This window comes from Lagenorhynchus albirostris, chromosome 11 (assembly GCF_949774975.1).
Source record: "Lagenorhynchus albirostris chromosome 11, mLagAlb1.1, whole genome shotgun sequence".
In the NCBI taxonomy this organism is placed as follows: Eukaryota; Metazoa; Chordata; class Mammalia; order Artiodactyla; family Delphinidae; genus Lagenorhynchus; species Lagenorhynchus albirostris.
In genome coordinates, this window is record NC_083105.1 from 91,897,840 (window position 1) to 92,437,971 (window position 540,132).

A 540,132-nucleotide genomic window follows, 5' to 3' on the forward strand; every position below is an offset into this window, starting at 1 on the left:
TTGGAATATGCCCTTAGATGTTCTCTGGTGTCTCCACTCATACAAGTCCAACTACTTGGACGAGTTTTCCCATTCTGCTGCCCTCTTAAAATCAAACCCATCCTTTAATATTCAAGTCAAATGCTAATTCTTTCTTAAAGTATTTCCTGAAATATAATATTTTACTTCCTCTTAGCATACATCTTACAGTTTTTAAAAATTTATTTATTTTATTATTTATTTATTTAGGCTGTGTTGGGTCTTTTGTTGCTACGCACGGGCTTTCTCTAGTTGCGGTGAGCGGGGGCTACTCTTCATTGCAGTGCGCGGGCTTCTCATTGCGGTGGCTTCTCTTGTTGCGGAGCACGGGCTCTAGGCGCATGGGCCTCAGTAGTTGTGGCACACGGGTCTAGAGCGCAGGCTCAACAGTTGTGGCACACGGGCTTAGTTGCTCCGCAGCATGTGGGAGCTTCCCAGACCAGGGCTCGAACCCGTGTCCCCTGCATTGGCAGGCGGATTCTTAACCACTGCGCCACCAGGGAAGCCCATCTTACAGATTTAGAAACAACTTGAGGCTGGATGAGTGCATGGAAGGCCAGATGGATGAGAGCCAGGATGCCAGTTCCCAGACAGCAAGTAGGGATCTAAAGGTTGGGGAGATATCCATACCACCTCTGGCACGTTAAAGCTAAGAATGGTGAGCAAGTGGGATGGCAGGTCAGGATCCAAGAATTGAAGCCAAAATTGTGGATATAAGTAGGGCATTGGGGCCAATGTAAAGAATCTGTGGATGATCCAGGACTTTGGAAAAAAAATTTTTTTTGAAGTTCATATCTAGCTTTTGATGAAATGTTCTTACTTCCCAAAGAATTGGTGTTTGTGGGATAGTTCCAGAATTTTCTGTTCTTAGTTTGCTCTTCTCTTATAATGCTTACCACGCTGTACCCTGTACCTTGCAAGTGCTCATCTCCCTTACTAGCCTGTAAGCCTCTTGAGGGCAGACACTGTGGTTTACTCTTGTTCACCTCACCTGCATTGTCTAGGGAGTGCTTTTTACCTAGGAATGTCAATATTTCTTGATATTGACATTGAAATATCTCTTGAATTGTAGTTTTGAAGATGAATTGAATTTGTGGAGACTACTATGATTTTAATTTTACACATGTCGAGATTATGGCATTCAGAGGGAAATATCCAGCAATCAGCTGGAGTCGAAAGACTCGTTATATAGAAGGAGTGGATGGATGGCCAGATATATTTAGGTGCTTTCCATATACGGATGAAAACCTAAGAAGTGTGTGAAGAGTTAAAAGAGCTCTAAGTTGAAAACTGAATAGAGGAGGATACAAATTTATTTATCCAGCCAACATTTACTAACCTTTTAAGGTGTTCCAAGTACTTAGGTAGGCACGATTATAGAAATACACTTAATGGAGTAAGATAGTCTCTACCATCAAGGATCTTCAGTCCTCCAGTGCTGGCAACACACTAGTGAGGAGATGACTGTAAATATCAATATATTAAGTGGAGAAAGAAGAATATGCAAGAAAGTGCGTGTGACTAACAAGGATAAAAAATGCTTTTAAAAATGAACCCAAAAGACTATTTTATTTCGTTGTAATGAGATCATTGGTCATCTTCAAAAATTCTGCTTCAGAGCAGAAGTGAGGCAAATCTGCATTAATGTTTGTCATACTTGTTATGTGATGACATAAAAATACATATACATTTTAGTAAGTCCTGTATTGTTATTAGGTGCAACGCCTCCTAGGAAAATTCACATATTTCCACGTTTCTTTTTCTTCAAAGGGCATTGTTTTTTCCACTAAATGTGACGATCTGAATAATCTAAATGTTTTAGTTGACCTTCATTTATAAACATAGGACTTAATTGGCCATATTAGTCCAAACCCCAAGGCTCCAGAATCCTATGTGAGTGAATTGTTTGGAGAAAGACGAAAGAGTGGTGGTAAAAGTGTAACGAGGTTACCCACATGGACCCAATTTACTCTCTTCATAATAATGTACTTTTCAGCTTCAATATATTTTTAGACATCTAGAGAAGATTATTCAGTAAGATCACTTCAAGGCAACCACCATATTTAAAGATTTGAATTAAACATTGATGACCCATTTTGCTCACTGAAGTTTTGTTCCAGTGTTACTTGTGCCACTGCTGGTAGTTTACAGTTTCACATTGTTTGAAATAAAAAGGAAGTTCTCCATTTCAGCTAAAACAAATTCTACAACCTCTCACCAGGAAAAGAAAGTTGCCTTTCCCATAAATTAGTAAATATTTAGAAAGGTGTGGAGCCCGCATTGCAAAAAGTGTTGCAACCTATTGAGAAAAATACAATGAGCCAGTTGCAGAGACTTGACACCTGCCAGGTGTTGCTCAGAGATTCTGCATCACTGTGGGTGTGAAAGTACATAGCAGAGACTGGTATACCACACATGCCTTGCAAATGATAGTTCAAGTCTAAATTGTTTTATTTTTTAGTATATAACTGAATAAAGATTCTGCTGACAGGTATCATTAATCAGTGGTTATTTATTTATTGATAAATCAATTATAGATAGAACTGAGAGGATTATCCATGAGGTCTTAATGTCAGTAGCTTCAGAGGTTCTAAGACCAGTGTCTTCCTTAGGGTGAAGGGGAAAATTAAGTTGTTTATTTTCCCAGGGCTTCTTGATCTGGATTTCTGGTCTGGGTAAAATTAGTGGTGAGAGGTCTTTTTTCATTTCTTTATTAATGGGTATTCACTATTTTCATAAAACACATTTAAAAAATATTAGACACATGAAATTAAAATATGTGATATATAATATAATTAAGATTCTGATGCTTTCCCTCAAATAGCTATCATAACTGATTAGCACATGATTTGACAAATATTTAGAAATTATGAGCAGCATTTCTTAATGGAAATCTCACTCCATTTTATTTGAATTTGAGCAGTGAACACCTAGCGTGATCCTTTAATCAGGAATAAATAATAATATATACATGTGATTTCACAAGTATATATCAGCTATTTTAGTGCTCATAAATGAGGTTAATAGTAAGATAAAGCAAATTCAAATATTCATTAAGTGAGGGACTCATTTAACAACTCGAATGACCCCTCTTTGCTGGGTGTTATTCTAAATGCTGGGAATAGAGCTGAGGAAGGGGCGGGAATTTACTCAACTTTCACGCTAATAAGCTAGCCTGTTATTGTGTCTGCACGCTGACAAGAGACATGAGACTCTTGGGTCAGAGATGAAGGACTATATTACTCATGGCACAGCGGGCAGCGTGAGCTTTCTGTTTGCTTCTGTCAGTGTCTCACGACCCCCAGTTTCCACAGGATGACACAGGCGGGCCTACATGGTTGCCTACACAGGCGTTGGGTTGCATTACAGGAGAGGAACACTGTGCTTGGAGAATCCATCACTTTCAGAATGAACAAGTCTGTTCTTTGTCTGGAGGGAGGTGTTACCTCTTCCCTCGCAAGTTACTTGCTACAAATATAACCCAGAAAAATGACCCAGGTAAAGACCAGTGAAGACCTGGTATTCTTGGCATACTTAGCAAGACTGTGCAGGGACTCTGAGGGCCCATTAGCAGATTGCCTCTCCTAACAAATCCCTAGATCCTTGCCCTTACAGAGCTTATATTCTATTATTAGGCTTCTTAGTGGTTTAAGGGATTTCATCCTTGGCTGTTTTATTCCTCTGAATTACTGTCAACATTACCTTGAAGCTCGCACTTGGTCTTTTCCCCATTTTTACTCTTTATACACACTCTTGCTTCGTGTTCCATTGCTATTTATATCTTCCTTGTTAAGTCTCATGCATGAGTCAAATTTTGCCTATATGCTAGGAGCCACACTACTATCAAAGACTGGACTGAGTTCCTCAAGACATCTCCAGGCAATTTCCTCAAAGCCTCACTCTCCGTTCAGGGTATCTCTCTTGGCCTAAAGCCATTGTCCCATGTAGGCCTGAAGCCTCAGGTCATTCAAAGTTTTGTCCAGGCCACCCTGAGCTGGGCCTCAAGACTCTGAGCCTCTCTGTCTGGTATGTCCAGCTAGCTGTTACATATTTGTGGTAGGAGAGAGAGGACTGTCTGTCTACTTACTTTATCCCTTTATGTTTTCCTATTCTTAGCTCTGGTTATTTATAGCATGATTGTGCTCTGAAAGTTTTCATTGAGTGGTTACTAGTGTTAGAAAGAAAAGATTTATCTGCTTTACAGTTGCTCTGCTCTGAAGAATCTGAAACACTGAAGCCTACTTCCAAGAAGGAGTATAAAGAGGCCTAAATTCACCTCTGCTCTCTCACGATGTAGACAGGGTGTTCTGGGGTAGAGCAGTAGTGCTGAGGGATAGAAAACAAGTGTGGCTTCTCAGAAGGGTGACTTGAAGATGCCCATATAAGGTTTATTCTATATCTTCTAGTAAGATGGTATATAAAAATAAAGAAATATTTTGCACTATCCTCTGATGTCCAGTGGTGTTCATTCTGGCAAAGTCCTTCATCTGAATACTGTTTCAGGCAGTGTTGGTTACAATAGACAGGTTACCCATCAGTACATCATAGTACATCATCCATCAGAGACTATGTACTCATCATAGTCTGGTGGTGATGAACATAGTTCAGAAGGAGAAGAGAGGGAGAAAGATCAGAGAAAATAGAAGTGTCAGAAATTGTAGTTATGTGGGTAGACCTGTACTGTATGTTTAAATCAGCAACAGTTAATATATATGTGTGACTTTGTATGTCTGTACATGACTCATGGTGTAAAGGTGGTTATGCATTGCAAGTATATCTATGTATACACACATGTATATGACTGAAATAACTAATTTATAGTATATTAGCTCCAAGATACTATCATGGTTTTAGAAAGCTGAAGCAGTCATTTCCTTACCAGTTTTATTATGTCATATAGAAATATATGTTCTGTGTGGGAGAGAAAAAAATGTTGTACAGGCAAAAGAATTTGTATGAGAAAGACAGAATATTTGGAAGAGACTTAAGATCTATGACTAAATGAGAGAAGGAAATGACATTTCGAATACAATGCCCCTGTCAGGATATGCTAGAGAAAATTTATGTCACTGACAAGCCAAAGAAGGAGGCTTGTATGCTACTGACGGTTGGTACAATATGTATGTGGAAATGAATTTAAGTGTGGGGAAAAAAAGGAAAAAGAAAACTGAAAGAAAATAGACTATAGAGAAAGAACAGCCAATCGAACCAAATGTTTAGCCATATGTAACGGTTCTTAAACATTATCGCTTAAGATTCTCAGTGATGGATCTGTGCTGACATGGTGTCTGAGATTTCAGACCAAGTACTCAGGTTCACTTTGGGTTAAAACCAATACCCCAGACGTGAGTCAAGAGCTCACCTCTATTGTGGCAACTCAGGTGTTAGCCTCATGGAGTATGAGAGTGTAAGTTGATCAGGAAGAAATCCTGGTTTCAGAATAGAATGGCAAAGTTATAAAGCCCCCATGGAGATGACGCTGTAGTTAGAATTGAAAATATTGGCTGAATAGATAGATGGTTTGGACACAGAGTTTCAAGCCAAGAATCTGGATAAGTGCTATTATGAGTTAACCAAATCAAGGAAGTCTAAAAATGTTTCATAAATTTGCAGGATGGGAATTAATTTTTATACTACCTTCCACAGATGCCCACTTTCTTAAGAAATTGATCTTTTTTGGTGGTTGTGGGGGAAAGGAACCACCTCTGGGATTTATGTGACTGTGCAGCTTGCAGTGAAATAGGCTTTGAACCACTGGTAGGAGGAACTCCCTCCCAAAATCCAGAGAAATTCGAGAGGGGTTAGAGAAGTATGAGTCATGTTTGGCACATACCGAAAAGTGCTGCTAGGGAGGTGGGTTTGGGAGGCCAAGAAATTAGGGAGATTAAGTGAGGGTCTACATGTTCAGCATTGGGGGTTATTGGGCTAACACACACTGAGCTCAGGTAGGCTTTTCATAAATACTTTATGGTTGAACCCGTTGTTTCAGTCTAAGTATTTTGTATCCCTCGTGAACTATGGAAACTGAACTGGATTTGGTATGTTAATGTCATTGCTATTTATGTATTACAACACTGAGCAAACAAGTGAGCGACTATTGTTAGTAAAATATCAAACTCTTTCTAATTGACAGGGATAGAAAGAAATATGAGAAATGACCCTGTCATTAAAGGCTCTTACTTTGCGAGACAAGACATACCCATAAAGGGAGAACTCGTAAAGCAAGAAAATACCAGATTAGTTGTGACTACGTTTGTTTCCTTACTCTCCCCAGAGACTTGGAAGGCAAAGCTTTAGCCCTTTGAGCTAGTTTCTCTTTTTCTTTATCCCTCTTCTCTCATCCTTTTACCATCCTCAACACTAAGTGTTGAGTTGAAAAATTTAGATCATTTGTCAGTTCCTATCATAATTTAATTTATTTGAGAAACACAGTGTAGGCAATAATTGTGGAAGGTGGTAGTTGCTGGGCCCTTTACAGAGAGAGTGGGACTCAGATAACTAGAAATATGTGGGATGGATATTGCAGGAAGGAGGGAGGATCTGAGTGGGCCATGTCTGAGGAATGAATGAGTAGATCTGTTTTGCTGAAATGGGTAGGACAGGATACTCTGGGAGAGAAAAAAAATGTTGGAGGGATTTGGGGCAGTCGGCAGATTGTAAAAGATCCTTAATAGGGACTAATTTAACCTATGAGCAATGAAAAGTCAATGCAAGTTTGTACATATGTGTGTAATTTATACCACGTAGGATTTAAGACGAATTCTGGACTGATGTATAGGATGGACTGAAGAAGTGAGGAGGTAAGAGGTAGACAGTCTATACAATGACCCTTACAAGGGCTAGAAATAAATGAATTAATCATCTTATTTAACTTACCCGTTTTCTGATAACGTGAGAATGTGGTGTGTGTGTGTGTGTGTGTGTGTGTGTGTGTGTGTGTGTGTGTGTGTTGTGTGGAGGGCGAGGAAGTTTGGCACAGAGGTTCCCTTAGGTCACAAGCTAATTAATAGCAAAGACAGACTAGAACCCAAGTATCCTCACTCACAATTTAGGACTGCTTACGCCGTATCGTGGTTAGGAATCTGTTGCAGCATCCAGAGCTAACGAATGAATGCCTGAATTAGATACTGCCATTTGGAATTGAGATGAAAAAGACATTTGAGAGGAAGTGTAAAGTAAGAACCAATGAAGACGTGATTGGTGAGTGGACAGTGTATTTGTTTCCCATTGCTGCTCTAACAAATTACCACAGACTTGATGGTTTAGAAGAACACAAATGTATTATCTTACCATTCTGGAAGGTCAGAAGTCTGAAATGGGTTCCCCTGGACTAAAATCAAGGTGTTGGCAGGGCTGTATTCCTTCTGGAGGCTCCAGGGGAGGATCTGTTTCCTTATCTTTTCCAGCTTCTAGACGTTGCCTGCCTTTCTTGGCTTGTGGACTCTTTCTACCCTCAAAGCCAGAAATCACCTGTTGAATCTTTCTGAGGCTGCATCACTCTAACACTGACTCTTCTATCTCCATCTTCCACACTTAAAGGACTCCTGTATTACATTGGGCCCACCCATACAAATCGGTATGATCTCCTTATTTTACAGACAGCGGATTAACAACCTTAATTCCATTTCCAACCCTAAATTCCCCTTGCCATGTAATATAAGATATTCACAGTTTCCAGGGATTAGGACATGAACATCTTTGGGGAGTGGGAGAGGGAGGTGCCATTATTCCGCCCACCATAGATAGATTACATGAAGGTAAAAAATCAAGGCTAATTCCAAGGTTTTGAACCTGGGAAACTGTAAAGACATTGATACCAATGAGAGAAATAAGAACGCCAAGAGGGGAAACTGACATGTGGGCAAAGCATCTTGAGAAATGTTGAGTTTTAATTAATGACGCTATACTCAGAGGAGATTTCCCAACAGGCAATTATTGGGATCTCAGTGTCAGAAAAGTTGCTATGTGGGTAGTACTTATTACTACTATGGTAAGACCGTTTCCATGTTCTTAATTTTTCTATTTGTATATTTCAGTATATTCAATAAGTTTTACCATAAACATTTAAACATAAGTGTGTATGGATTTTTCATGCACTATAGAAACTCATATTACTATTAATGTGTCTTACTATTTCAGAATTTGGTTATTTTGCCTTTAAAATAATTATTCCACATACACATAGTTTTATATTCTAAAAAAACTGAAAACAAGCCTTTCTCACATCACCAGTATTTTAACAGAGTTCTATGCATCTTCAGATGAAAATCCTATCAATACGTGGTAGGTACAATATTCAATATCCAGAGGCAATTTCCTTTGTAAGCCAAAATCATAGCAGCTGGTCATGATTCAAAATATTTTCAGATTGGGCTTCCCTGGTGGCGCAGTGGTTGAGAATCTGCCTGCCAATGCAGGGGACATGGGTTTGAGCTCTGGTCTGGGAAGATCCCACATGATGTGGGGCAACTAAGCCTGTGCACCACAACTACTGAGCCTGCGCTCTAGAGCCCGTGCCTTGCAACAAGAGAGGCCACGACAGTGAGAGGCCCACGCACCACGATGAAGAGTGGCCCCTGCTCGCCGCAACTAGAGAAAGCCCTTGCACAGAAATGAAGACCCAACACACCCAAAAATAAATAAATAAAAAAAAAAAAAAAATTTTCAGATAGTTGCACGTATCACTAACAGGTACCACTGTGAATTATTCCAAATAACATTCCAAAATCAATGCCAACATCTTATCATTTTGAGAAATCTATTTCCTTAAGTATTTTCCTTCACAAGTTTATTCTGTAATTGGTCAAAACATTGCTGATAGGGTACCAAAAAATAACCAGATAGCAAGACTTATATGATATAGTAATTAAAACAGCATCGTATTCACACAAGAAATGATAAATAGACCAAGGGGAAAGAATCAATAAACCAGAAACAGCCAAAAATCTATACAGGGAACTTGATGTATAACAGTTATTAATCAGTTGAGGAAAGGGTTCTGGGATAAGTGCCCATTTAAGGAAAAGGAGAAAAATATTTCTCTACTTCATACAATACAAAAAAATCAATAAATTTCAGGTGGATTATATGACAAGTGAAACCTTAAAATGTTTAGAAAAAATGTAGCAGAATTTGTTCATGTCACTAAAAGCACCAGCCATAAGAATAGATTGTTAATTTTTTTAAGTAATTAATTCATTTTTGGCTGCATTGGGTCTTCGTTGGTGCACAGGCTTTCTCTAGTTGCGGCGAGCGGGGGCTACTCTTCATTGCAGCGCGCGGGCTTCTCATTGCGGTGCAGAGCTCGGGCTCTAGGCGTGTAGGCTTCAGTAGTTGTGGCACTCAGTCTCAGTAGTTGTGGCTCGTGGGCTCTAGAGAGCAGGCTCAGTAGTTGTGGTGCACGGGCTTAGGTGCTCTGTGGCATGTGGGATCTTCCTGGACTAGGGCTCGAACCCGTGTCTCCTGCATTGGCAGGTGGATTCTCAACCACTGCACCACCAGGGAAGTCCCTAGATTGTTAAATTTAATGATATAAAAGTTGAAAACCTGCATCTGACAAAGATGTTATTTAAAAACTTGAAAAGCAAACCAAAATTGGGAAAGATGTTTGAAATACATATATTAACTAATAGACGATTACAATCCAAAATAGTGATACATGAAGAGTTCCTGAAAACCAGTATGAATACGATAAATAACCCAATAGGAAAACAAGCAACGGATAGGGAAAAAATATTACAGAAACAACACCCAAAATACAATGAACACAAAGATGCTCAATCACACCTGAATTCAAAAAAATAAAATTAAAATACAATGAGATATTATTTCACTGTTATCATATTAGCAAAAATTTGAGGTGATTGACAATACCAAGAGATGGCCATGGTGGAAGGAATTAGTATCCTCAGACACTTCAGCAAAGATGTAAATTGATACAAATGTTTTGGAAATTATTTAAACTGATCATAACCTCTAACCCAGAAACTTTCAACTTCAAGTAAGTATACCTCTAGATAAACTTCGGTAAACACACCCATAAAAGCATGTTCAAGGATGGTTTCTCCAGTGTTTTTTCTAGCAGTAAATATTTGGAAACAGCTTGAATTTTTGTCACTAGAACAATGGGTAAATTAATTGTGCTATTTTAACACAGTGGAGTACTATACAGAATTTAAATGGATGAAGTAGGTCTGTATGTTTACTGGACATTTAAAATTTTTAAATACCATGCCAAGTAAAAAAAGTGAGGTTTGAAAGCTATTTTTTATTATACCATTGATGTAAAATGTCAGAAACATTCAAAACAGATTCATGTTTTATTTATGGATATGCACATAAGTCGTGAAATGATCAAAATTTGCATGGGAACGATGCTCACCAACTTCATGATAGTGGTTATTTCTGGGTTAGGTGGAAAATGTGAAGACCAAGGATTTCAACTTATTTTGTAGCCTTTTGTTTCTTAAAAAGATTTGGTGCAAAACAACATATTTAAAAATTTTGGAGATATCTGAATGGGCGTCTACTACATGCAATATGTAGGGTTTTTTCATTCTATGTATTTTCTAACAGTTTTGCTGAAATATAATTCACATACCATAATATATTCACCAATTTAAATCGTGCAATTCAATGGTTTTTAGTATATTCACAGAGTTGCACAATTGTCACCATAATCAATTTTTAGAACATTTCTATCACTCCAAAAAGAAACCACGAACCCATTAGCAGTCTCTCCCCATTTCCTCCAAACCCTCCACAGACCTAGGCAAGCACTAATCTTTTTTTTTGTCTCTGTAGATATGCCTATTTTGGACGTGTCATAGAAATGGAATTATATGTGATGTTTTGTGATTAGCTTCTTTCACGTAGCATAATGTTTTCAAGGTTCATCCATGTTGTAGCTTATATCAGTACTTCATTTCTTTTTATGGTCAAATAATATTCCATTGTTTGGATATAGCATATTTTGTCTATCTATTCATCAGTTGATGGACATTTGGATTGTTTCACTTTTTGGCCATTATGAATAATGCTGCTATGAACATTTGTGTACAAGTTCTTTTGTGGACACATGTTCACACTGCCTAGAAGTGGAATAGCGGAGAGGCTAATGGGTGCTCTCCCTTAATCATTTAAAATAGAAAGATCATAAAATCTGGAATAGAAACTTCTAGCAAAACAGTTTGTTCCATAAATACATATTAAGTTAAAAAGCAAGTATTGATCTCTATTACAGACTGTTGTAATTCAATCATTTAAAATTTTAATGAAATTTGATTATTAGGTCAAAGATCAGATCAATACATTCTTCTACTCCATGAATAGGGTAACAGTGCCAGAAAATGATATGATGGTGAAAAACTTATTTACAAAGAGCTGTGAATTCATAGTGCGTATGCATTGGGAGAATTAATCAAATCTTTGTTTCCTGAAGTATTCTCATTCATTTCAAATACTGCACCTCGTTTAAGGGGAAAGTGTATCTTTTTTTTTTTTTTTCCTTTTCCAGTGAGAAAGGAGAATAAAAAAAATGTTCATGGTGGTGTGATGAATTGGGCGATTGGGATTGACATGTATACAGTGATGTGTATAAAATTGATGACTAATAAGAACCTGCTGTATAAAAATATATATATTATATTATTCAAATCATCCAAAAAAAAAGATTACATCATCTCGGTGTACAGTACTATATTAGAGATAATAGTTCCCACATCATTAAATATCGCTGGTGATGTACCTAACATTAAAAATTCTAACAATGTGATCATAGGCTTCCTCAATGAAGAATCCAGCCTGGGATATAAGTTCACTGAAATTATGATACGCTCGGGTAGGAGGTTTTGCAAGCAAATGAAGCAACAGCTTTTGTAGGCATCTTCAAAAGGCCATTGGTGAGAAAGAACACATATTTCAACCCTCTTTGAATCCTGTATATTAAAATGTTTAAATTAAAATGTATCTTAATGTCAGCATAATCAATAATAAAATTGTCTTCTTTCCATTTAATGCCCTCTCCCCCACAACTAAAAGATTTGCTAGCAGGTCTTTATTTTGCACATAGAACCTGTTACCAATTCCAAAGGGACCTAACAACTTTAGTAAAAAGGGAGTAATCCCATCATCATCAAAATGCTTTGTTAGGGCTTCCCTGGTGGTGCAGTGGTTGAGAGTCCGCCTGCCGATGCAGGGGACGCGGGTTCGTGCCCCGGTCCGGGAAGATCCCACATGCCGCGGAGCGGCTGGGCCCGTGAGCCATGGCCGCTGAGCATGCGCGTCCGGAGCCTGTGCTCCGCAACGGGAGAGGCCATAGCAGTGAGAGGCCCGCGTACCGCAAAAAAAAAAAAAAGACATAATTCCTTTAGGAGCTATGTTGAAAGCAGTACATAATATATCTATATTTTATACATTTGGACATGTCCTAAGTATCATCAATTTAATTCATATAATACATGAAAATATCAGTAATAACTTCAATGATTATAACTAAGGAAGGGAAAAATACATTGTCAAATTTTTCTCTTTAAGTCTTTTTCTGCCCTCCTCACTAATTTCAATTTTGGTCAGACTTATTTGCAAATTTAAGGAAGAACCAGCCTACATGACTTTTACAAAAGAAAGGGCACATGCAAATCTCCTAGGACTAGAGCAGTGACTATGCATGACCAAGAGCATTACTGGCCATTCACTCACTCTACAAATATTATCGCGTCCTGCCATAGGCCAGGCACTCCAGATGCACATGGTGTAAAAAAAGAAGTAGATAAGTAAACAGATCGTAACAATTCAGAGTGATAAAGGCAAAAGTTTAAGTCTCCATAGAGTTTTAAGGGTGAATAGGGGTACCAAAGCTGAATTCTAGTCCTGAAAGGCTTCTTAGAAAAGATGACCCTTTTAAAAAAATTTTTATTTGAGTACAGTTGATTTACAATGTTGTGCTAGTTTCAGGTGCACAGCAAAATGAATCAGTTTTATGTATACATATATCCACTCTTTTTAGGAAAAGATGACTCTTGAGCTGGGCCCCAAAGAATAAATTTCAGAGACAGAACTAGGTAAAGCGTTTGAGGAAGTGAATTACACACAGAAACAGTATCATATATCCAAACGCAAAAGAGAAGAGCACATTTGGAGAAATGCTCATAATTCAGTATATTTGAACTTGAGGGCCTGTGTGTGGTGACAGAAGACTGGTGGGAGAGGACATTGGCAATCGGACTGTTCAGGAATTGCCTTGCTTGTGCCATGCTAAGGAATTTGAGCTTCCTTTTGAGGACAGTGTGGAGGTACTAAGGATCTTAAAGTAGGGCATTAATGTGAGTAATGTGATTTAGAAGTCTAGGCCTCAACAGCCTGTGACTAAAACTAAGATCATATTTACTGTCAGTGATCAAATCGTGTCCATCACAATGACAAGCATTTATATGGCATTGCCTCAGTGGCACCTGCTGTTCTCGGTATACAGCGTTTATTCATCTGTTTAACCCAGGCTTCTCTATTTTGAGTCCACCTGTTGCCTCTGACCTTCATGAGGTATCTACCTTGCCAGGCAGAGCTTCCTTCTGTTCACTGCCTTTGCAACTCCAAGAATTAAGCACAACTTCTGCACAAATCCCACCTCTTGTCCCCCTTCTCCGATCAGGCAAACACCTTGACTAAATCCATGTGCCAGGGGCAGGTCATCACTTTCCACCAAAACCATTTCATATCTCCTTTTTTGGGAGACAGAGATCGACTGCTTTCTAGCCCAAGAGATAGGAAACTTCTCTCTCCTCACATCTTCAGCTGTCACTGGTTCTCCGATTCTCAGTTATGGACATGGGGTTTACTTAGTGGATAGATGATTGACATGGTGAATATGTAGCCCCTTCGGGGAGTACACCATTCCCAACTGCTGCTCTCACGATCCCAAGAGCGTGATCACAAAATTTAGCCTCATCCAGCTACCACAGTTAAAATGGAGTTTGATTCTGATGTGATTTCTAGTTTCTCCTCACTAAGGGACAAAAGAAACATGGTCAAACATGGTTAAAGAATTATTTCTGTTTTAGTGTAATAGGGAAGAGCTTGGGTTTCCAAGTCAGACTTTAAGACCTGGCTCTGTCACTTACTAGACTATGTGACTTTGATAATTTAATTAACTCCTCTAAGACAGGTTCTTCATCTGTAAAATGGGATAAACAATAATACCTATATTTAAGACTGTTGTGAGAATAGAATGAGATAAAACATATAGAGTTCCAGCACAGTGCCTGGCATATAATAATAAATAGTAGAAATTATTATTATTATTACTGTAGCTATTTATAATTTTGTTTCTTCCTTTTCTGCTGATTATTCTGTGTTTCACATTGTTCCACATTATTATTTTCCTAATATAAAAACTTTCATACAATAGCAAATAATTTTCAATATCTTCTGCCTCTGTAATTGTTTAGAAAGTTAATTACTTTCATTTGCTTTTTTCCAATCATGTTTTCTGAAAAATTTCTGGTTTTAATTATTACATAGGAAAGCATCTGATTCTACTTATTTAAACCTGACAGACTGAACTTTTTTTTTTATTGTGACTGGATTTCAAAGTGTTACTTCTTCTGGGTATCTAATTTTCAGTCTTTTCTCTCTCAAAGTAAAGTGTAGTACTCTCTCAACACAGTTTTAGAAGTTAATAAGCATTCTATATTTAGCATAGTTTATCTTCACATTTTTCTTCCATTCATACTACACAGTTTAATTGGTAGGTTTTGTGGAGGGTTCTGCAGCCAGATGCTGCTGGTAATAAGTCGTGGTTCTTCCTCTCAAAGAACTCATGCTTTTCTGCAGAAGATGGACATGCGAAGGATTATAGAAATACAATCTTGTAAGTGCGATAATAGAAGTTATGTTTTGTTTCGGCAAAATTGGTAGCACAATACATTTAGCAATAAACCACCTGCAGCAGAGGTGGAGGGGTGAGGAAAGCTTCAAAGAGAGGGTTATGTTTACACAAGGTCTTGGCAAACAGAGACACTATAACTATGAAGAGAGGGAAGGAATAATTCCATTTAAAAGGGTGTGTGTGTGTGTGTGCGCGCTTATGAAGGTATGGAGGCCTGAAAAAATACGATGTTTCTTTCAGGAAACTATGAATATTTGGGGGAATCAATGGAGAAAAAATATAATAGAGAAGAAGGCAAGGGCCGTATCATGGAGGGTGTATTATATTTGATGACAGAGACTGGACTCCACTCTATAGGCAATGAAGGAAGATGTTTCAAGTATGATAGTCACGTGATCTTAGTTGTATTTTGAGGACAGTCATTCGGGCAGCAGTTCACAGGATGGTTTGGAGCGAAACTGGAGATAACTTGACCTGTAAGGAGACCTTTGCAATGATCTAGGAAAGAAATATAGACCTGAAAGACGTTAGTGGTAAGGGGGATGAAAAGGATCTGGCAAACATGCGTGTGTTTTAAGAAGAAATTGATAGGACCTATTGACCTAGTGGATGTGGGTGAAAGGGAGCAACTGTCAATGATTTAGGAAGAAGGATGACATCCTGTAGGACATATAGACAGAAATGCTGGCTTATAGGTGTGGAACTCAATAGAAAAGTTTGGGCTAGAAGTCAGAATATTAGGAGTTGTGATCAGGAAATGTAGAATTATAGCAGAAGAGGAACAGGTGCAGCACTCTGCAGATGTGACAGTCTCCAGGTAGAAAGAGGAGGTAGACTGTTGAAGACTGCAAGGAAGCTACTGGTTAGGTAATATAAAGCCTGTGGGAGAAAATAGCAGTATCATCACAGTTTTCAAGGAGGAAGTGATGTTCTGACTGAGCACTAGAAACTCTGAATAGCTTATCCTTGGAAGGAAAAACACTGCCAGTGCAAATACCTACTTATTTTTTTATCCTCTCTATTGCTTTGACTGCTCATGCCTAATCGTGCACATTGTTGTTGAACAATAAACGACAAACAATAATAACGATGCCTGTAAAACTAGAGAACAGAGAGTTTTCTCACAAATCAAAGAAATAAAATGGCATTTTCCTCTATACCAGCAAAATGATAAGTAGAAGAAAGCCCATAAGATTTGTCATTTACTGTGTCATGAAACCTTTCAATTTCTATAAAATCCACATAATCCTCATAAAAAAAGTTAATTGAAAACTACCTCAGTGTGCCTGATATTGAGTTAGCACTATTCTCTCAGTATATAATAATAATTTTTGTTTATTTACCATCAGAAGTTATCTTGCAAGTTCCATTTAACTCCAAATAGAAAAATTTCCTGTTTTAGTTCACTTTCTTATAACTAAATATCAAAGTACAATTTAAAAATATTTAACAGATTATAGAATTAAAATGTTGCTTTTTAAAAGGAAAAAATACCTTACCTAATTAAGAATTATTGAATCAAAACAAAGAAGTGTAAGCAAGGGACATTTCTTACTTAGTCATTATTACCATATTAAATAACACACCAACATTTCTCTGTGGTGAGAATTTGTTCTGACCAATTTTCTGAGTAGAAAAGCATTAGTTGGACCTTAAGCTTGAGTCCTGACTCTGTTGCTAATATTTTTAGTAATCTTGGAAGAAAAATTAATTAATATACCTAGGCTTTTGTCTTAAAAAATGTGATAAAGATAACTTTCCCGGTATATGTTGTAAGGGGATAAAGATAACTTTCCCAGTATATGTTGTAAGGGGAGAAAGATAACTTTCCCAGTATATGTTGTAAGGGTAAAGTGACGCCACAAAAAAGACTCAGAAAAAAACTGGGTTTCTATAATTACACGTTGTTATTAATTTCGCTTTCAAATTTGCAAATATTTCCAAATAACTTTAAAGAGAAAAAAATTAACTTGTGACTTGCTAATACTCAAAACCCAAACAAAATAATTATCTAAAACAATATGCAGTATTAGCATAATTTATAAAATACAAAGTGCACAATTTAATTTTAGATATCAGAGGATGTTGATGTTTCCAGTTAAAGCTTTAATCTAGACTTTTTTTTTTTTGCGGTACGCGGGCCTCTCACCGCTGTGGCCTCTCCCGTTGCGGAGCACAGGCTCCGGACGCGCAGGCTCAGCGGCCATGGCTCACGGGCCCAGCCGCTCCGCAGCATATGGGATCTTCCCAGACCAGGGCACGAACCCGTGTCCCCTGCATCGGCAGGCAGACTGTCAACCACTGCGCCACCAGGGAAGCCCTAATCTAGAGTAATCTTCAGGGTTTGGCCATAACATATAAAGAATAGAGAATTTCCATGGGAATGAACCTTGAAAATAGAACCAAATTCTCTTTCCAGTCTATGGAGATTAAAAACGAGACATGTCTTTAATCTAGGTAGGGTTTGTGTGACTACTACAGCTCAGCAGAAGTGATGTTATGACAACTGCTGGGCCTAAGCCTTAAGATATGGACAGTTTTCTATTGGAATATTAGCTTCTGGAACCCAATCGCCATGCTATGAAGAAGCCCAAACAGTCCTGTGTAGAGGCCCACATGGAGAACCTCATGCATACTGGACCCAAAGTACCCAGCCAATAGCCCCAGTTGAGTTTGCAGCAGAGCTAGTACACTTGCCAGCTAAGTAAAAGAGTCATGTTGGAAGTGGATTCTGCCCCAGTTAAGCTACCCGAACTGATGCTGTGGTGGACAAGCAAAGCCCTGCCCAAACGGTAGACTAATGAGCAAAAAAATGATTATTGTTCTTTTAAATTGCTACATTTTTGGTGGTCTGTTATGCAGTAATAGATGACTAGAATATAGCCTTAGAAATATCATAGTGTAAGTGAAGAAGATTCCATAAATAAAATATTTATATTGCTGTTTCAAAGACACATGATGTTAAAACAAACTCTTTTTGCTTTTTTTTTTAATGGTTAAAATAGTTCTCTCATACTATGTATAATAAGAGTAGAGTTACTACTTTTAATGTTCGGACTGAATAAAGTGGAAAGCTGGAACTCTGGCTAAATACAAAAGGTATAAGAAATTAAAACACTGAATTCAGAGTACAACACTGGCAGATACAATGTTTCCAAATACGCTAGCTGTATTAATTCAATTCCACTGGCTATGTACTTTCTCTGACACTACAGTAATGGCTTGACATGGGCCAGTTTTCATTCTCAAGTTCCTAGTTGGAACCCACTAGGATCACAGACTGGGCAAAATGACAAAGAAATTAAATATAACTTTACCTCAATGAATTACTATTTCCATCTAAACAATAGTTACTGTTTCTTGGCTACTAAAATTAGATTAATATACCTTTGATGGACAGAACTGTAGCCATCGTTGACAAATAGAAAACTATCGTAATAATTCTTTTAGTTTTTAAATTAAAAACAGTAATTTAAAAATTCTATTATCCATGCAAATATATTGTTTATTTAAATTGGGGACTTGAGAGATGGCGAGGAGGCAGTGTATGTAGTTGTTACTATATCGTGACAACCCTATTCCCCTTCATGATTGATTGCTCTAGGGGAGGGTATGTGAACCAAGTCTGGCCAAAAAGACATGGGGAAAGTTAGCTGGGGATGTTTAGAAGAGATTTCCTTTCCTATTAACAGAGGCCCTTAAGGAGAATACCTCCTTTCTTACTGTTTTTAAACTTTTTTGTGTGACTACATGATGCTAAAGAAAGTTCTTTAACCATCTTGCAATGACAAAATTGGCAGAAGGTAAAGATGGAAAGAACCCATGCTGTTTATGATTTTACTGAAAGTCTTCCTCTATTTTTGAACTGCCTACCTCCAGACAGCTTTTTGAGTGAAATAACTTAACGTCTCACTATTGCTTAAGTAAATTGTAATAGGATATTTTAATGCTTGCCGCCAAAAGCAATCCTAATCAATTCAGTAGTGCTATAAACAGCCTCCACTGTGTCTGAAAAATAGCTTGTGTTTAAAAACTTCGATTATTGCTCCTGTAAGTAAAATATAAGGTAAAATATAAAGATAAATATGTCAAAATCACCATTGATTCCCACTGGCTCTTCATAATCCTTCCTCACTCTGAAATCTCCAACTATTTTGTCCTTTTATTATTATTTTTTGACAACAATCACAAATGCTTTAAATTTGAATCATTTGGGCACATGATTTATATTGATTACAGGATTAAAATCTTTCTTTTGTACCACTAATTGCCTTATATCCAGTAGATACTCAACGACTACTTGTTGAATAAATTAATGATTACATCAGTGTATTTAAATGACATAAATATGCAAAAAGCAGACATCATAATTTCCAAGGAGGACTGTATTCTCAATGTGTTTGTGCAACTTAACAAAATGACACAATAATTAATAAATTTTCTGGTAGTTTTATTTCTGTTTACATTTTTGGACCCTACCATTGACTAAATTCTAATTTTGACTTCAAGATGGAAGCTACATAAGAAAATTTAAAGGCATTTGTGTATCTCAACTAGGATTCTTCTTAGGAAATAGAGTAGAGGTCAGCCTAGTCCGGTGAAGTCTGATCGAAGATGGACAACCAGGTTCCTGCCAAGGTGCCCCCCCCAAGCTTCTATTCAGCTCAATTTAAGTTCACTGTTTTTTTTGTTTTTTTTTTTTTTTTTTGCTGTACGCGGGCCTCTCACTGTTGTGGCTTCTCCCGTTGCGGAACACGGGCTCCGGACGCGCAGGCTCAGCGGCCATGGCTCACGGGCCCGGGCCCAGCCTCTCCGCGGCATGTGGGATCTTCCCGGACCGGGGCATGAACCAGTGTCCCCTGCATCGGCAGGCGGACTCTCAACCACTGCGCCACCAGGGAAGCCCAATTTAAGTTCACTGCTTTTGGTTACAATAATTGCAGAGACATTTTGACCACAAAATTGATCAAATAATTCTAGACTCTTCCAGCTTTTCTGTATTAGGGAAGAAGTGTTATCTAATAAGCAAGTGTTCAATCTCAAAATCTCAAGTATTGTGAAGCAATGAGATGCAAGACTGCTGAAGGGAAATCAGACTTTAGTACAGCTGAGGATAGCTGGCCATACAGATCCAGGCACATGGGCCCTGGGTGAGGGAAGGAGTGTCCACAGGACAAGCTTTTGGAGTTGGTTGGGATGGATAAGTCAAAGGATGTGGGCACCAAAAGTTAGGTCTTGTGGGCAAAGGAAGGAAGAACTGAACATCAATTGTATTTTTAAAGTTTTCTTCAGGACCAGCCACAAGAGAGAGAAATGGGAAAGAAAGAAATTTGTATGGGTCATGTTTATCTCTCATTTTATTCAAAGAGCCTTCTTTGGAGCTAAATATTGCAACTTTCTACCTGTGTAAATTTGGATCGATTACTTCCCTCCGTTTCTGAGTTTCTGCTTCCTCAATTGTAAAGTGGGGAAAGCAATACTTACTTGAGTTCTTGAGAAGATTATGTGGAATATATGGGATGTGTCTGTGTGTGTGTGTGTGTGTGTGTGTGTGTGTGTGTGTTTGTAAAATTACTTAGCATAGAGCCTGGGACATAATACTCACCGACCCCACCCCTCTATGGAGTGTTAGATTTATTCAGCAAATGGTAATTGAGTGCCTAGCAGCTGCTCTGCTTTGGGCACTGGTAATGCAGATGTGGGCAAGATGAAGCCTACATTCTAGGGGATGAATGCAAAGAAGTGTGGTTATTAGAAATGACTGACCAGCTTTAGCATCTAAAAACATACTTAAAATACAGGTTCTTGCTGTTTAGAAACGTATGTATAATATGAAATAAACATATAAAAGGTTGGCAAGTATTTATAAGGGAAAATACATACTAAATTTTAATGCACAATTGATTTGTTCTGTTTAATTTAGAATTTCCTTTTAAAACATTTGCATTTCTGGATTGTAGTGGACACGAGAGTATGATCTCCTGGAGGATTTCGTAAAGAAGGCAGAGGAAAAGTTGAATAGAACACAGAAATGGAAGGACAACATAGAGGATTTAGATCCAGACAGGGTTAGGAAAAACAACAGAGACTGAAGTCAGTAGGTGTAATGAGGCAGAAAAAAGACATATTGTATTGCTTGGCAGCCGATCATAAAAGAACAAAATAAAAGTAGTCTCTTTAAATTATGTAAATATTAAACAACAAAGCAGCAGCTGGAGGCTAACTAGGAAGAAATAGCCAAGGCAGAAGCTAAAGAAGGCTGAACAGTCGATAATATAAAATACTTTTTATGCTATTTAGGAGTTTTTTTTTTTTTTAATCAGATCCAGTAAGATAAAATGTAAGCGGGACATGCATATATTTACCAGGAAATCATTTATTGAAAGCTGGGGAATTGACAAAAGAGCATAAATAGTTAGTAGTACTAGTTGCATTCAGAAAAGTGGAAAGAATTTTCTATTCGCATTCCAATCCCTTCCGAGAGACTATGTATATACCTGTCTGAATGCATATCTTAAAAAAATTTAAAAATCTATAAAAGACCGTTAATCTAGGGGCTTCCCTGGTGGCGCAGTGGTTGAGAGTCCGCCTGTCGATGCAGGGGACACGGGTCCGTGCCCCGGTCCGGGAAGATCCCACATGCCACGGAGCGGCTGGGCCCGTGAGCCATGGCCGCTGAGCCTGCGCGTCCGGAGCCTGTGCTCCACAACGGGAGAGGCCCGCATACCGCAAAAAAAAAAAAAAAAAAAAAAGACCATTAATCTGAGGCCATATGTAAAATATTTTGGTATTACAGATTCGTTAAGAGAAATATTTTTATTTTCATTTATGTCACAGACCTACATGTTTTCTTAGTAAATTAATTTTTGAGTGAGAGCAGATCCGAAAGGCTGCAGTTGTTTAGAGCTTTCAAAACATCTGGGAAGTTATTCTGGCAAGTAGAGTCAAATCCATTAGCAAAGCAGATGTTTTCCACTGTGGCTGGAAAGGACAACTTTCTTATACGTACTGCATATGTTCCAAAATCCACTTCAGAAACAAGATTCCACCTCATAAAGGGTCTTGGGACCACAGTGGTCTCTTAGACTCTGCCAATAAAGGTATGGCCAAGGCCATTTAGGTGTTTGAAAGTCAGTAGTTTAGAGTAATCTTTTTATCTCATGTTTTATAAAACAAGAGGAAAAAGTTATACAACGCTAAGTTGCTTCTCTAAGCCCTCATTTAAAAAGTTGGATTAAAACCAATGGGCAATCTTTGGCAGGACCCCTGGGAGCTAAAAGCAGGGAAGGACAAGAGGTCATGAGAGAGAATAGTGGCCTGAGAGTTGTTCTGGCCTTTCCTCCCAGAGAAAGTGAAAGGAAGCTTCTTCTCACTGACTCTTAGTAAGGAATATCAGAAGCTCTAGGAGATGGGTCTTGTCAAACAGCCAGAAACGGGCTTCCCTGGTGGCGCAGTGGCGCCGATGCAGGGGACACGGGTTCGTGCCCCAGTCCGGGAGGATCCCACATTCCGCGGAGCGGCTGGGCCCGTGAGCCATGGCTGCTGAGCCTGCGTGTCCAGAGCCTGTGCTCCGCAACGGGAGAGGCCATAGCAGTGAGAGACCCGCGTACTGCAAAAAAAAAAAAAAAAAACCAAAAACACAGCCAGAAACTACTGTGACCCAGAAATACAGGAAATTCAAAAACTCATTTTGGGAAAAATTTTCCTTCTACAGATGCATCTTACGTTCTCATATACAGATGAATTCTCACTATTAGATGGCATAAATCACGTGTTCTAGATATATTTTGCCTTTGTAAAAATAGATATAAAAGTTTAATAGAGAGAAAGCATTTTGCATTGGCCTTTTGCAAATTAATTATTTTTAGCTAAAAAAGTTCCATATTCTTAGCCAATGCAATATTTTCCTGGTTTGACAATTCAGTTTTAGCTTATTTTTAATCAAGAACAAGCAGAAATAAGGAAAAATAGAATGAAGATATTACTTATTTTTTTATTGTATCAAATAATGTGAGAATAATTCTTACAAAGAATAAGATGGAGGAATCCTTGCTGATTAAACTGATTAAATTGGTTGAAAATCATCAGCATTGTCAATATTTGAAAATTTTCCTTATATATAAAGAAAGAAGTACTTGGGTTGTCCCAGATCACTGCTGAGTATTCTGAACTATTTTATAATTTCAAAAGCACAACCTGTAAAGATAAAGGGGGCAAATCATTATTTGGCTTCAGAGATATGGAGATTTCTAGAGGAAGGTTGCCTGCTGTCATGAAATGTTTTAGGTCTCTTTATAATGAGGTGCTATCATGGTATTGGCTACAGTACTGACAAAGTTTCTTTATTTGCACTCTGTTCATCTTTGCTTGGTGCATACACCTGCCAAAATAAAGACTATTATGAACGATAGGATTTGGATTCACATGTGTCAGGGAAATGTGAACAGAGTCAATTACTGATACTAGGCAGACACGTCTTATTTTCAGCATCTTATTAACATTATAACCTGCTTCACTTATGATATCATAGCCATCTCTGTTTACTCTCATTCCTGTCTGAAACTAGCTCATCAGGAATTTTAGAGAGAGGGCCTTTGAACCTGAAACACTTTAATTATCACCTTGCTCCGGGGAATTGAGAGCTAGAAAGATATCATGCTTTGGAGAGGAAAATAAAGATCTCTCTGTGAAGATTATTTGCGTTTGTCTAAGAGATAAACACTATTCATCCATTGTCTGGAGGGGTGCCCAGAATAGAAATGAGCAAAGAGCACAGATTAGCTAAGTAGATAGCTTTCTAATGCCTTTTGAGACATGTCTTGCTATTTTCCATAGCCAATCTCTCCCCCATCTCATAGCCCTACTAGGAGATCGTTGAAAACTGACATTGTGTGGCTAGGAAAAGGAGCAACTAGAGATGGAAAAGTTGTTCAAAGGTGTGAAAAAGATAGGAATATGTGTCACTGAAGGATGTGTGCCAATAAAGGGCTCCATAAGGTAAGAATAGAGGGAAAAGGAGGGTCTAGTGTAATTTCTGGGATTGGTATGTGTCCACTACACTTGGTCATAGAGGAGGAGGAAAGGAGAAGTTTAGGAAAGAGGAAAAGTGTCTCAAGGAATAGTTAGCAGAGAAAGAATCGCAAGAAACAACATTAATGATTAAACAGTTTAGGGCATGTTGTGAAAGAAACATTATGGCTTGTGTATAACTGCCTGCACTTAAATTAATTTTTTCCTGTGCAAGGAGGGGTAGAGTACAAAAGGGAAAAGGCAATGGAGAAAAAGGATGTGAACCTAGATGACCCTGACTCTTTCCTAACCTAAGAAAAGAAAGTAAAAATATGTTCTTAGGCCAAATCTAAAGACAAGAAAAACTTCAGCTTCCTCATAAAGACAGGACGCATCACTGACTAGGATGCGAAAAGATGAAAAGCTCATGAATCATAAGGAAACTCGAAGAGGCCCCTGGACTTCTATTTATATACCTCTTTAAAAGTGTATTAAATTATTTTTCCAACCAATGTTATCAAGTGAAATCTTCCATCTGGCTGCACCGAGAAAGAATTTCAAAGTTGTGGAATAGTAGAATCAGAGCTGGAAGTAACCTGAGTGTCTTTTCAGCCAACCCCCTCATTTTTCTTTTAGCAATTCTGGGGTGTGATGTAAACAGACTGTAGCGAGTCCACATGCACCAGACTTGCTCATTAAAAACACAAAACGGGGCTTCCCTGGTGGCGCAGTGGTTGAGAGTCCGCCTGCTGATGCAGGGGACACGGGTTCGTGCCCCGGTCTGGGAAGATCCCACATGCCATGGAGCGGCTGGGCCCATGAGCCATGGCCGCTGAGCCTGCGCATCCGGAGCCTGTGCTCCGCAACGAGAGAGGCCACAACAGTGAGAGGCCCGCGAACCGCAAATAAAAACAAACCACAAAACGGCTTCTGACACCCCTGTGTTCCTTTCCAGCTACTGTCTGTCCCTCTTTCTTCCTAGTGAACCGCCTTGCAGTAGCAGTCTACATTTGCCCTCTCCACTTCTTTGCCTTCCTTTCCCCTCCCCAGGCTACAGAGCTGCCCCTCCATTGAAACCATACTCACTCAAGGCCCCTCACAAAACTCACTCTTCCATCTGTGCAAAGAGGGTTTCAGAGCGAGATGGCTGGACTTGAAATCTTGCTTCTGTCATTTACTTTCTGTGTAACCCTGGGCAACTTCACCTCTCTGTGCCTCATTTTCTCATCTATAAAGAGGGGATAATCATCATCATCATCATATCATCATCATCACCCCTGCTTCACGAGGTTGTTTTGAGAATTGAATGAGTCAAGCCGTGTGAACTGCTTAAAAGGGTCTCTGGCATGTTATAATCCCTTAATAAAATAAATCTGAGTTTTCTTAGCTATCATTATCTTTTTTTTGGCTGCGTTGGGTCTTTGTTGCTGCATGCGGACTTTTCTCTAGTTGCGGTGAGCGGCACTACTCTTCGTTGAGGTGCATGGGCTTCTCACGGTGGTGGCTTCTCTTATTGCAAAGCACCGACTCTAGGAGCGCAGGCTTCAGTGGTTGCAGCGTGCGGGCTCTAGGGCACGCCGGCTTCAGTAGTTGTGGCACGTGGGCTCAGTAGTTGTGGCTCGCGGCTCTAGAGCACTGGCTCAGTAGCTGTGGCTCATGGGCTTAGCTGCTCCGCGGCATGTGGGATCTTCCATGGCCTGGGATGGAACCCGTGTCCCCTGCATTGGCGGGCGGATTCTTTAACCACTGCGCCACCGGGGAAGTCCCATTATCTTTCTTGATAGCTTTGTAGTCTTACTGTTAACCAGTTCCCTCCTTCCAAGCTTCCTTCCATCCCTCCCTCTTTCCTTCTTTCCCTACTTCCCTTTTTTACAAGTATTTGCATGTCTCTTTATCCTGTACCAGGACATTGGGGCTACAGTAATGAGCAAGACAGCACATGCTAATTCTCATGGGTTTAAACTCCTACTTTTCCTCTTACCACTCTATTAGCTGCTTCTTAGTTTTCAGTGGACGTTCCTTTTCCTCCCTCTGCCTCTCGACCTCTTAAATTATCCTTGAATTTCATCTTCTTATCCTAACATGTTTTCCTGAAGCTAAAGACATCCATCCATAAAGGCTAGTCCAAACCTGTCTTCTGTCTTGACTTTTCTCCTAGGTCAATGCTTCCAACTACATATTAGTTGTCTTCCCCTATTACAGAGAGACTTCAATCCCAAGATGTACAACCCAGGATAGATTATCTCCCCAGCGCAGCCTCCTTTCACCATTTCTGGTTTTACCGTGTGGTCCACGGCACCACCACCCATCTGGACACTTACATCGGGATCCTCTGCGTTCACCTACTTCCCCCACTTCAATCACATCACAATTCTACTTGCTTCGCAAGTGTGGTCTCTTCTCTATTCCCACTTGCTTCATTCAGGCCTTCTTTATTTTCCTCTTTGTAGAAGACCAGCCTTCTCAATGATCTCTACTTCCTGTCTTCTGTTCCACCCATCTAGGCTCACACATTTTCTAAGACAAAAACCTGATCATTAATTCAATCGTGTATTCATTCACTCATTTACCCACTTGCTCTCTCACTTATTTACTTAGTAACGTTGAATGAAAACCCACTGTGTGCTGAGCACAGATCATTTTATTTCTCTCTAAATTCCTTCCAAGGTGCCTTGACTCCCTTTAATTACCCTGGTGTCTCTGTACATTCTGAGTCCTCCCTCTGCCTCCACACACACCTTGTTCCCTTGACAAACCACTACATGCTCTTCATAACTCAGCTCAAATTTCTCCTCATTCATTCATTTATTCATTCACTCATTCAACTCTGTCCAGTGCTGGGGCTAGAGCAGTAAATACAACTGATAAATCCCTGCTCTCACAGAATTTACATGAGGGAAACAGACAATAAATAATTGGACAAGATGATTGCAGATTGTGATAAGGGCTAAGGAAAAAAAAGACAAAGTCAGGCAACAGGGAGAAAGAGAAAGAGTTAAGTTTCTATGTGTGTGTGTGTGTGTGTGTGTTTGGGGGTGCAGTTTTGTTTTTTTTTAAATTCTTTTCCATTATAGGTTATTACAAGGTATTGAATATAATTCCCTGTGCTATACAGTAGGCTCTTGTTGGTTAACCATTTTATATATAGTAATGTGTGTGTGTTAATGCCAAAGTCTTAATTTATCCTTCCCCTTGGGTGGTACAGCTGTGTTGTGGTTTTTTTTTTTTCCCCCGGTACGCGGGCTTCCCACTGTTGGGGCCTCCCACTGTGTGTCCTCCCCCGTCGTGGAGCACAGGCTCCTGATGCGCAGGCTCAGCGGCCATGGCTCACGGGCCCAGCTGCTCCACGGCATGTGGGATCCTCCCGGACCGGGGCATGAACCCGTGTCCCCTGCATCGGTAGGCGGACTCTCAACCACTGCGCCACCAGGAAAGCCCGGGTGATACAGTTTTAAATAGGGTGATTGGTCAGAGAAATCTTTTCCGATGAGGTAGCATTTGAGCTGAGACCTGAATGAAATGAGAGAGTGAGCCCTGTCCATATCTGGAAGAAGAGCGTTAGGGGTCAGGGAACAGCCAGTGCTAGGGCTGCGGTGGAAGCAGGCCAGGGTGCTTGAGGAACAGCAAGGAGGTTCGAAGGTGATCAGCGAAGGGCAGTCAAGTGAGTCCCTGTGATGCCAGCCTGATTTTGCACAGCAGAGTTGAGCGTTCACTTCTCTGTGGCTCAGATAGTGCTTGGTATTACATTGTGCTGTTACAACATGGCATATGGTTGTCTCTATTTATTTCTGTCTGTTTAATTGCTAATACTGCAAGCCCTCAAGGGTGGGGACCATTTTGTACTCCTTTTTATATCCCCAAAGCCCATCCCTGTGCTTGGCAGGTGCTTGAACCTTTGCTGAATGAATGAATCAGAGGCCTTTAGATGCTTTCTCACTAGTGAACCATCTGATTGGGTTTCTGGGTTCTTACTGCTTTCAATACTTTTCTTTCATGTCACTCTCTTAGCACCTGGTATTGATCTTTCACTGACTTTGGCTACTTTCCTCCTGGAAACTTGAATCACGGACATTCCTGCATTGATTTCCAGTCATGACTCTCCACTCCTCCCCAGGTTTCTTTGTCTTGCAGTGATAAGTGTGCCTTGTGTGGGCAACACCAAGGAAGGGCTCTACATATTGGAGCTGTGGAAAGCTCACAGCAGGAGCACTAATAAATGAAGATAGATGTACAGAGTGGGGTCAAAATACAGAAGGACTTGCAAGTTGAGTAAAGAAGAAAAATACAGGCAAGTGACTGTGATGATTTAGAAATGTCACCCTGAGATTGTACTTTAAGGTTTTATAAATACCTTAGTCTTTATTGTCATCACTTATTTTTTGTGCAAGAGTAAATAAACTTTAGCCCTTAGCTTATTTGCATATGACCAAAAGGTCATATATGCATATATTAGAATAGCATGCTTTCACAAGATGTCCGTTTCTGAAAGTAGGTGACATCTATAAAATGAGACATTGTATTTCTTTTTTTTTTAGAACAGGAAGTTAGAGTTGCTTTTTTAAGGATAAAAATCTCAAAAATTGTGAACACAGATGACAATCATTAGCAAACCAAAGCCTCTAACTTGTTGAAATAGGTGTTGTCAAGAATGCAAGCAAAATGCACATATCACAAAATAACTCTAGCGCTCCTTATGTATAATCTACTTACCCTATTTCATACATGATTATAATAACTTGGTTATCTATTTTTTTTCAGGTCATAGCCGATTAAACATAATAAAGTATCTGGGCAGGAAGGTGGTAGAGGAAGTCACAGCAACAAAATGGATGGAAGGCACACAGGAGGCAGAAGACATCAAGCCCTCAAAACGATAGCCATTTAGAGTCTCAAATGCAAGGCAAGCAAGGCAGTTCCTCCTTGTGGCACCATCATACAGGTGCATAACAGCTTTATCTGCAAGGTCAAGTCAAAAGTTTTTTAAAAAATTGTTTGTTTGTTTTTTCAAATTTCATTTGGTGACAAAGCCTGATGACTTGTGCTTGTTTGATAGCAAATCGAATCTGAGGGGCTATGAGGCTACTTATGAACTTTGTTCTAATTTGTGTGAATATGATTTGCTGCAGAAATAATGTGTTAATTACAGACCCTGCTGGGTTGCTATGAATACGTATGTGGTATAAGCATCACGTTACCTTCACAAGATGCCAACATCTGGTTGCAAGGGTTTGGGTAAGGAATTGTGTACTTGTGAAGTACAACCCTTAATGTGCACAATGATAACTATGGTTAGTAAGATAAACACTCTGCTTAATAAGAAAGTGTGGAAAATGCTTTGAAAGCTTTGCATTAAAAAAAGTGTCCATTAAAGGAAAGGAAAGTGTATTCGGAAAACCAACACACGTTTAGAGATTTCTGTGTGTGTGTGTGTGTGTGTGCGTGTGTGTGTGTGTGTGTGTGTGTGTGTGTGTGTGTGTGTGTATCCAAGTTCTTTAAGATGAAATTAGACTTGGAATCTGGGGCATATTTTTGCTGTTGTCTTGCCAAAACTTGGATTTAAGCACTGTTATCAGGAATTTTATCTTTAAGGTTGCTGGAGTTTTCTTGAGCACCAGGGCTATTGGAGTGAGAAAGCTAATGAGAGATGCAAATTTGCTTCTTAAAACCTTTAAATTTGTAATAGGAGTTCTCTTTTGTTTTGTTTTATTCCCTTCCCACCTCCCCCGCCCCAGGAGTCTACTGTCAATGGAGAAAAAAACTGGGGTGCCAACTGAAGGAAACAGAGTCTGCATTTGCAATTCCAATGCGGTCCCCAAAGGGAATTGTTAAATAGCCTGAGGGTTATTTTAGCTCAGTAAACTAAAGATACTTTAGACTTTAGGGATGGAAATTTTAAAACTCTAGCTGAATTCTAGACGGAGTAAAGAATTCAGAAACACAAAATTCACAAAATATTACAATGTTAAATTTTCTCTGCCACAAAATAATACAGGTCCATGGTTAAAAATTCAAATATTATAGAATTATATTAACCGAAATAGTGAAAGGAACTCCTGCCTCCACTGTCATCTCTCTTCCTATAAAAGAAACTGTTAAAATATGGCTTGTATTTCTCTAGCTGTTATTCTTTTTTTACATAAATTCATTCCTACCACAGAGTGTATTGCAACTCACCTTTCCCCTCACCCCACTTAACAACTATATATCTTGATGTCCATCCAAGTTAGTGGTTAATATAACCACCTCATTCTTTTCATCATGAAATAGAATTCCATTTTATGGCTTTACTGTAATTTAAAATTAACCAGTTTCTGAAGTTTTACTTTTCCTCATGTTTATTTTATTTTTCTCCTTTGATTTTCATCTGCTTTCCTGGTTAGGCACACGTAGAAAAATAAAAAGCTTAGATTTGATTAGAAAAAGCTGTAAATAGTGAGATAGCTGTTTTCAAATGGCAAATTTCCAGTTCTGTGGAACGAGCAGTACAGTTATCTCAAAAAGATGAAACAAGCGATGTCTCTTCTGAATTTTAAAGAATATTCAGGTGTTACTAGTAAAGGAATGAGTAACTCTCAAGTGTGAGAATTAAATTTTCCTCAGCTGTACCGAGGCATTAGCATTTCTGGAGGAAATAAGCCTTATTGTAAAAATCAACTTTCACACTTAAAATTAGGGACAGAGTATCTGTGGTCCTGCTCGGAAAGGAGTGTTTTATGTACAGAGCTCACCAGACATTCGAAGGTCAGGGATAATAGGCGATGAGGCATTCTGATGACCTGTGTCCAGGTAAATAAGAGAACGGTAACTGGATCGCTTTCACCACAAATCAGAGTAACAATTGCTCTGTCCCTCCTCTGTCATTGTATGCAATTCAACAATCGTTTCCTCCACAGGAGCAAGGAGTGTAATTAAGGTGAACACCTGTGACACACATTACATTACTATTGCAATTTATCTATAAAGACTCTCTGTTCCATTTCCCTTCCTGCCCCTCAGAAGTAACCACTATTCTTAATTTTATGATAAACATTCCTTTGTTTACATACTAGTTTTAGCAAATATATATGTGTTCCCAAATAATATATCATTTAGTTTTGCTTGTTCCTGAGCTTTGTAAAAAGGGCAACTTACTGCACATAATTTTCTGTGATCTTAGAAACTTTATGTTTCTAAGAGTAATTTATTCTGCTGAATGTGGTGGTTGCTTCCTGACCTTCACTGCTATAGAATATTTCATGATCTGACTATATCAAAATTTATTTTTCTTTTTTTTTCAGTTCGAAGTATTTTTAAATTTTCATTCACGATTTCCTCTTTGATCCATGGTTATTTGGAAGTCTAAATCCCACTTATTTAAGTGAATCTTTAGAAATTAAAAGGTACTGTTATTTAAGTTTTAAGTTAAACCTTAACAAAAAAAATTAGTCTGAAATATATTTCTAAATCTATTGCCTTGCAAGCAGAGATTACAAGGTCTAGATCAGGGATCAACAAACCCAGCCACGACCTGTTTTTCTACAGCTTGTGAGCTAAGAATGGTTGGCACGTTTTAAATGGTTGAAAAACACAAATATTTTGAGGTATGTATAAATTAAATAAAATTCAAATTCAGAGTGCCTAGATAAAGTTTTATTGAAATACGGCTATGGTCATTTGCTTAATTACAATCCTTGTTCCTGCAGGAGGAGAAGATAATTGAATTGCATAAGCATATTGACTATGACAGCTTTCAAGTTACAGGGGCAGACTTGAGTGGTTGCAATAGAGACCATTGACCTGCAAAGCTAAGGTATTTACTATCTAGTGCTTTACAGAAAAAGTTTTTCAACCCTCGGTCTAAATAATCCAAATTCTTTGAAATATGTTAAGGTACACTGGTGAATTTATGTAAATATTTCTTACGGGTTTGATGAGAATGTGTATTCTCTTATTGCTGTATGTCGACACTGTAATCTCTAAATATTGTATACCTTATATCTATCTATGTACATGGAGTTGTCAATAACTTATCAATAGGTGAGAGAGTATTGAAGTAGCCCCACCATAATGGTGGATTTATCAATTTCTCCTTGTAGATTTGATCATTATGTGGTGCCCTTTCTATCCCCAATAATGCTTTTTTATCTTAAAGTCCATTGTGATTGTGTGATTTTAATGTAGCTACACCAGTCTTCTTTTCATTATTATATACCTGATATATCTTATGGTTTCCATATCCTTATGTTTGTAAATAGCATATAGCTATGTTTTTAAAAACTACTTTGACTCTTTTAGCTGTAGAGTTTAATCCATTTATGTTGTGATTACTTACATATTTGAATTTTTTCCCTTTGGTCTTTCCTTTCTATTTTCTATTTGGCCCTCTTTTTCTACAATTCTTTCTTGTATTTTTAAAATTTTTCTTTGCACGGGGTAAATAGGTGGAGATACTGTTATGTTTATTTGTTTATTATTGCCTTTCCCTTCCTCTGCTGTTTTGGAATTTCTGCATTCTGTGTCTATTCTTTCAGAGTCTTTAAGATACTGTAGAACATAACCACCAAAGCCATGTTCTCAAATTCCAACTTCGTCACACAGTAGTTAGATGACTTGTGGCTCATGTTTTTGTGTCTTTTATTTTCCCTCATGTATAAAATGGAGACTGTCAGAAGATTGTTGGAAGAATGTAAATGAGTTGATACATAGACAGCATTAAAACATTGTAAATATCATATGGGTGGTTTCTCTTGAAATTCTATCTTGAATGCTTTTCTTACAGACATTTAAAATTAATACTTTAACCCCTTCAAAACAATACAAGGACCTCAGAACAGTTTAACTCTGATCATCCTCCAGCTGATTTATGTTATCGCCCAATATTTTAATTGTGCTTTTTAACCCCACAAATTTGACATTATTATTATTATTTACAGACCAATTTTCTTTAGATTACCCCAAATGTTTATCAATTTATTTGCTCACCATTTTTTCCTTGCATCTCAGTATTTCTTATTGGGTCACTTCCTTCATCCAAAGGTGTGTTTTAGGAGTTCGTCTAGTGAAGGTGTTAAAAAGCAAAGCTTTTATTTTTCTAAAAATGTCTTATTTCCATTTTTGTTCTGGAAATATAATTTTTCTGGACACAAAATTATAGGTTGACAGTTATTTTTCTCAACATTTAGAAGATATTCTAGTGTCTCTGGCTGCCATTATTGCTGTTTAAAATTCTTTGGTCTACTTGCTTTTCTTCTCGCAATGCTTTTTTTTTTTCTTTTTGGTACGCGGGCCTTTCACTGTTGTGGCCTCTCCCGTTGCGGAGCACAGGCTCCGGACGCGCAGGCTCAGCGGCCATGGCTCACGGGCCCAGCCGCTCCACGGCAAGTGGGGTCTTCCCGGACCGGGGCACGAACCCGTGTCCCTTGCATTGGCAGGTGGACTCTCAAACACTGCGCCACCAGGGAAGCCCTCGCAATGCTTTTAATATGGCCTTTTCCTCTGGTGTTTTGCAATTTCATTCTCGTGTATCTTGGTTTGGTTTTCTTTTCATGTATATTATTTGATACATGTATATGTTGTTCTTTCTCTTTCTGGTTTTCTTTTTAGGTATTCTACTTGATACGTGTATATGCCAGTACTTCCTCTCTTGGTGGATTCATGTCTTATATTAATCTTGAAACACTGTCAGCTATATACTATAACCTATATCTAATCTAAGAGAGTAGACTGTTAGTAATCTGTTAGTAATCTAACAGTCTCTAACAGTAATCTGTTAGTAATCTAACAGTCTCTTCACCTCTAGCCTCTAACCTATTCTTTTTGGTGTCTCATTCTGGGATTCTGATTAGATAAATGTTACATCTTCACATTCTATCTTCCATAACTCTTTAAAATATATATATATTTATTTATTTATTTATTTTTGGCTGCATTGGGTCTTGGTTGCTGTGCACGGGCTTTGCAGTGAGCGGGGGCTACTTTTCATTGTGGTGCGGTGTGGTGCATGGGCTTCTCATCGCGGTGGCTTCTCTTGTTGCGGAGCACGGGCTCTAGGCACGTGGGCTCAGTAGTTGTGGCTCGCGGGCTCTAGAGCACAGGCTCAGTAGTTGTGCGCACGGGCTTAGTTGTTCTGCGGCATGTGAGATCTTCCTGGACCAGGGTTGGAACCCGTGTACCCTGCATTGGCAGGCGGATTCTTAACCACTGTGCCACCAGGGAAGTCCCCAAAATGTGATTTTTATCCTCGTGAATATTCCACATGAGCTTGAGAAGAATGTGTATTCTGCTGATTTCAACTATGTCCTTACTGATTTTCTACCTACTGGATCTACCCGTTTCTGACAGAGGGGTGTTGTCATTTACTTGTTTTTGACTAATAAAGTTCCTTGTAGATAAGTAGGGGTTACACTTGGAAAGACTCTTCGTTAAAAATATTTCACTTCCCTTCATGCTTCAAAATTTTCACACGTCTACTTATATGGTATATAACAAATAAAGCATTTTCACATTCAAAGAATAAGCAAAAGTGAATTTGCTACACCCAAATAAAGAACCATAACAAACAAGAAATATAGATATCAATTACAAGATAAGAAGCAAAAAAAGAAAAAAAAAGAAAGAAAGAAAAAAGATAAGACGCAAGCTCAAGCAGTTTCTAAAGTGGGAGCAAAAATAATAATCCAGCAATTTGGCCTGTTTCTTCAGCAAGGCTAAATAAGAATGTCAGCTGTGGCCAAAAGGAAATTAAGCATATCTCAACTTCAAGATATGCTTAAAATATTTAGATTAGATCATAAAAATAGTAATATTCTTAACTACAGTAAACATTATCTAACTTATCCATAGGTACATTTTGCATTACTTGGCTTTAAGACTGCCTACGAAGATAAACACAGCAGTCCCCAAATGATACTCACACATCGTACTGAGGGATTGGAGTAGAGAGGGTGTGTGAAAAATACATTTGATTCTTGGGAAGTTTACATATAGTTCTCGGTCTTCAGGTTACATTTAGCCATCATCATTTCTTCATATTTTCTGTATCTAGCCTTTACACCCAGCTATAGATTTTACCTGTTTCTCAAGTTTTGCTAGTGTACTTTGTATTGGGGAGACCCCATTCACTCCATGTATCTACCTTCATTCTGTTCTACCTCATTTTCATCTCCCATACCAACATTAGCAAATGAAACCTTCAAGAGGGAAAAACTTGTATAAGGCAGCACAATAAACACGGGAGTTGGACATCAGTTCTCAGCAAAAGTGTAAAAAGATTAACTTTGGTTCTAAACGCTTAGAAAAGTAATGGAGATCATTGATACCAAAACCGGTTCATATTTCAAAAGGTCCTGTTTATTTTTTTTTAAGAGTTACTTGAACTTGTAGATTTAGGAATGCTAGAGACAGTGAATTTTCATTTCAGCAGAGCATGTAGAAAACCTTTTATGAAATCCTTCTTGGTTATAGCATTGTTGAATGAACTAAAGTGCTTGATCTTGAAAAGTATTGGTTCATAAATGATTATTATCTCAGAGCTCATTTTTGGTGGTGGGCTGCAAGGCTCTTTTGTAAGCCTGTTTTATGTAACTGTTCTTTTTTTTTTTTTAATTAGACTTAGGTGGAAACACAGAAGGCATGTTCATTAAATTTACAGATGTTATAAATTTAAAGTGATCGCTAATAATATTTTAAAATCTGAAATTATGTCCTAAAACAAACAAGATGAAATTTAATATGGTTTAAAGGTAAAAATTAGGTTTAAGTATTAAATTATGGAAGTACAGACTATGTAAGGTGAAACATATGGTTTAATTGTAGTCTGTGAAATTGACTTGGATATTTGATCTGACTCTCTGTAATATGCTTGCTAAAAATCCTAATGCAAGTTCGGGATGCATTATTGTCAGGGTATGCTTGGATCAAAGTGGCTGATCCCTGTGTGACTCGGTTCTCAGCCCACTGTATTTGAATGTTGTGTTCTCTTCTGAGTGTACAGTTCAAGGAGAAAAGTGAAAAATCAAAGCACATTCAAAGCAGGGTATGGAATGTGGTTATGAGGGCTCACCATTGCATTTGAAGAACAATGAAAGGTTCTAGAGATTTTGAAGAAGAGGAAAATATGAGAAGATCTGGTAGTTACTTAATAGTTGGTTCAAATATTTCAAGGCTTGCAATGTCTATAAGAAATGAGATTAATTTTGTGTGGCTCTTTGGGGCAGAACCAGCACCAGTGGTCTGGGGAAGTGGTTAAGGGTTAAGGGTTAACCAGTGGTTAAGGGAAGTTGATTTGATGTTCACAAATCAAATGACACAAACTTTAGAGTTAAGCAACCCTGGATTTTAATTCTGGCATCAGCATTGGCTTTGGCAAAAGGAATGAAACATCTGAGCTTCATTTTCCTGCTAAATAGGTATAACAAGGCTCATCTCATTTTAAGGATTAGAAATAATAATATAAAAATGGCTTAGTTCCTGGCATAGGTACTCAATGAAAAATAATTATACATAATATTGATAAAAATAGAGATTTCCAACAGTGGAAAAGTTTAAGTGGTTGATGGTGTAGTGGAAACACTGGAGAGAGGATTTCTACTTAAGATAGCAGACTAAGGTCTGTTCCAACTTTTAGGATAATGGTTTTATTTCCCATCTTGGTTTGAAATCTCTCTTTCCCCTGACTGTGCTTCTCCCATGCTTCACAAAACAAGCAGGTCCAATCTACTTTAACCAAGTTTATTTTATAGACTTTCATTGATTTCTGAGAGTCAAGTGACCTTAAAGAAGTTAGAAAGGAGGGGGTCATAGCTATGACAAAGCTGGAGTTTCAAGAAGAAGCAAATGCAATGTTACAGATGGAAGGACTTCTGACTTAGTGGCGCCGGGGGCTACTGCGGGGAGAAGATTATAAAGGTTGGTTAGGTCACGAGAGGCATTATGTGAAAGAAGCCTCCACTACTTCAAACCACATCAGGCTCTTGGTAAGAGCTGCGAGAAAAATAGGATCCAAGGCAGTCGTGCGATGCGGGCGAGGCAGGTCTGGGCTTGCTGCTTGCAGGTAAGGACCAGTAGTTTGGAGACTCCCCGGGACCGAATGGAGGCCCTTGGGTGCCACCAGTTTAAGGCATGAGTTGAGGAGATTAAAAAAAAAAAAGGAAGCGACAAAAGGGGAAAAATAGGTGGGAGGGTCCCAGCAGGAAGACCAAGGCTGGAGGGTCTTTGGGTGCTGCAGGTTTACTGCCCGCAGGTTAGTGGCCACGAATTGCACACTAAGACCCGGGGCGCTGTAACTGGCTCCCTCCGCCAGGAGCATCCACTCTTGCCCGGGGCAAACCTCTCCTCGCGCTCTACTCCTTCTCACGCCTCCCAGCTGCTAGTGGGTCCTGCTAGGGCACTTCTGAAAACCCGTCGGCGGCTCAGAACTTCGGTCCGACTTCGATCGCGGCCTTGATAACTCGGCGCGTTGCCTTGCCCTCTCTCCTACCTTCCGTCTCCCGCCCACCCGGCCCCGCTGGCCAGTTCTCCTCCAGCGCTGCGGTCGACCAGATGCTCCGCGCTTCGGCTGCCGCCAAGACCCGGAGAGCGGAGCGGCTCCCGGCTGCGCGGCGCGCGCTCGCAGGCTCGCTCCCCGAGATGTACTGGGCATGCGCGGCGCGCGGCCGGCTTGGGCGAGCGGGTGAGCTGGCGGGCAGCTCCAGAGTTCCCCGGCGGCGGCGGCGGCGGCGGGCCAGGCGTTCTAGCCGAGCGCGAGGTCGGCGCTGAGCTCGACCCGGAGACCGCGTCTCCTCGGCCGGACGCAGGCGGCGGCTGGGCGGCTCGCGGAGGATTGGGAGGGCGCGGTCCGCGTCGGGGGCTTTCTCCCGGCCGCCTCCCGCTGGGTTTGGGTTCGAGGCGCCTCCGGGGAAGCCGCGGCCCCGAGGGCAGATCCGAGGTAAGAGCCCCTTGGCGAAAGGCGCCCGCTGGGGTCCGGCGGCTTGGACTCTCCCTCGATTTTCAAAATCTGCCTTTGTGTGCCGGGATGGAGTGGTGCCAGGCGCCGCGTCCGTCTTCATTCACTTTGACTGCTTTCAACTGGTGTCGGGAGCCAGGTGTGCGAGGGCGCTGCCGCCGAAGTGCGTTCGCGGGCGGGTCCCGGGGCGCTCGGAGCCGGTGCCGACCCTCGGTCGCCCGCCGCGCCCGGGGCTCCTGCACGGTGGGCAGAGAAGATGCACACCGTCCTTGTCATATTTCCCGGTAACCTGAGCTTTCGCAGATACACCTGCGCTTCTCTGGTCGGTGGGGAGACTCCAGAACGAGTATTCTTCTCCTGGCTTGTCTTAGACTTGGGGTTTCGAGAGCTACCCTCCCCACCCCCAAATGGGGGGGGTCTTTTCCAATTGACACTTTGCACCAAGGTCCCACCATCGTATACCCCCTCAAATTTCGAGAGAGCTTGTTGTTTGTGCATAGTTGTCCCTCTTAATTCCTGGTGACTTTCCTTTCGTAGCGGGCTCCACTCCTCTCACTCACCATTTTACTTTTGGGGAGACAGCCCTTCTGGTGTCTTTGTCACTGAATGCCTTTGGAGTGGATTTCCAAGACCCTGCCCGCCCCTCCTATGCTCTCACTTTCTACTTTCCTTTCAAGGACTACCTGTATGCAGAATCTTGGCACGGATTGTTCCCTTCCTTTGCACTGTTTCTCAAATCCTCCTTTCCCCGTAGTACCCGTTGCATCGCTGGACTCTCTTTGGGGGTAGGATGCTGTATTAGGTATTAGGAATTGAAATCCATAGACGTCAAGAGCGGTAGAGCATTAGGAATTGGAATCCACCTTTACAAAACATATTTCAATGACATGTATTCTAGCTTTAATTTTTAAGGTTTCAGTTCTCGCCTCAGTTAATAAGAGGAATAGCTAATGTCTTAAGAGTTCAGATAAAACTTGGTTTCAGAGGCATGTGACTAGTTTGATTTTGGCTTTATTTTTTTGGGAGATAGAAGAATTAGGATTCCCAGAAAGCTTCTTTATATACGTATATCAAAGTAACTGTGTTGTGTATTGCTTCTAATTTATTTCACTTGAAAGGATATTATTCTTCTACAGCGACTTGGGTTTTGGAAAGTGTGAACTAGTAATTTAGATCATGTGGTCATTGAAAATTAAAGTCAATGTCATCCTTTCTCACCTAGTATAGATTTTCTAGGAATTGGAGTTTTCTGGACATATTATTATAGTTCTTTCTTAAGTTGCTGGTGTGGAAAATTTTTCGTCATGGGTTCACATTTTTAATTACCAATTTGAAAAATAACCCACTTTATAGACTTGCCACGTAAAGGGTAGGGTAGAATGTATTACAAATGTAGTAACATTTTATAGAATGCCTTTAGTGCAGAATTCAGAGATTAATACTTTTAAAAATTCCCCAAGTCATTCTCTTCACAGCAGAAAAAAAGAAAAGGAGGAGAGTTAACTTGCTTTTAATTCCACTGTTGTGAGATAACCACTGTTCACAATATTTGATACATTCTCTTTGTAATCTTTTTTTTCTCTCTCTTTCCAGTGTCATTGACTATCATTATATAGTAATTTTCAGCCTTTTATTAATACCAGGGGAATACTTTAAGTTCTATTCAGAGTGAAGATTCTCAAAATGGTTTATTCTTATTTGTTCCCTATTGGGAATCTAATGCTGAATTTTGTCCACTTTGCTTGCTTCTGATCAGATGTAAAGATTTCATTTTGTTTTCATCTCTAGCTTTTCCTGCTTTCAATTTTTAAATCTTTGCTGATACTTCTTAGTTTGCTAGACTTTGCCTGTTTTGGTTGCTGTTCACAGTTTTGAGGAGTACTGGTCAGATGTTTTATTGAATGTCCTCTATAGGCATTCCTCTAATATTGTTCTCCTCCTCAGACTGAGGTTTTGGGTTTTTGAGGGGAAGATCACAGAGGTAAAGTGCTACTTTTATCACATAATATAAAGGGTCCGTACTATGCAACATGATTTATCACTGTTGATATTTATCTTGATCACCTGGCTGCAGTAGTATTAGTTTTCTGCACTGAAAACTTACTCTTTTTCTTTCTTTCAATGCTTTTTCTTAGAAGGAAGTCACTGTGAGCAGCCCATACTTAAGGAGTGGAGAGTTATGCTTCTCCTCCTTGAGGGTGGAGTGTTTATATAAGTTTTGGGGAATTCTTTTGAATGGCAGATTTGTCTTTTTTCCCTATTTATTAATTTACTCAATCATTTGCTTGTATTGGTCTGGCCTCCTGGATATATATTTATACTTTGGGTTATAATCCAATACTACTTTATTTTGTTCCTCAAATTGTTTCAGCTTTGGCCATTGGGAGCTCTTTCAGTTGGTTCCTGTCCTCCTTTGACATATCTCCATTAATGTAAGTTTTTTAAAAGATCACTTCCTTACTTTCTAGCATTAAAAGATGCTCCAGGATTATCTTGTATATTTCCATTTCCTGCCCCAGCCCTAGAGTCAGCCAGAAAGAATCTGGTTCATCTTCTTGGGAAATGGTGTTGGAAGCCAAGAAAGATTTGGGTTCTAGGTATTCTTGTTGCTACTGAGGTGTCATTACTTCTAGGCCCTCTCATCTGACAGCAGGAAATACATATGTGTGTATACAAACCCCTGTATGTACTCTTACAGGGGTACATGTTTCTCTTTGTAACCATGTGTATCTATTTTAAGGTAAATATGAGTTCATACGGTTGTGTCTTACTCTACATAATCCATTACCACCTATATCATCCTGGATTCCTCCCCTTGCTTATCTGTAAACTCATTCTAATAGGGAGAAGAAACCTGGCTTCCACCACCTGCCATCCATTTACTTAATTGTTCAAACCCATTATATGTGTATAGTGGTATCAAAATTGTTAACCTGTGCTCCCTTCACAAAGAGGGGGAACAGCTTTATCAACTAGAGTACATTGCGTATGTGTAGTACATTTTATAGATTTTTAGATTATATAGATTTTTAGATTTTATAGATTCCAATTAGTCTTACAGATTCCATTCCTTTTCCTCCTGTTCCTTTCATGAGGTTGTTGCACACATGTATGATACAGGTAGATACTTTTGTCACAATCTACATTCTATTTTGGGATCCCCAGACCTTCTACATGATTTTTTAAAAATTTGTGTATATTGTTTCACTCTTTGTCCTGTGACGTTCTGTGAGTTTTGACAAATGAGCAATTTCATATATCTATTATCATACAGAATAATTTCAACAGATTATTAAATCTTCCGTGTTTCATGTATCACTCCCTTAACTCCCTTCCCCCGGCAACCCCTGATTTTTTTTACAGTCTCTATAGTTTTGCCTTTTCTGGACATCATATAATTAGAATCATATAGCCTTCTCTGACTTCTTTCCCTTAGTAATGTGCATTGAAGGTTCATTCATGTTTTCTTGTAGTTTGATAGCTCATTTCTTTTTATCATGCGATAATATTGCATTGTATGGATGTATCACAGTTTGTGTATCTATTCATCTATTGAAGGATATCTTACTTGCCTCTGGTTTTTGGCCACTATGAGTAAAGCTGCAATGAAAATTCGTGGGTAAATTTTTATATGGACATAAGTTTCCAGATCAGTTGGGTAAATACCTAGGAACATGATTGCTGGATCATATGGTAAGATTCTGGTTGGCTTTGTAACATATTGCCAATCTGTTTTCCAGAGTGGTTGTACCATTTTGCATTCCCACCAACAGTGAATGCAAGCTCCTGTTGCTCCTCATCCTTGCCAACATTTGGTATTGTCAGTTTTTTTTATTTTATCCATTCTAATAAGTATACAGTAATATCTCATTGCTTTAATTTGCCCTTTCCATGACATTTAATGTTAATCATCTTTTCATATGCTATTTTCCATTTCTTTGGTGAGATGTCTGTTCTGAACTTTTGCCCATTTTTAATAGGGTTGTTTGTTTTCCTATTTTTGAGTTTTGAGAATTCTTTATATATTTTTGGTACAAGCACTTTATCAGATATTTGTTTTGCAAATATATTTTTCCAATTTGGCTTGTCTTTTTGTTTTCTTAACAGTGTCTTTACACAGCAAATGTTTTTAATTTTAATAAAGGCCAACTTATCAATTTCATGGATAAGCTTTTGGTGCTGTATTTAAAAACTCATTTTCAGACTCTAGACCACCTAGATTTTATCCTGCTTTCCTGCCCCTAGAAGTTTTTTAGTTTTACATTTATATCTGTGACCCATTTGAGTTATTTTTTGTGAAAAATGTATAAAAAGACACTTTTCACTTTCTGTGAAAAGGTTAAGTGTCTAGATTCACTTTTTTGTCCATGGACTTTGAGTTGTACCAGTAGCAAATTAATGTGATTTTTAAGTCAAGTAGATTATATATTAGGTTTAGGATGGAAAGGAAAGTGTTTTTATTTGATTTTTTTTACATGTTTTGTGAAATTGCTTAAAAGAAACAGTTGAGAAATGATTTGGAAACCAAAATGTAATACTGCATAGGCTATGTGCTGAGATTGATTCCTGGACATCGTATATAATTCATTTCCTTCTTCCTCACTAAATCAGAGATTCTCCTTTGTGGAAAATAGAATTCTTAATACAGAGTAACATATGTCAGTTATTTCAGATCTAATCGTAGAACTAATTAATAAAGCTTTATTTTTCACAAAAAAGATCTGAAATAAGAGATTTGCAGGGTGTGTGCCGAGAAGAGGCAGATGATATACACACCATATAGAAACTTGAGACTTAACTGGTTTTGAATCTTATCCCATACCACTCCTCTTGCCTTTTTTCAAGCGGCCTTTTTTCAAGTACCTTTCTTTTGGTCAACACTTTGTGTTGTTGATATTGGGGCCAGAAGTATTGTTAAATTACAATTAGAACCAATACCCTTCAGGAAGCATCTAGAGAGATCAGACATCATAAAACTAGCATCTTTGGGTCTTCCCTGGTGGTGCAGTGGTCCCCGATGCAGGGGACACGGCTTCGTACCCTGGTCCGGGAAGATCACACATGCTGCGCAGCGGCTGGGCCCGTGAGCCATGGCCGCTGAGCCCGTGAGCCATGGCCGCTGAGCATGCGCGTCCGGAGCCTGTGCTCCGTAGCGGGAGAGGCCACAACAGTGAGAGGCCCGCATACCGCAAAAAAAAAACCCCAAAAAAACAACAAAAAAACTAGCATCTTTGGTATGGGAGGCATTACATACATTATCTCTTTTAACTCTTACAAGAGCTCTTTAAGGCAGATCCCCTTATTTCCATATTACAGGTAAGAAATAGGCTCAGAAAGATAAAATGACTTGTCCATGGTCCACATGGGGAGAGAAGGACAGAGTTGGGATGGAAATCCTGATCTTTCTGACTCCAAAACCCATGTTCTTTTCACTTTGCTATGCTATCTCTAGTAAATGAAAAAGTGCTAAGATAGTATTAATATGTCTTTGATTTTATTCTTTTCTTTAACGCTGTACACTACTTAAATGACTACTGATCTAATCGAGAATGGCTCAGAAGATTGTGTTTTTGAGATCCATGGAGATTCTTTTAACTTTTTTTTTCTGTTGACTGATCTACATCCCACTGACCCAGAGGTATGAGGTATTGGAACATGTTTATAAAGAACGGAGTGCCTTTAAAGAGAGGAAGTTGTGGAGGATTAGGAAAAATAGAACAAGCAATGGTAGCATTAGCTAGTTGTTTATCCCTTTGCCTCTCTGAATTATAAGTTTCCTGAGGGCAGGGAATTGAGTCTCAATGATCTTTAAGCACAGCACATCACATGTGCTATGCACTCACAAACTGTTTGCTGGATGAAATCAGCACTAAATATACTTTTTACAGAAGTTCGTTTAGAATGTTTAGAAGGGGATGAATTTTTCTTCACACAGTAAGTTGAACGTAATTACATTTCATTTATTCATTCATTCATCATTTGTTGAGCATTTGTTGAGTATCTGTTCTGTGCCAGACACTGGAAACACAGAGGCGAATAAGACAGGGTCTCTGCTTTCTGTGATCAGGGAACCCAGAGAATGGAGGCAACCAGAGAACCATTTCAGTACAGTGTGTAGCTAAATGGAGTATGTATTAAACAAACAAATAAGCAATGGACTTTGCAATCAGAGAGACCTTCTCTGCCTTAGTTTTCTTATCTAAGGAGTGGAAACAGTAGCAGTACCTACTTGACACAGTTTTGGGGAGTAGGTTAAGTGAAAAAGAGAAAAAAATGTTCATGTTTATCTTTATATCTCAGTGCATAGGAGAAGGGAGAGGCTCACGGTGGTTGAGGGAGTCAGAAAAGTCTTTACTGGGGATGTGACCCTTGACTATTTTTAAAATAAATTTATTTATGTATTTACTTTTGGCTGTGTTGGGTCTTTGTTGCTGCACGCGGGCTTTCTCTAGTTGCGGTGAGCGGGGGCTACTCTTCGTTGTGGTGCGTGGGCTTCTCATTGCAGTGGCTTCTCTTGTTGCGGAGCACGGGCTCCAGGCACGCGGGCTTCAGTAGTTGTGGCTCGCAGGCTCAGTAGTTGTGGTGCACGGGCTTAGTTGCTCCGCGGCATGTGGGATCTTCCCGGACCAGGGATCAAACCAGCGTCCCCTGCATTGGCAAGCGGATTCTCAACCACTGAGCCACCAGGGAAGCCCTGACCCTTGACTTTTATAGGATAAATTTTTGAGGATAAGAATGAGAGTATGAGGTGGGACTCCAGGGCATTCCACGCAGAAAGATAAATAAATGTGAAGTATGCAGAATGGGTGGGCATGATGAGAGTGGTGGGGAATTCTGTGTGTTTTCATAGACGGAGCCTCCAGGATTATTAGAAAGAACTGAATAAGCAGTTATTTTTCATTTTTGTAAGTAACAATACAATAGTCATTACACTGGAGTAGGAGAGAATAAAGGTACCAAACCTGTTTGAAGAATTGCACGAATCCCTTCTACTAATCATGTGACTTTCTGAATGTAGTCCTTTATGTAGCAAGTAAATTCTTGTGTTCTTTTTCAGTCCTGTGGCACTCAAGTGATTTTATTAAGAAAGAGCACTTGTGTGTTTGGGTGAAATCAGAGGTCTTCTCTCAAACCATATTTTTTAAAAAATTTAATTTAATTTTTTTTAAATTGAAGTATAGTTGATTTACAATGTTGTGTTAGTTTCTCTGTACAGCAAAGTGATTCAGTTATATATACATATATGTGTGTGTGTGTGTGTGTGTGTGTGTGTGTATATATATATGCATGTATACTTTTCCATCATGGTTTATTGAACTATTCTTATATTTAGTAGCATGGAAACGTAAGAATCTAATATCCCACAAAGGTGGGATCTAGTCCTATTTGAGCCAATCCAGAATTCTAAGAACCATGAACAGTTTCTCAACAGAACCTGAAACATAATACTTAGGAACGTTCTAAAATAATCTGTTAAGTGAATGAATTATGTGCTTGATAAGAGGTCAGAGTTTTGTAGTTGAAATTGTGTTTTTAATATAAGGAGAAAAAAAGGGGGGAAAAGATCAATAGAAGTTTATATTTAAGTAGAGGGAAAAAGATATTTTCAAAGTCCTCTATTCCTCTATTGAAGACTATTGATATGAATTTCATTTTATTTAGAAGATCCTTTATTAGCACCATTAGAGTATTACTTCTCTATCACCATTAGAATATTATTCCTTATCCTAGAAATACATGCATATTATTGATATATTTATTGGTTTAATGCAACAATAGAATGTTTCCAGTGTCTGAAATATAACGTTTGTGATCATTAAACACTGTAATTTTTTAAACATTTATTTTCTAATGAAAAATATTAGAAACAATTGCAATATTACAAAACATTATAAATATTAGAATCCACAGAAAAAAAGTATAAGCAGCAAAACAAATCCATAAAGAAAAATATGGATGAAATTTGTCACTTTTGAGATGACATTGAACACAATTTAATTTTCTACAATAATTTTGACATTTGAAGTTAATGGTAATCTTAGACATGAACATATAATAAGTATGTTGATTTTAAGTATGTTGATTTTTTAAGTATGTTTTAAGTATGTTGTTTTTTAAATTTTAAGAAAGATATACTTGTGATGAAAGAGAAAGAAGATACATTTAACTTTCATATGTGGAAGAAAACAGAACATTATTGTAGCTATGTAGATTTTTTTCCCCCAAATAAGCGTGCTAATCTTGTTTGTGTGTGTGTGTATGTGTAATCTCCAGTTTCTCTTTCCAGTATGTTTTAAGAACTTTTACTGTTTTATGAACAACTGTGTATTGGGATTTAGAATTATTACTTTTTAATTCAGAAATATTAATTTAGAAACCCTGTCTTTAGGTTGATTTGTCTTATTATTTTAGTGTATTTATCTACACTATCAGAACTTCTGATGTAAAGTCTGTTGAGTTTGTGTACTGTGGCTAGGTTATATATTTTTTACATCTCATGATCCTTTTAGTCAAGAGAGAACATTAATTTTGTTGGTAGTTCTTTTATTTAGCTCTTTTGTGGGGCCTTGTTAGACTCTGAATAATTTAAAAGCAATGGAATCCTTTCTGTGATAAAAATCTAGTCATTAGGCCAAATCTTGTAGCATTATTCACATGATACTCATGCATGTAAAGGTGTGGAATTAATATGTATGCCTGAAGGATGTGTATTAAAGAGGGTTTTTTTAATTATTGAGGAAAATAACCCTCTAAAGATTTTAATGTGCATGAATTCACAGATTTGCTTAAAGTCTTATCTCTTCTGTTTTTAAGTGAATGATCCATGAGAGTCAACCCTGAACAATAATGTGTAAAGAACAATATAAAAAACATTTATAACTTCATTTAAATTCAGGAATAATTAGTCCTCTATTATATACAAATTATAGCAATTATATATCAATTATATACAAATATAATTAGTATATTTGCTATCTTTATAGAATTATAGGAGAAATTAAGGGTTTAAAGTACCATTTCTTCTTTTTCTGTTATTTTACATTTTCATATATTTCTTATGCAAATGACTGAAATAAAAGTTTCAGCACCATTTATTAAAACATCTATGCACTTCACCGTATTTCACGTTTTTCACCTTAATCCTCAAGATTTTCTATGGTCTCATGAAGGAAATAGTCTTATAAAAATCTTGAAGCAGATAAATGACCATGTGGGTTTTCCCTTGACACCCCTTCTCCATCCTGCTTCCCTCCTTCCTGCTTTACCCCATCCTCCAGCCCCAGTGTTCGACCTCTTTTCAGCGCCCAAATGACGTTAGCTGAAAAATGTATCTTTCATAACTTTGCTATCTTTCCAGTTACAATTTGAACTCTTTCTCACTGCCTGGTGAGATCTCAGCCGTGGAGAGTGAAATCTGAATAAAGGAGACATTCATGGTGGTTATGACATTGAAGGTTAAGTTTAGGCTGCTGGAGAGTTTGAAACAAAGGAGTGATTGAAGCCCTCATCACCTTCATCTTACTCGGGTAGTAAGTAAATTATTTTGAAAGTAAAGTCTCATTATGAAGATAATGAAATCTTGTCCAGACTAAATACATTCACAGTGACTGACTTCAGTTGGAATGCATCTTAACACCATTCAGTTTTCGTACAAATTAGAAATGATCCACCATAGTTTTCTGTGTATATTAGAATATATGCTAGTGACTTTTTTTTTTTTTAACATTTTGTTTTGTAGGAGCCCCTTAACACTGTAGGGAATTTTAGAATTTGAATTCAAATATTTGTCAAGTAAATTTGTATAATATAAAAAAATTTTTTTATGGAATAGTCCATGGTCTTCTAAAGGGTCTTCAAATAGGAATAAACGTTTCCTCATCTTGGGACTTCCCTGGTGGCCCGTGGTTAAGACTGCGCCCTTCCACTCCAGGGGGCACGGGTTGGATCTCTGGTGACGAAGCCTCCCCTCCCACACCTTACCTATATCTGTTACCTAGAGTTATTTCCACTTTCTCTCTTTCCCAGGCAGTTGGAATATTTGAAGTATGATTTTTGTGAGCTATCACTGTACTACAGGGTAGAAGGCCTGAGAATATGGTATAATTTAGCCCAGTGGCCACCGATTATATATTGTGTTATATTTATGGTTTTCAAAGGCATTTATATGATTAACCTAAAAGATTCCAAACTAAAAGATTCCAAACTAATGGATTAAGTAGTAAAATGATCGGGAAAACTAGTGGTGGTAGATTCTGATAGATAATAGAAATAGTTTGGCAGTAACAAAAGTAGAAACGCTAAAATTTCCCAAGAATCTATAGGCTGTTTTTACCACCACTGTGCTGTTCATGAACTACATATGGGGAACTTTGATTACATATACTGTAAAGAACAATGTATTGTTTGTTAGAAGTATATGTTAACTATTTATTCAGTAAATAAACATAAAATAAAGTAAAGTTGGGTTCTGAACTGTCCCTGTTCTTGCAAGATTTAACAGCCAGATCTTTCTGGCTAACACTGATTTTATGAGGCTAATGCGGACATTCATTGGATTTTGGATATTAGGTGTAATGTAACAAATGTTTGCTGTCCACAGAGGTGGGTTTAGTTCTGTGATCCTGAGAGAGCGGATATAAATTTGTGGGGAAGCTTTTAAGATGAGGTAGCTGATCTAAACCTGCTGGGTTTTTCTCCCTTCCAAAGGAGCACGGGAGTGTGTAGAATTTTGCAAGGAGTTGATTTGAGAACTTGACTTAATTTTAAAGGCAAAAGACACTATTTTTTTTTTTTCTGAAAGAACTTTTAAAAGCTTCTAGCTGTGATCACCTTAGCTTCCTATTTCCCCCTTACTCTTACTAAGTTTCTGTTACTGCTGTCAGCTATAGCAACCACTGGGAAGGATAATACTGGGGTAAAATTTCCTTTAAAAGGAAAATTATGGAAGAGGGATGTGTACAATATGCATGTGTACAAAATGCATATTGAATACAATAAAGTACATACTGAAAGGTCTTTTGTACGTGAGGGTGAGTTTTGTTAGTTGTTGTGGTGATAGATCTTGTTTGATTCATTTCCGTTTTCTCCAGTGATCCTTTTGTGGTATGCATATACGAGATAGTTAAGTGAGATTAAGGATTTGGCTAAACCGTTAGCAGGCACATTGGCTTAATTCAACCCAATCTAGTTTCTTGATCAAACAGTTCTGGACATATTCAGCTTTATTTAATAGAAAATAATTTTGTTTCATTTAGTGAAAGTTATCTGTCAATAAAGAAATATTTAAAAAGTGCCTGTATTACTAAATAATAATAATAATTACTGTAATTAATAAGACAGACAAGGTTGCTATCCTTACTGAGTCCACAGTGTCAGAAACCTAGATTAGAAGAAGCGTAAAAAACTTAAAAGAAGCATCAGATTCTAGGTAAATGGTCAAAAATGTGGAAAATAAAGAATAACCTTTCTGGCTTCTTCCTCCCTCCCATCCTTCTTCTCTTTCCTTTCCCTTCCCTCTTGTTCATTTCTAAGAGAGTGAAGATATTCACATTTTGTGTTATATTTTTAAACACATCCTGATATTGTGGATTTATAAAATAACTCCATTTCCAAATTACGTATGATTTTACAGTCATCCCTCAAAAGAACATTTGTTATTTGTAAACAGCTGTGGGAAAAATTATGGTATGCCAGAACTCCCTTTGAAAGATTTTCAACTGTTAAGGTCAACTTAAGATCAGAACAGACAAGTATGGTTTGTATTAGGTTTATACACACTGGTCAGTATTTTTTTTCTTGGAAATGTTTAGGAATGAAGAAGGCATTATTCATAAAATGAAGTCATACTAAAGACCTCAGGCTGGTTGTAAAGTGGTAAACTTTAGAGATGGGGAAATATGTGTTATCGTGAATTTGGAATGTGTGTAACTTTAAGACCATCATCTGAAGCAACACTGCCTTTGTATTTGACTTGCAAGAAAGAAAGATGGGGACTCCTCCTCTTCTAGTGGAGCCCAGTACTTCCTAACACACCTCTCAAATTACACACTGCTGAAATGATCCCCACAATGTGTTTGGCTCATGTGTTTCTCGTTAGCAACTATGAATGAAAGATTCATAACTATCTATTTCAAAAAAGTCTTTATTTGCATTACAAAGAGCTTGCTTGGAACAGGATCAAGAATTGTTTTTAAATTGTAAGTCAGCATGTATGGGTTGGGCCATGATTGACACTGGACCTTTAAAAAAATAATTTCTGTGCACAAAGAAGGTTCTGAATAAATATTTATCAGACCATCAATTACTACGTTGACTGTAGAAGGATAAGAGTACCTGAGTTTTCCCACATTCTTAGTGATTTGGATCAAATATTTTTGTAGCTATTATAGAAAGCCCTGCTAACCTTTCCCTTATCTTTCCTACCGGGTGGTATATGACAGGATCACAGAAAGGAGTAGGATGTCATACAAACTTGCCAGACAGATAATTAGAGTCCCCGTGGCAACCTTGTGACCTGATTTTCCAAGCCCTGTCTACCTCACTGGAGAGTTATAGCTGTATACTCTTAGCTTAAAGAACTCTTGGCTTGTATACAAGTTGGGGGGTTGGAAAGAAGGAGGGAAGGGTAGATACATAAATCCATTTCTGCGGTTTTGCCAAATCTGTAATATAGAAGCACTTTTGTTCTAAAAGGAAACTTAATTCATTATTTCCTCATTTTGGCTATTCCTCCTTATATGTTAACAAATCACTACCAAACAAATCACTACCAGAGGAGCTTATTTATTTTTTTTAATTGATGGCGTACTAAAAGTTAGTTACTTTTGAACTCTTCTCCTTAAAGGAAAAGGTAAAATGTGAATGTATCGGTTAGACGTGGTGGAATCATTTCCGTGCTTTTCTTTTGTCGTAAATTAGTTTGTGCATTTCTGGTAGCAGTTCCTCAACTATCCAAATAAAATGAGGCTGTTTTTCTCTCACTAGGCAAATATTTATGAATACATGAAGTTTGTTATGTGATACTAAAGTCACGTAAGATTTCCAGCCTTCGTTATACATTTTCTAAGTTGTTACTGCAAAAAAGAGAATTTTAGATATCACTGTGAGTCAGTTTTGTTTGGTTATACACTGACTTCTAATTGCCCTCTTGCCTCTGTATATATGCTCACTAGATACGGATAGGAACTTCCTTTTCTCGCAGCATGTGTATAGTTCGTGTCGTATGCTATGTTGAAATATCTTGTATGGAGATTATTTGCTGGAATGATAAAACTGGTGCAGATTTAGGTCAGCTGTACTTATTTAAATCACACTGTTTTTGTTTGACAAGTACTTGTGCCTAAATACTTATTTGCTTCTACCATATCCTGTCTCTCTTCCCACTCCTAACATTTTCTTACCTCTCTCTAGCATTTCTTGAAGGGGCTCATAAACCCAGTTCTAAAATATTTCATGCATCTCCCATTAACAGGTAATTGGTCCCATGCCTATCATTAATCCCCAACTGCACTGAGGTATCTCATTCATTTTCCTTCTTCCTCTGGGGATGATTGAAGTTCTTTAACCTCATGACTGCCTTCTAATTTTCAACTTAGACCAAATGGTAGTCAGAGAATCATGAATAATCAAAATTAATAACATTGGAATGTAATTTTAATAATTTAGGCCTCTCTAGCTTATAAAGTGTATTATGGAGTCAGTTTAAACTGTTGTTCTTCTCTCATATGTATGTGTCTGAGTCAGAGTGTTTATATAGTAAGCTCTTGGAGTGCATGTGTCTCTTGGTGTGGTATTATGCATAGCTAGAAACTATTCTCTTCACGGCGTCTTGCTGTTGCCTTTCTGTCTTGTTCCCAGCTAAGATTCTTGACAAGAAGCTTATACCCGTTGTTTCCTCTTCCTCACTTTTCCTACATTAGTCGGCCCACTTTAGTCTGGTGCCTAAGCTCATGTCTCTAGGTTATTTGTAATCTTCTAAAGGCCAAACCAAAAGGAAAACATTTAGTTTTTATCATACTTGGTTTTGCTGTAGCTGTTAGAGGTCATGGATTGTGTTTTGTTCACTACTGAATTTTTTATCACCTAGAGTTTCTAGTACTCTGTAGGTTGTCTATTTGTTGAATGAATATATGTTTGCAATGATCAGTGTTTTGTCTTGGTTTTTCCCAAAGAATGTTCTCTTCCTTTGGCTCCCACGGTGCTATTCTTTCCTGCTTTCCTTTGTTACCCATCTGCACTTAGATGTTAATTCAGAAGCTCAGCTCCTTGGAGTTTAATAGGTATCTAAAAGTTGTTCCAAAGTGGTAATCTTCTCAAGTAAGTTCTAGCATCATCTGTTGGTAGCAGGGAGAGCCAGCACTGTTTTTTGGGGCAGGGGGTGGTTCTCAGTTCATGGTTTTGTTCATAATCTAGATACTCACAAGTTGAGAAGTTTCTGAATTTTCTGGGATTCTTTTCTCAGCCTTCATCCAATTTCATGTTTCATTATCTTCCAAGGTGACTTCAGTCACTCACATTGTTTCAATTAGAACATGGACTCTCAATTCTTTATCTCCTCTGATTGCTGTTCCCCTGAGCTCGGGCCCTTTAGTTCTGGCCGTACCTGAATGTTGCACAGGCACCTTGGCCTTCACGTAGCCCCAGATACATTGTTGCCTTTTTCCTAACCCAGCTTCCTTCTATTCTTTTCCTGTTTCTCTAAATGGAGCCATTATTACCCAGATGATAACATCAGGGGTCTGTGAATCTTTCTGGACTCTTTACTCTGCCTTAACCATCACTCTGTGCCGCCTTTAAGTGATCAGTCACCAAAGCCTGTTGATTCCTGTTACAAAATGGGGGACAGGGCACGCCCTCCTTCCCTATCCTGACAGCTGATCATATTTTTATGTTGTTTAAAACTCCTCATTGTTTCCCCATGTGTTCGTTACATAGTCCAGGTCCGCCTCGTATAGCACGCAACGAAGGCTCTGTGACACAGCTCCTGCTTTCCTTCCAGGCCTCCCTCTTTGATTGCTGAGCCCCACAAGTGCCCTAACAATCGCAGTTCCTGGAATACACTCCGCTTCACTCTTCCATGGCTTTGCTCACACTGTTTCCTCTGCCTGGGTTCCCTCTCTGTCATCCTCATCAGCTTGTCTGTATCATTTTAGATCTGGCCTAAAGATCACTTTCCCAGAAAAAAAGTCCTTTCTTTGTGCCGGGGTAGTATCCTATACTTACTCTAAAGTAGTAATTATGTTGTGTTTTATGGCTTATTTACTTGCTTTTCTCTCCAGCCAGTCTGAACACTTACAGGTGGAGGATGTGTCGGAATAATCTTTGTCTTTCTTGTGCCTTAGCACAATGCTGGATGCTCAGTGTGCACTCAGTTTTTGTTTCAATACATATTCAATGAATAAATGCATAAAATGCTTTGTGGTGTTAGTGAGATTCTCTTCTACATGTAAACAAAGTGTGATGGAAAAACTGAGCAGGATTCATTTATTCTCTATTCGACCATTTTACCAGCTTTCTTTCCCAGCGCGTTCTGGAGGCGGAGTTGTGAGGAAGACCGTTTGTTTACAGTATCATTCTATTTCCCTTTCTCTTGTCCTTAGTCCATTTATTGCACCATAGATGCCTCAAGGTTGTCCTCCAGCTGCCCAAGACATGTCGCTGTGACCATTTTTCTACCCTTGTGAAATTTACCGTTCAAGTTATGTCTGGCTGGAGAGCCTATAATTTATAGATAAAATGCAGGGATTAGACCAGTATGGAAAATTTTAATATTGAACCTTTTGCTTCTTTCTTATGCACCCTTCCTAATCTCCCTTTCAACGAAAAGAAGACCTATAGTATTTGCCAGTGAGAGATCAGTACCCAACCAAAACAGCTATCTGGAGGTGACTTATTTTGTATCTTAGTTACTTAAGAAATATCAGTTAGTTAAGAAAAAGTAGCCTGTGAGTAATCAAAGTAGATGATAAAGAATATGAAAATATTAGATATGTGAGAAATTTAGAGATTGTGTAGTACAGCTGTCTCATTTTATTGATGAAGGGGAAACCATGACATGTCAAATGATTTGTCCTAAGTCACACAACTAATTTATTGCAGAATTAGTCCTGAAATCTAAGCACCCTAAGCCTTCATATGACTGTACTTTCATAAGCCTGATGCTCTCTTGAATTTGGTCAGGAAGCTGAAAATTCATTTATTCCAAATATTTATCAGCTGTCTTTTTTTTTTAAACTAGATATAGTGCCAGGCACTGGGGATACAGATGGTAATAAGGTGGCCCTCCATGGCTGGAACTAAATCATGGAGTGAGGAGGCATTAAAAATTACTAAAATGATGTAAATCGTAGACCAGTCTACTTAAGTCACCGGTATGATACTTGGCCTGTATTTAAAGCTTCTTTATTAAACTCTTAGAAAAAACTGGCTTAGCTTTTTTTCCAATCCCAGAGCAAAAAGGAAGAAAGAAATTAGAAGGTGATGATGAGGTTCTAGAAACGTATATAAACAATAATGTGAAGCTTACATATATATTATATCAGGCAAAAGAGCCCAACTCATTGCAGACTAAGAAGTGTTTTTGAGCCTGAACAGAGCATCAGTGGCTGAGGGTCCCTTGGGCTGCAGAAGAAAGATGTCATCACATGGGGAATGAGAGTTTTCTTCCCACAAAGAGTACCTATTTTGACAATCACCCATGGACAGTAGTGCCCCTGTGGAAGTCTGATAGTCCAGCAGAGAAGTTCCAGCATACCATTTTGAGGGGAAAAAAAAGTCTGAGATTGCACGCATTGAAGAGGGTAACAGGAACAGTTTTACTTTACGTGCATCGCCCCTCCCCGAAGGTGGCACAGTTCAGTGCCAGCAGGGACCTTCTTGGCCCATGATTTCTTCCACAGGGGAAAGTGAGAGTGTGAGTGCCCAGTGCCCACATGCTCTGTGTGCCTCATCCACACACACCTCCGTACTCCACCCTGTGGCCAGTTACCTGTGTGTGCCCCTGAAGCAACGAGAGTGAACTTTTATAGAAGTCAGCACAGGGCTGGAAAGCCAGCCTGACTCTGTAGAATTGGGAGAGACCATACAAACTTGAGCATTCAATACTGCCCTAGGGAAAGCAAAGAGGAGGCTGTCAGCACTTGACTTGGGTTTGCAGGATCCATGGAAGGCATGCAGTTTTAAGAATTCCCTCATAAGGCTTCCCTGGTGGCGCAGTGGTTGAGAGTCCGCCTGCCGACTCAGGGGACGCGGGTTCGTGCCCCGGTCCGGGAGCATCCCACATGCCGCGGAGCGGCTGGGCCCGTGAGCCATGGCCGCTGAGCCTGCGCGTCCGGAGCCTGTGCTCCGCAACGGGAGGGGCCACGACAGTGAGAGGCCCGCGTACTGCAAAAGAAAAAAAAAAAAAAAAAGAATTCCCTCATAAAAGGGAATAAGAAGTGTGAAACAGTCGAATACATAGAAAAGATTTGAGGGAGTCCCCTGGTGGTCCAGTGGTAAAGAATCCGCTTTCCAGTGCAGGGGATGCCGGTTCAATCCCTGGTCAGGGAACTAAGATCCCACAATGTCATGGGGCAACTAAACTCGTGTGCCACAACTACTGAGCTCATGCGCCTCAACTAGAGAGACTGCATGCCACAAACAACAGAGTCCATGCGCTCTGGAGCCCACGCACCCTGGAACCCGCATGCCACAAGTAACGAAAAGAAAACCTGCGCGCCACAACTAGAGAGAAGCCTGCACGCCACAACAAAAGATCCCACATTCCTCAACGAAGATCCTGCATGCCACAACTAAGACCTGTTGCAGCCATTAAATAAATAAATAAATTTTAAAAATAAGTTAAAAAAATAGTGTTTAAAAAAAAAAAAGATTTGAGCAAGTCTCAGCATTCCTAACAGGGCTCCAAAAGATTTTCTCTCCTGAAACCAGTCAGTAAGACTGAAGAGGTGACTGCTTCTTCAGATATAAAGACAGCAATGCAAGACTCCAAGGAACAGGAAAAAAAATCAAGGAAAAAATGACACCACCATAGGAACACAATAATTTTCCAGTAACTGACCCACTGTCCTCCTGCCAAATGGAGATCTGCAATTTTTTCCCAGTAAAAGAATTCAAAATAGTTATTTTAAGGAAGCTTAGGGACCTACAAGAAAACACAGAAAAGTGATTCAGTGAAATTTTTAAAAATTGATACGTGAACAAAAGGAGAAGTTTAACAGAGAGACAGAGATCTTAGAAAAAGAACCAAATAGAAATTCTGGAGCTGAAGAATATGATGAATGAAATGCATTGGAGGGCATTGGTGTCAGCCTGGATCACGCAAAAGAAAGAATCTGTGAAGTAGAGGACAGATTATTTCAAATTATCCCTTTGGAGGAGTACAAAAAAGAAAAGAATGAAAAATAGTGAATAAAGCCTATGTGAACTATGGAATACCATTAGGAGAAACAACCTACATATTATTGAAGTCCCAGAAGGAGAAGAGAGGGAGAAAGGGGCAGAAAGCTTATTTAAAGAAATAATGGTTGAGAATTTACCAAATATGGGGAGAAAATTGGGCATCTAAATTCATGAAGCTCATAATTTCCCCCCAGATTTCAACTCCAAATGATTTGCTCCAGTACACGTTATAATAAAATTGTTTAAAATCAAAGACAAAGAGAATTTCAAAAGCAGCAAGAGAAAAACCTTCCTTAGATAGGAGGGAACCCCCATAAAGCTATATCAGTGGGTTTCTCAGCAGAAACCTTGAAGCCCAGGAGAGAGTGAGATGATATATTCAAAGGGGTGAAAGGAAAACACTGCCAGCCAAGAGTATTTTATGTAGTAAAGTTGTCCTTCAGAAACAGAGATAAAGACTTTCCCAGACAAACGAAAGCTGAGGGAATTCACCCATTATACCTGCTTGATGGAAAAGGCTGAAAGTTCTTCAAGCTGAAAATGAGAGGACCCTAATTAGGAAACATATGAAACATATGGCAATATAAACACAATGGTAAAGATAACTATACAGTTATATTCAGAATACTTTAATACTGTATTATACTAGTGTGTTAAACAGTTAACTCTAGTATAAAGGTTAAAGGACAAAAGTATTAAAAATAACTATAGCTGCAATAATTTGTTAATGGATACACACTACAAAAAAGAGGTAAATTGTGACATCAAAAACAAAATGTGTGGGTTTCCCTGGTGGCGCAGTGGTTGAGAGTCTGCCTGCTGATGCAGGGAACATGGGTTCGTGCCCCGGTCTGGGAGGATCCCACATGCTGCAGAGCGGCTGGGCCCGTGAGCCATGGCCGCTGAGCCTGCATGTCCAGAGCCTGTGCTCCGCAAGGGGAGAGACCACCACAGTAAGAGGCCCGCGAACCACACACACACACACAAAAAATGTGTAGCCACATTGGAAAAGTCATATGTGGAAAAGCTGCATAACTGAAATGGATTGAAGGGTGATCTGTTATATATCATTTATGATTTGAGAAGCTGTTATTTGTTTATTTATGTGTATACATACACAGTTTTGAAGAGTAGTAACTTTGAAAAAGCTTTCTTGTCCAATGCCAAAGTTAGGGTCTGGTTTATTGTAGAGACTCTATAAAGGTTTTGACTGAATATTGAAGAAAAGTCTTATGCTTCAAATTATTTTCCCAAAACATTATAAACGTGTTATGTTCACAGTTGAGTTTGCAGAAATTTATTTAATCCTCCGTAGCGCTGAGTTATAGTGGCTAAAATTTTCTAGTTTTGTAATTGGAACAAGAGTCATAAAATCCATCTGGGAACCTGAGAAACATATCCTACCCTTGTTACTAAAACCTTTTGAATAATATTCTCTCTAGCCTTTCTCATGTGCTTAAACAATCTATTTTTTTCCCCTAGAGAGGTATTTTCATCTCTCTTTTTCCTTTGCTGATTCAGGGGTAGAAGAACTTCTCTTGCCAAAAGAAGATACTGTTTTCTATATGATAAAGTGATTAAGTTGGTTTATCTCATTTTAGCTCTCCTGATCTTAAATTGTGTTTATGCTATTTAAGTTTGTGTTGTATGAATAGTTTTTGCAGCATCCTAACTATTTCCCAAAGTCTCTCTGTGCTGATAAATTGATTCCTTTTTCAGATCATCTAAAGTGACTTGGCTGAAATTAAAAAAGAGTTAGAGACTGGTGGTAAAATGTTCTAAAATCAAAGCAAGAAGGTAAAAAGTATTAAGGACAAAAGCTTGCTCAGCCAGATTTCATGGGATAGTTTGGTCTTGCTGGTGACAAAGTACTATTGTGGGTTTCTGGGACTCGGACTTGCACTTTGGTTCATGTCCAAAAGTCGAGCTCCTTTGTTTTGACAGGGAGTTGATGTGAATCCACATCTCTCTAGAGAGCAAAGCTTGTCCACCCAGAGTGCTAGCCCTGTACTTGTTCCAACCCTTACTTGGCCTTTGGGCAAAGCTTACTCTTGTGTTCAGTGGCTTATTGCCTGGAATTCAAAAGGAAAGTTATGATTGGATGACCCTTAAGTTTTGTGTTACCTTGTCAGTTGAAGGACTTGTATATGACAGGCATGTTTTCTCTAATTCATTTCCAAAAGTTTAGAGGAAAAAAGAAAGGAAAAAATAGTGATGGAATTTGGGATCACTTCCTTATGATATCTCATTTAAGGTCATGATTAAATTATACGAATATGTTTCTTTCCCTCTTTGTATTTTGAAATTAGCTCTCAATACTGGTACAAATAATTCTTACAGTGAGTTAGCTTCAGAAATAATTCAGTGATGCCATGGAGAATTTCTAGCGCATTAGAAGAACACATCTTTGACCCCTTCTCCTTTGCCTGCCATATCCAATTGGTGGCCAACTCCTGCTACTTTCACATTAAAGTTAATCCTTGCCTCTGCCCTGTCTGCCCTACATTCACTGTTTTAGGGCTACTTAAATGTTTTCTTAAGCTATTAACCTCCTAAACGGTCTCTACATTTGCTTCCATCCTATTTCTATTCATTCTAATTGCTACTTCCAGTTCAGTTTCGCCAAAGCCGAGCTCAGATTTTGTCAGCCAGTCCTCAAAGAACTGCCAACAGAAGATTCAGCCTATCCATAACCTGGTTACTTCCTTTCATTTTTACTTTAGCCTTACTTCTCTCTTTCCTTATAAATGACTGGTTAGCCAAACTGAAGTACTATGCACTTGCCCCTGAATTCTTCAGTCTCTCCCATTTCTCTGTCCTTAGTATCTCTCTTCCCTCTTTACTTGGAATGTCTTTTGCCCTTATCTTCATATGCAAATCTATTCTATCTTTTGGCAAATTTATTCTGCGCCATTATGGAATAATCTTTACCTTCCCAGGTAAACCCTCCCCCTACTGCCCCTGCAACCCTCCAAGTTGTTTTCTCAGGATCTTTTTGGCACTTAATTCTGTTGTGTACTGTGTACTGTAATTTATATACGTATGTCTTACCTGCCACCGGGTATTTACCTTCTCCCTATCTGACTCCATAGACTCCATGTCTGATTTTTACTTCTGGCTGGACCACAAGGTCTAGAGCGGTGATTTTTATGTGTGATAAAAGCTTACTATATATGTTCGTTAAATGGTGAAATAAATGAATCTCTGTCTTGTATATTTCATCGTGAGTTTTATATCAATAGCACCTCAACTCCCAAATCTGAAAAGGAAAATTATAATACTGGCCACAGTTTTTACTGAGCCTACATTGAAGTACTCTGAAAAAGTTTAATCATGGAGACCATCAGAATGTACTCTGTCATTTAGGATAAAACCTCTGGCAAACATGCCTCTTTTTCAAGTTCTCAGTTTTCAAATGTGGGCTACGATTATTCCCTTTAAACATCTCACAGATTTAATAAGTGAGCCATTGTGTTAAAGTTTTATAACTTACTCCATGAAGAAACTGAACTCTTGAAGTAAAAGGCCAACAGAGATGAGAGTATTTCGATTTGACACTTTCTTTTCTATCCGTTCCTGTCATTAGAGAACAGTTTTCAAGGTTTGTATAAAATGCCAACCTATGAATAAGACAATGAGATCTTTCAGATACTTCTACTAACCAAACCCTCCTGAAAACGGCCTCAAAAGCAACCCTTCAGCACGTTGTTTTTAGCAAGCTCTGTGATAATTGTGAGTATTTTTAATAGTATGAATAATGCTATCCATTCTTTTTGGGTTTTTTTCTAATTTATTTTGCAGTTTTCTTTGGTAAAATGAATTGGGTTCACTATTGCTTGCTAGAGTATTATTTACTAAGTGATTCTCAATCCAGGTTTTTATAATGAATAAAGTCCAATTAAGAATATGAAAATTATAAATAATTATGACAGTGGAACTATTTTGGGTACTATTCAGCTGCTGAAAGTAAAACAAGTATAATTGCAAAAAACATTTGAAAAATAAAGAAACATGGCTTTGGTCAGAATGCTCAGGAAATTTTTGTCCTGTGTTCAATTTATCTTGCTCTGTACTCAGATTCTGGTGTATGCTAGCATCAGACAAAGGACTGAAAATATGGTTACTATTTAGGGATGTTCATTGTTTGAGAAGAAATTCAACCGAATCTTTAACATTCTCATGACATGTGTGGAATAATTTTATAGAGACTATTTTAAATTATAAATGCATCTTATGTGTTAATGTCTTAAAAGTATTTTGCTTTCCAGATATGAAACTTAAGATATTTCTGTGGAAACGTTTTATTCTAATTTTTGTGTTCAGTGGTGTCTTATACTATATTTGTTTAAATGTTTGAAAGTTGATTGATAACCACAATGCTGGTTTGCTTGTTTTACTTAAAATTTTGAAGAATTCTCTTAAATGTTTCCATGAAAGTATATTTTTCATTTATTTCTTCCTTATATGTATATACTAAGTGTGACATTTATTTTAATGAGTCCGTCAATAAAATATACAGAAGTAGAATTGCTATTTTGTGTTGTTAATGATGGAAAAATGACTTGTAATATGTGCCTGACTATCTCTCGTATTTTGCATGCTTTTTGATAAACATACATCAGTTTATTTTGCTAACATCATTCTATAGAAAGAGAACTCCTTCTTTTAGCGGTAAGTTCATGCAGTCTTGATTAATGGAACATAAAGTGAGATCTTATGGGGTGACAAAGAGAGACATTGGTTTAACTTGCGGGCATATGGAAATAAATGGGATATCTCTTCACAGAGAATTTAAATATCTTACAGAGAACTCTTTGCCACTGCAATTGTGAATAAGTGTACTTGTGCCTGGTTTTCATTTTGCTATTTTAAATGCTCAGGTGATTTTAATTTCATCTATAAAACAAAAGTATCGTCTGCTTCAAATAGTATGTGTATAGGAAATGGTTTTGATCCCTTTAGTTTTCCCTGTTTCTTTTTTTACAGAATCAAAAGGTGTGTAAACCTGGAAAACCTGCAGAGAGTGCCAGGCCACCTCCTTTTGTCTTTTTTTCACTATTGTATCATATTTTCCCTGGTGTCATTGTTAATATGACTTCAAGAGAAGCTGTCACTATTGTTTAATGTTAGCCATCCACCTATAAGGTCTAGCAAAGAGAATTTTTTCCTGTGTGGTTGTGTGTGGAGAGCTAAATCACTACTATGATGGAAAGAGATTATATTTGCTTAATATTAATATTAACATTGAAAAAGTGTTTTTCTCTGATAATTTTAAAGTATTAAGAACCCAACCTTAAAGTGGTATTCTTTAATTAATATTTGGTAAACACAGCATACTCAAGTTGTACGACCTGCTAGGAAACTGTATTACCTCTGCTCTTTAAATTCCATCTTCCCCTATTTTCCCAGGATTATTCAAAAGTTAGTTGTATAATTCAGAACAGTCTTAAAAAATGGATATCTCCAAGACTCCTTCTAACTCTAATATTTTACAAGACCTTGATGTTAATTGAGGTCAGTTCTTGACTTCAATGGAAGAGTAGTATGATTCTAGTTTTTAAGGTAATACTTATAATTTATTTATATCATCCTAAATTGAGTGGAGAGCTTTATTTGTAAAATAACAAGCAACAAATACCCAGCTTTTGTCCTCTGCGGAAAGATAATTCTATCACGCATTTTTTGCACTTGAAATGCTTTTACTTTGTGAAAGCCACTTGGGAAAATAGATTTCCAGACAGCTTGAAACTGACAAACGGGTATTTTTGACAGGTATTCCTGGAAGGAGAGCTATAGCCACCAACCACTTCAATTTCCTTATTATAACAGCTATGTTTAGCAGAGAACAAGACATCACAGTTCGAAACAAGTATTTAGTTTTGGGGGAGGTGGGTGAGTATAGGTGAGTATAAAACTTTTAAGAAATGTATTTGAAAAATAGGGCACTTCGTTCACCGTTATGAAGAATAGAGAAGCTAACAATGTTGGTATAAAGTACTTTCTTATGGCCTAGGACTGACCTGATAATTGTGAACTTCAGTGTCTTCCATTCAGTAGGATGTCCCTAAAGGAGGAACCACTCTTCTCTGCCGTTTAATGGCTTTGTCCTGTGTACAGTCTGTGGCTTTAGAAAAGAAAGCTTCAAAATAAATTTTATAGCAGAAACAAATTTTGTTTTTGTTTCTTTGCATAAAATGCCATTGGTGAGCAGTATTCACCAGACCTCAATAGAACCAGTCTGTTTCTATAAAATTACTTTGTGAAAAAAGTAGACCTGACCGCTCTTGATTCTATTCATATCTCATTCTCCTTCTACTTTGTAAACTTCTCATTAGCCTGTGTATATGGTAAACCGTATTCTTTGGGTTTTCCTTGACCATATAAACACACTGTTAGTTTTTGAATGGAAGAGGCAATCATGCAGTCTCTTGTTCTTCACCCAAAATGTTGGCTGCTGTCATTATTTTTCTCCATCATCATCACCATTGCCACTGTTGATTTGTAATCAATATATGTATTTAAAAACCAGAGATTACTATTTGACTGGTTTGTAGCATTTGTGAAAAGTATAAATCTGAATATCTTAAAATGTGAACTGGTGTTTAGAGTTAGAGGAAATGTTATGAATAGTTAAAGAATTTAACTAATTCCATTTGGTAGTAATGATTGAATAGTTTTGCCTGTTTCAGAGAATCAAGCTAGATATATGTCTGCATGACCCCAGGGAGTCTTATTTCATAAGTTTAAGCTTGGATTAAAATCAATTGCATGTAGCTTTTAACCAGGACAAGGGTCTCATGGTCATTGTCACGTTCTTTTTAAATTGAAGTATAGTTGATTTACAATATTATATTAGTGTCAGGTGTACAACATATTCAATAATTTTACAGTTTATACTTCATTAAATGTTATTACAGGATAATGGCTATTATTCCTTGTCATGTGCAATATATCCTTGTTGCTTATCTACTTTATACAGAGTCATTTGTATCTCTTAGTCCCCTACCCCTAACCTGCCCCTTTCCACTTCCCTCTCCTCACTGATGACCGCTAGTTTGTTTTCTATATCTGTGAGTCTGTTTCTGTTTTGTAAATAAGTTCATTTGTATCTTTTTTTTTTTTTTTTTTTTTGTGGTACGTGGGCTTCTCACCGCTGCGGCCCCGCCCGCTCTGGGGCACAGGCTCCGGGCGCGCAGGCCCAGCGGCCATGGCCCACGGGCCCAGACGCTCCGCGGCATGCGGGACCCTCCCGGACCGGGGCACTAACCTGCGTCCCCCGCATCGGCAGGCGGACCCCCAACCACTGCGCCACCAGGGAAGCCCCATTTGTATCATTTTTTTAGATTCCACATATAGGTGATACCATATGATATTTGTCTTTGTCTGTCTGACTTCACTTAATATGATAATCTCTAGGTCTATCCACATTGCTGCAAATGTCAGAATTTCATTCTTTTTTATGACTAATATTCCTGTGTGTGTGTGTGTGTGTGTCTATACACACCACATCTTCTTTATCCATTTGTCTGTTGATGGACACTTGGGTTGTTTCTATTTCTTGGCTATTGTTAATAGTGCTGCTATTAACATTAGGGTGCATGGATCTTTTCAAATTAGTGTTTTCATTTTCTTCCGATATAAACCCAGAAGTGGAATTGCTGGATCATATATGTTCTATTTTTAGTTTTATGAGGAACTTCCATGCTGCTTTCCATAGTGACCTACCAATTTACATTCCCACCAACAGAGTACAAGTGTTCCCTTTTCTCCACATCCTCGCCAACATTTGTTACTTGTAGACTTTTTGATGACAGTCATTCTGACAGGTGTGAGGTGATATCTCATTGTGGTTTTGATTTGCATTTCTCTAATAATTAGCGATGTTGAGCATTTTTTCATGTGCGTGTTAGCCATTTGTATGTCTTCTTTGGAAAAATGTCTATTCAGGTCGTCTGCCAGTTTTTGATTGTGTTGTTTATTATCTTTTTTTTTTTTGCAGTATGTGGGCCTTTCACTGTTGTGGCCTCTCCCGTTGTGGAGCACAGGCTCCGGACATGCAGGCTTAGTGGCCATGGCTCATGGGCCCAGCCGCTCTGCGGCATGTGGGATCCTCCCGGGACGGGGCACGAACCCATGTCCCCTGCATCGGCAGGCGGACTCTCAACCACTGCGCCACCAGGGAAGCCCTATCATTTTTTTTTTTTTTTTTGATTTTGTGTTGTACGGACTGTTTATACATTTGGGCATTAACCCCTTGTCGGTCGTATCATTTGTAAATATTTTCTCCAATTCCATTGGTTGTCTTTTTGTTTTGTTGATGGTTTCCTTTGCTGTGAGGAAGCTGTGAAATTTAATTAGGTCCCATTTGTTTTGTTTGTTTGTTTGTCTTTTGCTTTTATTTCTTTTGCCTTAGGAGACAGATCCAAAAAATATTGCTATGATTTATGTCAAAGAGTGTTCTGCCTATGTTCTCATCTAAGAGTTGTATGGCTTTAGGCCTTACATGTAGGTCTTTAATCCATTTTGAGTTTATTTTTGTATATGGTGTGAGGAAATGTTCTAATCTCATTGATTTATATGTAGCTGTCCAGTTTTCCCAGCACCACTTATTGAAGAGACTGTCTTTTCTCCATTGTGTATTCTTGCCTCCTTTGTTATAGATTAATTGACCCTAAGTGAATGGGTTCATTTCTGGGCTCTTTATTCTGTTCCATTGATCTATGTGTCTGTTTTTGTGCCAGTACCATGCTGTTTTGATTACTGTAGCTTTGCAGTATAGTCTGAAGTCAGGGAGGATGATACCTCCAGCTTTGTTCTTTTTTCTCAAGATTGTTTTGGAAATTTGGGGTCTTTTGTCATTCTATGTCAATTTTAGGATTATTTGTTCTAGTTCTTTGAAAAATGTCCTGAACATTTTAATAGGGATTGCATTAAATCTGTAGATTGCTTTGGGTGGTGTGGCCATTTTAACAATATTAATTCTTCCAATCCAAGAGCATCATCACATTCTTTTCTTCTTAAACTTTTTTTTTTAAACACTGAAACAAATAACTGAAGAGTATTCATTTCTCTGTAATGCCTTTTCTCTGCAGGTAGATATATATATCTAAAACCAAAAATACTCTTTCCTTATAGAAGGCTTGTAATTCCTTAAGCTCCCTGTAGACACTTGAAAATCACTTGTTTGTAATACTAATTACCTCACTTCTTGCTTTTCTGAAGAAATTTGTTTCTTCAATTTTTGTAGGCCTCCTGTTATTTATTTCTTCCTTCCTCACCCCCAATAATTTTCGTGTCTCATACATTTTTTCTAATAATTAAAAAACTAAAACAACCATTTTTTTCTTACTGAAAGCTGATTGAAGGGTGTAATTTTCTAATCCTTTATTCTCTCTCTCTTTTTGTAGGGGGGGCTCTGTTTTTTTCCCTTTCCTTTTTTTTCTTTCTCTTTTTCCCCAGGAAGAGGTTTTTTCAAACTCTTGTTAACACTTGACTGCTCTAACATCTATTTGTGATGGATGTAGAAATCAGCAGTTGATATGGGCTTAAGACAAGTCTGGAGTCATACCCATGTCCCCAGGAAGTATTTGTGCATGAGACTTTTACTTGTATTCTATAGTTTATTGTATTCTGATAACTTTTAAAGTGAAGCAGTACATTACTAAGCATTAATCTTCAGGGGAAAAGCTTATTTTAGTTCATCTAGGTATTGTTTCCTGTTCCTATTGGTAAGGAAAGTCTGGCTGACAGAGTTTTGATTTGTGAATGGAAAAAGCTTTTAAATCTTAAAAATTATATCTGCTTTTTTTTTATTTCATTTCTCTTGGAATTCTAAATTGGCTGTGACCCCATAACTTAAAGAGCTCCTAAGCTTAATTATAACCTGATCGGTATCACTAAATATGGCTTAACCTCAGTTTACAGAAAAGGATGTTTCTGACTTTTAATATGAAATAATTTAATGGAAAATGATTAATGATCTTCTCTTTTTGGAGAATTTTTTAAGAGAATAATATTGTACTTGGCATTGATGATGATTAGTTATAATGGTTGTAGATAGTACTTATTTTTCAATGAGTTATTTATAATAGAACCTCATTCCCTAGAAAGTATGAAACCTTATACCTCAAGATGAGAGCTTAGAGGAAGAAGAGGTCAAGATTTAGTCAGATTATCCACACTGAACTGTTTTCTTTAGCATCTAGCACCTTAGAATTACTGACATCATACTTGGGTATTCATTGAAAAGTGGTAAATTGATAAAGTATAATTTCTTGCTTCTGAAATTCGGATATTACTTTATGCAGTTGAAGATTTACCAAACCCAGAAAATATAATCCTTATGACTTGCAATCATAGACTTATACAGAGAAAAGGTCTTCAAAGGTTTTACAGTTGGTTTTACAGTTTATGTAAAATCAATCCTTGGTCCTAATAGCTGTTGTCTGATATTTGGCCTGTCTCCTACTGATCCTGGGATATTTTAAAATTTGGTTTTGCCTTGAACCTTGTTGAGTTGAACAGAAAATCTCTTAACCTTCCATCTAGCTACTTCTGACTTTTCTGATAAAATATTTTTTATACTCTAGCTTTGTACAAATACCCTGCTGAGTGTTGTGAATAAAAAAATGAGTTAAGTCATGGTTTGTTTTCACAGTAGCAAGAAATCTACTTGGGAGATAAATAATTTTAGTATACACTAGTAAAAAATTGTGGGGACGGGCTTCCCTGGTGGCGCAGTGGTTGAGAGTCCACCTGCCGATGCAGGGGACATGGGTTCGTGCCCTGGTCTGGGAGGATCCCACATGCCGTGGAGCGGCTGGACCCATGGGCCATGGCTGCTGGGCCTGCGCGTCTGGAGCCTGTGCTCCGCAACGGGAGAGGCCATGGCGGTGAGAGGCCCGTGTACCGCAAAAAAAAAAAAAAAAAAATTGTGGGGACACAAATAAGTGGAGGAGACCTGGGATAGGTATGCACTGTGTGTGAAATGAGTCTGGAATTTGTGACTTTGAAGTCTAAACTGGACAGTTGGCATTATGGTATTGAAGAACTACACTAAAATTTGATTCCATGCTGAAATGGGATGGAGAAAAGAGGATGCTATGTAGTACGTGCCTATATGTCCTGGTGAGTTTATCTTTCTTCTAGTTTTATCATCTAGTTGAGAGCTGCGTAATTCCCCTTACAAATACCGTTTAAAGTTTACAGTTTCTGAGTATTTTCCATTAAGGAGCAGAGGCCCCTTTTTGTGAAGTCAGCACAATCACTGTGGTGCAGGATGGTAGGTTGCCTTGTGTGTCAACTCTGCTCCTTCCCCAGAGATCCATTGCTGGGAGACTAAGGCAGTGGTCAGGCTGTTTCTGCATCCTCCAGTCTCTCTCATCTGTGCGGTCTCTCCACTAAGTCTGGAACTGATCCAGGTGTGCCATCCTTTAGGTTGTTAAATATTGTATCCCATCTTTCACTGCCTTGCCTTTTTTTATTACCGACTTGGAAAGTTTACTGCCTGAACCTGGTCAGATATCACTATCGGATGTTATTAGCATACACACCCATTTTCCCTTCTGTCCAGGTACGATTATGACCTGATTCTTAAAAATAAAAATCCTATCTTTCTATTTTAAAATATAACATAAGCCTATATCAGAAACAACTAACCATAATTTTCATAGTGAAAACACAATTGGAATTCTGTTTTGCCTCCTGAAATTTAAAAAAGGCAAAGAATTTTTTTTAGTATATAAAGGTTTAACTTGTTGATGCTGGTATATTTCTTAATTGGTAAATATTAAATACAATAGAACTTCATTATGTTTCTTTATTGCCAAAAATCAGTTCTGTGTTGAATCAGATTGTGAAAATATAGCTAATTGCTACATTAAAAGCATGATATAACTTTATTTGATGAGAAATAATTCTGCTTCCCAATTGAATTAACAAATGTTCCTTTTTAAACTTAATTAGTTAATCAACTAATTGGGACAGTTTTGGTACATTATAGCACTCTTGTTTACTGTGAAAATGTAGGGGATATAAAATACCAAGTCATAAAATATGAAACCATAAGCTAATTTTAATAATATAGTTTATATAAGAAGTATAATAGGTATTAGAGAAGGAGGAGAATTTAATTCCCTTACATCTTTTTATTAGAAAATTTTTAAACCTACAGCAAAGTTGAAGAGTACAATGAACACGCATATATGCTTCATCCAAATTTACCAATTTTGAGCACTTTACCACATTTTTTTTTTTTTTTTTTGCGGTACACGGGCCTCTCACCGCTGCAGCCTCTCCCGTTGCGGAGCACAGGCTCCGGACGCGCAGGCTCAGCGGCCATGGCTCACGGGCCCAGCCGCTCAGCGGCATGTGGGATCTTCCCGGACCGGGGCACGAACCCGCGTCCCCTGCATCGGCAGGCGGACTCTCAACCACTGCGCCATGAGGGAAGCCCTACTTTACCACATTTGAATTTACTTTTTCCCCTCTTCCTCCCACCATATATATGTTTTTTGTGTGTGAATGTTGTACATATATTCTCTCTGTGTGTAGATATATATACATTATATATATATATATATATACACACACACATACACACACATACATACACACATTAATGCTATTCGCCCCTCTTTCATGGTAAATTGTAGTCATCAAGATATTTCATCACTGATTATGTGTCTCCTAAAACCAAGGACATTCTCCTACATAACCACAATATCATTTTTTTACTAAAATTTTTAACATTGATTCAATCTTATCATTAACTGTGTAGTCCATTTTTAAATTTTTCCAGCTGCCTTGCATAGCCTTTTTGCTTGTTTTCCGTTTGTTTGAGCTAGGAACTATCAAGGCAGATTTATTGCATTTGGTATGCTGTCTCTTCAGGACAGGCCTCCTCTGATCTGTACCTGGTAGCAACTAGCTACATCTGACTATTTAAATTTCTTTCTTTCTTTATTTTAATGATTATTGCAACAAGGTTAGTTAACATCCGTCAGTTCACATAGTTATAATTTTTATTTTGTGGTGAGATCTTTATTTTCTTTTTTGGCCACAGAGCGCATCTTGCAGAATCTTAGTTCCTCAACCAGGAACTGAACCTGGACCCTCGGCAGTGAAAGTGCAGAGTCCCAAACACTGGACTGCCAGGGAATTCCCTATTTAAATTTAAACAGATGAAAATTGAATAAAATGTAAAATTTAGTTCCTCAGTCACACTGGCTGCATTTCAAGTGCTCAGTAGCCATGTGTGGCTAATAGCTACTCCGTTGTACAGCACACCTGGACAATATTTTCATCATCACAGAAAGTTCTATTGGACAGATCTAGGACATGCGCCGTCTCTCTCTCTCTCTCTTTTTTTTTAACATCTTTATTGGAATATAAATGCTTTACATTGTTGTGTTAGTTTCTGCTGTATAACAAAGTGAATGTGTACATATATCCCTATATCCCCTCCCTCTTGCGTCTCCCTCCCACTCTCCCTATCCCACCCCTCTAGGTGGTCACACAGTACCGAGCTGATCTCCTTGGGCTATGCAGCTGCTTCCCACTAGCTATCTATTTTACATTTGGTAGTGTATATATGTCAATGCTACTCTCTCAGTTTGTCCCAGCTTACCTTTCCCCTCCCTGTGTCCTCAAGTCCATTCTCTACATCTGCGGCTTTATTCCTGTCCTGCCCCTAGGTTCTTCAGAAACATTTATTTATTTTTGTTTGATTCCATATATATGTGTTAGCATATGATATTTGTTTTTCTCTTTCTGACTTACTTCACTCTGTAATGACAGACTCTAGGTCCATCCACCTCACTACAAATAACTCAATTTCGTTTCTTTTTATGGCTGAGTAATAATCCATTGTATATATGTGCTACATCTTCTTTATCCATACATCTGTCGATGGACACTTAGGTTGCTTCCATGTCCTGACTATTGTAAATAGAGCTACAATGAACATTTTGGTACATGACTCTTTTTGAATTATCATTTTCTCAGGGTATTTCCAAGTAGTGGGATTGCTGGGTCGTATGGTAGTTCTATTTTTAGATTTTTAAGGAACCTCCAAACTGTTCTCCATAGTGGCTGTATCAATTTACATTCCCACCAACAGTGCAAGAGTGTTCCCTTTTCTCCACACCCTCTCCAGCATTTATTGTTTGTAGATTTTTTGATGATGGCCATTCTGACCCGTGTAAATTGATACATCATTGTAGTTTTGATTTGAATTTCTCTAATGATTAGTGATGTTGAGCATCCTTTCATGTGTTTGTTGGCAATCTGTATATCTTCTTTGGAGAAATGTCTATTTAGGTCTTCTGACATTTTGGGATTGGGTTGTTCGTTTTTTTTTGATATTGAGCTGCATGAGCTGCTTGTAAATTTTGGAGATTAATCCTTTGTCCATTGTTTCATTTGCAAATATTTTCTCCCGTTCGGAGGGTTGTCTTTTCGTCTTGTTTATGGTTTCCTTTGCTGTGCAAAAGCTTTTAAGTTTCATTAGGTTCCATTTGTTTATTTTTGTTTTTATTTCCATTTCTCTAGGAGGTGGATCAAATAGTATCTTGCTGTGATTTATGTCATAGAGTGTTCTGCCTAGGTTTTCTTCTAAGAGTTTTGTAGTGTCTGATGTTACATGTAGGTCTTTAATTCATTTTGAGTTTATTTTTTGTGTATAGTGTTAGGGAGTGTTCTAGTTTCTTTATTTTACATGTAGCTGTCCAGTTTTCCCAGTCCCACTTATTAAAGAGGCTGTCTTTTCTCTGTTGTATATTCTTGCCTCCTTTATCACAAATAAGGTGACCATATGTGTGTGGGTTTATCTCTGGGCTTTCTGTCCTGTTTCATTGATCTATATTCCTGTTTTTGTGCCACTACCATACTGTCTTGATTACTGTAGCTTTGTAGTATAGTCTGAAGTCAGGGAGCCTGATGCCTCCAGCTCCATTTTTCTTTCTCAAGATTGCTTTGGCTTTTCGGTGTCTTTTGTGTTTCCATACAAATTGTGAAATTTTTTGTTCTAGTTTTGTGAAAAATGCCATTGGTAATTTGATAGAGATTGCATTGAATCTGTAGATTGCTTTGGGTAGTATAGTCATTTTCACAATGTTGATTCTTCCAATCCAAGGGCATGGTGTATCCCTCCATCTGTTTCTGTCATCTTTCTTTCATCAGTGTCTTATAGTTTTCTGCACACAGGTCTTTTGTTTCCATAGGTAGGTTTATTCCTAGGTATTTTATTCTTTTCATTGCAGTGGTAAATGAGAATGTTTCCTTAGTTTTTCTTTCATATTTTTCATCATTAGTATAGGAGTGCAAGAGATTTCTGTGCATTAATTTTGTATCCTGCTACTCTTACAAATTCATTGATTACCTCTAGTAGTTTTCTGGTAGCGTCTTTAGGATTGTCTATGTATAGTATCATATCATCTGCAAACAGTGACAGCTTTACTTCTTCTTTTCCAATTTGGATTCCTTTTATTTCTTTTTCTTCTCTGATTGCTGTGGCTAAAACTTCCAAAACTATGTTGAATAATAGTGCTGAGAGTGGGCAACCTTTTCTTGTTCCTGATCTTACTGGAAATGGTTTCAAGTTTTCACAGTTGAGAACAATGTTGGCTTTGGGTTTGTCATATATGGCCTTTATTATGTTGAGGTAAGTTCCCTCTATGCCTACATTCTAGAGAGTTTTTTATCATAAATTGGTGCTGAATTTTGTCAAAAGCTTTTTCTGCATCTAATGAGATGATCATATGATTTTTCTCCTTCAGTTTGCTAGTATGGTGTATCACGTTGATTGATTTGCATATATTGAAGAATCCTTGCATTCCTGGGATAAACCCCACTTGATCATGGTGTATGATACTTTTAATGTGCTGTTGGATTCTGTTTGCCAGTATTTTTTGAGGATTTTGCATCTATGTTCATCAGTGATATTGGCCTGTAAGTGTTCTTTCTTTGTGACATCTTTGTCTGGTTTTGGTATCAGAGTGATGGTGGCCTTGTAGAATGAGTTTGGGAGTGTTCCTCCCTCTGCTATATTTTGGAAGAGTTTGAGAAGGATAGGTGTTAGCTCTTCTCTAAATGTTTGATAGAATTCGCCTGTGAAGCCATCTGTCCTGGGCTTTTATTTGTTGGAAGATTTTTAATCACAGTTTCAATTTCAGTGCTTGTGATTGGTCTGTTCATATTTTCTATTTCTTCCTGATTCAGTCTTGGCAGGTTGTGCATTTCTAAGCATTTGTCCATTTCTTCCAGGTTGTCCATTTTATTGGCATATAGTTGCTTGCAGTAATCTCTAAAGATCCTTTGTATTTCTGCAGTGTCAGTCATTACTTCTCCTTTTTCATTTCTAATTCTTTTGATTTGAGTCTTCTCCGTTTTTTTCTTGATAAGTGTGGCTAATGGTTTATCAATTTTGTTTATCTTCTCAAAGAACCACCTTTTAGTTTTATTGATCTTTGCTATCATTCCCTTCATTTCTTTTTCATTTATTTCTGATCTGATCTTTATGATTTCTTTCCTTCTGCTAATTTTGGGGTATTTTTGTTTTTCCCTAATTGTTTTAGGTGTAAGGTTAGGTTGTTTATTTGAGATGTTTGTTGTTTCTTAATGTAGGATTGTATTGCTATAAACTTCCCTCTTAGAATTGCTTTTCCTGCATCCCATAAGTTTTGTGCCGTCGTGTTTTCATTGTCATTTGTTTCTAGGTATTTTTTGATTTCCTCTTTGATTTCTTCAGTGACCTCTGGTTTATTAAGTAGTGTGTTGTTTAGTCTCCATGTGTTTGTATTTTTTACAGATTTTTTCCTGTAATCGATATCTAGTCTCAGAGCGTTGTGGTCAGAAAAGATACTTGATATGATTTCAGTTTTTTAAAATTTACCAAGGCTTGTTTTGTGACCCAAGATATGATCTATCCTGGAGAATGTTCCATGAGCACTTGAGAAGGAAGTGTATTCTGTTGTTTTTGGGTGGAATGCCCTATAAATATCAATTAAGTCCATCCTGTTTACTGTGTCATTTAAATCTTGTGTTTCCTTATTCATTTTCATTTTGGTTGATCTGTCCATTGGTGAAAGTGGGGTGGTAAAGTTCCATACTATGATTCTGTTACTGTCGATTTCCTCTTTTATGGCTGTTAGTATTGCGTTATGTATTGAGGTGCTCCTATGTTGGGTACATAAATATTTACAATTGTTATATCTTCTTCTTGGATTGATCCCTTGATCATTATATAGTGTCCTTCTTTGTCACTTATAATAGTCTTTATTTTAAAGTGTACTTTGTCTGATATTAGAATCACTACTCCAGCTTTCTTTTGAATTCCATTTGCATGGAATATCTTTTCCATTCTCTCACTTTCAGTCTGTATGTGTCCCTAGGTCTGAAGTAGGTCTCTTGTCGACAGCATATATATATGGGTCTTGTTTTTGTATCCATTCAGCCAGTCTGTGTCTTTTGGTTGGAGCATTTAATCCATTTACATTTAAAGTAATTATCAACATATATGTTCCTATTCCCATTTTCTTAATTGTTTTGGGTTTATTTTTGTAGGTCTTTTTCTTCTCTTGTGTTTCCTGCCTAGAGTAGTTCCTTTAGCATTTGTTGTAAAGCTGGTTTGGTGATGCTGAATTCTTTTAGCTTTTGCTTGTCTGTAAAGCTTTTAATTTCTCCGTCAAATCTGAATGAGATCCTTGCTGGGTAGAGTAATCTTGGTTGTAGGCTTTTCCCTTTCATCACTTTAAATATGTCCTGCCACTCCCTTCTGGCTTGCAGAGTTTCTGCGGAAGGATCAGCTGTTAACCTTATGGGGATTTCCTTGTATGTTTTTTGTTGCTTTTCCGTTGCTGCTTTTAAATTTTTTTCTTTGTATTTAATTTTTGCGAGTTTGATTAATATGTGTCTTGACATGTTTCTACTTGGATTTATCCTGTATGGGACTCTCTGCGCTTCCTGGACTTGATTGACTATTTCCTTTCCCATATTAGGGAAGTTTTCAACTATAATCTCTTCAAATATTTTCTCAGTCCCTTTCTTTTTCTCTTCTTCTTCTGGGACTCTTATAATTGGAAAGTTGGTGTGTTTAATATGGTCCCAGAGGTCTCTGAGACTGTCCTCAATCTTTTCATTCTTTTTTCTTTATTCTGCTCTACAGTAGTTATTTCCACTGTTTTATCTTCCAGGTCACTTATCCGTTCTGGCTTAGTTATTCTGCTATTGATTCCTTCTAGAGAATTTTTAATTTCATTAATTGTGTCGTTCATCATTGTTTGTTTGCTCTTTAGTTCTTCTAGGTCCTTGTTAAATGTTTCTTGTATTTTCTCCATTCTATTTCCAAGATTTTGGATCACCTTGACTGTCATTACTCTGAATTGTTTTTCACGTAGACTCCTTGTTTCCTCTTCATTTGTTTGGTCTGGTGGGTTTTTACTTTGCTCCTTCATCTGCTGTGTGTTTCTCTATCTTCCCATTTTGCTTAACTTACTGTGTTTGTTGTCTCCTTTTCACAGGCTGCAGGTTCATAGTTCCCATTGTTTTTGGTTTCTGCCCCCAATGGGTAAGGTTGGTTCAGTGGGTTGTGTAGAATTCCTCGTGGAGGGGACTGGTGCCTGTGGTCTGGTGGATGAGGCTGAATTTTGTCTTTTTGGTGGGGAAGACCATGTCTGGTCATGTGTTTTGGGGTGTCTGTGACTTTATTATGATTTTAGGCAGTCTCTCTGCTAATGGTGGGGTTGTGTTCCTGTCTGCTAGTTGTTTGGCATATGGTGTCCAGCACTGTATCTTGCTGGTTGTTGAGTGGAGCTGGGTCTTAGCATTGAGATGGAGATCTGTGGGAGAGCATTTGCTGTTTGATATTACATGGAGCCAGGAGGGAGTTCTCTGGTGGAGCAATGTCCTGAACTTGGCTCTCCCACCTCAGAGGCACAGGCCTGACACCCGGCCGGAGCACCAAGACCCTGTCAGCCACATGATTCAGAATAAAAGAAAAAAAGTAATAAATAATTAAAATAAAGTTATTAAAATGAAAAATAATTATTAAAAATTAAAAAAAGTAATAGAAGATTGCAACCAAACCAAAAAACAAATACACCAATGATAACAAGCGCTAAAAACTATAGTAAGATAAACATAAAACTCAGAAAAAAATCAGTCGTAGACAGCAGATCCCAAGTCTACAGTTGCTCCCCAAGTCCACCTCCTCATTTTGGGATGATTCGTTGTCTATTCAGGCACTCCACAGATGCACGGTACGTCACGTTGATTGTGGAGCTTTAATCCGCTGCTCCTGAGGCTGCTGGGAGAGATTTCCCTTTCTCTTCTTTGTTTGCACTGCTCTGGGCTTCAGCTTTGGATTTGGCCCCACCTCTGCATATAGGTTGCTCTCTGGTGCCTGTTTTTTGCCCAGACAGGACGGGGTTAAAGTAGCGGCTGGATAAGGGGCTCTGGTTCACTCAGGCCAGCGGGAGGGAGGGGTAAAGAATGCGGGGTGAGCCTGCGGCGGCAGCAGAGGCCAGCGTGACGTTGCACCAGCCTGAGGCGCACCATGTGTTCTCCCGGGGATGTTGTCCCTGGATCACGGGACCCTGGCAGTGGCGGGCTGCACAGGCTCCCGGGAGGGGAGATGTGTGTAGTGACCTGTGCTCGCACACAGGCTTCTTGGTGGCAGCAGCAGCAGCAGCGTTAGCATTTCATGCCCGTCTCTGTTGTCTGCGCTGATAACCGCAGCTCACCTCCGTCTCTGGAGCTCACTTAGGCGGTGCTCTGAATCTCCTCCCCTCGCGCACTCCGAAATAATGGTCTCTTGCCTGTTAGGCAGTTCCGGACTTTTTCCTCGACTCCCTTCCAGCTAGCTGTGGAGCACTAACCCCCTTCAGGCTGTGTTCACGCCGCCAACCCCAGTCCTCGCCCTGGGATCCGACCTCCAAAGCCGGAGCCTCTGCTCCCAGCCCCCGCCCACCCCGGCGGGTGAGCAGACAAGCCTCTCCGGCTGGTGAGTGCTGGTCGGCCCTGATCCTCTGTGCGGGCATCTCCCCGCTTTGCCCTCCGCACCCCTGTTGCTGTGCTCTCCTCCGCGGCACCGAAGCTTTCCCCCTCCGCCACCCCCAGTCTCCGCCCACAAAGGGGCTTTCTAGTGTGTGGAAACCTTTCCTGCTTCACAGCTCCCTCCCACTGGTGCAGGTCCCATCCCTATTCTTTTGTCTCTGTTTTTTCTTTTGCCCTACCCAGGTACGTGGGGAGTTTCTTGCCTTTTGGGAGGTCTGAGGTCTTCTGCCAGCGTTCAGTAGGAGTTCTGTAGGAGTTGCTCCACGTGTAGATGTATTTTTGATGTATCTGTGGGGAGGAAGGTGATCTCCACATGTTACTCCTCCACCACCTTGAAGGTCTCCCCCGATCTGATTTTATCTTTCATGAAGTTTATTTTTTGGAGCATTCAGGCACATTGTCTTGTTGAATGTTCCACACTGGGAATTCATCTTGGTTATTTCCTAGTGATCAGATTCAGGTTGTGGCAGATTGTTTCTTCCAAAAATAGCTGCACGAATATATTTATGTGACTGACATTCCTCCAGTTGAGAGGTGGAGTCTTGGTCCCCTCCCCTTGGATGTGGGCAAGGACTGGTAACAGCCATCCAGTGAAGTGAGGTGGGGGTCATGCCGTATGCCCTAAGGTTCACTCAGTCACTCTTGGGATGCTTCCCTTTGGACCTCACCTGCCAAATTCTGAGGAAGCCCAGGCCCTGTGGAGATGTGACACAGCATTAGCTAAGGCCTCAGCTGATGGCCAGACACGCGAGTGAATGGGCCTTCAGATTATTCCTGTCTTCTAGCTGGGCCCCTAGGCGTAGTGGAGTAGGGAGCTGTGGTCCGTCTAAATTCCTGATGCACAGAAACTGAGAGAGATAATAAATTATTATTATTCTTTCAAGCTGCTAAGTTTTGGGAATTTTGTACTCAGCAATAGGTAACTAGTATGCAGGTTAAACAGTTTTGGCAAGTGATGGTGTGCATTTCCTAATTATTGCATCACATTAGGAGGTATGTAGCCTCAGTGGGACGTTATTGGTGATGTCCGATCACTTGGCTAAGGTGGTGACCATCATATCGCCAGATCATAAGTACCTTTTCTCTTTTGTAATTAGTAAGTAACTGAGAGAAAGTTTAATTTTGCAAAGAATATAAGCTTCCAACAGGCTCCTTCTCAACACCTTGTACATCATTATTTTGAGTAAATTGAGAAATTTGAAGCAACCTTAGAAACCATTTTACTTAGTTTTCTCATTTGGGAGCCTCACTTAATAAATGTTATTAGGTTTCCATTAGAGATACTGCCTTGGATCTAGGGACACGGAAATATTTGAGATGTGATGTTTACTGCCTTGGCGCTTACGGATGAAAACTAACATGACTGGAATGCAGAGGGGTTGCTTGGGTGTTACTGAATTTGTATTCCAAGATGATTTGACTGAAAGATTTTAGTTTTCAAAAGATTATAATGATGTCATTATGGTTAACTGTATACTCTGGTCTAAGACTGGTCAGTGGTGCTTTCTGAATTATACATTTATCAGTCAGAATTAAAGTTAAAACCAGGTTTTTTTAAGGTGAACTTTTATGTTAAAAGTTCTATGAGTTCTGTATTTTAGGGATTTGAATGTCTTTTTCTGAATATATAAATATTTGTATTTTAAAATATAACTCTATCTTGGCCCAAACTTATTAAATAACTTAGTAAATAACTAATACTGAGCTAAATGAATGTTTATGAGTTGAAGAGTATAATGATATCATACTGTCATATGATATTTTAAAAATATGGGGTATAATGGATTAAAGAACTGTGGGAGCATCTAGCATCTAACCTAGTGCCCCAAATGGTTGTTGATTGAGTTCTGTACATATGAACCATGCTTTACAATTCCTGTTCCTTGATTATGAATATAATACATGTAAATCAACTATATAGGGATTTTAAAGTTTGGTCTCCCAATAAGAATCCATAGGTGTTTTTTTTGTTGTTTGTTTAGTTCTGAGACTTAATATTTGAAGCACTTTTTGGGCATTTGGTTTGGTTTGATAATTGCAAATTTACCTAGATTTTTCTGTCCCAAATTTTATTTAAAGTTCTTGGTGGACATATAATTTAAGACAAGTTAGAAGAAATAAGTCTCACACTTTAAAATCCTGGAATCATAACTGAGTTTCTAATAGATAAGTAATGTGAAAAAAGTACTAAATGTGCCAAACTATATATTGTATAATCAGTTATAGATGTGGTTATTGAAATGGTGTTATACTTCTCCCAAAGAATGACTTCATCTCTCTATATGTTATGAAAACAAAGTAAAAATTTTTAAACTTTCTCAGCAAAATCTCATTGCAAATCTGTGATGCTGGGATTTCCTTGGGGTAAAAACACTTTCTGTAAACCCTGCAGTAAGGATTTATTTCTGGTATTTATTGCTTTAATCATCTTAGTGTATATTTATGGGTCTACTTAGAATATTTCATTGTTGTCTCTCTGGTGAAACAGTGTTGGTTAGACTACGTTGCTAATGTCATCAAGTTCATGATATTTAATTCCCCCAGGGGCTATAGAGTTTCACCTGCTACTTGCTCTCAGTATTTAGCAACATTTTCTTCCATGTAACTTTGGTTACAGGAAAAATTCCACGAGAGAGTGAACGGATCAATCAGCAATTTAGAAAAGTAAATCAGAATACAACTCTGGCTGCTTCCGGATCATGTGAAAATATATGAGTAATGCTATCTCGCTGGGGAAAGAGCAATCAAAAAATAAATGAGTTCAGCAAAGTATAAAATTCTGAGAGGCCTGCGGTGATAAGAAGGGTTTAACTCTGGAAGTGTGAGATAAATGTGAAAGAATATGAGGCTATTTAAGAAATGGAGCAAAATGCAGAGGGAAGAGTCATCGGAGGGACAGGGAAGGAGTATTAGGATAGACCTGGACTCCAGCAGACAGGAAAGGAGGGGAGGGGACAGGAAGCATGTTACATTTTGAAGGGGTGTGGGGTTGGGTGCTTAGGAAAGAGACTAAGGATCTGCTGAGCGGGAAACCCATAGACTGAGACCCCACTGCTGCAGGTGGTTTCAAGATGAAGACTTTGAAGTATCAAGGAGGAAGGGCTTGTTTTTCAAAATCTTGAGAGAGAAGGTGTTGGCTGGCAGACTCTGAAAGTGCCTACTTGTGAGTGATGCCGTCCACATGTACCTTTGATAGACGGCATCTCTCGAAGGTGTTCTCCTGACATCTTTGCCCCCTAGGATCAAGCAGACATGACCTCTGGACAGCTTTCTGGCTATGCCCGTATCAGGCCAGTGTGGTATTTGGATCGAGGGGATAGTAAAGGAGAGGAACTCGTTCCAAGGGCTTAGGCTTCCGAGGGGGAGCTACACTCCATCCCGTCAGACCTGGGAGAGGTAGAGTAGAAAGTGGCCGAGAGGCAGATTGCCCGGTATCGTCACATCACAGCATCACGGGACAGGCTGCTCAGCCAGCCTACACCCCTGTCTCAACACTTGGGGGGAAAAAAGTTAATATTGTTGCTTGTAGAGATTTTTTTTTGGCGGGTGTGGGGTGGGTGCTTTCTTTCACATATTTCATTCACATTTTTTAGCTAAAGCTTGTAGACAGTTTGCTTGAAAAACGTGGGGCTGAGTGTTCAGGGAAAGGCATCATAATTTTCAGTTATAGAAGAAGGGTTTGAGAGTTATTTGGATGTCTTTATCACTGCTAGCATACATGACTGTTAACTCTGTTTGCCCAGGATCTTAAGATGAATAGCTACTGGCTTATTTGTCATTTACTACCAAGCCATGCCAACCACTATATACCCAAATCAGCTACTAAATAAAGCAGGACTGTGTTATTATGTGGCTCATCCTCCTTGAGTGTTTTTCCCCCTGTATTTCTGATTCATAATGCTGTGGTGGGAAGAGGTTCAGGATTTCCATTCCTGTTTTTCCCTTTCCTGCCAAGCTCATGACCCCTGCCAGCTCCATCCTTTCCTTCATCTGCCTGCAATTTCGGTTTGGGTTCTGGACTCTTTAGGAGTTTATAGAATAGGAGTCATTGAAACTCTCTTTTTCCAAATGGGGCAAGTGCCTTACTTGAGGTCAGGCCAACACCTACTGTGACAGAGTTTTCCCCTCATCCTCCTGGCACAGGGAGAGAATTCATGGAGTAGAAGAATGGTGTGAAACTGTGTATCCAAACAGTGTCCACTGGGATAAAGCTAATGCCCAGTTGGAGGCACAACACAGCGGTTCTCTCGCCAAGCTCTGTTGTTCTGTTTGGTCCCAAGCCAGACGGCAACCTGGTGGGTGAACCATTGGCTCTGGCCTTTCCCCAGCCCCCCTCAGGTCTAGGATAAAATGCCCAGCTGTCCCTTTCCTTGCAGGAGTTACTTTGTGGAAACAGTAACTGTTCTCACTGTTACTTAAAATTTACATCATTTTGTTTAACTCTGTAACTGCTATACTACCGATATGGTTTTAGCTGGTAGTATGAAAGCTTTAAATTGTTTGCTAAAATTCAAGAATGGAATCCATTTAGCACCGAACTGTTTAAGTATTAAAAGAGCCTCTGGAGTGAGCATTGTAGAGGCAGTGAGAGGATTTGAATTAGATTGAACTAGTGAAGTTCATGTACTATATACAGTTATTTTGATCCCTAGAAATACTTCTACTGACATTTGTATTAATTAAATAGTTTTAGTACCTTTTATCTTTTAGCCATTTCCTGACATCTGTAAGACAGAGATGAGCATCCAAAGTCTTGTTCAAGTGGAAATATAGCCACTGCATCTTATGGTACCTATGCTTTTGTGTCTGGATTATATTATAGTATTAAGTGTGCCTTATCTCAATAATGGTAGTAGCATCTACAACTGCTAGGATTTGTTTTCAGTCCTCAAATAGAGTTGGAAGTATATGAAGAAATCAAGAAGGAATTCCAAAGAAGAAACAAAGACCTGGTCATTTCACAGAGCTTCATCTGTGTAGATGCTCCGTTTTCATAGTACCTTTGCTTTCTATGATTATGATGCATTGTTAGTTCCATTCTTACAGTTGCATTTTATTTAAGTTTTGCTTTTTAAAAATATTTTTGAAAGTAATAAAAAAGCCCAAGAACTTTATTGATAATACTTCTGAGACACGTAAATGTTTCTAGACAAAGCTAAATTACTTTGGTAGACTGGGAGGAAAGCACTTTTTCCTGCTAGCCCAGGCTGGGGTCTCTCGTTCACCACTGGATTTGCAGCTCAAGGAAATATCCTGATTTCCTGAGGATCCAGTTACAGCCTGAGTCACATTTCTGTAAGACATCAATGCTATAAATAAATTACAATTATCCTACAAATGCCCCTTCCACCATAATGTAACCGAAATTATGCAACTAATATTGTTGGTGTCATTAGAAAAGTAACAATTGCCTTGCCTTCCTCATGGGATTTTATGAAATGAAATGAAATAGATCAAAAGTATTTTTTAAGATGTTAAGGCATCAATAAATATAAAAGACATTATGATTATGATTATTGATGTTATTACAGTTAATTTTCTGTTACTTTCATCACTACCAACATCAGCATTATTAACATCGTCACTCTTGGAGCATAATTTCTCAGACCCATCTTCTTTACTTCGTAATTAACTTATCAGGAAAGGGAAGGTAATTTAGAATTTATAAATAGAGGCTTTTCTTAGACAGAATCTGAGATTCAATATAATGATGTTTTTGACTCTGGGCCACTAAATTTCTTTTTTCCTCTCAAACTTTATGGAGATATAATTTAAAAATAAAATTGTATATATTTAAAATGTACAGTGTGGTGGTTCAATATACATATGTGTTGTGAAATGATTACCACAGTCATGTTAATTAACATATACATCACCTTACATAGTTATCTTTTTTTTTTTCTGTGTGGTGAGGATACTTCAGATCTGCTCTCTTAGCAAATTTCAAGTATACAATACAGTATTTTAAAGTCTAGTCACTGTGCTGTACATTGGATCTCCAGAACCTATTCATCTTATAACTGAAAGTCTGTATGTACCCTTTGACCAACATCTCCCCATTGTCCCTCTGCCCAGCCCCGGGCATCCATCATTCTAGTTGCTGGTTCTATAAGTCTGACTATTTCAGGTTCCATATATAAGTGAGATCATACAGTATTTGTCGTTCTGTGTCTGGCTTATTTCACTTAGCATAGTGTCCTCCAAGTTCATCCTTGTTGTTGCAAATGGAAGGATTTTCTTCTTTCCACTGGTTGAATAATATTCATGTGTGTGTGTGTGCGCACGCATGTATGTGTGTATCTCATATCTTCTTTATCCATTCATCCATTGATGGACACTTGTTTTTTCCATATCTTGGCTATTGTGGATAATACTACAATGAAAATGGGAGTCCAGATATCTCTTTGAGATACTGATTTTATTTCCGTTGGTTATATACCCAGAAGTGAGATTGCTGGATTGTACGGTAGTTCCATTTTTAATTTCTTGAGGAACATCCATACTGTTTTACATAATTGCTGTACTAATTTACATTTCCATGGACAGTGTGTAAGGCTTATCTTTTCTCTACCCCTTTACCAACACGCGTTATCTCTTTTTTTTTTTTTTTTTTTTTTTTTGCGGTACACGGGCCTCTCCCTGTTGTGGCCTCTCCCGTTGCGGAGCACAGGCTCCGGACGCACAGGCTCAGCGGACATGGCTCACGGGCCCAGCCACTCCGCGGCATGTGGGATCTTCCCGGACCGGGGTACGAACCCGTGTCCCCTGCATCGGCAGGCGGACTCTCAGCCACTGCGCCACCAGGGAAGCCCTGTTATCTCTTCTTGATGATAGCCATCCTAACAGGTGTGAGGTGATATCTTACTGTGGTTTTGATCCGTATTTCCCTGATGATTAGTGACAGTGAGCATCTTTTCATGTGTTCGTTGGCCATTTGTATGTCTTCTTTGGAATAATATCTATTCAAGTCCTTTGCTCATTTTAAAATCTGGTTATTTATTTTTTGTTCATATATGAGTTCCTCGTATATTTTGGATATTAGCCCATCGCTAGATATATGGTTTGCAAAGATAAATTTTTAAAAATTCCATTTCTGGGAGTACTTGACCTCTGCTTAAAGGTTCAGCCCAGTCCAGAGGGGACAGCTCCATCCTTAGGAAAATTTTAAGAGCCCTGATTACATACATACATATTAGCTTCTTACTTGATGTCAAGCACCACTGCTGCTGGTTTTGTATTAACTTTGTGCCTCACACTGGTAACTGGGTTTCTGTCTTGCTTGAATGACGAAATCCTCAACTGCACCCCAGGCCTAGGCACTGATTTCCCACGTTGACTCTTTGTCTTGGCCTTAAAAACCTGCCCAGAATCCCTTAATGCTCTTTGATTTCCTAAATTTAGCTGACCCTCGCCCCTTCCCCCGACGTATTCCAAATTTAAATCTTGCTTGAGTCTCAGTTTATTCACCAGCAGTCTAGTTAACATCTATCAATCATGTTATCTGAACTATGGTGTAAATGGAATTTGGTAAGACTAGTGCTAACAGGAAGGGAAAGTATTGAGAGGTTATAGAGGAGAGGGGGAAATGACGTGACCATAGCATAAAAATATAAAGGGACAGGTACACATTTCTTCATTCGCAAGGTTGTGCACTTTGTAAACACAAGAAATCTTGTCCATTTGTTTACTGCTATATCACTAGTGTCTGAAATGTGCCCAGCATTTAACCCATCAAGTACGTATTTGTTGAATGGGTGTTTGGAAGACACGCTGAATTGACTGGTTTGACTAAGAGGCACTTGAAGGTGAGCTTTTTAAATTTATTTATTTATTTATTTTGCGGTACGTGGGCCTCTCACTGTTGTGACCTCTCCCGTTCCGGAGCACAGGCTCCGGACGCGCAGGCTCAGTGGCCATGGCTCACGGGCCCAGCCGCTCCGTGGCATGTGGGATCTTCCCGGACCGGGGCATGGTGTCCCGTGCCCTGCATCGGCAGGCGTCCCCTGCATCGGCAGGCGGACTCTCAACCACTGCGCCACGAGGGAAGCCCTGAAGGTGAGCTTTTAAGGACTGGGAGCGTCGTAGCCTGGTTTATTGCCATAGCTTCATATAGATTTGCTGAATGAATAAGGATAGGGATTAGTGGAGTGGAGGCTGGAAGGCTGAACTTGATAATGTGGAATCTCAAATGCTGAGACAAGGATTTGGTTCTTATATGACAAGGAAAGAAGCAGAGTTCTAGATCTTATTGCTTACTTTTTCTGTCTAATGTAATAGCTTTGTTCTCTAAGTGTACTCTTATTTGATCTGAAGGGTTCAGGAAGAAAATCCTCTTGATACCAAGGAAAAGAAAGGATATTTTTATATAAGATGCTCTTTTTTTGAGTTAAAATCCAATATCTGAATAGATGGTTATGTTTCTAAAACGTCTTTTAAAAGTTGCTTGTGTGGACAGCCAACATGTTTATATACCTCCATAGCAGAAGTATATTTCTATTCAGTATCCTGTGAATAAGTGCTGTGGTTTCAAGTGCTCAACAAAGTGAGGAAAGGCATCCACTGCTCTCATTCTTGCTGGTCTCTTTTGGCATCCTGTGGTGTTAAGTAGTTATTCCCTGTTTGAGGTTCCTTGAATCTGGGCGCCAGAGTGTCAGATCCACCTCTTCATCTACCATTATCTCTGGATTCTGACATGGACTGTTTTAGGCCGTAAGGATATATACTTTTCAAACACTGCTACCCTGGGGAAGTGAAACCTATTCAGATGATAAACCAAATGATCAAATGGAGGAGGAGAGCTTATCTTGATAGGAACACTTAGAGGAATTCCATCTTGAGGTTTTATCTTCATTGAGTGCTCGGACTGCTGCTTATCAGATCAAATTACCCCTGATTGTGATAAAGAATTTCATGTATAGATAGGAGATTTCACGTGTGTGTGTGTGTGTGTGTGTGTGTGTGTGTGTGTGTGTGTGTGTGTGTGTGTCTGCCATAGGACAGAGTGTAAAGCCAGGCTCGCTAATCAAGGCCAGTTGCTTCTGCCAGCTATGAATAAAATGGAGTTGGAATTAGGGCAGGGCCATGGCAAGCACACACGTAGCACCGGAGTGGCAGGTGTGTCCTCTACAGGGTGGGAGATCATTGTCACTGTTGGCTCCCTGCTTTCTCCTTACCTTTATCCAAGCAACCAGCAGGTTCAGAAAGATAGCATCCAATTCTCTGGGCAGTCGTTCTCAGCAGGAGGAAACAGGAAAGTTATCATTTGAAGTTGTGGACGTAGGGGGCAAAAGGCAGGGGGCTTGAGGCTTGAGGTGTCTGCAATGTCAGTATCGTATGGTGAGAGATTCATTTTTCTTAGGTGAATTACTGTAGTCAGCCTACATTTCGTTTACATAAGAAACTGATGCTTTTTAGGCCCGCTGGTGTATGGAAGCACAACTCTAATTTCCTAACCAATCTTGGAAAACCTAGAGAGGAAAGAGGAAAGTAACCATTCATCGTCTCAACATACAGAGATAATCACTTCATATTTTCGTATCTGATTTTAATGATGAACAATATGCTCTGTGTTGTTTTGATGAGGATAATTTGACTTCCCACCATTACCACGGTCATGATTGTTGTCATCGTCGTCATCAAATATTTATTATCAGTTCTTCACTAGGATCAAGGCAAGTTCCAGAAAGAGCAGAGAAGATAAATAAATGGAAGTTGTGGTTTCTTCTTTTAAGGAGATAATTTTCTGTTTAGGACTGAACATATGTCCTGGAAACATAAACTTAGAGTATAGGATTTACTCATTTGACAGTTGTTTATTGAGCTCCCTTAGGTGCTAGGCACTGTACTCATTGTTTGAGAAATAGTGTTTAGTCGGATGTAGTTTATGCCCTTGAATTTACTGACCAGGGGAGGCGATAGACAAGCAGTAAGAATTTCCGTAACTTATGTGAAGTGTCAGTGAAGTGCCACAGACAGCAAGTGCTGTAGGAAGATATTGTATTAACAGATACATTGAATAACATGTTGGACAGTGTTAGAAACCAGAAGAAAAACATTCTTTTAAGTTCTTATTTCTTAATGCTGTCCTTCGGTGAGAGCCTAGGGCATAACCTTGAATAGTCAAGTAGTAAATGCGTTATGGCAACAAAGAAGGTAATACAGTGAGGTACATTACATTCTGTTCTTCCAAAAACCACAAGGATGGAGCTTGAGAAATTGTGTTAAATGGGCCTTAACTTCTCTCTAGTATCAATTTAATATTTCTTGTGTTAGGAGTTTAACATTAGCACTGACAAGTGCCTAAAGTGATGATGTTTTGTGGTGTGGATTGAAGACAAGACCGTATGTTTTATACTCTAGATTGCCAGGTGTCAAGGTGAGTATTTCATTGTGAAATCTGGGAAGCCTGATCTTCATTTGTTTCTTGTCTAGGCAATGGATGTTTCCACCTCTGCAAGGAGGGAACTTGAATGCAAGAGAAAAAGCTTAGGTCCATTATGCCTTGGATATTTTCTCTTCACCTGGCAGAAAACTTGTTGCAGAATAGAACTTTATATCTGCTTATTCCATTTTAAACCAACTCGTTATATTTTATTTTCTTTATATCTGATGAAAGAAATGAGAACTTACTTGTTTATACCTTATTTGAGTTGTTCAGAGTGAAAAACACCAAGAGAGCTGTGGAATTTCTCTCCTGGGAGATCTTTCAGGAAAGGTGTTCAGACACTTAACTGCCTGAAATTTTTTGTGTAGAGTTTTGTGTATCCTACTTTAGAAAAGCAAGATGTCTAAAAACCCAGGCTTAGGAAATTGATATCATTAAGGATAATTTTTCTCTTACTAATCCTACTCACTTTTGTTTTCCTACTAGGTGTATTTATTTGATAATAAACAAATACAACTGTGAGCATTTGACTTAAGAATATTGTTACATAATATCTTAATTTGTATTCGTGAAGCATTTTGCAGTTTTCAAAACACTTTTACATCATTATATCATTTGAACCTCAGAGGTGTTATATAGTAGATGAGGCTGGGATGGTTATCCCCATTTTGCTGATGAGGAATCTGAGGATGACAGGTGATGGGACTTGCCTGACTATGAGTTATTAAGTGGTGGGGTTTGGCACAAGCCTTTTGCTAGTAAATTCTTTGCTCTTTTTAGTATATATATGAGACACTAATTTTTTTTCTTAAATGAGTATTCTGTTTTATATCAGAATCAGGTTAATACAGATTCTGGAGAACTGGGTGATATCTATGGGCCATTGATTTCTTTTTTTCTGGAAACTGAATGACCACTGAGGAAAGTGAAAATATGTTTGGGGCTCCTCCCAAGTTATTATTTCATCAGTTTCTTACCAATGCAGCCTGGTAGCTGGTAATTGGGAGTTCTCAGGTCCGTTCACAAAAATAATTTAACTTGTCAAGTGACTGAATTGATATTATTGGAACTAACTTGCTGCTCGTAAAATAACACGGTCGGATGTTAAAAACAGAAACAGGGAGTGAGTTTGTTAATGTAAGATTAAGAACTTTCACATTACCACATTAGCTATATACAGTATCCACTTCAGTTGAGCCTTGATAAATTGGATTGTACACTTTGGAGAACCAAAATAAAATCAGATCATTAACTATCGAGTCCTTACACTGAAGCCACAGCTTATGTAGGTTAAGTTTTAGAGTTAACAGGGCCAATTGTGTACAGCGAATAAAATCCCTAGGAAGAAATAGAGGGTTACTAGGTTAGGCTTTATGTATTGAGATAATTTTACCTCATAGTTCTAGTTTAGGAAGTTTATTTTTTTTCTGAATATTTCCTACATACATAATACATGGTGACTGTTGAGAATTTGCTAATGTCAGAAAAGGACAAAGAAAAAGATAATTCCTTGTAACCTTTCTGTTTGAGAACATCTTTGGCGAGAGGAGAGGGTGAAGTCATTTTAGAAGAAGGAATTAGTCAGTAGAGCACTAGAATGACTGACATAACTTAGGAGCCTGAGAAGGTAGCTGGGAGTCAGAGAGTATGCCTTGGGGGAGATTTGTAGATGAAATTAATTAGCTAAATTATGGCAGGTCATGAATTCCAGGATAAAAGTTTTGTTATTCTCAAAGTAAGGGATTGCAGAACTCTTCTAGCCCAGGAGTCATGTTTTCCAGGTAAGGAAACCAAGTTGAGTTACTTAAATTAGTTAGTGGAAGAATTGGGGCTGGAACCCAGGCTTGATTATTAAGCTAATGTTGTTTCTATTAAACGATCTCATGGGTTGCCACTGTTGGTTTTGGGACAGAGGACAGCAGAGTAGAAGCAGTGCTTTTTTTTTTTTTTTTAAGATGTTGGGGGTAGGAGTTTATTAATTAATTAATTAATTTTTGCTGTGTTGGGTCTTCGTTTCTGTGCGAGGGCTTTCTCTAGTTGTGGCAAGCGGGGGCCACTCTTCATCGCGGTGCACGGGCCTCTCACTATCGCGGGCTCTCTTGTTGCGGAGCACAGGCTCTAGACGCGCAGGCTCAGTAGTTGTGGCTCACGGGCCCAGTTGCTCTGCGCCATGTGGGATCCTCCCAGACCAGGGCTCGAACCCGTGTCCCCTGCATTAGCAGGCAGATCCTCAACCACTGTGCCACCAGGGAAGCCCAGAAGCAGTACTTTTTAAGAGTACATTTTCTCAGTCTTAGAAAAAGGGTTAGATGGCAAAGTTATTTGAAGTAGGAAGACCAGTTAAGCTTCTTTTGATCATGAGATGATGCTGAGTGGAAGGTGGAAGAGTTAGTGATGACCAGAGTCTCAAGCTGGGTGATGAGGAGAAAGGAAGTGCCCTTAAAGTAAATGAGGATATTTGAAGAGTAACTTTGTTTTGTGGGGAAGATCAGGTTCAGTGTTGAATAAGTTAGCACATCAAGGAGAAATGTATTGTTAGGTAGACAAGAATATGGGGCTGATATTATAGATGTTAAATTATATTTCACAGATAATGAGGACTGACCAGTAGGATAGCATGTATTACAGGACTAATCTCTTCACACAGTACAACTAAGGGCAAGTTAGTTCTAGGAAATCTTCCTAGGGCTTTTGCTTCAAGAAAAAATAGCTTACCTATTAGACAAGTCACTGAATGAAAAATCTGGTGTGGGCAGGCTCCCCTCAAAAAGACCTTTACTGGCCCAATTGTATGATGCTTCTTTTTTTCCTATAAAAGTATTAGTTGGATATGCAACCCCATGTAAAAACCACGTGTTACAGAAAATGGTGTTACCCTTCAGCCATTGCTAGAGTGGCTTTGTGATATTTTATGATGTGATTACATTTTTTGTCATGATTGTAATTCAGTTTAATAATGTTTAGTTTTATTTGGGTAAAGTATTTGCCCTGGTCATTCATCACTTGTTTTTAAACTTCTGTGCATCAGTGAAACCAAATATGACAGCTGTTGATGTTTCCAAGAGGTGGTGAACCTGAGCTATTATCTATATGGTTCATGAAAATTTTAAAGATGAGGCCAGTGTCTTTGTTTGCCTTCTCTTTGTGTATTTCTAAGGATCTCTAAGGTCTTTCCGCATATTTATTAACTTTATCAATTACTAACCAGTTTACTTAAATTCTTGGTCCTAGATGTTCCCATAACCTATGTTTTAGCATTTATCACACTATGTTGTCCTTACCTACCTAGGTTTGAATCCGAGCTTCATGCTTAGTAGCTGCAAGTTATTAAAATTCTCCATGTTTCCATTTTCTCATCTCTAAGATAGGACAGTATTTTCCTTACCTCATGGGCTTGTTGTGAGAATTAAATCATCAAATATGTCAGGCAGTTAAGAAAGAGCCTGGCACATAACACGCTCTCAGATATTAGCTGTTGCTACTGTTACTGATCTGTTTCACTCTCTCTCCTGTTCATGGTTCATTCTTTTCTGCCCTGGACCTAGAGGTGTCTGCTTTCAAGGGACATAGGGAAGGGGGCATGGGAAGATGTCCCAGGATATCTCCTGGGGGGAATCAGGAAGAGGCCAGTTCTTTGTTCGCAGGTGCTATTTCCATTCTTGCTCAGTTCCACTCCAGGAGAAAACTTCTTTTTCCTTAGTCACTAAGACTTAATGTTACTGATCCCCATATGGTGTTGTAAAGAAAACAGTTGGCTGATCTAGTCTGGGAGTGACTAATAGTCTCCCAGTAGTTTTTACACTTTAAAAAAATATGTGCAAACCAAACACCTCTCTCCTGGTGGTAGTATTTTTGTTGACATCACAAAGTGAAGGATAGGAAAGGCTACATAATTTGTAGGGCCCAGAGCAAAATGAAAAGAGGGTGTCCAGCTTGGGTGGGGAAGTCAATCCCCCTTTTCTCCTGGGCTGCCGCCCCAAGCTGCAGATGGTCGACTTCCAAGTGGTTGCACGCAGATTTGCTTTGTGCCTTCATTGGGGGTGGGCAAGGGGACCCCATGAGTCACCCAGCTAATGGGCTGTGGTGCTACCAGCTGAGGCTGTGGATGGCCAATGACTCCCCTTCCTGCCTCCTTGCAACCCAGTTATTGGCCCTGGTAAGGAGGTGTTAGGAGGTGGGACCACACATGAGCCAAGGCTCTGAGCCAAGCTCCATGTACCAAACACAGATTCAAAGATACCATTATTAAGAATTCAAGACAGTTCTCCCAGGACAAGATCCTGGCCCTTTCTGTATGAGACCTCATGTACCTGTTCTGGTTGCTTGTCCATGAAGGCTGCCTTGGCGAAGAACAATTTTTTCCCATATGCCTTTCTGGGTGGGGTGCCCTCAATAGGCAGTTCAGTTCTGCCTGGGAATCTAAGCCTGAGGACAGCTTGCCCTGGTTGTTCATTTTCTTGACTGCTGTTCCGTTTGAAAGTGCAGGGTCTCTAAAAGCACTGTTTTTAAAAAAGAATGTTACCTTTTTCCTACCAATGCCAGTTCACATAGACGTGCTCAACCGAATGGTCTTGGACAACATGATGCATTAACTGTTTTTTCCATCATTTTGCTGCAAGGGAGGTGTTTCTCTTTTTCTTTTTTATTTATTTTTTATTTATTTTTTTTTTGCTGTACACGGGCCTCTCACTGTTGTGGCCTCTCCCGTTGCGGAGCACAGGCTCCAGACGTGCAGGCTCAGCGGCCATGGCTCATGGGCCCAGCCGCTCCGCGGCATGTGGGATCTTCCCGGACCGGGGCATGAACCCGTGTCCCCTGCATCGGCAGGCAGACTCTCAACCACTGTGCCACCAGGGAAGCCCCTATTTTTTATTTTTATTGAAATATAGTTGATTTACAATGTTGTGTTAGTTTCTGGGGTATAGCAAAGTGGTTCAGTTTGTGTGTCTGTATATAGATGTTATTTTTCATATTCTTTCTCATTATGACTTATTACAGGATATTGAACATAGTTCCCTGTGCTATACAGTAGGATCTTGTTGGTCTATTTTATATATAGTAGTTTGTGCCTGCTAATCCAGACTCCTAATTTATCCCTTCCTCTTCCTTTTTGGTAACTGTGAGTTTGTTTTCTATGCCTCTGAGTCTGTTTCTGTTTTGTAAATAAGTTCATTCGTATTGTATTTTAGATTCCACATATAAGTAATGTCATATGATATTTGTCTTTCTCTTTCTGACTTGCTTCACTTAGTATGATCATCTCTAGGTCCATCCATGTTACTGCAGATATCATTATTTCATTCTTTTTTATGGCTGAGTAATATTCCATTGTAATATACGTACCACATCTTCTTTATCCATTCATCTGTCCATGGCCATTCAGGTTGCTTCCATGTGTTGGCTATTATGAATAGTGCCACTATGAACATTAGGGTGCGTGTATCTTTTCGAATTAGAGTTTTCTCTGGACATATGCCCAGGAGTGGGATTGCTAGGTCATATGGCAGCTCTAGTTTTAGTTTTTTAAGGAACCTCCATACTGTTCTCCATAGTGGCTGTACCAATTTACATTCCCACCAACAGTGTAGGAGGGTTCCTTTCTCTCCACACCCTCTCCAGCATTTATTATTTGTAGACTTTTTGATGATAAGGGAGGTATTATTTCTATTTTACATCCCTGGAAACTGAGGCTCAGAACGGTTGATCAGTACCTTTGCCAAAGACATGCAGTAATTGGCAAAGCTGAGAGTTAAACTTGGGAAAGACTGTCTTATTCATTAGCCTATATAGCTTCTACTGGCTCTAATGAAAGTTTTAGTGTCAAATCTACAGGACACCCACATTCTGTGGGGAGCTTTGTGCCCGAGGACCTTCTCATTTAATGAATTGGTATATATATTTGTAAGTGCTCTGTAGCTTTTCAGCTCTATGCAAATTTTAGTCATTAGTTGGGATCTCATTCTTTATCCACTAAGATTCTGCATCTGTCAGTTTGATTTTTTTTCCTAGTCTTTTGTTCACAAGATTTCTTGACTGCTCAGATTGTTTTCTCTGAGCATGATTTCCATTCTCAACTCTGTCTGCCCTCATCTCAGAGCTTCTGTTAGTTAGTGTTCTCTGTATCGATGGGTCCCTCTGTGTCAGAGAACATAAGAGGAAAATATGAAGGACTCCCAAAGGAAGCTAACGTAGCTTTTTAAAAGCTCATTAAAAAAACATCTAAAGTGACCTTAAAGGAATTTTACATCCTTTTTCAAAAAGCTTTGTTTACTAGTAGCCTTCTGTTCAGAGAACTCAGTGTTGAGAATATGGGCTGTAGTCAGACTGACCAGGCTCAAGTTCTGCCTCTGCTCTGTAACCTTGGGACTTTGAACATGTTTTATAATCTCTAAGCCTTGGCATCTTTACCTGTAAAATGGGCGTAATACTGATATTTACTCCCAGGTTATTGTAAAGATCACGTGAACTGAGGTATGTGCTGTGTTTAGTGTGGTATCTGGCATGTAGCGTGCTGTGTTAGCTGGTAGTATAGCTTGAAGGTGAGGCTTGGAAGAGTAACCCAGGGAGAGAGTCTGTGCTGAATTAGAGCAGATGTGCCCTGTACGGACTAACGGGGAAAGATAAGACCACAATTGAAAGTCTCTTAAGGTCCCAGTCCCAGGTTTGGTAGTCTCAGCTCCATCACAGAGTGTAACTGTGGGGAACTTAATGATTTGATCCAGAAGTCCTTGGAGTGAAGGTACATATACTCATAGATGGATTCAAAAAACATTTATTAAGCACCTGTTACTGCCAGGCACTATATGCAGGTGCTGGTGATACAAAAAGAGCATAAGTTTGCATCTGTTTCTTTGGAATTCATATTCCAGCTAGGGAACAAATATGTAAACAAATGACTGATAAAGCACTATGTGCTTTAAGGTACATGCAGAATGCCCTAGGGCATCCAGAAAGTTGGAAGGAAGCCATTCTTTGTTGAGACTTTATTTTCAGAAGTAAGAATTTTCTTATAGTAGAAGCATTATCAGTAAGTCTAATGATTTATTTTGACATTTTTAGCGTAGATTGATCCTTCAAACACCAAATGTATTTAAAATGTAACTTTACTTTGGCTGTTTAACTGAAAGCATCCTATATTTAAACTTTTTAACCATTTTATTTATTCAAAGTCTTCACAACTTAGATAAACAGACGTTATAGGCAAATTCTTGTTGTCTGCTGATTACATAAAGACACTATAGGTTCAATAATATAAAAGGGTTTCTCAGCCCATCAGAGTGGATGTGTTTTCCAAATGACAATTTACACCCATTGGAATTACTGTTGGCATGTGGGGAGAAATAGGTCTGTTAGCTGGCATAACATAATATTAACTAGCAGAATAATTCTTAGATGTTGACAATTAGAATATTAGTTACTGTGTATTAAACATTAACAGGAATAAATATATATATATATTTCTGAAGTGTATACAAAAGATTTAAATATATTACATATATTGTATATACAGTAATTCAATTTAATATATCACAGCATCATATAGAAGAAACTGATTTCCTTATTTTACAGATGAAGGAATTTGAACTTGCTTGAAATTATATAAAACTACTAAGTGATAGAACCAAAACTGTATTTCAGAGGCTTTGTTCTTTTCACCTTCTTTATGTTGAATACAACTGTTTCTCACTTAACGGGATTCATAATACGTAAATTACAAATGCATTACCCAAACTTGAAAAATTTGAACGAAAATCTGTGCTACCATTCTAACTCATCATGAGTCTTCCTAGTGCCAGTTGACGTGAACAAAAAACGTTGGAAGTAAAAAAATCTAATGTAGCAATTTGCTTATATTTTTAAACAGTTGTTATTTTTCTAGTTCCAAAAAAATTGCTGTTTTCAATGTACTAGCATAAAGAGATTGGCCATAACTTACAAACAAAACAATATTTTCGGTAAGGAATTGAGATAGAGATCTTCTAGTTGACATATTAGTGTTATTATCTAGTCAAAACTTTTTTTTTTTTCTTACAGGAACATGCAGTTAAATTTTAAATTGTTCTGAAAAGTACTTTTGTTATAATACTTGAGGTCTGTTGTAGTACTTGAGGCACCATTTTTTGAGGTACTAAATTTCTCAGATTAAAAATCTTTTGTACTGTGGAAAATTTCAAATATACAAAGTAGACAGAATAGTATAACAAGCCCTTATATAGCCATCATGTAGCTTCAACAGCTATTAACTCACAGCTAATCTTGTTTCATCCATCTCCCCATTTTCTTCCTTCCCTTGTAAAGCAAAGCAGATTTTAGATGCACTGTTTCATTTGTAAATCTTTCGGTATGTTATTCTAAAACATAAAACACTTTTCAAAAGCCATAACTATAATTATCATATCATTATCATACCTAAAACTAAAAGTTAACAGTTCTTTAATATTATTAAATATTCAGTTAATGTTCAGTTTGCCAGTGTTTTCATAAAAGTGTCCTTTTTACATTTTGTTTGAATCAGGGTCCAGATAATGCCCTTAGGATTGGTTAATGTATAGATGTTCCTATCCATCTTTTTTCCTCCTTGTAATTTATTTCTTGAAGAAACCCTTTATTTGCCCTGTAGAATTTCCCACAGCTAGATATTGCTGATTATATCTCTGTGGTGTGGCTTAACATGTCCCTCTGTCCTGTATATATTTTATAAATTTAATTTTTATTTATTTATTTTTGGCTGCATTGAGTCTTCGTTTCTGCGTGCGGGCTTCCCCTAGTTGTGGCGAGGGCCACCCTTGGTTGCGGCGTGCGGGCCTCTCATTGCAGTGGCCTCCCCTGTTGTGGAGCACAGGCTCTAGGCTTGCAGGCTCTAGAGAGCAGGCTCAGTAGTTGTGGCACACGGGCTCAGCCGCTCCGCGGCATGTGGGATCTTGCCGGACCAGGGCTCAAACCCGTGGCCCCTGCACCGGCAGGCGGACTCTCAACCACTGTGTCACCAGGGAAGCCCCTGTCCTGTATATTTTTAATAAAGTGGTAGAAGGATCTAGAGGCTTAATTTTTTTTTTGGCCGTATCGTGAGGCATGTGGGATCTTAGTTACTGGACCAGGGATCGAACCCACTCCCCCTGCAATGGAAGCACAGAGTCTTAACCACTGGACCGCCAGGGAAGTCCAAGAGGCTTAATCAAATTAAGATTCTTCTTCCTTTTTTCTTTCTCTCCTCTTCTTTCCTCCTTCCCTTCATTCTCTCCATCCTTCTTTCAACTTCCTATTGCATGAGTAGTATGTCTTCTTCCCTCAAGAGACATATGATGTGTAGCTGTTTTTCTTTGTTTGATGCTAGCAGATGTAAAGCCTACATGCTTTGACTTTTAGGAGTTGCAAAGTATGATATTTTAATTCTTTTATCTCAGTTTATTATCTGGAATACTTCTCTAAAGACTTCCCCTCATCTACTATTTGTTTAGCCAGTTGTACGGTTTGTATAAGAAAGTTTGGATAAATGCCTGATTCTTTCTTGGTTTCGGAGTTTTTAATGTTAAGAGTCACGGGGAGGGCTTCTCTGGTGGCGCAGTGGTTGAGAGTCCGCCTGCCAATGAAGGGGACACGGGTTCGTGCCCCGTTCCAGGAGGATCCCACATGCCGCGGAGCGGCTGGGCCCGTGAGCCATGGCCACTGAGCCTGCGCATCCGAAGCCTGTGCTCCGCAACGGGAGAGGCCACAATAGTGAGAGGCTCGCGTACCGCAAAAAAAAAAAAAAAAAGAGTCACGGGGAAAATTTTGACATATTCATGAAAAGCTCCTGGAGAATATAGAATAAGTATAGAACTACATCCTGAACATGTATTGATGAACGAACAAAAATGGAAAAGAATTGGCTTTGAAGGAATATGGGACAGCTTTAATGATAAAAACTTAAAAAAAAAAAAGTCAATGCATGATGCTTTGAGGAGTGTACCTCCTCTAAGACAGTAATGTCATTAGACATTTATTTAACCCTTAGTTACACGGTGGTGAAGGTTCTTCACTTACCACTGTAACTTTGGGCAGGTTAAAGTCTGTGTGCCTCAGTTTTCTCATCTGTTAGATCAGGATAAGAGTGGAACCTCTCTCATAGGGTTGTTGTTGAGGATTGAATGAGCTCATACATATTAGCAGAGCCTGGAACTTAGTAGGTTCTCAATAAATGTTAAGTGTTGCTATTGTCATTATGCTTCTTTGCAATTATAGTGGAAACAAGGGAGGGAGCTTCTGATGCTTATTTTTATCCATGTTGGAGTCTTAATTTTAATATATATTTTTTCTTATCCATTTCATATGCTCCAGCCTTCTTAAAGTTACATTTGTAACTTCTACTGAAGTGTCAAGGCATTGTACATCAAGCAGCTGGTACCATCAGAAAAAGAGGCAACCAAACATTATATGTCTCTTGCTTATACCTCTGTTTTACAGCTAAGTTACGTTAACGTTTATTTATGTATTTGATGGTGTTTTCCATTGAACTGTGAATTTTTTGAGGGGAGAGACTTACTTTATACTGTTGTGTCTGATACAGTGCTTGGTATTAGTTATGAGGTCTACATCCCTAATATCTATTTCATTAACTGTTCTAACATTTCATTTATCAGGTTTGCCTAGTAATGTGCTTTTTTTTAAATTGAGGTATAATTGACATGTAACATTATATTAGTTTCAGGTGTACAACATAATGATTCAATATTTGTATATATTGCAAAATGATCACCACAGTTATTCTAGTTATATTTGTCACCATAGTTACAAATTTTTTTCTTGCGATGAGAACTTGATAACCTTTAAGACCTACTCTCTTAGCAATTTTCAAGTATACAAAACAGTGTTATTAACTGTAGTTGTCATGCTGTATATTACATCCTCATGACTTATTTATTTTATAGATGGAAGTTTGTACCTTTTGACCCCCTTTGACTCGCTTTACCCATTTTGTTCATCCCCCGCCCCCACCACCTCTGAACCACCAATCTGTTCTCTACAAGCTTTTTTTCCCCTAGATTTCACATGTAAGTGAGATCATATGGTATTTATCTATTTGTCTTTCTCTATCTGACTTATTTCACTTAGCATGGTGCCCTTAAGGTCCATCAATGTTGCTGCAGATGGCAAGCTTTCATTCTTTTATTATGGCTGGATAATATAGACACACACACACACACACACACACACACACACACACTCCGTGTTTTATCTCTTTATTGATAGACACTTAGGTTGCTTCCCTATCTTGGCTATTGTAAATAATGCTGCAATGAAGATGGGGGTGCATATATCCTTTCTAGTTAATATTTTTGTTTTCTTCAGATAAATACCCAGGAGTGGAATTGCTGGATCATATGGTACTAGTTATATTTTTAGTTGTTTGAGGAACCTCCATACTGTTTTCCATAGCAGCTACACCAATTTATATTCCCACCAACAGTGCACAAGGGCTTCCTTTTCTCCACATCCTCACCAAGACTTGTTATTTGTTGTAGTTTTGATAACCAATCTAACAGATGTGAGGTAATATCTCATTGTGTTTTTGATTTGCATTTCCATGATGATTAGTGATGTTGAGTATCTTTTCATGTACCTGTTGTCCAGCTGTGTATCTTCTTTGGAAAAATGCCCAGATCTTCTGCCCATTTTTAAATTGGATTTCTTGTTTTTGCTATTGAGTTGTATGAGTTCTTTGTATATTTTGGATATTAACCCCTTATCAGGTATATGATTTGCAAATATTTTCTCCCATTCAGTAGGTGGCATTTTCACTTTGTTGATGTGCAGAAGCTTTTTAGTTTGATGTAGTTCCACTTGTTTATTTTTGCTTTTGTTTCTTTTGCTTTTGGTGTCAATTCCAAAAAATTATAGTCAAGACTGATGTCAAGGAGCATACCACCTATGTTTTCTTCTAAGAGTTTTATGATCTTAGATTCAGGTCTTTAATCCATTTGCAGTTATTTTTTTTGTGTGGTGTAAGATAGTGACCCAGTTTCATACTTTTGCATGTGGCTGTCCATTTTTCCCAACACCACTTATTGAAGAGACTATTGTTACCCCATTATATATTCTTGGCTCTTTTGTCATCGATTAATTGACCATGTATGTGTGTGCGTTTATTTCTGGACTCTCGATTCATTCCGGTGATCTGTTGTCTGTTTTTATTCTAATACCATACTGTTTTGATCACTATGACCATGTAATATAATTTGAAATCAGGAGCATGATGACTCCAGCTCTGTTCTTTCTCAAGATGACTTTGGCTCTTCAGGGTCTTTCGTGGTTCCATGCACGTTATAGGATTGTTTGTTCTGTTTCTGTGAAAAAATGCCATTGGAATTTTGATGGCTATTGCATCGAATCTGTAGATTGCTTTGGGTAGTGTGGAGATTTTAACAATATTAATTTTTCTAATCCATGACCACAGAATATCTTTCCATTTATTCATATATTTTAATTTCTTTCATTAATGTCTTATAGTTTTCAGTGTACAGGTTTTTCATCCCCTTGGTTAAATTTATTCCTAGGTATTTTATTCTTTTTGATGAAATTGTAAAAGGAACTATTTTCTTAATTTCTCTCTCTGATAGTTCATTTTTAGTGTATAGAAACACAACAGGTTTTTGTATATTAGTTTTGCAATATACAACTTCACTGAATTCATTTATTAGTTCTACCAGTTTTTTGGTGTTGTCTTTAGGGTTTTCTATGTATAATGTCATCTGTAAATAGTGACAGTTTTACTTCTCTCATTCCAGTTTAGATGCTTTTTTTCTTTTTTTTTCACCTAATTCCTTTGGCTAGAACTTTTAATACTATGTTGAATAAAAATGGTGAGAGTGAGCATCTTTGTCTTATTCCTGATCTTAGATGAAAAGCTTTCAGCCTTTCATCATTGAATATCATATTAGCTGTGGGCTTATCAGATGTGGTATTTATGTTGAGGTACATCCCCGCTACACACACTTGTTGAGAGTTTTTTCCTATTGTAAATAGATACAATATTCTTTTCAAATTCACAAACAAGTGAATTTCCTAGCTATCTAACTACATGAGTTAAAGCATAATTCTTTAAATATTAGGATTTTATTTGTTTATCTTTAAACTCTTAGGATGGCAGTTTTTCTTACAAGCGTCAAGTACTCTCCAGCCTTATTAAGTGGAATGTAATTCATGACCATGAATACTATTTATTTGGGTTGTAATACAGTGTATCATCGGACACTGTTGATATATGCATGGTTATATGGGTCTATGTCAGATATTCTCAGGATGTTTTATAAATTTTTTCTTCACATCTTATGTTTTATTTTTCTCTTGTTATTAAAACCTAGCATTTTCTTTTTGATATCCTTTCTGCAACTTTTGGCAGTCTTAAAATTCAAATTTAATGCTTCTAAGCAGTAGTTCTAACCTGCTGTGGATTGATTTGATTACCGACTTCATTAGAACTTTTTTTTAAATAAGATTTAAAAAGATCCAAGCTGAGCTTGAGGGCATCTTTGCAGAGTAAAATGCAGAAGTTTAGCACATAGACTATGTGGAATCTATTTAACTAGCCTTGTAACTTTTAAATTTACTTCTTGACATTGCTGAGGTGTCATATATGTGTGGCCTCTAGACAATTAACATTTTATTATGTTAGGATCTGAATAGAAGAATGGAATGCTGATCTTCAGTATTTCCATTCTGTTGACTTACAGAGTTGAGATTCAAATTCAGATCTCCTGTATTCCAAAGTCCATTCTCATTGCTGTTAGACTCTTGTGACAAAGAAGTCAACACTGTTAATTATTACATAATTTGTTCTTTCCAATTATATGTTATTAGTGATAGTTTCTGATTTAAAACGTGAACTATTTGTCCTCGTCTTATTATTGGCATTTTTCTCTATCCTAGGTTTAAAAATTTTTTTCACACATATGCATTCTATAAACATCCAATAGATAGGTACATATTTAAAATGTACTTTACAGTATTATAAGTTACATAGATGTAGGTCACTTAATAGCATGCACTTTTAATATGGGTCTATTTAAAATACCCTGGTTACTATGTTTATTTGTAGGCCTTGAGCTGAATATACAAGTCCAGCTACATGTAGGAAATAGTTAAATATGCCTCTTCTACTTAACAGTTTGTGAAATGCTAGAAACGATTACAAAGATGCAAAATAAAGCATCTTTGAGGCATTTGGGGTTAAACGTGGATTCAAGTCCTAGTTTAAGTCTTAGAATCTTATTTTGTCCAGTACTTCCCAGAGTGACTGCAAGAACTAGATCAGATAGCATGTTCATGTGCCTGTCACAATATGTGATTCTTCACGGTCTCTTGCCTCTGTATCTTTTCCATCCATATAATTTTGAATCTAGATAAAAAGAGAACACAGAGTATGAGTAAAAGAGAACAAAGTGTATTTATTAAGAAAAAGCAACTACTGTTTGCATGCTGTGCTTAAAAATGAGTGGTATTTTCCTTTTATCCATTTACTTTTATGTGAAGGTCTTCTCTAATATAGCTCTTATTGGACTGAAATGGAAACGTAAGAATTGGAGCATATTTTCATTTTTGTGGTGAGTTCGTTTGTAGATCAATTAGTATATTTAAAGCATTCTGCTGTTTCTTAGGAAATGTAGTCATTTGCATGTACTCAGAGACATATTACAATTATCCCTGAAATGCTGTTAGTTTGGAGTGGTGGTGAAAGCCCCAGGCTGTATGAAGCTGCCGCACAGCTGGCTCTGCTGCACGCACCCTCTGTGTTGAATTCTTTGTGTCAGTTTGCCGATTTTAAAGTGGGAGTGATATGGCTATTGGCTCTGGTACCTTCCACATTACATATTGTGAGAATAAACTGAGATTGGGGGGGCTTCCCTGGTGGTGCGGTGGTTGAGAGTCTGCCTGCCGGTGCAGGGGACACGGGTTCGAGCCCTGGTCTGGGGGGATCCCACATGCCGCAGAGCGGCCGGGCCCCTGAGCCATAACTGCTGAGCCTGCGCATCTGGAGCCTGTGCTCCGCAACAAGAGAGGCCGCGACAGTGAGAGGCCCGCACACCACGATGAAGAGTGGCCCCCGCTCGCCGCAACTAGAGAAAGCCCTCGCACAGAAACGAAGACCCAACACAGCCAGAAATGAATAAATTAAAAAAAAAAAAATTGAGATTGTGGATATGAAAGTGTTTTAATTAAAAAAAATGTAAGATACAGGCATTAATATTCTAACTGTCACAGTGAATTAAATGGGAATTAACAGTTAACTTGGAGAGAATCTTTTTAAGTATGAACATTTTGAATGTAATTGTAGCCTAATACCACCGAGACAGTGGTAATTATAGCAAGACAGGGCCATCTTATGTATTGTTTCTGGAAAAACTGGCAAGCACAAAAGGAGAAGAGGAGGAAAGTAAGAGGATGTAGAAGTGGTGGAGGAAAGAACACAAAATAAAATAAAACCAATTAGATGATCTTGAAATCACTGGAGTGTCTAGAACTATAAATTTCTTTACTTATTAGGAAATATTAGAAGGGATTATTAATCTATGAGTTACTAAAAATGTATTTTCCATTAAAAACCTGTTTATATTTAGAGTATCTTTATATTCAGAATTTTACATTCTTGCTGTGGAAAAATGATCTAGATCTGATTTTTCCCTTCTCTAGAATTTTAGCCATTCATCTATATGCCTTGGTGTCTGTGGTCTGAAGCTTGGTAAAGCTGAGTGTTTCTTCTAACTCCGTCAGTTTTTTGGTTTGGTTTTCTTTTCAACTTCCTTTATTTCTCTTGTTGTTCTTCAGCCTACAATTACACGCCATGGTCTGTCTCTTTTTTGAGCTGAGATTTTTTTTCACATATCCTCTTATTCTTGGTCTCCCAAAATGTATACCTAGGTTTTGTCAAGGTGCCTGGATACTATTTAGTAAATGTGATGACTGTATTTCTTTCCAGCAACTATGTTTTGAGGGTATTTTCCTACATCTTAGAAGAGAAATACTGGTGGGGTGGTAGTAAAATGACTATCTTCACATACGCTGTTACGCAGGTATTATCACATTCTAGTGTGGTGGTCGGTACTCTGTAGCTAGATGATTTGGTCTTTTGTCTGATGTTGCAGCTGCTGACTGTGTCTTAGTCTAGAGGAAAATTATATTTTCCTTGCACACTTTACTTATTATTCAGCTCCTTGCAAAGTGACTGAAGGGGCTGTTGTGTCCAGGGCCTTTCACAATGACTAGTGACCTGTCCTTTAATCTTCAGAGCTAGTGCTACAGTTTTAATTCTTCTTCAGCCACTTTAACCTCTAATTGATTGCTTGGCTGAGTCATCTGGCAGCTACTTCTGTGTTCTTTTTATGCAATGGCAAATCACATGCTTTTGTATCTTCAAAAGAAATGTTGGTTTCTTACTTATTAAATAATTGGCTTATATTGTTTTGCTTATAAGTCATTTCTTTGGCTTCCCCAAAAGTAATGGACCAGTCCAAAGAAACATAGTTGTAAGGCTTTTACTCGTTTTTTAAAAATTTAGATAGTGAGTGTAGGATGTAGCAGAAGGCCTGTGTTCATAGCTTTCACCGTCTTATTAATACTTGTCAAATTTTGGGCATGTATCTGCTCTGAGCCTCAACCTTCAGAGTTATAAAATGGGTACATCATTACCTTTATAGAATTTTTGGAATTAAATGAGCTAGCATATAGAGAGTGCCTAGTACAGCGCAGAGCACAAATAAGTGCTTAGGTAATTATTGTCATTTCTGATTTCTTCTCCTCCTTGTCATTATTGTCATGATTATAGAATGCAGCCTTGTAAAGGTCTCTTGTTGTTTCAGTAGATCACCTTGAGAATTGTGTGCGGTTTGGAGTTCTTTGTTGCACTATTCATCTTTGTTAGGGTGAGAAAGTCCAGGCTTACAGATAGGTAAACATATCTGACTGGGGTTACCACAGAATTATGGAAATGGGTTAATTGGTCACTAACGAGCTCTTTCTGGCAATAGTGTTAGAATTTTATGAAATACACAGTTTAACTTCAGACTTAACTACTCTCAGAAGCAGACAGCTATTTAAACTATTTACCTTTGCAAAAGCAACACTCAAAAAAGTAATAACCACTTTTAAAAAATCCACCTTTTCAGAGTGTTTCCATTTTGTGGATATGATGAAAAAATTCTACCATGAAATCAGATTTTAAAGAACAGAGATATATACAGTGATGAATCATCAGCTTCCTTTTGCCTGCAAACAGGCACACTTTACTTTTTATCTCTCAGTTCAGAGTTTGAATGGACAAGCTGTAGAGGTTAGATAACAGCACGTGGAGTAACTTCTTGCTGTCAGTTTGGGGATAATTGAAACTACTGACACGTCAAACTGAATGAAATCTTTTTTTGCAAAAATACTGGAAAACGTGTTTCTATTCAGAAAATACTCTAGCTCTGAATCTTTTCGTGTGAAGTTCACATGAGGTGAAAAAGGCTGAGTGAAACATTTAAAATGGTGAAAAGCTTATTTTAAAGTTTTATACTCTGAATTTAATTCTTCAAAATACTTTGAAAAGGCAGTAAATATTTCCAGGAGGACAAGTATTCTGTTTAGGGGATTTGATTCAGTCAGCGAAAAAACTTGGGTAACAGTTGCCCAGAACATTTTGATTATTCTATGCAAAAAGAATTTATTTCCATAGCACATAAAGACATGCCTGTAGGGTAGTACTATAAGATATATTACTGACTGAACTTTTTGCCTGGGATGCATTTCTGAAATGAGTAAATGGAGTATTTTAAATGTCATGTGGAAGCTTGTCATATGTGAATCCATTTTTAAAGTAGTATTTAACATCTGAAAAATCTTTTGTGCTATTGGAGATTTTCTTATTTCCATGTAGATTAAGGAGGTCATTCAGCTTGTCTCCATTTTTTATGGTTATATGGGAAGTGCAGTTATTTTCTGAGGAGGGTGAAGGAAAAGAGGAGCTGCATTATAGCTTGAAAATATGGTTATTATGGGGAATATGCGGTGGAACCAAAAAGAAAGAAAGCGTTGATGAGCAGCAATCAGAGACCAACTAATACTGACATAAATTTATAGGGTGCCTGATGGTCAAGTTTGTTATTCTCCTTAGTAACAGAGGAAGCAAATGTAGCAAAGGTTGAGTAGTAGTAGGTCAGTGTAAAGGTAAGGTCCCTGCCCTCAAAAAGTTAAGTTTCATATGCGAATTAGAATGATCTATCTTAAAGCCCCTTAATTTCTAAGCTCCCTGCAGATATGAACGGTCTAGTTCTAGTGTATCTTCCTGACTCCTTATCACAAATGGGGATTTGTCACAAGTACCCTTGCCTTGAAGGAAATGTTAAAAGAAATATGATTTCTAAATATTCCAGTCTGTGGCTTATCTTTTTATTTTCTTAGTTGTGTTTTAGCACATTTTCCTTGGTTTGAGTATTTTGCTACCAAACCTTGATATCAAAATATATTGTGCTTTGAATATTTCTGGAAATAGTATCTCTGAAAAGACCATTTTCAGTTAAACTTATTCAAAATCTCAGATATGTAATGTTCTTTTGCATTCAAAGTAAGTCACAAGGCATAAACTTTGGACTTTATTTTCTTGCAAAAGATATATGCTGTCCTCAGGTAGATAGAGTGGTGTTAGGAGTAATGCCTGACCTTTCAAATTCAATTAATGACTCAACACCTGGGAGAATGTTCCTGATTATTGTTGCTGTGTTTTTGTAACATTCTCTGAGGTTCTTTGTCAAAAGAAACAGATTACCTTTCCGTGCATTGGGAGTCAATGTTACTGAAAGGGCCACTTCTGTAGTTACTTTAAGCTTCATCTCTTGGACTGTTATTAGTTTGGCACAGGACACTGTATAAATTATATACATGTATACACTCCCAAATCTCTTCCTGGTTTGAAATTGGAATCTATGAATTGGCTTCTGTGTCTGTTTTAAGAGTTATTACCATGGTGATGAATAGCCTGTTTAGTTTTACAGTTGGCACGATTCTTCCAGCTTGGGTCACCTGTGTTTTCTTACTACCAGTTGCCCACACTTTGGGCAGCAGTTAAATTTCCATCGTTAAAAAGCAAGTAGTTAGAAGGCAAAACTAGTGATTTAGTAGAATTCGCTGCATCAGTGCTTTTAATCTGTTGATTATTTCCTTTCAGTGCTAAGTAGCAGGAGCTTACTCCTTTCACACTGCTTCAAACCTTCCCTTTGCAATCGGAACTGGTGGGGAGTCGTTACCCTGTACTGCAGTTGTGAACTTGTCGTCATTTGTTGGAGCATTATGGGGGAGGGCGAAGAAAACTGACAAAAACATCTTGATAAAGGAAGCTTGACTTATCCATTCTTGATTTTAACGAGTCAACATTTCAAGTATGTTGCTTTACTATATTTATGTAAGCTGTGGCAATGGGTCAGCTGTCAACCTTAAACCTGTCTGTATCTACAAATGTTAAAAGAAATATTAAGGTTTTTCAGTTACATTTAAAATGTAACATAAGAATGAGGAGGGATGAACACAAGTGAAACAATGAATTCGAGATAATAAAATGAGTTGTTGATTTGGAGATATATATTATATGCCAAATGGTCAGACTGGATATGATGAGAGCTTCCTACGTGGGGTTGATGCTCTACACCAAGCCCAACTCTATACAGTCCTAGATGTTTAGAAATTAAATCAACCAGGAAAACAACCAGAACCCCAGATGCCACAGGCCTTGTGAGAAATTTAAACAGTAAAAGTGTAGTTACTTGTGTATCACTCAGATTTAAGTAAACAACTAATATAATTTCCAGAGTGGAATGATTTAAAAGAGCTAGTGAATTTCAAACCCTGAGAAAATACCACTTACTGAATTACAGTCATTCTGATCTATTTAGTAATTTAAATCTAAGGAGTCACATGCAACAACATTTCATTTAGTTCAGTTCTGGTTATAGTATGTCTTCTCTAACTTGTAACTCTCAGTAATCGAAATGGTTTTCCATTTAATTAGTTGAATTGAAGGGATTTTCCTCTCTCTCTTTTACTTCTACATCATTAAGAGAATTCATAGTAATCATTTATGCTTCTAGAATGACTATATGATTTCATTTATACCTAATATGGTACATGTTTCATAATAGGCACTCCGTAAATCATTATTCATTCTTTCAGGAGGCAAAAGGAGGCAGGAAAACTAATTACCAACTTACGTTAAATGAATGAATGAATTAATAATTAATTAATAAATAAATAAGGAAGATAAAACTACAGGTTGTCACTTCAAAACCTGCCTCTTATTGCCATCTCACTATTTTGAGGAACGCCCACTGTATCACAAATGTCTCCAGCAAGTAAGCATTCTGTATATATGTCCATATGTGTGTGTATGTGTGTGTATATATATATATATATATATATATACACACACACACATACATATATCTTCACTCTTTGCTGTCACTCCATAGCTATCCAGGCTTTTTTTTTTTTTTTTTTTTTTCATAGCTATCCAGGCTTTTGACAAAACCTGGCACTTCCCTTTTGACCCTTTTTCATAAATCCACTTGGCATTTATCACTATAGAACTTAGCTGTTCTAGTTCTCTGACTTGGACTTTGCCACATATTTGAACTCTAGTGAACTGATGCTGCCTTCTCAAGGTGGTTTCGTTTTAAGATTTTCTTCTCTGCCAATGACAGGGACTGAATTTTATACCCCAGAGCTGAATATGAAATTCTCAGCCCCCTCCCCCAATCCTGTCACTCTGTCCTCCTTGACAATAATTATTCATCTTGTTTCTTGCTGTTTTTCTTCCTACTTGTATCCTTTGTTCCTCAGCTTGTCTTTCATAGGGAAGGAACACTTAATCCTTCTTGCTTTATCAGGCTCTTTAGCTGCGGTTGTGAAATCATCTTCAGGTATTAGGTCCCCGCAAAGTCTTTCTAACTTTACTAGAAGAAAAGTGGCAATTTGCTTCCCGAAACCTTTTTGTCTGTTTATTCAGTTTTTCTGACTAACTCCTCCTTAGCCATCATATTAAAGTCTTCTGATCTTTTATTTATACTTAAGTACGATTTTATTAGGTTCGTGCTGTGTTTAATGTTTATGCATATACCTGTGCTACTAGTATGCTTTTAGTGTGTGTATCTATATCTGTAATACAGAGTAACCTAAAGGGCAAATTCTGCATCTTATTTATGAACCAATCAGCCTACTCACGTGAGACAAATTTCAACAAATAATTTCAACAGACACCTAATAAACATATACTATAAATAGTTGTTTATTGAGAGAGCTGATGAATTTTTAAAATTCATATTTTTCCCCTCATTCATATTTTTTTCCCTCTTCTATATCTCTGTCCTTTTGTGATGAATCAGGCCTGTTGTAATGAGATTTCTACAGATCTGATGTTCAAGGTTAGTACTGAGTAGTGGGTGAGTCACCGTATGACTTAAGAGTCATTGGTATAACCCCATTGTATAATTTTCGATAGGGTGACAAAAGAGAATTAAGATGAAATATAAGAAGGTGAAAGTGCTCTGTAGACTATATATGTGTGTGCATACCCACACTCTGAGAGTGATTTCAGGCAATGCAAAGTTAGTGATGTGAGATAAAATGTGTTGCTGCTGTAATTACTGACAGTCTTCACAAATAGCAGAAGTTGGCTTAGAGAGCTAGCAGGTAAGTATCAGATATTTCTGGCTTATCCTGATTTATTGGCATATGTCCGTGGGCTAGTGGTATCCTCGTGGCATGCAGAATAGCGTTTGCCTTGAAGTAAACAGAGTGGATTTAAAAAAAAAAAATTCCCTAACAGGATACCTGGGAATGAGTGATCTTTTGTAGATATTGAATTTTGTTTCATTGTTAAATGAAGCAAAATGACATAAAGTGAACTGAAGGCTCATAATTTTCATGCATTTTGTACTATCTTAATTTAGCGGGGGGAACCTTGAAGCAGTATCCATTACTTAAAGCAGTATCCATTACTTGCAGATCCTGAGATGTCTGTAAACAGGATCCCTTACAAAATGGAGCAATGCCAAGAGAATTGGTGTGGGAGTTATGCATATGTATGTGTCTTTCTAAAAGATCCATGTAAAAATCTTAAAATCCATGTAAGCGACTATGTAATATGTACCTATTATACCATAGCAGCCAAATTTTAAAATAGAATTATAGCTGATTTGAATTAATTTTTATATCTAAAGATATAGAAAGCATTTGATAAAATTAATTCATATTCAGAAAAGCTACCTTACTCTTCCTGAATCTTAGTCTTCTCTAGAATGTTGAAGTCATTTAAGGGAGATTTTTGGGTGGCATTTGAAACATACCATATATGTAAAATGCATAGTTTATCCTGGGAGTCTGAGGTGAGGATTGGATTTTGACATCAAGCTCTGGAAGTTCATAAGCCTTAGGGATTGACTGACTGACTGACTCAGGGGTGATATTTTGAGTGTCAATGAATACTACAATACTCAAAGTGATTAAGAAATAAAAGAAAGAGTGACAACAGGCATCCTCACATAAATGAAGTGATGCTTTAGTACCAGAATAGTCAATGTATTGGTTATCTTGAAACTTAATTCTGTTTTTGCAGTAAAAATTAAGCTGTGTCCTCTTTGGGATGGAAGAGGTAGCATTAGGTTAATGTGTAAGCTTTATCTTCTGAAGTACAAAATGACCTTAACTTGGGAGTTGGTCAAAAACCACTTCTGGTTTTAGATTAAATATAATTAGAATAATCTAGGCAGGATAAAGAAAGGATTACCACATGCATCACATTTATAAAAAGATAAACAAATGTGGTTTTTAGTTCAGGGATCATGTGTGATATTATTATTGAGAGTACAGAAAGACCTAATCTGCCTTTTTTTTTTTTAAAGGTATAGATATAGAATAGGGTCTACGTTATGTTTTGTAAGTTACAGTTTGACATTGAAAACATGTATTTAAGTTGTATGTTTATTTTGGTCTAGAGGAAAAATCTTATGCATGTTTATGCCTTATATACACAATTTTTAAAGATCCATGCTGACAGTGGACAGAATGAATCCTGTTGGTCTAAAAGAAAAAAAGGTGAAAAATCAAGAAAATTTTGAAGAAGTTATACAGAAATGGTTTTAAAGAGAGATGAATATCACTGCTAAACTAAAAGATGTGTGAAAAAATTTTCTTCTGTCAAATTGGAATAGATTTTTAAAACAAGTGATGCGGTAGTGTTTTGGTGAGGGTGTGGGAGAATAGAAAAAGAACCTTATAAACTATTGGTAAGAGTGTAAGTATAATGTCTGTGGAGCATAGGGGAGGAAAATGTTTTCCTTAACCCTCTCAGGGTCCCTGGCTGGACCTGCAAATTAAACTGACAAGGACAAATTAACAGGAGAAAAGCACACACATTTATTTAGTGAAAGTTGTATGTGACACGGAGCCTTCATAAGGAAATGAAGAAATAGTTAGATCTGAGTGTTTTTATGCTGGGTTTTATGAAGAGTGGACAGCTGTGCAGGAATATGATAGATTAAAGAGTATGAGATAAGTGTAGGGAAGTGGGGGGGATTTAACAAGGCCTGTGTGTCCGGATTGTTCTGTGGCCCTTTGTCTTCAGAGATAAGGACGCTCCTTTTCTCTGGGTATAGGAAGCGCACTTCTCACACGAACGTTTTAGGACCTGTTTCAGGGGAGAAAATCTTGGTGAAGATCAGGTGACCTTCCTGCTTCTGCTGTTTCCTCAAACTCCTTCACCTTAAAATATTCAGTATGCCAAGGTGCCATATTTGGGGGGTAGTGTGTCCTGAACCCTGTCATTCATTCTGAAACTTCCCCAAGAACTTTCACAGTCCAGAAACTGAGTTAGTTGTAGATTGTCCGGTAACCCATTAAAACAGTCTCTGAGTCCTGAACATTTCCATGGAGACAGAAGAAAAAACAGGTTAATGGTTAGAACAAACCATGAACTTAGTTTTTGAGTCCAGAGGGCAATCATTCGTCATGATCATTTCTAGACGTTGGACTCAAAGAATCTTCAGATGGAGTGAGAGCAGGCAGTAGCAATCTGACAGATTTTCCTGGTTCATAGTTTGTCCCTGGTGATGTCATCACGTGTTCTGGTGAACTTTCTGAGGGGCCCACATGGCAACAGGCAGGAGGGTTGTCCATACATGTGTTATTGTGGTGATTTCTCTGAAGTTCACATCAAGTTGTCCAGCTACAGCTTGCCGGACTTTGGGAAAGAGACAGTTTTAATTTTCAGTGATTCCAGGTCAGAAGGGTGGGAGAAAAATTGGATGTATCAGTTTGGAGAGTTGTAGCTAGGTATTGGAGGATCCTAGAAGAATTCAGGATCCAGTCCAGTTTACAGGGAGATAACAAAACCTCAAAGACAATGAACAAGGCAAGAATTTAATAACCACAGGGGTGTGCTGTAGTTTTCCATTGAAACATAATTTTTGTTTCTATTGACACCCCCATTTCTATCAAAGATATTCTAAGTAAGACTAATTTGTTTGCAGAATAAGTCTATTCTCATTAAACTTGGCCTGATCATTTACATCAGTCCAGCAAGAATAGTGATTGACTATATATGCTCTTTTTCTTTTTTTTCAGTACGCGGGCCTCACTGTTGTGGCCTCTCCCGTTGTGGAGCACAGGCTCAGCGGCCATGGCTCACGGGCCCAGCCGCTCTGCGGCATGTGGGATCTTCCCGGACCGGGGCACAAACCCGTGTCCCCTGCATCGGCAGGCGGACTCTCAACCACTGCGCCACCAGCGAAGCCCTATATGCTCTTTTTAAGTCTGCTTTGCTGGAACCACTTCTAATAAGGAACCTCAGATTGGACTTTTAAAATCTTTTCAGGATTAGGAAACCAAGCCAATGACTCACCCTCAGCTTTTGCCTGTAATACTTATAGACGGGTGAATTACACTCTTCTCGAGGTCCCCAAAATATCCCGAGGTTCCTGGGTCTTCCAGGAAGTGACCTTCCTTACTGACCTGTTCAGGAACCTTATAAGCAAGGTACCAGGCTGGTTTTTGAAGGGGAGCTTTATACATATATTGGCTCCTTAAATTAAACCTTAGTTCCTTAAAGCTGTCTGGTCATATCTGATTCTGTGCACATCATTCTCAGACATGACATTCCAGTCCAAGCTTTGCTAATATAGCCAATGTTTACGATTGTGTCCTGTTACAAGGAGAACAGATGCTTATTGAACTTATGCAAATAACTATATTGCCTTGAAAATAAGAACACTCATGGAGGGTTTTCTAATTCTGGAGGGATCAGGTAGGGAGAAGAGATAATTGCTTCAATTCTGTTAACAAAGGTGTAATTTACCAGATTGCTGTGAATTATAGGTAGCTTAAGAGTAAAGAGAAAAAGATTTCTTTACATCTGGAAGATGTAACATTAAAGAACCAGCAATGCTTCAAACAAAAGTCATAAACAGTCAGTTCATTCAGTCCCATGTTCTGCTTCATCTTTGGTTAGCAGTTCTATGAATCCATCAGCTTCTTCATTAGTTCTGGAAATTCTTACACAGTCCAGTGGCATGGTCTCAAAGTATTCAAGTTATGCCATTATGGAGTGTTCTCACAGTAACTGATTGTAAAAACTTTAAGGGAAGAATCAGAGTAAAACAATAACTGTCTGTGAATGACAAAAGACTTAAAAACAGTCATGGTTAAAGTTCTTATGAGAGTTCATTTGATAAGGAAATTTAGTTATTTCTGTGGCATACAGCAATTTAATACTCGGGCAAATTATTGACAAGTATTGACACATTTCTATGAACTTCACACAATTTCTGAAATACTTACACTAATAGGATATATCCATACACGTAGAACCTATGAGGGTTTATCATCACGTCTTATTTTACAGTCCTTCCCATGTCATTTAAATTCCAAATAAACCTAATTATTCTAATGCCTCTCTTTTGTAAGATAAGAGACAAATCCTTTGAGATTTTCCAGGAACCCTCTGGGAAACTTCAAAATTAGTTTGAAGTCTAAAAGACTTCGGGATTTTTGTGATAAATATCAAATAGGATCACAGATCATTATGAAATACCTATTTAACCAAAGTGAAAAGAAGATTTTAAAGGCAAATACAGAAGGTTACATAGCTGTGAACAAAATTTAGGTCTTTTCATTTTGAGGAGACTCAGCTTTCTTAAATTAGTGACCTGATAAAGATACTGTGAAGCACAGGAAATTATTCTAAGATATAACATCTTGATTTCTGAGGCAGATTACTTAAAAAGGTAAAGAAAACTCAGAGAAGTAGTGACGTTTTTTAAGCTATCATTTATTCCTGACAGTTAATCAGGCACTGTGCTGTGCTCTTGACATGCATTATTTCATTCAGCCTCTGTGAAGAAGATTCTGTTATTTTCACTTCATAGACAAGCAAAAAAGACTTAGTGAAGTAATTTGGCCAAAGTCATACAGCTGTGAGTAACAGGGCTTACCTGTTTTGCACATAAAGTCAAGTTCTTTACATTCTATTGCCTATACTAATGATTTGTTTAAGGTCATGTAATACAAAATTGTAGAGCCAGGGGAAACAATTAAGGTTGTAGGTTTCAAATCCATGGCTCTTTTGACCACAACGTGCTACTCTTTTTAAAATTTATATTGAAGTATAGTTAATTTACAATGTTGTGTTAGTTAGTTACAGCAAAGTGATTCAGTTATACACATATATATACACACACACACATATATATGTATTCTTTTTCAGATTCTTTTCCATTATAGTTTATCACAAGATATTGAATATAGTTCCCTGTGCTATACAGTAGGACCTTGTTGTTTATCCATTTTATATATAGTAGTTTTGTCTGCTGATACCAAACTTCTAATTTATTTACCCGTCCCCCAGCATGCTACTCTTGACATAGGTTTATTTCGTCTATTTTCCGTAGCCCCACATCAGGAATACGGGGGAATTAGAGACTAGTGTTAGAGCCATCATTAAAAGGTCTTGAAACTGCAAACTAAAGAAAGATTAAGAATTGGTTTGGAGAATCAACATTTTATCGACTGAAAATAAGTGACCCCTAATATTTTGCCCAACCAGGGTAACCGTTCATTGTATTAGCACTTTTCCGCCGAAGGCCATAACTAAATTCTGCTGACTGGGCAAACTCTAGTCCAATGATCTTCGAAGAAGATAAATCACTTTTAAAACTGGTATAGCCTCCTGCATTCAGCTTCGGTGTTTGTGCAGGGGGTTTTCTTTGCGTGACGGCAACTCTCTGTGCCACTGGCAAGGCCTGTCTGATTTAAGCCCCATCTGCCACCCCCTATTTAGTGGTAACATACAGGCTTCAAGGATCATTTGATGTGCAAATTTAATCGCAGGCTTTATTTTCGAAGGATGCCATAGGCTATATCATTTTAACAGCTATTTACACAGCTTTCTCTAAACTGCTGCTCTGAAAACGGGGGTTTCATTCTGTTTACTGTAATACTGCCTGATTTAATTTTTCAAGGCTCGTTGCTCAGTATTAGCTTGTTAAAGTATATACAGGATGGTTCTGTGCAGCATTTCAGAGGGTACATGCTTTGAAATGAAACTTGGGCATTTCTCCTGATTTTTTGGTAAGACAGTACCTTATCAGCAGTCAGTTATTTTCAGTATTTGCTGGTTTACCCCCTCCCTTTCATCCTCCCTCCCTTTCTTCCCGGTTCTATAGCACATGATTATAGGTTAGGAGAAGTTAAGTTATGTTATCTAGCTAATGTGATAATTTCCTGACTGTTACAGAGTTAAGGTAAAAGTACTCTGGGAAAGGATTGGTACTCTTATTAGTAAATGTCTTTTTCTTTCCAAATGGCACTTAAGAATTCCAAGGCACCCATGATTTTAATAGGCTAAAGTAGTCCTATCATTTTTTTTAGACTTTAACTTTTTGTGGAAAGCATAGGTTTGGGGGATGACGTTATAAGTTTAAAAAAATGCTGTTTTACAAGGAACATCCTATCAGTTCTTTTGATATGCCTTCACGCAGCCAGTTATGTGGAATGGCAGCACCATCTGAGCCAGGTGAAATGAGGAAGCTCTAAGTGAAATCTTAATGATGGGAAATATTGGTACTGCACGCCAAAAGCTTCCATTTTCCCTGCCTCTCAGAAATTCTTTGTGTCTATTGTGTTTCGGCGGAGTCTGTATTTAAATGGGAAATTTTCAGCAGAAATTGGAGGTTCTGTAAAGTGTTTCTTTGTAATTTCTGAGGTGAATTTATAGATGTCCTCGTGCAAACTAATGTTTTTCCTCATTTATCATTAGGTTTTCTGACTATTTGGTAATTTTATTTTTTTCTGAAAACTTAACCGTTTTATGTTGAAAAGAGTAAAACCGCCAATGGCTATGTTTTAGCCCAAATCTAATTAAGTATCTATTTTTAAATTTGAATTAGGTAAGTGTTCTAGAATAGATGTGAATGAGAGTTTACAAATTGGTCTCATTGATCTCCTTTTACAGGTGAGGAAATGCAGCCGGAGGGAGGTTAAGTTACTTGCCCGGGTACAGAGCTATTCAGTGGCAGACCTGGGGCATAAACACAAGCGTTTGGTTTCCCAGTGCTGAGGTCTTCACACTTTCCAACTTCTCTTTGGTTATAGGACATGAATAGAAACGAGAAATCACTTTTTTCTTTTGTTTTCACCATGTTTTTTTCAAAATTTTGTTGGCTTTTTGATTGAAATTGCCAAATAAAAGTGTGACTTATTGGAACTCTACAGTGATTTCTAGGTTGAAAATGACATTTAAAGTCCATAATCAAGTAAGTTTGTGTGATGTTTTCCAAATATATAAACTTTGCCAATTTAAGGCAAAACTACCATTTTATTCACTTATATACAATTACATTATTTTGCAGTAATAATGAGTTCATTTTTCTTAAATCAGTACTTTCCTAACATAATAAGAGACTTAAGCCATCTGTAGACTTAAAATTGAATTATGATCTCACTCTTCTAAATAACTTATGCGAAGAATGAGTATTGTTGGTCCTATTGTTTGTATTTATTCACCCCAAGAAGTGCTCATTTATATGTTTCTTCTCTTTTTATGTTTTCTACCTTTAACCCAGATTCTATGTCCAAACAATAGCTCTAAACCCGTAGTGACTCATTTGATCTTTTTTTATATGAACAAATGGGTTCTTTCTCTCGGTCACATGCCATGCATGTTTGCCCTTTTGCATGCCTATAAAATGTTAATAATTTGACATGATTCTCCCCCAATATGAATTATATTGCACTGTCATTCCTCTTCCAGATAAGTTGTTATAGCATTTGGTTGGTCATTCTGCCCATATGAATTCAACTCCCTTAGCTTGTATGTAATTGAGATTTGACATACAATTTAGAGTTTAGAAACCTCTTTTGGATTCTCTCATATTTGTAGCACATCAATTTCTTACTCCCATTAAAAAAAGGTTTTAAAGTTAGGAGGAGAAGAAGGGTTGGCTTAGACCCAGCAGATTGTGATTCTTAGGAGAGGAAGGAATGAAAGACATATTGAGGAACTGAGAGTGCAGTTCTGCTTAGGTTTCCAAGATGAGTGGATTGTAACAGTGTTAATCCATTCTGCTTGGCTGTCCTAACAATTTATGTAAATGACTTCATGTCTTTTTGGATCCAGTGGGCTTAGTTTGATAGGTTTTGCTATAACTTATCTTGTCTGCCTCTATATTCGTGGTTACAAAGTGTGGAATGTAGGGCAAGGTTACCAGTAGAGATGTATATGTGTGTGTGTGTGTGTGTGTGTGTGCGCGCGCGTGCATGTGCGCACGCAATTTCCAGCTTCCTTCAGTAGTCATGGAAAAATGTACAGCAGTCGAATCTATCACTTTCCAAATATATAATATTTCTCATGACTGCTTCTGGTATGCTGCCCTATATTAGAAGGGTAAGGGAATCAACAAATACCCACAAGCCTTGCTTAGATTTGTCCCATGTCATTGGCGTTCTGAGTGTGTATATGAATATTATTTTAGTCCGTGCAGTTTTTTTATTAGTATTCTGGATAATGATTAGTCATATACCAGCTTGTACCAGATCAGCCTTTTATAAAACTATTGTTAACATCTTTACCAATGATTCAGAACTAAAAGACATATCAGAATTATATTACTGGGACATGGGACAGATCTAAGCAAGGCTCATGGGTTTTTGTCGATTCTCTCCCCTTTCTAAGAGAGGGCAGCTCACCAGAAGTAGACATGAAAAATATGTATTTGGAATGTTACAGGTTTGGTTGCTGTACATTTTCCCATGACTATTAAAGAAAGCTAGAAATTGTATATACACACACACACACATATACATCACTGCTGGTAACCTTGGTTTTTTTTTTTTTTTGATGTTGGGGGTAGGAGTTTATTAATTAATTAATTTATTTTCGCTGTGTTGGGTCTTCGTTTCTGTGCGAGGGCTTTCTCTAGTTGCGGCGAGCGGGGGCCACTCTTCATCGCGGTGCGCGGGCCTCTCACTATTGCAGCCTCTCTTGTTGCGGAGCACAGGCTCCAGACGCGCAGGCTCAGTAGTTGTGGCTCACGGGCCCAGTTGCTCCGCGGCATGTGGGATCCCCCCAGACCAGGGCTCGAACCCGTGTCCCCTGCATTAGCAGGCAGATTCTCAACTACTGCGCCACCAGGGAAGCCCTGGTAACCTTGTTTTAGCAGGGTATTAAATGTGCCTGTTAACTTGCTATTGGGAAAGTAAATGTCTTAAAAGAATAAATGGGCCTATTTCTAAGTGGCAACAGTTTTGGCATTTAGCAGATCCACGGCCTAAAAGCTTTATCTTCAAAATGTCAGGGGCTAGAATTGGAATACCCCGTAAGATCCTTTTTGACTGTCAAGTTCAGAGATACACTGATACGTTGGGTTGGAATTTTTGTGATTATATTGTTCATTTGGAGAAAGGGTTTCCCTTCTACTATCAAAGAAAGAGATTACATTAGTACTTTCTGCTGTTCTCCTGGCTGGTTTCAAGGCTTTCTTATTCTTTTCACTTCCTTGACAGCACTGCCCCATATCCTGCCCCCCCCCTTTTTTTTTTTTCTGATGCTCTTCTGTTGTAGTCGGAGTTCCCCAGGATGCAGACTCTGAGGTGAAAATTAGTCCCCTGGAAGTTTCTTAGAAAGTGCTGTTGAGATCAACCGCTGTGGAGTGGAAGGAAGAAACCAGCCCTGGGCAGAGGGGACACTAGGCTGCCCTGTAGTCTTGGTGGAGATCTGAGCCCCTAGAGGCTCTAAAACTGGGATGGTGCTTCACCATTGTCTCCAGCTAGAGAGAGGGGGGCAAGCCTTTATATTCCCCACGTCAGCCAGTCTTTGGATGTGGGCTGCCCTGGGAGGGGAGCATGAACTTGCAAGGGGAGACTTCAGCCAAGGCCATTCTGAAGACAGCTGATAGCTGAGGCCCGTATGCTGGCAGTACTACAGCAGCTGGGGAAGAAATCCTTCAGTTGTGAAAGGGGATCTGGGTCGTACATCACAGTTTCCACTCCATCTGTTTTGCAAGGGTGCTCGAGGTTTCCCAATGGCTTGGGAGATGGGTTGGAATTTCCAGAATGAGGAGTTGTAGGGCAGAGTGGCCAGGAGGTTGAAAAGTGACAGAGAAGAAAAGTTGGTGTGAGTAGGTTCTGTCAGATCATTGAGTTCTGGCATTGATCAGTGCTTTTCTAAACAAGCTTATTAAAAATCCTACCTATTTATAGTGATGCTGTTCCCTTTTTTTTTTTTTTTTTTTTTTTTGCCGTACGCGGGCCTCTCACTGTTGTGGCCTCTCCCGTTGCAGAGCACAGGCGCCGGATGCGCAGGCTCAGTGGCCATGGCTCACGGGCCCAGCCGCTCCGCGGCATGTGGGATCTTCCCAGACCGGGGCACGAACCCGCGTCCCCTGCATCGGCAGGCGGACTCTCAACCACTGCGCCACCAGGGAAGCTCTAAAGTATTTTTATGTTTGTTTATTTCAATACTCCAGGGATATCACAAGCCCAGGAACCTTTTTTTCTCTTTTTTCCTTAATTTCTTAAGCTTGGAGATTCTCATACAAATAAGATTCAGACTTCAGAACTGCTGTGACACAGGCTTAGGGTTTTAATTTCTGGTTGTAAACGTTTCCCCTGCCCTCTCACCCAGATTCTCAGAGACAAGTTCCACTGAAGTCTTACTAAGACAGTGGGTGGATTTGTCCTGCCCCCTCACCAGTTTTCAGTTGTGATTGCAGCCCTTTGACAATGGCTCCAGTTTTATGGAAGCACCTCAGAGCCAACTTTATGCCCAACTTGTGTGCCCAAGATCTCTTTTTCTGTCCCTTCATGGGCATCAGGGTTGCTACAAATGGTTGGACAGGTTGTATCCTGTGTTGAAGGAAAGCCGGGCCAGAAATTTAGCCTAACTCTGCTCTCCTGAGAGAGAACTTTCTTCTGATCCCATTCCTTGAGGGGGCATCTCCTTACCAATTTCAGTTAGACCTAAGAGCTATAAGAGAATCCAGTGATTCTTCCTGGCGGCCACAGCGGGCAATATTTGCTTTTGTGCTTACTACCACTTTGGCCATCAGTCCTAGCTTTGGTTTGGCACCAGGGGGTTTTTCTTTCCTGCAAGTGGAACTGTGTATTTAATTTTTTAAATGCGTTACTCTTTCTCATCTTTTCTGTGTTGTTTATTTATGGTGGAAAGTCTTCTTCATTAGCTCAGTTGACCATATTGTGGCACCTGGAATTCCCACAAGTTACTTATTAACCTCTCTTCCTCAGATATCACCTGTTTAAAATGGGAGTAATAATAGCCCACCTGTATGGCGTTAGTGTAAATTTAGAGCACCTAGTAATTTCCCCATCAGTATTTGTACCATTTAAAGCTTTACCACTTTAGGGAAGACTTGGAAATGTAGTAGTGGCTGTGTTGACTTACTTAACAAGAAGAGGAAGTCTTAGTTAACGCCCTGGAGAAACCAGAGAAACTTTGTTCAGTGTAGCACAATGTCGAAACTGAAGCTCCGAGCCCCACCCTTTCTGATGTTGATGTGCCAAAGGTCACTTGGCACCACGAGTGAACAGAGAGGAATGTCCTCTCAGTATTGCCTGGAGGATCGCTCAGAGGAGCTCTGCCTGGATTGTGAGGGTAGGTAAGCTTGAGTTTGTGAATGTTTTCTTTGCTAAGGAGGGCTCTCAAAGGCGTGATTATCATGGAGTATATTTGTAGACCTTGAAACATGTGGTAATGCTTTTAGTCCCAATAAGCCCTTTGACAATATTGTAAATTCCCATTTGGAATTCCAAGTGGATTCTGAACTTGGTGAAATTGGTACTCCAGGTGCCACAGGGCCCTGCCTCCTGCCTCCTGGCTTCTTGCTTACAGAGATGGGGATATACAGGATTGATTTCCTCCCCTTAGGTCATGATGTTTAAGAGACTAATTCCCCGCCCCCCTGCCCCAATTATAGCTAAGAAGAAATCTGTTGACTGTTAACAGTTGGGAAAGCACAGATATATCATGTTTTCTTAAAATTGCTTTAAAATTAATCTGGTATGCAAAATACTGTGATTATCCTATAAATATTAACTACTTTGGATTGTTATACACCGTTAGTTGTACTATGAAAATGTGCTTATTACCAAGTTCAGTTTTCTTAGGTTGTTATTGGCTTTGAGTCCACAGACTTAACACTGCCAAATTTCTGTGTAAACATTTTGCTTGGGACCAAAAAAAGTAGTGAATATGTGTATTTAAAGTGTTTTTTTTTTAATCCATGTATATTAATGGATCTTGTAAATGTTTAAATAGTCAATTAATGGAATTTTTCAAAAAACAACTCTTTCCAAAAATCCATAATTTTTTATAAAACTCTTTCATAACACACCATAATTTTATATGTAGGGTGTTTTAAATAAAAAATTTGAGCTTAATGGCAAATATATATAATTCTCAATACATAGAGATCTAACTATTTTTGTAGTTCTTATCGATTTGCTTGTTACATTTAACATTCAGGAGGAGACTTTTTGTTCTCTTACTAATAATTAAGTGCAAGTATAAATTAAGATTTATACTACAGAAAAACAAAGGAGAGCTAATACTAGTGTATCACAATGTAGTACATAACAAAAGTAAATAACTGATTACATCAGTTTTGGTGCTGGTAAATGTAATGCCTTCTTGAGTTTGGGTACCATGGTTATGGCTGTATTGATCCTTTTGGAAATGGATTCTTGGCTATGTTCATTTTCCTGTAATGTGTCTATTATTTATTGAGACTCTCTACACCATAGGAGTATTATCAGTTCACACAAGTTTGAACTACTTATACAAGCATTGTTTGCAGCTTTTTGTCAGCTAAAAAAAATGAGGTTCCTTGAGATGTTTATGGATTTATTTATTTTTACCCTTGCTACAAAGCTTTTGTCAGCTTTACAGGCCAAAATTCCAAGGCAAATGTCAGAATCACTTTTAGTACAAATCTCATACATACTCTGGGAATCATACTCTGGGAATGGTATGTAAAATATTTTGTCTTTTGACACACCTATTCTCACCTTAAGAAGGATATCCCTGTACCTACTGTACCTAGAGCCTTTTAAAGGAGGTTTTTGGTTTTCAGAAGCTAAACTTGGAAACAGTTTCTTCAGTTTAAGTAAACTGCATATAAGAGGAAATGACTCTGGAGAGGATAAGATGTTTAGACTCATTTTCTATGTAAATAATTCTGAAATAAATTGTGTAAAGAGGTCTCCTTTTTGGTTTATTTTTCAGTGAAATCATGTGTCATTAATTCATCAAGGTATGTATGAAGTTTACTTAAGGGAACTGCCTTGGAGTTTTAAGGGACTCCAAGTCAGCTCATTATATTTTAGATTTTTAAATAATAGCTTAGTTGAATTGCATAAAATTTTTGTGCAGGTGATATAATGAGGTAGATTATCATACATTCTTTTGATCATTTACGCTATAGGATAGTTCTAATTTAATTAAACCATTAAGTATTCTTTAAAACTTCTTTTTTATTTTAGAGTTGAGGTTTGTGTATGTTTTTAACTGTTTAATTTGACATGTGGATACCTAAAATGATATTTTCAGCTCTATGAAAAATTATACTTCTTATTTTAGTTAGAATTTATGAGCTTTGTATACAGAATCTTCTGTATACAATATACTAACTAAGTTTGGGAATTTGACTAGCTGAAACTTGTGGTAGTTTTAATTCTCAATGTATTTTCTAAAATTTTGAAGAAACATAAAATATTGTCTCTCTGTACTTGGTAATGTAAAATCTCAGTTGAAATGCTGTAGATCTCACATGAACATTTGTCCAAGAATGCCTTGCTTTTAGGAACATTGGTATACAGTTTCTTGAATCTTAAAAATACATTGTGTCAGATGTTTAGATGTAACTCAGAACCATATTATTTAACTTCACTATTTATATGATCCTAATGGTCAGATTTAAATATCTGACAATATTATTATTACTGTAGGTTGCATTGCATTCTTCGTCTTCCTTCATTGTTTCTAAAAAATACTTTTCCTTCATTTTGTAGGTAATTTTTCTTTTTTTTTCCCCACTTTTTTATACAGTTTGCCAGACCAAATGACACGGTTAGTATCCATTAAGTAGAGCCATGAATATCAATCTTGGACACAAAGCCTGGGATTGTAGTTGGGGAAGCCCTCCTGCTGCTCTGGCTTGGTGTCCAAAGACTCTGAATGAAGTCTCTTAACTTATTCAGGATCTCTGAAAGCCCTTTGGGCTCCCCATTGCCCATTCATAGCTGATGTTGCACTCTTCTGGTTAAAAGTTGTCTGTGGCTTTCCCATTTCCCATCATATCAAATTCAAAGTCCGGTACGTAACTTATCACTTGTAGTCATGTATCTTAATTTATGGCCTATACTTTTTTTTTTTTTTTTCAATTTCTATTTTTTATTTTGGCCACACCACGTGGCATGCAGGATCTTAGTTCCCTGACCAGGGATCTGTGCCCCCTGCAGTGGAAGCACAGATTCTTAACCACTGGATCGCCAGGGAAGTCCCTGGCCTACACTTCTTGTTCTTTATGCTTTATACCTCCATGTCCTGCTTTTTCCTTCACTCATGCCACAATAAGAAAGTCTCTCCCTCATATGCAAAATTTACCTCGTCCTTAAGGTCTACTAATCAGGCCCATTAAATTTCTCCTGGTCCCCTCTTCCAACATTGAAACTAATCTGTTTTGTACTTGCTGTATTTTCTTAAGATGCTTCATGTTATGTCTTGTGTTACCGTTATTTTTACATGTGTTGTAATATTTTACGCCTCGTACGTAGCATAGCCTAACTTTGAATGATCCGCTGAGCCGCGTCTCTGTCTCTTACTATGATGAGTTGGATGTGGTTTCATCTTATATCTCCTATGTTTCCATGTATTTAGTAGATGCTCATTGTAAATATTTGGCAACTGAATAAATGTCATGCCATGGCAGTGAGTAATTGACTACCAGGCATTTTATTCCTCTGTTGGAATGGATGTTTGGGGATAGCACATCATCTCCCCAACAGGGAAAGCTGAAGAAACAATCAAAGATGCAGTTTAAAAATGATTTAGATTATGTGTAGTACTTTAATACTGACAAGGAAAGAACAACTTTTTCTAGGTAAAGCCTTTGGGCTGATAGGAAATTGAAGGGTAACACAGACTTTGGAAATAGTGACTATGGATCTGAGTCAGAGAATGTTTTTCAGGCGTTCACAGTTCGGGGATAAATACAGTCAGTTCTGCTATCATGCTTGTTTTGAAAATGAGAATTTATTCCTACCTTATTAATATTAGGTAACAATTTGAGCAGAATGTAAATTTCACATTTGTTATGTGTGATTTTATTTTATTTTCACCTCGTTGGTGAACACAGGCCTTCTCACCTAGCTGAACTGAGCCACATAGGAATAGACAAAATGAACACGCGCACACCTCAAACACCTTCCAGCTCCCTGACTTCACTGCATATCATGAACCACAACCACCCGTATCTCATTTTCATAACTTTCCCTCCAATTTCAGATAACCCTTTTTCTACCACTGCACAGTAACTCACAAGCTGCAGCCCTTGGACACGCAATTCCACAAGCACACTTCAAGTCTTTTGCAAGGTAAGATGCTATATTTATTATAGTTTTTATTTATTTTTTTAACCATTTAACGTATGAAAAACTGTGCGAGGGTCTTTCCTAGGCTCTTTTATTTTTTATATGTGTCCCTGACAGCTGTTTTTTCCCCTAAGTCCTGGGCTTTTCATGACATGATTTCGCATAGCATCGTGATTTTTCAGGAACATATTATGCCGCATTATAACAGAACTGACTGTACTAATTGATAACATAGAGCGTGTGAACTGACGGTTCTCTTTCTTTCCTTCATTTCTACCCTCCCTCTCCCCGCTCTTTGAATGGTGAGAGACACTAAAAAAAAAAAAAAAAAAAAATCATCCCTGGGCTTCCCTGGTGGCGCAGTGGTTGAGAGTCCGCCTACCGATGCAGGGGACACGGGTTCCTGCCCCGGTCCAGGAAGATCCCACATGCCGCGGAGCGGCTGGGCCCGTGAGCCATGGCCGCTGAGCCTGCGCGTCCGGAGCCTGTGCTCCACAAATGGGAGAGGCCACAACAGTGAGAGGCCCGCCTACCGCAAAAAAAAAAAAAAAAAAAAAAACCCTGTAAGAGGAACACAGTGCAACAGAGAAAAATGCCAGAGAACTTGTTTAACCAGTGTCGTAGAAAAAGGGCATAAAATTACCTGTGGAATAAATAGATATGCTTAGAAGCACGTAGAGACTGAACCTAAAAGACCAGGGACCAGTGGCTTACCCTTAAATAATAATAATGTTTAACATTTTGTGAGCCTTTACTATGTGCCTGGCACTATGGTAAGTGCTTGGCATGGATTAGGGCATGTAATCCTCACAAAACCCTATAAAGCAGATGTTATTACTGTCTTTGTTGTACAGATGAAGAAAGTGAGGCTTACAGGGGTTAGTTAACTTGCCCCAGGTCGATAATTCATAATTATCGAATCCCATCTGACTTCTGAACCAGAGATCTCAGTGGTCTCTTAGAGTACTTTGTAGATTATAAGTAAATAACTTCCACATGTATTATTTCCTCTGCCCTCACCTGTGTCTGATTGGCATCACAGGCCGTCTTTGTACCCCTGTGATAGATGAAAAAACAAAGGTACTCAGGCTAAGAAATGCACAGTTTGTCAGAGGCAGAACAATAACAACTCGTTCTGATGCCAAATTCAGAGTTTTTTCCATTGGGATTATACGTGAAAAGGGAGAAAAATTGGACAGTTAGAGATCAGGTGAGCTGAACTAGGGAAGAGAAGAAGAAATGATTGTTTTGGAAGTTGGGGGGGAAACAAGTGAATTTATAACAATATATCAGAATTGGAAGGACAGAGCCTGATGGAGGATGGGCAGTAGGGGACCTCTAACTCTATGGTATAAGAAGCCTAATCAGATTCTCACCAAGGAGCTCAGGCTAGCACCAATTTCAACTCAGGATTATAGGGAGAGAAACCTGAGGTCATGAACATAAATTGGTTATGCTGTAAGTCCAGATTAGTAGTAGCCTCAAAAAGAAAAAAAAAAAGAGGAAGAAGAGAGGTGACAATAGAGGAAAGCTTCAAAAGGCTCTGTTAGCACTTCTTTTACAACCTGTGATGTGTCTTTTTTTCTTTAGGTAGTCAGTTACTGTACAGCGCCTTGCATATAAACAGGTGTTTAGTTAGTGTCTGTTAAACTGAAGGTTTGATAAATAGTTGAGAGAGCAACTTTTCAGTCAAGTGTTAAGAGCCTAATATTATACAGATAAGAGGATAAGGAAGGATTGATTAGCATCTGTGAATTTAAAGCAGGGGGCTAGCCAACTGTGCCCAGTCTGTTTTTCTACAAGCCAAGAATGGTTTTTACATTTTTAGTAGATTATTAAAAACAAAAACAAAGAACACTGACAGAGACCATATGTGGCCCACAAACCCCAAATATCTACAACCGGGCTCTTTACAGAAAGTTTGTCAACCCCTGCCCTGAAGTATAGCCCATAAAGCAGAAAAAGTTAGACTTGTTTCCTTTTAGGAAATCAGATTAGGTAATGGAAACTGGTATTATATTTCATAGAGGGCTATATTTTCATACGTGGACCTTTACTTTTTTTTTTTTTTTTTTTGCGGTACGCGGGCCTCTCACTGTTGTGGCCTCTCCCGTTGCGGAGCACAGGCTCCGGACGCGCAGGCTCAGCGGCCATGGCTCACGGGCCCAGCCGCTCCGCGGCATGTGGGATCTTCCCGGACAGGGGCACGAACCCGTGTCCCCTGCATCGGCAGGCGGACTCTCAACCACTGCGCCACCAGGGAAGCCCCGGACCTTTTCTTTTTTCCCCACATGTAGGAAGGAATTGATATTTATTTAGTATGATGTTTTGCTTGGGACTTTGTATACTTTATTTCTCATACCCTTGAAAGATTTTATAACTACTTTACACATGAGGAAACCAGGCTCACAGAAGCTAAGTAAGCCTCCACATTTATTAAGTAGTGGGATTCATGTTTGTCTGGGTTTCTCCAGATAAGAATATGGTAGAGAAACTTTATTTGTAAAAATTGAGTATGGTCTATTCAAAATTCTGGCTTGAAAACATCTAGATATCAGATATAGACATTTGTAGTCATTTTAGCCAGTATCTAAAATATTAAAAAAAACGCAGGTTGTACACACAAAAAATAGAATTGGTTGGAGAATTGCGTAATTATATTATAAAAATTGCATTTGAAGGAAGGTTTTTGGATAAATTGTATAGAGCTATAGAGAAAATTTAAAGAACAGAAAATTCAAGCCTCATATTAAAAACTTAAAATAATATTCACCTAAAAGAAAGATGAGACTTAAAATATTCTCAATATAAAGTACAAAATAGGAAAGTGTATTCTGCGTCAATAGAGAGTATACCAGGTAGCAGTTTATCTTTGCAAAACAGATTATTAAACAAATATTGGCTCATATGTCTAATTGTAAAGTTTTATGAAGAAAATTTCAGGGTGCAATGAAAACATGCAACGAGGGATCTAATACAGATTGGAGGGGTCAGAGGAATAGTTCCGCAGGAGGTCATTTAAACTGAGATACAGGATTTAGGCAGCCAGAGACAAAGAGGATAATTATTCCAGACAGAGTGTGATAGGCCTTGAGGATGGAAAGAGCTTGGCTTATTCAAGGGATGATCACAGAAGGCCATTGTATCTCCTAATGACTCTGAGAAGAGGAATTATATCTGTTTGTTCATCATTGTCTATCCAGCCTCAGACGTACCTGTTGGCACACAGCAAGCTCTCACCAAGATTTACTGAATGAACAAAGACTGAATAGACATTTCGCCGGGAAATTCATGATATAATTTTGAGCACAGGGATTGCCTGCGTGAAGCCTACTCCCCTCCTCTCTGAAGCTCACCTAATTACATTAAACTTCTCAGATTGTTGGTAATCCCAGATTACTCTAGGCCACTGGCAGCCCAGCTTTCCCAAACCTTCTTAACAGCTGTCAAAGTATCTGAATGGAGCTCGACCTGGAGAAAGTCTGAACAGAAAAGGCAGGAAAAAGAAATGCAGACCGCTTCAGCTGCATCTGATCCTGAGGAGGAAAAGTGAATTGGCATTATTACAATGCCAGGACTGAATATGAGATAGAATGAACACAGCTACTTTTCTAAAAATAACCAGCTCAGTGGGGAGGGTGTTCTGTACTAGAACACATGATCACAGGTTCTCTGAGTGATCACTGGGTGACCAAGTAACACATGATAATCGGGCTTAGACGTTTGATTAAGGAGTTAAATACTGAAATGCTTCCTATTTGTGGAGCTTGATTCTTCAAAATCAAATCTGAGCTTCTAAATTGAGATAATTTCACTTACAGGTTGGATGCATTGAGGAATTTATAAAGTAGAAGGAGAGAGAGTTGCATATTTCCCAAGTGGGTGAAATAAAGTTGTAATAGACTTAGAAGGACTGTTTTACAAGATATTTACCATAAGATGGAGGTGAAATAGGGGTTCACAACAACTAAGGAAAGAGAAGGTCACTTTAGGTGGGAAAGAGAATGGGAATTGGAGACAGAAGGAAAGAAAATATTTCAGGGTTATTCTGAAATCTTAGTTTTTGAGTTAAAAGAAAGAGCAGTAAGTGGTGAAAACAATACACGTACAGCTGATTATACAAGAATTTAATAATAAACTTGTCTGTGCTTTGTTTAAGCCTAAACTTTAGTGAACTTCAGTCGACAGTATCGGATTTTGGGGGGTTTAATGTGAGGTTTGAGGAATTTCATACTGGATGTCAAAAGTCTATTTCCTTACAAAAAGAGAAATATTGGCTAGCAGGTAAGGTAAATACTTGCTAAGAGTTGTGAGTTTTGTTTTGATCAGTGAGGAAAACAGACACCCCCTGCCCCCTGAAGAATGTTTTTCAAAGATATGTTAGGAGGGGTATTGGTGGTACTGACTTGTGGAAAACTCTTGGTTGTTTATTTTAAACAGAATGTTTCTTAACTATTAAAATGACTGAGTTAGATATTGTCAGTGTCACTCGGCTTATTTCCAGGGACTAACTCCTGCAGTTAACAGTTGATTTGCCATAAGACATCAAGTTAATGATAACTTTCTTAAAGTTACAGACATGTTTCTTACCCATTTTAAATGAGTCAACTTTTGTTAATATCATTTTGTAATTCCTTTTGACATTTGGTATGGAACTTAATAATGAACTAATTAATTATAAAAGCAAACTCTAAATCTTATCACTTTAAAAGTTTGACCATTGAAGCCATCTTATTGAATATGTGTATATTTTATTTTGTTCAGGGGATGTTCTCCTCAAAGTTTGTATGCATGTTAGATTATTTGAATGCTTACTTAAAAGTGAAAAATGCAGAGGAATTTTAAAAAAATTCTTTGAGGGGGCTTCCCTGGTGGCGCAGTGGTTGACAGTCCGCCTGCCGATGCAGGGGACACGGGTTTGTGCCCCGGTCCGCGAAGATCCCACATGCCGTGGAGCGGCTGGGCCCGTGAGCCATGGCCGCTGAGCCTGCAGGTCTGGAGCCTGTGCTCCGCAACGGGAGAGGCCACAACAGTGAGAGGCCCGAGTACCGCAAAAAAAAAAAAAAAAAAAAAAAATTCTTTGAGCCCTTTCATAAGTCAAATGATCCTTTTGTAAAAGAGCATATCTATTCCAAATCATTTTCTATGTTAAAATAATTTTATATATACATTGCCTTAGTTTATCCCATTAGTATACTGTAAGATTGGTGTGTAGGGGGTGGGACATAGAGTCCTACTTCATTTGAGTAATGAGAAAATTAAGGGTCACTGAGAAATGGTGTTTGTAAGAGGGGCTTCCAGGTAAGGTTAGAGCTGGACAAGAAATCAATAGTTGGTGAAACTGGACCAGTTCTCTTTTTTTTTCCCCCCAACACACAGTTCGATTTATTGCTTTTGTAAATTAAGGATTGTGTTTCTTGATCTTTATTAAAGTAGAATATATGATAATCTAATTTACCTCAAATCAAAATATGTATATATATACATATGTATGTATATATTTATATGATCATACACACAAAGCATTGTAAGGATGGTTTTAATTCGTGTGTGTGTGTGTGTTTGCCACAGAAATCCCTGATGTCCTGGTGCATCCTCCATTACAGAGGCAGCTGCAGTAATACCTAGCCTTACAGGCCAGGCAGCCATACCTAATGGCCTCACAGACATGCAGCAGTTTATTCCTTCCTCATTTACTTTTTTTATTATCATGGTAACATATATATAACATACAATTTACTATTTAAATCATCTGTGGTGTAAATTCATGGGCATCAAGTACCTTCACGTTGTTGTGCAACTGTCACTACCATCCATCTTCAGAACTTTTATATCTTCACAGACGGTTCCATACTCATTAGAGGATAACTACTCATCAGCCCCTGTTCCCCGCCAGCCCCTGGCAACTGCCATTCTCCTTTCTATCTCCATGCATTTCACTGCTCTAGGTACGTCATATAAGTAGAATCATGCAGTATTTGACCTTTGGTGACTGACTTATTTTACTTGGCTTAACGGCCTCAAGCTTCATCCGTTGTTGTAGCACGTATTAGAATTTCCTTCCTTTTAAAGGCTGACTAATATTCCACTGTATATACAGACCACATTTCACTTATCCATTCATCCGTCGATGTACACTTGGCTTCTACGCTTTGGCTGTTGTGAATAATGCCGCTTTGACTGTGAGTGTACAAGTATCTGTTTGAGTTCCTGCTTTCAGTTCTGGGTCTACACCCAAAGGTGGAATTGCTGGAACATATGGTAATTCTGTGTTTAATTTCTTGAGGAACTGCCATATCGTTTTCCGCAATGGCCACACCATTAAAGGAATGTTTTAAATGAAAAGTAAAAACCAATCTTCAATTCTCTTAAGTCTCTGGATTTTTTAAATTTTTTTTTGCCATGCTGCATGGCTTGTGGGATGTCAGTTCCCCAACCAGGGATTGAACCTGAGCCCACAGTAGTGAAAGCCTGGAATCCTAATCACTAAGTCACCAGGGAACTCTCACTCTCTGAATTTTTAAAATGAACTTTTCTAAAGTAGGATGAATATAGCTCCCTTGGGCTCCTTATGTAACTAATAACTCTAGAAAATGTGAGCTGTGTCCTTATAGGTTATTGATAGGCACATTTTAAATTAGTTAAACCGGGGTCCCCAACCCCCCTGTTAGGAACTGGGTCATACAGCAGGAGGTGAGCAGCGGGAGAGTTAGCAGAGGTTCATCTGCCACTCCCCACCGCTCCCCATTGCTCCCCGCCGTTCCCCACTGCTCCCCACCGCTCCCCACCGCTCCCCATCGCTCCCCATCACTTGCATTACCGCCTGACCATCCCTCCCCCCATCCCCCGTTCGTGGAAGAATTAATTGTCTTCCATGAAACCAGTCCCTGGTGCCAGAAAGGTTGGGGACCGCTGAGTTACACTATCTTCCTGCTTCTCCTTGGGGAATTCCGAAGTCTGAAGAAGACATTATGAGAATGACATAGGTGAGTCTTAATTTTTCCCAAAAAAAAAAATTATATATATATATATATATATATATATATATGTAGAGCAGAATACAATTGGGGAGATTCCCATAGGAATGAAAGAAACAGATAAAATTATCTCAAAATTAGTTAACCTTGCTTCTTAATCTAGTCTACCCTCCAGAATGCCCCATAGTGATTTTATTAAAATTAGTAGTAAGACTGTTAGCGCCTCCACTGGTTTGCTGCTTCCATAAAGACTGAGTCTAAATTCCCTTACATGATCTACCAGGCCCCTCCCAACCTCGTGTTAAGCTCTTCTCTGCCACATCATCTTTCATATACCCTGTATTGCAGCCACACTGAATATCTCACTCTTCCCTAAAAACCATGCCCTTCCACGTACCATGCTTTGCATATGCCTATAATGTCCTCTCCTACCCGTACCTGTGCTGATTGACACACTCCTGTGTCTCTCAACACCTGGTTCTACTGTCTCCTCCCAGATGAAACCTACTGACAGCTGCCTTAGGTTGATGGTTTCACAGTATTGTACATTTTTTATAACACGACAGTAGCATTTACTAAGTTGCATTGTAATTATCTCTTTGCATATGTCTCGCTCAACTAAGTGCTCCTGAAGGAGAGAAACCATGGTGTTTCTTATATGCCTTCATGTGAAGCACAACCCCTGGAAGGTGTAGACAGAAAATACTGAGTGAATTTCTTACGTGGTTTTGCTCACTGTATAGAATGTCTGCCTCTAATAAGTAATCATTCCATCTATAAGCTGGAATTCCTTTCATAATTTCAGCAATTATTAATAACCGAATATATCTTTTCATATGTAAAAGTATCAAGCAGGCAAGTTTTTTCTTCAGTACTTTGCTACTGCTGCATTTCTGGGCAGATTTCTTACATTTCTGGGCATACTGATTTCATCGGTAATGTTCTCACACTACCCTAGATTCCTCCTGTCTTAGGAGAAAGTATCTGATAAGTTATACTTAAGTGTTAATGACATAATACATTATTACTCCCACAAGTGTTTGCAGTTTAAACGTGGTTCCTAGGGATGAAAATGCTTAATGCAAAAGAATAAATTTCCAGTGGTCGGAATTTCATTCACTGTATCCCTTGGGTAAATGGTATCATGTAAGGAAGCAGGAGGACTCTGTCTTGCCCCTCAAATCACACTAGGCATGCAGGCTTCCCAAAGCACCCCTGAATCTTCAGCACCTCCGGAGTGGTATTAACACTGGAAATATATTTCCTGAGGCTGCTACTGTAAGGGCCTCACCCTTCCTTTTAAGGGGATAAATTTCCCCTTCTTACATTTCCCCTTTATAATCTGAAGGTCAGGGTGGTATGACTCTTTTCAAAGTGCTTATTCTGCCTCCTTAGCTAAATAGGAATTTCTTTTTCAAATGTTTAGAAATAGGCAGTCATTTAATATTTAAGCTAGTTTCTATGAGTCAGTTATAGATATGAGGAAACACTTATTAGCTGACGTGGCATATTAAATGATGATCTTTCTACTGGAAGCAAAATACTGCGAGAGTCAGATATTTGAACTCTTTCCAGTCTAGATTACTCAAAAGGAAGCAAACAGCAAGATTCAGTTTAATTGCTTGTTATTTTGAAGAAGGAAATGTTATGTGTATTTTTCTCCCCCAAGGACTGTGTCCAGGGCAGTATCATTTTGGTGTTTTTGCAGTTCTGTGAGATGTTTCCAAAGCTTTAGAACTAAAAAACAAGTGAGACTGACATAAATGTATCTGGACCAGTGGAATGTTTCAAAGCTTATCTAAGTAATTGTTCTTCTAGACTGAAGACTTGGTATTATTGGTACCCAAATCCTATTGATATAATGGTAACATAGAAGGGCATACATAGATTTCGGCGTGGACTGTGTAAATGTGAAATGTTTATACAGATGTATATGTGTGTAATTATATGTATGTGTGTGTTGTGTGTGATTAAGTGTTTTTAAGTTTTGGCAAGCATTCTAATGGGCAGGGGTATCACACACACACAGAGCACAGAAACTGGGAGTTTGGGCTCTTACATTGGTCTGCCTGGGTTTGGGGTTTTACCATGTACTCACTGTGTGATACTGGGCAAGATGCTTTATTGTTCTGTGCCTCAGTTTCCTCATCTGTAGAATAGAGATAATAATAGTACCTACCTCTTAGAGGAGTTGTGGTTATCATGCCAAGAATTTATAACAAAGTTTGGCCCATATAAGCACTCAGTAAGTGTTACCTATTGTTTTTATAAATTTTTATTAAATACTGGTCACACAGGTGATTCAGAGAAGAGAAAGTAATTACTATGAAGAAAAATGATTGTTTTTAAGCCAAAGACATTAGTTAATTATGTGAATTAAAATCATAATGTTTCTAAGACACAGACCTACTAGAGAATGGACTTGAGGATATGGGGAGGGGGAAGGGTAAGCTGTGACAAAGCGAGAGAGAGGCATGGACATATACACACTACCAAACGTAAAATAGATAGCTAGTGGGAAGCAGCCGCATAGCACAGGGAGATCAGCTGGTGCTTTGTGACCACCTGGAGGGGTGGGATAGGGAGGGTGGGAGGGAGGGAGACGCAAGAGGGAAGAGATATGGGAACATATGTCTATGTATAACTGATTCACTTTGTTAAAAAGCAGAAACTAACACACCATTGTAAAGCAATTATACTCCAATAAAGATGTAAAAAAAAAATCATAGTGTTTCTTCATCATTAAGAGATTATGGTATAGGGACTTCCCTGATGGTTCAGTGGTTAAGACTCCACGCTTCTACTGCAAGGGGTGTGGGTTTGATCCCTGGGCAGGGAACTAAGATCCCACACGCCACATGGCGTGGCCAAAAAAAAAAAGAGAGAGAGAGAGAGAGAGAGATTATGGTATAAAGAGGGATATGTGTACGTAGTTAGTGATTTACTCATTATAATATACCTTGGATTATGCATTTCTGACTGTATTTAAAGTCTTCCCTTTCATGACCAGATAATATATGTTTATGGAATGGTCTCCACTTTGAAACCTGTTTGGCTTTGGAAAATATATGTCTTTTGTCCATTTTGTGTTAGACTCCAATTTTGTCTAATCAGTGTTTGAAAGAAATGACACTTCATATCCTTCCTTCCAAGAAAAACATTGGGTGTTTCAGGAAGTGGTCTTGGTGAGTCAGAGGATAATACTTTTTCCTCTGAGTCAGTTCTGAACCTCCTTGATATAAACAGGTGTACTTTTACCCAAACTTCTGCTTTTCAGATCAGATGTTAAAATCATCATTTATACATGCCCACACCCACAGCGGTACTTTCATTGGCATTTCCACTCAACATCGAGGGTCTTATCTAACTGTGATTGTAGAAATTCTGCGAAATAAATTCTTTAACAAAATTTTAGTTCAATTCTGTACTTCTAAATTTGTTTCTATTTTGCATCAATTTTTCTTTAAACAGGAGTCATTTGTGTCAGGTGGTCATTTATGTCAATCACAGAGGAAATTTATGTTGGTAATAATATCCACTTGGGTCACTAAAATCCTATGTGTTTTCTTTTAGTACACATATATAAACTCTCCGTAGCACATGTTTAGTACTGGAATCATTTTGCCAAAGACTGTACGAGTTTGCCACACCCCAGAGCAAGGTCAGATTTACCAAGGAATAAATCACAAAGTTCCTTCCTAGCTACACGAAAAAATATTAAACATGATAACTAATTGCCAAGTGACTAGCTGTTGCTAATGTTGAGTTGGTCAGGGAAAACCTTAAGAAAGGAGTAGGGATTGAGGAATTGAGCAATTGCTGGATGGTTGATATAAAGTAGTGGGTGGGGTGTTTAGTTTAAGACCAGAAGCCTGCAGGTGAGCCAGTGCAAGAAATGCTCAGAAGAGTGCATGGTGCTAGGGGAGGTTTATAGGTGGGAAAGCCTGTGGGAACGTGGAAGCCCGGAGAGATTGCTGCAGGCAAACTCTAGTGGGTCTTGAATGGTAAGCTAAGGAATTTTCTTTTTGCGCGTGTGCGAATGTAACTGGTAGCATTCTTTATGCTGATTCTCATGTATTTCTCTTGTGTCATATTTGATTGACTGCAACTGGATTTTACTTCAGTGGATTTCATTTTTTAGAACCAGTATTTAAAGAAAAGATCTCCATCTCTATTTTCTCCAGAATACAGTTCTTCAGGAAACTAAAGGAGCTGATAGATAGATGTAGATACAGATCTCAAGGGACCTGTTGCTTTTGTATGTCATCCTTATAACAATCTTATTCTCATTTAACAGATGAGTAAACAGAGGCTCAGAGAGGATAAGGACTTGTCCAAGGTCACAGAGAGATGGTAGAATGAGGATTTACATTCAGGGGTGCCTATCTTCATAGCATGTTCTTTTTACTATTCCACAATACCACAATGAAAGCATTAGAATATAGTCAGTAAGTTTTTATTGTTTCCTGTGGCTCTGATAAAAAGCGCCCCCAAAGCATTTTCCTTCTTGGTAGAAGCATTACTATTATTTTTTTAGGAATAGGAAAGTGGTCTTTGGATGCTAGGAAATTGCTCCTGGGCAAGCTTGCTCACCCATCCTCTTGGGGAGCTGCAGTTGGACCATCTTTATTTTCTACAGTAGATTATTGTCCTTTGAGCCTCTATAAGGTTTTCAAGGGCCATCAAATATGTTTAGGAATTATTTGTGGGTAGAGGTGATCCATGCTGTTGATCCTTTGTCCACTTATATTAGTAGATGGACACTTGGTCATTTTTCTTTTTTTTTCAGTCTTAAGCGTTTGAGCCTTGGTGAGTCGGAGTCTTTGATTTTCTGTCTTGGCACATACAGTTATTACAAGAGCACGCCACTTAGCTTCATCCTATTTCCTTCATGGCAGGGGAGCAGCCACGTGGCTCTCGGCAAAACTAGCCCTCCCTGAGGTGACAACAGTGGCAGTTGAGATTAGGCACCACTCTTATAAACACTGAGTCTAATACCTCATAAAATGCGAAGACTTGTTTTAAAAAAAAAAATTCCTTTTTAGCATCCCGGAATGAAATAGTTCAATTCTTAGGAGAGCAGGGAAATTCATCTTATTCTTCCTGGCTAACTAGTTTGTATGCTACTGTGTGCTGCTATGTGCTATTTCCAGGGCTTCTTAGCAGCTAAATTGTAAAAAAAATTTAAAAAAAAGGACAACATTCCTCATGTCACATGCTTTCTTCGTAGGCGGGCTTGGAGTTTATGAAGTTAGAGTTCAGCCAGTCCTCAAAGTTACTTATGTAAGGACCACCCCCATCAATGAGAAAACAGGATACTTTTCGGCTCTGCTGTATTCTGTCAAATGGTCTGTGTAGGTAAATTTGTATGACAGGAAGCAGGTCACTGAGTTGATGTGCTAGCCTTTGTCACTGATGTCCTGGAGCTAATGACATGGGAGCTGCAAAGAGCTCTTGGAGATACCCTAGTTTTCAGCTTAATCAGTACTGATTAGGAACTGATGAGTTCAAGTGACATGTCCGAGGGCACAGAGTTAGGAATAGTATTAGCAAAGCAAGGAATAGTGTGGACTTTGGTGTTCAGTGTTCTTTCTAATCTCAGGACAAATCTAAATCAAGTTGACACCTAGGATGTTCCAGTTGGAAGTTCAGGAGTGGTATCTCCTCACACTCACAGGAAGAATGGTTGGGCTTTGGCAGGACTGATGTCCACTGTTGGAGAGGGGATGGGATTGGAGAGGCGAGAGGATGTAGTTAGATGAGGATTTATTTTCGACTCCATTTGGGGATGATAAGGAAGGTGGCTGGTAATAATAGAGGGCAGGATGGAGAGGCAAGAGGATGGATGGGGGTGGCTTAGAGGGATTTGGGAGAGAGTCCACACTGCCTGCCCTTTTCCTTGAGTAGCTCTTGTTAGAAGCTAGTGATGCTAAATGTTTTCTGTTTTTAACTCAACTAGTTAAAATATTTCTTACTAAGTTTTTCTTGCTTTTAGAGCATTGTTTCATTCTCCTTAGTAAGAAGGTTTGAAATAAACATCTTAGTTTGATCGAGTAAAAAAATAATTATGAGCCTAATTTTTTCATTCATTGAATACGTATTTAGTGAGAACTTACTACATGTTATGAGCTATGTTTAGCACTTGGTATTCAAGAAAATTATTTAGCCCCTGCCCTCAAGGGGTCTACAATATTGTGTACAAACAAGAAAATAGGAAGTTGCAGTGCAGGGTGATAAGTACATCTCAGTGTTGGACTCAAGCCTTATGGGAACACATGAGAGAGGCACGTAGCCTACTGTAGGGGACTCATGGAGAGCCTCCCAAGACTAAACTTTGAGTCGGAGCTGGCTAGGTAAAGGTGGCAGGGAGGTTTTGGGAGTGAAAGTTTATTCCACATAGAGGATGTAACTTGAAGGCAAGAGTCTGCAAAATAGTTCAGTATAGCTGGTGCATAGCTGCCAGTGTGAGCCTGTGAGGGATGTGGGGGCTGGGAGGGGGCAGGAAGGCAGAGCTTGTGAGAAGAGAAGCCTTACAGTATAAAGGGTCAAATCCTCGAAGAGTGCTATGCTATGCATTCGAATTGGCTACCTGCGGGGTGGTGGGGATCTCTTGACTGGATTTAAGTAGAGGAATGATTAAAAAAAAAAAAAAATTTAAGTTTTAGAACGCAGTAGTATTAGATTGGTTCAAATTATTTCTACAAAAGCTTCTAAAACGATTCCAGTTTAGATCATCAAAAGACCAAGAGATCATTTAAAATCCTGACACTCTTCAAAAGTAGATTTTTACTGCTTATATAGCACAAAGCTAGGGAGTTTAAAAACTACTTAAGAGATAACACCAAATATAAGAAAACGTATGTTACCAGAAACAATCGCATGTCTCCCTTGGAGTGTAATATATTAAAACTATTAGAAGAGGTTGCTGACTTGTTTTTTTTTTCCTTGTGGAAAATAATTATTTAATAAGTAAATATGAAAACAGTTCTTAAAAAGTCACGGCACAGCCACGTGGTAAGTCATTTATAGCCATTTAGATTAGGTTATTATTAGGAGTTTTAATAAGCTAGGAAAATACTTACAATTTATTTTTAGTTTTTTTGAATTTTATTTTATTATTTTTTATATAGCAGGTTCTTATCAGTTATCAATTTTATACATATTAGTGTATATATGTCAATCAAGAGGTTGCTGAGTTTAAGGTATGCTGACACTTAGCAGCTTGAGGAAAACTGTTAACTCTTTTCCCATCAAATTTGCTAAAACTAAGTAAGATTGTTAGAAAAAGCAACACATGTTTTTAAGTTGATTTGTTGAAGTTCATGAGAGATGTTTCCCACAGAAGTTTGAGGAAAAGTGCCCACCACGTATCATTATGTTTAATAGAGATAAAATGGAATATCTCTATAGTTTCATAAGGCTTCTTGGGGTAGTTTTTGGTATCTATTTTTCATAATAATTCATATGTCCCCATGTTTGTAAAAATATATGTTGCCTCAAAGTTGGATATAAAAGTCAGTTCTAGTTTTATTGATTGCAATTATACAATTGGAAATATGTTCCCATAGAGAAATACTCTGTAATAGGCATAGACTTTGCTGAACAAAAGTTAAGGTGATGTTATGCCCTGTTAGAATTTTGTGATCATTTTGAAATTCTAGGGTGCATTGTTTTTATCCTGGTACTGTCTTTGCCTTCGTCTTGATACTATTTCTAATAGTTCTGACTGTCTCCTTCCTTTACTTCATAAATATCCAGAATCCAGTCCTTTTCTTTCTTCTTTATAAGTAAACTAGACTGTTAGTTCTTTTCTACACAAATGTATGCACTATCATTTGTAATAAATTTATAGCAAAAGAAGAAAGTCCCTTTAGTTCTATTTAGATGCTATGTGAATTTGGGTGAAAAACAACTCTCTAACCATTATTTTCCTCTCCGCAGAATGGTTGGATGGCAGAATGGTTGGATTTTATTCTATATCTACTAATTAGCTTAAAAAATTTTTTTAACTGAAGTTTAGTTGATTTACAAAGTTTCAGGTGTACAGCAAAGTGATTCAGTTATATATCTTTTTTCTTTTTCAGATTCTTTTCTATTATAGGTTATTACAAGATATTGAACATAGTTCCCTGTGCTATATAGTAGGTCTTTGTTGTTTATCTATTTTATATACAGTAGTGTGTATCTGTTAATCCCTAATTCCCAATTTATCCCTCCCTCCCGTTTCCTCCCTTGGTAACCATAAGTTTTTCTACATCTGTGAGTCTATTTCTGTTTTGTAAATAAGTTCATTTGTATCATTTGTTTAAGATTCCACATGTAACTACTTATTAGCTTTTTCACATTGACATGTTATTAAACTCTGTACCTAGCTTAACTCATGTGTACTGTGAGCGTAGTAACGGTTCCTACCTCGTGAGTTTAATGTGACAATTAAAAGAAAATAAATAGATGTAAAGCACTTAGAGTTGTGCCTGGCACATAGTGCATCTAAATGTTAGCTGCTACTGCTGCCCCTCCTCATCTTTCTCCTCCTCCTATCACTACTATTAGCAATCATAGCAGTAGTAGTTCAGTTCTCGCAGTGCACTGATTTTACAAAATCATTTGGCTTAAAAAGGGGGACAGTGATTATGCTAGCTAAATGATACCTAGTTTATTTACTAAAGAGCTGGAATTAATCTGGGGGCTATTTAGAAATGTTAAACTTGTTCTTGTAATGAGCGATACATTTTAATTAAATCCAATCACGCTCCGCCTTGTCTGTTCTACCTACCTCTGCCTATGGGCCATTTTCCCAGTTGCTCAGAGTTGGAAGCTATGGGAATGGAAAGAAAGAAATGCAAATGTGGCATTACCAGCCCTTGTGATAATTCCCTCTTCAAATTTCCACTTCCTTCAGACCTCAAATAGCCTGCTTACCCAAACAGATCTATCTTAACTTCCCAAACAAAAATCCATACAGTATGATCCAGGAACGTGACGGGTTGGAGTGATTCTCCCTTCCCTGGCTGAATCAAACACTTTTTTCACTTAATAATTCACTATAGTGAGTTGTGTTTGCTCTGTTTCAATTGCAGGTGCTCAAATCCAGGAATGTAATTTTTTTTGGGGGGGTTATAAATTGACACTGGCCCAAAAGTGGACGTGTTGCTATAAACAAATCCCATTTCTGCCCAAGTGGGAATAAGTAGTTCATTTGTTTCTCTCTCTCTCATTTCCCAGGCTCTTAAACTTGAAGTACCTTCAGTTAGCATTTTATAGATTTTACTGCTTTAGTTTTTGTGATTCTTCTTCCCTATTCTCTTTTATTTTATTTCGTTTAAATTCAGGTTGTTATCGAATAGGATTGAAAACAACATTCTTGTTCAGGATGATTTTTGCATAGATTTGCCAACAGGGCACTGTTTCTGTGCATCAGTCTTGAAACACTGAAAGCACTTTCAAAAAACGACATAAATTCTTTGTTTCAAAGTTTCACTAATTATCCTAGGTTTTAAGTGAGGAAATCCTGAAATAACATTTCAGAATGAATCTCTCAGTCCCATACTTTTCAGAAGTTCATAGATAGGTTTGACTCAGTCTGACTTTATATCCTCATAAATACTATCTTTTCTATTCTTTTTCTTCTAAGCAATTGACAAATGTTGTAATATTATATTTATTATTTTACTTATTTCATGCTGGCTCCCCCACTAGATTGTTAGCAGCATGAAGATAGGAACCATGTATATTTCGTTAACTGTGCACCCAGGGTCTAGAGCTATCCTGTCTTAATATGGTTGCCATTGGCTATATGTAGCTATTTGCATTTAAATTAATTTAAATCTAGAAGAATGCAAATTTCAGTTCCTCGGTGGCACTATCCACACTTCAGGTGTTCAGCACTTGTGCTCAGCTACTGTATTGAACAGTGATGATACTGTACTTTTTCAGCAAAGCTGGAAGTTTTATTTGACGGGGCTTATCCAGAGCACTGATAACTATGGAATGGTTACATAGTAAATCCTTGTGAACAAGTGAATGAATGAATGAATGAGTACTGCTGTTGGCTCGTGCCAATTAACACTGGATGAATCTTGTTTGATGCATTTACAGAGGTCATTCTGATTTTTAATTCATCAGTGTTGACATACCCCCAGCCAACTTCAAAATACTGGATTTATCATTAGTTAAAGGAAAGTATACAACAGTGGTTAAAAGCATGACTAGTGATCAACTCTTAGACATGCTACGTAGGTATCATGACCAAGTTACCTTTGCTGGTAGCTTTTGTAAGTCACAGATTCCCCATTAAAATGGGGATAATAAGCTCTTCTAACCTCATAAGGTGGTAAGAATTATGTAAGATAATGTACAAATAGTGATCGGCACAGTGGCCGACCCATTAAAATGCTTAATGAATAAGCATTATTATTATTATTTTTACAATAGAGAACCGAAATATGTCTAAATTGACCCCAGTTCATGGATAATTTCTGGGTTGGTTATAAAGAACTTCACTGCTAATTTTGAAAACGCACATTGTTATAATTTGGCACACATTTTCAAAGGTAGTACTATCCACAGTCAAAGCTTACACTTATTATCTTTTAAATGTGAAATTTCATAGCCTTGATTTAAAAACTTTTCCCATCGGACTTAATTATTTTCTTCCTTTAATTTTTATGACTATGTAAATATCTAACCTCTCTAGAAAAGAAAGCTTCACACTACTTTTATACGCAACTTGAGTTTTAAAACTAATGCACAGATATCTCTGACTTTTATTTTGGGGTAGCTCACAAAGAATTTGTTTCCCAGATATATTTATTAAAAAGGGCTTCTCGGGCTTCCCTGGTGGCGCTGTGGTTGAGGGTCCGCCTGCCGATGCAGGGGACGTGGGTTCGTGCCCTGGTCTGGGAGGATCCCACGTGCCGCGGAGCGGCTGGGCCCGTGAGCCATGGCCGCTGGGCCTGTGCGTCCGGAGCCTGTGCTCTGCAACGGGAGAGGCCACAACAGTGAGAGGCCCGCGTAACGCAAAAAAAAAAAAAAAAAAAAGGGCTTCTCTTTGGAAAAATATATTTAAAAATCCATTTAATTAAAACGAATAAATTAGTGGTTATTTACCTAAGGATGAATTTCAGGTTTCATTTAGGAACCTAACTCTGTTATGCATTTAAAGCTATGATATAATTTCTGGAAAAACATTTAAAGATTTTTTCATTAACTGTAATGCCTGAGTTAGCTAGAGATATTGCCCACTTTTACGTATTATAATGTTGTTCCTTTCCTGGAATTTGAAAGTAGCGTTTGTTGTTATAAAAATAGCAGGCGGTTAAACGTACACTACCAAAATATCACCTGACGTTATGTAGAGTAAATCTCCTTCATTTTTTGTGCTTTCACTCTGGCTGTTATGGTACCTTTATTTTTAGTATAAACTTGTACTCATATTTCTCAGCCACCTTAACCTCTCAAGTTCATATTACAGGTGACTTTGAATTTTTCTCCTGAGTTTTTCATTAACAGATATTTGTCAATGTTTAGACAATGAAAATACGTTAGAGAAAGAAGCAGATTAAGCACATACATATATTCCAGTCTCTCCAAAAAAATAAATAACTAAATAAATGACAATGAAGGGATTTGAAAAATGCAGAAAGTCAGTGAGACCAAGGGACTCTGGAAAGTCCAGGGACGATTGTAACTAACCTACACATCCTGAGAAGCTGAAACCCACGCTGCTAGGGAGAGACACTGAGGTTCACTTCAGAGCCTCAGAAAGACTCGACAATGAGGTGAGGCTGAAACAGGAGGATGAGTGTGTTTAAATAGAGCTTAGATCCCAGATGCCTCCCCACTCTCCAGCAGGATTATTCCGTGGAGAATGTGAAGTAGAGAACTCTCAAGTGGGAGATACCAAGGCACATACGGAGGTGGGAGGATTAAGGGAAAAACTTACTAAGCAGTGAGACACCCTCAGGGTACTTCTACTCCTCCCCAAATTTTGGCAGTCAGATATGTATTCTCCAGGGATGAAATTGGAAGATGCTTCTCTGAAGAATCTGATCTATCTGTGCAGAAGACCTGTAGGTACTGATGGTTGGGGAGGTCTCCCAATGGAACAGCCCAGCCAGATTGCTCTGTAGTGAAGCTCACTTGTTGAGAAGACCCACCCATTGACACAGACTTTCCAGTCAGCTATTTAGTGCTCTACCTTCAAGGTGAGGAGAGACCAATGATCACCAGACATTTGAAGAAATCCAGAGACCAAAACAAACCTGGAGAAAACAAGGAAATTGCCAGAAATAGAGATGATGACTTGAGAAAAACATTTTTAAATACAATCATTATTCTCAGAAACATCCAAGAATACATTGCAGTTAGGAAATAAGAACAGGTGCTATGAGAAAAGAAACGGCATAAAAATGTACTTCTGGAAATAATTGAAAATTGGTAGAGGACATGGAAAAATTAAATAGTATTTTGAAGATAAAGTTGAGGAAGCCACTCAAAAAGTAGAACAAAAATAACAGGAAATGGAAAACAAAAGAGAAGAGACAAGAAAATTAGACACTCAGTCCAAGAGGTCCTATTCTGAATAACAGACTTTTTTAGAAAAAAGAAAATTTTAAAAAAATGTAAATAAACTATCAAAGAAATAAGTCAAGAAAATTTCCTAGAATTTAAGGACAATAATTTTCAAATTTGAAAAAGCCTATTGAGTTTCTAAAGTATTGAATTTTTTAAAAACTCCTACACTGATGTAGTCATGAAATATCAAAACATCAGGGGAGAAAATTGACGATCCCCAAAGTCCAGAATTGCAGAAAGACAATAAAATAGTCCCTTACAAAATACTGAGAAACAGAATGGCACCTGAAATTTGGGGAAAAACACTGAAGACAAGAACAATGCCTTCAAGATTACAAAAATAATTTCCATTATGGAATTTGAAACCAAGACAAACTATTGATCATCTACGAAAGTACTATAAACATGTCTGCAGTTATATAAAACTTCAGAAATTATTTTTCTCATCATACTCTTTGTCAGGAAGCTCCAGAAGTATGTGCTTTTCCAAGATAAGAAAGTAAAAATAGGAAAGGGAGAGACTCGGGATCCAGGAAACAAGGATCTAAGATAGGAGAAAGATGAAGGTAGTGAACAAGATGTTGAATTTGGGTACCACGACAAAAGCTGTGCAGGAGGCTTAGAGAGTCATCGATTCCGACTGTGACAGGAATATATAGAGATCAGAGAGAGATGCCCACAGAAAGATAAAAATGATGGAATAGATGGTGTTTAAATGTACTCAAAGGAGACACTTCTGGTGGATAGTAAAGGGATGAAATTAATAGAAGTACATAGGAGAACTAAGGGTCGAAGGTAAAATAATTATTAACTCTAATAAAGAGAAAAGGTTGTACAAGAAAAGGAAATTTAACCCTAGCCTACTGTGAATGGCAATTGCGCAGACACAATGCACTAAACTTTGGTCTAACCAAATTTGATATAAATGTAACGTTGCCTTCTGTGATGTGCATTCACTCTATCTCCAGCTTCATCCTCATTACTTCCTACTTCTTAAGTTATTCTAAGTAACTGAATGGCTGGTGGTTTCCTAACTGCATGAAGCTGTTTCTTGTCTTCACTCTTCCCTTTTCTCTTCTGGCGTACCTAGCTCATGCGTCAAAACCTGAAGGAAGGCTTTTAGGAACCGAATGCCCTCCCCTTCCCAGCAGGAGGCGCCCACCTTGCCGTCTGCCCGTCTGCTTGCCACATTGTACTATAAACATGCATTTCTAAAGGTCTTTATCTTGCCTTCTTTGATTCAGTCCTTCTTTGAGGGAGATTTTGTTCTGGAGACCCACCCCGACTCTAGCTTCTCCCGAACTTTATACAGTGCTGTCCTTACATCGTCTGTAATATGCTCATTTCCTAAATACACCTTTTCTTTCTTTCTTTTCCCTAAAATGTCCTTGTAAGATGGGCAAGTTTTCAAGGAAGTCTTTGTTAGTCACAGGTCTGCTGTGAGTTGGTTGGGGTGCCAGGGATTTGTTTTTTTAGTAAAAGTATCTACTGGCAATCAGTTCTTTTCATATTCAGCCAAATGTAGATGATTACTGGAATTGGCTTTGTTTTGGGACTATTCCTGGTTGCATCGCTTTCTAACAGCGTATTAGGACTGCCTCTATTTCTGAAGATAAATGAAAAACAGTATTTTGAAAGGAGTGCATTTTTATATTTGTCAACAAAATATTGAGCTGTATTGAATAATAGGAATAAGAAGCAGTTAAGAACGATCTGAGAATTTTACCTTATCTGCCTAGGCATGAACTTTCCATGGGCTTATAAAGTTATGTATATCGAACTTGGTACACTCTGATACCTAAAGCAGTACACAAGGTATTCTATTAGAGCAAAATACCTGTCCCTGTGTAACAATTATGCTGGTGTTTGGATCTGTGAAACCATATCTTGCTAAAACAGATCAAACAAATTGAAATAATGAATAGGCTTTGATAAGATATGGGACCTCTATGACTTCTTATCAAAATAATCAATGTTTGAGTGGTATGGCAGGCAGGGAGAGATGAAGTTGAGATGACAAGTAGCATCTTTTTATAAAATATCTGAGAAGCAGTTTGGGAGCGATGTAAACATGTACATTACAGAAAGCTTGATTTAACCTTCATTTGTACAGAGTTGCATTTCTTAAAAAAAAAGTCCTGTATCGTTTAACAATTAAACATTTTTATTTCTAATAACCTTAGGGAGATGTATTTATGTTTTGGAAAAGTGGGATGCTTTCAGCATAACAGTTGCTTAAAGGTGACAGTTCCCACTTTGTGGGTTGTGACCATTTCTAAAATTATGTTGTACAGTTTGTAAACCATTGGTCCTCTTAAGGAGCTGTACTGAAAATTCAGAGCGAATCACCTGCCGCGTTTAGTTTATTGTTTAACATCCGTTGCTCTAGGTAATACCGAGGAAGGTAATCGTGTGGCAACAGGGTAGTTAAATATTAAAATGTTATATCTTATCCGTGGGTTAGAACGCTTCTCACTGTACCTGTAAGGTTTTTGATTTACTATTTTTAGGGGCCATTTAATTACATCATAATGAAATTTGAATTCAGGAGTTTCGATTTCATTAAAGATAATTTTAGAACATATTTTTCTATCTCTCCACCCAGCTGGGTTGCGTCAGGCCCAGATAATGCTTTGTTTGCCTTTGTAAGGTATATTGACCTGTACTAATGTAGCATATGGCACTACTAGGGAAGAAGGAAGTTTAGCAATAAAAATATGTCGTATGAGATCCTAATTCCTCAGTGGCTTTTGTTTTGCATTAGTCAATGGCACAAAGGTTAATTTTGGAAACCGTCCACCAAGGTTCATAGAATATCAGTGAATACTCACCCTCAAGGTTGATTTACAAAAAGTAGAGATTTGAAAGAAACTTACTGGGGGTGGGGTAAAAATTACTGAGATGGTCTTCTCGACTTATTTTTCCAAAATGTTCTTCTCTGAATTCTGCTCAATTGAGAAATGAATTGACAGAAAAAGTTACAGTTTTATTTTTACCCTGAGAGAAAATGTCCACAGTGAATATTCTCCTACCTCTTCTTGAGAATCTATGTCTAACAATTTTTGCTTCTGGAAAGATTTGAACTTCTTAGCTAATGTTTACCTTTTAAAGTTCTGATCATCTTTTGGTGGTGGTAGCTAGGATTTTTGTTAAGGGCTGGGATCTCTCTCATGCCCTGATTTCACTTGCTTTCTTTCTCTCTTTTCTTTCTCCCTCTCTTTCTTTCTTTCTTTCTTCCTTCCTCCCTTCCTTTCTTTTCTTCCCTTTCTTTCCCTCTCTTCCTTCCTTCCTTTCTTTCTTTTTTAGCAGTATTCTATGCCCAGCACAGAACTAAAGCTAACTCAGATCTTGTCTGAACCAACTGAAACAGGAGTTTTACAGGCAATGAATCATCAAGAGTTTTTATTTGGTGAATCTGAACCCTTCTTTTTTCTTTCTCCATCTTTTCATTTCAATATAAAAAAACAGAATAAATAAATAAATGGTGGTGAATATACAAATCTCCCATGTAGAAGAATTCCAAATAATTTGTGCAGATACTCCTTCCTCAAGGAGGTGGAGCAGAACTCTCCACCCCTTAAGTGTGGGGTGCATATAATGACCTCCTTCCCAACAGGCCTGTAGAGTGGTGGTGAGGAAAGTCACTTTATAGTGAGGAAACCTGACAAATGCTGCTTCAGTCAAGGACCAAGGTCAGCCTAAACGATGTAGAGTCATGCTGACAGCGTGTAGTCTTGGTGTGATGTGATGAGAATGGCATATATCTCTGTGGTCTTCCTTTCCAAAACCTGTAACCCCATTCTAATCATGAGAAAAACATCAGTCAAACCCCGATGGAGAGACATCCTGCAGAATATCAAAATGCAGCACTCCTCAGAAAACTGACCAGGGTCATTATTGCAGATTGAATTGTGTCCCTCCAAAAGATATGTTCATATCCTACTGCCCTGTACCTATGAATGTGACCTTATTTATTTATTTTTATTAAAAATTTTTAAATTGGGGCTTCCCTGGTGGCGCAGTGGCTGAGAGTCTGCCTGCCAATGCAGGGGACATGGGTTCGAGCCCTGGTCTGGAAGGATCCCACATGCCGCGGCGCAACTAGGCCCGTGAGCCACAACTACTGAGCCTGCGCGTCTGGAGCTTGTGCTCCACAACAAGAGAGGCTGCGACAGACCTAACACAGCCAAAAATAAATAAATAAATTTATTTAAAAAAAAATTTTTTTTTAATTGAAGTACAGTTGATTTACAGTGTTGTGTTAGTTTCAGGTGTACAGTAAAGTGATTCAGTTATACATATTTTTTTCAGATTGTTTTCCCTTATAGGTTATTCCAAATATTGAGTATATTTCTCTGTGCTATACAGTAGGACCTTAACAATGTTTTGAACTGAGATATTAGTCATTTCCTGTGTTTAATATCCAAGCAGTGTATATGCACTGATGATGTCATCAGTGCAACAAGAATTAGAGGGAAATACTCAAATAGTACTAATAGGGTATATATGATTCTTCTCTGTACTAGGCCTTCCTAACAAATCTATCACAATATTACACATATAATTATGGCTAAAGTGTTTCTTTTTAGTTGTTCATTAAATTTTTTTTCATGCAGACCTTCAATTTTTATTTTTTTATTTTATTATTCAAACAGAAAGTCACAAAAATTATAGTCATCCTCATCAGTTCACTCAGTCCCATGTAATTAATTTTTTTTCATCTTGATCTTTCATTAGCACTTTTATGAATTCATCAGTTTTCCGTTAGAGTTCTGAAAATGCTTATTCATTCAGTTCAGCAGTATAGTCAGTTACCAAAGACCTGTACTTGTCAGTCTTTTCCATGAATTCCTTGAAGATGAAACCTTTTATAGGAACATTTTTGCAAAAGCATCAGAGTACACCCGGAACTGTCTGTAAATGGCAAAAGACTTAAAAATGACCACAGTTAAAGATTTGATGAAAGTTCATGATAATGCAATTGAGAAGGAAATTTAGTTATTTCTGAGATATATATTTTAAAATAATAACTAGAATTATGACTTATAACATTATACCAGAACATATAAGATTTTTAGGAATTTCATGTAATGTCTGAAACATTTATATTAACATCTTTCCATGCAAATAACCCAAAGAACGTTTAGTATTAGTTGTTTTTTTTAAGATTTTTGAATTTTATTTTATTTTTTTATACAGCAGGTTCATATTAGTCATCAATTTTATACACATCAGTGTATACATGTCAATTCCAATCGCCCAATTAATCACACCACCATCCCCACCCCCCCACGGCTTTCCCCCCCTTGGTGTCCATATGTTTGTTCTCTACATATGTGTCTCAACTTCTGCCCTGCGAACCGGTTCATCTGTACCATTTTTCTAGGTTCCACATACATGCGTTAACATACGATATTTGTTTTTATCTTTCTGACTTACTTCACTCTGTATGACAGTCTCTAGATCCATCCACGTCTCAACAAATAACCCAGTTTCATTCCTTTTTATGGCTGAGTAATATTCCATTGTATATATGTACTACAACTTCTTTATCCATTCGTCTGTCGATGGACATTTAGCTTGCTTCCATGACCTGGCTTTCAGTTTTTCACCATTGAGAATGATGTTTGCTGTGGGTTTGTCGTATATGGCCTTTATTATGTTGAGGTAGGTTCCCTCTATGCCCACTTTCTGTAGAGTTTTTATCATAAATGGGTGTTGAATTTTATCAAAAGCTTTTCCTGCATCTATTGATATGATCATATGGTTTTTATTCTTCAATTTGTTAATATGGTGTATCACATTGATTGATTTGCATATATTGAAGAATCCTTGCATCCCTGGGGTAAATCCCACATGATCATGATGTATGATACTTTTAATGTGTTGTTGGATTCTGCTTGCTAGCATTTTGTTGAGGATTTTTGCATCTATATTCATCAGTGATATTGGTCTGTAGTTTTCTTTTTTTGTAGTATCTTTGTCTGGTTTTGGTATCAGGGTGATGGTGGCCTCACAGAATGAGTTTGGGAGTGTTCCTTCCTCTGCAGTTTTTTGGAAGAGTTTGAGAAGGATGGGCGTTAGCTCTTCTCTAAATGTTTGTTAGAATTCGCCTGTGAAGCCATCTGGTCCTGAACTTCTGTTTGTTGGAAAATTTTTAATCACAGTTTCAATTTCATTACTTGTGATTGGTCTGTTCATATTTTCTATTTCTTCCTTGTTCAGTCTTGGAAGGTTATACCTTTCTAAGAATTTGTCCATTTCTTCCAGGTTGTCCATTTTATTGAAATAGAGTTGCTTGTAGTAGTCTCTTAGGATGCTTTGTATTTCTGTGGTGTCTGTTGTAACTTCTTTTTCATTTCTAATTTTATTGATTTGAGTCCTCTCTCTTTCTTGATGAGTCTGGCTAATGGTTTATCAATTTTGTTTCTTCTTCTCAAAGAACCAGATTTTAGTTTTATTCATCTTTGCTATAGTTTTCTTTGTTTCTATTTCATTTATTTCTGCTCTGATCTTTATGATTTCTTTCCATCTGCTAGCTTTGGGTTTTGTTTGTTCTTCTTTCTCTAGTTCCTTTAGGTGTAAGGTTAGATTGTTTTTTTGAGATTTTTCTTGTTTCTTGTGGTAGGCTTGTATAGCTATAAACTTCCATCTTAGAACTGCTTTTGCTGCATTGCATAGGTTTTGGATCATCGTGTTTTCATTGTCATTTGTCTCTAGGTATTTTTTGATTTCCTCTTTGATTTCTTCAGTGATCTCTTGGTTGTTTAGTAACGTATTGTTTAGTCTCCATGTGTTTGTGTTTTTTACGTTTTTTTTCCCCTGTAATTCATTTCTAATCTCATAGTGTTGTGGTCAGAAAAGATGCTTGATATGATTTCAGTTATCTTAAATTTACTGAGGCTTGATTTGTGACTCAAGACATGATCTATCCTGGAGAATGTTCCGTGCGCACTTGAGAAGAAAGTGTAATCTGCTGTTTGGGGATGGAATGTCCTATGAATATCAATTAAATCTATCTGGTCTATTGTGTCATTTAAAGCTTGTGTTTCCTTATTTATTTTCATTTTGGATGATCTGTCCATTAGTGTAAGTGAGGTGATAAAGTCCCCCACTATTATTGTGTTACTGTCGATTTCCTGTTTTATAGCTGGTAGCTTTACCTTATGTATTGAGATGCTCCTATGTTGGGTGCATATATATTTATAATTGTTATATTTTCTTGGCTTGATCCATTTATCATTACGTAGTGTCCTTCCTTGTCTTTTGTAACATTCTTTATTTTAAAGTCCATTTTATCTGATATGAGTATTGCTACTCCAGCTTTCTTTTGATTTCCATTTGCATGGAATATCTTTTTCCATCCCCTCACTTTCCATCTGTATGTTTCCCTAGGTCTGAAGTGGGTCTCTTGTAGACAGCATATATATGGGTGTTGTTTTTGTATCCATTCAGCAAGCCTGTGTCTTTTGGTTGGAACATTTAATCCATTCACGTTTAAGGTAATTATCAATATGTATGTTCCTATGACCATTTTCTTAATTGTTTTGTTTTTGTTTTTGTAGGTCCTTTTCTTCTCTTGTGTTTCCCACTTAGAGAAGTTCCTTTAGCATTTGTTGTAGAGCTGGTTTGGTGGTGCTGAATTCTCTTAGCTTTTGCTTGTGTGTAAAGCTTTTGATTTCTCCATCGTATCTGAATGAGATCCTTGCTGGGTAGAGTAATCTTGGTTGTAGGTTCTTCCCTTTCATCACTTTAAGTATATCATGCCACTGCCTTCTGGCTTGTAGAGTTTCTGCTGAGAAATCAGCTGCTAACCTTATGGGAGTTCCCTTGTATGTTGTCATTTTTCCCTTGCTGCTTTCAATAATTTTTCTTTGTCTTTAATTTTTGCCAATTTGCTTACTGTGTGTCTCGGCGTGTTGCTCCCTGGGTTTATCCTGTATGGGACTCGCTGCGCTTCCTGGACTTGGGTGGCTATTTCCTTTCCCATGTTAGGGAAGTTTTCGACTATAATCTCTTCAAATATTTTCTCTGGTCCTTTCTCTCTCTTCTCCTTCTGGGACCCCTATAATGTGAATGTTGTTGTGTTTAATGTTGTTCAGAGGTCTTTTAGGCTGTCTTCATTTCTTTTCATTCTTTTTTCTTTATTTTGTTCCACAGCAGTGAATTCCACCATTCTGTCTTCCAGGTCACTTTTCCGTTCTTCTGCCTCAGTTATTCTGATATCGATTCCTTCTAGTGTAGTTTTCATTTTAGTTATTGTATTGTTCATCTCTGTTTGTTTGTTCTTTAATTCTTCTAGGTCTATGTTAAATATTTCTTGCATCTTCTCGATCTTTGCCTCCATTCTTTTTCTGAAGTCCTGGATTATCTTCACTATCATTATTCTGAATTCCTTTTCTGGAAGGTTGACTATCTCCACTTCATTTAGTTGTTTTTCCGGGGTTTTATGTTTTTTCTTCATCTGGTACATAGCCCTCTGCCTTTTCATCTTGTCTATCTTTCCGTGAATGTGGTTTTTGTTCCACAGATTGCAGGATTGTAGTTCTTCTTCTGCTTATTAAATTTTAGTAACAAATATTTTTTTTCAGCTAATTGTTAAACCAACAACATTCTGAATTGAACATATATTTTCCCCCAAATTATGATCTTACCTATAAACAGTGAAACATTTTTCTCAGAATTATAAAAAAAGAGGAGTCAAGTTAATTATTTTAAGTGATTACAAGGTATTGTGCCTTTAAGGCACAGAATTACTCTTTCTACATCGATATTGGCCTTGAGAAAATATTGTTCTTCCATATGGCCTAGAAATTATTGTGACACCTTCACGAGTGTTAGCTACTATTGTCATCATCATTATTATTACTGTTATCATAACAGTTTACTGTTATTAGTTTCCTAAATTTATTCACACACACAAATTCTTTATTACTAAATATTAGACCAAATGACACAGAGAAATAGAGAAGGTGACATCTCTACAGACAACAGTACTGGTAAGATGTATTGAAAAGTTACTGCTAGAAGACACAGAAGGAGGCAGAATATGTGATGATTTAGCAGGTTTAAAGCACATTTTTTTGTCTTTTAGTAAATTAAGCGCAATCACTAGTAGACAATGTTACAAAGTATTGGTAGAAATTACATTTCAACGGTCTTTTAGTTAAAACCCTAAATAATGATGGTAATCAATCTCCTCACCCCTATCTTGGTTATAACTTAGACCCAGAGATGTGACTTAAACTGAAATTGAAATACAGATACTTAAAGATAGGTACGCTCAAACAGACTAACAAAAACTTAAATAAACAAAAAGGTGTCTGTGACATTTTTCTGAGAGCACAAGTCATTGTGTGGTAGCTAGATTGGGTAGACGGGATTCTAACACTGCGTGATGACTACAAACTCATTCATCAATTTGAAAATTGATACCATACGCAAGCAAGAGTGAAGAAAAGAAACGGAAATATAAATTGTTTATTTATGTATATTTGGGATCTTAAAATTTCCAATACAATTTTAACTTGCTGGTTTAGCCTTAATATAGCCTCATTTGTTTCTGCTTACCATGATTTTCATACATTCTATTTATTTTCCTTTGAAAATTTCAGTGTTCAACATTTTGGGTATGTTGAACTGAGATCTTAAATTTACCACTTTATTTGCTGGAGAAAATTATAGTAACTATGACTTACAAGAAATGTTTTCATAAGGAAACTGATATTCTTATTTCAGATTTGTTGGAAGCTATTATGAAGATTTTAGTGTACACTTTTTTAGAATTAAGTAGTTAATGTAGTAGAGTTAACTGAATTTGTGAGTCCTTAGAAGTAATGAAGAGGGCTTCCCTGGTGGCGCAGTGGCTGAGAGTCCGCCTGCCGATGCAGGGGACACGGGTCTGTGCCCCGATTCGGGAGGATCCCACATGCCGCGGAGCGGCTGGGCCCGTGAGCCATGGCCACTGAGCCTGCGCGTCCGGAGCCTGTGCTCCGCAACGGGAGAGGCCACAACAGTGAGAGGCCCGCGTACCGCAAAAAAAAAAAAAAAGCGTAATGAAGAAAAACTTTGTCTCAGTTTTTAAGTTGTTTTAAGAGTTAATAAAAATAAAAGCAGCTAATTTCTCAGTAAGACTGATGGTTCTTCTATATTATATATACATATAGTCCATATAGGTATAAATTGGATATGTCTCTTAAAAGCCTAAAGGGGAGAAAACATTTGTAATTGTTTCCTTTGCAAGGTGTGCCCTGTGTTGCTGTGTTTAAATATCTGAAACCTTCTATGTTGCTACCTGAGCATCTCTGACAAATGACACTATGGTTGCCAAAGGGTAAAGTTTCTATATTTAAAATTCAGTTTAGCAAATCAACATTTTCTGTTCCCTTTTATTCTATTCTCTTATTCTGACAGATCACTATTTTAAAGCAAAACAAACCCCGAATTTATTTGACTGTCATGAAGAATTAAACATGAAAAAGATGAGATGGTTATGGCTATCTCTTTTCACTAAAACCACCTGCTGTGGGTTTAAAATGCAAACTAGATCAAAACGACTGCAAACCCTGGGGGTTTAATTTATGTGCTGAATGAACCAGCTTGTTTTAAAAGAGTACTTCTTTTGTTTTTTTTTAACTTTAGAAGAAACTTGTACATCTATCTCATTTGATCTTTCACTAGCCCTGTGAGCTAGAAAGACCAAGAATTATCTGTATTTTACTGATGAGAAAATTGAGACAGAGGCTTAATTGACTTCCTTTCGGCTAGTTAGTGCCAGAAATGGTGTTAAAGTTCCAGGCGTCTGTGAAAGCCTCTGTCCTAGCCTTTAGCTCTAGATCCATAATGTTATCCCAGGCCTCTGTCCTGGCCCAAATTCCAGGACGTAACAGTGATGTGCTCTCTCTTGATTCTGTAGACTTATGAGAGCCAATTGTGAAATATTTAGGATTTTGTAAGCTGCTGTTAAACCAATGCTAGCTTGAAATGGGCCATGGTGGGAATACTTATACCAAGGAAATCAGGAAGTACTACAAATCAGGGGTTTATTTTTCTCCGGAGAATTGGTTTACCTCTGTACACTGATTGTATCTAAGTATAAATTGAAGGAAAATAAACAACAATAATAAAAACAAATGATAATATAGTATAAATGTAATGTAATTTTATGGATGCAATACTTGCTTAGAGGTCAATATTTCTTTGTTCCTTACTTTGGAAATTTGCTTCTAAGCTGTGAATAAATATGGACAAGACTTCAGGAAAGGTTGAATTAAATGAGTGTTTTGGATTTCCCTGGTGGCGCAGTGGTTAAGAATCTGCCTGCCGATGCAGGGGACATGGGTTCGAGCCCTGGTCCGGGAAGATCCCACATGCCATGGAGCCGCTAAGCCTGTGCCACAACTACTGAAGCCTGCATGCCACAACTACTGAAGTCCGCACTCCTAGAGCCCGTGCTCCTCAACAAGAGAAGCCACTGCAGTGAGAAGCCTGCATGCTGCAACGAAGAGTAACCCCCGCTCACCACAGCTAGAGAATACCCGCACGCAGCAACGAAGACCCAACACAGCCAAAAATAAATAAAATTTAAAAATACTAATAAATTAAAAAAAAAAACTTGAGTGTTTTGAGGACCTTTATAAATCCTATCCATTCTTTAAGAACTAGGTCAAGTCCCAGCCCTTCAAAATATTGACAGTTGCCTTGCTTTTCCTACCTCAGAACCTCTAGTAGGTTTAAAATAGAGCCACATACATTGGGACTTACTTACTTGTGTTTCATATGGATTGGTTTTGTCTCCTTAAGAATACAATAAACTCTTTGAAGAGTAGGACGTGGACTCTCCTTCCTTCTTTCTTTATTTAATATTTATAATATTATTTTATTTATATTTAAATTAATATTTAATTCAAATATTAAATATTTTGTACTCTTCTTACTGCTTAAGAAACAGCAGTCATCAAAGCAGCTCTGCCCTTATGGAGCCTAAAGTCTAGTGAAGAATCAGGAATTAATTTAAACAAATGAGAAATTACAACTGTGGTAAATACTTTGAGAAATTGTGTATTGTGCTGAGAGTATCTGATAGTGGTGGGCTTTTATCTATTCACAGAGGTCAGTAAATGCTTCCCTGAGGACACGGTGATTGAATTGAAATGTGAAGAATGAGAAAGAATTAACTGGAAGTTACTAGGTCTTGAATGTTCTTTATGCAGGTTTTCTGTGCCCTCCCAATCTGAATTAAGTTCCCATATTATATACGCCCCCAAGTGACCCTGAATTTTCCCTTTGTGATAGTAACAACAATTTAAAATTTTATATTTATTCACTAAATGTTGTTTTCCCACTAGACTATTGGCCCAAAGCTAGGGCTATGTCTCTTTTGATCACCTTGGTAGTGCCAGGATCCATCATAGTACCTGACAATTAACTCACACAGTAGTTGTTAATATTTCTACTCTTTGCCTTTGTCTTATAATAAAGCTGGGCTATGTCCTACCTACCTCTCAGTTATTGAAAAGACATAATAATGTAATGTATACAGAAGTCAGAAAAGTAAGACAAGATCCAAAATAGTTTAGTGCCACAGAAAGCAGGAAGGGCCACACGTTCAGGGGTGAATAGAAGTAATTCAGGTGTAGCTGTACTGTCGAGGAGAAAAAAAAAGGCCGTTGGATTTGGCAGTAAGGAAGTTTTACTTATTTGCATTTATCTTGTTTGAAGGAAATTTGTTTAATTTGTGAAACAGATTAAAAATGGTTTCTGAAGATAAATTTATGGTGTTAATTTAAAAAGTTGTTTTCTTGTGAAAAGGAAAAGTTGTGTAAATGAATACCGTCTTGAAAAAAAAGGTGTATCCAAGTGTATATATAGGATGTTGTCAAATGTACTTTGAAAGAAGGAAATAAGAAAATGGAAGGAAGGGAGGGAGGGATGGAGGAAGGAAGGAAGGAAGGAAAACTAGATACAGGAAAAAAGACTGGAGGAAATTGACAGGACTGTTAAATGGTTATTTTTATTTATTTATTTATTTTAACATCTTTATTGGAGTATAACTGCTTTACAATGGTTTGTTAGTTTCTGCTTTATAACATAGTAAATCAGCTATACATTTACATATATCCCCATATCCCCTCCCTGTTGTGTCTCCTTCCCACACTCCCTATCCCACCCCTCTAGGTGGTCACAAAGCACCGAGCTGATCTCCCTGTGCTATGCAGCTGCTTCCCACTAGCTATCTGTTTTACATTTGGTAGTGTATATATGTCCATGCCACTCTCTCACTTCACCCAGCTTACCCTTCCCCCTCCCCATGTCCTCAAGTCCATTCTCTACGTCTGCGTCTTTATTCCTGTCCTGCCCCTAGGTTCTTCAGACCTTTTTTTTTTTTTAGATTGCGTATATATGTGTTAGCATACGGTATTTGTTCTTCTCTTTCTGACTTCACTCAATATAACAGACTCTAGGTCCATCCACCTCACTACAAATAACTCAATTTCGTTTCTTTTTATGGCTGAGTAATATTCCATTGTATATATGTGCCACATCTTTATCCATTCATCTGTCGATGGACACTTAGGTTGCTTCCATGTCCTGGCTATTGTAAATAGAGCTGCAATGAACATTGTGGTACATGACTCTTTTTGAATTACGGTTTTCTCAGGGTATATGCCCAGTAGTGGGATTGCTGGTGGGATATGGTAGTTCCATTTTTAGTTCTTTAAGGAACCTCTGATGGCTATCTTTAAATGATAGGGCTCTGGGTGATATTTTTCCCCTCTGTACTTTTTTGTATTTTGTGCTTTTCCATATTTCTCAAGTTTTTTAATTTTATGAGCTTATATTACTTTCATAATGAAACATTAAACAAAGTAACATTTCATAAAACTGCCAATGATGAGGTTGAGGGGAATATAGAATTATGTGTTTGTAGTTGGAGGGTTCAGAATTATATTTAAAATTTTTCTTTTTTATATTTGCTTACAATTTTAATGTATTAATGTTAAATGCCAATTTAATCTTTGTTTATATGTCCATCTGTACTTCTGGAGCCTGAGCTCTTTGAGGGTAGAGATCTTTATATTTCTAGCATCATCTTGGAAGTGACACATATTTTGTTGAATGAAAAACTTTAAAACTGAGATGTCTCACCTTTTTAATGCCTTCAATCCATGTACCTTTCTTTTTTCAGAACATTAAAGTCATAATGAATGGTCATATTTCTAATCATCCCAGTGGTTTTGGAATATATCCATCTCAAATGAAGTAAGTTGGAAATTTTATATTTAATTTCTTGGTTTTTTAAATTTGATTTGGTGGTTTTAATTGTTTTGTATTTTCAATGAAAAGATCTCTTTCATTTCTTTATGTAGTTCATTCCTCAATATATAATTTCTTTCTAACACTAAGATACATTATTGTTAAAAGTTTACTGTGTCTCTTAAGAAAAAGATGGTTAAGTAATATCAACCCCAATGATAGTGATCTAATAGAAGACATTTGATTCTGGTATTTTATGTATTAAAATGTATGGAAAGCATTCCATAGTTGCATACATACTCTACTTCATAGCTTTCACTTTCTCTGGAGCATTCTTTTTTTTTTAATTAATTAATTAATTAATTTATGGCTGTGTTGGGTCTTCGTTTCTGTGTGAGCGCTTTCTCTAGTTGCCTCGAGCGGGGGCCACTCTTCATCGCGGTGCGCGGACCTCTCACTGTCACAGCCTCTCTTGTTGCGGAGCACAGGCTCCAGACGCGCAGGCTCAGTAATTGTGGCTCACCGGGCCCAGTTGCTCCGCGGCGTGTGGGATCTTCCCAGACCAGGGCTCGAACCCGTGTCCCCTGCATTGGCAGGCAGATTCTCAGCCACTGCGCCACCAGGGAAGCCCCCTGGAGCATTCTTTTTTTGTTATTCATAAAATATTTGCATTTGAGGAAAGTTAAATGTCATCTAGTCCAGTCTCTCAAGATATTTACCATTGGGTAAAACAAAAAGAGACAAGTCCCTATGGCTTTAGATATAATTTGAAATCACCGCCCTGACTTAAGTGGCCATTGCCTTATATATTGTGGTTAATATTGTTGTTATTTTATATTGCCCATCATGGTATAGAGTTCATTATTTTTCACAACCACGTTATTCACATTTTTCAGAACCAGGTTGTTCACATTGCTTCACCTTCCTCTTTACAAAGACGATTGCAAATCCCTTTGGTGTTGGTCGGTAAGAGACACCAGGGGAGTATGTCAAGTACTATCTTCATCTTGTCCATCAATTTATTCAAGCCAGAAAGTTTTGCCACACCCTCAATTTTTTTCTTTTTCTTATAACAAATATCCATTTAATCATGAATTTATTATAATTTCTTCTATTAAGGAACTCTTGATTCTATCCCATACTGTTCTTTCTTTTCTAACTTTATTTGTGGCCTTTATCTCCTACCTGAATTTTTGCAGCACCTTTCCATCTGGTTACCTTGCCATTAATTCCTGGATTATCTTTCTTAAAAAGTTGTTTGGATCATGTTACTTCCCAGTATAAAGATATTTACTCCATCTAGAGAATAGAAATTTAATCCTTAAGCCCTCTATTTGCCTTCCCTACTTCTCGAGTCATTCATCTCTTCCAATCCCACTAGATGCTTTTCCCCTCGGGCGTCATGCTAGTTCTTGAGCCAGATCTACATGCTTTTTCCTCACTTAATTCTCCACCTGCCTCTAGAACTGCTTTCCATTCTTTTAGATTCTGCTTAAATGCCAGTGAAGCCTTCTTGGGCATCCTTATAAAAATTTAGTCCTTATTTGATGTTATATCTATTAGTTTAACCCAGATGTCACATTCTGTTGTAACCATTTTACTTGTTTTATTTTATTTTTATTTATTTATTTATCTTTTTTTAACTTTTTTTTTTACTTGTTTTATTAACAGTACCCTCCCCCCGCCCCGCCTGACCCCTCATTCTTCTAGATTTTAGGGCTTAATAAATGTTTACTGAATACATTTTAAAAATTCAAATAATATGTTTACTTCACATAACAGCAAGAGTAAGCTAGAAGTACCAGGTAAAGCTGGTCAAATTTAATGATACCAGGTTATTTTCATTAACTGCATTTTAAGTATTTGTGAAAGTAGTGTCTATTTCGTTACAGTCTAAATGATTGAGAACTTTTTATGATTGGGTCACTGCTCGCAGCTCAATTCAGTATGGCAGACTTAAATTTTTCTAAGGCAGCTTCAACCTTGTTGAATCCCCTTGGCTGTGGTTCTGACTTGATGCCTGAGAGGTTGCCATTTGTACCGGCCTCCATCCACGGTGGGTCAGGATCCAATAGCCTATTTCTTGACTGGATCAGTATCTGGCTCTATTTTACAGAGCCGGTTGTATAAACTCTATATGTTCTTTAAAAACACATGGTGATTGTGGTCCACTGGAATTTTTATTTGTACTTTTGACATTTTATTGCTTACTTTGGACTTTAACTCGGCACGATGACCTTTTTTTTTTTTTTTTGCAGTGGCTACGGATCACCACCCACCTTTTCCATGGACAGAGAACACAGTTCAAGACCAAGTGCAAAGGCTCTCTATGGTACGTTTGTGTATTTAATGGGGTATAATTCTATTTCAACTACTTACTTTTTATGAATGACTTGTTCAAAGCCGTAGCTTGAACCCATGCCTTGTTTATATTATTGGGAATGAAGTAGCGATTGATAGATAAGGATTATTTTAAAAATAATTTTTACAGAAGCTACCAACGCCGTTAATCTCTGCTGGCTGTCATACAATTTAGAACTACAGATGAAATGTATTCAGTACTTTCTAAGGAGTCTTTTTGCACGGTACCAGTACCTTAGGTGGATTTTCCCATCTAATTATGTATGATATGTTTGTTTAGGTAGTATTACGGTATGACAAACAGCCCTTATATAATTTCTTTCAGATCCTTCTCTAACTTCCATTGTCCTCCCTCTATTGTCTCACTTATAAATACTGGGGTTTTTTTGTAAACTTCAAATATAAAATAGAAGTCAATACTACAAAGAAGTTAAGGACTCCTGAAATATACCACATATGTTTAGGAAGGCGTTTGCTTTCACAGGGTCTGCATGGCCTTTTATTATTATGCAACCATAAAGAATGAGACTAGTATTGTGGTTAAGAGCAAAGACACTGGAGCCAGACGTCCTGGGTGCAAATCCAGTTATCAGCTGAGCAAATTACTTTACCTGTCTGTCCCTCATTTTGCTTGTGTGTATAGTGGAGATATCTTGTAGGGTTGACAGGAGAATTTAATGAGTTAGTACATGTAAAATGCTTTGAACAGTGCCTGGCAAGCAAAAAACACTGTATATATTTGCTATTATTGTTATTATCTACTATAGGAACCAATAGCATTTTCTAAATTTGAAATTCGTTTCTTTTTACGTCACCTAGAGCTACAGTATCTTGGCTGTGGCAAGAATGACTCATTCTAAGGTTTTGTGATTCTTTCTCTGCCTATATGTCCAGTGACTAGACTTGAGGACTCAAATTATACAATCATAAAATGGATTTTATACCGTACACAGGTACATTTTCTGTGGCCTTGTCAATCTGATTAGCGTTGGTTTCAGTTCTCTTGAGTACGATATTGTGACATTCTTACCATGGCCTAGTCATTATGAACTGTATATATTCAACAAATACTTATTTTGTGATTAGTATGTGCCCAGCACAGGGCCAGTAACATATGGTCCTTGACCCTAAGGGACTTGCACTCTACAGAATGATTTGAAGAAACTGAAAAGGGAAAAATTTTTTTGGTTTTTGCAAAGATAATCAATTCCTTCAGTCTTTCATTTCTAGACAGAAGGTTATTACGTGTTTCTGTGTGCTTGGCCATGATCTTCACAGTGTCTGTTTCCATGTCCTTTGATTCATTTCAAAGATGAATAGGAGATGGTCATTGCTTGTGCACTGTCTTGGTGAGGTAGACTCGTGCATGTATTGTTATAATAAAGTGCTGGATAAGCTTGGATGGCAATGTGTATGAGTGCAGATGGAGGATGTGGGCAGGGTCAGCTCTTCTATGTGGGCAGGGCAGGTAGGCAGGAGGGATTTCATAGAGAGATTCAGCTCTGAAATTCTCCGGGCACTTGTGGGGCTGGAGGGTGCTGTAAACAGCTGTATGAACCCTTTTAAACTAGACTATAAGCTCTCTGAAGGTGGGTCACATTTGCCTTGGTTACTTCAGGATTCCCTAAGCTTAGCACAGTGGCTAATGTATAACTTATGCTCAGTAAATAACTGTAGAATGAATATAATGCATCAATGAGTTGCAAACAGTTAAGTGTTAACTGGAGGGCTCAAGGTGGTGCACCGGGAAATAAGATGGGAAAAATAAACACGGACGACATTGGGAAAAATCACGCTAAGGCATTTGGACATTGTTTACAAGGAATGGCCACTGAAGTGTTTTAACTGGGGGAATCATAGGTCATATCCATCTTGGATCACTCTGGTAGCAGTTGAGCATGGATTTGATGAGCATGGATGGAAGTAGGTGAATCAGAGACCTAAATAATGTAGGTAAGTCAGATATCTAAATAATAGCCCGAAGATTTTTGTTAAGGAGAAAGAGTATTAATCATCTCACAACTACCATAGATCCCAAAGTCTATTTTCAGAAAGCTAAGAAAGGAATAAGGAATAAAAAGTAGTAACTCACCTGCAAATGTTAATGTTTATTTTGTGTTGGGAGCAATTTCATAAAATCATAGCTCCAATGATTGAATCTTTAGCTTTTAAGCAGTAAATTTTTATTTCTCCCCTTTTACGTATAAAGCAAGCTGAGGCTCCTTTTTAAGGTGAGGTAATTTGTCAAAGTCACAAAACTTTAAAAAGTTTGATGGTAAGAAAATATAACAGTCAATCTTGTGTAGTGTGAAGCCAATGAACAGCATATTGGTAAAACAGAGGACATAAATAGAGGGATGGAAAGGGGCAAATGCAAGAGACATTTATACGGACGAAAGAACACTCAGCAGTGTATTAGGCTTACAAGTCAGAGGGTTTTAAGTCCCTTGAAGTTGCAGGTAATGTTTCATTCCTCCTTGTAGCTAATACTCACCTCTCCCTCCCAGCTTGCTGTCCACAAACACACACACACACACAGTATGCCTTCTCTCCGACAGGCTCCCAATAAACGCCTATGGAACGAATGGTCAGATGCATGAATGACAGTGGAGAAACACGTCCAGGTTTTGAACAAACCTTTGCAATGAACAAATTCTATTTGAAGTTTTAACTATATTTAGTTAACATTGGGAGTGTTTAGCCTCCCAATCTGCGTAGTTTTTTGTAACTAGAAACTTGGTAGAGGAGAGATTTGTAATGTCATTTACTGTGTCACAGTGTGTGCATTTTCTTGAAGATTTCTCCTTTCACAATGATTAAACCAGTTGAATAAATCCTTCAAGAATTCATTTGTTTTCATGGCTGGTACATGGACTTCTCTGGGATATGAAGGTATTACTTAGTGCACTGAAACATGAGTTTCACGGTAATGACCACTGTTTTTTTATACACCGACCACAGGCTAGTCACTGTATCAGGAGTTTCATGCAACTTGGTCTTTTTTATGAGCACACTTTTCAGTCTGACCCCATAATGCGCCATGCAGATTGCTTCAGGATGACTCTCGGAGAGGCGTGGGTTTGGGAGGCCAAACGATCTGTGGCTGAATCATGACACTTTCTACCAAAGGGCTGCCATTTTGAGCAAATAGTTTAACCTATTGGTCCCAGTTTCCTCAACTACAAAATAGAAATGATAATAATAGTGTGGTAAGTTTATAGGAAAAAATAGAAGTAATGAGCCTCTCATGGCAGTGAGGAAGGGCATAGGAGAGTCACTTTTTGTCCTGGGCCCTCAGATTCATCAAGACTCTCAAATTTAATATTTTACTGTCACCTCCAAATGATGTTATACATCTAATCACAGTGATACTTTGACAGGACCAAGGGGTAATTTTCATCATATGTTTTTAAGCTTACATTCCAGATATCACTAGAAATTTTTTTTATGAATCCTGTAAATGCAAACTACACGATTATGACAATACGTTAGCTTCTTTTAGATATGTGTTAGTTTATTCAAGGAAAATGGTTAAAATGTGCTGCAGTTTTAATAACCTTATACTGTCCTTTCTTTATTATTGTACAAGAAATGTCAAAGCCAGCATGTCAGAGGCTCTGCGTCACTAAAGTCCCTGACGACATAAATAGGAAATACGTATTAATTTCTCTCTTCTACGGTTTCTTTCTTATCTCATGACAGTAACATTTCATTTGTCTGCTGTTAATCAGGGAATTGAAAATGTTATACATTTTTTTCTGGCTAACCTGCTTGTCAATGTCTTTAAGCTTTAAAATTGCTTTTAAGGAACATGCTTGTAAAAAGTATTAAAACATTCCCTTCTGTTGGGGCGTGGCTCCTGTAACCTCTTGTCCATGACTCAGAGGGTCAGTGGTGTGCACACGAGCTTGTGTACTGCCATGTGCTCAGAGGCTGCATTCCTTACCTTTACACCAGATCATTCAGAATCTTTTCCCTTTGGAGTATTTGAGGCTGTTTTTCCCATGTGTCTGGGTCCCAAGCAGCTTTAATAACCCCATATGAACTTTTCCCTGTTGGTAACATGCCTGCTTCTAGCATTGCTTCTGATATGTGTGGGCTGAGGAACTAATAGGAAATCTTGTGAGTAGTGTACATGGGTTCTGAGTGGGGAATTGAGAGACCTTCCCCTTATGCATTAAAATGTGCAGATTTTAATATTAAATATTGTGACGTCTCTGTCTGCCACTCAGAGGACTTATTTTATTTAAGTGTGGATTCTCTGCTGTGTGCTGAACAGCTGAACTTCCTAGAAAAATAACTTTCCTTTAAATTAGATATTGCTAGATTTGGAATATGACCATTTACCTTAAATAATCAGCTGTCTAAAGTCATCCTGTCTCCAGAAAAATGTAAGTTTCACAGAATTATCATTTTGTAATACTTTATTGTCATGACCAACATTTATAGTATTGTTGGGAGACCAGGTAGTGAAAGATAAACATGACAGACAGGCACTCTCTCGAGTTTCATTTTACCTTAAGTTTGAACGTTTTTGTGATATTAGCAAGTAGGAAAATACATTTGTTTTTTTCCTGATTTTCTTTGTTCTTCTCAGGGAGGTACTGGTAAGAAGTGAGCATAAGTAATCTATAAACTATACAGTTCATTCTGTATAATTGACTTGACTGTAAACGTTCCTGTATTTTTACATAGTGCTTGACTCAACTTTCTCAGAGCAGTATTCCTGAATATACCACTTTTCTTAATAGATATCTACCCCACGTATTGTTCTTCTTGTACTTATCTTTGTTTTTCTTTCTGTTTCTCTGTGTCTCCTGATCTTGGTTTGGAACTAGGCTCTCTGTTTACTTGTCCTAACTGAAGCTCAGGCCAACTCTTGTACATTCAGGTGGCACTGAAGGGTTAAGACCCACTTCTCTTATCGCCATACTCATTATTTACAAAGTGTGATTTACTTGGAAAAAAATAAATATTCTAAGAAAAACCTTTTTGAAATTCTTAAGAAGTAAAAGGCCCTTGATTATCTACTGTCAGGAGGTTGGGCGATGGTAGAGTCAGAATTCTGCTTCATAGAGTATGTCAGTGCACGTGACTCAGAAAGACACTTTGGCAATTTTTCCACCTCAGCTGAAAGTTTTCAAGCTTCTTTTCTCCTCGGGGATAAGCTATTTTAACGACTTGTTGGACTGGCCAATACAATTAATTCTTAAATAATGTAGTTTTGTAAAAATGACCTTGATTTTAAAAAGTTATCTTGTTCAGATACTGATTTGTCAATCCGTGATTATAGTTGCCTAGATAATGAGAGCTTATAATTTTTACTCAGTGCTTCTTACTGATTCCCACTAAGCCACCTCTCTTCTATGGAAATTATACACTAAACTAGTGAGAAAGGAATTCTCCTTTACTGTGGTTGAAAGTTTTATAAGTGTAAAGTAATATGAACTGTAGCCCATTGTTTTATTTAGGGAGAGGACTACTCAGCAGCTGCTTTTGTGTTACATTTTTTTCTTTTTAATAATCAAGTCCTTATTTTCGAAGCAGCACTTTGTTTTCAGAGAAAGAGAAAATAACAATTTTCTGAATGTTAGCTGTTTCAAATCTTGCTCTTATGCATAAACAGCAATCTAGGCAAACGAGAATTCAGTTTAAATGCTGAGACCTGCATATTGTTATAGTTGTCTTTGTACTCATTGAAGCGTTAGATGAAACCTAATTTTTTAAAATTAAGACTTTGTTGGGATCAGTTTTAGGTTCACAGCAAAACTGAGGAGAAGGTACAGAGATTTCCCATATGCCTACACAGCCTAGCCTCCTCCACTGTCACCAGCCCCCCAGAGTGGTACATCTGGTACAACTGATGAACCTATTGTGATATATCATAATCATCCAAAGTTCATTGAAACCTAAGTTTAAGTTCCTGATCCGGAAGTAGAATATCAGTTTTCGCAGCAGCGTATCAACTCAAGAATGCTAAAATGATGCGTTACAGGATTTTCGTCTTTGGTGACTGAATTCTTCCATCTTTCTGGGTTTGTATATTGTGGTCCATGGGATAAAAGCTATTAGGAAAAACAGTGAAACACAATCAGTGGTACTGTAACCAAGTAAAATTTGTTCCTGGCTCTAATTGATTCAGAGAGAGAGACTATCTGACCGTGATTTACGCTCTTAATTTGGAAAGAAAAAACTTTCAACTTAAGGAGATAAGATGTGGTAGATGAGTTGCCACTTGCACAGATTTTGGGACAGTAGCTTCCAACCTTGGCTGCATGTTAGAATTGCCTGGAGAGCTTTTCCAAATTCCAGGGCCCAGATTGCATCCTGGGCCAATTACATTAGAATCCTGGGGGGTGTGGGGGGCGTGGGGAGCGCAGGATGTTTTTTAAAGTTCATTCTAACGTGCAGCCAAGGTTGAGAACCATTGTTAGAGAAAGTCGTGAACGTCAGGAGAGACTTTATCTTGAGTATCATGGAGACTTTATTTAGGCTTTTCACACTGTTTTAAGGCTTTGGGTGAGATTTTTCAGGCTTAGGAGCATAATTCCTATTTACAGCTGTACTTGAGAATACATGTGATTTTCATAAAAAATAAATGTACTATAAATTGCCTTTTAGGAGCCTTCTTTCAAAATTTCCTATTAAAATGTTAATAGTCACTTTTATTTATTCATTGACTTAAATCACTGAAACCACTAGTTTATTTATAAATCCATTTTATGGCATTTATACATTTTTAGGATTTTTAAGGGTAATTTCTTGTAACACATACATCTTATTTATTGTGTAACATGAGAGAGAAAGAGCTTAGGAATTCCTAAAATGGATCCTTGATTTTGAAAGTTAGAAATGGTACCATATCTTTTAGGCAAGCAGAGTAATCAGTTAACATCATGCTGTTTATGAATACTATCAAATAGTGTTTTTCTATTTTTGTAAAGTACGTTTCTGTGGGATTGAGAAACTACGTGTTAGGAAATTTGGGGGAACAAAGTCTTACTATTTCATAATGAGAATATTTAATTACAAAACATAATATTTTTGACCTTCAACTGTGTTTGCCAATCACTTATCTGAAAGACTCAGAAAAGCATTTGAACATCCTGGTGTCGCCATATCAAAACTGGAGACCATGGCAAGCACTGCCATTTCTTTTAGTGTCCTCAGATCAGACCAGAGGAAACAGAACTACCCTCATGTTCTGAGTTGGCCGTGGAGAATTGTGTTAGAATACGATGAATCAGTGATTCTGAAATATTGATTATTTCTAAAAGTGCTTTTCTCAGATATGTCCCTGAGTTATACATTGTATTTTAAAAGTTATAATGGTTTTCCCAAGAAAAATTATCCATTTGTTAATATCTCACATTGATTAATCCTCAGCTAATAATCAGAAAAATTATGGTTGTTCACTTTTTAAAATATGTAAATTAAGGTTTATGTTTTGTCATAACAGAATAGAAAATTTTAGGTGAAACCAGATGTTTCTTTTTGGTCACATTGTTTTGGTAGGACCAGATGGATCATACTTCTTCAGATCATCATCCAAACAGAAAAAGAAAGGTAGCAGATACTGAATTTTGTAGTGTGTCTGTTTTTATTAAGTAACTTTAATGCTGCAAAAGCAAAAATAGAATATATTGGAATAATATCATAGTGATATAATATAAGGCATATTTATATTTTCATGTAAGCATTAAGATAAATGTAAATGAAAAGTCATTACTTGTATCAAAGTTTAAAAAAATTCTATGTGTTAACATTCTTAGTCTGTATATGTGCTTTATATTTTTGTACTTGCTCTGCTTTTATGTTCAGCAGAACTTTTCAACTTCTGTTGTTTTAGGAAACTCTAAAAGTTTCTATACTACCTGAAAGAAACAGGTTTGTATTTGGGAAAAACAAAATGGTTATTAGGAAAGCTAAGGTGTGTGTGTGAGACAGAGAGAGAAAGAGATAGAGACAGAGAGACAGAATTTTACTACTGTAGGAGTCTTGAAGTTTGATCTTATTTCTTTAACCCTTGTATTTTACAATAAGGGTGCTGAGATCCAGAGTTTTGCCAAGTTCAATCTCCTACTTAATGACAGAGCCCAAGTAAGAATCAAAACTCTTCTGGTTCCCACTTAGAGCTCTTTTTCACCATAGCATGCTGCTTTAGAAAAAATAGGGCAACTGCAAAGTTACAAATAATCAAGTTGCTTGATTAGAAAGCAGCAAATACAAAATATTGCCTTCACATATTTTATTTTGGTTTTGCAGCATTTTACAAAAGAAAAACAAAGGTTGCTTTTTGCTTTTTCAATAGTTGGTGCAGAAACTCTCTACCTAACTTTCTTATTTTTTCTAACAGCTTATATCTACAATTCTGAGTATCACATTTGTGTGTTCTGTAGATGTGTGAAAATTGTTAAAGTTTAATGGCAGTGAGTATGATTGACTCTCCTTTAACACTCTCCATGGTGTGGATGTGGTGAAACATGTTCCTTGCAGTGTTTATTATTTTAATACTGTAGTCTAACTCATATAATACAGCATCTGTGACAGTATCTGCAGTTCCATTTTGTTCTCAGTGCATTAAAAGATGAAATTTACAAGCCAGTTTTTATCTTTTTGCCAAAGAAGAGGTCCCTGATTAATAAAATCTTTACACAAAATAACTTTTTCTTACAACATTAATAATCTTGTTAACCTTTGGGATTCAGAACACTTACGTTGGGTCAAATTGTTCTTGCATATAATGTAAGCTTTCTCATGACTTTTTCATTTAATGTGAACGATGAGTATTTTCAGATACACCACACAGTGGTGACTTATACTACTGTACTACTGTACTTATATATGAGATAGACTAGTTTTAGAGATGGCCACGAGACACTGATATATGAACATCAGCCCACTCATGGGTAAATAATGGCTTTTTCAACTTCTTTTCCAGAACAAAGGAAGAATTATGCACGGGATAGTGTCAGCAGCGTGTCAGATATATCCCAATACCATGTTGAAGTAAGATGCTTTGATGTTTGCTAACTTTAGAATGAAGCTTGAGGGACATAAAAATTGGTAGTAAAATCAGAGTTATGTTTTATTTCATTTCTATGATGTTGTAAATTGTGTTGACATGTTTTCTTTCAGATTTTTATAAAGCAGATGTTAAATATAGAAGTATCTTGTTAATCTGTTTTCATAGAGAATAAATTAAAATGATAACTAGTCATTTATCATTGTCAGCCTTATTTTGGTTAAAAACAGACCAAGGCTTCTATTTTGTATTATGGAATCTTCTTGAAATAAGCCTTGACAGTTTCAGTGGATGGTTTAGTTTTACTTTTAGTTTTGTCTAAAGTCATTACTAGTTCTGTTTAAGCAATGGTTTCTTTTTTTTAGTTTTTCCTCTATTGCTGTCTTTTAAGATATTTGCTCTTAATTGGAATCTACTTGGGTGGACATTTGCTTATTATAATGGAAAATATTTAAGTAGGAAGTAATTTTTAAATTGCTCTTATTTTCAAGTTTCTACCTCCTCGAGCATGCTTAATTACATTTAAACAGTTTTGTTTCAGTAGAGTGAAAAGTTGGACAGTTGTTACAGACTAGAATTGCTGTTGCTGCTGTCAATTACCAATGTCTGTAGTTTTCAAGCTGCCTTGTAGATTGCCTTCTATTGTTCAGCATTTAAATAACCAAAATGGAATAAAATGGATTAAATAAAGAGAATGTTATTTAATCTGTTTAGAGTTTGTTTTTGTCACGTTTATGTAGTTCCACAAGGCTCAGTATTAAACATATTTAGATATTTTATGATTCAAGGCATCATTTCCTCTATTCCAACAAAAACCTGTTTGACCTTATTATCCCAATAAGGTAACCATGAAGTTCTAGAGTACTTTGTATTTGTCTCTCCCCTCTCTACTAGCTGACTTCAGTTAGTTTAACTTGCTATTTTTTTGGAAAATGTTTAATAAGGGACCGTGTGTATTATGTTTTTTCTTTTTGCCAATCATAAGCACTTGACTACCTTTGTTCTGGATCGGAAAGATGCTATGATAACTGTTGACGATGGGATAAGGAAGCTGAAATTGCTTGATGCCAAGGGCAAAGTTTGGACTCAAGATATGATTCTTCAAGTGGACGAGAGAGCTGTGAGCCTGATTGATTTAGAATCAAAGGCAAGTTGGAAATATTTATACTATTTTATTTTCAAGAAAGTCCACAAATATTTATGTTTACCATTAGATCAGGTTGTTTGAAAATGGGTAAAAATTTAGCAACGTAAAATATTCTTGTCAGTCATTTTGAAGAAAAAATGTCATACTGTATGTACTTTATGCATGTGAAATCATGTTTTAAACTAGAGATAGAGGAATACAATGTTTTTTTAACCATGTATGATGAGATGGAAGAATTGAGGAAAAAATGCATCATGCTAAAATAAGGCCCCTGGGGACTTCCCTGGTGGCACAGTGGTTAAGAATCCACCTGCCAATGCAGGGGACACGGGTTCGATCCCTGGCCTGGGAAGATCCCGCAGGCTGCAGAGCAACTAAGCCCCGTGCACCACAACTACTGAGCCTGTGATCTAGAGCCCACGTGCTGCAACTACTGAGCCTGCGTGCCACAACTACTGAAGCCCGTGCGTCTAGAACCCATGCTCCGCAACAATAGAGGCCACTGCAATAAGCCCGCACACCGCAACGAAGAGTAGCCCCCACTCGCCGCAACTAGAGAAAGCCCATGCGCAGCATTGAGGACCCAATGCAGCCAAAAATAAATAAATAAAAATAAATTAATTAAAAAAAGAGAAACAATTGCACTGATACCAAAAAAATAAAATAAAATAAGGCCCCTGTAGGGCACTATTCTTTTTTTTTTTTTTTTTTTTTTGCGGTACACGGGCCTCTCACTGTTGTGGCCTCTCCCGTTGCGGAGCACAGGCTCCGGACGCGCAGGCTCAGCGGCCATGGCTCACGGGCCCAGCCGCTCCGCGGCATGTGGGATCTTTCCGGACCGGGGCACGAACCCGTGTGCCCTGCATCAGCAGGCGGACTCTCAACCACTGTGCCACCAGGGAAGCCCTGTAGGGCACTATTCTTTATGACACATATTAATTACATGCTATGTCAAACCATATCCCAGTGATATGGTTTGAACCCCAGTGAGTGAACTAGGATAAAAAGGTTTGTGTGTATGTACATTAACTTCCACCAGGCCAACACTGGGCACCTTTCTTTTACACAGCTACTCAGGTAAGATGCTGGAGCTCTTAAAAAAGGCCTTCTCTGAGCTCCGTCATCTAATAGGCATTTGAGTTGCTAAGATAAAGACAACAACTCTTTGTTGTCTGATAGGAGTTGGGGTAAAATTTGCTCTTTCTTTCATCTCATTCATTGAATTCTGTGAGAGAATAGCAACTAAGAGCTTCTCTAATCCTCATAGTTTCAAGTAATTGTAGAGGAGAGATATTTAATTTGCTTTTGCAAAGAAAGAAAAGTTATTATCTCTCTAGTATGGCTCATAAATTTCATTCTAATTTAATGGAACCTGCATTTTTTGTTTCACCTTTTCTGGGTCCCAGGGAGTCAGGACTTAGAATAAATTTATGGTGTGATGTCCATGTGCTGTCTGTAATAAAAGTTGTTATTTTTTATGTTCTAGTTATCAGGGATATTGTATTTTGTTTACTTAAAAACCCCCACAATTTCTCCTGTCAATTCCATCATGACACCACTCGCTACTTGTGTAAGGCCATTAGTGTTAGGATAAGCACCTTAAATATATCTCATTAAATAATATTCACTTTCACAAGACCAAATATCTTAATCATTTTGAAGAATGTATTTTTTAGTAAGATTGTTCTGACCATGCTGTTTGACATTTTTGGCTGGAAAAACTTACATAGTGAATTTTTTCATCTGAGATTCAGTGAAATAAAAAGTGTACAAATGATGTGTTATTCTCATCTCAGTCTAACATTTGTGATCACTGAAGGTAGAAACTAAGAGTATGACTGTACAGTGTTCAAGTAAAATAAACAAACAAAAAAACCCAAAACTACATAGCCACAGGGAAAAGAATACCAGGTAATATGGTGAATAACTGTGGAAAGAGGCCTCAGTTTACCTATTTTGCTCTTAAAGGCATCATCTCTAGCCCGTAATCTTAGGAAATCAGTAATGCTAATTTCAGTATTTCTTCTGTTTATTAAGAACACAACTACATTCCTTTGTTAAATATTTCCATTTTTGTTGCTCTTTCTCCCACCCACCAGGCTTGTTATCTTTGCTGCCTACTTGTACCTAATCATCCTCCAAATTTACCGTGTTTACTAGCATCCATTGTCAGTGTGATTTGCATACTTTAAAAATTATTGGTAGGATGCCTAGAGCTCTTTGTGGGATGGATTTTATATAGGTAATGAAAAATAAGGCAAGTTATATTTTTACTTTGTAGAATGAACTGGAGAATTTTCCTTTGAACACAATCCAACACTGCCAGGCTGTGATGCACTCCTGTAACTATGATTCAGTTCTTGCCCTCGTGTGCAAAGAGTCAACTCAGAACAAGCCCGATCTTCATCTTTTCCAGTGTGATGAGATTAAGGTAAAAGAAGGGTGAATTTTCTTTCCCTTTAAGCACATGTTCCAGCAGCTTTTGATTATCTACTTCAATCACATGGCTAGTAGGTACTAGATTTTTAGTTTCTTAGGATTTTGTAAGGAAAACAAATACCTCGGTATCTTCCCTAGGGTTTCCAGGCTAAGTAAATAAAGAGGAGATAGAATAGTATTAAAAGAAAGAAATCAGATGCATTCTGTTTATTAAAACAAAGGTGTGGATAATACATTAAATTCTTCACTGAGGGACTTTGACTTATAATTAAAGATTGATTCTTCAAAAATCATTCTTCATGGACAATAAATAATCATGTCATCCTATTTTATTCTGCACTAATCACATAGCATGGATTATTGCAATGAAACACTTGGACATTTTCCATGATATCGACCTAAGGTTCACTGTTTAATTATGTGACTGGAATAACTCCTCAAGATATGTAATCCCCTATTGATAATGTGAAAATAGTTGAGCATAGTTACCAGTAATAATATGCCATATGCTGAAGATTTGTATTTCAAAGTACACTGTACTTTTCAAATGATTATAACTTGTGATGCTTTATTGGACATTAGAATTTATCTTCAAACTTGAATCTTTATTTCATGAGTTGATTTCTCTAAAAGGGAAATCATTTTTGGTTGAGTTGATTGGTGCTTCGCCAAAGCAGTGTTTTATCACTGTGACTGCATATTATAACATATACAGGCAGTTTTTATCTTATAAAGAAATGCCGGGAGATTAGCATGAAGTGTCACTTGATCTTTTCTGTAATTCTTTGACCTTAAAATATGTTAGGTAAATTAAGATTGACTATGAATTGTGTATTTTATAATTTTCTTTTAATTTCAATTTATGTCATAAATGATTTTCTAAAAATCGTACTTGAAAAGAATTGTGGCAGTAGATAATTTGTATACGTAATGTTCATCAAACTTTTATATAGTGCCTTTTGAAAGTCATAAAGCGTATTAAGAATTTTGCAAGGTTAGATTTATTAAATCAGTAAGGATTAAGATGAATATTTTGCTCTGAAAATATAGTGAAATTTAATTCAAACATTTTAAAAACAGAGAACTATGCTAAAACATTTTCAATCTGGTGTTTGCTTCAGCGCTCTAAAATCCCTCCCTGGAAACTAAGAGTTATTGGGCTGAGTGAAGTTTCTGGATTTCAGATTTGAGGATAAAAGGTTTGCTTTATTTGATAGGGCATGATGATATTGATGGGTCCAAAACAGATTTACTGAATGCTGTTTTGTCCTTATTAAAAGTCAAGGACCACCACACAGCTATATGCATTTACCCATTGGTGCACATATGAGATGGATTTTTTTTCTTGCCCCATTAAAAATATAAATCCAATGAAATATGTGGTTTCTTTTATATGGGCCGTCTTGCAACATCAGTTCTGTGTTTTAAAGTTTCTTTATCAGGGGACTTTACACAAAACTCCTGCTCACCTCTGTAGTAAATTTTTTCTTAGAAATATGATGGCCAACCCCACACTCTGCCCATAGGAAGTTCAGGATTCCTAGGCATCTTCAGTTTTATTTTCCCACATAATAGAAAGCCTTTGAAATGACGTTTGTAATGTCTTCCTAAAACGAGGATGTTCTTATGGAAGTGAAGCCCGACTAGGATGCATTAGCACTCTCGTTTAATAGCCGTGTGACCTAGGCCAAGTCATCATATAAGTATTCCTCAGTTTTATTAATTATAAAACAAGAAGAGCAGATTATATGATCTTTAAGTATCCTTTCAGTTCTAAAATTTTATGATTACCTGGACTTATGGTAAAAGAGTATAATATGTATGTATGTATGTGTGCATATATGTATTTGAGAAAAACATCCGTAATTACAGAGAACAAGCAGGCACAAAATAGAAGATAAATACATCCCAGCAAGAACCTAATATACAGTAATAATCACTGGCTAAATAAACTTCAGAACCAAACAAAATAAATTTCTTAGCTGCTAATCTCTTATTGGTTCCCAAGAAAACCAAATTAAACGTTCAAGGGTTATTGTTGGAAAAGGATCGGAAAGGTCAAACCATTTAGAGAAAGTTAATTTTTATGAATGTGCAATGACAAAATAAAGGGGTTATCACAAAGGTTACAACCTAGTGTTGGGGTCCACCCCGTGACAATGTGGGTTCGTCTTAAACTGGGAGTAGCGCTGCTGCAACTGAGTGGTTTCCACCAGTTAATGGGGGCCCAGTGGATGGGGAGAACGGGGGAGAGGAGGGATGCTGCTCCACATGCTGGTACTTCTGATTCCTTCACTTCTTCCCAGGCATAGCTATTGACCCATTACATTTTCAGCATGTGTTTATACTTTCAGCATATGCAAATCCTTTTTCTCTTTGCCTTTATGCAAGTATAGCTTTAAAAAAAAAAAAACTAAAGGAATCTGGATTAAATAATCTTTAAAAATTCCTTCAGTTTTCCAATCCTCTCATTACAAAGTTCACTTAAAAAAACTGGAAGTGTTATGTTTCGAAAGCAGATTTAAAAAAAATAAAATGGCTTCTTTGCATCAAGACATTTTTGTTTTGGACAGGGAACATAATCCCTTTTTCTGTTTTAACCTACATATCAAGACAAAAAAAAATCCATAAGCCCCCAGGTAACTTGTCTTTCATTGCAGGCAAACCTAATTAGTGAAGATATTGAAAGTGCAATCAGCGACAGTAAAGGAGGGAAACAGAAGAGGCGGCCTGATGTCCTGAGGTAAAAACATTAAAAGAAATTAAGGGCTAGAATTGGTGTGTTTTTAAGTCTTTTTTTTCCTCTAAAAATGAAAAAATATATATTTTCAGTGAAGGTATATTATTATATTTTGCAGATTACAACCTGTAATCTCAACTCATTTGCTCTCGCAAGTTTGTCGGTATATGTGTGTGTGCCTTTTCTCTCCGTGATTCTGGTCTTTCTCTGATACGGCTCCTTCTACTTGTGTTGTCACAGAGACCCATGAACCAATGTGTGGCATTTTAAGGCAAGGTAGCCAAAGGGACTATAAACAGATGTTAGGTCTCTAGTTGGTTAACAGCCTTTGCAAATCATAGGAGACCCAGAAAAAATGTTAAACCTGGTTTTCAGCTGATTTGAAAATGTTCTATATTTTTATATTTCATATACATTTATAAATATACATAACATGGCATGGTTAGGAAATCCTTGTTTTTCTACCCCTTGACATAGTTCTTCTTGAGGTTGAAGAACTAATACCATAAAATTGAGAGAATTGATATATTGTAGAAATAGAGATGGTAAAAATTCAGTTTGTTTTCATCTGTTTTTAGGATGATTTCCAAAGCAGACCCTGGTATACCGCCTCCACCCAGAGCTCCCGCCCCTGTGCCACCTGGGACTGTGACCCAGGTGGATGTTAGAAGTCGGGTGGCAGCCTGGTCCGCATTGGCAGCTGACCAAGGGGACTGTGAGTATTTCCAGGGATTGGTGCTTATTTATCATTTACTTTGAGTTGTGACCTAGTTCTTGTTTTCAAAATCTGATGCTGATTTCTGAGCTGAAACTTGAGGTTAGTTTTGTAAAAATAAATCTTTCTTAAAGGAAAGTGAAGCCTTGGGCACTGTAAAATTATTGTCTCTGAGAGTTCAGACCAGTCTTAATAAATATGGTGTTAGGAGTAGACTCTTTTCTTTCTAAAGCAGTCAAAGAGAGGAAGTTTGACTCAACTAACAATTAAAAGAATGGTAATATTATATATACCAAACAGGAGACGATCAATATTTTCTTAAGATAATACTTCAAGTTCTTTCCATTATTATTATCTTACCACTGTCCTCTTTTGGACAAACTGTTTGTGGTTACAAGGACAGGATGTCAGGGCAGGGGTAGGGTGACGGAAAAGGGCTAAAATGCATTCACCATCGGGTAAACTTGCCCAATGGACCCTATGTCTGTACCATCATTTTACCATGACATTCTTCTTTAAAAACAAATAATCATGGCAAAGAACATAGTGTAACCTTTTATCTGACAGAATGTTTTACTAAGTCTGAAATTTTTATAACTGGAAAATGCCTTAAAATATGTTTGGTCCAATCTCTTCATTTTAAGGGTGAATAAATTGTGATCCAGTGGGTCTGAATTTGATGGAGACCATAGCCTCATTCTTTTGCCTCCTAGTTCAATGTGATTTCTTAAATCTCTTATCCTTTATCTAATAAAGCATTATTCATGAGACTCTAACAGTGTAGTTAACCTACGGAACTTGATTACCAAAATGAGTGATACTGGACTGTACTTTGAGTCTGGAGAGCCAAAATCTGGGCTCTGGAGCAAGACAGGGACCTACCTGTGCGACCTTGTGAAGTTATGCCTTACTTGCAGAATGGGGATAATAATTCCTATGTTGCTGTGAGTCTGAAAGCAAATAATGTCTATAATAGTACCTGGAACAGTATAGCAGACATTCATTTTTGCCAAATTGAGTTCATTTTATTTTATCAATTGCTTTCCATTTTATTTAGATTCCCATGTTCTTAAAGTTATTTTCACTTTACATATAAACCCAGCTACCGAACAGATGAAAGAAAGAAATCTTTGAAGCATCCGCTTTTCAAAAATAAAGTAACAGAATTATTATTTACTGTAATGTTATAGCAGTTTCTGTCGTTAGGAATTATATACATTTCTATCAATCCACTTTGTATTTACAATTTTATGTTTAAAAACTAAACGGGAGTTTACAGTGTTTTCTACTTCTTGTGTACTTACAATATTTTTGCTATTGTTACTATTTTGTAGAGGGGATGTAGGTTTTATTTTGAGAGAAGTCAAAATGGTTTTTCTTGGAGTTGAGGAAGGATAAGACATCTTAAGTTTTCAGACATTCTGAATAAACCTGTAAAAACATCTGTAAAACCTAATATAATGTACAACAAAAAAAATTTATTCCCGGGAGTTTCTGAGCCCTCATTAGATTTTGTCTGAAATACTCTGTGCAGTCTCACCTATTTAAATTACAGTTAGATAAGGTTTTCAGAACTTCTGGTTTACTACCAGGTCAAACAGAACACACCACTTACCACATGAGGTTCTGTCCAGCGTGCAGGCTCCAGGCCAGTGGAAAACCCTCCAAGAGGAGTATCCCTCTGGTCCCTCTGAAGGCTCCAGCTGACTCAGGCTGGACAACTCCTTCTTTGGACCCTTAACGTAGCTCTACCCCTGACTCCAGAATAGACCTCTGTAGAATAGTGGCAGTGGGATGCTAGTAGCGCCGCAGATTATGAAAAATCCGAGAAATACCGCATCTCTCTCACTGTGCCGTCTGAATGATATTTGGGGACCTACTGGAGTTCCTGATAGCTGTAGTTCAGCTTCAACTTACTGCCCTCTGGAGTGCACTAAAACCAAGACAGCAGCTAACTGTGTGTAAAGCAGCAGCTAACTGGCAAGATTTCATATGTTGAAATTTCACCGATTAAGTTTCATAAGACTGAGCGATTTCTTCCTTTTTTTGGCAAGTATTCCATTTAAGGGTAAAGTTAGGCATAGAGGAGGCATAGCAGTTTTCAGTATTTTTTGCAGTTCTCTGTATTGAACATTGAGAGTCATGATGATCCATCTTGAGTTGTATTTCCATTAGTGATGATACAGTTTTTCTGTTTCATCCATCCATTTTTCTTTCATTTCATCTACTGAGAAGTCTTTGAATGAGTATCTGTGTTTAGTGGAAGTGTTAACTGACCTGTACCAGGACGGAGTTCATGATAATGATCATGATTAACATCATGGTCTAGCCAACTGAGCTAATGCAAGACTTTGGTTTTGTTTTTTTTTTTTTTTTTTGCGGTACACGGGCCTCTCACTGTTGTGGCCTCTCCCGTTGCGGAGCACAGGCTCCGGAGGCGCAGGCGGGCCCAGCCGCTCCGCGGCATGTGGGATCTTCCTGGACCAGGGCACGAACCCGTCCCCTGCATCGGCAGGCGGACTCTCAACCACTGCACCACCAGGGAAGCCCAAGACTTTGGTTCTTTAATTTGCAAATTCTTGTAGGTATTTCTACTTATAAAGTTTATGGCTTAACATGATAATGAACCCAACATTGTGGGTTTTAAGCTTAATTAGACTACAATTTTAGAAGCACTTTACTATCAGAACCCCCAAAGCTTTACTGTTGTCATGATGTTAGATGGTATGAAAATTAGGAGCTTTAGAACTTAGAACTTAGTCGGTCCATTTTAAGAAGTAGGTGCTTAGCCGCACGCATGGCCGGGACAGCTGTGTCCGGTGGTAGAAGCAGCTTAAGTGGCTGAGCCACAGCCCTCGCCGCCTCCTCATAATTCCTGGCTTTTCACAGGCAGATAAATGCCAGCTGAGTCGGAGCCGGTGCTCGGACATGACGAGCGGGGGCTTGGAGAGGAAATGAGATAGTCCTCCCATGGGGATGCTCCTGGGACAGACCCCTGGATGTGCTTTTCCATCTGTCCTTACAGCAAGCCCGGGAAATGTAGACAGTCGGCTGCTCTGTCCTTTTGGAGGCCTCGGAAGCTCCGGGCCGCACTTAAGCAGCTGATCCTCCTGATCGCCTAACCCAGGTGTTGCCCCTTGTCACCGGCAGGGCCGCATAAACCCAAAGTGGGAGAGAGGAAAACAACCCATTTGGGGCATGTTCTGTGAGAAGCCACCTGGTCAGCAAGCAGTGGGAAGGAGAGAAAAGACGGCTTGGGCCTGGTCCCCGGGACCTTGGAGTGCCAGTGGTGGGAAACACGGCCAGGACCTCGTGGATTTCTATTTTTTTTCTTGTGTAGGAATTAAAGGGTACTAAGTTAGGGTTGGTTCCACTGGCAGCTGACTTTGGAAAGAGAGAGAATAGAGGGGAAATTACAGTGTAAATCAGTCCCATACAAATGGAAAGCCAGTACTGCAGCCCTGCCAAGTGTGGTAGCAAGGATGCACGTCAGAGGTGATGGGCACAGCTTTGACTTTTGTACCCAGTGGAGGTGTTTCCTTTTGCAAATGATGCTCTTTTCTAGCCAGTTTGCATGTTTGATCATCTATATTGGTATCACTTAAGCAACAGGTTGAAAGATACATGATTCTCTTTTCTTTAGTTGAGAAACAAAGGAATTATTATCAGCAGGAAGAAACACCTGAGGTGATGGCAGCCCGCATTGACAGAGATGTGGTAAGTGAAATAGTCATCTTTATATCTTTGGCTTTTTTTTTTTAAAGGAAAAATTATTAACAGGGAAAATTAAGTTGATTTCAATAAAGGTATTTTGTGGAAACCATATTTTCTCTTTCCAGTGGTGGTTAGGCCCTTTGAATAATTTTTTTAAACTATTTTTGCCTTTACGCCAATATTTAATTAGTAGACTAAGGCTGTGATAGAACTAGACTATCAACTGGTTTGCAGAGGAATTTAAGCTGAATCATCAAGATTTGAGGGGTTTTTCTTTTCTCATAGTTTGTAACCCATGATTGAAATGTCTTCTAAATTTGTCTTCCTGGCATTTACTCTAAAATATTTTATAATGCCCGAAAGATAAAAGTTTTGTGGCATTTCTTAAGGGTAGATAAGTACATTTTAATGCTTTCTAAAGGATAAGTCTGTATTTGTTTTTATTTCTCCATAGTAATTTCCTTGAAGAATGACAATGTCCTGTGACATAATCATAAAATATGACATCAGCATAATTACTTTTTATACTCTACTTATGTTCTCAGCTTATTTGGAAACAAATATTTAGAGGAATTTGAAGTTTGGAATTTAATTTTTACATCACAGTATTACTTGTTAATACTTAAAACTTTATTTAATACTTAAAAGCTTATTTAACCTCAGTTTTTACTCTTTAGTTAAAAGAATGTCAAGTTTCACACCTAAAAGAGAAAGTCAAGTAAGACTATAGTATGTATAATATAATATGTATAATATAATATACAATATAGTATAATCAAAGTTGATCTCATGATCTCTGAAAGCATAGTGCATCATTAATTCTGTTTTACCCAGAAGAAATGCTTATTAATGCCTATTATTGCAGATTATCTATGTGTTTATTTATCGTAACACTCTAGAGCCCTTTAATTCCATGAAATAACATTGTCAGTGCTTTACTGGAAAATTTATTAGAAAAACAGAAATGCTCAGTGCTGTTCTAACAAACTGTTTCTTGGAAATTTTTCCCCTAACTTTATGTGGGCGAACACAATGAAAAAATCAGAGTAATTGAAAATAATTAATAATCTGACTAGATATTGTGAATGCTTTCTTTATGGTATTGAAAATAGAACAAAATTAAGCTAAAGAAAAATGTAAATGTTAGACTTTAGCCACAGGTATATTTAGTTCAAAACTTTTTCTTAGAATTAGTGATAAACCTGAAATTTGCATGTGGGAGGTGTTCCTTTTTCTTTTCTTTCTTTCTTTTTTTTTTTAACTTTCTGATTTTCCTTCACAGTGTACAGCTAAGGCAAAAAATAGTTTTCTTTTGTTTTATATTTTATTCTGTAATTTCTAATTCCAGCAAATCTTAAACCACATTTTGGATGACATTGAATTTTTTATCACGAAACTCCAAAAAGCAGCTGAAGCATTTTCTGAGCTTTCTAAAAGGAAGAAAACTAAGAAAGGTAAAAAGAAAGGACCAGGAGGTAAGTTGGATTTTCTTAACCTTCTAAAGACCATTCAGAATGCCAGTGCTAGGCAGAGTTTCTGCCCTTCTGAGTTGTTCAATAAGACTCCATTGAGCAGGGACCAAGGTCCCTTTTCTGGTTTTGAGATAGCACCAGTGATGTAGGCAGAGATTAAGATGAGCCTGGGGAAGAGTCCATTCGGTCCCAAGTTGGCTACAGTAAAGAAAGACTCTAGGACACTTTACCTAAATTACAGAGACTCTGAGATTCAGTAGTGACCATCTGTCTATAGTTTTCATTAGTCATTATAAAAGTAATGTCTGTTAAAGAAAGTCATAGCACCATTCTTCCCATATTTGAATTTATTTAATTGTAAATATAGAACCTCATTATTTTGTTAAATAAAAGGATTGACTTTTCTCATTAAAATAGTTTAAAATGTTATTGAATTTTAATTTCTTATCACAAAACACCAAACAGTACATTCGGGTCACCTACAAGCAGTTTTTAAGTATGCTGTGGTTCAGCTATTTAAAATGACCTCAAAATGTATAAAATTGTAATTATGGAACAAAATGGTATAGATTGAAATATATAAGGGAATAGTAAATAAATATTCCTTTTATTTCACATGACTTCCAAATCTTTCTCTAGCTCTGTCTATATCATTAGCATGTGACCTGTAGACTTGTTTTCTAGATGGATGGATATGGATATACCTCACCTCCATACATTCTGAAATCAAGTATTACTGCTTTCTGATGTCTCAAACCACTTACTCCTCTTGTACTGTTTACGAAGGGTATACTGTCTTCTTGGCCATCCAGATTCAAAGCCATAGATTTTTTTATGAGTCCATTCTCTAGCTTATAACCAACATTGATTTTATTTTTTCGGTCCCTTGTACCCAATTTTTTCCTTTTTCATTTTCATAACTAGCACTGCTTCAAGCTGCCTTATTTTTTACCCAGCTTTCTAAGCAACCCTCAAGGCTTTAGTCTTCCATTCTATGAGGACAGTCTTCTTAAAGCTCGAAGTTGGTCACTTCATTCTTCTGCTGGAAAGCATGTTAATCCCATGTTCTACTGATATAAGTCAAACTCTGGCGGTTGAGGTCTGGCAGTCAAGGTCATTCACAATCTAACCTTGATCTGCTTTTCCATTCTCATGTTTCTTTGCTTTTATGTTTGTTGTTTCATGTACATGCAATTTCCTTTTTCCATGTTTTTGCTAATGCTGTTTTTATCCAACCATGATGTTTTTCTTACCAAATTGCCCTGGAACAAACTTTTCAAATCCCATCTTAAAAGCTGCTTTCCCCATGAAACATCTTTAAGAATACATTTCCCCATCTGTAGTCTCTTTTTAAGCTCTCAGTTGACATATCTCCGTTACTTATCTGATTCATGTCTTCTATAGATTTTAAGGCCTTTAAGAGTAACTTATACTCCTGTATAGCCTTCACTGTGATAAGCACAATGATTGGTACATAGAAGGGCTACAATATAAATTTATGGAATTGATGAGTAATCTGATAGTGTCTAAGGGTAGAGGAATCCATTTCAAATGTTGGATCACCTTAAGTTGTTGCAGTCAGACTATGAGATGTGGGAGGGTAACTAGGTAGCATGATATCTGATGTGATCATCAAATTTTACAAACATAAATGTGTTTTTAAATTTTTTTCATTGAATAAGTTTTCTTGGAACTCTGCTCTCATCTACCCCTCCTCCCATTTATTTCTTTAGAGGGTGTTTTAACACTGAGGGCAAAACCTCCACCTCCTGACTTATTTATTGACTGTTTCCAAAAGTTTAAACATGGATTTAACCTTCTGGTAAGTGAAATTTATTTATATACGATTAAGAGAAACAAACGGAAGAGACCAAAGTCTAGCCAGGATGTACCTGATCAAATTAAGAGATTAAATTGTTGTTATAGACTTTTTTTTGTATGTGTGTTTTGATTTGCCTTTCATTAGAAGAGCAGATTGCAAAAATCTGTATATCTAAGAGATTTAATCAGAAAAGAATGACTCCAGTCTTTTAAAATGAAATTCTCCTAATCTAACTCACGCTTGCTAATTAAGATGCAAAAGAGTGAAACTAGTAGTAAAAACCTCTTCTCTGAGTCTATGTTGAACCTTTTTGAATGTCTGCCTTTGTCTCGATTACATCATAGTAATAGGCTTGCCTGATTTTTTAATGTTACAGGCCAAATTGAAGTCTCACATCCAGAATCCTAGTGCTGCAGATTTGGTTCACTTTTTATTTACTCCATTAAATATGGTAAGATTTTATTAATTTAAGAAAGTAATTATTCTTAGCATGTTTTCAACCCCACGTGTCTGTCTAGATTATCTAGACAGTTTTTCTTCCTTGCCTTGCATGGGTACTATTTCTTTTGCCATCTACTGTGGACACTGAGTATGTGAAATTTGAGAGTTGAAAAGAACCTTAGAAATCATCTAGTCCAAACACCTGATTTTATAGCTGAGGAAACTGATGTCTCTGATAGAGCTAGGGAAATGAAAAGAAATAAAGACTTATTGGATACTAGTGTTTCAGTATATACTAGTATGTAATATAAATGGCTTGAACAATATAGAAAATTTTCTCTTTCTCACAAAATAAGCTAGGTGTGAGGAGTCCAATGCTGGATGGATGTCTTTGCTCTGTGAAGTCACTCAGAGGTCCAGATTTCTTTCAGTGAGGTGTTCCTCCATCTCCTGAGCTATCTCTGATTCAATCACTTATTCATTCATTCATTCATTTTTTCAACAAATATTAACTGAGAGCCTGCTATGTGCTTGGCACAGGAACAAAACACATAAATTCTTATCAGGACTTATGTTGTAGTGTGGAGGGGCAATCAATAACCTAAATAATATATAAATAATTCACCCAAACTAAATGCTATGTGGAAAAATACAGCAGAGAAGGAGAACAGGGAGTGCTGTGTGTGTGTGTGTGTGTGTGTGTGTGTGTGTGTGTGTGTGTGTGTTGTGGAGTATTACACTTTTTGAGTAGGGTTGGTTAAGGGAACGACTTACTGAGAAGGTATCATTTGAGTAAATGAAGTGAGGAATGAGTCATGTGGGTTTCTGAAGGAAGAGAATTCCAGACAGAGAACAGCTAATGCAGATGCACTGAGATGGTAACATACAAGTCATGTTCTTGGAAGAAATAGGTACCGTGACTTGAATAGAATGAGGGGGGAGATCTCAACTAGAGGGAGATGAGGTCAGCAAACAGGAGGACATATCTTATTGGTCTTTATAGGTGATTGTGAAACCTTTGACACTTTGGGAGGGGTTTCAGCTGAAAAGGATTGCTCTGGCTGCAATGTTTAGAAATTTGAGGGAAGAAGGGACTGAACTGGCTATGGAAATAATCCAGATGGGAGATTATGTTGTTTGGACCACATAACATTGGAGGTGGTGAGATTTCATTCTGGTTTTTTTTTTTTAATTTTTTATTTTATTTATTTACTTTCTTAATTTTTTTCTCTTTTTTTGTGGCTGTGTTGGGTCTTCACTGCTGTGTGTGCACTTTCTCTAGCTGCGGCAAGTGGGGGCTACTCTTTGTTGCAGTGCATGGGCTTCTCATTGCAGTGGCTTCTCTTGTTGCAGAGCACGGGCCCTAGAGCATGTGGGCTTCAGTAGTTGTGACACATGGGCTCAGTGGTTGTGGCTCACAGTCTCTAGAGAGCAGGCTCAGTAGTTGTGGCGCACGGACTTAGTTGCTCCGCGGCATGTGGGATCTTCCCGGACAAGGGATTGAACCCGTGTCCCCTGCATTGGCAGGTGGATTCTTAACCACTGTGCCACCAGGGAAGTCCCTCATTCTGGTTATTAAACAGAAGCAACACGATTTGCTGGTAGGTTGGAAGTGTTGTGTGAGAGTCCAGGATATCTCCAAAGTTTTGGCTTAAGACTGGAAGGATGGACTAATTATTAACTGAAATGGGGAAGACTGTGGGTAAGGCAGGTTTGGACCAGAAGGTAAGGAATTCCCTTCAGACAGTGTCAAAAGTGACTTATATCCAGATGGAGAAATTTGCATTGGTAGTTGAATGTATGAATTTGGAGCTCAGTGGAGAAATCAGGCCTAGAGTTATAAATCCTCTGCATGCAAAGCCAAGAAATTGGATGATGTCACCAAGGGAGTGATGATAAATAAAGAAGAACAAGGGCTGATGGAGCCTTAGGTAATTTCAGTGATTGGAGAGTGAGAAGAACCAGCAAAGAAGAGTGAGAAGAAGCAGGAAGTCAGGAGAAGCAAAACAGGAATATCATGGTAGGTATTCTGTAAGCCAAACGAAGAAACTGTTTCCAAGAGGAGGAATTGAGATACTCTGTCAGGCATTTCTATGGTGGAAGCTGACTTACCTCCCTGTCCTTGTAACAGTAGTACAAAGGCAAAGAATTGTCTTTAAGGAGGTGACTCCAAACTTAGACAATTTCTGCTATTATCCGGTTGGCGGGAGCTCCCTCATATGGCCATCCCTAACACCAAAGGCATGTAGTCTCCACCAGAGTGGCTATGTGTCCATCTAAAATGTAGGGGCTTCTCTTTCTAGAAGGGAGAAGAAGAGAATGGATACTAGGGGGACAATTATCAGTCTTTGGGAGGCCCATATGTGCCAGGTCTAGTGATATGTACATAATACAGATTTTCCCCTGGAAAACTCCCTTCTTGCACATGTGTTTTTTTACATAAGGTATAATTTTTGAAGGTAACAAAATGGTGCATTGGGAACAATTCCTTCTGTGAAGGAGCTGGATGTTTCCATGAGTTTGTCCAGCAAAAGGTTATACCACTTGTCTCATAGGCCAGGATCCAAGATACACATTTTCATTTTCTAGATTTTCAGTACCCAGGTATGTTCTTTTCTTATACGTTTAATGAAATAGGTGCAGTAATATACTTCCCTTCCCATTTTCTATTTCTTATATTTGCAAACGATCTAATAGTGGTTTTTCCAAGCTAACATATACCACCATCTTCTCCACAGGACAGCTGGGAGAATTAGCTGAAATAACATTTGAGTGCAAAAAGAAAAGTGCTGGGATTTGGGAAAAGCTTGGCAACAGAAAGCAGACGGAACAGCTGTTGGCCTTACACACTGACAGATTCCAAAAGAGACTGGGCTACAAGTCACCCTTTTCTACAATTCCACAAGACCACAAATTTGATAGGTCATTCCTCCTTTTGTGGAGAGGGCAAGTGAGAGAGGAATGGAAAGAAGGCAGAATCTCTTTCTTTTAAATACTTCTCGGAGGACAGAGTTTCCTATTTGATGGGCCAAGACAGGAATGTGTGGAGTGGTTTTTTGTTTGTTTGTTTGTTTGTTTGTTTTTTTGCGGTACGCGGGCCTCTCACTGTTGTGGCCTCTCCCGTTGCGGAGCACAGGCTCCGGACGCGCAGGCTCAGTGGCCATGGCTCACAGGCCCAGCCGCTCCGTGGCATGTGGGATCTTCCCGGACCGGGGCACGAACCCGTGTCCCCTGCATCAGCAGGTGCACTCTCAACCACTGCGCCACCAGGGAAGCCCATGTGGAGTGATTGCTTTGTAGAACAATAATAGCAGCAATGATAATTGTTAGTAGTGTGATTATTTCCATGATTTTTTTTAAAGGCTAAGAATGGTAACTGTGAAGCAGATAAATTTCACTAATTTGATTTAGAGCATATGAAGACCATGGTCATTGAGTTCTTTAATCTTTATAAAAAATGGAGCAAATTCAAGCATTTCTCATAGGTTTTGCTTGATTATCAGAAAAAAACGAGACAAAGAATCCAAGTATCAAAAAGGGATAAATCTCATCCTTCTTTCCCCAAGGGTAACTAGACAAGACCTGAAGTAGAATATGAAATGAATATTGCTTACAAACATAGGAAAGTACGTAACCTTATCAGCATGTCAGAACTGGGTGATAAGCAATTGGAAGGTGAAAGTCCGAGCCTACATCAATAATTTATGAATGCTTCCGCACGTTGTTGCTATAAATAGAGTATCCGATTTCTACTTGTTTAGTTATTGTTGAATAATTGTTGCTTTTTAAGCTCTTTTAAAAATTAGATCAAGGCCATCCATATGAAATAAAGTGATGCTAGCTCAATAACAAAATTTTTATTCTTTATTCTTCAACACATTTGATACTATCTTAGTTTGTTAGGAAGTATTGTTTATAAAGCAGTTTTTGCCACCTCATCTCATTCCTTTCACAAGTCTTTCACAGATCATAAGTAGATATCTAGACATTACACAGAATAGAACTATAAAATAGTGGGACTGGTTTCCCTAACACACAAAAATTAGTCTTTGTGATCAGGCTATGTATCTGAAAACACTGCTTTATTTTATATTTTCTTTTCTCAAAAATGACTCCTTATTAATGGTCTCCCAAACATAGTACTTCTTTTGCTTCTTTTAATGTTCTGTCTGCGGAGTCCCAGACATTTCACTTGGACAAGAGAGATGGAAAGGAACATTAATTCAGGGCCTGCTACCAGTCAGACAAAATTTAGTGGCTTTAAACCTTGAGTGTCCCTCCCTGTATCCTCAGCATCTCCACGCAAGCGTACCCACAGCACACACGCAGGCATGTGTGCCTACTTACATTCTTCAGAAGGAACTATGGCCCATAGCCTTTTATTTACTTTCCTTTGTTCCATTCCCTATTCCCACTGTTAAACCAAAGATCTTTAATATTTCTTTACTTCTTTACTATCCCTCTCAGTTATTCCTGCCTATTTATTAGAGCTTATAGGGCTTGGACGTTAAAAAAAAAAAAATCACTATGCCAGGCTTTCAGGGTAGGTTTTGTTCTCAAATAAGGGTCTACCCACCTCCTTTATCCTTCATCTTTTCTTTCACTTAATTCTCATTCATTCCCCTAACCCTGTGTCTTCTGCAGTTCAAAGTCAGATAAGTTTTGGTCCAAGCTCTCAAGGGAGGAGAACTGAAAAATAAGGCCCAAGTTACAATGGCATGTGTAGCTGATATGCATGCTTGAGGACCCCAGGGTGCCTCAGAGTTACACTGTGGGGTTAAGAAGGGCTTCTCAGAAGAGGTGATACCCGAGGAGAGTTCTATTTAAAATGATGGGGAAGGGCCTTCTGGGGGCTGGGACACAGCATGTGCGAAGACAGAGAGGAATAAAACAGCATAGCAGACTCAGCACACCTGGATGACTGGAGAGAAATTGACTCTTGGTCAGGAGCCATTCAAAAAAAAAATCCCTTTATTCTTGTGCCATATCTCTGGGAAGGTGAGATTTTTATAAAAGGGCTCTGGTTCCTGCTCCAGGAGATTACCATTCCTTAACCAGGAAATAGCCCCCGAGTAATAATATTGGAGCAGCGTTCAGACATCTACTTATCATCATTTTGCTTATCAGAGAGTTGCACCTGTTTATTTGTTTTTGCTAATCATTAAGTTATCTCTTTTAAATCAGGGCAATTTCCTAGAATTAAATTCTGGGAAGAAATACCCTAGATTCGGAGGACCACTTCTCATCTTTTCTCTCACCTTTCTCTCTGGATCCTTTATTTTTGTATGTCTTTATAGGCACAGCCATAGACTTAACTCGAGCCTTGCTTCTCCCTAAAGTACTCATTTCTGGAACCATATTGTTCAAGTTTGACATAATAGATTTTCCAGTAGAAATACATATATATTTTTTTAAGGCAGCGATCGTTAAACCAGCTGACTTAGAATTCTCTGGATAGCCATTAGTACTTTCCAGGCAACGTACAGTCCTATGAAGCCAATAGATAGATCCTGTGAAAGTTGTTAAACTATTAACTTTTCATTTTAGATGATTAGGCACCATTGGGCTGGAAAGACTGCTCTGGATGAAGATTTAATTTGAGTATATAAAAGCTGCTTGTTTTTATCATGGGTTTTTTAATCTACACATTTTGAAAATGTACAAATAATCATCATCTTCTTGCTAAAAAATGATTTGTTGCCATTTTAGGTTGTGCAGGCCACAGGAGGTCCTGAACTAGCCAGTTCAGTACTCAGCCCCCTACTGACTAAGGACACAATCGATTTCTTGAGTTACACTGTCAACGTCGATGAGAGGCAGCTGTGGGTGTCATTGGGAGACTCGTGGATGAAATCCAGGTAAACATATATATGAGTCTAGCATCGAATACCTATAATACTTTAAGTATTGTTCTTTGTCTAGTACATGAATCTAGCGAGAGATTTATTCAACCTTCTGTGTATGAAGGAGTAGGTGTTGTAGATGGAAAAGGCTAAACCCTTAAAAAGCTGGAGGTCTAGTGGAGAACATAGAAGTGTGCAGTGTAAGATACGATGAGTACCAGGGGTGACTCATAAATAAACTGCTGTCAATTGGCAAGGTGGAGCCGTCAGGAAGAGGGTTTAGAGAGGAGGGTGCTTAGCTTTCAAAGAAGAGCTGGCATTTAAAATCAACAGATAATAACACTAGGAGGTATACGTGTATAAACAAGGGTGTACATACAGTGTTTGCTAGGCACTCTTCCATGCACTTTACATAGGTTCCATTTTTATGCTATTTTACGGGTGAGGCAACTGAGGCAAAGACAGGCTAAGTAATTTGCCCAAGGCCACACAACTCGTAAGCGACAGACCTGGGATTTGAATCCAGGCAACCTGGCCCTGAAATAGATGTTTGTAATTATTTTGCTCAGCTGCCTTTCAGCAGGATGAGTAGGATTTCCACAAATACGTAGCAGGGAAAGGGCCTGCTCAGTAGAGAGAGCAGCATGACTGAAGCCATGAAGCAAAAAGTCAAGAGAATGGAGCGTGAATGTGGGTTTAGCCGGAGTATAGACTTTGGGTAGTGGGGGATTGTGGGGAATGGGGAACAGAGGAATAGTGATGAATGAGGTGTACAGAAATGAGCAGGGCTGGGTTCAGGCTCCCAGTGCCACGCTAAGGAGCTGGAGTACGGTTCTGTAGGCTGCGGAGAACCAATAGCTTTGTGAATAGGAGTGCGACACAACCAGACCTTCGAAAGATCAGTCTGGTCATTGAGTCTAATAAGGACATGGACAAAAGTTACTAGAAGCGTGAGGCCCCTTGGGACGATAATGCAATAGTAGAGGTTCCTTATTAATCAGCATTCCCTGGGACTAGAACCATGGTCGTGGGAATGGAAAAGAGGAGGGGATAAGTTTAAGAATTGTATCTCATCAGTAAGGTGACTGTGGAAAAGAAGTCACTAACAACTGCAGGATTCAAGTTTGCTGAGCCAAGCAAGTTATAAAAATATTTCTCATTTCATTATATGTGATTAAATAATTTCTGCTTTCCTCATTTATTTGAATCTTTTTATTTCTCTCACTACTTAGAGTAAATCATTCAGTAGGTCACTTGGAAGTTTGTCTTCGTAATGCTTTTAGGCTAGCCTGAAAGTAATGGACCAATTCATATATTTTTTTCTGCTGTCCTTCTATTGAAATATATATAAACCATTCCCACTTATATTTTGGACTTTGGCACCTGCTTGTGTGGGAATATGGTTTACACATGGAGTGGTTTACCAAACAGAAGGTTCTTTAAGGGCACTGCAGTTGTTGCTTTTTTGATTGAAAATGTTATCTAAATTTATTTCTGCATATTCTTTATATATTAATGTAGCATATTGTATCATTTATATATCATACTATGTAAAAACTGGTTAAATAGATTTCTTAAATCTATTAGATGTATGTAGGATCCCTAGGTAGGGATCTTTTCATTTTTTTCCCATAAACCCTATTAAATTTATCAGATCTCATAGTACTAAAATAGTTGAGGGTTTTTAATTTCTTTGTCTTGGGTCCCACCTCAAAATGAGAAAATTAATGACTATTAGGAAACCTACATCAAAAGGAACTCATATTGTTAGCCCTTGACATGAGAAAATGGTCATTTCAGATCCTAATTATTTAGAGTATTAGGAAGTGAATATACCAACTTAAAAACTCATAAAGATAAAAAAGAATCCTAAAGGAACATAATAACCAGAATCATTTCATCACAGTAGAAGTATAACCTGAAGAATTAAATCATGTGTGAAAGATAAAACAACATATTTTAGCAGAATTTAATAATGTCTCTCCCAGTTATTTTTGTGGTTCATGAGTGATTAGGAGCTTATAGGAATAAGTCTCAGAGTTACTAAGTAATGAATGGGTCATGATTATATTACAGATTAGTACTAACTTGATTTTACTGATGAAAACCTAGCTGATCCATTCAATTTATAAAATCAGTAATGTGCTTCATTTTAGGAGACTTCATAACTTAAAAGATCATGAGCCTTAAGGATATTGTCTGCTGTTTGTCTTTTGAAAAATACATCTCGTATCAGGAGGCTTCATGATGATGGGAGGGGAGTGAAGGGAAAGACGAGGATCAGAAACGATTTGATGCTTAGAGAAGCTTATGTCCTAAGTTCTCACCAGACTTCTAGCTTCACATTCCTTTCTCAGATTGTCAAAGATGTATATTTATGTTAAAAGGTTGAATTAATGGAGAATTGAGGCAATGTAGCGAAAGCAGATCATAAAGTAGAATTCAGACTTCCTTTCATTGTATCAGCATCAAATACTAACATAAACATGTTTACTTTCTCTGTTTGGATAGAAAGAGGGCAGACTACGTGTGAATTGTTTTTGTTGTTATTTGTTTTTGGTTTTTTTGTGGCTAGCCTTACTGAAGATCGTTTTTGAGCATGGAGGTGTTTCTTAATTTTGCTGTTCGTATGTCTTAATGTCCTTCTGCAGAGCAGAGTGGCCAAAAGAACAGTTTATCCCACCCTATGTCCCACGGTTCCGCAGTGGTTGGGAGCCCCCGATGCTGAACTTCATGGGAACATCGGTGGAGCCGGATCTCTATCAACTGACTGAGTCCGTGGCAAACGCAGCAGAACAGCATCGCAAGCAAGAAACAAAAAGATTATCCACGGAGGTAGTCTTTCAATATCATCTTTTGTGGGAAGTGCAGTAATCTGTGTGTTCTCTTGTAATTCTGATTGTGAGTTCTCCCTTTACTGATCTGAAGATTGTTCTCAAATCAATGACTAGATGTCCTGCTGCTCTTAGGTACCTCTCACCTCTTTGTCATGGTGACAGTTGCTCTGTTTCCCTGTGAAGCCCAAACCCAGCCTGTATCACACCTCACAGCCTGCCAGCTCTCCTCCTTGAGCCCTGGTGATCCCGTCCTTTGGACTGTGTACTTTCCCTGCTTATCAGGGAATTGCCCCACTGCTGCTTGGTCTGTTCTTTCTATTTTCCTCTCCTGTCATCAGACCCTCAAGACAGTTCCTTGACCCAGGACCTTTAAGCCCCTCCCAAGCAGCTCTTTCCTGAATGTCCCATTTCTTTCTTTCTTTCTTTTATTTTTTGGCCTCATTCTAAACCTCCCGAAGTCCTATCAGCCTGGCTAGAAGGCCAAAGCTCCTCCTGGACTCCAGTCCCAGGTCCAAATGATGACTTATAACACTATTACATCCTGAGGAGATCATAAAATATAGTGTATCTTTTACGATCTTTAGTAAGCTTTAGATGATGATTTATTGGGGGAGCAAATTGAGGGATTGAAATTGGGTATGATTATCTCTTCACATTCCTTAAAAATGATTTTTCTATGACAATTCTTGTTCTGACAGAAAAGAAAATTAAACACTACCTAAAGCTGAACCAAACTGAGCAGACGATCACAACCCAAGGAGTTAGATGAATGAGGTCTAGTTTGAAGAAGCAACAGAAAATTAATGACTAGGTCCTCCTTGAAGTCCTGTTCATTTCCTTTATTTAATTCCTTAGATTAATCTTCTCCGATCCCTGTGGGTATTTACAATGTGGCAAATATGATATCAAGGAATGAATTAGGAAACTAGAGTATATCCTGACTTTTAGGGAGAAACATTTATATAAATTAAATTTCTTAAAATCGTTTCTTTCGACAATAGCCATAGTATTATAGAAGATTGCTTAAATTCTGAAACTTTAAAAATAAAGCAAATATACTTCTCTGAAAGTAATATTTTTCTACTGTAATTATTTTTTCCTCTGGCTGCATATAATGGTGCCGGTGGATTCTGTAACTGCCCTTCCCTCTAACTGAGTGATTAAGAAGGTGACCTCACAGTTCTGGGTGCAGGTTAGCAGACATATGTCCCTAGCTGTATTTTATAGTTCAGACCTCATCACAATGAATTTTCCTTCCTCATAAAGGGAAACTTTTCTAGAGTAAAAAAATGTAGTCAAACATGAAATTATGATACACTTGCTGTTGCCATAGTTACAGCTGAGTATTTTCAAATCATAGAAATTTCTAGTTTACAGTCCTCATATCTTAAATAAGAAAATATATCCACTTTATAATGCATGCCTCAGAAATTCACTTTTGTGAGTTCTTTTTCAATTTGTTTATTTAAAGAGAGAGTAATGTGTTCTGGCTTCCAGTATAAAAGTTTGTCTACTCTCAGAGAATAAGTAACTTTCAAAGAAGAATTATTGAGAATTCTTCCTCGTAATGAGTTATCATTTTCCTGTTGTAAACTATTGTCCATTTTATGGCTTAAGCACTTATTCAGAGGTTTGAAAAAAATGAATTGAAAAGCACCTGCTAGCAGTTCTATGGGATTTTATATCTTAAGATTTTGTTGGAAAAGAGACCAAAGTAATGGTGACTTAAACATGTGTGACATGCAATCGTCCCCAGAAGAGAGATTTTATTATACTTTATTGCACCTATAATAAATGCATTCAGAACAAGACTTGGGTGATTCAGGATCTGGTGGCATAGGTGACAAGGCATGACAAATATGGGTGGCAGTACTCAGCTTCTTTCCTTTCTCTGAAGCATCAGCCGCCCTGAGCAGTGTTAGTCATCACAGTTAGTCACTTGTCATCATTTCTCTCCTCCCTTCTCATATTCCCAGTCACTCTCAGGACCCAGTGACTTTATACTGTCCAACCTCACTGTTATGTTCAGAGCCAGGCAGAAGGTGTGGGTGATTCTGTTTCCTCAACTCCTCCCTTTTATAACATCATTTAACAACAACAAAAAAAATGGCCTGATCATGTAGGGAAGTGCTAAACTGAATTAATTAAGCCATTTGTTCTTTATTTTATTTTTTAATTCCAGCTTTATGGAGGTGTAATTGACAAAAATATAAGATATTTAAAGTGTGCATCGTAATGATTTGATATATGTGTACACTGTGAGAGGACTCCCCCCCATCTAGCTAAATAACACATCCATCTCCTCACATATTTATCTGTTGTTGTTGAGAACATTTAAGTTCCACTCTCTTCGAAAATTTTAATTATATAATACAGTGTCATCAACTATAGTCACCACATTTTTATTAGATCCTTAGACCTTATTCATTTATAGCTGAAAGTTTGTACCCTTTTACCAACCTCTCCCTCTGTCCCCCACCCCCAGCTCTGGCAACCACTTTTCTACTCTCTGTTTCTATGAGCTTGACTCTTTTTTTTAACATTCCACATATAAGTGATATCATGTGGTGTTTGTCTTTCTTATTTCACTTAGTATAATGTCCTCAAGGTTTATCCATGTTGTCATAAATTGCAGGATTTTCTTCCTTCTCATGGCTGAATAATATTCCATTGTATATACATACATACCACATCTTACTTATCCACTCATCTGTGATGGACACTTAAGTTGTTTCCATATCTTGGCTATTGTGAATAATGCTGTAGTGAACCTGGGGGTTCAGAATTCTCTTTGAGATCCTAGGTTCATTTTCTTCAGTATTATACCCAGTAGTGGGACTGCTGAATCATATGGTAGTTCTATTTTTTAATTTTTTGAGAAACTTCCATACTGTTTTCATATGGCTTCACCAATTTACATTCCCACCAACAGGGCACAGGGGTTCCCTTTTCTCCACATCCTTGTCAATGTTTGTTCTCTCTTGTCTTTTTGACAATAGCTGTTATCAGGTATGAGGTGATATCTCAGTGTGGTTTTGATTTGCATTTCCCTGATGATTAGTCATGCTAAGCACCCTTACATATACCTGTTGACCATTTGTATGTCTTTGGAAAAATGTCTTTTTAGTTCCTCTGCCCATTTCTTAACTGGATTCTTTTCTTTTTGCTATTGAGTTGTATGTGTTCTTTATCTATTTTGGATATTAACCTCTTAACAGATATATGATCAGGTATATGATTTCTCCCATGCTATAGATTGCCTTTTCACTTTGTTGCTGGTTTAAGCTAAGGTATTGAAATGGTAAAAGTTGTTTATCTGTATTTGTACGTTAAGTGCGGTATCCTGATATATATTCCACAGGAGTAATATAATGCGGGTACTTTGACATCAATAGCAGTCCATTGGAGACACCTCACCTACACTGTCTGTGGATGAACTCAGCCCTACTCCTGCCAACTTTGTCATTTGAATTAACTACAGTAAATGTGCATTCAGAACTTTTCTAAAACATTCCCAATTTCAAATATTCTGTCCCAGTGAATCCGTAAACAATTGAAATTCCAACGCTTTAGGGTCTGTTGTGCATCCACCATACTTCATTTTACATAAGGAAACAATACAAAATTCATAGATGAACTTTTTTGGTTTGTTTCTTTGTTTTTGCCCCATAGCTTTAAAGCCATGCTGCTTAATGGGACCCGTAGATTTCGGTTCTCCCTCCCGGTAGCCCGTTAGGCTCATGTCTGCGTTGTGTTAACTGCAGAAAGAACTGGCTCCAGCTTTGTCTTATCCTGGACTGTTGACTCTCAGGATCAACGTGTTTTTGCGTTTCTGTGTTTTCCTTAACAGTAAATCCGATAATAGTGCTGCCATTTAAAAAAAATAAAAAATAGTGTCCATGTACATTTAAAAAATGAGAATAATGAGAGAGGGTGGTATAATTTTAACACATAGAATTCAGATGATTTTCATGTGATAGTATTTACTTTGCTAGGGTGGTAAAGGTCTGTTTCTTAAACATAGAAAGCAAAAGTTAAGGGTTTCATTGTTGCTGTTTTTAAACCAGTTTTATTTTATACAAGCTGTTAAAGTCTGCCTAATACCAAAATCACCTATTACTGAAATTCCAGAGGAAAGAATTTATTGCTTTTATACAATAAAAACATTGGGTATTTCCTGAATTAAGATTTAGTCTTTGCACTAATCACTTTTCTTATTATAATTAGGTCTTGGACAAAAACCCTCATTTCATAATTTATTAACATGTAATAGTCAATCACTTGAAAATGAAACTGACCACAGTGTAGTGGAGGGTTCTTGTTAACTGACGTCAGTGCTCATTCAAATAGTATTGGTGATTCTTTAATCTTTCCTCCTCTGTCTTTCAGCACTCCAGTGTATCAGAGTATCCTCCAGCTGATGGGTACACAGTATTCAATAACATTTATGGAAGAGGGCCCCATCTGGAAGCGGAAGCTGCTGTTGCTTTTAAGCCAACTCCTCAACGCCATGTAGATAGGTAACATTTCATGGGCATCATTTGGAGAGCTGTGGACGATTATCTCTGGTTTAGTGCAAATAGAGGTGCTAGCGTCTGCACTGTTCACTACTTCTTTGAGCTTTCCATCTATTAATTGTTGGTTAAAATTTCAGTTGTTCCTTTATAGAGCTGGCTTTGATGAGCAAAGTCTCCAGTCTATAATTCTAACTTAGTGCAAATGCCATTGGATAACTTTCCATTTTTTAAAAGATGCCTCTGACAGAATCTGTGAATTAAGAAGAAGAATTGTTTTGAAACTCTCTAGTTTGTACCAGATGGTCTCTAAGGATCTTTCCAGCTCTGTAACTTTTAAAGGAAATAATTTCCATCTTTATCTCCCCCAATAAAAACAAACAAACCTTCCTTTAGATAGAAGTATTTAAACTAAGTATAAACTGAATATTTAAACAGAATCAATGCCTTATTTGCCATTTTTACCATTTCATTTTTTATATTCACTTTCCAGTTTTACATTTCATTTATTTTCCCATATTTTTCTCTCTCCAAAAATTCAATATAGGCAAAAATGGAGAACTGAGATGGGGAAGAAATAAATTGAATTGAAATAGGGTCACTTTTTCAATCTTGTTTGCAGTGTAAACTGCATGTGAGGTTTACATAGAGGCCAACCCATACACATAAGAGAAAGAAAAAAGGTGAAATATTGATAACACGGATATGGGAGAATGATCATTAAGATGAAGTGAGGTAGAGAGCTTGTCCTACCGCACTTTGAGGTACTTTCCTACCTCAAAGCCTGTCTTACTGTGAGTGTTACATGCCCTTAATTTCTCTTCAGTATACTCTTTTCTTAATAGAACCTAAAGAAGGTGGGATTTAAAATTTTGGTTTTTTGTCAGGGATGATAACAGAGGTAATACTTAAGTAAAATGATGTGGAAATGATACAGTTATTATTCTAAGGGCACCAGTAACGTATTAAATTCAGTACAAAGAAAAGTCGTCAATGAATAATACATTTTGAAAATGCCAACATATCGAAGAAGTTTGAATTGTAGATTCAATTTTTAGGAGATACAGGTGAAAATCAGTTTTGAAGTTTAAAAATTATTTCATGGCAATTCTTCTTGAGAAACTTGTTCTTCATCCTAGTACTTTCTTTTTCCTTTTTTTTTCTGTCTTAGCTGTCACTATTCTAGAAATTATTTCAGATTAGTGAAGGAAATTCCATGAAGGGCTATTCAAGTATATAGATCTTAAGACTGTCAATATTTAGCCAGAGAAATAATTTTTTTAAAAGGAGTAAATTGTATATCTCAGTTGCCTTTATGGGTCCAATTTCTCCCCTAGGCTATTATAATAGGAGCTGGATAGTTTAATAGACACCTGGATCATTGATGTTGCTAAGAAAATTTGTCATAATTATTGAAAAAACTGTCTGAAAGTTCTGGTCTGATACGTAATACAGAGGTTTGGAATTTGTTTTTACAGTAATTATTATTCATCTTAAACTCTATTACATGCCAGGAATGCATTAAATACCATATGAAGTATATTCACTCTTCAGTGAAATTACAGTGTCATTTAGGGAAACCACCTATTGAATTTAGCACCCTCACCTTTGATGGATTATAGTTCACTGCTATTCAAAAGCAGTTCATGTTTTAGAGAAGTCTCAGATTATTGCCATCTCTGTGTCGACTCTGTATCAGCTGGGTATCTGTAACTCCAAATCAGAAATGGGGACCATGCATTTTGATATATTCTAGATCTCTTAAGAAACTTTGGTACATCTGAAAAATTACAGAGTGTGATTTTCAGATTGATAACTATGGTCAGTGTCACACCCACATTTAATCTATAGAGGGCAAGAAACTATAAACCATAAATATTTGTAAATTCTAAAGCACTTTGCAAGTGCATGCTGGGCAGTCACTTCTGAGACATGCAAGATAGCAAAGACTTCAACGAGAACTACAGTCAACTTTTCTTTTAACCAACCCACTGATTCATATACACAGTGGCAGAGAGTTATTCTTCCCTTTGCTAAACAGTACATTCAACTCTATGTTATCAGCAGTGATTTGGAGAGAAGAACATGAGGGAGGAGAGAAAGATAGAAAACTGAAGTTACTACTGTTTTGCTAACCTTTGGAGTGATTGAAACACGTTTCCCCCTCAAATGAAATTTTAATGGAACGTGATCATATAAAACTAGAGATAGGGGTAGGAAGTCCATGGAACACAGTTTAAAATTTATTATTATTAATAATATATAATAATTATTTGGCCATAATTTCACTTTTCCCACATTTTCTTAGTTTTTTAATATACCAAAAATTGCCAATATGGTTTACAGGCTATGATTTTCCTTTGTTCCTGTTTCTCTTCTCCTGGAGTTACTATCAAAGAGGTAGCAGATTACCTATGATGACAAGATATACTGTGCCCGCAGCTGTCCAGCAGGCCCTGCTGTGACTCAGTATTCCAGACAATCTTGGTGGGCAGCAAGCAGAATGGCCACTTGACAGAGGAAGGATGACCAAACATCATTAGTGCCTTCCTGCTTTTTCTCTTACAAAGGAAATGTGGGGATGTAAATGGAGGAGAAGATTAGGGAGTAAAATTAGTTAAAAAATAATTAAAGTTATTATTTCATTATTGAAACGAAGAGAATATTATTACATTGTTGATATACCAGCTTTTATTATATTATATAAAAGTATTTTAAAATTATGTTGTTAAATCTATTAATGGCCATTTAATGATTAAAAGAAGTATTTTGGGGCTTCCCTGGTGGCGCGGTGGTTGAGAGTCCACCTGCTGATGCAGGGGACACGGGTTCGTGCCCCGGTTCGGGAAGATCCCACATGCCGCGGAGCAGCTGGGCCCGTGAGCCATGGCCGCTGAGCCTGCGCATCCGGAGCCTGTGCTCCGCAATGGGAGAGGCCACAGCAGTGAGAGGCCCGCGTGCCGCAAAAAAAAAAAAAAAAAAAAAAAGAAAGAAGTAGTTTATTTTTAAAGTTTTCTTTTTTAAAAAAATACACCTGTTCTTACTCTTAAAATAAGTTGATAGTGAATTAATTAATTAACAAATTAACTAAGAAGTGTTATTGCTCTTGTACTTAACCCATACCTTCCTTTGCAATTTGGATAACTGGACAGAGCTTTCCTGAATATTGACACTTAGTCTTAATTTTTTCATATATATTTGGTTAATGAATTGAAGACATTGCTTGAATTAGTGAAATCAACATATAATTTAAATTACCACTTTGGACATTATGTTTAGTCTCCTTTAATTTTATGACACATGGTAACATCGACCATTATCCTGGTTCTTTCATGGTAGAAATGCTGGTTAACAAAGCAATATCCAGTATTTGGATATTAGATTTAATAGACAAAGAATTCATAGATTTGCATTCTAGATTTGGCTTAGCACTAACTAGCTTTGTAATTTTGCATTATTTATTTTTACCCTAGCCATAGTTTGTTCATTTTAATGGTAAAATCTCCAAAATATAATCAAATCAAGTACTCATATTCTCATACTCTATAAAATATAATAAAATTAACCACTATCTAAATAACTTGTCCAAATGGTTTCTGGTAGGCACTGGCTTGCCTTAGTGTTTCACTTCTGCTTTCAGCCTTTAGGAAAAGCTAGCAGAGTGATTACCTTTTTTCTTTCTTTTTGTAGAAATTATGATCCACAACCCAAGAAATATGCCAAATCCAGGTATGACTTTGTGGCAAGGAACAACAGTGAGCTCTCAGTTCAAAAGGATGATATCTTAGAGGTAATAGAATTTTACCTTTTTTATACTCTTAATAAAGTGGATTTATTGTATTCCTTTTCTGGTATATATCTAAACCTTCCTCAAAGAAATGCTGAGGTCAAGAAATTATTCTTCAGTGTTATTTTGTTTTACCAAGGATACACAGCCTATTATAGATACCTATATCTGTTTAGGCGGGGTAGCTCCTTTATCTGTTTTTTGTTTCTTTGCCGGGGGGGGGGGGTGTATTTCTTGGTTTACTTTGCTCTCTTCCTTCTTCTGGCCTTTATTCATTCTGGAATCAAGGCTGGTCATCACTTCAGATGTAGATGCACCATAATATTTTAATAAGAGAAAACATTTCCTCCTTCCTATTTTAGAACCCTTGCACAAATGTAACCAGCAGTGAGTGTGCTAATGTTTTGGGGAATAATCTCCCATGACTCTCAAATTTCTTTCTTCAGTTATAACTGAGACTTCATCTTCTTTAATACATAATATGGCATAGTTACAATAGTAAAAAAAAAATGTTTTTATACCTTTCCTCTCTATTCTAAGGATGGAGACAATAGACCTTTTCCAAGTAACTCATCTTAAGTACTTCAAATACCGCAAATGGCTAAGCATTCTTGGGAGGTAATATGGACCTTGGGTAGAGTGGTACCAAAGCTGTTCTATACTAGTAATTGTAATTCTTAGTGTAATTCCTGACAGTCATTTAACCCACAGTATGTTGATGCTGAGTCAGCGTATTAAAAGTGAAAACATTTTCTTGGTCTAAGAATGAAAATCGAACTTCCTTCGTAGTTCGGTTTGGGTACACAAATGCCGCCTTTATTTTCTTGCATGATGACAGATCCTTGATGATAGGAAGCAATGGTGGAAAGTTCTAAATGCAAGTGGAGATTCTGGATTTGTGCCAAACAACATTTTGGATATCGTGAGACCTCCAGAGTCTGGACTGGGGCGTGCAGATCCACCTTACACGCATACCATACAGGTAATTACAATTTTTGAGCAGAATTTAAGTTTTTCGAATTTTCAAGTTCATCTTTCCTAAACAGGACTTAAACACTTTTTATGTATTAGTCATTATGAGATTTAATTGACTGTATAATTTATACCTTTTTCCTAAGGCAACAGGGGGACAGTGGCTAGGGACATAAGGAAGAATTATACATATGTTTTTCTGATTGACTTCTTCAGGAAATTGCTCAAAATGTTTATCTCAGTGACTGTTCCTCTGAATGCTATTTTTTTCTACCCTATAATATTTTTGACATTTGGAGAAATAGTATTTCTGCCTCTTTACTCTTACCCAGAGCCCTCCTACCCAAGGGGCCTGATAGAGGATGGCCCTGAGACAGTGGCTGGAGTGTCTACCAGTTCGTCTTCACCAGCCTTTGCTCTCATCCTCTATATAGACTTTGATTATAGCCTGTTTGCTTTCAGCTTTCCAACTACCGAATCCTAATCCTTTTTTAAAAACTGCCTTCACATGGTAGACCCTCCACCCAAGTTTCAGCGCCATTATCTTTCTTCAGATGTGGTAATCACAAGAGACCAGGGCCGCCGCCATGTGCTTTTGAATCTGTGACAGGATCTCTAGAATCACACCTGCCGGCAGAGACGGAATGGATGGACTGTCCCATGCTTAGCCTCTGAACCTGTGGTAGCTACTTTCTCATGCCCCCAGGAAAATTCTTTTCATTTTCAGAATCTTGAGCAAAAGATCACATCTGACCCCATAATGATGTCATAAATTTGCACAGAAGCTGAAACTGCATAGAATATGCAGTGAAATAGTGAAATTTCATGCCTAGGCTAAGTAAAATGCAGACTGTCCAAACCTAGAACTGTGGTCACGTGCTGCTATGACCATTCTGTAAGGATTTCTGCCTCCTCATGGCATTCAAGCCCAGCGCAGGCCCTGCACTTATCCAGAGAGACTTCTGGCCTTATTAGAATTCGAGAATCAAGGAAACATTTAAAATAAAGGATTGATGTACAATTTATAGATCTTGATAACTTAAAGCAGTGGCAGTGGGAATTCTGTTTGCTGTGCTTATGTTTGGGCTGGCCTGATGTGCATATATATTATGTACTTATGTTATGTTCATCATTTGTCATTAGCTATTGATGCCAAAGAAGGAGTTTGAGTTATTCAAGGTACGGTCTACTCCATTTCCCATGGATTTTTGAAGTGAATTTTCTAACTTAGACTTAATACCTTTTTCTTTCCTAAGTTCTGTCTTTTCTGATTTTTGTGATGTGGTTACCTGACATAATATAGGCTTCTGTCTGGTTTGTAAATACCAATTCTTTGTGTTCTTTCCTATAGAGGTTTTCACTGAATGCCTTAAGCAGTGTTAAAGAGTGTATTCCTAAACCAGTGATGGAGTGCATACCCTTTGAGCTATATGAACTGTTTTTTTTTTTTTTTTTTTTTTTTTGCGTTTGCGGGCCTCTCACTGTTGTGGCCTCCCCCGTTGCAGAGCACAAACTCTGGACGCGCGGGCCCGCGGCCATGGCTCACGGGCCCAGCCGCTCCGCGGCATGTGGGATCTTCCCGGACCTGGGCACGAACCTGCGGCCCCTGCATCGGCAGGCAGATTCTTAACCACTGCGCCACCAGGGAAGCCCCTGAACTGTTTTTAATATTTAACTCATGATAAACAGTAAGAAGCACTATTTACAAAGGATATCCCTAGTTGTTGTATGTGAGCAGAAGCCCAGATTTTATATATAAAATGTTAGAAACACTTAGCCAAATTTGTTTTTATTTGTGTGCATGGTTGCTAGGAATGGCAAACTCCCATAAAATAAGATACCCTAAAACTTGCAAATACTAACGTGAATTCTAAGTATTCTCCCCACCTGAGGTTTCCTAGGGAATTTAACCTCTCTTACCTTTCCTGTTTACTGTTCAGTCTTGTTTTTTTCTTCAATTTAGATTCCCAGCTTGGGCCATAAGTTGACTACTCTGTTTAAAGGTTGCTTCTGTGTAAAGCTGAACCCAAACTATTAATACATATCATAGGTAGAGTACTTTTTGAGAACATAAAATTATTTCTCCTTTCTTGAACAGAGCCTCAGCTTATAGTTTTGTCAACTTTGGCAAAACCAAGAAATTTTTTAAGTGCTCACAAGTTTCAGGAGTTTGTTTGGCTACTTTATGTAAATAGAAGCTTGTAGGGATTGCTTGTTCGGGCTGTTTCCTTTTAAACGTTTCAACACTATCTGACTGTCTGCTGAAATTTTCTGGATACAGCTCTAAATGCAGTGATATACGTAGAAATGTGTATAGAAGCTGTGTGTGTGTGTGTGTGTGTGTGTGTGTGTGTGTGTGTTTAGGTTGAAAGCTCTACTTTTAAAAGGTATTAAAAACAATCTACTTTTTAACATCTCCTGAAATATTTGGTCTCAGCCCAACAAAACCACCAAAATCTTGTAAAATTTTAATAAGCAAGGTTGAGAATCTGCTATCTGTTATCTGGCATAAATATGACTCTAAAAGGATTCCTATTCTCAAAGCATTTATAACACACCCAGAAAAAAATGACTAGATAGAATAAGATGAAAAAAAATCACTCTCAGAAATATATGCCAATTATTTCATATCTCTACAACAGCGTTACCAGACACTTTTGTCTAAAATATCTAAAGAAAAATCCTGCGGCTTATTTCAGAATGACAGTAAAGGTACCACCATATTCCTATAGATTCAGGTAATCCTAACACCCTAATCTCATAGAACTCCACTGGGTTACAAACATATCAAAAGCAATTCTATGTCTTATTTACCTTTTCATTCATTCACCCCACAAATATTTATTGAGTGCCAGCATCTCCCACTTGAAGAGAAAGACAGAAATCCTAGGACTGAGCAGTTCCTTCATTATAGCCTGCCTCCCAGAATCAAATATCCAGGCCATCTGCCCTGGCTTTGCCCCTCCCTTTGTGTTTGTGTATCAGGAGCAGTGACCCTCTGTCTGCTCAGAAGTGGCTGACACTTTTTGCCCTGTCTCGTCCATCCAATGACATCAAAATTTTACAGAAGTTTAAAGAAACTTCTCACAAAAACATTTTGTATCCCTGTACTGTACTGCAGAAAGATGCTCAGACTCTATGCCACGTCCTTTAAGGACTTCACAAATACCAGTATATGTTAACTCCTACAACAACCTTGTGAAGTAGGCACGTTTTATATATGACGAAAGTTAGGTACAGAGAAGTACCTTGCCCACAGTCACATGGCCTCATGAAGCCAGAGTGGGGTCCCAGGACTCTGGAATCAGAACCTATGCTCTGATATGCTCGACTGTCATGAAGAATAATGCTTAGAAAAGAGGCGCTAAATTCCTTAACTTGGAATATCTGGTTTTCTTTAATTTACAATAATCTTTTGATGTTCCCAACTGCCTGCCCTTTGTTACAAAACTTCTATATAACCTGGCTTCCCCACTTGCCTCCTACGAGCAGTTCTCTTAGGGTTACTTGAGATGCTGCCTCCCAGGCTTGAAGTCCTAAAAATTCCTGCTGAATAAAACATAACTCTCAAAAAAAAAAAAAAAGACTGATATCCCATTTTGTACAGACATATAGTTTTTCACTGTATGAATGCTTAAAGTGACACTTTCTCAGAATAGGTTTACCTTGCACTGTACTGTGATCAAAGTTGATCTGATCAGTCATCACCCTTGGAATTGGGTTTTTGCTTTATGCCTCCATCACTTGGGTTTCATTAATTCTTTCATTTTTTAATCATTTAAGAAAATAATCCAAACTATGTAATTCACTTAGAAGGTAGGCTTTTTTGGAATGGTGGACATAAGGGAATTAGATGTGAATGATTTCCACGTAGCATCTACAAGCCACCAAATTTTAAAAAGCCACAGACTTAGGACTGTTAGATTTATACTTACATCTCCTGTAAATAAATATGTAGAGATAATGGCAGTTGCTGGGGGAAGGGCACAAGAGCAGCCCTTGCCTGCAGTTCACACACTGTTGGTTAGAGATTTTCTCTGTTGGCAGGGATGATCATACCTGGCACCAGTCGCCAATAGGTGTTGAGTTGCCACCCGCTGTCCCTGCGAGTCCAGGCTATTTAATATCCTCACATTTGGAGTGATTTTTTACAGCTCAGTAAAGACTACCGTTCCCACCGAAAGTGTTTTTCACCAGGGTTTCAGCAAAGTTTTAAAAATGAAGGGGAGGGAGGTAATAAAGAATTTTCGAAAGATGTGGAACATAAAAAAAATAGATTGGCTGAAACCACAGGGACAAGGAAGTAAATGTTTATGAGAGATTACGGAGAAATGAAGATAAATGACATATCTTTTGATGAAGATTCTGTTATAGAACATTCCAGGACTTTAGAGTACTTTTGCTGGGCAACACATGGACATCCAGGGTACTTCCTGCCCACCTGGAAACTACCTGCCACATCAAGTTTCCTGATATGTCTTTTGACTCGATTCCCTGACCTCTAGCACTTTGACTGTTCATCTACCAGAATCACCCTTTTGCCAACGTAGATTCCCATGTCGAACACCAAGAGCAGAAACCAATCCCTGCCCTTATATTATTTCCAGTATCTTCAGAGGTTTGACTAAAGAACTCTTTTATTTATTATTAATTATGAAGTCCACGTGCTTATATTATTATAGATATGCTTACTCTACAAGATGCAAATAATTTTAAATGTCTGGTCATTATGGTCCTGTAAATTCAACACAAGGTTTCCCCATCTGCTCTGTTTCCGACCAAGAGATATCATGATATTGTGGAAACAGCTCCAGTCTAGGTCCTGGTGCATGAGGATTCTAGTCCTAGCTCTGCCACTGACTAGCTGTATGACCTTAAAGAAAGCGTTTTCATTTTCTCTGCTCCAATTTGCTGAGCTGTGAAATGGAAGGGGCCAAGTTTCATGATCTCCACAATCCAGTCTAGATATAAAATTTTATTATTTTTCTATATACATGTTAAAGTAGCCCTAAGTTAAAAGTGGAAATGTTTTCTTCAGGTCAATAGTAGACCACTAGCACTACTAATTTTAGCTCCTGTTATGAATGCTCTGTTTTTCAAGCTCAATCCAGATATTCAGACACTGCTGGACAGAGAGGACAGTTTTACTAAAGATGTCTTTATTTTCATTCCAGCAGACCAACTTCCTGATAATATTCCGTTCTTAAAAATTTTTAAGTTAATCTTAGAACACTCTATTCATCTATCAATTAGAGGCATGGTCTTTAGACAGGGATGGTTACTTTTTATTCTGCTTCACGTGTTGACATTTTTCCAAATACTTCTTGCAATAATTTGAATAATACCTACTATCTCTCTCTTTCCATATATATATAAATTACTGCCCAAAAGGCATATTACAGAATCATAAAATTTTCTGTTTGTTTAACTGCTTACAAGTTCAACTAAAGTTCACTAAAACACACCATGATATATATTTCCTTTTGTAAATCAGCTTGAGTTAGTCTTACATTAAATGTACTCTAATTGAATTCTTTATAAGCTATAAGAATAAGATGAACCTTTATCTTAATATTTTTAAAACACAATACTCATACACAAATATCTACTGAAATACGGTACATGGTTTATACTGTAGTGTGAGCCTATATAATTAGTTTTCCATGGCTAGATAGTGGTAGAAATTAATTATATATTTACAGGCTCCTTCCCTGGTTGATTTGTTGGGAGGTAATCTTACTGTCAAAAACTAATATGCTCACGGTTTCTGATATTTGATGTAAAGTATAATTGATATTATCTAGTTCCATCTCCTATGTTAAATCTTCTCATTTGATGTGATTTGCTCCATTTTCCTAATAGCAATTACTTGGCGAGCTGTCAGAGGTAACTCGTATTTGTTCCCTCAAGGCACTTACTTCTTTTTAATGTAATTTTTTGGATTCAATCTCTGGACTTAACACCCTCCAAACATTCCAGCTGTGCCTAGGTTTCACTGCAAAGTGCCAAAGAGACTAAATTTGGAAATGAGGAGACTAAATTTGGAAATGAGGAAAAAATGTGTAGATTCCATTTTTAAGAACAGTTCAATTTTACTGGCTTTGTTGGGCTTGCTTGCATAAATTCCCTTCTGAAGCAGTATCTTGCATGAATCAGGAGCTTATCTACACATGTCTTTCTTTAATCCTTGAGAATTTCTACTCAGCTTTAGTGGCTAAAGAAAAGTGACTCATTTGGACTTAATTGTCAACAGAAAAGTACATTTTCCACAGGGTCTAGTAATTCTGACTTCTTTCAGAGAAAGAAAAAAAACAAAGAGATTTTTGTTTTAAGCAGAACTTTATATTTGCGAGAGATAAAAGGCAAGAGTTAGGAAGTGACGGTGATCGTACAAAAGTACAACCACACCAAGGTGACCCATCATCCCAGTTTGCTCACAGCTGAGGGGTTTGGAGGGATGTGGGACTCTTGGTTCTGACACTTGGAGAGTCCCAGGCAAACTGGGAAGTCGGTCAAGATTTCTTTTTGGATTTGGAGATTCAGCACCCTTCGTTCAGCAGAAGAAAGTTTGGGGTGGACTTCTGCTCTCCAAGACTTGCCATCCGTTGAGGGGCCATCAGTTCTCTACCTTCAGCCTCATATAACCAAGAGACAATAATAGCAAAGGGAGAAGAGCAGTAACTGGGTGGTAAGTAAAAGGGAGTGGAGAAGGTAGCAGGGGACAGAGCCAGGTGATTTCATGAGTCACTCCTGATTCCCTTTCCTCCTCGTGGAGGATGACATCAGTTTCCATGGAAAAGCCACCTTGGTTTCTGTTTCAGAGCAGGTTATCATGATTTGAGGAAGGCCCTTCCCCCACTTTTTCATTCCAGGGGTTGGAAGGATGAGGCAGGAAAGAGGACCAAGAAAAAGGGGAAAATATGCAAGTAAATAAAATTATGACCTAATTCATGAAAAATTTTCCTATGGTTTCTCTGTATATTATATGAATATTTAAGTCTGTAGTTCTGATAGGTTATACTGATAAAGTTGCATTACGTAGCAATGACAGATGGGTGAAACAAGGCACAGAAGATTTGGTGAGCCTGTCTGCAGGCCTGATTGTGACAATAACACAGGTTTTCAGTTTTTCACAGTATTATTTGATGGCTAGCCAAACGCTAGCTGTTCTTGTTTTTCTGAAAGCAAAAAATGTGAATCATATCATGGAATGCGGAGCTGAAAGCATTTTTTGTTTTGTTTAAGCTTTAAAAGCAGTAATTTAAACTCTGACACTTTTGAAATCCTAATGTGAGAATTCACTAACTCTTCATGAAATTATGTGCCGAGGACATTCTTGTTAAGGGTACATTGCATATACATTGATGACTTTGGTGTGTGCTAAGTATTACATTTCGGTGATGTTTGCTGTATTTTGATTGCTCAAACTATTTTATTGGCCCAAATATAGGAACATTGTTTTGTGGATGATAATAATAATAATATAATACACTCGATTATTGAATATATTAGAAATGTTTCCAGGCCTTGAATTGCAGAGGGGTCAGCAATATCTGTTTCTCTCCCATCAAACTCCATGGCTTGCTCTGTGAATTTAACTCCTACTCATTCCCTTCCTCTTTGCCTCTCTCCTTCTCCCTCCCATCCCCCTCCAAGAAATAGCAGCACATAAACAAACTCTTCTTTCAGTCCTTCTCCCATCCTTGTTTCATACCCTCCCACCTTCCCCACCCACTGGCAGGTGAGCGGTGGCTTTTAAAGAGGCAGTAGAGAACCAGGGCTGCTCCCCCCTCTGGTTTCCACAGGTGTTACTCATTTGCTGTGAAGGTGCCTTTGAGGGTGGTGTGTTGTTTTTTAAGCAAGAATTACAAAGTGATGTGTGTGTGTGGTGTGTATTTTGATGTTTTTGATCTCTGTGGAAATTGGGAAGGCCTCTTTTACAATCAATATGACCTTATATTTGGGCCAATTTAGAAATTAAATGTAAATACTCTTCTAGCCAAAGGACCAGATTACCAAAAGGCCTGCTTTTTGTATTTCATCTACTAATCCTGAATTTTAGAATAATTAAAGTCATGCCAGTGCAGTATCTAAACTTTACCTAAATTATGAGGCACTGCTCTGTATCTTTGATTCTATACAAAAAACTTGCCTTTTGAGAATTTGGAACTTATTTTATTTCAGTTATTAAATTATTTTGTTTAAAGTTTTAACTATTGTGTGTAGTTTAATAGGGAAGATGCACAAATAATATTTTATAATAGCCTAAATCATGGTTTAAAAATTACTGAAAGTTATTATATATTCTGTCACATCTACCTTTTTTTTAATACAAATCCCCCTGTGGACTTTTTTCCTTAATCATATGCTTTTGACGTGTAGTCATAAACATTTTTTAAGTAATTAGGGGGTTGCTTTATTCCCATAATAAAAAGTCCAGAGGGAGGCACATACTAGGTAGTTTCACATAATGAAAAGTCCAGGATCCTCTTAACTTTCTCTTTTTCTAAGAATTTTTCTCTTTAACTTTATTTACATGTTGTATTATGTAGACAAATTTCCTAATTTTTAATCACTTTTTATTTCTAGGTCAAACCTAGATAACTTGGTCACAATTCATTATTTTTGTTTTTATTTATTTATTTATTTTTATTAACTTTTTATTTTATACTGGAGTACAGTTGATTAACAATGTTGTGTTAGTTTCAGGTGTACAGCAAAAGTGATTCAGTTATACATATACACATATCTATTCTTTTTCCAGTTCTTTGAAATTGTCATAGAACAATTTCATAGTCATAAACATTTAATTAAAGACCATACCATTACCCTCACCACATTCCTATTTTAACAAGGAAACTTTCTAAATTTAATAAATTAGCATTAAGATGATGGCAGAAAGGGATATGGCTTGAAAAAATTAATAATACTTTTAAATTACTTGTTTATTTTAAAGCATACTCCTTTTATCTACTGAAATATTACCCCTCTTCTTAACAAATTACTTGGAAACAGCAGAATTAAACACTTTTGTATATAATATACATTTAAAATAAGGAGTAAGTAATGCTTTCTGTTATTGATATTTAGGCTTCTAGTGCAGTTAGAAGTTCTTATTAACGGAAACTATAAAATAATCAGAAATCTCTTGACCTACCCTGATCTTGTGTGATTCCAGGTTCAAATTTAGTTTTCTTGACATTTATTACTATTATTAGTACTAATGTTTGCTATTGGTGTATCCTTTTTGATTGTGAACAAATGTGTAGAATATTTAAAATATAATTTCTAATAATTATTACATCAGGTAGGATTGGAGGGTTGTGCATGTCTGTCTATACATACATATATATGTATGTATATATATTAACACACACAAATTTGCTATGGATTTGCAAGGAAGTTTACAAATAAATAGCCAACAGGGTCCTGTCAAAGTATAATTTGTTTTCCTAGCCTAGGTTTATATTTTCACAATTCCGAATTAATGATTTGTCTTTTTATAGAAACAAAGGATGGAGTATGGTCCAAGAGCAACTGACATTCCCTCTGCTCCATCACCTCCTCCAACACCAGCTCCTGTTCCTGTTCCCCTCCCACCTTCTGCTTCAGCACCTGTGTCAAAGGTCCCAGCAAATGTAACCCGTCAGAACAGCAGCTCCAGTGAGAGTGGTGGCAGTGTTGTGCGAGATAGCCAACGACAAAAACAAGTTCCTGTTGACCGTAAGTTTCCTAGGGAGGCAAAAAATATACAGTTTCTCCTGGGAATTAAAAGCACTCTAAGTAAAAATTGTTTATTATTGGTTCTGCTGGTAATAAATATTATTAAATATACAGAATAGTCCTTGCACGGTACTTCATAGATTGCAAAGATTTTCACCTCATTTCTCATCCTCCAAGTAATTCTGAGAAACAGGAAGTTCTGTCTACTCTCTAATGGGTGTATTTCTACATATTCCAATATATTGTGGTGATTGAATACAGACTCTGGAGCCAGACATGCTTGAGTTTGTATCGTGAAATATCACTTGCTGGCCACGAGACTGTCAAGAATTTGATGATCCTCTGTATGCTTTAGTATCTGAAAAGGGGGGGACAGTGATATCTACTTCATAGGAAAATTGTGAGGATTTCATGAAATAATGCATGTAAAGCATTTAGACCAGTCGTTCTCAGCCAGGGGTGATTTTGCCCCCTTCCCCTGGGGACATTTGGTATTTGTCCAGAGACATATTTTGATCACAATTGGGTGGATGCTACTGGCATCTGTTATAATAAGTAGAAGTTAGGGATGTAGTTAACAACATCCTAAGATGAACGGGACAGCTTCCCTCTCCCCCGCTCACACACACACACAACAGAATCATCTGGCCCAAAATATTGATGGTACTAAGGCTGAAAAAGCCTGATTGATTTTAACCAATATGACACATTATTAGCAGTTAGTAAATATTTACTCTTATCGTCATCAGTATCACCATCATAGTCTTCCTGCTTCTATTCCTAATATTTGCCATATATATATATAGTGTGTGTGTGTGTGTCTATATACACACACAGTCACACTAGCTTAATATAATCAACCTGCCAATAGCACTTTCAAATTTGCCCTCCAAATTCAGAATTTTAGACTTCAACTTCATACTTTCATAAATTTAAGTTTTATTTTTCATGTGAGTGGTTAAATCTGAAAACCAGATTTAAATAAGTTAAAACAAAAGACCCTATGGCCAACTTTGGATTATCCTTGTTAGTACTTGGGAACAGCAGGGTGGATAATTTGAAAACTGAAGATAATTCTAAGATAATTTTTATTTTGTTTTGTAGCATATTTTTATCTTGTCTGTTTAATCTTCAAATTATGTTTTTCAAAGTATTATAAAATTACTTTGCTTTATCGATACTTGATACATAAAAATTCTTGGAAGACTAGATTCAGGAAGATGTTTCCTTAATATGATAAAAGTATATAAAGTGTATGTGTGTGTAAAGGATATTTTTCATTCTCTCAAATGGCTTCTCCTAGGGCTCAGTTCCGGGTTCTTTTCTCATATAAACATACTTTTACTGTAGATGATCACTCTATTTTCATTTCTTTCAATATTGTTTATACTGTTGGAAAAGGAGTGACTTGAAAATTTGTCTTCATATCAAATCTCATCTCTGGCATCCAGATACAAGTTTTTTTATTTTTTTATTTTATTTTTTTAATACATCTTTATTGGAGTATAATTGCTTCACAATACTATGTTAGTTTCTGTTGCACAACAAAGAAAATCAGCCACATGCATACACATGTCCCCATATCCCCTCCCTCTTGAGCCTCCCTCCCATCCTCCCTATCCCACCCCTCTAGGTCATCGCAAAGCACAGAGCCGATCTTCCTGTGCTGTGCTGCTGCTTCCCACCAACCATTTTACATTTGGTAGTGTATATATGTCCATGCTACTCTCTCTTCGCCCCAGCTTCACCCTCCCACCCCATGTCATCAAGTCCATTCTCTATATATACCTCTTTATTCCTGCCCTGTAACTAGGTTCATGAGTATCATTTGTTTTGGGGTTTTTTTAGATTCCATATATATGCGTTGGCATATGGTATTTGTTTTTCTCTTTCTGACTTACTTCACTCTGTATGACAGACTCTAAGTCCATCCACCTCACTACAAATGGCTCAATTTCACCTCTTTTTGTGGCTGGGTAATATTCCATTGTATATATGTGCCACATCTTCATCCATTCATCTGTCGATGGATATCTAGGTTGGTTCCATGTCCTGGCTAATGTAAATAGTGCTGCAGTGAACATTGTGGTATGACTCTTTTTGAATTATGCTTTCCTCAGGCTATATGCCCAGTAGTGGGATTGCTGGGTCGTATGGAAGTTCTATTTTTAGTTTTTTAAGGAACCTCCATACTGTTTTCCATAGTGGTTGTATCAATTTACATTCCCACCAACGGTGTAGGAGGGTTCCCTTTTCTCCACACCCTTTGCAGCAGTTATTTTTTCTACCTTTTTTGATAATGGCCATTCTGACTGGCGTGAGGTGATACCTCATTGTAGCTTTGATTTGCATTTCTCTAATAATTAGTGATGTTGAGCATCTTTTCATGTGCCTCTTGGCCATCTGTAGGTCTCCCTTGGTGAAACGTCTATTTAAGTCTTCCACCCATTTTTTAACTGGATTGTTTTTTTGATATTGAGCTCCATGAGCTGTTTGTATATTTTGGAGATTAATCCTTTGTCTGTTGTTTCATTTGCAAATATTTTCTCCTATTTTGAGGGTTGTCTTTTTGTCTTGTTTATGGTTTCCTTTGCTGTGCAAAAGCTTTTAAGTTTAATTAAGTCGCATTTGTTTTTTTTTGTTTTTATTTCCATTACTCTAGGAGGTGGGTCAAAAAGATCTTGCTGTGGTTTATGTCAGAGTGTTTTTCGTATGTTTTCCTCTAGAAGTTTTATAGTGTCTGGTCTTACATTTAAGTCTTTAATCCATTTGGAGTTTATTTTTGTGTATGGTGTTAGGTAGTGTTCTAATTTCATTCTTTTACATGTAGCTGTGCAGTTTTCCCAACAGCACTTATTGAAGAGGCTGTCTTTTCTCCATTGTATGTCCTTGCCTCCTTTCTCATAACTTAGGTGCCCATATGTGTGTGGGCTTATCTCTGGGCATTCTATCCTGTATCATTGATCTATATTCCTGTTTCTGTGCCAGTACCATTCTGTCTTGATTACTGTAGCTTTGTGATATAGTTTGAAGTTGGGGAGCCTGATTCCTCTAACTCCGTTTTTCTTTCTCAAGATTGCTTTGGCTATTCGGGGTCTTTTGTGTTTCCATACGAATTGTAAGATTTTTTGTTCTAATTCTGTGAAGAATGCCATTGGTAGTCTGATAGGGACTGCATTGAATCTGTAGATTGCTTTGGGTAGTGTAGTCATTTTCACAATATTGATTCTTCCAATCCAAGAACGTGGTATATTTCTCCATCTGTTTATGTCATCTTTGATTTCTTTCATCAGTGTTCTACAGTTTTCTGAGTACAAGTCTTTCACCTCCTTAGGCAGGTTTATTCCTAGGTATTTTATTCTTTTTGTTGCAACAGTAAATGGGAGTGTTTCCTTAATTTCTCTTTCTGATTTTTCATTGTTGGTGTATAGGAATGCCATGGATTTCTATGCATTAATTTTGTATCCTGTAACCTTACCAAACTCACTGATTAGTTCTACTAGTTTTCTAGTGGCATCTTTAGGATTTTCTATATATAGTATCATGTCATCTGCAGATAGTGACAGTTGTACTTCTTCATTTCCAATTTGTATTCCTTTTATTTCTTTTTCTTCTATGATTGCTCTGGCTAGGACTTCCAAAACTATGTTGAATAAGAGTGGCAAGAGTGGACATCCTTGTCTTTTTCCTGATCCTAGTAGAAATGCTTTCAGTTTTTCACCATGGAGTATGATGCTCACTGTGGGTTTGTCATATATGGCCTTTATTATGTTGAGGTAGGTTCCCTCTATGCCCATTTTCTGGAGAGTTTTTATCATAAATCGGTGTTGAATTTTGTCAAAAGCTTTTTCTGCATCTATTGAGGTGATCATATGGTTTTTATTCCCTAATTTGTTAATATGGTGTATCACATTGAATGATTTGCCTATTTTGAAGAATCCTTGCATCCCTGGGATAAATCCCACTTGATCATGATGTATGATCCTTTTAATGTGCTGTTGGATTTTGTTTGCTAGTATTTTGTTGAGGATTTTTGCATATGTGTTCATCAGTGATACTGGTCTATGATTTTCCTTTTTTGTGATATCTTTTTTCTGGTTTTGGTATCAGGGTGATGGTGGCTTCGTAGAATGAGTTTGGGAGTGTTCCTTCCTCTGCAATTTTTTGGAAGAGTTTGAGAAGGATAGGTGTTAGCTCTTCTCTAAATGTTTGATAGAATTCACCTGTGAAGCCATCTGGACCTGGACTTTTGTTTGTTGGAAGATTTTTAATTATGGTTTCAATTTCATTACTTGTGATAGGTCTGTTTATCCTTCTAATTCTTCCTGGTTCAGTTTTGGAGAATTGTACCTTTCCAGGAATTTGTCCACTTCTTCGTGGTTGTCCATTTTATTGGCATATAGTTGTTTGTAATAGTCTCTTATAGTCCTTTGTATTTCTGCAGTGTCAGTTGTGATTTCTCCATTTTCATTTCAAATTTTATTGACTTACGTCCTCTCCCTTTTTTTCTTGGTGAATCTGGCTAAGGGTTTATCAATTTTGTTTATCTTCTCAAAGAACGAGCTTTTAGTTTTATTGATCTTTGCTATTGTTTTCTTTGTTTCTATTTCATTTATTTCTGCTCTGATCTTTATGATTTCTTTCCTTCTACGGAATTTGGGTTTTCTTTGTTCTTCTTTCTCTAGTTGTTTTAAGTGTAGGGTTAGATTGTTTATTTGAGGTTTTTCTTGTTTCTTGAGGTGAGATTGAATTGCTATAACCTTTCCTCTTAGAACTGCTTTTGCTGCGTCCCATAGGTTTTGGGTTGTCATGTTTCGTTGTCATTTGTTTCTATGTATTTTTTTGATTTCTTCAGTGATCTCTTGGTTATTTAGTAGCACACTGTTTAGTATCCATGTGTTTGTATTTTTTACAGTTTTTTTCCTGTAATTGATTTCCAATCTCATACCATTGTGGTCAGAAAAGATGCTTGATATGATTTCAACTTTCTTAAATTTACTGAGGCTTGATTTGTGACCCAAGATGTGATCTATCCTGGAGAATGTTCCATGCGCACTTGAGAAGAAAGTGTATTCTGCCACTCTGGGTGGAATGTTCTATAAATATCAATTAGATCTATCTGGTCAGTTGTGTCATTTAAAGCTTGTGTTTCCTTATTTATTTTCTGTTTGGATGATCTGTCCATTGGTGTAAGTGGGATATTAAAGTCCCCTACTCTTATTGTGTTACTGTCGATTTCTCCTTTCGTGGTTGTTAGCATTTGCCTTATGTATTGTGGTGCTCCTATGTTGGGTGCATAAACATTTATAATTGTTATATCTTCTTGGATTGATCCTTTGATCATTATGTAGTGTCCCTCCTTATCTCTTGTGACAGTCTTTATTTTAAAGTCTATTTTATCTGATACAAGTATTGCTACTCCAGCTTTCTCTTGATTTCCATTTGCATGAAATATCTTTTTCCATCCCTTCACTTTCAGTCTGTATGTGTCCCTAGGTCTGAAGTGGGTCTCTTGTAGACAGCATACATATGGGTCTTGTTTTTGTATCCATTCAGCCAGTCTGTGACTTTTGGTTGGGGCATTTACGTTCAGGGTTATTATCGATATGTATGTTCCTATTACCATTTTCTTAATTGTTTTGGGTTTGTTTTTGTGGGCCTTTTTCTTCTCTGTGTTTCCCGCTTAGAAGAGTTTCTTTAGCATTTGTTGTAAAGTTGGTTTGGTGGTGCTGAATTCTCTTAGCTTTTGTTTGTCTGAAAAGCTTTTGACTTCTCCATTGAATCTGAATGAGATCCTTGCTGGGTAGAGTAATCTTGGTTATAGGTTTTGCTCTTTCATCACTTTAAGTATATCCTGCCACTCCCTCTGGCCTGCAGAATTTCCACTGAAAAGTCAGCTGACAACCTTATGGGGATTCCTTTGTATGTTATTTTTTGTTTTTCCGTTGCTGCTTTTAATATTTTTTCTTTGAATTTAATTTTTATTAGTTTGATTGATATGTGTCTTGGTGTGTTTTTCCTAGGGTTTATCCTGTATGGGACTCTCCATGCTTCCTGGACTTGGGTGACTATTTTCTTTCCCATGTTAGGGAAGTTTTTGACTATAATCTCTTCAAATATTTTCTCAGACCCTTTCTTTTTCTCTCCTTCCTCTGGGACCCCTATAATTTGAATGTTGGTATGTTTGGTGTTGTCCCAGAGGCCTCTGAGATTGTCTTCAATTCTTTTCATTCTTTTTTCTTTATTCTGCTCCTTGGCAGTTATTTCGACCATTTGTCTTGCAGCTCACTTATTTATTCTTCTGCCTCCGTTATTCTGTTATTGATTCCTTCTAGTGTATTTTTCATTTCAGTTACTGTGTTTTCATCTCTGTTCTTTAGTTCTTCTAGATCTTTGTTAAACATTTCTTGTATTTGCTCAATCCATGCTTCCATTCTATTTCCAAGATTCTGGGTCATCTTAACTATCATTACTCTGAATTCTGTTTCAGGTAGATTGCCTATTTCCTCTTCATTTATTTGGTCTTGTAGGGTTTTACCTTGCTCTGTCATCTATGACATTTTTTTTTTGCCATCTCATTTTTTTTTTTAATGTGTGCGATTGTGTTCCTGTTTTACTGGTCTTTTGGCCTGAGGCTTCCAACACTGGAGTTTGTAGGTTATTGGGTTGAGCTGAGTCTTGGTGCTGAGATGAGGAACTCTGTGAGACCTCACTCCGATGAATATTCCCTGGGGTCTGAGGTTCTCTGTTAGTCCAGTGGTTCAGACTTGGAGCTCCCACTGCAGGAGCTCTCCCCAACCCCAGGGTCACAAATCAAGATCCTGCAAGCCACGTGGGGTGGCAAAAAACAAAAAAAGAGAGAAAAATAACAAAATAAAAAATAAAATCAGTCTAGGAAACTAACATATGTTAGAAAGAATGTAAAAATAAAAATATAGATGAATCAACAACCAGAAGGTACATCAGTACCACAATAGTAAAAAAAAGAGGAGGGAAAGGAAAACAAAGGGGGGGGGATGGAAAGACCTTGGCTGTGGAGGGTGGGGCCTAAGTAAGGGTGAGGTTTGGGTGGTGGGTGGGGCCAATGCTCAGGACCCACAGGGCTGGAAAAGGCCCTGGGGGCTGTGGGCGGTGGGGCTTAGGCTCAAGGAACAGAAGGGGCCCAGGCGTGCCCCCCACCCCAGTCTCAGAGGGTGGGAGACCTCACCTGGGAGCCTAGCAGTCTTCCTGGGCTCGAGTGGGTGGGGCAAATGCCCTCCTCTCCTCTGCTGCTCCTCCGGTCTGGGTTCTGGGAGGGCCCCTCCCGCCTGACTCTCCTGATCTCCCTGGCCTCCCTCCTATGCCCCCAAGGACCCACATGGCCTGGAGGGCGGTTTGGAGGGCGGGGGATCGGCCTGGAAGCTCAGCAGACTCCCAGTGCCTGAGTGTGCAGGGCAATTGCCCTCCGCTTCTCTCCCACTCCTCCCGGAGGGCGTCTCCTGCCTGCCTCTCCTGTTCTCCCGTCGGCCTCCTTCCTATGCCCCCAAGGACCCACGTGACCTGGAAAGGGCAGGGGATTAGACTGGGAGCTCAGCAGGCTCCCTGTGCCCGAGTCCAGATACAAGTTTTGAACTATTAACTTTATAGCTGAGATTGGAACTTAAGATTCAAGTTCTCATCTCAGTAAATCATAGCCCTGTCTCTTCAGTTGTGGTCACTCTTGATTTAAAGAAAATTAAAAAGAAGACACTGAAACTAATACTATTTAATTGTTCTGGAAATTCTGGTTAAATGCAATAAGCACAAACCTACTTTTATATATTACTTTCTCAGCTGAAGTATAGCCAATTAAAATTACCTTCTCATCCATATCGTGACCTTACCAAAGAACTAATGGAAAACTGAAGTTTTGGAAAAATGATTAGCTCTTTCTGTGTGGCAAAAACAACTATGCCTGTGCATGTGTGTGTATGAGAGTGTGTGTGCATAAATATAACTGGCAAGTAAATTTTAAAATATTTTTGTGTATTTTTTGAAAAGATGCTTTTATTTTTTTTTCAGACACGAAAGACATAGTTTTGAGATGAGAAAGTTCTGTAAATGTTTTTATTGATTTCCCTAAGGAAAATTTTCCTCTCAGAAACTTTCTTCATTCTTCCCACAAGTTTATAACATCTCCCTTCTTTGTTACGTCAGCACAGTAATCTTTGACACAGTGGCACTCTTTTTCCAGGCCTGGGGTCAGGGTTCATAGGCATCCAGGCCCAGTTTTGGAACAGTCTGTGAGCTGGGACAGTTTGTTCTTTGTCCTAGGCTAAGAAACTAAGAATAACCTAGTGGGAAAGAGGCATGGTTAGAATACTTTAAGGATAGAGAACCCGCCTAATAATTGTGACTCATCATTTTCAAGTCTGTTTTTCATAAGTCAAAGGGTGACACTGGTATGTAAAACATAAACATATGTCCCCAAATTTACACATGTACTTGTTTCCTTAAACTAATAAAATTTTGCATTTACTTATGTAATGTTCCTTTTAAAGATAGCTCAGAAGTATAGTTTGACATTAACTATAGTCCTTTTTATAAAACAAATATTTTCTTGATAGCTTTCTTTCTTGAGCACTTCTTTGAAGAACATTTCTACTGAACGAATATTGGGGCTTCTCAACAGTCTTTTTAGAACCAAATAGACATGCTTCTTTACTGGTAACCAGGTCTCTTTCAAAATATACCTTTTGTGGTACTTGCGTTCTCTGCTTATGGCCTAGACTTCTGATAAGAGTAAAATGGAAGGAGCTGTAAATTGAATACTCACCCATAAAAATGTTACCCAATAGCTATGAACAAGGGAAAAAAGTCAACAGGCCTATTTTTAAAATGTCACAAGTAGCGAGAACCCGGCTCCTTTTCTCAAGTGTTTACTGCGTTTATTCAAACTAGCTGCTTGGAGCCCTGTGTCATATAAGCTATTCAGTTTGACTTGTAAGATTCAAAAAGGTTCTCTTCATCACTTTTGAAGATATCAATGCTTCAGTTGTTTTGCATGTCTTCCATTTCCTTTGAAATGTTAGTCCTTTTATATGAGTTTAATCTTCTGTAATCAGAAGTGTTGTTTTAGAAAGAGGTGTAAAGTTAGTCTGGTGTGTTGTTATGTGCTAGAACATTGCCAATGGAAACCAAAACCAGGAACACATTAGAAGAGGTTTTTATATTCCCTGGAAAGAGGTTATGCTGTGGACTGGAAATGATCCCACAGTGGCTAAGTCAACAGATAAGGAGATAACTATTTTAGTGTGGTTATACTTTTTCTCTTGTATTTCTTTGAGATGTACTCCTATGTTGTATGGCAGTGTGACTACATTGTACTGATTTAAAAGAGTTAACTAATGAAATGCATGTCCTGTATTACTTAAATATAACAATCAATTACATTCCCTCTTACTCTCTTTAGCCCCCTCATCCTCCCTCCTTTCCTCCCTTCCCTTCTCTTGTTTCTCTTTCTTTTGACTTCTTTCTTTTTCAAAAGGTTTCCTGAGTACTTGAGGCATTAAAAAAAATTAGGCTGAAATCACACTATTTGATTATTTCACACTTTCATTTATTTCCCAGGGGCACCAAACACTTTCTAAAAATACTTTCCCTGAAAAAAACAATCAGAACAATGGTCACAAAAGCTTCCTTAGTGTCCAGGTCACTGTCACTTGCCAAGTTAGTTAATTGGATTACTATATCAGTTCTTTGCACGTAATTCTTGAAGGTGATATACAAATAATGTATCTGTGTGTGTGTGTGTGTGTGTGTGTGTGTGTGTGTGTGTCTGACTCACATTTTAAATGCATCACTTTATCTGTTATATTGAGAAAAGGATGAAAAGTGAAGAGTGGGGTCATGGAGAGTAGAAGCAGAGACACCTGTAAAAAGGCTGATGGCTCAGACCAGGCTGCTAATAGAAAAAAATGGAGTGAAGTGATTGGGCTGTGTGGTGTATTCTAATGGTAGGACCGACAGGATTTGCCGATGGATTGGATATAATCGAGGGCAAAGGGGAGTCAGGCATACCTACATGGTATTTTGTTGGGGGAACTGGAAAAATAGAATTACCAAGTTGAGAAGTCTAGCATAAAAGTAAGCTTCAGGAAGAAGATGAGTAATTCAGATGTGAACATGTTATGTTTGAGATAGCTAATAGACATCCAATGAATATATCAAATAGGCAGTTGATGTATATTGGTCTAGAGTTCTGAGGACCAGTCTGGACTAGAGAAATAATTTGGGTAGTCATCAGCTTTTAAATGGCATTTAAAGCCAGGAGACCAGGCACAACAATCATTGATGGAGTGAGTGCAGACACAGAAGAGGTCAAGGCCTGTGGCCTGGAGAGTTGGGGAGATGAGATGAGCATCTGAGAAAAGGATGCTGAGGAGAGGCCAGTAAGACAGGAGGAAAATCAGAGAGTGTGGTGTCCTGAAGGCCATAAGAAGAAAGTGTTTCAAGGAGGGAGCGCCTTCTTCAAGTGTTGTTGATAGATTAAATGAGGAAACGACTGGGAATCAACCATTGGAGTTTAGCAAAATGGCATGGAGGGATGGGGCCAAAAGCCTTATCGCAGTGAATTCAAGAGGAAATTGGAGAATGGGAATTGGAGTCAGCTGGTATAGACAGCTTCTCATGGAGTTTTGCTAAAAGGAGAGCAGAGAAATGGGCAGTAGCTGGCAGGGGATGTGGGGTTATTTAAACATGAGAGAAATAAAATAATAGCATGCTTGTAAGCGGATGAAATGATTCAGTAAAAGAGGAAAATTGATAACATGGGAGAAGCAGGGGGGAAGTTACTGTCAAAGTATGCAAACAGACAGAGGACACGGAGTCTAGTGCACATGTAGAGGGGCTGGCCTGAGGAGAGTGGAAACAGTTCATCTATAATGTAATAGAAGGAAGGCTGGCAGAGTGTACGGGGAAAGTGCTGGTGGTAAGGAGAGCTGCTGGGGGAACTTCGGGAGGTTTTCTTTTAGCTTCTTTATTTTACTCAGAAATTATGCAAGTGAAATCATCAGCTCAGGGAGAGGACTGAGGACTGGGAACTGGAGATTTGCAGAAGGAAGAAGATAGGAAATACTTGTCTGACCATGGACAGTTATACGGTCCCAGGCAGGATTTCTCAACCTGTGGACATTTGGGGCTAGGTAATTCTCTGATGTAGCAACGTGACCTGTGTGCATTGCAGAATGTTTTGTCCATCCCGGGCCTCTACCCACTGCATGACTGTAGCTTCCTTCCCCCTTGCCCCCTGTTTGTGACATCCCAAAGTATCTCTAGCCATTGCCAGATGTGCCCTGTGGTTAAAATTTCCCCCAGTTGAAAGCCACTGGCCTCAGGAAATGTAGTATGAATGTCACAGACCATTAACAGCCCAATGGAGGTTCGTGATCGTGCATTTAACATGAGCTCACTCAGCATTGTTGTGTTCTATTTGGCGTGCAGGTTCAGCACAGAATAAACAGAAAGTGAGATTTAACAAGTGTGGGGGGGCTTGCCAGATGAACGCAATGAAGAAAGAAGAGACAGGGAGTGATGTTAATAATTGATCACAGAGTTTATACTTGGTGAGGATGAAAGGAAAGATGGCAGGAATACTAGATCGTAAGTCCTGTTGGGGTCAAAGGATTCTTGGCATTGGGGTTCTAGAGAGAGCAACAACTGTTAGGGCTTTCAAAACTAACCTCCTCTGTGTTGGTATCTAGGAAGGAAATCTCAGATGGAGGAAGTGCAGGATGAACTCGTCCACAGACTGACCATTGGTCGGAGCGCCGCCCAGAAGAAGTTCCACGTGCCACGGCAGAATGTACCAGTTGTCAATATCACTTATGACTCCACCCCAGAGGATGTGAAGACATGGTTGCAGTCAAAGGGCTTCAACCCTGTGTAAGTCTCTCTGGGGATACTTTACAGTTCTGTGTGTATAACATGCAGCGTTTTCAATTTGATCACTATGATGTCACAAGTGACTCTTAGAAAATGTGAGAACCCGAACTGCACCTGTTCCCATGCTCAGGAAATGACTCTAGCCATTTTTAGCGAAAAAAAAAAAAAATTGGAGGAAGGAGAAGTAACTATCATTTGATGGTACCCCATTTTCTAGATGGTGGTGTCTGTTCATCATTGGTCCCTCGAGCAGTCTCTTGGTAGCTTTGAGGCTGGTGGCTGTCTTTCTGCCTCAGAGGGTCACACAGGATAGGTCTGTAGTCTTACCTAGACTCCCCAGACCACAGAGGACATACAGCAGAACGTTTCCTCCTGCTGCAGCATCGAGATCCCAGGCAAATAAAAAATAGGTGACGTTACTTATTGTAGGTTACAATCTAATAGAGCTTTCCTTTAGGAAAGCCACAGTGAAGTTTCTATTTGTCTATACTTAAAAACTTGTAAACATTTTCTCATGTATTTGGTAAACATATTTGAATATATGTATTTGAACTATTTGACTAATACATATTCAAGAGCACTTGACACATTATAAACTCACCCAGTGTGACTGAAAACATGAGGTACATTGGTTAGTCAGTTGCTTGGCTACTAGAAAGTTACCCATTCCTTCTACGAAACACCAAATTTCAAGAAATTGGTAATACACAGTAAAGATAATAAACCCAGTTGACTCTTTTTTGACACTTCATGATCAGTGATCTTATATAGCCTCAGGGTCGTCATCATGACCGTCCCCTGTCATTGCCCTAAGCACTCTAGTACCATTTATGAGTTCTAGTGTATGGGACACCTAGAGAACAGAGGTTGTAGCAGGACCAGAAATCTTTCTTTTGTTTTATCCAGACAGTATTTTATTTATTTATTTATTTATTTGTTTGTTTGTTTTAATTTTTTTTTTTTTTTTTGCGGTACACGGGCCCCTCACTGTTGTGGCCTCTCCCGTTGCGGAGCACAGGCTCCGGACGCGCAGGCTCAGCAGCCATGGCTCACGGGCTTAGCCGCTCCACGGCATGTGGGATCCTCCCGGACCGGGGCACGAACCCGTGTCCCCTGCATCGGCAGATGGACTCTCAACCACTGCGCCACCAGGGAAGCCCTATTTTTAATTAGTTTTTACTGAAGTATAGTTGATTTACAATGTTGTGCTAATTTCTGCTGTACAGCAAAGTAGCTCACTTATACACCTGTATGCATTCTTTTTTATATTCTTTTCCATTATGGTTCAGCCCAGGATATTGTCTGTAGTTCCCTGTGCTATACAGTAGGGCCTTGTTGTTTATCCGTCCTCTATATAATAGTTTGCATCTGCTAACCCCAAACTCCCAATCCATCCCTCCCCCTTGGCAACCACAAATCCAGACAGTATTTTTAATGCTCTATTTCCCTCTTTTCCTCCTTTTGTTTTTTCAGAACTGTCAATAGTCTTGGAGTATTAAATGGTGCACAACTTTTCTCTCTCAATAAAGATGAACTGAGAACCGTCTGCCCTGAAGGGGCCAGAGTCTTTAGCCAAATTACTGTACAGAAAGCTGCATTAGAGGTACGACTTCTCAACCTAAGGTGGTGTTTTTCTGCATTAGTCAAGAGTATGGACTGCAATTTGAAAGCTCTGGAAACAGTATTTATGTCCATATAGGTCGCTCTCTTTGCCTTTCATGCAGAGCTGAATTCAACTCGGTTCAGCTTTAGTAATCTGTCACTGGAGACCATCAGCGAGCATTTTCAGGGAGATCAGTTTGTTATAAGTGCTCCTATAACATGAAGCTTGAGCTCCATATACTTTTGGATATCTAGTGAAAAGCCTAATGTTCTCATTTTACGTGCACGACCTCTGTAGGAATTTTATTTACTCATTTACTTCGGGTGAGTAAGTGACTTAAGAGGCCAGAACCCTTTTACCTGTCCTTAATGTTTAGTTTGGAGACTCTAGCAGGTTAGAGGTTGTCAAGTCTTAAAACCGTGGCTGTGTGCCTTAGGCCTGCTTATACATATAAATAATCAGAGGGAAAATATTAGGTAGGGATCATTGCAAACAGCGGGCCCTGAAGCGTCATTCTTTAGTTATAGCTGTTTCTATGGAAGAAAAAGAGTAAATGTTTTCTAGATTGGCTGTTCTTAAGGTTTCAATATCCTACTCTACTTAACGTGGGCTGTGTAAGGGTAGTAGTTTCTAACTGTTACATCTCACAGCTCTCAATAGCTTTCATGAAAATTAAACTTAGACTCCAATGAAAGGGTATAGGCTTTGGCGTGAAATCAATACGTAATTATCTCTAGCAGGTTTATTGTATAAATTCAACAGTTAAATAACTCAGTAAAATAGCTTCGTGCATACAACCCTGTAACCATTCTCACTCAGGAGAAATTATATTTCCCTTGGAAATTTTTCCTGCGACATTCATCTTGGTTGATTCTATATTAGACTTTTTGTATATTGAATGTGAGTCGGGATTATATCTTTTCTGAGGCAGTTTTGTTACCATTATACCTTCTAATTTTGTTGAGAATGTATAAATTCCTCCTTAAGGATTATGATAGAAAGTTCCATATTCCTAACCTTTCTGAATTCCTTCAGTCCAGACTCCCTATCACTGTCATTTCCCCTGACTTCCCATGTGCTCCTGGCCTCTAGCTCCTGTTCCTCTGGATGTGAATTAAGGCAGAGACTTCCTACCTGAGGTTCTTTGTCTTCCCCAGGCACCTTCCCATCATGCCCTTCTCTTGCATCTAGTTCATGGTTCATATTACTCACCTGTGTTGCCAGAGATTTCTGTAGATGAGAGAGGAATAAGGAGGGTGCATAGGGACTGTAGGCCAGGTTTGGAAAGGACAAAAGCCAACAAGATGTCAGAAGGTCAGAACCCTTTGGTATGAGGAAACTTGGTGTCTTCCGAGCCCAGTCTCTGGGCCTGATTTAGAATCCCCTAAGGTAGATAGATGAGTATCTTACTTGACCTAAAGAGCATTCTTTGATAATTTACCATCTTTTTGTGCTTCTTGTACAATCTCTTCTTTCCCCCAGGGAATCTAGAGCATTCCACATGCATTACTGATTTATCGTTAACAGGTTCAAGTGAAAGGCATGGTGAATGAATTGCCTTAAGACAGTATAAGTGAAAATGTGATGTTAGTAAAGTCCAGCATCATCACTTATATGAAGGGCGGCCTTCAGTTTTCCCCTTAGAGACATGAGAAGAAAAACACAAAGAACTTCTAGCCTAAGCCGTTTCATGACATGATTTGCAGCCTCACAAACCAGTAACCGTCTCGTCCGAACCGTGTTTGTTTTTCAGGATAACAACGGCAGCTCTGAGTTGCAAGAAATCATGCGAAGACGACAGGAAAAAATCAGTGCTGCTGCTAGCGATTCAGGAGTGGAATCTTTTGATGAGGGAAGCAGTCACTAATTAGTTTTTAAACTCCATTATTCTTGGCATTATTCCAACGTGCTTTGTTTTAAGAAGCCATGAAGGGAATGTCAGATTCTCATTTCTTGGTGTACAGAATTTACCGCCATAAAGAAACAACGCAAACATAAGTAAGCAGACGACTTGCTCCTGGGCCCGTTATTTTTATTAAAATGAAAACATTTTAAACAGAATTTCTCACCTTGGGAATATTTTGCCTACTTTACCAAGGTGAGGTTTCCTTTATTGGATTAATTATTTCATCCCCATCTCAATGCCTAAGCAGACTTTTTTTTTTTTTTGACAGTGGTGAGTTTATTTATTGCAACAAAACAGAGATATTGCCCATGATTCAAAATCTAAACAGTTTCAGTTTTGCCTGTGACTATGGTAGGTATCATCCAGGGTGTAGCTTAGTTTAGGCTAGCCTCTGCTTACTTAGGTCTCTTCTTCAACATACTCAGTAATAGAATGTTTAGATTTATTTAAAGTTCTTAATGCCAACAGTTTTTAAAAAAGATTAAAACATTGAATGAACTGTAAAATGCAACAAGGCCTTGGACATACAAATAGAAACCTTTGGAGCATTCCCGAGACGTTTTATCTGTCGTGGCTCTGTTGATCACAATTCCTTGTATAGCTTGTATTTTGATTCCGTTTATATTCTTCTTCTTATCTATACTGTGTTCTTATATATGAGAAAGCACAAGTGTAAAAGAGGTCACATACATTCAAACTCTGTCACAGGAAATAGCCTGCATTGGTGTGTGTTACAGTATTCTGCTAAATGAAGGCCTCAGTCCTGAATATTGATATAAGTAGTTAAGAGCAAATTGGGGCCATTTTATGAGTTTATCTGTGTCAAGTTTTTCCGGTAATAAGAAATAATATACACATATTTTAATCCTGTGAAAGATTCTAGGTAGAGAAAAGAAAGAGACTTAACCTTCAACAAATGTTATTTTTGAAAACATGATTTTTGTCATTAAATGTTATATTATTTCACATATATAAAACAGATGTTATGTAAGAATGTTGTATATTTTAACATAAATCCATTTAGAGAGATTATCTAGATTCATTAATTTTCATAGTGCCTTTTTCACATGAGTCAGCTGGAAAGTCTGCAATAAACAGTATTTGCCATACATTAATAAATGGCTTCTGTCTCGTTGGCAAAAGGGACCTTTGGCGTGTAGAGTGGGGATCAGGGTTGCATGGAATGGGAAAAACAGAGGCCCACGCTCTTCCTTTTTTTTTTTTTTAACTGATTCCCAATGGAGTTCTGAGTGGGTAGAAACTTTTCTAGAATACTTTCTTCAGTTGTTTCTCTTCTTTCCACCTCTCTTATTTCATCATCTTTTCTTTTACCATCTAGTAAAAACAAACTTACACACCATTTGTGATTACAAGTGCTTCCACATAAACACTTTGTTAGAGATCTACAATAATCTGTGAGTTGTATTTTATAGATGAGGAGGCTTAGCTTCCTAAAGGCTAACTTTCCCCAAATCATGAGGGATATGAGAATCTCTTGTCTTCCATTTCTCAGTCTGTCCGTAACGTTGTCCCTTGGACAAAGTGAGGCAAACATGAGAATAATAATTATTGTAGATCCTTCCCATTTCATAAGCACTGATGCACATTTATAACTTAGCCCTTATTGAAAATCTCTGAAAATGTAGGTATAAGACAAAAGAAATTGGCATGGAAAAGTGAAAATAACCTGTGTGTAATATAGCATATCTGACATGAAAAGAATTGATATCATTTATAGGTATGTCTTTATGCTATAAAATTCCAAAGGAAAATATCACCAAGGTAGTAATTGCAGGAAGTAGTTACCTCCCTCTGGGATGTGGAGACCAAGAGAAGACTTGGATTAATGGGATTTAAAAGCTTGAGGGAGAGTTTGTATCCCAACATCTGAGGAGTTAGGCCACTGGGATGAGAAGTTTGGAGGAAAGACGCCACAACTGGTAAACCTCGGAGAAGGGGGCACAGCCTAACGGGCGCTGTTGCCTCAGGAATTCAGAAAAGAATTCAGCGGAAGAAATAGTTCAGCAAATCCATGGAGCTGGGACTCAGACCTCAGAGGAGAGCAGCCCAGGCAGCTGGTACTGGAATTTCTGAGAGGGAACAAGGAGGCTGCTACTGGGATTGCGGGGTCACTGGAACCTGCAGGCAATCAATCACTACTTATAGAGTGAAGAACTATTATTAGGGTGATGTTGATAGAAACAGGAAATAAAACAGAAAAAAAGCAAGTCCCTTGTTTCCCCTCTAGCTTCCTGTGTCCCTGTAGCACACTTTTTGGACAGAATCTATTGGTCACCCACCTGGCAAAGCCCCAGATCACAAAGATGGGAATAAAGGGGTAGAGTGGAAACAGAGAGAACAGCTCAAGAACCAACGTGTTTCAACTCCGGCTACTTAGCTTATATGTGCACTCCTCTGTACATCTTTGAAATTCTATAAAATGATTTTTAAAAATGTTTATACTTTTGCCCAAAAAGATGCAATCATCCTTCTCTGTTGTTTAAACAGTATTTAACATAAGGAATTGGTTAAACAGGCAGAAAGGAAACACTGCGATACCACAGAGGTAGTAATAATGGGAAAGCAACCCCCATCCCTTGGGCTAGGGCTGCACAGGGAAGGGGTTGGGTTTATCAGCAGTTAGAAGCCTGAAGAAGGAAGGACCCTGGGAGCTTGGGCACAGACCACCGAAGAAGAGGCACTGTCTGGTGTTGGTGCTGATGCCTCAAAACCACAGAGGAGAGATCCCCTGTAGAGCTGGGACAGAGACTTGAAGAGAGAGAAGGTTCTGGGCAGTTTACCTCTGAGGGGGTGCAGTGATGGGGTTCTGAAAACTTAGGGGAAAAATCTAGAAATTAGAGTTCCCTACTGCTGCTGGAATCAGTTACCTACTGCTGCTGCAAGAGTGGAGCTCTCATCACTGGCATTAAGCCATTTGCTTATGGCCTTTGTGTAGTTTACTGCCTGTTTCTTGATGTTCATTGAGCTTTTGGAAACTGGGGGATTATCGTTTTTACTAAATTTGGTAAAGTTTCAGTCATTACTTTTTTTTTTTTTCTGTCCTTCCTGCCTTCTCTCCTTGGGAGACTCCAATTTCATGTGTGCTAGGCCATTTGAAGTTTTCCCAAGGTCACTGGTGCTCTGTTAATTTTTTACCCAGTTTTTTTTCTTCTCTTAATTTTTTACCCAGTTTTTTTCCCTCTGTGTTTCATTTTGGGTAATTTCTATTTCTGTCTTCAAGTTCACTAGTCTTTTCTTCTGCAATTTCTATTCTTTTAATCTCTTCCATTTGTGTTTTTCATCTCATATTAGAGTTTTCATATTTAGAAGTTTTACTTTTTGAAAAAATATCTTCCATGTCTCAACTTGCTCAGTATTTCTTCAATTTTATCAATCATATGGAAGCAGTAAAAATATCTGTCTTAATATTCTTGTTTATTAATTCTATCATCTTCATAAATTCTAGGTTAGTTATGATTGATTTTTTTCTTTATTATGGGTTTTATTTTCTTGCTTCTTTGTATGCTTGATAATTTTAAAAGCTCTGGCTGCTTTCAAGATTCTTTTCTGTGTCTTTCATTTTTAATGTAATTTTTAATTGGTTGCCAGATATTGTGAATTTTACCTTTATTGTGTTAGGTGCTGGATACTTTTGTATACCTTTAAATATTATTGTCGTTTGTTTGGGGGTGCTATTAAATTACTTGGTAAGAGTTTGATCTTGCCTTTAAGCTTTGTTTGGTGAAACCAGAGCAATATTTACATTATAACTAACTTTATCTCACTGTTGTAGCAAAACCCTTCTGGTTCCTCAACCTATTGTTCCATGAATTATGTTTTCCACTGTAGCAGGTGGTAATAAGGACTATTCCTGGTTCTGCATGAGCTCTGAGAACTGTTCCTCTAACGCTTTCAGGTGGTTCTTTCCTCAGGCTTGAGCAGTTTTCTCATAGGCATGCAATGATCCATCCTCAGCTTAGGACTCTATGGGGACCCTGTGCATATCTCCAGAGCTCTCTCTTCATGCAGCTTTCTCCTCTCTATTACTCTGTGCTGTAATTTTAGCTCCCTTGCCCTTGCCACACTTTAAGCTTTGTCTCCTCAACTCAAGGAGTCTGCTGAACTCCACATGGGTTCTCCCTCCCTGCACTGAAGCTTGAAAGCAATCCCTAGGCAGAAAGCTGGAACAGTTGTAGGGTTTTCTGCATTTTTTTCATCTTTCATTGCCCAGTGTTCAATATCTTGAAAACTGTTCACATATGTGTGTGAATACATATGTGTGTGAAGCACATATTATTTCAGGCTGGAGGGTAAATCCAGTCCCTCTGACTCCATCTTGGCTCAAACTTGGAGTCACCTTGCTTTTCAAAGTATATATATATTTTTTACTGTATATAGAAATCTAGGTTACTACTTTTTATTCTAGAGCTTTAAAAATGTCATTCCATTGATTTTTGGCTTATATTGTTCCTGATGATAAGTCAGTCATCATTCTTATTTTTTCCTCTGGCTGCTTTTAAAATTCTTTTCTGTATCTTTCATCTTCAGCAGGTTGATTATAAAATTGATGAAGGTGGTTTTCTTGGTGTTTATTCTATGTGGGGGTCAGTGAGTTTCTGGATTTTTAAGCCAGTGTTTTCCTATTATTAGAAGCGCTTTTTCCTTACAATATTTTTTTCTGCTTTTTTTTTTCTTTTCTTCTCTTCAGACTTCTATTACATGTATGTTAGGTCAGGTAGCTTACTATACCCCAAAGATCCCTGATTCTCTGTTAATATTTTAAAAATCCATCTCTTCCCTATTCTTCAGATTGGAAATTTATGTCAATATGTATTCAGCTTCACCAACTCTTTTTTTTCCCCACTGTGATCTGTCTTCTAGTATGTGTTGAGTCAATCCAGTGAATTTTCTTTTCAGTTATTGTATTTTATCAGTTCTAGTTCTTTTATATAGCTTCCATTTCTCTGCTGAGAATTTCTGTCTGCTCACTCACTAAAAGAATATTTCCCTTTAATTCTTTGAGCAACTTTCCTTCTTTCCCATAACAAAGAAAGGCTGCTTTATAATCCACCTGCTAAACCCAACATTTGGGCCATCTCAGGCTCAGTTTCTATTGATTGCTTTTTTCTCCCCCACTATGGGTCCTATTTTCCTATTTCTTTGCATGTGTAGTAGTTTTTTATTATATATACTTGACATTGTAAATGACATGTTTTAGATATTTTAGAATATGTTATCTTCCTTGGAAGAATGTTTATTCTTATTCCGGCAATCAGCTGTATATTGGCTGATCACTTGGAGCTTGTATAGCTTTGGTTTTATGCTTTGCTAGGATGAATTATGGCAAGTTCAGTGTGTTTTACAAGATCTTCTAACTTGATGGGACTCTATCTACAAACTATCTCTTCTCTGAAAATCTTGTCAGGACTTGATTTCAGGCTTTGCCTGTAGCTATCAAGAGTAGTTTTCAGGGCTTCCCTGGTGGCGCAGTGGTTGAGAGTCCACCTGCCAATGCAGGGGACACGGGTTCGTGCCCCAGTCCAGGAAGATCCCACATGCCGTGGAGCGGCTAGGCCCGTGCAGCGGGAGAGGCCACAACAGTGAGAGGCCCGTGTACCGCAAAAAAAAAAAAAAAAAAAAAAAAAAAACAGTTTTCACAGTGGAGTCCTTACTTCTAAGGCATGCCCTTTTTGGGGGGATGAATTCACAGGATATTTTACATCTCAGCTGGATACCCAAGGAGTTAAACAGCTCTCTTCACTTTTCCTGGGCTGAACCTCTGACGTCTCCCAGCGCAGCGACCTTTCTCAACCTTGCAGTGGCCACTCTGGTAAGCATTGGGTGATGTTGCCTTGTGTGAACTGGGTGGGTTCACTTACAGATTTCTGCAGCCATTCTCTGCACAAATGCTTCCACTCTGGTTCCCCTTTTCAGAATTTCCAGCTGCTTCCAGTGCCCTGAACTCTGATCTATGCCTCCTCAGCTCATCAGGGCTAACTTATTCCTTTTGGATCGTAGTGGCTGCACTGCCTTTGGGGAATTGTCCTCAAATCAAGAGCTAGTAAGTTTCCTTATCCCAGGGATTGTAGGCTTGAACTGCTTGTAAAAGATAACCAGTAGGGCTTCCCTGGTGGCGCAGTGATTGAGAGTCCGCCTGCCGATGCAGGGGACACGGGTTCGTGGCCCGGTCCGGGAAGATCCCACGTGCCGCGGAGGGGCTGGGCCCGTGGGCCATGGCCGCTGAGCCTGCGCGTCCGGAGCCTGTGCTCCGCAATGGGAGAGGCCACAACAGTGAGGGGCCCGCGTACCGCAAAAAAAAAAAAAAAAAAAAAAAAAAAGATAACCAGTAAATTGTATCTCTTTCCCTCCCCTGCCCTTAAGAGGCACTGGGTCATGGGAAGCTAATGTGAGAGATACTCTAATCACTTAAAACTATTCCTTTCCTACTTTTCTCTAAAAAAAAATTATAGGAAAGTGTGAGATTCATTTGTTTTCTAAAATTAAATTTATAGAGGCTGAGTTGCTGCTGTGTGGATATCTCACTAGGCTTGTTCTGCTCTCTTTCTTCTCAGTGCTTACATGGAACTATATCAGAAAGTTGTACAGACCCAATAAAGGGATTTTTGTAAAGACTGGTTGTTTCTGGGTAGGAAAAGACAATATTCGTTCAGTAAACGTTTTGTAAGTGTCTGCTTTAAGAACTGGATGTTCAGAGAGCATCCTAGATGTAGCCTCTGCCATCAGAGAACATACAATCTAAAGAACTGTTTGCTTCTTGCTGTATTTATCCCTGGTGCTAGTCTTATTGGTCTCCTGGGGCAAAATTACACCCTAAAACCACCTAAAATGAGTGCTGACTTCCCAGAGGCTGTGATTTTATACTTGTGACATTTAGTTTTTCCCAGAGGCACGCTTTTAAGTTAGTCTGCTCAGAGATCTTTGTAAGGGTTGTGTCAAGGGCTCCTGGGAATGAATTAGGAGGGGAAGGCAGTTACCATTTTACCACCCTTCTCTTGGAGCTTCTTCTCCTTATTTTAAACAAAACATAACATGCTCAAAAAAGCTGTGGTTGCTCTAGGCAATACCCAGATAAGGGTTCTACTTCCAGCAGTTGTGGGACCCCAACAGGAATTTTAGTATGTACTCCCATCTTCCCCCCCAACCCAACCCATTCTCTTTCCACCATCTTGGTTAGTCAGTTCCTTCTTTTCTGCAGGCCTCCCCAGGACCGACTCCCACACTGCGTCACGGGCTCACACCACGTCACAGCCTCCTTTCCTGGCCTCTTTGTTCCTTTCTGTTTGCATGTTTAGGACAGAGAAGAAGCGGGAGAAGCCAGTGCTCTGAACTCAGTTTTATGAGAAATCCTCCATTTTTTTTGATGGAGAGATACCCAGGTACCAGGAAAAACATATCTTTTAGTACCCAAATGTTCAGGTTTATTACATCACATTTGTGAAAGAAAGGCTATCAAATTAAAAGCTAGTAAAATTCTGATAAGATAAAAGGAATTACTAAGAACCATACTCTTAGATTCTAAACTAAATTGGGATAGGATACATCTATCAGGTGCTCCAAGGGAAGTGAGGCCCAGAATCTAGAGTTCTGTGTCAGTGGGGATATTTTAACAGCTGAGATGCTTCCCGAAGGGCTTTAGGCATATTACATTCAGTTTGGTGCTGGGACCAACTGGGCAATGAACCAGGGCTCCTGCCAGGCCCAGATGGTCCTGGTCCAGGCTGATTGCTTGGGCTCTTTCCTTCCTGACTGTGATTCCAGGCACTTGGCCTAATTCCCACTGCTTTTCTGGGCTGCCCCACCTGCCCTACCTTGAAGAGGTCAGTCTTATCCCTCGAGCGTGGCCATGGAGTAGGAGATAATGTCTCCAGCTTCAATCGTTTCTGTTATCCCCCCAGATGAACACATGATCTCTTTCAGATAATGGAAAATCTGGGAGTAACACACACACACACACACACACAAATGGTGAATAATATCTACAGGTCTTCCAGAGCTTGTCCTATTTTATGGTTTCTTACTCTGAGCTGCTATCATATGCTAAGGGCTTCTTCCCTCCCATCTATTCTTAAAGAAAGGAAAGCAGGAACTGAACTCATATGTGCTGAAAACTTTCACCTATAATCCCCACTTTATAGATGAGGAAATTGAAACTCAGATATAAGTTAAGTAGCTTGTCACACAGTAAGTGGAACGACTGAAATTTGGACTAACTCTGCAACTTCTGTATATGCTGCAAATCATCTTTTCTCTCGGATATCATAGGTCAGTATATAAAATTTTTTTTAAGCAGAAATAGCGTTTTTTAAACTACGAAATTTTATATAGTATCCCACCATATGAAAGCGGTAAAAGCAGTTTCTCTCGTTGAAGCTGCAGAGAGGAGGCCTGGAGCCTCATTTGGAAATCACTGGTCCAGAGCCCACAGAGTCCCTCCTCCATGAAGACCCTCGCTGGTGAACAGGAAGCTGATCATTCCATGGCAACAATTAGACCAGGTTTGCCTTTCGTGGGGACGCTTAGGCTCAGAGATAGTAGGGTGACTTCTCAAGGGCACAGGGCTGCTAGGTGGCAGAGCACTGTGACTCGCAAGTCTATACTGTTGCAATCACGTCACTCTGCTTCCCCAAACCACCAGGCACCGACAGCAAGGAGCTGTCAGCGCAGCCCTGCGGAGGAAGCTCTTCTTATGCCCAGTGGCGAACAAAGCAGCTGGTTCACGGGGGCATTCAGTGGTGTTCACAAGTGGTACCTGCCCAAGTGTACTTACATATTGCAGTTTGTACAAATTGACTTGTTGGTTTCAGAACAAGTAGCCAGCTTTTCAGAAAGAGTGTTAGTGCAACAGACTTGCACAGATTGCTTGCACTATTGCAGATGTTCTCACTGGATGTGAACCAGGCCCTGGCATTGCTTTGCTGGGAAACCCGCTAGTGTGGGTTTCGTGATGCACTTGGTAGCAGAGAACCAAAGTGGAAAGCCAGGTGTGGGCAGTGCAGGGCTCTGATCTAGAGGATCAGCTCCTGTTTGGCACCATAGGCCTACGGCATGAGGGTCCTCCTTGGGTCACAGGCTGCACCTCTTTTATATCCCAAGGTCCGTGACTGTTGGGGGTAAAATGGGAGGGGGTGGTTCAGGTGTCACCCTGGGGAAACTGAGCCAGCCCAGCACAGGCACCGGCTTCAGATGCTCTTATCAAATGTATTCAAGAATCCCAAGATGGCCCTTGGAGATGGTGAGAGGTGTGCTTGTCCTGAAGAGCCATGTAATATACTAAGTTATTCGAGGAATTGTTTTCAGCCCCTCACACATTATCTTCTTCATTTTTTGAAGCCCTGTGAGAAAGCTACCATCACTATGTCCATTTCACAGATGAGGCCACTGAGTCACATTCAGGGGCAGAGTCTCAGTTGAATTTCTCTCCACCCACACAGTCCCTTGTTCTAAACCATTCCATCTGCTGTATGGCTGGGCCCTGTGCTGTCCTGCTTCCCAAGTTCATTGGTTAAGGGAGGATGTGATTCGGGTGATTTTGAACATGAAAGAACCCTTCCAAGACGATTTTGTTATTTGTGTTTGTAAAGGCAGCAGTGGTTGCAGTTAACTTTTCCTGTTGAAACAGCCCTGTGGATGTTTTGGCGTTCTCAGAACTGAACAAAATTATGTCGTATCAGCTGGCTTTGAACTCCTTTCCACTGCCCTGGACTCACCATGACACGCAGGCTCAGAATCTCCCCACACACCAAGCCTCGTGGCCTCCTGCACGTTTGAGCTTTCATTGATGTGGAACTACTCCGGGGCCTATTTTTCACTGACACCCAGGACTCAGATTCAGAGTCAGTACCCTCACACGTGGTTCAAAAATCTGAGTGGGTTTCCTGAGTAATGGTCTTGTTACGGGGTTTGGAAAAAAAAAAAAGAGAGAGAGAGAAGGAGAGATCTAACTTGGAGGAAAACCACTTCCGGAGAAGAGTACATGTATTTCCATAGCAAAGTTTATTTATTAAAAGAATCCATCATGATTCTGCGGCCTTTTCCTGAGCCCGTATTTGCCCTGTGGGTTACCCGCTCTCTGTTCTGTCTCATCTTTAACCTGTCTCCTGGGAATTTTATTGGGTAGTCACACACCACTGCCCTGAAAAACTCCCACCGTTACTGAGCTGGAACATGGTCGTAAAGGTTATCCTCGGGCTGCCATATTAGTTAAGGGTACGTCGACTGCCTTAGCCGACGATGCTAGCATCTCATGACGACGCGATAGAAATGTGTTACTGGATCACATCATGGGCCATTGCAGGCAGGGGTTTCTCCTCCAGGTGGCAACTCAGGGACCCAGCCCCCTTCCGTCTTTCTGGCGCCACCGTCTCTATCTGGAGATGATAGGTAGGTAGAGGAGGGGGGAGGGAGGGAGAGGTAGGGAAGGTTGCTCCTGGCAGATTTTCAGGGCCTAGGGGCCAGGGAGTACAGTCTACCCCTTCTCCCTCCCAGTGAACAGAACTGACTGCATGTGCCTGGGCAATGTAGCCCCAATATGCATGGTTACACTTGCAGTGACAGTAAACCTGCTTGATTCTGCCGAAAAACACATGCACAGGAGCTGTCTGTGGAGGCCTGGGAGTCAACCAAGAAGAAAAGCTTCAGAAGGTAGGTTCGGAGGTTTGGTTACCCCCATGGGCCCCGCTCACTGACGCCGTGGGTGTTTCATGAATGCTCGCTGCCAGGGGTGAGTGTACAGCATTAGTATTCTTTAATGTGGCTCAGCAGTCTTCAATACTTGAACGTGGCTGTATAGTCTTCCTTGACCCTTCCAGAAGGAAATCACCTGTCCTCTTGGTACTGCATTGGCTGCTTTATGTATTTCTATCACATCATCTGTACCACTCTGTTGCCCTTAGTTTCCATTCTAATATCCCTTATTAGAATGTAAACTCCTCTAAGCAGAGACCTTGTCTCATCTATCTTCATAGCCCCAGCCGCTTCCACGGTGCCTGACATGGGATGTTGAGTCAACAAATGATTTTCTTTGAGGGCTAGAAATTTACTGTTTCTCAAATGGAAACTTTTAAAAGTCAACCTCCGTCAAGGCAGCCCTTGTCAGTGCCACACTGCCTGCCCTTTTACCAAAATGGGAAAGTCGAGTTGGACTTCAAGCCTCTATCCATGAGAGGTATAGAGCCATACATCGGTCCAAGAATGTGCGGGGCTTTCCCGGGCTCTGAAGATCACCCCTTTGCTGGTTTCAACCATGGGTAGGAGTGGAGGGAGGGCCCAGGGGCTCCAGGGTGTCTCATCTCATTTACCTGCCTTAATCCTATCAGCCTCACCTCCACCTGCTGTCTGCCTGGAGACATTGGGACTTACCCTTGTGTTCCTAGGGCCCAGGCCAGCTCCTGGTCCATAGCATTTTTGCTCAGTAAGCATTTGGTGAATGAAGTTAGAAACTTCTAATCATTGAGAATCACGCATATAGCAGACAGCTTGGGACCTGGGTGGAAATCAGAAGAACTGGATTTTACTTCTCACTTTGGCTTTGAACACCCGTGATATTTTGATTTGTCCCTAGAGCTCCTAAATATATATTTAGAACTCCTAAAACCCTTGGAATTTCCCAAGTGATAAGAGCAGTAAAGGTGTCTGGGTATTTAGAACAAAACCCTTTCAACCACACCTGAGCTTATGTAAACGAGAAAACTTTTGGAAAGCACCAAAGCATGGGGGCTGGTTGGAGGTTAGAACTTTCAATCCCATCCCCATCCTTAAAGTTAGTAAGTTCCTTAGATGTGTAACCAAGAGAAGAAAGTGCTTTCTGAGGAATGAAGTGATGGGCTGCCCTGGAGGTGACAATTCCGGAAGCTCACTGGAAGTGTTCCGTAGAAAAGGATTAACCATTTGCCAGGGACGGAGAGTCTTTTTGAGTAGGAGAGAAGGCTAGCTTGCTGATTCTCATCGACAAGGGGGGACCATGTCAGGGTCTGTGGTGCCTGATGAGTAACAAAAACTATGAGAACTTGGTGTTTCTATCCTTAAGCCATTGGGAAAAAAGGTGTGTACCACTATTACTGGTGTGACTGCAGAAGGTTGACCACATTTGAGCTATACAAGTGAAAAATGTTGAAAAAGACTTGTCTAATGCTTGCTTAGTCCTTCCAACAACAACCAGACTCTGATTCCATAACATAGTTTTACAAGTTAGCCTATGGTACCATTTGTGTCTCTGGTGCCTGGTGTATTGCAAGTGGTCAAAAAATCTTTCCTTGATTGATTGCTTTATTCACTCAGCGGATTAGATGAACGTATATTTGTTGAATGAATGACTGGATGAACCAGGGACTCGTCCTTGACCCCAAGCTTAGAGCCCCACTTGCCCCAGGTCTTGTGATTATGGCCTTTGTTTTCCACAAGGTCGTAAGGGTTCAGGTGACCCTGCCCCGAACAGTTTGTTCGTGTCCCTCATAATACAACTTCCAGAACTAAACATGATCCTCCATCTTTAACTGAGTGACCCACCAGGATCAGGCCTTGTGATAAGCATCAATTGAAACTGAAAACTCGTGCTGCTGTGGAAGGCCAAGAGTCAGAGAGATCATGGCTCAAGTTTCCTTCAAATGCACCCAAAAGAGGCTTTGAAAACCGAAGGTAGAAGTTTGTGTGTGTTAGGTTTTGTTGCTTTCTAACTCCTTTGGCCAAAGTGGTTGTTCTGTTCAGTCCTGGGCATGGCCTCTGAGCTCTGAGCCTGGGCCAGGCCCCAGGCTAGTGATCAGTGAGCTAGGAAATGCGCCAGCTAATTTGAAGCACATCACATCAGACATTTCCTGAGGTGGAAAGGAAGGCCTCCTTGCTAGAAAGCAGGGAGGATTTTGGCTCCTAGAGATTGGATTCAGTAACTTTACTCCCTTGGCTAACGGCCAATCCCCTAGCAAGTAGCTCTCATAAGGTCTGCAAAAGACTCAGTTCCAAAGTCTCCAGCCCCTGCTTTACACGTTGACACCACAGCCTTCTTGGAGAGATGTATCCCCTTTCCGGGGTCAGGGACAGCTTTTAGAAAAGAGGAGCGATTATAGAATCTGATTAAAGATTTTATAAGAATTGAAAAAAAAAAACCTTACTAATTTTTCTAATTTTAAATTTGGGGGGCAGTGTTGACTTTGTAAATTGTCAACCCCGAATTAGAACACTGTCCCCCCAAAAAGGTTGCCATCCATCCCTTTCCTTCCTTTTCAAGTTAAATAAAGCCATATAATGAATGTATAGGTATGGATGTATTAGTGTTAGATATTAAATGTATAAATTAGAGTCTAGTGGTAGTTTCTCAATTAACTTCAGAAATTGGCTTTTGCAGCCAAGGAATTTGATCTCAGCAGCCCTCAAAGTTAAATATTCTGTTATTCCCAAATCTTCAGCTCTTTCTATGCACCATGCAGGCTACTGTGAATGCCTGTGCTAATGCCTCTATGTTCGGTGCACCGTAGCACTTCACAGATGATTACAAATAACACTGTGATTAAAACACAGAGGCCCTAGCTGCCTCCTGTCTGAATTCTTAGAGTTGAATCCTGGAGTGAAAATTAAGCTGGTTTGAGGGGCCCCTAGGGTACATGAAAGAATAAAATACAAAACACCTTTGTGTGAATTATCAGATCTGATACCCTTTACACCTGTGAAATATGGTGCTTTTAGTAGGTAATTCTACAGTTCATCAACTGAGACTTAGGACAGATACATTTCAAAGTCATCTATTGGGATTGAAACCCAAGTCTTCAGACAGATAGATGCTTTTCCCATCATAAACTGTACACTTCAGGAGCACCAGTGTACCAGTGATGTACAGAGTGACGGCTGTGGAGACCCCTGAAGGAAGGATCTGGTTAAGTGCCTGGTGTGACTTTTCTGTCATCTAAACTCTGAGGCTTCCGTCTAACTCTGGATACTTCATCTTCTCTTTTGGGAAAACTGATCTGGGACTATTTGATTCCTACCTGGAAGGGGTGCTCAAGAAAATCATAAAATATTTACAAAGTGCTTTAAGTTTCAGGGAAGTAAAGTTCCAGTCTGTGAACATGGGAAATGCACCTGCACCAGCAGGTGTCTTATCAGCTCACCCAGCGTTGCTTACTTCACTCCTGACCTGTCCGTGTGCGAAAACCTAAGGAAGTCACACATACACTTGCTACTTTTCCTTAGCCACATGTACTCCTGGGAATGGAGTGGTACATTATTAACATGTCCAAGAAGGGACTTAAAGGGGTGGGAGTGAGAAGAGAAGGTGGCAGCAGGGAGGTGAGAAGGGGAGGAAGAGGTGGGGGCGAGTCAAAGCTGACAACACCCAGGGAGCCCAAGCTGTTAACCTGTGGGGTCTGGACAGCCTCTGCCGTTCCTCCCCCCTCCCCATGAGGAGAACCTGAGACTCCCTGCCTGGCCAGGTCTTGCAAAGAACTGTGCCAGGCTCCGCTGTGGCCAGGCCTTGGTGACAAGAGACAGTGGGGTGCAGAGCTGTTCACTTGGCATCCTTTACCTTTACAAAGGTCACTGATAAAATGTGAAACTGCGTGCATGGCTTCATGGAGATGCACAGGAAAGCGGGGATCCAGGGCGAGGGGCGGATGCACAGAGAGGGGGACACAGCCTCCTGAAACACACACACAGGAAGGCTCAGGACAGCCAACTGCTCCAGCGAAGCAGCAAGCTTGTTTACTTTCAACTCAAAATGTTTTCCTTTGTATATCCATCACCTCTTCATTCTCAGGAAGCGACACAAAGTAACAGGCTTCAGGATGCCATCTGTGTCCATTCTGACAGTGTTCATGTCACAAGACACAATTATGTACTGCAATTATACAAAATGCAAAGAATAGATTGCTGCTAGTTACACAGGTTAAAATGAAACTGACAACCCCAAAGAAAACAAAACAGAAAGTTATCTCTGTCAGAATCCATAGAGGTGCTTGACAATATTACCCCCCCCCAAAATGTAGGCAAATCATTGTCCTAGCATGCTGCAGTTCATTGCCACAACTTCATAAATTCCCAGCTCTTTGGGGGAAGGAAAGTGCGTGTTCACAGCCTATAATTCGCAAAGAAATAGCTTTTACGTGTATGCAGGTCAACAGAAAGAGGAACGCAAACTCTAGGCACCAAGATTGCTCAGACAGCAGTGGAGTCTAAAGAGTGAGACTTCAAAGTCTTCTGAACCAGATCTAGTTTGTTGAAAAGGAACCTGGACAGTGACATTAGTCCAAGAGGGCCAAGGAAGAAACACTGAACCGTTAATAAGAAAAAAACATCAAGAACTAGAACAATTAAGACTTAAATAGTTTTTCTACTCTACTTTGAAGCTGAATTACAGCTCTTCATATTTGGAAAAGATACGCAGTTGATCTGTGGGAAGAACCTTTCTCTCTCCCCCAATCCACCCTCCCCATTCCTGATCCAGTAAGCTTATGTTGGATTATAGATAGCACTGGTTCAATTTCCTTGAAGCAGAATTGCCATGTTTTCATGTGTGGGCATGCCTCTTTTTAACAGTGAGGTATAATTTGACACCAACTATGCCTGATCCTTCTTGGGTTACGAGCTTGATCAATAGTGCGGGCAGAAAACAGTTCAACGTTCTGATAAAATCACACACGTACAAAAATTATTGCACTTAAAAACAACAGCAAAAAACTCAGCCCAACCAGCAAAGGGCCAGCGAAACTCTTCAGAAGTGTTGTGCTTCCTGCCCTTTGCAGAGCGTCTGGACCTTTCTGGTGTCCGGTTGAATTTGGTCCATTATTGAATGTCCAGAAGTGAGAGTCCGAAAGACACTGTAGGCTCTTTAAGGCTAAGTCTTCCCGCTGCTTCTATGAGATAAATTATCTTGGCCACGTACTGCAAAGCAGGGCTCTTTTTAGCAAATGGCTACTAGAGCCCCTCCAAAAAACTCTTGGAAGCAAGGGAGGATGGGTTCACATCATGTCCTGTCCTGTAAATGAGAGACAGAGGAAGACGGTAAGCAGCCTGGGAGAGCAAAGCCCCTCATCAACAGCTCTGTGGCTGGAAGTACAGCGACCGCCTCCTGATTCCATCACTAGCTCTCATTACACTCAACCCCACAGCCCACGTGGACGTGGGCTTATCTGTGCATCTTTCTCTGTGCAAGTCCTCCTTTCTGTGGCTCTGTCTTTCCCTCTACCTGCAAATTTGTCTCTGTCTGTCTTTCCTTATTCTTTATCTTTCCTGCCTCCTTGTGCTTTCTGTCTGTCTTTGTTGATGAATGTAATGGTCTGATGCTAACCCTATCCTGGTACTCACTAGTCCGTATCCTACCATACTTCTTCCTCAAGGCACCCTTGTCCTCTCTCTCCCTGTCAGTGATCCCTCCAACCTTAATATATTCATACACATTCTATGCTCTGTTAACTGAGTTGAGTTAGAAGATTACTTGTTACTTTAGCCAAGATTACTTATACCTCCGAAATCTGATGTCCTAGTTAAAACGTAAGCACAAGGCATTGACTGTGTTACGATTTTTTTTCACGATGCTCTCAAGTCAGTACTCACGTAATAGATGAGATCAAGGCATTTGAAAACTCCGCTAACCTAAGACTATTGTCAATATTGTTTTTCTTCTTTCGGTGTCTACTTTAGCTCATGTCTTCTTTGTAGCCCCTTGTATGGCCCTTGTAGTCAGTAAAATGTTTGCATAAAGTATCTAGGTAAATAGCATTGGATGGTAATATCCTGATATTGCAGGCACAGATCCAATATCAGAATAATTTAAGGTTCAGGGTGGAGGGAATGGAGGGCAAATCTTCATGAGTTGCTGAAGCTCTTGCATGCCACACCCACCAACCTAGGCCCACTGAAGCTCAAAGATCTGCTACGGTGTTTGTCTCTCCCTATGACCACCTCCCTGTGACCACCTCTGTGGGGTCAGAGTCAGCACAGATAGCCACTGCTGCCTTTGTCGTATCCCATCATGCCCTCTCCCATTGTGCTAAGACAGGGTGCCCATGATGGGTTCCTCTCCACTTACTGGTCTGGATTCTGAACTAAGACTTGCTGACATTCTCATAGATGACGTCACTGATGCAGAACTGCTGCTTCTTCTTCATCCACATCAGTTGCACACACTGATGGATAAAAATGTACTGCTCCTGGAGCAAAAGACAAAGACAGGTTTTAGAGCAAGATATCTTTGTGCAAAAATATAATATTTTAATACTATGGCAGTATTAAATGCTATGATGTGATGCCAAGGGAAACATTCTTCATTATTTATGAGACAATTATTTTAACATCTTTATTGGAGTATAATTGCTTTACAATGGTGTGTTAGTTTCTGCTTTATCACAAAGTGAATCAGCTATACACATACATATATCCCCATATCCCCTCCCTCTTGCGTCTCCCTCCGCCCCTCCCTATCCCACCCCTCTAGGTGGACACAAAGCACCGAGCTGATCTCCCTGGGCTATGCGGCTGCTTCCCACTAGCTATCTATTTTACATTTGGTAGTGTATATATGTCCATGCCACTCTCACTTCGTCCCAGCTTACCCTTCCCCCTCCCCGTGTCCTCAAGTCCATTCTCTACTTCCGCGTCTTTATTCCTGTCCTGTCCCTAGGTTCATAGAACCAGTTTTTTTTTTTAAGATTCCATATATATGACACAATTTTATAACTAGAAAATCCAAGAGAATCAACTGTAGAAATAGTTTGATTAATAATAGGGCTTAGACTATCACTACTTAATGCTAAAGGCAATGAATATTCAAACAATAAATCATGGGGCTATTTGAAAAAAAAGTAGCACATCACCTCATAATACACTGAAATAAATTCCAGGAAGTTTAATGAACTAAGCCATAAAAATATAAAGGAAAATATAGGTTAATTTTTCTCTGATTACTTTAAGGAAGGACTTTAAACTTTAAACAATGAAATAAGTTACAAATAAAAATGTCAAACTACTGTATATAAAAAGCAGTAAAAAGAATAAAATAAAGGGCAAACCAGAAACTGAGAGGGAATATTTTCTAGAATTATGACAAATGTTGTTACCTTCATCTTTGTTTAAAATTCATCCACATCAGTAACATGCACACTTAAAGTGACAAATAAAATAAACTGACCACTAGACCAAATATTCCTGGAAAGCAGGGACCGTGTCTTTTTATTCCTAATACCCAGCACTTAGTTTGTGCTTATTAAATGTTTAAGTAAACTGAGAAAATATTAAACCATATGCAAAAAATGGCCAAGTAATAAAAAATTGTAAATTGAAACAATTTTTTTATATATAAAGTAAGCAAACCTAAAGGAAAAAAATAATATTCAGTGATGATTGAGTTTGTTGAAGCAATCATTTTTACCTACAGTTGGTGGAGGTACAATTAATAAAATGCTAATAAATGGCATTGTAGACAGATAAAAGTAAGAAAGGAAAGAATCCAATTTAATGTCCTATAAAAAGGAGAATGTTTTAAGTAAGCAACAGCATATCTAAAATGAAACAGTATGGGACTTCCCTGGTGGCCCAGGGGTTGGGAGTCCGCCTGCCGGTGCAGGGGACACAGGTTCGAGCCCTGGTCCGGGAGGATCCCGCATGCCGCGGAGCAACTGGGCCCGTGTGCCACAACTACTGAGCCTGTGCTCTGGAGCCCACGAGCCACAGCTGCTGGGCCTGCGTGCCGCGGCTACTGAGGCCCACGCGCCTGGAGCCTGTGCTCTGCAGCAGGGGAGGCCGCTGCAGTGAGAAGCCCGTGCACCACAATGAAGACCCAACACAGCCAAAAATAAATAAATAAGATAATTTAAAAATATAAATAAAAGAAAAATAAATAAATAAATAAATAAAATGAAACAGTATTCAGTCTTTAAAATGAGTTATAGAGTTTTAGGCAATTTGGGATGATACAGGTAGCAAAATATTAAGTGAAAAATCAGAATGTAAAATTAGCATATGTGTATAGGGCATATGAGCACAATTGTGTGAACATTATACTTGAATGAAGGCCGAGATGAGGTACGCCAAAATATTGAGAGTAGCTGTCTTTATGCCATGAAGTCAAGGTCATTTCTCCTTTTTTCCTTATTTGCTGGAGTTTCTCTCTAAGTAATACCATTAAGAATAACCTTTAAATAAGAACCAGTTAAGATAACCACAGGATTTCAAGGACCTTTTGTATGACAACTTCATACAAAGGATAAAATTAAATACTTCAAACTTCCCTGGACTCACATGTATTTTTCAACAAAATTTGGGGAAAATATATTCCCTTAAATTGTGACAACATCACATCAGTAACTGAGCTTCCCTTTCTTGTTATGACACATCCCTCCATTGCTTCTGATGTTGAGTCAAGCACAGAGCATCGATAAGGACAGAGACTGCCTGGTTTCTCAACCCATACCTACGCAGTGGCCAAACTTTGTGTCTAAATAAATAAGTAAATAAAGTAGCTAGGCCACAGGAAAAGTAAATAAAAGACTATTTACAGACGCATCTCTGAGAGTTCCTGAGAAATCAGGAGGCTGCAGATAAGGAGAAGCAGCTGCTCAAAGCAAGGCCTGACCTCCAGGGAAAGCCTATTAGAGGAAAATTAAAGAAAACCTTTGATAAAAATAGAAGAGAGCCCAGGAGAGGCGAAGGCCATCCACATGTGGCACTTCACAATTTCAAAGCACTTATCTTGATGATATCGGTTCACCTGATGTATACTTTACAACAAACAACTAATGAACGTTGTCCTTCACGTTTTACAGATGAAGGATGGGAGCTTTTTAAAAATATATTTTTTAATTGTTTAATTATTTATTTATTTATTTATTTTTTTTTGCGGTACGTGGGCCTCTCGCTGTTGAGGCCTCTCCCGTTGCGGAGCACAGGCTCCGGACGCGCAGGCTCAGCGGCCATGGCTCACGGGCCCAGCCGCTCCGCGGCATGTGGAATCCTCCCGGACAGGGGCACGAACCCGTGTCCCCTGCATCGGCAGGCGGACTCTCAACCACTGCGCCACCAGGGAAGCCCTATTATTTAATTTTTTAAAAATTGAAGTATAGTTGATTTACAACGTTGTGTTAGTTTCAGGTGTACAGCAAAGTGATTCAGTTATACATACATCTATGTCTATTTCTTTTTTTAGATCCTTTTCCTTATAGGTTATTACAAAATACTGAGTCTAGTTCCCTCTGCTATTCAGTAGGTCTTTGTTTGTTATTTTATATATAGTAGGGTGTATCTGTTCATCGGAATGGGAGATTCGAGAGGTGAAGTGAGTTGTACAGTGGTCAGGGTTGGTCCCGGGCCTCTTTCAGGGTCTGGCCTGACTACCCTACTCTCTGACTACCCCTTGCTCCTCTTCTGCAGGGGTCCACACGGCGTGCCTGGTCAGCTGAGAAAGGGGAAAAGGGTTCATCAAAATACGGCCCATGCGGCATGTTGCAGGGACCTGAAACATGCATCTGAGGATATGGTCAAATTAATCAGTGACATCTGCTGTTTGTAGAGGGGGTGGGGTACTAGAATCAAGGCAATGGGCCGTCAAGAGGGCATAGGAAAATGAAAAACAAGCATGGGAGGTAACCTGTACACAACACACTGTGGTTTCTGTATATACATCGACTCTGCTGGAGAATCATTCTGGCCTCTTGAAAACCATTAGTGTCAAAGGAGTGCTCTGGGATGATGAAGAAAAATAATTTTTTACTCTGCTCTTTATTATTAGCATCAGTAAACTAGGAGGCAGCAGGACTGGGGCGTGAATGAGCTCAAGGAGGATGTTAAGGAAATCCTAACATTCAAGTTACAGGTTGAACCTCGAAGAGCACAGGAATGAGGAAAAACAGAGGTAAATCATTGGACAAGTGGTTCCAGACACAACTGACAAAACCGACATAAATAAATAACTTGAACCAGAGAGGATCGCTGCAAAATCCTGAGGGAACTCAAGAGTGAACTGGAACAGTTGGGAAAAATAAGTGACCCGTGGTGACCTCTGCCTCTTCTGCTGACTTTGAATTTTCCCACGAGAGTTCAGGGAAGGGATATCGTACTTAAAAAAGACTGTTTCCCTGGAGATGTCAACCTAAAATACTACCATAAACAAAGAAGCAATCAAAATTTGAGGAAAGGAAGTTGTAGAGAAAACCCAACTTTTTCTCAGCTTTACAGAAAGGCACATGGTGGTGGCCCTGGTGTCCTGGGATTACCACACATGAAGAAAAATAATGGCACTGAAAATTGGATACAGGGTCTACCATGTGAAGGTAGACTTTTGAAAAAGGGATTAGGATTCTGTTGTTGGAAAGTTGAAAGCCAACAGGCTGTAATCACAGTCTATAAAATTATAAAAGGTATGCATTAAGTCAGTGGGGGCAGACAGTTCATCAAATCCAAAGTACTTAAAATAAGGAGTGGCCCTTTGAAGCTTGGAGATCAATATACAAAATAGAGAGTTTTAATCACATAGGAGGATATAGATTTATGGAAGTGAAAGCCAAAAATATGGACAGATTCATAACGCAGGTATTTTTTGTTCGTTTTTTTGCGGTACGCAGGCCTCTCACTGTTGTGGCCTCTCCCGTTGCGGAGCACAGGCTCCAGAGGCGCAGGCCCAACAGCCATGGCTCACGGGCCTAGCCACTCCACAGCATGTGGGATCTTCGCGGACCGGGGCAAGAACCCGTGTCCCCTGCATCGGCAGGCGGACTCTCAACCACTGCGCCACCAGGGAAGCCCCATAACACACTATTTAATCACTAGGTAGTTGGGCTTGTCTGGGAAACCAGGACATTTTAAACTTATGATAATAGGATAATGTCTATGTCTCCACAGTGGTAAATTAGAAGGTAGCAGGACTGGAATGTGAGCGATCTCAAGGAAGTGAGCACACTAATAGATGTCTTGCTTCCTGATCATCCCCGAGCCATCTGAATGTGAATGAGTTACTCTTTCCAAAGTGCTATGATCTTGCTAGAGCTCAGAAATAAACAGATTGGAACGTCTGTCCAAGCCTTGGTCAGACAGGATGGGGAGGCAGGAGGAAAAGTAAAAAGGGTGGGAAAGGGGAACCCGGAAGCATTGAGACGGCAGCCCGGACTGTGGACTTTTGCGTTATACTGACATCTAGTGGTGTTTGTTGGGAAAAACATGAGGAAGATTAAGGCAGGTTTTAATCCCTTGGGAACTGAGTCAGAGGTCAGGGCCAGGCTGGGTTCCAGTCCGTAAGTGTTCCTCCCACACACACTCCTCGAGAAAAAGGATTAGTGTTCGCCTGAAGCTAAGAAGTTGCGAGTACGGCTGGGTGACTAGGATTACGAAGAAACTATTGTGCTTAGGGTTGTGAACCCACACGGGTGCACACCCACTGCTGCTCTGAGGCAGCGTGATGCTGTCTGCGGCTGCCACTCCAGCCTGAGCGCATTTTAAGGCTTTGCGGTGGAGAGTACCTGGGAGAAGAGGAGAAAGGGAAGCACGTAACGCTGGTGTATATTTCTGGGGATGCCTCCATGTTGCTACAATGACGATTCCATTCATTTAGCTCAAGGGATTGGCAGTGCTGGTAGATGAGAGGCTGGAAATCCTTAAAACTGTAAGGATTTTATTTCATCACAAAGCACAAAGTCAACCCATATTATCATCAAAAGTGAATTGAGCCATATGAACGGCAAACTAATGACAAACTTATTGAGTCAAATCTAGCATTTTATATAGAAATTAAATCACATCGGTTTTAAAGTCGCCACTTGGTGGCATTTCCCCAGATGGCTGTCACCTTCACCGAACTCTCAGTCTGTTCAAAGAGCTTTTATTCCATTATAGATACACCCGTGTGCTCTGGGTTACTGAAGGGCCTGTAACACCAATAAAAGTGCGGGCACAGTACACCAAATGGATTTCTAGAGACTAATATCTGTTTCTTTTATACCTTGGAGCAGTTTGAATGTGCACAATAAGAAAGTGGGAACGGCAGATGCAAAAAAAAAAAAAATCGAGACCATGGTTTTGACATATGCGATTGAATAATGGGAAGTTTTTCAGTCAAGGGCAAATTTAAAAATACCTGTGATTATGTTCCTACCTCGGTCTGTACCATAGACATCCGGTATGACCGCATTTCTGACACCAGCCCTAGGATGTCCACAAACTCATGATCCCGAATGTGCTGCAAGAGCCTGTCCAGGGCAATGAATGTTCCCGTCCGACCGACTCCAGCACTGGAAAAGAGGTTCCGACAGCACATCACTTAGCGCTTCTACACCGTTGGAAACAAATTGGCGATGAAAAAAGACCAAAACCAAAACCAAAAACACACCAAAACTACATGTAGCATCATTGAAAAAAAAGACTAAACTGACAATATTTCCCGCTTAACTGTTGTTTAAGTGTGTGGCTGTGGTTGATGTGTTTCCTAACGTCACAGTTCTATCACTGCTACCTCTCTTAGAGAGCTGTGGGTCTGCCTTGGCCACACCTGCCCATCCCGCCCCCCAGGGTTTCTGTTCCTTAGGAAAGTAAGGATTCCATGTGGAGCCTCCTGGACAGTCAGGTCTGGCCCCCTGGGAGCTGATAAACGTAAACAATTCCAGTCTTCCGAGTAGCCTCAGAGTTAAGCCCTCACACCCAGCTAGAAAGTTTAGTTGAGATGTCCACACCCTAGTTCTAGGGCTGGGGCCTTGGTAATTTGTGTGTCTTCAGCCCTAGGTCAAGTTCATCGTCTCAGACCTTCCTTAAAGTGCATCTGCCCTGCTAGTGGGTGCTAGTCTGCTTCATTCTCCCAGACAGTTGCCTCAAAATCAGATTTAATATTTGGACCCAGTCTCTCCCAGTCCCCAAATCCCAGGGCTCAGAGCATAGAGGGAAGTGGAGTGATATGGGCTGACCTATTCTCCATCACAGTCCCCAGGGTTACAGCTAAAGTCAGCCGTCCTTTTCCTCCAATCACTCACAGACTGACGTGAACTCCGGATTATGAGGGAATATGAGGAAATAGAAATCAAAACCAATTTACATGTGGGATTTGCTGGGAGAGAAATCCAACAGGAAAAACCATGAGTTCAGAGCCGTGGTTTGCTTCTTCTACCAGACAATTCTTCCCTCTTAGGACTTACCCTCTCAGATAAAACGTTCTGTGTCTGGGTGAACACTTGCGAAGTCACATCCAGAACTATACCTGCTACCCTGCTACGTGCGTGAAAGGAGTCCATGTGTTTGACCCCAGGGTCGAGCAGCTTTATTTTCTGCTCTTGGAAAGAACCATTTTGAGATGAGATAATTTCATCTGGTGAAGCAAAACTTTTGACCTGGGAATGACTGACAGCAAGGGTAGTCTTCCTAATCAGAACCTTGGTAGCTTATGAAACATTTTTCTTTCCAGGGAGACCCATTCTCTCTCTCTCTCTCTCTCTCTCTCTCTCTCTCTCTCTGTCTCTCTCTGTCTCTGTCTCTGTCTCTGTCTCTCTCTCTCTCTCACACACACACACACACACACACACACACACACACACACACCCTTAGCCATTCTAGTTCACAGACCAAGGTACTAGATCCAGGATTATTGGCTGCCAATGCCTCCTCTGACAGCTTTATTCCGCTTCTACTGCTGATACACAACAGGAGTGCATTTACATCCCCGGCTCTTCTGAGGCTGCATAAACACGTCACAACAACATTACGTCACACTGCTGGGTTTTGATGGAACTTTGTTCACATGGTAGGAAAGAAAGCTTAAATTCAAAGATAACTCTTTCTGTAAGGGATTAGCGTGGTCCTTGATTTTTGATAATGCAGTAGATCATATAGCACCTTTTGTCTGCACCATCTGGAAATTTAGAGATAATCTGGAAGGGAAACCTAGCAAATATGTTTATCTTCATGAGCTGAATGTTTTTTATTTCACCTTTCCTTCAACTTCCATTTTATGTCTATTTATATTACTCTGGGTTGTGATGGGCTAGTTTTAATTTGACTTTGTATTTGGCTCTGTTATAAACCCCACAGAATCCTTGATAGGATAGGGTACCATCCCCTGGTGCTTAAAAGCCCGGGCTTTGGAGACCGGTGCGCCTAGATTTGAATACTAACTCCTTCATTTTCTGGATGCGTGAACTTTTGTGACTCCCTTAATCTTTCTACTCCTTAGGTTTTTTTTTTTTTAATCTGATAATGGCAATAATATTATTAATCTGATATACTACAGGATATAAATAGCTGTATTATAAGTAAATCATGTATCTAATAAGACTTCAGTTAATCGTACATTTAAAAAAATCATAATTCATTTAACTGTTCATTCAGTCCGATCAGTGGTTTAATGGTGGGCAATTTCCTCCATGATTTCTACCTGACAGTGCATTTGATGAGGTTACCTGCAGTGCACGATCATGGGGCCTTTGCTCTTGGTCGCTTGCCGTCGGACCATGTGTACGAACTGCAGGATGCTTTCTGCAGCGTTGGCCGTGGGCACCCCGTGATCAGGCCACGCAGTGTAGTTAAAATGCATCACATCCTGCATCTCGTCAGCCTGTAGGAGAAAAACAAGTGTTAATCTCTCAGTCCCCTGTCAGGGTGGCTCAGGCCTCGGAAGCAGCTCACAAGCGACAGTAAAGCCACATTTCACTCCTGGTCAGTAGATCTCCCTTTCCAGCTCTCAGCATTGTGTCTGGCACAAAGCAGGCCCTGAAAAAAAATACTAATTGTATAAAGCTTCAGAGAGTAGGATAAATAGGCTAATCTATGCCTCTGTAGCGATAAGAGCTTAAGCAGATCAGGGTTCGCATCCCGGCTCTGCCATTTAGAAGTTACATCAGCTCTGGGCGATGAATTAAATACTGAAAGATTCTGTTGGTGACCCGCTTGGGTCCACTGGGCCAGGCTGTTGCACCCCCTTTCCCTGATGCTGCTAATAGCATCTAGCTGCACCCCACTCTTCACAGGCGTCTCCCACTGAAGGGAGCTACCTTGCTGGGAAGTGCCTAGGAGATGGCGTTCTCAGGCTGAGGGCAGCCTGCAGCTAATGAGTGATTGACACTGGGGCACAAAAAGTCAAGATGGGAGAACTCTCCTGTCCTATCCTGCTTCCTTTGTTCCTGGACAGATTTTACCCAACATTACACTCTCAAAAAATCCCCTATATAACAATCCGTGTCTTGGGATCGGATGCTAGGGGAACTGACGAAGACAAACTCGCTGAATACCAGTGTTCTCTCATTTGAAAATGGTCTCATGATATCTTTAGCAAGGGTTGTTGCGGAGATTAAGTGTGATTATGTTTGTGAAGGGTGGTATCTGTTAGATATCCTCATCACTACTACAGCATAATTACTACCACTTGCTGTCATCCAGCTCAGTGCATTTCAATGGGTGTTTCTGGGAATCCCAGTAAATGGGTATGTTTTGTATATTTTCCCATTCATATGAACCCGTGTACCAAATACATTGTTGTTCCCTCTGACCTGCATAAATATCAGCTAGGATGTGCGTCCTCCAAGATTTACTTCTTTAAGTCCCTACTAATTCATAAGCATAAAGTTTTGCTATCAACTATCAGAAATATTCCAATCCAAGCCTCACAAAGATCTAATGCATCCCTCACCCCTCAAATTTGCTAAGACCCTAGAATCCACTCAGGAGATGGAATACTATATCATACTTTGGAAGAATTTGGTCTGGCTATGAGTTTGGAGTTAAAGTTTAGGTTTTCAGGTATTAGAGAGAAATGAATTTCAAAGTGTCACTGGTCTTGGGTGAGGTCAAAATTAGACATATAAATAAATGTATAAATACAAATATAATAATATTTGTATAAATATAAATGTCAGCACTTCAACTAGACCCACTGTCTCCTTGGCCTAAGGCCACACGTCCCCAGCCATACGCAATGTCTCTCTCTATGAGCGAGTTCAAGGGCTTTGTCTTCGACACACGGAGCATGAAATCTGCAAAGATGCTGGCCAACCTCACTGCTGTCCTCAGAAAGTATGGCAAGAAAGTAACTCAAGCATAATAAATTGTGCAGAATGAATGAATTACTCAACACCTGGAGGATTTAAGAATACTCTATCCCCAGATAACTTTGGTTGCCCAGAAAAATTCACGAAAATGCTCACGCTTTCCAAATGCGGATCACAGGCTGAGCACAAGACTCATACATTGTAGGATATGTGTGTTTTGATAAAAGAAATGTTTACATATTGAAGTACGGGAAACCATTCTGGGTTATACATGAGTTAACTTGAATTTTATGCTAACCAGAACGGCCTGCTTGTGGCCTATCAAACATACATTGTACACTTGCTTTAATTATTAAAGAAAAGGGTGCATTGGCCGGAAGTAAAGAATGTCCATGTTGAGAATAAAGATAAATGCCCCTCTTCCTGGGATGCCCATGCTGGTCCTCCTTCCGTGATAAGAAGCCCTTCCCAGGTGCCAAAGCCATACTGGCTTGCTGTGTGTGTGCTGATCTGGGTTTTCTTTGAAATCTTGATGGAATGTATCCCTGACTTGTTTAATATTCTTTGTTCTGACAAGATAGAAAGCTGTGCTGAAAATCATTCTTCTCCAGGGCAGTTCTTGAGAGTTACCTGAGAGGCTGTCTTCAAGGCTATAGTCCTCAGTGTGGTTCAAATAAATATTCCTATTGTAGATTGTTTACTGGTTATTTTCATTGACAGAATATATACATATACACGCATACATACATATATAGACCTATATATATAACTATATTAGAATATATATATTCTAAAATGTATCTAAAAATGCATCGAGCTAAAATAGGCAAGGTAGTTCAAAAATAAGAAGGCTTTAAATTGTGATTAGTCTCTCTGTAGCTGCAGGGCAGAGGTCTTGTATCAGATGGGTGATTCCTGTCAGCTGAATAGCAAGGCACAAGTAATGGGAACAAACAGGTTTTTGCTGGTTTTTAGTCTCCAGTTCTTACTCAGTTCATGCCAAGTTTCAAGTACTGGAAAGTGACAAATTTTGCGTTATGGTCATTTTCCTCCTTTCCTATTAAATGAGAAAACCCTGCTGGTTACATCTTACTTAACCATTCCAACATTTCTCATACTCTGATTTCCTCACTTGTGTAATTTTATCTGGTTGTACTCTGAAAATTTCCACATATCAACATAGACGGAATAAAGAAGTATATAAGCAAAAAATGAAAAAAATAGAAAAAGGTATTCATCGGCACAGCACAATGTTCTTTGGTAATTTAACCTTCATTGCAGGAGCTTAAAATTTAGATTCAACTTGTTTATGGCCAAAAGGGGGCGCTCTGGGATCAGATGCTTGCAACTACTGTATAAAAACCAGAAACGTCTACTATTCAGCGTTTTATTCCTATGTTTCAAGCCCTTCACGTGGTTGTCATTGAAAAGTTATTATTTAAGACCAAGGACAAGGACATAGTATTGATCACACAGTGATCGATGTCACTTCTCCCAGTCAAGGGAACAGACCTTATTTTTGCTTTGCAACTTTTTTCTCCCAGATGCAAAACCTAGGGAAAGATTTACTCTGTATTTGTATAGCAGTTTATACCGGCTTCCTGGGTAAAATATCCAAGAAAGAAAGGAGAGTTCACATGGAATTGAGATTGTCAAACATTTTCTCTGATGGCTAAGTCTGTTGATGTTTTCTAAGTGATTTATTATTTTTGAAAACATTCATTCATTCACTGATTTATTAATGCCATGAAGACTTATTAAGTGGCTAAGGGTTAGGATTACAAGGATTATTAAAACAGGATACTTGAGTCCATTACAGTACATGGGGTGGGGGGAGATGGGAAGGCAGACATGAAATGAGAGAATTATAACCATGTATGGTGCACAGTGATGGAGTGATATAAATGAAACTAGAGCAGGAGAGGAAAGGGAGAAAGGTCTTTTGAGACTAGGGAAGGCTTGATAAAGGAGCTAACACTTGAGCTGAAATTCTGAGTAGGAGTGTGCTTGAGGAACAGGAGGAGATGGGCATTTCAAAGAGGTGGAACAGCCTGGAGCAGTCTGTTAACAGTTACACTGGGATTTGCCTAAATTCTCAATGTAGCAAAAGCCACTGTTAACAGGTAGTGGTTAAGAAGTGATTTGCTTCTTGTAAATATCAGTAAATGGCGAGTTAATGAGTGCTTGGGTTGCACTGATAATGGACGATCCTTGTTTCCGTTGCCTATGTTAAGGTCATCAAGCATTTTCTGTAAAGGGCAGATAGTAAATATTTTAGATTTTGTGGATCATACAGTCTCTGTGGCAACTATTCAAGCTTGATGTAGCACAGAAAGAGTCATAGGAAATCAGTAAACAAATCTGTGGCTATGTTTCAATAAAATGTTATTTATGGGCATTGAAATTGGAATTTTTTAATGTCCATATAATATTTCATGTGAAATATTCTTCTTCTTTTAATTTTTTCCAACTTTTACAAAGGTAAAATTCATTCTTAGCTCATGGACTCCACGAAGCAGGGTCTTTTGTTCATCCTCTGATCTACACTGTGAGAAAATGTTGTTTCTAAGCAGAGAAGCACATTTTATTGAGGACTTTAGTATTAAGTTTGTCCTCAACAGAGACCATGTTTAGGGGAGAATACTAGTAAAACTTAGCCTGCCTGTCAGCAGAGATGTAGCAGTCCTTACAGGAAAAAATAGACTTTTCTGACATTCTAACAATCAGAATTCAATAGCATTTCAAAAGAGCTAGGAAACCATGATTACTAAGGTCCAGAAGTAGCTTAGAAATAATAAAAACCAAACTACAACAAAGTAAGGGACAAAGCCCAACAAAGCGAAATAAAACCCAAACCACTACATCTAAAACTAAATTTTAATTTATAATGCAGGTGCTTGTATATCCTAAATATACCCATATATGGTTAATATAAGTATGACAACACTTCTCTCCTCAGTCATGCCTGGTGAGCAGTGGGTCACCGTGTCTTCTATGACCCTGGCTGAAAGCTGAGATGGAACGGTGTAGCCTTCTGATTCCATCTCCTCGGGCTCTCCAGGATGAGTATTTAATCCACACCATTCTCGAGGAGTTAGGAAACAAGCACATTACACTTGGGATTTTCCTCTTGGAGGAAGCCATGTTGCCAAGTCTGAGGTGCTCATGGTCTCCCATGAAGGGGGATTGGTCTCCTGACCCTGGGGCTTCCCTCAGCGTGGGAACAGCTCCGGAACCCACACTCTGTGACTTACATAGTTGATCCGGAAGTGTCTACAGGCCCAGGCATCCTGCCCTTCCTCTGAGATCATCTCCACTGTGATGTCTCCATAAGCTATGGGTTCTTCCGTGAATGGCCAGTAATGGTCACATTTCACCTGAGGGGACAATAGCACAAGCTTTTAAAACAAACAGGCTAGGGAGGAAATAGTCTGTACTCATTTAGGGAAAGCGAATGACTTGCCTCTGAAGCATTGTGTAGGATTATTGTGAGGATGAAGAATGAAGCAAGTGGAATAGTTTCCAATAGACAGTAGGCATTTAATCCATGGCAGTGGCTGGTACAGGCTTCGCTGCTAAGTGGGGCTGACCCCACTAGGCACTTACCCGCCTTTTCTCATTACACTGAGTGAGCATGACAATAATCTGAGACTTCTGTTGTAGGACCATCTTCCAAAAGTCATTTCTGGTTTCAGGCAGAGGCCCCTGTGTGGCAACATACTCCTGGGGTGAGTTGTATCCCTGGAAGGTAAGTGACAAAGTTGTCACCTAAGGAGCTACAGTCAACACCAAATGCCGTTTCACACAAATGAGAAAAAACTGAAAATTTACTGGGATTAAAATGGCAAGGGATCATGCATGTATGAAATGTTTTCTCCTTTTTTCATCAAGGAGGCAGTCATAGTAGCTGGCTGTATAAATCCATACGATTGGACACATTCTGGGGAGGGGGGAGCCTAGAAATCACACCCACACGTCTTTACAATAACAACCACTGTCTTTACAGATACATTTTAAAAGCACAGGTGCTCAGGTGGAGCCCTTTGAGTTTGGTTGCTGACACTGACATTTAAGCACAAGAAAGATATCTTTAGTATAATGATCTACTTTCAATTTCACTAATCTTTTTCAGAGAAATTTGTATATTACTAGTCTCTGGGCTTCTTTTTTTCCCTATTCTTTTTTTTTTTTTTTTTTCGGTACCTCTCACTGCTGTGGCCTCTCCCGTTGCAGAGCACAGGCTCCGGACGCGCAGGCTCAGCGGCCATGGCTCACGGGCCCAGCCGCTCCGCGGCATGTGGGATCTTCCCGGACCGGGGCACGAACCCGCGTCCCCTGCATCGGCAGGCGGACTCTCAACCACTGCGCCACCAAGGAAGCCCTTTTTCCCTATTCTTTATTCTAAAATGGAATAATGGAAACTGTTCTTTAGAGTGGGAGTGCTTAGTGGAGAACGGCTCTCTATTGAACTGTTTGACACATCCCTGAAGCCCTAATAGTCTTCCTCTGGCTGGGTTAGAATTTGGATGCCTGATTTTTAAAATTTTTAATTTTGATTACTTACAGGAATGTAGTTGGCATTGATGTAGTCTGCACCTTCCTCTTCATTCATGGAGATTAATCTCACTCGGCTAAAGTCATCTGTAAAGCATAAGGAGAAAAATATTAAAAGTCAGAGTGGAAGGGTGCAGCCACTATGAAGAATAGTATGGAGGTTCCTTAACAACTAAAAATAGAGTTACCATATGGTCCTACAATCCCACTCCTGGGCATATATCCAGAAAAATGAAAACTCTAATTCAAAAAGATACATGCACCCCAATGTTCATGGCAGCACTATTTACAGTAGCCAAGACATGGAAGCAACCTAAGTGTCCATCAACATATGAATGGATAAAGGAGATGTGGTATATGTACACAATGGAATATCACTCAGCCATAAAAAAGAATGAGATAATGCCATTTGTAGTAACATGGATGGACCCAGAGATTATTTTACTAAGTGAAGTAAGTCAGACAAAGATCATGTGATATCACTTATATGTAGAATCTAAAAAAAAAAAAAAAAGATACAAATGAACTTGTTTACAAAACAGAAACAGACTCACAAAAAGAAAACAAACTTATGGTTACCAAAGGGGAAATGGGTGGGGAGGGATAAATTAGGAGTTTGGGATTAACAGATATAAAACAAAACAAATGAACCAGAAAAAAAAAAAATCAGAGTGGAAGGAAGACTCATCAGGACAATTCTGTACCCAATAGCTGTACTCAGAACCAAGTCAAATCGGTCAGTGATAGGCTAGGTAGATAAAATTTATTTTAGCTCAATATTTTAGCCTATCTCAATCTTAGCTTCTGGTTTAAATAAATATATAAATATCTCCCCACCAATATTTCCTCCCCTCAGCCCTCCTGTCCTTGAAAGAGTGGTCTCCAGGTTTTTTGGGGATTGTGGAGAATATGTACAGGAACTAAAATATTTGGTAGGTTATGTGGAAGGCCATAGAATGTAGCCTAAACACAGGATTTCCATTTCACTCAGGGACATCCAGAGAATTCACTACTTTTGGGAAGCCTTGAGAAGAGAAGATGGAGTTGATGGTCTTTTTGTAAACGGACTTCACATGAAAAAAGTAAATCCTGAAATGTGTACAGAAGTAAGGTGTTGTAATGATACTACTACTTAATTTTGTCAAGAACCTTTTTAAAGGAGGGAGCTCTTTTTCTAGAGCTTTGCACTTTTCCCTTCTTTCCCAGCTCCCCCTAGAGTGTAGCAGAGAGGAAAGTTAAATCTATATTGGAAGGTATTTTAATTGTCCTGTAAGTACTTTATATTACTTTTTCTTTGTTGCTTTTTTAAAAAAAAATTTATTGGAGTATAGTTGATTTACAGTGTTGTGTTAGTTTCTGCTGTACAGCAAAGTGAACCAGTTATACATATACATATATTCACTCTTTTTTTTTTAGATTCTTTTCCCATATAGGCCATTACAGAGTACTGAGTAGAGTTCCCTGTGCTATACCATAGGTCCCTATTAGTTATCTATTTTATATATAGTAGCATGTATATGTCAGTCTCAATCTCCCAATTTATCCCTCCCCCTCTTATCCCTTGGTAACCACAAGTTTGTTTTCTACATCTGTGACTCTATTTCTGTTTTGTAAATAAGTTCATTTGTACCCTATTTTTTAGATTCCACATGTAAGTGATATCATATGATATTTGTCTTTCTGTGTCTGACTTACTTCACTCAGTATGACAAGTTCTAGGTCCATTCGTGTCGCTGCAAATGGCATTATTTTGTTCTTTGAATGTTGCTTTTATTACAAAATGCTAAGGAATGGCAGAACTTGCCAGAAGTAAGAAGAGAGGTTTTTTCACACCTTGCCTCCCTTTCCATTTGCTTCCTTCCATTGTCAATGAATTGACTGAAAATAGATTATGAGCACAGATTATCTTGTCCCTAATTTGGCGAATACTTTTTGATCTCCAAAAAGCCAAATGGTCGGTCTTTTCTGTTCAGATACAATTTATTTAAAAGCATAATTAATAAATTTTCCTACATATGACAGGATCTAATGACATCAAACACCAATGTGATCAATGCAATCACAGAGATGGCTTTGAAGATAACAGACCGTTACTGGGTCTGGCCAGAGGTCCCTGAAACTGATTACTCTTCAGTAACAGCCCTTCAGCCTTTGGAAGACATGAGTAGGATCGGCATTATTGACAATCTTACATGGTAGGATGTTTGTGTAGCGATTTTTACATCGGTTCAGTGGAAGGTCTGCAGCGAAGTGTGGAATATCCAGTCCAATCAACTTCAACTCCTGTAAAGGACAGAGAATAGATTTGAGGTTCCCATACATGGTATGGATTGCATTCTTGTTCACATCGGTTTATTGCTCATACTGGATTATTCTTCACTTCCTGCCTCTAATAGAATGATCACAATTATCACACCCCCTTTGCTTTACGATGTCACAGTGGCTCCCTTTTGGGCAGAGTGTACTTCTCCATCCTACTGTGGCCACCTTGCTTTTGGCCAGTGAAGTTGGGTAGAACTCACGTCCAATCAGAAGCTTTAAATGTGTTTGCTCAGCTTGGTTTGCTCTCTTGTGCTTCTGCCATCTGCTTGCAAAGAACATGCCCAGGAAAGCTACTGGTCCCAGGATGAGAAGACACATGGAACAGACCTGACTCTGACCCACAGCCTGAAGTAGAATGATCTCCTCTGCCCCACAGAGCCACAAGTGAGAAAAATAAGTGTTGTAGGTCACTGAGGTTTTGAGGTCGTTTCCTATATAGCATTATTGCAGTAATAGCTGACTGATGTAATACATGAAGACCTTGGATAGCTAAGTGATCACTTGGAGAAGGTAAGAATTATGTGCAGTACACTCAGGAGTATGGAGAATTTGAAAACAGAAGTAGGTTTCAGATTTTTGGAGGTACAAGGTAACTGAAATGTATGCAGTTTGCATAAATATTTCCTATTCTATGAGGAATTGTAGGTATTTCTCCTGAAGGCGATGAGCTTTTGAGAAGGTAGAAAAGGAGAGAGTGAGGAACAAGAAGTAGGGCACATTCTCCACGTTACAAGATATAGGATTGACAGTCACTAAAATCTGGTAATAAACCCCCAAAATAAGGATGACGCAGTAGTGGGTAGGCAAACCCTTCCATGAAAATAGGAGCATCCAAGTATCTGTTTGTGTGTATCATTACTCATAAATTCTATTATCAGAAGGTGCACCGATAAAGCAATTTTTATATAAACAGACAACAAAGATACTTCAGAAAATCTATGTTCCTGGAAAAGGGGGTTTCTAAGCTTCTATGACATGTGTCTGATAGGAAATAGGGGTTGGAGTCAAGCCACCTGGATTTCTCCGGGGGCATCAATTATTCTGTGGTCTACGTAAATGGTGCTCCCTGGAATTGTGCAGCGCATGACCAATGCAGCAAATCCCATACAAATCCGAGGGCAATATTAGTAAACGGTCTGTCTAACCATCTAGGAATGGGGTTACATATATAGTATGCATTTTTCTGTAAGACTATTAAGTGAACAAGTAGAGACACCACTTGCTGGAAATTTAATTTACGTGTATGGGATGCTATTCTTCATGATTCCTCCCAATTATTACCTTAAAGAATCATAAGCTGGAGGAATACTTCTCTGGGGGAAGAATTTTGGAAAGTCTTTGAAAGAGTTTTGAAGGGAGTTGGAAACATTTGATGATGTTTTGAGAGATTGAGCAGGGAATTTTTTTGGTGTGTGTGCGTTCAGTGTCTTGATTCAAGTGCCCGTGCAAAGCAAATGTTGTAGACACCCAGTTCTTGGGATGTCTGCTACGTCCACATAGAAGTTCTTTGGTAGTTTAGCGTATGTGTGTTTAATGGCATGGAATGCAAGCTGCAGTCAACATGGATGAACTGATCTAATTGTCCAGATTTCTCTCTTCCTTTGATTTCTCATCACTGTTGGCTATCCAAGCTCACAAAATTGCGAGCTCTTGGCCCAAGTCGAAGTCAATCTTAAGAGAGGCATGGACATATATACACTACCAAACGTAAGGTAGTAGTGGGAAGCAGCCGCATAGCACAGGGATATCAGCTCGGTGCTTTGTGACCACCTAGAGGGGTGGGATAAGGAGGGTGGGAGGGAGGGAGATGCAAGAGGGAAGAGATATGGGAACATATGTATATGTATAACTGAGTCACTTTGTTATAAACAGAAACTAACACACCACTGTAAAGCAATTATACCCCAATAAAGATGTTAAAAAAAAAAAAGACCAACTATGCTGACTTTGATCTTCAGTTTACAAATTTAGAAGTTTTTTTTCATCTCGGGCAAAACCCTTGCTTGCAAATGCCCTTAAACAGAAGCTTGTCATTTTTCCTTTATAACTGTTTTTTCCATTTTAAAGGGTTGTCAAAGACTGATTATATTATTCTTATAAGAAACAAAATTTATTTTTAGCAAACTTCAACCAAATCAGTGTTATTTTTAGGTTAGCTCCTCTTGGCAGCTATAAGTGTACTTAAATGATGCTTCCATTGCTTAATATATTTTGGAAATCTACCTCCTTTGGGGAGTGTCTTTATAGATAGTTTGTCAAAACATCTGGCTTATTTTGGTGGACCGCTTATAAACTGCAGGGTCTTGAAAAAGTATCTCAACTCTCGTTAACATCAGTTTAATTATCTGTAAGATAAGGCTAATAATTTTTCCATACCTCACTGGTATATAGTGACTATCAAATGGAATGATTAAACTCAATAAATATTAATGCAGCACTATTGATCGTGATTGTGAAATGCTTCCATTATGATTCTTTGTTTGTTTAGCTTTGCCTGACTCCATAATTTCTCCCTCCTTTGCCATTTGTGCTAACTGAACAACTCTCCCCCAGTAAAGCCCCACTTTGAGGACAGACGGATAAGCCACAGGAAAAGCCCTCCGGTACCAAAAGAAACTGTGGAAACAGATTGAGGCTGAGAGCTGGAGCACATATGGAAGCTGACTAACTGATAGGACTTTAATTGTGTGTTGCCTCCCTGCTGTAAATGCCCTAAGTTGATAAGAGTGACTTAATGGGCTGAATACTGTAAATGTAAATTGCCAAAGTTAAATTGTAGCAAAGCAGGAATGGCACGTATACACAAAATGCCTTGCAATCTTTTGTAATTCAGCCTGTCACTAAGTGGAAAATCAAATACTAAGTTTCCAGCCCAGTAGCTTTGCAGTTATTTTTTTTCCAACCACATGGAAACTCCAGAGGCTTCAATCTTCATGAAGGCGAAGTATGAGGTGATGGCCTGAAACCAACATAAGTCATTTTTGAATTTTGTTTTGCCAGTTTTGTTTCTAATATAATTTATCATTGTGGGTTTTTTTCTAGGTTACATAGTCATCCATAGTGTTGAATGATAATCCCTCCAAAGATATGTCCATGTCGGAACCCCCAGAACCTGTGAATGTGATCTTATTAGGAAAAAAGAGTCTTTGCAGGTGTAATTAAGAATCATAAGATAAGAATCATCCTGTATTATCTGGGTGCCTCTAAATCTAATGACAAGTGTCCTTAAAAACGAGAGAAGAGGAGAAGCCATATGAGGAGGAGGCATTGATTAGCGCTACACAGCTATAAGCCAAAGACGCCCAGGGCCACCAGAAGAGGCAAAGAAGGATTCTCCCCTAGAGCTTTCAAAGGGGGACCATGGCCTTGCTAACGCTTTAATTTTGGACATCTGGCCTCTAGAATTGTGAGAGAGTACAATTCTGTTGTTTTAAGTCACCAAGATTATGGTAATTTGTTGTGGCAGTCCCCTAGGAAACCGATACAGTCACTGAAGCCAGTGACAGTATGTGTTGTGTTGGCTGTGTTTGAAGCATACGGTCTTGAAAAGTGGGGCACAAACGCACGCACTGTATGCCTGGGTTGCCATAACGAAATACCTTAGGCTGGGTGGATGAAACAGAAATTTATTCCTCATAGTTCTGGAAGCTAGGACATCCAAGAATCAGGTACTGGCAAGGTAGGTTTCATTATGAGGCTTCTCTTGGTTTGTAGATGGCCACCGTATTACTGTGTGCTCAGATGATCTCTTCTTTGTGTGTACGTGGTGGGGTTGGGGAGAAGAGAAAGCAAGGTCTCTAGTGTCTCTTCTTATGAGGGCACTAATTTCATCATGAGGGCCCTATCCTCATGACCTCATCTAACCCTAACCACTTCCCAAAGAGCTCATCTCCAAATATACCATCACACTGGGGCTTGGGCTTCAACATATGAATTTGGGAAGGTGGGGTATACCTTCGTTCCATAACATGTGCCACATCTTCTCGGAAGAGCACAAGCTCTATTCTGGCTTTAGAGTCTGTAACAATGTCAACAGGTGATAAGCATTTGTTGTTTACTTTCGGATGAGGTTGGACATTAGAATCAGATGAGATAGATGACTAGACTACAGGACAAGTCAGGAGAAACAATGTGACCTGTGTTGTGGCCAGTGAAAGGTCCAATGGGATAGGGCAATGGCTGGTTACTTTTCAGGTAAACGCAAAGGGAGAAGAAAGGATTTAGAGCAAGGTATTTAGTGATGTTCTGTATTAGTTCCCTAGGGCTGTCATGACAAAGTGCCACAAACTGGGTGGCTTAACACAGGGGTCCCCAACCCCTGGGCCACGGACCGGTACCAGACCACGGCCTGCTAGGAACCGGGCCGCACAGCAGGAAGTGAGCGGCGGGCCAGCGAGCAAGCAAATCTTCATCTGCCGCTCCCCGTCGCTCCCATTACTGCCTGAACCATCCCCACCCCCACTCCCACCCCCAGGCCGTGGAAAAATTGTCTTCCACGAAACCGGCCCCTGGTGCCAAAAAGGTTGGGGACTGCTGGCTTAACAGGAATGTATCATCTTATAATAATGAAGGCTTGAAATCCGAAGTCAAGGTGTCAGCAGGGACATATGCCCTCTGTAACCTACAGGGGCTCACCTCTTCCTAGCTTCTGATGGTTTGTTGGCAATCCTTGGTTTTCCTTCACTTGCAGGTGCATGACTCCAATCTCTGCCTTTGTCATCACATGGGATTCTCTCTCTTTGTCTCTGTGTCTTCACATGGCTATCTTTTCATAAGACCCTAGACATATTGGATTAAGAGCCCACCCAACTCCAGGATGACCTCATCTTAATTACATCTGCAATGTCTCTATTTCCAAATAAGTTCACATTCTGGAGAACTACGCAATTAGGGCTCCGACACCTATAACAGGTACTCTGAAGGAAGAATGGGAAACTTGGACACCTGATGTAATACTGGGTAAGAAGGATGTCAACCTCAGGACAGTCTAGCAATAGCTAGTAGGGCCCTGGGCTCCAGGATGGGTAACGTTCCAATCACTAGACAAATTGCTAGTACAGGCACTTGGAAACAGAGACCAAAACTTAGGCAATGAAGAATGAGAGCAGAGGAAACTCAGGTCTGGGAAAGAAGTAAGACCCCTTCTGTAAGAACTGCTGTAGAGGGTGTGAGTTGACTTATTTCAGCAATGCTGCAGGTAGATCTCCAGGGAACTGGACTGAAACGCAAATAAAAACAGCTACAGTGACTTCCCTAGTGGTGCAGTGTTAAGAATCTGCCTGCCAATGCAGGGGACACAGGTTCGATCCCTGGTCTGGGAAGATCCCGCATGCCGCGGGGCAGCTAAGCCCATGAGCCACAACTCCTGAGCCCACTTGCCACAGCTACTGAAGCCCTCATGCCTAGAACCCATGTTCCACAACAAGAGAAGGCACTGCAATGAGAAGCCCACGCACTGCAGCGAAGAGTAACCCCCGCTCCCCGCAACTAGGGAAAGCCCGTGCACAGCAACGAAGACCTAACGCAGCCAAGAAAAGAATAAATAAATAAACAGTTAAGGTTTAAAAAAAAAAACAAAAACAGCTACAAATGGGAGCTACTACCAGACATCAAAGATCATCTCCTATGAACTATGTGGCAAGTGATAGAGTTTTGTTCTAACCCATGCAGCCACATCTCCAAACAAAGGTAGTGAGGGCTTCCCTAGCATCCTGATCAAACACAAAGTACAGAAATTAATGGCAAAATTAACAATACGTGCTATGTCTTATGGGATCTGAGATTCCAAGCTCTAAATTCTGGCTTTTTGAAACGTTCTCAACATGAGACAATAGAAATGAGAAATTGAATCTAATCCCCGAGTCCCAAACCTCCTTAAGAAAAGATGTATATTTTCATCAGAAGGATAATCAATCTTTCCAACAGATCTGAAATCAGATACAGAGTGAAAAAGGAATTTATTCAGTGAATGCAAATTAGCAACTCGTGTAGCTTCATGTATGACTGGTACTGGTAATACATGTAAATCCAGACAGTTTCAATTTGCATGATGTTTATAAATGACATAACGTCTCAATATGAGTGTGATCTTTCCATGTCAGCGTCAACATGAATACAGGTATTAAGCATTAATAGAAACAGAACAAATAACTGTCCGATACTGAATTTAGCTAGCCCAATTGATTCAGCCATCTCTATACCCTCTTGGGGTCCCATTAGAGCAAGAAACATTTTTTTTTCTTAAGCCTCCATTAATTATCAGTTTCAGGAAAATTTGAGGGCTGCCATGTGAAAGGTTTGACATTCACCCTGAAGTCAGGTATGAAAGCACAATGGGTCTTTGAAAATAGATGGGGTTACTCTGACACTGAACCTGAGGATGTGCGGTTGGGTGGAGTTGGAGGTTGGCAATTCCTGGGAGGCTGTCAAATGAAAAAGGAAGTGAGTCAGACCACTAGGTCACTGCTTAAGCAAATGTTAGTCCAAAACCTACAGTCTGAGCCTGTGATTTAAAACAGACGTCTGGAGGGTAATTTGTATTTTCTCACCAGAGCAGAGATACAACATCAGGATTGGCACCAAATAAATTACATATTTGACCAATGATGTTCTAAGAACAAAGGGATATGAAAAAATATCCTTAAAATAAACAAAAATTACTAAACACGTCTTCAGGTCATGGTGTGATGGCTGATTTCATGAGTCAGCTTGGCTACTCATAGCGCCAAGTTGCTTGGTCAAACATCAGTCTAGATGTTGGATGAAGGTATTTTTTTAGCTGTAATTAACATTTAAACCAGTAGACTTGAGAAAGCAGATTACCTTCCATAATGTGAGTGGACCTCATCACTCAGTTGAAGGCCTTAAAAGATTGAGGTCTCCTGAGGAGGAAGGAATTCTACTTCCAGATTGCCTTTGGACTTGAGTGGCAACATCAGCTCGTCCCTGGGTACCCTATAGATTTCAGACTTGCCAGCTGCCACAGCTGTGTGAGCCAATTCCTTCAAATAAATCTCTCCATCCATCTATCTATCTATCTATCTATCTATCTATCTATCTATCAGCTTCTATCTTCTATTGTATTATCATATATAGGATCTTCAGATTATAAAATATAATTATATAATAATCATATAATATAATTATATAATAATATAGTTAACATATATTATATATGTGTATATATATGTATAAATGTATATGTATATATGTATGTGTGTGTATATATATATATATATATATATATATATAAAACGTATATGTCTTCTATCGGTTCTGTTTCTCTAGAGAACCCTGACTAATATGTAAGAATTATAAAGCTTCGATGTAACCTTGTCCCCAATTTAGTCCAGTGTCTCTCCATGGAATACCACTGGCTTGGGACAATTCTTTATTGTGTGAGACTGTCCCACTCATTGCAGAACACTTAACATTGCTGTCCCTTTCCCCATTAAATACTACTCCCAAGCCATTAGGATGACCACACACCCCCAGACTCCCCCTAGGGCACTGCCTGGTACAGGTCCAGCTGAGAACCACTCTGTGTTCAACTTACCCATTCTAGAGATGAAGAAACTGAGGTGATGAGAAACTGATTTTTTCCTGTATTAATTAGTGGCAAAGCAGTAGTGAGGATCCAGGTTGTTGGACTCTCAGTTTGGTACATTCCTATCTGCGTTATAAATCCTATGAAATAAGCTTGAATGTGTTCATTTATACCTTGAATATATAGAAGCCCTCAGCATATTGTAAACTGAATATTTAGTCATAAAATTGACCATTCAACTTTTCACATTTTTGAAGCAGCTGAAGCTCAGATCTAATCACTTATTGCGTGGTCCTCTCTTTGGGTATAATGCTGTTGGTTTCTGGTTTATCCACATGGTACCAATAAGAACTGTCCTTTTCTTCCGTAATTCTGCCCTCCCAGGCTGCAGACAGTGTGAGCAGACATCATTAGCCATGCCAGCCAATCAGAATCCTCCCCTATTATTTTTTAAACTACAAACAAGAAAAGACAGTCAATGACTCCCTTTGGCAACCATAGGTGTGATACTCCGAGGCTGATTGTGGTCGCATTTTCCACTATGAGAAAGAGGTTGGTTTGCAGCCAAAGAAAGTGAGGCCAAGACAAAGAGAGAAGTAGAAATGAGAAATAAAAAGAGGGGGTCTCTTCAGGTGTGTGGCCCCTGATTCCAGCCATTCCTGAGACTGAGCTGCTTCCCTGCTCTCCTCCTGGTTTAGCTATTCAACCTTTCCTTTGATTATATGAGATACCTTAGTTATCCTTTGAACAAACTCCCTTCTTCTTTGGTCTAAACTAGTTTGAATTGTATTTCTGTCATTCACAACTGAAAAAAATATTTTCTTTTTACCAGAAAATGATTCACTGAATTTCTTTTTATAATGATGCAATTCAGAAGCACAGTAATAGTTACACTGGGGTTTGATGACATGAACTGGGGGTACTCCTAATCCTTCCAGGAGAGGCAGTGACCCTGGCTGTTCCACCAAGGTCATATCATCTGGTAGGAATTAAGAGACTGTGGCTGGGCTTCCCTGGTAGCACAGTGGTTGAGAGTCTGCCTGCCGATGCAGGGGACACGGGTTCGTGCCCCGGTCCGGGAAGATCCCACGTGCCGTGGAGCGGCTGGGCCCGTGAGCCATGGCCGCTGAGCCTGCGCGTCCGGAGCCTGTGCTCCGCAACGGGAGAGGCCATGACAGTGAGAGGCCCGCGTACCGCAAAAAAAAAAAAAAAAAAAAAAAAAAAAAAAAAAAAAAAAGGTAAAAAATAGAAGGTGTAACTACAATATAATTTTTATCAGAATTATCTAGATATTTATTTTCTTCTGAGTTTGGGCTTATGTTTTCTTATAAAAAGCATCCTTCTTTCGTTGGTATACTCTTCTGAAATGCCATCCTCACCGTAGATCTCCATTTCAAATTGAGTTTCTGTTCTTCGAGCTATAGCATTTGGTGTAGCATTTATAACTTCTCATGCACCTGCGTACAATGGATGACTGAGCCAGGCTTTATGTGGCATTTCTCGTGACACAGGTGATAGTTCGGGGGCTTTGTATTTGATAATGTATAAGATCCTTCTCATCCTTAAATGCCCTGTTAGAATGAATACCCATACCAGGATTCCTGCTGATTCTTGCAGAACAAAGCTGTCCTTGGCTGATGTGAGGAAAGAAGAAATGAATATGGATAATGAGGAGAGAGCAGCTACATTCTACCACCTGGTGTCTCACAGGAAAAGCAGCTGAGGGGCTTTAAAAAAAAATGACATAATTTAGAAAAGTCACTTTATCTTTCCCTTCTCCCTGGTCTCCTTGAGCCTTGCTGGAAGCCTGAAGAATGGGAAGCTATTCAGACTGTGTTCTGAGCTGTGAAATGTGTGGGAAGGAAACCTGAGGACCAGTTGGATCCCTCACACTACTGAGATCCTAGACCCTTTTCCATCTACTCTGACACATGATCTCGGAATCAAAGAAATATGTGTGCTTCAGAAAAAGATGTTGCCAATTTTATTCCTCTTTTACCCAAAGCATGTGTAACTCTCTTTCTCCAGTTTCTCCGAGAAAAGAAAACAAAACCTCACAAAGACATGTGCAGTAGAATGCCAAGAGTCCTACAGCAAAAGAGACACCAGGCTCTTATATGCTCAGGAGACAAAGGGGTCCAATTCATCCATCATCCACCCTTACTGTGTCCTAAGTGGCATGAGAAACACACTAAAAATCCCCTGAAAGAGAAATCGTTCCAGGTCTCAATCCTCAGCTTGCTTTCTCCCTGCACTTTCCCTCTCCCTGGTTTTCAATGTTACCATTGAAAACTTCTCCTGTTACCATGTTTGTTCACCCCAGCACCCCCAGTACCTGCATCTCTTCTCTTCTTTCTTTCATTCGTGCCACCCAAACCCTGACCTCCTAACTAAGGGTTGACATCCTGGCTCTGAACCAGCACATTAGGTACCCCCAAGCCCAGTTACCATCCGGTCCATTATGAACCACACCACCAGCACTGCCTAGTGAGCAGGGGAATGACACCGGTACAAAGCTGCCAATTCCCCTGCCCACAGAGGGTAGGAAAAACTTTACTCACTCACCTCAAATTGAAGAGAAAATTTATAGTCAGAGTCTTTGGCCATATCCTTGATGTAGGCGTCAAAGTCATCCAGTTGCACCGGGCTTTGTCAAATACAAAGAAAGGTATGTTTTAAAAATCCTGTTGATAGGTGTCATATAGCGTTTAACACCATACTTCTCAAACATGAACAATTTTCTTGCAATTTTCTTCTTACTTCTCAGAGGTTAGCACTCCTTTTTTTTTGGTTAAAGTTACCAGTCGCTGATATATTATAATTAAAAAGAGAGCCCTATATATTAAACTTCCTTGAGGATAGGAGAAACCTCTAGATTTTTAATTGGCTTTTACTTTAGCAGTAAAATATTACATATACACACACTCATACACTCACAGGTATATGTGTTGTTTCTAGAAAACTCCAGTTTATGGAAAAAAACAAAGGATTAGTCTGAAGACCTGTTCGAATTATAGTTTTACTTTATTTACCTAACTCTTCTGAGACTTAACATGCTCATCTATGAAAAATCAGAGTGATACCTACATCACAAGGTTGACACACAGTATGTTACAGATTACAGAAACGTGGAAGTTTAAACAGCTTTACAAGTGTAAGGAATTGTGCTGCACTGTCTTCCCAGAGCAAAGGCAGTGTCCTGGCAGGAAACATTTCTCCAGGGAGCTCTCAGAGCGCTCTCTCTCTGTCTCTCTCTCTCCCTCTCTCTCTCTCAGAGTTGTGTTCAGAGTCTTCCATAGCAAAATGGTTCAGGACAATCAAGTAACACATCTGAGTTTATGTTTCTGTATCAGTAGCAGAAGTGCCCACCTTCTTCCTTGTTTTTTGTTTTTTTTTTTGAATAAGAATTCGGTTTTATTTCCTGTGGTTTTCTCTAGCTGCTTATCTCTTCTAGAGCCTACCCATGCCAACCTGTTCCCTGAGCTTCTTCAGGATACCGCACTGTCACCTAACCCAAGCCTTTCCACCTTGACAGGGTCCACAGAGTTGACCTTTCCCTTCATCTTGCTGCAAATTACTCCGCTTATATCATCTATCTGTGGTCTTATGCCCTATTAGCAAATACAAGGTATATGATAGATATTTGTTCAAAGTTGTCGATTAGCTAACCTGATAGATTATGTTAAGGTTTTAGTTGATTTTTGAGGGTATTATACCTCCCAAATAATACATTCAAATTTTAATGGTTTTACTTAATAATGATAACATGAATGCCTTGTACCCTTAAGACACCCTAAATACTCTTATAGGTCATCTTGCTGGGTTGATGGTTAAGGTAGACATGGACAACGTTAGCCCCACACTCCAGATGGAACTCCACAGAGAGCCCAGGCTGAGATAGTCAAATGAGTAGTTCAAGATCTCAGGGCTACTAAGCTGGAGAACCCTGGGTAGAAGCAGGAGAAGGACTCCTGGTTAAAAGCTTTTTCGTTCAACCTTGCCACCCTTCCAAAAGAAACAGCTAAACAGGGGCGGGGTGGGGTGATCCTTCCCTGCTGTCTTGGCAGTGCGTTGACCTTAAAGTTGGACTTGATGATGCTGGTTCTCATCTCATTAAGAGGAAAATGGGGTTAGAAAAAGCAAAAGCAGGATGGAGAGGGGAAAGAGAGTCAGAGGAAGGACCCAGGAAGTAGAAGAATGAACATCAGGGAGAGGAGGAGAATGGTAAGGAGAAGAGAAAGAAAACTGGGAAGGAGCAGAGATCTATCAGTGGGACAAAGGTTTAGAGGGAGAGGAGGTGAGGAAAGGAGGGGCGAGGTAAGGGCTTACTGTGGTAAGGGGCGAGGGTAAGGGGTAAGGGGCGAGGGGCAAGGAGAGCCAAGGAGCACGGTGGTGGCAGTGGGGGGGGGCATTTGGAGTGAAAGAGAAAAGGTAAAGAGAAAGTAAATGGAAAGATGGGAGGAGTCCCTCAAAAATGGCTTGTAGAAGCTTATCCACTGCTTGATACCCAGATCCACTGCCATTTCTCCATAGTGGGTCTACTTCACAGACAAAGTTTACCATTCTCTACTTTTATCAATAACAATACGCTAGAAACTGGAAAAAAAAAAAAGGTTTGTAGAGAAGGAGGGAGGATGAGAAGGAAAATGAGAAGAGGGAAGGCGGAAGCTGGTTTGACTCGACGTTTTGTCTTGTGGGCAGGTTCCACCATGTCTATGCTCCACTCAAACTTTGGTCCACATCTTGCTTCTCCTTCTCTCTGCTTGGGTCTTGGGCTCCCTTTTGGTCCCAAGACCGTGTCCTCTAACTGCTCTAGTCTATGCCTCTGTACTTCACTTAACAACCCAACTAATAATTTTGGGCAAGAAAGTCTTTCCGTTTCTGTCAAATCATTCCTTTGGGCTGACAGCACCTCTCCTCTGCTTTGGCTGGTCTCGTCTCTCCTGCATCACTTGATATACGCCAATAGAATCCGTACTGATTTGAAATAGATTTAGGAAAAAATTATTCTGTCACCTATATGTGCCAAAATATTATATGTCACTCAAAGCTGAAGAGAAATCTTTTGCATCAATTTTTCTCTTGTGTTATGTATTCCATTAGCGCAGATACCATAGATTTGGCTGGGACCCCTAACTGCCTCCTTAATGAATTCACTAATATTCTATCCCAGGCAAGTATCAAGAATGAACTCTATTTATAGGAATGATCCACTCTTTATATGAAGAGTTTTTAACTAAAGGCCTGGAGGTGATACTCTAATTAGGCTTTTGAAATCAACTGACTGTTCATTTTCACCCATCAGAATTATAACTCTTATGACGTAACAGTTCAGTAGATAAGTGAAACCACAGGTTAGCTAAAGTAATTATCCTTTTCTGTTTATTATAAAGATTTCCTGAGACAGCATTTATCCAAGTATTTGTTACAACATCAAACAGAGTAACAGCCTTTTCCTGCAATAGGCACGAAATTTGAAGATACAAAATGTCAAAGGTTTTTGTACTACTTTGATGTAGCTAAATATTAGATTCCTTATAGATTTAGAATAGTAGACTTCCTTCTGTAAGACTTATAATTCCTAACAACCCATTCCTTTTCTGATTTCACGTGGCGAGAATTTTCCTTATTCCTGAGATGGTTTCTCTTGGTACACTTGGTGGTCACTGCCATCCATATGTGTAAACACACCTACGCATAATAGCTTAGCTATTTTAATATGCATTTGCCTCTTTCTTAAGCATCCCTTCTATTTAAAGACAGCAAACTTTTCAGTTTGGAAAGTGAAGATCATTATAAAGAATATTTTTAAATGAAATAGTAAGAAAAACTTACTTAGTCAGTTTCCTCTTTTTTAAACCATTTTTACTCCTGTGAATTAAGAAAAGAGAGGCAAATTTATCTGGGCAAAAGAACTGATTAACAAAATGATTAAACTTGAAGAACTTTAAATAATTACATCAGGCACTGCCATTTTATTTAATTTTTATTAAACATACCTCATGTTTGTTTAATTACTTCCCCTTAAATGAGAAGATAATGATAAAAATTCCAGATTCATGTTTTAAAACTCTGTTAGATTTCTGGGCCATACCTACACTTTATGTTCTAGATTTGCCAAAAAACTGAATTCTAGAAATATAACTTCTTGCTCCTGGTGATTAAGTTGCTGAAGTGCTTTGTAAATATATAGAAGTATTTCCTGTCTAAATACTCCAGATTCTACAGGCAAAAGGAAAGAATCGGGGAATAAAGGTGAGAACTGGTGGAGGGAGGATGGACATAATGCTTTTTAAATTAAGGAATAAAATAACCTTTTCGGACATTTTCATCGGGAATGTGAATTTGTGCTATCAGTGTTGTCACGTGTCATGTATTCTATTACGGCGTTGTTCTTATTCAGTTTTGAACTAGTTTTTCAGCTATCTGAGGAACTATACCTATTACCTGCTTGTTCTGAATGCATTGCTAGTCTGCAAGCTCAGACACATGTAATACTAACGTATGTTTCAGTTTATTACATTTTTAGGGTTTTTATTAAAAGGGGAACTATTTTCTACCAACACATAAGATAACTGACCTAAGTTAGCTAATGCTAAGATAGTATCTGCTGAAGGACTTCATTATTGTGTTTAGATTGTCTTATATAAATGATACTGATACATGATTGAGTGTGACCATTTTTATAAGTAATTTTCAAAGGTCTTGAAATATTGACGGAAGCACCCAGACTTTCAGAACATAAACAATCGATAGTAAATAGCCAGGTGTGATCCGAGTACTCTTATGTGCCAAAATATTTATTTATATTGAAAATTAGGAATGCTTGGGTAGCCGCATTTCTGGAAAGCCTTTAGCGGAACGAAGCACTACTTCCTTCGGGCTTTCATAGCACCTGGTTCATGAGTATTTCTTACGTGGTCTGACCATCAGCTGTATATGTGCTCCTTGCTAGACTGTCCTTTGTCCCCCAGAGCTGAGCACAGTTAATGGAACACTAGCAGGTGCCCAATAAATGTTTATTTAATTGAATTGAAACAACACATCTTTGTTATGTCATCCTCACAATTTTTTCTAATGATGCAATTAAGGATTTGATATTAGACTTGGGCTCCTGAGGGATCCCACTGGGGAAATGGCACTTGTGGGTGGAGAGGAAGTAATGCAGCAAAGGAAATATCCATAAAGGCAAGTGGTGTTCCTGGTTTTCTTTCCTTTTCTAGTTTCAGATAGTTTTTCTTTCTTCTCAATTCTGAGTGAAGACAGTCCATTTTAATAGTTCTTGCCCTATTTTTTCTCCCTCATCCTCTCTTGGTTTTCCATACTTGGGATTTAGAGGTAATAGACATTCTAGTTTTACTTCACCTCTCCCTCAACCCCCCAAAAGACCACTGTCATGGTGTACCTCTTGAATAATTCTTTTACTCTGCTCTTGTGATGCTAATTTAGTTAACGTTAGGAATCCTACATTTACTTCTCATAGTAGGAGCCCATTACTTTAGTGCTTGATGAAAACATAATGTTAGCATAATAAGGAACAGTTCTGATAATGTCAGGAGACTGCCAACATGTTTTGTGATTCAGAGTGAAATTAAAAAAAGAAAAACACAAAACCTTTCCAAATCCAAACAGACTCTAAGGGAAACTGGGAAGAAACAAATATATGTGGTAGGGTGACACTGAATACATTCAGTGCTGAAATATTAAGTCACTACTATTCCACAGCTGTGTGGAAACCTGATTCATGCAAGAGAGGCAGTATTTTTTTTTTTTAGAGGCAGTATTTTTTTCTTTCAGTCTCATTCACTAATTGAATGAACCTTAAATATAATATGAAATTCTACCACATGTTTTGTATGACCTCTTGTATTAAGTGTATGTCGTCATGATTTGTGTACAACTTTCATTGTTCTGATTAGATTTGTATGAATTCCTGAAGATTCCAAAGGTTTCTTGTATCTTAAGGCTGTGGTACAAGACAGGACTGAATTATGAGACTCCACAGCAACACTGATAGAATTTTCCTGCATTTTCAATTGTCGTGCTGATCCTAAGACTCAAATCAAGGGATAATTCACTTTTAAACATGTAAATTCAGGTTTTGCTAGCAATTTTCACTTTAGCACTTTATGGAAAGAGCTCGTGTGTGTGCATGCCACAGTGACCATTTTGGGTGATGTTGAAGACATCATCTTATCATTGTGGAAGATTTTCTGAATAACTGATAACACCCATCCAACATACAGTATATATGCATACAGGATGATGTGCTTCTGTTACCTTTCCTCTTTCCCTTATACTAGATTAGGTTCAAAACCCTAATGACGTCAAGAAGTTAAGATGCATTCTTTATAAGTTCTTCATGGTTATGACCATCTTGGAAAGCCCGCCAGAATGAAATTCATTCCAAAGAGGAAAACGAGGCAATGGCAGAGACATGGGGTTCACAGTGGTTAAAAACAAACAGAAACTAAAACCCAAAACCGTAAAGTCAAAAACTTTAAATGACCACAAATTCCTAAGCATTACTTACTCTTTCATGAGCTAAACAAAAATCATCCCCACATCTTAAAAAAGGTCTTCAGAGTTATGTCATTCTCTGAATTGAACATACAACAACAAGAGTAAAGCTGAGCAGTTTAAACTAAATATTGCATCACGTTTAAAATGCCAACTGCTGAGGATTTAGAACAGACAGATGAATGTAAATAGGGCATGAGGTGACCATGATGGCAAAAAAAGAGAGTAACAACACTGAATCCAGATAGAGCAGGTCCAATTGAGATGGTTTTCTTTGAACAGGAAATACAATCTGAGATCAATAAAGTCAGAAATGCTGGCAGAATACAATCTGGGGACTAAGCCAATGGGGCACGTAGGCTCTACACCGGTTCTGCCACCACCTGGGAAAAGGTCTGAGCAACCTATGAGGGAGAGAGTCTCTGGATTTCCACACAACCATCAGAGGCATCAGGTGGATTTTAGACAATCAACAGGAACATATCTTTCCAAGAAGTTGATAGTTTAGAGACAAAGCCGGGCAGTGTTAAGAAAAGAGAGTGTGGCTCTGTTTCTTGGGGTGGTTGTTAATGGGTGGGTGAAATATGAAGACAAACACATCTAGAGGAGGATTTTAAAAGACTGTATAGAAATGAAAACAGGGGAGAATACCCACAACTTAGTAGATGTAGAGAAAAGTAGCAAAGAGTAGGGAATTCGGGTGAATTTGTGAGAGTACTGAGTTGGACTTGAAGGATCAGGGACCATGAATTTTACCTCTTTTATTTCTGGCAGAGCGCAAGTCTAGGGCTGAAAACAGTTTATGTTCGGTATCTTTTCATTGGTTAATATGTGTGTAGTTTACGAAAAGTGTAGAAAGCCTGGGGCTCTATGTTTTCCCTTCTCTTCTCACCTGGAGAAAACCATTTTCAGCCTCAGGACCATTCTTCTAAAGACTACTGCAGGGCTTTTTTCCCCCCTAACTTAGGTCTCATGTTATTTGATCAGTACTATAAATAGCAGACCTTGAAGGAGTTGCTAGAATTCCAAAATATATGTTCATCAGGGGGACCTATTAAGAAAGACATACAAACAAGCATAGGCCTGCCTGATATAAGCTTAAAACAAACTATGGAAAATGAGAAAGAGAATTAAGTAGGGAAAGGAATAGAACATTACATGCGTCTTTCTTTTGTTTTAATTGAAATCTGTAGAGGGTACGCTAACAGCATTGGCTACAAGTATTCTAATGATAGGTAGAATACTTGAGGATGATCAGTAGATGTTAAGTTCAAAGTAAATGTATATTTTGAAAGTCAAGATGGAATTGATGTGTATCATGTGATGTTAAGTACTTAAAATATTGGTTGACCATGGGGAAGTCCTATACTGGAGACTTGTTATTAAGAATCAACTTAGAATAATGGTGAAGGGGTCCTCATCATCCAGTACATTCTTCTGAATTTATTGCTTATACATCAGTGTCTACCATATTTCAAAAGTTTTTCACCTAGCTCTCTTTTAAAGAAAATACAGATTGCGGTATTAACAATCTCCACTGTGAGAAAGTTCTTTTTTTTATTCTTTTCCCACTGCAACTCGAATTCTAACTTTGCCCACTGTATTTATTCTGTCTCGGAGAAGCCAAAGAATGTTTGATCAATTGTCTTTTTGAATAGCTAACTCTCCGGATTACTTTAAATCTTGAACTCCGCCCCCAACCCTCCATGAACTTTTTTTTTCCCCAGTCCATGAACTACTTTTATTGCTTTTATCTGAGTCCTTCTCAAGTTGTCCAGGTTTCTGGATCTGTCTGTACATAATTTAGTACCTAAACATCATGGACTAACATTAAGGATAATGATTTTTTTTTCCTCTGGGAAACTGCTACCTTTATACTTATGGCTCAGAAAAAGAAACAGCCCTTCTAGATAGTTTAGTCTCAGAATTGAAAATCATTATTATTGTATATTATAAAAACTGTAAAGGATACTCTTTGAGATTTGATTATTAAAATGATTTAAAAGTCAAGAAAATAAGAATTTATAGGAGGCTGTTTTTTAGAGAGGAAAGAATAGATTTCAGAGACACTTGGGTTTAGAACCTGAATTTTCTATATAGTCATGATGTTAAGAGAGTTAGTCCCCTTATACCTCTATTTCCACATCTGTCAAATGGTGCTGATAATAATCTCTGCAGAGGTGTGTGGACAATTAAATGAGAAGATTATACTAAGAGGCTTGCACACAGTCAGTTGTTTAATATTCGCTGAGTGAGCATTATTATAAAAACACGAAGCCCCCAAATACATAGTATTCTGGGTTTCTTTACCTGATTACATTTTTTCCTTCTTGGAAATAGGGAGCTAATCAATGGAAGTGGTGAGAAAAATGAAAGGCATCATTTATAAAGATGAGAGGCCATGGACTGACTCAATGAAGAAACAAATAACTTAGCAATAAATGGAAGAAAAGCTTGTCAAGAACATCACAAGAAGAACATTCAGTTGGGAAAACATTATAGTTAGCATCTTGGTACCATTAGCTGCTTTAATCCATTTCAATACATAATTAATAATTTTACATGCTTCAGACACATAAAATCATTAAAAAGGATTTTCCCTTTGGTTTACTTCCTGAATGCTAACTTTTAAAGACTTTGTAAACAGTAAAAAAAAAAAAAAAATCACTTACCAAGGATTAATATAAAATGCCAAAAGATAATCAGTCCAAAGACATGAGGGTAGCAGGGTTAAGAAAGCAAATATACTCCTACGCCTGTGAGCATTAATAGATAACAGATGCAAAGATGAAAAAGTGGCAAGAGTTAGTAATACAAACTGTGAACAGTAAATTACCTACTGGGATCAATTAAAATGACAAGCACGTTAATTACAATTAAATATTCCATTCTCTGAAATTTAACCGTAAGGACTTAAGTGCTATAATATTGCCAAAATCAGTTTTATTCACATCTTATTGTAATCAGACATATTTCTTTCAACTTGGTTTGTGTCAATTAGCCTGCTGTTAGGTGATTACGTTTCGCATTCAGTTAAATTCGGCTCTGAAATGCCTCATCCGTTATCTCGAGTCTTATTCTTGGGTATTACCCTTGCGATGCTTAAGCCTATTTTAAGAAATCTAACATTTGATAGCTAACAGCAGCTTGTGTATGGAATAAAAATGGTTAGTTTGTGTATACTGATTTTGGTAAGCAAGCTTTCAGGACACATTCTTATAAAACTGCACTGTTAGGTGCGACTTTCTATATTATTTTAAGTATAAATTAATATATCACTTCCAAAAAATAATCCTTAAAACAGAGGTATGGTATGACACCCACGTATCATTCATTTAAAATAAGTAGCTCATCAGCTGTCTAGTTTCTAATCTTTTTTTTTTTTTTTTTTGCGGTACGCGGGCCTCTCACTGTTGTGGCCTCTCCCGTTGCGGAGCACAGGCTCTGGACGTGCAGGCTCAGCGGCCATGGCTCAGGCGCCCAGCCGCTCCGCGGCATGTGGGATCCTCCCGGACCGGGGCACGAACCTGTGTCCCCTGCATCAGCAGGCGAACTCTCAACCACTGCGCCACCAGGGAAGCCCCTAGTTTCTAATCTTATACTCAGTTGAGTGGGAGCAAAATTACTTAGCTTCACATTAACACTAATGCAGACTGTTAATTTTAAATGCCTGGTTTGAATCAAATTTCAGATATTTAGACCAATTTTAAAATAGAACATCTATTAATGCAGATTTTAAAATAGGCTATGGTTGTATCTATAGTTATTCTGAGAATTAGGGGAAAAATGATGTTACCTTGTCACTTTAGTTATTACAAATATCCCCTGAGATATGTCTTCTCAGTTAACGAGAAAATGCCAGTGTTGGCAAAACTGTCTTTGCCCAGAGCTGCAAGAGAATTTTCTTAATTTTATAGAAATGTCCTGAAATGAATTCTCTTTTGCCTCAGTTCTCCCATAAATGTTCTCTCATAAATTCCGTAAATTGTGACCAGTTGTGTAGTTAGTCAATACGTAGCTCTCCTGAGTCACAGGTATAATGGGATCAATTCCTAGATGGGCCCCTCATCACTGCTTTATGACTGGGCCTTTCTTAAGGGTAGGCCAGGCAAGAAACAAACATCAGTGAGTCAGCCTCTTAATCTTGGAAAAGGTGTTAATTACATTTGAACAAACCTAGAAATGTTTTCTAACTTTTTACCAGCAAGAGTTTATGGGTTTCTCTTGACAGTTGAATTAATCAGATTTGAATAGCAAAATTTATCAGATTTGAATAGCAAAAATAATTTGAATAGCAAAATGGAATTTTGTTCTGGTTGAACTTTTAGACTAGTACAACATATTTTCTGGTTAAAGAGAATCCTATTTCACCTAGATTTTTCACCTAGAGTGGATCTCAACTAGTGTCCCACTTAGGGAAGTAGAATTTACAGTTTAAATAAGGCCATTCCTCCCTCATTAATTCCGCGGCTAAAATTTCCTGTCTCTACATATTTATTTCTGTCAGAGTAACCATTTTGGGGGAGTTAGGAAAACAGAAAAAAAAATCACTTACTGAGGATTAACATGAAATGTATATATTTAAATGTGCTTTGCATGGTTGCTTGTGAAAGAAACAAACTAGATCACGTAAGCAGTGCTGGCTTCATATTAAGTGGTTAGTTAATCAGCAATTTTGTTGGGTATTAATTGCTCTGTATATTAATTAATATATTAATATATATGTTAATTCCCATGGATCGCTGTTAGGTATAACATCAACAAATTCAATCTCTTGACAATGCTTTCTTAATTCTCAGAATATATCCTCCCTCCTTAATACTCAAGCATAAAGAAACATGAGGCTATGTTTCTCAGGGAACTTTCTTAGCTTTGATATTTATCTGCCTGTAAGTGTAAGACCTGAGAGCCCTGGGCTGTATACTTCTGCTTGATTTTTGAACAGAATGGGTAGCTCATATCCCCAGGCACTGAAATGTGAGTTTTAAATAGAGACGCTGCTCTGTCTCCCACTGCTTCCCTGGAGTCTCCCCTCCTGCCTTCAACCACACTTGTTCCACGAGGCTCCTGTATTATTAACCCTTCTTCAGCCCAGTTGTGGGCAACTTGTACAACTGCATCAGTCCTTTGTGTAATATAGTGAATACCCAGCAGACTACCTCATTTTCTCTCCTTCTTACATGAATTAAACGTATATATACTAATATGCTCTGTGACGTAGATGTCACCTTGAAGTCTACTATCACCGAAATTATGAAAGAATAATCAGGCAAAACCTTCTATCGCCCAAAGATAGTACAATCAAGTTGAGAGCACACATAGCATAGGTAAGCCATCTAGAGACTTGTTCTGAAACAATACTCACCAGTTGTATGGAAGCTTTCCATCCCGCTCTAAGGATGCAAAATTGACAAAAGTCCCTGCTCCACACTCCCTGTTGGAAAGGAACCACAAGATCAAGGTTAGTGCTTCACAGAGCACTCTTTACCTTGACATGAGAGCCTTTAATGGCTAATCATCACAGCATTAAATTTTATTTATTTATTTATTTATTTTTCTTTTTTTTTCACAGCATTAAATTTTAAAAAAGCTAATATAAGTTGCATGTATTCTTCTTTCCGATACAATGCAATATAGAAAAATAAAACAATTTTTCACAAGGGCGCACACACCCAAATCAAGTTATTTGAAGCCAGAAGGATTCAGTTCACAACACTTACCAAAGGGCGCTCATGATGCTAACATAAATCGTTCAACTATGTGGGGTAGAATATTTTTTACAAAGCCTTCAATAGTAAGGTATAGAAACTCTCCTAGATAGACTAAGGGTTTTCCATTTTTAGCAAATATTTTTTGTTTTTATAGCATTTTGATTTCCTCTCTGTAATGATAGTGGATCAAACTGGATTGTTTTCTTCCTTCAAAAATTTCCCCTCATGTTGTGATGCCCATACTATTCATCACTTGAGAGGAAAAGAGTGATATGTACTGAAATAGATTGGCTTTCGCAGAGTCAGTAGAAAATACTGTTAGTTTTTTTCCCCAGAAGTGGAGGAAAAAGGTCAATACAATTCTCATGCTTTCTCCACCTTTTGTTTAATATCATGCATAAATAGCATAGCTCACTGGGGTGCATACCTCTCATTTTTTCCCTCTATATGAAATTGATGGACTTATTCAGAATTGAAGCAGAGATTTTGACATTGGCATAATGTGCTAATTACTTCAGTTATCTGCCTGTTCTAACTTGAGTGTTCTAAGGATAACTTTCTTCCTTGAAAAATACACTAACAGGGACTTCCCTGGTGGCGCAGTGGTTAAGAATCCGCCTGCCAATGCAGGGGACACGGGTTAGATCTCTGGTCCGGGAAGATCCCACATGCCGCGGAGCAACTAAGCCCGTGCACCACAACTACTGAGCCTGAGCTCTAGAGCTTGCGAGCCACGACTACTGAAGCCCGCGCGCCTAGAGCCCGTGCTCCGCAACAAGAGAAGCCACCACAATGAGAAGCCCGCACACTGCAACAAAGAGTAGCCCCTGCTCGCCGCTAACTAGAGAAAGCCCGCGCGCAGCAACGAAGACCCAAAGCAGCCAAATATAAATAAATAAATAAATTTATTAAAACACAAAAAGACACTAACATTTCATTATTTTGTGCTGCATGTATTCTAAATTAGATATCAATTAATTTTCCTGCGTCAGTTTCCTGTATATTGGCATTTATTTTACTCTACCTCAAGGCTTTGTAATCTGGGGTCCTAGGATAGAATTTAGGGCTCTATGAACATACGTGGGGAAAAAAGTACATCTTTATTTTCACAACCTGTAACTGAAATTTAACAATTATTTCAATTATTAAAGTAGGCAACAAGCCCCGATAACATCATCAGCACTTGTGAGATTTGCTAATAGAAACGGAAGATATTTTTCTACAATAGACCTGCTGCAGATGTTGAAATATTGTTCATCGTCATCACTCTGATGAAATTATGAGATTGCTTAGATACTCTACTAAATATTGTTATCTAATGTGTTAATAAAGAAGCATATAACACATTTGTTTTCTGAATACTTTGATTACCATATTTTCATATAATTAATTTCTTTTTTAATCCTATGTGTTTTATGTTATGCACCGAGAAAGAAAGCATTATTCTTGGAAGAAATCTACAGGCTTCATTAGACTGTCAGAGAGAATCATGCTCAAAAAATGTTAAGAATCTCTGCTCTAATGACCAGCTGGCTGAGGTAGAATCACTTCTCCTAAATATTTTGCTGTATGCATCACAAGGATGTTCCTGCAATAATGCCATCATAAATACCACTACTTCCATTTCTACTCTGTTACCATTCCTTCCACTATTACTATTATGAGCTAACATTTATTGCATGCTTCCTGTGACACTATGCTGTTACTGCAGTATTGCTCCTAACCGTCCACTAATGTGGGGTTGTTATCATTTTTTTTTTTTTTTTTTTTTTTTTTGCAGTACGCGGGCCTCTCACTGCTGTGGCCTCTCCCGTTGCGGAGCACAGGCTCCGGACGCGCAGGCTCAGCGGCCATGGCTCACGGGCCCAGCTGCTCTGCGGCATGTGGGATCTTCCCAGACCAGGGCACGAACCCGTGTCCCCTGCATCGGCAGGCGGACTCTCAACCACTGCGCCACCAGGGAAGCCCTCATTTCTTTTTGATAAATGTTCTTTCCCTTGCTTCCAGGCTACCACAATCTTAGTTTTCCTTCCACTCCACTGGATGCCTTGTCAGTCTTTCTTTTTTTGCCATTATCTTTTATTTTCTCTCTGAAAATGTTAATATTAGATGGTGCTGATGGTCTCTTCTCTAATATACGCTTAATTCCCAGGCTTCATCCAGTCTACAGCTTTAATACCATTTGCATGCTAAGAACTCCCAAATGTATATCTTCAATACAGACTTCTTTCCTAACATCAGACTTTTATGTTCATCTGCCTACTCCACACCTGCACTTGCAGTCACCTCCAACTTAACATTTCTAAAACTGGGGTCTTGATGTTCCCCCAACTCTGAAATCCTCACCTAGAATCCTATGTCAGTTGATGGCAACTCCATCCTTTCTGTTGGTAGGACCGAAAACCTTGGTGTCATCCTTGACTCTTAATCATTTCCATTCCAAGCTCAATTTGCTAGCAAATCCTGTCAGTAAACTCCTCTATTTTCAAAATATATCCAGAAGAGGATCATTTCTTCTTACCTCCATTGCCACTACTCTGGATTGAACCAATATCATCTCTTGCCTGGATTAGCTGGCTCCCCCAGTTAATATACTTGCTTTTGCCTTTGCCTCAATACAGACTCTTTTCTACATGAAAGTCAAAATGAAAATGTTAAAATAGAAGTCATATCTTCTGCCCCAAATTTTGCAATGGCTGCCCTCTGCTCAGAATGAAAGTCAAAGTCCTGATAATGGCTCATGAAGCCCTGTAGGACCTTATATCATCTCCCGCTATTCTTCCCTTCATTGCCTCTGCTTTAGCTACGCGAACCTCTTCCTTGAACCTGCTAGTCGTGCTTCTGCCTCAGGGCCTTTGCTCTGGCTGTTCCCTCTACTGGGCACACTCCTCCTCCAGATAATACATGACTAACTTCCTCACCGTCCCTCAAGTCTTTTCTTAAATGTCACCTACCTGCCTTCCAGGGCTCCTCTCATCCCCTTCATGCCTGAATGCTAATCTTCTTTACTCTATTGTTTTTTTCTTATCATCTGCTAATACACCACAGAATCTTCTTACTTTCATCTTTATTATTTCTTGTCTACCTCCTCAACGAGCATACAAGCTCTACGAAGGCAGAGATTTTTGTCTGCTTTTGATGCAGCCCATATCCCAAGCATGCAGGGGAGTCTGACACACAGCAGGTATCCATTAATATTTGTTAAATTAATGAATGAAGTTTCAGCGAACTGCACGTGGTTGTGTTGGTTGTCAATTAGGATTTGACCCCAAGGAGTGTAATTTCAGAGCTTTATATTCTAGCCTCAGCGCTGTACCACCGCCCTCCCTATCCTCCTAAGATTTGTTCAAACACTAGCACTCAAGAAGCTTGATTTTTATATTCAGAACTAATCCCTTTTCTCGACTTTCATGGTATCCCATTTTTACCTCCTTTCTGCTACAGGTCAGTTTATACCTTTAAATATATTTATTCATGTATTTCCAGCTAGGTTCTAACTTCCTAGTGGACAGCTTGGATTTCTGATTTTTCTTTGATTGTGCTATCTAAGGCAGTGATTGACTCATTATCAGATGGATAAGTTTATTTATGAATAACTAAAGGATAGAACTCTGAGAAAGGACAAGGATGTTAATTGACAATTCAGCAGGCTAGCATCGGGCAAATATAAATTTTATACAAATTTCCCAAACCCAGTAACACTCAACTAGGCAATAGTTTTTTTTTTTTTAAGAGAATTGATGGATTGTTTTGATAATATAGAGGATCACAGAAAGTACTTGCAAATGTGCTCTGATAAGAAGTGCATCAGTGGTCAAAGAAAATAGGGAATCAACAAAATCATAAATCAAAAGACTTTCTAACAACATTTCCTGCAAGCAAAATGAAACTGCCTGCAGCCCTGGGTAGGAACTAATAGGGGGACTTGAAGGGACCTAATCATAAACTCTAAAAATATTTTCTTCCTAAACAGCTTCAACAGAACTAATGAGGGAAGGGATTATTTTTCTTTCTTGTGGTCTCCATATATATTAACTCCTTTCGTTAATTGTACTGAGTAGGCATAGATCTTTCTTTTACTCCAAAATATATTTGGAAGTATCCAAATATAATGAATGAATCCCAATGTATGGGCTACTTAAAATGACAAGATTGATAGTAAGAGGTCTGACTTTGTGTAAACAAACGATCTTGTGCTTTACTATTTCAATGGTAATGTTCTCTAAAATAATATTGAAAAGTCTATTTAGAAAACACAAAATAGAAACTGGAAGCAAACTCACGGCTGTACAATTTAGGTCTGCAAAAGCCACACGTGTATGAGAAACAAAAATATTTTAAAGGCTGTGGGTGAAAGATGAGCAAAACACAACTTACCTTGCCATCTGCAGATGCTTTTTCCTAAGAATGATAAGGGTAATGAGCAGTAATCCAATTAACAGTGTGCTAAGGATGGCCAGCACGGAGATGACTACCACGTTGGGATTCATCTCTGTAACTAAAGAGAAAAGCCATACGTGTTCATTGTAGCTTCCATGACATGGAAACTAACAGGACCATTCATTGTTTCTCATCTGACCTTAAGACTAACAAACTTATGATGATAACATCAACAGCAACAATGATGTTTCTCCAAGCCAGCAATGGCCTCTTCCTGGTCAACTCTTAACTAGTAAAGTAGATTGACAAATAGTGTTTGGGTGGCTGGAAGAATTGAGTCCATTTCAAAGGCCCATATTCAGGATGTTCTTATCAAAGGAAACTGTGAAATGTAAAGAATGCCTCTGCCATGGTTTGGGTTCACTTGAAAAAAATATCTAGAAGTCATTATCATGTATTATCACTGTTTAACATTTTCAAAAGCTTAGAGAGGGGGAGGCTCTTATTTTATGCCCATGACTTTAAAGTCAGAAAGCACAGCTGTATATTTCCCTCACAACTAATAATGTATATGAAAAAGGCATTAGCAAGCTGCCATCTGCTGCAGCACTTAACACATCGCTAGCACTAGGCATTCTGATGATCTGTAACCATATGTTTCGAGGTGTTTCCATCTGCACAGCTCAAGAGATTAAACTTATTAATAAGTTGCAGGGTCCTTAAGAACAGGGGTTGCTCTCATATACTAGGTCTTCTATGATCCATCTTCAATGGTACTTACGCATTGCCTACTTCACACAGTATCTGGAAGACCAAGATGTTAAAGGTGGGAATGTATACCAAATATTTTTCTAAAACTCTTAAAAGTGGACCAGAGGAGATACCATCCTCTGCATTGGTCACAAAGTCACAGAACTGGCTGGCCTGTGCAATCTCTAAGGCTTTTGGTATTTTCCACATTCCATTTGGGCCAGCTTGGCTCCAGTTTATGGGTAGAAGTACTTGAACAGAAAGAACATTAGACTCATGGTCAGAAGAGACTGTTCAAGTTTGCTTGACTATTACCTGCCATTTGGGGAAGCTATTTTACCAGTCTCTTCGGGCCTCATTTTCCTCACTTGCAAGTACGTTTAATAATATCACCTGTTTCACTGGACTGCTGTACAGATGACAAGGAATCATGAACATTAAAGTATTTTTAGAAAATGTAAAAGGATGTCAAAATGAGAGACCATTAATATACTTTTCAGGTCCATTTTTGCCCTCACTTCTGAAAAAGCAAAAACTAAAAACAGAAAATAAAAAAGTCTATTCTAGTGGTCACTGGATGTAGTGGCAAAACATATTAATGCTATGTAAATGAAAACGAACCAGTAAAGGGATAATGTGATGGTAAGAGTGGTTTTATTACAGGCAGCTTCAGAGAGGGTCTCAGATTACAGAATTAGACTCAAGCAGGGAAGTAAAACAAATAATGTAACTCAGAAAAAAGAATAAGGAAATAGCATTATTCTGGACTTTTCATTAATATCTAATTTCCGCAATTATACTTTCTGCTTGATTGGAAATTTTTCTGCTTTGACCCAGTACTTTAGGTTCACCATTATTTGATCAGTGACAGCTAAAGGTCAAGGCTAGAATAGGTGCACCTGACCTGATTAGGGTACTGTGGGTACCACTGAAGAGGATGATGGGGGACGATGAAATTGATGATAACAACTAGCATTTAGACAGCATGTGCTAGAGCTTTATGTACTTTATTTCTAAGCCTGAAAACAACTCAACAAGGTACATATTATTATTCCAGTTTTACAGATGAAGAAACAAAGGTTCAGAGATAGTAAATATCTTGTCCTAAATCACATAACTAATAAGTGCAGTTAGGGATTGGAATTAAAGTCTCCCTGAAGTCAAAGCTTGGAATTTTTCAATGAAAGCTGAGTTTTATTTTTTAAAAAAGATGGATTATATATATTTAAAAAGAAAACGTAAGGAAAATCTGGAAAGATATAATTTCCAAAGACACCAGAGTCTACTAATGCCTGTAATTACCCATTGTTGAGACGGCTATGAATGTAGGGACACTGGGGCTGTCATGACTAAAGCTGGTGACACTACAGTTGTAGGCAGTGGCAGGAAGGAGGCTGGAGATGGTCACGACATGAGAAGAAACAGAAATCGGTTCCTGGAGATGCAGAAAACAAGATAAATGTTATGTTATCTTCATCTATTTTGGTTTTTAAATTATCAGTATTTTTCATAGTTGAGTAGGTAACGTGTGTGCACAGAGTAAAAAATTTAAAAAACCAAAAAGGAAGCAGTGAAAAATATTTCCTTCTTTCTGTACTTCCCATCTACCCAATTCTCTTCCATGGAAGCAGCCATTGTTGTCAGGTAGGTTAGTTTTCTTCTGTATTTTATGGATGTATAAACATGAAAGAATACAGTTAAAAATGTAAGTGCTAACATAGTTTACGCATCATTCTGCTTATTTTTTATCTTGTTTCTCAGTATATTTTGGCACTCTTTCCATATTAGCACAGATAAAGCTATTTCATTTTAGGGGTTGCATAGAAATCCAGTGAAAGAACATACTTTATTTAACCAGTCCCCTATTAATAAATATTGAAGCCGTCTCTGATTTGTTGCTATTATTAACAATGCAACAATGAATATAACTTCACAATTATGGGAACATATGTATATGTACACACACTCATTTAATATATGTATGTATATATACACATATGCATTCATATACACAAAACCTGTGTGCATATGTGTGTGTATGTATGTATGAATATACATACATATACAACCACTCATATTCCTAGAAGTTGAATTGCTGGCTCAAAAAGTTATATATTTTTAATTTTGTAAGCTATTGACAAATTATCTTCCATAGACATTTTCCAAGGGACCCATCTACCATCAGTGTGTGACAATGCCTGTTTCCTTACATCTGTCCCTACACAACAAATTTGCAAACTTTTTGAGCTTTTCTAATCTTATTAGTGGAAGTTGTACCTTATTATAGTTTTATTTTGCATTTCTTTCACCAAGAGTGAGCTTGATCATCTTTTTCTATGTTTAAGAACACTTTGTGTTTATTTTCTATGAAATATTTGTTTTGGTTTGTTGGTCTTTATCTTTTTCATTTGTAGTAGATCTTTGCATATTAAGAACACTATCCCCTTTGTCTGCATCCTCGGCTTTTAAATAGCATCCACCAAAGGCATAAAGACTTTGTGTTCTCCAAAACATTTAATATTAACTTATTCTTGAGTAGAAGAAGCTGTTAATTTGGTGCGCCAATGACCAGACACTGATAAGTACAACTGAACAGTATAAAAACATGAGGCAGCATAATACTGTTTTTCAAAACAAGGATCTGAAAACAACTCTGCCTAAAGAGGTGAGAGCCATGAGCACGGATTTCCCACTGCCATCTCTTTCATGATCCCATAAAAGAATGATTCTAAGGAAAGATTTTTGCTAACAGGACTCAGTTGTAGTAACCATTGTTTTCTTAAAGGGAGGCATTACTGTAGTTGCAGAGAAGAAAATTCACTACTGGCAGAGTAGCTATTTTCGAAAAGGATTCTTAGGATAGAAAAAAGATTCAGCTGTTCAGTACAGATCAAAAAGAGATACATTTGCAGAACAGACTATCAAAAGGGGAAAGAAATCGAATTATCTTAACACTCATAGGAAAAGATTCGTACCCCCAGAAATCCTTTTTTCTTTTCAATCTCATGAACTGCATTATTTAAAAAACATCAATTATTCATGTTCATAGTATTAGTCTTTGCACTGTACTTTGTGACATCCCTCACAAATTTGCCCTTTTCCTTCCACGTCTGGCTGTAACATAGTTTTTTCGTTACCCCCCCACCCCCAGGTCCACTTCTCTCCTTCCATTCAATTTAACCCCGTGAAAAACTCAGTATTCATCATATCTGCTATTTGTGATTCTAAAGCTTTAACGATCACCTCTCTCAGCGTTCACTTTCCCTAACAAAATCGTCCTCCTTACTAACTTCTTTTAAATTCTCTTGGTAGTATGGCTCTCTCTTCTGGCACTTATATTTTATTTTAATTATTTCTACTCAAGTGAAATATCCACAATTAAATGAAAAACATTTTTTGAAGGCAAGTATTGATTCTGTGATTTGTGTCCCATACAATGCCTTTCTCATAAGCGGTAATTAGTTCATATTTGTTAAATTATATTTTATATGGCAGTGTCTTTATCCCTTCCATCAGTTTAATGGCTAATAAGAAGATGCCTCAATTTAACCTCAATATGACCTGGAGTGGCTAAGAACTGGGGACAAATGCAAGAGGGAGGAGATATGGGGACATATGTATATGTATAGCTGATTCACTTTGTTATACAGCAGAAACTAACATGCCATTGTAAAGCAATTATACTCCAATAAAGATGTTAAAAAACAAGATAAATACAAAGATGGAAATAAACTTTGTGATTTGGCAAGTTGGTTATGACAGATTTGGGGCTTGCTCTAAGAATAATTTTAAATTTCTATCACTGAAAACCAAAAGTGTACATGAAAATTTTCATTTTATATCATTCAAATAAAGAGGAGATTTTCACTTTGCTTGGATAATGAGCCTTAATCAAAATTAACTCAGAAAAGGAAAATCCGAGCATACAGTACCTGGAGTTTTATATCCTGACTGGAGCCAACTTGTTGACAGAAGACTTCGAAGAAATCAGCTACTCCCTCTTCCACCCACAGCAAAGTCACCGAGGTCTGGGTTTTATTCACCGCAAACAGTGATTTTGGAGGAGCTGGTTCTGAGCAAAGATAAGTTGAAAAAAATTAATTTAATATAAAATATTCTTCCTTTCTTCATTAATCAAAAGAAAAAAATAGGCAAAAAGTTCCAAATATGGGTAGTTAAGAGCACCATAAAGAGTGTATATTGCTTTCAAAATATGTCCTTTTACAAAGACGGTCATCTAACTTGCAAGGCAGAATATTTTGCATCTTTTATTTTATACTTCTCTTTTTGTAACACTTCTGTTTTCTACTTCAGCTTTATTACAGACATAATCTATTAATAGTTTTTGTGTCATCTACACTGGAGTTAGCACTGCCCATATGATACCGAATTTTCTGGGTGAGAAACAAAAATCTGTACTGAAAAGACTGAGAAAAACGAAAGTGGTGTGCTCCCTTCTTATGGGGAGATTCAGTCTGGTGCTGAGCCAAAAACCTGCCTTCCTTTCTCGGGAGACTATTGGGAATAATTTAGCCAGAGGAATGGCTTCTTGAAAATTTAGTCAAAATTAAGAGGGGTAAAGCTAAAGAGATAATATGATTTTTAAGGAAGAGGACTGATGGAAGAAGACTGGATGGTTGATAAAATGTTAGAGGACTGATTTCTTTATCTTATTCTTTTAGACATTTAATTTTGATCAATAAATTAATCCGTTAGTTAAGTAAACCATTCTATCTCTGCCCTTTCGTATGCCTTTCCAATAACTGAGTCACTGGACTTGTAGGCTTGATACCAATGCCTGTCTGTTCCCCAGTTCTAGGAGGTGGTCTGCTGTCTTGTTCCCAGTTGCTGAATCTCTCCTGGTCCCCTCCTTGCCGCCGTGTCCTTTGGGCATTGCCCTTCCCTCAAGTTCCTCCAGTACACAAAGTGCTATGCCTGAATCCAAGTTCTTAAGCCAGGCTCCCTCTTACCTGCTGTCAGATCTCCTTGACATTGCTTGTTTGGACAAACATCTTGCTGTCAGGTTCACATAATAGCATACTCTGCCCATCAGCATGTCCCTGACAGACAGCTCTCCACACTGTTTGCTTGTTACTTGGATTTCTTTTCATTATCTGCCTCACGCTTCCAAGTCTGTTCTACAGCTCCTGGTGTTTAGCAAAAAAGCCCTAGAAGCCATTTCACTCTTTTGACAAGTGATATGTCTTTGTGGGGGGAAGGTCTGTACCTTCTTTCTGGACTATCATCATCATGTCCAGAACCAAGAAGTTTGTCAGAATCATTCTTGATGTGATCTATTGCAGTAACCTAAACTTGTGTCCAACTGAAAAAGAAGCATTTTCCTTTCCAGAGGCAACCTGACAAAGTTGGGCACAAGAGTTGAAGGAGGAAATAAATGAGTTGGTCTTGGGCAAGTATAACTCACAATAGATGTCAGGACCCCTTTCTCATTTGCAATGAATTGTTCATTCCTCTAGACATTGTATCGTCTCGCTTGCCCTATGATGAAGACTGTTGAGGAGACACAGAAGTCTACTTCCACTTCTTACATCCTTCATAATTGTCACTGCTAATAGCATTATGAGTCAGAGACTAAGTCCTCCAGTGATTCTGACTCCTGCAGAACTTGGATCTTTGGAAGCAAGTGTGAGGTTGTCTGAGGCAGAGATAGATGATCTGTTAGGCTGAGCCTGGGCTATGTCTCTTTAAAAGATACACACTGTGGAATTGCTCTTGGAGTGAGTTTCTTGGACTATGATTAGAATCCCTAGGACATCTATATATTTTTTCCTGATGGGTAGATAAAATCAGTTTAGTTATCTGATATGAACATTGCCCAGATCCTAATTTCTGGATCCAACTTTTTACGTATTGATTTCTCATCACCTATCATCTGTTCTTACTCAAGTATCTCACTATTAACCTCAACTCCATAAGGTTAAAATGGAATGTGGAGTCCTTGCCTTTCCTCAAATCGGTTCTGCTTTCCACCTGCCCCTGATTCTGTCCTAAGCAGCATCATTATTTCAATGGTCTAAGATGACAATTTTGAAGCTCTCCTCTTGCTTCTCAGTCTCAGATTGCATTATCTTTTAATACTTCCTTTCATCTCTTCCTTTTATTTATTCCTTTTATTTTATTGCACATCCAGGCTTTTGCCATCACACTTAGCATTCATTACAACAGCCCCTTATTCCCTTTCCCTGCCTCTTACTTGATTCTTTCTTCATTTTGCCAGCGATGGTTTAAAAGGCCTTATAACACCACTTTGCTCCTGTTAGATCCTATCTGTGCAATGATCTATTGTGATCAATGTCTATGGTGTCAAATCCAAATATGCCAAGTGTTAAAGATTCTACGTACACTGGCCACTTGCTACTCATTGCCACCATCTCTCCTGCACAGACATGCTGCCCCGTAAAGCCAGTCTTCCCACTGACAATCACACAGGTATTACTCTATCTCAACTCATGTATTTCCCCTCAGCGTACTCTTTCTTCTCTTCTGATCATCTTAAAGAAAAAGTCTTACCTTCTCCTTGAAGCCTTATCTGATGACTGTCTCTTGATGCTCTATCCCTTCTCTGACCTTCTATTGCCCTTAACTATTTCCTGTGCGACCTATGTGAGTGAAGTCCTGATTCCACTGGGTCCTATTAGATTCTTTAAGAATGGCAGCCATGTGTTATAAATTATTTCATCTTTATTTTGAACTAGCCAAGTGTAGGGACTCAATGAATGTTATCTATTGACAGACTTAAAACATAAGTCAAGATACATTAAACAGAGGCGTTAGGATTCAAGCATCAGGTAAGACCAGACAGGCATTGAGTTTTGATATTCTCTGCCTTTTTATAGTGATTATGTTTGTAAAAAGTCATCAGCTCTCAGTGGCAGGGTCAAGGACTGTTGTGAATCAGAAGTTTTCTCAGTGGCCCAAGAAATATGATTTAGATAATGGAGTAGGGATTTCTTTGTGTCTGGCTGAGAATGTGGACCTAGGTGAGAAGCAGATCCTCAGGAAAATCTCCAAAGGATCTGGGACCTCAAACAGCCATGTAACATTTTTTTTCCCTCAGGTGGTATATGAGGCAATAGATTATTCCAAGATCACTATACCCATTACCTCTGCATTCTTTTCTGAAAGATCTAATGTGTTTCAGTTCTGCATTGTGAATACAGACTCACAACTCATTCAGTTGATGAGTAACATTCACAAATCACCTGCTTGAAGACTTATGATCTTTGGATAGGTATATTTTCCTAGATATATTAGGGAGAATTTCCACACTACTATTCCAAAGAAAATAAAGTTATCACAATATTTCATAAGTGGAGGTGTAATTAGATTGGGAGGGGCTTATAATTAAATTTCACTACTCAAGACATCATCTGCCCCAGGGAATGTATTAAAATATTGGAATTATATTGTGCAACACAGTAGCTACTAGCCACATGTGGCTAGTCTTGAAATGTGGCTAGTCTGAATTGAGAGGTGCTGCATGAGTAAAATACAGATTAGATTTCAAAGACTTTAGTATGAAGAAAGAATAAAAATATCTCATTAATATTTCTTTACATTGATTACACGTTGGAATGGTACTACTTTGGATTTACTGGGTTAAATAAAGTATATTAAACTCAACTTCACCTATTTCTTTCTACTATTTTGTAATGCAACTACTAGAAAATTTAAAATTACATTTGTGGCTCTCACCATATTTGAATTGTATAGTACTGGGTTAGAACATTTCTTCCTGTTTGGTAGAGAAGTCTGGAAATTCTTGGCAGAAACTGGTCAGAGGGGTTCCCCTTCTGCTGTCTATCTCTTCTCATGAGAAGGCAAGGTCAGCTCAGCCTCATAGCTTAGGATGGCTTAGAGGTTCATGTTCTGCATCCTTAGAAACAAGACTAAAAGTGGTGAATGGCTAAATATTGTTTAGACAATTTCATATGGTGGGGAATACATTGACACACAAAAGCCTCTTGAGTGGTCTGTGTCTCTGTTATGGCCTGAATTGTGTTCCCTAAAATTCATGTGTGGAAGCCCTAAACCCCAGCACCTCAGAATGTGACTGTGATTGGAGATAGAGCCTTTCAAGAGGTGATTATGTTAAAATGAAGCTATCAGGGTGGGCCGTAATCCAATCTGGCTGGTGTCCTTGTCAGAAGAGGACGTTTAAGCATACAAAGAGGCACCAGGAATGAATGGGTTCAGACAAAGGACCATGTGAGGACACAGCTAGAAGGTGGCCATCTGCAAGCCAGCGAGAGAGGCCTCAGAAGAAACCAAACCTGCCAACACCTTGATCTTGGACTTCCAGCCTCCAGAAATGTGAGAAAATACACTTCGGCTGTTTAAGCCCCACGGCCTGTGGTATTTTGTTTTGGCAGCCCTAGCAAACTAATATGGTCTCTTACTGCTCAAAATATCAAATTCCATGTAGTTCATAAAGGAGAGAGACATGAAGCCTTTTTAAATTTTGTTAAATGAGCCTTAATTTAATGTATACAAAACACCTTATATAATATAAAGAGTCATGTATGTATTAGTTACAGAACAGCTTCTGATTATCATTTTCTATCTCCCTAAATGACATTTTACATTTCTTCAAAATTCCCCCTGCTCCATAATGTCAGATGTCCTTTTGTTTAAAATAATTTCAGAATCCATGATATTTGATATGAGAACCTATGGATGTGAAGAAAGGAGATAGACATACTATTTTGACAAAATGGGATATAGATACAGGGTTGTTTGCCTTTTAATATGCTAATCATTGCAAGTGTTATACTCAACTATTTGGTCCTCTCCTTCTCTTCTCTCCCCCTCAGTGCCCCTCCTACTTGTGTTGGGGATCCAACCTAATTTTATAAGAAAATCAAGTACTATGCATAGAACGTGGACTGAATGGAAAGCTGTAACGCTATCTCTACCATTTAATTTAGGATGGATTGTGAGAGGCTCACGGTGCTGCCCAGATCTCCGGGAAGTGAAGGTGACATTGGGTGAAGTGTGAGCAAGTATTTGATTCACATTCTCTGCTCTGGCAGCAAAGCTCTTCCTTTCCCTGGGAATTTCAAAGGGAGTCAGGTGTAATATTCAGCCTTGGAGCAGAACGGAATGTATTTAATGCCTAAAATCCATCTTTCTCTGACAGTTATTACATTGTTTCTTATTTTAATGTGACCCATTAGTTTAGCTGGTGATAGAATTATGTTAATGAGGCTAAGGTTAAATCCATAAAAGCTTACTGGTTTTATTCCATTTGTATTTCATACCTTTAAACTTGGTGAGTCGTTTTACAAATGTGTGACATTGATGATAAGGAGAATTCAATAGAAAAACATTGTAAAAAATGATTGACATGGCAAAATCTATTTTTAATCCTCAGCCTGACTGACAGCAATTTGTTAGTATCCTTTTCATACACAAAAGCTGGTCCTTAACATCTGTATTAGAGTAAGTCTTTTAAATCGATTTTTATTTTCCTCATCTCAAGCCACAGAACGTATATTCAAATTGGTCAAAGAAAACATCTGTGACTTAAACTGTGTAAGCTGCATAAATTACCTTCAACTTGGTCAAAAACAGCATCTGCAGAAAAGCACTCTTTGAAAAGAAAAAAAACCCCCAAAAACCCTAAGGGTGAGTTAAGATTGATATGCCATGAAATTAAGAAGAGGAAAATGTATATTAAACAACAGTCACCTTCGTTAGGTCTGAAGTTTATTAGGCCTATTCTCTTACTGACTTTGGGAGATTCTTTTCCTCCGTACACTTAATAAGTAATTAGAACATTTAAAATAACACTGGAGAATATAAAAATATTCAGGCAAATACTTAGCAATAAATTACAATTAGGCCCTTTTCATATACAGAACATAGAAATTTCTTAGGAATTAGAAATACCTGTCATTTTCATTACATTTTAAAGAAATTCTTTATAGCTTAATGATTGCAAGTGTAATATCCTTTTCTGCGAATCATTGGGTAAGTTATGGTATTACCAGCTCAAGTAATTTCTGAAGATTAGTAGAATTTTTCAGAGAAATCTCTCTTTGAACTTAGTTTAAAACAAAATATCTGGGGGCTTCCCTGGTGGCACAGTGGTTGAGAGTCCGCCTGCCGATGCTAGGGGACACGGGTTCGTGCCCCGGTCCGGGAAGATCCCACATGCTGCGGAGCGGCTGGGCCCGTGAGCCATGGCCGCTGAGCCTGCGCGTCCGGAGCCTGTGCTCCGCAATGGGAGAGGCCACAACAGTGAGAGGTCTGCGTACCACAAAACAAACAAACAAACAAACAAAAACAAAATATCTGACTTCCTCCTTTGTTGGTTCCAGGAATATGTGTTTTTGTTTGGCGTTTTTATTAGTTAGGACTTAGATATTGCACAATTCTTAGAAAAAGTAGCTACTCTTACTGTATCATCAGCCTTGTTGCCTTTACTCTGAACTCAGTTATGAACTAAATCCTAAAACTGGAAGAAACATTAAAGATCATTTAGTCCAGACCCTCATTTTGTAGAAGAGGCAGCTGAAAGTTCCTTTGCCCAGAAGACCAACTTTTCCAGAGTGGGCACTTGCTTGAGTATTTAAATCAGAGGCAGACATCATGATCATTGCCATATTAGTCCAACATCCAGATTCTCTAAATATATCCAAGGGCAACAAGCAAAACATGCAAGTCACTTTACGGTGGGCGGGAGAAACGATTTTAGGGAAGTGCTGAAATTGTGTGGCATGGCCATGGGCAGTTGGCAAATTGCAGTGACACTCAGAAAACCACTGCAGTGAGAAATGGGGGAGATATATATTGAGGACAGGTATCGGTTAGTCTTGGCCCCAGGAATGGAGCCATGGAACAGTGACATGCCTGGCAGCCTAACCCAGAAAAAAATGCTTGCATGGGGCTGCTGGCCATCAGGAATGTATAAGAATAGTAGCACAGCAGTTACGATCCTCTGCAGACCTAAGGAAATTGCATGTGTTTATAAGAGGTCAACGGATGAGAACTTTCACAAGCTTCCATCATCAATCCCTCCTACTCATACACCCCCTTAATGCCCATAGACTCTGTCATTTATCGTCTTACTACAGATCCACCCACACTAAGGCCACCCCCTCCAATGGCACCCTTGGTCCCATCTCCTTTGGCCCATTTAAGGACCAACAAATCTCACTTCTCACCCCAACAAATCTCACCTCTAACTATCCTGCATCATCAATTTCCCCTGCTCTGTTGAATCATTCTGATTAGCTCAATGGCAAACTGTTTCCACCCACTTAAAGGCAAGGAAAAACAAAACAAAATACAACCTTGGATCCTTTTATCCTCAGCTACTGCCCATTTTCTCACCTTTTTACAGTCTTACCTCCGCAAAAGTTTAATTCCAGCTGACTTCAGTTTTTCTGCTTTTGTTATCTTTTTTCCTCACTCACCACTCCACCCAAATGCCTTCTCTGCAAATCACCAATGACTTCTGGGTTGCTAAGATCAGTGATCAACTCTGATTTGTCATCTAACTTATCAACAAACTTGACATGTTGATCACTGTCTATTCACTCAAGCACTTTCTTTGCTTGGCTCTTAGGACATCACATTTTATGTGCTTCTTCTTACTTTACTGACCACTTTTTCTCAGGCTCCTTTGCTGGTTTTCCCTCACCACTTCCACTTTTAAAAGTTGGGGTGCCTAGGGCTTAGTTCTTGGGTAGCATTCTTTTTTCATTACTTGTTCCCTGATAACCTCATCAAGTCTGTTTTCTGTCTACCCTCATATTTATATTTCCAGTGCTGAAATCCCCAGAACCCAAGCTCCTTTCTCCAACTGCCTACTCAGTAACTGTTCTTTATTGTTTAATAGGCACCTTCAAATGTTGACACATCCCAAACCAAACTTCTGACCTTTCCCCCCAAACCTGCCTCCCCCATAATCTTCCTCAACTCAATAAATTGCACCTTTGTCCTTCCAATTTCTCAGACCCCAGAACTTGTCATTTCCCTAGACCTCTTTCATTCATTCATAGACAACACCTAAATCTATCAGTAGATTCTCTCAGCCCCACCTTCCAAATAAACTTTGAATCTGATCACTTTTCATCACGCTGGTGGAAGCAAGTATAAGCTTGTATCTGGATAGACGCTACAGCCTCCTAACCCTAAGGAGGAGGGTGATCATGTAAGTTATCAAAAGTGTCCAGTTGGAATCCTTTTGGGAGGAAAGGGATTGCTAAAGAAGATGACTAGCTTTTACCTGATCCATAACAGACCTAAACTGGTACCTCAAGCAACTGGGAAGAAAGGTCATCTTATCTAACTGGTCTCCTGCTTTTACCCTCACCCATGTGATCCCTGGAACTGGTCAGGTCATGTTACTCCTCTGCTTGAACCATCCAGGGGAACGTCATCTCTCTCTGGTTAAACCCTGCACGATTTGTTCCCTTGCTACCTTTCTGCCTTCTAAGTTACTCTTCTTTGTCTCTATTCCACGTCAGTGACACTGCCTTCTCAATTTTTTTTTTTTTTTTTTTTTTTTTTCGGTATGCGGGCCTCTCACTGTTGTGGCCTCTCCCGTTGCGGAGCACAGGCTCCGGACGCGCAGGCTCAGCGGCCATGGCTCACGGTCCCAGGTACTCCACGGCATGTGGGATCTTCCCGGACTGGGGCACGAACCCGGTTCCCTGCATTGGCAGGCGGATTCTCAACCGCTGCGCCACCAGGGAAGCCCTCAACTTTTCCTTGAACTTTCCAAGCGCAGCGCTGCTTCTTGAACTTTGCATCTGTGGTTCCTTCTGCCTACAGACTCTCCTCCCAGCTACCTGCTCGGCATCTGCAGCTCCCTCAGGATTTGGCTGAAATAGCACCTTCACAGTGAAGCTTCCTCTATCCCCATCCCTACAAAAACTGCATCCCCACCTGCACCACAGAACTCTTCCTGCTTCATTTTTCTCCATAACACTTATCACCATTTGGCATCCTTATATTTATGCTTGTCTCTTTTTCTCCACTAGAAGGAGGATAGAAATTTTTGTCAGCTTTGTTCATTTCTGTATCCTCAGCACCTAGATTAGTGGGAAGCACATAATAAATGTTAAATAAAGATTTGTTGACTGATAGGATAAGTTAATTTTTAAAAACTATAGTACCTTGGTTATTTTATTATCTTCTTTCTAATTGACTGGTGGTATATATATGTTGTACTTGGTAAATTTTTGCCAGCCATCACAGTCATATTATTACCCAAATTAATAGAATATCTGCGTAAAGTGTGTTTATATATATATAAATTATGTTAAATGTAAATATATATAAAGGATATACACACTTTCTTTCCTTTATCATTTCCTCCCTCTCTTCAATCCATTCATTCGTTCATCTTCCTTTCCTCTCTCTGTGCTACATTGACACAAATTTATTCACCTTCTTATTGAACTCATTTTTGTTTGTTTGTTTTGGTGGTGGGTAAGGGGAATAACAAGTTAGTCACTTACTGGGAGAGGATTCAAGGAAAGGGATGGGTGGCTAGGGAGAGGAACTTTAGACTTCAGTTTGCCATGACTCACAACACTTAACTCAGTTCGTACCAAAAATGAGAACTGCATATATCCAAGTAACTATTTCCCAAAATTGTACACTCAATGACTTCAACATGAGAATTAAACAAATTTTCTCAACTGACAGAGAGACCAGGAAGGGCGGTACCTTGTAATGGCTGGGCTTTTATATAGTCAGAAATTACATTTCATCAAAATGGATATAATTATTTGTAAGCTACTAAAATTTCATGTGTGAGTGTGCATGAGAGAGAGAGAGAGAGAGAGAGAGAGAGAGAGAGAGAGAGTTAGAGAAGAGAGCAGATTCTAATATCCCCCCAATTCCTAACATCTGTATCTATCGTCAAATTATGTTTTAAAGATTTCTCATCTATATAAAAACTTTCATGGCGGAGATTAAGGAAATCAAGGCAATTTCACAATGCTCAAATTCCCAAACAGGAACAGAAAGCCACAGGAATGGGTGTGAGGCTCCTTCCTGCTCTGTTAAATGCGTTCATAGAAAAATGAAGTTTTTAGAAAAAAAATGCACCCCAAATCCAGGAAGACATAAGCCAGCAGATGGATTAAAAAGTACTGTTTCTAGATCCAGGCTCAACAGATTTCTCTAGGTTTCAACTTGCCCAAATGAGGACATTGCACTAAATTATCTCCAAATCTCTCCCAGAACTAAAGTTATCTGAGTCCTTATCTTGAACCTGCCTGAGCAGGTTGGTGGTCAGGATAAAGCAGACCTTTGACAACAGTGGTGTACACATTCTGTTTTTCGCCTTTCTCTGACTTTATTGGCTGTTCCTTCCATGTCTCTCTTGCTAACTCCTCTCCCTCTGCTCAGTCTCTAAATGCTAGAGTGGTTCTTCTTGGCTAGACCCAGGGCTCCTCTCCTCTGTTTCTACTTAGTACTTGATGATCTTATCCAGACACCCCCAAATTTATGTTTCCAGCCTAGAATTCTCCCCTGATCTCCAGACACATATATCAACAGTCTCTTTACTTGAAAACTGCACTTGGATGTCCTTTTGATTTTTTATGTCTGAGGAAGAATCCTTGACTCTCAGCTTTCCTCCAGCTTCCTCCTCTTCTAGTTTTTCTAGTCCTTTCAATCTCAGTTTTTGTACCACCCACCACCCTAGTTGCTCAAGAGCAAAGCCTAAGAGACGTTCTTAATTTCTCTTTCTCTCATTTGCTGTTTCACCCCATCAGAAAATTCTGGGGACACAACCTCCAAAACAGCCCCTGAATTCTGCCCAGTTTTCTCCATCTCCATTATTACCATTTCAGTCAAAGTTACCATCATTTCCCACAGCACTTATTTTAATTAGAACGCTGTTTTTAAGGCTAATGATAAATAATCCCTTAATTGCTCTCCCTACCTTTATTGTTGACCCCCAAATCCTTTCTCCCTTGAGCAACTGGAAGGCTTATTTTAAATATAAGTCAGATTATTTATGTTAAATTCTCTAAATGGCTTCAAGTGTGCAATTTCAAAATAAAATCTCAACTCCATGCCTCGCAAGTCCCATATAATCTGACTTCTCCTGTTCTTTCTGCCTACGTGCTCTTCCTCAACCTTTTCACGGATGATCCTTGCTATTCAGATCTCTTCTCGTTGCTTACTCAGAGAAAGCTTTTATTTCAAAGCCATCTGCATCCTACTACCCTATTTTAATGCTCTGTAAAGCACTTATGACCATCTCTCCCTTCACTAGATCGTAAGCTCCTTGTGAACAGAAAATGAACGTAACTTTTTGGGTTTATTATGATAAGAAGTCTGGCATCTGAGCAGTGCTTAGAAGTTTCTCAGCATATATTTGTTAAATAAATTAATGAATGGATATTCTATTACCATAGATCTATTTTATGAATCTCATTCTTATTTCTTTCTCATTCTTGATTCTTTTCCTCACTCCTTCGTCCCCCCCCTTTTTATTTTCTTTTTAGGTTGGAAAACTGATTGTACGATGCAAGCTTATCAAATCCTCCTAAAGTTTCTCCAGAGTTCCAGGTAGATTCACCAAGACTAGCAGTTACAACTGGTTGCTCGTTGAAGCCGCAGTTGTATGCAGACCAACGAGCTCTTGTAAAATGACAAGTCTTAGTGCAGATTTGATTGACATTTGTGTTAACTGCCAAAGTGAGCTGTCATCACGTACCACCATAGTACCATGAAACTGCTGGCAGCCTAAGATTCTTAATGGGATGACTGGCTCAAAGCCTTGCAAACGGCACCACTAATGGCACATATCTTCTCTGGGTGTCTGTTGATGACATAATAATTGAAAAATTTTGGCAACTGTTTTGAGAGCTTTCTACCCTTGTACATGCCATCTTGGATGAATTTATGTTGTTCTGGATTTCTGGTTTCTTTCTCCAGATGTAGATCCTGTCCTCCATGACAGCAAGTAGAGCCATTCCAAAGAGATCTCTATACAGAGAAATTAAACTCAGGGTTGGTTCAACAGTGTTGCTTCTAGGTTAAAGATGGCATTCTGATTTAAACAAGCACTGAAAATCTGGGTGCCAAAGCTGTATTTTTCTGTAAAGTAGAATTAATTTGACTTTTATGTATACTAACTGAATGCTGGCTGTATAGAAACATAAAAATGGCAAGAATGAATGTTTTGTGAAAAAAATTGCAGTTCAGTTCTTACTAAAGCAAAATGTTTCACTTCTCTGAAAGCTGAAACTTGTTTTGGTTAAATATTAACTGTAATACTAATTTCAGCTTCGAGGTCTATAGTTTCAATTCCATTCAACAAATATCTATTAAGCATCTACAGCAGACAAGGTAGTGTGTGTTATAGAAAATTGAAAGAGCTTATAAAACACAATAATGTCATTAGTAGGATGGAAAATAGACCTTTAGACATATGGATAAAAAGTAGGGTTATTTCATTTTCAGGGGAAAAAAAAGGGCTAAGGACAGGCACATTATATAAAGATTGTCTTGCTTTCAGAGAGGAACAGGATAGAGGTAATATTCTGTCTGATATTAAGATACCAACATGGAAAAGCTTATCAATTCTAAGGGTAATGATTCACTAGAAATAATTGCTGCGGGAACGTGTCTTCCCTATTTGAAAAGTTCAAAGGAACTTTAAAAAAATATTTATTTTTATTTTATTTCTTTTATTGGCTGCGCTGGGTCTCCGTTGCTGCGTGTGGGCTTTCTCTAGCTGCGGCGAGCAGGGCTACTCTTCGTTGCGGTGCATGGGCTTCTCATTGCGGTGGCTTCTCTTGTTGCAGAGCACGGGCTCTAGGCATGCAACCTGTGGGCTCAGCAGTTGTAGCTCTCGGGCTCTAGAGTGTAGGCTCAGTAGTTGTGGTGCACGGGCTTAGTTGCTCTGCAGCATGTGGGCTCTTCCCGGACCAGGGCTCGAACCTGTGTCCCCTGCATTGGCAGGCGGATTCTTAACCACTGCACCACCAGGGAAGCTCTCAAAGGAACTTCCTAAACTGGTTTAGGCAGTCTTGTCTGTTAATGGGGAGACATGGGGACTCAAAACCTCATGATAAGTTTGGGAAATTATGACAGTTTTCTTACTCACATTCCTATTTGTTTGAGTGTAATTGTCCCAGTTCATGACTTTAACCCATATTCCTGAGGCTTCACGGATCATCCATAATGTCACATAAAAATGACAGCAAAACACACAATAGGCCACTGAATACTACTTTGGTAAGACCACTTCTGAACTTGTACTTTAAGGGAGACCAACAAACCAGATAAGTTGGAGAAAGCATCTAGAAACCCGAGAAACACTCATGGTTGCTTCTGCTAATAAAGCTTGGGAAAAGAAAGTCTTGGGGAACACAGGCATGATCTTCAAGTAATTCCAGTTACCTGGAAACAAGTTTTGAACTAACATTCATACAGAGAACAAAATCAGAGTTGGAATGGTTGGAATCAGGTGATTTTTTTGTCTTAATAAATAGATCGTGCAATGTTGGAAGCTGGTGATCTCCACATTCCTGGAATTCAAGTATAGACTGCTAGGGAAAAGCAGATTGTGTGCAGTGCATGAAAGAACTCTACTCATGATTCTCAGTAGGAGTAGTACCGCCCCCTTGAGGGTGCTTGGAAATTTGCAGAAATGTTTTTAGTAGTCACAATGGAGGAAGTTAACCATACTTCGGTAGGCAGGGCTCAGAAATACTAGATGTCCTGCAAAAATCAAGAAAGTTCCAAAGAGAAAAATTGTCCCATGTCCCACGTTCCACATGAATTTATAACTTTGCATCAGAATAAATCCACTATAAATATGAGTACAAGTACTTTATCATGCAATTAATATTGGAAAAAAATTTAATGTTATGTAAAATAATTTTGAAGAAAGTTGCCATGAAGAAGGACACAAATGGAATTAAGATGTTATTTAAAAACTATTCAACACCATACACAAAAATAAACTCAAAATGGATCAAAGACCTAAATGTAAGGCTGGACACTATAAAACTCTTAGAGGAAAACATAGGCAGAACACTCTTTCACATAAATCACAGCAATATCTTTTTTTAGTCCACTTCCTGGGGTAATTTAACAAAACAAAACAAAAATAAACAAATGGGATCTAATTAAACTTAAAAGCTTTTGCACAGTAAAGGAAACCATAAACAAAATGGAAAGACAGTCCACAGAATGAGGGAAAATATTTGCAAATGAAGCGACCCACAGGGATTAATCTCCAAAATATACAAACAGCTCATGCAGCTCAATATCAAAAAAAAAAACAACCCAATCCAAAAATGGGCAGAAGATCTAAACAGACACTTCTCTAAAGAAGAGATACAGATGGCCAAAAAGCACATGAAAAGATGCTCAACATCACTAATTATCAGAAAAACGCAAATCAAAACTACAATGAAGTATCACCTCACACCAGTTAGAATGGGCATCATCAAAAAGTCTAAAAACAATAAATACTGGAGAGGGTGTGGAGAAAAAGAAACACTCCTACACTGTTGGTTGGAATGTAAATTGGTGTAGCCACTATGGAGAGCAGTATGAAGGTTCCTTAAAAAACCAAAATAGAGCTACCATGTGATCCAGCAATTCCACTCCTGGGTATATATCAGAGAAAACCGTAATTCACAATGATACATGCACCCCAATGTTCATTGCAGCACTGTTTACAATGGCCAAGACATGGAAGCAACCTAAATGTCCATTGACAGAGGAATGGATAAAGAATGTGTGGTACATATATACAGTGGAATACTACTCAGCTCTAATGTCAAACAAAATAATGTCTTTTGCAATAACATGGATGGATCTAGAGATTATCATACTAAGAGAAATAAGTCAGACAGAGAAAGACAAATATCATATGATATCACTTATATGTGGAATCTAATTTTAAAAAATGATATAAATGAACTTATTTACAAAACAGAAACAGACTCACAGATTTTGAAAACAAACTTATGGTTACCAGAGGGAAACATGGAGGGGGGAGGGATAAATTAGGAGCTTGGAATTAACATACACATGCTACTATATATAAAATAGATAACCAACAAGGACCTACTGTATAGCACAAGGAACACTACTAAATATTCTGTAATAACCTACATGGGAAAAGAATCTGAAAAGGAATGAATATATGTATACGTATAACCGAATCACTTTGCGGTACACCTGAAACTAAAACAACATTGTAAATAAACTATACTCCAATAAAATTTTTTTTTAATGTTATTAAAAAAACCTACTCAATAATTCACTTTTTCTGCCCATAGTGTCTATTTAGTACATCATGCATTTTCAATTACCAAATTAATTCTAAAGGATTTCAGTGCAAGTGTTTAGTTTTTACTGTGCCAAATAAGAGACAAAAAAGATTTAAGACTTTGTGTCTTATGCATTGAATTATAGAGAAATGCAACTAGTGGATATACTAAGAAAAGATTGTTTTGTTTGGTTCTGGATTTTCCAAGAGTTTTCTAAAGGTACATCACTGTCAGTGCTGCTGCTCCTGGTATTTAAGCTGCTAATAAAACACCCTGGATTGTTCTTTACTTATAGCTGCACATATGAACATGTGTAATAACAGAAACGATTTGAAACTTTTACAGACAGACACAGAATATAAATTAGCAGATATCTGAAACTGTGATGTCAGTAAGTTGAACTAAATGTTTTGAATTTATTTTTATTGCCATATACATTTATTTTTTATTGAATTATAATAGACACACAACATTGTATTAGTTTCAGGTGTACAACATACTGATTCAATATTTGTATGGATCATGAAATGATTTCGTGATGTCTAGTTATGTATATATTTAAAATTTTCAACTACAAAAATGATGAGATCTCTGCTGTGAAAATTACATATTGAACTGCATTTATTTTGGGGTTATCATTCTCAAACTGATACTGCCCCAAGAGGTCTACCACCCAACTTTTTGCCCATCTGTCCTCTTTTGCCTGCAGCTGATTATAGGATATTACTTCCGAGGTCCCTTTAAGTACCTGAAACTATTTACTTTAATACATGGTAGATTATTGAATGTAGAAGATGTGTTTTGTGTCATATAGTGTCACTTCCAAGTTGTTTTTCATAATATAAATAATTATTTTGACACTACACAATAAGTTCCAGCTCATTTGCCATAATATCAGTTTCCTCATTTTCCCTCATCCACGGCTTATTATTTTTCTCAGCATGTTATCTCTACTTTAACTAAGGTTATTTCCCTCTTTCTTTCATCACAGGCAAATTTGTCTAGTCTCTTATTACTTATCCTAACTCTAGGTTTTATTCTAGGGTCCACCTGTACTTTTATATGCTTTATTTTTAATTATTTAAATAATTTATTTCTAATTAATAATAGTAAATTAATTAATATAGATTTATTCATTTCTTTATTTTTATACTTCCTGTATGGAAGAACTACTGATCCTGTTACTTCTTGCAAACTCACATTTATTCGTTTTCATTGTATGTAGTCATCAGGTAGTCCCATTATGACTTTTAGAATAGCTAAAATCTGTACCTGAACATATACATAGGGAATCCATATTATTTTTTATAAATTATTTTTCTTTTATTTTGATTTTGAATTAGAGTTAGGATTTATATCAAATTTAAAAAATCAACATGTGGATTATTTTATCTATGAATTTCAATTTAAGATATTAATGAGGGCATTGCATAATATTTATATAAAAGGGGAATGGTGTCTGATAGGGTTGAGAACACGGCACTAGATAACATCTAAGGTCCATCCATCTCTAAAATTCTAAGACTTGTTGGTTCCTCTAGCCTTACTATGAATGATGAACACTCTTGTCTCCAGCACAGTAAACACTGCACTCACAGAAATTTATAAGTTGAATGTACTCTTTTGATAGTATTAAGTCTCTTTTGTACTTATAAAAGACAGCAAACCATTTTTTTTCTATTTCACTGAGTTGCGAAGACCATGTTAAACCAAGAGATACACACACTAGTTCTCCCAGCATGATTATTTTCACACACACACCTGTGTACTTTTCTTACCTAGCTTGACGAGGTGGAGCATGGAGGTATTACTTCCTCTTTCAGTGCAAGCAGTTACGGAGATATTGTAGATATCTCCCGGAGGCAGGCTGAGAATTGTGGTCATGACATTGCGCGTTACCTGCAAGATCATCAGAATGGAGGGTTTAAGCTTCTAATGGCCTTGAACTAGAATACCATTCCAAACAACTACAGGGCTATCACAGATGTTCCCTCTCTGTTCTGTGCTGCAATCTACAGTTGATTAAGCCTTACGAATATATTATTTCCTCTGAACATGATATAAATTTCTCAGCTGAGCCAAATGCAAGGTAGCCCTAAATAGGCACAATACATAAAGGGACATTTTTGTGATTAATTCCTTTGTTTGGAATGGGTATTACTCTGACTTTTTTCCCCTCATATTCACAGCAAATTTTAGAAAAAGCAATTGCTTGGTTTTACTAATAGGAACATTGTTCAGCCTTAGCTGAGAAGCTCAAAAGAAACCTAACCATGTCTATGGACACCTGCTTTCTTAACTTAAGACTATATTTCCCAGTTTCTTCTATAGCTAGTGGGGACCATGTGACCCCATTCCAACCATGGGTAAGAGGAGGTACCATGGGCAACTTATAGTTTTGTTCACACCCTGTATGCGCTGGGCCTTTGTGTCCTCTCTTTTCCCCTTCCTGTGGGCTGGAATATGGCTGCAAAGATGAGGAAGTTTTGCCTGTGCAGATGAGGACTACACATAGTGGCAGATGCGGCAGCAAAATAGAAAGAATCTGGACCCCTGGATGATCCCTCACAGCAGAGGTGCCCTGTTAGTGCTGGGTACTATGAGAGAGACATAGGTGTTGATATTCTTTAATCCACAGCCTTAAAAAAATATATTATTACAGTCATTTAGTTGGTACCCTAAATACTATAACAAAAAGCTTAATAAACCAGGAGAAAAGAAATTTGCATTTCCAACACATCCGTATATTTAGGTGTTGGGGATATATGGAGAAAATAATGAAATAACTATGGTTTTCTTGAAAATGTTTAGTATCCTGAAGAAAAAGCTCGGGCATAACTTTAAACACAGGTGAAATCAATAATCAATAGATACAATGATTACTACTCACTACTAAAGATTAAAAGCTAAGCTCTGTGAAAGAAGGAATTTAATTTTTGTTCGCTATCCTGTCTCCAGAACCCAAAACAGTGCCACTTGTTTGATGTCTCAATAAATGTTTGCTTCATGGTTTTCAACAGATGCCCAATACTGGGAATCAAAGATACATACACTCTTTTTAATTTTCTTCTTTCCTTCTGCAACAACCATCCAGTGGAGCATTCTAGAATGCGAGAGGTCAGTAGTGTCATCCCCGTATGTCCAACTGATATATAACAGGCTGTTGAAATATTCCACAGAAGTGATTTCTGGAGCAACTGGGGCTATGAGGGAGGAAAGAACTACACTTTAGTATAAGAGACTATGAATACTTAAAGTACTTATCAACAGAGCATGAAATCCCATATAGAGTTAATTTAGAGAATTAAAATTCACACCTCATGATGGTCCTAGGGACTCTTGGACCTGTCGATAATATAGTGAAGTTTGGTGGTATGAGGTGGGCACTTGTTTTGTGGGACACTACCTTGTATGGCTCAGACCCAAGACAGCCAGACCTATATCTGAGGAGAGCAAGTTTTTTTATATAAATTTTATTTACAAGATTCCAAAAATGTTCACATGTTTGGGTCAAATTTGGGGTTAATTTATTGTTGGCTCAATAAATTAATATTATTAGGCACTGGTGAACTTATTTTCCAAGCAGTACTAGAAACTCGGGTCCTGTAAACATAAATCTTTTTTATTGTGGCAGCAAAGAAGTTTACGGGAATAAACAACAGTAGGATCAATGAGTAGAGGAACAGAAAAATAAATATTATGTCCATAAGATAACAAGACAATGGCATTGACAGTGTCTAGCGCAGTGCTTCGCGGAAGGTAGGCTCTAAATAAAAGTTGCTGAAGCAAGTATTAAGGGAGGGAAGGAAGAGATTTTTAACTTTAAAAAGCTAAATTCTCCCTGACACTGAGTTTATGAATTTATTTTATAACTTTACACGTTTAAATTAAAAAAAATTCTGATAGGGGAGGAGAGTTCATCACAAGCTCTATAATACATAAGCTTTGAAAGCACACTTTAATTATTTTTTAAAGTAACTGATAATTCTGAAGATTTTAACAAATACACAGTTGAATTTACATTCCATGTGATGTTGGTTTGAAGATAGTCAAGTGTCCTATTCCAAGATACAGTCCCAAACCAACCAACGTTTGGAGGAGAATTTCTACAAATCAAAAAGACTTATTTTCCTTAACATGCACTAATACGTATAACAGACATTCATAACTATCTATGCTTTCAGATACAATTATTCACTAAAGAGATGTGTAATAGTAAAAAACATATTTCTGTTTCATGCTAAGTATAAGTAGCATTTCTATATGTTTGACAATAAAATCTTGAAATATCAACATGTCTATAATAAGTAGCACAAACCCATATCATATTGCAGAAAATTTGAATAAAGGAAAATAACCCTGGTTTCTTTATAGCCTTATAACATATTTTTATATAATTCACTATATACAAGAACCTATATGTATATTTCTTCAAAGAATATTTTCTCAAGTTCTAATTTGAGTGAACATATTTAAAATTGCAAACATATTTAAAATTGCAAAGCTCACAGGTATGAAGTCTTCACATTTTTATACTCCATGTTGTTGATTTCAAATCCAGCATATTGCTGAAAGGCCACCAGATGTCACTATTTGTTTATTAAACATTATTTGGTACACTAGCATAATTAGGAACTTGACTTGCAGACAAACTGCCTAACAAAGATAAGAGACTTGAGGTTCTAATAAATCGCACCTTATTCAAGTATTTTATTCCTATTCCCACACAACTTGGCAATTTGGATTACAATTGGAAAATGTACGAAAGTAAAGTATGAGGTCTTTATTTGCTTTAAAACTGAAATGAGGGAAGAAAGCCCCCCCTGGCCAAAAGCTAAAATTTCAACTAGTTTTAGATACAGGTATAAAAATAAAACTCAGCTACCATATGTATTTTAGTAATGATTTAGATTACATAATTTAATTCTCACACTACCCTATGAGGTATTATTATGCCCATTTTATAGATGTGAGAATTGAGACCATCTGTGTCAATACACTTAGATAACACTGTGGATCCCCAGTGTCAGCATGACTTAGTGGTTGGTCCCAGGAAAAAATAAGAAATTCCCAAAGATCAATTTATTGGAGACAATAGACTTCTCACCTAGGCAAGTAGCTTGCTTATTAACCATAGTTTACATATCCAGACTTGCTTTGTCCACCTAACTCTTATCTCATGACCTTTGCCCATTCCCAGGTAGTTCCCAACTTAGAAAGGCACACCTAAACCATTTGAGTCCAGAACTCCAAATCCTATTAATATTCCATTTCTGATGTCCCCCTTGGGAGACACCACGAACACTCTGTCCAGAAAGTGTCCTGGCTCACTACAGCAAGTTCCCTACGCTTAGCTTTGTTTCATTAGCCAGTTGTTAGGCAATGTTTTGAGTTTTACCAGTGAGAAAATACAAGTCCAGGATCATTAAGATAATTTGCTCAAAGTTCTACAGCTGGAAATTAGCAGGGTCAAGGCTGCTCAATCAAGTGATCAGATGTGACGTCTGGGCTTTTTCCAGACAGCTGCTCTGTCTGAGAAGGAAAGAGCATTCTCAGAGTGTTAATCTCAATAAAGTTAAGTGTATGAATTACTGATACAATGAAGTTTAATTATAATTAAGTATGTAATTATGAATATAGTCAAAAAGGCTAACACAGGGCTTGTCAAATAATTGGTATTTTCTCTTTTTATGGTAGTCTTTCACTTCTCTACTTTAATATTACTATTAACATCTGGAACAAAGGAAGCTCTTGACATGGACCAGTAAACAACAGTCATGAACTATGTAAGTTGACTGTGTAAGAATTCACATGATTAATTTCTTTCCATTGTTTTTTTAATGGATAAATCTCAACAGGGTAAAGCTAGAAGTCCAGTGAGTAAATTATTTTGACAAAATTATTCTTCACCTAAACAATATCTTTCTCTTTTCTTTTCTCAATATAATTTTTTTTTTTTTTTTTTGTGGTACGCGGGCCTTTCACTGTTGTGGCCTCTCCCGTTGCGGAGCACAGGCTCTGGACGCGCAGGCTCAGCAGCCATGGCTCACGGGCCCAGCCACTCTGCGGCATGTGGGATCTTCCCAGACCGGGGCAAGAACCCGTGTCCCCTGCATCGGCAGGCGGACTCTCAACCACTGCGCCACCAGGGAAGCCCATCAATATAAATTTAATTATGGCTTTGCAGTCCCATCAAAAGTTCTTGAAAAAATCTTAGTTCAGACAATAAGGGTTACTGTTTCTCGGATGAATTTCCTCTTCTTGTTGCTACCTCTGCCCACCTCTGCTGTCTCTGCCATATGATGGTGATCTACATAATCTTAGGCTCTGAGGATCCAACACTAACAGTTTTGTGAGTACTTAAACTGAATTTCCTCTTCTTGTTGCTACCTCTGCCCACCTCTGCTGTCTCTGCCATATGATGGTGATCTACATAATCTTAGGCTCTGAGGATCCAACACTAACAGTTTTGTGAGTACTTAAACTTTGTGCCATGTATTTTGCTAAGTAGCTTTTTTAATTGGGAAGTAACAATAGATAATAATAGCAGATTATAGATACTATTATCATCCCTATTTTTCACGTGAAAACAACTGAGGCTTAGAAGAATTAACTTGCTGGAGTTTACAGGTGGAAGCAAACGTGTGACCCACACACCCAAGTTTATGTGTCTCCAGGTCTGTTTCAATTCCTGCAGTGGACAGTACTGCAGTCAGCCTGTGACTTTGAAAATGGCTTAATTAATAAGGAAATGGAGGCACTCTACCAAATACAATTATCAAAATGGATAAAATCATTTGAGTGTGGTGTAAAGCTGAAAGCTCTGCCTGCCACATCTCGATTCTAATCAGTTCTGAACAGGGGTGCATAAATCCAGGGCAGTGACTCAGGATAAAAAGAAATTAAGGACAGTAACTCAGGATATAAATTGTATTTTAATTTTTAAAGGCTATTATTTAAACAAATAATAAATTTTCAGAATCAAGTATATCATCTTCTGTGAAATTGATACTCAGTCGGTCCTGGGTGAATGACTAGCAATTTCTGGAGATGGGTCCCCTCAGAACTTCCTCAAAATAGTGATCTCTCCTCATGGGACCATTTCCCACACACTCACCTGTTATGAAGCTTATGGTGGAACTGTCACAGCAGCTCAGTTCCGGGTCTCCCCATGTTACCATGGTAACTCGAAAGTTGTAGTACCATGCTGGCAACAGATGAGCTATCCTCTGAAAAAAGCAAGAAGACAAAAGACTAAGAGGGAAAATCATATTTTTGGAATACAGTTATGTACTTCTCTCAGGCTATGAAAAAATAATTTTTAATTTCCTTTTGCCTTTTTGTATTTCCCATTTCCCATTAAAAATATTCTTTTTGGAATGAGATGACGTGTAAATAAAATGATGTACCACAATATAATATATTTAAAAAAGTGATCAAAAGATATAGAGTCAAATATGTTCAGTATTGGTTTCCTTTTGCAGTTTCCTAAGTTATATTACACAAGAGAATTAGTATTTATTTGTACGTCACTGTATGTACATGTCCTCCGATTTCTAAGGCAAATAACCTTTCACAACTTTATATTCTCCCAGCATGGACCATAAACATGCATCCATATTGGGTGGCAATCACCAGAGTTGTCAACTGGGTAGAGGACAATTGTGTAATTTGTATGTGACCTGTAGCTAACCTGCACTTTTAAAATTATTCTAGTCTCAGAAAGAGCAATCTTTTCCTGGTCTCTTGAAGAACACCCTCTAAGGGCCTGACATTATTGGTATTTAACTGATGTTTCAATGTCAAGAAGAGCCATCATTAGAGTTGTGCAGTGTCAACTAATTATTGAATGACTAGAGGAAATCTCCTGTGTTTTCTTCCTCAGGAGCAGAGAAAAACAATAAGCACTTGGTAGGTCTACTAAAATGTGAATTAGCAAATACACTCAATTAAGAGTGAAAGCTAGTTTCACACAATTCTCTCTCTCTCTTTCTCAAAAAACAACAAAAAAAATTAAAAGCAAAAACAACCCCAAACCTTGCAAGTAGCAAGCTACCTGTGTGTATTTACAAAACGGTCTAATTTACATAACACATAATAATTTTTTCAGACACATTTGGTACATGAAAGCATGTCTGTTGACACAGGAAAATGTGACAGCTGGTTAAGGAAAGATTACCACGGATGCAGTCAAGGAGACAGTCGCTGCTATTTCATAGTAAGTTGTCCATTCTGATGTCATTGTTGTAGGGTTGAAATAAAACATTTCAACCACATATTTTCTGAACACTCCTAAATAAGGTCTGGTCCAGCTCAAAACCACTGCTGTAGGACCCAAGGGATAGAGCATTAAATCCTTTATTCCAGTTGGAACTAAGAAGGGAGGGGAGTGAAAAAAAGAAAGTCAGGAAGGAATGTTTAATATCTTAGCAATAGCTTCACACTGCTACCTAATAACTAGGTTTTTCACTCTTCTGATACAATCATTAAAAACTAAAAATATTTGCCTGAGATTTTCTTTTGCCCAAGTAATGGATGCTAAGGATGGCTTCCAGGTATACAATTGTAATCATTAATTACTCTGAAGGTTGAATATTGGGTGAACAAGTATGGACCTCCCAAAAATGATGATAATGACTTGAGCTTAGAAATTGCACCCCTCCAAATAGTACTCTGATAAAGGTATTATTCTTGTGGCTGGCAACTTACCAATAGCAAATGTCACAGGGTCTGAAGGTGGTCCAATCAAAGGGCCTTTTCTTAGGTACATCACAACCTGGTACTGGGCACCAGGAACCAGATTTTCAATAATAGATTTGCTTGAGTTCACCTTCAAACCAAACACCCAATAAGATTTATTTAGAGCTGGGCTTTCAGAATGTGACACAGAGGCTAACATCGTTTTCAGGGACACTTTGTGAAATCACAAATGCCTCTGAAATCCAGAAGCCTTTACTTATGCTGAGGAAGGTCAAATTTCAAAATTAGGATGATATATAGTTTATATGAGCACTGGAGGAAACCCGGAACATTCAAATTCTAAGGCTAGATTTAATAAGCCCCGTGAACTGCTTTATACCCATCAATGTCAATTGTAACTATGTACACTAGAAGCACATCAGCCTCTAACCATAATCAAATCAGGAATAACATAAGGATAGTCTGACATCCTAAATTGTAGTGTCAGCTGATTACATGCAAAGATCAGTGCAGGAATGTCTTTAGTCTCTCATCACTTAGAAGCATATAATATTTAATTATAGTGATGGAAATTACCTCAGAGATTATCTAGTCCAAATCTCTCATTTAACAGATCAAGAAAGTGAAGCTAGAGAATAGCCAAGATCACATATCTAGATCAGTGTTGGGACTGGAAGCCTAGCATTTTGTCCTCTACTCCATGATACAGGCCAAGCAGCAAGATACAGCAGTAAGCACTTTGCAAGGCTACTGTGACAACCTGCCAAGAATGAATCAGGAAGAAACAGATAATCTGAACAGACTGATTACTAGTAGTGAAATTGAATTTGTAATTAAAAAAAAAAAAAAACTCCTAGCAAACAAAAGCCCAGGACTGGATGGTTTCACAGGGGAATTCCACCAAACATTATAAAGAAAAGCTAATTCCGGGAGTCAAGATGGCATACTAGGAGGATGTGGAATTCACGTATCCTCACAACTAGGGCACTAACCAGGCATCAGTGGGGGACCATGGACACCTAAGGGGACAGGAGGAACGCCCAGCAACCGGCTTGCAGGATCTTGGTTCCCAGGCCGGAGGTTGGACCCAAGTTCCTGTGGTGGGAGCTCTGAGTCCAAACTGCTGGACCAAAAGGAGAACCTCAGAGCCCAGGGAATATCAATCGGAGTGAGACCTCCCGGAGGTCCTCATCTCAGCACCAAGACCCAGCTCTATCCAGCTGCCTGCAAACTCCAGTGCTGGACGTCTCAGGCCAAACAACCAGTAAGACAGGAATACAGCACCACACATCAAAAAAAACAAACCAAAAAAAGAAGATGAAATAGGTAAGCTACCTGAAAATGAATTCAGAGTAATGATAGTAAAGATGATCCAAAATCTCAGAAACAGAATGGAGAAAATACAAGAAACATTTAAAAAGGATCTAGAAGAACTAAAGAGCAAATAAACAGTGATGAATGACAAAATTACTGATATTAAAAATACTCTAGAAGGAATCAATAACAGAATAACTGAGGCAGAAGAACAGATGAGTGAGCTGGAAGAAAAAATGGTGGAAATAACTGCCAGGGAGCAGAATAAAGAAAAAAGAATGAAAAGAATTGAGGACAGTCAGAGAGCTCTCTGGGACAACCTTAAACACACCAACATTTTTGAATTATAAGGGTCCCAGAAGAAGAAGAGAAAAAGAAAGGGTCTTAGAAAATATTTGAATAGATTATAGTGGAAAACTTCCCTAATATGGGAAAGGAAATAGTCAATCAAGTCCAGGAAGCACAGAGAGTACCATACAGGATAAACCCAAAGAGAAACGCTGAAACACATATGAATCAAACTATCAAAAATTAAAAACAAAGAAAAAATATTGAAAGCAGTAAGGGAAAAGCAACAAATAACATACAAGGGAATCCCCATAAGGTTAACAACTGATTTTTCAGCAGAAACTCTGCAAGCCAGAAGGGAGTCGCAGGACATATTTAAAGTGATGAAAGAGAAAAACCTACAACCAAGATTACTCTACCCAGCAAGGATCTCATTCAGATTCGACAGAGAAATTAAAAATCTTTACAAATATGCAAAAGTTAAGAGAATTCAGCACCACCAAACCAGCTTTACAACAAATGCTAAAGGAATTTCTCTAGGCAGGAAACACAAGAGAAGAAAAAGACCTACAATAACAAACAAAACAATTAAGAAAATAGTAATAGGAACATACATATCGATAATTACCTTAAATGTAAATGGATTAAAAGCTCCAACCAAAAAACATAGACTGGATGAACGGATACAAAAGCAAGACCTGTACATACGCTGTCTACAAGAGACCCTCTTCAGACCTAGGGACATATACAGACTGAAAGTAAGGGGATGGAAAAAGATATTCTGTGCAAATGGAAATCAAAAGAAAGCTGGAGTGGCAATTCTCATATCAGACAAAATAGACTTTAAAATAAAGGCTATTACAAGAGACAAAGAAGGACACCATATAATGATCGTGGGATAAATCCAAGAAGAAGCTATAACAATTGTAAATATTTATGCACCCAACACAGGAACACCTCAATACATAAGGCAAATGCTAACAGCCATAATATGGGCAATCGACAGTAAGACAATCATAGTAGGGGACTTTAACACCCCACTTTCACCAATGGACAGATCATACAAAATGAAAGTAAATAAGGAAACACAACCTTTAAATGACACATTAAACAAGGTGGACTTAATTGATATTTATAGGACATTCCATCCAAAAACAACAGAATACACTTTCTTGTCAAGTGCTCATGGAACTTCTCCAAGATAGGCCATATCTTGGGTCACAAATCAAGCCTTGGTAAATTTAAGAAAATTGAAATCGTATCAAGTATCTTTTCTGACCACAACACTATGGTTGTGTTACAGGAAACAAACTGTAAAAAATACAAACATGGAGGCTAAACAATACACTACTAACTAACCAACAGATCACTGAAGAAATAAAAAAATACCTAGAAACAGATGACAATGACCCAAAACCTATGGGAAGCAGCAAAAGCAGTTCTAAGAGGGAAGTATACAACAATACAATCATACCTCAAGAAACAACTCAAATAAACAACCTAACCTTAGACCTAAAGCAATTAGAGAAAGAAGAAAAAAAAAACTCCAAAGTTAGCAGAAGGAAAGAAATCATAAAGATCAGATCAGAAATAAATGTAAAGGAAATGAAAGAAACAATAGCAAAGATCAATAAAACTAAAAGCTGGTTCTTTGAGAGGATAAGCAAAATTGATAAACCATTAGCCAGACTCATCCAGAAAAAAGGAAGAAGACTCAAATGAACAGAATTAGAAATGAAAAAGGAGAAGTAACAACTGACACTGCAGAAATACAAAGGATCATGAGAGATTACTACAAGTTACTATATGCCAATAAAATGGACAACCTGGAAGAAATGGACAAATTCTTAGAAAAGCACAACCTTCCGAGACTGAACCAGGAAGAAATAGAAAATATAAACAGACCAATCACAAGCAATGAAATTGAAACTGTGATTAAAAATCTTCCAACAAAAAAAATCCCAGGACCAGATGGCTTCACAGGGGATTCTATCAAACATTTAGAGAAGAGCTAACACTTATCCTTCTCAAACTCTTCCAAAATATAGCAGAGGGAGGAACACTCCCAAACTCATGCTACGAGGCCACTATCACCCTGATACCAAAACCAGATAAAGATGTCACAAAAAAAGAAAACTATAGGCCAATATCTCTGATGAACATAGATGCAAAAGTCCTGAACAAAATACTAGTAAACAGAATCCAACAGCCCATTAAACAGATCATACACCATGTTCAAGTGGAGTTTATCCCAGGAATGCAAGGATTCTTCATTATATGCAAATCAATCAATGTGATACACCATATTAACAAATTGAAGGATAAAAGCCATATGATAATCTCAATAGATGTAGAAGAAGCTTTTGTCAAATTTCAACATCGATTTATGATCAAAACTCTCCAGAAAGTAGGCATAGAGGGAACCTACCTCAACATAAGAAAGACCACATATGACAAACCCACAGCCAACATCGTCCTCAATGGTGAAAAACTGAAAAATTTCCACTAAGATCAGGAACAAGACAAGGTTGCCCACTCTCACCACTATTATTCAACATAGTTTAGGAAGTTTTAGCCACAGCAATCAGAGAAGAAAAAGAAATAAAGGAATCCAAATTGGAAAAGTAGAAATAAAACTGTCACTGTTTGCAGATGACATGATACTATACATAGAGAATCCTAAAGATGCTACCAGAAAACTACTAGATCTAATCAATGAATTTGGCAGAGTAGCAGGATACAAAATTAATGCACAGAAATCTCTTGCATTCCTATACACTAATGATGACAAATCTGAAAGAGAAATTAAGGAAACACTCCCATTTACCATGGCAACCAAAAAAATAAAATACTTAGGAATAAACCTACCTAAGGAGACAAAAGACCTGTATGCAGAAAACTATAAGACACTGATGAAAGAAATTAAAGATGATACAAACAAATGGAGAGATATACTATGTTCTTGGATTGGAAGAATCAACACTGTGAAAATAACTGTACTACCTAAAGCAATCTACAGATTCAACGCAATCCCTATCAAACTACCAATGGCATTTTTCACAGAACTGGAACAAAAAATTGCACAATTTGTATGGAAACACAAAAGACCCCTAATAGCCAAAACAATCTTGAGAAAGAAAAATGGAGCTGGAGGAATCAGACTCCCTGACTTCAGACTATACTACAAAGCTACAATAATCATGACAGTATGGTACTGCCACAAAAACAGAAATATAGATCAATGGAACAGGATAGAAAGCCCCGAGATAAACTCACACACATATGGTCACCTTGTCTTTGATAAAGGAGGCAAGAGTATACAATGGAGAAAAGACAGCCTCTTCAATAAGTGGTACTGGGAAAACTGGAATAAAAGAAGGAAATTAAACACTCCCTAACATCATACACAAAAATAAACTCAAAATGGATTAAAGGCCTAAATGTAAGGCCAGACACTATAAAACTCTTAGAGGAAAGCATAGGCAGAACACTCTATGACATAAATCACAGCACGATCCTTTTTGATCCACCTCCTAGACAAACGGAAATAAAAACAAAAATAAACAAATGGGATCTAATGAAACTTAAAAGCTTTTCCACAGCAAAGGAAACCATAAAAAAGATGAAAAGACAACCCTCAGATTGGGAGAAAATATTTGCAAACAAAGCAACTGACAAAGGATTAATCTCCAAAATTTACAAGCAGCTCATGCAGCTCAATATCACAAAAACAAACAACCCAATCAAAAAATGGGCAGGAGATCTAAATAGACATTTCTCCAAAGAAGATATACAGATTGCCAACAAACACATGAAAGGATGCTCAACATCACTAATCATTAGAGAAATGCAAATCAAAACTACAATGAGGTATCACCTCACACTGGTCATAATGACCATCATCAAAAAATCTACAAACAATAAATGCTGGAGAGGGCGTGGAGAAAAGGGACCCTCTTGCACTGTTGGTGGGAATGTAAATTGGTACAGCCTCTATGGGGAACAGTATGGAGGTTCCTCAAAAAACTAAAAATAGAACTACCATATGACCCAGCAATCCCACTACTGGGCATATATCCTGAGAAAACCATAATTCAAAAAGAGTCATGTATCACAATGTTCATTGCAGCTGTATTTAAAATAGCCAGGACATGGGAGCAACCTAAGTGTTCATCAATAGATGAATGGATAAAGAAGATGTGGCACATATATACAATGGAATATTACTCAGCCATAAAAAGAAACGAAATTGAGTTATTTGTAGTGAGGTGGGTGGACCTAGAGTCTGTCATACAGAGTGAAGTAAGTCAGAAAGAGAAAAACAAATACCCTACGCTAACACATATATATGGAATCTTAAAAAAAAATTGTTCTGAAGAACCTAGGGGCAGGACAGGAATAAAGACACAGACGTAGAGAATGGACTTGAGGATATGGGGAGGGGGAAGTGTAAACTGGGACAAAGTGAGAGAGTGGCATGGACTTATATATACTACTGAATATAAAACAGACAGCTAGTGGGAAGCAGCTGCATAGCACAGGGAGATCAGCTTGGTGCTTTGTGACCACCTAGAGGGGTGGGATAGGGAGGGTGGGAGGGAGACGCAAGAGGGAGGAGATATGGGCATATATATATATATATATATATGTATAGTTGATTCACTTTGTTATAAAGCAGAAACTAACACATCATTGTAAAGCAATTATACCCCAATAAAAATGTTAAAAAAATATTGAATCACTATGCTATATAGCTGAAAGTAATATAATACTGTGAATCTATTATACTTCAATAAAAAAAGGTAATAGCAGTTAGCACTTTGCAAGGCTACTGTGACCCAATAAAATAATGTTGTAGAGAACATCTCTCATTTAGATGAGCTCTTCTACTGTTCCTTTTTAAAAAATCTTCTAGCTATGGAAAAAATACCATATAGAGAAAAGTAGTGTGAACAGACAGATGAGTAAAATGTATTTATTAATATTGAATGTTGGCATGCATAAGAATTGATGTTTAACTAATAGGTTAAAAAATGTGCTGCTTTGCCTGTTAGTGCCTCTGATATTTTAGACAGTTTTGCTTAGTGGAACCAACACAGGCTCTCTATTAGACTGCCTGAGATCAAATCCTGACTCCACACCTTGTAAGCATGGGAATTTATTTGTAATTTTTAATCTCTTTATAATTCTTACCTTGACTTCCTCATTGATAAACTATAGGTAACATAGCTAGTAGAGTGTTAGGATCCTTAAACTAGAGTATCAATAAAGTTAACTCTTACTACTCATTAACTTTTTGGCATCTCGAGTACCTAAAATTGTAAAATTGCTACAGAAAGGAGCATGAATCAATGAAGAAGAATATTGTTGACAATTTACCTATGCTGTAAGTTTTTTGTGTCTCATCATGAGTTTAAGAATAAACATACTTATGTTTATATGATATAAATATTATATAAAACATTTTATATAAAACATATATATATAAACATATATATAAAACATATATATAAACATATATATAAAATATATATATAAAACATGTTATATAAAACTATAAAAACATAGTTATGGTTATATGATATAAATTTTAAGCTTTTTCAATACTAAACAATGATTCTACACAGTAGAAATTGTATAATTTGAATTGGTACAACTTGTTCTACATGTAAGTAAGGAAAGAGCACACCAAAGTTTCTTTTCCAATAACTTGATCAAAATAAGATTAAACTGAGTTAATAAATGAGCATTTCCACCTTTTCTTTCCTATTTACACTCATGTCAGTATTTCTTGCCCATGTTTTAGAATTTTGATTCTCCTGGAAGCCATCTAAACAGAGTTTGACATCTCATCTAATAGAGCACTTCCTGAAGAGACAAACTACACATAAGAACACATGTTTTGCAGAGCCAGCAGTACTGTTTTATCTCTTTAGAATGTATTTTTAAGTAATAAAACTAATAATGATCATTGTAAAAATTGCTCACACCATAGAAGAGCAAATGAAGTCAATTGGAAGTCTTTCTGTCCTCCTCTCACCATTTCCCACTTCTTGGCAGGCAATCTTCTAAGCCCTCCTTGATACATATATACACAAATAATATGATATTGAACCATATAGGTATTATATTATCGACATTACTCCAAACTTTTCTTTTAAACTTCACAAACATTGTAGACATGTGAACATACCTGCAAATCGAACCTTGCTCATTAATCACTCATTTAGAATATTTAGAATAACACAGAGTGTAGATTGTTTCAGGATGAGGTTAAAGTTTCTTTGGTTTGATAATATTTTAGGCAGTTGTTGATTTTAATTATTCAAATGACTTCCTGGAATCATAACCACTTAAATATACTCTCATAATAAGTTCATCTTAGGAAAATTACACTGCCTTTAAAAAAAATAAGAACCAACAATGTGTATATATATTACACTACTAAAAACATGAGAAGGCAAATGATATTGCACAAGACCTTGGTGACAAATTATAAACTAATTTCCCCCTAAGTTTTGAATATTTGCTGAGCTACCTATATCACTTCTATTCCTTCATACCTTTTTTATTTATCCTGGACTTATTTAGAGGTGGACTGGAGGTGGGAAGGGGAAATGCTCCTGTATGCTACTTACTAAATAACATGTGCTTTATTCTCTAGAAGATTACTCCACACTCCTCCCCTCATTTTCACCCCATCTTTGCAATCCAATATTTTCTCTCTCTCATTTCTGACTGGCTTAGTCTCCATTCCAGAGAATTCGGTTCAGCCTAATATACCTCCAGCTAGGCACCAGTCCTATCCCTCCTCAGCTGAAGAAATAGAAGGAAAGATGTACCACAGAACATAGGAAATATTTGACAGACTGTTAAATAACGAGGTTAAACTAGATGATGGTGAGAGTTCCTTTCAGTCTGAAATGGTCTTATTTCTATACTAGGTGATCCTCTTTCCATTAGCCCTTTCTGTACATTTATTACAGTTACTCTGCTTTCTACAGAGAACCTCTAGAACCTCTATATCTTCTTGCCTTGATACAAAAAGTATTCAGTTAGGTTTGCATAATAATAAAAGTTAACAATCTGATGCACATTACTATGTTCCAGACATTGCATTAAGCATCAAGTCCTTTTATCTTTGTTACAACTCTATGAGGTAGGTTATGCTTCTCCTTACATTACAGATTAAGACGCTAAGATTTATAAAGAAAGGGACTCAGAGCTGGAAGCTGTTAAAATCAGGTCTGAAACCCAAGTCTGTTTAATTCTAGAGTCTATGCTTTTAGTCAGTACTCTTGACTCTATCAGGATGAGCGGTGAGGGCGACCTTCCCCTAGTATATCACCTGCAATCCGCCAGAAACAACACTCGCCTGGAAGTCAGATCACTTGAGCTGGGGTCTCAGCTCTGATACTAATCAGTTGTGTGACTTTGGGCAGGTCTTTTAAATATTCGGCCTCTTAGCTCTATCATTTCCTCTTTCGTAAAGCCAGTAGATCGATTGGTCTTTCTTTCTGATTTAGTCACTTAGTTATTATACATTCCTATAAACTGTCACCGAACTTTTATGGACCAAGCAGATCACATATAAAAATAAATGCGTATCCATATATTACATGATGCTTCTTAATTCTGAAGTTCACGACTGTGTGTGAGACTTTGGAGAAAATGCCAGAAGCACACTTACTTCAAAGAATTGACTGGGTCCTTCATATAAAACATTGAGCACTGGCTTTACGTTTAACATATCAACGTAGGTTTATTAATGAATAGCACTACAATGGTTGTTAGAAGGGTTACATCACAAAACTCCCTTCTCCACGAACATTTGCTTATAAACTCACACACAAAACAGAAACCAGACAGGAAGAACATATATATAATGAGGACAAATTCAAATTAAGGGGTACCAATGTACCTACACGGAAGGCCAGACTCTAAGCTTCATGAAGTCAAGGTTCAAATCAAATTTGTTCTTATTTCTAGCATCTCACACAGGACCCGCTATAGAACACAGAAATCAATCAAGCTGTGGGAAGGATCAGGGGCAATAGCGGCGAATCTCATGAACGATCTAGGTAATCGGTACAGCAATGATCCTGTGGTACAGGTGATGAGATGATGGTAGAGGAAAAGTAAGGAGAATGAAAGTATAAGGGAGTGAAACATTGTGATTAATTATTCATCTGTGTTTGGCTTTGGAATCACTCTTCTTTTTGAGCTGCGTTTTGAATTTTCTATTTAACATAGCACCGTACCACTGACTGTAGAACTAAAGAAACGTTATTATTTTTTTCTTTCTGGATAATGCTTGCTTCAAGAAATAACCTAAGTCAGACCAATCCTGGCGAGAATGTCTTCTGGATTCCTTTGATTAATGGGTACATGGATCTAGGCCAATTTTTGAGATTTTTGCACTGATGTTTCCTTCTTTGAAAATGTGTGTGTGTGTGTGTGTGTGTGTGTGTGTATAATGATGATGATGTAATAATAACACAATCTTGCAGTAATTGAGATAATGCCTAGCACTAGTGGTCTAGTTTCCACCCTCCACTTCAAATACTGGCCTCCTTGCCTATAATCCTTAACAGCTTCACGTCTACATTTCAAGAAGCCATTGTCAAAGTGTACTTAGGGGCTTCCCAGGTGGCGCAGCGGTTGAGAGTCCGCCTGCCAGTACAGGGGACACGGGTTCGCGCTCCCGGTTCAGGAAGATCCCACATGCCGCGGAGCGGCTGGGCCCGTGAGCCATGGCCGCTGAGCCTGCGCGTCCGGAGCCTGTGCTCCGCAACGGGAGAGGCCACAACAGTGAGAGGCCCGCGTACCGCAAAAAAAAAAAAAAAAAAAAAAGTGCACTTAGACCAGCCTTTTCTGGTTCATTTATAATTTACAATATCTATTTATACTTTTAGCCTTTGGCTTCTATGTTAACATACGTAACTTACACATTAGGTGGGACAAGAAAAACCACACCTGAGAGCAGTCAAGTTCTAGGTCATGTCCTGCAGGCAGGACACATTTTCTATTAATGCAGAGTCAGCCATGCTGCATACCTTCAGGGAAGGAAGCTAATAAGCTTCTCAGTGAGCTGTGATTACTAGCTGAACTGTTTAGCGTATTTACTCATTAATTCAAGCCGAGAGATAGCCTCACCTTCAAGTTGGGCTTATCTCAGCCCTCTAAGGCTTTCAAGAGCTCCAAAGGCCGTGATTCCTGAATTCATCTTATTAATTAAAAATTTTTCACCCTTTGAATTACGCTAAATGCCTAATTTTCATGGGATAAATGGAAACACTCTAAATAGCTTTCACACAGCAAACATCTTTTTTGACTGCGTATTATATTTCCACTGTACTCCACACAAATCGAAAGTTTAATTTTTTTCCTTTAGGCAAGAAAATACTGTGTTTGTAAGACACCAAGAATCAGTACCTTTGATCTTATGAAAAGAATAAATCCAGGTTTTAGGAAAACAGGACTGGGCTCCAGGATTCCTGTGGGTATTTAGGGCATCTGAGAGCAAAGTCTGCTCCGGGACCCAGGCTGGTGGTTTCATTCAGGACTGAAGATCAGGAGTGGTGTTCATTCCATAGCCACGCCCAGAACTACTGATTCCCAAGTGTTTCCACTTGCCCCTCCCACCCCCCCCCCCACTTGTGCTCAGCTAACGCCTATTTATCCTTCAAAACTCTTCAGTTATGATTAGTGAGGGGGTAGTTTTCACTTTATGTACTTTAAATTTTTGAACTATTTTTTCAGTGAGCATGCCTTATTTTACAGTTAAAATAACAAGAAACAATGGGAAAAAAATAAAACAAGCAAATAAAACCTCCCCCAAACCTTCTGCTTCGTAATCTCCTCCCCTGGGGGAAGTTCTGAGCAGTTTCCAAATCCTCTTGCCCCAATCCATATTTATTCATGCCCTTCTTTCTGCGAGCTCGTATGGCCTCTCAATCATTTACTTTTAGCCTAGGACTTATTTTATACTCTGCAGTAATTATATGTTCACTTACCATTGTTCTCACTAGATTATAAACTCAGCCAAAGCAAGACCCGGCACATCGTAGATGTGCAGTATATTCTCTTGAATGAGGAATTAAGTAAAAGGAAGATGGTAGTTCTAAGAGGGAAAAGGAAGGCGACTGTGATCGAAGAGCCTCGCGCATTGATTTCCTAGCTCCTCCCCCACTCTTGGTAACACTGCCAGAGACGCACCTGGGAGACCTCAGCACAGCTTCTTGCCATTGGCGGCCCCCTTGTGTCCCCCGCGAGGCTGGGCTGCAGGAGGTGAGTGAGCCAGTCTGCCCTTCCAATTCCTTTACCTGAGTACAGTACTGCTTTTCCAGCCTCTGGCTCTCCTTTTGTTTCTGGCAGGTGAGTGACACCACAGACACGATGGTGCTGTTGTAGTTTTCTTGGGAAGACGTCCAGGACATCAAGGCAGTGGTTGAGCTTAGAACGTGGACACTCACATGCTGGGGCTTCTCAGTGAGTTCTTCGATCCACTCTCCTGAAGGACCTGGACATCAAATCAGACGCTGAGCTGGTTGAGGTACGAGATTCTAGTTCTAAAAATCGTGTTGTTTCCCTTTTGTCCTTACAGAGATACTCCAAGTAATACTGGCAGCCAGGCTGGTAGGTCTTTACATTCTCTGCTTAGCTACAGTCTCCACTGGGTGACCTCCCCTTTGACCTAAGCAACGTCCTGGCAGTAGCCACCAAACCAATTCTACTGAGAGACAGAAGCTCCACTTCAGTTGTTACGTGCCTCTGAGATTATTCTGGTAAATTCTTCACCAGAGAGAATTTACTTCTCTTTTAACAAACAGTATGTGTGGCAGTGTGGCATTTCATGAGTATTTATAATTCCTTTGCTGTTAGGATCTTCAGTCTCTAGAAATAATTATGTTGAGATTCAAATTAGCCTCTACTACAATCATGGGAAAATTTTTAATTTGGTGACAGCAGGATCAAAGAGGCAGGGTGTGACTACCTTAGAGAAGAAACAGGCAACAGACGGGCTCAATTATAGAAGCTGGCGGAAACCTGGCTGATAATTTGAGGACACGGTGGGCTCCTCATTATAAAATATCTCCCTGAAAGTGCCCGCCATTAGCTTCGTTCTCTTAAATTTCCAAAGTGGTTATTAGCACAGTGCCTGACACATCATGAGGACCCAAGAAATGTTAAGGTGATTATTATCTCCTGAAAGGCATTGTTAAAATGCAAATGTGCAACTTCTTTTATTTGCTTAGTGTACATTTCTCAGTTCCCTCATGGGAAGCTGTATTCCTGAGCCCGGGAGAGGGGAAGGAGAAAGCGGCTCTGTTGGGAAGGGCAGTCCCAGGCTCATGGTTAATTGGATAAGGGAAAAAGCAACAATAAAAATGATAATAATAATGATGATGGCAAAGAGTGGTAGGACTCGCTGCGTGCCAGGCTCTGTTTTAAGTTTATATGTGTTTACATATTTTAATCCTTTAATTTTCTTAACTAACCTATGAGATAAGTACTAGGATTGATTTCACTTTCAGATGAGGAAATCGAGGCAGAGATAGCACAAGTAGAGCTGGGATTCAGGCATAGGAAGTCTGGTTCCAAAATCCATGCTCTTAACCCCTGCTTAAAACTTCCTGGATCACTATGAAAGAGTGAAAAGCATGGGTCTGGAGATAGGAAGGTTGGCCCCAAACTCAGTTTTGCTCATTATTAGCAATGCAAGCTTGGGCAAATGACTTAACTACTCTGAATCTCAGTTATTGCATCTGTCAAATGGACAAATCATAGAATGTTAGGATTGAAAAGGACTTTAGATTTTCAATGCTTTGTTTTACTGATGAGGAAACTGGAGGCCAGAGATGTGAATGAACTTCCCAATGTCACAGAGCTAGTAATGTTTGGGAACCAACCTAGAACTCCTGTCTCCTGGGTTGGGGCTTTGTGATAACTTATCATGATACTCTCTGATTAGTCTACTTCACAGGACTGTCGATGGGATCAAATGAGATTATAATGTGTTAGAGAACTATCTAAATGTGAAGTGTTATTACTGTTATGATGATTACTGGGGTAGTGGGGGCATGGAGAGAGAAGGTGGGGGGAGGCAAAATGAATTCACTCACTTAATGTCTTTACATTAGGACTGACCCGATAATCAACCCAAGATAATAGGTCACTGCAGGCTCCATGGAAATGGACTTTGCTATTAAATATTTCTAGAATCTAATTCTTCTTCTGACACCAATTTGCTAAACTTTCTGTGACTCAGTATTTTTTTTCAAGTGACAAATGGGGATAAGAGAAATATTCCCTTCATGAGGCTATTGGGAGACTAATGTAAATTTCTACCTTAATTTTTATCTCTGAGTAAAACCTTCAAAACTACACAAATTCAGTATCCTTTTATTTATTTATTTATTTATTTATTTGCGGTACGCGGGCCTCTCACCGCTGTGGCCTCTCCCGTTGCGGAGCACAGGCTCCGGACGCGCAGGCTCAGCGGCCATGGCTCACAGGCCCAGCCGCTCCGCAGCATGTGGGATCTTCCCGGACCGGGGCACGAACCCGTGTCCCCTGCATCGGCAGACGGACTCTCAACCACTGCGCCACCAGGGAAGCCCCCAGTATCCTTTTAAAATCAAAGGCATATACAGAGTACACCTGAATAACTCATTACCACAGAACATCATATCTGAAGCTCTAAAAAGATTTTTATTGGCAGAGAAATAGCAAAATTTCTAGTGCCCTATATTTTCCTAGATGAACATTAATATGCATCTTTTTGAAATAATCATATGTTTGAGCAATTCTGACACATTCTCAGCAGCTCTGGTCAACTGGATACTCTAGGAACAGGGCAGAGTGCTTGACACTGTAAAATGGTTCAGTAAATATTTGTCGAATGTGCAACAGAATTAACAAATAAGCAAAGAGTTTAACCCCAGCCTAGGGTTTTGTAATTTGGTATGAGAAGCAGGATGTACACAAATAAAATACATCTAGAAAAATACCACACTCAGAGAAGCTCTGTATTTTGTCTTGTGCACTATGATACACAGTAGAAATACAGAGAAGGGAAGAGCTAATGGCCAGAAGAGTTGTGGGAGTTTTCCTGTAACTTGCAGTGGATCTCTGCTGGCAGACAAGGAAATCCCTGGGTTAATGAAACATATTTAGCCTCATGGGAAGAACTGGATACTAAACTTTGCTCTCATTCTCAAGTGATGTCACATCAAAGATTGCCCATAACTGAAAGACATGCAAGGCCATCACAGATATTTTTTCTGCACGTTCAGTGGATATTTCAAGCCTTTTCACCAGTGGTGACATTTTTGGTTTCTTAAGTAAAATTGTTGTATGGGATATTTTCAACATTTTTAAGCTGCTAAGTAAACTGATCTCGGGCTTCCCTGGTGGCGCAGTGGTTGAGAGTCTGCCTGCTAATGCAGGGAACGCGGGTTCAAGCCCTGGTCTGGGAGGATCCCACATGCCGCGGAGCAACTAGGCCCGTGAGCCACAACTACTGAGCCTGCGCGTCTGGAGCTTGTGCTCCACAACAAAAGAGGCCGCGATAGTGAGAAGCCCATGCACCGTGATGAGGAGTGGCCCCCACTTGCTGCAACTAGAGAAAGCCCTCGCACAGAAACAAAGACCCAACACAGCCATAAATAAATAAAAAAAAGGCAAAATTCCTTAAAAAGCAAACAAACAAAAATACTGATCTCCTCTCTCTGCCCCCCTCCTCCTTCCCCTGTCCATCTTTTTGAGGATCATCTGATGAAAGGTGGTAATTTGCTTTTGAAGGAGGAGATAGAGTATGGTGACCCTCCTTCTCGGAACTCAGTTTTTATCCATTCCCTTCTGGTTCTTCTTTCTGCTGGTCAGAGGCACATTTAACTCCTGATAAGCTAGGAAACTGGTTTTTGGCCTCTCAACTTCTGGTAAGCATAGTCAGATTAGCAAAAAACATTACAGACATACACTATTTGTGTAGCTTTTAGAGGCTAGTTATTGCTCTGCTATTATCCCTGATGGAATTGGTAGAAGATGCCCTAAGACTTGTTATTAGAGTATTCATGATGCTCTAGCTCAGTCTTGTGCTAACTTTTGGAGACCACCTAGGTCTCACTACACCTCAATCTCTCTTTCTTTCGAGCTCCGTAAGCTTAATACTCTAATGAGACTTTTCACACAGAAAAACAATATCAATTTTCATTATGGCCTCGAACAAGAGTCCTCTTTCCCAAACTATGTGTCCACGTCCTTGGAGACTTTGTTATCACTAGTGTGGAAGGTCAGTTTAATAAATGTTCAATTACCACAATAATTTTAAAATAGCCTCAAGTTAAATCCCTGGGTAGGTTTGCTACTATGAAACATACATATATTTTCCTGCTGTCAAAATCTCACGGATCCGGGCCTCTCATGATCTGGAAGAATTCTCAGGGTCTCTAAGGTTTGATGCATAATCGATGCCTGAACATCATGAATCTCACCAGTTCCACTTTTCTAGCTCCTCTGTAAGTGCAAAATAATCTTTTTGGTACTTACTGATATAAAAACTGAGTGATTTTGCTGACTCGCTGTTTCGAATTTCACAAGATCCTGAGGAACTGAAGGTTGTAACAGATAACTTATATTTCCCAGGCTCCTTCAGTTCTGCAACAAATTCGTGTGCCTCTTCATCCACTGTCAAATATTCAGTAAAGTTTTCTAAATCATGGATAAAAAAGAGAATATATATGAATTGATATCTGGAACAGCCTTGGCTATAGAAGTCAATTAATTAAAAAAAAAGTATTTTAAAAAATTTTTCCTCCTTCCTTTTGTCAAGTTGAATTATACCTCTAAAATTACTATTAAAAAAGGTGACTAGGGCTTCCCTGGTGGCGCAGTGGTTGAGAGTCCGCCTGCCGACGCAGGGGACACGGGTTCGTGCCCCGGTCCGGGAGGATCCCACATGCCGCGGAGCGGCTGGGCCCGTGAGCCATGACCGCTGAGCCTGTGTATCCAGAGCCTGTGCTCCACAACGGGAGAGGCCACAACAATGAGAGGCCCGCGTACCCCCCCCCCCAAAAAAAAAAAGGTGACTAAGAGTTCAAGTTATTTTTTACAATAGTTTTAAATAACCAAATTAAAATATGGTGCACTAATCAATAAAACTAGGGATGGATATATACTGCATTCTTACATACTGTCAACCAATGAAGTTATATACACAAAATAGAAGTATAATATTAGGAAAAAATAGCAATAGTCAACGTTCTCATTTGGATATAAAGGATTAAAAAAACAGTAACAAATGTTGTACAAGTTCTTTGTGGTAGCATTACATATCCATAAGTGTCTTAAAATATATTGAATTATCTCTATTTAGAAATAATCCTCTCGATACATTTTTCTGACACTTGTAATATTTTTGCTTCATTGATTTACTTTCAGAAATTTTAAAAGTAAAAATGATTTTTGCATTGCTTCAAAGCCCACCTCCTGCTGCTTATTGATTTGAAGTTGTTATCATTTGGTGACTATAGCACAACACACCACAGTCAGATAAAAGCATGAATGAACCTTCATGGAAATAGGCATTACAAAAAATTATGAATTATAAGACCCTATTTTCCATAGAATATATTGAGGAATAGAAAAATAAAAGATAGATTAAGGGAACTTTTTTTAATACAAATAATTTCAGGCAAATGTTAAGAATTTTGACTCAAATAATTGGAAATGACAAAGGATTTCAATGTTATATAATATTTGGGTATGGTTGATTGCTCTCTACTCTAGTAGAGAGGAATTCACAGGTCTTATATTTCATTCTATCGAATAAAATGGGGGCAAACAATACGTCATATATAAGACTACATGATTTGAATACCTTATCCTATAAATAAGGCTGTCAATTTAACCTCACATTTTGGCAACTTGACAACTTTTGCTACCCAGACTACTAGACTGGAAAGCATAAAACAAAACAAACAACAAATAACTATGAAAACCTACCAAACAACAATTCACATATGATTCATGATCCAAATTTACTGAATGCTGTGGCCCTGCTTTTCATAAATTAGTGGGTTAAATATAAAGAATAACTCTCAGTTGCTAAGTGAATACAATATATAATATAGTAGCTAGAGTGGAAATACCAGTTGTTATGTATTTTCTATTCTACTACCAGCTTCTCTTTGGGAAAATGTGAGTGGTGCTGGTTTCAGGGGGCACCCGCTAAGGGGAATAAGAGTAGCTTGATAAGCAGGACACAGGTCTGATACTCTTGGGAAGGTAGCCAGGTTGTCAGCAAGATTGTTTTGCTGCACGCTTCACAAATTTGGGTACTGGAAAACAGAATATTTTTCCAGGATATTTTGTAATTTGTTATGGTTAGAACCTTAATTCAAAATCTTTCCAAATATAAAGTTTCCTCAGTTGCCTGGGGTAGGTGAAATGTCAGGTAATGAAATGTATACAGTTGCCTGTACTTGCAATGTATGAACTACCCAAACAGGATTCTGACCCAATCTGTTCATTTTTGTTTTCTGGTTTCCGTCTGCATTGGATACTCAATTAAATTCTTCCTTTTCTTTACCATCTTTCTTTAGATATTAACTGTCTACCATCAGTCTTTCTTTCTAAATGTAATCTTTAAAAGCTTCAATTTCCTTTCCTTTGTACCATTACTTATTTCCTCTGATTTCCTATTACTTTACCTTCTCTTTCCATGTGGATATGGAACCCATCAAATGCAGTGGGTGGTTTTGGTGGTAACCAACTCAGTATCATTTGGACAGGGAAAAAAGAGAAAGAGCTGGTCGTCGATTTCTCAGTCTCACTGAGTGTATTGTTATTTTCATATTCCATGGGAAGAACACTGACAAATTCATCTTCGCTTTCAGGAGTCGCAGATGCACTGTCCCACCAATATGGTTGGGATGTGGTTTCATAGTCACTGATGTTAAAATCAGGCCAACCAGAAGAAATGTTGCCAGAGGGAATTTCAGGAGTGTCATCAGTAAAGTGGAAGAGTTTGTCTTTTCCTATTGTATCTTGTGATCTCATGAACGATTCCTCTGGGAAACTGCCACTCTGTTCTTCCCAGTTGTTTTTGTTCAAGTTTACTATACGAACTGAGATATTTTGAGGAGGATAGGGGACTGTAAGAGAGAGAATTATCATTTTCAAGTATTTTTAACTATTATAATGAATACTTAATCTATTAATGAGTCAAACATACAAGCAGATTTAGAAAGTAGAGTTTAGTTTTACTTTTACTGTACAGATAATTTACATCAAGAACAAATGTGGTTTCAAGTACATACATCTAAGATTTTGTACACAGTGTGCACACATTAGCTTATCACCAGTCACACTACAAATATTGATACATTAATTCGTGATACTATGCTTGTCCAAGTGGTGATCTAACCACTTCCAAAGTAGAGTTACATACATATTTTCAGCTTATCACAATCTCTTTTTTTCAAAACTGAGTCTCTGTCACTAGATCTTTCTTACAAAAAAAGCAACTATAGTGTTTTATAGCTATCAAGATAAAAATACTCCCTATGACATAGTTGCACTTAGGAGAGTTAAATGTCTGAATTGCCTTCAGAAACAATAACATGCATGTTGGAAATATGGCTTCACTCCTCACCTCTCTAAAATAGAAACTATGCACACAAAATGAGTTTATGAATTATGGAATCATACTTTTGTAGTGGTAGAAAATTATGAAGGCACACTGCATGGTCTCTACTTGCAAAAGATTGTATGCATCCTGCAGATAGCAGCTCGACTCTCACCTCTTCTATGAACTTCTAATAAAAATTAATCTCTCCCTCCTTTGTGCTGTTACATAAGTTTGTACCTCTTTAATAATATTTATTATTGCATTCTGCCTTGTATGAGTGCCAGTAGTACCTCTACCATTTTTAAGAACAGGGAACCATCTCACCAGACTTTGTCTTCATCTCTTTAGTTGTTTAAAGTACTTTAAACAACTCCCAGGTGAAAGATGCTCAATTAGTTTCTTTACTTGAATAATAAAAACTACAAGTAGAATCTTAGATGTTGATGTGAGGTGAATAAAATTTAGCTGAAATATTTTCTTTGCTTTGGCCTAATTAATGAGAATTCAGATTTTTCAACACATCTTAGAATTTCAGAATGGCAGGGTCTCAGAGGTGATCTATTATAACACATTCCCAGTGTTTGTATGAATTGTGTCTCCTGCATTCCTACTGAATACTTAAGGACATTAGGCATGAAAAATATCAGTCATATTGGTATTGGCAATGGGTATTTAGTATGTGTATATTTATATTACCCATCCATTCTTCCATCTACCTACCATCTATCCATCCATCCATCCATCCATCCATCCTATGATTGTGCTTCATATTAGTGATGCTACTAAAATTAATAATCTGATAATCCGTAGTAGAACCTCCCACATCTGTTCTTCTGTCATATGAGTATTTTGTCAGGTTATAGAATAAATGATGTGCACTTGATCCAGTTAAATTACTTAATTATAACTTTTGGTAGTATCACACAATTTTTTTAATTCGAAGATTATAAATCTATGATTTCATTGACATATTTAAAATTTTTCGAATTGAATATTTTGTTCAATTCCTTTTACATTGATAGAAAATTTGTTTTAGGTTACTAAAATACATATTTATTTTCTTTCTTAGCTCTGGAACAGAATTTTCCTTAGAATGATAGAAAGTATATATATAAAACAACATATAATTTAATTATTTTTTCACTAAATTTGATTCTTTGGAAGACTTACCAGTTCTGTGCTGTTTGGGTTCATGACTGACACCGCTGTACTCCACAAGAGTGCTTTTATTAAAAGTTGCCTCAGATACCAGCTGAAAGGTGATATTACTATAACATATTCCTGGCAGCCAGTGATTAAATACTGTTTTTCCCTTAAAGAAATCTGAGAAGAAAAAAACAATTATATTAAAATTTCAGTTTCCTAAATGCCACACACTTCTAGAAAGTTCTGAACAATTATGACTAACTATCCATAAAATAATATTTCCTGCAACTCCTGGCATGGTCAGTAAGAAAAAATTGATATAAGGCTAGAGATGAAAATTTGGATTGTTTTGGACACAAACTGAAAGGCTTTTTTCTGCAAGAATTGGATACAATTGGAATTAAAACTTTATTATAAGAACATTTGGTATATTAAGTGGAGAAGATAACATATAGAAATTGTAGAGATTAAGTTTCTGCTAGCCATTTACTTTAAGATAAAAACCCAAGGTATTTTGCCAATTTACGACTTAGGAAAAAATAATTTTACAAGAAATATTTTCACTAGTCTCACTTGTAGAATATAGCCTATTTAAAAAATAAAACAGTTTGTCTGTCATTTGGCGGATAGGACCTGCTTGAAAAAAGAAGAAAATAAAAAATTTGAATTTTATTTGGAAAACATTTTTTTTGAAAAATAATAATAAATTTAAAAATCCAATCCAAGTTAGAAATGAGAGAAACAAAAAGTACCATTTATTGAATGAAAAACCAAAAATAATTTTAAATTAATTAAATTTAAAAAGAGAGCATATTAATTAACTTATTTTTAAACTCATGGCATTTAGCTCAACAAAAGTTTCAGTGACTGCTTTTCAATTATTTCTGAACTTATATTTGCATGTGATCAAAAAGCAAATAAGGTCTCAATTATTAATTTGCAGATAATCTGTTTTCATTGAAAATAAAGAATGCAGTAATTTATGGAGTCTGTTTATGTTTATTTGATTTTTTTTAAAGTTTAAAACCCCTGTAAATTCACTGCATATATTTTAAACAATGTCTCATTAAAAAAAATCCATGGAAGATTCAGGAGTTTGTAAAAGCAGCAAGTCAAAGTGAGAAATTTCTGGATATCATGCCGTATGTGGTTGAGTACCTGTCCTCTACTTAGTTTCCAGTTACAACTAGTCAAATTTGAGACCATCATCTACACTCTCTGCAAATAAATATTATGGTGCTGGGTCCTGAGAATATTTACGTTTCCCCAGTTCAGTCCCCAAAGGCCCTCCCTCCTTCTCTCCCTATCCTTCTCCCTCTTGACCTGCCTCTGCCCCTGAAAAGTTGAGTTCTTTCGAAATTATTAATTCCCCTAGGCTCTCCTCTCTCTCAAGATCCCATCAAGCCAGTAAAAATAGTGAAACCAATTTTTGTATATTAATGCAATCATTTAGCTAATCATACAGATAAATATATACAAAGGACCTAAAAAACATTGTCTTTTGCATTTGAGAATAATCTTGGACCATCTCCAAGTGAAACTTTGTGAAAGGCACCTCTCTAGCTTCCCAGTTCTAGAAGTGCCCTAACACACTCAGAAAGAAATGGTTAAGTGAGGTACTTCTAAATTTAAGTTTGAATTTGTTTCCTGCACCAGACATGCAGGAATAATATTTGGCAAGAATAACATGTGAGTCACAATAATTTGAGTTTTTCTTATGCTTACGCATGACACATGACTCTAAAGAACCAGACATTCTAAGACTCCTCATAACAATATTTTCACGCATCAGTAACTATTTCTATTGGTTCATTTATGACCAAATAGTGAATTATAAGACCTCTTCAGAGCAAGAGCAAGACCATTTGGCAAAAATCATGTAAAAGTAGTAGTCATCATTTTTCATCTTCTTTTTGCCTCTTACCTTTATATAACATTGTCCGGAAGTCTTTACCTTCCCAGTAGCTTATGTTTACTCTTGTGAAAACGTTATATTTTTCTGGATAATGAATTTCAAACAGGACTCCTGTTTCAGGAGAAGGTTTATAGTCATATATTGAAACACTGGTTACGGGAAGAGGTTCTGCAGAAGGAAAGTTAATGGAGAAAGAGGAATTAAGGAAAGAGCAAAAGGCCATTATCAATACTTGGAAGGGCCAAGGATTACACCTATTAGAATTTTACACATATTTTTATTATCTGTAAGACACTAAACTCCTCAGTACTCCTGAGTTGAGTGTTCTCCTTAGCAGTAATTAATGATGCATATTTTAAATAGTGATTTCTGCCTTTCAAAGAACTTTCATATTCATTTTTCCATTTGCCTTTTGCAACAACCCTGAGATCTAGGAAGAGCAAATATTAATATCATCATTCAACATATAAAAATAATGATAACTCAGACTTTAAATTACTTGTCAAAGGTAATTTAACAAGGACATGACAGAGTCTGTATCTCCAGATTCCTAGTTCATTTTTCTTTTCCCCAAGCCAAGAAAATTTGACATTAATAATAGACCAGTAGCAGAAAATACATTTTGGCTCTAACCAAAGATAAATGTTTCAATAATCAGTTATTTCTTTGTGTGAACTTAGCACTTTTTTTATGTCAAGTATAACATTGCCAACCATCCTATGTTGTGAGGATTATAGTTTATGATGTTTATCAAACTCTTCTTTGTACAGAAATTTAAAAATGTTTATTTCTATTTTGCATGAGTTGTTAATTCATCACAAAACTGTGTAAATACTCATTTTTTTAATAACCGTGATTGATGTATGTCTGCATCTCCTCCACATCCCACCCTTCAGCCAAAGTCTTGTAAAGTGCCGGAGGCCCCTCACCCTTCAGTAGGAACTAATGGATAAGTTTTACTTGCATTCATTTCGTTCAAGAAAATATTTTAAATAATTTGGCTTGGAGTCAACTCTTCTATTATAGAAAAATTGATTTTAATTCAAAATTTTAGAATTGAGAGGATTCTTGGACATCTATAGCCTAAATGAAATATCCTTAGTTTAAATTTTATACTTTGAAAATTTCAGTTCCAATAACATAAGAAACCAAAACTGACTTAGTTCATTCAACAAATAATTACCTACTTTGTCTCAATCTGTAGCTAAATATCTTTCATTTTGTTCTTCAGTATCTCAACCTATTTTTGCTTTTGACTGATGAGATCCAGGGAAGACTGAAAATACATGTTAAAATTCTTAATTTTTTCCTGGAATTTTCTCATAAACCAAGCCTATCTATAAAACCAAAAACCAAGCCAACATCTATAAAAAAGTTGGAAGGCCTTCAGATTGCAACATATATTGGGATCATGTCCCTGTAGACTATGCGCAATGTTCTCTGGTTAGAATGTTTCTATTTTATCTTTGTCTCATCCTTGGTTTTCCTACTTAAAGGGAGAACAGAGTGAACTCACTTAAGTGTCATGTAAAGAAAGCAGCAAACCAAGCCCTGAAGTCGCTGAGTATTCCTCTTTGATTAATCCCAAAGAAGCCTTGAACCATTTGAAGATCTTTCTTCCAACTCAGTCTAATTACTAACCCAGGGAGTCTACACAATCCACTTATTGACTCTGGATATGAGAAACAAAATGAAAGCTAACAGCAAACTGCAGCCACAGAGCCATAACTCTTCCACTGCTGCAGCCCAGTTTCACATCCTCACCAGGGGTCTGTCTACTGGAAAGAGAAGTTAGAGGTCCACTCAATCTTTCATGCCCTGAGTTAGGAAGTCTGCACATCAAAGCCATAGTCAAACTTTGAAATTCAAGAGATACAGGAGGATTAGAGCATAGATATTTTATTTTGTGATTTTTCTGTTAGCTGTGCCAACAACTTAAATTTTAAACTAAGAGAATTTTTAAAATGCCTACTTACATGTTTGCTTCCTGTATTTCCCTCAGCTTCAACATATATAACCCAGGTCAGCTGTAAATTCTAAAGTCCATGCACAGGCATTTTTGAGGTATATTCAATACAAGAATTACTGTTTTCTAGAACTCAAATGCATTCTCTAGAAATATTTTACCATCTCTCCAGTTACTTCCCTCATTGTTTTTCTTTTTGAAAAATTAAGGGATGTGGCATAAACCAGAGCTGTAATTACTCATGTGTTTTTCAGTGATGACAAGGTAAAATCTTGATCTAATTCATTACTCATTTCTCTGCCAACTATCCTGTTATACTTCCCTTTCTTGTTTCAGGAACCAGGTGAGACTGGACAGAGAAATGTAGTTGTTTAAAAATAGAAATCATTTATTATCTTCATTTATTACTTTTTTGTCTTTAGTTTTTCCTTTTTAATTAAAAAAATTAATCATTACAAAATATAGGTGAAACTCCCCCGTATAACTTACCCTGATCCCATTTGCCTCCCATAATTTGGCCAGAGGTAAATTATTACTCTGAATATGGTGTTTCTCTTTCCATGCATGTTTTTCACTTTTATATTTTTAAGTGTCCAATATTCATATGGACTATTACTTCACATACTTTAAAATGTCATGTTGATGGTATCATATTGTACGTATGATTCTGCAGCTTACTTTTTGTTACCTAACATCGTTTTTGAGATTTGTCCATCTTGGTGTATCTCTAGAAAATTTAGCGTCCATTTTACAACTATACAAACAATATAATTTGTTTTTTTTTGTTGTTGTTGTTATATAGGTTGTTTTCAATCACTCGCTTTTGCAAATAATGCTGCAATAAATGTTTTGGGACATGTTTCCTTAGGTTGGAAGTCCTGGATAGTAGAGTACGCACATCTTCAACTGTTTGTGATATTGTGAAAATGTTTTCTAACTTGATGTCAATTATCTATCAGTTGTGTGTGATAGTTCTTGTTTCTCCATATTCTTTTTCCAACACTTGCTTGTATCAGTCTTTTTATTTATTTTTAATTAATTTATTTTATTTAATTTTTTTTTTTGGCTGTGTTGGGTCTTCATTGCTGCACGTGGGCTTTCTCTAGGTGCGGTGAATGGGGGCTACTCTTCACTGTGGTGTGTGGGCTTCTCATTGTGGTGACTTCTTTTGTTGCAGAGTGCAGGCTCTAGGCCTGTGGGCTTCAGTAGTTGTGGCACGTGGGCTCAGTAGTTGTGGCGCATGGGCTTAGTTGCTCTGCAGCATGTGGAATCTTCCCAGACCAAGGCTCGAACCTGTGTCCCCTGCATTGGCAGGTGGATTCTTAACCACTGTGCCACCAGGGAAGTCCAGTCTTTTTAATTTTTGTCATTCTGAAGCCTGTGAAATTTTGTCTCTTAATTTCCTGTTCAAGAAAATGATTGAATATCTTTTCATATGTTTATCTGTCATTCAGCTTCCCTTTTCTTAAAATCATTTGTTTGATACCCTTGCCTGTTTCATGGATTCTTTTTCCATATTTTCCTGCTAATTTCTAACGTAAACTTTGCCATATATCACTTCCCCATTGTCATTTTTTATTCTGTCCTGTGCCTGTCATCCGGATACATTTTTCTTCTTGCTGAAACATATAATTTAATAGTTATTTAAGTTAGGGTATGGGTGTTAAATTCTCCTAGGCTCTGTATACAAAAAAAATTTCTTTATTCTTGATGTAGTTTAGCTGCGTATAGAATTCTGGGTAGTCTGATTTCCCCTCAGCACTTTGAGGATATTGCTCCATTGTCTTCCTGCACCAATTATTGCAGAAGAGAAAGCTTCTGTCAGTCTAATAGTTATTCCTTTGTGGATACTATGCTTTTTGTCCATTAGTATCTTCTAAACTTCTAATTTATTTTTATTTATGCTTGATCATCTGCAGTTTCACCATCACGTATCTAGGTATGGTCTTAGTTTTTTTTTTTTTTTGCGTTATGCGGGCCTCTCACTCTTGTGGCCTCTCCCGTTGCTGAGCACAGGCTCCGGACGCGCAGGCTCAGCGGCCATGGCTCACGGGCCTAGCCGCTCCGCGGCATGTGGGATCTTCCCGGACCGGGACACGAACCCGTGTCCCCTGCATCGGCAGGCAGACTCTCAACCACTGCGCCACCAGGGAAGCCCTGGTCTTAGTTGTGAATTATCGTCTAGGTACTTGGAATGCTTTGTCAATCTGTGGATTCATGTCATTCTTCAAGTCTTGGAAATTCCCATAATGATTTCTTCAAATATAATGCCAATCATCCCCTCCATATGTTTCTTAATCTCTTAATCTCATTAGTTAGAATCTCTCCACCTCCATACCTGTGGTAATATTGTCTCACTGTGCTAAATCATGGGACAATGACACAGTATCATCTTTCAATTTACTGACTTCATTTAATTTTTATTAGTACGGAATTTATCCCATCTATTGAAGTTTTTCAATTAATTAACATTAAATTTGATTAATTAAATTAATTTTACCTAGTTTAACCAATTAAATTAAATGATTGTATTTTTTATTTTTAAAATTTATACTTATTCTATATGTTTCTGTCTTATTTTTGCCAATTTTTGTTTCATTATTCCTTAATTCTTTTTTCTTTAAATTTTATTTATTTATTTATTTATTTATGGCTGTGTTGCGTCTTCGTTTCTGTGCCAGGGCTTTCTCTTGTTGCGGCTAGTGGGGGCCACTCCTCATTGCGGTGCGCATGCCTCTCACTATCGCGGCCTCTCTTGTTGTGGAGCACAGGCTCCAGACGCGCAGGCTCAGTAATTGTGGCTCACGGGGCTAGTTGCTCCGCGGCATGTGGGATCTTCCCAGACCAGGGCTTGAACCCGTGTCCCCTGCATTGGCAGGCAGATTCTCAACCACTGCGCCACCAGGGAAGCCCAATTCTTTTTTAATAGGTGTAATTCTTTCATTTATCACTTTGTATATCATAACATACTGTAAATTTTTGTTACATTGCTATATAAAATATAAAATATTATAATAATTTTGATGCCTATCTTTTTTAGCATAGATTTCTTTGTGTGTTCTAAAATATAAGCCCTAGGCCAAATTTTGTTTTCTCATTGCCCTATTTCTTGTTTTTTCCTCACTGCTTTGAGGCAGTTTAGCATCCTTTCAGCTCACCAGAATCTGCAGTCTAGAACCAGGACATATAACATTATTTTGGGGTTCTTCATGTTGTGGATGGTATAGTGGTTTTCACAGATTCATTCTCTGAGTCAGAGGGTAACTAAGCTTGGTCCTTGATAGTAAGAATGTGTGTCCCTTGCCTGTATCCTTAGGCCTCCATATGTGCTTTTTTTTCACAAGCAGGAAGAATCTTTACTCCAAGGAAAGAGTCTGGCTCTGGGCCATATCTAGTGTAGAGCAACTCAAGCCTTCCTCCTCTACAGGGGCCCAGATTTAGTACTGTCTCCTTTCAGACCCAGAGCACAGGGGCCCCATGACTTCAGCCTACTTCGCTACTTTGAGTTTCTGATTAATGGAGACACCTATCTTATTTTTGAGCCTGGAAATATACTTCTGTTTTTCTTTTCACTTTCTGGTGGGAGCACAGAGTGTATGACAAAGTGGGACTTTACTGCATTATTTTTACTAAAAATCCTACCATGAAGTTCCCATGTTTTCTTTTAATAAAAAACTTTAAAATGACATTTAATATCATTATTATTTCCTCATTAGGCGTTCCATATAATAAAAACTGATGTTCAAATGGAAGAATATTTTCTGTTCCTTCATTACCTTTGAACCATTCATACAGGTCATAAATAGGAAGATTTTTAAAGTTCTGGATGTGACTCTCTTAGAAGATGAAAAAACAAAAGCAAATGTGGAGCAAATACTGTTTCAAGAAAGCAGAGGTAGCCTTGTACTTACTAGTATCTGCTAAGTGCTAAGAGGTGCTTCTTTCTGAGATTGTTCTGTTTTGAGGAACTAAAACTAAAAAAGCTGTTGAGTCAGTAATCAGTATCCTTTGCTTTCAATGTGACCAACCTAAGAACGTGTGTCTTCTGACATAGCCCTCTTGAGGGAGATGAACATGGGATTAGTCCCTCACTTCTGATGGCAGGAGTAGGGAAAAGGGACCACTCCAGGTCCCAGGCCAGAGCTCTTGTAATATGTATTGATGATAATTTGAGACCTGACCTGATGGTTCAGCTATATCCAAGCAGGCCACTGAGGTGAGCTGGCTGCAGCATCCACCCATGGTCCAGGAGGATGGTTACCATTACACCCACTAACTTAGTTTGAGTCTCCATCAATTCTTTAGTAGGAGAGCAAAATTTGCCACCCCAAAATGTATCTCTTTGGCATGAGGAGTAACTTAGGCTGAGTATTTTTAAGAAAAAGAAGACTCAGGAAGAACCCTTAATCTTCCCCATAACTGCCTAAAAGAATTTAGATAGAGGGCCTGTTCCTGGAATAGAGCTATCACCAGAGGTATTTGCACAGAAAATGGGCTGGAAGTGGCAGGGGAAACTCAGCAGGGCCTGGAGATCAGAGTCCACTCTGTGTCCCATTGTCTCTGTGTGGCCCAGCAAACCTTTGTTCACCAAATGTTTACTTTTCCATCTCCAGGTCACTTGCCTTCCTCCCCTTTGTAGTCCCAAACCACCACCCCGACATCCTCTTTTGTCTTTAGCTGAAGATGGTCTTTAAGGTGAAGGTTTTGGCCAGTTTGATGAGTTATCAGTTTTCCTGGGTCTCTCCCATGTATACATGTTATTACATTTTAGTTTTGATTTTCTCTTACTAATCTGTCTCACATCAATTTAATTCTTAGGCCAGCCAGAAGAACCTAGAAGGGTAGAGGAAAATTCTTCCTCTATGATACTTTCCTGGAATATTTAAATAGCTTTCTGAATTATTCTTCCTGCCTCCAATCTCATCTTAATTTTTCTTATTTACTTCGGTTCAAAACTTTTAAGCCTGAAGCCTACTTGATACTCTCAATTTTGTCGGAGTCTCTGACTTACACCTGTCACCTTCACCTCACTGACTTTTCCCCTCCTGATCTCTTTTGGTTCTCTTTTGCTCCCAACCCGTTGAGTAATTTTCTATTTAATGCCATCGGTATTAATTATATTTATTAATCTTATACCAGGTGCTACATATTTTGTTAAGGAGTTTATTTTAAAATGTTTTATTACAAAAAATTGATATTATTTAATAGCACCCTCTACCAAATCAGTAATCTATAGCCCGCAAAGCAAATCTGGCCTGCCACATGTTTTTGTATGATTTATGAGCTAAGAATGGTATTTACAGTTTAAAATGGTTGATAAATATTGACAGAAGAATACTATTTCATGACATATGAAAATTATATGAAATTCAAATTCTGGTGTCTTTAAAGTTTCCTAAGAACACAGCCGTGCTTATCTGTTTACATATCATCTATGGCTGCTTTTCTGCGGAAATAGTGGAGTTGAATGATTGCAACATAGATTATATGGTCCACAAAGCATAAAATATTTATTACCTAGGCCTTTACAGAAAAAGTTTGCTAACCTCTGGAATAGATATTAAATTAGAAAACTAAGAGAATGTAATCATCTGCCAACGTCTACATTATGGTTTCCAGTTTTCTTTGGCTCTAAAGTTCACGCTTTGATCCACTATTCAAAATATCCATGTGATAATTTGTCCATTCCAATGCAGGATTCAGGATCCTGTGGCTTGTAGTTCTGTTACAAGAAGGAGGTTTCCCCAATCAAATCGTGTTATGTCATTTCTTTGCATAAGATGTGTCCTCATTCCTCAGCACTTAGAGGTTAAGGTCTAAACTCTTCTGTAAAGTATTCAAGGCTCCTCCCACATTTTCTAGCCACCTTTCCCTTTCTTTTCTGGAATCACAGGTTCTTGCCACCTTCACTCTTGAAGTTCACAGGTGTGCCATGCTATGCACATATGCCCCCATTCTTTTTACCTATGATTCCCTTTAACTCTGATTGTGACATCTTCCACTCTTTATTCACTTGGCAAGTTTTCAATAATTTTTAAATAATTGTTTCTTCTTCCCAGTGCTCCCTAAGAAGGCTGGGCAGTCTCTTACATAATTCTTTTACAGCACTTATATATTTGTCTTTTCCACTACTATATACAATCTCTGAGTGTGGGTATTTTATTTTTATTTCTCTGCCACCTAGGACATGGCGTAAAGAATGTAGGTAATACATAAAATAAAAACTCATGCATTATTTTTATTATCATGGATGAATTTGTATGGAATATTATATTTGTAGAGTGTCCCCTTGTGTGTTCTGCCATGTTTACAGCCACTATCTCTAGGACTTTGCAAACACAGGAGACAGTAGTGTGTAAATAGCATTTCCCAAATTTCTAAGCAATTGTTTTCATGTATTATTTTATCTATTGAGAAACTACTCCTTCTCTCTAATGTGCACATTATATACTGAAGGTTCTCAATCAATTAAATATTAATCAGAAGTCAGAGCCTAAGGGTTATGAACTTTTGAACTGGCCAAATGACTTGTTTGTGTTGTATTTATTCTTTGCCATGTTCCTCAGCTTTCTCTGAGAGCATCAGACTCAGAACAACTGTAGAGAAATATCAAAGGACTGCCCCAGGGCCAATTGCTTTGTCATTGCTTATTTCATGAAGACAAAGATCTAACACAGAATAAATGACTGTAACAAATGTACTCTTTTAGCCTCAATGTGTCAACTCTGGGAGCAGATCCTACAAATGTTTCCTAAACTTCCAAGAAAAGCTTCCCCTTAGAAAAATAAAGATGGCAAAAATATATCATTAACTGATAAATAATGCTAATTTTAGAGCTCAAAAGTAATCTTAGTCATCATGTATTTTAATACTCTCCTTTTTAAAGAAGGAAGCTGAAACCCATCACCTCATGCCTAATGTCACAGAAATATTTGTGCATTAACCCTCAGTTTTTATATTCCCAACCTATTATTGCTTTAAAAATCTGGGATGGTGTAATTGAGTATTTAAAAATAGAGTAGAGGGTGAGAGACAATAAACCATCATTAATCAATTTTTACTCTTTAGATATCAATGCAAATTTCCTCTTCTGCTTAAGATGTAGAAAACTGCAAGCCAATGCTATCCTCCTGTTAGGGGAAACACTGACTAAAACCGCCCGCCCTGGCCAGGCACCATAGTAGCCACTTGCCTGAGTTATCTTAAACAGAAAGTCCTAGTAAGGAATGTGGAACTAACAAGCTACCACAAACGGAAGAATTCAGGGAAGGTCAAAAGGAGGGAGGGGAAAAAAAAAAAAAAACAAAAAAAGGAGGGAGGGGATGCCGGTCCATATGTCCTACCAACCTCCCAGAATCCTCCTTGCTGGAATCCATCTTGGCCGAGTGATGCCAGGAAGGACCGTGAATCATCACCATAAAACCCGAGACTGCGAGCTACGTGGCAGAGCAGTTCTCCTGGGTTCCCTTACCCTTCTACTCTCCACCCAGGTGCCCCTTCCTAATCACATCTCTTGCTTTGTCAGAACATGAGTTTCCTCGGACAATTCATTTCCTAGTGTTAGACAAGAGCCCACTCTCAGGCCCTGGAAGGGGTCCCCCTTCCTGCAGCATCCCAACATCCCACAGTGAGAAGAAAAAGTCAAATAATCCATGAGACACAATTTTTCTTGTGTCTATCAGAGAAATAAGATTGCAAGGCAACCAAATGAACTAAATTCTAAAGACAAGCCCCTCTGAGGAGAAAAGGGACACATTAACTGTTTTACCTTTAGTAGGGCATGGCAGAAAGAAGGGGCACCATTAAAGCAGGAAAGAAGAAAGCAACTAAAATTTCCCTGATCCAGAAAGGTGGAGTGTGTTCTAAATAACAGTTTAGACTGCTCTGTCCAAGAAGGTAGTTACCAGCCACCTGTGGCTATTTAAATTAAACTTAGAATGAATCAAAATTAAATAAAATTAAAAAGGAGGGGCTACTGTACTGGACAATGCAGATATAGAACATTTCCATCATCTAAAAGTTCTGTCCAAAAGTATAGGACAGAGCTGGTTTAAAATGAGTGGGGCTCCCAGGCACAAGTGGAGCCCACTTCTCTCTAGCCCTTTACATGGGCCTCCATCAGGTGCTCAGGAGAAATACTGATGGCAAGAGAGCCACCCTCCTACCCTCCAGGGCACAGGGATGCAAGTGATAATTAGCACCATTAAGACATCAAGGAGAAAACTTAATTCCCTGGACTTTTTTAAAATACAAAGCAAAACGCTTAATGCCTTGGCAAGAGGTAGAAGTTCTTTCCCTCTCAGTTCTCTGGCAAAGATCTTCCTCCTTCTGGGGGACAGGTAGAAGTAAAAGATGTATATTCCTGAGTCAAGGGCAGAAACAGCCTTGGACCCATGATCTTCATGCACTGATAGAAGGTAGAGTTCTGCTACTATGGGGAAGAGGCAGGAGACTCTCCAACCCAAGACCATCTACAGGTTTAAGGTAGACTTTGTGAGTGTATAGCAAGGGGTAGGAATGCTGAGAATGCCCCACTTAGCATCACAACATCTGCCTAAGCCTGAGGCTGAACGAGGAGAACCAAGATCCTCCCCCATCCCCCCAAAAGTTAGCACTAGTAAAAAGTCCATTGGTAAGGGAGAGGCAAAATCATGGATCCCTTCTGTGGTGCATGTGTTCAGGACTTGCTGAACATTGAGGGTAGAACTGGAACACTGAGAAACACCTTCTGTCACTGCTGGCAACCTACCATTGACCAGAAGAATTTGAAGTCTGTGATGAACTGTAGGTTAATAGTACTTTAAACTGAGCTCAACTATTGACTGGAGTGACCCAACTCCTCACACGAACAGCCTAGCAATATGGAAGATTTAAGTTAAATTCAACAATATACTTAATTGCATTAAATATAAATGATCTAAGCTTGTACTATTTAAATTGGTAGCCACTAGCCACATATGGCTGTTGAGCGCTTAAAATAAGGCTAGTGCCACTGAGACACTGAATTTTAAATTTTATTTATCTTCATTATATTTAAGAGTAAAAAATGTGTAAATTTTTATATCCTGATTATATACTTGAGAAATAAAACATTGCCTGCCTTATCAGTAAACAAAGGATGTCACAGTCCTCAGCGATTGCCCAAAGGTGAGCTGGTGAGCCCTGAGGGAACTCAGGAAGGAAACAAAGAATGCCTGTCATCCAGTGGCCTTCAGACTGCAGCCACTCCCCATGGTGAGCCCTGAGGAAACTCAGGATGTGAAAAGAGAGGATACAGGCCCCAGATAGCTGAAGTGCGTATCAAAGGAATGATTTCAGTGAGCCCAGACCCTTGCATCTTCCCACACATAGAAAAACGTTAAATGCCTTAACTAGTTTTCTTTTATTAACAATAATCTTTTGTTCCTACTACCTGCCTTTTGTTGCAAAACTCCTATATATCCTAGCTCCCCCCTCACCTCCTTGGAGCAGTTTTCTCAGGGTTACTTGAGACGCTCCCTCCGGGGCTTGAAGTCCTCAGTAAGTCCACCGAAGAAAACATAACACTCAACTTTTAGGTTGTGCATATTTTTTTTAGTCGACATACTGAAACAATAATATTTTGAATGTAATGGGTTAAGTAAACTATGTTATTAAAATTAATTTCACCTTTTCAGAAAGTTTCTTAATGTGTCTAGCAGAAAATTTAATATTACATATGTGGTTAACATTCTATTTTTATTGGCTAGTTCTAGTCTAAACACTCCAATTAAAAGGCAGAGATTTTCAGATTGGGGAAAAAAGCAAGATCCAACTCTATGCTGTTTACAAGAAACCCATTTACATATAAAGATATAAGTAGGTTAAAATTAAAAAGATGAAACAGGTATACCATGAAAATACTTAACAAAAGAAAACTAAAATGTCTGTATTAATATCAGCCAAGATAGACCTCAACACAAGGCATATTATTTGGTATAAAGGGTGACATTGTATATAGATAAAAAGGTCAGCTCATCAAAAAGACATGGTAAACCTAAAAGTATTGTATTTGCACCTAACAACGTAACAACAGAACTTCGAACTAAAGCATAAGCTAAAAGAAGTGAAAGGAGAAATAGACAAATCCATTCCCTCTGTCAGTCATTGTTAGAACAAACTGACAGCAAATCATTAGGGTAGAGAAGACTTGAACAACCAACCTGACCTAATTGACATTTATTGAAACTTCACCCACCAAGTGCTCACAGAAAGCACAAGAGAGGCCATATTTTGGGCCATAAGGCAAATCTCAACAACTTTCTGGGCATTGAAATTGCACAGAGCATGTTCTCTGATCACAACGACAGTTACCTAGAAATCAATAAGGAGATCTCTGCAAAATCGTCAAAGTTTTGGACATTCAACAACACAATTCCTAGCCCACATATCAAAGGAGAAATCACAAAAGAAAACTGAAAACATGTTGAGTAGAACTTACTGCACATGCTAAAATATCAACAAGATATTCCAGAAATCTTTCACCATCTACTTACTTAACACATTTCTTTGTGAACCATTAACTAAAGGACCGACGCCTCCAGCTTTGATCCAGAGTGGCTGAGTGCCTGCTAATGAGTGTTGGGTCAGCTACGGTCACTAGTTTTATTTTGCTCTGTGTCTTAGCCTTTTTTTCCTGGTTCCGTTATTGCTCAGCTAAATTGAATTAATATTTACTGATCACCATTTAAGCATAAGGGTCATGCTAGGTCATGCTTATGAAATTATGAAGATAAGTAAGGCAGAGCTTCTGATTCCAAGTGTTATATTATAGGCATTATACACCTAGATCTGCTGCCTGGTTCTATTAGCTCCTAATTCGCCATTTCTGGAGCTTGTTTAAGACAGCATTTTACCAGGCAAGTCCTTCCTTTAATTCAGCTCGGTCCTAGATTTGTTCATTATATGTATAAACCTTGAAGGTCTTGAGTCTGTGCCATTCCTAGTTTTTAGAACTCAGTATGGATCCTGGAACTCTGCCAAGGGAAACTTCAATTAATTTTTGACAGACGTGTTAAAAATATGTCCTCTAGCTTGATTCTGAGTTCTCGCTTCTTGGTGTTTCTCTTTCCTTTTATCCCAACAGAAAATAGCACTATGTCCTTTTCCTTAATTGTGGCCAGAAAGATCACATATAGATGGCAATTAAAAGATTGCCGCAGTGGTTGAGAGTCCGCCTGCCGATGCAGGGGACACGGGTTCGTGCCCCGGTCTGGGAAGATCCCACATGCCGTGGAGCGGCTGGGCCCGTGAGCCAAGGCCGCTGAGCCTGCGCATCCGGGGCCTGTGCTCAGCAACGGGAGAGGCCACAACAACAACAACAAAAGATTGCAACCACTGGAACAAAGAGCAAAAAGAACTTTGCTGAGACATTGCATTGCTCTAGTGATAAACTCTACCATCTTATAGATAACAGTTTTTCTTCCATACATCAACATATATAGTAGAGCCGAATTTTACTTTGAGATTATGTATTAAAGGCAGAGAGAAAAATGAAAATCATATGTAGTTAAAACCACTCCTAAAAAATTTCTAATATCAGCATGACCTCTTAAGACATGTGCTGCTAAAGGTTAAAATGTTAATGACTTTCTTTTTCTTGGCATTATTCTTGGGCAGTGGAAGCCTAGGCTAGTTTGAGGGTGAGGTGAGGAATAGCAACTGGTAAATAACGATATCTTTACTCTCAACTAAAAATATGTAATTTTGATTTTTTTTTGTGGTACGCGGGCCTCTCACTGTTGTGGCCTCTCCCGTTGCGGAGCACAGGCTCCGGACGCGCAGGCTCAGCGGCCATGGCTCACGGGCCCAGCCGCTCCGCAGCATGTGGGATCTTCCCGGACCGGGGCACGAACCCATGTCCCCTGCATCGGCAGGCGGACTCTCAACCACTGCGCCACCAGGGAAGCCCGTAATTTTGATTTTGAGCCAGCTAAATATTAGCATAAATTCATTGCCTCAAAAAGCAATTTGCTTAATATGAGAATATGTGTTCTAGAAAAAAAACTTAGTTATAATCATACTATTAAATTATATAGCAGCAAATTACATCGTCCAATCATGAATCTAAAATTGTCATTCAATCTCAAAATAGGTTGACTTTTTTTGGTTTAAACACATTTTGATTAACAAAAGGTTACAGTAAAACGTGATCCAGCTTCAGCAAGGGACTGTATTCTTAAGGTAAAGCAGAACTTTGAATTTTGTCACTCGATTTCAAGGCAATTGATCTTGCCATTCTGGGCTCTGTTTTCATGAGAACCCCCAGGGGAATACACTCAACAAAGAGACACGGAGAACAATATTGCACACGATGCTTACTTGTTAACACAGTGATTGATCGTGATGGCTTGGTAACCACATTTCCATTTACCACTACCAGAGTGATGACATAATACAGGCCGTGATAACTGGCCTGAAAGATAACGGGAGGAGGCAAAGTACTGTTGAATTCCTCAAATTCGAAGAAGTAATTTTTTGATTCACCAGTTATCTTCACCACATACACGGATGATGGACTCATGACATCTGAAGCTTCTAAAGAGACAGCGATGCTATTATCATCTTGGACAGTTACATGGAATGTTGTAGCATTCTGTTTAAGGAAAGAGAGAAAAAGGAAATGAGGTCAAATTTCAGATTATGTTGCAATAAAATTATACTGACATAATTTCCCCCAAACTTGTGTTGTGATAAGCATTGCTTTGTGAAATAGAGTTGCATAGGTATTTTAGTGTAGGAGGAAAAGCAGAACGAGGGAGATTAACCCTACTGTGGCAATTGATCTTCTCAGGATTTTTTACTTTTAGCGTTCTTCTCGATTGAAAAGCTGCTTCCGGTTCATGGGTTGTGCCATGTAATAAACACAAAATAAACACCATGGAAATGCGTAATTATAAATGAATGAAAATCATCTTGGCACTCGACTTCCAGAGAAGTCCTATGGAAGGACTTCGTTTCACCTATGTTGCAGAAGCTGTATGGTTTGAAGAAGCACTATTTTACTTTGGAGGGAGTAGTCCTGCCATAGTCCTAGGAAAATTCTAGAAGAATGTTTCAAGGGAGTGATTTCCTCTCTGATGTCTCACCTGTCAGTTCTGGAAACTAAAATAGTCAGGGCTGAGAAACCTGTGATAATCCTCATTAAAGGTTAGCCAGTCCTTAATATGAGAAGCTAAGATGCTCTTTGAGGAAAGGACCAGGCTCAGGAACCGTGGGCGTTGATGGAAAAATCAGCAGTTAGTGGACTGAAAACTTTGCTCCGAGTCTCCAGATAAAGGCTCATGAACAGTATTTGAAAAGTCATTTGTGTAGTTGGTTTAAATATTCCTTCCTGATTCTTTCCCACACGCCACAGGCAGAATCCACCCTCTTCTGTTCTCTGGTCTTGAAAATACTCATAGACTTTCTAACACTTGCCGTTCTGTTTTTAATTTACCTTCTGGGAATGTAGTGTCCAGGACAAGTTATTTCATTGTTCTGAGCCTCAGGTTTCTTTTCTACAAAAGTGGGACAGGAAAATTGCTGAAACTTGTCAAGGACTTACAAGGATCCAGGTACCAAGCTAGGCAGGCTATAAACACGATCATCTCATTTGATACTCAGAGTTATCTCACGAGGTAGATATTATTATTTCCATCTCAGTTTGTCACTGTGCAAACTGAGAGCCAGAAAGATTAAGTCACTTGCTCCAGGTCACACATGTAGTTTGGACTTTTAACCACCGTACACAAGTACCAAGACTGAGCTCCACTGTTGTTCTACATGTCTTTGCCTTGTCCTCTTGACTTATTTTCCTAACATCGAGTCTGACAGACAGGATATAGCTGATAACTGTTTGTTAAATGAAGGAAAGGATTGCCGATTGCATTAATTATATGTGATCATTCTCCTCTTAGGATTAATCTACTTATTGATTTTGGTACCTTACATATTGTCAGCAACCAAATCAGGTGTGCAACGCATCAATCCTTTAAAAGTGACTGTATAGACCTAAAAACATACTGACTGTTTTTTCTTCTTATTTCATTTTTTAAGAAGTCTGGTTTTTAAAGGTCCTAGTACCTACAAAGACTATCTGGCCATTAAGAGAAGTTTAATTCTATGTTAACATTTAGTAGACTTAATTGTGTTCACGCTATTCCTATCACCCTAGACTGTAAGTCCTCTAGGCAGAGACGGCATCTTATTTCTAGCTGTTTCTCCAGCTCCAGGACCAATGCCTGGCATACGCCAGGTGGTTTGTGATCTGGGCAGGCCTGGGAAGATTTATGTAACCCGGGATTGTCAGTACAGATTGACTCTTTAAATGTCCTTTATCCACATTTGTCTCTCATCCTCAGATACATGGGCAGATTTCTAAAACAGAGTTCTGTACTTTGGGGACCAAACATGAAATGTGACCCATTCTCCATTGCCAGCGGTCAGGTGGAACGTGAGGCTAAACCCAGTGTTGAGTATCCAATAACACTGAAATCTGGTTTCTATTCATTATTGATTATAGAAGTTGATTCACTAACTCAGAAAAGAATACGTTGACAGGCATCAGATACACAATTACTAAGAATTTTTTGCTCTATGTTTTAACAGCCAATAAACTGGAAGTGTTTATGATAATGAAAAGAGGAAAAAATAAACTCAGTTTCGTAAAGTGTTTAAGAAATCTATGTCTCATGTGTCATGATGCCATGTAGACAGTTAAAGCCTCCAGGAAAAGGAACTGATCTTCCAAATGCTAACAACAGCTTTGGGGATGATTGTATCAGCCATCAAAATAAGCATTGGCCCATGTGTTCCCAGGTTGCCAAAGATAAATCAGGGTGGGCTAATCAGATTCAGTCAGTGGCACTAATGAGGATAAGGCAGCAGGCTAAGTGCAGTCTCGGCAGCGAGCCTAAAAGAAATGTCATCTATGTTATTTTTTTCTTCTCTGTCCCCTTCACTTCAGCTTTTCCTAGAATCTACGTTCAGGAGAAAATTCTGAATGTATGTTGCAGGCATGTCATCCCTGCTGAGAAGCAGAGCAAAAAGGAAGTATTAAAAGTAATCAAAATGGATCTGGTAAACTTAGGTAAGGCCAATGCTGATTTATTTGGTGGATAGAAAACTATTTAAAACTTTTTCTTTTTCTGAGACTGGTAAAGGTATTGCTCAACTCTGCAGTCAAAATATTTTCACTGAAATGTCCTTTGCATAACGAAGTTTAATATAGAAATTTCTCTGGTCCAACACCCTCATTTCACGCTTGAGAGGACAATGGTGCAAATGTCACACAGCTAATTGATGTCAGAATAAGGTCTAGGATCCACACGTTCTGATGCCCCTTGGTATTTCTCTTTCCTGAACTAGAGGTAAGTTGCTTGAGACAGAAGAAGGGGCCTAGGGGTTTGGCTTCAGCAAGGAAGCGGGAGCCCAGGAGCCTGTCACCTGTTCTAAAGCCAGTCCTGGGACAGAAAAGCTATTGGAGACAGAGTGGACAGCATTAAAGAGGAGAAAAGTGCAGAATGAGTCCCTGGGATGTGGGTCAAGGAAGAGAACTAGCCACAGATACATATTGAATAAATCCCAATTTATAGCTTAAATTGTTTAAGTCGGACTTCCAAAATTTGCAGCCAAAGGTCCTGGTTGATACAAGAAAATTGTTCAGTGTTATAGACATGTAGAGAAGATAGCAATTCATTCTGCTTCTGCAGATGGATATGAGGGAAGGTTTCAGGGTAGAAGGGATGCTTGAAGTGTACTCAGGAGTTTCCCAGGGAAACAAAAGTGAGGAAAGTCATCTGGAGAAGTAGGAAGAGACTCCAGGTTGCTCTGGAGTGGGTAGACAGTGCTAGGATGCTCAGAGGAGAGAGCAAATAGCCCAGTGCAAGTTATGCCTTATTAAGGAATCTGGATATTTTTAGGCCAAAAGAAATCATGCACTGTTTGAATGCAGGAAAGTGGCACGATTAGATCACAGTTTAGAAAGGCCAATATAGTTAGAAGGATGGGCCTAGTGTAGTTAGGAATTGGCTGACTGAGTCCATCTAAGGTCAGCAGACAGTAAGGATGTTGTAACAGTTCACATAAGACCTGACCAGAGTTCAAACAAGAGCTGGCTGCCCCAGATCTGCCCGTGTGACCTGCCGGTGTGACATGCTTCTAGAACATTATCAGTGCTTCAGCTGGCAAACCAATCAATGATTAGTATTATTAGAGAGGGCATGTTAGAGGGAACACTTAGAAAACTCTGCTGTGCTAAGGTTACCACATAAGAAGTGATGGGATGCTCAATTCTTTTAGATAGTAGTATTAATGGTCTGGTGCTTATATAGCACTTAATGGCCATAATTCTCTGCAGACGTTATGTAATTCATCCACTTAGCCTCCTGTCCAGCTCCTGGGAAACCTTTTCCAGCAAGACAGTCTGTCCTTTCAGTTCCTTCAGGAAGATTAAAGTCCCAGAGCAGCCCTGATACTTTCTTTCTTTCAGAAACTGTCAGAGCAGAATTTGGATGTGGATTTCAAAGACTAAGGATGGCCTCCCCCTAATCTCCCATTATTTATTCTATCATTCTTCAGAAAATTTTGAGCAACCAGCGTGTATCAGGAATGGTGCAGGACATTGGGGATATATTCTATTTGGGAGTAAAGAGAAAGACAGGCTTTGTGTGACTCTGTCCTTCCTAGAATTGTGTCTGACCCATAATCACAGCAATGATAATGATTTCAATGATGACAATATTATAAAAAAGAACATCAACTTCCATCATGCTTATTGCATGGTGCCAGAAACTGCTCTGAAGCTCGTACAGCAGGTTCTTGAAAGCTGCTTGCCGAGTGAATGTGCTTACCAGCTGCTGTGTGCTGCCAGACGTCTTTATGTGGGTCTTACATGTACCTTTGCAGGTGGAGTATGTCAGTTCTCTCCTGGTGTCTGAGTCCACATTCACGCCAACACTGCCTTTCATGTTTTACATGCTCGGATACATCCATTTCTGTCTTTACGATTTCATGAGACAGAGCCCTCATCTCTTTTGCCTCTTACTTGGTAAAGGGGTCCAAAACTCAAATGTCTGGCAGGTAATATAAGTGTGCGAAACAGTCAAGTTTAAGAGGATTGAATGATGGATTAGTTAGCAAATGGGAGGGTACAGGCATTGTCTAAAAGCATCATTAAAATCTGGCCAAAGAAAACACATTTGTTTGTCTCTAGGCGAACATAAAATAAAGGGTATACTGGATTTTGGGACTGTGGATAAAGATGTACCTTCTAGGATAATGTAATATCATGGAAGTCAATGGAATATGGTTTCAAGAAGAAAGTGGGGGTCAGTGGTGTCACATGTTGGTAAGAAATGAAAGGCAAGGATTGAAGAAAAGTCATTAGACTTGGCCATCAAAAAGTTAATAGTAACATCTTTAAGAGCACGTCCTTTACTAATATAAAATAATGAGAGCACAAGGCAACTTTTAAGGAGTTAAAGAGTAACACAAGCTACATACCCATAGAGTGGTTAAAATTAAAAAGACAACAAACACAAAGTATTGACAACAATTTAGAGCAAGTGGCATTTTCATTCACTGCTGGTGGTAGTGTAAATTAGCTTAAGCATTTTGGAAAACTGGCAATATCTACTGAAGCTGAATATTTACATAACACATGACCCAGCAATTCTAGTTCTAGATATAGGCTCAGCAGAAATGAATGGGTATGTGCTCCAAAAAGCATGTCGAAGAATGTTCACACTAGCTTTGTTTTGGGGTCATAATAGATTCATGGGCATTGATTATATTGTAAATAGTTTAGTTACAAACAAATAAAAGGTGCCACACCAAAAAACAAAAAACAAAAAAACCACATTTGCAGGCCAGTCTCAGCCCTTGTAGGTTACTGGGTTACAGCCCTTGAATTTGTTGCATTTGCCATTTCCTTGATTAAATAGATTATCTTTGCGCCTTCAGCTTTCAATCTTACTCTGCTCTGCACAACCAGAGTGCAGAATGATAAGTCAAGTTTTACCCATTAAGCATTAATTTAAAATAAATACTAATAATATTTCCTTAGCAAGTTGCCGTGTGTGTGCATAAGTGTGTGTAAAATAGCATTTCATTATATATATTAATGCAGTAATTATTTCCCAACTGTCAATATGGACCTGGGGTAGAAGCTCTGTGGAGCTCTTAATTTTGGAGATCAAAGAAAACAAGCTTGAGGAAAGAATTCAACCTGGCATTTTTAAAGTGGAAAGAAACTTAGGCTGAGGAGATATGCCAAGATTTTATGTGATAGGTAGGATAATAACAGTAGCCACATATCACATTTTATATTTTATAAAATGTTTTAAAATACATTTTTTCATTTCATCCTCAGAACCTCCCATTAAGTTATTATCTCACTTCACAGATGAAAACACTGAGGCACAAAGGTAGCCCAAATGCTACCTTTCATACCTGTCCTTAATTGGTGGTGAACTCTTTCAGCACAAACTATGATTTATTTCTCTAATTATGCTTGAGAGATGCTCAAAAAGTGTGATATCATGAAAAAAAAGCAGTTTTGGAGATAAAAAGAAATTTTGGAGGTAGGCCAACATGGGTTCAAATCTCACTTGAGTGATAGTCTCTCATTTTAATTCTTTGAGCCTCCTTTGCTACAGGTAAATTATGGAAAAGCTAAAACCTATTATGACCAGGTTTTGGGGGGAGGGAAGTGAGATTATATGTGTACATTACCCAGTTGAGTACGTGATATTTAGTAGAGCCTCCAAAAACAATAGCTAATTATTGCTACAGTATTTATGACCTATTTTTCTCCTTGATTCTCTTTGGGACATGTACATTTTAGAAGATGTGTCATTTTAGGACACTAACACCATGGTTCATAAATGGTTCCATAACCACTCTGACTTTCAGTCTACTTATTCAATAATCAATATTACCCTTTTTTGTGGCATCATGAAAGAGTTTCTTTTTCTATTATTACACCTGTGTGAGACAGCCTGAGCTAACCTGCTTGACTGAAGGTTACCATGGGAACAGTTTCTGGGACCTACTATGGTGACGAGTTTAGAGACCTGTGAAGCTGCCTGGTTGATGATAGACTCGGGAGGAGGTGGGTCCACCATCCAGAAAGCCATCACATACATCTGTTCTTGACAGTCCAATGATCAGGCAAGTTCTGAAAATGCGTGACCTTCTTCTGGCTTAATATGTTATGAAAAATAGGGGTCTCTGACAGGTCAATTCTGTGAAACAAGTGTTATTTTCAATAACAAGTGTTACTTCAACATGCAATACTGACAAACATTATTTTGCCTGAATTTTTAAATTCTCTACCCTGCTTCTTTATCCCTAACAGTATTGATAGTTTTTAAGTGGTTTTACCTCAGAAAGATGCTTGTAAAAATGTAGCTGTCCCACTTATAGAAAGATAATGTGAAAGATAAAGGCGCTAATCAGTTATTTTAGAATTGATGAGTTCAGTTGAATTTCCCCACAGGCAGGAAGTGTCTCTCCAACTGTGATACCAGTTAATTAAATCCTGAGGATAGTTAACAAAGAGTGCCTTCTGCTTAGAAACACATAGTTCACAGCCTATTTAGGTGTGATCCTTGTGACCTTTTGTAAGCACTGCCCTTCAACTCCCCTCCTCGTTGAGTTAGCATTGTCAACAACAGAACTTTCAGATCTTTAAAGCAAATTGTTTCCTGTTTCCTGTATCCTCCACCATCACTGGGATTTTATGATTTTCCTGGAGGACTGATCCCTCCATGCCGGATAAATTAAAGCCCAGAAGTCAAGGGAGATGAAGTGCTGTACTTTACACACATGCTTTGCTCAATGTGTACTTTCATGTAGTTTTAAAAAAATTGGTGGCACAGTGGTTAAGAATCCACCTGGCAATGCAGGGGCACGGGTTCGAGCCCTGGTCCGGGAAGATCCCACATGCCACAGAGCAAATAAGCCCGTGCGCCACAACTACTGAAGCCCACGTGCCACAACTACTGAAGCCCGTGTGCCTAGAGCCCATGCTCTGCAACAAGAGAAGCCACCACAATGAGAATCCCGCGCACCACAAGGAAGAGCAGCCCCCGCTCACCGCAACTAGAGAAAACCCGCGCTCAGCAACGAAGACCCAACGCAGCCAAAAATGAATAAATTAAATAAATAAATTTTTAAAAAATTAAAAAAAATTTTTTTTAATTGAGTGCCTGCTGTATGCTTGGTGCTGAAGATATGATGGTGAAGAAAAGAAATTTGGTCCTGGTTCCAGTGGTGCTTGGAGTCTACAACAGAAGAGAAGAAATATACCATTTTAAATAATTACAAGTGAAAGAGGCATTGTACAGAAGTGAATGATGATAAAAGAGGACCTAGCAACAGGATCTAACCTAGAGTAAGAGTCTATACAGGTAAGTACAGGCTACAGTAAGAGATGGCCTGCTGAAGATTTAGAGAAAAAATATGATGTGTGAAGAACAGTGTATATGAAGATTTGGGGGCTGGAGAAAGCACAATGTATTTGAGAAACCAGAATAACATCAGAATGGCCAAGAGTGGAAGCTAGATCATAGGATACTTTCTAAGTCCTTCTAAAAAAGGTGAGGCTTGGGCTTCCCTGGTGGCGCAGTTGTTGGGAGTCCGCCTGCTGATGCAGGGGACGCGGGTTCGTGCCCCGGTCCGGGAGTATCCCACATGCCGCGGAGTGGCTGGGCCCGTGAGCCATGGCCGCTGAGCCTGCGCGTCCGGAGCCTCTGCTCCGCAGCGGGAGAGGCCACAGCGGTGAGAGGCCCGCGTACTGCAAAAAAAAAAAAAAAAAAAAAAAAGTTGAGGCTTATTGCTCAAGGCAATGGGAAGCCACTTACAGCTTATTAAGCAGGGGAGTGAAACAGATTTGCATTCTGCAATAGAAGCAAAACATTTATTATGTTAACTGCTGGCTCCAAATTCCTATTAGGGGAACTTTTAATGAAAAAATACTTGATAACGAACCACTTGGGATAGGACACACTCTAAACGTATGAGCAGAGGAATCTAGGCAAATGAACAAAAACAAACAAAAAAAGACAGTCAAACTAGTATTCAAGTTACAAAGAAAAGAATGGCCTTATTCCAGAAAGTAAGGGAGAGAGATAAGAGAGGAGGGGCTGGAAAAAAAAACATGGAGAGAGCTTCCCTGGTGGCGCAGTGGATGAGAGTCTGCCTGCCGATGCAGGGGACGTGGGTTCATGCCCCGGTCTGGGAAGATCCCACATGCAGCAGAGCAGCTGGGCCTGTGAGCCATGGCCGCTGAGCCTGCGCGTCCGGAGCCTATGCTCCACAACGGGAGAGGCCACAACAGTGAGAGGGCCGCGTACCGCAAAAAAACAAAAAACAAAAAAAAGAAACATGGAGAGAAGAGCCAGCATGATGGTGTGATATTGGGATGCAGGAGGGGCAATCAGCTAACAGAAATATCCAGATGATGAGGAGGTCAAAGAGCATTTTAAAACTGGGAAAGCCTAATGTTTCACTTGAAGTTAGCATTTTGAATGCTAAACATTTCTCCATCTCCCCAAACCCCAATCTTTACTAATGTTTGTGACATTCACACGTGTTTTGTGTGAGTGGCTCATTAGTGTGACTTGATGAAGGGGCTGAGTTTCACATCCATGTGTTAGGACACAGAAATGGTCATCGTAGAAGTTGGTGGATGCCTGAGGGAAGAGGAAATTGTGAGAATGAAAACCTCCTCCAAACTGACAAAAATCCCAAGGGGATTTGAACACTGGAAATGGGAAAGGATTTAAAGCCAATTTCATTTAGGTCTCAGGGTGGGTAGGAGGATCTTTCTGGTTACAGTACAGAGAGCTGGTTGGTAAGGACAGGCAGATGTAGGGTGTGATGGTAGTGTTCTAGGAGAGAAATGATGGCAGCTAGGAACAGCATGATGTCAGGAGAAATGTAGAACTTTTGTTCTACAAAAGTAGAGCAAAAATAGAAATGCAGAACTTAGTGACTTGAAATCTGATTGGTTGTAGGTTGCTTGTGGGGTTGATTTTACACACAAACTCACACATTACCATTATCATATATGAAAACGACTGCAGGCAAACAGAGATTAGCAGGGTGGGAAGAAGGTGATGTGTATAATTAGTTCAGTTCAGTTTGATACACAACGACTATAAGATGCATGTGGGATATCCAAGTGCAAATGCCAAGTGGCTGATGAGCTATACGCATCCAGAATTCAGAAGAGAGGTCTGGATCTAATACTTGGAAGAGATCGCAGGAGAGATGGTAGCTGAAGCCCTGGGAATCGAGGAGATACGGCAGCGTGGTAACACAACTACTACTATTAACAGTGCTTACTTTTACTAAGAATCTACTTTGTGTTAAGAACTTTTTAGGCATTACTTTGCTTAATCCTTTTAACAACCCTCTAAGATAGGTATTATTATTTGCATTTTCCCAATTTGTAATTGAGTCTCAGAAAGCTTCAGTAATATGGCCTAAGGTCACATGCTTTTATGTGGTGGGCGTGAGAGTTAAATCCATGTTTCTCTGATTTCAAAGTCTGTCCAATAACCATGACACTCCACTTCAAGCTTGTGCCACAGACTGTCTTTTAATTCATTCCTCTGCAACCATGTGGCATGAACATCACTTCAAGATGACTCATCTTTATTACATGGTGTGGGCGGTTACAGGACATTCAGGTGTAGTGGAAAGAATAGTGACTTAAATAGAGCTCAACATGAATACCAGTTCCATTACATATGGACTACCCCGTAGAGACCTCAGGGAACCTTAGTATCCTTGTCTAGAAAATGGGAAAAGAATGCCTATCTTACAATGTTGTTGTGATTAAAATGAAAAAAATGGAATTAAGATACTTGCCATATTTTATGTCTTGCACATACTACGCGCTTAATTTTTTTTTTCTTTTTTTGCGGTACGTGGGCTTCTCACTGCTGTGGCCTCTTCCATTGCGGAGCATAGGCTCAGCGGCCATGGCTCACGGGCCCAGCTGCTCCACGGCACGTGGGATCCTCCCAGACCGGGGCAAGAACCCGCGTCCCCTGCATCGGCAGGGGTACTCTCAACCACTGCGCCACCAGGGAAGCCCTAAGCGCTTAATTTTGATGGTTTAAAAAATGGCAATTACACTTAATGAATCTGGCTAAGGAAGCTCTTGTTAGCTGCATTGCAAAGCTTTCTGAATACCATTAGAAACTGAATAGATAATAAAAGAAATTTAAGTTTTCACTTGTGTAAGAACCCTCAACATCATAATAAAACTCTAAAATGATAATCATGCAATTTTTCAACGTGTATTTTTCAGGAACAGTGGTAGCTCAGATTTGCTGTTACTTGAACTAGTTATAGATATAATTCAATTAGAAATATTATTTTTTCTTGTCATAGTAAAATAGCTTCTAAACAAGCCTAACTCTCTCTTATTTCTCCTTTCCTCAAAATACTGAATTATTAAGAGTAAGAGAATTACAAAATTACAGTCTTGAAGAAACAATAGGATTATGAAGAGTAAGGAGCATATAATTTAGGGTAAAAATTTGTCTTATTAGATTGTTGAACAAAGGCAAGTTATATAGCCTCTCTGAGACAGTTTTCTCATCTGTAAAATGGGGTTACTACTTCCTTTAACTATACTTTTGTGATGACCATATTGGATAATGTTTGTAAATTACCTGGCACAGCTGAGTGCATTCTGAATGCCCAATAAACAGCACAGTTCTGGTCATGTGAATGTTCTGGGTTTAAAACCTTGGGGAAAAATACCACTGAGCTTATTATTCACTAGCCAATAAAATCCAGATTCTTTAGTGTGACCCCTAAAGCCTTTCATAATCTGTCCCTAATTTACCGTCTCATCTGATCTGTCACTATTTCTCTGTCAAGAACTCCATGAACCTCACAGACTAGTCGAACTCCCCATTCCATTTGCCTAGGGGCTTTCTTGCCTCTTTTGTCCTATTGATGTATTCCTTCTGCCTGAAATATCCCTTCCCTCACTTCGAATATCCAATTCTGACACTGTATCTCTATCAAATACCACCTTCTTTGAGACATCTTTGTGACCACCTCAGACAGAATCAGTCTCTTCCTGTAATCCACAGCCCTCTATCTAAATCTCTCCCAGAACACATCACTCTGTACGTGGGATCATACGAGTCTAGTAACAGGCAGATTGCCCTTACAGTAGGAAGTGCAAATAATTTCAAAAGGCTCTTTTATCAAGATCCTGCTCTCCTCACTTTAAGTATTCATAACATCTACTTAAACCATTTGAGGTTAACATTTTACATATTCATCTTCATTTCACAACGTTAACTTTAAATTGTCACCATTTCTTACTTTCCACTGCGTGAATACTGTTCAGCCAGCACTGATGCTATGTTGAATTACAAGAAGGCTGGAACAACAATCTGATATTTATGTTTTATAAATGAAGCTCAAAAATATCTTTGTCTTTGGGAACAGCTGTAAAGAGACAGTATGCAATTTACCGCACCAAATGAAAGCATTCCATTCTTTGGGAAAGGATGGCATTTCTGTAAATCATGCTGTGGTATTTGGTGAGGAAATATCATTACTTTTACTTGACATACTGAACTTGTTGTTAATTGGCATTTCATCATTAAAGAGTTTCTTATTGCCCTGTACAAGATGTAATTTAAAAGGTGAAAAACAGAAATGCTTGAAATAATTTTAAAAGGTGGTTTTTACCATTAGACCATTTTGATGGTACAGAATCTAATGGTAACCGTGAATTTTTTTTAATACGATTCTGTACAGAAATGTTTAAACCTCTTTCTGTATCTTTTCTTACTATTTTAGTTTCTGTTCTTAAAGGCAGCAGCTATTATCGGTGGCCCGATACAAGTACCTCACGCCAATCTCCATAAATCTACACAATTTATGTTAAACAAAAGATCTTTAGTTACACAGCTTTTATTTGGTTCATAATAAAGTCTTAATAAAGTCGTAGCATGCAATACTTCTACAGGCCATGGCTGAATGTGAAATCCATATGATTTTTTAAAAATTAATATCATGCGCTTTAAGTTCTGAAACACACCTTTCCTTTCTTGAACACCCTGAAATATAATACTTATAATCAATAGTAATTTTCCATTTGCTAACTACTCTATTTCTATTTCCTCTTCCTTGAATAATATTCCACTTCTCCCTTCTTCTCTATCTCTTTTTTTCCCCATTTTTTTCTCCCTTCATATTACTGCTCATGGTCTGTCTTGTGCTGTGTTTGGTTAGTTCTGTGTATAAATTTCCTGTAGATTTTAAGCTCCTAAAGACAGAGAATCGGACCTCACTTATTATCTATCACAGAATCTAACAGAGTACTTTGCTATTTGGAACTTAATAAATATTTATAAGCTGAAATCCATCCATTTATCCATTCATCCACCTATCTTATTTTTACTGAGCCTTTAACAACATATTCTTACTGTCTCTTCAGCCTATTCTTCTGTGTCAGATTATTTCTTATTACAGCTCAGTTTCTGTATTATTATGGCAAAGTCATATTACCGTATTTTAGAAATAAAAGAATACTTGGCCAAACTAAGAAAGCTATTAAGGAGAGAGGCAAGGAAGTAAGTGGTGAGAAAGCAGGAATTAGACACAGAGGTAAGACTAAAGGAATATAAAGAAAGAATGGGTGAGAGATAATGAAGAAAAAGTGTAAACTGGGAATAAGTAATAATGAACAATAACACAGTGGCAGAATAAGACTGACATTTTGTATGTTTGCTGGTCATGACTCTATCTGTGTTATTATTTAATATCTGATAGAGAAAAAAATCAAACTAAAGTTTGGTTAATAGCTCAATTGTTTCCTTATCTACCTTCCACTTTGTTTTTTTTCTCCTATGACTGTGTTATAATTTGTTTCTGACTTACAGACAATATATTTTTAAAGACTCATGGATGCATCATTAATAAATCATATGTTGCTATGGAAACTAATAGAGATTTAATCATCTAACTGCCCATGCAGAGGCCGCCCATCCACTTGGCTAAGATGGTGCCACAGAGATTCAAATATTGGATGAGAGATTGGACTTCCAGACCACTTTCAATTCATAACTTCAAAGAGTTATGAATTAATAAAAGCTGAACCTATGAGTAATTTCTAAGAATATTAAGAGATGCATGCCAGATTTCCTTTTAGGTCATAAGTATCCAGGATCTGTTTTCTTCAAAATGATAATCTCTCTCAAGCCTTTTCCATTAGCTTAAGCTTCAAGGGAACAAATCATGAACATTTACTGGAAGAATTTAATAATACTTTGTGATAATTCAATACTGTATTTTCCAAATACATTGCTGCGTAATTTACAATGAATATGATTAATTATATATATTTAGTACATAACAGTATGATTTTCTGTTTCATTGGAATAAGGAAAACCACTAACTTGATGCATTTATTTAGGTGAATGCATCTACTTCTTTGTGTATTCCCTTTAGCATTCAGAGTGACAAAGAGATTTTTACTTACCAGGTAATTACAATTAAGCCTGTACTAACTGCTGTAATTAAAGAGAGAAAAGAATAGTAACAGTAGTAATAGCTAGCATATATTAAATACCTAATATATGCCAGGGTTTGTTCTAGGCATTTTAGATTAATTATGCCTAATCCTTAAAGCAATATTTAGAGTTTACTATTATTAGTTTATCAATAACTAGGAAGCAGAGGATGGAATTCAAATAATAATTTGTAATGCTTACTTGGTGTTGGTTACAAGAGCACGATTATGAGCAAGGGAGACTTGTTCAGCCCTCACAAAGATTAATTCTAAATGAGCATCAAATATTATGATGAGATGCACAATGTACTCTGATAGCAAGAACACCTTTACCTAGTGATGATGAAGTTGATGCTTGAAAGATTATCAGGAGTCAGTGGCCAACAGGCTGGAGTGTAGGGGACGTTTCAGGCAAGAGGGGCTGGGAGCAGCAGTGTGTTTAGGGACAGAGGACAGCACAGCATCTTCAAGGAACAGGAAGGGACTTGCAGGTCATGTCCAGGTGTTTGGGACCGTTGAAGTGTTCTAAGCATCAGAAGGTCATGATTAGAGAACAAAAGAACTAGCAGTGGTATGGAGCTCGGATGGGGAGAGGGCAAAATGAAGCAAGAGATCAATTAGAAGGCTATGGCAATAAGCAAGACTTATCTGGACTTGGCAGTGGAGAAAGAGACTAGGGTGGAAATGAGAAATCTATTAAGGAAATATCAGTAAAGTCCCAACTAGCTGTCGGAGTACGAAGGAGCCTTGGAGATTATGTTGTCCAAACTCCTTAATACAGATGAGGAAACCCAAGGCTGGGAAGTGGGAAGGGGCCTGCCCAGGGGTAACTGCCTGGTTAGGGGAAGACTCCTATTGAATGCACATCTTCTTGAATCCACTCCAGTGATATTTCCATGATGATATTTTGTCCTCCCAAACCTACCAAATCAATTAATTTTTTTCCCATTTCTACCATAAGAAATAAAGCTTCCTTAAGTGGACTTTCTGTAGAGATACAAGGCAAAGTTGGCTCTTAGATGAGTGGGCAGAGTGGAGGCAATTGTTGTATATAAGTGATTACTTTCCAAGGGGAAATGGAGACTGCCTGCAGAGTTTATCATTTTTTGATAACAAACGAACAAATTAAAAACAAAAAATTGAGAATTTTTTCACTGCATTTAGTCACAAACATACCAAAAATTATTATATCGTGAGAGAAATAGCTTCAGTGAATATAGTGCTTTGGTAGGGCTTCTCAAAATTAAAAGGCGTATGAATTCAAATGGTCTGGGATGGACCCCAAGCGTCTGCATTTCTAATAAGCTCCCAGGTGGTAGTAATGCTCTTCGTTCATAGAACACACTTTGAGTAGCAAAGCCTTACTTTTCAAAGTTTTTACTCGCAGGTTGCAGGCATGAATGGGTTAATCAGCAAGGTCCCGAGCCATGTAGGATAAGCCGAGAGTCTAAGCAAGTCAGTGCCTCTAACCAGGAGGCATTTGCAGTGTGAAAACAGGTGACCCAGTGGACAAGATAATTTGCTGATAAACCATTGTGAAGCCGTCTTCAGAAGAGGTGGCTTTTACCACTGGGGTAACACAAAGATGAGGCTCAGAGGCTTAAAATGAACCAGGAGAAGCGCTAGCCATACGCTACCACAGTTGACACATCTGCTTGACAGCCTGGGTGTCCCCCTGGGAGCACTGAACTCTGCATTAGGTACCTGAGTTGAAATCCTGTTACTTAGCTTTATGATCTAGGTTAACCTACTAAAGATTACGGGCCTTGGTTTCACTCAATTTTATTTTTAAGCTTCAGTTTTTGTCAACTTTATCTTTAGAATAACTCAGAGATGATAATGACGTAATATGCCCGGAAACTGTATGTTACACAGTAGGTGTTCAAAAGAATTGAAGGAATGTGCGTTTGAAAATTGCGTGGGTGAATCGTTCAAGCCTTGGATCTAAATATTCTTTTTCTCACCCCAGGTCTGCAAAATTCATGAAGCAACTTTCGTATCAGGCAGTTAAATGTGATTCTTTTCGCATGGAAATGGTCTGTGAAAGAGTCAGAAAAGAGTGTTGCATCTGTATATTTCTGGGTTTGTACGGGTTGTGTCACATCAGATTTAAATCTAGAAAGAGCAACAGGCAGAGGTGATGAACTCCATGTAGCAAAGGCAGAAAGCTTGGACTTTAAGAATGAAATTGAACAATTATAGACAAAAAGACAAAATTTGTGCACTTGATATAACATCAAGTTTTCTGTAAAGCAGTCACATCATTATGGCCAGATGATCACAGGATGAAACTGAGACGGCAAAGGCAGGAGAGAATCTTAATTACCTTGGGGAAAAAGCTCAGCTACGTCTGGCTGAGGGTTTCCAACACCCAGGAGAGACAAAACTAATAAATAAACTACAGTATAAAACTCCTGCATTGTCAGGGCTGCTGCTTAGTAATTCACTGTAATTCAATATGTAATTAGAGGAAATTTCCTGAATGCAGAATACTGTCATGCAGCATTGCTCAGAGAATTTGCAAAAACAGCAGGGGACATAAGACATGGACACAGATATACAACATTGGGAAGAAGACATGATCAATAAGAGCGGGGAACAAAAGGAGAGATAATATTCAGGTGGGGCAATCAAAGAATGTTTCACATAGGAAGTGGTATTTCCTTGAATCATAAGTCATTAAATTCAAAATTTAAAGGGATCTTGGAAATAATGAGTCTGATCCCTTGGGCTAGTGAAAATGGTGAGGAAAATTTGTTAGAGGTAGACTGTATTGAGTACAGAACCCGATTAAGTTCAAAAGTTTTACTCAGTGGTAGCACGTGGCACATGAGAAGAAGCAATGAGAGACAAGGAAAAAGGCTAGATTAAAGCAAATGAAGAAAAGTCTTGGATGCCAGGCTAAGAATTTGAACACTGTGAGCAGGAAACCATTCAACAAGTGTTTTATAGAACCTACTGTATAAGGCCTTCCTCTAAGCCCAGACAGGTTATGTCAATTCCCTATTCTTTGCCACCCTTTTATAATCAGTGCATTTTGCTAGACAGGGGAAAATAGAATAGGCAAAACTATAACCCTGGATGGATTCTTTTAAATAAGATTCCATATTACTCAGCTATAAAAAAAAAATGAAATGATGCCATTTGCGGCTACATGGATGGACCTAGAGATTATCATACTAAGTAATTCAGAAAGAGAAAGACAAATACCATATGATATCGCTTACATATGGAATCTAAAATATGACACAAATGACATTACGAAACGGAAACAGACTCACAGACATAGAGAACAGACTTGTGGTTGCCAAGGGAAGGAAGTGGGGGGCGGGGGGGCGGCAGAGGGTTGGATTGGAAGTTTGGGATTAGCAGATGCAAACTATTATATATAGGATGGATAAACAACAAGGTCCTACTGTATAGCACAGGGAACTATATTCAATATCTTGTAATAAATCATAATGGAAAAGAACATGAAAAAGAATATATATGTATGTATAACTGAATCACTTTGTTGTACAGCAGAAATTAACACAACATTGTATATCAACTATACTTCAATTAAAAAAAATAAGATTCCATAAGGAAAATTCCTAGTATTAGAAAAAACATCCTATTTTAAACATGAACTGTAACCAATTTACATTGGGATGTACTAAGCAGAGGAAGTGCATATGTATGTAATGCTTGGCATTTCATTATCTTATAGGCTAAAGAAATGAACTATACATCATATGTTTTAGATTAGTTCCACATTGCTATAATATTGCTGCAGATTTGTGACTCTGTTGTTATAGTCACCACAAGTAAACACAATTTAGATTTTTTGAAAACTGAAATCATGATCTCAATGAAAACAGAAGTAATGTTTACTCAACTGGAATTATACTTCAAAATGAAATAAATATTTTCTGAGAAGACATATGAAATCCACAATTTCTCTTTTATCAGTGACAATCCTTTTGAAATGAACATGGCATAAGACACTGAATCCTTAGTTTCAAAAGAACCAGCAATCCAACCTACCTATATTGTTCTATTTTGTTTGAAGAGAATAAGATGCAACCCACTTATGTTGCCGGCAGTTTAGCTCTCAAAAACTGCGTCCTGGGTCCTTTATTTGTGTGTAGCAAATAACAGTTACAAGGCATAGGTTTGTGACTAATTCAAGAATCAGCTTTTGGATGCATCCATCAGGAATTCTACCAGGAATTCATTAGCTGGCTTTACGTTTAGTAATTCCTTCCTCACGGAGCGCGTTATCTTATTCCTAGAGCTAATTTTGTGTCAGCGCTGCCTTGGTCATCCAAACCTTTGCCATCTTTCTTGATCAAGTGAGATCAGAGAAGGCTGGTGGTAAAACAGTTAAACTCATAAATGTGGCAGCATTCAAAGCCAAGGTGGCAGAGTCCTGCTGAGTCTGATATCTTGCTTTTCACTCACATTGCTTTGCCTTTTTATTCTCTGTACATGGGCTGGAATTGAGCAATAAGACGCTGCTGTGATTCTTTTTTTTTTCAGATTTACTTATGCACAGTTTTGGAACTGAATATTCATTCTTTGACATTGACATTTACACTTTCTCCTGCCTTTCCCCCCAGACATCCATTGGCAAAGAGAAAAGCATGGCCATTGGTTGTTATCCTGTTTCACTTGCTGTAAGAGTTGCGTGGTAAGAGTCAACCATGCATCCATATGGCTGGTTCTCTAACTGAAACCTTATTTTTTCCAGGCAGCCCTCTGCTGGGGGGCTTGATGATTCATATGCTGTATGTAGGCTGCAAGAAGCAAATACCAAAGGAGTCACTGGAGGTTGGGCCACTCGCTGTGAGCCAACATGCCAGGGAGGGGGGTGGCACAAATGATGCATGGTAATTATCCCAAGCATGAGTAATGTAGGATCCTTGCAGGTGTTGCTTTTTTTTTTTTTTTTTTTGTCTTCTGGCGATAACAAGAAAAGAGGGAAGTAAAACTTGGCCTGCTCTTTACAAGTTTGCTTACACAGGAGAGTCTTTCTTAAACACTCCTTGCTGGAGCAAGGAGACGGATCTTGGTGACACCTAAAGGGATCTATTCCTACTTTGCCTTTGAGCTCCAGGTAAATAAGAGAAGGCTGTCTGATTCTCCCATTATTTTAGCTGTTTCAGCAGCTACTGCTCTGTGGGGCCTCTAGCCCCCATCTCTTTGGAGGGGACTAGAAGGTTTTAAAAAGCATGTTTTTCTCACTATGCTGCTTCTAACAATTCCCTTTACCCTGACCCGGAGACTTTAATGACAGAGGTGTGGGCATATTAGTAAAATTTAAACCTCAAGTAACATAAAATGTATATGGTTTCAAATACAAAACCCAAAAGTTTAAGAAAAAAGTTTGGGATTATTTATTCCTTTACAAGTTGAACACTAGAATAATCTACTGAGGAAGTAGGCTCTGTTATGCATGGTTCTAAATAGATTAATGCCATATTAATGAGGCATTAGAGTCCTAAGTGATTCACTATTTTAAAAACCTATGCATTTAGCACTTTTTATTAATATGCTACAAATTCTACTTTGCAAATATCCATTTCATAAATGCCCTCTGTCCCAGAAGAAATAAATTTATCTAAGTTGGATTTGGCAGACGTGTTTCCGTTGAGCTGTTTCTGTCCCTCCTGTTTTGACATTTGGCTGAGTTTTGTTCCAGACCTGTCAAAGGCCTACCCTAGGGAGATAAGGATTAATTAATTGAAGATAACTTACAGTGCAGGAACCAAGCAGAAATTTGCAGAACTTGTTTGTGTCAGTTCAGATTGGAGCATTTTAGTGGAGCATTTTTTTTTTCTGAATGGAGATACCAAGATATATTTTGTAAAATAGATAAGAGTAAAGATTATCCATTGGTTATGGGCACATAATTAATTGTTCGTTAGAAAAGGGGGGAGGAAATCTTACTTAGCTATAACTTGATTTAATGTTAGGTTAAGTCATATGAAATTTATGATATTTAACAAAATACGTCTTTGAAACTGGATGCTTTGAAAATAAAAACCAAATAACGTCAGCCCTTCCACTTCCATACAATAAATGCTTCTTGGATACCTACATTTTTTTTCCCATTCTAAGTCTGTGTACTTTATTTATGTGGGCTCTAAACCAGCCACTTATCAAAGCACATAGAGACACAGTGATAGACTGTGAATTGAAATACAAAAATATTGAGTGAACGATCAACTTAAAAATAATAATTAATTTCCATGAGTCCCATTATTTTCATAAAGGAAATATATAATCATGGTATAAAAATTAAGGATATACAGGAAAGAAAATGTTAACAACAAAGGGAAAAAAAATCCCTCATAAATCCATCACCCAGAGGTAACCACTGTCATATTTCCTGACTCTTTCACCATGTTACTATTCTTTAATAAAAATGGGATTATGCTTCTTTATAACATGCTTTTACAAATTAGCATGCGGGAAAGTCTCTGCACATCAATAAGCATTCTCTGCTTTTATGTAAGTGACTGTATAGTATTCCACTTTGGGGTGCTTGAAACTTTATAGGGTTTGCCAACTGCACAGCCCATAAGGAGGCAAGAAGTCCTATGCTCCGCAGTAATTACTAATCAAAGGTTAGTCTGTGGGACAATGCCAGTGTAATAATATTTATTAATCATCTGGGACAAAGTAGGCACATCAGTTAAGGGTAAGCATAGAAATCATTTATCACAATTTGTTACAGAATGTAACAACAATAAACAAACTGGAGCTTGTATTTTATATATCTGCTTTAACTTAATTTAACTTTTCATACATTTGTTTTTGATGGATGTATTGGTCCATGTAGATTGGGGGAAGGGAACTTGTTCCTTTAACATAGATAGTTCAAAGGTGAAACCAATTTTGCTAGATGCACTAGAACTTCTCAGCGTGGAATCACAGTCTGAGCCAATGGCTGGCTAATAAGAATGTTTTAAATAATATAGCCACTAAAATTTGGGGGAGAATGGGTTAGTATTTTGGAAAGCACGTGCTCTGCTCTCCATGGTACTGAACCATTCATTTATCACTAGAGCCTGGTTATTTCTTCTAACTTTGGATAGCTGATTACTCTGTACTAAATTTTCTCAGATATTTAGCATCAGGAGAAAGAAGAAAAAGTGGTTATATAGACTGGGAAATATAGAGAAAGAGAAAAATTGATAGAGGTAAAGAGGCATTTTAGAAGGAGATTGCCAAGGAGAAAGGAGATGTTTTATGAATTCATTTACTAAAAACTACTGTCAATCTTAGCCAAAATGCTAAAAGATCAACAGATTTATATCCCATGTGGTGCAAAGCTGCATCAGGATTGACAGTAATAAATAAATTATTTTTGAAAGAATGACAAATTACTAAGCAAGCAGAGACTGCATGACTCATGTTATGTCAGTTACACAAAAATTTTTATGGGGTTTCTTTGCTTTAGTTTTCAAGATAGGTGAAAACTGTGTTTTGTAAAAATATCCTAAATCATACAGAACCATGCCTTATAAATCATTATTTGAATGGCTAATTTCACATACTTTTGGAAAGTATGTCATAATCTTGATAGTTACAATTACTTTTATCCTCTGATAGGTGGGAAGGTCTATTATCCCATCTCAGCTTCCTGCCCACTTATTATGATTATGGGAGACGTTCCATATATGATAGTGACTGAATAATCTGATCAGATCTTCTATGCTTATACAAGTTAAGTTAGAGAGAAATTAGGGACATTGGTATCTTCAGGAGCTATGCCAACAGAGACACTTGAGAGAAGTATGAGAGCAGGAGCTGTGTCCTGTAGCACAGCTGCTAAAGCTTCTTTGCAGTAACTCCTATTATTTTGAAATTGGCCGTGTCTGTGGTTCTTACAACCTAAAGGGACAAAATTATAGATATAATTTATTTAATCAAACTCCTACTTTCATGTATTTAAGTTGTTTCACATTTTTTCCTATAATTAGTGATACACCGAACATCCCTATAGCTAAATCTTTGCACGCATTCAAAAGCTCTTTTAAATGTCAAAGAATTTCTCAGACACTCACCTGATTGAAATTTTAGTGGTTGTTGAGAGAAATCAACTCAGTTTGGTCAGTCTGTCAAAAGGTTACTATAAATTGCGTGTTTTATTAATCATAGTAGCACCTATAAAAATTGGAAAAAATTCCCATGCATCATGCGTGAGTCATACTTTTCATGTTTTCTGAGAACAGTGCTTGATATTCAAACGGATTTGCAGGCCCCTGGCACAAGCATTAGATTTTCCCCTTTTCCAGGAAATACTGATCTTTGCTACTTTACTATTCACCTTGAGAGAAAATAAAGCACCTGCCCTCAGTTTCTTTATCTTTACTTATATGAGAGACATGCCACCCAAATTAAATTACTTTTTTGCTTGTGGATCAAAACCAAAAGGTTAAATGGAGACCCACATGTATTTTGAAATTTGATGTCAAATGAGAAATGAATGTGTTTGAATATAAGATATTTCATCTGAGTCTATATCTGCTTTCGTTTGATAAAGCAGTCATTTGAAAATGGTTTGAAGTCTCTTGTAGTTGTGCAAATTTAATAAGATTTGTAATAGAAATAATGGAAATAATTCTGTGAGGGACATTTTACTGGACTACTCATTTTCAAATATGCAATTTTTGTGCATACTGGGGAAAAAGGACCTGTGATCAGGCACACAAAGGAAATTCAGTGGCTGCCCTGTGACCCAGAGACCAAGTATATATTCAGCAAATGGGCAGAGAGCTTTGGATAAGATACAGGATAACATTTTGTCCTGAAAAAAGAAAAACTAAGCTGCTGAGCTGAAGATCACAATGAACATTAATTTAAACAAACTAAAGATGCTTCAGTGGTCAGGGAATATTAACTAAGATTGCCATGTGGTAAAATGCAGCATATGTATGGAGAGAGATGAGGCATGTTCCTCTAGGATGCGAATGCAGGTTTAAAAGAAATTTTTTTTTTTTTTTTTTTTTGCGGTACGCGGGCCTCTCACTGTTGTGGCCTCTCCCGTTGCGGAGCACAGGCTCCGGATGCGCAGGCTCAGCGACCATGGCTCACGGGCCCAGCCGCTCCGTGACATGTGGGATCTTCCCGGACCGGGGCACGAACCCGTGTCCCCTGCATCGGCAGGCGGACTCTCAACCACTGTGCCACCAGGGAAGCCCTAAAAGAAATTTTAAAAAATTGAAATATAGTTGATTTATAATATTGTGTTAGTTTCAGGTGTACAGCAAAGTGATTCAGTTTTCTTTTCAGATTATATTCAATTATAGGTTATTATAAGATATTGAATATAATTCCCTGTGCTATACAGTAAAACAAATTATTAAACATTAGTAACTAGTTTTTGAAATAATATGTGATCCTTTTTGTTATAATTCCAAAACCTGGCACAAAGTTTTTCTAATATTAATATTTTTTTCTAAACTAAAAAGCCAAATACAAGAGTAAATAATCCCTTTGAAAAATATCTGAAATTTTTAAATTTGCTTTTATAATTGCATGCATATAAAACCTATTTCATTGAACTACAATAATGATTAGAACCATTTAATTGATAATTGCTTCTTAAAATAACCATAGGTCCCTTGTAGTTTGGCAGTCAGGTTGCTCACCCAGTAAAATATTTTAATTACAAAAAGAGATAATTTCACCCAGCACCTCATTGTAAGAGCTTTGAAGAACTGAAATGAGAGAAAAATGAAATACTTCATGCTATTTTGGGTGGAGAGAAATGATTAAGTGGATGGCTTTCCAAAAGGTACAATTTTTGAAGGCACATTCTTCCAATGTGAGTAAAATAATGAATGAATCCCATCTGAGAGGATGAGGGATGCCAGTCAATGTACTCCTCTCTCAAACCCAACTCCATTCTTTTGGAAACTAAAGAAAGCCTCATTTGGCCACAATTCTGGTTTCTAGAGTCTAATATTGTGATATCCTGCAGTGTCCCTGAGGGCAATACCCACTTTTTTTTTTTTTTTTTTTTTTTTATCAAGGACCAACTATGGACTCCTGGACCAAGTATCCGGGGCAACTCACCCTAGGACTGGAAACGGTAAGTAACCATTTTGTCCCTTGAGTGACTGGAAGTTCACAAATTGAATAAACATTTTTTAATTGAGGTTAACATCAAAGTGTTGGGTACAGTTTTAAGAAACTAATGACTCTACCATTTGCCTATATTCTATGGAAGTGCTGGTCTCAACAAAGCTTAATCTTTACTAGGATCATTTGTTTGGCTTCAGAGTGGTCCAGATATTAATGCACAGCACACATATCACTGACTTGAAGAGGTATTTGTTACAGCTTATCCTCGCAGTAACATTTCAGACCCCTTTTATAGCCTGACATTTCACTTTCTGTCCTTATCTTCTTTGACTCCGCTATAGAACCCTACTCTGTTTAGTGCTCTTGAAGGCTCCCTGATGGGCTTCTATCTCACCACAAACTCCTCACGTAGCCTCTACCTGCCCAGCCCCTCCTCAGTCTCTTTGCCTCCCTCTGCCATCCTCCTTCTGCCAGTTTTTTATATTCATGTCCTAGATTCTTTTTTTTTTTTTTTTGGCTGCATCTTTGGCCTGCGGGATTTTAGTTCCCCAACCAGGGATTGAACCCAAGCCCTCGGCAGTGAAAGAACAGACTTCTAACCAATGGACCACCAAAAATTCCCCCATGTCCTAGATTCTTATTTTTTCTCGTCTCTACTGTCTTTGCTGGTGATCTCATCCAGGGTTGTGGTTCAGTTACCAACCATCTGTGCTGAAAACTCTCAAATCTGTTTCTCTAGCCTTGTTATTTCCTCTGAGCTCCAGACCCGTGTATTTAACTGCCTTCTTGAAATACCTACTTGAATGTCTGAAAGACACTTCAAACTCAAGGTTTTTAAAACAAACTAAACCTTGCTCCTAAACCTAACCTTTATTCGGTATTCCCCTGTTTCAGAAGATGGTCCTCCATCTATCCTTTGCACAATCTGGAAATGTAACATGGGAGTCACCTCCAACTCCTCTCTCACCCTCACTCTCTCTTGTCATATCAAAATTATCAAGTCCTATTCATTTTAGCTCTCAATTCCACCTGCATTTCCCTCTCTCTTAGATGCCTGGATGTCTGGAGTACTGAAATTTCTGTATTTACTTCTTATACCCTTTCAGTTTTTCTCTACATTGCATTCTGACAGTCTTTTCAATATATAAAACTGGTCATGTTGCTCTCTGCCTCAAGCCCTCCTATATTGTTTTGTTGCTGTTATTTTTAATTAAAATGTTTTTTAAAAGGTTGTTTTCCATTTACAGTTATTACAAAGTATTGGTTATGTTCCCCGTGTTGTACAACACATCCTTGAGCCTATCTTACACCCAATAGTCTGTATCTCCCATTTACCCAACCTTACATTGCCCCCCCCACTAGTAACCACTAGTTTGTTCTCTGTATCATTGAGTCTGTTTCTTTTTTGTTATGTTCACTAGTTTGTTGTATATTTTAGATTCCACATAAAAGTGATACCATACAGAAAGTCTTTCTCTGTCTGACTTAGTTCACTTAGCATAATACCCTCCAAGTCCATCTATGTTGCTGCAAATGGCAAAATTTCGTTCCTATTTATGACTGAGTAGTATTCCATTGTGTATATATATACCACATCTTCTGCTTTGACAATCGTGAAGATGTCCAGCTTTTCTGCCTCCACCTGCTTGCATAACAAAGGAAGGTCAGGATGCCCAGACCTTATTCCAGAGACCTCAAGTTTCCTCTACTCTTCAGGGAGAGGACTATCGCAAAAACAGACTTTTACAACTATTGAGAAGACCACTGTTGTTACTATTGATAAGCCCAATCCTTCATTTATAAACATGAAAGTATGTAAATAAGAATGGGCAACCAAAGGTCATCAGACCTTGTTTTTGAGAAAATCAACACTCTCATGTCAAAGGAGAATGCTGATCAAACAGAACTAACTGTAGAGGAACCCAAGATAATGCAACAACAGAAAAGAACTTAAATATGGAATTTAAGAAAAAAAATGTCATGAAGAACCTAGGGGTAAGACAGGAATAAAGACACAGACACACTAGAGAATGGACTTGAGGATATGGGGAGGGGGAAGGGTGAGCTGTGACAAAGCGAGAGAGAGGCATGGACATATATACACTACCAAACGTAAGGTAGATAGCTAGTGGGAAGCAGCCGCATAGCACAGGGAGATCAGCTCGGTGCTTTGTGACCACCTAGAGGGGGATAGGGAGGGTGGGAGGGAGGGAGACGCAAGAGGGAAGAGATATGGGAACATATGTATATATATAACTGACTCATTTTGTTGTAAAGCAGAAACTAACACACCATTGTAAAGCAATTATACTCCAATAAAGATGTTAAAAATAAATAAATAAATTATTCTTCATTAAAAAAAGAAAAGAACTTAAAAAGTCATAGAGCAATGACAAATTGAGATAGAGATCCAGAAAAATTCCTATAAATTAAAACCATGGTTGTTAAAATTTAAAAATTTAACAAAAGGTATAAATAATAAAATTAATTTGGCTGAAGAGTCTTCCCAAACATGTCATAAAAGACAAAAATATGAAAACTTACTAAGTAAGTTATGAGAAATAGAGGATAGATCAGGATTTCCAGTATCAGTCTTTCCAGAAAACAACAATGGAGAGAATAAAGGAGAAAATAAAACCCACAATTTTTATTCCTGTTCTGTCATGTGAGCATCTAAGAGCCGAAGGCAGATAACCAAATTAAGAACAGCTTGCCTAGGGGATAAAGGCGGCACAATATTCAATATACACAATGATTTCAAGAATCAGTTCTGACCTAGTACAAAGTGTCAAAGGAATAATAAAAAAATATTTCTCTGAGCTGATAAAAAGACTATAGTTTAAAAAGGCCCACTAAGTGTTAAATTAATAAAGTAATAATAACAATAGAAATAACAACAACAATAATAACAACAACTGTAAATAGCCTGTAAGGATTGTCAGATTTAGCAAATAACAATACATACAATTGAGACATAATTTTTATTCATTGTATATATGGAATTAAATTTAAGGGTATCTGATATTTTGTCTAGCCACCCTAACTCCAAATCTATGTACATTTAGATGAAATTGAGAAGAAATCTTTGAACTCCAAGGATGAAGACAATTTTATAAATGAACAAGGAAAGAAGTGGAGAACCATAACATGTGACCACAATGGAATGACTCTTATATTGGCATCAAGCTTCTTCTCTGAAGAAGCTAACACCTATCCTTCTCAAACTCTTCCAAAATATAGCAGAGGGAGGAACACTCCCAAACTCATTCTACGAGGCCACCATCACCCTGATACCAAAAGCAGACAAAGATGTCACAGAAAAAGAAAACTACAGGCCAATATCACTGATGAACATAGATGCAAAAATCCTCAACAAAATACTAGCAAACAGAATCCAACAGCACATTAAAAGGATCATACACCGTGATCAAGTGGGGTTTATCCCAGATGCAAGGATCCTTCAATATACGCAAATCAATCAATGTGATACACCATATTAACAAATTGAAGGATAAAAACCATATGATCATCTCAATAGATACAGAAAAAGCTTTTGACAAATTTCAACACCCATTTATGATAAAAACTCTCCAGAAAGTAGGCATAGAGGGAACTTACAACATAGTAAAGGCCATATATGACAAACCCACAGCCAACATTATTCTCAATGGTGAAAAACTGAAACCATTTCCACTAAGATCAGGACCAAGACAAGATTGTCCACCCTCACCACTATTATTCAACATAGTTTTGGAAGTTTTAGTCACAGAAATCAGAGAAGAAGAAGAAATAAAAGGAATCCAAATTGGAAAAGAAGAAGTAAAACTGTCACTGTTTGCAGATGACATGATACTATACATAGAGAATCCTATAGATGCTATCAGAAAACTACTAGAACTAATCAATGAATTTGGTAAAGCAGCATGATACAAAATTAATGCACAGAAATCTCTTGCATTCCTATACAATAATGATGAAAAATCTGAAAGAGAAATTAAGGAAACACTCCCATTTACTATGGCAACAAAAAGAATAAAATGCCTAGGAATAAACCTACCAAAGGAGACAAAAGACCTGTATGCAGAAAACTATAAGACACTGATGAAAGAAATTAAAGATGATACAAACAAATGGAGAGATATACCATGTTCTTAGATTGGAAGAATCAACATTGGGAAAATGACTATACTACCCAAAGCAATCTACAGATTCAGTGCAATCCCTATCAAACTACCAATGGCATTTTCCACAGAACTAGAACAAAAAATTTCACAATTTGTATGGAAACAAAAAAGACCCCGAATAACCAAAGCAATCTTTAGAAAGAAAAACTGAGCTGGCGGAATCAGGCTCCCAGACTTCAGACTATACTACAAAGCTACAGTAATCAGGACAGTATGGTACTGGCACAAAAAAAGAAATATAGATCAATGGAACAAGATAGAAAGCCAGAGGTAATCCCATGTACATATGGTCACCTTATCTTTGATAAAGGAGGCAAGAATATACAATGGAGAAAAGACGGCTTCTTTAATAAGTGGTGTTGGGAAAACTGGACAGCTACATGTAAAAAAATGAAATTAGAACACTCTGTAACACCATACACACAAAAAAACTCAAAATGGATTAGAGACCTAAATGTAAGACCAGACACTATAAACCTCTTAGAGGAAAACCTAGGCAGAATACTCTATGACATAAATCACAGCAAGGTCTTTTTTGACCCACCTCCTAGAGAATTGGAAATAAAAACAAAAATAAACAAATGGGACCTAATGAAACTTAAAACTTTTGCATAGCAAAGGAAACCATAAACAAGACAAAAAGGCAACCCTCAGAATGGGAGAAAAGATTTGCAAACAAAGCAACTGACAAAGGATTAATCTCCAAAATATACAAGCAGCTCATGCAGCCCAATATCAAAAAAATAAACAACCCAATCCAAAAATGGGCAGAAGACCTAAATAGACATTTCTCCAAAGAAGATATACAGATTGCCAACAAACTCATAAAAGGATGCTCAACATCACTAATCATTAGAAAAATTCAAATCAAAATTACAATGAGGTATCACCTCACACCAGTCAGAATGGCCATCATCAAAAAATGTACAAACAATAAATGCTAGAGAGGGTGTGGAGAAAAGGAACCCTCTTGCACTGTTGGTGGGAATGTAAATTGATACAGCCACTATGGAGAACAGTATGGAGGCTCCTTAAAATACTAAAAATAGAGCTACCATATGACTCAGCAATCCCACACTGGGCATATACCCTGAGAAAACCATAATTCAAAAAGAGTCATGTACCACAATGTTCATTGCAAGACAGTTTACAATAGCCAGGACATGGAAGCCACCTAAGTGTCCATCAACAGATGAATGGATAAAGAAGATGTGGCACATATATATATACAATGGAATATTACTCAGCCATAAAAAGAAATGAAATTGAATTATTTTTAGTGAGGTGGATGGACCTAGAGTCTGTCATACAGAGTGAAGTAAGTCAGAAAGAGAAAAACAAATACCGTTTGCTAACACATATATATGGAATCTACAAAGAAAAAATTTGTTCTGAAGAACCTAGGGGCAGGACAGGAATAAAGATGCAGACGTAGAGAATGGACTCGAGAATGGGGAAAGGGGAAGGGTAAGCTGGGATGAAGTGAGAGAGTGGCATGGACATATATACACTACCAAATGTAAAATCGATAGCTAGTGGGAAGCAGCCACATAGCACAGGGAGATCAGCTCGGTGCTTTGTGACCACCTAGAGGGGTGGGATAGGGAGGGTGGGAGGCAGACTCAAGAGGGAGGGGATATGGGGATATATGTATATATATAGCTGATTCACTTTGTTATACAGCAGAAACTAACAGAACATTGTAAAGCAATTATACTCCAATAAAGATGTTAAAAATATAAAAATAAATAAAATATAAAATATCATGTGTTCTCTGTAAATAAATAAGAATATATTTCACTGAAAAGGTAATGCATATGCTACCTTTCATTTTCTTACTGTATTTATTTAAGACTATTCAGTTACAACTTAAAATGCCAGAAAAATGCTGATAATTAGAAATGCTGTCCAGCAAGTCAGAGGTGCTTCTCCTTGTAGGTTGCCTGTCCTATCAGCCTGTCATATTTTAAAAGGCTAATGAATTCCCTTTTGATGAGCAGACTCTTCTCACACTTGTGGGCTTAAAGTCTCAGCTGGAGGAAGGGTAAAAGCAGGTACAGGATGGAACTACAGTAAGTTATCCCTAGCAGTATCTCTCATATCAGTATTCCTGGCATTGAGTCTGAGTCACCTAAATGACATAGAGAAGTAATTGGGATACTGATAGGCAGAAGCAATGGATGTCAGTGAACCTATGATTATCCTATTTCTTGCCATATCAGCATGATATTAAAAGCCAAGAAGCAACTCTTAAAACCAAATAAACCTGAGCTGTCATTGAAGAAATGTAAAAACAAAACAACTTCTGCATCCCCCAAATTATCTGATAGATCTGAATGAATCAAAATGGTTGCATTTACCTTAAGGCTTAAGCAGTTAGTAAAGTTGAGTTTATGGACAAAATAGTCAATGATTCCCAATTATTCAAAAATATTTAAGTGCACTGAGCTATTTATTTAACACTTTGGTCCAATATTGGTTTAATTATAACACATCTCAGTTTACACTTCTACAAGAAATAAACTATACAATGATAAGTCTTAGTAGATATTTGCTCAAAACCAAGGACCCAAATACTTGGTACCTCTCTATGCTCTTTCATTTCTGCTTGCAAACCAGACAAAAATCTGATTAAGGATATGTTTTTCCCAACCCAGCTCATTGTTTCAGATGACCTAAAGGCACTTACTATTGAGAGACTAAGTCAGGGGGTAAAAAAGTGAGGGTATAAAGGAGATTTTAAAGCTATGTACAGAAAAGAACTTTGAATGTGGTTATTGGCACGTAGAATTGGAAGAAAATAGATTAAAACCTCTACCAAGTATTTTAGAGCATTTCGTTGCCAAAGAAACCATGAACCTTGATTTAATTGAATGTTTAAAAGTAAAATAACCTGGCTTTGTCTGGAAGTGGATCACAAAGGCTATACAGTCTCCAAGGAGGATAATAGGAAGATGCGGCCAAGGTGCAAGGAAAAAACTTCCCAGAGTTGACCTGGGGCCAATAAAAAAATGAACAAGGGAAAAAAAAAAGAAAAAAGAAATAAGCTATAATTAAATACAGAGAATATTTCCAATTACAAGCTAATTCACGTTTTACCAGTTTATTTCTTACATCTTAGTATTTTGCAAAGCATACATTTCAAAGATAATTAATGGTCTAATTTTACAAGATCAATAAATTATAAAAACTCTAAGAAACCTCAGAGAGCATCTAGTTCAGCTACCTTACTTTACTTTTTTAATTTTTTAAGTTTGATATTGGAGCATAGCTGATGAACAATGTTGTGTTAGTTTCAGGTGTATAGCAAAGTGATTCAGTTATACATATACATGTATATCTATTATTTTTCCAATTCTTTTCCCATTTAGGTTATTACAGAATATTGAGCAGCATTCCCTGTGCTATACAATACGTCCTTGTAAACAAATGGGACCTAATTAAACTCAAAAGCTTTTGCACAGCAAAGGAAACCATAAACAAAATGAAAATACAACCCACAGAATGAGAGAAAATATTTGCAAATGATGTGACTGACAAGGAATTAGTCTTCAAAATTTATAAACAGCTCATACAGCTCAATAATCAATAAAACCAATAACCCAATCAGAAAATGGTCAGAAGACTTAAACAGACATTTCTCCAAAGAAGACATACAGATGGCCAAGAGGCATATGAAAAGATGCTCAACATTGCTATTAGATAAATGCAAATCAAAATTACAATGAGCTATCACCTCACTCAAATCAGAGCGGCCATCATCAAAAAATCTACAAACAATAAATGCTGGAGAGGGTGTGGAGAAAAGGGAACCCTCCTACACCGTTGGTGGGAATGTAAATTGGTACAGCCATTATGGAGAACAGTATAGAGCTTCCTTAAGAAACTAAAAATAGAGCTACCATATGATCCCGCAATCCCATTCATGGGCATATATCTGGAGAAGAACATGGTTCAGCCACCTTACTTTATACAAGAGGAATTGGAGGCCCCGGGAAGGTAAGGGATTTTCCCAAAGTTCACAGCAGTTAGTTCGGGGTAGGTCAGGAGCTAAGCTTCCTTCCCTACTGGGGGAGGGGAGGGGAGGCGAGGGGCACTTTCCATTTACTGACAAGGGATTCTTAAGCACTGCAACACCAGGGAAGCCCTCGACTACCATCTTTAATCCATATTTTCTGCTAAAGCAGCAGCATGCTTTGATTAATCACTACACACTTACCTTCTTTTAAATATTTTATGTCTTATTGCCCAGTCTCTCATTTACTATAGCAAACGTTGATTACGTCTTGTGTTATTTACATGACCAGGAAATATGTGAAGAATGTAGCAATTAGCCACTAATGAGATGAGCCCCCAAACCTGGACCCACATCCCCAGGCTGTCACTTTGCAGCTGTGTGGTTTAGGCAAGTCACCTAATCTCTCTAAGCCCTGATTTCCTTCCTGAAAAGAGGAGAATTCTATTTGGAGGGGTGGAAACAATGTATTTAGGCTGAACCTTTTTTCCATGACCATTTCTCAGGTTAAAAACATCAAATATTGGCAAAGTTATTTGGTTCAACCCAATATAAAAAATATTTGGCAGATAATAGGCACTCAGTTATAGATAACATAATTATTATAATTCTCTTTCAAGCTATTTTTTGCTTAGCAACTCTGTGGAAAGGAAGTACCTTAAAGGGAATCATTCTTTTTTTTTTTTTCTTAAATGGAAAGCTTTACATTTATTTCATTGCTCTCTTATAAGTAGATTTTAACATTAATAGACAAAATTAAAAATTTATTTTTAATCATGAATCAGGTGTGGTCCTAAGAATGTCATGTATTCTCAACAGTGTAATGAGGTAGGTGCTAATACTGTCCCACTTTGAAAATGAAGAGCTGTAGTACAGGGTGATTTGCCCAAGGTCACAGAGCTAGTAAAGGTCAAGCTAGAACCGGATCCTAGGCAATTTGATGTTTGAGCTTTGTACATTCTTTTGTGTCACACTATTTGTCACATAGTCTTAAAAATAGGAGTCATTTAGTATTGATAAATAATATCATACCTTATTGGGAATGGGGTAGAGATACAGACTCCAAGATAAACACTCTGACACCATGATGACAGAGAATCACACAGTCTTATTTCTTTGCTTCTTTCCCACCTGGCCCAGGCAATGAAATAACAACCTGCCCACAAATTAAACCTTGCTATTCATAGGTTTCTGAGTCATCTCTCTAGGACCATAGTGTTTGGTCCTTACTGCCAATCAGGCACTAACTGTACTATATTGTATCTTTTAATGGAGGGGCCAATGTCCAATATGTAACTGACTCAATTGGCTTGTTGAACGGATGCTTTGAATGCACATTTATTAATCTTGATAAATTCTGTGCAATGTTGGATTACTTCTTTTTTCTCTGAACACGAAAACAGAAACAAAAACAAAACAAACCACATTAGATTTCTCTTTTGCTTGTGCCCTCATGCACATGGTGCCTACTTAAATGATATCCTCTCAAAGGGCATTAAATAAATGTGGTGCACCAAGTAATTTTATTACCATAGTCTGTTTTTATTTTTTTGATATTTATTTATTTGGTTGCCCTGGGTCTTAGTTGCAGCAGGTGGGCTCCTTAGTTGCGACTCGTGGGCTCCTTAGCTGAGGCACATGTGCTCCTTAGTTGCGGCTCCAGGGCTCCTTAGTTGCAGCAGGTGGACTCCTTAGTTGTAGCAGGCAAACTCTTAGTTGCGGCATGCATGTGGGATCTAGTTCCCTGACAAGGTATTGAACCTGGGCCCCCTGCATTGGGAGTGTGGAGTCTTATCCACTGCACCACTAGGGAAGTCCCCCTGTAGTCTGTTTATTGATTAGAAAAAAATTCCCATAAATCAAATTCTGAGATCACTACTCTTTATCCTGTAGTTTGGTTGGCTTGAAGTTCTCCTGACCCGATAGAAAAAGTGCTTTTGCTTTAGCTTCAGTGAAGTATTCGGAAACATTTTTCATGTGTAATGAAAATACTTATTTCCAGGGATCTTGAAAAAGGAGAGAAGCGCTCTGAATTGCTTCATCCTCTGGCATGTACTCTTTTCCAACACTTTTATAGATGTTATTTTTAATGGGGAGCTTTATGGCCACCTTGACCTTTCTCCAAAACTGAGTCTGAAAAATTAGATCAATCAATTAGCCCCCCTCTTATCATTACGGGAACATCTTAAAATGATAAATGAACTAGTGGGCACAAACGAAGGGAAAGGAAGCTTTGCTCAATGAGAACATGAATGTCTGCTAAAAATCATAGCTCAGCTCTGCCTATTTGGTCTGTGTTTCAAACTCATCTTTGTTCTTTCAAAATTGCATCTATTTGATCTTTGGTGTACTTTAACTTGAAAGTCTAACTGGTTAAATATGCATTAGTCATGCTCTAAACTTTACGTTGTAGAAAATGTGTCATCTGCCATACAAGATCTTACTCCTAAAGCTTTCAAAACTATTACAGTTGTCTACTTCTCTTACAATATTGTGTCTGCGTGCATGTACAGTGTGATTGGTTCCTGCAATCACTTCTGCTGAAGGCCCTTTAAGGAAGACCAACTATATCTACACCTCAAGAAACTCATAATCCAAGCCAGAAAAGAGGAAAACAACAACAGCAGGAATTGAGTTAGGAGGTTTATTTGTTCAGCAGACATTCTTTGAAGTCCGTCTCTATACTAGGTCCCAGGAATCCAGCAGTGAATACGCATTGAAAATGATACAGTTTATGGAGAAATTATTCTATATGAGCAATTAATCTGTGTTATCGTATGAAGAGCTTGGAATGATTAAGCATGTTCACATTGCCGTGAATACAGAAACCTTCTGCGTGTAATCTCTGCCCGTGCCACTCAGAGTTCTTGTCCATGACGAGGACCACGGGCTCGTACTTGGATGGAAGTCAACACACCGCTGTCTTCATTGAAAAAGTCTTGCACAGAAAAAATAGTACCTGAAATTAAGAGTGTGCCTAGGGATGCAGGAAATTCATATTCTGGTACAAGCTCCTGAGGTCATCCTGCACATTCTACCAAGGGCCTTATCTGGCTGCAGACTAGTAAGAAACAATCTGCAGGTGGGCAGCAGTCTTCTGACCTCAGTTTGGCAGGCATTGCTCTAGACTGCATTCCCACCTTGCTGAGAGTTACCCACTGTGAACTCAGCCCACAGAAGCTGTGATCTGAGAGCATGCTTAAGGAAAGATTAAATCCTAGTGTTAAAGGCCCCAAAGAATCCTAGTTCAGAGTAGACTTTGGAGGCAGCACAGACACAAAAGAGAATTTCGAACAGACCCATGTTCCTGTCCTTCAGTTACATTCCTCTCATCACTCTGGTTAAGACCCTACTCTCAGCTCCTTTGTGAGAAGGAATTGGAGTGTGATCAATACTTACTATGCCCTCGTTAGAGTAGCTTCTCAAACATAATGTGCATACACATCTCCTGGAGACCTTGTTAAGAATTCGATTTTCGTTTAGTCAGTTTGGACAGGCCCTAGTTTCTACAGTTTTAACAAGCTTCCAGACAATTCGAATGCTGCCGGATACTGGGTCACGTTGAGTCCGTGAGGCTTGGTGTTTGTGGTATTTACAGTTCACTGCATATATTATTACAGCAAACTGGGTCAGTCATTCTCAATATATTCTTTTTCTGTTTTAATGAAGACATGAATGAAAGATCCTCTAACTATTATATTCGGGGTTATTAAAAACTCATTAAGTAATATGCGTAGAATTCACTCATTTTTCTCTTGATATGTATACTTGCACAGGTATTATTAACTAATTTTTTAACCTTGTGCTGGGTTCCTTTGGATATGGTTGGACTGTGTAGGAATAAAGGACCTGACCATTCCCATAAATTTGTTCAGATATTTCCGTAAAGTACCTAAGTCTAGAGTCCCATGGCTCTCGGAAGGTACAGATAGGGATACAGTAAATGAGAAATAGAGAATCTTTCAACTATATATAAGTATGTATAGTATAAGTATGTATAGACAGAAACTTAACATAAAATTTATATCCCAGTCACTTTCCCACTTCTCCTCATATGGTATATTGATTTTTCTATTACTATTTGTCTTTGGCCAACCACTGACACAAGGGCACATTCATAAAGGTAATGAAGAGAAAGCCAGAGAATGCAAGTGTTGCTGTTTACAACTTAGAGAAACTACCAATTCCACTTAGTCACAGAGACTAGCATGTCAAGTTGCCAAGAAAAAAGAAAGTGGCAAAACCACTACCAGGATATACAGAAACTGCTCACTTCCTAACAGAGGGCTGGCAATAAAGAGCCTGGGAAATTGGATTAACCGAGAAGAGCTGAGATTTAGTTTCACCATTAATGATGGCAAGTGGGAAACATTAAGGACACTTGAGACTCATGGCTCATCCATTCATTCATTGTGACAAGGACATGGCATTGGCAAAGCTTCCAAAGTCTTGAATCTGTGCCTTTTAGTATTGTTCAGTAAAATGTGTTCAGGGAATGTGAGCTAGACGCTGTACGATGCAGGAAATACAAAGATGATTAAGAAATAGTCCTTGGCCTCAAGTGGTCCACTGCTTACGGGACTGGTGGAAAAACAAATTAGAGGTTAAAATATATGATAAAATGCTATTTGTCCCATGTCTGAGTTATATAATCCTTGAACTTTTGTTCTGATTCTGATTATAATAAAGCTCTTTATATCATGTGATTGACACTTGTTGATATAATTTTCTTTTTCTATAGCAAACAGGAAACTTCTGCTGTCTTCTTCATGACAGCCTTTTAATAATTGAGGTGGCTATCATAATTATATTTCGATGCTTCTTCAAACTAACACTTATTTCCTTTTCCAAAGAATAATAGAAAGACATATAGTTAATTCTTAGCACATTATTTTGCTTATATAATCAATAGAATGTATCATACATTCGTTACATCTAACAAAAACCCTGGCTTATAGAAGAGAAAGTGGAGAGAAAGAAAAAGGAAACGCTGGGGACAGTTTGAACAGCAAATTTCTCCTACCTTTTCCTGAGCAAGCTGATGATTATCTGGGAGGCTGCAAAGAGGCCATTTAGGGCATTTTGCCTTTGGGCAGCTGGTTGGGGCAGCAAGGAAAACAATTTAGATTATTTATGGATTTTCCAAAATCTGCGTGTTTTCCTGTGAAGTGGGCACGGCAGCTGTTTCTGCATCCTGCCTGTTCTTTCGTAGCCTCTCCATCTGAGCTATGCCAGCTTGTCACTATTTTTCTTATTAGTATTTCTCATGAATGAAACGAGATTCCACACCATCTTGGTGGAGTTATCTTTTTTTTTTTTTTTTTTGCGGTACACGGGCCTCTCACTGTTGTGGCCTCTCCCGTTGCGGAGCACAGGCTCCGGACGCGCGGGCCCAGCGGCCATGGCTCACGGACCCAGCCGCTCCGCGGCATGTGGGATCTTCCCGGACCGGGGCACGAACCCGTGTCCCCTGCATCGGTAGGCGGACTCTCAACAACTGCGCCACCAGGGAAGCCCTGGAGTTAACTTTTGAGCTTGTTTTTGAAGAAATTAATGGGCAATAATGGCCTCACACTCTCCATGGTAACATTATAGGCTTAAAAAATAATTGGATAGATTTAGACTAATTTAACATAGAAAATCAAGTACAGATTCAAGAATGGTACTTTTCTAAATGGCTATATTAGATGACTAAATTTCCTTTTTCAAGGAAAAATAATCACATCCATTTCCTCCTTTTCTTTTGTGCTTTTAAAAATAAAACGTTAGCTGACACTCTCCTTCTCTTACAGGTGTTCAGATAATTGAATTTCTGATCAAGGTAATGGTGAGGAAAAGAATCCCTCCTAAAAGGTAATCTACGATTATGATTGAAGCAGCTAAATAAATTAGAATTTGAAATAAATGCTGTCAAAAGTGTGAATCAGATCATTAGAAGGCTACTTCACAGAAAGGGCACAGCTCCAACAGAATAAGCATAAGTGCTCAGTTTACCAGGATAAAATAAAGCAGTTTCTTGCAGAGGACTGACTTAAGAAAAGAGAGAATAGAGAAGAAAAGAAAAGGAGATGTTTTATACCAATGTATCTAGCTAGATTCTTTTTTTTAAAATTTTTATTTTATATTGGAGTATCATTAACAATGTTGTTTCAGGTTTATAGCAAAGTGATTCAGTTATACATATACAAGTATCTGTTCTTTTTCAGATTCTTTGCCCATTTAGGTTATTACAGACTACTGATCAGAGTTCCCTGTGCTATACAGCAGGTCCTTGTTGGTTATCTATTTTAAATATAACAGTGTGTACATGTCAATCTTTGCTGAGAACCTGCTAGACAGGAGACACTGTGCTGGGGGGTTGCCTGCTTTTAGAATGCTTTGCTAACTCAACGTGTGGCCTACAGCAGGGGTCCCCAATCCCCAGGCTGCGGACAAGTGCCGGGTCGGCAGCCTGTTAGGAACCTGGCGCACAGCAGGAGGTTGAGTGGCAGGCGAGTGAGCGAAGCTTCATCTGCAGCTCGCTCCCTGTCGCTCGCATTACCGCCTGAACCGTGCCACCCCACGCCCGGACCCCGGTCCGTGGAAAAATTGTCTTCCACGAAACCGGTCCCTGGTGCCAAAAAGGTTTGGGGACCGCTGGCCTACAGAACAGCACTGTTTGTATCTTTTGGGAGCTTGTGATAAATGTATCTAAATCTGCATTTTAATAAGATTCCTAAATCTTACAAATATCATTCATATGTAAAGGGAGGCAACCACCTCTAATGCAAACAGGAGACCAACGTTTCCTAAACGTATGTCAGGATGTGTTCAGTTACTTCTGGGAATCGGTATTTTAACAAGAGACCCAGGAGACTCTTATGATTAAACCAGTCTGGTAAACACTGAACTAGATAAATAACTGTACAAAACCCGATGGGGTAAAGATCAATTGTTTCTCTTCTAATTACTGTGCAATTTATGTTTTGTACTTATTAGATAAATGGGAATACTTATGAGGCATATTGACACAAACTTTAATTTTCAACGTGTTACTTGAGGCCAAGTCAGTCCTTTTAAAGTTTCTCTTTAGATATGGAACACTTTGCTCAAATGAAATATTTTTCCCACTTAAAAAATCCTTTAATTATTTAAAATCTTTAAGAAAAAGGTGATGATTTAAAAATCGATCAGTATATTTTTAGTCAAAGCATAGAGTCATCCGCTATAAAAATCATACCTAATTAACTGTAATGAGAACATCTATTCGCGGGTCTATTTTTCTGTAAGTACAGAAAGGGAGATTTTGTTTTGTTTTGGCTTAAAGCAACACACATTTACTGTCTTAGAGTTCTGAAAGTCAGAGATTAAGTCAGTTTCACTGGGCCAGCATCAAGGTGTTCGTGGGGCCATACTTCTTCTGGAGGCTCTAGGGAACACCTGTTTCTTGGCCTATTCCAGCTTCTAGACCTTCATTCCATGCATCCCTGGCTGGAGGCCCTTTCCTCCATCTTCAAAGCCATGTTGCGTCAGCTGTCACATTACCTTCTTCCTTTGTTCTGCAGTCAAATCTCTCTGTCTCCTTATAAGGGCACTAGATCACCAGATTATTATAAAAGGATGTAACTCAGGAACAGCCAGATGGAAGAGATGCAGAGGAAAAGGTATGGAGAAGGCGTATGGAGTGTTCGTGCTGTGTCCGAGTGTGACTTTCTCCCCAAATTTCCACGTGTTCACCAACCTGGAGGTTCTACTTAAGATGTATTATAAAATGTAATACCGTTCCCAGTAATGAATGGTGAACACTTGAAGGTAAATCTTTCAGGAGAATATAAAGATGGTCAAACATACATTTATAAGAAGATACAAAATAAACACTATTCAAAACAATTACTTAGGTTTGTTTATTAAGCTGCTTTCCTATAATGACTTAACTAGTGATAAATAAGATGACAAAAAAAATAGAATTTACAGGAATGTTAATTAAGGGTTTTCTTCATCCCCAAAGCAGCAGCAGCTAAACTTATATCTTAACAGCAGAAAAAAAAACCCCAACATTTTTGGTGATTTACCCAATGACCCCATGATAGCCTTTCTTACAGTAACACATTTTATTTTGCAGCATTTTAACAGCCAGATTTTAGAAATGTTAATAGAAAAAGGCTTACTTCTCTTGAAATGTATGTAAGATGTTATAGCTGACATTGTGCCTTGGTTTAAGGACATACAAAATATTGAAAAAAATCTAATTTCTAAAAACTGGTTTTTAAAAGGAACAGTATCCCTTAGGGCAGGAAATAATAACACCATATGTCTTAAAATAGTGTAAGGCGTCTTTCAAATGTTATCCTCACCAGAAAATCTGGCATTTCCAGATTAAAGTTTCATAGTTTCAGCCATATGTGAGTGACCCCAAAGACGTTCTGCAATTTTGCTGACATGTAGGAGGTCTGAGCCCGGTGAGTGAAGACAATAAACAGGGTAGTAACTGATCTTGGCAGAATATGCCACGTGCCCCTCTCATGGAGGCTTGATGGTTCTCTCTTTTCTTATTCAGTGATAATTATTTAGATTATTTTTAGACCACTTGAAGCATGCAGCTTGGCCAATATAACTGTTTTTCCCACGAATTGTGATAGGGCTAGGTTAAATAGAGTAACATGACCCCAAATCATGTTAAGTTTTTGTGGTAAATCTTAGGTTATGTGAGGATTAAGCTCTTTAAAAAAACTGAGTAACATGAAATCATTTTCCAAGTAGATTGTATTCTGATTGTCTAATTTAAACATCATGGTAGTATTTAGTGTGGTCCTTTAAACTTTCTATCTTAAATATCAAACGTGTCCATTATACCCCAATATAAAATAAAAATTAAATTAAAAAAAAAAGCGTCCACCGAACTCTTAGATCAGGGTTGAATGTGGTCAAGTGTCATGTTAAGACTTTAGAATGGTAGTGAGTTGCACATAGTAGAACATTCTGTATCAATACACAGTCACTGGTGATTACACTGAGATCCTAGAACCCCACTACTTTGCTCTCAGCTTCTCCACAGATAATTCTCACCTTTTCTGTTCCCTTTCCAAGGGTAAGCCATAAGCCCAGGAGAAGCAAGAAAAGTAGATTATTTAAAGAAGTTAAAAATAGGACTGCTTCCTCTGAAGCAAACCAGCTCGATCACCAGGAAAAAGCCCTGCACATAAGTCTCTATTTTATTTTTACATGAAACAATAGCTTACATTTTACATGTAGGCAGTGGAAGCAAATATTCAGAAAAATTTAAGCAAATAACTAACTTGGACCATATATAGTTCTCTGAATATACCAATTAGGAGGTGATGGCATCAAAGATTTGAATAATTGCTTTAATTGACTCTGGAAGAAAAGATACAGTCTAAGATCTTTTTCTTACTTTTTTTTAACTAAGTAATTTTTCAAATTACTGAATGACCTAAAGGGCATTCATTATCTTTAAGATACAGTTTGAATATCATTTTTTGTAATCATCAGCTTCACATTTCTCATAGCAGTTTACTTCCTCAGACTTTAATTTAGTGAGCTAACATTTCCTCATTACCAAAAATATTGCATAATTGTCCATGTAATTCCTTTAGGAAGTTAATTGCATAGCATCCTGATCTCAGCTTGGAAAATTAGCTGTCAGGGTCACATAATTTCTTCTTGCCAAGATTTAAACCGCTATCCTTCCAATTTTACTGTCAGATATGAGGAGCTATATTAGATGTGGAAATCAATAATAAATCACTCCTTCAATAAGGAACCTGTGGTTTCCTGATTAGGAACGATTCTAAATTTCACTCTCCTGACTACAGTATTCTCTATCACAATGCTTACATTTCTATTAGGATGCAATCATATTTTTACAGTTGGCAGGACTTTCTATTAGCTGATGATGACAAGCAGATTGGAATCTAATGTATAGACTAAACTATTTACATAGAATAACTTAAATTTGTCTTTGCAATTATACCTGGAAATTATCAATGAAATCCATTTTCACCAGAAGTATATGTAACTTAATATAGAATATGTAGGATTATATTTAACTTCTACTTGGTTTTCTAGCATGTTTTCATGCTTCTTTCATTTTCAATTCTTTTTCTTTTGGTAAAAAGAATCTAAAAATACCTGTCCTTACAAGCTATAAAGCAGTGATTTACACAGAATCATTTTTGTATGTTTGGGTCATGAAAACACATTGGCTACTTACAGAAAATCCATAAACCCATATGATATAAATAGTAACTAGTACATATTATTATTATTTTGATAATTTTAGTTTAATTAATAGACACTGATACCTGGTGTTTACATTAGCAATGAAAGTCAGCAAGCATGATTACCTTAAAGAATCTCTAATAATGCAATGTTATTTATGAACTTCCCTTGTTAACTATTTCAAAAACATCAGCATTACCCTTCCCCTCCCACTCCCTGACCCTGGCAACACTGCACCATCCACCTCTGCCCCAGCAACCTCTTGCCTTGCCCCCGGGATATCCCATCAGCAAGCCCTTCACACTCATTGTACCCAATACCTGGCCTTCTTCCTTTCTTCCCTTTTCAAGATTCATCCTTCTTACTCCCTCCCAAAGTCGGTCCCCTTCATAGCTCTTCCAGCTCTCTGGTTTTCCCTGCGCACTAGCGCAGCTCACAACCCCATTAACTATATTTGCCACCCCTCAAATAATAATCAAATGCTAAATACTCACAATGCTAAATTTGATTATCATTCTCTAAGTCCAAAACTTCTGTACAAATAGAACACAACAGGAGCCACCATATTGAATGCATATTTGTTTTAAAATACTCTGAATCATAGGGAAGAAAAAAACCTCCATTATTAGATTAGGATTCTGAGACTCAGAGTAATTTGCCATGGCTACACATTAAGATAATGAATGACACAAACTTGATTCAAATTCAAGACCATCAGTCTTTGCATCCTTTGTTCTTTCCCTCTGCCACACTGATTTCCAGTGGTAATGTATGCAACAATAATCCTATTGATATAATTATGCACCTGTGAGGAAAAACAAATTGGTCCTGGATGTTAACTATTTTGTGCCAATTCTGATTAACATTTGCTCTCACATCAAACAAAGACCAAAGATCCTGTTGCATGTAGGGAACTATTTTCGTTATGAATGTTTCACTGATTTGATACTTCCAGTGTCAGTTTCATGCAATCTTTTATTTCTTTATCTTACATCTGTAAATCTTTTTTCCCATTCTTTTTTCTATCTGTCTGTCTGTCTCTTTTTTTCCCATTATCCTTTACTCAGTAGCTCTTTGGTATACCTTATTCAGGCAGGCATCATTCCCATGAGGCTCTCTATTCTACTACATTTCCCTCAGCTTGTTGAGTCTGGTGGTCCCTACACTGAGAGTAAGAGGGAGAGGAACAGAACCTTATAAGCTGATGGAAGGATACTTCCCATGGATTGTTACTACAATAATCATTACTTTTACACTCTTGTCTACAGCTTATAAGAAGTATTGATGTTGCATTGACAAATGAAAGCAAATACTCTTTGGCTAGTGCAGTTTCCCAACTCTAAGTGTGAGAGAAAAAGTCCTGCATGTTTCTCAGCAGAGGCAACCGACCCGCCATGGGTCTATGTAAATTGGCCATACCTCTGAGCCCTTTGTTGTCAGGCCCCTTATAGTTGGAACATCTTGGGGAAAGTAATTTGGTGCAGTGAGAGATAAGGCCAGGCTTTGAAATCAGCTGCAATGTTTTGACACAGGTGTGATATTTACTGGCTGACTTCCACCAGATCCTTTTTATCTTCAGTAGATTCCGAGGACTGTTTGACTTAGATCACCAAAGTGAGTTATTATTATAAAATCCTATTTAAAAATAGTAACTCTAAGAGGTTAATATAGAAATTCCATTTATTCATGAAAGTAAGGAAGTGGAAATATAATTGAATTATCCTCAACTTTTATTGAGAGTCAACTAGTCACAGGGCACTCTGTTAGGTGGGTCCTAGAGATACAAAGTGGCATTATTTATTATCTGTTATTTCTTAAGGTTTACAATCTATCTGGGGAGATTGGACAAACATATGAAAAAGGCAAACATAAGTACAAAGTAGCATATGCCAAAAGCCATATGACAAATACAGAGAAGTGTTTAGAATAGGTGATGATCACAAAGGGTTAAATTTTCAGGGAAGATTTTTCTAAAGGGAACTAGGACTTAAATTCAACCTTGAAGAAAAAGTAGACTTAATATATTATAAATAATAGCAAGTACAATTTATTGGATGATTATGTGTCAAATTTAGTTCTCTATGAATGTCTAATGCTCTTGACAACTCAAGCAGATTGATATTAGTATTGCCATTTTACAGGAAAAAAAAAACTGAGGCTAAGGGAAATTACAGTATGCTATGTCACCTTTAAAGTGGAAAATAAGCTGCATTTTCTTTTATTTTCACACCTCAGAGATAACATTTGTGAAAATAGTCTATGTAGGAAATTTGACTTTCATCAAACTTGAAAAACTTTTTCAAATAACCTAAAGAGAGAATGGAACCTCACATGACTGACCTACTCTGCACAGCTATGGCCATTTTTATCAAACGTAGGATGTCACAGATCTTATTTTGGGAGAGATACTTGATAATACAGACACTTGATGATTCTAGCAGAGATCAATAATGAGTAACATTAAAAATACCCCCCCCCCAACATAGAGGGACATTCAGGCATATATCCAAATGCAGTAAATATTCAAATGGTTAATATAAAATATGTATTCTTTCTTGGAACAACAGTATCTCGGTCCTAGAGACCAAAATTAAATAATGATAAGGGATAATACTTAAGAAAATAATCTTAAGCTACAGTTTGGGATTTTAAAGAAATCAAATCAACCCTTTAGATGAAATCCCGCATCCCATCCCATCCACGCCTACTCTCTCATCATTTAATTTCCTTACCTTGAAGAAGCAGTCAACTTTGAAATTGCTAGGATAGCAAACTGAATGAGCCTGATAAATAAATAGATGGGTTCAAGTCTTCTACACAAAGATCACAGAAAAATTTGAAGGAATCGATATGCTTTTCCTTTTTAGTTTTCATTTTCTCCTTCTCCGAAATCCTATGAGGTCTAATTTTCATATTTGATGAACATAATAAAGAGGAAGAGAAAGTAAAGATGTTTGGAGTTATGGTAAGAGAAAGTTAAAAATCACAGTTGTAATTGCAGGATTGGAAGTTGGTCATGGGTTGTAGTACAGAAGCTTATAATACGTACGGTATGCATATAGTTTTGTTCTTTCGTTGTTCTGCATTGGCACTCTAAGTAGATAGTAAGCTACCTCAAGAGGAGAAATGAATCTTCTACTTTTTCTGTTTCCCTCACAGAATCCAGAATTGCCCAAAGACTGATATTTTTGAGTGCCTTTTGTTTTTGTTTGTTTTTTTTTGCGGTACGCGGGCCTCTCACTGTTGTGGCCTCTCCCGTTGCGGAGCACAGGCTCCGGACGCGCGGGCTCAGCGGCCATGGCTCACGGGCCCAGCCGCTCCGCAGCACGTGGGATCTTCACGGACTGGGGCACGAACCTGTGTTCCCTACATCGGCAGGCGGACTCTCAACCACTGCGCCACCAGGGAAGCCCTTGACTGCCTTTTGGATTAGACACTGTACTAAGTTCCAGGGATTCAATCAATACTTTCAGGTTGATTTGGTGATCAATTGAATTGAGAAAAGAAGCTGGTAACTCTGTGTTTATGTACATAATGAGTTTCCCTGAACCTTTAAATAAATTGGATTATGAATAGAGGGTCTAGACTGACACTCATTCTTACATTTTTCTAAATAATGCTGAGTCCATAAAAGCACTAGATTGGTCAGAATATAATGTTATCCATAACTCAGAGATGAAGCTTATCTTAAGGTAAATGATGAGGGGAATAGAGCCTTCTTATTCCTGTGATCTAAAGCTCGGGAAAATCACTCAGATTGTGACTAAATTAAACAGTGCAAATAACAAACGGCTGTAAAATCCTTTACGTACCCAAATCACTGACTATTTCCACATCTTTGTTTTAGTTTATTTTTTAATCGGGATAATACCATTTAGTCTCCAAGTCCATAACACTTTAGTGACTAGTAAAAACAAAAATCAAGAAAAGCAAAATATTGTGCTATGTCACTTTATGTTGGTGCAAAATTCTTCTCTTTGTATGATTTTTTAGTCCTTATCCTTATGTCAAATGTAAACTGAGAGAAAGTTAACAAAATATTATAATAATTCTTCCTGAGCCTCAACATTTATGTGCCTTTGTGTGCACTCTCTATTAGTGCAATTATATCAGGACACAGCATTTATTTTTTTTTACTGTGACCTGACTTCAAACCCTTGAGGAGACAGTCATAACTAAACTTAATCTAAGACCATGTCATTATTGCCTTTGTTTAACCAAGGAAGTTTACTGGAGGAAAAATGCATATAAAGCAGCTTAATCAGAAAACGAGCAAACAAAAGCCTGTATGTAATACGAAAAAATGAAGATTAAAAATCGGTACCTAAATCACTTTTAAAAATGACAATATTTTGGGCTTCCCTGGTGGCGCAGTGGCTAGGAATCTGCCTGCCAATGCAGGGGACAGAGATTTGAGCCCTGGTCGGGGAAGATCCCACATGCTGCAGAGCAACTGGGCCCGTGTGCCACAGCTACTGAGCCCGCGTGCCACAACTACGGAAGCCCGCACACCTAGAGCCTGTGCTCTACAAGTGAAGCCACCACAGTGAGAAGCCTGCGCACTGCAACGAAGAGTAGCCCCTGCTCGCTGCAACTAGAGAAAAGTCCACGCATAGCAACAAAGACCCAACGCAGCCAAAAATAAAATAAATAAAAAATAAATTAATTAAAAAAATTTTTTTTAAATGACAATATTTCAAGGTAGACAATGTACGTAAGACTATAAGAAGAATTGATGCTGATCAAAGTTTGCTCCTGGACTAAAGTTTCAGGGCTCATGATTGATTTGGCTGCTCCAGAAACATAAATTTCATTTAATGTTTCATGGTTCTTTATAGCTTTTCTGGGCTTACAGAAACCACTTCCCGGCCATATATCCTTACATGTTTTGTGCAATTTCTTTGAACAATATCCACGGGCAATAACTGCATACATAGTGGCCAGCAGAAGATGGATTGTGTACATAATTTTGATAATCACAAATCAAACCATCCTCTGAGTTGGAAATAGTGAGTTATAGTTACAAGAATACTACAATGGACTCAGGTGACCCCTGAATCCTGTTTCCAGTGCACCACTAGCTTCTTATGCTATGGTAAGCAAAGGACAACTTGTTTGAACCACTGATTAAAATAATTAAATGACACAAGGAAAAATTAATTTACTGACTTTAATATCTTAATCTAAAATACAATTTCTTTTAGCAATTATACAGAAATATTTGGAACTTGTACTTGATCCCTCAGTGGTAGGTATCCTATTCACATCCTCTTTCATTTGTTTTTCACTGTATGTTATGTCTTGCTCTTTGGTTCTGCTCCATTGGTAAGACTGTTTAGTTCCACTAATCTTGGTAAAATGAAGCAGTTTATGATTAACTTATCTTCTAGTACAAAAAAAAGCTTGTGGTTCAAGATATATTATTTAGAATAATGATAACTAATTGACTTCCAATAAATTAAAAATGAGAGGGACTTACCTGGTAGTGCAGTGGTTACGAATCTGCCTGCCAATGCAGGGGACATGGGCTCGAGCCCTGGTCCGGGAAGATTCCACATGCCCTGGAGCAACTAAGCCCGCGAACCACAACTACTGAGCCCACACGCCACAACTACTGAAGCCTGCGTGCCTAGAGCCCATGCTCCACAACAAGAGAAGGCACTGCAGTGAGAAGCCCGTGCACTGCAACGAAGAGTAGCCCCTGCTCGCTGCAACTAGAGAAAGCCCACATGCAGCAACGAAGACCCAATGCAGCCAAAAATAAATAAACAAAAATTATTTTAAAAAATGAGAAACAGTCACTTTAGAAAAATTCTTTTTCTTAAAGGGCAATGCTCTGTAGAGTCAAGTGAAAATAAAGATAATCTTGGAAAATGGTTTCTATTTTTTTCCCCAAGAAGAATACCATTGATTTTCTTCTCCCCACATGGATTCTATATTATTAAACATTTTTGTCTACCTTATAGGTAATTAGGAAATAATTACCTTTTGTAATTTGTGTTAGCCAAAGATATATAGGACTATCAATTAGAGGGTCTGATTAGGATAAGATACCACTGCTACCATGCTAAGGTGATTAAAAAAATAAGCTAGCCCAAAGTTCGGAAATATAAAATTTCAGTTGGCCCACAGGGTCTTCAGGCAGGCAAATAAAAAATTTCCATTAGAAACACCTGAACAGCCTTTCTCAAATTGAGATTCCCTGGATTTATTTATTTATTTATTTATTTACTTATTTACTTTAATAAGTAAATACAATGTTGTGTTAGTTTCAGATTATATATCTATATCTATATCTGTATAACTGAATCACTTTGCTGTACACCTTTTTCAGATTCTTTTCCAGTATAGATTATTACAAGATATTGAATATAGTTCCCTGAGCTATACAGTAGGTTCTTGTTGTTTATCTATTTTATATATAGTAGTGTGCAAATGTTAATCCTAAATTCCTAATTTATTCCCCCCAGAGCCCTAGATCTTTTAATAGATGGCATCGTGATATATTCATGTGAATGTGACAATAAGGCAATCAGACTTACCTCTTCCCTTAAAGATATGCACAGAAATGTAGATTTAGCTAACTATCTCCTGTCAAACACTGAGACATATTGTGTCTCTAAGTGTACAGAAGTCAGCTGACACGGAGAATGGAAAGAATGTGAATTTTGAGTTAGAGAGTTCTTATTAAAACTGAGTTATTTGTAAATTTTTTTCTTTTTTTTAATACATATATCTATTCTTTTTCAAATTCTTTTCATAATTAGGTTGTTACATAATATTAAGCAGAGTTTCCTGTGCTATACAGTAGATCCTTGTTGGTTATCCATTTTATATATAGCAGTGTGTATATGTCAACCCCAAACTCCCTGACTATCCCTCCCCGCCGCCCTTCCCCACTGGTAACCATAAGTTCGTTGTCTTTTTTCTCTTAGTCTCAGTTTATTTACCTGTAAAATATGATTAATAACATCTACCTGAAAAACACTGATAACTTTCATATCAAAAAGAGAAAGTATTGGGTATAAAAAATATAAAATATTGCAAGCCACATGTTTGTAATGGACAAAATGGTTAAGAGATCAATATCTTGACTATATAAATAATGCTTACAAATTAATGCAATGGTTTCCCTGAACGAAAAGTAGGCAAAGAACATGAAATTTACCAGCAAAAATATATGTGCCCAATAAGCATATGAAAATATTCAATGCCATGAGTAATCAGAGACAAATAATAAATAATACATAAAACAATAACATGCCACTCTTCACTGCTGAAATTAGCAAAGACTTTTAGAAAGATAGTGCTGGAGACTAGCGAGGGATGCATTTTGTTATTCAGCCAATATTATTTATTGTACGGACCAAGCACTCTTTTAAGAAATGAGGATAAAAGGGAGAATAAGACAATGGGATCATAGTATTCATGGACTTTATATTCTGGACTGTGTGTGTGTGTGTGTGTGTGTGTGTGTGTGTTTGGTGTTTAGGGGAGTCAAACAATAATCTGGTAAATAAAATAAACAAAGTTTATAAATTGAGCTAAGTACCAGGAAGGAAATGAAGAGAGGACTCTGATAGAAAATAATGGTAGAGGGGATATGGAGGTCAGGGAAAGCCCCTATTTAAAGGGTATATTAAGCTAAAATTGGAGAGATGAGAAGTAACTAGCTCTGTTAAGAACCTGAAAAAGTTTCCAGGCAGAGGAAACACCAAGTGCAAAGGTGTTGAATTATGAGAGGGCTGGATGTGCTTTAAGAATTGTCAGAAAAGCCAATGGAGTTGGAGCATAGTGGCCCAAGGCAGTGTAGCAAGATGGGAAGGGACCAGGTAGGAAAAGACCATGTTGATCAGGGCCTTACAGATCATGGTAAGGGGTTTGAATTTTACTCTTAGTGTAATGTCAAACAGATACAAACTCTCGAATGAATAAGAAATCAAACGTTTACTATGCACATAGAATATAAAATAAAAATTTACCAATCAAATAGAAATAAAGCTACACAACTGATAAAATTTAAATTGTCAACATTGATATAATGTGGCACATGATCTTTGCTGACCCTGCATTGCATCTGATGCCTGGATTTAGTACCAACTGTGACTGTATATGTTCTTCTTAGTAACACGTACTTATATTAACACCAATCTTATTTTAGTTATTTTGCAACTACTCTTTACTTACCTTATCATTTATGTTTCACTTTGCTTAAATCCTCTATTTTCCTATTGCATTCTATATATTCAATAGTTAGAATAGCTAAAGTAGTACTGCTTGGTGTTAGTAAAACAGACTAACAGACATAGGATCTCAAAGAGATAATAGGATTCCCCTGTTCATTGCAGATCTATTCACAATAGATAAGACGTGAAAATAATCTAAATGTCCAACGACAGATGAATGGATAAAAACAATGTGATATATTCCAACCTTGAAAAAGAAGGAAATTCTGCGATATGGAACAAGTATGGACCTTGAGGACATTATGCTGGGTGAAATAAGCCACAGAAAGACAAGTGCTGCTTGATTCCACTTATATGAGAAAACTGAAATGATGGCTACCATAGGCTGGGGGGAGGGTGAAACGGCACATTATTAATCAGTTAGGCATAAAGTTAAGTGAGATGAATAAGCTCTAGAGGTCTGCTGTACAATTTATACCTATAGTCAACAATAGGGTATTGTAAGAGGATAAATCTCAAGTTATGTTCTTGATAAAATAAATATAATGCAAACAAACTAAAATCAGACATACAAGGAATGTCAGCATTTATCATCTTGATTATCTAGAATATTTACATGTCTATATATTTATTTGTATGCATTTGAATCATTATCAAATAGAAACAGAACACTTAGGAAACTTTCAGGTCCCCAAGAGTATGTCCAAAGACCTCAGGTGGGAAGCACAGCTCTGAGGCATAGTACTGTGGATTATTCCTTCAGACAGGGGCTCATAAGTGTCAGAATTCTGTAGTTAAAAATCCAACTAAGCAGAGGCAAAAAAATTTCACAAAATACCCTAAGTCTCAAGGAGAATTTCCTACTGGGTTTTCTTATTGCTCTGGCTAAACCTTCTAACTTAAGTCCCCAAAGCTCCTTTCATGTCCTAAATTAAAGACAGAATTCAGTCACACAAATACCAAATCCCCATCTGGGCACCAAAATAATCCTGACAATTCTTCCACTTATATTGAAATAAAATGCTAGGCCATTTCTGTGTTTAAGAAGCGTGACCCATAGTTAGGATTCAATGAAATGATGAGATACAATTTATACTCTAATGAATTTTAATTAATTTTTAATTAAATATAGAAAATTGAATGTTCAGGCAAAATACAAAATTATAGTTGGTAAGGAGAATAAAATGTGTAATAGAGCTTGCTTTGCAATCAACCCTGCAGAATGTGTCTAAGTCTGATTTGCAAGGCGGTGCAAAAAAAAATATGTGAACCAGTCTAATGAAATCTGACCTATGAAATATTTTATAGTTCATTTGAATAATCACTTTAATATGTAGTGAATTTTTAGTTATCTGCCCGAAGGATATCTACTTTATATTTTGTGGATAGCAATTTTGTCATCCCTGGTTCCGTTTAATCAAACTATGAGCAGATGATGTGAGCTGAGGCAATGCATCCTCATTTTATCATTAGCCTAATCTATAGATACTACATATGCATGAGCACACATATTTCACAGAAAAATTCACACAGAGAAAGAGACATAGCTCTTGCCTTTGTCACGACTACTTCTCATTGTGATTCAGTCATCTTTTCCTCAAAGATTTATTAACTTCTCTCTATTATCCTCAATAGTGACATCTGCCAAAAACTTATGATTCTTCCCTTTGGCCCCTTGTAGTTGGATATGGCCAGGTGACTGATTTTAACCAGTGAGTTGTAAGTGGAAAATGTCTTGTGCAGCACTTCTGGGGTGGTGAAGTATTTCACTCTTGGTTAAAATCTTGTAGAGTCATTTACTCCTGGTTAAAATTCTGGAGAGTGTCCCCGGGTGTAATGACCAGCAGTATTTGAGGTGATGGCTATTCTACTGAGCTATGTCCCTGAATGACTGTGATGGGAAGATGGAAAGAGATTCCAGTCATATAAAATGATCAGAAAACAAACCTGTATTGCTTTAGTCCACTACAATTTCAGGGTCGTTTGTTTTCACATCATTACCCAGGCTATTCTGATATAAACTATATGCAACACATTGTGCTTGCTGCTGAGGATGCATCAGTGAACAAGACAAATAGTGACTGACCACACAACGCTTGTATTTTAGTGAAGATACAGTTCCACGCGCTAGAATGGAAGCTACGTGTATTTTGTTCACAGCTGTATCTTAGGGCTAGAAAAGTACCTAGTGCTTCAAAGTAGTTGCTCATCTGTGAGTAACTGTTGAACAAATGAAGGATAAAGTGAATGAGCTCATAAAATATTGATACTTTTCACTGTGGAAAAGTTCAGAGTGTGAAGACATTCCATAATGATACAAGGTGCCCAGTCCACCTAAGGGAAGTAGAGGCAACATCTTCATCAGAGTGGCTTTTGAGAAGCAGGAATGAAGTAGGTGAGGGGCAGCAGACTGGGAAGGGAGAGCGTGTTCCAGGCAAATAGAATGGTGCGTGCAGAGCCGCTAACATGGAATGACACTGGCATGAAAGAGAAATGATGGTGATTTAGCTTAAGGACAGGGAGCAATCGGCACAGTGGTACAAGGTGTGGTGGGTGAAGCTTTTGGGGAACCTTGTGGCTCTTGTTAAGGATTGTAAGTTTTGGCTAAGAAAATGGGAGACAGCATTTGAAGGGATTGTTATATTCAGGTTGCTGTGAGGAAAATAGACTGGACAGATTTTTTAAAAACAGGAGTTTACGCAGGGTATCAGTTCAATTTATTGCTACCTCTAACTCAGAATTAAATAGTGATTTGGAGCGTAGCAATTTACCTCAACCTTCTGACTGAAACTAAGCACTAACCTGTTACAGAGGAGGAACCTGCTGTCTGCACAGTGCCCTCCCCGCTAACAAGACTTGGTATAAGACCTTAGTCTCATATGAAAAGGCAGTGCAGGGAGAATGCTCACAGAATGTTCTGGAAGACATTGTTCGTTTCCTTTTGAAGTCTCTTTTGTAGATCTTTGGAAGAGATTTCTTTCTAGTTTGACACTAAGAATAGATTTGCTTCACTTAAGAAATATTCTTTTTATATTTTGAGGACAGCTAAAATTTGAAACTGATCAAATTCCCTTTTCCTGTGGCTGTGTTTTGAAAAGCTCAGGACAAATGTGTGTCCCACTTGAAGGAACTGTATGGGACAGCATGTGTATAGATACTAAACTGTCTCCTTGGTATGATTCTGCCTTTGGTGTTGCTTTTTGTTCTTACCTACTTCTAATTTAGGTCATCCTACCATGTTTTCTATATTCATCCTAAGTCGTCTTAAAGGTCTTTTGGTACTGAGTATGTAAAAACAAGCGTTTCTGAACCACTTCTTGCCTCTAATCAGGTAAATAATAATCTTGGTATAAGAGCTAAACAACACATTTTTCTACGATATACCTTTTAAAAGACATGAAAAATAGGAGCCTGATTAATCTTAATATGTTAAGAAAGTCATTCATTGGTTACCTATAATGTGTGAGGTGCCATAGGTTCAAACGGTGAGTATAAACAGATATGGTGTGTGTCTTCATGAACTTCTAGTTTAGTGGGACAGACTATGGGTCTGTGAGAAACAGGATTGTATCGTATGAGGCTCCTGTACTGCATACTGTAGGATTTAGAGTTTGACCACCTGGGTTTGAGTCCCAGCTCCATCACTTACTGACTTGACCTTGGGCAAGTTATTTGACTTTTTTATACCTACTTTCCTCATGTGTAAAACAGGAATGCTAGTAGTACCTACGTCCTAGGATTGTTGTAAGGATTAAATGAGTGAACGCACATAAAGAACTCAGAATAGTGCCCAGCAGGCTTATATTATTGCTCGCTATTATTATTACCTATAAAGAGAATTTGAGATGGAATAACGCTTCAAGTGTCCCTGTGAAAGACACAATGGGAAATCAAAGCTTCTTTTTTCTTACTTGCTTCTACATGAAGCACTATATGCTATTTAGAATTATGAGATCATTGAGAGAGAAGAGACCTTGGGAATCACCCTGGACAATTTCCAACTAATTTAGAAATCTCTACCGCTTTCCTGATGGATGCCCATTCAGCCTCTTTGTTAGCATGTGCAGAAATTTGGAGCCTACTCCTGAAAAATCCAATCCAATCCATTCCATTGGGCGGTAGCTCTAATGGTTAGAAAGCTTTTCTAGGGTTGAACCAAACTCAAATATTTCGGAGATTAATCCTTTGTCCGTTGATTCATTTGCAAATATTTTCTCCCATTCTGAGGGTTGTCTTTTCGTCTTGTTTATGGTTTCCTTTGCTGTGAAAAAGATTTTAAGTTTAATTCGGTCCCATTTTTTAATTTTTGTTTTTATTTTCATTACTCTAGGAGGTGGGTCAAAACAGATTTTGCCGTGGTTTATGTCAAAGAGTGTTTTTCCTATGTTTTCCTCTAAGAGTTTTATAGTGTCTGGTCTTACATTTAGATCTTTAATCCATTTGTAGTTTATTTTTGTGTATGGAGTTAGGTAATGTTTTAATTTCATTCTTTTACATGTAGTTGTCAAGTTTTCCCAGCACCACTTATTGAAGAGGCTGTCTTTTCTCCATGGTATGTTCTTGCCTCCTTTGTCATAAATTAGGTGACCATATGTGCATGGGTTTATCTCTGGGCTTTCTATCCTGTACCATTGATCTATATTTCTATTTTGGGGCCAGTAAATGGATAAAGAAGATATGGTACATATATACAATGGAATATTACTCAGCCATAAAAAGGAATAAAATTGGGTCATTTGTAGAGATGTGGATGGACCTAGAGTCTGTCATACAGAGTGAAGTAAGCCAGAAAGAGAAAAACAAATATCATATATTAACGCATATACGTGGAATCTAGAAAAATGGTACAGATGAACCTATTTGTAGGGCAAGAATAGAGATGTAGACATAGAGAACGGACATGTGGACATGGGGGGAAAGGGGAGGGTGGGATGAATTGGGAGATTAGGTTTGACATAAATATACTACCATATGTAAAATAGATAGCTAGTGGGAACCTGCTATGTAGCACAGGGAGCTCAGCCCGGTGCTCTGTGATGACCTAGATAGGTGGGATGGGGGGGTGAGAGGGAGGTCCAAGAGGGAGGGGATATAGATATACATATAGCTGATTCACTTCATTGTACAGCAGAAACTAACACAACATTGTAAAGCAATTTTACTCCAATAATTATAATAAAGAAGAAGCAAGAAAGATTCCAAATAAGCAACCTAATTCTAAGCCTTATGGAACTAGAAAAAAAAAGAACAAACTGAGCCAAAACTTGAAAGAAGAAAGGAAATAATAAAGATTAGACCAGAAATAAGTAAGCTAGAAAACAGAAAAACAATAGAAAAGATTAACCAAACTAAGAGTTGGTTCTTTGAAAAGATAAACAAAAGTGAAAAGCCCTTAGCTAGACTAAGCAAGGAAAAAAAGAGAGGACCCAAATCAATAAAATGATAAATGAAAAAGGAGACATTACAACAGGTATCACAGAAATACAAGGGATCATAAGATGCTATTATGAACAACTATACACTAACAACCTAGACAAGCTAGAAGAAATGGGAACATTCTTAGAAACATACAACTTACCGAGACTGAATCAGGAAGAAATAGAACATTTGAATAGGCCAATTACTGGTGAGAAGGTTGAGACAGTAATAAAAAACTTCCAGTGAAGAAAAGCTCAGGGCCAGATGGCTTCACTGGTGAATTTTACCAAACATTTAAAAAAGAATTAACACCAATCCTTCTCAAACTTTCTCCAAAAATTGAAGAGGTGGGAACACTCCCAAACTCATTTTACGAGGCTAACATTATCCTGATACCAAAGCCAGAAAAGGACATTAGTAGAAAAGAAAACTACTAGTGATGAATATAAATGCAAAAGTTCACAATAAAATACTAGCAAGCTAAATTCAGCAGCGTATTAAAGAATCATTCACCACGATCAAGTGGGATTTATCCCTGGGGTGGTTCAACATTTGCAAATCAATCAATGTGATACATCACATTAATAGAATGAAAGAAAATAATCATATGATCACGATCATCTCAACTGACACAGAAAAAGCTCTTGACAAAATTCAGCATCCATTCATGATAAAAACTCTTAACAAATTAGGCATAAAAGAAACATATCTCATCATAATAAAGACCATACATGACAAGTCCATGTTAATATCATACTCAATGGTGAAAGGTTTAAAGCTTTTCCTCTAAGATCAGGAACAAGACAAGGGTGCCCACTCTCACCATTCCTATTCATCATGGTACTGAAAGACTTACGTAGAGCAATCAGGCAAGAAAATAAAAGGTATCATCAAACTACTATATATAAAATAGATAAGCAACAAGGTCCTACTGTATAGTACAGGGAACTACACTCAATATCTTGTAATAAACTATAATGGAAAAGAATCTGAAAAAGAATATATATATGTGTATACATATATATATACACATATACATATATATATGTATACACATATATATATACACAAGGGAAAGTTATTCAGCCATAAAAAATTGAGGGAAGTTTACCATTTGTGACAACATGGGATGAAACTTAAAGGTATTATACTAAGTGAAATAAGTCAGACAGGGAAAGGCAAATACTGTGTGATCTCACTTATATGTGGAATCTAAATGAACAGACCAACCAACCAAACTTATAGAAAGAGAGATCAGATATGTGGTTACCAGTGGCAGAGGGTCGGGGGACAGAGAATTAGAGGAAGGTGGTCAAAGGTACAAATTTCCGGCTATAAGATAAATAAGTACTAGGGATGTAATGTACAACATGATAACTTTATTTTCTTTTTATTGTATCTTTGTGAGATGATGGATGCTTACTGAGCCTACTGCAATAATAGTTTCACAATATATGTAAATCAAACCTTCATGCTGTGTACCTTAAACTTATACAGTGATGTGTGTCAATTATTTCTCAATAAAACATAGTAATTTAGTAACATTTAAGGCTACAGTATTACTTACAATATCTAATTATATTTTAATAGATATAATTATATTATTTAGATATAATTATATATCTAATTATATAAAACTAATATCTTAGTTTTTCTCAAAACTAAGCATACATACCTAACTGAATTATTTTCCCACGGTTTAAAGGAAATTTTAAAATTGTAACTGAAGGCACAAGTGTGATTGAAATGAGTCTGGTAACAATGATTAAACTTTAATTTGCACATGCAGACATACAAATATATACACCAAAATATATACCTTTATATATATGAACCTGTGTATTTATGTGCAAATTCACACCTACATTTGTACATCCCACATCACATATATTCAGATACATTTCCATGAGAACACATCCAAAGAAGGACCCCACTTGTAAAAATAAATAAAGGAAATGAACTTCTGTAGCATACAGTACCTTCCAGAAATAATATGCTACACACACACACACACACACACACACACACACACACACACATGCATTGGTGATCTGTGTTCTCAATGGTAAAAAGGACTCATGAAGAATTAGACATCTGCTTCTGTTTATAACCTTATGTAGTCCCAAAGGCCTGATTACTTTGAAACAACCATGTGCTTGTCTTTGTTCATTGTTTAATCAATCTTTTCAGACACACCAGAATATCCCATTTTCCAATACAAGGGCTTTCATCATCAGTATATGTGATCTTTAATTCTACAGTGCTGTCATATATTAAGAGACAATAAAATGAAATAGGTTATTATCTCTTAAAAAGCACTTAATTCAAATTTGGACAGCTTCAATTTGGGCAAGGTAATTGTGGAATTATGCCTCCCTTTTCTCATGCTGCTGTCTAACATTTCATAATTTTGCAAATCTCCCTGCACTAAGCTACAAGCAATAAGAAAATAAAATTAAGATGTTGGTCATATACACTAATATGTATAAAATGGGTAACTAATAAGAACCTGTTGTATAAAAAATAAATTAAATAAAATTCAAAAATTAAAAAAGAAAAAAGATGCTGGTCATAAAATTAGCCAATATAAGAGACTAACGATTTGATTCCAAGAGGGGGCTATGGGAAGATTTCTTATTATTCACATTAGTATTGAAAGAATAAAGACATTTAGGGGAGAGAGGAATCTTTTTTCACCTTCTTAAATCTTTGAGTTCTCTCCATCCTCTGACCAAAACTCATTCATACTGTTTCAATACTAAATAAAAACAGCAACAGCCACTTTGCTCTGGTTCTTCCTCCCCTTCAAAGCATCATCCTGTCACTTTTTTTTTTTAAGGGCCAACTTATTAAAATAGTTGAAACTCATTGCCTAAATTTCCTTGGTTTCTCCACAATTCTCAGCCCCTTGCAATCTGACACTTGGCTCTGCAATTCTGCTTTAATTGTTCAAACAAAGGAAAAATGTCTTCCTATTTTCTATACCTATTGGCCTCATTTCATCCTAAATTCAGTTGTGATAGTCAGTTTTATTTCACATTGATTATCACTTCTCTCTTAAAATATTTTCCTCCCTACATTTGTTGATTATTGCTCTCACTTCATTCTCCTTTCTCATCCCTCTTTCTCTGTCTTTTATTGGGAGTTTTCCCTCTGCCTCCCTCTTAAATGCTAGTATTACCAGAGATCTCATCTATTCTATTCTATGTGATTTCTTCCACTTCTGTGGTGTCCTCTCCGGGTGATAGGTAGAATTTGGGTTCAAGTCCATCTCAAATACATCTAATTGGAACATGGACACACCCTGCAGTTATTTCCCCAGACTCCTGAATGTATAATTTGGATAGCTATACCCTGTAGGTGGGAGAACCCTACCTGATTAGGGAGCACCAGCCTCTGTGATAGGAAAGGCCAAGAAAAGTCCTTGAAATTTCATACCTCCTCACCACCTCCAGCAAAGACAGCAGTCAGAAATTGTACTTCATGCCAAAAAGAGCTTCAGACATTAATACCACCATTCAAATCCTAAGAATTGCAAAAGTAGAGATTCCTCTTATAATATCATGGAATTAATTTGTCTGGTCTTTCAATAAACCAGATGTATCAGGGCATATGACAGTGAACTATCAAAACTTAATTAGTGGGCTTCCCTGGTGGCTCAGTGGTTGAGAGTCCGCCTGCCGATGCAGGGGACACGGGTTCGTGCCCCGGTCTGGGAAGATCCCACATGCCGCAGAGCGGCTGGGCCCGTGAGCCATGGCCGCTGAGCCTGCGTGTCCGGAGTCCGTGCTCCGCTAAGGGAGAGGCCACAACAGTGAGAGGCCCGCGTACCGCAAAAAAAAAAAAAAAAATTAATTAATTAGTGGTAATCCTAATTACCACATGCTGGAGATGGTACTTTGGGGGGAATAGATTGACTCAGCCTCTTATGTTCATGCTTGGAAGCTTGTGGCTACTAGTGATCTGGTGGATGTGTTCTCCTCAACCCTCTTTGGTAATAGAAGTCAAAACCAGGTCACTTTTACATGGGAAGGACAATATATCAATACATTCATTTTCTTGCCTCAGAGCTACACTAGATCTCCTGCTCTCTGTCACTGTATAGTCTGCAGCGACCTTGATCATTATATGTGCTGCAACACCTCGTGTTCGTTTACTATATTGCTGACATAAATAGCAATTGGACATGACTAGCAGTAATTGGCCAGTATTTTAGGAATAAAGACACAGACCTACTGGAGAATGGACTTGAGGATATGGGGAGGGGGAAGGGTGAGCTGTGACAAAGCGAGAGAGAGGCATGGACATATATACACTACCAAACGTAAGATAGATAGCTAGTGGGAAGCAGCCGCATAGCACAGGGAGATCAGCTCGGTGCTTTGTGACCGCCTGGAGGGGTGGGATAGGGAGGGTGGGAGGGAGGGAGACGCAAGAGGGAAGAGATGTGGGAATATATGTATATGTATAGCTGATTCACTTTGTTATAAAGCAGAAACTAACACACCATTGTAAAGCAATTATACCCCAATAAAGATGTTAAAAAAAAAAAAAAAGTTGCCCATGTACCAGAGGGCAAACCTCAGCAGAAAAAAGCTCATAGCAAAAACCCTAGGGTATTAGAGCAAGGCTATTCTTTCAGTAGCAGAGAATTTTGCAACATTTGAAAAACAATTCCTGGCATGATAGTGGATACTAGTAGAGGCTGAATGCCCAACCTTGGAACACCAGTTGACTATGGGACTAGAGCTATGTATTATCTAATCCACAAGTTTGGGCAGAAAGAGCAGTGATATACTATGAAAGTACCATTCAAGATTAAGCCTGAGAAGTTCTAAAAGACACAAGTAAATTACATCAACACGTGGTGAAACACCCAAGTCATGTGTATGGTACCAACCCCTCTCCCACCACGCATAGCTGGGGCATCGTGGGGCTCCTTATGACTAAATGACAGAGGGGACAACAATCAGGCCTCATTCACAGATAAATTGGTGTGATTTGCTCATGTTAGCTTTACTGGATAATTGTTACAGGTTAGGTTCATTTAAGGATAGCTCTAAAGGACATGGTGAAGGGAGTAACCCTTCAAAAGTAACATTTGGAAGTTCCCTTTGCATGGAAGCAAAAGTGGACTGGGCTTTGGGCTCCTGGGCAGAGTGAATGGTTTGGCTCTTCAGTCAGGACTCAGGAGAAAGACAATTAGAAGATAAGACACAATGAAATCTTAGGAAGATGCATGTGATTGGATCTACGGGAGTGGGCACAAGGTGTGCATTTGTTTTTGTCTTATGTTAAAGGCCACCAGGGAGCATTAACCTCAGAAGAGGCACTCAATAACCTTCAAGTAGATGTCTGTGGATGTCAGTTAGCCTCTTTCTTTGGCAACCCCAGTGCTAGTAGAATATGACCATGAACAGAATGACCACAGGGATATAGTGGCAGGGATATAGCTCTGCAGGCTCAACAAGAGGTCTCCCTGTTACCTACCTACTGCCAAACAGTCAGGAACAGAGAGCAAAACGGAGTCCTCATTATGGCATCATTCCTCAAGGAAACTAGTCAGCCACTTGGTAGTAGATGGATTTTATCAAACTCAATCCCCCAAAAGGAGCAGAAATTCATCCTTTTATGAATTGACACCTTCTCTGCGTATGGAGTTGCCTTCTCTGCCTCTAGGGGTAGGACTAGCACTAATGTTGTCATATTCCTGGGGCTTATATGATGTCTGATATATATTTTCATGGTTTCACACACTAAGTTTTCTCATTTTTATGATGCAGGAGATTGAAGAATGGGCACAAAAATATACAACTCACTTGTCTCACCATATATCTCATCACCTAGGAGCAGAATAATGGAATGGTCAGTTAGAGTCCCAGTGAGGACACAAACTTAGTTATAAACTCTTTAGGCAGGGGTGCTGTCCTCTAGGATGTGGTATATGCACTAAATCAGTGGCTCTAATATATGGCACTGTCTCCAGCAGCTAGAACATGTGGGTCCCAGAACCAAGGAGTAAGAGTAGGATTGGTTCATCTGACCATCCTTTACAGGGACTCACTTGTGGAACGGGTGCTCCCCATTGCCACAAACATAAGTTCTGCAGGATTAGTGGCCTTGGTTTCTGGAAAGGGATTGCTTTTACCAGAGGACAGAGTGGAACTATATTCCTATTTTCCACTTTAACTTGAAACTATAGCTACGGCTCGGTCACTTGGGTTGCCCATTGCAGCAGTCAAGGTGGGGATTAGTAGGCTGGTGGCGGTAATTGACTCTACTTTCTATGCGGTGCTAGGATTGGTGATACGTAACGGGAACAGGAAGGAGTATGTGTGGAACTATAGCATTCATGAGGGGTAAATATTTGTGTTTCTGTGCCAAGGGATAATGTGAATGGGCAATTACAGCAAATATACCCTCAAATGAAAAGCAACTAAGGGCTCAGATCTCTCAAGTATGAAAATCAAGGTCATCTCAGCAACAAGAAACCTAAGCCAGTCAAAGTGTTGGCTAAGGGTATAGGAAATGAATAGAATGAATAATAAAGAAGGGAGATGATGAATATCAATAACGACCTTGGTACTGGCTGCAAAAGTGGGGACTGGAGTTTGTTCCAATAAATCCTGGAAGTAAGTCTTCTCACTGATTAATGTTGATTACTACCTAGAAGGGGACTCTGACAGATTGCACTTAATGCAGGGCATGGTGGATCTGAGTGGTGCAAGGGATGGGCTATATTGACCATTTCATATCCTCTCAGCCCGTCTCTTACCCCAACCACTGCTGTGCTGACTAATTCCATTAAGTGCCTCAACAATCCTCACCCTGGTTCAGCCATACAGTACCTCATTTCACACCTAGACCAGGAACTCTTATTTCCTGCCATGAGACTGCTTGGCACGATGGTGTGGGATACCCATGGGACCATGTTTGGCCCTAACGTATGTACAACCAGTAGGGCATCACTTAAGTTCCAACCTTAAGTAACAGAGATGTGGATAAATGGATAAATGCTTCCTCCTATTGCCCCCAAGCCATCAATTCTGAAACGTAAGGACCCCTAGAAGATTCTGTGTGACTGAACAATGGTTGCTCTTGTGGCATCTTACCCATAACACATCTTCAAATTGGTTTTTCTTCTTTCCCTGCTCAAAACCATTGCCCGTCAAGGTTGATCTCTAAGATTATACTCACAAATAAAATAAACTATCTTTGTATAAGCAGTGACCCCTGGCTTGCTTTGGAGGGAAACTGAGATTAACACAGGACTTGAAAAAGTTTTTGAAGGAAACATTTTTTTTTGGAGACTCTCTAGAAGTATGAAGTGAAGGGGCAGCTAGATCCTGTCTGCCACTTATTCAAGCCTGGATATGCAACTGGTTGTGTCAATTGAAAACAAGCAGTGTTGAGAGGGGAGCTACTTTTTGGATTGGGGAGATTCACAGTTTACTTTCAGATGGTGTAACTGAATAGGGACTTCACCCAGAAATCTTTTGGCATTATAAGACTTGATTTAAGGTGAAAGGAAGGAATTAGATGATAGATAAAGCTGTGAGAAAGGATGAGCTTATCAGATTAAATAACAGCAAATTACTGAATGTGACAGCAATATTTGGGGAACATGGGTAGACCAAATATCTTCATTAATAAAATGAGCTCCCTGAACATGAAACTGAGTAAAAATTGTCCTGAATGTCATTCTTTACTTTCACATTCACTGTACCATTTGCTCTGTGAATTCTTTTTACTCCCTGGAGGGAAAAAATACTGTCAAAATAGATCTTTCTTGAAGAAGACAGAAAAAAATAATAGGCCTTTTTTTATCCGCCAGTGAGAGCAAGGAAAGAATTCACACAGTTTTTCTAGGATGAAGACAAGAATGAACACCTTCTTTGGATTTCCTTTTTTAAAAAAGGGATAAAATATGTAGTACTTATTAAACATGAAAATCTTGCAAGTTATGGCAACAATTTCAGAGAGTAAAATTTTTTAAGGAACTTTATTGTTAAAACCTTATGGATGGGCTCCCTGATAAAGACTTTTCTTTTTAATTCCTCTGAAACTAATCAGAGCATTTTAGAGGAGCACATTAAAATTTCCACTAAATTTACATTAAAATTAGACAAGTTGTTATCTACACTACTAAAAAAAGCACATGGTGCATCTATTAATCACTGCTCAATGTTTAATATTAACACATGAACTTTTTCCAATTAAAGGGCTATTCAGCTCAGACACTAGTACCTTATCATTTTAGGTGTTTTATTATTCTTTTGGCATTTGTTAATGGCAGGACTCTCTGGCTATTACCAAAGATCTTTCAAATCTTATAATTTCTAAGCAGTTTAAAGTATGGGAAGAAAAAAAGCCTCAATGTCTTTTTAATTAAAAAACAGAATTTTATAATAAAACTGGCATGTGGGTGGGTGGATAGCTCTTCTATAGTATCTAAAAGAGATATAGAAATTTTATATATAATATTTGCTCTTGAATTTACATAATTTTTCCTTGAATTTGTTTTAAAAATTAAAACTTTCCAGGGTAATTTATATATTATTTTTTCACCCGATGGAAATTAGGGGACAAACCTGCACATTGCATTTTACAGTTAAAGAATAATTTGTGCTTGCAAGGAAAAAATCCACTCTCTCTCTTAGTATTCCCTGAGGCCTTCTGTAATGGCCTGGCTAAAGGTAGGTCTATAATGAGCACTGTTTACAGCTAAGTGGATCTCTTTTTGCTTCCCTTTTAGAGTACCGCAATTCACGTAAACCAAATTGTGGAATCAGGGGAATAACCAGTCCTACAGATGTACAGCTATAGTCTCTGGAAGAACCAGGAAAACCCTTGGAATTCTGGCATAACAATAATAACAGAGAAACCATTCTCAGACTAGTATCATCAGAAAGATATGCTTCTGAGTTTGAAAACCACTGTTTAAGATTGTTCTGGTTTGTTATGAAGTAAAATATTAGTGTTTCAGCATTATTTCTTTTATTTAAATAACTTGCATTATTGGCCTTTAATACATTTGCTAGTTCATTCATTCATTCAGTGGAGAAGTACAGTACCAGGTATATTCTAGACACACATATACACAGATGGCATGACCCCTGCCAAAAGTGAATGTATGGTCAAGTGAGGGAGGCAGGCAGAGATAGGAATAAAATTATAATCATAATAAAATAATAATAAAGGAAAAAGCACCAGCTCTGCTGAGGACATCAGGAAGGGCTTCACTGAGGAGATAACACTTGAAGAAGAGGAGTAGGTATCACCAGGTGGGTAAGAACAATTTATGGGCACAGGAACAACATGAGGAAAGGCAGGAGGCTCTGGAGGAAGTGAACATGTGTGGGAAACGACAGCCCCTTTCCCCCACTTTTTATTACCAGGCATGTAAAGAAGTTAGGATTTTTTCCTGGGGGCAATAACGTCATACTCTACAAGGAAAGCAACATTTTTTCTTTAGGTTGCTCATGTTATTTTAGTTTTGAGACAGATATGGCTCACGAGAATTTTCATGGGTCATGTAATTTGAAAATAGAAAAGCTTTCTAACTGATACTTCGAGCGAATCTCCAATCTTCATCTGAGATGAATCTAATATCAGGTGTTACTAACACCTGGCAGCCAAAAATAAATGGCAAGGGTGGCATAGCTATTTATACAAGCAGTTTCCAGGGGAACTAAGAACCTCAGGTCTAGCTACTTGTCTGTTAGGGAGGAAGATGTGGACATATAGGTGAGCCTCTGACAAAGCCTGTTAAATACTGAGCATCATTATCATGAGTGGAGCTAAGCAATACAATCTTGTGTGTGGGTTCTACAATCCTGACAAAATGTTACTATTATGTAGACTACGGACTATGAGACATGACTCTGAATTTAGAGGAATAGAGGGGTTTTTTGCCTTTATATGGAAAACCCATAATATATAGTGCATCTTCAATCTAAGGTGTATATATATATATATATATATATATATATATATATATATATATAGGCTTAACCATATGAAATTGCCTGAATGCAGTTGTTTTTGACATGCAAATTGACAGTTTCATGTGGTTCAAAACAATACATACACACACATAAGGTGATATATATCAATTATACATGCTTATCAGCTTATATAATCAGATTATCTATCTTAATCTTTGTATATATACACAGAGACAGAGAGACAGAAACAGATGAGAAGCACTAAAAATTGGCTTGACTATTTATTGTGACAATATTTTTTTAAAGAATCAAATGTGTTTTAGAATAATAAAATCAGAATAATAATTATTAGGTATTTGTAACTCCTAATAAAATGATTATTCTATTTTAAGAATAGTGGAAGGAAGGTATGTTTATATGATGAAAAATACTCTATTTCAAAATTGACTCCTTATGTAAGTTTAATGAGGTATATATTGGACCTTTCCCTTCTCACTCTATACTTTCTTTTAGGTTTCCCGTATCTGTGTTCCTTATGCTACATTCTTTGTAACTTGTTCAGATCTATTTTATAATCTTTCTGTCAGTTGAATGTATTCTGCTAACTTCTCCAGTTAATTTTAATATTATTCATTAAAATTGACCATCTATATGTTATTTTCATTCTTTTTCAAATATGAGTGGCTGATTTTAATACTCCCGTTTGTATTTTATTCCTACATTAATTTATTTAAATGTACCATCTATTTTTACTGTAAATTCTGAATCTTATTAGGCAAGTATCTGAAACATTTGATGACTTTGTCAGTTGTTTCTGTAGTCTTCAGCTTACACCAGCTAAGTTCCTTAGGTGTTTCTGTAACTTGAGCGTGTGCTCATGTTTCTGAGTTCTGATAGGCTTGAGTAGAGGATATATTGATATTTCTCCAGGTTCTTGAGAAAGCCACAGAGGTAGATTCACCATAAACAAAATACTCCTTGCAGTTTTGGGGTCCTACAGTTAGTATGACATGTGGTTGCAAACTAAATAATTTAGCTTGTATTTACAAAATCTCAAGGAAGGATTTTTTTTTAAACTCAAAGGCTAAGACAAAAAAATGTATATATATTTGTATATATATTATATATGTATATATATTATATATGTGTATATATATTATATATGTATATAGTCTTTGTTGTCATTGCTGGTCAAGTTCTTTTATAGGTCACCCCCTTCCCCCTGCATGACCCTTGACCCTCCTTGCTCTCCAGAACAAAGTGTAGACTTTTCTGGATCTGGCTGTGTATGGCTTGGTCTCCAATCTGGTTCCCCACGCTGCTGGCATCACATTCTAGAACACTGCACCCATAGTTGCCCTCAAGTTGTGAGGAAGCTTCAGTGTTATCCTTCTCCTTGGTCCTCTGCTCTTTCTTGTTCCTCAAGTCCAGGGATTTCTCTCTCTTCTTCAGCTCATCTATTCAAAATTACATTTTAATGTACTTTGTGTCTGGAGGATTCTGGGAACCTTAGTCAGCCATAATGCCCATAATAAAATGGATTTCAAAGTTGCAATTCGTATTTTCAGCCTATAAATTGTTGAATTTACTACATGAATGATTGCATGGAAATCAGCCATAGAAATTTCTGGTAAAAATAATTTAATCAAATGTATTCAGTTTAAAGTTATGAAACTATGTTTAGGCTCAAATAAATCTGTGTGGATACATTTGCTGGATCATATATGTATCAATTTAGTAGCACTATCTAAAATATTCTCATCTGAAAATTGACAAGGGAACAGTGCTTTCAGAGTTACAGTAATATTTTCTATTTTTTTCACAGGGCCTTTTTTTTTTTTTTTTTTGCGGTACGCGGGCCTCTCACTGTTGTGGCCTCTCCCGTTGCGGAGCACAGGCTCCGGACGCGCAGGCTCAGCAGCCATGGCTCACGGGCACAGCCGCTCCGCAGCATGTGGGATCTTCCCGGACCGGGGCACGAACCCGTGTCCCCTGCATCGGCAGGCAGACTCTCAACCACTGCGCCACCAGGGAAGCCCTTCACAGGGCCTTTTTAAGGGAAGAAAATTTTGTTATATATGGGGAAAACTCAAAGTTGTTGGCACCCAGAGATATATTCATTGTAGCATTTACAAAACATGCAAATGTTTTGGATTACTCAAATTCTATATTATTTTAACATTTCAATGGATTTATTCTTTGTGATATGTGAGTGCTATGGACTAAATTGTGTCTCCTCAAATCTCATGTTGAAACCTTAACCTCCAATGTGACTGTATTTGGAGATAGGACTTTTAGGCAGTAATTGAGACTAAATGAGGTCATAAAGGTGGAGTTCTAATTCAATAGGATTGATGGCCTTATAAGAAGAGAAAGAAAGAGATCTCTTTCTCTCTCTGCTATGTGAGGTCATAGTGAAAATGCAACTACAGGAAGACAGTGCTCACCAGAAACAGAACGTGACTTCTCAGCTTCCAGAACTGTGAGAAAATAAATTTCTGTTGTTTAAGCCACCCAGTTCATGGTATTTTGTTTTGTCAGCCCAAGGTGACTAATACAGTGAGCTGATCAACAAGAATTAGAGTACATATAAAGATTTATAAGGAAAGCCAAAAGTTGCAATGTCCTAAAAAAATTCTGATTTTTATGGTCCTTTTGAAGTGGTTATAATCAAGCCTTTGTATACTGCCTTTTTCCCAAGAACAGAACAATAACATATTCATTCAAAGGGCTTCCTATCTGTCACTTGAACTTGAATGTACTGCCTAGTTTCTATTTGGAGACTTTGATTGGCCAATGAATCAGACCCTTTGATGCCGTCTCATTCCTTCTTTGGGTCACCTGTCTCTGAGACCCCCTGCTGCCGCCACCACCAGCTCTGCATGGGTTCTGATGGACTTCATGATGGTCTGCTCTGACTTCCTCTTTGTACACAGCCTGTGCTTTTGGATTCTTTCCTCTGATGCCAGGGCTTTCCTGTTGGGGCTGAGTCATGTGATATCAGGGTCTGCTCAGAGCCCATGCACCCTTACTTGATAATGTGGGGAAGTTAATGTCCCTTGGGGTAAATCCTGGAGCTTTGGGAGATGGGAGCTAGCAGATAAACTCTCCTCTGTTCCTCTCCCCAAATGGGCCATGGTGAGATGCAATGATTCATCCAGCCTCTTGAAAGATTGTCAAAATATGTACAGTTTGCTTGGTACCAAGCAGTGGCGGGCTTCATAATCACACATATATTGTACTCACTTCTATGCTGTCTCCCCTTTTTCTTCCTCCTCCTTTCTTGAGATTGCCCTGTCTAATAAAAGGATAGCACATGAGTTTTCATCCAGGCTCTGTTTGCTTGAGAATCTGGGCTTAGAAAGATGGTTGTAGAAATAATAAGAAATATTTTTAGATTTTCCTAATTTATTTTGCTCAGTTAATCTTCCACAAAAGGCTATTATCAGCTGTAATAACTCCATTTTAGAGATGAGGGAATTTTAAACTCCTAGTTTAAAAATCACCTCATGTTAGAAAGCCACAAAACGTTCATTAGATGTGGACAAATATTCTTCCAACTAAGAGTCTGAAGCTTAAACATAAACACTGCCTGAGAGATCTTTTCCATTTAGGGAAAGGAAAGGGAGAAGGGAATTAAAAGTTTTAAGTCTACTTTTGCCATTAGCAAAGGCAAGTGTGTCTGTTATCAAATTTTCTATGGGAATGTAGGGAAAGAGGAAGTATGTGCCAATAAACACAGGGGAAACGATGTGCCAATAAATAGGACCATTTGCTATCATGAAGTATCAGCAGAGTTCATGAGAGGTTATTGTTGCCTTCTTGTCTCTCGGTTATTTGTAAAGCAAAAATTGATGTTTGAAACTGTCAGGGGATTAATGGTAAGAACAAATTGATACATAGCCTTAGAAAAATCACTTGACCACTGTTGCCTGAAAACATACAACATGATCACATTAATGGCTTTAGCACTAGTGCTAGGGATATAGAAAACAGCCATGGTGACAGGTTTTTTTGTAGGGATTATGCTGCTTAAATTGATCTGAGTAGGATATGAAGAGAAAAGCATTGTTAAGTTTAACATTAATGCTAAATAGCAAGAATTTATCTTAAATATCCTATCTATCCCATATTTAAAGAATAATGCAAATGGAATTGCAAAAATTAAAGTTTATAGTTTGTAAAGCAAATATAACTAAAATCTTGAAAGATCGAATTCTAAAAACATTTTGATTGCGTGAACTGGAAGAACACCCCATTGATCAATTGTAGAAACTAGATGACTTACTCTCGATAAGATGAATCTCATAAGAGCACGATATTCAGCCTATTCTGTCTTCTCTTTAGCTTATCATATTATTAGGATTTGATTATGCTTTATCTTCAAAACTACAAACTGGTCCTTCAATGATTATTCTGCCTTCTATAGTATCATTCAGTATAGTGTGTCTGCACCTTTAAAATCTATTCAGAGGAGTGAAATCCTATCAAATATTACTGAATGACTTTTTTCCAGGACCAGTTGATTGAAACCCACTTAAATGAAATTCTCACCTATGTTAGCATAACTACTCTGGTCCAAACTTCTTTAGAATACAACTGAAAGGTCAAAAAACACGAGGTTTAAAACAAGAAATAATTAGATTGTGTATTAGAGGTTACTTGTTTATATAGTTCTATTGGTAAATTTTATTTTTCTACCGTTTCTCTACTTAATCACCTCATCAAATTCCAGGCCAAACTGAGATAAAGAATTCTCTGGCCCTCTGGTCAAAGTCCACCTTTAGATGAATTTCTCTAAACCAGTAAAAGGCAACATAATTTTAATTTTAATTGACATATCCAAGATCGCATTTAATATTGCCAAATGTGCCTTTCAAAAATATATATGGGGCTTCCCTGGTGGCGCAGTTGTTGAGAGTCCGCCTGCCGATGCAGGGGACAAGTGTTCGTGCCCTGGTCCGGGAAGATCCCACATGCCGCGGAGCGGCTAGGCCCGTGATCCATGGCCGCTGAGCCTGTGCGTCCGGAGCCTGTGCTCCACAACGGGAGAGACCACAACAGTGAGAGGCCCGCATACCGCAAAAAAAAAAAAAAAAAGTATGAAGTACTGATTCTTTGTCTCCTTGTGTTTGTTCATTTCACTTTTCTGTCTCTACTTTTGTGTAGATGTCTCAATCTATCTCTTTTTATATCTCCTTGCCATATTTATTTATTTTCCTCCTCTATTGGCAAAAACATAAAACTTATGTACAAACTTTGATTTTTTTGCATTTATTTATTGAATTCCCTGTTTATAGTTTAAAAAACAGAACATGGCATTATTAATTTTCTCTTGAGCCTATGGCCCCTCATGGAAGGAAAGACGGGAAATAACATTTATTAGGGATCTAAAATGTGCCATTATCTAATATAGTCTCTCAAAATCCCTGTGAAGTATTATTTCCTCCATTTTCAGATGGAAAGACCAGATTTCCGAAAATTCAAGTAACTTGTCCAAAGTCATGTGATTAATAGATGTGAGGCTGGAGTTTGCTACTCACCACATTGTATAATGTTACTCTAAAAGAAAAATTTTCCCATGGAAGCAAGAAACTACATATAAACTGGTCCTCATTAACTTCTTTTTTTTTTTTTTTTTGCGGTACGCGGGCCTCTCACTGCTGTGGCCTCTCCCGTTGCGGAGCACAGGCTCCGGACGCGCAGGCTCAGCAGCCATGGCTCACGGGCACAGCCGCTCCGCGGCATGTGGGATCTTCCCGGACTGGGGCACGAACCCGTGTCCCCTGCATTGGCAGGCGGACTCTCAACCACTGTGCCACCAGGGAAGCCCCTAACTTCTTTTTAACAGCTGTTTTGAGATATAATTCACAGACATAAATTCATCCATTTAAAGTGTATAATTCAGTAGTTTTAATATATTAACAGAGGTCTGCAACCATCACCACAACCTAATTTTAGAATATTTTTATCACCCCTCCCCAAAAGTAACCCTATATACATTAGCAGTCATGCTTCATTTCCCCACCCTCTCAGATCCAGGCAACCAGTAATCTATTTTTGCTCTTCATAGATTTCCCTATTATACATGAAAGAAATCATATACTATGTGTTCTTTTGTGATTGATTTCTTTAAGTTAGCATATTTTCAAGGTTTATCTATATTGTAGCACGCATCAATAATTCATTCCTTTTTATTGTCATTGTCATTATTCCATGGTATGCATATACCAAGTTATGTTTCTCCATTTATCTTGATGAAAATTTTGATTGGTTCCACTTTTTGACCATTTTGAATACTATGCTATGAACACTCTGTATATGTTTTTGTGTGAACATATATTTTGATTTCTCTGAGGCATATACCTATGAGTGTAATTTAACATGTTGAGGTACTGTCATATTGTTTTCCAAATGGCTATACTAGTTTACATTCCCACCAGTAATGTATGAGTGTTCCAAATTCTCCACATTATTGCCAACACTCGTTATTGTTTGTCTTTTGATCATAACCATCCTAGTGGGTATGAATTAATATCTTATTATGATTTTGATTTCTCTAATGACAATGGAATTTGAGCATCCTTTTATATGCCTATTAATAATTTTTATATCCTCTTTAGAGAAATGTCCATTCAAATTGTTTGTTCATTTTTAGTTGGGTTACTTGTTATTGAGTTGTTAAACATCCTTTACATATTCAGGATACAGGTCCTTTCATATGATTTGTAAATATTTTCTCTCCTTCTATAGTTTTTTCTTGTGAGGTCTTTGTCTGGTTTTGGTATCATAATAATACTGGCCTCGGGCTTCCCTGGTGGCGCAGTGGTTGAGAATCTGCCTGCCAATGCAGGGGACACGGGTTCGAGCCCTCGTCTGGGAAGATCCCACATGCCGCGGAGCAACTGGGCCTGTGAGCCACAATTACTGAGCCTGTGCGTCTGGAGCCTGTGCTCCGCAACAAGAGAGGCCGCGATAGTGAGAGGTCTGTGCACCGCGATGAAGAGTGGCCCCCGCTTGCCACAACTAGGGAAAGCCCTCACACAGAAACGAGGACCCAACACAGCCATAAATAAATAAATAAAATTTAAAAAAGAAAAAAAAATAATACTGGCCTCAAGAATGAGTTAGAAAGTTCCTCCTCTTCTATTTTTTGGATGTGTGTGTGTGTGTGTGTGTGTGTGTGTGTGTGTGTGTGTGTGTGTGTTTAAAGAGTATGTGTAGAATTGGTATTACTTCTTCTTTAAATGTTTGGTAAAATTCACCAAAACTTCTATTTATTTGGTAGAAGTACTTGGGCCTAGGATATTTTAGTTACTAGAAGTTCTTAAATTACAAATTCAATCTCTTTTCTTATTATAGGTATGTTCAGATTTTCTATTTCTTCTTGAATCACTTTTGGTATTTTGTGTTTTTCTAAAAATTTGTCAATTTCATATAAGTTATCTAATTTGTTGGCATGTAGTTATTTATAGTATTCCCTTATAATCCTTTTTATCCTAACACTGTAAAGTCAATAGTGATGTCTTCCTTTTTTTATTCCTGATTTTAGTAATTTGATTATTATTTCTTGATCAGTTTAGCAAAGTTTTGTTGATTTTCTCGATCAAAGAACCAACTTTGGCTTCATTGATTTTCTCTATTGTTTTTCTATTATTTATTTCATTTATTTATGCTCTAACTTTTTAAGTGATTTCCTTCCTTTGCTTGCTTTAGGTTTAGATTGCTCTTCTTTTTCCAGGTTTTTAAAAAGGAAGATTAGGCTACTGATTTAAGATTTTTCTTCTTTTTTAATATAGATGTTCACAGCTATAAATTTCCTGGTTAACACTATTTTAGCTGCATCCCACAAGTTTTAGTAAGTTGTGTTTTCACTTTCATTCATTTTAAAGCATTTAAAATTTTACTTGTCATTTTTTCTTTGAACCATTGATTATTCAGACATGTGTTGTTTAATTTTCACATTTTTGTGATTCTTCAAATTTCCCTTTATTATTGATTTCTGATTTAATTCTACTGTGGTTGGAGAACATACTTTGATGATTTCAATTCTTTTACATTTACTGAGGTTTGTTCAATGACCTAGCACATTGTTTATCCTATAGAATAATCTATGTGCTCTTGAGAAGAATGTGTATTTTGCTATTGTTAGATGAAGTATTCTATAGATGTTAGGTCTAGTTGGTTTATAGTGCTGTCCAAGTCTTCTATATCTTTGTTGATCTTCTGCTTAGGAATTCTATCCAGCTTTGCATTTGGTTACTGTTTGTATGGTATTTTTCTTTCATCGTTTAAACTTTCAATCTATTTATGGCTTTGAGTCTAAAGTGTCTTTCTTGTAGATGGAATATAGCTGTACCATTTATGAAATTTATTGTGTTAATAACTGCCTTTCTATGAGAGAGTTTAAGGTAGGATTTACATCTTCAATAATGCTAATTTTCCCTACATTTTTTTACATCTTTGTTCCTGTATTCTTCCATTGTTACCTTCTTTTGTGTTAAGTAGATACTGTCTAGTGCACCATTTTAATTACTTTGCTATTTCTTTTACTGTAAAAATTTTAAAGTTATTTTCTTAGTGGTTGCCCCAAGACTATTTTTAACATCTTAATTTAAAACAGTCTAGTTCAGATTAACAATAATTTAATAATGTATCAAAAAATTGTTCCAATATAGCTCTGTTCTCTACACTCTCTTTGTACTATTATTTTCATGCAAATTATATCTTTATATAAGTCCACCAACACAGTTTTTATAGCTATTGCTTTATGTAGTTATCTTTTAAATCATATCGAAGTAAAAAAGATTTTCAAAAAATGAAATTTAAGCTGATTTTTATATTTACCTGTAGAGTTACATTTATGGATACTTTTTATCTCTTCGTGCAGATTTTAGTTACTGTCTAGTGCACTTTCATTTCAGTTTGAAAGACTCCTTTTAGTAAATCTTGTAGAGCTGGTAACAAATTGTCTCAGTTTTTGTTTACCTCAGAATATCTCAATTTCTCCCTCATGTTTGAAAGATAATTATGCTGGATGTAGAATTCTTAGTTGACGATCTCTTTCGTTTTGATTTTTCATCCCACTGTCTTCTGGCCTCCCTCGTTTCTGATGAGAAGCCAGCCATTAACCTTATGAGGATCTCCTATACTTGATGTGCTATTTTTCTCTTATCAATTTCAAGATTCTTTCTTTGTCTTTTGACAGTTTCTGTAGGTGTGACTCTCCTTGACCTTACCTTACTCAGAGTTTTTTGAGCTTCTTGGATTTATAGATTGATGTTTTTCATTAAATTCGGGAAGTTTATGACTATAATTTTTGAAATATTTTCTCTGCCCTTTTCTCTCTCTTCTTTGCTTCTGGGAGCCCCATTGTGTAGATGTTGAGATGCTTGCTGATGTCCCACAGTTCCCTGAGACCCTGTTTATTCCCTCCCCCACTCTTTTTTTTCCATTTCTCAGACTGGGTAATCTCAGTTGACCTAGATTCAAGTTTGCCAATTCTTTCTTCTAAAAACTTAAATCTGCTGTAGACCCCCTCTAGTTAATTTTTTATTTCAGTTTTTGTACTTTTCAACTCTAGAATTTCTATTTAGCTCTTTTTAATTTTTTAAAGTAATAATTTCTATCTCTTTATTGATATACTTCATTTGGTGAAGCATCATTGTCACAATTTCCTTTAATATTTTAGACAGGAGTTCCTTTAGTTCTTTGAACACATTCATAATAGCTGATTTAAAGTCTTTGTTTAGTAAGTCTAAAATCTGTGTCCCATAGGGATAGTTTAAACTGATAACTTTTTCCCTGTGTTTGAGCAAGTCTCCTCTTGGAATCTGGACATTTCAGATTATGTAATACTGCAAATCTAGAATTCAGATCTCCTCCCCACAGCTTGTTGTTGTTGGTTTTTGTTGTTGTTGTTGCTGCTGTTTTATTGTTTAGTGATTTCCTGGGACTAATTCTGCAAAGTCTGTATTTCCTAAAGTGGGCACTACTGAAGTCTCTGTTTGATGAGCTAAATGGTCAGTAAATGAGTGGTCAAAGATTTTCTTAAATGGCCTGAACCAGTAAGCCTTCTACCCTTTGCCAAGGAACTTCATGTGTATTAGAAAACTCTAGTAGTATTCAGGCAATTTATAAGACTGCCTTGGCCATCGCTTCCTGCTTGTACAGGCCCTCATCCAGAGATGAGAGTTTGGGGCATTCTTCGGTCTTTACTCAGCATGCACACAGCCCTACTTATGTGTATGACCATCTAAATTCTCAACAATACGTCAGAGCTTTTCAAAGACCCTTATGAACATCTCATTACCATGTCTTCCTTTTATATTTTGTCCAGTCTCTTGTTTGCCACAACTGTTAATATAGGCCTCTGTGATATTAAACAATTTCTGCTGATTGTTTTCAACAAATGACCTGGAGGTAGGGCTCTTGAGCTCTGAATCAGGTCAGATAATGACAATGACTTGTGAACAGAGATTTTCCAGGAAGCTTTGAGACAAATCCCATAATGATGGTGCTTTGAGGATGAGACTATTTGAAGAGTTCCAAACTTGGTCTGCCTCCTCCATGGAGGCTGAAAACCAAGTCTGGTGGTTTTCAAGGCTACTTGAGAACTGGGGAGCAGGGGATGAATGTAGGTCCAGTTTAAAAGCCATAAATGTTGTTCTTACTGAGGTTCAGCAACTTTTCTTGAATAAACCCTTCTCAGATTGTTGCAAGGCTTTGGTTAATTTCTAGAGCTCTGAGAAAAATGATAATTTTTTCTGTTTTCATTCTTTTTTCTCAAGTCTAGGAGGCTCTGTTTTCATTCTTTTATAGAGTAGATTTGCAGAATTTCTCACTCCGATAAGTTCTTACCCAGAAGCTCCAATTCCCTTTATTGACTCTTATTTTTACCTTACTCCCTTTCCAGTATTTCAATGACCCAGTTTCTATATTGGAGAAGTTCTTTCCTATGGATATTAGTCTTACTGTGGAATTGTTCTGAGCCATTCCCAAACTAGGTAATAAATATACTGTGTTTAAATATTTCTAAAACAATAGCATTAATAAATATCTGTACTAGTCAGCATATTTTCTAATGTATTCAATATCCTCACTCCTTTTCTTCAGTCGTTGTTCTTTGGCTTTGGGGAGTGGTAGAATCTTTGAAAAAATATAATGAATGGTATGAACTCTCACTTCCAATATACACACGTGAGTGAAAAACAATACACTTTTAAAAATGTTGTTCATGGTCCTGAATCCCTAAGATGTCTCTGGAATACAGATTAAGAATTTCTCTCTTAACATTTTATGCTACATTTGTTTATAATCATTGTTCCTATATTTTTACCGTCTTTGTCTCTGAAAAAATTTATCATTTGTAGTAAACAAGAAAGATAAAATCAACATTTATTGAGCGATGATTAAATATCAGTCATCATGTAATATAAAATGGTTTGTGTATATTAGGTACCTGATAATTATATTTTGCATAAATACTACTTTACCTATATTATTTCAGCCTCTCTGTTCCCTCAACTTTTGACAGATAAACATTGCTCTAAATAAAAAGAACTAGAATAGTTTGATAATATGTTACACTCAAGAAACAGCAGAGTGGGTGGAGGAAAAACAGATGAAAAAGTTGTGCTGATATCGAGAATAGATTCAAAATAAACTCTGGAAAACTTTAGAAATCTCTCAATTTCTACCAATCCTAAGATCTGTCTCTCCAAAAGATTCTTCAGTATGAAACAATATAAAAGAACTGATGAAGATTGCTCTCAGGGGTCTCAAATGCGATGCCAATCTAAGGGCCCAAATTACTTTCTTCTCCTGTCCTATTGTGTGTCTCTCACAGGAAAATCTCTCACAAGTGACAACGCTAGCCACCATGCTAGATTAATGGCCCAAGGCAGCAAAGCCTATGTTCAACTTTGTAACTACATAATTATGTTTGTTTGTACCAAACCCCTGTGCCCACTTTACTTAGCACTCTAGATATGTATCTGAATATTGTAACAGCTTCCCATAGGCACTGCAGTTACTTCTATTTAATTTTTCCTCGTATTTTAACTAGATTCCATGTAAAACATCTGGGGACACTAATTACTGCCTGTCCTATAAACTTACTCTCCAATTTGCCCCTGTGACAGTATCGTCATTAACTGACTCAGAACTAACTCTAATTAATCAACTGACAAATATAGATGGTCCACCTGCCTGAACCAGTTTTAGTCTGAATCCAGCACAAAATAATATCCTAGGCAGCATTGCCTGTGAAAATTCTGGGCACTGATAAGACAGCCTATTTATTTCTCAGGCTAAATTATAGAGGAAAACTGAATATTCTCATTATACTTCAAAATCAATATCTAGCTTATCTTTAGCGATTCGTTCAATTCACAAGTCAGAATCCTGTGTATCCTTCCCATGCCCATCCCCCCACCTCCAACAACTTATTAATGTTGGTGAGTTCTTGCGTGGTGCTGCTCTTGCGTAAATACTTTTAAGTATTTAGCTTTAGTGTTTTGGCTGAATTCCAATCTGTGGAATTACACTGTCCTCTCTCTTAAAGAAAAATAAAATCCCACGAAATCATAGGGGTTTTAATCACAGAAGTTATTCTTTACTTCCTCTCTTAAGACAAACGAGAAACTATCAAATTAAACTTCTACTGCCACATAGCACCTGTGGTCAACCAGAGGTACTGGGTTTTACAATAAGTAGGAATCTCCTAACTGGTTCCATAACGGACTTCGGAATAGAAGGCATTATGCTTTTATGCCGATAAAAGCCATTATGGAACTTGAACGCTCTATTATTGTGCAAATAGCTCTTGCTACAGACAGCAAAGAGTGAAGATCTTCCATATTAAGCAATTATCTCAATTCTTAAATTGCATCCCAATGTGCTAAGAAGGCAGAAAACATTCTCAGCACATGTGAACGAGTGATACATTAGGAATATATACCACCATTAATATACCACAAATACTTGGCATACAGAAGAATTCTTAAGGAACATCTAATGAACAGAATATCTTTTAGGGGAGCTCATAATTTAAGAATTTTGCAAAGTGAAACTACTTTAAAAGACAATTTTGTTTGGCAAAAAATAAAAATCCTACACATATATGGAATGAAATTACAAACACACACATACATACAATATATGGCTGATTTAGTGAATGCCTAAGGATTTTCATTGTCATGTAATCAGTGGCTAAAATCAAAATGTGAGCTTGAGATTTTGCTACTTATTTTAACATTAACTGACCTTGCTGGTTGTAAAGTATTTCAACTGTTGCAAGATAGAAGCTTTCTTCTAACTATAATACTTGCTCATTGCAGAAAATTTGGAAAATCATGATCTCACCTACTTGAGGAAGCTAATATAAATAGTTTGGTGAAGATCTTTCCATATTATTATCTGCCTTATGGTAATTGCAGTTCATTTATTTTTTCATTTAGCAATAATACATCATGAACATTTTCCATGGTACTGGTATCTTATGTAACATTAATGTTCTTGTTTGCTACGTATAAATATGCCTTAATTTATAATCTCTGCTTGTTGGAAATTTAGGTTGCTTAATTTTGTTAGTAATCTAAGTACTGTTGCAATGAACATTCTTCGTATGTATCACTGCAGTCATCTTTGACAAAGGCTTTGTATCATCTTTCACTAACCCCTTAGGATATACTTGTAAGTAGGATTACTGGGTTTAAAGTATTCATATTTGCAAGGCTTTGGATTTTTTTTTTTTTTGGTACGCGGGCCTCTCACTGTTGTGGCCTCTTGCATTGCGGAGCACAGGCTCCCGACGCGCAGGCTCAGCGGCCATGGCTCACGGGCCCAGCCGCTCCGCGGCATGTGGGATCTTCCCGGACCGGGGCACGAACCCGTGTCCCCTGCATCGGCAGGCGGACTCTCAACCACTGTGCCACCAGGGAAGCCCTGGATTTTTTTTTTTTTTTTAAAGAAAATGCTGGGGGTAGGAATTAATTAATTAATTAATTAATTTTTGCTGTGTTGGGTCTTCGTTTTCTGTGCAAGGGCTTTCTCTAGTTGTGGCAAGCGAGGGCCAGTCTTCATCGCGGTGCGCGGACCTCTCACTATCGCGGCCTCTCTTGTTGCCGAGCACAGGCTCCAGAAGCGCAGGTTCAGTACTTGTGGCTCATGGGGCCTATTTGCTCCGCGGCATGTGGGATCCTCCCAGACCAGGGCTCGAACCCATGTCCCCTGCATTAGCAGGCAGATTCTCAACCACTGCGCCACCAGGGAAGCCCAAGGCTTTGGATTTTTAATGTCACTTGCTCTTGAGACGTTTATAGAAGTTTTCCTTTATCACTGCCAACAAAGAGAATTATGATAGTTTTTGTGAAAAAAAGGCAAAGAAGGAATTTCTTTGTAAATTTTTATAGTATTCACTAATATTTTTCATGGCTCTTGGCCATTTTTACTTTCTGTTTTGGAGTCACTCATTAATTCCTTTGCCTATTTTTCTATTGAAATATTCATCTTTTGTATTGATGTGCAAAAATGCTTAATATATTAAGAGTATCAGAAATATAAAAAATTAGGACACCTGTCATGCATACAAAGCAATTGTCCTTTTCCCTTAATTTTTCTTGGCTTTTAAATTTATTTATAATGAAATTTGACATACAGAGGTTTAAATTTGTATGCCTGTAGAATTATGCTTTGAGAAGTCTTCCACATGGTGTACCTAAATTACTACTCACATATTTTTGAAAATTATTTTACAGTTTTAATTTGAATTCAATTTTTTAATCATTTTGGAATTTATTGTGGTATTAAAGATTTTTTTTCATCGAACTGGTTATGACAGACTTGAAGCTGCAATTCAGAGAATTATTTACTATCTTTTTATTTAATTTTTTATTTAACTCATTGATGGATTCTAACATAAAGGGGCTGAGATTTTAGAAATGCAGAGCAACTGGCAGGAAAACTTTCCAGATTTTCTTTAAAATATCGTAAATGCTTATACTAGTTTTTGTGAAGATCTTAAATTTATACAAAGCCTTTGTCTATAAGAAGTTTACTCAAATTTTAACCTCTGTTAAAGTATGTCACACAATTGAAATAACATATATACTTATATTAATCTTTGAGGAGGAAATAAACAAATTTAAAATTTTTGATTGATTTTCCTCAATTGTCAGAATTTTCAGTCGTCAGGGTTTTCCAGGCTCTGTGTAGTTATTCTAGGTTCTATTATGAATACATATTGAAGGAAACTTTAGAGGCTGGAAATCACTTTTAATTTCATTAGTAGCTCTGTTGCAACCAGTAAGCTAATGAGGAAAGAGACATGATCTAATATAATGCAGAGCTTAAAGTCTATGTTAGATATCAAATTTATAATCTAGTAATTCCAATTGAATATGTTAGTTAATTAACCCACCATGTATTTCAAATTTGGGAGGGCTTGCAGAGGAGGTAAAATTGGATGGATTCTTTAAATAAATCATAGGAATATTACTGAGAAGATTTCATATCTTTCTCGGTAGGTTTATACTAAGCTCTGCACCTTTGATTGTTAGTATATCTGTAAGAGCAGGTAAATGAGAAAGTTGAGGTTGAAGACTTCAAGGTCAAGGAGAGAAAAAAATGACTACTTTCTTCACATTTTATACATTTTCAACTGAGAGTTGTTTTTAATTATAGGGTATGTTGCCTTAATAACATTAACTCAAAGAAATCTTTCTTTCCTATTGTAGATTATGTGTTCACTGAACCCTTCCAATGAGGGATTTCTTCTTTTAATTTTAGCTTTAGAAAACTATATTGACTGAAAGGCCAATTAAAACTTCTTTCAAAATCTATGGCGTCCCCTTCACCCCCCTTGGGTGGTTAGAGAATGAATGAAGCAGCACATTGGCAGACTAAACTCCTTGCATGTGACCGTCTTCCTTAGTGAGACAGAATCCGCCATCTCAGTGGTTCTCCATTGCAGGATTTCACAGCCCGCATGAGAGTTTCCCATGAAGAAGAATGTAAGGTTGTTATCTCTGTCCTTCCTCACTCCCCACCCACCCCTGCCATAGTAGACATACTATATTATCAACCAAGGGACAACCTTCTTTCTCATCTCAGAAATATTCAATATACCAGACCCACTTAACTACTTCCAAGAATTAAATACGCAGCAATAAACAAGAATTATATGACTTATTCTCCGTGCTTAATCTAGTAGGACAGTTTGGGAGACACATTTAAAGAGAAACAAATAAGAGAAGCAGAAGGTCAACATTCTGGAGAAATTTACCTAGGAGATAAATCCAGGCTCATCAATAAATGTCATATTTATCTATTTATTCTTGATATTTATTCATTCATTTCCAACAACGCATTCATTCAACAATATTTTTTGAATTCTACTCTGGGCTATACATTATTCTAGGGGCTGAGGATGCAGTGGTTTCTAAAGCAGGCAAACCCCTGTCTACCTTGTAGAAATGAAGACAATCGATTAATATGACCAATAAATAGGTTACAAAGTGTTTCAGCGGCAAAAGTGCTAAGGAGGAAAGTAAAGCAAGGAATGGCGCTTGCAAACGATGAGGAGATGGTTAAATTAAACCGTTATATAAAGTGGCCAGTACAGATGTACTGAGAAGGTACATTTGAATAAACAGCCAAATATGGTAAGGGAGCAATACTGGGCAGAGAGGAGGTGCAAAGGGTACATTGCAGATAGAAGCGTCAGGGCAAAGCTCTGTGTGGAAGCATACACTTTGGCACTTTGGGGGAACAGCAAAAAGCTGCGGCTGGAACAGAGTGAGCCAAGTGTAGAGTAGAAGCACACGGGGTCAGAAAGGTAACAGGGGTCCTGAAGAAGGGTCATGATGGGCCTGGTAGCTCATTGTAAGCACTTGGCTTCTGAATGAGAACTGAAACTACTGAAATATTTTATTGAGAAATGTTCAGATGATTGATCCATTGATTGATTGATTAAATGAGTCAAGCAAGCAGTCTTTATTGTCTCCTCCATTACCCTTAGACCCAGAAAGGAAGGAAGGGCAGGCACTGTTGCCCAGGCAGAGTAGAGTTACAGCTCTCTCCACTGAAGGCAGGGCTCAGAGCAGGGTGGGGTTGGAGCATGGTAGCTATATCCACAACAGCCCACCGGATCCAAGGAACACTCTGTCCACTTCATCTCATTCAAGATGAGATTGGGCATTGTAGGGTGTGAGGGGATGCAATGGGTCAAGCATAATTCAACATGTTTGACCTGAGCTAGTGGGAGGATGGAATTGTCACCGACTGAGATGGGGAATACTACCAACGAACAGGCTTGGTGGGAGAGTATGAGAAGCCCAGTCTGGGGCGTATTAAATCTGAGATGCCTATTAGACGTCCAAGTGGAGATATTAAGTATACATGTGAATCTGGTGTTCCTAGGGAGACCCAGACCTGAGTTATTACCTTAGCATTCTGCAGACTGGTATTGTTAACCACAAGACCTATTCACTATTAACTAGGTTTGCTCATTATGGATTGCCAACAGAACTAATTGTGCTCAATTATAATGCAGTGGAATGGTTTATGGAAAGCCATTTAAAACAACTGTTGAACTCCCTTCCCCCAATAGCTTGGGAAATTCCCCATAGAGTTTCAAAAGAAAAAAGATATTACCCCCAATGTGGGTCTAATAGTCAAATTGCTTTATTTACTATTTTTGAGACTGTTTTGCTGTATCCAAAATTTTGTTCATAACTATGTATGGTGACAGATGGTAACTAGACTTAACGGTGATGATCTTTTCTCGGTACATTCAAATATCGAACTGTTTTGCTGTACACCTGAAACTAATATAAATGGTATATGTCAATTATACCTCAATGAATAAATAAAATAAAACAAAATTTTGCCCACATTATTCTGGAAATTCTTCCCTCTTCTTTCTATCCATCAGACTTCTACCAGTTTTTCAACTCTGTCCTTCTATGTGAGGTTTTCCTCAGTCATTGTAGACAGGTGGTTTGTACCATTTATTCAGTGCGTTGTTGCAGTGCTTGTTATTATCTTGCACTGTAATTTGATTCCTGCTTCCTAAATGTTTCTTTATAAGTTTTATTGTTGGAGGTATGATACCAAAGGCTGTGCATATCTGCATTCTTGAGGAGCGTAGAAAATTGCTTTCCTATAGTGGATACTCAAAAAATATGTACTGACTTAATTTAGCTGGGATGAAGAAATGAATCATCACAACTTCCTTCTCCTGCTTTCAGTAATAGTGTTTACCTTGTATGTATTCTAGAGTGGAGTTAATTTATTATCTCCTTCACTCAGTTTTGTCGCTAATGAATAACTTTTCATCTTTTCCTTGATCTCCTTAATTTTTTAATTGTAAAATCTTTCGTTAATTTGAAATAAATGTTAGATACATATATAAATAAAATATTCAAATGGCACTACCTGAAACAAGTATGTACTTTAATACATTTGTTAGTTTATACCATCTCCTAATTAGCTTGTTGGTCACTGTGTGACCTTGCTTCCCTAAAATGAGGATAATAATAAAGAACTAATTTAGGAATTTAAAACATGCTTTTTGAATTGCAGTAAATAAGACACAAGAAATAGTACAGAAGATGTTAGAAGGGACAGAAAGTCAGATTACTGTAAGCAGCACAGGGATCCAACACAAACAGACATAGGAAAGACAGCATGAGTCTAATTCCTTTTAAATCTCACTCTGGGAACCCTGTTTCTTTTCGTTAACACTTCTCCCAACTTTGTCTGAAACTTTGACTCTGTTGAAAGCTTTCCATTTCCTTTCCCCAGAGGATAAAAATGAGCAATGACAGCATGACACACCCAATAGCCAAAAGCAGGATTTGGCGGCAGGATAAGTGCTTGCTATTTTCCATAGGGAGAGCTTTTTACTTTCTGTAGCAGCCATGGAAGCTTGAGCGAGTGGGAAGTACTAGTTAGCAAATGGAGCTTGTGTGGTTGTCTCTTATCTGGTGGCCCTTGGGCTCATGAGGATGAGCTTGAAGTGACCCTGACCATCTAGGGATTTGCTCAGCTACTCCAAGCTATTCTGGGTTGTATCTAGTTTAGCTTAATGTATTTCCCTTGAAGGGTCTTTCCCTTTAATGTAAATGTATTATTTAGGTAAAACAACTTCTTATCTGCTCCCATTTACCTAAGATAAAATCTTGCTATTTTAGAAGATATATATTAAAATAGCTTTTCAGTTATTTTAAAACCATTCCCTCTTCCCTTTAAGCAAAAGGAAAACCATGTGGCAATGAGCAAATTTTTGAAACCCAGAGAACTTGAACACATTTCAAACAGTAACATACAGAAGTCTGAATTATTTTTACTTTTTGAAAACTAAGTTTGCTACACTTTTGTTTGAAACTCACGAACATAAACTGAATAGTCATGTGGATTGGCCACATTTCGGAGAAGGGGATCTTGGATGGAAGAAGGAGAAGAGACCAAGGCTTCCAGAATCTAAGGTTCCTCGAGACCACCATTGAATGGTCGTGTTCAGTGTAGAAAAAGCAGTAGAGTCAAAATGAGATTCTGGTTTCTTGGCAAAGACAGAAGTCGATGGTCAAAGCTAGAGAAGTGAGGCAGAGTGAGGACAAAGCTTAATTGTAAAAAGGAAAATGAGTCAAGTCCAGAAGAAGAAAAGAATAGGTCAGAATGCAGTATTAAGAGATTTAGCAGGGCTTCCCTGGTGGCGCAGTGGTTGAGAGTCCGCCTGCTGACGCAGGGGATGCGGGTTCGTGCCCCGGTCTGGGAAGATCCCACATGCCGTGGAGCGGCTGGGCCCGTGAGCCATGGCCGCTGAGCCTGCGCGTCCGGAGCCTGTGCTCTGCAACGGGAGAGGCCACAACAGTGAGAGGCCCGCGTACCGCAAAAAAAAAAAAAAGAGATTTAGCAATCAACCCATTAAAAATGGCATTGTTTCTGGATTCCAGGCCAGAAACTCTAACTGCAATGAGTTTTTATTAAAATAGCAAAATTTGGTTTATCAATTTCTTCGAAGGGCATGTTCATATTGTTCAATTAATGGGGCCAGTGATTCTAGGGTTCAAGTGTATGGCTCAGCAATATCAATATGCCCTGCTCTGCTGCAGAACAAAATTATCCAGTCTTTTCTTATTCAGCCAAATGTGTACGGATGCTGCAAAAATTCAAAGAAGGTTTGGGGGCAGGTACCTGGCATCGCTGCTAAGACTTAATAAGTCCTGCAAATCATCCCACCTCCTTCCCTGTCAAACAAGGATAACTCCCCTGTAAGTTTAATTACAGTCAGGAACTTAGATTGATGGGCTGGTGTGTGGAATGTGCTTCTCTCCTAACACAGGGGCTCCTTGTCACAGCGCTGCTTTGAGCTGCCATGATATAGTAATAGAAAACCCTGCAATTACAATGAAATAGACAGAACATTGATAAATGAGGTTTTGGACTAAAGCATTTAGGAGCCCACAGAAATCAATTATGGTAAATACTTCCAGAAAACCCACTTGACACTCCTTTGAGAGTTTTTACTATAGTAATTTATTTGTAGACTGAGAAGCTAGGAAAACAGTTTTGCTGTTTTGGTAAACATACTGGGGAATGTACCAATCCTGTGAAAATGAATATTCACAAAGGTACTAATGACCTCTCTCTTTTACATACGCTTAGAGGTTTATCTTATCTCCCGGCACGCGCGTGTCAAGTCGCACTCTTGATGCTGCAGAGTGAGGCCTCAACAATGTCTTATATGTCATATTCCCAGATCCTCTTGTGATTTTTATGTAGATCATATTTTTCCTGCTATATTGTACAATGGTCAGTTGTGGTATTTGCCAGAATTATGAAAATGTAGATTTAGCAAGTGAGGCGTAAGTCAAACGGATAGTTCTCCACTGTAATCTCATTTTTGCTGCACCTTGTATTCCTGCTTTATGTCTGTGTATATGTTAATATTTTCATGTGCATAAAATTCTGATGCCACCAAGTATCTATGAGGTTACAAATTCTGTCATAAAAGGGACTCTTGGAGTTTTAGTAAAGCTGGTAAAATGAACATCATGTCAGTGCAAATCCTTCAACCTCTGTTTAAAGAAACTTTAAATGAACACTGATGGCATTTGTTTGCAAAGAGCCTTAAGTCCACCTGAATTATTTTTTGTTGTGTCAGACTAAGGTTTTGAACCATGAATGCTTTTACTTACGTAGTATGAGTCACATTTTTTGTGTGTGAATCATATCAAACCACTGACATATTTAGCTTCTTGTCAAATAAAGCTTCTAAATTTTGTGTTTTTTAATTCACTCTGCTGTTCTGCTGCTATCAAGTCACATCTTCCCAACCTTGTGTTTGCTCACTTGGTTTCTTGGACCCAAGTACAAGATCCTACATTTATCCTTGATAACTTTCATCTTGTTTTCAGCCTATAGCTCCAGCCTATTCCAATCTTTTTCGACTCAGATTCTGTCACCTAACATATTCATTATCTTTTAAATCTAGGCAAGTTGAAGGAGGTGTGTTTAATTTGTAGCCCAGCCAGTGTTACACAGCTGTTCTTTGAAAAATAGACCATGATTAAACACCATGTGGAGGAGAGGTAATTATTTTCTTTTGTCCCTGGAGAAGATAGTTTCAAAGTCTTGCAAAACTAAGATATTGAGGAAACTCAAGGAATTAATATTCCAAATATTTACTTTCATTCTATATTCACTTCAAACTTCATTCCATACAGTAACTGAGCTCTGATTTATTTTGTTAAGAGAGTGCTAGTTTTCCTCTCTAGGCATAATCAAGGTCGGCATAGAAATTAAGTTTCCTCCATCTTGAATTTATAGCTTATTCCTTCTTGTAAGTTTCATTCCAATCACATTTTGCAAGGTGTCCCAATATTAGTTTGTATAATTAACTTTAGAAAGCTCAAGTAATAACGAAAAATATATAATGCTTTAAAATGTTTCAGGTGAAAACATTTGGTAAATAGGTTTAACTTTTTCAATTTGGAATTTGAAAATTCTGTATGCATTAGTCTATAATAATCAGACTACTTAACTCAGATTTACATTTTTATAAAGTATCATGTGATTTATTAATACCTGTTGAACACGTGTGCCATAATTTCATTTATTTGGAGCTAGAATTTATATTATAGTTTAAGTCACTTCTAAATTAGGAGATTATTCCTTTTGGTGTATTGGTTCCTGTTTTACCGGACCTAGTTCCTAGTTCCCAATTCATTTACTAGTGAACTCTAGAACTTTATAAACTATATCATAGAAGAAAGGGCATGTGATAATAAGATACATTAACCTGAGAAAATGCTCTGTAAATATCAAGTATTTTCTATTTGCTGTCTGCTTTGTAAAGGCCTGACCTATTCCAAGTAAATCTAATGTAAGAAAATACTTAGAGAAAATATATTTAGAAACATTTAAGAATAGATAAACTTTTATATACTGTAATTATACTGTATTTGTAAAATAAAATAAAAGTAAATGTGACCCTGTTGTGTAAAACCTGGAATCTAGCTCTAATGCATAGGGCTGAGAATATTTCATATGGACTCAGTACCTAAATCCATATCTACCGTCCAACCAGGGTTGCATTTCATTTTGCATTGTTTTCTCAGTAGTTACTGGTGGCTTTCACACTTCGGGGTGAATCAGGAGTCCACAGTGATTTTCAGGGATGTTTCAGAAGCTTGGGGAATGGAATGCAATGGCAGTGTGTGCGCCAGTAATAGCAACATGAAAAAGTTCTTATAAATGGGGTCCATGGGATAGCTTGTGCTAATAGGTTATGCTGTTCCAGAGGAGTTTGGTATAAAAACAGGAATAATGAAGGGAGAGTTATTCTCCTCCACACATAAGTTTGATTTAATGTTGAATATTAGGAGTGATATAGTATATTATGTAACACAGCATAGCATCTACATGGTGTCAAATTTTCAAAGATTTTTTTTTAACATGTGTCAGACATCCACAATACTAACTCAATGTTTTAACTCATTCATTCATTTAGTCATTTGTGCTCTTCAGCAAAACCAGGTACATTGATACTTGATTCATTTATTTGACGGATCAGAATAACCTGTTATTCCCGTGGCAGATTCAAGGTTCATGAGAACAACACTTTTTTAATGAACCTTGACCAAATAAGCCCCAAGCTTCTGCTGTTTTGAGTTTCTGAAGCAAGTGATTCCTGAACTATTTATTAAATATTTATCACATATTCTGTTTTACTGGTATATATTTTTAGTGTGTAACTGAAGTTACAATATATGTATATGACTAAATAGATTATAAACTGTTTAAATTCTAGTGGCTAATAGCATGTTAATGTTTTGTTGTCTTTCCTGCGTACTACTTTGGGACTGTACTTGCTACAGGAAATTTTACAATTTTTATTTGTCACGTATATTCATTACGATTATACATTATTTGTGGTTTTTTAACAATGGATACAAAGTGTATCACTATATGCTTTGAAAATGTATCTTCTATGCTATAACCAGTGATCTTCAGTCATTGGCCTCAGATCACTCTTCCTGCATTTTTATATTTTTCTGAGCATGGACTGTTTGTCAGATACTATTTGAGGTGCAGAGAAGACAGCAGGGAGTCACACTGATAAGTTCCTTCCCTGATGAAACTGATATTCTAATGTAATTACAGAAGTAACTCAAACACTTCCAGCTTGTAAAATGTTTTAGAAAGGTTAGAAGCACAATGCTGGTGATTTTAGAAAGGTGAAATAGAAGGAAGGCCCACCTTTGACATGTGTGATCAGGAATAAGCTCTTGGAATATGCTGATTTTTAAACGGAGTGTTGAAAGATAAAGGAAAAAGAGCTTTAACCGCTTAAAGAGTTGAAGAATATTTCAGTCACAGGAAAGAGGAAGAACAAAGACTCTGAGGAAGAAAAATGGTTGGTGAACTCTAAAAATTATTTAATGTTAGTAAGGTTGAAGCAAAGCCATGGAGGCTGTCAAAGATGAGGTTAGCAAGTGGAAAAATAAACTCTCTGAGCTCACAAGAGAGTTCTGCAGTGACGGTAGGCACAGGGTGAACATGGAAGAAACCAAAAAACTCAGTTCCAGGAAGTCAACAAAAATAAATCAGAAAAACATGATAAAGAAATAAATCCATTTACAAGAGCAACTAAAACTTTTAAATATCTGCAAATAAATCTAGCATTCAAAATTCATGAAACAATAATGAAAGGCTTGAAAGAATGCCTGAGTACATGGAAAGATACACTTATGTTCATACATGGATGAGAATCAATTTTATTATAAAGGTTAATTATGCCCCCCCATCTATCCATTAAATATTTACAAAACAGAAAGAGATTCATAGATGTAGAAAACAAACTGATGGTTACCAAGGGGAAAAGGGAGAGAGGGATAAATTGGGAGATTGGGATTGACATATACACACTACTATATATGAAATAGATAACTAATAAGAACCTACTGTACAGCACAGGGAACTCTACTCAATACTCCGTAATGACCTATATGGGAAAAGAATCTGAAAAAGAGTGGATATATGTATATGTATAACAGATTCACTTTGCTGTACAGCAGAAACTAACACAACATTGTAAATCAACTATACCCCAATAAAAATTAATTAAAAAATAAAAATAAATACTTTTTTTAAAAAAAGGCAAAAAAAAGTACAATTTTCCTCTAGTGGTCTCTGAGGTCATGTACTCTTTCAGAAACAGCAGGTCGGATCTTCTGGGAAATGCATGAGGTTCTTGTACCTCACTTATATCAAACTTACTTTGGAGAATAGCCCAGTTTCAACTCAGGTTTTATTTTACAGAATTAGACCAAATTCTGGGAGGCACCTAAAATTCAGCTTTGAGTGCACAAATGTGTAAACTGTACATAGAAAATTTTGATCTCACTCCATAAAATGTATGAGGAGGGAGTAAAGGAAAGTGATGTAAAAATGCCAAGGGCCTTTTGGAAGATTCATGTAAACCGAGCAGAAAATCTTTAGCAGATGTAACTAAAACTGAACAGAAGTTCTGGCAGTGACAAACTTTCCATGTTGGCTTGGGATTTGTACCTGCCACTGACAACTTCTGTTCACATTTTATCAGCAACATCTGTGACATGAACTAACAGGTAGAAGGTAGAGACAATGAGGTGAAGCAGAAAGCACATTAGATCAACAGATGGGGAACCTGAATTTTTGTTCTGTCTTTGCTTTAACTACTGGGAAAACTTGGACAAATCATTTAGCATTGAGCTCCTTTCATTTATGAAACTTGGGGATTAGAGATTCCCTAAGACCCCCAAAGCTTGACTGAGCAGAATTGACTGTCTGCGGCAGGAAGAAAGCCAGGTTCATGCTTTAAGGACTGTCTGAAATATTTGGAGACTTGGGGGAGCCAGTAGGTGTAGAGGCTAAGTCGAATAATTGTCTCCACCAAGATCAGAGAAGTTGGACTCAAGAATGGATGGATCGTGTTAACTGAAAGATTTCTATGACTGTTCACTTTCCTTTACACAGAGTCAACCCGCAAGGAACATCTGCTGATTTGAAAATATTTTCTTAATGTTCATTTCTATTTCATTGAAACCATTCAGCGTACTGAAATGAATCAGTCAAGTCACTGCACACGCCACACGGGGAAGCGAGGACAGGATGAGTAGAAGAACCCCCTTGAGCACAAGCTGAAACAATCACCCCCAGCCATCAGCTGTTCACAGTTAGCAGTCAGAATAGGTTGGCATGCAGTAATTAGAGGTGGAGAGGCACCATTTCAACTAACATGTTCTATTATTAGTGTATTTCAGTGGCAGAGCTGCTAAGAGAACAAAAGCAATAGCTTGTCTGCTTATAGTGAATTACTTGAGACAGCAGGACCTGTTTATACTCCACACTAGGCTGGTGTGCACACCACGTGCGCTGCACAAAACTGCGGTCACCAAGGTGACAGCCACCCTCACGGTGACCGCAGAAAGGGATAAACAGTAGAATGAAGGCAACAAGGAAGCTGAAAACAGCACTTATCCCAGCCTTGACCATGACTCCTGAAACCTCTCTAACCAAAACCACACCCTCTACCTGTCTAACGTTGTACAGAAAAAAGATAAGAATAAAAGAAAACGGATGACTAAACAATAGTCTTAGAGGAAAGACATAAAAAAGAAAAATAATAACATTTTTGAGCAACCACAGTATTTAAGATTTAAACATGGCTTATCCTATTTCATCCTTAGAGAAGAATGAACTGGTTTTCAGAGAGGTTTTAAATACTTTGCTCAGGGTTACAAAGAAGGTAAAACATATTGTTTGATGTAAAGCCTAGTGAACATTCTGCTATACCATCCAGCTAGTAAAGGGAGAAGAGAGAGGGGGAAGAAGAGAAGACTGTCTCAAAGAATGAAGTGCTGCTTCATTTCTAGTTAATGCTATTGAATAGGCATAAACTTTTAGAGGTGAATGAACTCCAGGGCCCAGGGATACCCATTTTTCCCTGTATGGGCATTAAAAAAAATCATTGGAATCAAAAAAATCAGCAACTATGAAATATTGTTTCTTCATTATTAATAGAGCACCTTGGATCAAAATTAAAATTTGTAGTGACTTTGCATAGAATAGAGAGGAAAATTGGGAAAAATAATTGAATTCTTAAAGGTGCCTCTAGAAAATTCACATATTTGGAACGTTTCTTTCTCCAAGACATGCGTGAAATATTATTCTGTGTAAAAATCAATATAACATATATATTTCCCTATATATGTTACATTGATTTCATTAAAATCTCCTTTGGCTGATTAGAATTCTGAATTTCAATTTTATTTTAGTCACTATTAACATCTATACAATTTTGACACCAAAAAAACAAAAAGCTACTTATTAATTCAGTGAGTCTCTGAGCAACATTTTTTGCCTATAACAATATCAGGCAAGGCTCCAGTCACAGCTTACGCCTGTCATTTTCTGTAATTAAAAGTACACAGTCATATTTATGCATTCTGTCTCCTAGCAGCTGCACTTAGATTAACTGTGAACAAAGAAAACATTTTGACACAGTTAATTATATGGCAGTTCTCCTTTGCTAGCAAATACCAGCTACCTCCTCAAATGAATAAAAGCACTTTTTTGTTATTTTTCTTTTATATAATAATATAAATAGCCATGGAAAACTTCAGTGTCCATTTACAAGGAGTTTTCAACGTAACACTTCAGTCTAATAAACATTAAACTATCTGGTAACTTTCAATGAAGAGGCATGATTTTCAGGTTTGAAAGATCTGTCCAAAATGTTCTTTTGTGGGGCAATATTTCAAGCGTTACTTTATTTTATTTTATTTTTTTAACTTCAGATGAAGAGAGAGATGAGAATAGGATTTAACTTCACTTTTGCAATCAATTAGAGATTACAAATAAATTTCTACATTCCTTGTCCTGGATGTGAAGGCAATGTTGGTTCTCGGGAAAAGTCTTAGCAGGTAATACATGTCCATACTGAAGTGTTTCCTTAATTGTGAGAACTAAAATTACCCAGCAAGCACTGGGCTGTTCCTGGGCAGAAAAGAGAGATTCACAGCCCAGTTATCTGCTTAAGACTGTGAATGAACATGGAAATCAGTGGGATGGGAGAGCACAGTTACAGTTTCTTACATGAAACCCAAACAACTATGACTAATGATGGAAAAGATCATTTCTGGTCACTATTTTCAGTCCTTTGAAAGGGAAGAGAGTTGGGAGTGAAGCAATGAGAACTGCAGAATGATACTCAACCCAACCTACAAAGAAAGGTCCATCTCGGATGAGAGCCCCGTTAGGAGGCACAGAGAAATATCACCAATATGAATCATAGCCGCCTTCATTTCTAAATTCATTTCAGTCTGTGCTTCTCTCTTCCTTTCTCTCTCCCTTCAGCCTCCTTCCTCTAAATTTCTTTACTACTTAGACTTTCAAAAATCATAGAATTGAGAAGATCGTTTAGACTAAAGGGAAAGGTATGGGGGAAAATATGCAGCGTGGTGGAGTGGCTTGCTGGTAACTATATGCAGAGAGGATTTTGGTCTTTAGGGACCCTTTATAAAGTTTGATTAAAATACACAACAATGTACTAAAATTTACTTAGTGATTATGGGGAATGGACTTTGGAGTCAAACCTGTTTCCTCGGTTACTTCATATCTCTGAGCCTTGTTTTTTTCATTTGCAAAATGGGGGTCACCCTACTTGTCTCATAGACCTGTTGTGAGTATTCAGTAAGAAAACCTATACAAGGAACTTTAAATGGTTCCTCTTGTTATTACTCAGTAACAAATAAACACACACTTTGAAATAGAAGGAAAACGAGCTTTCCTTGTCACCCCTCTAGTCAAATAAATGCTTGCGATTCTCTTAGATAGTGAAACTACTTAAACTTGAACAATTTTTAGCTTTATGATGTGTGTATGTGTGTGTGTGTGTTTGTGTGGTGAGGAGACTTCAATGTCTAGTGGAGGTTGTACCCTGCATATGAATAGGAGTATCAAGGTGAATGTCTGTAAACTGAGTTATCATGTGTGAGAAAACCTACATTGATAATGGTACCAGAAATCAGACCATGCTGAAAGCAGACTATTTCTTCAACAATCAGATTCCTCAGGAAGTAGATAGTAGATATATATTCCTAACACGTATATTTTCTGGTTGACTGATGGGAATCTACCACACGGAGAAACTATTAAGGTTCCATGTGGATTCATCACTACGCTAAGTAAAGATAACTAAATCTGGTTATGTAAGCTCTTCTTCCAGTTCTTGTGCAGCAAAGCTGAATCACATTCCTCTAGAATGAGCGAAGCAATACGACTTCACAGTGGCAGAAGACACTTGCATTCTCACTGGACTTTCACACTTCTGAAAATCCCACCGCTTACTCCTGTATTCTTGGTGTTCGTTTCTCTGAAAATAGTAGCTTCTATAGCTACCAACCGTGAAGAGTTCCTAACTTTCTCTAAAAATGGCCCTCAACTAATTTGGGGAGATTGATGTCGTAATAGCAGCTGGTCAAGTGGAATGAGCCCTGTAACACACTCTCCCTGTTGCCAGATTCATTACCAGGGCTACATGCTGAGCTCAGACCCCATCAAGGTGCCACACTGGGTGAAAGCCAAGACCCAAGACAACTGGATGCTTCTTAAAGCACTTCCACAGGGAGAGCCTGTGGCTCTCCCTGGGCCTCCTCTGGCTTCCTATTTCCCTGTAGAGCAGAGACATGGAGACATGGTGTGCTTTGCATTTTCTTTTAACATTTAGAGCATCTGCAGTAATTTGCAAATGACAAGTTTTCTCTGAGGTTATTTATTTAGGAAAGTTTTGGTATGTTCAGAGCTGGTGAAATATGGTTGTTTGCATGGGATGGAAAAATATATTTGGGAAAGGAGAGAATCTCTTAAGTGAACAAAGTTTTTTATTCAATCTCTGTAGTTACAAGTTACAGAGACTCAAACCAGCTTAAGAATAAGAGGGATTTATTTTCTTTGTATTGTGGAAATCCAGTGAGGCATGGCTGGATCCAGGTACTCAAATGATATCATCAAATATGTGCTTTTTTCTTTAATATCTTTACTTTTCTTTTTGTTGGCTTCATTATGTGTCAAGGTTTCTCTAAGTGGTAGAAAACTAGCCCAGAGAGCTAAATGTTTTTGTATTTTTCATCTCCTGATATCAGGAGAGTCTCAGTTTCCCTGTGCCCCTGTAAAATCTTTAAAATAGCATAACACGATTATCTCTCCTTGGTTCACATGCCCACTTCTGCCAATTCTTGTGTCCAAGGGGACTGGATACCCTGATTGCCCAGCCCGACATATAACCTTATAATGGAGGCAGGAATCTTGCTGACAGTACCAACAGAATCACTGGGACTAGAGAAGGAACAATTCCTATAAGAAAGAATATAATGTACATACTCATGACAGATTTCAAATATTTATTGGAATATGTCATTTGTAAATTAAATGCTGGACTTGAGAATTTAATTTACAAAAATTTAATTACAAAAATTTTGTAAATGTAATTTACTAAGATGGGTTCAAAAGTTCTTTCAAGATACCTTTTGCTTTTATTTCCAGGGTGACTCTGAAGCCAGACCATTAGTCTGTGCCTTGGGGACTTCAACACTTAGTGAAGCTATTTTGTCAAGTTTTTGAATCTAGACATTTGGAAGGTCACAGTTTTTCTTCTCTTCAAGGAACCCATTGCTGCCAGGAGTTTCTCAAGTTTCCCTTTCGTACCTCAAGGCCATGATGAGGGAAAAAGAAAAAAAGAAATCAAGAACTCTCCTCTAAAAGCTCATATGCTAAGGGATCCAGTACTGAAGTTGTCATAGTGAGCAAAAGAATGCCAAGCCTTGCAGCTCCGTGGGCCAAGTTCTGTTCCAGCCACATGTCTGTAGCTTCCATTGATATCAATGGGAGTTGTGTGTGTGTGTGCGTGAACTGAGGACAGAAGTTGGCTGTGTATAAATAGCTCTGCAATCGTGAAAATCTCTTCTTGTGTGTCTGGTACAACAGAGGTAGTCTTTTGCAGTTAGTGGCTGCTTCTCCCTCTAATGAAGTCACCAGGCAGTTTCAAGAAATCCTGTATCAGAATATTTGAAGGCAATGATTTCACTTAAAAGATTTTGTTCAGGGAACAGGGAGCGGTATGGCCCTAAATTTCTCTCATTTTCCACTAGAAAACTCAAACCAGATTTAACAATTCTTTGCAAAACCGGCCTTCGCTGTTTTCTTGACTGAGCTGTCAGTCTGCTAATTAACAGATATGCAGCTAACTGGGGGATGGGGTGGGAAGTCCATATGTTCATGAAGGGGTTAAAATTTTATCTAGAGGAAAAAGCTTACATTCACGCTGGTTGGCAATGCAACAGAACCGTGTGGCATAGAGGGTCTTCCATGGGAACAGGGCTCTGACCCTGTCAGGCAGGACACACAGGTAGGATCCCAGGCCACTTGGTCATCTGCCATTCCGCCAGCAGCCCCAGTCTGGCAGTCAGCACACTGAGTTAGGCTGAGCCGTCTTCCAGCCTCAGATGAGAATTTCTTTTAGAGCAGAGTTATGGGTAGATTCATACATTATCCTTTAGAAACAGGAGATTTCTCCAAGATTTTCATATGAAATATTCTAGTATATGAAAGTTACCGGTAGGTAGATGATTTTCAAATCCTTATCTTCAACCCATGTCCTAGTTCTGAGCTCACATCGAAGTGGCTTCTATACATCTCTACTTGGACGTCCCATTTATACCTTAAAGTCACCCAAAATGTAACTTTTACCTTGCCCCTGACTCAGAAAATTTCTTCTATGGACTGTTAGTTAACAGTGCCATCTTTAATCTAACAATTACAGTCAGAAAACTGGTAGTAAACCCTAATTTCTGTTTTATTACCACATCTACTCTAAGTAGAGTCTAAGCCCCGTTGACTCTACCTATTACATTTCTCCATTCTCTCCCGTTGCTTTTGTCCCCTGCTCCTGTCATGCAGAATGGACTAGATGTGCACGTTCTAACCCTATTAACACCTGAGCTTAGATCCCATTTTCGTTACCGCTTTGGGGAGCATATCTTTTTGGAGGGTGTGTCTGTCTAAGCTTAATTTCCTAATCTATGAAACGTAGATGACATCTACTTTACCAGGACTGAAGAATAGGGATTAAATTAGATTAGATATGTAAAGTGTTGGTATAGCTGCTAGTACATAATAAAGTTCTGGCAAATGGTAGTGGGTAGGAAGCAGAGACTTCATCCTTTCTTGCTAAGCATATCGCAGCAGTCTCCCTGCATACAGACTCGCCCCTTCTCTGTTCTTTATTCTACACATTGCTGCTACAGTAAACTTTCTAAGATGCCCATCTTTTCACATTATACATCCAAAAACATTTTGTATGATAACTAAGTCACTTACCCATCTATTTACTGCATCTCAAACTGCACCCCTTCTTCGACTAATGTCTTACCAACAGGTGTACTATCCATTTATCCATCCAGCTGACTGGAAAAGTAGCATTTATCACTTAAAGATCCATCGTAGAATTGTCTTCTCTTCTCTGAAACTTTCCGTAATCCCACTCCAAATAGAGCTGGCTCCTTCCTTAAAGCCATCACTGTTTTGTGAAGCATAAAACTTATATATTCCTGTAGTAGGTTTAATTACATTACATTGGCCTTGTCTGTCCATGAATCTGTTTTTCTGACCAGACTCTTCTGTGGTCTTCAAGAATCCTTGAAGAAGAGACTATGACTAAGACAGTATATTAATCATTGTTCTCCCCCAAGAGTTTAGTACAGTGCTGTATTAGTGTTCTATGGTTGCCATAACACATTTCTACAAATATAGCAACTTAAAACAACACACACTTATCAACTTACATTTCTATAGGTCAGAAATCTGGTATGTGTATCACTGGGCTAAAATCAAGGTGCTGGCAGGGCTTCCTTTCTGGATGTTCTAGGAGGAAATCTTTCTGCTCATCCAGGTTGCTGGCAGAATTGAATTCCTTGCAGTTGTAGGACAGAGGCTCTTATTTCTTTGCTGGCTGTCAGATTCCCAGATTCTAGAGTCTAGCTGCACACCTTGGCTTGTGCCTGACTCCCTTCTTCTTCAAAGTCAGCAATGGCAGATTCTCTCTGAGTGCATCCTGAGCTATACTTCTACCTCCTTCTTCCAATTTTGTGGATTCACGTGATTAGATTGATCCCAACTGGAATTCCAGGATAATCTCAGTATTGTAGGGTCTTTAATCTTAATTACACCTGAAAAGTCTCCTTTGTTGTATAAGGTAACATATTTATAGATTCCAAGGTTAGGGTGTAGACATCTTTGAGGCACCATTATTCTGCCTCTTAAAAGAGGCATATATTTTAAAAAAATTTTATTGGAGTATAGTTGATTTACGTTGTGTTAGTTTCTGCTGTACAGCAAAGTGTATCAGTTATACATATACATATATCCACTCTTTTCTTAGATTCTTTTCCTATATAGGTCATTACAGAGTATTGAGAAGAGTTCCCTGTGCTGTAAAGTGAGTCCTTATTAGTTATCTATTTTATTTATAGTAGTGTGTATTTGTCAATCCCAGTCTCCCAATTTATCCCTTCCCCCCCTTATCCCCTGGTAACCATAAGTTTGTTTTCTACATCTGTGACTCTATTTCTGTTTTGTAGATAAATTTATTTGTACACTTTCTTTTAGATTCCACATATAAGCAATGTCATATGATATTTGTCTTTCTCTGCCTGACTTACTTCACTCAGTATGACAATCTCTAGGTCCATCCACGTGAGCCTAGCATATTTTAAGTGATCAGTAAATAGTGTGTTGAGTGACAAAATAAATGTATGCAGATGACAATAGTATTTAGGCCCTTGGTGTATATTAGGCAATTTTATAGGGCCACAGATAAATTAAACAATTTGATATTCTTGTCTTATTTATTTGCTATAACTTTTTAAACAAATTCTAGATATTATGTTTTCTAGATCTTTGCCCTTCATGGAATCATGCAAATGAATTATAACCAAATAGACCAAATGAATTTCTTTACAATCACTGATTTACCGTAAATCATAAATGTTATTAGTAAAGTCTACGTAAAGCCATCAGGAGTCTCTTGCTCGTTCCTTCATGACTTATTACAGAGAGATTTATCATTTGTATGAAGTTACTACAAACTCATACTTTTATTCTAAAAGTATTAGAGTGTCTATATGTGCCAAGCTTTGTGAAATGTGGTAGATAAAGTGTGGTAAATAAAACACAGTCCCTCCCTTACAAGGCTTACAGAATAATTTAGAGACAGGTAATTAAGTAATTACACCCATAGGAAGTACAGATAGAAAAGAACAGATTTGGGGATACAAAGATAATAAAGGCATATTATACTCCAAGAAAAGCTTTTTCCTCTGAAAGTTAATATTACATCCTGGTCAGGAATACAAACATATTGACAAATATTGCCACTACAATGGAATTAAACCAATGGTAGACATATCTTCAAGTTACAGTGATGCATGAAGGAGGAAGAAATCTATCACATTTGGAATGTGCTTGGGATGGTTTCAAAGAAGAGGAGATCTTAAGTTGTGTCTTGAGGGATAAACAGGACTTTTCCAGATGGACATAGAGGAAGGGAATGGAGAAGAGCTCCAGGGAGCAGTGACAAACTTAAATGCTTCTCCCAGTTCAGAAGGGGAGAGCGTCAGGAATGGTCTGTGGATAGAGGGTCATCTTAGCTGAGACGTGGAGGATGAATATGCACTTGTTGAGTTAAGGGGAGGATGTGGGAAAAAGGAATTTTCCAGGCAGAGAAAATGGTATATACAAAAGCCTGGAAGATGGTAAGAATGAGTATCAATGTTGAGGAACTGAGAAAAGTTCAGAATGACCACAGCATAAAAAGTGAGGCTTGGGGAAGAAATGGTACTAGAGGAGTAGTCATAAACCAGGGAGGCTAAGTTTATGAAGGAGTGTGGATTTCCTCCAAAGAACCGTGGAAAGCCATTTATGTGTTTTAAATAGGGAGAGGAGATGACAGATTTTCATCTTGTTCAATTCCATTATCCTTTGGCTAACTGAATTAGTGGTAGTTCATTCCCCAGGCTGGAATGAATCTATTCAATACTACATCAAGACAGTCCTCTTTCATTCATCATCTTTTTTTTTTTTCATTCATCATCTTATTTCTCCTTTTCTCCACATGGAAGAGAACATGCAGGATTCTTAGGAAAGATTGACTGACGTTCTTCTGGTATACAAAATCACACCCGAGGGAAGCATTCAACTTGTCTGAGATCAATATCAGATTAGGGTGAGCTGAGGATCCCTCAAGCTCTTTCTGTCTCTGGCAAGCTGTGGACAACTTCCTATGACTCTGCGTCAGATAGAGAGAGAAGCAAACCTCCACACATAAAAATGATGCAGGTGTACTATTATCATATCCAAGTTGGGCATGCAATGGGAGAAATAAAATAATACATACGACAGCACTTAGAAAACTTAAGCAAAAAGGAGATTTGAAATAAAATTCCTGGAGGCAAAGTTCTGTGTGATAGGGTTTGTTGTTAGTGGTAGTACATTTACGACAGCCCATTACTGTTGGATGAGAAAAACTTAGCAGGGACTCAGCCTTGACATTCAGAACATGGATTTGAGGATATGGGCAGTTCATATGTTTGTTGGAGAATACAGAGACACTAAAGCCTAGAAGTCCCCAAAAGAAAAAGAATAAAGAAAAGGAAGCAAAACGTTAGAAGCTAAAATCCAATATATTAAAAAGAAAGATGCCCAGACACCAGAGAAATAAGGCTGATATATTTGTGCAAGTTTCTGATTCACACTTTGTTCTTAGAAACTAAATAGCTGGAGGAAGTTTTAAAACTTATGAGGGGGTTCTAAACTGGAAAGCAAAAAGACCCCTTTCCATGTCCTTGTCCTTCATGAATTCTCTAGGGCCTCCCTGATATTTATAAAGACAAAAGGAAGACAGAAGGACCTTGAGAGTCTCTTCTCAGGCAGTAACTTTTAAGTCTCTTCTCAGGCAGTAACTTTTAAGTTATTCTATAAAATAATTGACACAGGCAATTAAATTTTTTGTTACAAGATATAAACAAGCTGCATGCTAGATTCAGGAAGATTTTTTCCCTCACACAAAGCTCAAAACCGTGTAGTTACTTTCTGACGCTTTAATGTATATATTCCAATGATTTATATATGAGAAAAAAAGAAAGGAAGAAAGAAGAAAGGACTGTCTCTATATAAAGTGTAGTAGTAATAAAAGTATAGACCAGAGAATAGAGAGAGAGAGAGATGGGTTAAGAAGAGAAATTGTAGAAAGATAGGATGATGGGAGAATCACTTTAGTCCTCTGTGCCCTAGAATTGTTTAGCGCCCAGTGGAAATCATAACCAATTTCAACCTTGGGAAATGAAGTGGGCAATGATGAACCTTAAAGCCATGAGCTGTGGAATTCCTCCTGAGAAGGGACATTGTATCAAAGCATTCCAGGATTTATCATGAAGGTATGTTGCCATGGAAGTGAGAGGTTTGTATGTTAGGCCATCTGGTGAGATGCAACTTGTCAATCTCCCAGATGGTTTGTGAAAAGAGAGAGACTTGATATTGAACTGAGATCAGCATATGAAAAGAGCCATGAAATCACAAACTCAAAACACATTTTTTTCTATATAGTAGTTTGAAAATCTCATTAAGGAAATAATTATACGAATTTTATATGATCTGAAAGATCACATATAGAAGTTTTAATTTACAATATGCAACGACTTCAACAACACATACCACATTTGCTTTCACCTCTTTTAATAGGTGTTTTATTAATCTTAAGTTACTGAGTTAGGAGGAAGAAATTGATATTATTTTCATTGATTTATTTGTATATAGCCAAGTTTTATAAGACTTCTGCAGAAGGAGGTCTAGTAGAATTTGGTAATCCTTTGGAAAAGCATGCTATAAAAATTCAGTGCCATGTTTGTGAAATACATCATATTACTTGAAGGTGATTTTCTCTTTGAACTTAAATTTCCAAGCAAATGTATTTTAGAGCCATTTTATTACGCTCACTGATTATTCTGAAAATAATGTAATCAGCAAGCGTTACACTCGCAGTATGACATAGTGTCCATGTTCCCATAATTCTGGGGTTTTTAACATTAACAATGTTCAAAAGTGGAAGTTTTGGGCTTCCCTGGTGGCGCAGTGGTTGGGAGTCCGTCTGCCGATTCAGGGGACACGTGTTCGTGCCCCGGTCCGGGAAGATCCCACATGCTGTGGAGCGGCTGGGCCCGTGAGCCATGGCCGCTGAGCCTGCGCGTCCGGAGCCTGTGCTCCGCAACGGGAGAGGCCACAGCAGTTGAGAGGCCCGCGTAATGCACAAAAAAAAAAACAAAAAAAAAAAGTGGAAATTTTGAAATGGTGCAAATTTCTTATTATTATTTCCCTTTTTTTTCAAGACATCAAGCTTGGTCTCTATATTTACCTTCTATTTTTGTCAGGACATGATAAAGATTAGGTAGAGTCACATAAAAATTCTTTATGTTAGAATGTGTTCATAAAAACAGTAAAGCTTCTTTTTAAAAATTAAATTGTGAATTGTAAAATGTGTACTTATTTCGGACATTTAATATAAAACACAAATACTTCTGAGATAAATAGAGCTTTTAGTAATTTTTAATATCTCAACAACTGAGAAATTTATAAATACCTGAGACAGAGTATCAAATATAAATAAACTTTGACCTTGTATCTATTTTTACATTCACTTAAGACATCAAACTTTTTAAAAGGTCACAGAATGCATTTAAAACAGGCTTTTTTCTTTCTTTGTAGTTATGTTGTCTTCATTTTTTTTTAATCCTCCAGCTTGCTACTAAGCACTTGATTATTTCACTGTTCACTAGTTTCTTCAACTCAACTGGAAAGTGGACAAGGTAAATAAGAGGAAGATTAAATCAGATAAGTAATTTTTGCTACTGTTAATGTGATGGGGATTCGGGGGAGGAGATCCAAGCTTCTGTCTAAATGGAAATCACACATGCTTGAAGAATTAGTGGGACAGGAATTCCAGAACTCCATTGGCTTACAGCTGATAAGCTACGAGGGGAAAAACAAAACAAAACAAAAAACACATGCTTGACCCAGTAAGAAAGCCTTAGCTATCAAAGGGATGGAAATATTTTTCTTTTTTTAAAAGAAGTTTTATTGCAGTATAGTTGATTTCCAATGTTGTGTTAATTTCAGGTGTACAGCAAAGTGATTCAGCTATACATAGACATACATCCACTGTTTTTTAGATTCTTTTCCCATATTTTTGAGTGCGTCAGGGAAGGTGTTGGAGTTGGCAGGGGTAGTACCTGGTGGAGTTGGGGGGAGTCTAATAGAGAAAGGTAGGGCCTGGAAGGGCAGATGTGGTTCCTAGAAGAACTGGGGTTCCATAGTTAATGCCCCACTCTATAGTCTGAGAAATGCTGAGTGAGCACTTTGTACAAAGAAGGCAGATGCCTCATGAGCCTTTATAATTGGAGTTATTACTGTAGATATGAACCCATTTATACCACAGAGGAGTGAAGCCCAAGGAGACAGTGCACGCTTAGCACAATATTTAGCATACAATTGTTGCTCTGTAAATGTTCATTGAAAGAAAGAATGAATTATTGTTGAACATATATGAAAGATGATCAGTGATTGTGGATAGAAACACTGTATGAATAGAACGCTCAACAATATTATATCATGAAGTTAGGTGAAAAATCACTTTTTTATGGGAATGATCTGATCAGTAGATAAGAGGTAGAGCTGATGTGAAAACATTTTGCCATGAGACATAAACATTTAATAAATTTTATGTGATCAAGCCATGATTACAGGGGACCTAAAGTTAACTTGGGTATGGCAAACTTTACTTTCTAAGAAGAAAAAGAATGTATTGATATTAAAGTATTAATTATAGTCTTTCATGATACACCCTACACACATGGACAGTTACATATAAATGTGGGAAGGAAAAACACTCCTATACCAGAGCAAATGAAACAGGGGATGCAATTATTTTTTAATAAGAATATTTTACATTTAAATTGTGCTTTACAGTTTACAAAAGTGCTTTCACAGATTATCTCATTTGGGCTGCACTGTAATCCCAGGAGGTGGAAGTGATTATGATTCTCATTTTTACAGAGAGGTGACATGACTAAGTGACTGTGGGCAAGTTATCTTTTCTTTATGTTGCCTTGTTTTATTGATAGCTCTTACATGTTTTTCATCAAATACTTGGTTTTCTCTAACCTGAGGCATATACTACATGTTGTTAAATAGCTATTAAAACTTAGAAAATATGCTCATTCAAAATTTCTTCACAGCCATCATTTTGCTTCAAAGTGATAGAAATCTATATAGGCAATACACCTTTAATAATAGTATAGCACATTTTGTCATGAGCAGTTTGTTCCTTCAAAAATTATCATGAAACAGATTGAGAGCTAAATATGAAATGCTGAGCTCTCCAGTTAAAGCAGAAACATCATTTCATTCAGATCAGCTCTAGACAGACGAAGCAGAAGAAATGGCTGTACAGTTATTCTATTTTTTTTTCCAGTCATTGTAGTACACTACCCAGCTCAAGTTTCAGACAATTTATGGAGGGGATAGTATGCCATAGTTGGCTTGGCTAATAACTTTCTTAGCAGGACAGATTCTAGAGGGGTAGTAATCATATTCTGGGACCCTCCTTCTATAGAAGCATAGTCATTTTTATAGCGTTCATATACAGGGTTTAGTGTCTCATGAACAAACGCAAAATTTTTTTAAAAGAAAAATAACATGCCCTTGGGCAAATGAAGTAAGTTCCTTAAAATTATGTTAACAGTTAATGTTGTTCTTCCATATCTTTTTTCAGATACTCTAGTAAGTTAAATAAAAAGTAGAGAAAAACAAACAAAACTCTTATCTTTAGGTATGCTTTTTCTTTGCAAAACTAATTTCACAGAACAGTCAGATATGTCATAATGGGCCTCTTGGGGAGGTAATTTTTTATTCAACTTGACGTGAAAGTTATGAGTAATTAATTATGTCTTCTGTTTATACTTCGTCAGATAAGAGTATTAAACAGAAGAGCTGAGAGGAACACAGAACACGGCCATTAATCTGTTTAATTTGCAAATCTAATGCAATCAAAAGGAAGACATTAATGTTAAAATTGTTTTTGTCCAGGTGGTATCTTTCATGGAGGGAAAAGCCTGTCTGAGGTGTAAATGTCACATAAAGCAGCGAGTCACACAATTCCATGCAGGTTTCTAAAGCCAGGGCAAAAAATTCTCCCTCGTGCTTATAGCACTGACTCTGAAAGCTCTGGATGTACAAAAACTGAAACCCGGGCTCTCCACATCAGCACATTCCACTCCTTTCAGCTCTGTGCAATTATCTAACAAGGCTCAGACGCCACAGATCCATTAAACTGAAGAAGGTGATAAACAAAGGCATAAACCTGGCACTCGTGAATTTGCAGGAGTCCTCTGACAGTCAGCAGGCCTTGGTCTAGGAACATGTGACTCACAGACTGATAGAAAGGAGAAACTGCAGGAAACATTTTGGATGACCAGGAATCCATTGTCTCCAAGGACTACCCCATACCCCACTTCTCTTCAGATGGCAGTCCCCACCAAGGACTTAGAAACCGATTCGGTCACCTGTGTCTCAGGATATTTCTAGAGGAAGAAGAAGAGGCAGAAGTGGTAAGCTAGTGAGTGGGGAAATAAAAGTCATGCCAGAGTTTTCACACAAAACAGTATGGGACAGTGTGCAGAGGTTTCTATGGTCAAACAAAGGTTTCATTCTTAACTGCTTCGGTACCTCTCTGAAACTCAGTTTCCCCATTACTGAAGTAGTGATAACGATGCTCGGGGTTATATAAGAATGCCCTCTGAACAGCAGCCATCCAATAAATGGTAGTGATTATCAGTATCTTCACCATCATTCTCAGTAAGGCAGTGAGGTTTGGAAGAACTTCTGATTTGTGCCCAATATATTTATACTGGTTGTTTCCTTTGGGACATACCTTATATACAAATGTGGCACTATCGGTAATTCATCGATTGCTGAGTTGGCAGCCTGTTTATTTACATAACAGAGGTTTAGATCTTTTATTTAGTTTTGGCTAGCAAAATGTAATTTTAACTCGTAGTTTTAAATAAAATATAAAACTGTAGAAGAAATTTTACAGGTATGGGGTAATATACATGTGAATAATAATTACTATAATAAACGTGGCAATTTTTGATGTCACACATGGAGGATATACATTTGAAAGTATGCTGACAGTTATGACTTGTCTCTGAAAAAAATCCATTTATTTTCCATTTATCTTTAAGAGTGCATACAGATTACTGCATAAACAACATGATCCAGGGGAGTTTGAGTCTAGGGACTAATTTACTGAACTACCCAAGCAACAGAGGATTATTTTATCTAAATGAAGACAGAGCATACGTATTTAGAATTAAGCATTTTGCATTTAACAGCAAATTCAGAATTATAAAAGCAATTAAAGCTAAAATGAGGTATGATCATTTTTTTTCCTGCACACCACTGCTGAACTAAAGCTCATTTTAATGTTTGCCTTTGCAGCACTACTGAACAGAAGGTTGTGAACAGAAGTTCATGGCTGGGCAAAACCACCTTGCTTCCAACTCGAATCCATTCTTCCTGCTTTTATTCAACCTTGTTAAACAGGACTTCAATTTTCTCACATTCCTACTCTTGTTCCCCTGTTTCTCCCATCTGGAGTGTTTTCTTTAACCTAGTCTGTCTATCTGAATTGCAACGGATAAGGTTCACATCAAAATTTGTCTTCCTTCGTGAAACCAGTGTTCCCTCAAGCCTAAGCGCATTCTCCCTTACCTGAAGGGAAAGGCACTTGACTGAATAGAGTTGTCTGTCTCATTCCTTTGGAAGTTAGTATATAACTACTTGAGGCTTCTCTTACAAGTAGGAAGTCGTATACATATAGCCCTTTTACATGTAACATGTTTATGTTATTTTCCCTTACCTTACAGACTTCCTAAGGGCATAACTTTGTTTTACACTCTTAAAAATGATGAATACAGCACTTTCCTTACATGTCCAGTTTCATACATGTTTGAGGATTCATTGGTTGAAATACTTAAACATCTATTCACCTTCCCATATCCTCCATCCATCTCCCCTGTTTTACTCAAGCCGCCTAAGCTCCTCTTATAACTTTCGAATTCATTCTGATTTATTTATATTATTTCCAGATATGTTATTTAATAATTGTTAAAAGAACGGAAGAATGACATTACTTCATCAATCAAAGTATTTTGTCCTAACTTCCCCAAATGGTAATTTCCACGACTCCGTTTTTAACTGATTCTCTGAAGAGTTATGAAAATGTTAACATTGGTGGTATGGGAATGCCTTAATACCTGCTCCTTTCCAGAATTCAATAGATAAATCTCGTAAGAACATAGTTCAATAGGCAGTCTTTCTCATAATGCATTTGAGTTTGCAGCTAATAGTTTTATTGAGGACCTTGTGTATTTTCCTGATTTTCTTTTTCACATTTGCTTAGATAGCCTTACTCTCCCTTGCAAGTATAATTATTGTCTTTCAGAGACTGTCCTCATCAGAAAGAGGCTATATCTGCCAGTTAGTCAGTTAAAATACTTAGCAAGGGCCAGGCACAAATAAAAGAGAGAGAAGAAGATAAAACAAACTAAATAAAGTTATTTTAACCTTTTTCTTTGAGAAAATTATAGATTTATAGGAGGTTGCAAAGAAATGTACAGGAAGGTCCCATGCACCTTTCACCCTGCCTCTTTCAATGTTGATATTTTGCATATCAAACAAGAAAATATCCCAAACAAGGAAATATCCAAAGTATGAAATTGACATCAGTCCAATCCGTAAAATTTACTGAGCTTCCACAAGTGACTATGCACTCATCTGTGTGTGTGTATGTGTAGATCTACACACTTAGATCACAAGTATAACTTCATGTGAGTACCACAACCATCAAGATACACAACTGTTCCATTATCACAAGTCTCCCTCATGCCACCCCTTCACAGACAGGTACACCTTCTCCTCTACCCCATGTAATCCTTCATCCTTGCTGACCACCCATTTGTTCTCCATCTCCATAATTTTGTTGTTTCTAGGCTATTTTATAAATGGAATTAGATAGTATGAAACGTTTTGAGATTGGCTTTTTTCACTCAGCAGAATTTTCTTGTGGTTCGTTCAAGTTGCTGTGTGTTTCAATAATTCATTCCTTTTTGTTGCTGAGGAGTAATATCACATGGTAGAGAAATACCACTGTTTGTTTAACCATTCACCTATTGAAGGGTATTTTGGTTATTTTCAGTGTTTGGTTAATACAAAGCTACTATAAACATTCCTGCACAAGCTTCAGTTTTTTGCTGAAGAGAATTACAATTCCTCTTACACAGCCAAATCATCTTGTTTAGAGCAGAAGTTTTCAGAGATGGGTGACATGGGTGAGGAGCTAGTGATTCCATACTGCATCAAATATGTTTGTTAGTATATTCAGGAAGGAGTAACCATCTGTCCTGGTTTTCCCAGAACAGGCCGATTTATGTCTGCTGTCCTGGCATAATGATTCCCTTCAGTCTTGGAAGTGCCGCAGTTGGTATGATAAATTATATAATCACTCTGATTCAGATTTATTTTTTTTACTGAAGATAAAAAATAGTTGATTAGAAGATGTAGAAGATATAGTTGATTTATAATGTTGTGTTAGTTTCAGGTGTACAAGATTCAGATTTCTTAAAGATTCCAAGCATTGCTATGCCTGCTTGGCTATGGTAGAATTGCATTTTTGTAGATTGCTGTTTTGTAATCTCTCTGAGCATCAGTGGAGTGATTCTAGAGTATGAGAAATGAGATAGTGTTTGTGCAATGAAAGATAGTCTTGCTGAAGTCTCTACTTTTCTGCTGCCTCCTTTTCTGTTAGAAAACGTTCCTTCCTGTGTTTCAGTTTTATGGTTGGGGACAGCTTTCAGGCTCATGACTTAGCTCCTGTGTCTTAGCTCATGTCATAGCTCCACAACTGGAGAGGAGAGTACTCTTTCCTACTGTTGCCAGCTTGGAAGTAATTGCAGGGATGGATTCTGATAGGTTTGGCTTAGATCACATGCCAATCTCAAAGACAGTAGTCAGGTGCAGTCCCCAAATGTGCTTAGCTTAGGTCAGGGTTCACCCCTTGACTGATCACTGTCCGGGGTATTAAGGTCAAGTAGGATCCTTTCCAACCATAAGGATTAAAAAGGAGTTTTCCTCAAAGGATGGCAGGTGTTGGAGAAGATGGCAGATTTGGCCATTGGAGGAATGGTGATCTGGGCAGTCACTCTAATTTCTGTCTTCAGTGAAGAGGCCGGCACACTAGCAAATGACACACAGCTGGAAGAGCACAGCCAAAATTCAGTCCTGTACCTTTTTGACTACAGAGCCTATAGTCTTAAGTTTTATTATGCATTATATTTAGCTGTGGAGAAATGGAAAATAAATGCCTGTCCATATAGCCTCTGAAGTTTTTCTATGTGACTAATTCTGAAGTAATCACACTAATGGGAAGCATACATGTAGGTGATGATCTCCAACATTTCATGGTCATAATCAATACCTATGATCACCCCTATGTCCTTCACTGGTAAAAGTACAATTGGGAATTGAATATAATTGAACCTCAGACCCCTGGCTTAATTCCTAAATTGAAAAGGACCGAAAATGCTCAGGTTCTGAAAAAATTATCATAGCACATTTAAGTGAAAAGAGCATGCTAAAATAGTGGGACAATTTGATACTATTTTTTTTTTTTACATACCCACTCCAGTATACAGACATAGGAAAAAAATTTGGAATGATATGTCCCCCAGATGGTAGTTATTTTAGAACTGAATATGTAGGAATGGCTACTTTCTTCCTTTTCTGCCTGTTGTATTTTATATATTTTCCACAGTGAACATGTATTAGTTTTCAAATTTTTAATCCATTATAAAATTCTTATGGTTGGTGATGCATGCCAGATTCAGACTTACTTTGAGATTTCAAATTAAGAAATCCCTACTTCAGAACCACAAGAAACCACATGGTGAAAAGGCTAATTGGAGGCCTCAGCATAGCAACAAGAATTTTAATCGAAAGAGTCTCATTAGGTTTCCAATTAGCCTTCAAAAAATAAGTAAAAAGATGTGGCAACAGGAAAGAACCTGGAGCACCTCTAAAGCGGGGCTGACTTTCAGCAGATTTAACAGTTTTACCTAATTAAAAAGAAGCACATAAGCTAAGTTTTCAAGATTAAGTCCATAGTGCTTAATTCTAAGTTGTTGCAATCATTTTAGCACAGTTTTGATAATACCAGAACCTTCATATTAAAAATCCCAAGTACCTATCCATTTTGAATGAGACCTATAGTTATTTCTGCAAGACTAATTAAAAAGTGTAATTTAGTTAGGGGAAACTGTAGAAGAAAGTCCCCATAATGATGCATAATAAACTTGGCCACATCCCATCACTATCTTTATATGTAAATAACACTATAATAACCTAGCTTTTTCTAAAATCCTTTAAGGAGGACCAAATGACTCACTGTTTAATAATACATTACAGACATTATACAATTCTCTTGGCTTTTTATTATTCACCTTATTAATCAACTTAACATTCAGAAACTTTAGAAGTCAATTTTTCTTCCTAGATAACATCTAGGAATTTTAAGTACATCCAAGTAATAAGGTATTTCTTATGGTAACGCTGTTGGCCCTTATTGTAAAAATGATGGTTGTACTTTGTGGAATTTGTCAAGAACACTCTCATTTTTAGGATTACACTTTAGTTTTCAGCACAACATCAAAATAAATCGACATCCTAAAGCAATATTACGAGACTATCTATTTTCTGGACCACCAACTTGACTTAAATAGGAAATTCCTGGTTTATCTGAGACAAAGAATGATGTATGACAATTAGCCTAATTCTGATGCACCACACAGAGAGAGAAAGAGACTCATATAAATGTGTTCTTGGAGATTTCCAGAAATTTTGTTTTGATACTAAAAAAAGAAGATTGTTAAACTTAAAAATAATAATTTATTAATTGCAGAATTGTTAATATTATTTTTATACTCTTTAGGTGCACTTCTCCTTATACATTCATGGAGGGGAAAACCTCTTTTTAGCCATTTATGTGAGTGTACAAATAATCTGATCACAATTTTTCCTGTATTTTTGACTCTATAGGAGATATTGATTTATCAACAAACAAAAAGAAAATTAAAGTCATAGAGAAAAAAATTACAACTAACTCAAACTTCCACACTTTACCAATACAGTAATAGACTATGGGTATAAGTTAGTATATTACAAGACAGTGTAATACCTTTCAACTCTCTAGCGAAATAGTGTAAGTAATAGTACTTGTTCCATGCATACATTTTTGTATTCTAGTCATTTGAAAATCTTGACAGTCCAGATTTTTGGTGTATATATACTAACATTTTAATGACTACAACACTAATTTAATCAGCCTGTTTAACTGTCTGTCCATGTTTGGATAATAAAATATCTGTTATCTAGTATTCAACTGAGTATGAAAATTATCATTTGTTTCTATATAAAATTACCTATTGGGATCTTAAACAAGAAAGCACATTCATTGTCTGAAATCCATTAAAAAAATTTCTGTGAGGTAGCAATATGCATTTAAAAAAAGAAAAAATATCATTTTAAGGAATAAAGGGACTCATAAGTTTTAATGATTGAAGAAAAATAACAATGATCATCTGAGCTTCAGTCAGTCATGTGAGTTTCTGGAAATGCCTTCAGAGGTCTAGATCCAATCTGAGTATATTAATATACATTGTGAGGGAAAAATAAAGAAAAAACATTATGTAAAAAATTATTTTTATTTTTGATATTCTCAAATTGTAGAGCCAAAAAAGAACACATTTTTAGATTTGAAAAACCCCAAAACTACTTTGTTTACAAGTTAAAGTAAATTTTATGCACAATGAATAAAATAGAGAATAAGTGATCAAAAAAGCTGTTTTTACTTCATTACAGATGAGAATTTGCCACACAGGGGAACCCATTCATTGCTTGAGGACACACCATTTACCAGTGGTTGATTCTGACAATACAATAGCAAGAAAAAAAAATGTGTGAGGAACCTTATCTTGATGTCTAAAAGACTTTATTTTCACTTGTGGTAATAAATCCTTTGCTACCTCCACAAGACCAATAGAACAGCATCTCGAGATTATCTCCCCGTTGCGACTACACTCTCTCCTTCAGCACTGCCTGCCCAATGGACCCTCTCTCCTAGTTCATCTCACTGTGCATCGTCTCTGTTCCCTGAACTTGCACGCTTGCAACCTGTTTTTCCTCTGTCTCGAGTCTGTCCCATAACTCCCGTTTGACCTTTCTCACCCTATGTATTCATTCAATATTCATCCATTTATTCAACAAATATTTACTGAGCATCTACCCTGCGCCGGGCACTCTTCCAACAGCTGGGGATACAGCAGTGAGCAAAAAGGATAAAGACATTGCTTTCATGGAACCTACAAGCATTCCAATAGAGGAGTTAAGTAATAATAAAGAGCTAATATAATGCCATGTAGTGAGTGATACATTCTCTAAAGAAAATAAACCTGGGTAAAAGTGGTAAAATTTGAGTGATGGGTTGATTTTTAGATTGGCTGTTCAGGAAAGACATTTTAAGGAACCACCCTTTGAGCAGAGATTGGCACTCTCAGCCCCTTACCACAGTTCATCACAGAACACCTTTGGGAAGAATGAGAATCATCTTCTACCCAACTGGCTATTGTGGCCATGAAAGAGAAGAAAGGACAGCAGCCAGAAATCTTGGACTGGTGTAAATAGCTTAAAGCAGTATGATGGAGAGTTGAGGACAGGACAGAGAGATGACAAGCTTCTCACATTTTATCTTTATAACCTGTCAAGTCTGTTGGCAAGCAGGTCTTCAGAACATGCAAGAAAGCAGGAGCAGTCACAACCTAGTGTCATACTAAAATGAAACAGAGATAGAAGTAATGTGTGAAAGATACAACCAGAAATAGTTCATCTGAACAGCAAACCAAACCAAACAACAAAATGACTGTCCAAAAGTGGAAGAGCCACCTCTCAGCTGATAGTAATTTCACCATTTATGACCAATTGGCAGTAATATTAGAGGAAGATCTAAGTACCAGCTTAAGTATTGAACTAGACGATCTTTGAAAAGTATAGTTTTATGATTCAATGAAATACACTGAACAAAATATGTTGTTCTCTTAAGTCATATATTAAGACAATCATATTTAAAAATCGTGTTAAAATTAATTTTCTATCTTTTTAACAGTCAAAAGCCAAAGAAATTTTTGTATGTACAGTTACCAAACCCAGAGTTAGCGCAACCCATAAAATAAGGAAAATATACACATTTTTTTCTTCCAAGAGAGTTGAACATCAGTCCTTGAAAAGAAAGTTGGAAATTGTTGCGCTCCTTCATGCAAATTCTTCAGATTCTGAGATTTAGACTATGATTGATCTTACTGGCATGTTTCCCCTATCATTAAAGTTACTTTTCTCATTAAGGAAAGAGAGAGATAAAGAGAAGAAGTGTCTAGTGTACAAATATAGATATTGTTTCTTAAAGTGTATTCACTATTCCCATGAATCATTTTTAGAAAAAAATTCTGCACTCAAACTTGGGAAATGCTACACACTATATCTTCCTACTGGAAGCACAATGCATATTAACATAGTGAAGGTTCTAAGAAATCCTGGTACAAAAAATAATAATAAATGAATTAATACTAGTTTAAACAAAGTTAAACAGATTACTTCCCAAATTCATGTCAGCACAGAAGTGTTTATTTTTAATAATATCTGTTAACATTTTAAGTCTCTAATGTTCCATGGAGTACACTTGGGAAGATGCTGCTCTAGACATTTTTAATTGTTCTTCTTCTTTGACTTTTGCTTTGGGCTATTTTTACTGTCCTATTTCTTTCTTTCTCTTTTTCTTTTTGGACACAACACTTACTGAGTGCTTACTGTACTCTAGGCACTGTTTAAAATATGTTATGGTCATTACCTCACTTATTCCTGACAATCATCCTCTGAGATAAACATAGCCAATCACCACAGGGACCCCAGAGAGGTGAAATAATTTCCCCCATATCCTGCTATTGGTAAAAGGCACAGTCCAGAGAGCTGAGATTGAAATCAGGTCTCTCTGACCCAATGATGCCGATCCTTTTAACAAAAGGCCAGTTCTCAACTCTTCTACTCCTAGAAGCATACCACCCCTGCCAAGCTCTGAGAGACCAACAGCCTACTTATTTCCCAATCCAAAGATTTTCCAGACTTTAGCTTATAGTACCTCTCCATTGCATTTGATGCAGTTTGCCAATCCCTCTCACCTGAAATTTCCTAGACCTTGGTTTTCCTTGATTCTTACACCTCTCTGGCTGTTCCTTCTTCATCTTCTAAGGCTCCTTAGTAAATGTTACTTGCTCCTCAGGCCCCACCCTGGCCCATTGCTCTTATCTCCTTTGCCCTCTGCTGGGACATCCCCATTCACATCTCCAGGTCTGACCTCTCCCCTAGACATCAGACTCATATCTAAGTACCTGCTTTTTTTAGGCACTTCAAATTCAAAAGATCCTCCACTAACCTCATCATGTACTACAGCAGTGGAGGTCCCAGCAGGACACTCAGGGGAAATCTATGGAGTTTAATCAAGAGACTGTTAATTAAGGTGTAGAGCAGGAGTAGTGATACTAAACAGGGATGATAAAGTATCCAGGGACGAACAGCAGCAAGAAGCTATTACCCTAAAGAGACCAGGGGAGGAAGCTGTTTCTGGAACTTGGCCAGAACTTGGCCTTGAAAGAGGAGCTGACTACAGGGTTGAAAGAGGCGATGAAGCCATTGACTATCAGGGTCCAGCCAGCGTGGACTCCTACCAGTAATCTTCTGTTAGTGCCTCCTATTAGTCAAACTCACTGCTGGCCAAAGGGCAAGGGATCCTGAAGAAGCAGTCTTTACAGGGAAGCTCCCTGGCACTGAGGGTGGAGAAGGAGGTAGACTGATCTGGAGGAGAATGGACACCACCAGCACACTTGGTATCTTTTTTTTTTTTTTTTTTGCGGTACGCGGACCTCTCACTGCTGTGGCCTCTCCCGTCGCGGAGCACAGGCTCCGGACGCGCAGGCTCAGCGGCCATGGCTCACGGGCCCAGCCGCTCCGCGGCATGTGGGATCTTCCCGGACCGGGGCACGAACCCGTGTCCCCTGCATCGGCAGGCGGACTCTCAACCACTGCGCCACCAGGGAAGCCCGAGCCCCTTTCAAATTTAATGTTCCTTGATTATGTATCGCGTAAGAGCAGAAATGGAGGGAAATATAAAGAGGAGGTTCAGAAAGAAAGAAGGATTCTGGCCAAGCCTGTGAGTTTAGGGAAACCTTCCAGTTCACTGCTAATGAGCACCGTTTCAGGGAAGGCAGAATCTAAATTCCTATGATGTCATATGCTACAACTTACCTCTTTGTTGACAAAATACTGATGTCGAGTGAACTGATATAGGAAGCAATTTTCAAGGAGAGGTGTAGCAAAGATAGGATAGGTGAGAGAAGTTACATTGTTTTTACTAAAATTATGGGAAGATGTATGAGAGGGAAAATCTAAATGAAGTAGTATTTATCTGGTGATTAAATAAATAAATAATACTCCAATAAATACTACTCGATTTACATTCACATGTGGGTAGAAGACTTTGAGATTGGTAGGTTCCCAGTATACTTGATAACAGAGTTCTTTTGTTTCCTGTTTTTAGAAATAGAAATATACCATCAATATTGATATGAAAGTAGAAATTTTCATAACCAACATTGTGCTTATGAAACATCAATTATGCAGCTATTAGCTTCATAACACAAAGTGGATGATTTAAACAATTGGTGATGACTGATTAAATGTGCCCATCATTAAGCCATGGATAGGGAACAATGCACGAAGGCTTCCTTAGCCAGGCACCTTCAGGCTACCTCAATGAAACTGGTTATAGCCAATCTTACAGATTCAAAATTTCAGACTTTCCCACCACTTATGTCCAGCTGCTTGTTTCTGATTTGTGGAAAAGATAAAACTACAAATCAAGCCTCATATTTGAATTTCTCTAACTTTATGGCTTTAAGGGATTTTCACTCTCATGTGGAGGATACTTCATACAGAGTATGAAGTCTGACATAATGAGAACTACAGTGATTTGGGGGGAGGGCTGGGGAAATGGTTTCTTTCTGACTTAGCACAGATAGACCTTTTTAGATTTTATCACTGATATTCAATCGACAACTCGGTATTTAATAATGGAATGTTATGTTTCTATCACCACCTGCATGTTAAGTCTGTTTTACTGACACTTATTCAGGACCTTGAATGCAAAAGCATCTCCAAATTATGGAAAGATTATACTATGAACCCAATTTACCATGTAATATACTATTTCCAAAATGTAAATGCATTACTCTATGTGCCCAGTTTACCACTCTGAACATCTCTTGTCAACTGTAACAAAATGAGTGAATGAATAGCATGTGTGAAATACCTGGAAGACTGGCTGGCACATATGGCGGGTATTCAGTGTACCTATATGAAGGCTATATATATATATATATTTCTTTTGGTATACTTTATATCCATTTGACATAAAACATTGCATTTACATAAAATAAAGAGTAAAGACTTGCTTTACAAAATTACTTGTCTCATTACAATATTTACTAAAAGGCCGGCTTTATTAATGTATTTACTGTGTGATGCAGTTTATCATAATTGACACTAAACTGCAAATGTGCAGGAAAACACCTATTATGTAGAGCAGGGTGAACATCTATTACAGTCTATGCCATTACTGACTGCAATTTCTCAGTCTGATATCAAGGTTGATTAGAACTTTTGCTACAAAGTTTTAGATTTTTTATGGCACTCTACCCATACTCCCAAGCCCATCATTTGACCATTTCTGAAATTCTCACTCACTATGAAGATTTCAAATAGAAACCTGAAGTAGTGCCAAAGGTTGGGTTTGGATCAGATGTCGTATGTGTAAGTCCTAGCTGATACATAGCAAAATGTGTGGTTGTTCAATTTCTCACTTTGCATTCATGAAAAGTGTTGCATAGACATAGAGTTATGGCAGAATATGACAAATAGAAAAATTAATAGAAAACTTCATAGTTTGTGTATGTTCATAAAACGTACACATTTGTGGTGTCTGCTTAAAGAGCAACCTCTTAGAGTGAAAATATATGACCAAGCTTATTATTTATCAGATTTTAAATAATATTATTGTTGATAGCTTCAGAAAACGTAAAAACATATTAAATACATTATTAGAATCGTATTTAGGCACTCTGCTGCTGGTTCTTCCGGAAACTATTTTTCCTATTTTCCATTAAGATAATGAACATATGGAATATTTAAAACTGATGCTCTTCTCAATCCGTTGGCTCCGTTCCACTATCTCCTTGTCAGACATTCCCGATTAAGGGTGCATATGAGCAAGAAGTGACTGATAAGAAGACATTTGCATCCTTTAATGTTTCGTCCATTTCTAAGGTAGATATCACTGTGGTGCTGAAAGGATAGCTCCCGGTCACCTGTCGACGTACTTGAGTTTGCTTTGCCGGAAGAAGGACTAATAACAGAACTAAAGTAGACACACGGAAGACACGAGTGATAGACAATTACTTCATGACACTTCTCCAAAGACATCTAGCTTAAATTTCTTTAAAAAAAATTATGCACCGTATAGTTGTCAAACTAGGGGTATTTTGTTTTTGTTTTTAAGCAGTCCTTGTCTATTTTTCTCAGAGTTAAACCCTGAAGCAGGACATTCCAAAGAAGACACGAAAAAGTTAATTATACAGATGTCTGCCATTGAAATTTAGAGGTAGCATCCTCTGTAAATATAGCGGGGGAAAGTCTAGACTTTGTAAAGGGTATTCTCAGGTTGGAGATGAGGACTTGGGAAGGGGAGTCCTCTCCAGGCTCAAGCTGACATTCCTTAGTCAAAGAAAACCATGCTCACGACCCAGCCCCGGCAGTCCATTTGAGGCCGCGGAGCTCGGCCCCCGGTGTATAATTCCAGCAGAAGGTAAATTAAGGCAAAGCCTCCGCTCACTCCGTTGGGGGAGGGAGAAAAGGTTAAGCAGCATCGGGGTGCAGTAGCGACCAGAAGGGAAAGTGATCTCATTTTGTCGGAGGAAGCACCATCCGACAAGCCCACCTTTGACGCGCATGCCGGCGGCGGTACAAGAGCACAAAGGGGGAAAGCCGGAGGCAGCAAACTTCCCTCTCCTTCCACCCCATCCCTGAAGCCCGCGGAGAACACGTAAACGCAAGGACAACAAAGCGTGCACCGGGGGCGCTGCCAGCAGCCCGGCCATCGCGACCCGGGGCGCGCCGCTCCCCCGCTACAGAGCGAGGGCGCCGGAGCGCGGGCGCAGGCAGGACCGCGGCGGCTGGGGGAGGGGGTCCCCTACCTTGAGCAGCACAAAGAGCCAGAGCAGAGGCAGGAGGCGGCGGCCGCCGCGCGTCCTCGCGGGCAGGTGCCCCATCGCGGCGTGGACGGGGACACGGGGGAACGGTGGCGCCGGCTGGCTCCCCCGGCGGCTCACAATGGCGAACGGGGGCTGCAGCCTCAGACCTTGGGCGCCGAGGCTGCTCCCGGCGGGCGCATGCTGCCTGTGCAGTCCCCCCGCGCCAGCTCCCTTTCGCTTTCTGCTCCCTGGGTCCTCTAGGAACGTGCCAGGTGCTGCCGTTCTCTAACAGCTAAGGATGGAGAGGGTGCGGATTGGAGTGGGCGAGGCTCCGCTGCAGCCGCCGCGGCTGCCGCGCGGTGAGCGAGAGGCGGGGGCCCTGCGCCCAGCCTCCGCGGTCGTCTGGCAGCAGAGATACTCTCACTGTGGGCTGCGGACTCATAAAAGTGACAGCAGCTTCCCAAGCCCCACTCCAGGCTCCGCCCCAACCTCTTCCACAGTCCCTGGGACGCAGAGTTCTGTGGGGCTTCCCTGACTCCTCTTCAGCAACTCGGGAAACAAACACACCGGTCCCTTCCCAATCTTCCTACATCTGCTCTCAGCTAACACTTGGAGGGAAGTGGTGGTTGTGATTGTAGTGATGGAGTTCAGTGTGTGTGTGTGTGTGTGTGTGTGTGTGTGTGTGTGATGGGGAGGATACTCCTTCCCATTTCCACTCTCTTCATCCCATTTAAACACTCATTCTCTCTGTTCCACACTCATCCAGGAGGAAATAACACAAGTATATATTTTTTCTGTTTGAGGTCAGAAGTTTTGTAAATCTTAAGGGCTGTCCTTTGACACCTGAGTGGAATATAGAAGGAGGTTGGTTCACATTATATTACACACATTTATAAACACATAAACATTTATATACTTTTAAAAATGTTTAATTATTAAAGAAACTGTCAGACTTTCCCAGAGTGGTTATGCCATTTTACATTCCCACCGGCAAAGTATGAGTAGGGGGAGGGGAAAGAGTGGGTGTGTAATTTAAAAGTGGTAGTGTTAGAGATCTTTGTGGTGATGAAACAGTTCTGTATCTTGAATGTGCTGGTGGTTACACAAATCTACCCAGATGATAAAATTGCACAGAAACATACACACACACACACACACACACACACACACACACACACACACGAGTGCATGTAAAACTGGTGAAATCTGAATAAGGTCTGTGAACAGTACCGAGGTCAGTTTCCTGGTTTTAATACCTACTGTAGTTATGTAAGATGTTACCTCTGGAAGAAACTGGGGAAAGGTACATGGGGCCATTCTGTACATTTTTTCTTATTGAGCTATAATTGACATATGACATTATATTAGTTTCAGATGTACAACATAACGATTCCATGTTTGTATGTACAGACGGCTGGTATGTGTATGTGTATCTGAGAAAGGTTTAGATTGAATATAGTTATACAAGTATATATGTGTGCTAAATTCTTATATGCATAAATCTAGAATAATGGTCTGAATTTATGTGAGAATATTGTCTCTGATGCCTTCCTTTAGAAACTTCTTTTGTTGTCACCTTCCTTTTCATATGCTCACTTTAGTGCCCTTACGTCCATTCTTCTCTTTCTCTTGAGAAAATATTAGTTGCTTCTCCAGCCCTCGAGGTCAGACTCATGGACTATCTGAAAATTTTATTCTTGGGACTACACTTGTAGGGCTTTGGTTTGGTATGTTTTCCTTTTATTTTGAAGCACCAGAAGGCAGCATTCTATTCCCACCCACACCCAAAAGTGGCACTAAAATTATCTTATGTCTAGAACAAAAAAGATGTTTCGGCCAGGGACAAAATCACACTCATAATTTGCCAACAATTCTTCTTTTGAATAGAGTTTGATTTTAAAGGGTATGTGTGTCCATGTTGTGGACTATGGATATATATGAAGATATACATATGTGTGTATATATATGCATGTGTGTGTAGATACATGGATATAGGCTTAACTGATGTGCATAGGATATTAGAAATATAGCCTACTAATCATACATTCATCTTGTAAATGCAAAAAGAACTTTCACAGTGATGCACGTTTTTGTAATAATCATATTTTGCTATGTTGTCTTTCTATTTTTTTCCTTATCACTTATATCACAATTTGCTTAGCTCTTTATGCCCTCATAAATATGTACACATGGACCACTTTGGGGGAACAATAAAGCAATAAACAATAAGAGTAAGGCATTCCCAGTAAAGTATTAGTTATTAACATTATTAATATTCCATTACACTGTATTCAATCACACTGTGATTAGGTGCCCTGAGGACTGAGGGTATTATTTCGTAATCACAGAAAATGTTCTCTCCAGAGAAAAGTATTTTACTTAGCCATTGCTGAATAAAATAGTTTCATTCTTTTTCTTTTTGTACTTAAAACAATAACAGGCTTGTGAGTCTGTCCAGGAGAGACACCCAAGAAGAATGTGAATGCTCTATCATCAGCTGTGTGGGGTTTTCAATTCATAGAGCCTGCTGTGTTTTTCTTTGAACTACTGGTTGGTTTCCCAGTGTGATACTTCCAAAGGATGGTGAATCTTATTTTGCTGTTTTCAAGATTCCAAATCAGCGAGAATGTCCATGGGCAACATAAAGTGCATATAGGAATGTATGCTTCAAAATGTTTGTTCTGATTTCATTATCACAACAACACTGCTTGGTAAAGAAGGCTGATATCATAATCGCCAACTGTTTCCCCTGTAATGCTGCATTTCCAGGAGAAATAATAGATGCGGATAAAAAAGAATCTCTTGCATGCCTTAAGACAGGCATGTAAAAATGAATTCTCACAAAATGAAATAAAGCTTTCTACTTCCTTAGGAAATAATAATAAGGTGGTTAATGAGCAAGAAACTGGAAGATCTTTTTTTTTTAATCTGTTTTTCCTAAATAAGTAAAAAAGTACCCAGTACTATGTGTTCACATCTATCTCTTCTATACAAAGAGAAGCAATAGCAGCTACAGAGAAGGAGCTGTAATCCCTATGAGAGGTTTAATGAGTCAAATGGAACTCTTATCGTGCCCTTGCCAAGGAAGTTCAATTCTGTCCTCCAGGGACCAGCTCTAATGTAGTTCAGTGTGTTTAGTCCTGGCTTCCACTACTGAAATCGCCTACCAGGCTGTCAGCAGTTTCGGTGTTTCAGAGGCATATTTATGGGAGTTGCTCAATGGGAAATAGTTTACTTTTTATAGAATGAAGAAAAAACTCAAGCCATTGATCTCTGGAATATAATCCACTTAAAAAGCACAGTAACAGCCATGCATTTTATCATCCATATCTCACATATTACAATTGTTAAAACGTAGGAACTGGGGGCTTCCCTGGTGGCGCGGTGGTTGAGAGTCCGCCTGCCGATGCAGGGGACACGGGTTCGTGCCCCGGTCCGGGAAGATCCCACGTGCCGCGGGGCGGCTGTTCCCGTGAGCCATGGCCACTGAGCCTGCGCGTCTGGAGCCTGTGCTCCGCAACGGGAGAGGCCATAACAGTGAGAGGCCCGCATACTGCAAAAAACAAAAAAAACGTAGGAGGTGTAGATTACATGTAATGACCAGGCAGCATTTTGATTTTCAATTCATCTGAGCATTTGTTTTCATTTTTCTCTTGATGAACACTGGTTTCTCGCCTAAAAGAGGTGTTGACAATTCATAAATTCTGTCTTTCAAAATGAGAATGATTGGCAGCCCTCAGGTGAATAGAATGTTCCAACTGCCAAGACTTATTATTCTTGCCACACTTGAAAAACAGTGAAATTCACTACAGAAAGACATTTTCACTTTTATATGGAAAACTGTTTTCCCATTGCCTCTTTTTTCTTCCTAAATAATTTCTATTAAGGGACCTATCTTTTTTTTTTACTTGACCCTTACATGGTTTTAAGAAAAATTAAATAAGAGTATTTTATTACAAGGTATAGGTTTCATGATACAAAATCATCCACTCAAAGGAATAAGAAAACATAGATTGAAAACATGAGCAGATATTTAACATAGGACACAAACTGAAGGCTATAGATGAGTGATCCTAAATTAGGAAGGCAGATGGTCATTTTTAGATACTATTCTTTCAATTATATTCTATGCTGTGTGTTGTTAACATTTTCTTTACTAGCCCTAAAATTAAAAAAATAAAATACATGAAACAGCTTTAAGTTATGCAGTTTTATTTTATATTTTTTTATATGCATTGGCTAATGAACTTTTATAATAATTTTTTTCCGAGCACCCAGACATTGTTATCATATAACCATCTAACTTTTCTTCATAACTAGCCTTCTTTTTTTTTTTTTTTACATCTTTATTGGAGTATAATTGCTTTACAATGGTGTGTTAGTTTCTGCTTTATAACAAAGTGAATCAGTTATACATATACATATATCCCTGTATCTCTTCCCTCTTGCGTCTCCCTCCCTCCCACCCTCCCTATCCCACCCCTCTAGGTGGTCACAAACCACCTAGCTGATCTCCCTGTGCTATGCGGCTGCTTCCCACTAGCTATCTATTTTACGTTTGGTAATAACTAGCCTTCTTGACTAATTATAATGTAAAGCATTAACATCTTGCGTGGGAGGATTCACTTTAGCTTGGCCAAAAGGCATGACTAAAACTTGAATATAATTTATAAATAAAGCAAGACATACTGTTTGCTAAGTGGAAATAGTGTCTGCAGATCATTCCTTCTCTTCTTCCTTTACTTCAGTTCAAATTAAAATGGAATGCAGTATTTACTGTCTACTAGGTGACACACATAGTGTCTATATTTGTGTTATTAAAAAGTGGTTGCCAATATATAATTATGGAAAATTTGGTCATAGTGATTTCATAGAATCTATGAAAATATTAATCACATACTTTGAAAATGCACTGCCTTAACTGCTAAGGATTTTACCAAGAGGCACAATAATACTGCATATTGACAATCTTGCTCCAGGTCAATTACACCAAATCAATTTTTCATGATAAAAATTACAGTTAATAATATTCTCAAATCTGTGAGAGATAGGGTGAAGATGACTATAGTCTAAAGACGAGTAGGGGATGCCACTGATAGATTGGTGTCATTATGTGTCTTAGCAGAAGGATCTAGAAGAAAAATTTTGGGGAAGGCACAAATGTTCTGGGGGAAATTCCAGTGCCTGAGGGAAGAATATTTTCCTCATAAAGGGACATAAATAAAAGGTATAATTTTGAAGCTGTACATTTCTAGATATGTTTATGTAGTGTGACTATCTGTAAAAGGAACAGTTTGGGAGAGGGAGTTGAATGTAGAGATTTCATCATTTTGTTTGGTAACTGGATACTGCAGAGAAAGTTACAAGGGTAAGCATTTAACATATGGGTAGAGGACGATTTGAATAAAATCCAGTCAGGGATCAATGTATGTCAAGCCTATGGTTAGTCTCTGTTAACTCACTGTCATACACTACAAGGGTCATTTCCAACCATTTCTACTCACTTCAGTCCTCCAATTCTCTGCCCTGCAGACCTTTTCAATTTCACCTTCTACCTTACAGAGAAAATAGAGGCCATAAAATGACAACATTTTTTGTCTTCACTGACAGTAAACATAATCCCACCCATATCTGTTCCTATATCTCTTGTTTAAAAAAAAAGCAGCTCTCTCTCAATAACCACCTAAGTCTAATTCTACCACCGATTGTCTAGAACCCATTCTTTCCAGCCTTCCCCCCCTTCTTATTTTAAAGCTCCTCCTTTTCATGTATTCCATCCCTTGGCTTTTTAACCACATTCATATCTTTAAAATTGAAGGAAAGAAAACCTTCACTGAATCATTCATGCTCTCAGCTGCTATCTTTTCTTTCTCTTGATGTTTCACCACTGCCCCTTCATGGCGATATTTTCCAAAGGGTTGCGTAGACTGTCTCCATTCTGTTTTTACCATCTGCTGACTCTTCAAACCACTCTGGTGTGGCTTCTACCCCTGTCATCTCACCAGCACTGCTCTCACTAAGAATCACTTTGCAGTATGTGCTATGTTGGCTTCTCCCGCCTTTCTGAAACACTCTCATCTCTGGCTTTCCATAACCCTGCACATTAATGGTTTTTCTTTGATATCTTTGGATGTTCTTTTGAAATCTCCCTGCTGGATCATTCTCTTTTTCCTGTACATTTAATGTTGCAATTTTCAAAGCCTAGCCCTAAACTCTACTGTTTTCCTCTCTATCTGTGCCCTAGCCAATCTAATGTATGACTATGTTTCAATCCCCATCTATGCAGATGATCCAAAGAGTTATATCAGCAGTCTTCATACAACACTCTTTTGACCCATATTCCTTACTGCATGCTCAGAAGTCCTTTGGAATTTTTAAAACACCTTAAGCATTAAAAACTCTACAAGTAACAAATGCTGGAGAGGGTGTGGAGAAAAGGGAGCACTTCTACACTGCTGGTGGGAATGTGAATTCTGAAGCCACTATGGAAAACAGTATAGAGGTTCCTTTACCTTAAAAAACTAGGAAAAGAGTTGCCATATGACACAGCAATCCCACTCCTGGGCATATATCCAGAAGAGATGAAAACTCTAATTCGAAAAGATACATGCACCCTAATGTTCATAGCAACACTGTTTACAATAGCCAAGACATGGAAGCAACTTAAATGTCTATAGACAGATGAATAGATAAAGATGAGATGTATATATACAATGGAATACTACTTGGCCATAAAAAAGAAAGAAATAATGCCATTTGCAGCAACATGGATGGAAAAACCTTTTCCCCCTCCATCAGGATGAAGACAAATTGTCTACCTATCCATAAATCTGTATGAGCAGTTTATAAAATAAATATCATAACCTAATTTAATAGAGCACTCTGAATATGTACATATAGATAAGTATCAAAATAAAAATGTCTACATGTATACATGCTTTACTAAACATTTTGTCAATAGAGTTTTCATTCTTTTTTGGCTTAGTATTTGTTTTGTCATTAGCTGGACCCTTGATTAGACAAAAGCTCTCACTCATTTATTCTCTTTTTCAAACAGTATTTATTAAGTGTCTACTATTTGTTCAGTATTTTTGGCTAGGTCCTGTGGTTATAAACATTGTTACTTTTATTATTTTTCTATTCCTTATTCTTGGAAAAACTCTCAGTTGGAATTTTTAGCAGAAACCAAGTGTGAATATTGTTATTTTTAGAGTGTTGAAAATAGATATGCAAAAATCAAATATACATGTATCTACTCTCTTTTACAACCACAGCAATACTGGCAAAATTTCATGTTCAGAAACTTTGATATAAAAATGATTTTTAAAAATCCCATTACTGATATATCTAAAGATTTTATAAAGTCAAATGAGCTCAATTACTTTGAGTATAAGAAGCCAATTAAATATTGGAGTCTTGGGGTCCTTTGGCAATGCCCTTGAAGAGCTGAAGGATGTCCTGGGAATCTCCTTGTTTTACTCCTGAAGCTACTAATTCTTGCAGGTCCCCATTGATCCATATCAACTAGTGTTGGGTTCTTGATCCTAAACTAAATACACTGGCCTATCTTTGATATCATGAATTCTTATTGCTTTCATTGGCTTAAATATAAAACCTCAGTGTTACTTAATAGTCACTTTTTAGATAACTGCAAGGTGAGGTAAACATGTTTTTAAAAGCTGCAGAAGATTTATTTCCAATTTCCAGACTTCCTGGGTCTCACAAATTAAGTGACCATGTTGACAATGACTTAGTGAAAAGTGATTTATTTGCATAAGTAACATATGTCCCTTCTGAATTTTCCTTATAACCTTTGAAATTTAAAATGGTAGAAAAATTAAGTTGATGCTGAATTACCATGTCACATAATGTCTGTAACAGCAGCAACTAAACAATCTGCATTTCCATTTCTTAAGAACAACATATCCCAAACCTTTCAAAGTTCTTCGTAAAGCATGAAATTACCTCCAGTTATCAAGTCACAAAATGGAACTGGGGCATAAAATAAGAGTGAAGATGCATACCAACATGAAGGACATTTGTCTACTTACAGATGTGCAAAGAAAAGTTCAAGCATATGCCAGGCTCTGAGAAAGCCCCAAAGCTGCTAAGAAAGAGTTAGAAGCCTCATTCTTCTGGGCAATGGAATTTAGAAATAATTAATATGGAAAATTTCTTCTACAGAAAATGCAAATCATCCCAGAAGCAAAAAATTTAAATGTCATTACTTGCGCTCAATGAGAAAAACATATTTAGGAATACTAAGAGATCAATAACTAAATGTCACACTTTCCATGAATTGTTTGTGAAAGTGGCATCTACCCAGTGAAGTGTGGAAAATAATGAATGCCCTGAAATTTGCTGGTCTGAATTTTGGTGCTACAGAGACTTAAAAAATAAATGAGTACCACATGTAACTTTAAAGGTTAGCAAACATAAAATAAAGCCAAGGAAATTTGTTGACAATAATGAGATGCTGTTACATATACTGAAATGTAAAGATCACCCAGATATTGTTGAGGAGAAGAACTAATTTGCAGAAAATTATATATGATGTAATGCCACTTGTACAAAAATATTCATTATCTAAGTGGATAGGAAAAACTGCCAGAAGACTTGATTTCTAAAGAGGGCAGAGTGGATGCAGAAAGGAAGTTTTTATATTTTGTTCGACATACTTTTGTAATGCTGAAAAATTTTACATTGAGAATATATTTGATGAGCCCACTGGCTTTATTTTAAAATTTACACAAAATAGATATACACAGAAAAGCCACCAATTATAAGAAAGATTTGGAACATTACAGATTAATTTAAAAATAGATGAATGAATTACTTACTAAAGACCTGGAAATATTGGGGATATAAGTGGGAACACCACGAATGCGTTTGAAATAGATATAAAAGAGTAGTCAGATACTATTTTATCAGAATAAATATCTGTAGGAAAAAGTTTCACAAACTAGATCCACATTACGAAGAACAATGCCACCATCATGGTTGGCCAATTTCACTTAGGCAGCAATGACAGAATACAAGTATATAACAATGGCTATGAGTTTTTGAGTTGCAAATAAAGTATTCTCAGTCCATGTTTTGAAAAAAAATCAATATTATTGCAGCAAGCATATTACATTGGAGTGATGATAGGTTAGAAAATTTATCTTATTCTGTATAATAACTAATACATTCAATTCTTTGCCCGTCCTTTGGAATAAATCCTTTCCATGTAATATTATTAATTATGTCAGTATCAGGCATTTCTGTTGCTTAATAATCTGTAGTGCGCCAAGAAGATCCTTCAGTGAGTTTAACTTTCCCTTAGGATTATGAATTTCATTAGAAACTAACAATTAAAATATGTCTGAGAGAAGTTAGTGACATCTGTATCAAAATAAAGGAGCCAGATGTCTCCATTAACCTACTATGGTTAGCAGAGGTATATGAAAAAAAGAAATGTGTCTCGGTTGCTTGCTTTCATACACACACACACGCACACACACACACGCACACACACACAAATCTATGCATGATTTGATTCCAAAACATACAGGAAAAAAACATTTTTTATATTTCTGATTCAAACAAGCACCAACTTTTACTCCAGGGCATTTTTTTTGTCACTTGTCTTTCTGATATTCTAAATCTCAGGACATGATAATTTATCCCATCTCAAAGGGAAAGAGTTATTCATTTATATCTACCCTCAAATCATATCAGAGAGAATTGAAAGTACTTTGATACATTCATATTTTGTGTGAAATGTTTCTAAATAATTAATAAAGGATTCCAGAAAATTGACGCTGAAGACATAAAACATGAGGAAACAAGTGAAATGTAGGTACGTCTATCTTTAAAAATAAATAAACATTAAAAATTTTCCATTGTTCTGTTTAGTATATTGAAAAGGACTTCGTTTTATTTGTGAGGGATGTGTCATAGCCCAGTGCATCCTGGGAGTTCAAATATAAACAATTCTATTTCTCATCCTCTAGAAGTAACTAAAATCAAATTTCCAAATCATCTTAACAGAGCCAAGTAGAATGAACATACTAGGCCCTATGTATGATGACAGTGCGGCAGTGTGTGTTGATGAGGAACAAATGATTCTATGAACTGACACTAAGCAACTTCAGAGCCCAGAGATAGATCTAAGACCTCAAAGCTTATACAATCTGGGGAGCCTTTTAAAAGAAAAAGAATAAAAACGGAAAATCCAAAATTAGACGTGAAAGTAAATGTATTTAGAACGAGAAAAAATCATAACAAACTATAAAATTTTAAGTTAATAGTTGTACAAACATCATAAAAATCCAGAAAAATAACCTATACTTTTATCTCCCATATTCTTTTTTTTTTTTTTAAATTTTTGGCTGTGTTGGGTCTTCGTTGCTGCGCGGGCTTTCTCTAGTTGCGGCGAGCGGGGGCTACTCTTCGTTGCGGTGCGCGGGCTTCTCATTGCGGTGACTTCTCTTGTTGCGGAGCATGGGCTATAGGCACACGGGCTTCAGTAGTTGTGGCACGTGGGCTTCAGTAGTTGTGGCTCGCGGACTCTAGAGCACAGGCTCAGTAGTTGTTGCTCACGGGCTTAGTTGCTCCGCGGCATGTGGGATCTTCCTGGACCAGGGCTCAAACCCGTGTCCCCTGCCTTGGCAGGTGGGTTCTTAACCACTGCGCCACCAGGGAAGTCCCTATCTGCCATATTCTTGTTATAATTTTTGCCTATGGTTTTTGGTGCGTACTCTGGTTGCCTCTTTGTTTGAAAATAATATTGCAATATCATTTTCAATTAAAGAATAGAAATATAATCCAGTTTTCCTTCCAGCATGGATGATCAAAACTTATATTTTATTGTTAATACTTGGCATGCCTAAAACATTTGCTTTGGACCTTAAAGACACAAATTCTGATTTCATATTGTTTCATTGCCATCAAGAAAGAAAACAATGTGATCTGTTTATAATTGTATATGCTACATTTTAAGAATATTTCTGACAGGAGAGAACATCCATGTTAACACAGTACTGAAGATAAAACCTCTCCTTACAATTTAATGTCTGATGATTGGAAGAATTTTTCAGATTCCGCCTGTGCTCACATATGCTGAGCACTGTTTGTAAATAATATTTCTTTTTGGTGCTGCGTCTTTGAGTCATGATGCTGGACTGTCAGACAGTGGGTACTAGGGGGATTCCTGGAAGATATTCCTACACTGACAATAATTTTTTGTTTCATGAAAGTGACTGTGACCTACATAAATATGTTTCTAAACCCACAGTAAATGCCTCTCCCGCTTCACTTTTCCTTTAGCCAGACCTCAAAAATGACTGAGGCTCCAAGCCATTCAAAAGGGAGTGGAAATTGTGCAGTGGAGGGGAAGTCAGAGTGTAAAGAGAAAGGTGTCCTAACTACTTCAATTTAAAAACCTTACTTTTTCAAATTTTATAAAAACGGGTGACCATGGCAACGTGTTGAGAGGGTGCATCCCAGAGTTCTGGAAGGGGTTATGGATCTTAAGTCTCATTAGCTTCAGAGCCTCTGCCAGCCACTCATATGCATGTAGCCAGAAATATACCTTCCCCTTCCTTCCCCATGGATGGGAACAGGACTGGCATCCTACAACAAAGCCTTCCCCCAGCTCTCTATATACCCTTAGTCTGTAGTCTTTCCTCACTTCAGTTTTCTAAAAGATGCTGGTAGGGTTAGTAGTGGTTACAAACAGGTGATACAAAAGGATGGAGGATCACAGCTGACTTTTTTCCCCAGGACTGTCCCAAGCATCATTACAAAGTGTAGAAAGCGTTCGTCCAGACTATACAGAAGAGATCACCTTCAATATTGCAGTGAAGCATCTATTATGTGTGCTTGTGTGTGGCATATATTTACTATAATCTATTCTGTGAAAACAGGGCAAATGGTTGTTTATTATAAGAGAAAGCCAAGTGTCACTGAGCCTTACAGTGGGCATTTCATAGTCAAAATGACTAATAGCAACCACCACATTTTAATTAATACTAAGATGGTCCTCATTTTAGATCTTTATCCCCAATTTTTTTTCTTAAAATATTTCTTCCTGCTACTGTTTTCCAGTTACTTTTGTGGCTACTGTATAATGAACATAAAAGAATTCCTGAACTCCTGCTGCTAGGAAGCTAGGTAATGAGAATACACAGACACAAACGTGCACAACTGAAGTGGGTTGATGTTCAGTTTGATCCTCAATAAGGAAGATCCCTTTTCCACTAAAGGGAGTCAAACACGTTTTTTCCTGCTTCACCTTAGCATTACAGAAAACTCCCATTGTGTAGAGATTAGGGAATATGTTGAAAATGATGTAAAGAGAAAATATTCTTTTAGAAAAAGAAGATAGAGAACATTTGGATCTAAGGAAAAGAAACCAGTCCTGGAGGACAAAATACTGACCTTCAAGATGGGAGAGTTCCAATGTAATCAACCTGCCACGAGGTAGCAAGCTCAAAGTGTGGAAAATAATGCCATGGGAGGGACTCAGCACTGACTTCATGTAGTTGACATGTTAGGCACTCAGGGGTGGGGTGATAGCCAGGTCAGTCTTGGTGAAAGGGCAGCTAGGTTGTTGAGGCTATGGTTAACCTCCATCCTTGACGGATATTGTGAAAGCAGCTCATATACTGTTTACTGGTAGCCTGAAGATATATACCATGTACAATAGAATAGCACCTAAGCTATTGATCCTAGAATAGCATCCAAGGAATGTATGCCAGCTGGTGCTATTATGAGTCTTCAACAGACCACTCAATTGCTTGGTTTTTCTGGGTAATGAGATGTATGAAACATCAGTGAATTGTGGGAAGAGTCCATTGCTGCATTTCCAAGGAAATAAAGGTATCCCACCTGGATGTGATGTTAGATGGGATATCACAGCAGTGAATAAGATTTTCTGTAAGTAGACAGCTGGTTATTGGATGAAAGCCCTGCACACAGGAAAGACATTTCCATACCCAGAATAGCTACATACCAGGAACTGTGCTGATTTTCTCTAATAGATACCGCATTCTAAGTCACAGCTGTGATTAGCATCACCTCCTGATTAAGTTTGCAATAATTCACTGCCATTCTCCCAGAACCTATTTGTCTCTGCACCAGCCCAACAGGCAAGTTAAATGGTCAGAATTACATTCCAGAAACTTTCACATCTTTGCATGTATTCTTTTTATTTTTCTTTGTCTCACTGTCTTTTTTAAAAAATTTATTATTGTATTGGTTACAACTGATTTTCTTTTTTTCTTTACATCTTTATTGGAGTATAATTGCTTTACAATGGTGTGTTAGTTTCTGCTTTATAACAAAGTGAATCAGCTATACATATACATACGTTCCCATATCTCTTCCCTCTTGCATCTCCCTCCCTTCCACCCTCCCTGCATGTATTCTTAATTGCACATTCATAATTTTTAACCTCCTTCCAAGTCTTCCCACTGGCAGACCAAATCAAAAGTAAGTGAGCCGGTTGATGTAGTCTGCACAGGTTAGCCCCCTGGGACAAAAAGATGGAAGATATCTGACTCAAACTGAAAGTGAAGGTATATAGTTTAGAGGTAGTTATCTACGTGAGAAAGATAACACAGTAGAAGAAGAGAATCAGAAGAGCCATGTGCCTAACATAAACTATACTGGGAATACATTTTGCTGGCTAGAAAAAAGATAACCTGTTTGGGTACAGAAAAATGCAAGGCAACTTTGATCAAAACCACTAGTGGAAGGAAAGTAAGAACTTTTGATGTAGCCAAATGGAAAACAGGTGGTTTCTAATGTATACTGAGGTGTCTGTTTTTAGAGACAGATTAGTTCCCTAAGCTCATTCAAGCTATATTCTGTACTTAGCCACACGAATAGCACTTGCCTACCTGCATATCCTTTGAAGCTTCATTTATCCTTACTGCCTTTAATATTGTAACCTTACATTGTTCAAGCAATAGCTTCTAAACCTTCTTAAACTCTCATGAGTTAGAAAAAGTACTGCAACATTAATGTATGATTATGTTTTAAATTTATGAACTATATAAATGTATAACTATTCTAATAAAATATGTACTTTATTAAATACACACAAATATACATTTAAGGATGAGGTATAGCTAAATATAACAATGTATTTTAAGTATTTTATTTTTAATAAAATAAAAACATTCAGTGCTCAGGAAAACATATTACAAACAATAATTTTTAGTGAGAGCAATCCTACTGAATAGGCTTCACTAATATTAAAAATTTTAGTTTGAACATTTTGTGATATGCTCTGTGATTCAATGTCTGTACCAAATTTAATTTTTAAAATGTTTTTAATATCATTGTTGAAGTATAATTAATATACATAAGGTACACACATATATTTAAAATGTGCAATTAAATAAATTTTGATGTAGGTATATGTAGATACCCTTGAAATAATGAATACACACAAGATAATAAAGATATCCATCACCTCCAAAAGTTTCCATGTACCTGTATATAAATCCTCTCTCCTGCCCTTCCTCATTGCAAGGCATCCACCAATCTGCTTTCTGTCACTACCCACTTGTTTATATTTTCTGTAAGTTTATATAAATGAAATCATACAATAGGTACTCTTTTTTTGTCTAGCTTCTGTCTTTCAGCATCATAATTTTAAGATTCATCCATGTTGCTGCATCTGTCAATAGTTCATTGAGGAATAGAATTCCATTGTATTGATATGTCACAATTTGTCTATCCAGTCATCCATTGATGGATATTTGGGTCAATTTCAGTTTGTCTCTCTTACAAATCAAGCTGATATGAACATTCATGTACAAATCTTTGAATGAACATATGCTTTCATATCTTGTGGGTAAATACTTTAGGAGTGGAATGAATGGGTCATATGGTAGGTGCATGTTTAATTTTTAAGAAACATCAAACTGGCTTTCAAAATGATTGTATCATTTTACACATCTACCAGCAGTGTATGAGAGTTCCAGTGCCTCCATACCCTTGCCAAAACATAGTATGTTCATAATTTGTAATATTAGTTATGGTACCTCTTACCATACTAGCATTACTTTCATGACTAATAATGTAACTATTTTTCCATGTACTTATTTGCCATCTGTTTATTTTATTTGGTGATGTGTTCAAATATTTTGCCTATTTTTTTGTTTGGTTGCTAGTTTTCTTACTATTTGTTCCAGGAGTTCTTTATATATTTCAGATAAAAGTCCTTTTTCAGGTACACAATTGGCAAATATTATCTCCCAGCCTATTCCTTGTAATTCATTCTCTTAACAGTGTCTTTCAAGTAGCAGAGGACTTTTATTTAAATGTAGTTCAATTTATCATGCTCTTTTTTCTTTTGGATGATGTTTCTGGTGTTGTAGCTAAGAATCTTTGCCTTACTATAGGTCAAAGAGATTCTCTTCCAGGATTTCTTGCAGAACTTTTATTGTTTTAGACTTTACATTTAGGTCTGTGATCCATTTTGAATTAACTTTTGTATACGATGTGAGAAGTGGATTAAAGATTTTTTAAGTATACGAATATTCATTTTTTATATCACCATTTTTTAAAAAGACTATCTTTTCCCAATGAATTACCTTTGCACTTTTGTGGAAAATAAGTTGTCCGTGAATGCAGGGATCCAGTTATGAAATTTCTTTGGATCCCTAAGATCTATTTGTCTATCTTGATGCCAATACCACACTGTCCTAATTACTGAGCTTTATATTATGTGTTATTAGTGTTAATAGTATGTATAGTATTAGTCCTTCAAATTTGTTCTTTTTCGAAGTTGATTTGTTACTCTAGGTCCCTTCCATTTCTGTCAGAATTTGAATCTCAGCTTGTAAATTTCTATGAAAAGCCTGCTGGGATTTGATAGGGACTGTGATGAATCTGTAAATCAGCTGGAGAGAGGATGGACGTCTTAATAATATTGAACCTTTCAATACATAAAGAGCCGTAGGAATTTTAAAAGTAATTTAAAAGACTTTTTTGCATCTATGTTCATGAAGGATAGCGTAGTGTAGTTTCTTTACTTTAAATGTCTTTATCAGAGTAATGTTGGTCTCACAGAATAATCTGGAATGTAGTACCAGTTCTTTAACATTCTGGAAGAGTTTGTGTAGAATTAATATTTTGGCTTTCTTCAATATTTGAATATCTTGAATTCAATATTCAAGAATTTCCCAGTGAAGCCATGTGGGGCTAGAATTTTCTTAGTTGGTAGTTTTTAAATTAAATGTTTAATTTATTTTTTATATATGTCTATTAAGATTATTTCTTACTGAATGAACTTATTATATTTTAACACCTCTTTCATTTCTGATATGATAATTTGTGTCTTCTTTCTTCTTTTTCCTGATCAGTCTGGCTAAAGCTTTATACATATTATTGATCTTCACAATGAACCAACATTTGGTTTCATTAATTTTCTGTATTTTTTAAATTGATTTATGCTAAGGTCTTAGTTATTTCTTTTCTTCTGCTTATTTTGTGTTTAATTTGCTTCTTTATTCCAGTTTCTTAAAACAGAAGCTGAATTCACTTATTTGAGATGTTTTTCTTGTGTAATATAGTTGTTTAGTACTATTAAATTTCCCCTAATTATTGCTTGAATAATAAAGGCATTATTGACATTTTTGGGCCAGATGGTTCTTTTAATGGGAAGTTGTTGTGTGCATTGTAGGATGTTAACCAGAATCCCTTGTTTCTACTCTCTAGATGTCAGTAATATCCCCCCTCACCCCTCACCATTGTGACAAGCAAAAATTCCCCAGACATTGTTAAATGTCCCCCGAGGGAGAGGAAGCAAAATCACCTCTAGTTGAGAACTACTGATTTAGGTGCAACCCACAAAGTCTGGTGTATGGTGCTCTCATTTATGTTTAGTTAAAAATACTTTATAGTTTCTTCTTTGATTTCCTTGATCCATGGGCTGTTTAACTTACAAATATTTGGGGATTTTCCAAAGTTCTTTCTGTTATTGATTTGTGATTTAATTCCATTGTGGTCAGAGAACATACTTTGTATGACTGAAATCCTTTTAATTTTGTTAAAGTTTGTTTTATGACCCAAAACATGGTCTATCTTTTTTTTTTTTTTTTTTTTTTTTTTTTGCGGTACGCGGGCCTCTCACTGTTGTGGCCTCTCCCGTTGCGGAGGACAGGCTCCGGACGCGCAGGCTCAGTGGCCATGGCTCACGGGCCCAGCCGCTCCGCGGCATGTGGGATCTTCCCAGACCGGGGCACGAACCCGTGTCCCCTGCATCGGCAGGCGGACTCTTAACCACTGCGCCACCAGGGAAGCCCCATGGTCTATCTTAGTAACCATTTTGTGTGTACTTATAAATAATATATATTCTGTTGCTATTGGGTAAAGTGCTCTGTAGATGTCAAATAGTAGGTCAGGTTTGTTGATGGTGTTGTTCAAGTCTTCTGTATGCTTACTGATTTTCTGTATAGTTGTTGTATCAATTATTGAAAGGGGGTATTGAAGTCTCCAGAAATAATTATGGCTTTTTCTATTTCTCATTACAGTTTCATCAATTTTTGCTTTATGTATATACAAACTCTGTTATTAGGGACATAAAAGTTTAATATTATTATTTCTCAATGAATTTAGTTCTTTATAATTATGAAATGATTCTCTTTATGCATGGCAATATTCTTTGCTCCAGAAATCTTCTTTGTTTGGTACTGACATAGCCGCTCTAGTTTCTCTGGATTAGTGATAGTATAAACTATTTCATCCTTTTCCTTTTAATCTACTTGTGTCTTTATTTTTAAGGTGGCTTTTCTCAGAGAAAACATATAGATAGGTTTTACTTTATCCAACCTGTCAATCTCTGGATTCTAATTGGGTATTTAGATAATTTCCATTTAATATGACTGTTGATGTAGTTGATTTAAATGTACAATCTTGTTTTCTCTTTTTTCTATCTGTTCCTTGTTTCCTTTTTCTACTTTCTCTATCTTCCTTTGGACAAGTTGTATATTTTTTATAATTCTAGTTTATCTACCTTTGACTTATTAACTACCATTCTTTTTGTGTTACTTTAGTCGTTATTTTAGGGTTTTTAGTACACATCTCTATCCTATCAATCCCTCTTAGTAGTATACTTCCATTTTTCTTCTCCCATCCTTTGTGCTATTATTGTAATACGTTTCTTTTATGTATATATTATAAATCCAATAATACATCATTATTATTTGTTTAAACAGCCTACTATTCTCTAAGAACATTTAAATAATAAAAAATAATCTTAAGTATTTACCTATATTGGCACATTTCCAATGATTTTCATATCTTTGCGTAGATCTGCATTTCCATGTCATATAATTTTCCTTCTTCCCAAAGAACTTAACTTTAATATTTATTAAAGTTTAGATAGCTGGAGATAAGTTAGTTTAATTTTTATGTCTGAAAAGTCTTTATTTTGCCTTCACTTTTGAGATATATTTTAGCTGGGTATAAAATTCTAGGCTGGCAGTAGCTTTTTTTCCCATATTTTAAAGATTTTTCTCCACTCTCTTCTCATTTTAATCATTTCTAATAAGAAGTATGCTGTCTTTCTTGTCCTTTTGTATCTAACAATTCTTATTTTATCTGATTGCTTTTAGGATTTTCTTTTTTATCACTGGTTTTGAGCAATTTGATTTTGATATGCTTTGGTGTGATCTTCTTCATATTTCACATACTCAGCATTTGTTGAGATTATTAGATTTATATCCCCGCCCCCCAAATTTAGAAACATTTTGCCCATATGTCATCCAAAATTTATTCCTGTACCACCATCCCATCTCTTTTGGGGTCTCCACTTACATGCTTGAAGCTGTCTCAGAGCTCAATGATGTTCTTTTCATTTTCTGTGTTTCACTTTGGGTAGTTTCTCTTGGTATGTCTTTAAATTCACTAATCTTTCTGCAATGTCTAATCTATGGTTTAGCCCATCTAGTTTATTTTTCATTACACACATTATGTTTTTCACCTCCAAACGTTTGAGTTGGGTCTTTTTTGTATCTTCTGGGTATCAACTTAACTTTTTCAACACATGGAACACAGTTAAAATGAATGCTTTGGTGTTTTTGTCTGCTATAACTCTAACACCTCTTAGAGTTCTGGGTCAGCTTCAATTAACTGGTTTTTCTCCTTATCGTGAGTTTTGTCCTGCTTCTTTGCGTGACTGGTGATTTTTTTATTGGATATCACAAATTATGAATTTTACATTGCTGGGCACTGTAAATGTTGGATTTCTACTTAAATATTCTTGAATTAGGTCTGGGAAGTAATTAAGTTATTTGGAAATAGGTTATTCTGTTGAAACTGTTTTGATTTGTTAGGTGGGACCTGAGCAGGCAAATTAATCCCCATCATGAGGCAATACCTCATGATTTTTGAGTACTCTACCCAGTGCACTGTTCATTATGAGGTTTTTCAATCTGGCTAGTGGGAACTAGAACTATCTCCAACCCTATTTGAGCACTGACTATTGTTCCTTCTAATCCTTTCAAGTGGTTCTTTCCTGGAAATGGGTAGTTTCCTCACATGCATGCCCTGATAAGTGTTCTGCTGATCACTTGAGAATAGATCTTTTGCAGATCTCTGGGGTAATCTCACTTTGCAGCGCTCTCTTCTCTGGTACTCTGTCCTGTAAACTCTAGCCAATTTTGTCTTCCCAGACTCTCAGATTGTTTCTTCAACTTGGCTCCTCCTAGATTTCCTCTCCTTTAGCTCCTGCAAGACACTCTCTTAAAGCAGCAAGTTGGCACAACTATAGGTGTATTTTATTTGTTTACCATTTGTCATGAAACACTGTTCTTTATGCTTGAATTCCAGGCATATCATGTTATGAAAATGATAATTTTATTTATTGTGTCTATTTAAGAAAACAATTTCAAGCTAGAGGGTAAATCTGATTACTATTACTCAGTCTTTGCCAGAAATAGAAGTTCCTAAATTCATTTTATTTTGAAAATTGATTTGAATGGCCATCACATCTGAAAAAGATGCCTTCAAATATATAGAGATGCAAATGAATGAAGTACATAGTCGTCCATGCTTATTATACCATGGTACTGATTTTTGTGTTCCATCCATCAATTATACATACATTTTTCTTGGAACATAGCTGTTGTATTTCCCAGATGCACTCATGCTTCTTGAAAATAAGTGGAACTATGTTGTGTTTTTTTATTTTAAGAAAATGATTTAAAATGCATCAAAACTTTTTATACGGAAATTTTTTGAAACAGCTTAAGTAAATCTGTGGTCATATTTTTAAGTGTACAGATATGAGAGTTTTCATAGATGACACACATATCATTTTTAGAAACAAATCACACAGTGATGCAAACACTAGCAGATAGCAGTTCTCAAAATGTACTTTGCATGACAAGGAGCTCTTTAAAAGCAGGTAGGTTCTCACTTGTTAAAATCTTTACCTTGAAGGAACAGATTAAATTTTTTTATTTTAGGAAACAGATTTTATGGGTAGCATATCACTGCAAGTCACTTGTGTTCACTGAAAAGGCCAGCAAATTGGGTTTTATGTGGCTTGAAACATCAGTGGAAAAAATTGTAAGGGTTTGTCTGCATTTTCTGGATGCTTAGATTCTGAATGTCTTACGAACTGTGATGGCTCCACATAATCATTAGCTTACATTTCAAGGCAGAAAATACACCTAATGTGAGAATCAAATAGTCTCAATAATTATGAATTATTTTGGCTTCCTTCTTGTCTTATCTGATTACATCCTCACTGTTTCTTCCTCTTGAGGTGCTTGATAAAGAGCTCAAACTAGGAATAGAAGTGTCTGCCAATTTTTGTTGTTGACCTATGAATTATTATGTTTAGGCCAAGTTTCTTGCATGAAGTCTCAGGCAAGAAGTCAGCACTGTGACCTTCTTTGTACTTACAATCTGCCCTTCCCCCAGCTTACCTCAGTCACCACATGTGACACAAGCCTGTCTTATATACAGAGTAAATTTGAACACCTGTATCTATCCACATATGACAAGTTAGTAAACCTTAATTTCCTATCTTTTTAATTTAAAATATATAATTCAAAATTCTCATATTTTGATCTATATCTCACAACTCAGAGAGGACTGGTTTGGCTTTGTGTTATGGTGCTTACTCAGATAAATTAGAGGGCTACAAGAAAGGAGGGAATTAGATTCCCAAGGTTATAACTACTGAGTGATAGAAGCAAAGACAGGTCATGTGAGCAACTACTGCAACCATTAAGAGCCTGCAAGAAAAATATATCTACCCAGGACTAAAACCTTAATACTGAGGACATTTCTAGGAATGAATGAATATACAAGGATCATATTGAAAATTTTAAACTTATGTAACTATTGGAAAATAAAAACAAATTCCTTATTAAAAAAAACTCCTTGCTACTTCAAGATTAAATATCAGGATGAGACCTAGATTATGTACTTTTTCACACACGAAAACACACAAAGAGATGAATTGATATATTAATGGATCTCAAGTTCAGCTGTCAGCAGACTTTGTCATTCAATGAGGCATTCACTGATGGATAAAAGCATCAAGTAGTGCAGGTTGCTTTTTCACAGTCTCTAATGTTAAACTTATCCCATCTGGTTCAACATGCATCATTCTAGCAATTTTTGCAAGTGTACAAAGCTTGCTCTTCAAGATAGAGTGGACCTCAGGCTTCTAGCCCCTCTGTGCTACTATTGTTCCAGGAGGAATGTGTGAAGGTTGAATGGTTGAGAAAGACCATTATGCTGGAGAAGAGGTGCAAAGTCCTGACCTAAAGTATTTTGTTGACAACTGGTTCACCACCTTCACATTGACATCCTCTGTTTGTCAAAAGAGCCATTAAAAATTCCAAAGGCAATAGAGTCAAGATAGGAAAAGTCAGGAGGTAGAGCCACCATCCCAGGTTCCACGTTATCTGTTTGCCTTTGGTTACCCACACTTGTGATAAAGTCCATACCACAAGTCTCTCTTTGAAGATTATATCCTTGACATCAGTTTCCATCTGTGAGAATTGTGACTCTGAGCACCCATTCTAACTGCATTGCCCCAGCTCAGAGGATGAGATGCATGATGTCAATAGTCCATGCTATGTTGCCCAGTAACTTGAGCAGATGGACACTGATGCCTCTTCTTCCTCTGAGAAAAGCATCTGAGCTTCATGATGTCAGATAATCATCGTAGCAGTAAGTGTTTCAAGTTTCAAGAAGCTCTCTTCTCGTTGTTAAGTAAAGCTCAATTTAATCATTAAATGAGATGTTTCTATGTAACAGAAACATGTTGTCAAATGACCCCAGAAAAATTTAAACATTGGAGATAAGACACAGATACCAAAGGATTTTTGAATTATTTCTGCTTTTTAAAAATGGATACTTGTTTCCTCTTTTTCTTCTATGACATCATCTTCTCTCTTAGGACTATTAGCAAGATCAGGAATTAAGATAAAATTTAAAAGTATGTATTGAATTTTAAAAAATCAACAGTAAATTATTCCATGTCTAACATGAGCACAGCTCTGCAGTAGTATGATAAACCAGTAAAAACAGATTTTTCAAGTGAGATAGAAACGTACTTTTAATTTTATCATGTTTGTAAACATGTGGTCCATATGCATAGGATGGTGGTTGGTGAATTGATATTTAGATGAATATATACATTTCGGTGTGTATTAAAATTTTAATTAGCACTTCAAACTTATGGTTTCAGAAATATTAGTCTTGATGACAGAATGGCAGAAAAGGATGCCTGTAAGAAGTTCAGACAGATTGTCGCAGCTGTCTATTTTTGCCAGTGTTGGAATACTGTTTGTCGTGATCTAAAAGCTGAAAATTTGCTTCTGGATGCCAATCTGAATATCAAAATAGCAGCCGTGTGGCTGACAGGGTATTGGTGCTCCAGCCAGCTGTCAGGCCTGAGCCTCTGAGGTGGGAGAGCCAAGTTCAGGACACTGGACCACCAGAGACCTCCCGGCCCCACATAATATCAATCTGCAAGAGCTCTCCCAGAGATCTCCATCTCAACACTAAGACCCAGCTCCACTCAGTGACCAGCAAGCTACAGTGCTGGACACCCCATGCCAAACAACTAGCAAGACAGGAACACAAACCCACCCATTAGCAGAGAGGCTGCCTAAAAGCATACTAAGTTCACAGACACCCCAAAACACACCACCGGATGCGGTCCTGCCCACCAGAAAGACAAGATCCAGCCTCATCCACCAGAACGCAGGCACAAGTCCCCTCCACCAGGAAGCTTACACAACCCACTGAACCAACCTTACCCACTGGGGGCAGACACCAAAAACAATGGGAAGTACAAACCTGTAGCCAGCGAAAAGGAGACCCCAAACACAGTAAGTTAAGCAAAATGGGAAGACAGAGAAAAACACAGCAGATGAAGGAGAAAGGTAAAAACCCACAAGACCAAACAAATGAAGAGGAAATAGGTAGTCTACCTGAAAAAGAGTTCAGAGTAATGATAGTAGATGATCCCAAATCTTGGAAGAAAAATGGAGAAAATACAAGAAACGTTTAACAAGGATCTAGAAGAACTAAAGAGCAAACAAACAATGATGAACAACACAATATAAATGAAATTAAAAATTCTCTAGAAGGAATCAACAGAAGAATAACTGAGGAGGAAGAACGGATAAGTGTCGTGGAAGATAAAATAATGGAAATAACTACTGCAGAGCAGAATAAAGAAAAAAGAATGAAAAGAATTGAAGACACTCTCAGAGACGTCTGGGACAATATTAAATGCAAAAACATTCGAATTATAGGGGTCACAGAAGAAGAAGAAGAAAAGAGAAGGACTGAGAAAATATTTGAAGAGATTAGAGTTGAAAACTTCCCTAATATGGAAAAGGAAATAGTCAGTCAAGTCCAGGAAGCACAGAGAGTTCCATACAGGATAAATCCAAGGAGAAACATGCCAAGATACATATTAATCAAACTATCAAAAATTAAATGCAAAGAACAAATATTAAAAGCAGCAAGGAAAAAGCAACAAATAATATACAAGGGAATCTCCATAAGCTTAACAGCTGATCTTTCAGCGGAAACTTTGCAAGCCAGAAGGGAGTGGCAGGACATAGTTAAAATGATGAAAGGGAAAAACCTACAACCAAAATTACTCTACCTAGTAAGGCTTTCATTCAGATTCGACAGAGAAATTAAAACCTTTGCAGACAAACAAAAGCTAAGAGAATTCAGCATCACCAAACCAACTTTACAACAAATGCTGAAGGAACTTCTCTAGACAGGAAACATAAGAGAAGGAAAAGACCTAGAATAACAAACCCAAAACAATTAAGAAAATGGTAATAGGAACATACATATCGATAATTACGTTAAATGTAAATGGATTAAATGCTCCAACCAAAAGACATAGACTGGCTGAATGGATACAAAAACAAGACCTGTATATATGCTGTCTACAAGAGACCCACATCAACCTAGGGACACATACAGACTGAAAATGAAGGGATGGAAAAAGATATTCCATGCAAATGGAAATCAAAAGAAAGCTGTAGAAGCAATCCTCATATCAAACAAAATAGACTTTAAAATAAAGACTATTACAAGAGACAAAGAAGGACACTACATAATGATCAAGGGATCAATCCAAGAAGAAGTTATAACAATTGTAAATATTTATGCATCCAACATAGGAGCACCTCAATACATAAGGCAAATGCTAACAGCCATAAAAGGGGGAATCAACAGTAACACAATCATAGTAGGGGACTTTACCACCCCACTTTCACCAATGAACAGATCAACCAGAATGAAAATAAATAAGGAAACACAAGCTTTAAATGACACATTAAACAAGATGAATTTAATTGATATTTATAGGACATTCCATCCAAAAACAACAGAATACACTTTCTTCTCAAATTCTCATGGAATATTCTCCAGGGTAGATCACATCTTGGGTCACAAATCAAGCCTTGGTAAAGTTAAGAAAACTGAAATCATGTCAAGTATCTTTTCTGACCACAACACTATGAGACTAGATGTCAATTACAGGAAGAAAAACTGTAAAAAATACCAACACATGGAGGGTAGACAATCCGCTACTAAATAACCAAGAGATCACTGAAGAAATCAAAAAACACCTAGAAAAAAATGACATTGAAAACACGATGGCCCAAAAGCTATGGGATGCAGCATGAGCAGTTCTAAGAGGGAAGTTTATAGCAATACAATCCTACCTCAAGACACAAGAAACATCTCAAATAGACAACCTAAGCTTACACCTAAAACAATTAGAGAAAGAAGAACAAAGAAACCCCCAAAGTTAGCAAAAGGAAAGAAATCATAAACATCAGAAAAAAATGAAAAAGAAATGAAGGAAGCAATAGCAAAGATCAATAAAATTAAAAGCTGATTCTTTGAGAAGATAACAAAATTGATAAACCATTAGCCAGACTTATGAAGAAAAAAAGGGAGAAGACTCAAATCAATAGAATTAGAAATGAAAAAGGAGAAGTAACAACTGACACTGCAGAAATACAAAGGATCATGAGAGATTACTACAAGCAACTCTATGCCAATAAAATGGACAACCTGGAAGAAATGGACAAATTCTTAGAAAAGCACAACCTTCCAAGGCTGAGCCAGGAAGAAATAGAAAATATGAACAGACCAATCACAAGCACTGAAATTGAAACTGTGATTAAAAATCTTCCAACAAACAAAAGCCCAGGACCAGATGGATTCACAGGTGAATTCTGTCAAATATTTAGAGAAGAGCTAACATCAATCCTTCTCAAATTCCTCCAAAATATAGCAGAGGGAGGAACACTCCCAAACTCATTCTACAAGACCACAATCACCCTGATACCAAAACCAGACAAAGATGTCACAAAAAAAGAAAACTACAGGCCAATATCACTGATGAACATAGATGTAAAAATCCTCAACAAAATAATAGCAAACAGAATCCAGCAGCACATTCAAAGGATCATACACCATGACCAAGTGGGGTTTAACCCAGGAATGCAAGGATTCTTCAATATACACAAATCAATCAATGTGATACACCATATTAACAAATTGAAGGAGAAAAACCTTATGATCATTTCAATAGATGCAGAAAAAGCTTTTGACAAAATTCAACACCAATTTATGATAAAAACTCTCCAGAAAGTAGGCATAGAGGGAACTTACCTCAACCTAATAAAGGCCATATATGACAAACCCACAGCCAACATCGTTCTCAATGGTGAGAAACTGAAACCATTTCCACTAAGATCAGGAACAAGACAAGGTTGCCCACTCTCACTACTATTATTCAATATATCTTTAGAAGTTTTAGTCACAGCAATCAGAGAGGAAAAGAAATAAAAGGAATCCAAGTTGGAAAAGAAGAAGTAAAACCATCACTATTTGCAGATGACATGATACTATCCATAGAGAATCCTAAAGATGTTACCAGAAAACTACTAGAGCTAATCAATGAATCTGATAAAGTAACAGGATACGAAATTAATGCACAGAAATCTCTTGCATTACTATACACTAATGATGAAAAAATCTGAAAGAGAAATTGAGGAAACACTCCCATTTACCATTACAACAAAAAGAATAAAATACCTAGGAATAAACCTACCTAAGGAGACAAAAGACCTGTATGCAGAAAACTATAAGACACTGGTGAAACAAATTAAAGGTGATACAAACAGATGGAGAGATATACCATGTTCTTGGATTGGAGGAATCAACATTGTGAAAATGACTATACTACCCAAAGCAATCTATAGATTCAATGCAATCTCTATCAAACTACCAATGGCATTCTTCACAGAACTGGAACAAAAAATTTCACAATTTGTATGGAAACACAAAAGACCCTGAAAAGCCAAAGCAATCTTGGGAAAGAAAAATGGAGCTGGAGGAATCAGGTTCCCTGACTTCAGGCTATACTACAAAACTACAGTAATCAAGACAGTATGGTACTGGCACAAAAACAGAAAGATAGATCAATGGAACAGGATAGAAAGCCCAGAGATAAACCCACACACCTATGGTCACCTTATCTTTGATAAAGGAGGTGAGAATATACAATGGGGAAAAGACAGCCTCTTCAATAAGTGGTGCTGGGAAAACTGAACAGCTATATGTAAAAGAATGAAATTAGAACACTCCCTAACACCATACACAAAAATAAACTCAAAATGGATTAAAGACCTAAACGTAAGGCCAGACACTATAAAACACTTAGAGAAAAACATAGGCAGAGCACTCTGACATAAATCACAGCAAGATCCTGTTTGACGCATCTCCTAGAGAAATGGAAATAAAAACAAAACTAAACAAATGGGACCTAATGAAACTTAAAAGCTTTTGCACAGCAAAGGAAGCCATAAAGAAGGCGAATATACAACCTTCAGAATGGGAGAAAATATTTGCAAACAAAGCAACTGACAAAGGATTAATTTCCAAAATATACGAGCAGCTCATGCAGCTCAATATCAAAAAAATAAACAACCCAATCCAAAAATGGGGAGAAGACCTAAATAGACATTTCTCCAAAGAAGATATACAGATTGCCAACAAACACATGAAAGGATGCTCAACATCACTAGTCATTAGAGAAATGCAAATGAAAACTACAATGAGGTATCACCTCACACTGGTCAGAATGGCCATCATCATCATAAAATCTACAAACAAATCTTTTACTGTTGGTGGGAATGTAAATTGATACAGTCACTATGGAGGTTCCTTAAAAAACTAAAAATAGAACTACCCTATGGCCCAGCAATCCCACTCCTGGGCATATACCCTGAGAAAACCATAATTCCAAATGAGTCATGTACCACAATGTTCATTGCAGCGCTATTTACAATAGCCAGGACATGGAAGCAACCTAAGTGTCCATTGACAGATGAATGGATAAAGATGATGTGGCACATATATACAATGGAATATTACTCAGCCATAAAAAGAAACGAAATTGAGTTATTTGTAGTGAGGTGGATGGACTTAGAGTCTGTCATACAGAGTGAAGTAAGTCAGAAAGAGAAAAACAAATACTATACGCTAACACATATATATGGAGTCTAAAAACAAAAATAGTTCTGAAGAACCTACAGGCAGGACAGGAATAAAGACACAGGTGTAGAGAATGGACTTGAGGACACAGGGAGGGGGAAGGGTAAGCTGGGACAAAGTGAGAGAGTGGCAATGACATATATACACTACCGAATGTAAAATAGACAGCTAGTGGGAAGCAGCCGCATATCACAGGAAGATCAGTTTAGTGCTTTGTGACCACCTAGAGGGGTAGGATAGGAAGGGTGGGAGGGAGACACAAGAGGGAGGAGATATAGGAATATATGTATACGTGTATAGCTGATTCACTTTGTTATACAGCAGCAACTAACACAACAATGTAAAGCAATTATACTCCAATAAAGATGTTAAAAAAATTAATTAATGAAGATAGAAAAAAAAGAAATATTAGTTTTAAAAAGGAGTTAGTTTGAAAACTTTTTAAAAACAACTGTTAGGTAAATAGTTGTGTCAGTAATATGCAAATATGGTCAAATAGTGCAGGTGGTAGGTGAATAGCTGAGGGTTTGAGTGACACTGCATTGTGTTGCCTGTAGTGCCATATGCATAACCTATGGGTTTTGTTGACAAAGGTCCTATATGCTGTTTTAGGCCAAGTTCCTGAGAAGTGGAGCCTGAAGCAAGGATTTTTGTACAGGTGATTTATTAAGGGGATGCTTTCAGGAAAAACCTGAAGGGGAGGAAGGGCAGGAGAAGAAGCTAAGTAAAATTGTAATGTTAGGAGAATCTTAACCTCAGACAGATCCCACAGGGAATCTGTGTGTGTAAATGCAACAGAGGTCTTGACCTGCCCAGAGGCAAGGAGACCCAGCTGTTAAAGCCCCACTTTAGTCTGTCATGGGCCATAGACCGGTTGGGGGAACAGCAAAATTTCCCAGATATCTCTTGGTGAGGTGGCAATCTTCTGGCGGGGAAAACAAGTCACAGTACTTGGAAGATAGGCACTCTGGCCTGGTAAGGGGAATCTGGAAGGGACACCAAGAGCATCTGTCATGCATTCTTATAGGGAGAAAAAAAAATACCCAAAACAATAGTAAACACCCATAGTACCTTGAGATAGCTAGCTGGTAGACTACAATCCCCTCAGATCTTGAAGCCAACTGGCAACAATGACAATCTCTCATTTGTAAGAATTTCTCACAGAAGAGGAATCTCATCAATTCTAAGGGTCATGTTGACCATCCCCATACTGGTTTCATGCTTTCTCTGCTGGCCGCCCTGGGGCTGATGGCAAAGGATGACACTAGCAGCGTTGTGACACGCAGTCTGCAGGGCACTGCCCTTGTCTGCTGGATCCCTGGCCCTAGTGTTACATGGATGTGGTCCCGCTAGGTGATACTCTGAACTTCTGTTCAATCATCACAAGGAAGAAATATTTCCTCTTCGTTAGAGAGTCTGTTATAAAGGGGTAAAGCGTGCAGAATCAATTAGCTGTGTGGCAGGCACTCAGAGGAAAGGGAGATTAGGTTTCAGCTGGCAGGAGGTCTGGCTTCCGGCGATGGCTGGCCCGCTTCGGGGCATATGCCAGTTCATTGCAGTTGACCACATATTTCCACCTAATATCTCGTAGACACACACCGGATGCGTCTGAGTAAGTGCTCCCAGCACTGGCTGTCATAAGTGCCTCTCTGGCAGCTCGCCGTCTTGCAGCTATTGGAGCTGGGAGCTGCTGAGGTTTGCCATGCTCACCCCAGAGGCTGTCTCAGGGGAGCCAGGTGCCTGGCAGTGTTCCTCTGCATTCTTGCATTCAGCTCCTCTTAGTTCTTTTTGGTTTTGTTTGCCCCACTTTACCCTCCAGCCATGCCTTGTTCAGCAGACCTTGCCCCCTTTGTTCTTCCTGGTTGCTACCTGTCTTCTTGGGGCCTGGCTGCCTAGTTTGGAGCAGGACGGAGGGCTCCAACATGGTCAGCTGGAGCTCACCTGGAAGTGAGAACGTTTAGCAAATTTGGTCAGTGACCACCAATTTGGGTCCCTGGCAACCAAGTCTGCACAGCATATCTCCTGTTGGACATAACGATATATAGCTCAGGGATTAACAACACAGACTCTAGAGCCAGACTTACTGTAGTTGGGCAATGTCACCTATAGTCTGTGTTACCTTGAGCAACGTATCTACTTTCCTGTGCCTCAGAATGATCATCTGTAAAATGGGAATAACCTACTTCGTAGTAGGTTACTCCTGTGGAATAACCGTAGTAGGTTATTTCTATGATGCATACAAACGGTTAGAAATAGCTCCTGGTACATAGCAAAATGTTGATGAAGTATTAGCAATTTTCATTACTAGCATTATTTATATAGCCAATATAATTTATATTATTTATATAGTTCTTCAATTCTAAGCAACTGAACGTCTCTAATATCTTAGCTGATGAATTCTCATCGTAACTCTGAATTGTTATGTTGTATCTTTCCATTAACCAAAGTAGAGCACAAAGAAATCTACCTTGTCTCTCATTGAAGTATTAATTGTATGCAGCAATGAAAAAGAATGTGTTGGATTTATTTCCAATGACTTGGAAAGATAAACAAGATATACAATTGAGGAGCAACTGAAAAATCACAAAACAGGGTGTGTAAAATGACTCTATGATCCCATTTTATGTTAAAAAACAAATGTATACATAAATACATACAATTAGGTATGTGATCATATTTGTATAGACATTATAATATGAACCAAAGTATTAATCTTTATAATTACTTGTACAGGAATCATTTTGTGGGAAGAGACCACCTTTATTGAAAGAGAAGACCCCTGTACATTAAGAAAGTGCCTGAGCCCCAGGGTCAAAATTCATGGGGAAGGGAAGAGAGGTGAGGTAAGATAGAGGCGGGAGATTGAGTAGGTTCAGGCCCAGTGCAGTGTGGAGGAAGGTCAAAGAGAAGAGGACCCCCAATTGGTGGTAGTGATGGAAGAACATTTAAAGACAATTTAAATGGGAGAGGAACCCGTCGATAAATTTGACACAGCCCCCCAGTACTTCAGAGAGTGAATTTCCTTTATGTAGACCATAGAAAAAGGCTACATTCAGTTTCTAGGTTGGAAAGGGGAAAAGACAGGATTTTTAGCTGGAGGCAAGCAGTATTTGGGTTATATGTACAGATCTATGGGGAGATGTGCAAATGGGGGGACACACACACACACACACACACACAACCCAAAAGTGGGACAAATACATCTCAAAGTGTCACGTGGTGACTGCTGGAAAGGGACATGAGATGGCAAAGTAAGGAAGATTCACAGTCTAATTTCTCTCACTCTCTCTGCCTCTCTTTGTATCTGTCTGTCACAAGGAGTGTGTCTTCATGTTTATGTTGGTTAAACGCACAAAGTGGCTCCTTTCCATGCCTCCCTGGTGAAATGCTTGTCTTTATCAGGATCCTGAGCCCAGGGCGTCACCGTTATTCTTCCTACAGTTCCAAGTGCTGAGGAGTATCTGGAAGGTCTGGGGTGAACGCATGTCTGGTTTGGGCGCCCCGCCTGGGGGTCCCTTGCCCTTCTTGTATTTTCTGCTAACTTTGTAAAAGCTTTGACAGAGAAGTAAAGCAACAGATGTTCTGTAATCACCAATTATGTGCCAGCCACACTCACTCATGTTTTCCCTTTAACATTCTTACTAACCCCCTGAGTTAGTCATTGCAGGCTCCATCTTACAGAGGAGGACTTTGGACTCAGAAAGATTTGCCTGACAGCTAAGTTTATATGGCTAGCCAGTCCTCGGGTCACTATCAAAACCTAAGTGTTATGTTGTTTTGTTTTTGCTTTTTATTTCAGTCCCACATTGGGTCCCAACTGGCTTGCAAATGTTAAACCCTCAACTCCTTAGGGTGACTTTGTTTTCTAATCCTGCATTTGATCTCACAGTCCTCTCTCCCTTCCTGTTAATCCCTACCTGCTGCCCTCATTATTCTTAACCTGCTTGCAACTTGGCCAGTTTCTTTCCCAACTGCTCTGTAATTGGTTCTCTTTGTGTTTTAGTCAAGTTGTCATTTGCAGATTTTCTTTTTCTCGGTCCTCTCTAGATATAGATGAGTTTTTTGAGGGTAGTACCCTGTTTTGTCCATCTTTCCATTCCTAGGGACCATCACACTGCCTAGGAAATCAATAGTTTTTTTTTCTTTAAGGTCCTATTCAGTTTTTTTTTTTTTAATTTTACTTATGTTATTTAGTTATTTTTGGCTGTGTTGTGTCTTCGTTTCTGTGCGAGGGCTTTCTCTAGTTGTGGCAAGCGGGGGCCACTCCTCATCGCGGTGCGCGGGCCTCTCACTGTCGCGGCCTCTCTTGTTCCGGAGCACAAGCTCCAGACGCGCAGGCTCAGTAGTTGTGGCTCACGGGCCTAGTTGCTCCGTGGCATGTGGGATCTTCCCAGACCAGGGCTCGAACCCGTGTCCCCTGCATTGGCAGGCAGATTCTCAACCACTGCACCACCAGGGAAGCCCGAAATCAATAGTTTTGAATAAAGATTGGTTGCACACGCGGATGAATCAATGTGGTAGAGCTGTACGTGTTCATAGTTTTCTGCCCAGTAAGACCCACTTCCGTGTCTGCCCTTCATTCCCTCCAAGTGCAAACACAATCCCCTCTCCCACATTTCCCTTTACTTCTACCATGAAAGATTGCCTCCCCTCCTCTCTCGCCATGCTCTTCTGTGGGAGTTGCAAAAGCTGTGTCCACAATGGCAGCGTTACTACTTGCCCCTTCTGAGAAAGCCTTGGTGGAAGAGAACGGCCCCAGACTTCATGCAGTGAGAGAGTTGAGAGACCAGTTAATAAATAAAACCAGAGCCTTTCCATAGCTTTCCGTTTGTGGATGCCAACTACATTATGTGAAGGGCTGACCCTTGACATCTTAAAACTATGAAACGTAAGTCCTTGAACCATATTTGTATTTCATTTATGAGAGTGTGAAATCTCTTGAGAGGAGAGAGTCAAGCCGAAATCATGACCATCTATTAACCCTGGTGGGGAGAGCATGGGTTCATCTGCAGGAATGCGCTGAAATCCTCCCATCTGGTGGCCAAAAGAGGCATGACATCTGTTGATTTTCTCAATTCTCCAACTGCCGTGGGGAACAGCAAGCCGCCGCCAATTGCCTGTTTTAGAACCGTGCTTCTTCATCACAATGCAGGGTGAAGGGGCTTGTTTACTTCCAGCCCCACCCTTTGATGCTCAGCATCTCTGCTTCTGAAAACCAACAACAATAATACATTTCACTCTTTCCAAAAATGTTTGTCCAGTGGAAGGCTGGATCTTCCATTCACGTACCCCAGTGAATTTTGCTGCCAGAAAGGTGTATGGCAGGCTTTTTGTTCAAAATACAGGAGATATTTTGTTTTCTTTGAATCTCAGGAAACAAAAGCAGACGATCAATACTTCACGTGTTATTTCTTCCACTTTTCTTCCCTTTGCCTGGTTGCACCCTCAATTGAAACAGATTTCTAAACACACAAATCAACGAGGATTCTAACAAACCGTTAGTAGACAGGAAGGTAAACAAAGGATGAATAAGTGATGAAATGGGGATTCTTCAATGAGACCGCGGAAGACCTAGCTGAAGCCATGCTATTGGTTGTCAGCAGATGAGAAAGCCAGGCTTAGTGGGAATCGCCCTCCTGCTTTAATCTCCTTGTTTGTCCAAGTAATGCCCCCAAACTGGGAGGAACTTTTCTCTGAAAGCCATCGCCACACACACTCCTGCACACGTAGAGAGTGAAGGGGCATATAAACTGCTGATCTGATGTTCTTGCCAGTGGGCAGACTGTGCAGTGACCAAATGCTGGGATCTTGCATACTTTTATCATATTTGATTAAAGATTTGGTTCACTTATACTGATACCCTAGAAGCTGGTTATTATATTTTTTTCAATTTCAATTGCATTGGAATGAAAATGAGCTATTAATCCTGCTAACTAATCTTTACAACCCCAAACCCAGTCAGGAATCCAAATTTCGCCAAGAGATTTTGAATCATTTTGATGTTATCCACATGTCTTTTCCATATTTATAAAAGCAAACTCAAGCGAAATCATAGATTGTGACTCATTCTGGGAAAACTTGTTGTCTTTTTCTTCTGTAGGACGTGGCAGTAATGACAGAGGTTAAGCTCAGAGGTTAAGCAAAATCAGGGCGTCAGTGAAACATATTCTGTGTGCAGGATCGTTTTTCTTGGTAAAAAGTCCAATCCCTGGTACTGGATGTAGTTTATAATAATGACTCACTGCTGTGAATCATAATTCTGTAAACACCTGAGCTGATACAGAACTTTCAAGAAAGTTTCTATGACACTGACAAGGCTATACTTGGTCACTTCTGAAGTGAGGTCCTGGGGGCCCTGTGTGAGATGCACTTGTGTATTTAGGTAGCTATCTGGGCCCCATGTCAGGCCTATCAGACCAGACTCTCTGGAATGTGGCCCTGGAATCTGCATTTTTAAGTCAGGTCAGGTGACTCTTGTGCTCACCAATATTTGTGAATGTTTGCTCTGGAACAGTAGTTCTCAAGTTCTCAGAGATTTTTAAAAAATGATTTAAAAAAAAATGATGCCCTACCCCTTCTGAGATTCTGAATTAATGGGCCTGGGGTGTGGCTTGGGCATCTGGAATTTTAAAAGCTCCCCAGGTGATTGTAACATGCGACCAAGGTTGGCAACCCATGCTCCAAGACTGGGATTGGCAACTTTTTTTTTCTATAAATGGCCAGATGGTAAATATTTCAGCCTTTGCAGGCCATCTGGTCTCTGCCACACCTCCTCTACTGTGCTGTTGTAGCTTGAAAGCAGCCATAGATCATATGTAAACAAATGGATGTGGACTGCATTCCAGAGAAACACTGTTTACAATAAGAGGCGGTGGGCTGGATTTGGCCGGAGTTTGCTAACCCTTGATCTCCAATTTAAGGCAGACACTTAAGACCCACCCCAGGCTTACTGACTCAGACTGCATTTTATCCTGTATGTACATTAAAGTTTACGAAGCACTGCTTTAGGAGACAGCAGGGTGTAGAAAGGATACAGCAAGTGTTTGTCACACCCTATACCACACCCATGACAGATAATCTAGTAAGTCATGGTGCCCTCTTCAGCAAGGTCTGCAGATACGACTTCAGAATCACTCTTAGCACAGCACTCCAGGTAATACCACTTATTAGCTGTGTCATATGGGACATAGCAGTCAACTTTCCTATTTCCTCATATATTAAAAGACATAGTTTAGAAAGTTTCCAAGCCCCTTTTGTTCTGATATTCTGTAATCCTGACTGTGGCCTAAATAATTGACATAAATGAGTAAAAGAATTAAACTAACTGAAATAGAACGCAGAAGATATTATTTCATACTTGAGAAATCGAAAAAAAGATTCTAGTGCCCAATTACTAGAGCAACTTAGACAGAAATCTTGGAACAGAAGATGAAAACTTTCTCTGAAGAAATGTAACTCCTGTCTCCTAGAAAACATCACATAACTGTCAGGAGGAGAATAAAAGAGGATGTTACAGAGTCATTTTTTAAATAGTATCAAAAAAACACTGTTTCACTGGATCAAAGAGAAAAGGAAAAGGAACAGACAGCTGAAGGGATACATTTCCCAGGAATGAGGATGGAATTTGAATACATTAATTTTACTTAAAAAAAGAGTCTTTCTCCACAAGTAGGAAAGAAATTCACTGCTTCCCCATTAAAGGGTAACTGTTATGAAGTTTATTGATTTATGGTTCAGTAAGTAAGCACATTCCCTGCTCTTCAGCTGTTTGGATTAGAAACCAAACTGTGCACACCCCTTTCCTCTTAGTCACCTTGGCCTTTGTCAAGGCTATGGGGTGATTCCAGGCAGACTGAGGTTTGAAGAACCAATATGTATGCTTCAACACAAGTGCTAAATGTCCATGGAGATGTAGACGAGGCCGGCCAGTCTTACAATTGCTGTTACTTTCACAGGATGGTGTATCAGAAATTAAAGGCCCACAGTAAGTCCCCTACATATGAACCTTCAAGTTGCAAACTTTCAAAGATGCGAACGTGCGTTCACGTGTCCAGTCACGTTAAGTTAGTTCATGTGTCTGGTGTACATTGTCACGTGCATGCGTCCTCTACAAGTAGTTGTGCTTTTGTCTACTTTACTGCACAGTACTGTATAGAGTACAGTTGTACAGTATCTTTATTTCAAGCCCAGCATGTCCAGAAGCAAACGTAGCAGCAATGTAGCTGTTACGGTACTCTAGAGCCGATGGTGTTAGTTGGGTAACTAGGCTAACTTTTGTTGTACTTATGAACAAATTGGGCTTATGAACACCTTGGAACGGAACTCATTCGTATGTAGGGGACTTACTGTAGATAGGACTAAATTTGAATTCTCTTTCCGCTATTTACAATTGCTTTGACTTGGGCCAAATCTCTCACCATCTTGGACCTTCAAATTCCTCAACTGTTAAACAATTTCATGCCTTAGGATTTCCGTGAACATTCAGGGGATAAAGAGGACTTTTGCACAATCCATAATATACATCAGTAATTATTAACTTCCTTTCTGGGCCTTTTTTTATTTTTTTATTTTTTCAAAGAAATAAAACTTTTTTTCCCCCGGTGAGTGCCGAGTGATGAATATATTACTTATACAAATTTATAAATCCAGAGATGGGGAAAAGAGACCATAAATGCCTGCAAGTAAACAGTTTAATGAATGAGCTGAACTTGAAAGGCATAACCTAAACATAGTTTCAGATTTTTTTTCCAACCATTACTTTCATGTTTGCTCTGTCTCCTCTCTTCCCCATCTGTTCATTCTAATTTGGGTGATTCCACAGTTTTCCAGTCACTTTTAGGTACTATAAGAACATGATTAATTTTCAGGTATGAAAATGTTCAGTCAAATCTAAATAAAAACTTTAATCTCACCTTCCGTTCAAAACTCGTTTCCTTCACCCAACCGAGCCCTGAATCAGGGAATGGGGACCCGTAGTGGGGAAAAGGGTGTGATCGAGGGCATAGCTAGCACAAAAGTCACCTTAGTATTTAAAAATGATCCTTTTGAGGAGCCCCCAGTCATGGTGGGTTGGCTGGATTTCAGCCACTGTTGGGCCCCCTGACAAGGCCCCTTTGCAATGATCCAAGCAGCTGAATTCTGTTTGTTTTGTTTTTTCATTGTTTGTCCTGACCCTTTCACTCCCCCTTCTCCATTTTCTCTTTTGCTCCTGGCCCCTCTGAGTAGAAGGGAAAGTGGTTGGTGTATTTCCAGAAAAATGCAACCAGCGTCGTTCAGTGGATGGTCCCCACCTCGTCTCATGTTTGAATGCTGCCATTTGGCGTGGGGCTCTGATGAATTTTTTGAATACTCTGCACGCTTCGTGCACAATTCCGACTGGACCAGTCTCTGCGGATTCTGCCTGGGGTGACGCACTCTCTGTATGTCCTCAGCCTCTCTATACTATCATCCCATTTTGGCAGGACGCATTTTTTTGACTGGGGTCCTCGTTATCTTCCAGGGCATCTGATTGGCCCATGGGGGCCTCCTTGCCTTGACAAATGGTCGGGGTGAAGTTTGTCCCCTCTCACATTGCCCTGTCATCATAGCAAGTCCATAGCCTCCTGCCTTTAGGTTTCTCTAGGCAAAAAGTAGGTACCACTCTCTTTATTCACCTATAATTGAGGGGTTACGTGCCTATTTTCCCAAGAACTATCTCACAAAGCTCCAGTCTGGAGTCAGACTGAAGCTAACCTGAAGTTCCTGTGGCTGGCAACTTATTGCAATACAGTAGGCCCCCTACATACAAATGAGCTCCGTTCTGAGAGAGTGTTCATAAGTCCAACTAGCTCGTTAAGTCCAACAAAGTTAGCCCAGGTACTCAACTAACACAATCGGCTTTACGCTTGCTTCCGGACATCCTGGGCTTGAAATAAAGATACAGTACTACTGTACAGTAAAGTACACAAGAACACAACCACTTGTAGGGGATGTACACATGTGACAATGTATGCAGACATGTGAACTTACGTGAGTGGGCATGCGAACACACATTCACGTCTTTGAAAATTCGCACCTTGAAGGTTTGGATATAGGGGATCTACTGTATCCCCATCCTCTGCACTCATCCTCCTTACTGACCTGTGATGGTGTGTTCCGGGAGGGGGAACCCCATCCTCTCACAGAATGACAGTAACACTCTCTCAGTGTATCTTTCCAGCGACTGTTCTCTAGGTCCACATGGCGTTTATGATACAGCTCACTCTACCCTTGACCACAGGGAGACGTGAACCAGGCTGGCTAATAGAGTCTCATATTCCCCTGGACACAGTGATTGGATTTAGGGACGAGGAACTGCCCTAAACCAGGGCTATCCAAACTCATCCTGGGACTTTGACAGAAACACACTGAAAAAGGTATTTTTCTACTATGTTTGCTGAAAAGATGGAGCTATTGTTAGTCATCTTGCTGCCAGGAAGAGAAAGCTTGCCTGAAAATAAGATCAATGCATAGGAAAAGCAGAAGGAAGAGATGAAGAGAGTCTTGACAATATCATATTGGCACTTGGAGCCTACATGTAGTAGCTAATCCTTATTATATTTCCCAGGAAGTTTACTTCTGGGTTGCACACACGTCCATGGCAGCATTCACTGAATTTACTGGAGTTTTATCTATAGGTACATGTTTGTCTCCCTTATGAGAACGAGATCTTTGAATTCTCCTGTGGCCAGCAACACTGTGCTCCTCATTTGTTAAGCACTCAATGAATAGTGACTAAAAAGGCTTACATTTTAAAATATTGATTTGAGCAGCTCCAAAGTTTCTACTCTTTTAAACGATCATAACTAGAGTCACTTTTCTAAGGTGAAGGATCTGATTACCCGAAAGATGGTAAAGATAAAGGAGGGATGGTTATCTATGTTAAGCTGACTTAAGGCAAACACGTGAGACAATTTTAAAGGGACGTAATCTGTTGACACTACCATCACTTTTTCTCCAGCCAGGGAAGTGAAAATCCTTACAAATAGCTAGATTTTTATATCTTTTTTTTACTCATGAATTGGTGAACAGCTTGGGAAAACCTAATAACCTACTTCTTTGAATGCATAGGACCATTGACAAGTCTGAAACTCTTCCCTTTACCATCTACAATAGACACATTAATATTGATAAATGTAGTCTAATCTTTTTTTTTAACATCTTTATTGGAGTATAATTGCTTTACAATGTTGCGTTAGTTTCTGCTGTATAACAAAGTGAATCAGTTATACATATACATATATCCCCATATCTCATCCCTCTTGCATCTCGCTCCCTCCCACCCTCCCTATCCCACCCCTCTAGGTGGTCACAAAGCACCAAGCTGATGTAATCTAATCTTATTTGCTAATCATAGTCTAGAAAAGTATTTCAAATGATGAAGTGTAGGAAGAGGTGAAGTACAGGAACATGAGGGGATAGCTTAAGGCCCTACATACTTGGAGGAACACCAAAAAGCATCAGAGAATTAGACTTGAGGGATGAATTCTGAAACAGGCCATAAATAACCAGAAAACTCCTTTTGGAAATCTTTGTGATAAGCACTTCCTGTATGGTTTCTGGAGACCCAGCTGGTCTTCAATCCATAAACAACAATGAAACATGTTAAAGGGGAAAGGTGAAGGAATAGAAACCAAAAGCGATGGGCTGTTCTTGGCTCCAATGTCATTTCTGATATTGGCCTGTTGAGAATGAAGAAAAAATTGATTCCTCCATGAAAAGTGGAATTGGGACGGATCACCCTTGTTCAAAATAAGAATAGAAGCTAGTCTCAAAAATGTTCTCAGCAGAATGTAGGCTCCACTGCCTGCCCAGCTTGCCTCCAAAGCGCACAAAACATGGGCACTGCAGGCACTTAGGAGAGAATGCAACCACCAACCTGCTGTGGTTATAGCACATTCCAATCACCAACTGGTGACATAGCATGTTCCAACAGCTCTAGGGAGGTACTGCATAGCGACAAAGCCAGGGGAGAGATCAACTGTCAATTTCATTTCATTCTCTGAGACTCATCCTTGTGTTTCACTAGATAATGACCAATTTTTCGCTAGTTTCCAGTAGAAATGTTTTCACTTACAATGCAATTCATGACCTCAGCTTTTATAGACTTTGAGTTGCACGTGTTTTATATTTCTATCTCATACAATTTCGCCGTTGAAGAATTGACCATTGTTTTAGCTATTGTGCCTCACATACTGTTTTATGCAATAAATAACTCTTAGATTCAGTTACAGAAAAAGAACATTTCTCTTGAAACTTTTACTTCATTATAGTTATAGGAAACTGAGAAGTATAACCCAATGTGCTTTGTGTTTTGCTATCTGGAAGCTAAGATCTGAATGTAGAGCCTGATTGACTTTCTCCCTTCCTTCCTTCCTTCCTTCCTTCCTACCTTCCTGCCTTCCTTTCCTTATTTATTAATTAAAATTTTTTTCCAGTTTTATTGAGATATAATTGGCAATGGTGGCGCCAGAAAAACCAAAAGCACTAGAAGGAAGAGGTTGCGGAGACGGTGGCTGTGGTTGAGTAGGAATCACAGCTGCAGACCCCTGAATACACTTTAATTTTATTCCAGCCTCTAGCCACACCATTCCTGATATTGAAGTGTGATATTAATATCCCCCTCTTCATTAATAGAAGCAGCACCACGTATCAACCTGAGCCTCTTAGAAAGTGCCAGAAGCCAGCATGGCCATTCACACTGGATAATGGAAGGGTAGGTATCAAAGCTTCCATAAAACTTTAGAACTCAGTAAATAGAGGCTTAATGATTTCTTTGTACAATGTTGACCGGGAGGCAGGTCAGGTGTTAGCACTTCCGTTTCATATAAGAACTGAGACCCAGAGTTATTTATAAATCGCCCAATGTCTCAAAGTTTACTGATGTCAGAATTGAGCTAAGTTCCCCTTTCTTAGTCCAGTATTCTCAGTACTTCATCAAGATTTAGTAAGTAGGGAGTGGGAAAATTGCCAGAATGAAAGCAATCGTAATCTAGCTAAAAGTTACTTTAAAGCAAAATTTAAGAGCTATAACTGTATATTTTGAATCAAAAGAAGAACTGTTATAATCATTCCATCTTTAATTTCCCCTATCATGTCTTCCTTGGGTTAGGGTCATTCGTGAGAATTCAAAGCACAGACCCAATAAAAATAAATACTCGTTTTTTAATGGGGGAGGGGAGATATCTAATTGGAAGGAGAAGCAAAAATATTTGGGTGGAATTTCAGATGGTTTCTATGATTTCAGGTAAGAATCACCTCTCTAGATAACTGAACTGACTAGATCCTACAAATCCTTCCTGTTCTTAGTTCGTTTCTTTCCATTTTAGTTCACTAAGAAGACTCTATGAATGATTGATAGAAGAGAAAAAAATACAAGCTCTTCCTACACCTGACATTTAAGTGTATTTAGATGTACACTTTGGACTTGTAGAGAAATCAGTAACAACTCATGTGTCCGTAATGCCATTGCCTGATGATTTATCTTCCATCAGCTATGCTAGCAGATTTTTTTATTAGAGACCATAACGTGAATCAATTCTCTATCAAAGAAGTGGTACAAAATGTTATTGAAACTGCCCCAAATTGGTAAATATAGGAAATAAAGAAAAGCCTGTTTCTCCCTTGTCAGACAATTATGTTTCAACACATTTGTCCTCATAACCTCCACCTGGTAGCCCAACCAAGGCCCAACTACATTTTAATTTTTGTTACAATAGAAAATAAGCTAAAGTCTGACTCACTGCTATTGTAAGAAAAGAAATACTGACTGGGCTTCCCTGGTGGCTCAGTGGTTGAGAGTCCGCCTGCCGATGCAGGGGACACAGGTTCGTGCCCCGGTCCGGGAAGATCCCACATGCTGCGGAGTGGCTAGGCTCGTGAGCCATGGCCGCTGAGCCTGCGCGTCCGGAGCCTGTGTTCCTCAGTGGGAGGGGCCACAGCAGTGAGCTGCCCGCGTACTGCAAAAAAAAAAAAAGAAATACTGACTAACTGGCCTGATTTTTTGAGATAGTTGGTACAAGCAGCTCCTTATGAGAGATGATTTCAACAACTGTAGAAAGGGAAGTTGGTATTTATTAACACTTAATGTATACCTAAGACCTCATTTGATTCTCATAGGAAATAAGTAGCTTTTATTTTCTCTGTTTTCCAGTAGTGGATCTGAAGTTTAAATGTAGGTTTACTGGACTGTTTACACCAAAGAATATTACTTCCCTAAAAATGGAGCCTTCTCTCCTCTGGACCTGACACCTAAAATTTGCATTAGTTGTTAAGATGCAAATACCACATAGAAATGCCAACCCATTCATTGGTTCTCAAAATTTAGTGTGTATCAAAATCACTTGGTGTACTTGATAAAAAATTCAGATTTCTTGGGCTTCCCTGGTGGCACAGTGGTTGAGAGTCCGCCTGCTGATGCAGGGGACACGGGTTCGTGCCCCGGTCCGGGAAGATCCCACATGCCGCGGTGCGGCTGGGCCCGTGAGCCATGGCTGCTGAGCCTGCGCGTCCGGAGCCTGTGCTCCTCAACGGGAGAGCCCACAACAGTGAGAGGCCCGTGTACCGCAAAAAAAAAAAAAAAAAAAATCAGATTTCTGTGCATCCTGTTACAGACTTGCTGAACCAGAATCATTTGTGTGAAGTCTGGGAAGCTGCCTTTTTTAACAAGCAAAATGAGAAACAAAGTAGATGGAGATATAGATAACAGAGTAAATAAACAGATCAGGGTCTGTTCAAACAATGAAACATCTTGCAATAATGATTCTTATTAGGCAATTCACACGTGACATTTTGAGAAGCAGCGGCATTATTTCAAATATAAATTACTTGAGCCTTAGAGGAAATGAGACACAGATATTTACTAAGGGCATGTTTTGTCAAGAATAAAGTAGGAGTAACAAGAGAATACTGGGCAGATGAAGAAGACAATAGGAAGCATTTAAGGCAGAGAATAAGAGAAACACATCGGAAGGGGGCTGGCTATTTTCAGACAAGATAGCAAAATTTGTCCACCTCGTGTATTGCCTGGAGATCAACTGTCTAGCAGACTGTTGACAATTTTCCCCTCCTTTTTTGTAACCGTGGATATCTTGTTTATCAGGACCAGCTTTCTACTGGAGGAGCTAAGAGTTACTGGTAAGAGTTATTTGGTAATTATTTCAATTTCTCCTTATAACATTTAAGGTACTTGGAAGTTTGCGTGGTGAAAGGGGGTGGGACTTAAGCAAAGGCAGCATCAAGCTGGACTTGGACAATATGAACATCCAGGAATTTTCATCTCCCCGGACAGCCCCACACAGGTACACATCTGTAATGCACATGACTCTGAGAATGAAATGGTTAAATGCTGATACACTTAAACTTCTGTAGCCAGAGGGAATGTTTAATAGCTTCACACAGGGAATAATATTGCATCAACGTTTCTGGGAAAATTAATCTCTTCAGTTTAGACTATAATCAAAAATTCTTCTCTCCTAAGAGTGTACCATTAATATGATAGTAGAGGGTATTATTTAACTGTGAAGTTCTCATACATTTTCTTACTTAACCCTGACAGCCACTCTGTGAGGTGTGTTTTAATATCTCCCATCGTATAGATGAGGAAATGGAAGGATAAGGAGGATAATAAAGTTTGTTCCAAGGCCCATGAAAACAGAAATCTAAAGCTCACGCTCCTGACCAGACAGTATACTAAAGGACTTTGTTCTCCCAACTTCATCGTAAGCTCACGGGGACATAGGGCACAGAGATCAGAATTCAGCACAGAGCTGCAACACCAGAAAGGCTGAAAGCAGTCATTCTGGGATAACAGGCAAAGTAAGAAGTTAGCATTTTTCTGAGCTTAATGGAGGAAGCAAAGCCTGTGAAACGATGGATGATAAAACTTTTTACAAATTGTGGTAAAAGTTCTGATTCAGGAAAATGTGTTGCAACAACATACACCAAATGAGAACAGCATAGGAAAATTGGGGGAAAGTCAATATGACTTAGAAAGGCAAAGGGAAAAGCAAAGGCAAACTAACTGAGCTCTTCTCTCTGTTACGTTGTTTTTACTCATTTCTGATTTATCAGGAATGAGAAGTTTATTTAAAAACCTTACTTTATATACTGAGGTTTTGAAATAAATTACTCATAAATTATGTATTTATATTATATTTATATTATATTATATATGTCCAACAACATTCGTTTTGCACACTTATTGAATTCCACATCCATTTTTTAGTGCTGACTCTATACAAAGCCTTTTAGTAATGAAACACTTTGAAGGAAGCAAAGCTTTCAACAGTGGGAAAGTAAAGAGAGATTAGATAGATAGATACAGATACAATTCTGTAGTGAGATTACTATTTCTCTAATAATTAGCGATGTTGAGCATTATTAGAGAAATGCAAATAAAAACTATCATGAGGTCCCACCTCACACTGATCAGAATGGCCATCATAAAGAAGTCTACTGGAGAGGGTGTAGAGAAAAGGGAACCCTCCTACACTGCTGGTGCAAATATAAATTGGTGCAGACACTGTGGAAGACATTATGGAGGTTCCTTTAAAAACTAAATATAGAGTCACCGTATAATACAGCAATCCCACTCCTGGGAAAGATGAAAACTCTAAGTCAAAAAGACACATGCACCCCAATGTTCATAGCAGCACTATTTATGATAGCCAAGACATGTACACAACCTAAGTGTCCATCGACAGATGAATGGGTAAAGAAGATGTGGTACGTGTACATACAATGGAATATTACTCAGCCATAAAAATGAATGAAACAATGCCATTTGCAGCAACATGGATGGACCTAGAGATTATTGTACTAAGTGAAGTCAGACAGAGAAAGACAAATATCATATGATATCACTTATATGTAGAATTTAAAGAATAATACAAATGAACTTATTTACAAAACAGAAATAGACTCACAGACATAGGAAACAAACTTACGGTTACCAAAGGGGAAAGGGGGTAGGGATAAATTAGGAGTCAGGGATTAACAGGTGCACACTACTATATACAAAATAGATAAACAGCAAAGATTTACTGTAGAGCACAGGGAACTATATTCAATATCTTGTAATAAGCTATAATGGAAAAGAATCTGAAAAGACTATATATATATTATATATATATATATTACTTATATATATGTATATAGCTGAATCACTTGTTTGTACACCTTAAACTAACACAATATTGTAAATCAACTATAGTTCAATCTAAAAAAAGAAATGAACGTAACTCTTCTTTCATAAGGAGGGTGTGATCCTTCTCAGCCTTTCTCAATACATCATTATTTTTATGCTAGCAAACCCCAAATTAATGAACTTCTCCAAGCATTGCTATCAAATGACTAGATTGTTTATTCCTTCCTTGACTCTTTATTGGAGTCTAGTTCTAATACTCAGCATACACAAAATTAACATCTAACAGACTATACTTATAACAACATTTATATTGTTCTTTGGTGGGAGGTCTAGGTATGCACTGGTTTAATATCGCTGTTACAACAAATTACCAGAGATTTAGTGGCATAAAACAATACAGATTTATTATCTTGCAGTTCTCTAGATTAGAAGTCTGAGACATGTGCCACAGGGCTAAAATAAAGCAGTCTGCAGGACAGGATTTCTTTCTAAAGGCTCTTCGGGCAGAATCCATTTTCTAGCTTTTTCCAGCGTTTGGAGGCTGCTTTCATTTCTTAGCTGCCTGACATCTTCCTCTATCTTCAAAGCCAGCAAAGTCAGGCTGAGTCCTTCTCAAGTTGCCATCTCTTTGTTTCTCTCCTCCATTTTTAAGGACAGTTTTGATTGTACTGCACCTACTTAAATAATCCAGGATAATCTCTATTTTAAGGTCAGTTGATAAGCAGCATAATTCCCATTTGCCATGTAATACCTTCACAGATTCCACGGGTGAGGATGCAGACATTGTTTTAGGAACAAAAACACCATAAGGTATTCTTACATCTTATACTTACATGAGCTTCAAATATATGAAAACCATACAGACCAAGTTCTTTACTGTGAATCTACTTGAGATTGTTTATATTTTTTAAAGAGAAGGAAGTGAGATTACTTAAAATGGCAGGTGATATCAGGACTCTCGGGGTCAAATAAAGAATTCTACTATCTCTATGTCTACTCCAGGCCATCTACTGTTAATTTTTCTTTAAAAAAATTTATAATTTCTTTTAATGAGATGTACACCAGATGGAGATTCTTAACTGATATTTATAAAAAATAAGACAATGTTTGTGGAAGATGATGTTTAAAAAACAGCGCACTGAATATTTTTTCTCATCTGGAACATAACATTTGATAAATTAAGAAATAAGAAATGGTATAAATATCAAATTATTTTTAAGAATCATAGACTTTACAATTCTCTTTTATAAGCATTAAGTCATTCTCATGGTAAGGAAGAGAAATTCCACTATCTTACCTCTTATTCTAGTCAAAAAGTGCACAGCAGGGTGATTTCCAGCATACAATAGACAAACAGAATAGCTGTTGACCAAAGATCTAAAAAGAAAAGCCAGCTCATTAAAATTATCAAATGAATTGATTTGTAAATTATTTTTGAACACCTATTTGATTCCACATGCATTTATTGAATACTGACTCTATGCAAAGCCTTTTAGTAATGAAGTACTTTGGAGGAAAGAAAGCTCACAGGCAGGAGGAGAGGTGGATATATATATATATATATATATATATATATATATATATATATATATATATATATATAACTTCAATAGGAACTGACTGTAGTAAATGCCATGATAGAAATAAAAATTCCAGTAGAACACAAGCTCTTTGAAGGCAGAAGTTTTTCTAATCCTAAAGCCAAGAAATATGGTCAGTGACAGAAATAGAATGTGCTATGGGGATGTTAAAAAGGAAATACAAAATTTCATAAACCATCAGAGGGAAAAATGGGAGCTTTAGACCCCACCCTTGCTTGAGTTTTTTTTTGTTTTCAATTTTGAACAATTTTTTAATTGAAGTATAGCTGATGCATAATATTAAATAAGTTACAGGCATACATTAAAATGATTCACGATTTTAAAAGTTATACTCCGTTTATAGTTATTATGAAATATTTGCTATATTCCCCATGTTGTATCCTTGTAGCTTATTTTATACCTAATAATTCCTTGCTTGACTTCTGAAGATGTCATTATCCTTCTTTAACACTAGGTGGCACTACAAATGCAGGTATTGGAATAAAACTCTGTTTCAAAGATGTGTGCCCACCTGCTTAGAATGGGAATCATTTACCTCTTCTGTGGGAATTTCTCTGAGTTAGCCAGAGCTAGAGAAAGAAAAATACTGAAGGGGATAATACAGATGGGGACTTTGTGCAAGAACAAGGATTCTCTCTAATACTTGGATTTTAATCAATATTTCTTTGGTGAAAGTTACCATTTGAAAATTAAATTTTAAGACTTTCTTTTTTCTATAAGATCTTATTTTATTTTTAACATATAGGGATTTGGAAAAAGATGCTTTTTTGAATTTGACATATCATATCAAACTTTTTTCAAACATCATTCCATATTTAATCAAATTCCCTTGGACGTATTAAACTACAATGACAACGTCAATATATCTGGATTGTCTCAAATGGTTAATCACCCAAGACACATACAGATTTTATTTTAAATACCCAAATACAGATCTAACAACATCTTGCTAAGCACTGAATTTGTAAATCGAATAAACCAGATGTACAACATAGTAGATCAAATTCTTCTAAGCAGTTGAACTAGCTTGAGACCCAGACCACACACACAGAGCATCATAATGCTTCCTTAGGAACAACTAGACGAAGCCAAGCTATGTTGCCGTGGGCTCTTTTGCATGGTCACATTTTTTACTGTCATGTGAGTAGGAGCTTTCTAAGATTCTCTTTTCCTCTGAAATTAACTAGCTACTTACATTTACATGATTGCAACCCAGTGCTTTTGCCTCAAGTAACTGGTCCCTTAAATTCAAAGGGAATTTTCAGGTCATATCAGAGATCATATCCACTCAACTCCAGAGTTTTACACAAAAGGATTTCTGAGGTTTCTTCACTGACTTGCCCAAGGTCAAATAGTTGGGCAAGGTCAGAGCTGAGACTTGAACCCAGGGATGATATTCTTTCTCTACAGCTCCACTGATGTGATGTGGGTTTATGATAGGGGCCAACTGTGTGTTATGTTAGGGAGTCATTTTACTCAATCCACTTTTTTTTTTTGGAAGAAAATCAATAACCTCAAGATAACCTAACTAGTGACCTTAGAAAATGACTTGATTTTATAAACTTCAATGATAGCCACTATTTATTGAGTAAGTAGCATGTAGCAGGACTGGAATTGCTATTTTTCACATAAAACAACAATCTTATAAGGAAGAAATTATTAACTAATTTAACAGATGATGTAACGGAGACTAAGATGTTAAGTAACTTTTTCAAGGTTAAAAAAAAAAAGATCTGGAATGAATTTCAGAAACAACTGCTTCGAAACCAGTGTTATTTCTTCAGCATTGGAAGTCCTCTTCATTGCTAGCATTTTTGTTTAGTTTTAGTTTTCACTGTTTTTTAAAAAAAAATATAAGACATTACAATTTCATAATTCACTGAGTTTATTTCAAAATTGCTTTTGAAGTTATCTTTTATCTAGGTATGTTATTGATTTTAAGTCAAATTTCAAATGACAGTTACTCAATAATTTATATGACAGGGTTCTAGATGGGGCCTGTTTATCTCCCTGAAGAGAAATAATTTTACCGTTCTAATAGTTCTGGAAATACTTTATCTTAGAGATGCACCTCTGCAACTGATGGTGTGTGATGTCAGGAGCCTGGAGGTGGGTGGTCCCTGCAGCTGTTCAGCAGCGCTGATAGGGAGCACGGTTTGATCCAAGTTTCTGCTCCACAATCTGTGGTATGTTTGCTTTGGTCTTCAAGCTTGCTGCTTCATCGTGGAAGGATACATCTGCCAGTGTATCTCTACAGAACTCCATACAAAGAGAAGGTCCCTTTGTACCAAGAAAGCAAGTTTTCCAAGGAGCCCCACATAGGAGACTTCTGCATGTGTCTCTCTCCACTCCCATGAGGCCACCCCTAGAGAGAAGGTTACTAGGGAGAAGGGGATGGTGGGTAAGTGTCGACTCAGACAACCTACAAAAAGTGAATTACCAAAAACCTCTGGAATTTAGAAAAAGTGGGCAAGGGGTGAAAATTCAATGACAAGTCCTGAAAAGTGTAAGCCTGTTTTATATCCTCAGGGTTTCAGCAGTCAGGAAATACTTCAGGAGCCAGCCTCCAGAACACTATGCCAAGTTGGGTAAAAAGCCAAATCCACAAAGTGGGATAGTCTACATCTGTCTCACACAGGGATTAGCCCTAAAGTATGCACACTGTCTCCTGAAAATCCTTTAGAAATGAGTCAAGTTAGCCACGGACATATTGGTTCTTAGTAAGTTCAGTGTAGCAAATTTCTGCTTCAAGTTTTCAAACAGATCTCCTTTTATTTTTGGTTGACCATCAGATGAAATAGTTGGCTTTCCTTTATGCACATAGTTGTATAAAAAATACATACCTTTAAAACTATAATTGCACTCAAGGTATCTCAAATAATGAATAGCATACGTGCAGCAGACTCTTGTTAACGCCTTACCAAATACCTGTTTTCTTCTTTCTCCTAAAACAGAATCTCATGGCTACTATTATCGTATTTTTACCCCTTCAGATTCTGTGCAATTAAGGGTGGTCGAATGACTCTTCTCTGCCTAATAAAAAAAATTTAGATTTTTTTTTTGTGAAATAGAATTAAACAGAGAAAACTACATTTTATATATATATATATATATATTCAGTTTAATAATCATGAAGCAAACACCTGGGTAATCATACCCATCAGATACTTAAAATTTTGTTTAGGAGAGTCATCCTTGTTCTTTTATGTAGCTTTAGTTTATTTCTTTTCATTGTTGCAAGGTATTTCATTGTATGAATATATTCTGATCTAATATGGTGATGGATGGTAACTGGACTATTGTGGTGATTATTTTATAACGGATAAAATTATCAAATCACTATGTTGTACACCTGAAACTAATATAAGTTTGTATGTCAGATATGACTTAATGAAAAACAAGATTGTCCTGATCTGTTTATTTATTTTGTTATCTATATATCTATATCTATATCAAGTTTGTTTCTCATTTTGCTTCTTATTACACATTCTTAATGTATGTATCCTGATGCAGAGAAGTCAATATGCTCACTGATTAATTCCTAGGGTGTATGCCTAAGAGGGGAATTGCTGGTTTAAGGAGTTATGTGTACCTTTAACTTTACTGGATGTTATCGAACTGTTGTTCCAAACTAGTTTGAAAATAGCTGTCAGCAGAAGTGTATGACAGTCCCTCATGCTCTATATTCTCACTATTAATTGATCTTGTACTATTGCCCATCTAGTCGATGTGTAGACATAGATCATTGTTATTTTCATTTCCCTAATTACTAGTCTGATCACATTTCCCTAGGTTTATTGACCACACATTAGTTTGCTAGGGCTGCTATAATGACATTCCCCAAAATGGATGGCTTAAAGAGAAATTTATGATCTCATTGTTCTGGAGGTGACAAGTCTAAGATCAAGGACCAGCAGGATTCATTCCTTCTGAGGGCTGTGGGGAGAATCTGGTCCACGCCTTTCTCCTCATCTGGCGGTTTACTGGCTCATTTTTGGCATTCCTCGGTGTATGGACGTATCACTCCATTTCTACCTTGATGCTCTCGTGGTGTTTTTCCTGTGTGTGTCTGGGTTCAAATTTTCCCTCTTCATAATGACACCAGTCGTACTGGATTTGGGAGCCCACCATACTCCAGTACGACCTCATCTTAACTAATTACATATAGCAACAACCCTATTTCCACTTAAGGTCACATTCTGAGATCCTGGGTATTGGACTTCAACATATGAATTCTGGGGTGAAACAATTCAGCCCAAACAGGTAACTGGATTTCCTCTTCTGAAGAGAAGCTGTTGAAGTCTCTTTCGCCATTTTTTCTTTTGGGAGGGGGTCTTCATTAATAACTTTAGGATCTGTGTGTGTATACCAGATCTTTGTTTAAAATATATGTTGCAAATACAACTTCCTTCTCTATGGTTTATCTGTTTATTCTCTTCAGAATTTTTTTTATGCGTGACATAGTTTTCATTTGAATGTGGTTGAGTTAACAGATTTTTCCTTTATACTTAGCGACTTTTGCATATTCTTTAAGAAATATTCTTCTTCCCTGACTTCATGAAGATATTACCTTATGTTATTGACTAAACATTGATAGATTAGCCTTTTGTCTTTATGTTCTTTATCTACCTGGAAATATCCTTGTGTGTGTGTGTGTGTGTGTGTGTGTGTGTGTGTATGTCCATCCAACTAACTGTCCTAGTTCCATCTGTTGAAAAGTTTGCCAGTTCCCCATTGATATGTCACGCTGTCTCCATCATATTTCAGATCGATGTAATTATGGACCTGTTTTTGAACTCCTGATCAGTTCCAGTGGTCTCTGTTGCCTTTCTCTGTGCTAAAAGAATACCTTTTTAATTAACGTTGCTTCAAATAAATCTTGATATCTGGTAAAGGATTGTTCTGGTCTAACATTTTCCTTCTTCCAGAAGGGCTTGCCTGTTCTTGGCTCTTCACATTTTCATATATATTTTAGAATCATACAAAATTTAGAATGAAATTACGTAGAACGCATAGGTCAATTTTGATAAAGTTGATATCTGTAAAATATTGTATCCACAAACATGGCCTACTTCTCTTTTTAATTTTGGTCTTTTAAATTATCTAACTGATTAATTATATAATTAATTGGGTTAATTAATTAATTTAATTATTATAGAGTTTCAATAAAAGGTTCAAGGTTCAAGCCCTGGTCCGGGAAGGTGCCATATGCTGTGGAGAAATGAAGCCCGTGCACCACAACTACTGAGCCTGCGCTCTAGAGCCCACGAGCCACAACTACTGAAGCCCACACGCCTAGAGCCGGTGCTCTGCAACAAGAGAAGCCACCAAAATGAGAAGCCCACACACCACAACCAAGAGTAGCTCCTGCTCACCACAACTAGAGAAAGCCCGCGTGCAGCAGTGAAGACCCAATGCAGCCAAAAATAAATAAATAAATATTTTTAAAAAAGAAAGAAAAATTTTCAAGGAAAATGGACTAACCTGTTGATTGTGTCATATACTCTGATGGGGTTAAGTAAGCTGAAAACTGAGAATTGGCCATTGTTTTGATTTAGCGATGTGGGGTCATTGGAATGAGGATTTAGAAGAAAAAGAAAGAGGAATGAGAAATCATGAGAACAAACAACCCCTGAGAAAGTCTCGAGAAAAAAAAATGAAACAGAGAAATAATATTGTATGATTGTAGACTGTTTAATAATTTTAAAAGTAATTTTCTGCTCCTTGTTTCTTGGAGACTCTCCATAAACAGGGCAATGATTTTCCATTTTATAATTAGGAAACTAAAACTCGGGAAGGTAGATTGTTTGGTTATTATTATGCAGCTAGCAGGTGACAGAGCCAGGAACAGTGTTCTAGAATACACAACGCAGATGCCATGCGCAGTGAAGATAAATTCCATGTGCTTAATTGCTCTGCTGAGGGCCATGCTCGGCTGGGTTCAGTGTACGGCTCAGTCCACTAGGGATGTTTTTGCAGGTTGATGAAGTAATTTGTTCAGCTCCAGAAACCCCGTCAGTCTTCAATAGGTGTTAATTCATTAATTGATCCTCAGAGGAAACTTGTAAATCCCAATCTGTTTTCTTTATTCAAGAATATAATCACAATTCACATATAATCACTATAATCACATATTTACTCCTCAGACTAAGATCCTTTGATCTTCTCAGTGCCAACTAGGGACCTCATTTCGGTTGATGCTTGCAGTGTAGAATCATCAAAAGGGCCATTATTGTCATAATTAGCATATAAATTTAATTTAATGTCTACAGCAGGCAGAGAAAATTATTCAAACACATAATATTCTTCCTTGGTCCCATGCAACTTCTTTTTATAGGAAACTGGTTAAGTCCAAATTAATGTCCATCAGATACGTAAAGGAAATCTTGCCAGTGATATATGTAAATATGCATTTATGTCCTTCTGCTATAAACAAGGCACTTATCAGACCACTGAGTGCAATTGCTAGCTAAGTTTTTCCCTTGCTACACTCTAGTGTGGAGAGGAGAAACAACATATTCCTGGAATGGAGGGGTCAGTGACACAGGAAAAATGTCTAAATATGATAAATGGTAATGTTATAGAAAAATAAATGGAATTATCCCCCATCAGACATACACACACACACACACACACACACACACACAGACACACACTACTGAATAAGGGGAATCAAGAATTAGAGAGAAAAAAAAGAATTAGAGAGAATACATATTGAGGGCCTGCTGCGACCCTGCGGGTTCACTGTCACTGATTTGTGAGGAAACTCGGCTCTCACACTGTGGTATAGGATTGTAGTCCTACTTCAAAGAGTCAAGGTGGCAACTGTTTTAGATACAATTCCACTGTGAGTCATGTCAGAGAACTGAAAGCAAAGAGCTCTCCTTAGTTTCTAACTAGTTGGAAAATCAGAAGCATAGGTATTAGAATTCTGCAAACACACAAGTTAGAGAAGAATTCCTGACTTTGAACATTCACGACACTTAAAGGGGAAACAGAGGTTTGCTTGGAAAGGTTTCTAATTCCCACATGCAATCCTGAGAGGTAATTTTTATAATGATTATATAATCATATGATATATATTTATATAAATATATATCATATGATTAAATATTTTTTGTTCTTTGTATCTCTTTGTAGTCATGATACTTATAGAGTGGGCACACATTTCAGTGCAAGAAATGCCATGTTTCTTCTATTGCTGAAATTAATTTAAATCCAACTCTAAACTGCTATGCCACCAATCTCTCTTGCTAAACTATGGGTAGCCCTCCAGGGTTGTGCAAAGGTCCTGGGGTTTTATGCAAAGCAAATATTTGAGAAGGTACTTTCCATATGGGATCCACACTTGCCCCTGCTCAGATGCCCCTTGTTCAGAAGTCCTCATGGTCTTTTGAAGTCCAGCCGTGGTATTCCTTCATCGACTGAGACACAGGGTCTTTGCTGGTGCTGAAACTCAAGTGCCTAGAGCCCCAGGGCATGGCCCGAAAGCATCCTCTTCCCACCCTGGGGAGATGCCGGGTCTTTCTTCCCACTCTCACCCTCACTGTCTCCCTGCAAAGATACTTCTTCTCCCTTCCACATTCTGGAAGCATAAAATAATGTCTTTAATGAGCCTAGGCTTTTATAAAGCACAAGATCGATTGGCCTTGTGACAGTTTCTACCATCCACCAGTTCAATGATAAACTCTCAGCTTGGGAGAGGGAGAAGGTAAACTGCCACAACTGCAAAGTAGAGAAAGGAAAGACGTTGCCAGTCCAGTACATTAGCTGTTCCAGAAATGCCTGGTGAGAGCATGAGATGAAAAGTATATCCCGTAGGTTAGTGCGTGGGTCTCTAAGGCAATAATATTTGACTCAAAGTCTGTATTTTTGTTAATCTCTTCATGACAACCTTCACCATAGCTCGCTCTTGAGTGTCTGTTTTTTAAGGTTGTGGGGTGTGGGGAGAGGCAGCAAAGGGAGGATGCCAAGGAGATGGGAAGTGAGCAGAGGAGAAGGGATGGGAAGGATGCAGAGTCTCTGTGTTCAGTTCCTTGCTGGTGAAGTCCCGGAATGCTGCTACGGCAGTGAGATCAGAAAGGCAGCTTGCATTTCTCCCTTTGGCGATGTGTTTTCAAGTGGTAAGTGGTAATGAACAAGGGGAAGTGGAGAAAATGGAAAATGTTGTAAAATTGGAGGATGAGGAGATAAAGAATGTTTGGACCTCTTTAAAACTTTCGAAAAAAATTGCTGTGAGCTGTCTCCACAGCCTTCCTCTCCTTCCATGAACCTCTCTTCCTCCTTCACTTTCATACACACACACATGCATGCACACACACACATGCACGTGTGCTCACACACGCACGCTTGCACACACACGAACACTCACACGCGCGTGCACACACATGCACACGCGCACACACATGCTCAGACACATGCGTGCGTGCATGCACACACACATGCACGCTCACACAATGCATGTGCAGACACACATGCACATGCATGCGCACGCACACACATGCATGTGCACACACAATCTCTTTGCAAGTCTCCTCTCTGTTTCATTGCTGTCCTGTCTTTATCTTCCCTGATTTCTAGAATCTTTCAACCGTATTAAGCATTCATAGTTTATGGTAATATATTTCTATACACTAAACTGACTACTAAAATTTTTTAAGATTTCTTAACTCATAAAATTCCAAATACATTCTTTGTTTTCTTTTTCGTTTCTTTTTAAAATTTTTATTGGAGTATAGTTGATTTACAGTGTTTGTTTGTTTCAGGTGTACAGCAAAGTGAATCAGTTATACATATACACACATCCACTCTTTTTTAGATTCTTTTCCCATTTAGGCCATTACAGAGCATTGAGTAGAGTTCCCTGGGCTATCCAGTATGTCCTTATTTGTTATCTATTTCATATATAGTAGTGTGTATGTGTCAATCCCAATCTCCCAGTTTATGCTCCCGACCCCTTGGTCATTCTCTATTTTCTATGCTTTCGTTTTAACCAAATCTTTAACCAAGTGGATGGGAAACCCAAATATAAGGACAAAAATGTTTCCGGATTTTGGTTTATTATCTTGTAGACAAATACATTGGCATATTTTCTCCATGTGGAAAAGAAAACTAATCCCATACTAACATTGATAAGAAGCCAAATGTGATTGAGGGAAAGGCAATCCTTCAGCTGATCCTTAACAAAGTATTTTCTTATTGGTATGTATTGAATGAACCACTACAATCAGATTGAGATAAACCCAACCAATTTTAATTTGTCTATCTTTCTTTTTAATTAGAAGGAGAGTTTCCAAGTGATTGCACTCAGAAAAATGGGTAACACCACCATTATGTAAACATTTTATTCCTTGTTCTCTTAGTATTTGCTTTTCCTAATGCAAGCTAGTTCACTAATCTTCCTGAAGCTTAAAGAAAGAAGCCCTATATATAACCTGTGAAATGTTGGACTTGAAAAGGTGCGAATGTAATTTTATGATAAACTATAAAAGAATTTAGGCACAAGTCATTAGGGCATAAAAATTTATTTAAGATCATGATCTATTGTGGGACACAAGAGCATTTTTATTTAGGAACCATGATATATGTTCATTTTAGTTTAAATAGCATTTCAAGCAACTCAATTGAAGACAGCTGTGGTGGTTGGCAGTAAGGTGACGAGGAAATTGGCCAGGTAGGTGGGGAAAAGAGTAGGTGCATATAGCTGGTTGGGGTGGCAAAGAGAACAGCAGTGGGAGGAAGAGTAATTCACCAGTTAAGAGAATCAAAGTTGTGAAGTTGTGTGTTTGTGTACTTATTTTATCCTCTACCACTTTATATAAAAGAATTTCAGTCAGTTTACAGAGAATATATAATACATACTAGTGCAGTAACTCAAACTATTTGTGGTAAAGAGCTAGCTTTCTTTCCTCTTCTTTCATTCCTTCCTTCCTGCCTTCACTCCTCCCTCTCCTTCTTCCTTCCTTCCTTTCTTTCTTTCTTTCTTTCTTTCTTTCTTTCTTTCTTTCTTTCTTTCTTTCTTTCTTTCTTTCTTTCTTTCTTTCTTTCTTTCTCTCTCTCTCTCTCTCTCTCTCTCTCTCTCTCTCTCTCTCTCTCTCTCTCTTTCTTTCTTTCTTTCCCATAGACTGCTACTGTTGCAAAAAAGAATGAATTACTAGGAAAATGAAATATAAAGAAAACACCCAAACTGGTCTATTTTTTTTTTTCAGTGAGAAGAGTTCACTGATCATATGTTTGAAAGTTATGTCAATGGCAAATTGCTCTCAATTCTCAATTTCTGTACTTATTCTGTCAGGGACCATGCTTTTAGTAGCACTGTACTATTCAAACAGAAATGAAGACAAACGTGAACAAAGCAAACAAACAATCACCCACAGCAGCCAGAAAGCCCCGTATTAGAATAGGAAGCACTCCTGGCACGTTTGCTGTTGAGCTCGGTCCTTGGCTATGTTCGCATTTAGGTAAATCCCTCTGGTTTATGTGTAGTAGTAGGAGTCACTATTTTCTGGTTTGTAGGTGATAGAAACCCAACTAAACAGGCTCCAGTTGGAAATGTATTGGTTTACGAGGATCCTAGGAAGAACAGAGTTAGAACTGATTTCAGAGATTCTTAGAACCTGGCAATGTGGTTATTACGTAACCTCCATCTTCTTTTTCTCTTCCTTCCTAATCAGCCTCAGAGTTTGTTGTGGGGGGAGGAGTAGGTATGAGGGGAGCCTGACAGTTAGGACTTGGTTCTGTGGGCTCTTCACCAGTGTTTGCCCATCTCCGTGCTACAAATTAAGGGTATAAAGAATCAGAGGGAAATGGATGTTGAGAGCCTCCACCCACCCCCGCCATGGGTTCCCGGCTTCTGAGATGGGAGGAGCTTCCATCTCGTATCTCCCTGCAGGAGTGGGAGAGGTTTTAGAGAAAGGATGTAGGCTTGTTCGTGTGGCTCAAGAGGGTACACTGGGGGCTACTGTGGCAGGGCAATGGAAGACGTGGCTGGATGTTAACAAAAGACTGATGGTGCCCAGGAGATCCCCTGCAGGTCATGGACAATGAGATGGAAAGGCAGTTACCAAGCAAACAAGGAGGCAGGGGAGGCCTTGCAAAGCTGGTCACAGAAGAGAGCACTCTACCACCCTAGTCTCTTCTCCCTACCCCAGGTCCAGGGAGGGAGTCAAGAAGAGTAAAATGCCTCTGCTCAGAGCCACGTGAACTGCCAGCATCCTGCTGGCTGGTGGGGTGGGCAGAACAGCTGAATTGCAGATGAGATTAAAGGCTTCAGATAAACAGGACTGAGTCTTAGGAGCTGAATGAGACCAACTGATCCAAAGTGACTGAAAACTTAGAGAATCAAGCTGAGATATTGCCCAGGAAGATACTACTCAGTGGGAAACAGTATCTCAGCAAATACTGGGAGTTGAGGCACCTTAATAAAATGGTTACATAATTAATCACAGTAGCTGCTATGTTGAAAGATTGAGAAAAGCAACCCTAGATGTAGAGAGACCCTTAGGGGACCATTTTAGTGTGGTCTGGGTGAAAGATGATTGTGCCCCGTACAAGAGTTGTAACAATAGTTACAGGTAGATGAGGCTGGATTTGTTATCAGACCAATCAGTCGGAATCAACAGGACTGAAATAGAAGAAGGTCATGGTGGGAGGAGAGAGGGATTTCCCCTTGGTTTTCTCGCTTAGGAAACTGGGTCGATGAGGACGCCTTGTAAGGAGGCGGGAAAGCCTGGAGGAAGAATCAGATCAGCTTTGAGAGGGAGCTGCAATCAACTTTTGGCTCTGCTAAGCTAAAGTTGCTTACAAAGCAACCAAATGTAGATGTCAAATGTTCAGCTAGGTATTTAATTCTAGAGCTCAGAGATCTTCACCCGTGGACATAACATAAACCTGCAACCATTCCTTGAAAGTACCTGCATCCAGCAGATTGAAAGTAGACAGCAGCTTTATACTTTCTCAACTTGCCTTTTTAACTCCTTTCTGTTGAATGGTTCTTTCCTTCCACCGGAATGGGGAAGTCTCAGGGTGTCTAAGACCAGTATCAGGCAGAATACAAAGCCATTATCGTTTTCAAACTAAGTTCCAGATACTTTCTATTTGAAATGTCTGCACTCCACCAGCTGTCCTGCTTTTGGACTCTGAGTCCCAGAGTGGGGACTGACCTTAACTCTTCTAGTAGTGTAGGATGGTTCTGGGTCTCTGCAGGATTTCAAGGGGTTGGTGGGATAGAGGAGGAATAACTGGTATAATTGAAATGTGGCATCGGCGCCTTCTGGGTGGGGTGAAAGGGAACAGCTGGTACCCTCCAAGCCAATGCATGCAGAGTTCACCTCACTCCTGGCAGGAAGTCCTCTTGAGAAACAGGAAGTCACCTGTTTCAAGACAGCTCATGAAGTTCACCTTTGACACCTGGAAAACATACATCTTTCCTCTAAGTCTGTCAACTTGCAACTCACCCCACTCCCACCTTCTTTCCTCCGTTTACGGAGCTCTTGTCCTTCAAGGGACTCCGATACCAGTCGTGTGTTTCAAAACCTGTGTGCTAAACTCTAAATGGTTCTACAGATCCTGACTTACAGGCTTTAAGTGAGAAAGGAATACCTCCCACCCTCATGGCTGGTGGAGAACAAGGGAGAAATATACAACACACTGACAATTTACTCCAAAGAAACCTGTACTATTGACTGCTGCACCCTCCAATGGATTCCCTGCTTTCCTTTATAGATTCTGAAGGCAGCTGACAGTCTAACGACGGTGGTGCTGGTTTCACAATCCCTCAGCGTCACCTTCCCACCTGGTTTAGCCTCTCCTCTAAGATCCTTGCACAGTATTGCATTGCTCTCAGCCTTTGCTCCAGACAAGGAAAATGTCATAGTTATTATAGTGTTATATAAATGTAGGCATCATCTGCACAGAGATGGGGATAGCATCTACACTCTAGGACTGCTTAAGAAAATTTAGGAAGAGAGAGAGAAAATAGAGAGACCCATTTAAGGGCTCCAAGGAGCTTCAGTATCCAGAAGTAAGGTAGGGAGGAACTTGCAAAGGAGTTTGCGGGGAGGGCACAGAGATGAAGGGAAAGATAGATGTTTGGTATCACAGCATTTTGAAGAAAAAAGGCAAAGGCTTACCGCAATATATCCTTCTCCACCAGAGATGAAGCTTCCTTTTGTTCCTGTTCTTTGACAGACATAATCCATTAGTGCATTAGTTCATGTTGGGACATACTGTAATTGATAATAAGATTAAAAGTGCTGGTGAACCAAAAACTTCATGAAACAACTCTTTAAATAGAAGTCAATTGTCTTTAGTTCATTTGACCAGTAATAAAATCTAACAAATGGAAAGCACCAGGGGGCACATTTCAGTTTGAAAGTTCTGTGGGACTAAGAGGAGAAGCTAAATAAAAAATCAAAATTGAAAATAAAAAAACAAAAACCAACCAGCCGAACAAAAAACTATTAGGAAAGCAGCCAGTATTCATTTTCATTCTCGTATATCTAAATACTAAACGTTATTGCTGGTTCTCTTATTTGGTTCACAAAGTTGACGTTTGAGCGGAGACATCCATTTTTAGGCTGAAGTAGAATAAGCATATTGTATACTGACTGTTTTTACTGTCCAAATGCAATTAAAATGAATAATCTTAAAAATGTTTGTCTGGCATGAATGAATATACAAATGAATGAAAGAATGTACGCAATGGGTACCATACCCCAAACAACATGAAAAATTTGAGTTTGTATGAAAAGTCAAATTAATATTTCTCCATCTGCCTTCTAAGCAGGGCATCATGTTCTAGTTAAAGATGTGGTATAACTTATCCTAATAGAGCCTAGGGTCTGAGAAGCTTTTAATTATAAATTTTGTTTTGACTTTATGGTTCAAAGTATTTAACTTCTAATGGAGACAGTTATTGTATATATAATTTTAAATGAAGATTTAACTGTTTAGGATTAGGGATTAATTTCCATATTTGTTTAGTTGCATTCTCTCCCTTAAAAAAAAAAGGGCTCAAAAGTAAGACAAAAGGACTTGAACAATATTTTATCCATCACTGGAACTATATTATTGTCTGTGAAGTCATTTTGGACTGAAAGATAACCTTTAGCATTTTCTAAACTCTAGTAAACAACTTTAAACTTTGGAATCTAGAAATTTCAACAAATGCCTCAATTCTCTTTTAGTGAGCAGTGGTAATTAGGTCTTTGCCAAGTAGAAAAGGGACTTTCTGGCCAAAAGATATACTTTCTTAATCATATAAAGTAGTAATTATTTCCATTCAAGGCTATTTTTAAGTTGTTTGCTTTCATGTTTGGGAAAATCAGCTTTGGCTGAGGTAAAGCTTGACTTGACTAGACAGTTGGCATAAAAACCACTAACGATTTTCTCCAATAAACGTGAACAGAAAAAAGTGATTTTTTGTTGTCTTTAAAATCCTTAATCGTAGGAATTCACTTTTGAAATCTTATTATCCTTTGTCCACAAATCACTCATTTGCCTATTGTACATCTTGGTTCATTTCTGCAGATCTTCTACATGTGTGCTGCACTGGGCCAGTCATCCAGAAAGTCTAGCTAGACGTTCAGTTTCAGGGAAGTTGATCAAGGCAGAAGTGGTAAATGTGTTGCGGGTTCTGTTGGTGCTCAGTCAACTTGGATGGTTCAATTGCCAGGAAGTGGGGAAGTGGAACCACGTCAGAGTTGTTTATTGGCCATGGGACCAGGGTCAATGCCCCGAAGGTTGCCAGGAATCACTACAGTTTCAAGTCAAAGGGAGTCAGGAGTGGTATCTACATGTAGGTTCCCACACCAGCCAAAAGAGCGCGGGTGGAAGGTTAGTACTAAAGAGTTCTCTCCATCCTGGAGATAAGGCAGCAATTCTCAAAGGGTTATGTTCTCTTCTGATACTTTTTGTAGTTTAACTTAAATTTTAAATTTTTCATAGGTAATTACATAGGCGCAATAAAATATTCAAAAAGTATAAATGGTATATAATGAAAGGCAAGTTCCTCTCCAAGCCTTCAGTTCCTTTCCCCAGAAGAAACCACTGTACCAGCGCCTTGTCTAGGTATGCATGAGGACACGTGTGTGTGCATAAAGACAATTTAAAAATATACAAATTGTATCGTACTGGTTTGCTCCTTCTTTCCCATTTATCAACGTATCTTGTAGTTCATTCCTCAGCAGTACATAAAGAGGCTGTTCCTTCATTCCTTTGAGTGGGTTCTGCTCTCTTTTAATTCTGGTATTTGGGTCTGCCAACTTAACTTTATTTCATCTAACTCATTTCACTTAAAGAATCTTTGCCTTAAATTTAAATTAAAACGTGAACATTCAGCATCTAAGAAATACCTGGCATGGAGGAGGATCTTCCACTTTTGCTTGTGTGCCATTGAGGAAGGCACTCAGTTCTCTCATCTACGTGAGAGGGATCCTACTTACCTGGCTGATGTGGCCAGGTTGGCTGGCTGTTTTGCGAATGTATGCTCTCTGTTTCAAAGTAGAGAAGAGGCTGTCAAGGTGGAGACTGCAGTTCTGGGCTCCCTTTATATCGAGTGTAACCATGTAACTAAGTTTTGCCAATGAAAGATGAGAAATAGTAGTATGTGTCAATTCAAGGCCAAGGCAATTAAAACCAGAACTGTACACTAAATCATATAATTGGGGTAAAGATTAAATTCAATAAGATAATGGAAGTAAAGCATTAGGGCATAGTAGTGCTAAGTGACATCTATTCTTATTAATACTGTAATTTATATACAGCTCTCCATCTGAAAAACATATTTTTTTTCCTGTACCAAGTTTAATAAGGACTCAATACTCAGTCATGTGCTCCAAAGTCAAATGGACTTCACAGAAGCATTAGGGAGCAATGAAGATTTTAATTGGGGAACTAAAAGAGCAAATTCACTTCCACAGCTCATAGGAAACAACTTAATAGTAATCTCCATTAGATTTTTTCTCCAAGAGCGATTCTTTAGCTAGCAGCCAATAGGTGTCTTTCTTGATGTTTTCCCCATAAATCTCTAAATTATTTTCTATTGTCCCAACAAATTCAGATTCCACCCAAAATTTAAATGATCTCACTTAAAGAACTACACAGGGGGCTTCCCTGGTGGCGCAGTGGTTGAGAGTCCGCCTGCCAATGCAGGGGACACGGGTTCGTGCCCCGGTCCGGGAAGATCCCACATGCCGCGGAGCGGCTGGGCCCGTGAGCCATGGCTGCTGAGCCTGCGCGTCCGGAGCCTGTGCTCCACAACGGGAGAGGCCACAACAGTGAGAGGCCCGCATATCGCAAAAAAAAAAAAAAAAAAAAAAAAAAGGCAATTTATCAACTATCCTCTGGTGCTCCACTTACCTTTTGAGAATCTTAGCTCTTCTCCAATCACATTATTAAAATATTTATCCAACGAAAGTTCGTCTTTACCTAGAAGGTGATATTTTTCTGCTGAGAAAAACAAGATTCACCTCTTCCCCTCCTAATTTCATTGGAATTAGAAAAGGCTTTCTTAGTTGATTCCTAGTTGTATTCAGGAGATGGACTCTATCGGGAAATACTCTCCTCTCTTGGACTAGAATAGCCCCAGAGAAGTCTCTCAAGGGAAGTTTTGAGTTACTGCATTAAAGGTAGCATTCACCATCCAGCTTACCTTCCGTGTCACAACTGTCCTTTTGAGATTGACTATGGCTTTTGCTTGTGACCGTGTCTTAACCATCCCTTGCTCTCTTCTACTGAATGTAGCTCATGGATTCTGCCTCTGCAAATGCTGAATTTACTCCTAACAACATACCGCAACTCCCTTTCCTGCCTTTGTATTCTTGTTCATGTTCATCCTTCCAGATTTCTGCACTGGAGTTCAGGCTCAGAGCCTTCCCATTTCACTGATTTCAATCCTTGTCTCCTGAACACCACCAGCCCTCTTTATGTGTAGCTGTAACTTCATTCAGAGAAGTTACCACCAAACTAATATTCAATGTATCTTTATGTGTAGCTCTTTATGTGTACCTGTAACTTCATTCAGAGAAGTTACCACCAAACTAATATTCAATGTATCTCGGTCTACTAGTAGGTCGTAGAACACAGAATGCAAGTGCAAATATACACACTATATCTGTGACTAACTAGGGTGCAAGTGTGACAAAAACACCTTGAAAGTGTTTCATAAGAATTAAAACTTGTTTAATATTCTCTTTCCCCCAACATGCTGTAAATTCTATAGGCAATGAACTGTGTCTGAATTATTCCCTGGCGTATCCTCAGAATCTAGCCCAGTTATGTGCTTGGCTATGTTAGAGCCTCAATAATGTTCATTAAATAAATAAATGATACAGATAACCTAGAAGTAAAAGACTAAACGTTCAAATATATATTTTACAAAATAAAATCCATATTCCATATTTAAGAACATATAACCAAGTAGCATCCAATAATTACCAACTTCGTAAATGTAGACAAGATATTCTGGGTTTCCCTTTCTTTATCTGTAAAATGAAGCTAATGGTAGAGTGAAAGAAATTAGAACATCATAAAAGTGCTGTCTGTGTATTGGAGATTATTGTGTTTACTCACATTGGCAACATGAGGTTGATAATCTAGTTGTTACAGTCTGAGGACAATTATTTGGAAGTCTATTGCATTATAATAAAAATAATGTGTCTTGGTGACACCTTTATAGGAGCTCATCTTGTAACTTGCTGGTCACAAGAGGCAAATCACTTATTTCCTCTTATTACTTTTGTTTTGTTTTGTTTTGTTTTTGTTTTTTTGCACCGGCCTCTCACTGTTGTGGCCTCTCCCGTTGTGGAGCACAAGCTCCAGACGCGCAGGCTCAGCGGCCATGGCTCACGGGCCCAGCCGCTCCGCGGCATGTGGGATCTTCCCGGACTGGGGCACGAACCTGCGTCCGCTGCATTGGCAGGCGGACTCTCAACGACTGCGCCACCAGGGAAGCCCTCCTCTTATTACTTTTAAAATGAGAATAATGCATATCTGCCTCCCAATTAAGCTGTGTATGTTCATTCAAGTGCTTATAATTTACCATGTATCAGCTCGTCTATACTAATTTTTTTTTTTTTTTGCCCGTGGAGCAAGATAGCATCTGTGGTTAAAAGAAACTGGCAAGCACTTTAGCCTGACTGTTACCTATATTTCAGATTTTGAACCTGCTGTTTTATATCAAAATGTAGAAACACACAACTGTCTAAAACCTTATGCAGTTTATCTAATTCAGAGATGAAAATGCATAATTAAATAGTTCCATGTTCTGTCCTTGCCATTCACAAATCCTTGCTATTAACCCCACAGATAAACTATTCCCTGAACCAAAACTAACATAAGTATATTGTCACACATATTAAAAGCAGCAAGTGATGGATTTTCTCCATATAGGGCAGGCCTGGGGATACTTTCAGGCCTGAGGATACTTAATAGGTAGCTCTAAAATAAAAGTCACTTCACTATAAAGTAAAGGTTTAGATCAGTAATGCGCAATGTCTTCCAGGAAGGACCCAAGTCTCAAATTCTTCATGTCCCATCAAGGTTGCTAGGGAATTTTACATCCCTGCAAAGCTTCCCTCACCATAGCAGGGAAGGGACCGTGGAAAACCTCCCTCATCACAACCGTGAAAGCTTTTTGGAAAAGGAACACCCTAGTCTCCTAAGACTAAATGTCATTCCTTATGGAATGCTTCCAGGTAATGGTAAATGATGGAAGTCAATTTTTTTTTTTTTTTTTTTGCGGTACGCGAGCCTCTCGCTGTTGCGGCCTCTCCCATTGCGGAGCACAGGCTCCGGACGCGCAAGCTCAGCGGCCATGGCTCACGGGCCCAGCCGCTCCGCGACATGTGGGATCTTCGCGGACCGGGACACGGAGCCGTGTCCCCTGCATCGGCAGGCGGACTCGCAACCACTGCGCCACCAGGGAAGCCCAGAAACCAACTTTTAAAAGTGTTTCTTGAAAGGTGAAGACCTAGGAACATAGTTAAGTGACAGCTAGAGGTAGCAAGCCAGGCCGAGGTTCTGGACAGGGCTGAGGAGGACCAGAATCCCTGACTCCGACACGGGAGAAGGATGCGCACTCTAAACACTGTGTCTGCAGGGTACACAAGTCTCATCCTGTCTATACATTTAATGATTATTTAATATGTGTGGGTATTTTCTTAAATAAGTCGATTCTATGCTGATAGTGTCTCCCCACTATAAAGGCATGCCTAGTGAAATATGCCACAGAGGGTAGCAATCCTAAGTTTGGTATCCCAGCCTTTCTGCCATGGGGTGACTAAAACAAGGCTTCTATGTGTTCAAGTAGCCCTGAGCTGTCCCTTGGAAAGGTTGGGAAGAAGAGAAATATATTTACTTTCTGGGAGTTAAACTAGGGACGTGAATGGTGTGGGTATCTTACTGGAGAACACAGACCTGAGAGTCATCGTAGCTGAGAGCATGGTGGACTTGGACAGCGCGGGCACCTGGACATTTTGGGGGGGGGGAGTGGGAAAGAGGATGGAATTCCTAAATAAACAATTGACAAAAAATGTATATATTTATTTAGTGCCAACCAGCCTTTGCTTCTGCTTGTCTCCCAGTCCCGGATTCTTGCTTCTATATTTTGACTTTGAAAAAAACCTGCCTGTCTGTCCCTCTTTCATTGAACAACTCCTTGGACTTTCACATCCTCCTATTTCACCTTGGCTTGTCCTGCCTGGTCTATGTAACTCCAGTCCTTGAGAAAGCTCTCTGGCTGGGGCGACAGATCAGTTCATACGAGGTAAACATTTTCATAGCGTTTGGTAAAATGCTGTAAGAATAGATTCATGCTCTAACGTAAGAGCTTCTTCTCGGGTATTCATCCCTCTTCTCTTCCACCAGCCAGAATCAGCACACTTGAAAACCTCTAAATATCAAATTTGCCCTCTTTCGCTGTGCATTCATCATACGATGTACAGCACCATGAATATTTTTAGATGCTTAAGATTTTTTTCAACCTAGTTTTGATAAAGATTTGCTTACCTGATTTGCAGCATCTTAACTTGGGCCTATCTGAGGCATTTCTTTAACTTGAGTTTTTACAGTGAAAACAAAAATGTATAATCCAAGAATGACTGTCTTACGTTATGAAATTAGGAATAATTATATCAATCTGCTTACATTGCCCGATAGTTGATGTTACTTCCCAATTCATTCCTTTTAGGCAACTAGTAAAAGACGAGCAGTAGGAGAACGGCTCTTTCCTCCTTGATTCCAGATTTATTTTATTACATAATCCAGATTCTATTGATGTTCTTCTGCCAGTTTTAGGTTACTTTTAGGTTCCACTCTCAGATGTGACAATCACTTCTTTGTATCAGAATTAAAGAATTCTCAACTCTTGTATTAGTTAAAAGTTTACTTTAATTGCAGATCTTTAAGCTACTAAAATGTAAAAGAAATTGCTTTCTTCGAATGTTTTTGGTAAACACCTAGAAATAGCTTTTTCTTGGTTTGTGTGTTTTGCCCGCCTCTGAAATTCTGAGCTCCACGTTATATTGAGAAGTTAATTGTAAAGTTTGGTGCTTGCTCCAGCAGTGCTATCTCCTGATATTACCTTCTGGCTAAAGGAAAGAAAGGAATAAAGGCAAACTGTGTGTGAAATACAGAAAAGGGTACTTTCGATAAGGCCACCTAAAGGGGGCTGTACTGGAGTCAGGCTTTTGTAAAAGAGAGCCCCTTGTGCCATCAGCCCTGTGGTAGCACTAATATGCCTGGGACCAGCAGGACTGCCAGCCGTACAGCTCCCGTTCCCAGTCTCAGACATGAGTGACAGCGTCTTTCTACTCCCTTTCGTGCCTTCCTGTCATCACTCTTCATAAGCAAGCTGGCTGAAATATCATTCACCACCACAGGAGAAGAGCGTATGAGGCATCTTGGCAGCGTTCATGTAAGAGATATAACTCTACAGATATAACTCTGTAGACGCCGACCATGTATCCTTTTTTGTACTGATGGTTTTGTTGCTGGGCCCATTTTCCTTGAACAGGCTTTTTCAACCATCTCCAGAACGCATGTATCAATATTAACTTTGTCTTTTCATTATTTTTTTAAAGAACAATATAATTTTTGTTTTCTAACAATTATAATGCACAATCTTCATTATAAGATGAATTCAATAAAACCAACTAAAACATTATAAATAAACCTAATGTCCCCTTTATCTATGAACACCAACCCTAGATGCCTCTCCACAGGTAACTGTTTTCATTTGGCGGCTTTACAGCCTTCATATATTTACTATGAAGCCATGTGTGCATGTTTGTGTAACCACATAGAAATTATATAGGGTTTTATACATAAATTATATCAAATTTTATATACTATATCCTGTATTGTGTTGGAAATATTTTTATGTCAGTACATGTGGAAATACATAGAAATTATATAGGGTTTTATACATAAATTATATCAAATTTTATATACTATATCCTGTATTGCGTTGGAAATATTTTTATGTCAGTACATGTGGAAATACCACATTTTTAAAAACATTTTTATTGGAGTATAATTGCCTTACAATGGTGTGTTAGTTTCTGCTTTATAACAAAGTGAATCAATTATACATATACATATGTTCCCATATCTCTTCCCTCTTGCGTCTCCCTCCCTCCCACCCTCCCTATTCCACCCCTCTAGGTGGTCACAAAGCACCGAGCTGATCTCCCTGTGCTATGTGGCTGCTTCCCACTAGCTATCTACCTCACGTTTGGTAGTGTATATATGTCCATGCCTCTCTCTCGCTTTGTCACAGCTTACCCTTCCCCCTCCCCATATCCTCAAGTCCATTCTCTAGTAGGTCTGTGTCTTTATTCCTGTCTTACCCCTAGGTTCTTTATGACATTTTTTTTTCTTAAATTCCATATATATGTGTTAGCATACGGTATTTGTCTCTCACTTTCTGACTTACTTCACTCTGTATGACAGACTCTAGGTCTATCCACCTCATTACAAATAGCTCAATTCCGTTTCTTTTTATGGCTAA

General features: G+C 38.2%; 2 protein-coding genes across 4 annotated transcripts; one reads left to right on the forward strand and one right to left on the reverse strand.

Annotated features, from left to right (window-relative positions):
- Positions 1 to 37,600: 37,600 nt before the first annotated feature.
- Positions 37,601 to 227,690, forward strand: EPS8 (epidermal growth factor receptor pathway substrate 8). 3 transcript variants are annotated; one of them, XM_060166800.1, is made up of 22 exons: positions 37,601 to 37,814; positions 123,734 to 123,822; positions 157,561 to 157,634; positions 159,887 to 159,960; positions 168,931 to 168,998; positions 170,000 to 170,161; positions 172,443 to 172,592; positions 175,261 to 175,343; positions 175,919 to 176,055; positions 179,699 to 179,772; positions 181,118 to 181,244; positions 182,975 to 183,063; positions 183,440 to 183,514; positions 189,214 to 189,362; positions 191,999 to 192,182; positions 196,574 to 196,704; positions 200,389 to 200,488; positions 201,324 to 201,467; positions 210,964 to 211,180; positions 222,901 to 223,081; positions 224,555 to 224,684; positions 226,438 to 227,690. In XM_060166800.1, exons 3-22 carry the CDS (start codon positions 157,576 to 157,578, stop codon positions 226,549 to 226,551), a joined length of 2,448 nt encoding a protein of 815 aa, XP_060022783.1. In that variant the 5' UTR covers positions 37,601 to 37,814; positions 123,734 to 123,822; positions 157,561 to 157,575; the 3' UTR covers positions 226,552 to 227,690. The 3 variants fall into 3 exon arrangements, with proteins under 3 accessions (XP_060022783.1, XP_060022782.1, XP_060022784.1); XM_060166799.1 differs by lacking the exon at positions 123,734 to 123,822; XM_060166801.1 differs by lacking the exons at positions 37,601 to 37,814; positions 123,734 to 123,822 and adding an exon at positions 119,798 to 119,824.
- Positions 227,691 to 242,382: 14,692 nt separating this feature from the next.
- PTPRO (protein tyrosine phosphatase receptor type O) lies at positions 242,383 to 471,732 on the reverse strand. The gene is made up of 28 exons (XM_060167078.1): positions 471,715 to 471,732; positions 471,294 to 471,575; positions 351,914 to 352,187; positions 337,618 to 337,776; positions 335,718 to 335,870; positions 333,628 to 334,071; positions 331,466 to 331,627; positions 327,238 to 327,434; positions 315,320 to 315,440; positions 314,790 to 314,983; positions 313,728 to 313,839; positions 309,662 to 309,813; positions 308,389 to 308,509; positions 291,257 to 291,396; positions 288,627 to 288,759; positions 286,572 to 286,692; positions 281,849 to 281,917; positions 279,156 to 279,239; positions 273,799 to 273,834; positions 270,529 to 270,610; positions 260,288 to 260,378; positions 258,106 to 258,182; positions 257,148 to 257,282; positions 256,796 to 256,918; positions 251,958 to 252,112; positions 249,671 to 249,806; positions 243,623 to 243,743; positions 242,383 to 242,569 (listed from the first exon to the last, which is right to left on the reverse strand). The coding sequence occupies exons 1-27, from the start codon at positions 471,730 to 471,732 to the stop codon at positions 243,639 to 243,641; spliced, it is 3,876 nt and encodes a 1,291-aa protein (XP_060023061.1). The 3' UTR covers positions 242,383 to 242,569; positions 243,623 to 243,638.
- Positions 471,733 to 540,132: the final 68,400 nt, after the last annotated feature.

Excerpts from the sequence above, each read along its gene's own strand:
- EPS8 (XM_060166800.1), top strand. The coding sequence starts at position 157,576 with ATGAATGGTCATATTTCTAATCATCCCAGTGGTTTTGGAATATATCCA. Across the intron at positions 179,773-181,117 it reads CCCGCATTGACAGAGATGTG|CAAATCTTAAACCACATTTT; the intron begins GTAAGTGAAATA and ends TTCTAATTCCAG. Across the intron at positions 211,181-222,900 it reads AAAACAAGTTCCTGTTGACC|GAAGGAAATCTCAGATGGAG; the intron begins GTAAGTTTCCTA and ends GTTGGTATCTAG.
- PTPRO (XM_060167078.1), bottom strand. Across the intron at positions 291,397-308,388 it reads GCTCCACCTCGTCAAGCTAG|AACCAGCTCCTCCAAAATCA; the intron begins GTAAGAAAAGTA and ends ATCTTTGCTCAG. Across the intron at positions 243,744-249,670 it reads TGTCTATGGTACAGACCGAG|GAGCAGTACATTTTTATCCA; the intron begins GTAGGAACATAA and ends CTTTTGCTCCAG.